Genomic DNA, 576716 nt, shown 5'->3' with positions numbered 1-576716 from the left:
GAGCTAGCGTCATTATTTTGTAAGCTCTGCTGTCTCCTTCAATATATTGCTCACTAACTGTCAATGGTCAGTATTATTGCGTAGTACTCAGTACTGCGAACCATTTACAGATAAGGACTGAAGAACATATGGCCCAAACATGTTAAACAGTCTCCACTTTTGGTGGACAAAACCAGCAACAAGTCAACAATACATCGGCAACTACCTGAAACAACCCGTTCAATCTGCAATATTGCCCAGTCATTACACAATAATGGCGTTTATTGTAGCAACATTGATGGCAGCACTGTTGCGGCTACACATTGCCGTAAAATATGGCCTGTGTTAACGCACCTCGAGGCCTGTTGTGCGATGACTAGTAATGCCAAATGCTCAAAGCGAGTTACGCCACTGTAGATATGCAAAGCAGCAGAGCCATCTGTGCGCGCGTACACAGGAACTGACAGTTAAAAATCGGGAGTGGGCCCTGAAAACCACACTCATGAAGTGTAAGTAAGATGTGAAGGCACCAAGCCTTGCAAAGGCCGAAAAATACTACACCTAAATGGCGGCACTGGGAAAAATCCTGCCGAACTGGGGATTCCAAGTGAAGTAAATGAGACTGTCCCTATCGAAAGCCACACGGGTAATGGGACAACAGATCCTGAGATTCGAGAGTCCAATGGAGCCGACAGGCTACCATCCATTCAAGTAACTTGCAAACAACGTTTCTCAGACTAATTGGCCGATAGCTTTCGACAAACAGGGTGTTCTTACCAGGCTTAAGGACGAGAACCATGATGCTATCCCTCCATTGCGAAGAAAAGTCACCCTGGAGCGAAATACGGTTAAACACCCGGAGAAGAAATTGCCGTCGTGGAGCACAGATGTTGAAGCAGTTGGTTATGAATGAAGTCTGCGCCAGGGGCCATATCTTCACAAGAAGAAAGTGCGGAAATAAGTTCCCATTCAGCATAAGGTTCCTTGTTAGGTTCTGACTGACCAGGGGTAAAACATAAGACGGAAGCTACAGCCTGCTGTTTCTGGTGAAGGAAAGCAATCAGATAGGAGGTTGATGCTGATGCTGATGCTGTTGCAAAGTGGGTCGCAAGATGTTCCGCCAGAATCAACGGGTCCGTGGAAAGGCCATCCGGGAGGGTAAGGCCCGGGAGGGTAGACTGCTGAAGGCAACCTTGGAGACAGTGAAGTGTAGCCCATACCCATGACATAGGGACAGTAGAATGGAGGGAAGAAACAAAGCGTTCCCAACACACCCATTTTCTACGTTTGATTAAGTAATGGGCTTTCGTGCTAAGGTGTTTAAAGGTAATAAGATTGACAGTGGATAGGTGCCTCTTAAAGTGTTGCAAAGCTCGACGGCGATCATGGATGGAAACTGCAACGGCCGGTCTCCACCACGGGACTTGCCGGCGGCGAAATAGTCTGGATGAGCATGGGATAGCAAGGCTAGCGGCGCGAAATATCACATCAGACACGTCACGGAGGACGTCATCAATACAATCTGACAAAGAGGGAGAAAGAACGGCCTGTGCAGTGTATAGAGGACAATCGGCGCATTGGAGAGACCAACAAGGTAACCTGTCCGTCAGGGAGCCAGAAGGGAGCAAGAGAATGAATCGAAAGTGGTTACTATCGCAAAGGTCGTCTTGTGGCGACCAGTAGAATGAAGGGAGGAGGAAGGGAGAAGAAAAATAGAGATGGCAGACAAGGTACCATGACCAGCACTGCAATGAGTAGGTGAGTCATCATTAAGAAGGCACAAGTTGTGGTCTGCAAGAAACTGGTCTATGAGAAGACCTTGAATAGGTGGAAATGCACTGCCACACAAGGGATGGTGGGCATTAAAATCCCCAAGTAGGAGGAAGGAAGGAGGAATTTCCTGAAGAAGGGCAGTTAAGGCAGCAGGTGTAAGAGTCCTGTCAGGAGGGAGATAAAGATTGCAAACTGTGACCTCACAGTCAAGGTGGACCCTAACAGCAACCACTTCAATGTAGTTTGAAGAGGAAGCCACGTTATAGCAATGTCCATACAGGCCAACGTACAAACGCCACCAGAGGCCCGCGGCAGCTGACCCGATTTCGACAGATAGCATGGAACCCACGGAGGGTCAGGGAGTGGTCATCAGTAACATGAGATTCCTGTAGAACCACACAAGTTGCAGAGTAAAAAGAAATAAGGGGTTTCAACTCCGGAAGGTGATGGTAATATCCATTACAATTCCATTGGATAACCTCAGAATGATCATTCAAATGGGGGGCGGGGAGGGATGAACAGTCTAAAGCCAGTCATGCCGCCGGGTCACCACCCGTCACCGACAAGGAGGGGCGACATTCATGAACAGATCAGAGTCAGGTTGCAAAGGTGGGGATGGGACATCTGGCAACGCCATAGACTCCTTATCCTGGGACTTACGTTTCTTCTTCTTTTCTGTTTGAGATCGAGAAGGGCTGTGTGGCAAGAAGGAGCCAGCTGCAGCAAGATCTGGAACAGAAAGAGATCGGGCGACCTGGGGGTCCGTCCACAGACCGTGGTTCTCGTGGTCGTTGTGTGGCAGCAGACCTTTGGCCCAGAAAGTGCCAGGAAGGGTGATCCCGGGAGGGTCGACGTTGACCGGCAGACACCAAAGAAATGGGACACTTCTCTGGCTGGGGAGGGGGAGCGGCACCTAGAGGGGAGGGTGTGTGAGCCTCAGGGAAGAGGGGGAGGGTAGAGGTTTGGGTCTGGAGTAAGGAAAGGGGAGGTAGGGGTAACAATGTAACTAAAGCATAGCTATACATCGTGGACACAGGATGAAGACTAGCTTACTTCTTATGAGCCTCAGCGTAGGTTATACGATCAAGGAACTTATACTCGTGTATCTTCTTTTCCTTCTTATAAACTGAGCAATCTGGCGAATGTGGAGAATGATTGTCATGACAATTAACACACACTGGAGGGGGAACACAGGAACTCCCCTCATGGAGTGGACATCCAGTGACCACAGAGATGGGCCTGGGAACAGTGTGAAGACATGTGGCCAAAACGCAAGCATTTAAAACATCTCATAGGTGGTGGAATGTATGGGTTCATGTCACATCGATAAACCATAATCTTGACCTTCTCAGGGAGAGTGCCCCCTTCAAAGGCCAGGATAATCAATGCAATTGTCCTTCGAGCCCTTCTGAACATGTCGAACAAAGTGAACACCCCACCATCCGAGATTGTCCCTAGGTTCCTCATGAGTTTGAAGGATGAGGTCCCTGTGAAAAATTACACCTTGTATCATATTCAAAGACTGGTGGGGGATAATGGATACAGGAATTGCGTCAAGATGGTTACAGGCATGAAGGGCTGCAGACTGGGCAGCTGAATCAGTTGTGATCAACAACAAACCCAACTGCATCTTGCTCAGAGTCCACTTCACCAAACTTGTCAATGTGTTCCACAAAAAATTAACGTTTGGTATTGGTGAAAGTATCCGCATCAGTCCTGGTGCAAACCAGATAGCGGGACAAAGGTTTCACACCTCGCTGACGAGCCTCACCCTCCTCCCAGGGGGTAGCCATAGAAGGGAAGGCCGAAGGGGCAGAAGAAGCAGCACGAGAATCATTTCCACGCAAAGAAACGGCCGTAGAAGTACGGCCAGAGTTCTGGACCCGTATTCATTTCATTTGCATAGCGTCCACCCTGATACCACCCACTACGATCAGGGGCTCTCCCCACGGGCGCCACCCAGCCACAGCAAGGGCTGTCTGGCATGGCGACGATTGCCTGGAGTTCCGATGCTCTAGGATGACGAGCAACCACTCCTAGGCTTACATGAGGAGGACACAGCTCAGGTATTAGAAGTGTGATCCCTGTGGTTTCAAGCGACTTAACCAAAAGGGTACATAGCGTCTGCACCACATGGGCTGGCTACCATGATAGCTATGCACCCTAGCTGGCATCAGACAACGATGTGAAGGAAAAGGTGGAGGAACTAAGAGGGCACACGTCAGAGCCGCTAGGTAAGGTGCTCTTCCCAAATGGCTCGCAATACGTAATAGAAATTTAGTAATGAAAGTCAAACCCCAGAGGGGGACCAGATAATGCCTCAAGGATGATGTAATTATGCAACAAAACGAAATTGCAAAGCCAACATAACCAGGAGGACAGCAGGGCCAACATAAAAAAGGACACCAAGAGATGGAGAGGAGAGGGTGAAGGGGAAGGAGCAAGGACAGGAAAGGAGGGGAAGGGAAAGGAAAAGAAAGGCAGCCCTGAAAAGGAAGGGGGGCTGGAATAGCTCAGGGCCCCATATTCGCCACGCACATACTCACGAAAGGACCATGGGCCCCGGGGCGGGTGGGGGGGGGGAGGGGGGCAATGCTGTGCATGCATTGTGTTGCACAGGTGCCAGATGTTGGTTTGTGGGTGCCTGTTGCACTTGGTCAGTCAATACTGGGACGGTTAATGCTGTTTGAGGATGATACTGCAGTTGTGGTCTGATGATTTCCCACATGTGCTCCACCGAAGACAGATCTGGTGATCGAGTAGGCCTAAGCAACTAGCAGTACTCTGTAAAACATGTTGGGTTGCAAAAGCGGTAAGTGGGCGAGCATTATCCTGTTGGAAAGCACCCCCTTGAATGCTGCTCATGAATTTAAGGGCAACCGGTCGATCACCCGTCCGACGATCATATATGCAGTCAGAGTGCGTGGGATAACCACGAGAGTGCTCTCGCTGTCATACCAAATCGTACCCCCACCGTAACCCTGGGTGTAGGTCCAGTGTGCGTAGCACGCAGGCAGGTTGGCTACAGGCCCTCAAGTGGCCTTCTCGTAACCAACATACGGCCAAACCCAGTTTGCATCAGGAAACACAACAGATCTCCACCATGCCCTCCAATGAGGCTCTTGCTTGAGACCACTGAAATCGCAAATTACATTGGTTTGGGATCAGTGGAATGCATGCTTCAGGACATCTAGCTCGGAGCTGTCCTTTAAGTAACCGATGTGCAGCAGTTCGTTGTGTCACTGTGGGGCCAACTGCTACTCAGATTGCTGCTGCAGACGCAGTTCAATGTGCCAGAGCCATAAGCCGAACACGATGGTCTGTCCCACTGGTAGCGACAAGTGGGCATCCGGAGACGGGTCGTCTTACGATCGTACATTCCCGTGACCACCGCTGCCAGCAATCATGTACAGTTGCTATGTTCCTGCCAAGTATTTCCGCAGTATTGCAATAACATCCACCTTCTCGTAACCCTATTACATGACCTTGCTCAAACTCACTAAGGTGCTGATAATGTCGTCGTCACCTTTTGGCCATTCCCGAATAACATAAACTCACCACGATCAATCTCAAACGTCAGCTACAAGGTGTATTAAAGGAAACCTGATTCGCAGCATCATAGTGGCACTACCAGCGCCAATCTTACGCATCGGCGCGACAATTTAGCAGTCTTCATCTTTCAATTGCAGAAACACGTCTGTCAACTTTCGTTTATGTAGCACAACTCCTTGGTGCTGCGATCATTTTTTTCCGTCTGTATAGTTTCGTATAAAACATGAGAAGGGAAGATAAAGGAAAATGTGAGATTACAGATAAATTTCCTGGGAGGGATTACACAAGAACTTCGTATACAAATGAGATACTTTTTTTTTTAATTTACAGTTGACGGTTTGCATGCGCTGGGCTCATATTTATCGTAAAAGCAAGTGAAGCAGTGATTTTATCGGCATCTTGCACTCGTTATAAATCACCCATTTTTACAAAGCAGCAGAGAAAAAGCTTTCGTCGGAATACGAAAAAGGCGAGTATGTTCCTTTATAAAAGGCTGACAGAAAAGTGGGGAACTAGCTCTCTCAGTCCTTATTCCGCCTATCCCCCCCCCCCAACCCCCCCCCCCCCCCCCCACACACACACACACCAAAAATTTTGGTATGCGAGTTAATTCGCGCTCTTTTAACACAGGATATTCTAAATCCTTTTATCCAGTCTCTCTATGTAGTTAAGTGTTCATACTATCTCTCTCTCTCTCTCTCTCTCTCTCTCTCTCTCTCTCTCTCTCTCTCTCCCCCCCCCCCCCCCCTATTGATTTACAGTATATTCCACTGCCACAGTCTCCCCTCGCACTTACACTGACTCCTTTTGTCTTTCTTTCCCATTTCAACTGTGTCTACCACGCTTCACTAACTAAAAAATTACGCAAGTGTTTATAATGTCCGTCCAACGCGCCCTTTTCCTAATACCTGCGAATTAAAGTTTGCCGGTCTGGGATGGTCCAGATCCTCTAAGCAAATGTATGGTCTCCACTCATCTGTATTTTTTATTTTCACTGTCTCGTATCTCCTTTGCACCTACTGCTATCTCCATCCATCTCTCTTCCTCTTTTACTGCGACTGTCTCCTCTCTCTTTGGCCACACTGCTATATCTTCATCCACCTCTCTTTCTCTTTAACTACCACTTTCTTTCTCCCACAATCATTGTGTCCTCTCTCTCCACGTCACTAACTGTCTGCTGCTTTCTTTCAGCACGAAAAAGCGCGAATATGTTCGCATGCCAAAAGTTTTGGAGAGGAAGGCAGAATGAAGATTGAGGTAACTGGTTCCTTACTTTTCTCTCAGAAAATTTAAAGAGGAATTTATTCGCTTTCTTTGTGCCTATTTTCGCCATTCCTTGTCGTGAGGATTATTGCATCGCATCTTATCTCACTTACTGTTTGGCGCGTTCTGTAAACAGTTGAGACAGACGAAATTTCCTTAGTCTCGTGTTCGTAGTTAATGTTGTGTGTTGTTATTTGCGTGAACCAAGCTGTTATGCCTAAACACAAATGCACCATTCATACCGATTTAAAAGAATAATATGCTTTTCTCGAAGAGAGAAAGCTTAGTTACGAATTTCACAGAAGAATCTGCAATGCCACGATTTCCATTCACGCGGTGGAAATTCAGATACTGTTGTTCAGCACGATAAATGAAACAAACATTACCCGACTTATTCTGCTACTGTTACAACAAGTTCTGAAATCAATCACTTTCGAAAAAGGGGGTAATTTTCCTTCACACATCCTCAGGAATTCTGCCGTTTCTTAAAAAGAGTAAAACACTGTTAGCATACATATGCTTTATTGGTTTTCAGTATCAGAGTTTTTACATTAATTATACAAAAGAAAACATAATATTATCGGTGAGGACTGATCTGGTACTTCACAATAATTACTATACACAATGTCGGCTCTACACTGAGGCGACGGAAGTCATGGAATGCCTCCTAACATTGTGTTGGGCCCTTTTGCCTGGCGCAGTCCAGCAACTCGACATGGCATCAACAAGTCGTTGGAAGTCGCCTGCAGATATGTTGAGCCATGCTGCCTCTGCAATCTTCCATAACTGCGAAAGTGTTGCCGATGCAAGATTTTGTACACAAACTGACGTCTCGATTATATCTCACAAATGTCCGATGGGTGGCCAGATCATTGGCTCGAAATGTCGAGAATGTTCTTAAAAAAACAAACTACGATCAATTCTGGCGCAGTGACACGGCGCATTGTCATCCATAAAAATGGCGTGGTTCAAATGGCTCTGAGCACTATGGGACTAAACTTCTGAGGTCATCAGTCCACTAGAACTTAGAACTACTTAAACCTAACCAACCTAAGGACATCACACACATCCGTGCCCGAGGCTGGATGCGAACCTGCGACCGTAGCGGTCGCGCGGTTCCAGACTGTAGCGCCTATAACCGCTCAGTCACTCCGGCCGGCCATCCATAAAAATGCCATCATTGTCTGGAAACAGTGTTGATGCCCATGAATCGCTGGAAATGGTCTGAAGGTAGCTGAGCATAACGATTTCCAGTCAATGGTCGGTTCACTGGACCAGAGGACCAACTCTGTTTCATGTAAAAACAGCTCATACCATTACGGAGCTACCACCAGCTTGCACAGTGCCTTGTTGAAAACATGGGTCCATGGCTTCGTGGCGTCTGCACCACACTGACCCTACCATCAGCTGTTAACAATCTGAATGGAAACTCATCCGACGAGACTATGGTTTTCCAGTCGTCTGGGATCTAAAGTCTAAACATACGATCAAAAGCTCAGGAAAGGTGCTCCAGGAGATAACTTGCTGTTAGCAAAGGCACTCGCTCCGGTTGTCTGGTGCCATACCCCATAAACGCCTAATTTCGTCACACTGCACTAATTGATACGTTCGTCGTAACATTGATTTCTGGGCTTATTTCACACAGCGTTGTTTCTCTGTTAGCACTGACAGTTCTACGCAAATACTGCGGCTCTCACTAGTTAAGTGAATGCCGTCGGCTGCTGTGTTGTCCGTGGTGAGAGGTAATGCCCGAAATTTGTTGTTCTCGGCAGACTCTTGACACTGTCGATCTCGGATTATCGAATTCCGTAACGATTTACGAAATAGAATGTCCAATGCATGTAGCTCCAACAACCATTTCATGTTCAAAGCCTGTGGCCATAATAACGTTGGAGAGCTTTTCACATGAACCACCTGACAAACGACAGCTTGGCTTTTTTTTTTCGTTTCCCATACCCTTAGGGGGCAGGGGAAAGCTGGGAGTAGCACAATCCGCTGCTCTTCAGCCAAGTAATACATTTAATAAAAAGATGAGAATGAGACATATAAAAGGCGATAAGGGGAGACATAAGAACATAATGTGGGGAGACAGTGGGGGTTAAAATATACATGTACATGGAGACGTTCATTGTATAACACTTAAAAAGGTCCACATAAAGTTAAAAAAACTTAGTTGGTGATTTGTAGCATGTAAAAAACACTGAAGTCACACGCATGAGTTAAAAGTTGGCCACACCATTAAAACACACCAGAACAACGACACTTTAAAACCACTGTACGTGACAGAGTACACATGACGAAGGGCAAAAACTGCCAGGAAGGACCTGTCAAGGAGGAAGGGGGGAGGGGGGGACAGGAGGCGGAGATGTACTGGAGATGGTGGTAGGAAAAGCAATGTGGGCGCACCAAGGGGCAAGTGACGGCATACGGAGAGGGAAGGCAAGTCCAAAGGGAGTGCAGAGATGCAGAAGGGGTGCACTGGAAAGGGAGCGGGTGGTGAGGGAGGAAAAAACCGGTCAGGGGAAGGGAAGAGGAGGGGAGAGGGTGCCCTGAGAAGGGGTATGGGGGAGGTTGGGTTAGAGTTGGTAGGAGGAGTAGGTATCAGAGCGAAGCTCATCATCCCGGAGGCGGATGGCGTGGAGATGGTGAGATGAAGGTGTGATGATGAAGTTGTGGTTACACACTGGTGATGGAGAGGATAGAAGATACAAAGGGGTGAGGGACATCGAATCTGCAGATGATGTACAAGGTGTGAATGTTGTATAGGTGCCAGGTGAGATAGACTTCCATGCTTGTTGCACTTGGTATGTCAATACAGATATGGTTAATGCTGTTTGTGGATGACACTGGTGTTGTCATCTGTTGATGTCCCATAGGCCCATATATGCTCCATTGAAGACACATTTAATGATTGAGGAGGCCCTGGCAACATGTCCGCACTCCATAGAGAATATTGGGTTACAAACGCAGTATGTGAGTGGGCGTTATACTGTTGGGAAACATCCCCTGAAATACTGTTCATGAAAGGCAGCAAAATGTGTCAAATCACCAGATTGACATAGGAATTTGCAGTCACAGTGTGTGGGATAGCCACAATATTGGTCCTTCTGTCGTATGACATTGCACTCCAAACCACAACTCCAGGTGTACATCCGGTGAGTGTAGCACGCAGACAGGTCTGTTGCAGACCTTCAGCTGGCCGCCTCCTAACTAACACATGGCCATCACTTGCACGGAGGCAGAAACAGTTTTCATCAGGAAACACAACAGACCTCCACTCTGCGCTCCAGTGAGGCTCTCCCTTGCACCATTGAAGTCACAAATGGCGATGGTTTGGGGTTAGTGAAACACACACTACGTGGCTTCCGGCAGTGAGTTGTCCTTGAAGTAATCTGCCAAATTGCTGCTGCAACTGCAGTACAATGTGCCAGAGTCACATGCTGAACATGTCTGTCTTCCCTCTCATAGTGTGCCGGCCGCGGTGGTCTAGCGGTTCTGGCGCTGCTGTCCGGAACCGCGGGACTGCTACGGTCGCAGGTTCGAATCCTGCCTCGGGCATGGGTGTGTGTGATGTCCTTAGGGTAGTTAGGTTTAAGTAGTTCTAAGTTCTAGGGGACTTATGACCTAAGATGTTGAGTCCCATAGTGCTCAGAGCCATTTGAACCATTTGAACCCTCTCATAGTGTCATGTGGGCATCAGGAGCTCGATATTGTTGCAACCACACCCTCTCGTGACTACCAGTGCCAGCAATCATGTACAGTAGCTACATTCCTGCCTTAAGTCTTTGTGCAGTATTGCATAAGGATCATCCAGTTTCTTGTAGCCCTATTAGATGACCTTCTTCAAAATAAATGATTGCCGATAATGGCATCTTGGTCACTTAAAGCCATTCTTTAATTACAATAACACTGTTATTTAATTTCTGTTTATAGGGTTTTGTTGGCCTCTGTAGCTGAGTGGTTCTTGTGGAAGACTGCCATGTGGGGAGCGGGGATACAGGTTTGATTCCTGGTACTGTCAAAGATTTTTCCTTGGTGACATAATTACCAAATCTATCAGGCACTGTAGGTTCTCTAGCTGACCTTCTGAACTCGCATTTTTGTTCTTGTTTATGACTCCTTGAACCTCCTTTGATACCCTTGTCTTCTATTACATTTCCATCACTACTCTAATTCACACATAAGTCACAAACTATTTTGTATTCCAGGCAATCAACGCTGTTGAAAGGCATGATGTTACGAAGAACTCTGCTAACAGCTAGTAAAATTGTTGTTTATTAAACCATAATCAGTTTCGTGGACTAAAGCCAGATCATCAGGTGCAACCTACATGGTACAAAGCAAAGTAGGGACACCACATTTAGGGGATATTAGAATTAATAAAGCAATGTCTAAAATGTATTCAACATTAAAAGACCATACAAATACCCTTCGCTCCTATTAATAAAATTCTCAATTATTCTCACTTGTAAAGGTAGCAACGACTCAGCACTCCTAGTAACGAGTATATTGTATCATAGTGTCCACATGGATAGCTGCCATTGCACCAGCCAGCTAGTCTCTCTTCGTCGTTCATACAGGCCACTTTCACTTTGGCCTGCACCGAGCAGTGCTGCGGTCACACCAGTAAGACGCTATCACCTGATACTTTCCTGAGGGCTTTGACTATTCGCAATAGCAGTGGCAATTTTTTATCCCCAATCTGGCCCCTTTTTAAAAACTTTTAGTGCTCGCTCAGTTATAATATTTTTCTATTTTTCTTTTTAGATGCAGGCATATTTTAAACACTGGAGCACATCTTCATTACACTTGCTTGCCATAGTACTGACAATATTCACTGAATACTAAATTTTGACTATGAACAAAGGGTGTTGTAATACCACAACCCCTTGGGACCTTATATCCAATTCCAGTTTCATCTCTGCTCTCCTGAAAAGGGCATATATATAATAGCAGTATGTTGCACTCGTTTAAACTTGTTTTGATATTTTTTACATTGGATCTCGCCAGTAAATGAAATGAAGGAAACATGTCTGATTACAAATTAATGCAACATCATAATTTACAAACAATAAAACCTACAGGCACATGGTAGGAATGATTTTGCTATTGTGATTATGGATTTCCAATCTACCCAAGTCATAGAGAGACAGCTATTTTTATGTTTTGAAGCCAGAAATAGTTTGAATCCTTAACAAAAATATGATACAATGATGTTTCAGTCAAAATCAATCACACATGTTTTAATTGGAACTGGTAATTACAACCATATAGAAGCCTTTCATTCGATTGAACTAATCACTCTGTACACCTGAAAATGCTAGCATGATTTTTATTTCACTCAATTAATTACTATATGCAAATTAATGCAATATATTGCTGCAGTGTTAAAATGTAATTTATAGTCTTAAGAAAAACAGATTCTTTCCTGTATTTATATGGAATTAATAACTTTCAATTATGTAAATTTCTACGTAATTTGGGAAGATGTATGTAAAAACTTTCATTGTTTCTATGCAAAATTCAATAAGTAACAATGACAGTAATTGTTTAAAACTATATAAATAGAGGCAATTTGTACAAGGCCATACTTTAGTTTTAGGCCGAATTTTGCATCAACAGCATGTAGTCTGACTTTGTTTTTATTTATAACTGGAAGATGTAAGTTCTATGATGAACATTCGCTGCCAAACATCTTGCTAACAATATAAAGAAGCCTTTGTAAACGAGAACTACTAAAACTTATTTTGACCATTACATGATATCCATGTGATGATGCAGTAACATCAAAATAAATCTACGGCAGTCCATATAAAACTGGTGGAGTATTAGTTAAATGTTGGTAATGTGTTGTTGAATATGGTGTGAAATAATTGGATAGTAACTGAACTTTTTTCCCCTTGTGTTAAACTATGATACTCACCCCAGACTTCAACATAAACATTTCACACCACGTTATATTACAGTATGCCTATGATCTTTCAACACTGTATGTATATTTTAAACATTCCTGTATTAATTTTAACGTCCATAAAATGTCGTGACACTGTACTTTGCTCCTTATCATGTAGGTTGCATCTACTAATGTGCCTTTAGGCTGCAAAACCGGCTGTGTTTTAATAAACAATTTGAACAGCTATTAGCGGAGTTCTTCCTAACATCACACGTAAGTGTCCAGCAAAGGTTTCATCAGATCACTTTCATACTGTTTCTCTTCCATTCCAATTTCGAACACCATGCAAAAAATCCACACACAAACCATTCCATACAAGCTTTCCATGTGGTGGGTCCCAACAAAATACTTTTGCATTCAGGGTAGAAAGTTGGAGATTTAAATTTCATGAAAAGATATCACCACACTGCAACAAAGAATGCTTTTGTTTTAATTATTGCCATCTATAATCACATATCATACCCATGACATGCTGTCCTCCATATTATGATAACACAAAACCAGCTCTCCTTCACTGAACTTTTCTGATGTCCTCCATCTGTCTTATCTGGTAAGGATCATTTGCTCATTTATGCCCATTCTCTATGCATTTTCACTCATAATCACTAAAATGTTTGCCTCCTGTATAACAGTCCTCTAGAATCAATACACCTGACCACTTCTTCCACAATATCGATGTGTAAGGCAACAATAAGTTTATAATTAATCAATTTTCAGTGAAAAACTTCGGTGTAGCTTATTAAAATTCCCAACAATACTTTATGATCAACTATGAATTTTTCAACTGTTCTGGTAGATGTAAAAAAACAAAAATCTACTTCCACAGTGTCTGCAATTTTAACATTAGGTTTCTTCCCAAACACTATCTCTCAAGTTTTCCTTTTAATAGTTCAGCTAAAGATCTGTTCTGAGAGAGTGCAGGTGCAGAAACGACTCCAGGCGAGGCCTTTGCTTCAAGCCATGATCTCTTACCTGCTCTTGCTTCAACCAACAGGCATCACAACACATTGTACCATTAATTTTTAATCATAACCAAATGTGTGAGAAACAATGATTCACTAAATTATTTTGTTTGTCAAGATTATGTTTTAGCTCCACATGTCATTTATGCCCTCACTTATCTTTCTAAGTCTGATCGTGGTAGAGGACATGTAAGTCTTGTGTATTGCCTGCTTACAGAATAATAAATTGTGTGCTTAGGACCTACACACTGAGCGTTCCTTACAAACTTAATTATGTATACAGACAGTCGATCAATTCTCGGGATAGAAGATCTCAACGATTTCTGCTTGTTTTCAACAATGATACTGGCAAGATATTACTTCCATGGATTCCAAGACTTTCATGCATGTTTTAATTTCAAGTTTGAAATCAAACAACTAAAAGCAAAAGAATATTTTTTCGTATGATATAATTACAAATTAACAAATTTCTAATTTCTTTCCTTTACTTGTATTGTGAAACCTTTCTTCTCGCCAAATTTATTGGTTCTACATCAAGAGAAAGTACCCTGTAAGTTCTCATGAGCGAGTTTTTTTCACAGTATCATAATGTTAATACGTGCACACAGGAACTGAAGTATTAATTTTTAATATTAATTATACAAGGTGGTCAATGAATCCTAAATAACTCGAATGGTACTTTTCCATAAATATGCACAAAAAACAACAACAAAAAACCATATGTGAAGTACCCTATGAGAAATAGATGCTTTCATATTAATAACTCTGATGACTGCCTCTCTATCACACATTAAATGCTCCAATATGTGAACAGCAATAGTTGAAGTGCTGCCCCCTGTGTACCAATCAGGTACTATAGTAAAAATGACACACAAAAGTAACAACGTCTTGTGAAATTGCATTCTAGGCACCATCATGTTCGTGTGGTTCATTTATAGTAACACAGGCGTACCAGGCAGCTACAATGCGACCACTGCTAGGTTAATGACGCTAGCAGTGGAAATCAAAATATCACAGTAATGAAGGCTAAATAACATTGTATATAGGCATTATCGTTTCACTTACTTTTCTGTAAGAGTGGAATGGAATTGAAGTCCCATGCTTCTTTACAGAGTGTAGGGGAACGATGAGGGAGCCCCGAACCGCCTTACTAGGTAAGGTCCTAATGGAGGTGGTTTGCTGTTGCCTTCCTCCGACCGTAATGGGGATGAATGATGATGATGAAGAAGACACAACAAAACCCAGTCATCTCGAGGCACGAAAAATCCCTGACCCTGCCGGTAATCGAAACCGGGACCCCGTGCTCGGGAAGCGAGAACGCTACTGCGAGACCACGAGGGGCGGGGTCTGTAAGAGTAACAAATTTTCATTATTTAAGTTTAAATAACGATGACTTCTGACTTCACTGCTATGCAGAAACTATATTTGTTTTAGGCTATCCTAGAAGCCATTTTTCTATGCACTTTATCGACAATGCATGTCAAACGATCCAAGAATTCAAGAGATATCAAAGAATTATTTCCATAATTCAGCATTTGCAGCATAATGCAGCATTTGTTATGGTCATCTCTGAAGACACAGAGCTTTATAGGGATTATTTTATTTTAATACTCATTTTTTATCATAGGTCAGTTCCAACGACTTCTATGAATGGTCATTCACCATCTTATACACAATTATATTTTTATGACATCGATGCTGCTCTTTGCTATAGACTGAATGAAAAATCATCAGTCATGCTATACTGATAACAATGTTATACTAAAATTCCTGTTGAATTATAACACACCAATCCTGTTGTCCATTCTTTCACTGTGATAAAAGATTTTTGTGCAAGAGTGCAGAATGAAATTTTTTTGATAGAGCTTAGGCAATCATTTACACTACTTAATTTAAAAGAGGGTTGCTTCTTGCCCATATTTTAATCATTTTAAGTGAAATCTATAAAATAGTAAACGTTTGTGATATTAATGAAGTCTTATGTGCAGAAACTCCTAACATTCAAACACACTGTAAACTATGTGTGTATGTTGCAAAAGATTTGCTGCATCAACCATATGGTGCACTTAAGCAAAATCCTGTGTGTATGAGAGATGACAAATACACAAAAAATTTCCTAATTATTTTTATCACATACATGACAAATTATTGTGCAAGTATTCAAGGCTAAAATAATTGAATTGAGACACTGATGACAAAATATATCCAATATCCATTGTACAGAGGGTGTCTTAGTGGTATTAGCATTAATGTTTGAGGACAATCACTTGACAGTAGTTATTTTGTACCATAGAATCCATACTTCCTAAATTTGATTACCATTTGAATGTTGAAGTTTACATGCCAGTTTAAAGGGTTAAATACATTTATAAATACATATATAAAGGATATGGTAGTACAGCTATAGAAGTAGGGGATGAAAGTACACATTGTAATAAAGGAGTTCAGATTGGTTAAGTACCCAAATTGGAGAAAGGCCATTAAGTTGAATCAACGTAAGCAACAGTTTTTTTAAGTATCTTCATATTTGCATTAAATGAAACTGATTTTTTGTCACATGTTTAACAATATACTGACATGTCTTTGCACTATGTTTGGGTAAATGCTGAAGAAAAAATGGAAGTGGAGGTTATGCAGTGGTGATAAAATGATTACATGCATGTATGTTATTTATCCAAAGGATGTTTATTTCTCAGTTATACTGAAATTATTCACTTTTGTGCTCCTAAATCATTTGAAGATGTTAGAACTTTCAATGGAATTTTTACAGTACAGTTGTGACGTCACACACGTCAGATGTAGTTTGTAGTTATGAAGTATTACATGGTCTTCGTCATAAAATCTTTGACACATTTTGCTATTGGCTGGCGCTTTTATGTGCAGTATATTTTGTTGTTGTAAATGGCGCGTTTCCATTGCAACGTAAGTTTTATTTATTTACGTTTTTCCTCTTGTTTCTGTTTCATTGCTGCAGTATTATTCTCCAGTAGCTGAAAACAGTAACATTCTTTTAAAGAGTATCAGTTGTTACCAGTCAAAGCTATACATATTCCATTGTTTTCCCGGTTTTCTCCTGGATGAAAAAATTCCTGGGTTTTTGCCTGGTGTCCCAGGGCGTATACACCATAAACAAAAGATTATATATTTAAAAAAATGCGTTTCTGAATGTAGGAAGCAGCAGTAGCTGGAACAGAGACATTAAAAAAATGTCTATTGTATGGCAGAGTGTGTAGCGAGCTAGATTCTGAAAAAAGATATCAGTTAGTAATAATGCGTTCACACGTACTGTGTGAACAAGACAGCCTAATGTATGTTCATGCAAACATGTAAATTTTTCCTGTATTATTCCTGCTTACGACTTAACAGGGATTCCTGAATACCTCTGTTCCTTCACGCTCCTCTTCCCACTCAATAAATAATTTCAAAGAATAGAAATTGCGTCAACTCGTTCAGTGTATTGAGATATTGCAACGAGTGTAGCCTCTGCCCCAAGTAGCGATTACTCTGACCTGAGCGCAATTTTGTGAATGAAATTACGGTGTGTTGGCACCATTGGGTATGCTGTAATGTTGCAATGACTGTTGCCTGGCACAACTCTCTAGGAGTCCTCATATTGACCAGGTCAACATTTAGTGACCGAAATTATGCTCTCTTGGCACATTGTAAGCTGTGTATGTGGGTAGCGTATCTTGGTGCCGATATAGTGCTTGCTGGAGGCATACGGCGAAAGCTTACATTCGTCTTGTTGGGCAAAATACTGTTTAATTCATTCCACACATAATTGAAAATTGTAAATTAATTAAGTTTTTAATCTTGTGAAAGTAAACACAATATTCAGAATGTGCCCAAGTACCGAAGCAGCTTATGCAGTTGTTTGGACCTACAGCTTACTTTACAATAAAGTCCTAGAAAATATACCCTATAGCTAAAAACGTAGTTAATTTTATATTCTTCCCGAACTGCAAGTAATTTTTTATGACGAGAATGTTCTAGTTCTTATTACCTAATTCTGTTAGTTTCTGTGTGTAGAGGGCTATGCAGATAGATTGGTGTAAATCTCATGTTTATTACTGTTGTTCACACCAACATCATGGACGCTGGTGTTCCTTCATTAATGTGGAACTGAATTTTGTCCTTAGGTAGCGGAGATCTATATACTTCTCTCGAGAAGTTCATATCCAACTGCAGCAGTTTACAAAAAGCTATATAATTTTATATCCATTCTTTTCAGCAGACTGAATTTACCAATAGCACAAAGACTATCGTATATCACATTTCCGGTGGAGGGGAATATTTACTAATGTTCTGGACTGGAATGGATAATCAGAAACAGCTGACAGGTATTATGATATAAGGTACTCCGCTTAAAAAGTCTATCATTAGAGTAAGATCTACAGAATACCACGTATTTCTTGACGTGTTTGGTATGTTTCGAAAATTGGACGAAGTATTTATACAATCCACTGTCTCAGTAGTAGTAGTGACGTAGAAACTTTTGTTAAAGACGTTTCGCATGATGGAAATGCCTATAAGAATCACTGTGTTGCAGGAATTCTGTATTACTGATATTCAGACCACTTTAGTACAACGGTGCATGTTTGGAATAAAAACTGCCTGATTACCATTAGTGATTTGCTTTTAAAGGAAAGGCAAATGTAAATGTAAATTGTTACTGCTAATGACAGTGAGTTAAAAAAGTAAAGCAAATTGTCAAAATATATTTGTATGGGGATAATTATGATAACATATGTCGGACTACTGGCAACAACTTGTTCAATTAGCGATATTGCCAGTCATCCCGAAATATTGCCGTTTATTGCAGCAAAACTTATGAAATATCATTGCGGCTATACGTTGCTGTAAAATTTCGCCCGTGTAAATACACCTCGAGACGGGGTGGGCGTTGGCTAGCAACGCAGAAAGCACAGAGCGAGCTACGGCACTGCAGATACGCGAAAGCAGCAGAGCCATCTGTGTGTGCCAAGACGTATTACATTGCAGATATGGGCGTGGAGTGCACGAGTGTCACTCAGAGACCTGAGGAAAGCTTTTAGATAAGAAAAATAACTGCCTTTGTGAAAGTACTAGTAGTTGGAATAGAAAAAGAGACAAACCTGTCTATAGTATGGCATCAAGTGTAGCGAGCTGGAGTCTGATAAAGGTACTAGCCAGTAAGACTGCGCTCACATATTGTATGAAGAAGCTTGTTAGATAAAGCAGACAAGAACAACTAACAGGTATGCAAAATGTACGTGATTTTCCTCTTCCCTGCCTGCAAGTAGTTGCGGGTAATCCTATATAACCCTTTTTCCTTCCCCTTCCCTATCACACCCCCCCACTATATGTAACTAAAGCAGAGTAACTACAAGGGCCACGGAGTGGTCTTACTTTACGCTATGGATGCTCTGATGTTTAAAGAACCGTTTACAGATAAGGGTTGAGGAAGATATGGCGTGAACATGTTAAACAGTCTCCATCTTTGGTGGACAAAACCAGCAACAACTCAACAATACGTCAGCTACTACCTGCAAGAACCTGTTCAATCTGCAATATTGCGCAGCCATTCCGCAATATGGCATTTATTATAGCAACATTGATGGCAGCACTGTTGCGGCTACACATTGCCGTAAAATATGGCCTGTGAAAACACACCTGGAGGCCTGTTGTGCGATGACTAGTAACGCCAAATGGTCAGAGCGAGTTACGACACTGCAGATGTGCGAAGCAGCAGAGCCATCTGTGCGCACGTTAACGGATTACGTTCAGACTGTGAGCGAGGGCATCAAAAGCTGAAACATTAAAAAAAAAAAAAAAAGATGGCTTCCTGAAAGTGGTAATAGCTGGAACAGAGAGAGAAACAAAATGTCTATGGTATGGCAAAACGTATAGCGAGTTGAAGTCTGACAAATGCATCAATTGGTAACAATACGCTCACACGTACTGTGTGAACAAGATTGGGATATAGAATGGGACGACTTAACGTAGTTTCACAGCCCTGTGGTCACTGAGGCTGAGGTGTTGGCGGAACTGAATGCCCACCCCGCCCTGGAAGTCCGCTCCGCCCGCCGTATTTACAACTCCTCTGGCCCTACTTTCCTCATGCGTATATTTACTGTCTGCCTCCTCCATCGACCACCACCTCACGCAGGGAGCCCTGATTTTCAACCGCCGCCAACCTGTTGACCCGTCCCGTTCTCCTCCTCAATCCTACCACTGCCAGCGCTGCCTTCTGTACGACGACCACCTCACCCAAAACTGCAAGAACCAACCCACCTGCCCCCATTGTAAAGCCTCTCACTTCCTTAAACAGTGTCCCAACCTCACCTCCCCCCATTCTGCAACACCTGGAATGAACCACACCCCATCTATTCCTCCAAATGCAAAGCCAAGCCCCCCCCCCCCCCCCCAAATACCTCTTCATGCATACCCTCTCCCAGCACCAGGTTGACTCCTTCATCCTTAATGAAACCTTCCTCCAACCCCACCATTTTGTCCGCACCTCCCTCTATCTCCTTCACTGCACTGACATTCCCCTTCCCCTAGCCCGAGGCGGGGTCGCTATAGGCCACCTCAGGCATCTCCCTGTCCAGCCATAACCCCTCCTCAATGACCCAACCAAACACCTTCTCCTCAGCCTATTTTTCCCTCCCTCACCGTCACCTGTGCCACTATCTATATCCGCCCCACAGCTCCTCTCCCCTTTGACTTCACTTCCCATGTTGACCATACCTTCTCCGCCTATGTGATTGCTGCTGACCTCAACATCCACAGCCGAGACCCTGCCACCTGTGATAAACCTTTTGCATTTCCTATATGTTTTCGTCTTCTTTAAAGACAAGATGAAGCGGTAGCCCATCATAGAGCCTATGCCTACCGTCATGTATTTTTTGACTTTCAGTTGTTAAAAACGGAGGATATTTTTTCTGGTACCAGTAGGAGGAAGGAAGGATTCGTGCTCAGCTAGTGAACGAGTGAGAAGCACGCCATTTTTAGCGAGTAATTGTAGACCGCCATTTTGGGGTCGCTATAAGTGAGGAGTATGTATTTCATATGTGCACCGTTTAGAAAAATACAGTATTGTTTTATTAACAGAAAGTTCGTGTGAGTTGTTATTTCAAATAGTGCAATAATTACAAGAACTGAAGCCCACCTGTGTACTTTGGAAAATTACGAAGATCCGATAAGCTTAATGGGAACACGGTCAAGACTTCAAAGGTGAACACGGCGACCAAACGTAGCATTATAAAGAATGGTAAGCACAAATCTACAGCGGAGAGAGAAACTACTTCGCCCTGCAAAATAATATGAACTAATACGAACTTATTTCCAGGCATAGCTCAGCTTATTGTGCTTGTCATTCATGCCGAAAAATTAATCTCATTAATTCAATACATGTTAAAAAGCCACGCATTTTATTATCATCTGTTCCATTATTTTATTATATTATAAAGTGGTGACAGGTGACAGGCACGATACGCAGTGGGCAAAACTGTGAGTACTAGTATTGTTAGGAAAATGAATATACATGTATGTTAACAATTTCTTTATGTTCCATGTACGCTGATGATGTGACGGAGACGGTGATGTGATACTGAAGAAATATTATCAAAAGGAAATAATAAATAAATTAGGCGACAATACCAAGAGCACACAACAAAGCACAATAGAGGAAGTACCATTTACAAGACAACAATCAGGTAGGACCGCGCAATGCATATAGAGAATGCGTTCCCAGTAGACCTATTAGAAAATCCATCCACCTATTTCCTAAATTCCAGAACCTAAAGCTTCAGATATTAACGCTATTGTAGTCAAGTGGAGATAATGACATTTCTTTATTAGTACGGAAAATATATTGACTGAAGAACAGTTGAGACTACAATTACATACTACTGTATATGCATTTTTTCGCGTGAGAAGTAGCGCGGAAGTAAAATCTCAAAAAAGAAAATTTTTATTTTGATAACTGCAGTGGTATAAGGATTTCTATAATGGAGGGTCAAAACAATAAGGAAATGTCATTCGAAAATCATAATGCCAATGTAGTGGATGTTCATTTGCAAAATGCAACAATGAGTTGTTTGGAACCGTTTAGCGGTGATTATTTGGATGCTGGGCGCGACATGCCATTGTTGCATTCGACGCCCGTGAATACAGAACATTTAATTACAAGCAATACGTTAATTACAGTAGACGTAACTAATGGCATCTCGAGGCAAGAGACTATTTTAAATCAGAGCAGTACGCGTAGTATGGACACAGATACTGACAGGCGTAGGCCGGAAGTGAATACGGAAGATATGCAAGCCTTATTTCGAGCCTTAACAGAAACCATACAAACAAGCATGAATGCAATGAAAGCAGACATAAATACAAAAATGTCGGGCTTAGAGACTAAAATGTCAAGTTTACAAACGATACAAGCAGACATGACCACAGTAAAGTCCGAGATCGAGAAGGTTAATACAAACATGACACACATTTCAGACGACGTAAAAAATTTGCGCACAGAACTCAATAGTCTGGACACGAAGTTCACACAGCAGATTTCACAAATCTCCACGGAGGTGGATAGTAAAATTAATGAACAAGTACAAATTTCGGTTCACGATATGGGTGAGAAATTAAAAGGCATAATGGGCGAAAAATTTGAAACACTAACACACACGTATCGACAGGAGCTATCCGGAATTAGAGAAACCCAAGAGAATTTACAGGCAATGCAAAAGAATACGCAGGTCAACTTAGACAATGCACAATCAGAAGTAGCGAAACTACATTCTTTCTGTAACGATTTGCCAGAAAATGTAGAAAAAATCACATTGGAGGTAGGATTACTCAAGTTAGAACACAAGAGGATCAACTCAGACATTGTGCACCTTTATGAATCGGTAAAGAGCAATGCAAAGGACGACAATACAACGTTCGCAGAAAAATGCGTACGTGAACAGCGTACCTATGTGGAAGCGGTAAAGGAAGTAATGGGGGACAAGGAAGAAGAAATCTTAAAACGCGTAGAACATGATATCAGGCAGTTAGAACAACGGTTAAGAGACGAAATAGTTAACAAACAAAGTACGGTAATATCATCGCCTGGGGGCGGTAAGCGGAGCGATAAACAGCCATCCGCCAGTGGGAGAAATCAGTGGCGCGGACAACAATGCCCAACCCACGCCGCGCGACCGCATGTCGACGCGCGACGCGAGCAGCGGGCAAAACTTTGCTGAAACAAATATACCATCACCGCAGGGAAATGCTGTTCCGTCGTGCTGGACAGCGTTGTTAATGGATGAGAGCTTAATAAACCATCGACAGTTTCCCGTATTCTCAAATGAGGAAAAGCGAACGCACCCAGTAGTGTTTGTGCGAGCCTTTAGAAATGTACTGCCCAGGACTTGGACAGAAGCTCAAAAGATTAAATACGTAGTAGGACACACCGAGGGTGATGCCCTTTTGTGGGCTACGGAGATGTCAGAACTTTGCGAGACATATGAGCAGTTTGAGAATGCATTTTTAGATAAATACTGGTCAACAACTATCCAGGAGAGGTTAAGACGAGAGGTATTTAACCCAGTACCATATCATTCAAAATTCGGGGGGCTAAGAAGCTATTTTGAAAAATACCTCAACAAGACCTGTTACTGGAATAATCCGATATCTCATGTCGATGTACTGAAAATCTTAAAGAACAAGTTACCTGCAAATGTTAGGGAAAAATTAATAACTGTTCCCGAATATGATCTCGAGTATTTTCTTTCAGTGCTCGACTCAATAGATCTGATTCATGAGGATGGGCAAGCCACGCCTAGTTATCGTAACGGTAATGGGCACAACCCAAACGGGAAGAACTACGGTAACGGCAACGGCTTTGGAAATTATAACGGTCGTGTGCGTATGAATGAATGGCATCCGTATGGACCGCCGCGCCACAACGGAAATCCGTACAATCGGTCTACCCATCAGCCACAGAGTGACCGAGGGTCGTACGAAACTAAATATCAGCCCCATAGGTACGGTAATGGCAGAGACAATAGAAATTCGAGGGAAAACTTCGACAATAGGCGACAAGGAAATGCAAATTACCAGGAACGGAATATGCAACACAGGGATCCGAGAGATAACAGGCAGCCAGTACAGTCAAATCGAAACAACCGGGATACGAACTGGCAAGCACGCGAACATACGGTAAACATAGTAGAAGTGACGGCAGAAAATGAAATAATACCTTTACCGGCCCCATAAAATAATAATCGAGCGTGACTAGAGGAAGAAGGTAATGAACTGTCAGGGTGCCACAGCACTAATATGAGCGACTTAAACACTAAAGCGAACAGGAACGAAAAGGAGGAAGCAGACACTGAAACAAACCTACACATACAGCATATCCGGAATCTGTTTTTAAGGTATGATAAGGACGCAGAAATGAAAGAAGACTTGTTTATCGAAGAGAAAGAAACAACACGCAAGGTAAGTGAAATTATTCAAGCAACAATAAAGGTAAAGGTGGGAAACATAGATGTAATGGTTGTTTTGGATACTGGCGCGTCGACAAGCCTAATGTCTACTAGCTTGTTCAAAGAGATAGCGAGGGAAGTAAATGTTCCCACACTACCTGTAGAGAACTGTAAGATCGTAACGGCGATGGGAAGTAAATCTAAAGTTATAAAATTACAGGCCAGCATACCCATTAGCATATGTGGTGTAATTTTGCAGTGTACTTTCTTGTTGGTAGACAAACTTATAGTGAACTGTATACTTGGTATGGAGGCGTTCAGAAGATATGGGATAAAAATAGATATCGGCAGCGGGGAATGCCAATTTCATGTAGGGGAGCGCACGCTGACTATGGACTTAATAAGAACTACAATGACAAATCAGGTTAGGCCGATACCAGACAATGTTAAACTTGTCTACCCTCAATCCTTAATGGCAAAGGACATGGAACTTGATGACTCTGGTAGGGAAGATCCTCGATGAGCAAATAGTGGACATTAAAATAAGTAAATCCACTTGTCTTAACAATGAACAGCGAAGTGAACTGACAAAATTACTCTTCAAATATCATAACATTTTTCGTAAACAACCTAGTGTTATTAAGGGATATGAGTATATAATGGAAGTATACCCGCATGAAACATATTGTAGAACGTCATATGGCACCCCTTGGGCAAAGAAAGAGGCAGTAAGAAAAGAAATAGAGCGTATGATTTGGTGGAGGGTTATTGAAACATCGCACTCACCTTACTGCAGTCCGATTCTCGCAGTTGGTAAAACTGACGGAACGGTGCGGTTGGTGTTAGACGCGAGGGAAATAAACAAAATCATCGTTCCTATAAGAACAAGGCCAGAGAATCTAGAAGAGCAGCTATTAAAGTTTCACGGCGTTAAGTATTTAACATCCCTTGATTTGAAAGCTTCGTACTGGCAAATTTTATTACACGAAGAGAGTAGAAAGTATACAGCTTTCAAAAATGCCGGGAGGAGCTACCAATTTAGGGTGCTACCTTTCGCAAATCTTTAACATATTGCAGCGTGTCAGCAACTGTGAAATGTTACTTAATGATCAGCTGCAATTAAAGAATAGAAGTTATTTCGAAGGATTTCAACCTTTACTTCAGTGAAGTTGACCCACAGTCTGCCTCGAATGGCCGATGCTGTTTCCCTATCTGCTTTGTCCCTTTATTATAATGTGATTGTACATGTGTGTCTTTGTATTTCCTTATATGCTTGGTAATGACACATAGTTGCTAAGGCCTTTTTATGTTAAAGACATTTTATGCTCAGCACGCATGGTTTTGACACTAATTGTTAGTTACTGTAGCGGGACTACCCCCTCTTACTATAATATTAAAAAAAAAAAAAATTATACCTTGGCTTTGTAGTTTGTTCTCAGGTAAATTGTTTAATGTTGCTATACCAATAGATAGGTATGTCCAATTGTAAGACAGCTTTCAGTTACATTTTGTTTATATGTATATTTGCTCTAAGTAATTTTGAGACAGTTTGTCTCTCGCGCTTGCGCTTGCGCATGCGCTTGGCCGCGGCCGAGCCTCGCCGCGTAACGGCTCACGACGCCTAGTTTTCGAGCCGCTTACGTGTGGTCCTGATTTATGGCCGGCGCAGCTCCGTCTACGTTCGCCCTAATGGTTTTAATTTTGACTGACATAATCTTATGATTATGGGTCTTTAATGTTTTAATTTTTAATCTGTGACATGGCCAGTGTTTGGCTCACAAAATAATTTCATTGTTGTAAGTATCACAATTTCTTCATTATTCAATCATTAGACTGATAATGCATTTTAGTGAGTAATATATGTCCATATGTGGTTTAATTTATAGGTTCTGAAGAAGATTCCATTACTGGAATCGAAACCTAGGTAAACGAATAAAATTACCTTGCAACTGAAGGCTGAAAACATTGTTTATTTGCTGCTACCTTTCGGATTAAATGTGAGCGCTGGTGTATTTATTGAAGCATTTGACAGGGTACTTGGACCGGAACTGCTTAGCCAGGTTACACTCTACGTTGATGATCTATTAATTGCAACTCAAACATGGGATGAACATGTAAGTATTTTGAAAAGGATTTTTCAAAAATTTGATGAATACAATGTCACAGTTAACTTTAAAAAGTCTGAATTCGGAAAGGAAAAAATAAAATTCTTAGGGCATATTATTTCACCAGTAGGAATTCTACCTGACCCCAGTAAACTAGATGCGATACGGAATTTCCCAACACCCTATACTAAGAAACAATTAAAAGGTTTTCTAGGAATGGCCTCGTTTTTCAGGAAGTTCCTGCCACAACAATTGTTGAACAGTAGTTCACTATTAAACTTACTGCGTAAAAACCACAGTTGGTTGTGGACTAAAGAATGTGAAAATGATTTTCAGCAGATTAAGCAGGCGCTGATTAACGCGCCTATCCTGAAACACCCATATATGGAATTGGATTTTTGTTTAAGCACCGATGCTAGTTATCAGGGGCTCGGTGCGTGCCTGTTTCAAATAATAACAAAGGATGGTAAGGAAGAAGTCAATGTAATCAGTTTTGCCAGTAGAACCCTCACAGAATGTGAAAGATCTTATTCCGTAACTGAGCTAGAAGCGTTAGCAGTAGTTTGGGCGTTTCGTAAATTTCAATATTACCTTTGGGGAAAACATACCAAAGTTTACTGTGATCATCAAGCCTTGTCCTTTCTTCTGACGTGCAAGTTGTTACATAAGAGAATAGCGAGGTGGTGCATGTATGTCCAAGAGTTTGATTTTGAGATAGTGTACATAAAAGGGGAACAGAATGTTTTGGCAGATGCACTATCACGGTTACCTCAAGGTCTTACAGATTTCCACGAGTTAGAGGGACAAACATCAGACTTCAAGGTCCTTTTAATAAATGATGGAACATTTAAACCATATTATATTAAAATGTGCAAAAACATGCAACGTTTACAGGAAGAAGACCCGAGATGGAGCAAGGTAAGGAAAAAACTGCAGGCTAGAACACACGAACGTTTAGAGCAGTATTACATTATACATAATGGCGTCCTCTTTCACAGAAGAGATCGACGAATGGATAAGTGGTGTGTGTGCATACCTCAGGAATACGTGGAAAACTTAATTCAGCATACGCACCGCACATGGGGGCACTATGGAGTGCTAAGGTGTGCCGCCAAAATTTCTACGTATTGTTATTTCCCTAATATGGGGCGACGTATAGAGCAAGTAATCAGACGCTGTGCGGTGTGTCAAAAGGTCAAACATCAGAATAGGACATGTCTTAACGCACTAAACCCAATAATACCAAAGCAACCAAGAGATCCTGTATCTATTGACGCCGCAGGACCTTATCCCCAAGCCCGCGGCGGAGTTAAATACATCGTAGCCCTGTATGAAGTTTTTAGTAAGTATCACCAGCTGTACGCAGTGAAAACAGTTAGGTCAGGGCCAATTATAAGGCGAATTCTGGAAGACTACATACCACGCATCGGAAAACCACAAGCAGTCGTAACTGATAACGCCTTAAATTTTACATGTGACCAATGGAAATCATTTTTAAAATCACAAAACATACGTCATATTTTAGTATCCAAGTTCCACCCGGAAGCAAGTCCCGTCGGGACTTAATAGGTTTATCCGCACATATATACCACAGAACCAAAGGAAATGGATAGAATACCTGGGTCCGTTTCAGCACATAGTAAATCACCTACCACACACATCCACAGGGCACACACCGGCCGAACTAATGTTTGAAAAGGTGGAGCTAGATGAATGGGCAAAACCGATACCTAAATTACGGCACAAAGACGTAGTCTTAGATGAGAAAGTACAGCGAGCGCTAATAACATTGGAAGAGCAAGCTCAAGTAAGGAAAGGAATTTACGACAGGAAATTGAAAAACGTAACAGAATTCCAGATTGGACAGGAGGTACTACTAAGAACGCATCCGAAATCATCGAAATTAAAGGCATTGAATAGAAAATGGCAATTGTTATATGTTGGTCCGTATATCATTGTTGACTGCCACATCCGGGGTGCTACTTGATAGGAAATATAAAAAATGGTAAAATAAAAGGCATGTATCCACATAAAGATTTGCGGAAATTTATTAAATGAAAATTCAAATCTCATTCTGTCCTTACCTGTTGCATCAGTAAAACGCAAGAAGGTAGGAGGTTTGTCGCTCTTTGACGAATAAACCGACTGGCTCTCGGTTCCTCTCCAGCTAGGGGGTACAATATTTATATTTCCAGTGCCCTCTCCCTCTTCTACTATCCTGCTTAATCAATAAGGAATGTTCAATTTTCTTTTACTATCTAACATGCAGAGAGTGAGATGCAGTCTAGTGAAAATAAACTTTCCTTGTATTTTGATATTGTACTTTCTTAAGACTTAATTCACAGCGCGCGAGCTTTAAGCGAGAGGCATGAGCGATGAGGTATACTGGGCCGTGCTGCCGCGCTTAAAGCAGAGCGTACTTCAACAATTAGATACGAAGCGGCTTAACAGCTGATCGTAGGGGCCAAGTAGGCAAAAAGCAAGGTTGAGTTCAGTGTCCCCTGTACGATGCGCAAAGACACACTGCGCACCGCGACGGAAACCATTCTAGAATTTAAGCGAATCGGCACCCACACCGGCCAACCAGCTGGACAAAATAGGAGCAATAGGAAATAGAGTACCTATCAGCTAGTTACTCTGACGTAGATGAGCAACACAAACTAAACGAACAGAGACATTTATTCCTAAGTCGGTGACTATACTGTAAAGAGCATTAATGTTAAGAGTAAATCATTAGTTTAAGCATATGCAGCTTTAAGAAAATGAGCGCATTGACGCAAGTAAGCTATAAGGGGAGTAGAATACGCTAAATTTGTGAACTCAACATATTCTATTGAATGTACATAGCTAGAAATAAGTATAAGTATTCGAAGTAGAAGAGAGTATATACAGGAAATGACCTATCCGACTATATACAACAGGACTAAGACAAGTTGAATAGGGAAGTAACAACATGTACACATGAAAGAACGCGATTAGCACATAACTTAAGAACTAAGCGACTTACATACAACACATAAGTGAGCGACGATGTGAAAGGTAGAATGAGATATAAACATAGAAAAATGCGTGTGACTGAGACGTAAACTATAAAATTATACATCATACAAGATTTAGCGAGAGGAGCAGTTGTGCACTTATAGAACCACACTTCTCTACAGACAACATTATAAGTAATACATATCCACAAATTTGTTATTACAGAACTCACCTATGTTAGTTGCTATTAATTACAGGATACCTTATAGTATAAGCAGCAAAATAAAGCTGTAAACATGAATTGAACAACACACGGGAGATAAGCTAAGTAAATACAAAAACCAACCAATACGCACACAACATAATTACATGAACTTAAAAGAACTGAGGTAAATACTGTATGTTTACAAAAGCGATATGGAGAAATAAATGAAATTTCACTGCTGGATAATATTTTGAAGTAGAGAGAGTGAAAGGTTTTATTAGATTCGATTGAATGTATTAATTAGTTAATCTACGTTTGTGGTGACGTACCGTGCATGGAGTGAATCTAGGAAGAGAATGAAAGTGTATTAGAGTAATACGAGTTTATTTATATTTGTGGGAAGAAATAAATAGGGCGGTGGTTCTAGTGTGAGAGCCCTGTAGGTAGTACACGAGTATAAATGGCGATTTATGTGGAACATTTTAATGAATAATAATATGGGTATACGGCGATGAATATGAAGATTAATATTACAGGGGTACCTAGGAAAGGGCCACGAAGCTGACGTAAGAAAGAATACACTATATAGTTTTAAGTCTTAGAATGAATGGTTGTATGAGTGTGGAAAGCAAAGTATGATGATGCATGTACGGTAAGTAATTATGAAAACGAACATCACGAAGAAGCAGTGAGGAGTATAGAAGAAACAGTGAAGTCGATAGTAGCAATGGTAAATGATAACATTTAAAACACACCACAGCACAGTGATTGCTACACAGACATCAGAATGTAAAACAACCTAGTATGAAAAATATTTCCTTAGCGACTAACTGTTACAGCTCGAGAAACTATAAGGTTACTATAAATGAAAATATGATACACCATTCGTATGAGGAATGAACACAAAATGCAGTGAAACAATATTTTCTACACCGAGTTCTTGACGCACGCAGGAGCGAAAGCATTATTTTAGCACATGCGCGTTCTTATTTAGCGATAATGAATTATGAGTGAAGCTACACATGACAAAAATACGGTAAAATTATCGGTCACACGTCACAGAGGTAAACATGTACATGTCGTCGAATCAATAAGGCAGAAATATGGCTTGAAATATGTGTTCACGAATGTGGAATATTACGACGATTAACAAGCAGTGATGAAGTCAGGGTTGTCAAGGGATAAAACATCCCCCACACTCGCTCACAAACGAGCACTTGTAAATATTATACATACTATGAAGATTTATCAAATGCCAAGGATACAATGAGTACACTAACGACGCACTACAAATAGCAATCCTAGAAGTAGCTTGATCTCTGAAGCTTTTTTTTTGTGGTTTTAGGGCGCACAACTTCAATGGTCATTAGCGCCCTGACTACTCTAAGAATGCACCGCGAGGCACAAGTTGACAACAACAACTAAAAGGGAAAACACGATAAAAGACAGACTGACAGGCATAGGATTAAAAAACAGCATCATCAAATGTCCTTAGAGAGGTTTGTCAAATTGATAAAACGAAGAACACGAGCAGCTGCTCGTGGGTCATCCGCTACAATGGCATCGAAAGTACTTGGCAAGTTAAGATCTAGACGCAGTGTGTTAAAATCGGGACAGGACATTAAAATGTGTCGAACCGTCAGCAAGTGCCCACATGGGCAGAACGGCGCCGGCGCAGCCGTCAGCAGATGGCAGTGGCTGAACCGGCAGTGCCCAATTCTTAACCGGGCCAAAACTACCTCCTCCCGCCGAGAAGGGCGTGAGGAGCACGTCCAAGCCACGGGAAGAGGTTTTAAGGCCCGAAGCTTGTTGTCTGTAAGTGCAGCCCAATCGGCATGCCACAGCGATAAAATGCGCCGACAAATGACCCTGCTAAAATCGGACGAAGGGACACAACAAGAAGCTGTCCGAGGCTGGAGGACCGCAGCCTTGGCCGCGGCATCTGCAGCTTCGTTCCCAGGGATACCGACATGGCCAGGAACCCACATAAAGCTAACCGGAGAACCGACGTCCACCAGCTGCTGAAGAGAGCGTTGGATCCGGTGTACGAAAGGGTGAACTGGGTACGGATCACTGAGACTCTGGATGGCGCTCAGGGAGTCGGAGCAGATGACATAAGCAGAATGTCGGTGGCGGCAGATGTAAAGAACAGCCTGGTAGAGGGCAAAGAGCTCAGCTGTGAAGACCGAACAATGGCCATGGAGCCGGTATTTGAAACTTTGTGCCCCGACAATAAAGGAACACCCGACCCCGTCATTGGTCTTAGAGCCATCTGTATAAATGAAAGTCATGTTGATGAACTTCGAACGAAGTTCCAAAAAACGGGAGTGGTAGACCGAGCTGGGGGTAACCTCTTGTGGGAGCGAGCTGAGGTCAAGGTGAACGCGGACCTGAGCCTGGAGCCAAGGTGGCGTGTGGCTCTCGCCCACTCGAAAGGTTGCAGGGAGAGAAAAATTAAGGTGTTGAAGGAGGCGACGAAAGCGAACTCCAGGGGGCAGCAGGGCAGAGACATACAACCCGTATTGACGGTCGAGAGAGTCGTCAAAAAAGGAACGATAAGACGGATGGTCAGGCATTGACAGTAGCCGACAGGCATACCGACAAAGCAGTATATCGCGCCGGTAGGTGAGTGGCAATTCGCCAGCGTCAGCATGAAGACTCTCTACGGGACTAGTATAAAATGCTCCGATCCCAAGTCGTAAACCCCGATGTTGTATGGAGTTGAGGCGGCGTAAGATGGATGGCCGTGCAGAGGAGTATACGAAGCTCCCATAATCCAGCTTGGAGCGGACGATCGACCGATATAGACGAAGTAGGACGGTTCGATCCGCTCCCCACGACATACCACTGAGAACACGGAGGACATTTAAAGAACGGGTACAACGGGCGGCCAAATATGACACATGTGGAGACCAGCTAAGTTTCCTGTCAAATGTAAGGCCTAAAAATTTGGTTGTCTCCACGATTGGGAGAGCAACGGGACCGAGTCGTAAGGACGGTGGGAGAAACTCTTTGTAGCGCCAGAAGTTAATACAGACCGTCTTCTCGGCAGAAAAACGGAAGCCATTGGCGACACTCCAGGAGTAAAGACGGTCAAGAGAACGCTGAAGACAGCGCTCCAGGACACGTGTACACTGCGCGCTGCAATAGATGGTAAAATCGTCCACGAAAAGGGAGCCTGATACATCAGCTGGGAGGCAATCCATTATTGGATTGATCGCGATGGCGAAGAGAGCGACGCTCAAAACTGGGCCCTGTGGCACCCCATTCTCCTGGCGAAAGGTGTCGGACAGGACAGAACCCACACGTACCCTGAACTGTCGATCCATTAAAAAGGAACGAATAAAAAGAGGGAGGCGACCGCGAAGGCCCCATGTATGCATGGTGCGGAGAATGCCCGCCCTCCAACAGGTGTCGTAAGCCTTCTCCAAATCAAAGAACACAGCCGCGGTCGGGCGCTTCCGCAAGAAGTTATTCATAATGAAGGTCGACAAGGTAACCAGATGGTCAACAGCAGAGCGGCGCCTACGAAATCCACATTGTACATTGGTAAGTAGGCGTCGAGACTCGAGCAGCCAAACCAATCGAGAGTTAACCATTCTCTCCATCACTTTACAGACACAGCTGGTAAGCGAGATAGGTCGATAACTGGAAGGCAAGTGCTTGTCCTTCCCCAGCTTAGGAATCGGGACAACAATAGACTCGCGCCAGCATGCGGGAACATGTCCCTCAATCCAGATGCGATTGTATGTACGAAGAAGAAAACCTTTACCCGCAGGAGAAAGGTTCTTCAGCATCTGAATATGAATAGAATCAGGCCCTGGAGCGGAGGACCGTGATCGGCCAAGTGCGTTTTCGAGTTCCCGCATGGTGAATGGGGCATTATAACTTTCACGATTCGAGGAGCGGAAGTTAGGTGGCCTAGCCTCCTCTGCCTGTTTGCGGGGGAGGAAGGCAGGGTGGTAATGAGCGGACCTCGAAACCTCTGCGAAAAAGCGGCCGAAGGCATTGGAGACAGCCTCAGGGGCCACAAGGACGTCATTCGCGACCTTCAAGCCAGAAACTGGTGAGTGGGCCTTAGTGCCAGATAGCCGGCGCAGGCTACCCCAGACAACGGAAGGAGTAAAACTGTTGAAGGTGCTTGTGAAAGCAGCCCAGCTGGCTTTCTTGCTTTCTTTGATAATACGACGACACTGAGCACGTAATCGTTTATAATTGATACAATTCGCCACTGTAGGGTGGCGTTTAAATGTGCGTAAAGCACGTCGACGAGCACGTAAAGCGTCTCTACATGCTGCGGTCCACCAGGGGACCGGTACGCGACGTGGAGAAGAAGTAGGGTGAGGGATGGAATATTCAGCAGCAGCGAGAATGACTTCCGTGAGGTGTGCGACCTGACGATCGCAGCTTGTGAAGGTTTGATCCTGAAAGGTCGCCCTGGAAGAGAAGAGCCCCCAGTCTGCCTTGGAGATGGTCCAACTAGAGGAGCACGGAGAGGGAGTATGCTGCAGGAGATGGATAACACACGGGAAGTGGTCGCTCAAATATGTATCAGCAAGTGCATACCACTCAAACCGGCGTGCAAGTTGGGGAGTACATATAGAGAGGTCTAAATGGGAATAGGTGTGAGATGTGTCCGAAAGAAAAGTAGGGGCGCCAGTATTGAGGCAGACAAGATTGAGCTGGTTGAAAAGGTCTGCTAACAGGGAGGCCCTCGGGCAGGATGCTGGAGAGCCCCAAAGGGGATGGTGGGCATTGAAGTCTCCAGTTAACAAAAATGGTGCAGGTAGCTGAGCAATAAGTTGCATCACGTCTGCCCTGGTAACAGCAGTTGACGATGGAGTGTAAACGGTACAAATGGAAAACGTAAAAGTGGGGAGAGTAATGCGGATGGCAACTGCCTGCAGGCCGGTGTGCAACGTGATGGGATCGTAGTAAATATCATCCCGGACCAGCAACATAACCCCTCCATGAGCTGGGATACCTACCATAGGGGGTAGGTCAAAACGCACAGAGGTGTAGTGTGCCAAGGCAATTTGATCGCATGGGCGTAGCTTCGTTTCCTGGAGGGCTACGACGAGCGGACGGTGCAAGCGGAGCAGCAACTTCAAGTCCTCTCGGTTGGAGTGAATGCTGCGAATATTCCAGTGAATAAGTGCCATCGTAAGAAAAGGAAGATGAAAGAAGGGGTCACCTCGAAGGCCGCTGAGGGCCTGGCTTCGAGCGAGCACTGCCGCCGCTATCAGTAGGCGGACAGTCATCGTCCATTGGGTCTATAGGTTCATCGGCCATCTCGGGAGGATGGCCGGGAGGGGGAGCTTCCTCCGCCGGTGAACAGCCAGATGTACGGCTACCAGCGGTGCGGCCAGGCGAAACGGATGACGGCCTGGGGCGGCAACCGCTGGGTGGCGCAGGATAAGAAATGCGCCGTGGCGGAGAAGGAGAACTGTGCTTCCTATGAGCCTTTTTGGAAGGACGTTTGGTGGAAGTACCGGTCGAAGGCTGGGAGGTCGAGGTACGTAGGAAGTCTGCACGGGATGGTTCCTTCTTGAAGGCCCGTGCATCTGACTTTGGAGTCTTCGTCTTAGCAGAAGCTGATGAAGGGGCTGGTGTCTGTGGGGTGATGGGAGGAAGAGGAGACGTCGACTGCGCGATCTTAGCACTGGCCGAACGGACGACCGTGGTGCTGAAGGTCAGATCGCATGTCTGGGTTGCTACCTCCCTGGTAGTCCGAGGAGAGGCGAGGACAGTACTGTATTTCCCCGCTGGGAGCAGCGCGGGCTTCCTACTAGCCAATAGCTTGCGAGCAGCCGAAGTGGACACTTTCTCTTTGACCCGAATTTCTTGGATACAGCGTTCTTCCTTATAGACAGGACAGTCGCGGGAGGATGCGGCATGGTCACCCTGACAGTTCACACAACGAGGAGACGGAGGTGGACAGTCACCCTCATGGGCATCCCTGCCACAAGTGACACATTTAGCCGCATTGGAACAAGACTGTCGAGTGTGATTGAAACGCTGACACTGGTAGCAGCGCGTAGGTGTCGGGACATAGGGGCGAACAGAAATAACCTCGTAGCCCGCCTTGATGCGCGATGGCAGCTTAACACTATCGAAGGTCAAGAAAAGTGTCCGGTTCGGTACAAGGTCATTGTTGACCTTTTTCATGACCCTATGGACAGCCGTCACGCCCTGCTCAGCGAGGAAAGATTGAATCTCCTCGTCAGTCAATCCGTCGAGGGAGCTAGTATAGACTACACCACGAGACGAATTCAAAGTTCGGTGGGCCTCCACCCGGACAGGGAACGTGTACAGGAGGGTGGCCCGAAGCAGTTTTTGTGCCTGAAAGGCACTCTCAGTTTCTAGTAATAAGGTACCGTTACGCAACCTGGTACAAGATTTGACAGATCCGGCTATGGCATCTACGCCCTTCTGGATAACGAAAGGGTTGACAGAGGAAAAATCCTTTCCGTCCTCAGATCGAGAAACGACGAGGAACTGTGGGGCAGGCGGTAGTACTTTTGTCACTGGTGGCTGGTCACGTTTCCGTTTTTGGGCAGAAGTCGAGAGAGATGGAGTAGAATCCATTGCGGAGGAATCCCCCATGATTGCCAGCGTCTCCGATGGCGCGCTCCTTCCTTGTGGGGACCCTCTCAGAGGGCACTCCCGCCTTAGGTGAATGTTTACACCTCAGGTCACACCTCCCGAGAAACAGACGGAGGGACCAATCGGCATGGTCAGAAGGTATCAGCTCAGGCAATCACCCCTCCCCGGGCCTGGCCTTTACCAGGGGGTACGCGCGTGCCTTACATGTCTACCCAGGGCGGGGAATTACGCGTTACCCCGTCACCGGCTACGCGTACGAACGCGTGGGTCGGCCTTCAGGCACGCACAGGGAGGAAGGAAGAAGAGGAAAAAGAAGAGAGAGAGGGAGAAAGAGGACAGACTGTCTCAAACGCCGAGGCGGAGACCAGAGAAGGCAAGGAGAAGAAGGCAATGAGAAGGCAAGGAGAAGAAGGCAAGGAGAAGAAGGCAATGAGAAGAAGGCAATGAGAAGAAGGCAATGAGAAGAAGGCAATGAGAAGAAGGCAATGAGAAGGCAAGGAGAAGAAGGCAATGAGAAAGCAAGGAGAAGAAGGCAAGGAGAAGGCAAGGAGAAGAAGGCAATGAGAAGGCAAGGAGAAGTCAAGGGAAAGAGTAAGGAAGACAGTGAGGTGGAGAAGAGCAAAGAAAGGAACCAACAAAAGGAAGGAAGAAACGAGAAGTGAAAAACCAAAAAGACCACAATTATATGTCGTGGAACCGTCCGTCTCCGGACGCAGGCGCTAACTACCCCCGTGAGGGGGATGGACTCCTTTTAGTCGCCTCTTACGACAGGCAAGAATACCTCGGGCCTATTCTAATCCCTGGACCCGCAGGGGGTGATCTCTGAAGCAGACCTTAGCGATCCTGTTTTCCATGTAGTGAGTAGTGCTGGAACGTATTTTCTGTGTGTATTTGTGATGGTAAAAACGCGCAGGAGGTTAGGCCTGCAAGTCAAGAGAAAAGCAAAAATTCAGAACAAATGAGAGATTCCTTCTAATTTACTTATTAGTGTGTAAGATGGATGATGCCTAACATAGAACCCATATAGGAAATGTGAATGTGACTTTTACATTTATGTGTCAACTTTACTATTGTCAATGTCGATGTCTATGAAAATATGTTTGTAGTATTTTGTATTGTAGTTGTGGTTGTAAAAACGCGCAGGTGATCGGTCCTGCTAGACAATATCAAGAAAGAGCAAACATTCAGAACAATTGCAAGATTCCTTCTGATTTACTTATTGCTGTGTCAGATGCTGCTTAACATAGAGTCCATGTACGAAATGTGAATGTGAATTGGACATTTATTTGCCAACTATATTATTGTTAATGTCGATGTCTATGTAAAATGTATGTATGTACTCTTTTCTTCTTTTCTATGTGCAGTTGTGGACGTAAAAAGGCGCAGGAGGTCGGTCCTGCAAGACAAGAATAGAAAATGCCAATATTCAGAATAAATGAAAGATACCTCCTGATTTACATATTAGTGTGTAAGAGGGTGCATGTCATGGAGTCCGTATATGAAATGTGAATGTGAATTGTAAATTTATGTGTCAACTCTATTATTGTCAATGTTTGTGTCTATGTATGCACTATTATCAATATTATGTGAGATTTTATACTTGAAGAAGAACAACTGACGTATGTATGTGAAGTGCAACGCGACGATCGAGTAGAATACTCGCACGTGTGAAGAGATACAAAAAAATTAAGGCCTAATAATATTTAAAATAACGGCTCAGCCGTAATATGAGTAAACGCTACAGTCTAGCAAAGTGAATACAGAGAGTGTGATGCGTGTGCGACGGAGATATCAGAGGAAATCCGCATAACCACGAGTTGAGGTGTGAGAACCGCTGAACTATAATGCACGACGGAAGATAATGCCATATCCTGCAGTGCAGCTCTTACCTTCAGTGTCACTGGCCAAAAACCTCGCCCAGGCGCGAGATGAGGTATTGGTGTTCTTCGGGTTGAGCGTTGGAGCTGAATCCGTCGTATCCAGTCTCCGGACTGGAGGGCAAATACAACACCGACTTCACGAGCCTGGAGCGACATTACAGTGTGGGCGCGGGCAGTGCTGCTGCTCACGTGGCGCTTGCGTCACTGAGTCGGGCGCGTTAAACAATGAGCTGCTGCTGGCCGTAAGTGCAGCGAACAATGAGATAACGTGCGCCGAAAGGACAGCTTCTCAGAATGGCTAATGAACCAAACACCAAGGAGAAAAACAATTATTAAAATATAGTGAAAGGACAATTTAAGAAATGTAACATTTTCCTCCTGATAATACTGCTTAACAAATGTAAGGAGAAATAAGAGACTACGACGTTAGCACGCCACGGACGTGCGATATGTAATATGAATATATGTGAATGTAATTACGTGATATAAGTATATGTGGATGTATTTATATGTATGAATTTGTAATGGCCGAGAAAATGAGTTTTGTAGATATACTTATAGTAGCATAAGGGTATTAAAACTCCATTGACATGCACCATGTGACTGAACTATGAGCCCCAAGGTTAATAAGGCTACTGTATACTGTCTCCCTAAATAAAGAGACATATTTCCGACAGTATACAGTAGGGGGGCATTTGTGATAAACCTTTTGCATTTCCTATATGTTTTCGTCTTCTTTAAAGGCAAAGAGACAAGATGAAGCGGTAGCCCATCATAGAGCCTATGCCTACCGTCATGTATTTTTTGACTTTCAGTTGTTAAAAACAGAGGAGTTTTTCTGGTACCAGTAGGAGGAAGGAAGGATTCGCGCTCAGCTGGTGAACGAGTGAGAAGCACGCCATTTTTAGCGAGTAATTGTGGACCGCCATTTTGGGGTCGCTATAAATAAGTGAGGAGTATGTATTTCATATGTGCACCGTTTAGAAAAATACAGTATTGTTTTATTAACAGAGAGGTCGTGTGAGTTGTTATTTCAAATAGTACAATAATTACAAGAACTGAAGCCCACCTGTGTACTTTGGAAAATTACGAAGATCCGATACGCTTAATGGGAACACGGTCAAGACTTCAAAGGTGAACACGGCGACCAAACGTAGCATTGTAAAGAATGGTAAGCACAAATCTACAGCGGAGAGAGAAACTACTTCGCCCTGCAAAATAATATGAACTAATACGAACTTATTTCCAGGCATAGCTCAGCTTATTGTGCTTGTAATTCATGCCGAAAAATTAATCTCATTAATTCAATACATGTTAAAAAGCCACGCATTTTATTATCATCTATTCCATTATTTTATTATATTATACACCCTTCAGTGGTGGCATCGGTTCCTTGCCACCTTCCATGGTGACCTTGTTCCTCTCCCACAGCACACCCATCCTGAAAGTAACTCCACCCCCGATATTATCCTCGCTTCCCCCAATCTAATTGGTCGCATCGCCGTTGATGTCCTCGATCCCATCGGTAGTGACCAGCTCCCTGTCCTTCTCACCATCTCCTCTACCCATCCCGCCACTGCAGCCACCCGCCCAGCTGCCCCTCCATAGTCTGTCGACGATTACTACCATGCCAATTGGGATGCCTACCGGGAATCCATTGCCTTACAGGTCGAAAGCTACCCCGTCTCCTTTCACCACCCTGATGACATCACCCATGCCTCTTCCTTCCTTCGAAAGACCATCACTGACGCTGTGGAGGCTCATGTCCCTACCAAACTGATCCACCCTCACCGCCCTACACTTCCTCCACAGGCCGTCCTCCTCCTGTGTGAATCCTGCAGGCTCTACCGCTCCTTCCTTCGCACTCGTGACTGGGATACTCTCACCTGCCACCAGCAATTACAGCGACATATCCGGAACCTCCTTACAGCAAAGATATGCCGGGACTGGCGCCAGAGATGCAAACACCTCAACTCCACCCTCCCTGTCAACTCCTCCAAGTACTGGTCAGCCTTCCACTACCTTAATGGTAGCCATCCCACCCCGCATTACCCCATCCTCCATGACGATCGACCCTTTCCTGACAACCTCAATAAGGCTAACCATTTTGCTTCCCACCTATCCAAGGTCTTCTCCATTCCTGACGATCCCCATTTTGATTACTCCCTCTTCCCCACCATCCTCGACCGCACTGACACCTCTGTCCCCCCCTCGCCCCTAGCTTCCAGTACTTCGATCGGTCACCCCACTCAGGCGTCAACACTCCCATCACCACACAAGACATCACACTCGTCCTCCGCTCCAAACGCAACACTGCCCCTGATCATGATGGCGTCACCTACCGTCACCTCAAGGAATCCCGTCCATCCTTCCTGTCTGTCCTTGCTACCCTGTACAATGTCCTCCTCTCCACTGGATTTTACCCTGACCTGTGGAAGACTTCCCATGTCCTGCTGTTCCCTAAACCTAACAAACCCCCCTCTGATACCACTTCCTATCGTCCAATCTGCCTCACCTCCATGTTCAGTAAGGTATTAGAGGCCATCCTCTCTCGCCGTATTCACCGCCACCTTAACCAGCACTGCCCTCTTCCTCTTACACAATGTGGCTTCCAGCCTTCCTTCTCCACTGACGACCAGCTCCTTAACCTTACCAATCTTCTTTCCCTCCAACTTAACTCCCATCGCTGCACTATCTTTGTTTCCCTTGATCTCCAGAATGCCTATGACCGTGTCTGGCATCCCGGGCTCCTCTTCAAACTCCAGACCTATGCTCTCACCATCAACTTCGTCCATCTCGTTGCTTCCTTCCTCTCCCATCGTCGCTCCTATGTGACTATCTACAATTCCAACTCCCATACTTTCTACCCCTCTGCCGGCGTGCCCCAAGGTTCTGTCCTTTCCCCTCTCCTCTATCTCCAGTACACTGTTGATATGCTCAAACCTCCCCCTCCTGTTCATCTTTGCCAGTTCGCTGATGACACCGCCTTCCTAAAAAAATGGTTCAAATGGCTCTGAGCACTATGGGACTTAACTGCTATGGTCATCAGTCCCCTAGCACTTAGAACTACTTAAACCCAGCTAACCTAAGGACATCCATGCCTGAGGCAGGATTCGAACCTGCAACCATAGCAGTCGCGCGGTTCCGGACTGAGCGCCTAGAACCGCTAGACCGACACGGCCGGCACTGCCTTACTAGCTCTTTATCCTACCCTTCAATGGTCCCAACATACCCTCCAAACCCACCTTCACCAATTCACCGCTGGGTGCAACCAGTGGTTTCTCTGTGTTAATCCCTTCAAGAACCTGGCGGTCATTGTAGGCCGCACCACCCACTCCTTCAGCCTCCATGATTTCTACCTCACCATTTATGGCCGTCCTATCCACCTCACTCCTATCCTCAAATGCCTTGGCCTCACACTCGACTGCCATCTCACCTGAACTCCCCATCTCCTTACCATCCAAAACAAAGCTCATAACCGCCTCCACCTCCTGAAACTCCTGTCTAGCTGGACGTGGTGTCTGCATCCTTCCACCATCCTTCACACCTACAAATCCTTGATCTGCCCCATCCTCTGTTATTCCAGCATCGCTTGGATTTCCACCCCTCCACAGTTCTATAAAGCCCTCCGAATCCTCGAAAGCCATGCACTCCGCCTCGCCTTCCGCATCCGCCTCCCGCCCCCCACGCACATCCTCTATGACCTCATCCCCTTCCCCCACATTTTCCTTTTCCTTGAACACATCCGCACACTATATATTGTCCACCGCCTTGATCCCCCTCACCCCCTGGTGTCTCCCTTCCTCACCACCCCCAACCAGTTGCCGTGCCTTTACCGTTGTGTCCCACCCTCTCTCCATCTTCAAGCCCTCCATCTCCTTTCCCAACACAACTTCCACCATCTACCCCTCCCGGATGATGAGCTTCGCCCTGACATCTACCCTTCCTACCAACTCTAACACCCTCTTCCTGCCTCCTCCTCAGCGCTCCCTCTCCTCCCTCCTCCTGAGCGGCTTTTCTCTCCTACTCCCCTTCCATCTCTTGTGCCTCCTTTCAGTGTGTCTGCGCTCCCTTCTGCCCTGTCTTCCCTCTTCCTCTCCCGCCCCACGTGTCTCCTGCCTCCTTGTGAACCCACTGATGCCCCTCCTCTCTTCATCCCGCCGCTTCCCCTGCTCCCCCATGCTCTCCCCTCCTTTTCCATCCTCTCTGAACTTTCCCTTGGCAGGTCCCGCCTGGCAGTTTTATTCTTCGTCGTGTGTGCTCCAAGTGGGTTTTAAGTGTGTTGTTCTGAAGTGTTTTTAATACTGTGGCGAACCTTTAACCTGTGTATGCGTATTCAGTGTCTTCTCTGTGTTTTAAGAATCACCAACTGTGTTTTTTAATTTTCTGGTGACTTTTTTAACTGTCCCACATGAACGTCTCCATGTCAGTGTAATTTTACCTCAATTTTCTCCCCTTACTTTGTTTTATGTTCCCCTTTTTTATCTTCTTATGTATGCATAATTTTATTCTTGTTTTAGTTGTTGTGTCACTCAGCTGAAGAGCGGCGGATTGTGCCGCTGACAGCCCTCCCCTGCCCATTTGGGGTAGGGGAATGAAATCACAATAAAGAAAAAAAAAGTAGTTTCATGCAAACATGTACTATTTTCCTCATTAATCCCTGCCTGCCACTTGCTGCGGGTAATCCTAAACACCTGTTTCCTTCCCACTCCTTTTCCCCTGCCCTCTTGTTAAAAGCTAAACATGGATACAGATCAAATCGTTGGGTGTTCAAAAGTGGCAGTGGCTTCACATATTGTATGTGGGGAGAAGAGCGTTGTGGCATCATTATGTCCAACATTTTCTCGGATTGCAAGGTTTGAGACATTCAATATTACAAGTCAGAGAGAATGACCTTGAAATGTTATCTTCAGCAAGGCCTTGATGGTTAAAGAGAAACCCGTACTTACAAGCTTCTTTAATGATGTTCTCTCCTGTAAAACAGAAATAATTTTGAAAGAACTGTTAATTTTTACGAAAACTTTGATTATCGTGCCGTTATCTTGGACAGTTTGGCGGCATATGCTTTCATTACTGTGCTGTGTTCCAGTGCTCCAACTGTAACAATTTTTTCCGTTTTCCAAATGACCATTGTATTAACATAAACACACACACAACAACCAAAATACATTATCTGTAAACTGGGACACTAACGCAAGCTGCCACCAGAATGTGCTACGACCTCACAATTTATAATTACGAGCATTATGTAATTGTGAGTTTTAAAAATGCAGAACGCATCGAATTAACAAATCCTATCATTTCATGTTTCCTAATTTGTAGAAATTTACGGTAAAAATGCAACAAAACGTGACAGTTTATTGTTTTGTGATTACGTAGCAGAGAAATGAGCTATCGTGTAGATTTTACTCCGTGTGCTACTGAAGTTAAATGTTATAATTTGCGAATTGCTAGGGCTGTGTTCAGGCTCATACATTCAGATATTTTTTTGTAAATATTTGATCTCGCTGGATTCTTTTCACGCTTAGCAGGAAATAGAACTGCCACCATTTACTATGCACAATTGTATTTGAAGCAACGAGTTTAAATTTTCCTTCATTGTCAGGCTTCTTTACAGTCAGTACATTTGTTGTTTGCGCCTTGGCATTTTGCCAAAGTCCTCTTGTTGGCAAATAGTACACTGACTCCAGTTTGGCGTTTCCATCAGGAACCAGCATATTTCGATCATGATATAGCACTGCACTACTTCTGGAAAAGCACAGTGAATAACCCATAAGGTACCAGATTTATAAATGTGACAGTAACTCTGTCCATCACCGTTTCACGATTAACATACTGAATCAAATGTGATGGAATTTGGTGTGTTGAAAGCTTAAACCACGAGGAAGACCATAGGCCACTTAAAAAATTAAATGAGGAGGTAGAGGTGATAACACTCGATAGCAGTGAATCAAGGCAGCAATAAGTTTGTTCGCAATCTATTCTTTTACGTGGGCTGTTCAAAAAGTAAGGTGACTTTTCAAATTGCGCGGGCAGGTTACATTCGATTACCAATCTTTTTTGTTATGTCCCGAACATATGTTCACAGTTTCAAGGACTAACATATCAGTCGGGACACTCACTGCTGCAAAAGTTGTTACCGTTTAACAGCTCGAACGACACTAGCGCTCCAAGCGGCCAAAAAGGAGAACTTCAGATGTGTCGGAAGCATAGTGTAAGTGTTTTGCATTCCTTTCCTACGTAATTTACAAAACATTTGAATTACTTTTTTGCCTTTAAGAGTTTGTGTACTATTAGAAGGCATAGATGTTTCTAAAAATGGTTCTAAAGTAAGCGCAAGTAGGGATAAAACTAATGAATCCAGTGGCGAGTTACAACACATTCTATAATAAATACTTGTGTCGTTGGATATAACTGTGTAAGACTGTGGTTTTAAGTATACGGCACAGTTCTTGATTTTGACAGATAGAAAGGTTATACGTGTTTCAGTGTGCTTGGGCGATTTTAGATTATTATAAAAAATGGAGCACAGAATTTGCAACATATTTTGTGTGAAAAATGGAATGAATTGCTCTAAAACACTTGAAAAAAAATGTTTCTAAGTGGTACAAGCTCTTCCAAAATGGCCAAGAAGATGCCAATGACGAACCTCGTTCTGGACGTCTCAGCACATCAACAACAGGTGATAATGTCGAAGTTGTGAAGATAATTGTTTTGGAAAATCGTCCAATTACCTTAAGAGAAGAAGTTGCTAAGGATATTGGCATATCGGTCAGATTGTGCCATGCAATTTTTTCGGATTTTATGGGCGTGAGACGTGTCAGTGAAGTGTGTTCCAAAACTTCTCTATTTTGATCAGAAGAACCGTCGCATGAGCATCGCTCAGGATCTTTTGAATGACGTCAATGATTATCCTGAATTGCTCAAATGGGACATATCTGGTGACGAAATGTGGGTTTACGGTTATGACGTCGAAATCAATGCCCAATAATCCCAATGGAAGCATCCCATAGACCCAAGACCGATAAAGCACACCAAATTCCATCAAATGTGAAAGTTTGGATCACTTTTTGTTTTTTCAAGTAACGTTGTGCAGTAAATCAAGAATATTTGTCTCAAGGTCATACGGTCAATAAGGAGTATCACCTTCAAATTCTGCGCCGTTTGCGATAAGGAATATGTTAAAAACGTCCGGGATGGTGGGAAAACAATTCATGGCTTTTGCATCACGACAAATGCAGCTGCTCATTAATCGTTGCTTCTGAGAGAGTTTTTGACCAAGAACAGCACGACAATCACCCCTCAGCCATCATATTCACCGGATTTGGCCTCCTGGACTTTTTTCTGTTCCCAAAGCTAAAGATTCCTATGAAAGGACGAAGATTTTCAACGATCCAGGAAATAAAAACTGCATTGCTGGAAGTATTGAAGGCTGTACCAAAAAGTGCTTATGAGGACTGCTTCGATGATTGGAAGAAGTGTTGGCGGAATTGTATCTGAGGGGGATTACTTTGAAGGGGAACACATGAATAGTGATGAATTAATAAATATTTTTTCATAAAAATATAAAGTCACCTTACTCTTTGAACACACATTTTACAATTCGTTGCACAGGCGGTCAGAGCTACTACAAATTGTAAAGCAGCAAACTGCAGCTCTCAGAAAGATCTACACAGAAGTCCTCGACAGCATATGCTTATCTTCTACGGTTCACATACAATCACTTTTTTTTTGTCTTTTAATTGCACCTTGTGTAGCAAGTCCGAAAAACATTACAAAAATTGTAATTGTTTGTGAACCGTGAAACTTATGTTCTAGAAGAGTGTTTTATATAAATTGCTATATCTACATTTTAGAATGATATCTAAATATGTACTACATATTGATTAGGCAGCGGATTCTCTTCTTTATATAGCAGTTTAAAGGTAAACAGGTGAAGAAACTTCCACCAAATTTATGTCACGACAATTCTGATTGAATTAACCTTCAAACAAATATTTAAATCGATGCATTCATGGTCGAAGTTGTGATGACACAGACATACAAAGACGTTGTTAAACTTTTTAACACCTGACTTCGTACGACGGGGCAGCAGAGGGGACGGCGCTAATCGCAACCTGTGCTTCTCCGATACTCACTCGAAACAAAATCACGCATAAAAAAAGACAGTACTACTAATCGATGAAGAGCTTTCGGAAATGAACACAGTTTGCTCTCTGTTTATGTAGTAACATACAGCTATGCTCTGAACAGACTAACGGACCGGATTTTCAGGCTCAGTCAGTAGTGGAGTAGAAGAGTGTTCATTCATTTCCTCTATCATTCGTTAAAAAAAACGCTATTAAGAGTTCCTACAACTCAGCTACAAAGTATCAGGCATTACAAACACTGCTGTCGCAAAGCTTCAATGATTAAGATATTGAGCATATTTTGTAAAGTGCTGACCCATACAAAAATCATCACACTTGTTTTATAGCTCTGATCAAAGAGCTACAAATTACAATGTGACAAATTTCCAGTCAACTGGTTGCAAACAGAATTTAAAATTGCTTAACTAGTTTTCAACGCCAACTAGGGGCGCCTTCTTCAGAAGATACTGTACCTAACAATATCACAGGACAGTACACTAAGCAGGTAGGCATTACAACAAACAATTTTTACACATTAAATTGCATAAAAACACTCACATATGTTTAAAAGCAAATTTGAGCCGTATTGCTCTGGCCAAAACATTAAAACCACGATTAAAATATTTTCCAGCCGTAAATCTGCCGCAGGAGGGGTAACAAAGAAATGGGGGGGGGGGTAAGTGACTGCTCCTCCAGCTGAACGATCAGCAAGCTTATTACCTGGGATACCCACATGGCCAGGGACCCAAAGGAAGTCAATGGAACAAGCAGCTTGGTGAAGATCAGCGTGACGGTCATGGATGGCGGAGCCAAAGGGATGGCAAGAAAAACACCGCCCAATAGCCTGAAGGCCACTCATTGAGTCCATACATAAAAAACATGGTTGAGTTGGGACCATGTAATAAAGGTAAGGGACTGGGAAATTGTCATCAATTCCACAGTAAACACCCCACATGTAGTTTTCAGGAGATGATTCTCCGTGGCAACAGAGAATGTGAAGGCATATCGCACACTATCAGCAGATTTAGAGCCATCGGTGTAAAAAACAACAGCATCCCCAAACTACCATAAAATTCGGCAGAACAAACAACGGAACACCATCAGCGGGTCAGAATCTTTCCGACCTCAGCAGAGATACATCCAAATCCAGGGCCAAGGAACTAACCAAAAGGGGGTGTTGGGGAGGGAACGTGGAAGACAGGACAAAGAAGGAAGCTGAAAATCACAGCAAAGAGATGCAAGCCAGAGCCCAACCAGTAAACCCGCCCAAAGGCGGGAATCAGGTGGGCAACATCCTTGGTCTGGGAACAGGAGAGAATAGGAAGGATAAGTGGGAGAGGAATGGACAGCAATTGCATAAGAAACCAGAAGCTGGGACTGCTGAACAGAAAGGGGGGGGGGGAATCCCAGCTTCAACCAGGAGACTATCAACAGGGCTAGTAGGGAAGGCACCAGTGGGCAAACGGATACCACGATGGTGGACTGCATCTAGCACGTGCAGTGTGGAAGGAGCAGCCAAACCATAAACTTGACAACCATAGTCCAAGTGAGACAGAACTAGAGCATGATAAAGATGGAGAAGGAGGGAGCGGTCCGCACCCCAAGAGGAGTGGGCAAGGATGTGAAGGGCATTAAGTTTACGAAACATCCTACCTTCAGAAGTCTGATACGGGGCAGCTAAGTGAGCTTGTTGTCGAAAAGGAGACCTAGGAAACAAAACTGTGGGACCACAGGCAATCGTTATGCATCAAGATAGAGCTCTGGATCAGGGTGGATCATAGTACGGTGACAGAAGTGGAACATCCGCAGTTTTAAAGAAGAGAGTTGAAACCCGTGTGAGAGGGTCCATGCAGAGGCAAGCCGTATAGCTCCCTGGAGCTGTCGTTCTGTAGAGGCCATCGAAGAGGAACTAACCCAAATGCAGAATCGTCCACATACAGGGCAGGAGCAACCAAAGGACCGACAGAGGCTACAAGTCCATCCATAGCAATGAGGAAAAGAAGTACACTCAATATGGAACCATGTGGGATGCCATTCTTCTGAGTCTGTCTAGAACTGAAAGAATACCAACCCGAACCCTGAGCGACCAATGGAACAGGACTGGCAGATAAAAATCGGGAGTGGGTCCTGAAGACCACACTCACGAAGTGTAAGTAAGATGTGAAGGCACCAAGCCTTAAAATACTGCACCTAAATGGTGGCGCTGGGAAAAAGCCTGCCGAACTGTGGATTCCAAGTGAAGCTAATGATCGATCAGAGACCGCCCCTCTCGAAAGCCACACTGGTAAGGGGACATTAGATCCTGAGATTCGAGGACCCAATTGAGCCGATGGGCTACCATCCATTCAAGTAATTTGCAAAACCCGTTTGTCAGACTAATTGGCCGATAGCTTTCGACAAACAGGGGGTTCTTACCAGGCTTAAGGACAGGAACCATGATGCTGTCCCTCCATTGAGAAGGAAGGTCCCCCTGGAGCCAAATACAGTTTAACATCCCCACGAAGATGTCGTTGTGGAGCACAGATGTTGAAGCAATTGGTTATGAATGGAGTCTGGGCCAGGAGCTGTATAATCAGAAGAAGAAAGTGCGGAAAGAAGTTCACATTCAGTAAACGTTTCGTTGTAAGATTCTGACTGACAAGGGGTAAAACATAAGGCAGAAGCTTTGGCCTGCTGTTTCTGATGAAGCAAAGCAATCAGATTGGAGGTTGATGCTGATGCTGTTGCAAAGTGGGTCGTAAGATGTTCCGCGAGAATCAATGGGTGTATGCAAAAGCCATCCAGGAGGGTAAGGTCTAAGAGGCTAGACTGCTGAAGGCAACCTTGGAGACAGCAAAGTGTACACCATACCTGTGACATAGGGACAGTAGAACGGAGGGAAGAAACAAAGCGTTCCCAACACACCCATTTGCTCCATTTGATTAAGTAATGGGCTTTTATGCAAAGGCATTTAAAGGTAGTAAGATTGACAGCGGATGGGTGCCTCATAAGGTGTTGCAAAGCCTGACGGCGACCATGGATGGCAACAGCAATGGCCAGACTCCACCACAGGACTTGCTGACGGCGAAATGGTCTGGATGAGCATGGGATAGCAAGGCTAGCGGCGCGAACAATCGCATCAGACACATCTCAGAGGACGTCATGAATACAACCTGACAAAGAGGGTGAAAGAACGACCCATTCAGTGTATAGAGGCCAATCGGCGCATTGGAGAGACCAACGAGGTAACCTGTCCATCGGGGAACCTGAAGGAAGAAAGAGAATAAACGGGAACTGGTCACTATCACAAAGGTCGTCGTGTGGTGAGCAGTGGAATGAAGGGAGGAGGGAGGGAGAAGAAAGAGAAAGATCAGTGGTAGAGAAGGTACTATGACCTGACATCAGTGAGTAGGGGAGCCATCGTTAAGAAGGCGTGGTCTATGAGAAGACCTTGACTAGGGGGAAATTCACTGCCGTAAGTGAGCATTAAAATCCCCAAGGAGGAGGAAGTTGCCGAAGAAGGGCAGTTAAGGTAGCAGGTGTAAGAGTCCTGTCAGGAGGGAGATAAAGATTGCAAACCGTGACCTCACAGTCCAGGTGGACCCAAACAGCAACCGCTTCCAATGTAGTTTGAAGAGGAATCCACATGCTAGCAATGTCCATACAGAACAACGTACAAACGCCTCCAGAAGCCCGCAGGAGGTCGACCCGATTTCGACAGATACCATGGAACCCACGGAGGGTCAATGAGTGGTCATCAGTAACATGAGATTCCTGTAGAATCACACAAGTTGCAGAGTGAAACGAAATAAGGGATTTCAACTCCGGAAGGCGACAGTAATATCCATTACAATTCAATATCCATAGAATGATGATTCAAATGGGGGTGGGGGCTAACAGACTAAAGCCAGTCATGCCACCAGTTCACCACCCATCAACCGACAAGGAGGGGGGGACATCCATGAACAACAGCTCAGAGTCAAGTTGCAAAGGTGGGGATGGAACCTCTGGCGACGCCAGAGGCTCCTTGTCCTGGGACTTATTTTCTTCTTCTTTTCTGTTTGAGATTGAGGATGGTTGTGCAGCATAAAGGAGCCAGTTGCAGCAAGATTTGGAACAGAAAGAGATTGGGCGACCTGGGGACCCACAGACCTTGGTTCTCATGTTGGTCGTGTGGCAGCCTTTGGGCTGGAAGGTGCCAGGAAGGGGGATCCCGGGAGGGGCGCCCTAGACCGGCAGACACCAAAGTAGTGGGACACTTCTCTGGCTGGGGAGGGGGAGTGGCACCTGGAGGGGTGGGTGTGGGAGCCTCAGGGAAGGGGAAGAGAGGGGAGGGGAGGAGGAGGGGGGTTTGGGAGTGGGGTAAGGAAGGAGGAGGAAGGGGTGACAATATAATTAAAGCATAGCTATATGTCATGGACACAGGATGAAGACTTGCATACTTCTTATGAGCCTCAGTGTGGGTTAGACGATCAAGGGACTTTAAACCATGTATCTTCTTTTCCTTCTTCTAAACTGGGCAATCTGGTGAACATGGAGAATGAGTGCCATGACAATTAACACACACGAGGGGGGATACAGGAACGCCCTCATTGAGTGGACGTCCAGTAACCACAGAGAGGAGCCTGGGAAGAGTGTGAAGACATATGGCCAAAAACAAGCACTTAAATCTCTTAGGTGGTGGGGTGTACAGCTTCATGTCACATCAATAAACCGTAATATTTACCTTCTCAGGGAGGGTATCCCCTTCAAAGGACAGGATAAAGGCTTCAGTACAAATAAAATTGTCCTTCAGACCCTTCTGAACATGCCGAACGAAGTGAACACCCAGCCATCCGAGATTGTCCCCAAGTTCCTCATCAGTTTGAAGGATGAGGTCCCTGTGAAAAATTACACCTTGAACCATATTCAGAGACTGGTGGGGTTGTAATGGACACAGGAATTGTGTCAAAATGGTTACAGGCACGAAGGGCTGCAGACTGGGCAGCTGAAGCAGTTTTGATCAGCATCAAACCCAACTGTATCTTGCTCAGAGTCCACTTCACCAAACTTGTCGTCAATGTGTTCCACAAAAAATAAAGGTTTGGTTTTGGTGAAAGTATCCCCATCAGTCGTGGTGCATACCAGATAGTGGGGCAAAAGTTTCACCCCTCACCAACGAGCCTGACTCGCCTTCCAGGGGGCAGCCATGGAAGGGAAGGGCAAAGGGGCAGAAGAAGCAGCACTAGAAGAATCATTTCCATTCAAAGAGACAGCCGTAGAAGAACGGCCAGAGTTCTGGACCTGTATGCATTTCATTTGTACAGCGTCCACCCTGATACCACCCACTACAATCAGGGGCTCTCCCTACGGGCGCCACCCAGCCACAGCAAGGGCCATCTGGTATGGCGACCATTACTGGGAGTTCCGATGCTCCAAGATGACAAGTAACCACTCCTAGGCTTACATGTGGAGGGCACAGCTCAGGTGTCAGAAGTGTGATCCCTGTATTTTCAAGGGGCTCAACCAAAAGGGTACATAGCGACCCCACCACATGGGCTGGCTACCATGATGGTTATGCACCCTAGCTAGCATCAGACAACGACATGAAGGAAAAGGTGGGGGAACTAGGAGGGCACACGTCAGAGCTACTAGGTAAGGTGGTCTTCCCCAAGTGGCTCACACTACGGAATAGAAATTTAGTAATGGAGGTCAAACCCCAGAGGGGTACCAGAGAATGCCAAAAGGATGGGATAATTATGCAACTAAACTAAATTGCAAAGCCAACATAACCAGGAGGATAGTGGGGCCAACATAAAAAAGGACACCAAGAGAGTGAGTGGAGAGGGTGAAGGGGAAGGAGCAAGGATAGGAAAGGAGGGGAAGGGAAGGGAAAGGAAATGAAACGAAATGTAGCCTAGGAAAGGAAGGAAATCTGGAATAGTTCAGGGCCCCATGCTCACCGCCTGCAATTCCAATGGAGGATGACGTCATCATGAGACTGGGAAGGCATAGAACACTCAATGAGACAGTTTACGCCTCAGGTTCACTTGCTGCCACCAACTTATTTCCTGAGCAGTCTATATCCATTGTGTCCGAGAGATCTAGGTCCTCAGCGAACGTCAGAATCCCCACCCCATCGTCAGACGCAGAGCTTGTAGGTACTGGTGGTGTGGGTGCCACTGCAATTTCCTTGGCCTTAGGGGTCTTCTTTTTGGACTTTTCTCGCTTCTCCTTGAGTTTCTCACGCTGGGAGGGCTTCACTGATTCGGTGTCCGGGACTGAGGATGATCATGAGGCTCCACAACGAGCTGCTTCTGGGCACTACAGCCACTGGCGGGCGTCGTATTTCCAATTAGCAGAAACCTGGGAAAGGAGTGACCCAAGGGACCCCTTCCTAGCAAGGAGCTGAAGAAGACTTACACTTCTGCAGCTGAAAAGTGGGGACTGGTGTCCCCAATGGTTCAGGGAAGTGCTCCCAGGTAGGTGGTGCGAGAGCAACAAGGGGGGAAGCACAACCCACCATCAAGGGGGCAGGTGTAGCCTTCTGGCTCTGAGAGCCAACTGCAGTTTGCAGAACTGATGGCGCTACAACTGTTCTCGTAGCAGTGGTGTATGAGCAGGTCCTAGCCACAGAATGTAGGTGCTCGTATTTCCTCTTAGCCTCAGTGTAGGTCAGTCGGTCCAGGGTCTTGTATTCCATGATTTTCCTCTCTTTCTGTAAATTCCTGCAGTCTGGCAAGCAAGCTGAATGATGCTCTCCACAATTTACACAGATGGGAGGAGGGCACATTGATTATTGGGATGTGATGGACAATCACAATCTCGACATGTGATGCTGGAAGTACAGCGGGAAGAGATGTAGCTGAACTTCCAGCACCTGAAGCACCGCATCGGGGGAAGGATATATGGGTTGACATCTCAGCGGTAGACCATCACCTTGACCTTTTCGGGTAAGGTGTCATTCTCGAAGGCCAAGATGAAGGCACCGGTGGCAACCTCATTATCCCTCGGACCCCTATGGATGCGCCGCATGAAATGAACACTTCGCCGCTCTAAATTGATGTGCAGCTCGTCGTCAGACTGCAAAAGAAGGTCCCTGTGGAAGATAATACCTTGAACCATATTTAAGCTCTTATGTGGCAGGATGGTAACAGAAACATCCTCCAACTTGTTACAAGTGAGTAATACCTGTGACTGGGCAGAGGATGTTGGTTTTATCAAGACTGACCCAGATCACATGTTAGACAAGGCCTTTGCCTCCCAAAACTTGTCCTCTAAACGCTTTACAAAAAACTGTGGCTTCATCGAAACAAAGGAGTCCCCATCAGTTCACCGGGGTGAATAAGGTTTGCTGCCATCCTTAGCCTGGCATTCCTCCTATGGTGTGGCCAGGGAGGGGAATGATTTAGGGTCGTACTCTCTTGCATTGTACTGGGACTTGGAGGGCTTAGAGATTGCTGGTGTTTGATTACCAGCAAATGATGACGTGGTACGCTTCATCGCTCGTCATCCGCCCTGATGCCACCCACTCCAACCAGGGGCCCTCTCTACAGGCACCACCCAGTCACAGCAAAGGCCACCTGGCAAGATGGCCATTGCTGGGAGTCCCGATGCCCCAGGATGACTGACATCTACTCCTTGGCATACATCGGGAGTTAACAGCACAGGCATCAGCAGAGCAATCACTATGTTGTCAGGGGCCTACAACCAAAAGGATACATCACAGCCCCACCACAATGGTCTGGCTACTGTGCTGGATATGAGGTGCAAAGAAGTCCACGGTCATTGTCGGCGCAAAAAGCAACACTGCACAGTGCATGGTGGAAAACGCACCCAGGAAGGCATCCTCGCCCAAGAGATGGAGAATGAGCTGGACTGCAGTGGGACGACTAGAAAGTGGGCTAAGGATATCAAGGCACAATAGACATGATGCACCATGTAAGGCACCCTTCCCCAATTGGCTCGCTATTCAGGAAAATTTTGAAAAATGGAGTTAAGTCCCTACAGGGGACCATCACATATAGGCTGAAACGTGAGAGACTCCTCTTAGTTGCCTCGTACAACAGGCAGGAATACCTCAGGCCTATTCTAATCCCCAGACCCGCAGACGGGGATACACATTGGCACAAGTCGGTAGTCTTAATAACTATGACAGCATGTTTCCAACTGCGGCAAGCCACAACTTTCAAGCAGTTGCTATGTATACACTCAGTGAACATGTGTCTGGTACTAATTAATAGAGGATTTAGCATTAGCAATGAATGATGAACACATTACTGGCCCATTGTGGTTATGTACAATTCCAACTGCCCAAATCGTTAGGAGAAACAAAAGATAATGTGACACTGACAAACCCAACGAGACATCTTCATGCTACTAGATTGCTGAAGCTGCTGGCGGGTGTAAACAGAAGAATATATACACTCATAACTTTGAGAACTCAGTTTATCTTTATTATACTGTAGGTCTCTGATGTTGCTGACAGTCATCCTACAGGAAATGGCATCTACCTGAATTTATTACATTTTTCATTACAACGAAATTTCTTGATAACTTAGAGGGTCTCTGGTGTGGCGAATACTACATCAAAAATCTTGAAACTTGCATACCTCTTATTGTTCAGTTTGCTGAACAAGTGTGCCTGGAATGCAGCATAACTAAAAACAAACACTAACACACGCACAAACGCACCTACACACACCTCAAAACCGATGAAAACTTTTGCATCTTTGTCACAAAATATAGACTTATCATGGCTTTTGGTGACCATGTGGAAAAGTGTATTGCATATCAGTAGCTAAGAAATTGTGGAATTACTTATAACAGGAGAGTGCATCTCAAAACGAAATATGAACAGAATCTGAGGAGGCAAGGTTGGGACAATATCTACAATTACACCCAAAATGACCCATGCATGTTTTCAGTTTCTCCTCAACTGAACAGCAATTACTATTGTGGTAAATGTTTTTTACTTTGGCTGTCTATTTTATGTTGTGAGGATAAAGTTCCCATCACATAACTTTAAAGTTTTCTGGTGTGAATTTTCGTTTTGAGATACTGAAATATATATATATATAATTTTCAGGGCGCAAAACTGCTATGGTCATTAGCGCCCAGTCCATGACTTAAGAAACAGTAAAAAACCCAAATAGGAAACCAGCATCAATGGGAACGAAACTCATAAAATTGGAGAAAGTAAAATCAGAAGGAAGGCTTAAAAATCCACTACAGAAAGGGGGTGGTTGTCCCTAAAAAAAGCTTCAAATGACTGACGTCATTTCACTGGCACTAATAAACTCGAGAACGCGATCGGCCGAGCGCGTGTCATCTGCTAAAATGGTCGATATGTCAGGCGACAGCTGTAGACGGGCGCGTAACGGAGTAAAATAGGGGCACTCAATTAAAAGGTGTCTTACCGTCCACAGCTGAGATCAGTGGGGACAGAGTGGGAGAGGATCGCTGCTTAAAAGATGTCGATGGCTAAAAAGACAGTGCCCTATCCGGAGTCTAGTTAAAATTACCTCCTCCCGACGACGCATTCGGGAGGGTCAAAGCACAAGGAAGAGCTTTCACGTCCCGCAATTTATTATGGGGAAGTGTCGACCAATGTGCGTGCCATAAAAGAACAACACGACGACATAAAACGCTCCGTAGATCGGCAAAGGGAATCGATTGAATAGCTGGCCGAAGAAGAGAGACTGCAGCCTTGGCTGCTATATCGCCCGCCTCATTTCCACCGATACCAGCAAGTCCTGGGATCCAGAGGAAAGTCATCGAGACACCCCCAAGTGGAGCAAGTGGAGGCAGTCCTGAATCCGGTGGACCAGAGGGTGGACAGGGTAGAGAGCTTGGAGACTGAGGAGAGAGCTGAGAGAATCTGAGCAGGTAACATACTGTATTCGCTGATGGCGGCGGATGTAGTGGACAGCCTGGAGAACAGTGTAAAGCTCCGCAGTATAAACCAAACACTGGTCGGGAAGCCGAAATCGATTTGGGGTGTCGCCAACAATATAGGTACTCCCAACACCAAACGATGTTTTTGAGCCATCAGTGTAAATAAATGTGGCATCTTTCATTTGTGCGCACAGAGCAGCAAAATGCCCGACGATAAACAAGGGAAGGGGTACCAACCTTGGGAAACTGACAAAGGTCACGGAGCAGGCAGATTCGGGGATGGAGCCAAGGTGGTGCTGTACCCCAAGTTGTCAAGAAGGTTTTAGGAAAGCGGAAGGAAAGAGAATGGAGCAGTTGACGGAAGCGGACTCCTGGTGGTAGTAGGGAGGAGGGGCAGCCTGCATACCCTACATCAAAGGAGGCGTCGAAAAAAATGTCATGGGCTGGATTAGCAGGCATGGAACACAGATGGCTGGCATAACGGCTCAGAAGGACTACTCGCCGATTGGACAGCGGAGGTTCAGCAGTCTCAGCACAAAGGCTTTCCACAGGGCTGGTGTAAAAAGCTGCAGACACTAAACGTAATCCACGGTGGTGGATAGAGTCGAGACGCTGAAGAATAGACGGCCGAGCAGAGGAGTAAACTATGCTTCCATAGTCCAATTTCGAGCGCACTAAGGCACGATAGAGGTGGAGGAGGACACGGAGGGTATTGAGGGATCGCAGACAGCGAGCCGAAAGATAGGAAACGTGGGAGGACCAGCACAGTTTTCTGTCAAACATAAGACCCAAGAATTTAGCGACGTCTGAAAACGGAAGGTTGACAGGTCCTAGATGTAAGGAGGGTGGAAGAAACTCCTTACGTCGCCAAAAATTAACACAAACGGTCTTACTGGGAGAGAAACGGAAGCCGGTTTCGATGCTCCAAGAATGGAGGCGATCAAGACATCCTTGAAGACGTCGTTCAAGAAGGCTGGTCCGTTGACAGCTGTAGTAGATCGCAAAATCGTCCACAAAGAGGGAGCCCGAGACATCAGGAAGGAGACAATCCATAATTGGATTTATGGCAATGGCAAACAGTACAACACTCACCACGGAGCCCTGGGGTACCCCGTTTTCTTGGGAGAAAGTATGGGAGAGAGTAGTGTTCACCCGCACCCTAAATGTGCGCTCTGCCATAAATTCGCGGAGAAAAAGGGCAGCCGGCCTCGAAAACCCCAAGAGAACAGTGTGCGGAGGATGCCTGTCCTGCAACAGGTATCATATGCTCTCTCCAGATCAAAAAATATTGCTACTGTTTGGCGTTTCCGAAGAAAATTGTTCACGATATAAGTGGAGAGAGCTACAAGACGGTCACCTGCAGAACGATGTTTTCGGAATCCGCATTGGGCAGGTGCGGGATTCCAGCCACCAAGCTAAACAGCAATTCACCATACGCGCCAAAACCTTACAGACACTACTCGTGAGAGAAATGGGGCGATAGGTAGAGGGGAGATGTTTGTCCTTTTCAGGTTTCGGAACAGGAACGACGATAGCTTCCAGCCATCGTGTGGGGAAAGTACTGTCGGTCCAAATTCGATCATAAAGGCGAAGGAGGTAATGCAGACTATTTGTTGATAAATGCAGCAACATTTGGACGTGGATACCATCCTGTCCTGGGGCGGAGGAGCGAGAAGAAGAGAGTGCATGTTGGAGTTCGCGCATGGAGAAAACAGTATTGTAGCTTTCGCGATTTTGAGAGGAGAAAGCAAGAGGTCGCACTTCCGCTGCATGTTTCTTCGGGAGAAAAGCTGGCAGGTAATTTGAAGAGCTCGAAATCTCAGCAAAGTGCTGACCCAATGAGTTAGAAATTGCGACGGGGTCCACTAATGTATCATGCGCGACAGTGAGCTCAGAGACCGGGGAGAAACTAGGCGCGCCTGAGAACCGTCGAAGCCGACTCCAAACTTCCGAGGAGGGAGTGAAGGTGTTAAATGAGCTAATAAAGAATTTCCAGCTTGCCTTCTTGCTATCGCGGATGACACGACGGCATCGCGCACGGAACTGCTTATAGTGGATACAGTTGGCCGAAGTAGGATGGTGGCGGAAAACGCGAAGAGCCCGTCGCCGCTCACGTATTGCGTCATGGCATGCCTCGTTCCACCAACGAACTGGGGGGCGCCGGGGCAATTCGGAGGTGCGTGGTACTGAACGTTCCGCTGCTGTAAGAATAACGTCGGTAATATGTGTGATCTCATCGTCGACGCTGGGAAAGCGACGGTCATCGAATGTCGCTAGAGACGAAAAAAGTGTCCAATCGGCTTGGGCAAACTTCCAGCGTCGCGGGTGCTTATATGGCAGTTGAGGCTGCAGTCTAAGGACACATGGAAAGTGGTCACTCGAGTGTGTATCATCAAGGGCGAACCATTCAAAGCGCCGAGCTAGCAGAACTGTACCAACCGCAAGGTCCAAATGAGATAAATTTGTCGTGGAGGCAGACAAAAATGTAGGGACCCCAGTGTTGAGGTAAACTAGATCTGCTTGGTGGAAGACGTGTACCAACCAGCAAATAGGGGGGTGGAAGCTGACCAAGAAGATGAAGGAGATCAGCTCGTGCCATTGGTGTGGACGATGGAATGTATACGGTACAAAGAGAAAAGGTATATCCAGAAAGGGAAAGATGGACGGCGACAGCTTGGAAGGAAGTGTTTAAGCGGATGGGGTGATAATGGAGAGTATCATGGAGAAGAATCATGAGTTCTCCATGGGCTGGAGTGCCTTCAACACAGGGGAGATCAAATTGGACTCACTGAAAATGGGGGAGAACAAAGCGGTCATGGGGACGCAGCTTTGTTTCCTGAAGACAGAAGATGACCGGCGAGTAGGATCGTAAGAGGATCGGCCATTCATCCCGATTGACTCGAATGCTGCGGCTATTCCAGTGGATAATGGACATAGGGTGAACAGAAAATGGAGGAATGTGACCAAGGGTGCCGTCAACTGAACGACTGCTCAGAGCTTGCGACCGACAGCTTGGAATGGCATTCAGCCGAAGGCAGAAGATCCTGATCCATAGGTTGATCAGGAGCAGCTCCTGCCACCAGCGAGCGGCCGGTTGATCGGCCGCCAGCAGTGTGCCTCGGCGACACAGAAGACGGCCGAGGGCGATTTCCGCCAGGTGGTGTTGTAGATGGGACACGCCTTGGTGGAGAAGGAGATGAACTGGGTTTCTTTGTAGCCTTCTTGGAAATATGATGTTTAGATGAAGGAGGAACCGATGGTTGTGAAGTTGGGGTACGTACAAAATCTTCACGAGTATGCTCTTATTTGGAAGTCTTGGTGTCTGACTTTTGGGCTCGAGATTTAGAAGAACCCGATGAAAGGTGAGCCCTAGAGTGGGCAGGCGAAAGTGGTGAGTATGAACGGGCGATCTTTGCGCTGGCCGATCTGACGACCGTGGCACTAAAGGTGAGGTCGCAAGTCTGCGTGGCCGCCTCCTTTGTTGGCCGAGGAGAAGCAATGACAGTGCTGTATTTTCCTGTCTGAGGCACGGTGGGCTGTCGACTGGCGAATAATTTTTTCCTTCACACTGATTTCCTGGATGAGCTTTTCGTCTTTAAAAACGGGGCAATCTGGAGAGGAAGCAGCGTGGTCACCCATACAGTTGATGAAGCGAGGGGATGGAAGTGGACAAGCACCCTCATGGGCATCCTTGCCACACGTAACACATTTGGCCAGATTGGAACAGGACTGGCTGGTGTGATTGAACCGCTGACACCGATAGCAACGCGTAGGGTTTGGGACGTAAGGGCGAACGGAAATTATCTCATAGCCTGCTTTGATTTTCGATGGGAGTTGAACTTTGTCAAATGTCAAGAAGACAGTGCGGGCTGGAATGATGTTCGTGTCAACCCTTTTCATAACTCTATGAACAGCCGTTACGCCCTAGTCAGACAAGTAGTGCAGAATTTCTTCGTCAGACAACCCATCGAGGGAGCGTGTATAAACGACTCCACGCGACGAATTGAAAGTGCGGTGCACTTCAACCCGGACAGGGAAGGTGTGGAGCAGTGAAGTACACAGCAATTTTTGTGCCTGGAGGGCACTGACTGTTTCTAACAACAAGGTGCCATTCCGTAATCTGGAAAAAGACTTTACAGGACCTGCAATTGCGTCGACACCTTTCTGAATAATGAAAGGGTTGACCGTGGAGAAGTCGTGACCTTCGTCAGACCGAGAAACAACAAGGAAATGTGGCAACGATGGAAGAACTGTCAGTGGGTGAGACTCAGTGAACTTACGCTTGTGAGCAGACATAGTGGAAGGTGAGGAAACCATTATGGAAGAATCCCCCATGATTACTGGCGTCTCCGATGGCGCGCTCCTCCCTTGTGGGGGCCCTCTCTGAGGGCACTCCCGCATTAGGTGATTGTTCACACCTCAGGTCACACCTCCCGACAAACGGACGGAGGGACCAATCGGCACTTTCGGAAGGTATCAGCTCGGGTAATCACACCTCCCAGGGCCTGGCCGTTACCAGGGGGTACGTACGTGTCCCACCTGTCTACCCGCTGCGGAGAATTACGCGTTACCCCATCACCGGCTACGCACAAAAATGCGTGGTTCGGCCATCAGACACGCACAGGGAGGAAGAAAGAGAAAGGGAAAAACAAAGAAAGGGAAAGGAAAGAGGAGAGGAGAGGTTTCAAACGCCGCAGCAGAGAAAAGGGTAAAGAGAAGAGGTAAGGAAAAGAGAAGGACAAAAGAAGGATGAAGACATATAAGCAGAGAGGGCGAAGAATGCGTTACATTTACGAGCGTCCGCCTCTGGACATAGGGACAAACCATACTCCCAGAGGGGGAGAAAGGGAAGGAAAGAGCCAGTGGTGAGGGGAGGGGGGGGGGGGGGGGAGAAGATGGCAGAGGGAGAAGGATGCGGAAAAGGAAGGTATGCAGCCTGGAAAGGAAGGAGGGCCACATTAGCTCGGGGTCCCGTGCTCGCTACGCACGTATCCACAAAAGAGTTGTGGACCCCCCTGTGGGGAAATTCATACATGAAGAACAAAATACAAATGCAGGAAATCAAGAAGGCAAAAGGGAATACAGATATCTGAAATATGGGAATGTCAGCAACTGCAGTATGGTGAGTAGGAATGACCAGAGCAAAAATCCAAACAGAAGAAGACCATTTGTCTAAGGGAAATATAAATGCTGTTATTAAGAAAATTTAACAGACCTTTGAAGAAAATAGAAGCTCCTGTATGAATATTAAGAAAACTATCAGAAGCAAGCAAACAGGGCAAGAGTAATAGTTGTAAGGAGCATACAAAAAGGCTGTACAAAGGAAGGAAACAACAAAACATTGTCAAGGACAGGGAATATGAGGTGACAAGTCCTGCTATACTGTGAGAATAATGGGATTGAGGATTGAAAGGCCTAAGGTGAAACAGGGCACATGGAGTAGGTGACATCCCGGAGAAGTACTGAAATGCTTGGGGAACAGGCCATAACCAAATGAGTACACTTGGCATCCAAGATACATGACACATGCATAGTATTGGGTTCAAAAACATAACAAAATCATTCAGCTGATATGCAAGATTGAGATACCCAGAATAGATTTTGACTTCAAGAAGATGATAAGTTGTTCAAATAATTTACAGGGCTGCAGAAAGGTGATCTCAATAGCCACCAATATTTCAACAGGAGCACACACTACCATTCACCAGGCACAACTGCAGCAAGTAAACACTGTGTAAGAGAATTTAGAACCTCTATTTGTGGACAAATTCTGGAAAGATAGCAAAGGCAACACATTATACACACCAGTGCATCACACAATCAAATATAACAACAACAAAATTATCGACAATGTAATGTAAATGGATAGACAAAAAAAAATCCATGTGGTCTTGCAAAGGTTTAACTTTCGTAGCCAGTGGCTCCTCCACCTGGCAGAAGAGTTGAAGAGGGAGGACGAGGGGTGAAGGAAAAAAGACTGGAGAGGTTTAGAAAAAGGGGTATTTGTTCAGGAAAGTCTCCCAGAACCCAGGTCAGGGGAGACTTACAGGATGGGATGTGAAGGGAAGACAGACTGTTGGGAACTGCAGTGGATGAGGTTTGAAAACCTGAGAGCTTAAAGGTAGAAGACAGGGTAATATGCAAGACAGATATTACTACTCAAACATTCTGTATGCGTTAATAAGAGTAAAGCCTGTCATTGTATGTAACAGGGGTAGGACAGGGATGAGAAAAATAGACATGGCAGAAAATGAGAGTTGTACAAAACTAAAATGGAGTGAAGAAAGGTGTAGTTACAGTGCATAAATGCTGATATGGAAGCAATTAACATAAATGAAGACCAGATAGTTGGCGGGAACCAGGTACATGTTGTTGCACCAGTTCTCAACTGTGGAGTTCTGAGGAACTGGAGTCTGGGATATGAATCCAGATGACACCTGTGGTGAAACAGTCACCGAGTTAATGACTGTCTTGTAGAGCATTCTCTGCTACAGGATATTGCATGCTGCTGGTATACACCCTCTACCTATGTCCCTTCACGCTGAGTAACAACTGGACAGTACTTATGCTGATGTAAAAGGCTAAACAGTGTTTACATAACAGCTGGTATATGACACGTGTCATTTCATAGGTGGCTCTCCCTTTGATAGTACATGTTTTGCCAGTTACAGGGCTGGAATAGGTGGTGGTAGGAGGGTGTATAGGGCAAGTCTTGCAGTGGTGACAGTCACATGGATAGGAGTCGTAGGGTAGGTAGAAGGGTGCAGAAGCAGCATAGCGTCTGACAGGAACGTTGCGGAGATTGGGAGGGCAACAAAAAGATATTCTGTGTGTGGTGGGCAAATTCCCAGACTGAATGGATCTCATTTCAGAGTATGATTATGGGAAATCATGGCTTCCTGGAAGGGAGGGGGGATTTCCTGGGATCCATAAGCCTTCAGCCCCTGGTTTGCTTTTGATACATTGATGACGTCATTGGTGTATGGACTCATGGTTTTTTTTGTGTGGTTTTAGGGCTCAAAACTGCTATGGTCATTAGCGCCCGGTATGGGACTTAAGAAACAGTAAAACAAATAAAATAGAAACAAGCAGCAGCGGGAGCGAAAGTCATAAAATTGGAGAAACTAAAAGCAGAAGGAAGGCTTAAAAATCCACTACAGAAAGGGGTTGGGTAACCAAAAAAAAAAAAAAAAAAAAAAAATCAAATGACTGACGTCCTTTCACTGGCACGAATGAACTAGAACGCGATCGGTCGATCGCGTGTCATCTGCTAAAATTGACGATATATCAGGCGACAGCTGTAGACGGGCGCGTAACGGATTAAAATAGGGGCACTCAATTAAAAGGTGTCTTACCGTCCACAACTGAGAGCAGTGGGGACAGAGTGGGGGGGGATCGCCGCTTAAAAGATGTCGATGGCTAAAAAGACCGTGCCCTATCCGGAGTCTAGTTAAAATTACCTCCTCCCGACGACGCGTTCGGGAGGAAGAGGTCCAAGCACAAGGAAGAGTTTTCACGTCCCGCAATTTATTTTGGGGAAGTGTCGACCAGTGTGCGTGCCATAAATGAACAACACGACGACATAATACGCTCCGTAGATCGGCGACGGGAATCGATGGAATAGCTGGCCGAAGAAGAGAGACTGCAGCCTTGGCTGCTATATCGCCCGCCTCATTTCCGCAGATACCAACGTGTCCCGGGAGCCAGAGGAACGCCACCGAGACGCCCCCCAGGTGGAGCAAGCGCAGACAGTCCTGAATCCGGTGGACCAGAGGGTGCACAGGGTAAAGAGCTTGGAGACTCAGGAGAGAGCTGAGAGAATCGGAGCAGATAACGTACTGTATCCGCTGATGGCGGCGGATGTAGTGGACAGCCCGGAGAACAGCGTAAAGCTCCGCAGTATAGACCGAACACTGGTCGGGAAGCCGAAAGTGATTTGGGGTGTCGCCAACAACATAGGCACTCCCTACACCTAACGATGTTTTCGAGCCGTCGGTGTAAATAAATGTGGCTTCCGTCATTTGTGCACATAGATCAGCAAATGCCCGACGATAAACAAGTGAAGGGGTACCATCCTTGGGAAATCGACAAAGGTCACGGAGCAGGCAGATCCGGGGACGGAGCCAAGGCGGTGCTGTACCCCAAGTTGTCAAGAAGGTATTAGGAAAGCGGAAGGAAAGAGAATGGAGCAGTTGACGGAAGCAGACTCCCGGTGGTAGGAGGGAGGAGGGGCGGCCTGCATACCCTCCATCAAAGGAGGCGTCGAAAAATATGTCATGGGCTGGATTAGCAGGCATGGAACACAGATGGCTGGCATAACGGCTCAGAAGGACTGCTCGCCGATTGGACAGCGGAGGTTCAGCAGTCTCAGCATAAAGGCTTTCCACAGGGCTGGTGTAAAAAGCTGCAGACACTAAACGTAATCCACGGTTTTGGATAGAGTCGAGACGCTGAAGAATAGACGGCCGAGCAGAGGAGTAGTCTATACTTCCATAGTCCAATTTCGAGCGCACTAAGGCGCGATAGAGGCAGAGAAGGACCACTCGGTCCGCTCCCCAGGAGGTACCATTCAGGACATGGAGGGTGTTGAGGGATCGCAGACAGCGAGCCGAAAGATACGAAATGTGGGAGGACCAGCATAGTTTTCTGTCAAACATAAGACCCAAGAATTTAGCGACGTCTGAAAACGGAAGGTTGACAGGTCCTAGATGTAAGGAGGGTGGAAGAAACTCCTTACGTCGCCAAAAATTAACACAAACGGTCTTACTGGGAGAAAAACGGAAGCCGGTTTCGATGCTCCAAGAGTGGAGGCGATCGAGACATCCTTGAAGACGTCGTTCAAGAAGGCTGGTCCGTTGAGAGCTGTAGTAGATCGCAAAATCGTCCACAAAGAGGGAGCCCGAGACATCAGGAAGGAGACAATCCATAATTGGATTTATGGCAATGGCAAACAGTACAACACTCAGCACAGAGCCCTGGGGTACCCAGTTTTCTTGGGAGAAAGTACGGGAGAGAGTAGTGTTCACCCGCACCCTAAATGTGCGCTCTGCCATAAATTCGCGAAGAAAAAGGGGCAGCCGACCTCAAAAGCCCCAAGAGAACAGTGTGCGGAGGATACCTGTCCTCCAACAGGTATCGTATGCTCTCTCCAGATCAAAAAATATTGCTACTGTTTGGCGTTTCCGGAGAGAATTATTCATGATATAAGTGGAGAGAGCAACAAGATGGTCAACGGCAGAACGATGCTTTCGGAATCCGCATTGGGCAGGTGTTAAAAGACTGCGGGACTCCAGCCACCACGCTAGACGGTAATTCACCATACGCTCCAAAACCTTACAGACACTACTCGTGAGAGAAATGGGGCGATAGCTAGAGGGGAGTTGTTTGTCCTTTCCAGGTTTCGAAACGGGAATGACGATAGTTTCCCGCCATCGTCTGGGAAAAGTACTGTCGGTCCAAATTCGATTATAAGGGCGAAGGAGGTAATGCAGACTATGGGTTGATAAATGCAGCAACATTTGGACGTGGATACCATCCTGTCCTGAGGCGGAGGAGCGAGAAGAAGAGAGTGCATGTTGGAGTTCGCGCATGGAGAAAACAGTATTATAGCTTTCGCGATTTTGAGAGGAGAAAGCAAGAGGTCGCACTTCCGCTGCACGTTTCTTCGGGAGAAACGCTGGCGGGTAATTGGAAGAGCTCGAAATCTCAGCAAAGTGCTGACCCAATGAGATAGAAATTGCGACGGGGTCCACGAATGTATCATGCGCGACAGTGAGCCCAGAGACCGGGGAGGAACTAGGCGCGCCTGAGAACCGTCGAAGCCGACTCCAAACTTCCGAGGAGGGAGTGAAGGTGTTAAATGAGCTAATAAAGAATTTCCAGCTTGCCTTCTTGCTATCGCGGATGACGCGACGGCATCGCGCACGGAACTGCTTATAGCGGATACAGTTGGCCAAAGTAGGATGGTGGCGGAAAACGCGGAGAGCACGTCGCCGCTCACGTATTGCATCACGGCATGCCTCGTTCCACCAAGGAACTGGGGGGCGCCGGGGCAATTCGGAGGTGCGTGGTATTGAATGTTCCGCAGCCGTAAGAATAACGTCGGTAAAATGTGTGACCTCATCGTCGACGCTGGGAAAGTGACGGTCATCGAATGTCGCTAGAGACGAAAAAAGTGTCCAATCAGCTTGGACAAACTTCCATCGTCGCGGGCGCATGTATGGCAGTTGAGGCTGCAGTCTAAGGACACATGGAAAGTGGTCACTCGAGTGTGTATCATCAAGGGCGAACCATTCATAGCGCCGAGCTAGCGGAACAGTACCGACCGCAAGGTCCAAATGAGATAAATTTGTCGTGGAGGCAGATAAAAATGTAGGGATCCCAGTGTTGTGGCAAACTAGATCCGCTTGGTGGAAGACGTCTAGCAATAGTGAGCCACGTGGACAAGGATGTGGAGATCCCCAAAGCGGGTGGTGGGCATTGAAGTCCCCAAACAGCAAATAGTGGGGTGGAAGCTGACCAAGAAGATGAAGGAGATCAGCTCGTGCCATTGGTGTGGACGATGGAATGTATACAGTACAAAGAGAGAACATGTATCCGGAAAGGGAAAGACGAATGGCGACAGCTTGGAAGGAAGTGTTTAAGGGGATTGGGTGATAATGGAGAGTATCATGGAGAAGAATCATGAGTCCTCCATGGGCTGGAGTACCTTCAACAGAGAGGAGATCATATCAAACGGACTGAAAATAAGGGAGAACAAAGCGGACATGGTGACGCAGCTTTGTTTCCTGAAGACAGAAGATGACCGGCGAGTAGGATCTTAAGAGGATCGACAATTCATCCCTATTGGCTCGAATGCCGCGGATATTCCAGTGGATAATGGACATGGGGTGAACAGAAAATGGAGGAATGTGACCAAAGTTGCTGTCAACTCAAAGACTGCTCGGAGCTAGCGACCGACAGCATGGAATGGCATTCAGCCGAAGGCAGAAGATCCTGATCCATAGGTGGGTCAGGAGCAGCTCCTGCCACCAGCGATTGGCCGGTTGACCGGCCACCAGCAGTGCGCCTCGGCGACACAGAAGACGGCCGAGGGCGATTTCCGCCAGGTGGTGCCGTAGATGGGACACGCCTTGGCGGAGAAGGAGAGGAACTGGGTTTCTTTGTAGCCTTCTTAGAAGTATGATGCTTAGATGAAGGAGGAACCGATGGCTGGGAAGCCGCGGCACGCAAAAACTCTTAACGAGTATGCTCTTTTTTGGAAGGCTTGGTGTCTGACTTTTGGGCGGCACGCAAAAACTCTTAACGAGTATGCTCTTTTTTGGAAGGCTTGGTGTCTGACTTTTGGGCTCGAGATTTAGCAGAACCCGATGAAGGGTGAGCCATAGAGTGGGCAGGCGAAAGTGGTGAGGTTGAACGGGCGATCTTTGTGCTGGCCGATCTGACGACCGTGGCACTAAAGGTGAGGTCGCAAGTCTGCGTGGCCGCCTCCTTTGTTGGCCGAGAAGAAGCAAGGACAGTGCTGTATTTTCCTGTCTGGGGCACGGTGGGCTGGCGACTGGCAAATAATTTTCGAGCAGCAAAGGTCGACACCTTTTCCTTCACTCGGATTTCCTGGATGAGCTTATCGTCCTTAAAAACGGGGCAACCTCGAGAGGAAGCAGCGTGGTCACCCATACAGTTGATGCAGTGAGGGGATGGAGGTGGACAAGCACCCTCATGGGCATCCTTGCCACACGTAACACATTTGGCCGGATTGGAACAGGACTGGCTGGTGTGATTGAACCGCTGACACCGACAGCAATGCGTAGGGTTTGGGACATAAGGGCGAACGGAAATTATCTCATAGCCTGCTTTGATTTTCGATGGGAGTTGAACTTTGTCAAATGTCAAGAAGACAGTGCGGATTGGAATGATGTTCGTGTCAACCCTTTTCATAACTCTATGAACAGCCGTTACGCCCTGGTCAGACAGGTAGTGCTGAATTTCTTCGTCAGACAATCCATTGAGGGAGCGTGTATAAACGACTCCATGCGAGGAATTTAAGGTACGGTGCGGTTCCACCCGGACAGGGAAGGTGTGGAGCAGAGAAGTACGCAGCAATTTTTGTGCCTGGAGGGCACTGACTGTTTCTAACAACAAGGTGCCATTCCGTAATCTGAAACAAGACATTACAGGACCTGCAATTGCGTCGACACCTTTCTGAATAATGAAAGGGTTGACCGTGGAGAAGTCGTGACCTTCGTCAGACCGAGAAACAACAAGGAACTGTGGCAACGATGGAAGAACTGTCAGTGGGTGAGACTCAGTGTACTTACGTTTGTGAGCAGACATAGTGGAAAGTGAGGAAACCATTGCGGAAGAATCCCCCATGATTACCAGCGTCTCCGATGGCGCGCTCCTCCCTTGTGGGGGCCCTCACTGAGGGCACTCCCGCCTTAGGTGATTGTTCACACCTCAGGTCACACCTCCTGACAAACGGACGGAGGGACCAATCGGCACTTTCGGAAGGTATCAGCTCAGGTAATCACCTCTCCCTGGGCCTGGCCGTTACCAGGGCGTACGTACGTGTCCTACCTGTCTACCCGGGGTGGGGAATTACGCGTTACCCTGTCACCGGCTACGCATGGAAGTGCGTGGGTCGGCCTTCAGACACGCACAGGGAGGAAAAAAGAGAAAGGGAAAGGAAAGAAGAGGGGTCTCAAACGCCGCAGCGGAGAAAAGTGCAGAGAGAAGCAGGAAGGAAAAGAGAAGGACAGAGGAAGGACGAAGACTTGCAAGTAGAGAAAGCGAGGAATTTGTAACAGTTTAGAGTGTCCGTCTCCGGACGTAGGCACAAACCATACTCCCAGAGGGGGAGAAAGGGAAGGAAAGAGCCAGAGGTGAGGGGGGGCGAAGATGGGGGAGGGGGAAGGATGAGGAAAGGGAAGGAGGGCCACATTAGCTCGGGGTCCCGTGCTCGCTACGCATGTGTCCACAAAAGAGTTGTGAACCCCCTGGGGGGGGACTCATGGTGAGGCTGACCTGTTAAAATTTCTGGACACTCTAAATATCTTCTCCCAATTAAATTTCACATAGTTCTACCCTGAGTCCCATGTCACTTTTCTTGATGTTGATCGAATCCTCACTGAAGACGAGTTACACACTTCTGTCCACATTAAACCTACTAACAAACTACAGTACTTACATTTTGACGGTTGCCATCCTTTCAGTGTCAAATGTTTGCTCCCATACAGGCTTCGAATACAACATTGTCACATCAGCCTTCACTGAACTTAATTACCCCAACAGCCTATTTCAAAAACAGATTTTCTGGACCATCACATCCAATCCAGGTACTACTGATTCCTCCAAAAATAAACTCTGGAGCACATCACTTGTCACCCAGTATTATCCTGGTCTTGAATATATTATTCAGCTACTTCAAAATTCTTTAAGAGCGTAAAAACCTTTTCTTCTGGCCATTTTTGGATATTATTTTTAAAGGTATTAGGAGATGCAATGTGCCTGTACAGATAAAGTGTTAGAAAGCTTTATTCCCATGTGTTCATACGTGCCAGTCATGTTTTTTTAAGTCAAGTATGAGGCATGTCTATCGTTAATGTTTAATGAGTATTATGATTATGAATGGACTCCTTAAGGCTGCAACTTTTAAAATTTTTCTTTACATAAAAAATGCAGCTGCATGTGATGAGGTGATAAAAGTCATGGGCTGTCTATAAACAAACATACAGATGGTGGTAGTATCATGTACACAAAGTAGTACATTAGCAGAGCCATCATTTGTACTCATTTGAAATGGTTTATAATGTGATTATGGCCACACAATGGGAATTAACAGACTTTGAATGTGGAACAGTAGTTGGAGCTTGATGCATGGACACTATTTCGGAAATAGTATGGGAATTGAATATTCTGAGACCCACAGTGTCAAGAGTTTGCCAACGCTGAGCCAGACGGTTACGTAACCACCGTCTAGACGATAAGCGGGCAGTCTGGCAGCAGGAGGCCCAGTATGAGGAACTATGCTTTATGTATCTTTCCAAACTGTTGCATCTTGAGCCCCCGGTTCGAGATGTACCCTTGTCCGGTTAGTGGCTGATGCTACAGATCACTTTATTTATGAAAATATACAGTACAATAATCAACAAATTTTACATATTCACATACACCTTTACCTTTTATCCAAATAAGTACAGAGTCATTAGGATTAAGTTTGCGTTTGTTACGTGTATACAATCCAAGTGAAGAGGTAGAATCATATGCAGATTTACTAAAGTCTTTATTGGCAAGTTCAAACATATGGTAGGTACGACAGGCAATTACATCTCTATCATTAAAACTTTCAAGTCCAGGTACACTAGAAACTCCACTACCACCTCTAACTATGGCAACAGTAAACCATCCATTTCCATGTGAAAATGTGTCGTTTATATCCAAGCTGAAGTTCAGTGAACATCCAAGAAATACAGCAGGTCCATCGACGAGAACGTGGGCTGCAACACTCTTAAATGGGATGCGATTCTTCTTGTCCCCAGATGTTGTAGTAAGTTCAATGTTTTCTATGTTCTTGTAAACTATTTGGCATTACATCTCACCAAAGAAAATGCAGTGGCTGATGATGGCCTTCACTTAATGACAGACCAGTGGCATTTGTATAGAGTTGTCAGTGCAAACAGACAAGCATTACTGCATGAAATAACCCCAGAACTCAATCTTGGATGTATGATGAACATATCCATTATGATAGTGCAGCAGAATTTGGTATTTATTAGCTATGGTAGCAGACAACTGATGTGAGTGTCTTTGCTAACAGCAACACAGTGCCTGCAAAGTCTCTGCTGGGCTTGTGAGCATATCAGTTAAAACCTAGGCAAGAGGAAAACTGTTGTCTGGTCAGACAAGTCCTGATTTGGGATCTTTGTTTGCCAGCAACAACAGGACAGAAATGAACATCAAGGAAAAATGAACATTGGGAATGTAATGCATATATTCCCTTGCAGAGGCACTCAGCTCAAAATCAGTATCAACACATACTAAGATGAGAATATGTAAAAGTGATATGCCTAGCAGTTGTGTTCCATTCAGAAACGTGGAGCATGACTAAATGGATAAAGGAAAAATTACTAATATTTGAAATTAGAATAATGAGGAAGACATGGAGACTGATGTTAGACAAAGAAGAACGGAGAAGAATGATGAATGACTAATCGTCAAGCAACAACCAACAATCCTACAGAAGGTGAAGAGAAGAAGAATCCAGTGGGCAGGCAATGTAGGGTACTTGAGGGAAACAAACACCAGACACACTGTGAGACAACCGAGGCTGTGCTGGATGGACAACCTGGTGAATAACCTGGCAGTCCTAGGGACTGAAGACATCTGGAGTAACTGAGCACAGAACAAACGAATGGGGGCAGTTTGTGGGAGCAGCGCATGGTCTGCAGGGCCTGTGACCACTGGATATGTATGTATGTATGTATATTAAGAGATATGGGGCTATCAGTGTACATAATTATTTAAAATAAGAGATGCAAGATATTTTAGTTATGGATACTCCAGACATATCCCACCTTGATGACAGTGGGAAAAAAGCGTAACAGGAACTTGGCAGGCTTTTCAAATACATGCGCAGTTTACTCAACAGATAATTAATACATCACAACTTGTCATATGTGTGTTCTGTATGACTGTTCCACATTATTTCTGAATCCAGATATACAACGATGACATTAAGAGATATACACTCATTGTCAACATTCAATATTTGTCTGGAGTATAGCCTCATACAGAAGTGAAACATGAATGACTGGCAGGGCAGACAATAGGAGAATAGGCTTTTTAAATGTGGTTTAGAAAAGAATTATGAAGGCTTCATAAGTAGGCTGAGTAACTAATGAAGAAGTACTGTGTTGAATTGGGGACAAAAGCTTTGTGGCACAACTTGATTAGGAGACATGTCAGATTGCCAAGGGATGCCCTGAGGTGTCAAGGAATATTAAGTTTGGTACTGAAAGCAAAGGTAGAGGTTAAACAGTTGTACAAGGAGACCAATTATTAGCAACACTAAGCAGACTCAAATGTATACAGCAGCAGTAGCAATGCAGACATTAAAACTTGCAAAGGAGAGAGCTGAGTAGTACCAGTCTGGACAACAACCACCACAAACAAACAACATCTTACAGTCTGTTTTTCTGTTTTATGCCGTTACATGACTGGAATGGATGACAATTTCAAGAAACAAATAAATAAATGTAGATGTATGAAAAAGTGTCATATTAGGAACACTAATATCATGTAGAAGAATTTAGGAAGACACAGACAACTGATTTAACATTTTGACGAAGACATTTGGTCAGAGTGTGATACTGGACTGCCCCTGAAATCTTGTTTGGGGTGACAGACTGATACACAATGTAACGCAAGGTCTAGGTTAGGTTGAATGGTGATAATTTTGTTGCTAGTTGATGACGTCAATGAAGATGAATTTCTAAGATTCTGGTAAAAGCCAACCTGTTGTGTAGGCTAATGTTTATGTTCACACCGTATATTAATGTTCTCTGCCATGGCTAACTCGCTTTTCATTATAAAATCCAAAACTGCAAGGTAAATTCAGAAAATTTGTAACAGGTAATGGACCCATCTCTGATGGGTATTTTGACCCTAAAGAGCGTAAAGTCATCAAAAATGCCTCCTCCCAACCACCCATCTGCTTAAGTGGAACCCTTGGTCTCCTAGATATATATTGTCACGCACTCTGCAGGAATCAAGTGTGGATAGTAACTTCTGCTTCTACCACCATTTTTTGGAGTGCACAAGTTGCCCACTTTCACCATTACATGTCTTGGCAACAAAGATTTTGCAGATGTCCAAAAGACATTTTGATCCTGCAGCCACTATGAATCAAGAAACAAAGGATTAAAACATTAGCTGTCAATGGTCATTGATTTATATCAATGGGGCAAGTTGAAAATTTGTGCTAGACTGGTATTTGAACTTGGGTCTCCAGTGTACTAGGCCGATGTGCTGACCACTATGTCACCTGGACACAGTGGCCATCACACCCACATGGACTAATCTAGATCACTTCTTGTTAGGCAGAAATTCTCAACTTATACCGCACACGGATGCAGTGTCCTAGCTCATTAGTTCTTGAGGCAGGCATAGTGGTCAGCGCATCTCCCTAGTACGCTGAATACCCGGAGCTCGAATACCCAGAGCTCGAATACCCAGAGCTCGAATACCCAGAGCTCGAATACCCAGAGCTCGAATACCCAGAGCTCGAATACCCAGAGCTCGAATACCCAGCGCTCGAATACCCAGCGCTCGAATACCCAGCGCTCGAATACCCAGCGCTCGAATACCCAGCGCTCGAATACCCAGCGCTCGAATACCCAGCGCTCGAATACCCAGCGCTCGAATACCCAGCGCTCGAATACCCAGCGCTCGAATACCCAGCGCTCGAATACCCAGCGCTCGAATACCCAGCGCTCGAATACCCAGCGCTCGAATACCCAGCGCTCGAATACCCAGCGCTCGAATACCCAGCGCTCGAATACCCAGCGCTCGAATACCCAGCGCTCGAATACCCAGCGCTCGAATACCCAGCGCTCGAATACCCAGCGCTCGAATACCCAGCGCTCGAATACCCAGCGCTCGAATACCCAGCGCTCGAATACCCAGCGCTCGAATACCCAGCGCTCGAATACCCAGCGCTCGAATACCCAGCGCTCGAATACCCAGCGCTCTAATACCCAGCGCTCTAATACCCAGCGCTCTAATACCCAGCGCTCTAATACCCAGCGCTCTAATACCCAGCGCTCAAATACCCAGCGCTCGAATACCCAGCGCTCTAATACCCAGCGCTCTAATACCCAGCGCTCTAATACCCAGCGCTCTAATACCCAGCGCTCTAATACCCAGCGCTCTAATACCCAGCGCTCTAATACCCAGCGCTCTAATACCCAGCGCTCTAATACCCAGCGCTCTAATACCCAGCGCTCTAATACCCAGCGCTCGAATACCCAGCGCTCGAATACCCAGCGCTCTAATACCCAGCGCTCTAATACCCAGCGCTCTAATACCCAGCGCTCTAATACCCAGCGCTCGAATACCCAGCGCTCGAATACCCAGCGCTCGAATACCCAGCGCTCTAATACCCAGCGCTCGAATACCCAGCGCTCTAATACCCAGCGCTCGAATACCCAGCGCTCTAATACCCAGCGCTCGAATACCCAGCGCTCTAATACCCAGCGCTCTAATACCCAGCGCTCTAATACCCAGCGCTCTAATACCCAGCGCTCTAATACCCAGCGCTCTAATACCCAGCGCTCTAATACCCAGCGCTCTAATACCCAGCGCTCGAATACCCAGCGCTCGAATACCCAGCGCTCGAATACCCAGCGCTCGAATACCCAGCGCTCGAATACCCAGCGCTCTAATACCCAGCGCTCTAATACCCAGCGCTCGAATACCCAGCGCTCTAATACCCAGCGCTCGAATACCCAGCGCTCGAATACCCAGCGCTCGAATACCCAGCGCTCGAATACCCAGCGCTCGAATACCCAGCGCTCGAATACCCAGCGCTCGAATACCCAGCGCTCTAATACCCAGCGCTCTAATACCCAGCGCTCTAATACCCAGCGCTCTAATACCCAGCGCTCTAATACCCAGCGCTCTAATACCCAGCGCTCTAATACCCAGCGCTCTAATACCCAGCGCTCTAATACCCAGCGCTCTAATACCCAGCGCTCTAATACCCAGCGCTCTAATACCCAGCGCTCTAATACCCAGCGCTCTAATACCCAGCGCTCTAATACCCAGCGCTCTAATACCCAGCGCTCTAATACCCAGCGCTCTAATACCCAGCGCTCTAATACCCAGCGCTCTAATACCCAGCGCTCTAATACCCAGCGCTCGAATACCCAGCGCTCTAATACCCAGCGCTCTAATACCCAGCGCTCTAATACCCAGCGCTCGAATACCCAGCGCTCTAATACCCAGCGCTCTAATACCCAGCGCTCGAATACCCAGCGCTCGAATACCCAGCGCTCGAATACCCAGCGCTCGAATACCCAGCGCTCTAATACCCAGCGCTCTAATACCCAGCGCTCGAATACCCAGCGCTCTAATACCCAGCGCTCGAATACCCAGCGCTCGAATACCCAGCGCTCGAATACCCAGCGCTCGAATACCCAGCGCTCGAATACCCAGCGCTCGAATACCCAGCGCTCGAATACCCAGCGCTCTAATACCCAGCGCTCTAATACCCAGCGCTCTAATACCCAGCGCTCTAATACCCAGCGCTCTAATACCCAGCGCTCTAATACCCAGCGCTCTAATACCCAGCGCTCTAATACCCAGCGCTCTAATACCCAGCGCTCTAATACCCAGCGCTCTAATACCCAGCGCTCTAATACCCAGCGCTCTAATACCCAGCGCTCTAATACCCAGCGCTCTAATACCCAGCGCTCTAATACCCAGCGCTCTAATACCCAGCGCTCTAATACCCAGCGCTCTAATACCCAGCGCTCTAATACCCAGCGCTCTAATACCCAGCGCTCTAATACCCAGCGCTCTAATACCCAGCGCTCTAATACCCAGCGCTCTAATACCCAGCGCTCTAATACCCAGCGCTCTAATACCCAGCGCTCTAATACCCAGCGCTCTAATACCCAGCGCTCTAATACCCAGCGCTCTAATACCCAGCGCTCTAATACCCAGCGCTCTAATACCCAGCGCTCTAATACCCAGCGCTCTAATACCCAGCGCTCTAATACCCAGCGCTCTAATACCCAGCGCTCTAATACCCAGCGCTCTAATACCCAGCGCTCTAATACCCAGCGCTCTAATACCCAGCGCTCTAATACCCAGCGCTCTAATACCCAGCGCTCTAATACCCAGCGCTCTAATACCCAGCGCTCTAATACCCAGCGCTCTAATACCCAGCGCTCTAATACCCAGCGCTCTAATACCCAGCGCTCTAATACCCAGCGCTCTAATACCCAGCGCTCTAATACCCAGCGCTCTAATAGCCAGAGCTCTAATAGCCAGAGCTCTAATAGCCAGAGCTCTAATAGCCAGAGCTCTAATAGCCAGAGCTCTAATAGCCAGAGCTCTAATAGCCAGAGCTCTAATAGCCAGAGCTCTAATAGCCAGAGCTCTAATAGCCAGAGCTCTAATAGCCAGAGCTCTAATAGCCAGAGCTCTAATAGCCAGAGCTCTAATAGCCAGAGCTCTAATAGCCAGAGCTCTAATAGCCAGAGCTCTAATAGCCAGAGCTCTAATAGCCAGAGCTCTAATAGCCAGAGCTCTAATAGCCAGAGCTCTAATAGCCAGAGCTCTAATAGCCAGAGCTCTAATAGCCAGAGCTCTAATAGCCAGAGCTCTAATAGCCAGAGCTCTAATACCCAGAGCTCTAATACCAGTCCAGATCAAATTTTCTTCTTGCCTCATTTATATAAATTAATTCCTACTGGCAATTAATGTATGCAATTACTCTGTGAAAATATTTTGCACTGCATTACATTTTTCATTATTTTCCCAAGATATTGGCAGATAAACCCTTTGACTTATTTTTGTGTTCTTACATAGTAAGATTCAAGTTTAATGTTTATGATCAATCCCCTTAGATGTTTGGTTGATTTATTTGGTTAACATAATGTAGGTTGTAGTTGTGTAAACTGGACTCCTTTCAGTACCTGAAGCAGATCCGTTACCTTTTCATGTTTGAAGTTTCCCTATGTTAGTGCACACACGCTTATTCACTCCGAATTCTATTGCAGATTCGAAGATGGTAGTGGAGAAGGAAGATCAAAGAAAGTGGTCCTCCTTAAATGACAAGCTACTGACGCTGTGCACAAAAAGATGCGTTGGTAAACGTTCAGTAAACAGTTTACTGTTCCAAAAATAACACTTATGAAGTTGTCGAGTATGAAAAACGGTACACCTGAGGAAGCAGCAAAAACAGGTAGACTTGCAATTTTGGGTAAATATTTGATGAGCTGATTTAGTATTGCGTTGCTATGGAAGTCTCTTTCATTGGGCAAAGCATTGCTGTATAGTTGCTAGAGAATTAATACTTAACACCCTTTCAGAGATGAAACTGCTGGGAAAAATTGGGTTAGTCTTTGCCTTAAACAGCACAAAAACCAAACATTCAGAAAGAAAGCCTGTAGGAATGACTACTACAGGGCTCTCGTTTTCAGCAAAGGAGACAGAAATTCTATAATCCTCCGATTGGTGCTGTACTACACAATTTGAAACTAGATCATGTTCTCTTATTTGATAGCGATTTCACATTTGGTACTACTATGATTATTTTTTGGAGGCCCCAATTTTGGTAATTATTTTCCAAACTCTCACACATTTCAAAATACTTTTCATAACATTTTAATAATGTTTTGAAGAGTAAAATATAAATGGTGGAATATAGGGCAAATACGGAAGCGTTGATCCCGCCCGTCTGCTTTGACCCATAACGTCACAAATATGGCGGAAACGACCATAAACCACGATTCCATTATGGCGCATATATAGTCGGCATGAACACATTATGAGGACGAAAATACATCGAAAAACAAACACACACACACACTTTCCACAAAAAGCCTGATGACACTAATGTGACAAGCGCGGGAAACGGTGTTTTTGGGTGCGGGGGGGCACACTAAATATAAACAAATTTAGACACCCAGCCCCATACAAAACCACACAAAACGACGAAAAAAACCGACTTCACAAAACTAACCAAATACCACTAAACACAGTATCATCTGGAATCGGACACTTCTCTTGACCTATAGCTCAACAGTAGCTCCCGATCCCATAAATTAGGATCAAACACTTCCCTTGGCCTATATAGCTCAAAAACATCTCTCGATACCAATATCAACACACGAAGCCACACATTGGGATCGAACACTTCCCTTGACCTGCGCACTGTTAATTTTATCCGTCATATCCATTAATGAACACGAACAACAACAGATTAATTTTAGTAAAATTACCACACGATGTACAGCGAACAACACTAAATTAACCTTCACACAAAATCGTTAACTCACCGAAATGAATTCCACTAAAACACTAACAATTCTGGATAATGAGCAAAAGCAAACTGAGCCCATTACACCACACAAACGAAAACCCTGAACATACCACCAGAAATCACAACAAACCACAACACGACGACATCTACAAACACGCCACACTCACAAACCAAACTCCGCGCAGTCATGACGTCACACACAACACCCTTACGTCATGGGTCAAAGCCGACGTGCGGGATCGGACGCTTCTGACGAACCAATCTTCTGATTGGCGCTATACTACACTTAATCTGAAACTAGATTGTGTACACTCTTATTTGATAGAAATTTCACATTTTATTTGGTGCTACTATGATTATTTTTTGGAGGCTCCAATTTGGGCAGTTATTTTCAGAACTCTCACGTTTTTTAAAATAATTTTAATTGTTTTTTTTAAGAGTAAAATATAAATGGTAATATAAAGTAAGTGTCCTGTGCCTTTAAAAGTTGATTTTTACTACTTTATTTTTTAAATAAAAAAATTGCGGGTCTGGTTTTCGGCACTTTCCCCTCTGTACCGTATATATAGCACACCCACAAGAAAGTGACCCAGGTCGAAAAACACCATTTTTTATTTTGTCACTGAAAAATACGTGTGGAGTGCCCAACATACACGAAAAATATAATGGAATTTACAACCAACAAACCTTACTTTAAACTTAAAGAAAGCTTAAGTAATTTCAATATAAGTTTTTTTGTGTAAGTCGACTTTCTCAAATATTGGATTTTCTGAATTGTGTTACTGGACTTGGCGACATGCAATATAATGTAGGTAAACTACGAACCCGGGAAGTAGAATTGAGGGGGGTCCTCCACAACTACTAACTTTGCTGGTCATTCATTCAGTTAAGCATTCACAAATATCTTCTTTCCGTAAATTCCACGTGAAGGAATGTCGAACGCATTAAGTTAACTCTACAAAAGCTGGTAGTAGGAACCACTTAAGGCTGCTTCTACAAAATTTGAACCACAGCCAGAACTAATATCACTTAAAAACTTGGAAGAGGTAACGTACCTAAATGCCCATACACAGTTTTCAACGACAAATGTAGCTCCTAGTGCACTTGGTTTTAAAATTAAATCTTGCAGGACAACGTCACCTAATAAAATATTGTATAACATATGGGGGATTACGACACATAAAAAGAAAATACATACCGTACCTTATGGAAATTGTTTACAATGGCGCTACGCAATAGAACTACAACGCACCCAATATCGCTATTCTCACCTGCAAATATTCCAATTTGCAACTGAGATTGGTCCAAATTTTCGACATAGTCTCCGAGAAAACGAGTCAAAAGATCTGCTACGATGTTTTCTGAAACCATTCTCATATATCAACCACACAGCGCTTCCGAAACTAATTTGCTAAATATGGGTTGGAGCAAGTTTACAGTTCATAACAACGCGCGCACGAATTCCCGGGCCACACTGCCTGCTACAGAACCTGTTATCAGGGCACGTGAACTCGTCAACACAGAACATGCGACAAAGTTTGTGGTTGGTTGGGACTTAGCGAAACTTCGACGTTAGGTTTTGTAAACACCACGATGTCACCCTACCGACCTGCTGTCGTCTGGCGAAACCTACGACAGGTTGCGACGCACACGTCAGAAGGCAAAATGCGGTTCTACATCTGTTAACTCGTAGCTGGGCACTCGCATACTAACGAGAATTGGTAGCCCCTTTTATAGAGTCTTACTGGTTACTTGTACCACAACGAAATACGCAACTTTGCAGTATGCTTAATAGCACAACTTAAAAAAGAAAAAGCAGTCAAATATTTGTGACAACCAAGATTAATAATTTAATTGACGCTCGGTTTATTCTACATCTGCATCTGTACTCTACAATCTACCGTGAGGTGCATGGCAGACGGTACATCACATTGTACGGGTTATTAGACTTTCTTCCTGTTCCATTCACGCATGGAACGCGGGAAGAATTATCTTTGAATGTGTGTGTGTGTGTGTGTGTGTGTGTGTGTGTGTGTGTGTGTGTGAGTGTGCAGTAGTTATTCTAATCTTAACCACATGATCCCTACGTGTGTGGGGTTGTATTATATCCCCAGAGTAATGATTTAAAACTGGTTCTTAAAACTTTCTTGATTGACTTTCTCGGGATAAATGATAATTAATTGAAACCCTCAGCTGCCGAGAGGTGTTGTTGACATACCTCAATGGGAACAGTTGAAAATGTGTGCCCCGACTGGGACTCGAACCCGGGATCTCCTGCTTGCATGGCAGACGCTCTATCCATCTGAGCTACCAAGAACACAGATGAATAGCGCGGCTGCAGGGATTTATCCGTTGCACGCTTCTCGGGATAGTTTACGTCCGTCTACAAGAGTCTGCCAGTTCACTTTCTTCAGTATCTCTGTGACACTTTCCCAAGGATTCAACAAACCTGTGACCATTTCTGCTGCCCTTCTCTGTATACGCCAGTCAGCCGCACGCTATTAGTTCGTTTCTTTCGCCAGTCGTCTCGACTGGAGCGAGTAGTTGTACTTTCCTACGCAGCACGCGCGTTCGCGACAACGTATTTTATACGTTTCAGTGTGGCACATAGACAGCTAACACATATCTACGAGAAAAGTCGCGGCCGTTCTATCGATCTCGATTAGTTATTCTGTCTGGCGATTGTTCGAGAAAAGCCGCGAATATCCTACAGTTTTCTTTTACAGAGAACTTTCGATACGTAGCGTTATAAATACGGACTATTCGCCGAATAGGAAGCCAGTTTACATTCAGAAGCAGAAATGTTAAGGCTGTAGAATGAATAAGTAGAAAGTCCTAGTCGTAGCAAGTGCAAGTCTGAATATTAGTGAAGAGTGAGATTTATCAGTTGATTGTGAAGTATTAATAATAGTTATTCATAGACACTCGTAACAATATTTGAACTAATAGTCTAACAATAGTATTGCGAGTTAGGTATGGGAAATTATTGATGCGAGTATCTCCGGTAACAGTGGCTTTCGAGAAGATTTTCAAAACCGCATTGTTACTGTATAGATCCTCTATCGAATGTACTAGAAAGGAACGGAATCGACAATATGAGTTCCACACACATAGACTGCCGGATGACGTCACCACTGGAAACTCGCCCTTATGTAATGAGCCGTAATGCACAGTCTTGGACAGAAAAACTGACCGCCCGCCGTCCGCCACGCAGACAGCTTCAGCCCAGGTGGTACACAACCCGCCCGTCGATAGGCGGCAGCTGGATTTTCGGATTGTGGGGAGTCCAGGCTAGCACGGCAGAGAATATCGGAGATCTCTGGTAAATTTCCCTACAAGCAGAAAACATGCATTTGTAAACTAAACATGTGTACATTGATCCAAAACACGAAAACTACATAATCTCACATAAGAAATCGACCGACAAAAAATTCTCGTGCTTGCTGTTCCAGAACCACGACTAACTGACAATGAAACATTCCATTACGGGAACCATAGCATCTTCAAGAGCAAACCACAACAACAGGTAGCGAAATGCGCACCAATCTTCGGCATGGCATTTCTCTTACAAAGATCGATTATCAACTCTGTCAAAGAAATCACACATATCAACAATCGACTTATGACTATGCTCATTCAGAGTCCCCCAAAAAATGTACACTCATCAATGCACATGCTCCCACCAACATCAACCGCGCGACCGCTACAGTCGCAGGTTCGAATCCTGCCTCGGGCATGGATGTGTGTGATGTCCTTAGGTTAGTCAGGTTCAAGTAGCTCTAAGTTCTAGGGGACTGATGACCTCGGGAGTTAAGTCCCATAGTGCTATGAGCCATTTGATGCATTTCAACCTCCATCATCGAAAGTAAGAAAAACACCGAAAATGTCGAAAAATTTTGTAACACACTCGAAAAAACTACGGGCAAAATTCACCAAGAGACGTGAAAATACTAATGGGAGAATTTTACTCTCTATTTTGGACAGAAAAAACCTACAGAAAAATAATTGGCATAAATGCAACACACCGAAACACTTACACCAACGGCACAAGTCAGACTGACATTTGCCAGCAATTCAACCTCAAAATTATGTCTACTCACTTTAGGAAAAAACCAGTTCTCCGATAACGTGCTTGGCTACCAGGTGCAAGCTGGTTTCGTTCGCCTTTCGAGACTCGCTGAAAGCCAGATTTTTAATTCTTTTGTAGCAGAGCTTCAAGCTGGCAGATACAAACTCGGTAAGGGAATCCTTAGACAACGCTCGAGCAAAATTCGTCTTGCTACTTTTAGTACTCCTTAGTATCAGAGAGAAAACTTCACGGTGCTGCATAATTCATAATGCCACTTTTGTTTTCAGCAGACATACTTTTTGTTGTGAATACATAATTTTGTCTATGAACTGCCGAATTTTCGTAATACTTGCGAATGGTACAGGAAATGACGTAAATACAGACCTTTTTGAACTCAAAAGTCGGTAATATCCTACTAATTAGTGTTGAAATAGGCGCAATCGTCTTACAGATATTTAATGCTTTATTATGACAGACCACCGTCGTGATGTTTCTGCGGTAGCCTGAATTTAATTTGTGTTAGTACAGTGAATATTTTAATTGCGTTTTCCATTAGTCTAATGAACGCAACAGTAATCATCAAAGAGAAATTAATCAGCAGCAGAAATTTCTTGCGCGATATCTAAAACAATCTGACAATGCTAAAGTAGTTTACAAATTCCACGCCTGTAGAAACCTACTGCTTCTAACGATGTCATTAAACCAGTGTGGTTTGAAGAGTATTTTCGTCTAGAAATGAATTGCCTTGACGGTTGATCGATCAATAGGGGGAAACGTAAAATTCTACGAGTATATGACGAGAGGGACAACTGCTTGAGAGATGACTTCCCTGTCAATACAAGTGCCTGAGAGAGGACTTTCCTGTCAATCTCCTGGATAGTTTTGTTTCTCAAATCAACAGACTGCGTTATCTTGCAGTAGCACAGGTGATGTAGTTTTGTCGGTCGATTTTCTTACACTGCGACCGAAAGGTATCTCAGTTGTTGGCAACAAATTCCTGCTGTGATGCACACACCCCTTGGAGCAGAATTCGTAGCTCAAAACACATTTTTGGTGCCATCAGATGAAAACTATTATGTTCACACTACCCTTTGCTCGAGTTTGTCTTTTGGTGGGGCTCAGCCTTTCATTTCTTTTTAGGAAGTTAACGATAAAGGCATCATAACTCGTTACCAGTAACAGTACTGCATAGGAATGCTCAATGAGCGACCTGATGACGTTCAATAATAGTCACTCCGGCTATTTTTGTTGTTTCGGATTAGAGCAAGCAGTACTCCTACACCAGACTTCTGAACTTTCCATGTTGAATGCAAATGTCGCATGCTGGTTAAGTGTAATGCATCACATATATCAGTAGTCGAGACTTCCTTAATGTGGAAAATCATTGATGCCAGCAGGATCTTTGTTGAAACAAGAATATCTTTTTCTGTCGTATTTTTCCCAAAAGCACTCGCTCCACACACAGTTCAAATCTTTCTAGCTGCCTACTCTGCATTCACCCCTCTGTTATACCAAAAGTATATATTTTGTTGCAGTTGTTACATCTTTTTCCACTTGCGACTCAATTTTACAATGCTTAACCGTAGTTCATGATTTTTCAGGTATGCAAAATCCAATGCTTAACTGTAAGATGATAACTAGAGCTTCAAATTCGAAAATGACAGTTGACACACACACACAGACAGCGTCGCGCCGCGTCCACCTGGGCGGCGCCGGATTTCAGGCGGCGGGTGGCGTCTGGCCGGTGGCCGGTGGCCGCTGCAGCGCGGGGAAACGCCCGAGCGTAAGCTGTTCTGGACTCGTCGCAGCCATGAGCTGTCCTACGGAACTGTTTGTGGAACTTCTTGTTACTGCTAGTGGGTAGAATGTGAAGCGAATTATGTTCTATGTTCAATCAGACTCATAACTTTAGACGAGGACCGAAATGTAAAAAAATACAGTTGGATGCGAACAGGCGACCAGAAGTTTAGAATGCACGACGGTTTCCACTAGACCACGGGCTCACATAAGCTGACAACGTCTGGGAAGTAGACAACACTTCCTCTCGACTGTTCCGCATATTACAGTGTTGCCAGATTGTGCAGCTTGCCGGAATTGTCAGGGGCGGTCAGTTTTATTGGCTGGGACTTAGTCTCTGTGGCGGCCGGCCGGCGGTCAGTTTTTATGTCTAAGACTGTACATAGAGACATTCAGTGTGGAACACTTAAAAGAAGGTCCACATAAAGTAAAAAACACAATTGGCGATTTGTAGCATGTAAGAAACACTGAAGTCACACACATGGGTTAAACTTTGGCCACAACATTAAAACACACCAGAACAACGACACTTTAAAACCACTGTACGTGACAGAGTACACATGACTAAGGGCAAAAACTGCCAAGGAGGAAGGGGGGGGGGAGGCCTGATTGGAGGGAAAAGAAGGGACAGGAGGAGCAGACGTACTGGAGAGGGTGGGAGGAAAAGCAAGTGCAGCTCACCAAGGGGCAAGTGGCGGGGTATGGAGAGGGAAGGCAAGTCCGAAGGGGGCACAAAGACGCTGAAGGCGTGCACTGGAAAAGGAGGGGGCGGTGAGGGAGGAAAAAACCGGTCAGGGGAAGGGAAGAGGAGGGGGAGAGGGAGCCCTGAGAAGGGGTATGGGGGAGGTTGGGTTAGAGTTGGTAGGAGGAGTAGGTATCAGGGCGAAGCTCACTATCCAGGAGGGATAGGCACTGGAAGTTGCATTGGGAAGGGAGGCGGATGGCGTGGAGATGGTGAGGTAAAGGTGTGATGATAAAGCTGTGGTTACACACTGGTGGTGGAGAGGATAGAAGATACCAAGGGGTGGGGGAGATCGAATCTGCAGATGATGTACAAGGTGTGGATGTGTGTGAGGAAAAGGAGAAGATGTGGGAAGGGGATGAGGTCGTGGAGGATCCCCATGGGAAATGGGAGCCAGATAAGGAAGGCTAGGCGGAGTGCATGCTGTTCAAGGATTTGGAGAGCCTTATGGAATCTGGATGGGCCAGAAATCTAGGCGACGCTGGCATAACAAAGGACGGGATGAATCAAGGATTTAGGTGTGAAGGATGCTGGAAGGATGCAGTTCCCATGTCTGACCAGACAAGAGTTTCTGGAAGTGGGGCCTATTGTGTGGTAAAGAGATGGTGAGTCCAGGTGAGGTGATGGTCAATGGTGACGCCAAGGTATTTCAGGATAGGAGTGAGGCTGATATGATGACCATAAATAGTCAGGTAAAAATTGTGGAGCCAGAAGGAGCGAGTGGTACAACCTACGATGATTGCCTATGTCTTGGAAGGGTTGATGCAAAGTAGGACAGCTTCATCAGTGTACTGCAGTTGTATGCCTCATGTAGCCGATACTACTTCCATCTCTATCACTGTGCCATTCCTTTTGTCACGTCAGTGTATACTTTAGCACTTCTTTCCACATATGATCCAGGTTTCATCGAGCTAAGTTGCACATGACACAAAAGTTACTTTCATCCATTAGTTCTGCAAGCCAGCATACATTCTGTCTCCTACATCGCTGTAAGAAATATTATGAAAGCGAAATACGATGAGTGTACAGCAGCCCTTCATGCCGATTTGTTTAATTGTATCATCGATGTCCAGCACTCACAATTCACGCTTTTCCGAGCACACATAAGGTTGTGGGATACTAAGTGATTCTGCTAGTAGGCATGTGAGGCATAATTAATGTTGGTAATCATGAGGTGAGTAGTGACTCGGAGACGGGATGTCATTAACAGTTAGACTGTTAGGTGCATCGACGGGGAAGAGTCAAACAAATCAGTCGCCCCATGTGACAGGAAGTGAAGTAGGCAAGGCTGGAGGCGTGGGCCCTACTATGAACTGCAGATCTGGGTCATTGGACAGTGTGATCTACTTCCGTTGAGGCTTACCTTTGCAAGTAAACCAATGGAGAAGGGGGAAGCAAATTAAGATGAGATGGGAGATAGGTTACTACTAGGAGAATGTGACAGGCAACTGAAGCAAGGACCAGGGAGTAAACGACATTCCCTTAGCACTCTTGTATCTTTAGAGAGCCCGCCATGACAAAACTATTCCACCTGTTGACTAAGATATGCGACAGGCAAAATACCTTCAGGATTCGGAAAAAAAGTAATTCCAGTTCTCTGCATGTCCTGATAAGCGTGAATGCTGTCAAACTGTCAGTTTGATAAGTCGTGGTTGCACAATACTATCATGAATTATTTACAAAAGAATGGAAAATACTAGTAGAACCTGACCTTCACATCTACATGATTACTGTGCGATTCATAATTAATTGCCTGGCAGAGGGTTAATCAAACCATCTTCAAGCGCTTTCTCTATCGTTCAACTCTCTAATGGCACACAGGAAAAATCGATAACTGAACATTTAAACAAACACAAAAAACACACACACGTGTTGCATAGGTGCCAGGTGGGATAGACTTCCATGCTTGTTGCACTGGGTATGTCAATACAAGGATGGTTAATGCTGTTTGTGGATGACACTGGTCAACACCAGTTTCATCTGTTGATGTCCCATATATGCTCCATTGAAGACACATGTAATGACTGAGGAGGCCCTGGCAACATGTCCACACTCCATAGAACATGTTGGGTTACAAAAGCAGTATGTGAGTGAGCTCTGTGCTGTTGCAAAACATCCCATGAAATACTGTTCATGAATGGCAGCACTATGTGTCAAATCACGAGATTGACATAGGAATTTGCAGTCACAGTGTGTGGGATAGCCACAAATTGGTCCTGCTGTCGTATGAAATTACACTCCAGACCACAACTCCACGTTTACATCCAGTAAGAGCAGGACGCAGACAGGTCGGTTGCAGACCTTCAGCTGGGCGCCTCCTAACTAACACACGGCCGTCACCGGCACTGAGGCAGAAACAGTTTTCATCAGGAAACACAACAGACCTCCACTCTGCCCTCCAGCGAGGCTCTCCCTTGACACCATTGAAGTCACAAATGGTGATGGTTTGGGGTTAGTGGAACACACACTACACGGCTTCTGGCAGTGAGTTGTCCTTGAAGTAATCTGCCAAATTGCTGCTGCAGCTGCAGTACAATGTGCCAGAGTCACATGCTGAACATGTCTGTCTTCCCTCTCATAGTGCCATGTGGGCATCAGGAGCTCCATCTTGTTGCAACCACACATTCTCGTGACTACCGGCGCCAGCAATCATGTACAGTGGCTACATTCCTGCCCTACGTCTTTGTGCAGTATTGCATAAGCAACATCCAGCTTCTTGTAGCCCTATTAGATGACCTTGTTCAAACTAAATGATTTCCGATAATGGCATCTTGGTCACTTAAAGCCATTCTGTAATTACAACAACACTGATATTTAATTTCTGTTTATAGGGTTTTGTTGGCCTCTGTAGCTGAGTGGTTCTTGTGGAGGACTGCCATGGGGGGAGCGGAGATACAGGTTTGATACCTGGTACTGTCAAGGATTTTTCCTTGGTGATATAATTACGGAATCTATCAGGCACTGTTGGTTCTCTAGCTGACCTTCTGAACTCGCATTTTTGTTCTTGTTTATGACTCCTTGAACCTCCTTTGATACCCTTGTCTTCTATTACATCTCCATGACTACTCTCTTATTCACACATAAGTCACAAACTATTTTACATTCCAGGCAATCAACGCTGTTGAAAGGCATGATGTTACGAAAAACTCTGCTAACAGCTGGTAAAATTGTTGTTTATTAAACCATAATCAGGTTCGTGGACTAACGTTATACTACTGTATATGTAATAAATTTTTTTGTTCTGAATTTCAATAAATTAGTATAATCGATGTTCTGATTTCATTTCTTTTTTGTTTCATGCCATTACGTTGAAGAAGCTATAAACAATTTTCGATGTAAATTTTAATATTTATGTCAAATTTCAAGCAATGTTGTAATCGAAGGGAAGTGTACCTAATGTTGAAACTATTGTAAGATGTGAAAGTTTTATTTGTACGCCTGGTCCATACGTAGGCAATGTATTAGAATATGTGGAATGTAAAACCTTTGGTGAATACCCTGTCTGTAGGGGAGTGGTAAAAGGTGGAGGCAGGCGAGCGCGGGAAAATGCACACGGGCGCTGCACGGCACAACGGGCTCAGCAGTAGTAGTCGGAGTTGGGCATCGATCTGAGAAACACGTGCTGGATCGAGGAGGCTCTCCTGGAAAAAGTGGTTTCGTTGAGCCTCGGATGCGCTGTTTCCGACGTCTATACAGCATGACAATATTCCATAGGCCCTAAATGGAAAAGCATTGCGACGCCATGAAGAAGTAAAGTGCCGATATTTCATGAGCCATTGCTGTAATTGCACGTGTGCTATGTGCCTCGCCATCTCGCCGCTTGCCGACCGCCTCATCGATACGAACAGGTTGAAACTTTCAGTACTGTATTCGTGTGGACCAGTGTCACCTTTGCTACATACTGTTCAATAACAACTTAAATTTTACCAGAACTGTCCTATCAATTAATTATCCTCACAACTAACCTCGACAGGGTCCTTTCCACATGTTGTGCAATCCGAGTATCCTAAGATGAAGATTTAAAGTTTATGTTAATAATAATTACCTGAAGACCTATCAATGTTAAAATGATGTTTAAAGATCTTTGTTATTAATGAATACTGGACGAATAATATAGGTATGACAAAGTTGGAAGATAGTGTTGAAATTGGTTTAGTAATGAAGTTTATTTAAATTGAGACAAAAATAACGGTAGTTAAATGAGCAGGAAATAAGACAAAAAGAGTGGTAAATCATATTTTGGAAATATTGAATGCTTAATTCTCTCAATAATCAAACTTTCACTACAGTGATCATAATAGTTTCAGGGTCCCCCCTTTTTTTTTCTTTTCTATTCATTTGAATTCTGAAGTGTACTGAACTGATTTGACCAGCAAAGTTAAAGTCAATATAAAACCTAAATTTATCACTGTTTTACCCTTCTTAAAATTGACATTGTATGTGTGTTTCAAAAGTGCTATTTCTAGGGTAACCTATGCCCGATTGCAGTCGGATCAATAGACAAAATGCAGTTTGTAGTAATCATTATAGTGTAAGGTTGTGTATTTATAGCTTGTCCAAATTAGTACAGAAAGGGAAAATATTAGTTCAGTAGATTTTTCTGGTTCTAAAATTTACCATATAATGCAGTATTACTACGTGTTGTTATGCTTGTACGTACATCCACTTGTACAAGGAAAAAACTCACTTAATGCTTAATTAGGCTGGCGACCGTATTATTAACAATTGGTAGCATCTGCTGCGTATGTTTCTTGCCCGTCCTAACGTGTATTTGCACTTTATACTTGCTTGACGTATCATTGTTGTTACTGAGTGGGTGTAAGTCTCATTTTGCCTCCATTCAGGTACACGCGGTCAACATATTTACTAAAATCCTTTCTTATAAGGTGAAGCCCATCAACTTACCATAGTACAGGCTTTAAAGAGTTAACATACGCCCGAGCGTTGACGTTACAAGTGGCTTCCCGGTGACAGGACATCTAATTGTTATCGGTCGCAAATTAATGTGAATACCGAGCAGTGGATGTTCAGTGGCACGAATTGCAATATTATTTAGTAAAATAAATAACAGTGAACGTCAAATACGATAGTGTAGTGCAATTTGCATTCAGTATGGACGGGAGAGTAGACAGAGTAGATGTGCCGAGCGTAATGGAAGAGGCGCATGGCAATAGCAGGAGTTTACGCGGCCAGATAACAGATGGCGTTAGCGAAAGGCAATTGGCGTATATACAATATCACGAACATGTTAATGAACAGATTGAAACGTCGAGATTGCCTCGAACACAGCAAGAGATAAAACAAGAAGTAGGGGATGACTTTGTAGACGATAGTGGGTACGTGAACGAATCCACTGACATGTTTGATTCTCCACAGATAAAAAAAGAACCGAAAGAAACTTTTCAGGTAGGATCGGAACACACTGATTCCGTAGAACAAAACAGTATGAAAATTTTAAGCATGAACGATTTATTTGAACAATTAACCAAACAAATTGTAGGACAGAGTGCTAAGCTTCAAAAACAGGTCAGTAATCAGGTTAGTCAGCTCAAAACACAGAATGATCAACTTAAAACATACGTTGCAGAGCAGCTCAAAACACAGAATGATCAGCTTAAAACACAGGTTAGTCAGCTTAAAACACATGTTGACGAGCAGCTTAAAACACAAAGTAATCAGATTAAAGCACAGGTCGAAGAACAAGGAATTAAAATTAGTAAACAAATAGAACAGGTAGAACAAAAAGTGGGTAATTTAAGTTCTGTGGTAAATACTGTGAAATTTGAAATTGACACAATTAACAAAAATATGGATACTATGCAGGGGTAAATTGACAACATTAACAGTAGGTTTGATGTTGAAATTCTCAACATCCAAGAGAAAGTAGAGCCTCTAGTTGAAACGAAAGTAGACGAAAAAGTTTTCGGTCTTAAAACTGAGATCGTAAACGAATGTCAACACGGAATATCACAGTTGAAAAAGGCAGTTTCAGACACTGAAAGAGAGTTAGGCGAAAAGGTGACCGGATGTGTACTAAAGTGTGAACAAAATACATCGAAAATTCAAGGCAAAATTTTCGATCTTGAGGGTAAAATTAAAGATAGGCCTGGTGTTGTCTGTAATGGCACACCACTTACGAAGCTATTGGAAGGTGAGGAACGCTTCGATCCCGCCAAGAAACATAACGGACGGCATCCGTTAGATTTCATCAAAAATTGCGAGAGAATATTTCCTGAACTCTTGTCTGATCAGGAAAAGATAAACGTAGTAATTAGCGCCTTAGCAGGTGACGCTAAGCGCTGGGGAATTAATTTGAATACCGAACGAATGATGTTCGAAGAATTTAAGCAAAAGTTTACGGAAGAATATTGGTCCAAACAAAAACAGGATCATTTGTGGCGCGAGTTTATCATGGCCAAACTTCATGATAACAGGGGCAGGAATTCTTTAAAAGATTTCTGCGAATATTGGTACCGGAAGTTGACGCATTTAAGAGGAAGAAGATTCGATTCTGAAATAATATGGGAGTTATATAAAAAGCTTCCAGAAGTTTTGAAGAGATACGTGGGAAGCAATCATCGTAGCTTCCAAGCGTTTCTCGAAAGGGTCGAAGACGAAGACCACTGGCGCGAAAGTCGTGCAAATTATCAAAATTTTGGTAACAGGAATAATCGTAATAATGACGAGAGAAATGACGGCGAAGGGTTTCGCGTCAACGTGATACAGAGAGGATGAGGCAGAGGAAGAGGAAGGGGAAGTTATCTAGGTCGCGGTAGAGGGTATACCGCGCAAGATAATAATGACGCGGGAAACTGATTTCCGCGAACGTTGCGGGCCAAACGGAAGCGGACAGTACATACCGGCCCCGATTTAAGGAATGTTACTGGACCGACAGTAAAATTATGAGACAGGATAGAGACAAGCGTGGAACGACGCAACGCGTTGTTGCGAAACAAGCGTCAGGTGCGGGCATAAATGAGTCATCGTTGCCGCGCAGAGCGCTACATGTTAACAGGCGAGTGGAGCATCAGAGGGCAACGGCCCAGCCTAGCAGAATAGCTGTTCAGAGAGGAACCGATAGCAATGCAGCAGCATTAGATACGAACACTGCCGTAAGAACTGATGAATACATTACGGGTGGTAATTCCGTGGCGAAGGAAATAGTAGATGAAACGGTGGAGACACAGAGAGGCATGGTTAGCAGTGTTAGCAAAATGTAAATGGCGAGAATGATCTAGCAGAAGTAACTGATTGGTGTGTGCAGATCGACGATCTGTACAAGGGCCTAAAGCAATGTGAGTGGGAGGATTTTAAGAAGGAGTATGAGGCAAGGAAGTTGATTAGTGAAAAAGGAGATAATAGGGACATCGATAAGGTGACGTGGCCCAAAGTTGAAAAGGAGAGAGTAAACAGCGCTGCGCTGAGTACGCGTGCTGCCGATAGGACGATGAATAAAGAAAGGAAGGAATTGGAGGATGAAATACTAAGCATTGACGAGGAAGTAACTTCTGTTAACGATCCGCCAACAGTACGAGCTGCTACCGAAAAGCACCGTGAGGAAGGAGCAGGTAATTACCTGAAAGTAATTGAAGTCCACGAGGATTACACGAAATATGAATTAACAGTAGTTGTGAGTAAAGCTGATAATGAGGACGTTTTGCCGAAAGAGGATACTGAGTTAAAATCTAAACCTGACGAAAACGCAGAGGAAGAACTTAGTGCCTGTCTCAGAAAAGCTTTTATGTTAGAACCTGAAAGCGATCCAGAATGGTCGGATTCGGACGACAGTTCAGAGGACGAGTATTTCGGCACTAGTGGAAACAATGGAAATATAGTTAATTGCGATATTATACCTAATGATGACGAAGTTTCAAAACAAAATCCAGATGTTGAGACCGAACAAAGAAAGAAAGAGCCACCTGACGACTCAGGGTCTATTTTACAAAGAGTTCAAGTAATCAATGACTTTGAACTCCCGGAACCAAAGAAACCGCCAGATATAGGTGGGGTGAATGGTAAAAGCATATCTTGGGACGATGTTATCGTCGACCCGGATTTGCTTAGGGAAGATCACAACAATGAAAAACATTCGACGGTGAAACAAACTGTAAAACCAGTTGAAATTTATAATGTGAAATTGCAGGTACTTCTTGATACGGGATCTCAGATAAGCGCAATCTCCCAGTCGTTTTTCGAACACATTTGTGATGAGCCTGGAATAGTAATTATGTCAGTGATGGGTGTAAAAATTGTTGGTGCTACTGGCAAGACTAGCAAGCCGGTAAAGAACCATATTTTGGTTGCATTTAGTATAAAAGGACAAAACTTTGAACACGATTTTTTGGTTGTGCCAGGCTTGAGTGCTGAAATGATTCTGGGAATAGATTGGTTGGATAAAGAAAAGGTTATTATTGATTGTAGCCAGGAAGTGATCAAAATTGATAGTGCATCTAGGAATTTAGAAGTAAAATTTGAGGAAAATGGGAAGGTGTTCGATTCAGAAATTGATTCTTTATTGTTGGAGATTGACCAAGGGAATGATGGTTTGACAAACAAGTATGAGGTGTACCATGTCCAGAGGTTAATAAATGAGAGTGACAAGCAGGGGCATGATTTTAAAGAAATGGTGGAAAATTTGAAGGGAATATCTCCCGAACAGAAAACAGAATTGCTTGATATTTTAGAAAGTAACAGCACCGTATTTTCGGACAAACCTGGCCTAGTTAAGAACTTTGAATACCAGATTGAGACAATAGAGCATAAACCTTTCTTTGTAAGACCGTTTTCGATACCCATATCAAAGAGGCAGGCTGTGCAAGTGGAAATAGATAAAATGATAGAATGGGGTGTAAGCGAACGGAGTAGCAGCGAATATAATAGTCCCCTTATCATCGTGAACAAAAGGGATGGGGGAGTAAGAGTAGTTATTGACGCCAGGACTTTGAACAAAATTGTAAAAAAGGAAATAGACAGACCTGAAAATCTGGACGAAATGCTTCAAAAATTTTATAATGTGAAGTATTTAACCAGTCTGGACATGACCGCCGGATACTGGCAAATTCCTTTGAGTAAAGAATCCCGTAAATATACCGCTTTTCTATTTGCCGGGAAATGCTATCAGTATAAAGTAGTACCATTTGGGCTTAGCACTTCGGTGGCAGTATTTATTAGGGCACTGGACTTTGTACTAGGGAGAGAATTGAGTTCCCGGCTAACCATTTATGTAGATGATTTACTGATTGCTACAGAAGAATGGCAAGAGCATTGTGAATTATTGCAGAAAGTTTTTGTTGCTCTACAAGCAGGTGGCATGACGCTTAAGTGGAAGAAATGTGAATTTGTAAAGTCGGAAATAAAGTTCCTGGGTCACTTAATTACTACTACCGGTATTGGCAAGGACCCGGAAAAGTTAAGTGCAATAGCAGAGTGTCCAGCTCCTAGAAATAGGAAACAGTTGAAAGCCTTTTTGGGTTTATGTGGGTTCTATAGAAAATTCGTCAAGGGGCAAGTTTTTAATAGTCCTCATTTGAATAATCTACTTAAGAAAAATAGTGCTTTTGTGTGGACCGAAGGGTGCGCGAGAGATTTTGAAAATTTAAAGAGTGAACTTTTGAATGACAAATTTTTGCGTCACCCCATACTGTCAAAACCTTTCCATATGAGTACTGACAGCAGTGCTTATGGAATTGGTATAGAAGTTTTCCAAGAAATCTGTAATGGCAAGGAAATTGAACACAGGATTATCGTATTTGCAAGTAGAACTCTAACAAAATACGAGAGAAACTACACTATATCAGAAAAGGAAGCTTTAGCCATTATATTGGGGTTAAAGAAATTCAGAAATTATCTGTGGGGCCATAAACTCATCATACATACTGATCACAAAGCTTTAACTTTTCTTAAGGATTGTCGTTTACTTAATGGCAGGCTAACTCATTGGGCTTTGTACCTGCAACAATTTGATTACGAGATTTGCTATGTTAAGGGTACTGAGAATTATGTGGCAGATGCGTTATCTCGATTGCCTAATGGTATGAGTGAAGTGCCCAATGAAAATGGTGAAGAGGGTACTTTTCAGATTAGGTATATGAAAGAGGTTTCAGGAAAAAGGAAAATGGAACAAATATGTAAAATATGAGATACCATCAAAATGAGGATCCGACATGGAAATATGTGAAAGTAAATTTTGACAATGTGCAGTATCCTCAAATTAAGAAGTATTACAAAATCTTTAAAGGCATTTTATATAGGAGGAAAGAATTAGCCACTGAGGAATGGAGAGTATGTTGGCCACACCAGTTCGATACCGAGGTCATAGACTATTTTCATTTATCATTGGGGCATAGTGGTCCAAATAAATGTTTGGTTAAATTGAATAATGTAGTAGTGATTACTGGTAGTGTCAGTAAGAGAGTAAAGGAACGAATTAAGTCGTGTGATGTCTGTCAAAGGGCCAAAGTACCGAACAGAACTAATAGAGGTCCAATGCAAAGTACATTACCTGAAGACACCCTAGAATTATTATCGGTAGATTTATATGGTCCCCTCCCAAAGACATCGGGAAATTGTGCATATATTTTAGTAATTTTGGAAGTATTCTCAAAGTTTGTGAAATTATACCCCTTGAAATGAGCAACAGCAAAAGCTGTATTTAGTAGGATGGTCGAATACTTCAGAACCATCGGGAAACCCAAGGCAGTACTGTCTGACAATGGACCCCAGTTCATATCCAAAATTTGGAAAGAAGGAATGGAGCAAAATGGTGTGGAGGTTAAATATATATCAGCTTATCATCCTGCTAGCAACCCGGCTGAAAGGTACATGTGAGAAATTGGAAGATTGTGTAGAACGTACTGCAGTCATAACCATAGGGCCTGGGGCAAGTTTATATCGGACTTTGAGACTGTCATGAACACCTTACATCATGAATCTACTGGGTTCCCACCGGAAGAAATTTTGTTACACAGCAGAAGTAAAAGTTTAATTGAGGAAAAACTAGAGTTTCCGCCTTGTACAAGCTTGGGGTTGAGTCAAAAGAAAGAATTAGTCAGAAATAGGGCAAAGCAAAAAGCTGAATCGAGATCTAAAAGACATGATAAAAATCTGAAAGTTTCAAAATTTAAAATTGGAGATTATGTTCTTTTAAAAACCCACGAAAAATCTAGTGAACTGAACCATGAAATTTCCAAATTTAAATATATTTATAATGGACCGTATATAATACAGAACATTCCACACGATAATGCTTACTACCTGATCTACCCAAAATCCAAAAGACCTTTAGGTGTAAGAAATGTTGTGGACCTGAAACTGTATGTTCCTAGACGTGAGTGAACTAAGTACAATCAGAAAACAATTTACAGTAAATATGCTGTATATTATGCTGAAGCTAATTTATGCCAAATGTAACAAACCTTTGTAACTTAGGTAGACCAATATCAGTGTACTAATGTAATTATGTGAGTTTCAGATTACCAATTGTACTATAAATATAAAAAGGTATGGAGAAAAAGGGCTGAAAAGAAAGGATAAATGCTGTCAGCCAGATAAAAGATGGGACTGTCAAAAATGAAAATGGGCAGTGTATGAGCCATAATATAAAGGACTGCCAAACACCAAAGAGGGCAGATAAATAGTCAAAGGAGAATTGTAAGTGTGATACAGGAGATGTGACAATTTGAGATGAAAAGGACTGCCCAAATCTGAATAATAGGCAGCAAATGTGTGTAGTAATTTTCTAAATATTATTGTGTGTGTTTTTTTAGTAAATAAGGAAATGGACTGCCATTCAATGCAAGCAGCAACAAATTGTTTTATAGTGTATATAGATATTTGTATTTGCTTTTGTAAATAAGTGTTTGTGTTCCAAATTTGGTTTTTATCTGTCTGAGAAATTGAACAATGATAAGTAGTTTGCTACTTAAATAATGTTGTGATAGGAGGTTGGACTGTGCCAAAGGCACTTAAGCAAACGATAGGTAAATGTTCTTGATATGTAAAAAAAATTATAGTCTTATGTAAAGTGAGTGAAAGGAAGTTTGTGGTATAAAAAATTTTTTTTGATGAGACAATCACACAAAGATTCAGAACCACTGTATAAATATAAAGTTCAGTGTTCCCATCAAATTTGCACTTAGTGAAATTTAATGGAAACAGGGGCATGTGTAACAACACTAACGTTATCCTACTGTATATGTAATAAATTTTTTTCTTCTGAATTACAATAAATTTGTATAATCGATGTTCTGATTTCATTTCTTTTTTGTTTCATGCCATTATGTTGAAGAAGCTATAAACAATTTTCGATGTGCCTTTAGGCTGCAAAACCGGCTGTGTTTTAATAAATAATTTGAACAGCTGTTAGCGGAGTTCTTCCTAACATCACACGTAAGTGTCCAGCAAAGGTTTCATCAGATCACTTTCATACTGTTTCTCTACCATTCCAACTTCGAACACCATGCAAAAAATCCACACACAACCCATTCCATACAAGCTTTCCATGTGGTGGGTCCCAACAAAATGCTTTTGCGTTCAGGGTAGAAGGTTGGAGATTTAAATTTCATGAAAAGATATCATCACACTGCAACAAATAATGCCTTTGTTTTAATTATTGCCATCTATAATCACATATCATACCCATGACATGCTGTCCTCCATATTATGACAACACAAAAACAGCTCTCCTTCACTGAACTTTTCTGGTGTCCTCCATCTGTCTTATCTGGTAAGGATCATTTGCTCATTTATGCCCATTCTCTATGCATTTTCACTCAGAATCACTAAAATGTTTGCCTCCTGTATAACAGTCCTCTAGAATCAATACACGTGACCACTTCTTCCAGAATATCAATGTGTCAGGCAACAACAAGTTTAAAATTAATCAATTCTCAGTAAAAAACTTCGGTGTAGCTTATTAATATTCCCAACAATACTTTATGATCCACTATGAATTTTTCAACTGTTCTGGTAGATGAAAAAAAAATCTACTTCCACAGTGACTGCAATTTTAACATTAGGTTTTTTTCCCAAACACTATCTCTCAAGTTTTCCTTTTAATAGTTCAGCTAAAGATCTGTTCTGAGAGAGTGCAGGTGCAGAAACGACACCAGGTGAGGCCTTCGCTTCAAGCCATGATCTCTTATCTGCTCTTGCTTCAACCAACAGGCATCACAACACATTGCACCATTATTTTTTAATCATAACCAAATGTGTGAGAAATAATGATTCACTAAATTATTTTGTTTGTCAAGATTATGTTTTAGCTCCACTTGTCATTTATGCTCTCACTAATCTTTCTATGTCTGATCGTGGTAGAGGACATATAAGTCTTGTGTATTGCCTGCTTACAGAATAATAAATTGTGTGCTTAGGACCTACACACTGAGCGTTCCGTACAAACTTAATTATGTATACAGACAGTCGATCAATTCTCGGAATAGAAGATCTCAACGATTTTTGCTAGTTTTCAACATTGACTTTCATGCATGTTTTAATTTCGAAGTTTGAAATCAAACAACCAAAAGCAAAAGAACATTTTTTCGTATGATATAAAAATTTTCTAATTGTTTTTCCTTTACTTGAATTGTGAAATCTTTCTTCTCGCCAAATTTATTGGTTCTACATCAAGAGAAAGTACCCTGTAAGTTCTCATGAGCGAATTTGTATCACAGTATCATAATGTTAATACGTGCACACAGGAACTGAAGTATCAATTTTTAATATTAATTATACAAGGTGGTCAATGAATCCTAAATAAGTCGAAAGGTACTTTTCCATAAATATGCACAAAAAACAACAAAAAAAAGCCATATGTGAAGTAGCCTTTGGGAAATAGATGCTTTCATATTAAGAACTCTGATGACAGCCTCTCTATCACACATTAAAAGCTCCAATGTGTGAAGAGCAATAGTTGAAGTGCTGCCCTCTGTGTACCAATCAGGTACTATAGTAAAAATGACACACAAAAGTAACAACGTCTTGTGAAATTGCATTCTAGGCACCATCATGTTCGTGTTGTTCATTTATAGTAACACAGGCATACCAGGCAGCTACAATGCTATCACTGCTAGGTTAATGACGCTAGCAGTGGAAATCAAAATATCACAGTAATGAAGGCTAAATAACATTGTATATTGGCATTATCGTTTCACTTACTTTTCTGTAAGAGTGGAATGGAATTGAAGTCCCATGCTTCTTTACAGAGTGTAGGGGAACAATGAGGGAGACCCGCACCGCCTTACTAGGCAAGGTCCTAATGGAGGTGGTTTGCTGTTGGATTCCTCCGACCGTAATGGGGATGAATGATGATGATGAAGACGACACAACAAAAGCCAGTCATCTCGAGGCAGGAAAAATCCCTGACCCCGCCGGTAATCGAAACCGGGACCCCGTGCTCGGGAAGCGAGAACGCTACTGCGAGACCACGAGGGGCGGGGTCTGTAAGAGTAACAATTTTTAATTATTTAAGTTTAAAGAACTATGACTTCTGACTTCACTGCTATACAGAAACTATATGTGTTTTAGGCTATGCCTAGAAGGCATTTTTCTATTCACTTTATCGACGATGCATGTCAAATGATCCAAGAATTCAAGAGAAATCAAAGAATTATTTCCATAATTCAGCATTTGCAGCATTATGCAGCATTTGCTATGGTCATCTCTGAAGACACAGAGCTTTATAGGGATTATTTTATTTTAATACTCATTTTTTATCATAGGTCAGTTCCAATGACTTCTATGAATGATCATTCACCATCTTATACACAATTATATTTTTATGACATCGATGCTGCTCTTTGCTATAGACTGAATGAAAAATCATCAGTCATGCTATACTGATAACAATGTTATACTAAAATTCCTGTTGAATTATAACACACCAATCCTGTTGTCCATTCTTTCACTGTGATAAAAGATATTTGTGCAAGAGTGCAGAATGAAAATTTTTTGATAAAGTTTAGGCAATCATTTACACTACTTAATTTAAAAGTGGGTTGCTTCTTGCCAATATTTTAATCATTTTAAGTGAAATCTATAAAATAGTAAACATTTGTGATATTAATGAAGTCCTATGTGCAGAAACTCCTAATATTCAAACACACTGTAAACTATGTGTGTATGTTGCAAAAGATTTGCTGCATCAACCATATGGTGCACTTAAGCAAAATCCTGTGTGTATTAGAGATGACCAAAACACAAAAAATTTCCTAATTATTTTTATCAAATCACATGACAAATTATTGTGCAAGTATTCAAGGCTAAAATAATTGAATTAATTGAGACATTGGTGACAAAATATATCCAATATCCATTGTACAGTGGGTGTCTTAGTGGTATTAGCATTAATGCTTGAGGACAATCACTTGACAGTCGTTATTTCATACCACGTAATCCATACTTCCTAAATTTGATTACCATTTGAATGTTGAAGTTTACATGCCAGTTAAAGGGTTAAATACATTTATAAATACATACATAAAGGATATGGTAGTACAGCTATAGAAGTAGGGGATGAAAGAACACATTGTAATAAAGAAGTTCAGATTGGTTAAGTACCCAAATTGGAGAAAGGCCATTAAGTTGGATCAACGTAAGCAACATTTTTCTTTAAGTATCTTCATATTTGCATTAAATGAAAATGATTTTTTGTCACATGTTTAACAATATACTGACGTCTTTGCACTATGTTTGGATAAATGCAGAAGAAAACATGTAAGAGGAGGGTATGCAGTGGTGATAAAATGATTACATGCATGTATGTTATTTATCAAAAGGATGTTGATTTCTCAGTTATACTGAAATTATTCACATTTGTGCTCCTAAATCATTTGAAGATGTTAGAACTTTCAATGGAATTTTTACAGTACAGTTGTTACGTCACGCACGTCAGATGTAGTTTTTTGTTATTAAGTATTACATGGTCTTCGTCAAAGAGCCTTTGACACATTTTGCTATTGGCTGGCGCTTTTATGTGCAGTATACTTTGTTGTTGTAAATGGCGCGTTTCCTTTGCAACGTAAGTTTTATTTATTTGCGTTTTTCCTCTTGTTTCTGTTTCATTGCTGCAGTATTATTCTCCAGTAGCTGAAGAGTATCAGTTGTTACCAGTCAAAGCTATAAATATTCCATTTGTTTTCCCGGTTTTCTCCTGGATGAAAAAATTCCCGGGTTTTTGCCTGGTGTCCCAGGGCGTATACACCATAAACAAAAGATAATTTTTTTTTTTAAAAAAAAGATGCTTTCCTGAAAGTAGGAAGCAGCAGTAGCTGGAACAGAGACATTAACAAAATGTCTATTGTATGGCAGAGCGTGTAGCGAGCTAGATTCTGAAAAAAGATATCAGTTACTAATAATGTGTTCATACGTACTGTGTGAACAACACTGCCTAATGTATGTTCATGCAAACATGTAAATTTTCCCTGTATTATTCCTGCTTACGACTTAACAGGGATTCCTGAATACCTCTGTTCCGTCACGCTCTTCTTCCCACTATATAAATAATTTCAAAGAATAGAAATTGCGTCAACTCGGTCAGTGTATTGAGATATTGCGAAGAAAGTAGCCTCTGCACTAGGCGTTATTACAATGATCAAAGCGCAATTTCGTGAATGAAATTACGATGTGTTCGCACCATTGTTGGGATGCTGTATGTTGCAATGACTGTTGCCTGGCACGACTCTCTAGCAGTCCTCAAATTGACCAGGTCAACATTTAGTGAACGAAATTATGCTCTCTTGGCACATTGTAAGTTGAGTATGTGGGCAGCGTATCTTGGTGCCGATATAGCGCTTCCTGGAGGCATACGGCGAAAGCTTACATTCGTCTTGTTGGGCAAAATACTGTTTAATTCATTCCACGCATAATTGAAAATTGTAAATTAATTTTTTAATCTTGTGAAAGTAAACACAATATTCAGGATGTGCCCAAGTACCGAAGCTGCTTATGCAGTTGTTTGGACCTACAGCTTACTTTACAATAAAGTCATCGAAAATATACCCTATAGCTAAAAACGTAGTTAATTTTATATTCTTCTCGAACTGCAAGTAATTTTTTATGACGAGAATGTTCTAGTTCTTATTACCTTCACTGACTAATTCTGTTAGTTTCTGGGTGTAGAGGGCTATGCAGACAGATTGGTATGAATCTCATGTTTATCACTGTTGTTCACACCAACATCATGGACGCTGGTGTTCCTTCATTAATGTGGAACTGAATTTTATCTTTAGGTAGCGGAGATTTATATACTTCTCTCGAGAAGTTCATATCCAACTGCAGCAGTTTACAGACAGCTACATAATTTTATATCCATTCTTTTCAGCAGACTGAATTTACCAATAGCACAAAGACTATCGTATATCACATTTCCGGTGGAGGGGAATATTTACTAATGTTCTGGACTGGAATGGATAATCAAAAACAGCTGACAGGTATTATGATATAAGGTACTCCGCTTAATAAGTCTATCATTAGAGTAAGATCTACAGAATACCACGTATTTCTTGACGTGATTGGTATGTTTCGAAAATTGGACGAAGTATTTATACAATTCACTGTATCAGTAGTAGTAGTAGTAGTAGTAGTGACGTAGAAACTTTTGTTAAAGATGTTTCGCATGACGGAAATGCCTATAAGAATCACTGTGTTGCAGGAATTCCGGATTACTGATATTCAGAACACTTTAGTACAACGGTGCGTGTTTGGAATAAAAACTGCCTGATTACCATTACTGATTTGCTTTTAAAGGAAAGGCAAATGAAAATTGTTACTGCCAATGACTGAGTTAAAAAAGTAAAGCAAACTGTCAAAATATACTTTTATGGGGATAATCCTGATAACATACGTCGGACTGCTTGCAACAACTTGTTCAATTAGCGATATTGCCAGTCATCCCGAAATATTGCCGTTTATTGCAGCAAAACTTACGAAACATCATTGCGGCCATACGTTGCTGTAAAATTTCGGCCGTGTAAACACACCTCGAGACAGGGTGGGCTTTGGCTAGCAACGCAGGAAGCACAGAGCGAGCTACGCCACTGCAGATATGCGAAAGCAGCAGAGCCATCTGTGTGTGCCAAGACGTATTACATTGCGGACATGGGCGTGGATTGCACGAATGTCACTCAGAGACCTGAGGAAAGCTTTTTGATAAGAAAAATAACTGCCTTTGTGAAAGTACTAGTAGTTGAAGTAGAAAAAGAGACAAACCTGTCTATCGTATGGCATCAAGTGTAGCGAGCTAGAGTCTAATCAAGGTTCTAGCAAGGAAGACTGTGCTCACATGTTGTATGGAAAAGCTTGTTAGATAAATGAGACAAGAACAGCGTGCTTGATTTTTCTTTTCCCTGCCTGCAAGTAATTGTGGGTGATCCTGTATAACCCTTTTTCCTTCCCCTTCCCTGTCCCACCTCCACTATAAATAACTAAAGCAGAGTAAATACAAAGACCACTGTCTTATTTAATGATATGGATGCTCTGATGTTTAAAGCTTTTCCTGGCGTACTGCTTGTTCCATAAATATACAGGATAACTGCTGCATATCAGTAACGTCCTGCCACGATATTTCGGCGCATTAGTTGGGCAAGACATCACAGTAGCAAATTCTTAAGATCGCTGAATGAATAAAGATGTACTAATCGGCGAAGAACTTACAAAATCGTACTTCAACCAATTTAGTTAATCAAAGAGCGTATTTTCTTCATTATTTGGGTATGACCATATTTCTTCTACATTTGCTTATGTTACACATTACTTAGAAACACATCAGTTCAATATAAACGGTGGTTACTGAAAGACGGGACATAGTATGTCACATATATTTTGGCGGGACAAAAAGTGACTCGTTATAAATATACGGGACGATCCCCTAAAATATTGGACGTCTGATCACCCTACAGTACGTCATCCCACTACAGTCCAGATTTGGCATCCTCGGATTTTCATTTATTTGGTCCCCTCGAGGAGGGGCCTAGCATCAGATACTTCTTTTAAGAGAGGAAAAAAACAAAAACAAAAAAACTAACTCAATCATTGGGACAAATATATTTGCGGGGATACGTTTTCTTAAACAGTTTGGAATTTGATTTTTTTAAGTACCGCTTGGTGCTTTAATACACGTCCTCCAGCACATTTTTTTTTTCTCTCTCGTGATTTTACTATTTTCAGTTCTTTGTGGAAAGTCGTTCGGAGCGAATAAACTATACTCAGTCTCGGCAGAAACTGCCTTTTATTGCGCAAATATTACCCGTGCATGGTACGATGTGCTGAGCTACCGTCATTATTTTGAAAGCTCTGCTGTCTCCTTCAATATATCGCACACTAACTGTCAATGGTCTGTATTATTGCACAGTACTCAGTACTGCGAACCATTTACAGATAATGACTGAAGAACATATGGCCCAAACATGTTAAACAGTCTCCACTTTTGGTGGACAAATCCAGCAACAAGTCAACAATATATCGGCAACTACCTGAAACAACCCGTTCAATCTGCAATATTGCCCAGTCATCACGCAATAATTGCGTTTATTGTAGCAACATTGATGGCAGCACTGTTGCGGCTACACATTGCCGTAAAATATGGCCTGTGTTAACGCACCTCGAGGCTTGTTGTGCGATGACTAGTAATGCAAAATGCTCAAAGCGAGTTATGCCACTGTAGATATGCAAAGCAGCAGAGCCATCTGTGCACGCATACACAGGAACTGACAGTTAAAAATCGGGAGTGGGCCCTGAAAACCACACTCATGAAGTGTAAGTAATATGTGAAGGCACCAAGCCTTGCAAACGCCGAAAAATACTGCACCTAAATGGCGGCACTGGGAAAAAGCCTGCCGAACTGCGGATTCCAAGTGAAATAAATGAGACTGTCCCTATCGAAAGCCACACGGGTAATGGGACAACAGATCCTGAGATTCGAGGGTCCAATAGAGCCGACAGGCTACCATCCATTCAAGTAACTTGCAAACAACGTTTCTCAGACTAATTGGACGATAGCTTTCGACAAACAGGGTGTTCTTATCAGGCTTAAGGACGGGAACCATGATGCTATCCCTCCATTGCGAAGAAAAGTCACCCTGGAGCGAAATACGGTTAAACACCCGGAGAAGAAATTGCCGTCGTGGAGCGCAGATGTTGAAGCAGTTGGTTATGAATGAAGTCTGCGACAGGGGCCGTATCTTCAGAAGAAGAAAGTGCGGAAATAAGTTCCCATTCAGCATAAGGTTCCTTGTTAGGTTCTGACTGACCAGGGGTAAAACATAAGACGGAAGCTTCAGCCTGCTGTTTCTGGTGAAGGAAAGCAATCAGATAGGAGGTTGATGCTGATGCTGTTGCAAAGTGGGTCGCAAGATGTTCCGCCAGAATCAACGGGTCCGTGCAAAGGCCATCCGGGAGGGTAATGCCTGGGAAGGTAGACTGCCGAAGGCAACCTTGGAGACAGCGAAGTGTAGCCCATACCCATGACATAGGGACTGTAGAATGGAGGGAAGAAACCCATTTTCTCCGTTTGATTAAGTAATGGGCTTTCGTGCTATGGCGTTTAAAGGTAATAAGATTGACAGTGGATAGGTGCCTCTTAAAGTGTTGCAAAGCTCGACGGCGATCATGGATGGAAACTGCAACGGCCGGTCTCCACCACGGGACTTGCCGGCGACGAAATAGTATGGATGAGCATGGGATATCAAGGCTAGTGGCGCGAAATATCACATCAGACACGCCACGGAGGACGTCATCAATACAATCTGACAAAGAGGGAGGAAGAACGGCCTGTGCAGTGTATAGAGGCCAATCGGCGCATTGGAGAGACCAACGAGGTAACCTGTCCATCAGGGAGCCAGAAGGGAGCAAGAGAATGAATGGAAAGTGGTCAGTATCGCAAAGGTCGTCTTGTGGCGACCAGTGGAATGAAGGGAGGAGGAAGGGAGAAGAAAAATAAAGATGGCAGACAAGGTACCATGACCAGCACTGCAATGAGTAGGGGAGTCATCATTAACAAGGCACAAGTTGTGGTCTGCAAGAAACTGGTCTATGAGAAGACCTTGACTAGATGGAAATGGACTGCCACACAAGGGATGGTGGGCATTAAAATCCCCAAGTAGGAGGAAGGAAGGAGGAAGTTCCTGAAGAAGGGCAGTTAAGGCAGCAGGTGTAAGAGTCCTGTCAGGAGGGAGATAAAGATTGCAAACTGTGACCTCATAGTCAAGGTGGACCCTAACAGCAACCACTTCAATGTAGTTTGAAGAGGAAGCCACGTTATAGCAATGTCCATACAGACCAACGTACTAACGCCACCAGAGGCCCGCGGCAGCTTACCCGATTTCGACAGATAGCATGGAACCCACGGAGGGTCAGTGAGTGGTCATCAGTAACATGAGATTCCTGTAGAACCACACAAGTTGCAGAGTAAAACGAAATATGGGATTTCAACTCCGGAAGGTGATGGTAATAAGCATTATAATTCCATTGGATAACCACAGAATGATCATTCAAATGGGGGGGGGGAGGGATGAACAGTCTAAAGCCAGTCATGAAGCCGGGTCACCACCCATCACCGACAAGGAGGGGCGACATTCATGAACAGATCAGAGTCAGGTTGCAAAGGTGGGGATGGGACCTCTGGCGACACCATAGACTCCTTATCCTGGGACTTACGTTTCTTCTTCTTTTCTGTTTGAGATCGAGAAGGGCTGTGTGGCAAGAAGGAGCCAGCTGCAGCAAGATCTGGAACAGAAAGATATCAGGCGACCTGGGGGTCTGTCCACAGACCGTGGTTCTCGTGGTCGTTGTGTGGCAGCAGACCTTTGGCCCAGAAGGTGCCAGGAAGGGGGATCCCGGGAGGGTCGACGTTGACTGGCAGACACCAAAGAAAAGGACACTTCTCTGGCTGGGGAGGGGGAGCGGCACCTAGAGTGGTGGGTGTGTGAGCCTCAGGGTAGGGGGGGAGGGGAGAGGTGTGGGTCTGGTGTAAGGAAGGGGGAGGTAGGGGTAACAATGTAACTAAAGCATAGCTATACATCGTGGACACAGGATGAAGACTAGCTTACTTCTTACGAGCCTCAGTGTAGGTTATACGATCAAGGAACTTATACTCGTGTATCTTCTTTTCCTTCTTATAAACTGAGCAATCTGGCGAATGTGGAGAATGATTGTCATGACAATTAACACACACAGGAGGGGGAACACAGGAACTCCCCTCAAGGAGTGGACATCCAGTGACCACAGAGATGGGCCTGGGAACAGTGGGAAGAAATGTGGCCAAAACGCAAGCATTTAGAACATCTCATAGGTGGTGGAATGTATGGGTTCATGTCACATCGATAAACCATAATCTTGACCTTCTCAGGCCAGGATAAAGGCTTCAGTATCAATGCAATTGTCCTTCGAACCCTTCTGAACATGTCGAACAAAGTGAACACCCCACCATCCGAGATTGTCCCTAGGTTCCTCATGAGTTTGAAGAATGAGGTCCCTGTGAAAAATTACACCTTGTATCATATTCAAAGACTGGTGGGGGATAATGGATACAGGAATTGCGTCAAGATGGTTACAGGCATGAAGGGCTGCAGACTGGGCAGCTGAATCAGTTTTGATCAACAACAAACCCAACTGCATCTTGCTCAGAGTCCACTTCACCGAACTTGTCAATGTGTTCCACAAAAAATAAGGGTTTGGTATTGGTGAAAGTATCCGCATCAGTCCTGGTGCAAACCAGATGGCGGGACAAAGGTTTCACACCTCGCTGACGAGCCTCACCCTCCTCCCAGGGGGTAGCCATAGAAGGGAAGGCCGAAGGGGCAGAAGAAGTAGCACGAGAATCATTTCCACGCAAGGAAACGGCCGTAGAAGTACGGCCAGAGTTCTGGACCCGTATGCATTTCATTTGCATAGCGTCCACCCTGATACCACCCACTACGATCAGGGGCTCTCCCCAAGGGCGCCACCCAGCCACAGCAAGGGCTGTCTGGCACGGCGACCATTGCCTGGAGTTCCGATGCTCCAAGATGACAAGCAACCACTCCTAGGCTTACATGAGGAGGGCACAGCTCAGGTATCAGAAGTGTGATTGCTGTGGTTTCAAGGGACTCAACCAAAAGGGTACACAGCGACCCCACCACATGGGCTGGCTACCGTGCTGGCTATGCAACCTAGCTAGACAATGACATGAAGGAAAAGGTGGAGGAACTAAGAGGGCACACGTCAGAGCCGCTAGGTAAGGTGCTCTTCCCCAAATGGCTCGCAATACGTAATAGAAATTTAGTAATGAAAGTCAAACCCCAGAGGGGGACCAGATAATGCCTCAAGGATGAGGCAATTATGCAACAAAACGAAATTACAAAGCCAACATAACCAGGACGATAGCAGGGCCAACATAAAAAAGGACACCAAGAGATGGAGAGGAGAGGGTGAAGGGGAAGGAGCAAGTACAGGAAAGGAGGGGAAGGGAAAGGAAAAGAAATGCAGCCCTGAAAAGGAAGGAGGGCTGGAATAGCTCAGGGCCCTATATTCGCCAAGCACGTACTCACGAAAGGACCATGGGCCCCGGGGCGGGTGGGGGGGGGGAGGGGGGCAATGCTGTGCATGCATTGTGTTGCACAGGTGCCGGATGTTAGTTTGTGGGTGCCTGTTGCACTCGGTCAGTCAATACTGGGACGGTTAATGCTGTTTGTGGATGATGCTGCAGTTGTGGTCTGATGACGTCCCATATGTGCTCCACCGAAGACAGATCTGGTGATCGAGTAGGCCTAAGCAACTAGCAGTACTCTTTAAAACATGTTGGGTTACAAAATCGGTAAGTGGGCGAGCATTATCATGTTGGAAAGCACCCCCCTGAATGCTGCTCATGAATTTAAGGGCAACCGGTCGATCACCAGTCCGACGATCATATTTGCAGTCAGAGTGCGTGGGATAACCACGAGAGTGCTCTCGCTGTCATACCAAATCGTACCCCCGCCGTAACCCTGGGTGTAGGTCCAGTGTGCGTAGCACGCAGGCAGGTTGGCTACAGGCCCTCAAGCAGCCTTCTTGTAACCAGCATACGGCCAAACCCAGTTTGCATCAGGAAACACAACAGATCTCCACCATGCCCTCCAATGAGGTTCTTGTTTGAGACCACTGAAGTCGGACATTACATTGGTTTGGGATCAGTGGAATACATGCTTCTGGACATCTAGTTCGGAGCTGTCCTTTAAGTAGCCGATGTGCAGCAGTTCGTTGTGTCACTGTGGGGCCAACTGCTACTCAAATTGCTGCTGCAGACGCAGTTCAATGTGCCAGAGCCATAAGCCGAACACGATGGTCTGTCCTACTGGTAGTGACAAGTGGGCACCCGGAGACAGGTCGTCGTACATTCCCGTGACCACCGCTGCCAGCAATCATGTACAGTTGCTATGTTCCTGCCAAGTATTTCCGCAGTATTGCAATAACATCCACCTTCTCGTAACCCTATTACATGGCCTTGTTCAAACTCACTAACGTGCTGATAATGTCGTCTTAACCTTTTGGCCATTCCTGAATAACATAAACTCACCACGTCCAATCTCAAACGTCAGCTACAAGGTGTATTAAAGGAAACCCGATTCGCAGCATCATAGTGGCACTACCAGCGCCAATCTTACGCATCGGCGCGACAATTTAGCAGTCTTCATCTTTCAATTGCAGAAACACGCCTGTCAACTTTCGTTTATGTAGCACAACTCCTTGGTGCTGCTATCATTTTTTCCGTCTGTATAGTTTCGTAACACGAGAAGGGAAGATAATGGAAAATTTGAGATTACAGATAAATTTCCTGGGAGGGATTACACAAGAACTTTGTATACAAATGAGATACCTTTTTTTTTATTTTACAGTTGACGGTTTGCATGCGCTGGGCTCATATTTATCGTAAAAGCAAGTGAAGCAGTGATTTTATCAGCATCTTACACTCGTTATAAATCACCCATTTTTAGAAAGCAGCAGAGAAAAAGCTTTCGTCGGAATACGAAAAAGGCGAGTATGTTCCTTTATAAAAGGCTGACAGAAAAGTGGGGAACTAGCTCTCTCAGTCCTTATTCCGCCTATCCCCCGCCCCAAAAAACACCCTCCCTCCCCCCCCCCCCCCCACACACACACACACACAAACACCAAAAATTTTGGTATGCGAGCTAATTCGCGCTCTTTTAACACAGAATAATCTAAATCCTTTTATCCAGTCTCTCTATGTAGTTAAGCGTTCATACTATCTCTCTCTCTCTCTCTCTCTCTCTCTCTCTCTCTCTCTCTCTCTCTCTCTCTCTCTCCCCCCCCCCCTATTGATTTACAGTATATCCCACTGCCACAGTCTCCCCTCGCACTTACACTGACTCCTTTTGTCTTTTCTTTCCCACTTCAACTGTCCCTACCACGCTTCACTACCTAAAAAATTACGCAAGTGTTTATAATGTCCGTCCAACGCGCCCTTTTCCTAATACCTGCGAATTAAAGTTTGCCGGTCTGGGATGGTCCAGATCCTCTAAGCAAATGCATGGTCTCCACTCATCTGTATTTTTTATTTTCACTGTCTCCTATCTCCTTTGCACCTGCTGCTATCTCCATCCATCTCTCTTCCTCTTTTACTGCGACTGTCTCCTCTCTCTTTGGCCACACTGCTATATCTTCATCCACCTCTCTTTCTCTTTAACTACCACTTTCTTTCTCCCACAATCATTGTGTCGTCTCTCTCGACGTCACTGCTGCTTTCTTTCAGCACGAAAAAGCGCGAATATGTTCGCATGCCAAAAGTTTTGGAGAGGAAGGCAGAATGAAGATTGAGGTAACTGGTTCCCCACTTTTCTCTCAGAGAATTTAAAGAGGAATTTATTCGCTTTCTTTGTGCCTATTTTCGCCATTCCTTGTCGTGAGGAATATTGCATCGCATCTTATCTCACTTACTGTTTGGCGCGTTCTGTAAACAGTTGAGACAGACGAAATTTCCTTAGTCTCGTATTCGTAGTTAATGTTGTGTGTTGTTATTTGCGTGAACCAAGCTGTTATGCCTAAACACAAATGCACCATTCATACCGATTTAAGAGAATAATATGCTTTTCTCGGAGAGAGAAAGCTTGTTACGAAGTTCACAGAAGAATCTGCAATGCCACGATTTCCATTGCACGTGGTGGAAATTCGGATGTTATTGTTCAGCACGATAAATGAAACAAACATAATCCGACTTATTCTGCTACTGTTACAACAACTTCTGAAATCAATCACTTTCGAAAAAGGGGGTAATTTTCCTTCACACATCCTCAGGAATTCTGCTGTTTCTTAAAAAAAGTAAAACACTGCTGGCATACATATGCTTTATTGGTTTTCAGTATCAGAGTTTTTACATTAATTATAAAAAACTAAACATAATATTATCGGGGAGGGCTGATCTGGTACTTCACAATAATTACTATACACAATGTCGGCTCTACACTGAGGCGACGAAAGTCATGGAGTGCCTCCTAACATTGTGTTGGGCCCTTTTGCCTGGCGCAGTCCAGCAACTCGACATGGCGTCAACAAGTCGTTGGAAGTCGCCTGCAGATATGTTGAGCCATGCTGCCTCTGCAATCTCCCGTAATTGCGAAAGTGTTGCCGATGCAGGATTTTGTACACAAACTGACGTCTCGATTATATCCCACTAATGTCCGATGGGTGGCCAGATCATTGGCTCGAAATGTCGAGAATGTTCTTAAAAAACAAACTACGAACAATTCTGGCCCGGTGACACGGCGCATTGTCATCCATAAAAATGGCGTGGTTCAAATGGCTCTGAGCACTATGGGACTAAACTTCTGAGGTCGTCAGTCCCCTAGAACTTAGAACTACTTAAACCTAACTAACCAAAGGACATCACACACATCCATCCCAAGGCAGGATTCGAACCTGCGACCGCAGCAGTTACGCGGTTCCAGACTGAAGCGCCTAGAACAGCATGGCCACACCGGCCGACCGCACTTCTAAAACGCAGTGGCATTAATACTGGGATCTGAATTACCACACGTATAGGCAATGGATTTCATTTGCATTCCTGTAAATGTGATTTGGATCGAAAGCATAGCTACGAGTAATATACTGATGTATTGACTGCAACTAGAACATTCCAATAAAAAGTAGAGGGGGGGGGGGGGGAGTATTTATGCGGACCTCATCTTCAGTAACAGTCGTAGCTATTTTCGTTGTTAGGATTTCATCACCTAAATCGGTAAAAATGGAACCCTACTAGTCTCACTTTCTTGACCGTCTGTCTGTCTGTCTGTCTACCCAGCCCTTAAAACCTGTTTTGCTAATTCATAACGATCTGGGGTACTTTGTCTTACTAAAACAGTTGTTATCTCGATAAGCTGAAATTTATTTTTATTAGTACAGTTCATACTAATTAGCGTTTCTTCTTTGATTTATATCTTTTATTTACGTGTTGTGTTTAACACACAAATCACCATTAATGCAGTCATACACATGATTGTAAACAGTCTGAGAAAATTCGGATAGTTTGTCAATTTCACGCCTGTGCATAATATGTTCGTAGCACTTCGTCGCCTTGCCTGTTATGCTGTGTAGCAGATTTTAAAGCTGTGCGGATCAGCATAACGAAAAGGCGAGGGGTGTCGCTCGTTTTGTCCACGACTGTGCATGGAGACGTTCATTGTGGAACACTTAAAAAAAGGTACACATAAAGTTAAAACACACAGTTGGCGATTTGTAGCATGTAAAAAACACTGAAGTCACACGCATGAGTTAAAAGTTGGCCACACCATTAAAACACATCAGAACAACGACACTTTAAAACCACTGTACGTGACCCACATACCGAAAGGCAAAAACTGCCAGGAGGGACCCGTCAAGGAGGGAGGGGTGGGGGGAGGCCTGAGAGGAGGGAAAAGAAGGGATAGGAGGGGCAGATGTGCTGGAGAGGGTGGGAGGAAAAGCAAGGGGGCGCACCAAGGGGCAAGTGACGGGATATGGAGAGGGAAAGCAAGTCCGAAGGGAGTGCAGAGACGCAGAAGGGGTGCACTGGAAAGGGAGGGACAGGGAGGGAGGAAAAAACCGGTCAGGGGAAGGGAAGAGGAGGGGGAGAGGGAGCCCTGAGAAAGGGTATGGGGGAGGTGGGGTTAGAGTTGGTAGGAGGAGTAGGTATCAGGGCGAAGCTCATCATCCAGGAGGGACAGGCACTGGAAGCTGCATTGGGAAGGGAGGCGAATGGCGTGGAGATGGTGAGATAAAGGTGTGATGATAAAGTTGTGGTTCCACACTGGTGGTGGAGAGGATAGAAGACACCAAGGGGGTGGGGGAGATCGAATCTACAGATGATGTACAAGGTGTGGATGTATGTGAGGAAAAGGAAAAAATGTGGGAAAGGGATGAGGTCATGGAGGATCCGCATGGGAGATGGGAGGCAGATAAGGAAGGCAAGGCGGAGTGCATGCTGTTCAAGGATTTGGAAAGCCTTAGAGAATCTGGATGGGGCAGAATCTAGGCGACGCTGGCATAACAAAGGATGGGATGAATCATGGATTTAGGTGTGAAGTATGCTGGAAGGATGCAGTCCCCATGGCTCGCTGGACAGGAGTTCCAGGAAATTGAGTCTATTGTGGGCTTTGTGTTGGGTTGTAAGGAGATAGGGAGTCCAGGTGAGGTGACAGTTGATGGTGAAGCCAAGGTATTTCAGGATAGGAGTGAGGTGGATGTGATGACCATAAATGGTGAGGTAAAAAACTGTGGAGCCAGAAGGAGTAGGTGGTACAACCTACGATGATTGCCTGGTCCTTGGAAGGGTTGATGCAAAGTAGGACAGCTTCATCAGTGCACTGCAGTTGTATGCCTCTTGTACCCGATATTACTGCCATCTGTATCACTATGCCATTCCTTTTGTCACCTCAGTGTATACTGTAGCTCTTCTTTCCATACATGGTCCAGGTTGCATAGAGCTGAATTACACATGACACAAAAGTTACTTTCATCCATTAGTTCTGCAAGCCAGCATACATTCTGTCACCTACATCGCTGTAAGAAATATTATGAAAGCGAAATACGATGAGTGTACAGCAGCCCTTCATCCGGATTTGTTTAATTGTATCATGGATGTCGAGCACTCACAATTCACGCTTTTCCGAGCACTTAAGGTTGTGGGATACGAAGTGATTCTGCTAGTAGGCATCTGAGGCTGAATTAATGTTGGTAATCATGAGATGAGTAGTGGCTTGGAGACGGGATGCCATTAACAGTCAGACTGTGAGGTGCATCGCAAAACTATTCCACCTTTTGAGTAAGATATGCGACAGGCAAAATACCTTCAGAATTCGGAAAAAAAGTAATTCCAGTTCTCTGCATGTGCTGGTAAGTGTGAATGCTATCAAACTGTCAGTTTGATAAGTCATGGTTGCACAATACTAGCATGAATTATTTACAAAAGAATGGAAAAACTCGTAGAAACTGACCTTCACATCTACATGATTACTGTGCGATTCACAATTAAGTGCCTGGCAGAGGGTTAATCAAACCATCTTCAAGCGCTTGCTCTATCGTTCAACTCTCTAATGGCACACAGGAAAAATGGAAAACTGAACATTTAAACAAACAAAACACACACACACACACACACACACACACACACACACACACACACACACACACACGCGCGCCATTGAAGACACATTTAATGATTGAGGAGGTCCTGGCAACATGTCCACGCTCCATAGAGCATGTTGGGTTACAAAAGCAGTATGTGAGTGGGCGTTATACTGTTGGGAAACATCCCCTTAAATACTGTTCATGAATGGCAGCACAATGTGTCAAATCACCAGATTGACATAGGAATTTGCAGTCACAGTGTGTGAGATAGCCACAGTAGTGGTCCTGCTGTCGTATGAAATTGCACTCCAGACCATAACTCCAGGTGTACATTGTAACGGAACATATTAAAGGCTTTACTGTACCGAAGTATGCGATACCCTCCAAATTCAACCAGTTTAACGAGTATTTATGATTATAGAAAATTCTTTGACAATGCTATAAATACGAGCAGCAAGAAGGGTCGAGAGGCAGTCGGAATGTCACTTTGGTACAGTGCGTTTGTGTGTTATTGTTTGAGGTGGATAAACAATGCAAAGAACATGTAAAGGAAGTAGTGTTGTGTCATAGTCTTTGGTGGACAGTGGAATTAAGATGGCCACCAGAGTAATAAATATTTGAAGTTTACATATTTGTTGGTTTCGTTCATTCTTTATCATCAAAAGCACATAAAAAACACGCGACCTCATGTTTTTAACCCTAGACAACCAGATTTAGAGCCAACATCAACATCGAGACACAGCAGCGATCCAGCAGGCAGCAGTGATTACTACAATGCATTTTAATGGCGCCAACCCAACATCAAGTGCTAACAAGCTCCGTAAATGGGAGTGGAATAGTGCGATTATAGCAATTAGCAATATCTACGACCAGGCGACCATTACAAAAGTGGGGGCTCGTCCGGGATCTTTAGGTGCATCGATGATAATAGTGCAGCGATAAATTTCGTAAGTGCTTAGCATTCCAAAGAAAAAAAAAAGTTTATTTGTGCAGTGTGGCAACAGTGAAAATATGTCAAAAATAAATAAATAAATAAAGTGTGTTTGTGCGACTACCAAAAACCATCATCACACCGCTCGGAAGATTAACGTCTGGATAATGTCAACAGAAGTCATCAATCAAGACCTCAGCTTCAATAAACCCGAATAGAAGTGAAGAATCCAACAGGAACACCGATCACGACATCATAGCATAAAGCCAGGTATTTTGTTGTTGTTGTCATTTAAAATAATTAATAGTTAACATGTCTCTACCTGAGAGTGATGAGATCGTAGGAAATGTAAAAATTGAACCAGGGGATGGTGAACAATTAAACTTAACAGAGTGGTTAGCAGGGTTTGCAACTCAAATTAGCTCGCAACTTAAACAATCCAGTGAAGAAATAAGTGTGAAACTGAAAGAAAACACAGATAGACTGGATAAGTTAAGTTTCAATTTTGATGTATTAAGTACTCATCTCAATGAGAAGTGTGAGGAAATTAAAACTACCCTCAGTAAGGACACTAGAGAACAGTTGATACACTTCAGAAAAGAATTTCAAGTTAAAGTTGAAAGTTTAAATGGAAACATACAAGCTAACACAGACAGCATTGCTGTCATCTACAACAGAGTAGATACTGAAGTTGAAAGATTAGATCAGAGAATAGACAAAACTTCAGAAAACCTTAAACAAGAATACAACCTGTATACCACTAATGTCGATACAAAAGTAGAAAATATACACACTAAATGTACACAATTGGAGGACGCATTGATGTCCAAACAAACGATTTACAATCAAAATACAATGTATGGGCACGTCCAAGTGAAATGCTTTCCTGGTGAAAATCTGCACCCTATTGACTTTATTCACCAATGTAAGGATATGTTTGTGGTAGGAATGTCAGTTAACATAAAAATTAAGTTAGTAGAACGGTTTCTAGAAGGGGAGGCCCTATCCTGGGCAAATGAGAATAATGATTCTTGGAATACTTTTGAAGAGTTTGAAGCTAAATTTATTTGCAAATTTTGGTCACAATCCATACAAGCCAGATTAAAGTCAGAATTTCTAAATGGACCAGTGTATAGAGGGAAAGTAGGGGGAATGCAAAATTTTTGCAGAGATCAATTGAAAAAGCTTGCTCACTTGAATAACTCTTTTGATATTATGACACAAATTGATGTTTTAAAAAGAAGGTTACCAGAGAGACTGCAGTGGGAATTGGTCCATGGACCAGACGATTCAATGGAAGAGTTCCTGAAATTTGTAGATAGATTAGATAGGGCCTTGGAAAGAGAAAATAACCAAAGTTTTGGCTCTCGCAACAACCAGTATGGGGGTGGAACAGGAATGGAAATAGAGATTCTTATGGGAGCAGAGACTTTGAAAATTCTGGAAATAATGCTCCAAATAGGGGAGATAGGAGATATGAAAATGATTTCAGAAACAATACACAGGAGGGAGGATGGAGGAGAGATAACAGGAATGACAGAAGTAGGTATTGGGGAAGAGAACAAGATAGAAGGGGGTTTGCTGAAACTAGTGAACAAAACGACAACTACAAACGGACAGACTGAGGGAACCAGCCGGGAAACGGTGGACAGTCCCACTAGATGTCCATAGTTTTGGGGCTAGACAATATTATGATAGGACAACACATAACCGAAACTGGAAAAGGAGAGGATACAATGTAAAGAGTAAGTACCATGAAAACACTGATGTTGTTAGAATGAATAAATTAGAATTTAATAAAAGGTTTTGGGATACTGTGAGTAAAAGTGATACAGTTAATAAAAACAGTGTTCAAGTACAGGTAGTTAGTGAAAGTGCAGAAGTTGAAGGTATTGCAGAGTTCCATAGTTGGGCTGAAAAAGATACTGGTGTTAATATCAAGTCAGACACACCACAAATAGAATCTATTTTGGGGGGTTTATTTGATAAGAAGGGGGATGACGAAGTGTTTAATGGAGCCAAAGACTCAATTGCTGAGATTCAGATACATAGGGGGGAAACTGAAGATGGGGTTGTTGCGGAGGAGGAGGAAGAAGTAATAGAGGGACATTTAAATAATGATCCTAAATCAAGTGATGTTATTGATGAGAGTGTGGAGGAAGAAATAAAAGTATTTGTAGAATTGAAAAGTGATGATGAGGTAAAGGTAAGTGGTGTGACAAACATGGGTAATAATGAGGTTAATGTAAGTGAAATGCAGACTAGGGAATGTGTATCTGAGGACAAGCTATTGCCTATTGGGATCTATGAAACACTAATCTATGAAAATGGTAATAATAATAATATTAAAGAAAATATAAAGGGATGGAATGTAAATGTGTGTTTTCAAGAGAAAGGGGAAAAGTTTTTAGAAGTTTTGTGGAACAACTATGGAAACTGTATAAACAAAGATGCCTTTTGGAAAGAATTAGCAAAGGTAAGTGCAACCTTGTATCCTACATGGTGGACAAGAATCCGTAGTGGACTTTATAAAAAAGGGGGTGAAAACAGTAGTTTAAGTGACAACACAGTGTTAAAAGGAACAGATGAAAATAAAGGTTTATGTTTAAATGTCAATGCTTTGCAAACAGAGAGGGATGTGTCTAAGTGTAGGAAAGAGACATTAGACTTAGGAACTAAAGAAATTGAAAATGATCTATTGTTTGAAAATACAGAAATAGACAAAGATGTTGAGTTAGGTTGTCCATATGTTAAAGTAAACATTGACAAGTGGGAAGGAAGAGTGTTAGTAGACACAGGAAGTCCTGTTTCTGCCATCACTTCTAGACGTAGAGATAAGCTCAGAAATTCTCAACATTTTCCTGAGATGCCAGTTGTTGGATTAAAAGTGAAAGGAGCTACAGGCAGAGCCAGCAAGGTAGTTAAGAAACATGTGTTACTTACTTTTAAAATTGATAACCTAAATTTTGAACATGGATGCTTAGTAGTAGATGACCTGAATGAAAATTTCATTTTAGGTATGGATTGGATATTAAAAGTGAATGCTGGGTTTAATTTTACAGCAAAACAAATGTGTATTATAGAACCTGTTACGCTACAAAGCTATGTAGTGAATTTGTTAATTTTAAACTGTGGTGACAGCTGTAACCACATTCAATCAGTGTATCATGAAAATGAGGATGTTTATTACCTGGATGAGAACTTAGAGGAAGATTTAGAGGGTCACGAGTTTGAGAAGTTAGTAGAGAAAAAACTGGGGGAAGCTGAAAGCCTAAATAGTACACAGAAGGAAAAATTAAAAGAGTTATTATGGGAATTCCAGGATGTGTTTGATGATAGACCTGGTAGAGTGAAATATTATCAATGTAAATTACAGTTAAAACCTCATGAGCCTTTCTTTACAAAACCATATGGAGTACCATTTGCAAAAAGAGACGCTGTGGAAAAAGAAATACAAAAAATGGAAAATTGGGAAGTTATAGAAAGAAGTCGCAGTGCCTACAACAATCCGTTGGTCATTGTAAAAAAGGGAGACAATAGCGTTAGGATTGTATTAGACTCCAGACATCTGAACAAGTATCTCATCAGAGAAAACGACCACCCAGAAAGTATAGATGAGCTGTTAGGTAAATTTGAGTGTGTCAAACATATGACAAGCCTAGATCTCACCGCTGGTTTTCATCAAGTTGAACTTAGTCCTGATTCGAGAAAATATACAGCCTTTTTATATAAGGGTAAATGTTATCAGTATACAGTAGTACCATTTGGTCTCAATGTATCAGTTGCGGAATTCATCAGAGCATTAGATTTTGTACTTGGTCATGAAACTAGTTCAAAATTAACCATTTATGTAGATGACATTTTAATCACTGGGAAAACTTGGGAAGAACACCTCGAACTATTAAGGGAGGTATTTATGAAACTCAGAAAGGGAGGAATGACATTAAAATTAGAAAAATGTAAATTTGGGCTAGAGGAGTTAAAATTTTTGGGACACATCATCACAGAACAAGGGATTTTGCCAGACAAAGACAAAATAAAAGCCATAGAAAATTTTCCAACACCTAGAAACAAGAAACAACTCAAATCATTTTTCGGCTTCACAGGATTTTACAGAAAATTCATCAGTAATCAAGCATTAAATGCAGTTTGTTTGTACAACTTACTTAAGAAAAATGTAGTGTGGGATTGGACACCAGAATGTGAAGATGCTTTTAACAAAATCAAATCGCAACTATGTAACAGCCAACTTCTACATAGACCAGACATGTCAAGTCCTTTCTGGCTAGCTACTGACAGCAGCGATGCAGGGTTAGGAGTACATTTATTTCAAGAAAAGGAAGTAAATGGAAAAATGGAACACCGAACAATCGCATTTGCCAGCAGAATTCTTCAAAAACATGAAAAACACTACACAGTGACAGAAAAGGAATTACTAGCTAGACTTTGGGGTTTTACAAAATTTAGAAATTACCTCTTGGGACATAAAGTAATAGTACAGACAGACCACAAAGCATTAAGCTATCTCTAAGAGTGCAGGTTATACCATAACAGACTCACCAGATGGGCCATGTTTCTCCAGCAGTTTGATTACGAAGTGAGGTACATTCAGGGAAAACAAAATGTGGTAGCAGACGCTTTATCAAGACTACCTTTGGGAAGTGATTTGGAGGGAAGTAGTGGGGAGGATGAGAGAATTTTCAAAATTATGTATCTAAAGGGCATTAAAGAGGAAAAGGAAATACAAAAAGTCTGTAACGACATTAGGAGGTTTCAGAACCACGATGACAACTGGAAACTAGTCAAAAGTTACATAGGAAAAACTGGGGGAGAAAAGGTAGAAGCATATTATAAAGTACACAAGGGGATACTATTCAGAAGACCTAAACCGGATTTAGACTATTGGAAACTGTGTTGGCCTGAGCAACAAACAGATACGCTCATTACTTATGTACATGAAAGCTTTGGCCACTGTGGCACCACTAAGTGTATTCAGAAAATACAGGAGAACATTTATTTTTACAACATTAGCAGAAGAGTAAAGAAAAAGTTAGCAACATGTGACAGATGTCAGAGGGTAAAAGTGACTAACCAAACAACCAGGGGAATAATGCAGAACATATTACCCACAAATAAACTCGATCTCGTTGCAACTGACATCTATGGACCATTACCCAAGACAAGGGGGGGGTTACAGTTATATTTATGTCATGGTAGACGTCTTCTCCAAATTTATAAAGCTTTATCCCTTAAGGAAAGCTACCAGCAAACAGATAGTTTCAAAAATTACAAGTAATTATTTCAACACTGTGGGAAAACCTAAGGCAATACTTTCAGACAATGGGTCTCAGTTCACCTCTAAATACTGGAAAACTTTTATTGAAGACACGGGAATTAAACACATTTTAATATCTTCTTACCACCCGTCAAGCAACCCGGCTGAGAGATACATGAGAGAGATTGGAAGACTGTGCAGAACCTACTGTAGCCAGAACCACACTAATTGGTTAGAGTACATAAATAGTTTTGAAGAAATAATGAACAGCTTACAGCACTCTTCCACTGGATTTTCCCCACACGAAATAATGTACAACCAATACCCCGCTAGTTTCTTCACTGAAAACAGAGTATCCACCTTGCAAAATTATGTCACCCCAAGAAAGAGAAGACTGTGTACGGGAAACCATGAAAAAACAAGGGGAATTGAGAAAAAGGCGACATGCAGCCAAAGGAAAAGCTACACAGTTCAAACCAGGGGACCTTGTACTCGTCAAGACACAAGAGAAATCAAAATTATTGTCAGCCGAACTTAAAAAGTTTTTTGATATTTACATTGGTCCATTTGAAATAAAAGAAAGCCCACATCCTAATGCGTATAGACTTATCTTTCCCAGATCAAGAAGGTTATTTGGATTAAGAAACATCACTGAATTGAAACCATATAAACATGGTTAAGCACATTTCCCTGTTTGAATACAGTTACTTACCCATTTTCCATAAAGCATGTTATCAGCAAAGTTTTTTACTGGGTGTGTCTAATAGCAACTACCACTCATCCTACGGACCCTGGAGAAGTTCCAGATCTCTGAGAGAATGTTTTTATATTTGTATTGTCACTATTGAATATTAAATTTTGAGACATCTTCTTTACTTGCAACAGGCAAGAAGGTGGCAAACATTTATTACTTTCCTTTTGTATTGTTGAATATGGGACATACTTGCACCAAATAAAAGACAATGAAAAAATTGTTGTGCAAGACCCATCATTTTGTGACTATTGTGTTCTTAGGCATAAGATTTGTGTACAATTTTCTACAGTTAATCAGATGTTCACCAAGTTTGATGTTTGTGTTATGTTGTGACCAATTTAAGTGTCCAATTTTAGTATTAATATGTTCTTGTACTGTCTTGACTATGCGTCTCAATGGGAGACAAGTTTTTTAAATATTTCCTTTTTTTGCAAGTGCATATTATATTCATACATGTGACTTCTCTAGTGTTTGTGTTTATATATCATGTCCATACTTATATTTATGTTCTTTGTTTGCATTTCTTTTATGTGGCTCAAAAAGAGCAGACAGTTGCAATATTTTCCTATGGACATATGACCTGTCCATCTATGTAATATATTCATGTTCCTTCTATTATCTTGATTAATCTGTGACTCAATGAGAACTGACTTTGAAATAATTTACATATATTTTTGATATATCTTAAAATCGCATGTGATATATTTGTGTCTGTTTTTAATCATTTTCCATGTGGCTCACTGGGAGCAAAGATTAACATTTTTTTTACTTTCATATATTACTAATTATTTTTATTATGCTGTCATACTGAATGACATAACACAAAGTGCATTTGAAACAACACAACTAAAATATTTGCAGGAAAAAGTCATGTTGAAACGGTGTAACGGTCATTGCATACATACACATTATGCATAGTAAAACAAAAAAAATTATTAAAGTAGTACTTTTCCAAATTTTAACAATTTGATACATTTGTCCTAATCGGCTAATATCATTAACATTCTGTAAATGATATTACCCGAGGGGGGTGTTGTAACGGAACATATTAAAGGCTTTACTGTACCGAAGTATGCGATACCCTCCAAATTCAACCAGTGTAACGAGTATTTATGATTATAGACAATTCTTTGACAATGCTATAAATACGAGCAGCAAGATGAGTCGAGAGGCAGTCGGAATGTCACTTTGGTACAGTGCGTTTGTGTGTTATTGTTTGAGGTGGATAAACAATGCAAAGAACATGTAAAGGAAGTTGTGTTGTGTCATAGTCTTTGGTGGACAGTGGAATTAAGATGGCCACCAGAGTAATAAATATTTGAAGTTTACATATTTGTTGGTTTCGTTCATTCTTTATCATCAAAAGCACATAAAAAACACGGGACCTCATGTTTTTAACCCTAGACAACCAGATTTAGAGCCAGCATCAACATCGAGACACAGCAGCGATCCAGCAGGTAGCAGTGATTACTACAATGCATTTTAATGGCGCCAACCCAACATCAAGTGCTAACAAGCTCCGTAAATGGGAGTGAAATAGTGCGATTATAGCAATTAGCAATATCTACGACCAGGCGACCATTACAACATCCAGTGAGTGTAGCACGCAGTCAGGTTGGTTGCAGACCTTCAGCTGGCCGCCTTCTAACTAACACACGACCATCACCGGCACTGAGGCAGAAACAGTTGTCATCAGGAAACACAACAGACCTCCACTCTGCCCTCCAGCGAGGCTCTCCCTTGACACCATTGAAGTCACAAATGGCGATGGTTTGGGGTTAGTGGAACACACACTACACAGCTTCTGGCAGTGAGCTGTCCTCGAAATAATCTTACAAATTGTTGCTGCAGATGCAGTACAATGTGCCAGAGTCACATGCTGAACATGTCTGTCTTCCCTCTCATAGTGCCATGTGGGCATCAGGAGCTCCATCTTGTTGCAACCACACCCTCTCGTGACTACCGGTGCCAGCAATCATGTACAGTGGCTACATTCCTGCCCTACGTCTTTGTGCAGTATTGCATAAGGAACATCCAGCTTCTTGTAGCCTTATTACATGACCTCGTTCAAACTAAATGATTTCCGATAATGGCATCTTGGTCACTTAAAGCCATTCTGTAATTACAACAACACTGATATTTAATTTCTGTTTATAGGGTTTTGTCGGCCTCTGTAGCTGACTGGTTCTTGTGGAAGACTGCCGTGGGGGGAGTGGGGATACAGGTTTGATTCCTGGTATTGTCAAGCATTTTTTCTTGGTGACATAATTACGAAATCTATCAGGCACTGTAATTCTCTAGCTGACCTTCTGAACTCGCATTTTTGTTCTTGTTTATGACTCCTTGAACCTCCTTTGATACCCTTGTCTTCTATTACATCTCCATGACTACTCTGTTATTCACACATAAGTCACAAACTATTTTATATTCCAGGCAATCAACGCTGTTGAAAGGCATGATGTTACGAAGAACTCTGCTAACAGCTGGTAAAATTGTTGTTTATTAAACCATAATCAGTTTCGTGGACTAAAGCCAGATGATCAGGTGCAACCTACATGGTACAAAGCAAAGCAGGGTCACCACATTTTGGGGATATTAGAATTAATAAAGCAATGTCTAAAATGTATTCAACATTAAAAGACCACACAAATACCCTTCGCTCCTATTAATAAAATTCTCAATTATTCTCACTTGTAAAGGTAGCAGCGTCCCAGCACTCCTAGTAACGAGTATAAAGGGCTCTGAGCACTATGGGACTCAATATCTTAGGTCATAAGTCCCCTAGAACTTAGAACTACTTAAACCTAACTAACCTAAGGACATCTCACACACACCCATGCCCGAGGCAGGATTCGAACCTGCGACCGTAGCAGTCCCGCGGTTCCGGACCGCAGCGCCAGAACCGCTAGACCACCGCGGCCGGCTAGTAACGAGTATATGATATCATAGTGTCCACATGGATAGCTGCCATTGCACCAGCCAGCTAGTCTCTCTTCGTCGTTCATACAGGCCACTTTCACTTTGGCCTGCGCCGAGCAGTGCTGCGGTCACACCAGTAAGACGCTATCACCTGATGCTTCCCTGAGGGCTGTGACTATTCGCAATAGCAGTGACAATTTTTTATCCCCAACCTGGCCCCTTTTTAAAAACTTTTAGTGCTCGCTCAGTTAAAATACTTTTCTAATTTTCTTTTTAGGTGCAGGCATATTTTAAAGAATGGGGCACATCTTCATTACACTTGCTTGCCATAGTACTGACAATATTCACTGAATACTAAATTTTGACTATGAACAAAGGGTATTGTAATACCACTACACCTTAGGACCTTATATCCAATTCCAGTTTCATCTCTGATCTCCTGAAGAGGGCATATATATATAATAGTAGTATGTTGCACTCGTTTAAACTTGTTTTGATATTTTTTACATTGGATCTCGCCAGTAAATGAAATGAAGGAAACATGTTTGATTAAAAATTAATGCAAGATCATAATTTGCAAACAATAAAACCTACAGGCACATGGTAGGAATGATTTTGCTGTTGTGATTATGGATTTCCAATCTACCCAAGTCATAGAGAGACAACTATTTTTATGTTTTGAAGCCAGAAATTGTTTGAATTCTTAACAAAAATATGATACAATGATTTTTCAGTCAAAATCAATCACACTCAGGTTTTAATTGGAACTGGTAATTACAACCATATAGGAACATTTCATTCGATTGAACTAATCACTCTGTACACCTGAAAATGCTAGCATGATTTTTCTTTCAGTCAATTAATTACTATATGCAAATTAATGAAATATATTGCTGTAGTGTTAAAATGTAATTTATAGTCTTAAGAAAAACAGATTCTTTCCTGTATTTACATGGAATTAATAACTTTCAATTACGTAAATTTCTACGTAATTTGGGAAGATGTATGTAAAAACTTTCATTGTTTCTATGCAAAATTCAATAAGTAACAATGACAGTAATTGTTTAAAAGCATATAAATAGAGGCAATTTGTACCTGGCCATACTTCAGTCTTAGGCCGAATTGTGCATCAGCAGCATGTAGTCTGACTTTGTTTTTATTTATAACTGGAAGATGTACGATCTATGATGAACATTCGCTGCCAAACATCTTGCTGACAATATAAAGAAGCCTTTGTAAACAAGAACTACTAAGGCTTATTTTGACCATTAGATGATATCCATGTGATGATGCAGTAGCATCAAAATAAACCTACGGCAGTATCAAGAAGCAGCACCCTGGTTTACACAAGATACATATAAAACTGGTGGAGGATTAGTTAAATGTTGGTAATGTGTTGTTGAACATGGTATGAAATAATTAGATAGTGACTGAACTTCTTTCCCTTGTGTTAAACTATGATACTCACCCCAGACTTCACCATAAACATTTCACACCACGTTATATTACAGTATGCCTTTGATCTTTCAACACGGTATGTATATTTTAGACATTTCTGTATTAATTTTAACGTCCATAAAATGTCGTGACACTGTACTTTCCTCCTTATCATGTAGGTTGCATCTACTAATGTGCCTTTAGGCGGCAAAACCGGCTATGTTTTAATAAACAATTTGAACAGCTATTAGCGGAGTTCTTCCTAACATCACATTTAAATGTCCAGCAAAGGTTTCATCAGATCACTTTCATACTGTTTCTCTACCATTCCAATTTCGAACACCATGCAAAAAATGCACACACTAACCATTCCATACAAGATTTGCATGTGGTGGGACCCAACAAAATACTTTTGCATTCAGGGTAGAAAGTTGGAGATTTAAATTTCATGAAAAGGTATCACCACACTGCAGCAAAGAATGCCTTTGTTTTAATCATTGCCATCTATAATCACATATCATACCCATGACATGCTGTCCTCCATATTATGATAACACAGAACCAGCTCTCCTTCACTGAACTTTCCTGATGTCCTCCATCTGTCTTATCTGGTAAGGATCATTTGCTCATTTATGCTCATTCTCTATGCATTTTCACTCAGAATCACTAAAATGTTCGTCTCCTGTATAACAGTCCTCTAGAATCAATGCACCTGACCACTTCTTCCACAACATCAATGTGTCAGGCAACAATAAGATTATACTTACTCAATTCTCAGTGACAAACTTTGGTGATGATGATGTTTGGTTTGGTTTGTGGGGCGCTCAACAGCGCGGTTATCAGCGCCCGTACAATTTCCCAACCTTTGCGCAGTCCAATTTCGCCACTTTCCTGGATGATGGTGAAATGATGAGGACAACACAAACGCCCGGTCATCTCGAGGCAGGTGAAAATCCCTGACCCCGCCGGGAATCGAACCCGGGACCCCGTGCTCGGGAAGCGAGAACGCTACCGCGAGACCACAAGCGGCGGACGAGAAACTTTGGTGTAGCCTATTACAAATCCCAACAATACTTTATGATCCACTATGAATTTTTCAACTGTTCTGGTAGATGTAAAAAAAAAATCTACTTCCACAGTGTCTGCAATTTTAACATTAGGTTTTTTCCCAAACACTATCACTCAAGTTTTCCTTTTAATAGTTCAGCTAAAGATCTGTTCTGAGAGAGTGCAGCTGCAGAAACGACTCCAGGTGAGGCCTTTGCTTCAAGCCATGATCTCTTACCTGCTCTTGCTTCAACCAAAAGGCATCACAACACATTGTACCATTATTTTTTAATCATAACCAAATGTGTGAGAAATAATGATTCACTAAATTATTTTGTTTGTCAAGATTATGTTTTAGCTCCACTTGTCATTTATGCTCTCACTTATCTTTCTATGTCTGATCGTGGTAGACGACATGTAAGTCTTGTGTATTGTCTGCTTACGGAATAATAAATTGTGTGCTTAGGACCTACACACTGAGGGTTCCGTACAAACTTAATTATGTATACAGACAGCCAATCCATTCTCGGAATAGAGGATCTCAACTATTTTTGCTTGTTTTCAATATTGATACTGGCAAGATATTACTTCGATGGATTCCAAGACTTTCATGCATGTTTTAATTTCAAGTTTGAAATCAAACAACCAAAATTGAAAAGAATATTTTTTCGTATGATATAACTAGAAATTAACAATTTTCTAATTTTTTTTCCTTTACTTGTATTGTAAAACCTTTCTTCTCGCCAAATTTATTGGTTCTACATCAAGAGAAAGTACCCTGTAAGTTCTAATGACCGACTTTGTATCACAGTATCATAATGTTAATACGTGCACACAGGAACTGAAGTTTCAATTTTTAATATTAATTATACAAGGTGGTCAATGAATCCTAAATAAGTCGAAAGGTACTTTTCCATAAATATGCACAAAAAACAACAAAAAAAATCCATATGTGAAGTAGCCTTTGGGAAATAGATGCTTTCATATTAAGAACTCTGATGACAGCCTCTCTATCACACATTAAAAGCTCCAATGTGTGAAGAGCAATAGTTGAAGTGCTGCCCTCTGTGTACCAATCGGGTACTATAGTAAAAATGACACACAAAAGTAACAACGTCTTGTGAAATTGCATTCTAGGGACCATCATGTTCGTGTTGTTCATTTATAGTAACACAGGCATACCAGGCAGCTACAATGTGACCACTGCTAGGTTAATGACGCTAGCAGTGGAAATCAAAATATCACAGTAATGAAGGCTAAATAACATTGTATATTGGCATTATCGTTTCACTTACTTTTCTGTAAGAGTGGAATGGAATTGAAGTCCCATGCTTCTTTACAGAGTGTAGGGGAACGATGAGGGAGACCCGCACCGCCTTACTAGGCAAGGTCCTAATGGAGATGGTTTGCTGTTGGATTCCTCCGACCGTAATGGGGATGAATGATGATGATGAAGACGACACAACAAAAGCCAGTCATCTCGAGGCAGGAAAAATCCCTGACCCCGCCGGTAATCGAAACCGGGACCCCGTGCTCGGGAAGCGAGTACGCTACTGCGAGACCACGAGGGGCGGGGTCTGTAAGAGTAACAATTTTTAATTATTTAAGTTTAAAGAACTATGACTTCTGACTTCACTGCTATACAGAAACTATATTTGTTTTAGGCAATGCCTAGAAGGCATTATTCTATGCACTTTATCGACGATGCATGTCAAATGATCCAAGAATTCAAGAGAAATCAAAGAATTATTTCCATAATTCAGCATTTGCAGCATAGTGCAGCATTTGCTATGGTCATCTCTGAAGACACAGAGCTTTATAGGGATAATTTTATTTTAATACTCATTTTTTATCATAGGTCAGTTCCAATGACTTCTATGAATGATCATTCACCATCTTATACACAATTATATTTTTATGACATCGATGCTGCTCTTTGCTATAGACTGAATGAAAAATCATCAGTCATGCTATACTGATAACAATGTTATACTAAAATTCCTGTTGAATTATAACACACCAATCCTGTTGTCCATTCTTTCACTGTGATAAAAGATATTTGTGCAAGAGTGCAGAATGAAAATTTTTTGATAAAGTTTAGGCAATCATTTACACTACTTAATTTAAAAGTGGGTTGCTTCTTGCCAATATTTTAATCATTTTAAGTGAAATCTATAAAATAGTAAACATTTGTGATATTAATGAAGTCCTATGTGCAGAAACTCCTAATATTCAAACACACTGTAAACTATGTGTGTATGTTGCAAAAGATTTGCTGCATCAACCATATGGTGCACTTAAGCAAAATCCTGTGTGTATGAGAGATGACAAATACACAAAAAATTTCCTAATTATTTTTATCACATCACATGACAAATTATTGTGCAAGTATTCAAGGCTAAAATAATTGAATTGAGACACTGATGACAAAATATATCCAATATCCATTGTACAGTGGGTTTCTTAGTGGTATTAGCATTAATGTTTGAGGACAATCACTTGACAGTAGTTCTTTTGTACCATAGAATCCATACTTCCTAAATTTGATTACCATTTGAATGTTGAAGTTTGCATGCCAGTTTAAAGTGTTAAATGCATTTATAACTACTTATCTAAAGGATATGGTAGTACAGCTATAGAAGTAGGGGATGAAAGAACACATTGTAATAAAGAAGTTCAGATTGATTAAGTACCCAAATTGGAGTAAGGCCATTAAGTTGGATCAACGTAAGCAACATTTTTTTTAAGTATCTGCATATTTGCATTAAATGAAACTGATTTTTGTCACATGTTCAACAATATACTGACATGTCTTTGCACTATGTTTGGGTAAATGCTGAAGAAAAAATATAAGTGAGGGTATGCAGTGGTGATAAAATGATTACATGCATGTATGTTATTTATCAAAAGGATGTTGATTTCTCAGTTATACTGAAATTATTCACATTTGTGCTCCTAAATCATTTGAAGATGTTACAACTGTCAATGGAATTTTTACAGTACAGATGTGACGTCACGCACGTCAGATGTAGTTTGTTGTTATGAAGTATTACATGGTCTTCGTCATAAAGCCTTTGACACATTTTGCTATTGGCTGGCGCTTTTATGTGCAGTATATTTTGTTGTAGTAAATGGCGCGTTTCCTTTGCAATGTAAGTTTTATTTATTTACGTTTTTCCTCTTGTTTCTGTTTCATTGCTGCAGTATTACTCTCCAGTAGCTGAAATCAGTAATATTCTTTTAAAGAGTATCAGTTGTTACCAGTCAAAGCTATACATATTCCATTGTTTTCCCGGTTTTCTCCTGGATGAAAAAATTCTCGGGATTTTGCCAGGTGTCCCAGGGCGTATACACCATAAACAAAAGATAATTTTTTTTTTTTAAAAAAAGATGCTTTCCTGAAAGTAGGAAGCAGCAGTAGCTGGAACAGAGACATTAACAAAATGTCTATTGTATGGCAGAGCGTGTAGCGAGCTAGATTCTGAAAAAAGATATCAGTTACTAATAATGTGTTCATACGTACTGTGTGAACAACACTGCCTAATGTATGTTCATGCAAACATGTAAATTTTCCCTGTATTATTCCTGCTTACGACTTAACAGGGATTCCTGAATACCTCTGTTCCGTCACGCTCTTCTTCCCACTATATAAATAATTTCAAAGAATAGAAATTGCGACAATTCGTTCAGTGTATTGAGATATTGCAACGAAAGTAGCCTCTACCCTAGGAGCGATTACACTGACCACAGCGCAATTTTGTGAATGAAATTACGGTATGTTGGCACCATTGGGTATGCTGTAATGTTGCAATGACTGTTGCCTGGCACGACTCTCTAGCAGTCCTCAAATTGACCAGGTCAACATTTAGTGAACGAAATTATGCTCTCTTGGCACATTGTAAGTTGAGTATGTGGGCAGCGTATCTTGGTGCCGATATAGTGCTTCCTGGAGGCATACGGCGAAAGCTTACATTCGTCTTGTTGGGCAAAAAACTGTTTAATTCATTCCACGCATAATTGAAAATTGTAAATTAATTTTTTAATCTTGTGAAAGTAAACACAATATTCAGGATGTGCCCAAGTACCGAAGCTGCTTATGCAGTTGTTTGGACCTACAGCTTACTTTACAATAAAGTCATCGAAAATATACCCTATAGCTAAAAACGTAGTTAATTTTATATTCTTCTCGAACTGCAAGTAATTTTTTATGACGAGAATGTTCTAGTTCTTATTACCTTCACTGACTAATTCTGTTAGTTTCTGGTGTAGAGGGCTATGCAGACAGATTGGTATGAATCTCATGTTTATCACTGTTGTTCACACCAACATCATGGACGCTGGTGTTCCTTCAGTAATGTGGAACTGAATTTTATCCTTACGTAGCGGAGATTTATATACTTCTCTCGAGAAGTTCATATCCAACTGCAGCAGTTTACAAACATCTATATAATTTTATATCCATTATTTTCAGCAGACTGAATTTACCAATAGCACAAAGACTATCGTATATCACATTTCCGGAGGAGGGGAATATTTACTAATGTTCTGGATTGGAATGTATAATCAGAAACAGCTGACAGGTATTATGATATAAGCTACTCCGCTTAATAAGTCTATCATTGGAGTAAGATCTACAGAATATCACGTATTTCTTGATGTGATTGGTATGTTTTGAAAATTGGACGAAGTATTTATACAATCCACTGTATCAGTAGTAGTAGTAGTGACGTAGAAACTTTTGTTAAAGATGTTTCGCATAACGGAAATGCCTATAAGAATCACTGTGTTGCAGGAATTCCGTATTACTGATATTCAGACCACTTTAGTACAACGGTGCGTGTTTGGAATAAAAACTGCCTGGTTACCATTACTGATTTGCTTTTTAAAGGAAAGTCAAATGTAAATGTAAATTGTTACTGCTAATGACAGTGAGTTAAAATAGTAAAGCAAACTGTCAAAATATATTTTTATGGGGATAATCATGATAACATACGTCGGACTACTTGCAACAACTTGTTCAATTAGCGATATTGCCAGTCATCCCGAAATATTGCCGTTTATTGCAGCAAAACTTATGAAACATCATTGGGGCTACACGTTGCTGTAAAATTTCGCCCGTGTAAACACACCTCGAGACGGGGTGGGCGTTGGCTAGCAACGCAGAAAGCACAGAGCGAGCTACGCCACTGCAGATATGCGAAAGCAGCAGAGCCATCTGTGTGTGCCAAGACGTATTACATTGCGGACATGGGCGTGGATTGCACGAATGTCACTCAGAGACCTGAGGAAAGCTTTTAGAGAAGAAAAATAACTGCCTTTGTGAAAGTACTAGTAGTTGGAACGGAAAATGAGACAAACCTGTCTATCGTATGGCATCAAGTGTAGCGAGCTAGAGTCTGTTCAAGGTTCTAGCTAGTAAGACTGTGCTCACATTTTATATGGAAAAGCTTGTTAGATAAATCAGACAAGAACAACATACTAGGTATGTACGTGATTACCTTCTCCCTGCCTGCAAGTAATTGCGGGTAATCCTATATAACCTGTTTTCCTTCCCCTCCCTTATTCCACCCCCTCTATAAATAACTAAAGCAGAGTAATGGCAAGGGCCACAGAGGAGTGGTCTTATTTAATGATATGGATGCTGTGATGTTTAAAGCTTTTCCTGGCGTACTGCTTGTTCCATAAATATACAGGATAACTGCTGCATATCAGTAACGTCCTGCCACGATATTTCGGCGCATTAGTGGGGCAAGACATCACAGTAGCAAATTCTTAAGATCGCTGATTGAATAAAGATGTACTAATCGGCAAAGATCTTACAAAATCATACTTCAACCAATTTAGTTAATCAAAGAGCGTATTTTCTTCATTCTTTGGGTATGACCCTATTTCTTCTACATTTGCTTATGTTACACGCTACTTAGAAACACACCAGTTCAATATATACGGTGGTTATTGAAAGACAGGACATAATATGTCACATATATTTTGGCGGGACAAAAAGTGACTCACTATAAATATACGGGACGATCCCCTAAAATATGGGACGTCTGATCACTCCACAGTACGTCATCCCACTACAGTCCAGATTTGGCATCCTCAGATTTTCATTTATTTGGTCCCCTCGAGGAGGGGCCTAACATCAGATACTTCTTTTAAGAGAAAAGAAAACAACTAATTCATCATTGGTACAAATATATTTGCGGGGATTACGTTTTCATAAACAGTCTGGAATTTGATTTTTTAAAGTACCGCTTGGTGCTTTAATACACGTCCTCCAGCACACTTTTTTTTCTCTCGTGATTTTACTATTTTCAGTTATTTGTGGAAAGTCGTTCGGAGCGAATGAACTATTCTCGGTCTCGGCAGAAACTGCCTTTTATTGCGCAAATATTACCTGTACACGGTACGAGGTGCTGAGCTAGCGTCATTATTTTGAAAGCTCTGCTGTCTCCTTCAAGATATTGCGCACTAACTGTCAATACCACCCTCAGATGGTCTATATTATTGCACAGTACTCGGTACTGAGAACCGTTTACAGATAAGGGCTGAGGAAGATATGGCCCAAACATGTTAAACAGTCTCCATCTTTGGTGGACAAAACCAGCAACAACTCAACAATACGTCAGCTACTCCCTGCAAGAACCTGTTCAATCTGCAATATTGCGCTGCAATATTGCGCAGCCATTCCGCAATATGGCATTTATTACAGCAACATTGATGGCAGCACTGTTGCGGCTACACATTGCCATAAAATATGGCCTGTGAAAACGCACCTCGAGGCCTGTTGTGCGATGACTAGTAACGCCAAATGGTCAGAGCGAGTTATGACACTGCAGATGTGCGAAGCAGCAGAGCCATCTGTGCGCACGTTAACGGATTACGTTCAGACTGTGAGCGAGGGCATCAAAAGCTGAAACATTATAAAAATAAGATGGCTTCCTGAAAGTAGTAGTAGCTGCAACAGAGAGAGAAACAAAATGTCTATGGTATGGCAAAAGGTATAGCGAGTTGAAGTCTGACAAATGCATCAATGGGTAACAATATGCTCACACGTACTGTGTGAACAAGATTGGGATATAGAATGGGACGACTTAACGTAGTTTCACAGCCTGTGGTCACGGAGGCTGAGGTGTTGGCGGAACTGAATGCCCACCCAACCCTGGAAGTCCGCTCCGTCCGCCATATTTACAACTCCTCGGGCCATACTTTCCCCATGCGTATATTTACAGTCTGCCTCCTCCATCGACCACCTCCTCACGCAGGGAGCCCTGATTTTCAACCGCCGCCACCCTGTTGACCCGTCCCGTTCCCCTCCTCAATCCTACCACTACCAGTGTTGTCTTCTGTACAATGACCATCTCACCCAAAACTGCAAGAATCCACCTACCTGCCCCCATTGTAAAGCCTCTCACTTCCTTAAACAGTGTCCCAACCTCACCTCCCCCCGTCCTGCAACACCTGGAATGAACCACACCCCATCTATTCCTCCAAACGCAAAGCCAAGACCCTCCCCCCCACAAATACCTCTTCATGCATACCCTCTCCCAGCACCAGGTTGACTCCTTCATCCTTAATGTAACCTCCCTCCAACCCCACCATTTTGTCCGCACCTCCCTCTATCTCCTTCACCGCACTGACAATTCCCTTCCCCTAGCCGGAGGTGGGGTCGCTATAGGCCACCTCAGGCATCTCCCTGTCCAGCCATAACCCCTGCTCAATGACCCAACCAAACACCTTCTCCTCAGCCTATTTTTCCCTCCCTCACCGTCACCTGTGCCACTATATATATCCGCCCCACAGCTCCTCTCCCCTTTGACTTCACTTCCCATGTTGACCATACCTTCTCCACCTATGTGATTGCATCTGACCTCAACATCCACAGCCGAGACCCTGCCACCTTTCAGTGGTGGCATCAGTTCCTTGCCACCTTCCATGGTGACTTTGTTCCTCTCCCACAGCACACCCGTCCTGAAAGTAACTCCACCCCCGATATTATCCTAGCTTCCCCCAATCTAATTGGTCGCATCGCCATTGATGTCCTCGATCCCGTCAGTAGTGACCAGCTCCCTGTCCTTCTCACCATCTCCTCTACCCGTCCCACCAATGCAGCCACCTGCCCAGCTGCCCCTCCATAGTCTGTCGACGACTACCACCGTGCCAATTGGGATGCCTACAGGGATTCCATTGCCTTATAGGTCGAAAGCCATACCCTCACTTTTCACCACCCTGATGACATCACCCATGTCTCTTCCTTCCTTCGAAAGACCATCACTGACGCTGTGGAGGCTCATGTCCCTACCAAACTGATCCACCCTCACTGCCCTACGCTTCCTCCACAGGCCGTCGTCCTCCTGCGTGAATCCTGCAGGCTCTACCACTCCTTCCTCCGCACTCGTGACCGGGATACTCTCACCTGCCACCAGCAATTACAGTGACATATCCGGAACCTCCTTACAGGAAAGATACGCCGGGACTGGCGCCAGACATGCAAACACCTCAACTCCACACTCCCTGTCAACTCCTCCAAGTACTGGTCAGCCTTCCACTGCCTTAATGGTAGCCTTCCCACCCCGCATTACCCCATCCTCAATGACGATGGACCCTTTCCTGACAACCTCAATAAGGCTAACCATTTTGCTTCCCACCTATCCAAGGTCTTCTCCATTCCTGACGATCCCCATTTTGATTACTCCCTCTTCCCCACCATCCTCGACCGCACTGACACCTCTGTCCCCCCCTCGCCCCTAGCTTCCAGTACTTTGATCGGTTACCCCACTCAGGCATCAACACTCCCATCACCACACAAGACATCACACTCGTCCTCCGCTCCAAACACAACACTGCCCCTGATCATGATGGCGTCACCTACCGTCACCTCAAGGAATCCCCTCCATCCTTCCCGTCTGTCCTTGTTACCCTGTACAATGTCCTCCTCTCCACTGGATTTTACCCCGACCTGTGGAAGACTTCCCATGTCCTGCTGTTCCGTAAACCTAACAAACCCCCCTCTGATACCTCTTCCTATCGTCTAATCTGCCTCACTTCCATGTCCAGTAAGTTATTAGAGGCCATCCTCTCTCGCCGTATTCACCGCCACCTTAACCAGCACCGCCCCCTTCCTCTTACACAATGTGGCTTCCAGCCTTCCTTCTCCGCTGACGACCAGCTCTGTAACATTACCAATCTTCTTTCCCTCCAACTTAACTCCCATCGCTGCGCTATCTTTGTTTCCCTTGATCTCCAGAACGCCTATGACCGTGTCTGGCATCCTGGGTTCCTCTTCAAACTCCAGACCTATGCTCTCACCATCAACTTCGTCCATCTCGTTGCTTCCTTCCTCTCCCATCGTCCCTCCTATGTGACTATCTACAATTCCAACTCCCATACTTTCTACCCCTCTGCCGGCGTGCCCCAAGGTTCTGTCCTTTCCCCTCTCCTCTATCTCCTGTACACTGCTGATATGCCCAAACCTCCCCCTCCTGTTCATCTTTGCCAGTTCGCTGATGACACCGCCTTCCTAAAAAAATGGTTAAAATGGCTCTGAGCACTATGGGACTTAACTGCTATGGTCATCAGTCCCCTAGCACTTAGAACTACTTAAACCTAGCTAACCTAAGGACATCACACACATCCATGCCCGAGGCAGGATTCGAACCTGCAACCAAGCAGTCGCGCGGTTCCGGACTGAGCGCCTAGAACCGCTAGACCACCGCAGCCAGCACCGCCTTCCTAGCCCTTTATCCTACCCTTCAACGGTCCCAACATACCCTGCAAACCCACCTTGACCAATTCACCGCTTGGTGCAACCAGTGGTTCCTCTGTGTTAATCTCTTCAAGACCCTGGCGGTCATTGTATGCGGCACCACCCACTCCTTCAGCCCCCATTATTTCTACCTCACCATTTATGGCCGTCCCATCCACCTCACTCCTACCCTCGAATACCTTGGCCTCACACTCGACTGCCATCTCACCTGGACTCCCCCATCTCCTTACCATCCAAAACAAAGCTCATAACCGCCTCCACCTCCTGAAACTCCTGTCTGGATGGACGTGGTGTCTGCATCCTTCCACCTTCCTTCACACCTACAAATCCTTGATCTGCCCCATCCTCTGTTATTCCAGCATCGCTTGGATTTCCGCCCCTCCACAGTTCTAAAAAGCCCTCCGAATCCTCGAACGCCATGTGCTCCGCCTCGCCTTCCGTATCCGCCACCTGTCCCCCACGCGAATCCTCTATGACCTCATCCCCTTCCCCCACATTCTCCTTTTCCTTGAACACATCCGCACACTATATATTGTCCGCCGACTTGATCCCCCTCACCCCCTGGTGTGTTCCTTTCCTCACCACCCCCAACCAGTTGACGTGCCTTTACCGTTGTGTCCCACCCTCTCTCCATCTTCACACCCTCCATCTCCTTTCCCCAACACAACTTCCACCGTCTACTCCTCCCGGATGATGAACTTCGCCCTGACATCTACCCTTCCTACCAACTCTAACCCCGTCTTCCTGCCTCCTCCACAGGGCTCCCTCTCCTCCCTCCTCCTGAGCGGCTTTCTCCTCCTACTCCCCTTCCATCTCTTGTGCCTCCTTTCAGTGCGTCTGCACTCACTTCTGCCCTGTCTTCCCTCTTCCTCTCCCACCCCACGTGTCTCCTGCCTCTACGTGAACCCACTGATGCCTCTCCTCTCTTCATCCCGCCGCTTCCCCTGCTCCCCCATGCTCTCCCCTCCTTTTCCATCCTCTCTGACCTTTCCCTTGGCAGGTCCCGCCTGGCAGTTTTATTCTTCATCGTGTGTGCTCCAAGTGGGTTTTAAGTGTGTTGTTCCAGAGTGTGTTTACTACTGTGGCGGACTTTTAACCTGTGCCTGCGCATTCAGTGTCTTCTCTGTGTTTTAAGAATCGCCAACTGTGTTTTTTAATTTTCTGGTGACTTTTTTAACTGTCCCCCATGAACGTCTCCATGTCAGTGTAATTTTACCTCAATTTTCTCCCCTTACTTTGTTTTATGTTCCCCTTTTTTATCTCCTTATGTATGCATAATTTTATTCTTGTTTTAGTTGTTGTGTCACTCAGCTGAAGAGCGGCGGATTGTGCCACTGACAGCCCTCCCCTGCCCATTTGGGGCAGGGGAATGAAATCACAATAAAGAAAAAAAAGTAGTTTCATGCAAACATGTACTATTTTCCTCATTAATCCCTGCCTGAAACTGGCTGCGGGTAATCCTAAACACCTGTTTCCTTCCCACTCCTTTTCCCCTGCCCTCTTGTTAAAAGCTAAACATGGATACAGATCAAATCGTTGGGTGTTCAAAAGTGGCAGTGGCTTGACGTATGTGGGGAGAAGAGCGTTGTGGCATCATTATGTCCAACATTTTCTGGGATTACGAGGTTTGAGACATTCAATATTACAAGTCAGGGAGAATGACCTTGAAATGTTATCTTCAGCAAGGCCTTGATGGTTAAAGAGAAACCCGTACTTACAAGCTTCTTTAATGATGTTCTCTCCTGTAAAACAGAAATAATTTTGAAAGAACTGTTAATTTTTACGAAAACTTTGATTATCGTGCCGTTATCTTGGACAGTTTGGCGGCATATGCTTTCATTACTGTGCTGTGTTCTAGTGCTCCAACTGTAACAATTTTTTCCGTTTTCCAAATGAACGTTGTATTAACGTAAACATACACACAACAACCAAAACACGTGATCTGTAGACTGGGGCACTAACGCAAGCTGCCAGCAGAATGCGCTACAACCTCACAACTTATAATTACGAGCATTATGTAATTGTCAGTTTTAAAAATGCAGAACGAATCGAATTAACAAATCCTATCATTTCATTATTCTTAATTTGTCGGAATTTACGGTAAAAATGCAACAAAACGTGACAGTTTATTGTTTTGTGATTACATAGCAGAGAAATGAGCTATCGTGTAGATTTTACTCCGTGTGCTACTGAAGTTAAATGTTATAATTTGCGAATTGCTAGGGCTGCGTTCAGGTTCATACATTCAGATATTTTTTTTTGTAAATATTTGATCTCGCTGGATTCTTTTCACGCTTAGCAAGAAATAGAACTGCCACCATTTACTACGCACAATTGTATTTGAAGCAACGAGTTTAAATTTTCCTTCATTGTCAGGCTTCTTACAGTCAGTACATTTGTTGTATGCACCTTGGCATTTTGCCAAAGTCCTCTTGTTGGCAAATAGTACACTGACTCCTGTTTGGCGTTTCCATCAGGAACCAGCATATTTCGATCATGATATAGCACTGCACTACTTCTGGAAAAGCACAGTGAATAACCCATAAGGTACCAGATTTATAAATGTGACAGTAACTCTGTCCATCACCATTTCACGATTAACATACTGAATCAAATGTGATGGAGTTTGGTGTGTTGAAAGCTTAAACCACGAGGAAGACCATAGGCCACTTAAAAAATTAAATGAGGAGGTAGAGGTGATAACACTCTATAGCAGTGAATCAAGGCAGCAATAAGTTTGTTCGCAATCTATTCTTTTACGTGGGCTGTTCAAAAAGTAAGGTGACTTTTCAAATTGCGCGGGCAGGTTACATTCGATTATCGATCCTTTTCGTTATGTCCCGAACATATGTTAACAGTTTCAAGCACTAACATATCAGTCGGGACACTCACTGCTGCAAAAGTTGTTACCGTTTAACAGCTCGAACGACACTAGCGCTCCAAGCGGCCAAAAAGGAGAACTTCAGATGTGTCGGAAGCATAGTGTAAGTGTTTTGCATTCCTTTCCTACGTAATTTACAAAACATTTGAATTACTTTTTTCCCTCCAAGAGTTTGTGTAATATTAGAAAACATAGCTGTTTCTAAAAATGGTTCTAAAATAAGCGCAAGTAGGGATAAAACTAATGAATCCAGTGGCGAGTTACAACACATTCTTTAATAAATATTTGTGTCGCTGGATATAACTGTGTAAGACTGGTTTTAAGTATACAGCACAGTTCTTGTTTTTGACAGGTAGAAAGATTATACGTGCTTCAGTGTGCTCGGCGATTTTAGATTATTATAAGAAATGGTGCACAGAATTTGCAACATATTTTGTGTGAAAAATGGAATGAATTGCTCTAAAACACTTGAAAAAAAATGTTTCTAAGTGTTACAAGCTCTTCCAAAATGGACAAGAAGATACCAATGACGAACCTCGCTCTGGACGTCTCAGCACATCAACAACAGGTGATAATGTCGAAGTTGTGAAGATAATTGTTTTGGAAAATCGTCCAATTACCTTAAGAGAAGAAGTTGCTAAGGATATTGGCATATCGGTCAGATCGTGCCATGCAATTTTTTTTCGGATTTTATGGGCGTGAGACGTGTCAGTGAAGTGTCTTCCAAAACTTCTCTATTTTGATCAGAAGAACCGTCGCATGAGCATCGCTCAGGATCTTTTGAATGACGTCAATGATTATCCTGATTTGCTCAAATGGGACATAACTGGTGACGGAATGTGGGTTTACGGTTATGACGTCGAAATCAATGCCCAGTAATCCCAATGGAAGCATCCCAGAGACCCAAGACCGATAAAGCACACCAAGTTCCATCAAATGTCAAAGTTTGGCTCACTTTTTTTTTTCAAGTAACGTTGTGCAGTAAATCAAGAATATTTGTCTCAAGGTCATACGATCAATAAGGAGTATCACCTTCACATTCTGCGCCGTTTGCGATAAGGAATATGTTAAAAACGTCCGGGATTGTGGAAAAACAATTCATGGCTTTTGCATCACGACAATGCACCTGCCCATTCATCGTTGCTTCTGAGAGAGTTTTTGACCAAGAACAGCACGATAATCACCCCTCAGCCATCATATTCACCGGATTTGGCCTCCTGGACTTTTTCCTGTTCCCAAAGCTAAAGATTCCTATGGAAGGACGAAGATTTTCAACGATCCAGGAAATAAAAACTGCATTGCTGGAAGTACTCAACGCTGTACCAAAAAGTGCTTATGAGGACTGCTTCGATGATTGGAAGAAGTGTTGGCGGAATTGTATTATATCTGAGGAGAATTACTTTGAAGGGGAACACATGAATATTGATGAATTAATAAATATTTTTTCATAAAAATACAAAGTCACCTTACTCTTTGAACACACACTGTACAATTCGTTGCAAATGCCGTCAGAGCTACTACAAATTGTAAAGCAGCAAACTGCAGCTCTCAGAAAGATCTACACAGAAGCCCTCAACAGCATATGCTTATCTTCTACGGTTCACATACAATCACTTTTTTTGTCTTTTAATTGCACCTGGTGTAGCAAGTCCGAAAAACATTACAAAAATTGTAATTGTTTGTGAACCGTGAAACTTATGTTCTAGAAGAGTGTTTTATATAAATTGCTATATCTATATTTTAGAATGATATCTAAATATGTACTACATATTGATTAGGCAGCGGATTCTCTTCTTTATATAGCAGTTTAAAGGTAAACAGGTGAAGAAACTTCCACCAAATTTATGTCACGACAATTCTGATTGAATTAACCTTCAAATAAATATTTAAATCGATGCATTCATGGTCGAAGTTGTGATGACACAGACATACAAAGACGTTGTTAAACTTTTTAACGCCTGACTTCGTACGACGGGGCAGCAAGAGGGGACGGCGCTAATCGCAACCTGTGCTTCTCCGATACTCACTCGAAACGAAATCACACATAAAAAAAAGACAGTACTACTAATCGATGAAGAGCTTTCGGAAATGAATACAGTTTGCTCTCTGTTTATGTAGTAACATACAGCTATGCTCTGAACAGACTAACGGACCGGATTTTCAGGCTCAGTCAGTAGTGGAGTAGAAGAGTGTTCATTCATTTCCTCTATCATTCGTTAAAAAAAACGCTATTAAGAGTTCCTACAACTCAGCTACAAAGTATCAGGCATTACAAACACTGCTGTCGCAAAGCTTCAATGATTAAGATATTGAGCATATTTTGTAAAGTGCTGACCCATACAAAAATCATCACACTTGTTTTATAGCTCTGATCAAAGTGCTACAAATTACAATGTCACAAATTTCCAGTCAACTGGTTGCGAATAGAATTTAAAATTGCTTAACTAGTTTTCAACGCCAACTAGGGGCGCCTTCTTCAGAAGATACTGTACCTAACAATATCACAGGACAGTACACTAAGCAGGTAGGCATTACAACAAACAATTTTTACACATTAAATTGCATAAAAACACTCACATATGTTTAAAAGCAAATTTGAGCCATATCGCTCTGGCCAAAACATTAAAACCACGATTAAAATATTTTCCAGCTGTAAATCTGCCGCAGGAGGGGTAACAAAGAAATGGGTGGGGGTGGGGGGTGACTGCTCCTCCAGCCAAACGATCAGCAAGCTTATTACCTGGGATACCCACATGGCCAGGGACCCAAAGGAAGTCAATGGAACAAGCAGCTTGGTGAAGATCAGCGTGACGGTCATGGATGGCGGAGCCTAAGGGATGGCAAGAAAAACACCAGCCAATAGCCTGAAGGCCACTCATTGAGTCCATACATAAAAAAACGTGGTTGAGTTGGGACCATGTAATAAAGGTAAGGGCCTGGGAAACTGTCATCAATTCCTCAGTAAACACCCCACATGTAGTTTGCAGGAGACGATTCTCCGTGGCAACAGAGAATGTGAAGGCATATCGCACACTATCAGCAGATTTAGAGCCATCGGTGTAAAAAACAACAGCATCCCCAAACTACCATAAAATTCGGCAGAAAAAACAACGGAACACAATCAGCGGGACAGAATCTTTACGACCTCAGCAGAGATACATCCAAATCCGGGGCCAAGGAACTAACCAAAAGGGGTTGTTGGGGAGGGAACGTGGGAGACAGGACAAAGAAGGGAGCTGAAAATCACAGCAAAGAGATGCAAGGCAGAGCCCAACCAGTAAACCCGCCCGAAGGTGGGAATCAAAAGGGCAACATCCTTGGTCTGGGAACAGGAGAGAATAGGAAGGATAAGTGGGAGAGGAATGGACAGCAGTTGCATAAGAAACCAGAAGCTGGGACTGCTGAACAGAAAAGGGGGGGGGGGAGGAAACCCAGCTTCAACCAGGAGACTATCAACAGGGCTAGTATGGAAAGCACCAATGGGCAAACGGATACCACGATGGTGGACTGGATCTAGCACGTGCAGTGTGGAAGGAGCAGCCGAACCATAAACTTGACAACCATACTCCAAGTGAGACAGAACTAGAGCATGATAAAGATGGAGAAGGAGGGAGCAGTCCGCACCCCAAGATGAGTGGGCAAGGATGTGAAGGGCATTGAGTTTACGAATCATCCTACCTTCACAAGTCTGATATGGGGCAGCCAAGTGAGCTTGTTGTCGAAAAGAAGACCTAGGAAACAAAACTGTGGGACCTCAGGCAATCGTTATGCATCGAGATAGAGCTCTGGATCAGGGTGGATCATAGTACGGTGACAGAAGTGGAACATCTGCGGTTTTAAAGGAGAAAATTGAAACCCGTGTGAGAGGGTCCATGCAGAGGCACGCCGTATAGCTCCCTGGAGCTGTCGTTCTGTAGAGGCCATCGAAGAGGAACTAACACAAATGCAGAAATCATCCACATACAGGGCAGGAGCGACCAAAGGACCGACAGAGGCTACAAGTCCATCCATCCATAGCAATGAGGAAAAGAAGTACACTCAATACGGAACCCTGTGGGATGCCATTCTCCTGAGTCTGTGGAGAACTAAGAACAATACCAACCCAAACCCTGAACGACCAATGGCAGATAAAAATCGGGAGTGGGTCCTGAAGACCACACTCACGAAGTGTAAGTAAGATGTGAAGGCACCAAGCCTTGCGAAGGCCCTTAAAATACTGCACCTAAATGGTGGCACTGGGAAAAAGCCTGCCGAACTGTGTATTCCAAGTGAAGCAAATGATCGATCAGAGCCGATAGCTTTCGACAAAAAGGGGGTTCTTTCCAGGCTTAAGGACAGGAACCATGATGCTGTCCCTCCATTGAGAAGGAAGGTCACCCTGGAGCCAAATACAGTTAAACATCCCCACGAAGATGTCGTCGTGGAGCACAGATGTTGAAGCAAATGGTTATGAATGGAATCTGGGCCAGGAGCTGTATAATCAGAAGAAGAAAGTGCGGAAAGAAGTTCACATTCAGTAAACGTTTCGTTGTAAGATTCTGACTGACATGTGGTAAAACGTAAGGCAGAAGCTTTGGCCTGCTGTCTCTGATGAACCAATCAGATTGGAGGTTGATGCTGATGCTGTTGTAAAGTGGGTCGCAAGATGTTCCGTGAGAATCAACGGGTGTATGCAAAAGCCATCCAGGAGGGTAAGGTCTAGGAGGGTAGACTGCTGAAGGCAACCTTGGAGACAGCAAAGTGTACCCCATACCTGTGACATAGGGACAGTAGAACAGAGGGAAGAAACAAAGCGTTCCCAACACACCCATTTGCTCTATTTGATTAAGTAATGGGCTTTTATGCAAAGGCATTTAAAGGTAGTAAGATTGACAGCGGATGGGTGCCTCATAAGGTGTTGCAAAGCCTGATGGCTACCATGGATGGCAACAGCAATGGCCAGACCCCACCACAGGACTTGCTGACGGCGAAATGGTCTGGATGAGCATGGGATAGCAAGGCTAGCGGCGCGAACAATCGCATCAGACACATCTCAGAGGACGTCATGAATACAACCTGACAAAGAGGGTGAAAGAACGACCCATTCAGTGTATAGAGGTCAATCGGCGCATTGGAGAGACCAGCGAGGTAACCTGTCCATCGGGGAACCTGAAGGGAGAAAGAGAATGAACGGGAACTGGTCACTATCACAAAGGTCGTCGTGTGGTGAGCAGTGGAATGAAGGGAGGAGGGAGGGAGAAGAAAGAGAAAGATCAGTGGTAGAGAAGGTACTATGACCTGATCTCAGTGAGTAGGGGAGCCATAATTAAGAAGGCGTGGTCTATGAGAAGACCTCGGCTAGGGGGAAATTCACTGCCATAAGTGAGAATTAAAATCCCCAAGGAGGAGGAAGTTGCTGAAGAAGGGCAGTTAAAGTAGCAGGTGTAAGAGTCCTGTCAGGAGGGAGATAAAGATTGCAAACCGTGACCTCAGAGTCCAGGTGGACCCAAACAGCAACCGCTTCCAATGTAGTTTGAAGAGGAATCCATACAGAACAATGTCCATACAGAACAACGTACAAACGCCTCCAGAAGCCCGCAGGAGGCCGACCCGATTTCGACAGATACCATGGAACCCACGGAGGGTCAGTGAGTGGTCCTCAGTAAAATGAGATTCCTGTAGAACCACACAAGTTGCAGAGTGGAACGAAATAAGGGATTTCAACTCTGGAAGGTGACGGTAATATCCATTACAAATCAATTGGATATCCACAGAATGATGATTCAAATGGGGGTGGGGGCTAACAGACTGAAGCCAGTCATACCACCAGTTCACCACGCGTCAACCGATAAGGAGGGGGGGGGGGACATCCATGAACAACAGCTCAGAGTCGAGTTGCAAAGGTGGGGATGGAACCTCTGGCGACGCCAGAGGCTCCTTGTCCTGGGACTTATATTTCTTCTTCTTTTCTGTTTGAGATTGAGGATGGTTGTGCGGCATAAAGGAGCCAGTTGCAGCAAGATTTGGAACAGAAAGAGATTGGGCGACCTGGGGATCCACAGACCTTGGTTCTCATGTTGGTCGTGTGGCAGTCTTTGGGCTGGAAGGTGCCAGGAAGGGGGATCCCGGGAGGGGCGCCCTAGACCGGCAGACACCAAAGTAATGGGACACTTCTCTGGCTGGGGAGGGGGAGTGGCACCTGGAGGGGTGGGTGTGGGAGCCTCAGGGAAGGGGAAGAGAGGGGAGGGGAGGGGTGGAGGAGGGGGGTTTGGGAGTGGGGTAAGGAAGGAGGAGAAAGGGGTGACAATATAATTGAAGCATAGCTATATGTCATGGACACAGGATGAAGACTTGCATACTTCTTATGAGCCTCAGTGTGGGTTAGACGATCAAGGGACTTTAAGCCATGTATCTTCTTTTCCTTCTTCTAAACTGGGCAATCTGGTGAACATGGAGAATGAGTGCCATGACAATTAACACACACGAGGGGGGATACAGGAACGCCCTCATTGAGTGGACGTCCAGTAACCACAGAGAGGAGCCTGGGAAGAGTGTGAAGACATATGGCCAAAAACAAGCACTTAAATCTCTTAGGTGGTGGGATGTACGGCTTCATGTCACATCAACAAACCGTAATATTTACCTTCTCAGGGAGGTTATCCCCTTCAAAGGACAGGATAAAGGCTTCAGTACAAATAGAATTGTCCTTCAGACCCTTCTGAACATGCCGAACAAAGTGAACACCCAGCCATCCCAGATTGTCCCCAAGTTCCTCATCAGTTTGAAGGATGAGGTCCCTGTGAAAAATTACACCTTGAACCATATTCAGAGCTGGTGGGGTTGTAATGGACACAGGAATTCTGTCAAAATGGTTACATGCACGAAGGGCTGCAGACTGGGCAGCTGAAGCAGTTTTGATCAGCATCAAACCCAACTGTATCTTGCTCAGAGTCCACTTCACCAAACTTGTCGTCAATGTGTTACACAAAAAATAAAGGTTTGGTTTTGGTGAAAGTATCGCCATCAGTCCTGGTGCATACCAGATAGTGGGGCAAAAGTTTCACCCCTCACCGACGAGCCTGACTCGCCTTCCAGGGGGTAGCCATGGAAGGGAAGGCCAAAGGGGCAGAAGAAGCAGCACTAGAAGAATCATTTCCATGCAAAGAGACAGCCGTAGAAGAACGGCCAGAGTTCTCGACCTGTGTGCATTTCATTTGTATAGCGTCCACCCTGATACCACCCACTACACGCCACCCACGGGCGCCACCCAGCCACAGCAAGGGCCATCTGGTATGGCGACCATTACTGGGAGTTCCGATGCTCCAAGATGACAAGCAACCACTCCTAGGCTTACATGTGGAGGGCACAGCTCAGGTATCAGAAGTGTGATCCCTGTATTTTCAAGGGGCACAACCAAAAGGGTACGTAGCGACCCCACCACATGGGCTGGCTACCATGATGGCTATGCACCCTAGCTAGCATCAGACAACGACGTGAAGGAAAAGGTGGGAGAACTAGGAGGGCACACGTCAGAGCCACTAGGTAAGGTGCTCTTCCCCAAATGGCTCACACTACGGAATACAAATTTAGTAATGGAAGTCAAACCCCAGAGGGGTACCAGAGAATGCCAAAAAGATGAGATAATTATGCAACTAAACTAAATTACAAAGCCAACATAACCAGGAGGATAGTGGGGCCAACATAAAAAAGGACACCAAGAGAGTGAGAGGAGAGGGCAAAGGGGAAGGAGCAAGGACAGGAAAGGAGGGCAAGGGAAAGGAAATGAAATGAAATGCAGCCTAGGAAAGGAAGGAAATCTGGAATAATTCAGGGCCCCGTGCTCACTGCCTGCAATTCCAATGGAGGATGACGTCATCGTGAGACTGGGAAGGCATAGAACATTCAATGAGGCAGTTTACGCCTCAGGTTCACTTGCTGCCACCAACTTATTCCCTGAGCAGTCTATATCCATTGTGTCCGAGAGATCTAGGTCCTCAGCGAACGTCAGAATCCCCACCCCATCCTCAGACGCAGAGCTTGTAGGTACTGGTGGTGTGGGTGCTACTGCAATTTCCTTGGCCTTAGGGGTCTTCTTTTTGGACTTTTCTCGCTTCTCCTTGGGTTTCTCAGGCTAGGAGGGCTTCACTGATTCGGTGTCTGGGACTGAGGATGATCATGAGGCTCTACAATGAGCTGCTTCTGGGCACTACAGCCACTGGCGGGCGTCGTATTTCCAATTAGCAGAAACCTGGGAAAGGAGTGACCCAAGGGACCCCTTCCTAGCGAGGAGCTGAAGACGACTTACACTTCTGCAGCTGAAAAGTGGGGACTGGTGTCCCCAAAGGTTCAGGGAAGTGCTCCCAGGTTGGTGGTGCGAGAGCAACAAGGGGGGGAAGTACACCCCACCATCAAGGGGGCAGGTGTAGCCTTCTGGCTCTGAGAGCCAACTGCAGTTTGCGGAACTGATGGCGCTACAACTGTTCTTGTAGCAGTGGTGTATGAGGAGGTCCTAGCCACAGAATATAGGTGCTCGTATTTCCTCTTAGCCTCAGTGTAGGTCAGTCGGTCCAGGGTCTTGTATCCCATGATTTTCCTCTCTTTCTGTAAATTACTGCAGTCTGGCAAGCAAGCAAATGATGCTCTCTGCAATTTACACAGATGGGTGCTGGGGCACATTGATTATTGGGATGTGATGGACATCCACAATCTCGACATGTGATGCTGGAAGTACAGCGGGAAGACATATAGCTGAACTTCCAGCACCTGAAGCACCGCATCGGGGGAAGGATATATGGGTTGACATCACAGCGGTAGACCATCACCTTGATCTTTTCGGGTAAGGTGTCATCCTCGAAGGCCAAGATGAGGGCACCGGTGGCAACCTCCTTATCCCTCGGACCCCGATGGATGCGCCGCATGAAATGAACACTTCGCCGCTCTAAATTGATGTGCAGCTCGTCGTCAGACTGCAAAAGAAGGTCCCTGTGGAAGATAATACCTTGAACCATATTTAAGGTCTTATGTGGCAGGATGGTAACAGAAACATCCACCAACTTGTTACAAGTGAGTAATACCTGTGACTGGGCAGAGGATGTTGGTTTTATCAAGACTGACCCAGATCACATGTTAGACAAGCCCTTTGCCTCCCAAAACTTGTCCTCTAAAGGCTTTACAAAAAACTGTGGCTTCATCGAAACAAAGGAGTCCCCATCAGTTCACCGGGGTGAATAAGGTTTGCTGCCATCCTTAGCCTAGCAATCCTCCCATGGTGTGGCCAGGGAGGGGAATGATTTAGGGTCGTACTCTCTTGCATTGTACTGGGACTTGGAGGGCTTAGAGATTGCTGGTGTTTGATTACGAGCAAATGATGACGTGGTACGCTTCATCACTCGTCATCCACCCTGATGCCACCCACTCCGACCAGGGGCCCTCTCTACAGGCACCACCCAGTCACAGCAAAGGCCACCTGGCAGGATGGCCATTGCCGGGAGTCCCGATGCCCCAGGATGACTGACATCTACTCCTTGGCATACATCGGGAGTTAACAGCACAGGCATCATCAGCAGAGCGATCACTATGTTGTCAGGGGGTTATAACCAAAAGGGTACATGGCAGCCCCACCACAATGGTCTGGCTACTGTGCAGGATATGAGGTGCAAAGAAGTCCATGGTCATCGTTGGTGCAGAAAGCAACACTGCACAGTGCATGGTGGAAAACGCACCCAGGAAGGCATCCTAGCCCAAGAGATGAAGAATGAGCTGGACTGCAGTGGGACAACGAGAAAGTGGGCTAAGGATATCAAGGCACAATAGACACGATGCACCATGTAAGGCACCCTTCCCCAATTGGCTCGCTATTCACGAAAATTTTGAAAAACGGAGTTAAGTCCCTACAGGGGAGCATCACATATAGGCTGAAACGTGAGAGACTCCTCTTAGTTGCCTCATACAACAGGCAGGAATACCTCAGGCCTATTCTGATCCCCAGACCCGCAGACGGGGATACATATTGGCACAAGTCGGTAGTCTTAATAACTATGACAGCATGTTTCCAACTGCTGCAAGCCACAATTTTCAAGCAGTTGCTATGTATACACTCAGTGAACATGTGTCTGGTACTAATTAATAGAGGATTTAACATTAGCAATGAATGATGAACACATTACTGGCCCATTGTGGTTATGTACAATTCCAACTGCCCAAATCGTTAGGAAAAACAAAAGATAATGTGACACTGACAAACCCAATGAGACATCTTCATGCTACTAGATTGCTGAAGCTGCTGGCGGGTGTAAACAGAAGAATACATACACTCATAACTTTGAGAACTCAGTTTATCTTTATTATACTGTAGGTCTCTGATGTTGCTGACAGTCATCCTACAGGAAATGTCATCTAGCTGAATTTATTACATTTTTCATTAGAATGAAATTTCTTGATAACTTAGAGGGTCTCTGGCGTGGCGAATACTACATCAAAAACCTTGAAACTTGTATACTTCTTATTGTTCAGTTTGCTGAACAAGTGTGCCTGGAATACAGCATAACTAAAAACAAACACTAACACACGCACAAACGCACCTGCACACACCTCAAAACTGATGAAAACTTTTCATCTTAGTCACAAAATATAGACTTATCATGGCTTTTGGTGACCATGTGGAAAAGTATATTGCATATCAGTAGCTAAGAAATTGTGGAATTACTTATAACAGGAGTGTGCATCTCAAAACCAAATATGAACAGAATCTGAGGAGGCAAGGTTGGGACAATATCTACAATTACACCCAAAATGACCCATGCATGTTTTCAGTTTCTCCTCAACTGCACAGCAATTACTATTGTGGTAAATGATTTTTACTTTGGCTGTCTATTTTATGTTGTGAGGATAACGTTCCCATCACATAACTTTAAAGTTTTCTGGTGTGAATTTTCGTTTTGAGATATTGAAATTCATATATATTTGGTTCTTAGGGCGCAAAACTGCTATGGTCATTAGCGCCCGGTCGGTGACTTAAGAAACAGTAAAAAACCCAAATAGGAAACCAGCAGCAATGGGAACGAAACTCATAAAATTGGAGAAACTAAAAGCAGAAGGAAGGCTTAAAAATCCACTACAGAAAGGGGGTGGTTGTCCCTAAAAAAAGCTTCAAATGACTGACGTCATTTCACTGGCACTAATAAACTCGAGAACGCGATCGGCAGAGCGCGTGTCATCTGCTAAAATTGACGATATATCAGGCGACAGCTGTAGACGGGCGCGTAACGGAGTAAAATAGGGGCACTCAATTAAAAGGTATCTTACCGTCCACAGCTGTGATCAGTGGGGACAGGGTGGGGGAGGATCGCTGCTTAAAAGATGTCGATGGCTAAAAAGACAGTGCCCTATCCGGAGTCTAGTTAAAATTACCTCCTCCCGACGACGCGTTCGGGAGGAAGAGGTCCAAGCACAAGGAAGAGCTTTCACGTCCCGCAATTTATTATGGGGAAGTGTCGACCAATGTGCGTGCCATAAAAGAACAACACGACGACATAAAACGCTCCGTAGATCGGCAAAGGGAATCGATTGAATAGCTGGCCGAAGAAGAGAGACTGCAGCCTTGGCTGCAATATCGGCCGCCTCATTTCCGCAGATACCAACGTGTCCCGGGAGCCAGAGGAACGCCACCGAGACACCCCCCAAGTGGAGCAAGCGCAGACAGTCCTGAATCCGGTGGACCAGAGGGTGCACAGGGTAAAGAGCTTGGAGACTGAGGAGAGAGCTGAGAGAATCGGAGCAGATAACGCACTGTATCCGCTGATGGCGGCGGATGTAGTGGACAGCCTGGAGAACAGCGTAAAGCTCCGCAGTATAGACCGAACACTGGTCGGGAAGCCGAAAGTGATTTGGGGTGTCGCCAACAACATAGGCACTCCCTACACCTAACGATGTTTTCGAGCCATCGGTGTAAATAAATGTGGCTTCCGTCATTTGTGCACATAGAGCAGCAAATGCCCGACGATAAACAAGTGAAGGGGTACCATCCTTGGGAAATCGACAAAGGTCACGGAGCAGGCAGATCCGGGGACGGAGCCAAGGCGGTGCTGTACCCCAAGTTGTCAAGAAGGTTTTTGGTAAGCGGAAGGATAGAGAATGGAGCAGTTGACGGAAGCGGACTCCCGGTGGTAGTAGGGAGGAGGGGCGGCCTGCATACCCTACATCAAAGGAGGCGTCGAAAAATATGTCATGGGCTGGATTAGCATTCATGGAAGACAGATGGCTGGCATAAAGGCTCAGAAGGACTGCTCGCCGATTGGACAGCGGAGGTTCAGCAGTCTCAGCACAAAGGCTTTCCACTGGGCTGGTGTAAAAAGCTCCAGACACTAAACGTAATCCACGGTGGTGGATAGAGTCGAGACGCCGAAGAATAGACGGCCGAGCAGAGGAGTAGACTATGCTTCCATAGTCCAATTTCGAGCGCACTAAGGCGCGATAGAGGCGGAGAAGGACCACTCGGTCCGCTCCCCAGGAGGTACCATTCAGGACACGGAGGGTGTTGAGGGATCGCAGACAGCGAGCCGAAAGATAGGAAACGTGGGAGGACCAGCACAGTTTTCTGTCAAACATAAGACCCAAGAATTTAGCGACGTCTGAAAACGGAAGGTTGACAGGTCCTAGATGTAAGGAGGGTGGAAGAAACTCCTTACGTCGCCAAAAATTAACACAAACGGTCTTACTGGGAGAAAAACGGAAGCCGGTTTCGATGCTCCAAGAGTGGAGGCGATCGAGACACCCTTGAAGACGTCGTTCAAGAAGGCTGGTCCGTTGAGAGCTGTAGTAGATCGCAAAATCGTCCACAAAGAGGGAGCCCGAGACATCAGGAAGGAGACAATCCATAATTGGATTTATGGGAATGGCAAACAGTACAACACTCAGCACGGAGCCCTGGGGTACCCCGTTTTCTTGGGAGAAAGTACGGGAGAGAGTAGTGTTCACCCGCACCCTAAATGTGCGCTCTGCCATAAATTCGCGAAGAAAAAGGGCAGCCGACCTCGAAAGCCCCAAGAGAACAGTGTGCGGAGGATGCCTGTCCTCCAACAGGTATCGTATGCTCTCTCGAGATCAAAAAATATTGCTACTGTTTGGCGTTTCCGGAGAAAATTGTTCATGATGTAAGTGGAGAGAGCTACAAGACGGTCAACTGCAGAATGATGTTTTCGGAATCCGCATTGGGCAGGTGCGGGATTCCAGCCACCAAGCTAAACAGCAATTCACCATACGCTCCAAAACCTTACAGACACTACTCGTGAGAGAAATGAGGCGATAGCTAGAGGGGAGATGTTTGTCCTTTCCGGGTTTCGGAACAGGAACGACGATAGCTTCCCGCCATCGTGTGGGGAAAGTGCTGTCGGTCCAAATTCGATTATAAAGGCGAAGGAGGTAACGCAGACTATTGGTTGATAAATGCAGCCACATTTGGACGTGGATACCATCCGGTCCTGAGGCGGAGGAGCGAGAAGAAGGGAGTGCATGTTGGAGTTCCCGCATGGAGAAAACAGTATTGTAGCTTTCGCGATTTTGAGAGGAGAAAGCAAGAGGTCGCACTTCCGCTGCATGTTTCTTCGGGAGAAAAGCTGGCAGGTAATTTGAAGAGCTCGAAATCTCAGCAAAGTGCTGACCCAATGAGTTAGAAATTGCGACGGGGTCCACTAATGTATCAGGCGCGACAGTGAGCCCAGAGACCGGGGAGAAACTAGGCGCGCCTGATAACCGTCGAAGCCGACTCCAAACTTCCGAAGAGGGAGTTAAGGTGTTAAATGAGCTAATAAAAATTTTCTAGCTTGCCTTCTTGCTACCGCGGATGACACGACGGCATCGCGCACGGAACTGCTTATAGTGGATACAGTTGGCCAAAGTAGGATGGTGGCGGAAAACGCGAAGAGCACGTCGCAGCTCACGTATTGCGTCACGGCATGCCTCGTTCCACCAAGGAACTAGGGGGCGCCGGGGCAATTCGGAGGTGCGTGGTATTGAACGTTCCGCAGATGTAAGAATAACGTCGGTAATGTGCGTGACCTCATCCTCGACGCTGGGAAAGTGACGGTCATCAAATGTCGCTAGAGACGAAAAAAGTGTCCAATCGGCTTGGGCAAACTTCCAGCGTCGCGGGTGCATATATGGCAGTTGAGGCTGCAGTCTAAGGACACATGGAAAGTGCTCACTCGAGTGTGTATCATCAAGGGCGAACCATTCGAAGCGCCGAACTAGCAGAACAGTACCAACCGCAAGGTCCAAATGAGATAAATTTGTCGTGGAGGCAGACAAAACTGTAAGGACCCCAGTGTTGAGGTAAACTAGATCTGCTTGGTGGAAGACGTGTAGCAATAGTGAGCCACATGGACAAGAATGTGGAGATCCCCAAAGCGGGTGGTGGGCATTGAAGTCCCCAACCAGCAAATAGGGGGTGGAAGCTGACCAAGAAGATGAAGGAGATCAGCTCGTGCCATTGGCGTGGACGATGGAATGTATACAGTACAAAGAGAAAAGGTATATCCAGAAAGGGTAAGACGGACAGCAACAGCTTGGAAGGAAGTGTTCAAGTGGATTGGGTGATAATGGTGAGGTTCATGGAGAAAAATCGTGAGTCCTCCATGGGCTGGAGTGCCTTCAACAGAGGGGAGATCAAATTGGACTGATTGAAAATGAGGGAGAACAATGCGGTCATGGGGACTCAGCTTTGTTTCCTGAAGACAGAAGATGACCGGCGAGTAGGATCGTAAGAGGATAGACAATTCATCCCGATTGACTCGAATGCCGCGGATATTCCAGTGGATAATGGACGTAGGGTGAACAGAAAATGGAGGAATGTGACCAAGGGTGCCGTCAACTCAACGACTGCTCAGAGCTGGCGACGGACAGCATGGAATGGCATTCAGTCGAAGGCAGAAGATCCTGATCCATAGGTTGTTCAGGTGCAGCTCCTGCCACCAGCAAGCGGCCGGTTGATCGGCCGCCAGCAGTGCGCCTCGGCGACACAGAAGACGGCCGAGGGCGATTTCCGCCAGGTGGTGCTGTAGATGGGACACGCCTTTGTGGAGAAGGAGATGAACTGGGTTTCTTTGTAGCCTTCATGGAAATATGATGTTTAGATGAAGGAAGAACCTATGGTTGTGAAGTTGGGGTACGTAAAAAATCTTCACGAGTATCCTCTTTTTTCGAAGTCTTGGTGTCTGACTTTTGGGCTCGAGATTTAGCAGAACCCGATGAAGGGTGAGCCATAGAGTGGGCAGGCGAAAGTGGTGAGGTTGAACGGGCGATCTTTGCGTTGGCCGATCTGACGACCGTGGCACTAAAGGTGAGGTCGCAAGTCTGCATGGCCGCCTCCTTTGTTGGCTGAGGAGAAGCAAGGACAGTGCTGTATTTTCCTGTCTGAGGCACGGTGGGCTGTCGACTGGCGAATAATTTTTTCCTTCACACTGATTTCCTGGATGAGCTTTTCGTCTTTAAAAACGGGGCAATCTCGAGAGGAAGCAGCGTGGTCACCCATACAGTTGATGCAGCGAGGGGATGTAAGTGGACAAGCACCCTCATGGGCATCCTTGCCACACGTAACACATTTGGCTGGATTGGAACAGGACTGGCTGGTGTGATTGAACCGCTGACACCGATAGCAACGCGTAGGGTTTGGGACGTAAGGGCGAACGGAAATTATATCATAGCATGCCTTGATTTTCGATGGGAGTTGAACTTTGTCAAATGTCAAGAAGACAGTGCGGGTTGGAATGAGGTTCATGTCAACCCTTTTCATAACTCTATGAACAGCCGTTACGCCCTGGTCAGACAGGTAGTGCTGAATTTCTTGATCAGACAATCCATCGAGGGAGCTTGTATAAACGACTCCACGTGAGGAATTTAAAGTGCGGTGCACTTCAACCCAGACAGGGAAGGTGTGGAGCAGTGAAGTACGCAACAATTTTTGTGCCTGGAGGGCACTGTGTGTTTCTAACAACAAGGTGCCATTCCGTAAAATGGAACAATACTTTACAGGACCTGCAATTGCGTCGACACCTTTCTGAATAATGAAAGGGTTGACCGTGGAGAAGTCGTGACCGTCAGACCGAGAAACAACAAAGAACTGTGGCAACGATGGAAGAACTGTCAGTGGCTGAGACTCAGTGAACTTACGCTTGTGAGCAGACATAGTGGAAGGTGAGGAAACCATTGTGGAAGAATCCCCCATGATTACCGACGTCTCCGATGGCGCGCTCCTCTCTTGTGGAGTCCCTCTCTGAGGGCACTCCCGCCTTAGGTGATTGTTCACACCTCAGGTCACACCTCCCGACAAACGGACGGAGGGACCAATCGGCACTTTCGGAAGGTATCAGCTCGGGTAATCACCCTTCCCAGGGCCTAGCCGTTACCAGGGGGTACGTACGTGTCCTACCTGTCTACCCGGGGCGGAGAATTACGCGTTACCCCGTCGCCGGCTAAGCACAAAAATGCATGGTTCGGCCATCAGACACGCACAGGGAGGAAGAAAGAGAAAGGGAAAAACAAAGAAAGGGAAAGGAAAGAGGAGAGGAGATGTCTCAAACGCCGCAGCAGAGAAAAGGGTAAAGAGAAGAGGTAAGGAAAAGAGAAGGACAAAGGAAGGATGAAGACATACAAGCAGAGAGGGCGAAGAATGTGTTACATTGACGAGCGTCCGCCTCTGGACATAGGCACAAACCATACTCCCAGAGGGGGAGAAAGGGAAGGAAAGAGCCAGAGGTGAGGGGAGGGGGGGGGGGCGAAGATGGCAGAGGGGGAAGGATGCGGAAAAGGAAGGTATGCAGCCCAGAAAGGATGGAGGGCCACATTAGCTCGGGGTCCCGTGCTCGCTACGCACGTATCCACAAAAGAGTTGTGGACGCTCCTGGGGGGAAATTCATACATGAAGAACAAAATACAAATGCAGGAAATCAAGAAGGCAAAAGGGAATACAGATATCTGAAATATGGGAATGTCAGCAACTGCAGTATGGTGAGTAGGAATGACCAGAGCAAAAATCCAAACAGAAGAAGACCATTTGTCTAATGGAAATATAAATGCTGTTATTAAGAAAATTTAACAGACCTTTGAAGAAAATAGAAGCTCCTGTATGAATATTCAGAACACTATAAGAAGCCAGCAAACAGGGCAAGAATAATAGTTGTAAGGAACATACAAAAAGGGCTGTAGAAAGGAAGGAAACAACAAAACAATGACAAGGACAGGGAATATGAGGTGCCAAGACCTGGTATACTGTGAGAATAATGGGATTGAGGATTGAAAGGCCTAAGCTGAAACAAGGCACATGGAGTAGGTGACATCCCGGAGAAATACTGAAATGCTTGGGGAACAGGCCATAACAAAATGAGTACACCTGGCATCCAAGATACATGAGACATGCATAGTATTGGGTTCAAAAACATAACAAAATCATTCACCTGATATGCAAGATTGAGATACCCAGAATAACCTCTTACTTCAAGAAGAAGATGATAAGTTGTTCAAATAATTTACAGGACTGCAGAAGGGTGATCTCAATAGCCACCAATATTTCAACAGGAGCACACACTACCATTCACCAGGCACAACTGCAGGAAGTAAACACTGTGTAAGAGAATTTAAAACCTCTATTTGTGGACAAATTCTGGAAAGATAGCAAAGGCAACACATTATACACACCAGTGCATCACACAATCAAATATAACAAAAAAAAAAATTATCGACAATGTAATGTAAATGGATAGACAAAAAAAAATCCATGTGGTCTTGCAAAGGTTTAACTTTCGTAGCCAGTGGCTCCTCCACCTGGCAGAAGAGTTGAAGGGGGAGGACGAGGGGTGAAGGAAAAAAAGACTGGAGAGGTTTAGAAAAAGGGGTATTTGTTCAGGAAAGTCTCCCAGAACCCAGGTCAGGGGAGACTTACAGGATGGGATGTGAAGGGAAGGCAGACTGTTTGGAATTGCAGTGGATGAGGTATGAAAACCTGAGAACTTATAGGTAGAAGACAGGGTAATATGCAAGACAGAGATTACTACTGAAACACTGTGTATGAGTTAATAAGGGTAAAAACAGTCATTGTATGTGACAGGGGTAGGACGGGGATGGGAAAAATAGAAATGGCAGAAAATGAGAGTTGTACAAAACTAAAATGGAGTGAAGAAAGATGTAGTTACAGCGCATAAATGCTGATATGGAAGCAATTAACATAAATTAAGATTAGGTAGTTGGCGAGACCAGGGACATGTTGCATCAGTTCTCACCTGTGAAGTTCTGAGAAAGCAGAGTCTGGGATATGAATCCCGATGACACCTGTGGTGAAACAGTCATCGAGTTAATGACTGTCTTCTAGAGCATTCTCTGCTGCAGAATATTGCATGTTGCTGGTATACACCCTCTACCTATGTCCCTTCATGCTGATTAACAATTGGGTGGTACTTAAGCTGACGTAAAAGGCAAAACAGTGTTTACATAGCAGCTGGTATATGACATGTTTCATTACGTAGGTGGCTCTCCCTTTGATGGTACATGTTTTGCCAGTTACAGGGCTGGAATAGGTGGTGGTAGGAGGGTGTATAGAGCAAGTCTTGCAGTGGTGACAGTCACATGGATAAGAGCCATAGGGTAGGTAGAAGGGTGCAGGAGCAGCATAGCGTCTGACAGGAATGTTGCAGAGATTGGAAGGGTAACAAAAAGGTATTCTATGTGTGGTGGGCAAATTCCCAGACAGAATGGATCTCATTTCAGGATATGATTATGGGAAATCATTGGTTCTTGGGGGGAGGGGGGGGCTTTCCAGGGATCCATAAGCCTTCAGCCCCTGGTTTGCTTTTGATGCATTGATGACGTCATTGGTGTATGGACTCATGGTGAGGCTGACCTGTTAAAATTTCTGGACCCTCTAAATACCTTCTCCCAATTAAATTTCACATAGTCCTAACCTGAGTCCCATGTCACTGAAGACGAGTTACACACTTCTGTCCACATTAAACCTACTAACAAACTACAGTACCTAAATTTTGACGGTTGCCATCCTTTCAGTGTCAAATGTTTGCTCCCATACAGGCTTGGAATTTGAGGCAAATGTATTTGTTTGGATGCAGACTCTTTACAGCAATACAACATTGTCATATCAGCCTTCACTGAACTTAATTTACCCCAACACCCTAGTTCAAAAACAGATTTTCTGGACCATCACATCCAATCCAGGTACTACTGATTCCTCCAAAAATAAACTTTGGAGCACACCACTTGTCACCGAGTATTATCCTGGTCTTGAATTTATTATTCAGATACTTCAAAATTCTTTAAGAGCGTAAAAACCTGTTCTTCTGGCCTTTTTTGGATATTATTTTTAAAGGTATTGGGAGATGCAGTGTGCCTGTACAGATAAAGTGTTAGAAAGCATTATTCCCATGTGTTCATGCCTGCCAGTCGTGTTTTTTTAAGTCAAGTATGAGGCATGTCTATCGTTAATCTTTAATGAGTATTATGATTATGAATGGACACCTTAAGGCTGTAACTGTTAAAATTTTTCTTTACATAAAGATGCAGCTGTATATACTGAGGTGATAAAAGTCATGAGGTAGCTGTACACAAATATACAGAGGGTGGTAGTATCATGTACACAAGGTAGTACATTAGCAGAGCCATCATTTGTATTCATTTTAAATGATTTATAATGTAATTATGGCCACACAATGGGAATTAACAGACTTTGAATGTGGAACAGTAGTTGGAGCTTGATGCATGGACACTATTTCGGAAATAGTATGGAAATTGAATATTCTGAGACCCACAGTGTCAAGAGTTTGCCAACGCTGAGCCAGACGGTTACGTAACCACCGTCTAGACGATAAGTGGGCAGTCTGGCAGCAGGAGGCCCAGTATGAGGAACTATGCTTTATGTATCTTTTCAAACTGTTGCATCCTTGAGCCCCCGGTTCGAGATATACCCTTGTCCGGTTAGTGGCTGACGCTACAGATCACTTTATTTATGAAAATATACAGTACAATCATCAACAAATTTTACATATTCGCATACACCTTTACCTTTTATCCAAATAAGTACAGATTCATTAGGATTAAGTTTGTGTTTGTTACGTGTATACAATCCAAGTGAAGAGGTAGAATCATATGCAGATTTACCAAAGTCTTTATTAGCAAGTTCAAACATATGGTAGGTACGATAGGCAATTACATCTCTATCATTAAAACTTTCAAGTCCAGGTACACTAGCAACTCCACTACTACCTCTAACTATGGCAACAGTAAACCATCCATTTCCATGTGAAAATGTGTCGTTTATATCCAAGCTGAAGTTCAGTGAACATCCAAGAAATACAGTAGGTCCATCGACGAGAACGTGGGCTGCAACACTCTTAACTGGGATGCGATTCTTCTTGTCCCCAGATGTTTTAGTAAGTTCAATGTTTTCTATTTGGCATTACATCTCACCAAAGAAAATGCAGTGGCTGATGATGGCCTTCACTTAATGACAGACCAGTGGCATTTGTATAGAGTTGTCAGAGCTAACAGACAAGCATTACTGCATGAAATAACCCCAGAACTCAATCTTGGATGTATGATGAACATATACATTATGATAGTGCAGCGGAATTTGGTATTTATTAGCTATGGTAGCAGACAACTGATGTGAGTGTCTTTGCTAACAGCAACACAGTGCCTGCAAAGTCTCTGCTGGGCTTCTGAGCCTATCAGTTAAAACCTAGGCAAGAGGAAAATTGTAGTCTGGTCAGACAAGTCCTGATTTGGGATCTTTGTTTGCCAGCAACAACAGGACAGAAATGAACATCAAGGAAAAATGAACAGTGGGAATGTAATGCATATATTACCTTGCAGAGGCACTCAGCTCAAAATCAGTATCAACACATACTAAGATGAGAATATGTAAAAGTGATATGCCCAGCAGTTGTGTTCCATTCAGAAACGTGGAGCATGACTAAATGGATAAAGGAAAAATTACTAATATTTGAAATTAGAGTAATGAGGGAGACATGGAGACTGATGTTAGACAAAGAAGAACGGAGAAGAATGATGAATGACTAATCGTCAAGCAACAACCAACAATCCTACAGAAGGTGAAGAGTAGAAGAATCCAGTGGGTAGGCAATGTAGGGTACTTGAGGGAAACAAACACCAGACACACTGTGAGACAACCAAGGCTGTGCTGGATGGACAACCTGTTGAATAACCTGGCAGTCCTAGGGACTGAAGACACCTGGAGTAACTGAGCACAGATAAATGAATGGGGGCAGTTTGTGGGAGCAGCACATGGTCTGCAGGGCCTGTGACCACTGGATATTTATGTATGTATGTATGTATGTATGTATGTATGTATGTATGTATGTATGTATGTATATTAAGAGATATGGAGCTATCAGTGTACATAATTATTTAAAATAAGAATGCAAGATATTTTAGTTATGGATACTCCAGACATATCCCACTCTGATGACAGTGGGAAAAAAGCATAACAGGAACTTGGCAGGCTTTTCAAAAAGATGCGCAGTGTACTCAACAGATAATTAATACATCACAACTTGTCATATGTGTGTTCTGTATGACTGTTCCACATTATTTCTGAATCCAGATGACATTAAGAGATATACACTCATTGTCAATGTTCTATATTTGTCTGGAGTATAGCCTCATACGGAAGTGAAACATGAATGACTGTCAGGGCAGACAATAGGAGAATAGGCTTTTTAAATGTGGTTTACAAAAGAATTATAAAGGCTTCATAAGTAGGCTGAGTAACTAATGAAGAAGTACTGTGTTGAAGCTTTGTGGCACAACTTGATTAGGAGACATGTCAGATTGCCAAGGGATGCCCTGAGGTGTCAAGGAATATTAAGTTTGGTACTGAAAGCAAGGGTAGAGGTTAAACAGTTGTACAAGGAGACCAATTCTTAGCAACACTAAGTAGACTCAAATGTATACAGCAGCAGTATCAATGCAGACATTAAAACTTGCAAAGGAGAGAGCTGAATAGTATCAGTTGGGGCAACAACCACCACAAACAAACAACATCTTACAGTCTGTTTTTCTGTTTTATGACATTACATGACTGGAATGGATGACAATTCCAATAAACAAATAAATAAATGTAGATGTATGAAAAAGTGTCATATTAGGAACACTAATATCATGTAGAAGAATTTAGGAAGACACAGACAACTGATTTAACATTTTGACGAAGACATTTGGTCAGAGTGTGATACTGGACTGCCCCTGAAATCTTGTTTGGGGTGACAGACTGATACACAATGTAACGCAAGGTCTAGGTTAGGTTGAATGGTGATAATTTTGTTGCTAGTTGATGAGGTCAATGAACATGAATTTCTAAGATTCTGGTAAAAGCCAACCTGTCGTGTAGGCTAATGTTTATGTTCACACCGTATATTAATGCTCTCTGCCATGGCTAACTCACTTTTCATTATAAAATCCAAAACTGCAAGGTAAATTCAGAAAATTTGTAACAGGTAATGGACCCATCTCTGATGGGTATTTTGACCCTAAAGAGTGTAAAGTCATCAAAAATGTCTCCTCCCAACCACCCAACTGCTTAAGTCTTGGTCTCCTAGATATGTATTCTCACGCACTCTGCAGGAATCAAGTGTGGATAGTAACTTCTGCTTCTACCACCATTTAATGGAGTGCACAAGTTGCCCACTTTCACCATTACATGTCTTGGCAACAAAGATTTTGGAGATGTCCAAAAGACATTTTGATCTTGCAGCCACTATGAATCAAGAGACAAAGGATTAACGACATTAGCTGTCAATGGGCATTGATTTATATCAATGGGGCAAGTTGAAAACTTGTGCTAGACTGGTATTTGAACTTGGGTCTCCAGTGTACTAGGCCGATGTGCTGAGCACTATGTCACCTGGACACAGTGGCCATCACACCCACATGGACTAACCTAGATCACTTCTTGTTAGGCACAAATTCTCAACTTATACCGCACACTGATGCAGTGTCCTAGCTCATTAGTTGTTGAGGCCGGCATAGTGGTCAGCGCATCTCCCTAGTACACTGAATACCCGGAGCTCAAATACCCGGAGCTCGAATACCTGGAGCTCGAATACCCGGAGCTCGAATACCCGGAGCTCGAATACCCGGAGCTCGAATACCCGGAGCTCGAATACCCGGAGCTCGAATACCCGGAGCTCGAATACCCGGAGCTCGAATACCCGGAGCTCGAATACCCGGAGCTCGAATACCCGGAGCTCGAATACCCGGAGCTCGAATTCCAGTCCAGATCAAATTTTCTTCTTGCCTCATTTATATAAATGAATTCCTACTGGCAATTAATGTATGCAATTACTCTGTGAAAATATTTTGCACTGCATTACATTTTTCATTATTTTCCCAAGATATTGGCAGATAAACCCTTAGACTTATTTTTGTGTTCTTACATAGTAAGATTCAAGTTTAATGTTTATGATCAATCCCTTTAGATGTCTGGTTAATTCATTTGGTTAACATGATGTAGGTTGTAGTTGTGTAAACTGGACTCCTTTCAGTACCTGAAGCAGATCCGTTAACTTTTCATGTTTGAAGTTTCCCTATATTAGTGCACACACATTTATTCACTCAGAATTCTATTGCAGATTCGAAGTGGGGAAGGAAGATCAAAGAAAGTTGTCCTCCTTAAATGACAAGCTACTGACGCAGTGCACAAAAAGATGAGTTGGAAAATGTTCAGTAAACAGTTTACTGTTCCAAAAATAACACTTTTGAAGTTGTCGAATATGAAAAACAGTACACCTGAGGAAGCAGCAAAAACAGGTAGACTTACAATTTTGGGTAAAGATTTGATGAGCTGATTTAGTATTGCCTTGCTATGGAAGTTTCTTTCATTGGGCAAAGCATTGCTGTATAGTTGCTAGAGAATTAATACTTAACACCCTTTTAGAGATGAAACTGCTGGGAAAAATTGGGTTAGTCTTTGCCTTAAACAGCACAAAAAACAAACATTCAGAAAGAAAGCCTGTAGAAATGTCTACTACGGGGCTCTCGTTTTCAGCAAAGGAGACAAATTCTATAATCCTCTGATTGGTGCTATACTACACAATCTGAAACTAGATCATGTTCTCTTATTTGATAGCAATTTCACATTTGGTACTACTATGATTATTTTTTGGAGGCTCCAATTTTGGTAATTATTTTCCAAACTCTCACACATATTTCAAAATATCTTTTTCATAACATTTTAATAATTTTTTTAAGAGTAAAATATAAATGGTGGAATTTAGGGAAATACGGAAGCGTCCGATCCCACCCATCTGCTTTCACCCATGACGTCACAAATATGGCGGAAACGACCATAAACCACGATTCCAGTATGGCGCATATAAAGTCGGTACGAACACATTATGAGGACGAAAATACATCGAAAACATACACACACACTTTCCACAAAAAGCCTAATGACACTAATGGGGCAAGCGCGGGAAACGGGGTGTTTTTGGGTGGGTGGGGGGACACACTAAATATAAACAAATTTAGACACCCATCCCCATACAAAAACACACAAAACGACGAAAAAAACCGACTTCACAAAACTAACCAAATACCACTAAACACAGTACGATCTGGAATCGGACACTTCCCTGGACCTATAGCTCAACAGCAGCTCCCGATCCCATAAATTAGGATCAAACACTTCCCTTGGCCTATATAGCTCAAAAACATATCTCGATACCAATATCAACACACACAGCCACACATTGGGATCGAACACTTCCCTTGACCTGCGCACTGTTACTTTTATCCGTCATATCCATTAATGAACATAAACAATAACAGATTTATTTTAGTAAAATTACCACACGATGTACAGCGAACAACACTAAATTAACCTTCACACAAAATCGTTAACTCACTGAAATTAATTCCACTAAAACACTAACAATTCTGGAGAATGAGCAAAAGCAAACTGAGCCCATTACACCACACAAACGAAAACCCTGAACATAACACCAGAGAGCACAACAAACCACAACACGACGACATCTACAAACACGCCACACTCACAAACCAAACTCCGCGCCGTCATGACGTCACACACGACACCCTTACGTCATGGGCAAAGCCGACGTGCGGGATCGGACGCTTCTGACGAACCAATCTTCTGTTTGGCGCTATACTACACTTAATCTGAAACTAGATTGTGTACATTCTTATTTGATAGAAATTTCACATTTTATTTGGTACTACTATGGTTATTTTTTGGAGGCTCCAATTTGGGCAGTTATTTTCAGAACTGTCACGTTTTTTAAAATAATTTTAATTATTTTTTTAAAGAGTAAAATATAAATGGTAATATAAAGTAAGTATCCTGTGCCTTTAAAATTTGATTTTTACTACTTTATTTTTTAAACAAAGAAATTGCGGGTCTGGTTTTCGGCACTTTCCCCTCTGTACCGTATATATAGCACACCCACAAGAAAGTGACCCAGGTCGAAAAACGCCATTTTTCAGTTTGTCACAGAAAATTACGTGTGGAGTGCCGAACATACACGAAAAAATAATGGAATTTACTGCCAACAAACCTTACTTTAAACTTAAATAAAGCTTAAATAATTTCAATATAAGTTTTATATTTTGTAAGCCGACTTTCTCAAATATTGGATTTTTTGAGTTGTGTTACTGGACTTGGCGGCATGCAATATATAGTAGGTAAACTACGAAACCGCGAAGTAGAGTTGAAGGGTTTCTCCATAACTACTAACTTTATTGGTCACTCATTCAGTTAAACATTAACAAATATCTTGTTTCCACAAATTCCACCTGAAGGAATGTGGAAAAACTGAAGTTAACTTTACAAAAGCTGGTAGTACGAACCACTTAAGGCTGCTTCTATAAAATTTGAACCACAGCCAGAACTAATATCACTTAAAAGCTTGGAAGAGGTAACGTACCTAAATGCCCATACACAGTTTTCACCGACAAATTTAACTCGTAGTGCACTTGGTTTTAAAATTAAATCTTGCAGGACAACGTCACCTAATAAAATATTGTGTAACATATTGTTTACAATAGCGCTACGCAATAGAACTACAACGCACCCGATATCGCTATTCTCACCTCCAAATATTCCTATTTGCAACTGAGACTGGTCCAAATTTTCGACATAGTCTCCGAGAAAACGATTCAAAAGATCTGCTACGATGTTTTCTAAAACCATTCTCACATATAAACCACATAGCACTTCCAAAACTGACTTGCTAAATATGGGTTGGAGCAAGTTTACAGTTCATAACAACGCGCGCACGAATCCCCCAGCGGCACTGCCTGCTACAGAACCTGTTATCAGGGCACGTGAACTCGTCAACACAGAACATGCGACAAAGTTTGTGGTTAGCGAAACTTCGACGTTAGGTTTTGTAAACACCACGATGCCACCCAACCGACCTGCTGTCCTCTGCCGAAACCTACGACAGGTCGCGACGCACACGTCAGCAGGCAAAGTGCGGTTCTACACCTGTTAACTCGTAGCTGGGCTCTTGCGTACTAACGAGAACTGGGAGCCGCTTTTATGGAGTCTTACTGGTTACTTGTACCACAACGAAATACGCAACTTTGCAGTATGCGTAATAGCACAACTTAAATTGCTCCGAGAGGAGAGAAAAAGCAGTCAAATATTTGTGACAACCAAAATTAATAATTTAATTGATGCTCGGTTTATTCTACATCTACATCTGTACTCTACAATCTACCGTGAGGTGCCTGGCAGACGGTACTTCCCATTGTACGAGCTATTAGAGTTTCTTCCTGTTCCATTCACGTATGGAACGCGGGAAGAATGATCTTTGAATGCCTGTGTGTGTGTGTGTGCAGTAGTTATTCTAATCTTATCCACATGATCCCTATGTGTGTGGGGTTGTATTATATCCCCAGAGTAATGAATTAAAACTGGTTCTTGAAACTCTCTTGATTGACTTTCTCGGGATAAATGATAATTAATTGAAATCCTCAGCTGCCGGCAGGTGTTGTTGCCATACATCGATGGGAACAGTTGAAAATGTGTGTCCCGACTGGGACTCGAACCCGGGATCTCCTGCTTGCATGGCAGACGCTCTACCCATCTGAGCCACCAAGAACACAGATGAATAGCGCGGCTGCAGGGACTTATCCCTTGCACTCTTCTCGGGATAGTTTACGTCTGTCTACGAGAGTCTGCCAGTTCAGTTCCTTCAGTGTCTGTGTGACACTCTCCCAAGGATTAAACAAACTGTGACCATTCGCGCTGCCCTTCTCTGTATACGCCAGTCACCAGCACGCCATTAGTTCAGTTCGTTTCTTTCGCCAGTCGTCTCGACTGGAGCGAGTAGTTGTACTTTCCTACGTAGCACGCGCGTTCACGACAACGTATTTTATACGTTTCAGTCTGGCACATAAACAGCTAACACATATCTACGAGAAAAGTCGCGGCCGTTCTATTGATCTCGAATAGTTATTATGTCTGGCGTTTTTTCGAGAAAAGTCGCGAATATTATACAGTTTTCTTTTACAGAGAACTTTCGATACGTAGCGTTATAAATACGGACTATTCGCCGAATAGAAAGCCAGTTCACATTCAGAAGCAGAAATGTTAAGACTGAAGAATGAATAAGTAGAAAGTCCTAGTCGTAGCAAGTGCAAGTGTGAATATTAGTGAAGAGTGAGAGTTATCAGTTGATAGTGAAGTATTAATAATACACTCCTGGAAATGGAAAAAAGAACACATTGACACCGGTGTGTCAGACCCACCATACTTGCTCCGGACATTGCGAGAGGGCTGTACAAGCAATGATCACACGCACGGCACAGCGGACACACCAGGAACCGCGGTGTTGGCCGTCGAATGGCGCTAGCTGCGCAGCATTTGTGCACCGCCGCCGTCAGTGTCAGCCAGTTTGCCGTGGCATACGGAGCTCCATCGCAGTCTTTAACACTGGTAGCATGCCGCGACAGCGTGGACGTGAACCGTATGTGCAGTTGACGGACTTTGAGCGAGGGCGTATAGTGGGCATGCGGGAGGCCGGGTGGACGTACCGCCGAATTGCTCAACACGTGGGGCGTGAGGTCTCCACAGTACATCGATGTTGTCGCCAGTGGTCGGCGGAAGGTGCACGTGCCCGTCGACCTGGGACCGGACCGCAGCGACGCACGGATGCACGCCAAGACCGTAGGATCCTACGCAGTGCCGTAGGGGACCGCACCGCCACTTCCCAGCAAATTAGGGACACTGTTGCTCCTGGGGTATCGGCGAGGACCATTCGCAACCGTCTCCATGAAGCTGGGCTACGGTCCCGCACACCGTTAGGCCGTCTTCCGCTCACGCCCCAACATCGTGCAGCCCGCCTCCAGTGGTGTCGCGACAGGCGTGAATGGAGGGACGAATGGAGACGTGTCGTCTACAGCGATGAGAGTGGCTTCTGCCTTGGTGCCAATGATGGTCGTATGCGTGTTTGGCGCCGTGCAGGTGAGCGCCACAATCAGGACTGCATACGACTGAGGCACACAGGGCCAACACCCGGCATCATGGTGTGGGGAGCGATCTCCTACACTGGCCGTACACCACTGGTGATCGTCGAGGGGACACTGAATAGTGCACGGTACATCCCAACCGTCATCGAACCCATCGTTCTACCATTCCTAGACCGGCAAGGGAACTTGCTGTTCCAACAGGACAATGCACGTCCGCATGTATCCCGTGCCACCCAAAGTGCTCTAGAAGGTGTAAGTCAACTACCCTGGCCAGCAAGATCTCCGGATCTGTCCCCCATTGAGCATGTTTGGGACTGGATGAAGCGTCGTCTCACGCGGTCTGCACGTCCAGCACGAACGCTGGTCCAACTGAGGCGCCAGGTGGAAATGGCATGGCAAGCCGTTCCACAGGACTACATCCAGCATCTCTACGGTCGTCTCCATGGGAGAATAGCAGCCTGCATTGCTGCGAAAGGTGGATATACACTGTACTAGTGCCGACATTGTGCATGCTCTGTTGCCTGTGTCTATGTGCCTGTGGTTCTGTCAGTGTGATCATGTGATGTATCTGACCCCAGGAATGTGTCAATAAAGTTTCCCCTTCCTGGGACAATGAATTCACGGTGTTCTTATTTCAATTTCCAGGAGTGTAGTAATTCATAGAGACTCGTAACAATATTTGAACTAATACTCTACCAATAGTATTGTGAGTTAGGTATGGGAAATTATTGATGCGTGTATCTCCGGTAACACTGGCTTTCGAGAAGATTCTCAAAAACGCATTGTTACTATATAGATCCTCTATCGAATGTACTAGAAAGGAACGGAATCAACAATATGAGTTCCACACACATAAACTGCCGGATGACGTCACCATTGGAAACTCGCCCTTATATAATGAGTCGTAATGCACAGTCTTGGACACAAAAACTGACCGCTGGCCGGCCGCCACAGAGACTAAGTCCGAGCCAATAAAACTGACCGCCCCTGACAATTCTAAGTCCGGCCATCTGCACAATCTGGCAACACTGTAATATGCGGAAGTGTCAAGAGGAAGTATTGTCCTCTTCCGAGACGTTGTCAGATTGTGTGAGCCCGTGGTCTAGCGGAAACCGTCGTGCATTCTAAACTTATGGTCGCCTGTTCGCATCCAATGTATTTTTTTACATTTCGGGCCTCGTCTAAAGTAATCAGTCTGATTGAACATCGAACATAATTCGCTTCACATTCTACCCACCAGCAGTAACAAGAGCTTCCACAAGCAGTTCCGCAGGACAACTCATGGCTGCGACGTGATCAGAACAGCTTACGCTCGGACGTTTCCTCGCGCTGCAGCGGCCACCGGCCAGACGCCACCCGTCGCCTGAAATCCGGCGCCGCCCAGGTGGACGCGGCGCGACGCTGTCAGTGTGTGTGTCAACTGTCATTTTCGAATTTGAAGCTCTAGTTATCATCTTACAGCTAAGCATTGGATTTTGCATATCTGAAAAATCATGAACTACGGTTAAGCATTGTAAAATTGAGTCGCAAGTGGAAAAAGATGTAACAACTGCAACAAAATATATACTTTCGGTATAACAGAGGGGTGAATGCAGAGGAGGCAGCTAGAAAGATTTGAACTGTGTGTGGAGCGAGTGCTTTTGGGAAAAATACGACAGAAAAAGATATTCTTGTTTCAACAAAGATCGTTCTGGCATAAATGATTTTCCACATTAAGGAAGTCTCGACTACAGATATATGTGGCAGATTACCATTTTTCTATCACGCGACATTTGCATTCAACAGGCAAAGTTCAGAAGTCTGGTGTAGGAGTACTGCTTGCTCTAATTCGAAACAACAAAAATAGCCGGAGTGACTATTATTGAACGTCATCAGGTCGCTCATTGAGCATTCCTATGCAGTACTGTTACTGGTAACGAGTTATGATGCCTTTATCGTTAACTTCCTAAAAATAAATGAAAGGCTGAGCCCCACCAACACACAAACTCGAACAAAGGGTAGTGTGAACATAATAGTTTTCATCTGATGGCACCAAAAATGTGTTCTGAGCTACGAATTCTGCTCCAAGGGGTCTGTGCATCACAGCAGGAATTTGTTGCCAACAACTGAGACACCTTTCGGTCGCAGTGTAAGAAAATCGACCGAAAAAACTACATCACCTGTGCTACTGCATGATAACGCAGTCTGTTGATTTGAAAAACAAAACTATCCAGGAGATTGACAGGAAAGTCACTACTCAGGCACTTGTATTGATACGGAAGTCATCTCTCAAGCAGTTGTCCCTCTCGTCATATACTCGTAGAATTTTACGTTTCCCCCTCTTGAACGATCAACCGTCAAGGCAATTCATTTCTAGACGAAAATACTCTTCAAACCACACTGGTTTAATGACATCGTTAGAAGCAGTAGGTTTCTACAGGCGTGGAATTTGTAAACTACTTTAGTATTGTCAGATTGTTTTAGATATCTCGCAAGAAAATTCTGCTGCTGATTAATTTCTCTTTGATGATTACTGCTGCGTTCAGTAAACTAATGGAAAACGCAATTAAAATATTCACTGTACTAACACAAATTAAATTCAGGTTACTGCAGGAACATCACGACGGTAGTCTTTCATAATAAAGCATTAAATATCTGTAAGACGATTGCGCCTATTTCAACACTAATTAGTAGGATATTACCGACTTTTGACTTCAAAAAGGTCTGTATTTACTTCATTTCCTGTACCATTCGCAAGTATTATGAAAATGTGGCAGTTCATAGACGAAATTATGTATTCACAACAAAAAATATGTCGGCTGAAAACAAAAGTGGCATTATGAATTATGCAGCACCGTAATGTTTTCTCTCTGACACTAAGGAGTACTAAAAGTAGCAAGACGAATTTTGCTGGAGCGTTGTCTTACGATTCCCTTATTGAGTTTGTATCTGCCAGTTTGTAGCTCTGCAACTAAAGAATTAAAAATCTGGCTTTCAGCGAGTCTCGAAAGGCGAACGAAACCAGCTTGCACCTGGTAGCCAAGCACGTTACCTGAGAACTGTTTTTTTCTTAAAGTGGGTAGACATCATTTTGAGGTTGCATTGCTGGCAAATGTTAGTCAGACGTGTGCCGTTGGTGTAAGTGTTTCGGTGTGTTGCATTTGTGCCAATTATTTTTCTATAGGTTTTTTCTGTCCCAAATAGAGAGTAAAATTCTCCCATTAGTATTTTCACGTCTCTTGGTGAATTTTGCTCGTAGTTTTTTCGAGTGTGTTACAAAATTTTTCGACATTTTCGGTGTTTTTCTTATTTTCGAAGTTGGTTGGGGCATGTGCATTGATGAGGGTATATTTTTTTGGGGGCTCTGAATGAGCATAGTCATAAGTCGATTGTTGATATGTGTGATTTCTCTAACAGAGTTGATAATCGACCTTTGGAAGAGAAATGCCATGCCGAAGATTGGTGAGCATTTCGCTAGCTTTTGTTGTGGTTTGCTCTTGAAGATGCGATGGTTCCCGTAATGCAATGCGTCATTGTCAGTTAGTCGTGGTTCTGGAACAGCAAGCACGAGAATTTTTTGTCGGTCGATTTCTTATATGAGATTATGTAGTTTTCGTGTTTGGATGAATGTATCGATATTTAGTTTGCAAATGCATGTTTTCTGCTTGTAGGGAAATTTACCAGAGATCTCCGATATTCGCTGCCGTGCTAGCCTGGACTCCCCACAATCGGAAACTCCAGCTGCCGCCTATCGACGGGCGGGTTGTGTACCACCTGGGCTGAAGTTGACTTTGCTTGCACTATTCATGTTTGTTTGTGTTTCATTAGTATGGCCTGGGTGATTCCAGGACCAGACAGGACCAGAGGGTGCTGAAGCCTTCGGAAGAAAATATTTTCAGCCGAGCTCTTTGAGCAACAGACGGTGACCAGAGTACCGATGATTTTCACTCAGACGTGTCTGGATTTCGTGTTCAATGGATCGAGTAGCCGTTCAGAATTGTGTTAGTACATTCCTGGAAATTGAAATAAGAACACCGTGAATTCATTGTCCCAGGAAGGGGAAACTTTATTGACACATTCCTGGGGTCAGGTACATCACATGATCACACTACAGAACCACAGGCACATAGACACAGGCAACAGAGCATGCACAATGTCGGCACTAGTACAGTGTATATCCACCTTTCGCAGCAATGCAGGCTGCTATTCTCTCATGGAGACGATCGTAGAGATGCTGGATGTAGTCCTGTGGAACGGCTTGCCATGCCATTTCCACCTGGCGCCTCAGTTGGACCAGCGTTCGTGCTGGACGTGCAGACCGCGTGAGACGAAGCTTCATCCAGTCCCAAACATGCTCAATGGGGGACAGATCCGGAGATCTTGCTGGCCAGGGTAGTTGACTTACACCTTCTAGAGCACGTTGGGTGGCACGGGATACATGCGGACGTGCATTGTCCTGTTGGAACAGCAAGTTCCCTTGCCGGTCTAGGAATGGTAGAACGATGGGTTCGATGACGGTTGGGATGTACCGTGCACTATTCAGTGTCCCCTCGACGATCACCAGTGGTGTACGGCCAGTGTAGGAGATCGCTCCCCACACCATGATGCCGGGTGTTGGCCCTGTGTGCCTCAGTCGTATGCAGTCCTGATTGTGGCGCTCACCTGCACGGCGCCAAACACGCATACGACCATCATTGGCACCAAGGCAGAAGCGACTCTCATCGCTGAAGACGACACGTCTCCATTCGTCCCTCCATTCACGCCTGTCGCGACACCACTGGAGGCGGGCTGCACGATGTTGGGAAGTGAGCGGAAGACGGCCTAACGGTGTGCGGGACCGTAGCCCAGCTTCATGGAGACGGTTGCGAATGGTCCTCGCCGATACCCCAGCAGCAACAGTGTCCCTAATTTGCTGGGAAGTGGCGGTGCGGTCCCCTACGGCACTGCGTAGGATCCTACGGTCTTGGCGTGCATCCGTGCGTCGCTGCGGTCCGGTCCCAGGTCGACGGGCACGTGCACCTTCCGCCGACCACTGGCGACAACATCGATTTACTGTGGAGACCTCACGCCCCACGTGTTGAGCAATTCGGCGGTACGTCCACCCGGCCTCCCGCATGCCCACTATACGCCCTCGCTCAAAGTCCGTCAACTGCACATACGGTTCACGTCCACGCTGTCGCGGCATGCTACCAGTGTTAAAGACTGCGATGGAGCTCCGTATGCCACGGCAAACTGGCTGACACTGACGGCGGCGGTGCACAAATGCTGCGCAGCTAGCGCCATTCGACGGCCAACACCGCGGTTCCTGGTGTGTCCGCTGTGCCGTGCGTGTGATCATTGCTTGTACAGCCCTCTCGCAGTGTCCGGAGCAAGTATGGTGGGTCTGACACACCGGTGTCAATGTGTTCTTTTTTCCATTTCCAGGAGTGTATTTTGTTCACCCCATGTATTTGGTTTCCTCGCTACCACCCATATGTGGGAGGCTTTCCCCTATCCGCCACACTGGATTATTATTATTATTATTATTATTATTATTATTGTTATTATTATTATCATCATCAGCAGCAGCAAGTCCTATATGGTGTATCTTCCCACCACTGAAGTAGATGTGTATTGTTCGATTCAGTATTTCCGTCACATAAATGTGGGTTATAAATACGTTACATTGCTGCTAGTAGGCATATTTCTCACTTTTTCTTAGACAGTTGCTAAATGTTACTCCATCAAAGGAATTACGTGCCCAGCATTGTTGCAATACAGACGTTCAAACTATCCGATTTCTGTAATTTCATTTCGATACCAGATCGTTCTAATCGGATTCAGCCAGTCAGTCTTAATGTGGATATCCAACTACGGCTCTCATCACACGATAAACTGGGTAAACCACATTCGTAATCGTGCTGTTGAATCTGGATCACTTATCTATGACAGGGCCTTAATTCTTAAACACTATGGAAAATACTAATACAATGTGCTTATTAGACATACGTTATTTGAATATAAATATATGAAGTAACGAGATAACTATTTACTTACAGGAGCAGAGCTCCATCGATCATAGCAGAGCAGTGCAAGATTGGTTTCAGGGCCATGAGAGGATAAATCTGTTGCCGTTTGTACCACAATCACTGAACATCAACCAGATAGAAAATATGTGGGCAGAGGTAACAAGGGCATTGCCATGTGGACCTACAAATGTAAGCGACCTTTGGACGAACATAGAAAACGTATGGTGGGAAGTAAACCATGAAGCTACACTATAGATGACTTAATGAAGTCAGTGCCCCTACGCCTTCGAGAAATCTTATGTAATGACGGTGGGTGGGTTGGTTACTAAAAGTATACTCGTCTACAAAACCCATGTGGGCAATTATCTGATAATCGGTCAAGCTTTGCCCCCTCTTCACGGCTGCTGCCACCCTGGCCTAAGACCTGGCGATACAAGCTAAAATCGGCCACCTTGCAACCTTCTCGCACCTGCTGCCACCCTGGCCCAGGCTCTGACAATAAACGTTTCCCTCCGCCACCGCGCCACCTCTTGACGCCTGCTGCCACCCTGGCCTACGACCTGGTGATAGACGCTAACATCGGCCATCACACAACCTCTTCTCCCATGCTGCAACCCTGGCCCACGACCTGCCAATAAATGTTCTCATCCACTACTGCGCCACCTCTTCCCGCCTGCTGCCACAATATTCTAAGACCTGGAGATAGACGGTCTCATTAGCCACCACGCAACCTCCTCGCACCTATTGCCACCCTCGTCCAGGTCCTGCCAACAAATGTTCTCATCCGCCACCATGCCACATCCTCACTCTTTTTGCCACCCTGGCCTAACACCTGGCTACAAACGTTATCATTGGCCACCATACAACCTCCTCGTGCCTGCTGTCATCCTGGCCCTGGTGATGCCAATAAATGTTTTCATCCGCCACCACACCACCTCTACATGCCTGCACCACCCTGGCCTAAGACATGGAGATACACGGTAATATCGGCCACCTTGCAACATTTTTGCGCCTGCTCCCACCCTGGCCCAGGCCCTGCCAATAAATGTTTCCATCCGCCACCACGCCATCTCTTCACGCCTGCTGATAATCTGGCCTAAGACCTGGTGTTACACATTACCATCAGCCACCACGAAACCTCTTCACGCCTGCTTCCACCCTGGCCACCGACCTGCAAATAAATGTTCTCATCCGACACACCGCGCCCCCTCTGCACACCTGCTTTCACCGTGGCATAAAACCTGGCGATAGACGCAAACATCAGGCATCATGCAACCTCCTCGCACCTGCTGTGTCCCAGGCCCAGGCCCTACCAATAAATTTTCTCATCTGCAACCGCAACACCTCTTCACACCTGCTGCTACCCTGGTCTATGTCCTGGCTATAAACGCTAACAATGGCCACAATGCAACCTCCTCACGCCTGCTGCAACCGTGGCCCAGGCCCTGGCAATAAATTTTCTCATTCACCACCACGCCACTCCTTGACACCTGCTGCCACCCTGGCCTAAGACCTCGCAATAGACGCTAACATCGGCCACCATGCAACCTCTTCGCACCTGCTGCCATCCTGGCCCAGGCACTCCCAATAAATGTGTTCATCTGCTACCGCACCACCTCTTCACTCCTGCTGCCAACCTGGACTAAGACGTGGCGATAGATGCAAACATTCGCCACCATGCTACCCCCTTGTGCGTGCTGCCACCCTGGCCCAGTCCCTGCCAATGAATCTTTTCATCCGCCACTGCGCCACCTCTTCATGCCTGCTGCCACCCTGGCCTAAGGCACGACGATAGACGCTAAATTGGGCACCTCGCAAACTCCATGCACTGCTGCCACCTGTGTCCAGGCCCTGTTGATAAGTGTTCTCATCCGCCACTGCACCACCTCTTCGTGCCTGCTGCCACACTGGCCTAAATCCTGGCGATAGCAGCTAACATTTTCTACCACGCAGACACCTCGTGCCTGCTGCTAACCTCGCCCAGGCCTTGCCATCTATGTTCTCATCCACCACCGCGTTACCTCTTCAAACCTGCTGCCATCCTGGCCAAAGACTTGGCGATAGATGCTCACATTGGCCACTATGCAACCTCCACGTGCCTGTTGCCACCCAGGCCCAGGCCCTGCCAATAAATGTTCTCATCCACTACCGCGCCACTTCTTCGCATCTGTTGATACCCTGGACTGAAACCTGGTGATAGACTCTAACATCGGGCACCACAAACTCTCCTTGCACTTGCTGCCACCCATGTCCAAGCTCTGTCACTAAATGTTCTCACCCGTCACCACACCTCCTCTTCATGCTTGCTGCCACCCAGGCCTAAGTCCTGGTGATATATGCTAACATCGGCTACCATGCAACCTCCATCCACCCCTCGCCACCCGTGTCCAGGCCTTGCCAATAAATTTTCTCTTCTGCCGCCGCACCACCGCTCCACAGCTACTGCCACCCCGGACTAAATCCTAGTGATAGACGCTAGCATCGGCCAACACGCAACCTTTTCGCGCCTGCTGCAACCCTGGCCCAGGACCTGCCAATAAATGTTTCCATCAGCCACCGCGACAAGTCTTCACGCCGGCTGCCACACTATTCTAAGACCTGGAGGTAGACGGTCTCATTAGCCACCACGCAACCTCCTTGCGCCCGCTGCTACCCTCGCCCAGGTCCTCCCAACAAATGTTCTCATTCGCCACCGCGCCACCTCTTCACTCCTTTTGCCTTTTGCAACCCTGGCCTAACACTTGGCGATAAACGCTATCATCGGCCACCATACAACCTCCTCACGCCTGTTGTCATCCTTGCCCTGGTGATGCCAATATATGTTCTCATCCGCCTCTGGGCCACCTCATCACACCTCCTGCCACCATTGCCTAAACCTGGCGATAGACACTAACATCAGCCACCACACAACTTCGTTTCACCTGCTGCTACTCAGGTCTAGGCCCTGCCAGTAAATGTTCTCATCCACCACCGCAGCACATCTTCACGCCTACTGATACACTGGGCTAAGTCCTGGTGTTATATGCTAACATCGGCCACCACGCAACCCCTTCACGCCTGGTTCCACCCTGGCCCATGTTGTGCCAATAAATGTTCTCATCCGCCACCGCAACACCTCTTCACGCCAGCCCACACCCTGGCCTAGGACCTGGCGATAAACGCTAACAATGGCCACCACGTAAACTCCTTGCGCCTGCTGCCCCCCTGGCCCAGGCCCTGCCAATAAATTTTCTAATTCACCACCATCCACCTCTTCATGCCAGCCCACATCCTTGCCTAGGACCTGGCGATAAATGCTAACAATGGCCACCACATAAACTCCTTGCGCCTGCTGCCCCCCTGGCCCAGGCCCTGCCAATAAATGTTCTCAACTGCCACCGCACCACCTCTTCACACCTGCTGCCACCCTGGCATAAGACTTGGCGATAGTCACTAACATCGGCAAGCATGCAACCTCCTCGCGCTTCCTCCAACCCTGTCCTAAGACTTGGCAAAAGACACTAACATTGGTCACCATGCAACCTCCTCTCACGTGCTGCCAGCCTGGCTCAGGCCCTGCCAAAATTGCCCTCAACTGGCACAGCGCCACCTCTTCAACCCTGCTGAAACCCTGGCCTAATACCTGGCAATAGACGCTGACATTGGCCACCATGCAACCTCCTTCTGCCTGCTGCCACCCTGGCCCAGGTATTACCAATAATTGTCTCATCCACCACATCACCAGCTCTTCAGGCCACCTGACACCTTTTCCTAGGACCTGGCGAAAGATGCTGACATCGGCCACCACGCAACCTCCTTGCGCTTGCTGCCACCCTGGCCCAGACCCTGCCAATAACAGTTCTCAACCACCACCGCACCATCTCTCCACGGCTGCTGCGACCCTGTTCTAACACCTGACGATAGACTCTAACATTGGCCACCATGCCACCTCCTCTGGTCTGCTGCCACCCTCGCCCAGGTATTACCAATAAATGTTCTCATCTGCCACAGCGGCACTTCTTCACACCTGTTGCCTCCCTGGCATAAGACTTGGCGATAGTCACTAACATCGGCAATCATGCAACCTCCTCAAGCCTGCTGCCACCCTGGCCCACACCCTACCAATAAAAGTTCTCAACCACCACCATGCCACCTATTCACAACTGTTGCCTCTCTGCCCTAAGACCTGGCGATACACGCTAAAATCGGCCACCATGCAACCCTCTCGCGCCTGCTACCACCCTGGCCCAGGTCCTGCCAATAAATATTTCAATCAGCCACCGCGCCACCTCTTCACGCCTGCTGCCACCCTTGCCTAACCTGGCGACAGATGCTAACATCGTCCACCACGCTACCTCCTTGCACCTGCTGCCAATAAATGTTCTCATCCACCACCATGGCATATATTCACGCCTCCTGATACGTTGGCATAATACCTGGTGCTACACGCTAACATCAGCCACCACGCAACCTCTTCACGCCTGCTTCCACCCTGGCCAACGTCCTGCCAATAAATGTTGTCATTCAACACTGTGGCACTTCTTCACAACTGCTTTCACCCTGGAATAAAACCTGGTGATAGACGCTAACATTGGCCATCGTGCAGCCTCCTCACACCTGCTGCCTCACAGGCCCAGGACCTGCCAATAAATGTTCTCATTCACCACCGTGCACCTCTACAGACCTATTGCCACCCTGGCCTAAGACCTGGTGATAGACGCTAACATCGGCCTTCATGCAACCTCCTCGAGCCTGCTGCCACCTTGGTTCAGGCCCTGCGAACAAATGTTCTCACCCACCACCGCGCCACCTATTCACACCTGCTGCCACCCTGTGCTAGACTCCAATATTGGCCACCATGCAACCTACTCGCGCCTGCTGCCACTCTGGCCCAGGTCCTGCCAATAAAAGTTCGCATCCACCACAGCGCCACCTCTTCACACCTGCTTCCACCCTGGCATAATACTTGGCGATAGTCGTTAACATCGGCAACCATACAACCTCCTCGCCAATGCTGATACCCTGGCCTATGACCTGGCGGAAGATGCTAACATCAGCCACCATGCAACCTCCTCATGCCCGCTGCCACCCTGGCCCGGGCCCTACCAATAAATGTTGTCATCCACCACCGCTCCTACTCTTCACTCCTGCTGCCACCCTGGTCTAAGATATGGCGATAGACACTAACATCGACCAACATGCAACCTCCTCGTGTCTGCTGAAACCCTGGCCCAGGCCCCGCCAATAAATGTCCTCATCTGTCACCGCACCCGCTCTTCACACCTGCTGCCACCAAGGGATAAGACATGGCGATAGACGGTAACATCGTGCACCATGCAACCTCCTCGCGCCTGCTGCCACCTTGGTTCAGGCCCTGTCAATAAATGTTCTCACCCACCACCGCAACACCTCTTCACACCTACTGCCACCCTGTCCTAAGACCTGGCGATAGACGCTATCATCGGCCACCACGCAACCACCTAGTACCTGCTGCCCGCCTGGCCCAGACCCTTCCAATAAATGTTCTTATCAGCCACCGCGCCACCTTCTCCGGCTGCTGTTACCCTGGAGAAAGTCCTGGCGATAGACGCTAACATCGTCTAACACGCAACCTCCTCATGCCTGCATACACCCAGGACCACTCCGTGATAATAAATGTTCTCATCTGCCAACATGCTATCTCCCCACACCTGCTGCCACCCTGTCCTAAGACCTGGTGATATACACTATCATCGGCCACCACGCAACCTCCTCATGATTGCTGCCGTCCTGGCCCAGCTCATGCCAATAACTGTTCTCATCCGCCACCGCGCCACATCTTCCCACCTGCTGCTATCCTGGCCTAAGACCTGGCGACAGACATTGGTCACCATGCAACCTTCTCGTGCTTGCTGCTATCCTGGCCCAGGTCCTGCCAATAAATGTTCTCATCCACCGCCACACCACCTCTACACGCCTGATACTACCCTGGCCTAGACCTGGCGATGGATGCTAACATTGGCCACCACTCCACCTCCCTGCACCTGCTGCACCCTGGCCCAGGACCTGACAATAAATGCTCTCATCTGCCACCGTGCCACCTATTCACCCCCGCTGCAACCCTGGCCAAACACCTAGCGATAGACGCTATCATCGGCCACCACACAACCTTCTCGTGCCTGTTGCCATCCTGGCACTGGTCATGAAAATAAATGATCTCATCTGCCACCACGCCACCTCTTCACACCTGCAGCCACACTGCCCTAAGCCCTGGCGACAACAGCTAAAATCGTTCCCCACACAACCTCCTTGCGCCTGCTGCCACCCTGGCCCAGGCCCTGCAATAAATGTTCTCTTGTGTCACCGCACCACCTCTACATGCCTGCTTCCACCCTAGCCTAAGACCTTGCAATAGACGCTATCATCGGGCACCACGCAACCTCCTTGCATCTGCTGCCACCCTGGCCCAGGCCCAGGCCCTGCCAATAAATGTACTCATCCGCCACCTCTTCACACCTGCTACCACCCTGTCCTAAGACCTGGTGATATACACTATCATCGGCCACCACGCAACCTCCTCATGATTGCTGCCATCCTGGCCCAGCTCATGCCAATAAATGTTCTCATCCGCCACCGCGCCACATCTTCCCACCTGCTGCCATCCTGGCCTAAGACCTGGCAACAGACCCTAACATCGGGCACCACGCAACCTCCTCGTGGTTGCAGCTATCCTGGCCCAGGTCATGCCAATAAATGTTCTCATCCGCCGCCACACCACCTCTACTTGCCTGATACCGCCCTGACCCAAGACCTGGCGATAGATGCTAACATCGGCCACCATGCAACCTCCTCTCGACTGCTGCTACCCTGGCTCAGGTCCTGCCAATAAATGTCCACATCCGCCACTGCACCACTTCACACCAGCTGCAACCCTGTTCTAGGACCTAGCAATAGAAGTTAACGTCGGCTACCACACAACCTCCTTGTGTGTGCTGGCATCCTGGCCCAGGCTTTGTCAATAAATGCTGTCTTCCACCACCGCACCACCTCTTTACGACTGCTGGCATCCTGGTCTCAGACCTGATGAAAGACACTAACATCGGGCACCACGCAACCTCCTTGTGCTAGCTGCCTTCCTGGCCCAGGTACTGCCAATAAATGTTCTCATCCACCACCACACCACCTCCTCAAGCCCGCTGCCTTCCCTGGCCTAAGACCTGGCGATAGATACCAACATCGGGCACCACGCAACGTCCTTGCGCCTGCTGACATCCTGGCCCAGGTCCTGCCAGTAAATGTTCTCATTCCCCACAGCACCACCTGTTCGGACCTGCTGCCACCCTGGTATAAGACTTGGTAATAGACACTAGCATTGCCCACCATGCAACCTCCTCGCCCATGCTGCCACCCTGGCCTAAGACCTGGCGATAGATGCTAACATTGGCCACCACGCAACTTCCTTGCGCCTGCCGCCCCCCATGTCCAGGCTCTGCCAATAAATGTTCTTATCCGCCACCGCGCCACCTCTTCACACCTGCTGCCACCCTGGCCTAAGACCTGGCAATAGGTGCTATCATCGGCCACCATGCAACCACCTCATGTCTTCTGCCACCTGGTCTAGGCCCTGCCAATAAATTTTCTTATCCGCCACCGTGTCACCTCTACACTTCTGCTGCCACCCTGGCCTAAGACCTGGCGACAGACACTAATATCAGGCACCACGCAACCACTTTGTGCCTGCTGCCCCCATGGCCCAGCCCCTGCCAATAAATGTTCTCATCCGCTACCGCACACCTCTACAGGCCTGCTACCACCCTGACCAAAGACTTGGCGATAGACTCTAACATCGGCCACCATGCTACTTCCTCGCACCTGCTGCCAGCCTGGCCCGGGTCCTGCCAATAAATCTTCTCATACACCACCGCGCCACCTCTTCACACCTGCTTCCACCCTGGCCTGTGACCTGGCGATAGACGCTATCATCGGCCACCACGCAACCTCCTTGTGCCTGCTGCCATCCTGGCCCAGGTCCTGCCAATAAATGTTCTCATCCACCAAAACGCCACCTATTCCCACCTGCTGCCACCTTGGCCTAAGATCTGTAGATGGAAACTAGCTATTGCCAGTATGCAACCTCCCTGCACCTGCTGCCACCCTGGCCCAGGCCCTGCCATTAAATGTGCTCATCTGCCACCGCACCACCTCTTCACGCCTGCTGCCAACCTGGCCTAAGACCTGGCGATAGACGGTATCATCGGGCACCACGCATCCTCCTCGCCCCTGCTGCCACCCTGTCCCAGGTACTGCCAATAAATGTTCTCATCCACCACAGCGCCACCTCTTCTCACCTGCTGCCCCCCTGGCCTAAGATCTAGCGATAGATGCTAACATCGGCCACCATGCAACCTCCTCTCAACTGCTGCCACCCTGGCTCAGGTCCTGCCAATAAATGTTCTCATCCACCACCGCGCCACCTCTTCACACCTGCTGCCACCTTGGCCTAAGATCTGTAGATGGATGCTAACATCTGCCAGTATGCAACCTCCCTGCACCTGCTGCCACCCTGGCCCAGGCCCTGCCATTAAATGTGCTCATCTGCCACCGCACCACCTCTTCACGCCTGCTGCCAACCTGGCCTAAGACCTGGCGATAGATGGTATCATCGGGCACCACGCATCCTCCTCGCCCCTGCTGCCACCCTGTCCCAGGTCCTGCCAATAAATGTTCTCATCCGCCACAGCGCCACCTCTTCTCACCTGCTGCCCCCCTGGCCTAAGATCTAGCGATAGATGCTAACATCGGCCACCATGCAACCTCCTCTCAACTACTGCCACCCTGGCTCAGGTCCTGCCAATAAACGTTCTCATCCACCACCGCGCCACCTCTTCACACCTGCTGCCACCCTGGCCTAAGACCTTGCAATAGACGCTATCATCGACAACCACGAACCTCCTCATGCTTGCTACCATCCTGGCCGAGGTCCTGCCAATAAATGTTCTTATCCGCCACCGAGCCACCTCTTCACTCCTTCTGCCACCCTGGTCTAAGACCTGGCGACAGACACTAATATCAGGCATTACGCGACCACTTTGCGCCTGCTGCCCCCCTGGCCTAGCCCCTGCCAATAAATGTTCTCATCCGCCACCGCACCACCTCTACATGCCTGCTACCACCCTGGCTTAAGAACTTGCGATAGACGCTACCATCGACCACCATGCAACCTCCCTGCGCCTGCTGCCACCCTGGCTGAGGCCCTGCCAATAATAAATGTGCTTGTAACTCTTCAGGCTTTCCCTGCGATCTAATGACATCTTGGGTTGTCGGGTGCTCTGCCGGATATCAGCATCGTACTTGCACGATATTTTGCTCACGTAGCTCGTGACCTTCATCAGGTGCGACCTGATGAAGGTCACGAGCTACGTGACCGAAATATCGTGCAAGTACGATGCTGATACACGGCAGAACACCCGACAACCCAAGAAGTCAATAAATGTGCTTATCTGCCATCGCACTACCTCTTCACGCCTGCTGCCAACCTGGCCTAAGACCTGGCGATAGACGGTATCATCGGGCACCACGCATCCTCCTTGCGCCTGCTGCACCCTGGTCCAGCTCCTGCCAATAAATGTTCTCATCCACCAACACGCCACCTATTCCCACCTGGTGCCACCTTGGCCTAAGATCTGGCGATGGATGCTAACATCTGCCAGCATGCAACCTCCCTGCACCTGCTGCCACCCTGGCCCAGGCTGCGCCTGCGAGAAGTAGTGGATTCAACATCCAGAAAGCTGACAACAGCTGAGAAGGTAATGTGCTTACCCCATGTCACTACATACCAAAGCCATGTGGATTAGTTTATTATTGCTTGATTTTGTACATTGCTGTCAGAGTTTTTTCTGTGTCTACATTACTTTAGAACATAAAAAACAACTGCCTTCAGTCACAAATGAGATTTTATTTCAATTCAGAACGCATTTTGAGTCCTGGGGCATCACCTTCAAGTGCTTTGACAGTCTGCATAAGTTTTTTTTCCAAATTTAGGTTAATTCTGGTCCTTGCAAGATTACACTGATATATCATAAAGCATACTTTGTGAACATAAGTTTGTAAAACTGAAACAAATCAACATATAACTTACTGTTTCCAGTAGTGGATACATTATTTCAAAGTACAGTATGAATAGTGATGTTCATGTATGAGGGTCATTCAATAAGTCATGGCCCACATTTTTTTCAGAATGTATTTGTTTTTAAGAGTCAGAATTTGGTGACAATATACATGAACATGTCTTGTTCATGACCTAATTTTCTACGTAGTCTCCATCACGTTCTATGACCATATGCCAACATTGTAGAAGCACACGTATACCCTGCTGGTGTAAGATCCTATCCTGTAATCGTAGCCATGTTTTCGCAGAACGACTGACACTCTCGTCATCTTTAATGTGTGTTCCCCATAGAGAATCTGTAAGCGGCTCAAAGAGATGGAAGTGTGAGGGTCCCAGGTCTGGACTGTAGGGTTGAGTAGGTAATGATGTCCAACCCAATTTGGTGATGTCTTCCCGGGTTCTCAGACTTGTGTGTGGTCATGCATTATCGTGTTGGATCAAAATTTCTACTGGGTTCTTGTCCGATTGAACACGTCAGAAGCAGTTCTTGAGTTGATTCAGATATTCATGTATGCCTCTGAATCGTATGCTTGTTCTTGGCATCACGATCAGGAGAATGATGCAATCACAATCCCAGAAAACTGTCACCATGACTTGCAGCAGAGGGGGTTGTCTTGCATTTCTTCTTTAGTGGTGAATGAGGATGATACCACACCATGGACTGCCATTTTGTTTCCGGCACAAAGTGGTGCACCCAGCTTTCGTCCCCCGTAACGATCCGTGACAGAAAGGCCTCTCCGTCGGTCTCAAAATGCTCCAAGAATTCAGATTCAATGGCCTTTCTTTGAATCTTGTGGTCCACTGTGAGCATTTGCAGAAACCATTCAGAGCATCTCTTTGAATACTTGGGAGTCTTGATCATTGCAGATGCACTTCCAATGCTGAGCGACAATTGTAGAGCTAATTGTCGAGTTGTGATGTGCCGGTTGGCATGAACAATAGTCTGGTACCACACACCGCAGAATTTGAATCCCCGCCAGACGTCATGGACGTCGAAGACCCCTAGAGGTCTCTGCACCATTGCGCTGTAAGCTGTGGCCCGCATTTAGCGTGAGGGCGCCACAGTGGAATATGTGGTTCCAGCGGCCAATAGCGGCGTCCCTGATAGAGTGCTTAAGCGCCTGCCTCTCGCTCAGCCAGACAGTCTAATCTTGCATACATCTCTGGACACATCACCTCACGTTATACAGCTTACTTACTCCTTCCTGTTCTGTGTACGAGTGGATGTGGTTGTTAGGTTTCCTTGCGACTCCGTTGTTTCTATCTTGTTGTTGTTCGTTCTGTCGTTCGTAGGTCGTGTCCATCCTCTCCCGTTGTGTTGTTGTTCGCAGGTCCCGCTGCGCTTTCTGTCACTTCAGCCTTACGACCGTTCCGGTTGCAGTTACGACAAATAGCATATGCACTATTCAGCATGTCTGGAGCAGTGGCTGTGACAGGAAATCCCAAGCATGGCTGATCATGGAGCTCTGTTTCTACGTTTCCTGAGGCTGTAACTTTCTTTACCCATGGCCCAACCATACTCCTATCAACTGCAGCATCGCCATACACTGCACACAAATGCTGTTGTTGTCCGCCATAGTTTCTTTTTCTGCACACAAGAATTCAATAACAGCACATTGCTTCTAATGTGAATAGCATGAAGATGCCATTTTGATGCTGTACTGCAGCCCTGCCATCTCCCAGAACAGTTCAAAATTTCACCGGCACACAGAACAAAAATAAAATGTGAAGCAACAAGGATGTTTGTCTATGTATATTAACAGGTTTTTTTAAAAAAAAATCCATTATTACATCATGGCAGTTGTAGGTGGGGAATTTTTTGAACTGTTCAACTACCACTGCCAACCGCAGCAAACAACTGCGCTGTGACCATTAACAAATGCTTTGTGTACTCCAATTTGCTTTGTGTTGTGGATTGCTTGTTCTTTTTTTTATTATTTTGAAATGAGTGAAGACAATAATCCTGGTGCATTTGAATGCAACTGTCGCCACAACTAAAGGAATTCCATGAACTCTGTGACCGTAATGTCGTCTCTCCTTTTCATGGAAGCACAGAATGTAGACAGGGGGTGGCAGCCCTGCGAGAGAGGGGAGGTGCTTATTCCCCCAACAGCACTCCTCTGCCCTCAGGCAGTCTAAGTTCTCATTTGTTTATGGACGCGCCCAGCAGTCATGATATACTGTCCGCATAACATACGGCACATTTGTAAACACAAGTCAAAGAATTACAAATGTAAAGTTACCGCATGTCTACAAATACACAAGTACAGACGTATATGTAGATGGATTATCATTTCAAAGAAGATAAAAATTGTTACATTAATAATTATACATAGACACGTTCTGTAAAACAAATATTTGTGAATATGTCAAATATGCCTGTATGTTGTCAAATGCTTCTGCTATTAGATATTTCTTTACTTAGAAAAAAATAAACTTTTAAAATTAGTGAAAAAAAACTGTGGTTGCTGAACTACATTCATTCATTCAACATGTTGTTGGAAGATTTTTCTTTGTGCAACAGTATTTCTAATTGTTCTAGCAGATTAAGTTTTTACCATGGTTTTCCATGTGGAGTACAGTTAGGCCATTGTGGATGTCACTTGGTCTGTGTCCATTAAAGTACATTGGTTGAGAATCATGTAAAAAAGTTTTCAAGGAATTGCAAATCATGACTCTACCATGTCTCTATTTTTATGAAAATATATGTTTTATGAAGGCACACCAGGAACATTCATTGTTTAACAGTCAAGTTCATAACCACAAAATGAGAAATAGAAAAGTCTTTCATAGAGAAAGTCACACAAAAGCTTTGTATCAAAGAAGTGTTCTTTATCAGCCAAAAATCTTATTTAGTGCACAACCAAAGGAAATTAAAAGTATACCAAAATTCCACATATTCAAAAAAGAACCTAAAAAAAGTTAAGTTTTTATAGTGTCAAGGCATACTTAAATCACCAGCATTCAATATACAGTAGATTATTTCCTTCATCATAATGACCCAAATGCTCATTGAAAACTAAATTGTATTCAAAGGATTCCTTTTGATTTAACATATATGGTTGTTGTGCACACAGCACTCCATGGAGTCGCCAATCAATAAATTGTATTCATCTATTATTCTAATTTAGCATATTACGAATGTTGTTATGCATATTGCTTCATGTTATATGTAATAAAATTTTATTTATGGACATATAATTGTAAATCTTTTCATGTCCTATTTTCTATGTAAGGCAATGTATGACAAATCCTATATCATTTTTATAATGATGAGACACAAGGATGCTAAGTAAATAAATAAATAAAAGCAAGTATGTTCTTTCTAATGTGCATGGGAATCCTACCTGTTCTGGCTATGTAGAACGCAGGGGAACTGTTACCGTATTTACTCGAATCTAAGCCGCACTCGAATCTAAGCCGCACCTGAAAAATGAGACTCGAAATCAAGGAAAAAAAATTTTCCCGAATCTAAGCCGCACCTGAAATATGAGACTCGAAATTCAAGGGGAGAGTAAAGTTTTAGGCCGCACCTCCAAATCGAAACAAAGTTGGTCCATTGTAATATGAGACACAATTTAGGTCGAATGAATGACGATACAGCTACAGTAGTTTGGTTCGCGTAGTAAGCTAAGCAGTTAGGCTTTACCAGGTAGCCATAGCTATGCGTCAGGCGCTCCATCCATAATTATACGGGTACCCTTCCTTTTTCACGTGCTTCGTCTGGTTTGGATCGATTGCTTATTTTTCTTTGATCTTATAAGTGCCGTTCTCTTTGTTATACGTGTTTACGCCACTCTAAGCTGAAAATGCATTACTGTACTGTGTCATGCACTGTTTGTCGCATTCTGATAATCAGTGTGTACGGCCTGTCGCCGCTCGCGGCGTGGCTTGCTTTTGTGCGCACTACCGCCGCTTACAATTAAAAAAAGAAAAAGAGAGAAATCGTCTCATTAGCGAAACAATGGCAAGAGACTGCTATTTGTTGTTACTAACACTGCTGCTTTCTTTGACGATCAACAAGAACCAAATAATAGACTGCGTATGATAGAAAATGTTCTGAACGAGAGTTTAGCGAAAATTTTTCTGTTTGAAAATCTTTGCAGACGTCTCTTTAGTACATAACATTGTGCACAGAAATTAGTCATCTTAGATTTAAAAATCTAGTCAATTGACGTGCTTCATTTCTGACTATCACTATTAGGCATAAGAATAATACGAATATAAACATGAAATGATATGTATATTCTTCGGCGTTTGCTGTTGTCTCCACTCTAGTTTCGTAGTTTATTAAGCGGACAGGATTTAAACGAGATAGCAGCAAACACGAAAGAATACATGGCAAAATGTTTATATACGTATTATTCTTATGGTGAAGAGAATACTGCATGTGATTCACAATTGATAAAAGTTCCTATTAGTAACCATCTATTCTCATAGGTAGAAAAAATTCAGAACGTAGAGTTGGCCATATTGACAAACATCCCAAACAGTCTTGCCAGTCGGATTTTCGTAGTACAGTACATTGAAATGTTGCTACATTCGAAGACTAACAATACGGAATTTGTATTTACTTCGTTGGATAATGTATGAAAATGCAGTGGTCGAAACTCGGGGCGGAGAAAAAATTTCGTCTTCCATCGTTTTTTTTTATTTATTTACTGACGCAGAGGTTTTGGCGCCAGTATTTATCTTTGTGCCTGAAAAGCATGCATGTGAATCGCTAGATATATTCGACGGCAGAAGTTAGTTGTGGCGGCACCTACCAACATTTTTCAGAACTTCCGCTTACTTTGCACTCGATTCTAAGCCGCAGGCGGTTTTTTGGATTACAAAAACCGGAAAAAAAGTGCGGCTTAGATTCGAGTAAATACGGTACATTGTTATTTATATATTCCACTGTATTCTGTTATTAGGATGTTCATGTTCACTCTGTGAAGGATGTGATATCAAAGTTTGTTCTTTGTGGAAAAAGATATTTTAATATTGCCGTTTCTAAATGAGTCAGCAATTTTTTTGTGATGCAGGGCTCAAATAGGGAAGGCTTGAGAAGATATGTGTTGTGACAGCAGTTCTTTCTCTACTGCTTCTATTACAGATGTTGGCCTGTATTTTGTTGGATAGTTTGTCAATGGATTTTTCAGAGTACCCATTACTTATTGCAGTTGCATTGATTATATCAATTTCCTGTGTTAATGCTTTGGATTTTAAGCATAATGTGTGTGCCCTCTTTAGCACAGATCTAAATGTAGCATACTCGTGCCTAGTTGGATGGTGCAATGACATGTATTGCTGTATCAGTGCACATTGGCTTCCTGTAAATGTAAAACTTCTGTTCTTGCTGTTCATTGACAGTTAGGTCTAAGTCTTTTATGAATTTTGATTTGTTTCATGTTCAGTCGTTCAATAAAATCACAATGGTGACTTAACGCAGCTGTTCTTTATTTTAGGAAAGTTCATTATCGATTCTTGTCAGTTGAGAACATATTGTCTCGAGTTCGTAGGGATGAGTAGATGAAATTTAAGTTGTCTCAAGTACAACATGCCACTGGGCCCCAGCTTAAGTGCAAGCATGTAACAAAAATAAAATATGTGTGTTCTGGCTTTTGGTGAAATTTGTGTATCTGACAATTAGAAAATAACAGCAACCTTGCAAACTGTATCATTAATGTGTTAAGGTAAGCATATAAACTTAACCTCAGCGCTGTGTGGTCTGGGGAGCCCGGTCACAGTCTGTGCAGCTCCCCCCGTCGGAGGTCTGTGTCCTCCCTCGGGCGTGGGTGTGTGTGTGTTGTCCATAGCATAAGTTAGTTTAAGTAGTGTGCAGGCTTACGGCCCGATGACCTCAGCAGTTTGGTCCCATAAGATCTTACCACAAATTTCCTTAATCTCAGCAATGTTTGGTTCATTTCACGCTTTACAGAAATCTGAACAAACAGTCCTACCAGCAAAGCACCTCATTTCAGGATTGTTTGGAGAAAGCAGAGTAGTATGGAGTCCAGTTATGAGAAATGGTCAGACAGCCTGGCAGTCAGTGGAAATTATCCTCACAGCTGGGTCCTGTATAGAGTTTTAATCTGGTGTAGGAAACTCAGATCTCTACTGCTCATTTCTTAAGAGCTTTACAGTTCTGGCATTGTCTTCACTGAGGTGTAGCACACTGGTGCAGTTTCATAAAAGGAACGGGATGAGGATTCAACATAATGTTTGTTTTAATGTTTCAGGAAGGATCAGATTTAAATAATAAAACTTCACTTTTATATAACATGAATACTTTAATATCAGTGTTTTTTAATTATTTTATAATAAAAAACTATAAAAATTTACATATAAATACAACACTAACATGTATAGCAGAGATACATGACATGAAGTTTATTTTCTTTGGATACAAAAGACACTGTGATGGAATGTAGCTGGCTCATGATTATATGAGATATGAGACTGCTAAAAATGGTGGAAAACTTTTTATTTCTAAAATGAAATTTTATTGTTGTGCAAGGAAAACAATGAGTTTGTTTTGACTTTTAAAAAATTAAAAATAATTTTTAAATTTTCCTTTTAAAATCAAACAGTATGTAAAAAACAACTTTTCCTGTTACAATGACTAGTCGTGAAACATGAACATATTCCAAAAAACAGACAACATACTAAGTGTTCATTACAAAACAGTTTTAGAAATTTACTCTTGTGCCAAAACAAGCCCAATGTTTAAGAGTAATCTGCACCACCAATATAAAATTCTAGTTTAGGAGTATTTTTAAGCACCAAATGACAGCGGTCCAAATGGACATAAATTTGTTGTAAGAGACCTCTTGTCTCTTACATTTTACTTGAAGATCAAAATGGTCCACACTTTTCAAACTGTTATGATAAGTGATGGTTGCAAGTAAATGTAATTAACAGCTAATATATATTATTGCACTGAGATCAATATTGCTATTCTCCTCAGGTCTCCACTCAAAAACACAATTTTCTTGGAATCAATGAGCCATCCTATACACACATAGTCCTCACACAAACAAAATTAAATATGCAAAGAAAATGTGCAACACACGCAATGTCCTTGCGCACTATTTTGACACACTGTGCCACTCTACGAGTAACACACATTCAAAATCTACTTTTCTTCGCCTGTCTGGCTCAGAAAACGAATACAGCTATGGTAATGGCACAAATTAATCAGTGTACAAAAATATTTTTCATCAGATGAGTTTCTTGATGCAGTCTTTTACGTCATTAAGAGTCTTTTTTAAAGGAGCTGCACAATAAATAAATGTCTTTGTGTGCATTGTCAAAATTCAGTCATTTTGCGAACATGTCGCAGTTCACACGGTATTCTCACCTTCTTTCCATGCGGACAGATCCAGTTGTGGGATTGCCTCTGTATCAGTGCACTGCTTCAGTGGATTACTGTTTAAAGAAATAAAAACAAAAATTAGATATTATTAAGGGCCAAATGGCAGCAAGTATAATAAGTTTCAAATTCACCAAGCAAAACACTAGTCACATGGTGAATTAAAGCTAATAATTACGTCATTTGTCCATACATGGCATAGACTGAGGTGATACTGTTACATAGAAACGGAGACATAATGTTCACATCTTTGAATATATTCACTGTTTTGTTTGCTGTCTAACAAAGGACAATAATGCTGATGAGAAATGTTGGCAGCATGGCACAAAATTGTCTCTGGGTGTTCTGGTAAGGAATGTAGCAATGTGCACTATCCCAAAGATTTAATTAATAATGATAGGCAGGAAATCGTGTCAAAAGATGATCCAGAGGACTCATTCAAAAGGACCTACAGCATTCACTCAGTGAACATAAGACAGAAAAATGATTTTCACTTGGGTAACATAGGTTTGACCATTGTATAGAGAGGTATTCACTATTCTACAGATTTCATTTTTAGTAGGCTTCCAGGAGAACTGAAAAATTTGAGTGACAAACTTTGAACCTAATCTGAAAGTCTTCCTTATAATACTCTCCTTTTATTGTATGCAGTTACCTGTATATAGTATTATAAATTGTTTTGGTTTTTGTAACATTTTCTTTTTTAGTTTCTAAATTTTGTTATTGGCTTTCTGCAAATTATGCAGTGACTCACACTACAATCAACTACCTTTTGCAAACAGAACCTGACAAAAGAAAATTTCAGAAGAAAGCAGATTTATGATTGACAATGTGGTTAAAAATTGCTTTTCTACAAGGCATTGTTTCAAGATGTATGGATCAGTCCTCCTCAAGCTATTTCCAAATTAACTCTGTAGAGGAACCTGTGTTGCATGAATATTTGATACATAGCTTCACATAAGAGCACCACATTGACTTCTGTACACAAAGATTCCGATTCACTGCAAAGGAGATGCAAAAAATGGAATGTGGATCACAGACAGTAGATTGTATTGACCAAAAAAAGCACATTTTTTTGTACATACATGACTGTTGTGTGTTGTATGGATCTCATGATGCCTTCCAGAATCAATACATCCAAAAGCTGGTAGGTAGTTTGTTGGCCTAATAAGGAAGACAGGATATCAAAGAAACAATGGCTGGGGCACATATTGTGAGATCAAGTCATTGCTGAAAACTGAACCTGAAGGGATGAAGGAAGGAAACAACTGTATGATAAATATGAGTATACAAGACAGACTGTTGAAGTGGAAAGAATAGCTGGCAAGTGACTTGCATGGAAAACTGCATCACACCTGGGTTGATGACCAAAACCAATAATTTTTGATGGTCTGATGATGTTTTAATCATGCAAAAATAAGTTCTTTGGGTGAAGTTTCAAGTGACTCAAAGAGAAGCAGTCACCCTGATCTGTTAGGCAACTGCTTTTCTGTGTTTGACTATCATGTAAAAATCATTATCTGTCTTCCAACACGATGATTCTCATGTCCACCTGGCAAAAATTGGGACTGCAGCACATGAAGAACAACTGTGCATTTCGTGTGTCCCAGATATGAACTTACTGGAAATCTATAGGGCTGTGTGAGAAACTGGCAAACATCATCGATGGTATGTGCACATTCTGTCTAATCTGTACTGAGTGGCTGTAGTAGAAATGATAGTATATTGATGCCTCTCACATCTATACCCTTTTTTATTGTGCTGCAATGAGTTACAGCTGCTAATTTGGCTGTGTGGCCCGATACACACTATTCACGTGAAGGTGACTAACTCATTATGCAGTGAGCTTCTATTTCCAAATTTTTGTGAGATAGTAACTTACCTTTCTGATGGCTTGTGGAAGACATCAGCCTGTATCTGCTGCACTCCGTCACTGTTATCACAGAGGATTCTGGCAAGCGAGGTTTTGCGGATCTCACACAGCTGGTCTGTAATTGAAACAAATACAACCAATCAAAAGAGTGATTCAGTGGGCTTTGTTTTTCTCAAGGAAACTTAAAATTTGGTAGTTATGGTGTAATAGCTTTTCTCAAACTATAATCAAATTATTCTCTTACGTACAGTACAACTGCAAAGATACACATAAATAACAGCTTTTAGAAACACTATGAGTTAGGACCCAGTTGATGTTTACTTAAATACTCACACTGAATGTGGAGATCAAATAACCATCCTATTATACTGATATTGTTTTCTTTTGCGATTTCATCAAATCTTTGCAACAAAATGGCGAATGTTTAACTAAACAGCCCTAACCACCTTTCTTCACATCATATTCATCGAACACAAACTAATGTTCCATCTCCAACAATGATGAGACATCAAGTTATAGTCTTCCTTCCCTTACTGTTTAATCCCAAATCTATCTCATCTTCTTAAATTCTTTCCTATTTTTTACAGCATAGCAGATTCCAGAAAATATTTTTTTTATATCAACTTTTGTTTGTATCCAAACCTTCTGCTAAATAGTATGTAGAAACTTCTTTTATCTTTACCAACTGGTAATTTATATTAAATTTCTTGATTTTAAAGAAACACATTTTCTGTACTACTGCATACACATATTGAGACAGATACGAACAGCAAGACAGTATCCCAATGTTAAAATGTATGCAACAGAGTAAAGATTGTTTTTGTGACTTTTGTATTGCCTTATTCCAGACCTCTAGTTTATTAGTAGTCGCTAACTAGCAATTTCCAACATTAATTCAGCAAACACAAGATGCGTAACAGCAACTGAGAGTGATGCTATAATACTGCCACATCTCAAATATTTCAAAACTTGTTTGCTGTTTACGGAATACTTAATATACATTCCCTATGTTGGGTCTGATACGTTTCTTATTACCACTTGTAGGAAAATAAAACAATAAATAAAGAAAATAAACAGATTGACTGCGAGTGAATAAATCCAAACACTTTTGGATGAGGAGCCTATTCAAGCCCAAATAAGTGAAATGTAATTGTACATCATTATGTTTACAAAATACAAACATGAATGTTCATGCCAGCAATTAGAACAAAAGAGACATCAGAACTGTAAGATATTTACCGGCAGTGAATGATGACTGCCTTCCTGAGAGATCGTAGAAAAAGGCGTCTCCCCTCCTGGTACGCCCCATCTGCTCAGCGACAATGCAGCGGAATGTGGGGCCCAGCAGAGCGTCGTCTGACGCCGGGTGCTCGGCCAAGCCTCCGACTACCAAATCCACTTCGTCCGGAGAGCTGTAGAGCTCCCTCAGCTTTGACACGACCTGCACAGCACAAACCACAGTGGTATCAATCACCACCCTCTTGGAAGTCAGCCAGGGCTTGCAATGTATTTCCAAAATATGACAGTTCGAAAGCATCAGATAATCTGTTATCAACACATGATCCCCATCTGTCTACCTGTACCACTATGTTCTATTTACTTTAAACTTCAAGCCTGTAGCACTTTCTATCATTTTATTACTTGACTATTAATGCAATCAGTGTCTAGTGTTAACACATGTAGCACACTTATTGAATACCACCATCCTTGCCTCTCTACTACAATTTATTTCTTTTATTTCAAAGTAAACAACACATTTCAGTCTTTGCATCCACTTTCAACTGTCTCTTACATAAAAGTATGAAACACATGATGTAAAAGATCAGAGTATGTTCAGACTAAATAAGACAGCTGAAAGTCTACACAAATCTGAAACATGTCCTGTTGTTTGAGGTAAAATAAATAAGTTGATAAATAAGTTGCAGTGGAAGCACAACGATGGAACCTAGAAGCCACACAGACATGCAGTTTCATAACTTTTATCTATCTGTAAATTCACTTTATCAAAGGCCTACTAATTATTTCCTATTATGTTTGTGTTTTACAAAATTACGTGTACTTTTCACTGTACCTCAAACAAAAATTTCAACAGAGCAAAACCACATTTGATGTTGCTGGGTGGATGGAAGGCTCACCTCTTGTGGCATGTAGTCAGCAAATCCAGAGAAGTCTGTGACTTTTGGGAGACCACACCGCTCTCTGAATGCGTTGTAACCGGGAAGCCCGTGGTCACGTCCACGCTGGATATCCAGACTCAGGACGTCCAAACCGTAGCTGCCGTCGTTGCGGAAGAGGTTTTTCAAAACCTGGAACAGAAAGAACGAAATCAGTTGTATAATGACCTCTCACACTGGATAAAATTTTTGTTTAGTCACATCACATTTGCAGGATAAAGTAAAGTAGTTTCATTGAGTTCCTGTGTACGACCTGCAGGGTTGTTATTATTAGTTTGGTATTACAGTGTGCCTGACATAGCTTTACCAGTGTAAGTGATAGAAGCTAACCATATGAACTCTGAGGGAAAGAAAAAAAATTCTTTTTTGGGGGCGAAAGGGAGAAACTGTCTGAATGTACGGCAGGGACAGTCCCTTTCCCTTCTCCTTCAGCAATGACCAAAATGGGACAGTTTATGCTGGAGGGGTCCACGGTCTTCATAAAATTGTGAAACATTGTAATCTCCACTTATGACAGTCAAATATGTTATTTATTGCAAATTCAATTCTGAGTGTTACTTATCTTCCGGCAGAGATCTCAAATGCAAATGTGCGCACAGGCATAAACATAGCCATTAGTCTAAACATACAGTAAATACAAGAGATGTCCAAGTGATAAGGTGAAAATAAAACTAAAGATGATGTCTTGTGCAAGGAAGAGTTCTCTTCCATTTTTTGGTAAGGTTGGCAAATAATTACAAAATCAGGTAAAAGTCACTACAGTATCATGTTTCTCATTGTCAAGTGGTACCAAACAAATAAATATATAGTACTGTCTTGTTTTTGTCTGATTTTGTGATTAGCAAAATAACTAATGACTTGGACACTGTTCGTACTTTCTTGTTGTTTGGACTGGCGGCTACATTTGTAGCTGTAAGCATAGTTGTCTCTGTGGGAGGAAATGAGTAATACTCGAAATTGCAATTACACTAAATAAAATTATATCTGACAGCCATAAGCAAAATGGAGATGCTAGATTTGTGGGGTCACAACAATCAGCAATGAGTAATATGACATGTGACGAAGTGGAAATAATCAGGATCAGTCAATTTCATTATCTTAACATTTCATATCTGCTTATGGTGAACTATAATTTACTATATGCTACTGAAGTTTCACCATAATGCAAATTTCAAGCACAATGAACTGCAACAGGGCATAATAACAAAGGCACCGTAGGTGGACTTGACCTCATTCAAACAATTTTTACAGGCTCAATACATTCGCCATAAAATTCGAAATCAGTCTGATAACTGCTGTGCAGTATAGACTTGTCTAGTGAGTAACACTGACCTGCTTGAACTATATCCAGTTATTGTGAGAACCAACACGTCAGGAGAAAGTGGAAAAAATTACGCTTGCTGTTGTGATAGTGGTACAGGAGGGAACCCACACTCACCGAGTGAGAGAAGTGCAGATCCCTGCGGTGGGCCTCCTGTGTAGCCATCCCCCTCAGCAGGTTGTCGAGGCCGTCCTCCGACTCGACCAGCTGCGGCCGGTTGAAGTGCTTGTGCAGCTCGTGGCGTGCGGCGACCGAACGGTTCTCAGCTATCAGTCTGTGTAACAGAAACACTGGCCTTACACTCCAGACAAAACCTAAAGACATTTACATGTCAATATGAGTGTCAACTATTGTACTGGAAAGGGAAACTTTTACACTACTGGCCATTAAAATTTCTATGCAACTCACAATTCCGACTTTGATAAAGGTCAGATTGTAGCCTATCGCGATTGCGGTTTATCGTATCATGACATTGCTGCTCGAGTTGGTCGAGATCCAATGACTGTTAGCAGAATTTGGAATCGGTGGGTTCAGGAAGGTAATACCGAACGCGAGATCCCAGCGTCGTCGTATCTCTAGCAGTCGAAATGGCAGGCATCTTACCTGCACGGCTGTAACGGATCGTGCAGCCACGTCTCGATCCCTGAGTCAACAGATCGGGACGTTTGCAAGACAACAACCATCTGCATCAACAGTTCAACATTTGCAGCAGCACGGACTATCAGCTCGGAGAGCGTGGATCCGGTTACCCTTGACGCTGCATCACAGACAGGAGCGCCTGCGATGGTGTACTCGAAGACGAACCTGGGTGCACGAATGGCAAAACGTCGTTTTTTCGGATGACTCCAGGTTCTGTTTAAAGCATCGTGATCGTCACATCCGTGTTTGGCGACATCGCAGCGAACGCACATTGGAAGCAGGTATTCGTCATCGCCATACTGGCGAGTCACCCAGCATGATGGTATGGGGTGCCATCGGTTACACCCCTGGGTCACCTCTCGTTCGCATTGATGGCACTTTGAACAGTGGACGTTACATTTCAGATGTGTTACGACCCGTTGCTCTACCCTTCATTCGATCCCTGCGAAACCCTATATTTCAGCAGGATAATGCATGACCACACGTTGCAGGTCCTGTACGGACCTTTCTGGATACAGAAAATGTTCGATTGCTGCCCTGTCCAGCACATTCTCCAGATCTCTCACCAATTGAAAACGTCTGGTCAATGGTGGCCGAGCAACTGGCTCGTCACAATACGCCAGTCACTACTCTTGATGAACTGTGGTATCGTGTTGAAGCTGCATGGGCAGCTGTACCTGTTCACGCCATCCGAGCTCTGTTTGACTCAATGCCCAGGCGTATCAAGTCCGTTATTAGAGCCAGAGGTGGTTGTTCTGAGTACTGATTTCTCAGGATTTATTCAACCAAATTGCGTAAAAAGGTAATCACATGTCAGTTCTAGTATAATATATTTGTCCAATGAATACTTGTTTACCATCTGCATTACTTCTTGGTGTAGCAATTTTAATGGCCAGTGGTGTATGTACTGCACAGTCTTAAATTAATGTTGTGAACAATAAAGCTTCAAAATTCCATCATGCAGGAACTAACATATCTGAGTCCAGTTCATTTTATTTTAGAACTTTTTCCAATTCATGACGGGATGATATGGCAATCAGTGATAAGTGTTTCGAAGAGATAAAGAGTCTCGGCTGCAAAACAGGCTTCATTACTTTATATTTTGTCAATAGCACATTTCGCTTTGTTTGCTTGGCTCAAACAGGTGTTAAACATACTAAGCTGCCATCTGTGCAAATTTCTTAGCAGGCAAACACCATTGTCAGTAAGTTAACCCTGTGGTGCATAGCGTCCACTACAGCTTCTTTGGCATCTACAATCAGTCCTGAGGCTGCAAATGTACTGCAATGGGCACTCCCTACTAGTGTTGTGTCCTGCACGCATTTGCGGCCTCGTGACTGATTGAAACCACCAGAGAATTGACCGTTAAAAGTTGTCCACTGCAGTGAAATTGATGGACCACAAGGTTAAGAGCACTGCGTAGTGCCCCGATATAAAAAGTGTCGAGTACACAGGAGGTAACACTTAAAATAGATAAGAGACCTCAAAGAACAGGAACTGGGAAGCTCACCTCAGTTCCCCGTCCACGAGCGAGTGCACGAACCGCATGGCTGCCGTCGCAAAGCTGTTGGTGACGGAGGGGTCCACGTTCGTGTCGAACTGCTTGCTGAACCCGCTGTTCCTCACTTCGAGGTTCATCTTCTTGATGTAGGTCTTGCCTGAATTTACAGAAGAAAACCACAGTTAGGACTCGCGCTTACCGACGTATCTAGACTGAAACGTAAGGACGCCTGTCGAGACAGAACGCCGCGGTGCCAGACGTACCTAGCAGCAGCGGCAGCCACTCCTTGTAGGTGACGTGCTGGATCTGCGCGACGACGACGCGGCGCGCCTCCTGGAAGAGGCGCTCGTCGTCCCACTGCGGGTGGAGCGCAGCGAGCTGGGCGGCCAGGCGGTTGTGCTGGCGCACCCACACCGTGTGCAGCGCCGCCAAGTGCGGGTGCTGGTTGACGCGCGAGTCTCCTGCGGGGCACGGGAAGGGTGGAAAAGTGCATTAGACGCATCGCTGAGTACACAGGTCTATTACTATCTCCCTGTCACACGATATGACAGTTTTCAAGAAATATTGCAGCTCCTCTGTACTGTAGCTGTGGATACCGTATTTACTCGAATCTAAGCCACACTTTTTTTCCGGTTTTTGTAATCCAAAAAACCGCCTGCGGCTTAGAATCGAGTGCAAAGCAAGCGGAAGTTCTGAAAAATGTTGATAGGTGCCGCCACAACTAACTTCTGCCGTCAAATGTATGTAGCGCTACACAGGCATCCTTTGTAGGCACAAAGATAAATACTGGCGCCAAAACCTCTGCGTCAGTAAATAAAATTTAAAAAAAAATTGGAAGACGAGCATTTTTCTCCGCCCGAGTTTCGACCACTGCATTTTCATACATTATCCAACGAAGTAAATACAAATTCCGTATTGTTCATCTTCGAATTTCAATGTACTACGAAAATCCGACTGGTAATACTGGGATTTTTGTCAATATGGCCAACTCTACGTTCTGAATTTTTTCCTACCTGTGAGAAGAGATGGTTGCTAATAGGAACCTGATGAAATTTGAATCACATGCAGTATTCTCTTCACCACAAGAATAATACGAATATAAACATTTTGCCATGTTTTCTTTCGTGTTTGCTTCTATCTCATTTAAATCCTGTCTGCCAAATAAACTACGAAACTAGAGTGAGACAACAGCAAACGCGGAAGAATATACGTATCGTGTCATGTTTATATTCGTATTACTCTTATGCCTAATAGTGATACAGTCAGAAATGAAGCACGGCAATTGACTAGATTTTTAAATCTAAGATGACTAATTTTTGTGCAGAATTTGATGTACTAAAGAAGCGGCCGCAAAGATTTTCAAACGGAGAAAAATTTTCGCCAAACTCTCGTTCAGAACACGTTATATAGTACGCAGTCTATTATTTGGTTCTTGTTGATCATTATCAAAGAAAGCAGCAGTGTAAGTAACAACAAATAGCAATCTCTTGCCATTTTTTCGCTAATGTGACGATTCCTATCTTTTTTTTAATTGTAGGCAGCGGTAGCGCGCACAAAAGCAAGCCATGCCGCGAGCAGCGACAGGCCGTAAACACGCACTATCAGAATGCGACAAACAATGCATGACACAGTATAGTAATGTATTTTCAGCTTAGAGTGACTGACGTAAACACCTATAACATTGAAAGCGGCAATTATCAGATCAAAGCAAAATAAGCAATCGATTCAAACCAGACGAAGCAAGTGAAAAAGGAAGGGTATCCGTATAAATACGGACGGAGCGCCTGACGCATAGCAATGGCTACCTGGTAAAGCTTAACTGCTAAGCTTTCGACTCGAACCAAACTACTGTAGCTGTATCACAGTCTAACATTATGTTGGACTGTGGCTGTATCATCATTCATTCGACCTACATTGTGTCTCATATTACAATGGACCAACTTTGTTTCGATTTGGAGGTGCGGCCTAAAACTTTTATCTCCCCTTGAATTTCGAGTCTCAAATTTCAGGTGCGGCTTAGATTTGGGAATTTTTTTTCCCCTTATTTCGAGTCTCATATTTCAGGTGCGGCTTAGATTCGAGTGTGGCTTAGATTTGAGTAAATACGGTAACCTAATACACGCGTGTAAAAACTTAAAACTCTAACAAAAAGGTGATGAAGCCTTTGAGATATTCGAGAGGAAAATACTGCACAGATTTTGCTACCATTGAACGATCCTGGCACTGGAGAATGACAAATGCAATAAAACGTACCACTATTCGACCCATAAAGAACCTAACACTGTAGCAAAAATAACAGCTGAAAACATTACGGTTAGGGGAAGTCCTGGTGGAATGTAAATAATTTAAGGAGTGGAGTTGCAGAGTTGTCAGAAGGCACGGGATGAGAACTTTGCCAGCTGCCTGACAAATCCTTTTCAGAAAGCTAGCAAAGTTCTCATCCTCGTTTACGTGCCCTTCGAGGTTTGAGCAGCTCTAGTAGCCGGCGAGTCGTTACCTTAACTCCTTAAATTTTTTAGCAAAAATCGTGAAGTGTAATGGTCATCTTGATGAGTTCACAAGAAGACAAAGTGACACAGAGTGTGGTAGAAAATACCCAGATGGAAGAAGCACAGCAGGATTCCTACGGATACAATTTTCTGACGATGAGGAAAATTACTTGTATTTTTTGGAGATTACTAGCAAGTGAGAACATTGTCAAAACAGAAAAGTTTGGCAAAATATTAATAAACCAGCAGTAAAGAGCTTACAACAGCTTATAACAGCTTTGTAATCGTAACGATAGTTATGACAATAATGGACAGAGCAATTCAGTGTGTGACAGGGAAGTCGGAAGAAAATAAAATGAAGACAGAGCTGTTTGGAAATGACCTCATGATATGGGAAGCTACTCGAATGTGGTCAGAGACGAGCTAGGTCCACGTCGAGGAAAAGTTCTGCGTTACGAAATGAGATTCTCAGCATACGAGACCACAGTAGTAATAACAAGAACAGACTCGATAGTCGAGTTCTGTTAAGAGGAGAGATGCTGTAAGAAGCTGAGAGCTTCAAGTACCTAGGTAATGTGATTGAAGAAGGTGAGAAAACATAATGTACTGAACCAAAAGGTAGAATAGTGTGAGAATTTTTCAGAATGCACGGAAGTCTAGTTTGTAATACGTAAGTGCCACAAAAGCTCAAAAATACAGTAAATCAAGGCGGACAATGTAGCCATTTAAGTTATACTGCAGAGAACTGGACTATAAAGGGAAAGGATATAAGCAGAATGCAGGTTAGTGCAATGAAGTTTACGAGAAGATTTGGAGTGATACAAGCTGACTGGTCGAGAAATGGAAGAGTGAGAAATGTACGAGGGAAGACAAAACACGAGGATTGACATTGCAGTGATTCCACACGAGAGGAATTAAGTGAGAGGCAATGCCGAAGGAGCTTTCCGAAATGAGGTTTCAAGGAGGGAGACTGAGGGAGAAATGGCTGAAAGAAGTGCAGGAAAGTGTACAGGAGAAAGGAAAGACCTAAAATGTGGAGGAAGATGAAGGGAAAAAAAAGAAGAAATAGAGGACATTGGAGAGGATTGCGTTTGCAGCAGACCAAACCCAAGACTGGAAACTGTTAAGAATGAAGACTATGACACGGTTACAGCAAAGTCGAGGACAGTGCGTTGTAAGATACGAACCTGCATGGTAGCAGACTTCACTGTCGGAGTCCACTTGGCAGGCCTCGGTGGGAGAGCTGGAAGCTGGTAGGAAACCCTTCTCGTTGCCCCCCTTAACCTGGACCTTCAGGCGACCTCCGTTGCCCTCACGGAGCGCTCTGGTACGGGCCGCTGTAGAACCGTACACTGCCGATCCGTCGAGGTAATGTGTGGCCGCATTCATCTGTAAAAGAAGACGCAGGATAGAGTGTTGAGCTACTGTGAAAGCAGTTAGTTAGAGACATTCCCCACACTGTTCTGAGCCTGCCTCAACTGTGGCAGAAACAAATGAGTTTTTAAATTTTTACACTCACTCTCAATGGGGTGAGAACATTGAGTCACTAAAAGCATGTCAGAGACAACACAGGTTGTTTTTAAGTGCGCAAGTTAAAATGAGAGGGGTTGAAGTCACTCAGTTGCAGTGATTTCTATGTAGCTTATAATGAAACTTGTCTGCACAATTTTTGATTGAGAAATTAATGGTCACAAATTGCAACAATTTCAATGGCTCTTACAGTGGCCACACAATTTATTTATTGGTTCATCCTAAAATGTGTTGCAAAACGATATGATACAATATGAGTGCTTCATAATATGAATGAAGTTTTTCTTTACTGTTTTCCGAAGAGATGCAAATAGTGGAGAGGGAACTCTATCCACTGGTGTTGTTCGAACTGACGTAGTGCCAGAAAGGGGATAAGTTTTGGTCTTGCATATCGCGGACGAAGGAAGTAGTAACTGACTTCTTTGCAGCACTGGTGTGAAGTTCCGAAAGATGGAAACGAGCTGCCCAACTGAAATACTATTTACTTTCCTTTATTCACAAAATTTATTTCCCATTAACAGCTGTGTTCTTGACGATCAAATATTCAAATGTAGTCGGTTTCAAAGTCATTAAATTCAGCTATCAGACCGCTTAAGAAATGTCGCAAAATTGTCAATGCACCTCTGTAGCAAAAAATGCTTGTGCCTCAACGTGTTAGGAATTCATCCCTTGAGAAGGGAAAAATTCCTGTTTGGCTTTAGTGGCCTTCAGACAAGTTGAACCATCTTTGACAGAGTTTGTTCTTGAATCTAGAATTCAGCAGTATTGTTAACCTTTTCAGTTGGTAGCAGGCACTTCTCAACATCTGCTATGATATTTAAGGTTTCCTTCAGTCATTAGTTATGACTGCATACCAGATATTTTTGTATTTGGAATCTGAATTAGTGTGATTACTGGCATTATTTTGAGACTTGTTCAGAAATATATTTACCTAAAATAAACTGATCTACATAAAAGTGACTGACTTTCCTTTGTCCTCCAAACATCGATATTTAATCGATGTTGCCACGTTTTCAAGACAACAGTAATAGTACTAGAACATCAGTGCTAAAACCCCAAAGGCACTGTTTTGTAAGTCGATATTTAGTTTCTAATGTCACTGTTGCCACGGTTCAAAGACTACAATAACAATAATGCAATACTGTTGTTTAAACTTCCAGCCTCAACATCCTACAAATTTTGTTTCTAATAGTCACACTGTCACATTTCAAATGCTGCAGTAAACATACAGACACGTGTAGAGTTTATTGCTCACCTGTTCGAGGGGGCCGAGCCGGCAGTCGGGACGCATGGCGGGTGCAGAGCGTGCATAGTGGATGCAACGCACTTCTCCTTTCCAGTACTGCTGGTTGCGTTCACCGTTGGGCAGGTGGTCGGTGAGGTCCATGGCCATGCAGGACGGGTGGTGGTGTCGTGGGCTGAGGGAACCTCCATCAGAACGGCAACACGCCACATTGTTGCCGTAGTTAACTGTAATCGTCGAATAGGCACTGATTCAGTACGAGTAATAAACAAATAAATAGAAAGCAGTAATGACTGACCGAGTTTGAGGATAACAAGAAGAATAAAGCAAAACTATAGTAAATGAGACACTGATTGGAGAGGAGCTGAAAATAGAGGAAAATTTCAAGTTCCTGTAGGGTATAACACAGGAAAATGCAAGGAATGATGAAAAGAAACAGATGTGCGAGTCAAGAAATGAATCTACGCTCTTTGCCTTCCGTGGGTAAATGCTCTAACAATGATGCTATCTGAGTGCAACTCGAGGACAAAAAGCAAAGATCTAGGGTTTGAGTATTGTTGGCACACAGTTTTGATCTGCCAAGCAGTTTCAAATCAGAGTACATTTGGCTGCCGAGTGAAAATGCATTCTGAAAGTGAAATTAAATTTTGTAACAGAAATGGAAAATTAGGGAATGGAAGGCAACTTCTACAAGGGAAGATTGGAAAAAAAGGGAGAGAGAGAGAGAGAGAGAGAGAGAGAGAGAGAGAGAGAGAGAGAGAGAGAGATTAAAATGGTATGGGCATATGAAGGGAACCAGATGAGGATGTGTAGAAAGATGCACGAGACCGAGAGGAAGGCTACGGGACAATTTATTAAAAGCAGAGGAAGAAAGCACCAAGAAGGAAGGAGAAGTGTGGGTCAGAAGAGTGACAGAGAGATGAGGGTACGGCAGGAGAAAATAGAGAGACTGGTGTTCGAAGCATACACTGCCAGTGATGGAAAACTGTACTAGATGATGATGATGATGATAATAAAAGCCCAATTATTGCACAAATGAAATCACATGTGATCAGTAGCCCTACAAAGTCTATTTTACTGGTTCCTACTGTATTTGAAACTTAATGATTTTTACTTAGTGGGTAATATTACTTACACATCCGGCTAAAAGGTGTCTGGGTCATATCGTGGGCCACAAACTGGGACCAGAAGGCCAGAGAGAGCGTGCGTGCAGGTTCTGGGAGGGTGGCATTTCCTGCGAGGTTGTAGCTGATGTATCGAGGGTGCGGCAGGATGCTGCTCACAGTTGCAATACCTACAGAACATTATCAAATGCATTCATATTACCAATACAATATTTCAAATAAAGTTTTAACTACAGACAGATGCATTGAAGCTAAACATCACAGTATGTGAGGGAAAGTGTCAGGCCGGCTCACCGTCTAGATAATCGGCAGGCAGGAGTCGGCGGTAGGCTGTGTGCACGCGCCCCCACGTACGCTGCAGAGCATCCGCGCTGGCGGCGTGGTTGCAGGATCCGTCGGCCGAGCGGTATTTTGCATCTGGCGGACAGATGAGGGTCGTCTCGCCCCTGCGCTCCTGACAGCGCTTACCCAGATCTGTCGACGGCAGTGCGGCTGACGCGATGAAACGCAGGCAAGCGTCGCGCTTGGGGTTTGCTCTGAAAGCAGATTCAGGGCCATTTAGATAAGCAGGTCGATTCATTTTTCAGTGGAAAATACTCTCACTTTAACGTGTGTGGCTTCTGCTCTGTCACAGAACCAGTTGGCTCACATTTACAGCCCAAATAATTTACCTTTGGTTAGGGTGACCAGATGTCCGGATTAATCCGGATATGTCCTCCTTTTTAGCTCATTGTCGGAGTCCGGGCGGATTTTTACAGTGTCCGGCTTTTTCGCAAAGTTGAGCGTAATACAGTTAAATTTACAATTTGTCCCATTCTACTGCTCATTTCTTAAATACTTTAACTATTGGCACAGCCTTCGTGATAAACACGCACGAAGGCGGTGTTAGTAGGTGGCACCAGGATTGTCGATGTTATAGTTGATCTACTTATAAGCGAAAGCAAATATCGATTATTTAAAATTTTCATTTCGTATCTTCACTTTGTATTGGCTTGGCTTCCTGTAGTGTACGTGTGATTTGTGAGTGTAATTTTTAACTGAGTTAGTTATGTAAAATATTTGGCTATGCCTAAACGAAAGTGTACATTTTCAGATGTCCTTTCCTGCAAATATCCGGCTTTAAGAAAGGGAGAAATGAATTTGAAGCGGAATGTAAGATATGTGGAGCTGGAACGTACCTCTCAGTAACCATAGAAGTAAGAAATAACTCGACAGATTAACTGTCGTGGTTTTATTTCATTGTTCCATAGTCATTCAATTTATTTGTATTCGGAAGGTTAAAGTGCAGTTTACTGCTGCTCGAATTGTAGATGTTGGTAGCGGTGCGTCGAATGAAGGGAGGTGAATGGTCTCACGTTTTTCGCTTCGTAATCAATTTAGTGTTGTTGACGTAACAAAACAATTGACGCCACACTGTCACCACAATCAATGTTTTTAATTTTTTTATATTGCTCAGTTAACCACCACCTGACCATCAGTAACAATTAACTACTAGTTTTACCGGTAATTCCTGGCAGTCACAGGACTTGTCCAAAACTGACGGGTGGTATCCACATCTGCACTTGACCCATTTGATGTGTCCTCTTTTTTTCTTATTTTGTCCTCCTTTTTGAAGCTGTTTGTCCCCCTTTCTAAACAATTGCATCTGGGCACCCTACCTTTGGTACACAGTACTCCAGTCTGTTTGACAGACTGGACTAGAGTATCCTACTGAACACATGAAGGTTCCATAAAAATGTCATTGGAAAAAAAACCTTTGCGAAAAGTTTGCTGCTACCAAGTTTCGTGACATAAAATGGGAGCTGTGAGGAGGGAACAAGAACCAGAATACATTTGTGTGAAAAAGATAATGAAAAGGCGAATTGCTGACAGCTCAGTACCTGCTGCAGGTTCCGCGTGCAAGGTACTGGGCTGCAGTGTTGGCAAGTGCAGCATCCTTGGACCTCTCCCAGACGTCGAGCCAGTCTTCGCTGGGACCAGCCTGTCCGGATTCGATCAGCTGCCCCTGCAGTGGGGTGTTGGGTTTGATCAGGACGTCAGAGGCTATGATGTTGTGTTCCAGGCGGCCAAGTCTTCGGGTGTGGTCAGTAGCGAAGTCGATGGCATCGGTCGGATCCGGTCCGGGCTGTGACGACTCGGGCCAACCTGCAAGAGATTATTTGTTAGTGTGCAAAACACTGGCAGATCGAGGGCAAAAAGTTGTAGCAACGTAAGACAGAAGTATGTTGTTTATTTTATGTTATTTATTTCTTGTTTATTTCATTCTTTTACTTTGTCCTTGCAACTCCTGAGGAAAATTTACGTTCTACTGATTTCATAACCAAGTTTCTTCTTCATTACCTTACAAGGATGCAAGTATGTACTTAAATTTTTCATTTGTGTCACTTGCTGATAGAAAGCAAGACAAAACTATTTCCCATGTACCAACTTGTTGGGGCACATTCTGTCTTACTGACACATGGAAAACAGTCATCCCTACATCATAGGCCATATTTACAGATTATATTGATTCCTGCAACCTTGTAAGGCGCCAGAAGAAGTAAACATTTTGCTATGAAATCGGCGGAATTTAAAGTTACCCATATGCAGCAGAGAGGACCAAGAAAAAATAGGGGAAAGAAGTTAGTTTTCCAGCATGGAGCCTCGATCAGCTTCATATCGATTATCGACAATTTAGACTATGGCTGTATATTGATCTCGTGTAACTTCAATGTCGACTCCTCTTGACAATGATAGCGTCGTGGAAAATGAAAGTGGCGCTGTATATCTTCATCAATATCGCTACCATCTTATATGATATCGTTCTAGAAATCAATTTTGGCGAGCGTTTAAATACGTCATTGTTATGACCGGTGAAAAAGATGTGCGATAAGTCAAATACTCGGCTCAGGTATTTCAGCAGTACGCCGTTGATGCTTGGGAGAGAAAAGTGGTGTGTCTCGATTTGTTAGGTGTTCCTAGGTATCCTTGACAATTCACAAGTCGTATTAAGGAACAGGCAATAACACCTCACGCTTTAATGCGGGAAATCCCATTATAGGCGATCTCACAGCAAAAGGAAAATGTGACGTGATTTACTTTGCAATCGTTACACAATTAGCCAAATCAACAGGCACTGTTTCGCAACAATTGGGAAAGGTTAGGTGTAATTGTTACGCAGAAGTGTCAATCAGACTGAACAACTTACCGGCAATGGAGCCCAGGTATGCTTGCAGCGACACTGGGATCTTGATGGCAGCGGCTGTATTCAGCTGCGAACCGAACTGTATGCTCATCCACACGCCGAGGCATAAAACCATCATTGAGCACGTCATCTTGACGCTTCCTGCAACAAAAGGAAACATAATTCATCATTTAGCCCATACATCAGTATCAGCTACAAATTTTATTGTCGAATACGATATATTATTCATTACTGGTTTAATTATAACTTGTACCACAAATTCTTGAGCAGCTGCGAGTAGGTGCCAAGTGAGGCCGATAATATTCTACTTGAACGTGGGGTCTGTTATTATCGCAGTAACGTTTTCCTATCCGTAGTTATTTCACGTTGATGACCATCAGAACCATTATTATTATTGTTGTTATTTTGGAGAACAGTGCGCTAATAAACTGAAGACAAGATGCGGCAGTAATGAGGGACAAATGGGCACCGATGGCAATAACAATAGGGATGTCTACAACGGGAGCCGTTGCTTATCACGGATAACAATGCACCACTGGAATATCTAGTGCGTGGTGAACTGCGGTTCCAAATACTAGAGCTTTATTGATCGATTTATATAACAGCGCTGTAGTTAAAGGGGAAAGACCACAGAGTCGCAGCTTCGTTGCGAGGCATATGTTTGCATTAATACACAAAAATATCCTCGCTTTAATTCTTACTCTTTATTCAGGGGTCCTTAATGACTAAGGGACCGCTAAACGGGCAGGCGATGTTGTCTAGTCGTCTTTTCCAGCATATCTGATAAGATGGCATCTTCTCTTAATTTATGTAGGTATCAGAACCCTGTGGGTAAATATATGACGGCAAGTTTCGTAATCTCGTAAACTGCATTACCACGTCAAAGCCCCTTTAAAGGCACTGGCATTGTATCCATTATTCATGCACTAAACTCCGGTATTATGGCGTGTTTACAACGTCACAATAACTTTTGGTATTGTACAAACAAATGTCCGCAACAGTAAATTATACTGCTTTCAGCTTCTAGTGACACAATTCGTAAACATAGGTAAATGTCATTTTAAAAATCACATATGCTGCGCGCTTTCACATGGCACAATCCGTCTCACCCCACCAACCAACAACTGACAAGTGTTATAAGTAAGAATTAAATACGTATTATGCTTATAAGTGATATACGGTTGAAAATAGTGATATTTCAGAACGGCTACGAGCTTCTGATAAAATAAATTCCTATATGCTACCTTGATTATTATTGGTTACATATTTGAACGAAATCTATCGTATCATAAATACTGGAAAACTGCTTTCACTCAGTTTCACAGTACGTCATGCATGAAAATGCGTCATTCATCCACTTAATTGTTCAAGTAAGTTGTAAATGAATGTAATATGCAAACCAATTATTACTTAAATTTGCAACTATTCTTTACATGGTATCAAACTCCATAAAAATTTAAATTGCATACACTTACAAAACAACAATGAAAAAACATTTTCTGTCAAACACCTTGCGCACGATGCACGTACCGAAATAAAATTATTTACATGGCATGATTATGACTGTGGAGTAAAAAACAACCCTTACGTCACAGCAAGAACATTGCCATACGATAAATGAATTTATGATGGCCAAATGATTGAAAGTGGTAGTAGATGATGATCCATTTCATCAGCAGCTCTTGGCAGTTCTTAAATGTTATATTCTTTTTCAAATATCTACGAGCTATCGGTCACCACATAAAGAAAATAATCTGAAATATTGACTATTTCTACGATATATGCAACTAATTGATCCACTGAAGAGGTGGAAAAACGCATAAAGCAGGTAAAGCAGCAAAGAGAAAAAAAAAAGGCTGACGCGGAAGTTGAGGTTACCTGGCACAAAATCCAGCGGCTTGTGCAGCTCCTTGCAGGTCAACAGTACTTTCTTCGCCGCAACTTGGTGGTTAGCCATCTCTGTTGATTGTAGCTGACTAGTTTCAGAATCTGTAGGAGTACTACGAAATACTGTTCACGAAAGACGAAGCGGATCGTAAAAGAATCCTTACAAAATTAAGGACTCCTTTCAGTCTTTTTCACGACAGGAACACTCGTTTCCTGATGTGCGTTTTTTTTTCTAAAGCTAACTAGAAAACTAATGTTGTTTCAGGTACTGGTATTTGTAAACAGACTTGTGAGAAAAACAAGAGAGGTGAATGACTTCTTGATACAAGATAACGAGGGCAACTTTCTCTCGGCGAGAAACTGAGGAATACTGATAGTTGAGAGAGGGTGTAGAGAAGGGAGATTGGGGCTTAGTGTCAAAGCCTGTGTATGGGGTAGGCGACCCTAGACGGCGAGAACCTTCTGACGATGATGACGAAGTCGTCGCTCCCGGCTCGAGGCATGGGCGCTGGCAGCGTGCCGTTCGTCTGTTCGGCCCGTTGCAGACTGGCGCGCCCAGCAGAGCGGCCGCGGAGTTAACCGGGTCTGCACGCGGCGAGCACGCCGGAACCATGCGTCCTGCGCGTGATCACCCCTCCCTGCCCCTTCGTGTGTCCCCTCCACGCCGCCACGAAAAAACGACTTCTTGCCCGCCCCCGCCTTTGCCCGCTGCTGCCTTAGTCACCTCCGCCCGCCTCACTACAACACGCTCTAACCCTCCCTTCCCCCCCCCCCCACCCTCTCTCTCACTCTCTCTCTCTCTCTCTCTCTCTCTCTCTGTGTGTGTGTGTGTGTGTGTGTGTCACGCAGCTGGCCGAGTCGGTCTGCGCTGTCATAATATTACCCCAACGGCCTTCGCGCGTGCTTTAGCGTCACACAGCTAACTCACACTGTAGCTACCTCCACCGAACCCCTTGAGCGACCTTTTGCAACCGCGCAGTTTGTGCCACCTTTCGGTCAACGACACTCCCTTGTTTCTCACCCGACCAAAACATCAATGCAGATGTAACGCCAACACGCCTTCTCTAGAGAGATGTCGTTTTGAACACTAAATTCTGAGATTACCTCCTGTCAGTGAAATTCTCGTGGTTCCCAGCTGACTGAGAGTACACTGAAGCCTTATTCATCGATATTTTTTCATTAGAAAGACGGAAACCTTTCAGCATCTTTTTCTAGCCATAAACTTTGGGGCTACCATTCGGTCGGCGACATTTTCTTGGTTCTCAGCTGCCAAAACATCACTAGAGCTGTATACACCAACACACCTTCACTAGACCTGAATTTTGAGATTGCCATTGGTCAGTGGAATTCTCTTGGTTCTCAGCTGATCAAAACAATACTGAAGACATATTTTCAACATATCTCCATTAGAAAGACAGATTCTCTTCAATATCTTCTTGCAGCTGTGCTTCCGTCAGTGACATTCTCTTGGCTCTCACCTAACCAGAACATCATTGGAGACATACACGCCGAAACATCTTCATTAGAAAGGTGTCGTTTTCAATACTGGATTTTGGGACTACCTCTGGTCAGTGAAATTCTCGTGTTTCTCAGCTGACGAAAACTACAATGAAGCCATATTCATCAACATGGGTCCATTAGAAAGACAGAATCCTGTCAGCATCTTCCTACAACCCTACCATTCGATCAGTGACATTGTCTTGCTTCTCACTTGACCTAAACAACACTGGAGGCCACACGGAGTGCCCGCGTAGTTTGAGGCACCATGTCACGGATTGCGCAGGCCCTCCCACAGGAGGTATGAGTCCTCCCTTGGGCAAGAGTGTGTGTGTTGTTCTTGGCATAAGTTACTTTTTTAAGTTAGTTTAAGTAGTGTGTAAGTCTACGAACTGATGACTTCAGCAGTTTGGTCCCTCAGGAATTCACATACACATACACACACACACACACACACACAACACTGCAGCTATATACATCAATACACCTTCACTAGAAATGCGTAGTTTTGAACCCAGCATTTTGAGACTAACAATGGTCAGTGAAATTCTCTTGATTCTCAACTCATCCAAACAACACTGAAGCCATATTCACCAATGTGTCTCCATCAAAAAGACAGAATGCCTTCAGCTTCTTTTTGGAACTCTACATTTTTGGGCTGCAATTCAGTCAGGGACATTCTCTTGGCTCTCACTTGAGCAAAACAACACTGGAGATATATATGTCAACACGTCACCACTAGTACTGTGTCGTTTTGAACACTGATGTTAGGGACTACCTCTGGGCAGACAAATTCTCTTGGTTCTCAGCTAACCAAAACAACACAGGAGCTATTTTTCACCAATTTCCCTCCATTTTGCAACCTTTCACAACCTAGCATTTTGAACCCACCCTTTTGGTCAATGACTTTCTCTGGGTGTGCACCTGATAAAAACATACTGGAGCTATGTAAATGAACCCTCTTCACTACAAAGGTGTCTCTTAGCTGACCAAAAGTATACTGAAGTCGTATTCATCAACATATCTCCATTAGAAAGGCAGATCCACTTTTGTGTAACTTTGCAATCCTACATTTCAGAGCTGCCTTTCGATTAGTGACATTCTCTTGGTTCTGACCTGCCCAAAACAACACTAGAGTATATGTGTCAACATGCCACTACCAGAAAGATGTCGATTTGATCACTGATGTTTGAGACTACCTCTGATCAGTGAAACTCTATTGGGTCTTAGCTGAACATTGGTGATCAGAACAAAAAACTTCAAATGAACTTATGCCCTTTTCTTAACAATATGCCCCTACAGCTGTTTGAAAATCACGAGCATCATTTTATGTGCTTCTTAACCATTACATGCTTACATAGCGCTGTCTTTACTGAAAATTTCAATGTGCACATACCATACAGCCGGTGACACAGTATCTCATTGAAAAATATACCAGATGTTGGGTTGGTCGCCAGGGAGTCATTTCTTGGCCACTGAGGTCACACAACTTCTGTTTATGGAGGAACTTCTCTCTTGTATTTTATATGTGAGTGCTCAAGTAAAGGACCGTGCGAATGTGCTCCAATCAGCAACACAGTGGCTGTCTACAAAGAGTTTCAAAATGCACTGCAGATGACGGTGTCTCTTTTGAACATCTTTCGTGAGGAAATGTACACAATTAAACAAAACATCAGATCACAATGTCGCATTTACTCTCACCTGCAATTGTCCTGTTTCGCATTATTTTCGTTAAATTCCTCTGAAACTATTCAGAACAGAACATATGTTCATAGGACGTTTTTTTGTCGAGTATCACTAACACTACCACCCATTAAAACTTGTATCTTTCCTCCTGATTCAATTCACCCTATATGTCAACACGCCATGATTAGAAGAGTGTCACACCGATGTTTCAGACTACTCCGGTCAAAGAAATTTTCATTGTTTTCAGCCGACCGAAACAAAACTGAGACCAATTTCATCAACGTGTCTCCATTGCAAAGACAGAGTCCATTCAGCGTCTCACTTTGGGGCTACTTGGTCAGTGACGTTATTCATAGTACCAAGTTGACAAAAACAACTTTGGGGGTGTATGCATCAACACATCTCAACCACAAAGGCAAGACACTGTCAACATCCTTCTGGTACCCCAAATTTTGGGACTATTTTTCAGTCAGTGACATTTTTTCGGTTGTCATCTGACCAAAACACTACAGGAGGCACATACATGACCACACAACCACTAAAAAGGCGCAACCACCTCCACTTAACCCTGTCAGCTTCTGTGACATGCTCAGTCTTCGGACGATGTTTTCTTTCATTTTCTGCATTCATTCTACCTGTGGAATATATAATGCAAATCTCTGAAGAAGTCTTACAATTTCTTAGTGTATGCTCGATGTCTACGTTTATTACTGGACATAACAGCAATAAAAAAATCGTAAATCGATTATTTCAGAAACCGATTATTTTGAGCTGTTGTAACAGCCAGGCTAAACTGGACATGAAAGCAAAAACGGCACAACAGAAAATACGTTTTGTCAGCGATAAGCGCCATCCCAGGAAGAGAAACTACCTTCGCGCGCAGAATCTGCGGTTGAAACAGGAAGGAGAGGAAATAATTCTGGTTCACAATGTAAGCTCTACACACACCGAACGGCGTCTTGCCAAGTGCAGCAGACGGCAATCATACGTCGCTACATGTGCTTTCGTAGCCTGTGCACAGAAATTGTTTATCGGCAGTTACAAATTGGTATACGTTAGTTAGAACGGTTCGGCTTGTTATTAACGTGTCGTTCGCCACATATAACCTCAATTTCTTGGATAAATAATTGCGGGCTGCATCCTTTGGGTGTGCGTTGCCATTCTCCCAAGTTGTTTTTTCCCTGACGAGAATCTTTCCATCTTGCTACCCCCCTTCCCTCACAGACCTAATTTCACAGCCATCTGTCTTCCGCTGGATTCATTTCGTGACAACTTCTGTTTTGGTGTTGATGAATGCGCTGTACCACACGCGATGTTGCCTGCACTGAAACTTGCCAAAAAGTTTTTGATCATCTCACAACGCAACATCTGTGGAGCTTCCTGTGTGTGTGTGTGTGTGTGTGTGTGTGTGTGTGTGTGTGTGTAGCAAGCAGCTGGTCGCTCAAAGTTTGTTTTCATTCACTCAAGAATGGGGCAGCCAACCTTAGATGCTCAAACCGAAGAAGCGTACACTATGTACGCAGATGACCTACACGAAGAAAAAATTACAGGGAAGTGGCACGTACAGATGATACAGTTTTTTTAAGTGTGACGGTTCGTGTTTGCAGCAAAAACTGTAACGTTTACTCAAAACGTGCGCAATAATCAGTATCATTCCATATCACGGTCTTACGCCGATATTTTTTCCGCGGAGGGGGTTGAGGCTCTGAAATTATTGTTTTCTGTATAGAAGAGTTGGTCAGTTTCGAGACGTCTCACGCCACAAAAACTTAATTTTTTAGCAGCACAAAAAACTTATTAGATCACAGAGAATTGATGGTTATCGATTCATTTCTAAAACTGTGTGAGAATTCTATAATGAATGAAAACTTAACTCTGTACTTCAGATCCAAGACAAACGACTGCCCCCTCTTCCCCTACACCACAACACAGCGACGAAATTTTGTTATCCGTTGCGACAACAGTGCATCAGGCGTTCTGTTGGATACGGTATCTGGTGAACAGTAACGATTATCTAGATTTGTAACACAATTTTTACACAAGCGAGCGTGTGTGGGCGAGTTCATTTCACAATGGAGAATTAGCGTCACTCAGCTCTAATCCTGGTCCGGTCGCAGTATGCTACGGACGCGACAAGGTGACTCAGCTTGACTAACTTCCATCACCCTTATTCTACATTTATTGCAGCTCATGATATAGTTCTTTTTTTTTTTTCGAGGCATTTGCAACTGTTATGATCTATTAACAGAGGCAAGCAATATTCACGGTCCAGTGGTATTGATGTGATCACCGGCAATGTTCGACATCGATGTGAAACAACCACTCACAGACGACATGTGGCAGCACTAAGAGTGGAACTTACACTGAACAGCCAAAGAATCTGGTACACCTGCCTAATATCGTGTAAGGCCCCCACGATCACGCAGAAGTGCCGCAACACGACGTGGCATGGACTCGACTAATGTCTGAAGTAGTGCTGGAGGGAATCGACACCATGAATCCTGCAGGGCTGTCCATAAATCCGTAAGAGTACGAAGGGGTGGAGATCTCTTCTGAACGGCACGTCGCAAGGCATCCCAGATATGCTAATAATGTTCACGTGTGGGGAGTTTGGTGGCCAGCGGAAGTGTTTAAACTCAGAAGAGTGTTCCTTGTACTACTCTGTAGCAATTCTAGACGAGTGGGGTGTCGCATTGTCCTGCTGGAATTGCCCAAGCACATCGGAATCCACAATGATCATGTATGTATGCAGGAGATCAGACAGGATTTTTACGTACGTGTCGCCTGTCAGAGTCGTGTCCAGAAGTATCAGGGGTCCCATATCACTCCAACTGCACACGCCCCAAACCATTACAGAGCCTCCACCAGCTTGAACAGTCCCCTGCTGACATACAGCGTCCATGCATTCGGGAGGTTGTGTCCATACCCGTACAAGTCCGTCTGCTCGATACAATTTGAAACGAGACTCGTGCGACCTGGCAACATGTTTCCAGTCATCAACAGTCCAGTGTCGTTGTTGACGGGTCCAGGCGAGGCGTAAAGCTTTGTGTCGTGCAGTCATCAAGGGTACATGAGCGGTCCTCTTGCTCTGAAATCCCATATCGATGATGTTTCGTTGAATGATTCGCAAGCTGACATCTGATCATGGTCCAGCGTTGAAATGTGCAGCAGTTTGCGAAAGGGTTGCACTTCTGTCAATTTGAACGATTTTTAGTCGTCGTTGGTTGCGTTCTTGCAGGATCCTTTTCCGGCCGCAGCGATGTCGGAGATTTGATGTTTTACCGGATTGGCTCTGAGCACTATGGGACTTAACGTATGAGGTCATCAGTCCCCTAGAACTTAGAACTACTTAAACTTAACTAAGGACATCACACTCATCCATGCCCGAGGCGGGATTCGAACCTGCGACCGTAGCGGTCGCGCGGTTCCAGACTGTAGCGCCTAGAACCGCCGGGCCAGCCCGGCCGGCTATACCGGATTCTTGATATTCACGGTACACTCGTGAAATGGTCGTACGGAAAAATCCCCACTTCATCGCTACCTCGGAGATGCTGTGTCCCATCGCTCGTGCGTCGACTGTAACACCACGTTCAAACTCACTTAAATCTTGATAACCTGCCATTGTAGCAGCAGTAACCGATGTAACAACTGCGCCAGACACTAGCGTTATATAGGCGTTGCCGACCGCAGCGCCGTATTCTGCCTGTTTACATATCTCTGTGTTTCAATACGCATGCCTTTACGAGTTTCTTTGGCGCTTCAGTGTATAATGTTCTTAACTTTTGGCGAATGTTCTCAATGTTACCCAATGTTTTCGAATGTTCTAGAATAGTCCCGAATGTTTTAGAATGAAAGTTGGAAACGACGCATAAAGACATAGGAATAACTCATGGATGACGTGTACCCACCTGTAGAGGGAAACGATGTAAACAAATAATGATGTAATTCTACAAACAAATCAGGGCGTTCGGACTGAGATGAGAGCAAGGAAAAATACTTATATCTATTGATGCAATGATGAACCAAGACGAAAACGTAAACTTTCGAATATAATTCCTAAATTCGCAAAGGGTTTCCGGTATGCCCTCTCAAAAAATTGAAAATAAATAAATAACAATGAAGAAAAATGCCAGATTTATTGAAAAAATTCTAAATAACATCACAAGAAAAATATTAACTAAAAACCACAAAGTCAGTATCCATATCACGAACTCCACTCATCTCATTCCAACTGACTTATAATAATTCCAGAGTTGCGGAGTGAATTTAAAAGAATCATGTTGCTCGCGCGTACAACTACACGTAGCATGTCAGTGTGTCAGACAACCACAAAAATTATTCGTCTACGCACGCAAAGGCAAAATACCAAACGTAATTTATTACTATATGCTTTGAAAAAGTTAGATGCTATACAAAAGAAATGATTAACTGCACTTTTTTCCTACTCAGGAAACAAACAATAAAAAAGACCAAGACAAGTGGATCCTCTTACAGGTAGTAAGTGAATAACACTTTAACCAAAGTCCGAAAGTGTGCTTTTCTTCGCTTTTTCTTGTTTACTTCGGTCGTTGCCATCGCTGAGTGTCAGCGAATACATGTTTCCGCATTAACGATACGTGTGAGGCGAGCGCTCTCGGCCTTACCCGTGAATCGCGCGTCTCAAAGTTACACAATAATCTCTGACGCGCCGCTCTTGCGAAAAAGACGACTCACGTTGGCAGAACAAGGCACGAAATAATATCGGTCCTAGCAACAGTGCTCTGAAGGAGATGGGTGACACACTGCCTCTTTCCAGAATCCTAAAAATGAATCGAAGTCCACCATCTGCTTTACCTACGACTGAGCTTATGTGATAGTACAATTTCGTCTCGCCACAAATTGCTATACCCAGGTATTTGTATGACTAGGCTGATTCCAACTGTGACTCACTAATATTGTAGTCACAGTGCAGTGCCGATGGTACTGTTACCGACGACTGTGCCGCTAAAGCGGAGTTATTGAACGCAGTTTTCCGAAATTCCTTCACCTGGGAAGACGAATGGAATATTCCAGAATTTGAAATACGAACAGCTGCTAGCATGAGTTTCTTAGAAGGAGATACCTTAGGGGTTGCGAATCAACTCAAATCGCTTGATACGGGCAAGTCTTCAGGTCCAGATTGTATACCTATTAGGTTCCTTTCAGATTACGCTGATACAATAGCTCCCTACTTAGCAATCATATACAACCTCTCGCTCACCGACAGATCTGTACCTACAGATTGGAAAATTCCGCAGGTCGCACCAGTGTTTAAGAAGGGTAGTCGGAGTAATCCATGGAACTACAGACCTATGTCATTGACGTCGGTTTGCGGTAGGGTTTTGGAGCATATACTGTATTCAAACATTATGAATCACCTCGAAGGGAACGATCTATTGATACGTAATCAGCATGGTTTCAGAAAACATAGTTTTTTTGCAACGCAGCTACCTCTTTATTCCCACGAAGTAACGGCCGCTGTCGACAGGGGATATCAAGTTGATTCCGTATTTCTAGATTTCCGGAAAGCTTTTGACACCGTTCCTCACAAGCGACTTCTAATCAAGTTGCGGGCCTATGGGGTATCGTCTCAGTTGTGCGACTGGATTCGTGATTTCCTGTCAGGAAGGTCGCAGTTCGTAGTAATAGACGGCAAATCATCGAGTAAAACTGAAGTGATATCAGGTGTTCCCCAGGGAAGCGTCCTGGGACCTCTGCTGTTCCTGATCTATATAAATGACCTGGGTGACAATCTGAGCAGTTCTCTTAGGTTGTTCGCAGATGATGCTGTAATTTACCGTCTAGTAAGGTCATCCGAAGACCAGTATCAGTTGCAAAGCGATTTAGAAAAGATTCCGTATGGTGTGGCACGTGGCAGTTGATGCTAAATAACGAAAAGTGTGAGGTGATCCACACGAGTTCCAAAAGAAATCCGTTGGAATTCGATTACTCGATAAATAGTACAATTCTCGAGGCTGTCAATTCAACTAAGTACCTGGGTGTTAAAATTACGAACAACTTCAGTTGGAAAGGCCACACAGATAATATTGTGGGGAAGGCGAGCCAAAGGTTACGTTTCATTGGCAGGACACTTAGAAGATGCAACAAGTCCACTACAGACACAGCTTACACTACACTCGTTCGTCCTCTGTTAGAATATTGCTGTGCAGTGTGGGATCCTTACCGGGTGGGATTGACGGAGGACATCGAAAGGGTGCAAAAAAGGGCAGCTCGTTTTGTATTATCACGTAATAGGGGAGAGAGTGTTGCAGATATGATACGTGAGTTGGGATGGAAGCCATTAAAGCAAAGACGTTTTTCGTCGCGGCGAGATCTATTTACGAAATTTCAGTCACCAACTTTCTCTTCCGAATGCGAAAATATTTTGTTGAGCCCAACCTACATAGGTAGGAATGACCATCAAAATAAAATAAGAGAAATCAGAGATCGAACAGAAAGGTTTAGGTGTACGTTTTTCCCGCGCGCTGTACGGGAGTGGAATGGCAGAGAGATGGTATGATTGTGGTTTGATGAACCATCTGCCAAGCACTTAAATGTGAACTGCAGAGTAATGATGTAGATGGTTTTGTGAAGGTCAGTATTTTACATTTCTTAACATTAAAAGCAAGTTGCCAATTTTTACACCGCTTTGACATCTTATGAACAATATTTGTACTGATCTGTTGGGGTTTCGTCATACAGGGTATCACAGAAAAAAGGTCAATATTCAGGGATATGAGGGGAAGGACCATTCGAAGCAGAAAACTTCATATGGACACATGTCCTGTTCAGACAGAACACATTTAATGTCGCTTTTATACACTTTTCTTGAATAACTCTAAGATCGCGGCCTATTGCGAAAAGGTGTCGCAGTACAAAATTAAACTACATTAAATTTCCTTGAAAAAGGTCCTTTTCATGTCTCCCTCTGGGACTAACCGTTAGAAAAATGGTTCAAATGGCTCTGAGCACTATGGGACTTAACATCTGAGGTCATCAGTCCCCTAGAACTTAGAACTACTTAAACCTAACTAACCTAAGGACAACACACACATCCATGCCCGAGGCAGGATTCGAACCTGCGACCGTAGCGGTCGCGCGGTTCCAGACTGAAGCACCTAGAACCGCTCGGCCACACCGGCCGGCCTAACAGTTAGATATCCACATGAAGTTCATTGCTTCAAATGATCGTTTCTGTTTTATCCTTGAATATTGACCACTATTCCTGGGACACCCTGTAGATAACTGCATAACGGCGAAAAAATTTAGGTTAGTATTAGCATTTCTGCCAGGCCACTAATATACAACATGAACGGCAATGGACCCAGCGCACTTTTCCTGATGCACGCCTGAAGCTTCCTCTACATTTGTAGATTACTCTCCATCCCTATTTTTGATTGTTTGAAATGCTTGCTTTGCCTTTCATCATTTGTTTTATCACCGAAGTAACGAAATAGTTCAGTCCCCAATGAAAATACGTCTACATTACACAAAATAGATCGAATTTATTTTACCTCCAGTATTTGTATAAGCTACCAAATTCTGAGTGTACAGATAAAACCGACATAGGTTCAGTCGTGCGTAGAGCAGGTGGTAGACTTCGACTTATTGGTAGAATACCAGGGAAGTGCAATCAGTCTACAAAGGAAATTGCTTAAAAGTCACTCGTGCGACCAGTTCTAGAATACTGATCAAGTTTCTGGAACCCATACCAAGTAGGACTAACATGGGGCATATATAGAGAAGAGTAGCACGAATGATCACAGGTTTATTTGATCCGTGGGAGACTGTCACAGAGATACCGATGAAAATGAGCTGCCCAACTCTCCTGAGAAAGCCTACTTACAAAGTTCCAACAACCAGCTTTGAATTGTGACCCCTTTCTGCCGTAGGTTCGTGAGGACTTGATTAGATTAATTACAGCACGCACGGATGCATTTAATCATTCTTCCCGCGCTCCATGCATGAGTGGAACATGAAAAACTCCTAATTACTGGTGCCATGCGACGTACCCTCTTCCATGCACTTCACAGTGCAAAGTATAGGTGTAAATATAGTGTTCCCGTGGCGAATCTTCCTCGGAAATTAACGACTACTCTGTGAAGAGAATTTCGTGCGCGCAAGCTGCGATTTGCTTCGGTCTCGAACATCGATCCCCGCCCCTTCAGGACATCGTCAACAATGCCAGCAAACTGCAACATGAAAGTTTTCGCTTCTGGCGTGTGCAAGGAATACAGCGAAGGGAAGTTTCGAGACCTCATACTCTTTCCGGAGCGAGAGATAAGGAATGAAACAGGAAACGACACAGCGGATAGGAAACCAACTGTTTTATCTCGTATTAACTCTTCACGACTGTTTTGTTTCCAAACCAGAGCTATCACAACATAAGACGTATTTATGTCTCCCTCGAACTTAACGACGTACGACAAAGACGGAAAGACTTCAGTATCTTGCTGTTTTCTGCCGTGACGAGTACATTATGAAAAAAGAATGTGTAGACTGAACTACGAGTTACTTGCAAGAAGAATACTAAATGAGAAAGCAGCCCATCTTTATTAAGTTTATTTGCCCGGGCTCTTTGCTTTTCCACAGCGGAAAATGCATGCCCCGTATGGTCCAGATCCGCACACGCCAAAAAAGTCTGTACAAGCTTGAACGACACATGAGGCTAACAACAGGATGCATGAAACCGACACCACTTGGGAAGCTGTATAAAGCGGCCGGTTTCTCACATCCTGAATCCCGAAGAACTGCACGAGAACATACAGAAAACTTTAAACACATTTTCGATGAGATTGACGCCCACTCTGTCCGCCAGACCAGTTATGTATATAGAAAAAAATAGTGGCCCTATTACACTTTCCTGGAGCACTCCTGATGCAGTTGTCTCTCAAGAATATTCGCCGTCGACGGCAATATACTGGGTCCTATCACTTACGAAGGCTTCGAACCACTAAATCTAATTAAATGGAGCTTCAAAGACGATTCAGATAAGAAATGCAAATGTCGTGAAGTCCAGAAATGGAACATTTCCTGCAATGTTCCAACTGCCCCATGAGATGCACCATTGAGCGCCTATTGTCCCCATATTGTGCTGAAAAACTTCAAAAGAAAGTTTCTGGACACAAAAAAGTAAGCAAGTGTAAGATTTCAAATAACTTCCGGGAATTCAGCCAGGTTACACTTTCAGCGACCGCCGATATTTCGGCGGGAGAACACCCCACCATTTTCAAGGCAAACTGCAACGGACAGGCGGCGTACATGCAAATTTAATACCTCGGTTCTCGGACCGAAGCAGGAAAGATAACACACACACACACACTGAACACTAGTGCCACCAAAGATGACCAAAGTCAGAGCTATCGATAGTGAGACTATGAACTCGCAGGTGAGGCAGCATTGACTCTGTTCCTCTGTTTTTTGACAAGGGAGAGAGCCGGATTCCAAACAGAGTTTAAACAGAAACCTCCGTCCCTGTTAACGAGGTTGCTCGCTAATTTAATCTCAACAACAGTGTGATTAGGGAGGCAGTTGAGATTAAATTAGCGAGCAACCTCGTTAACAGGGACGGAGGTTTCTGTTTAAACTCTGTTTGGAATCCGGCTCTCTCCCTTGTCAAAAAACAGAGGAACAGAGTCAATGCTGCCTCACCTGCGAGTTCATAGTCTCACTATCGATAGCTCTGACTTTGGTCATCTTTGGTGGCACTAGTGTTGAGTGTGTGTGTGTGTTATCTTTCCTGCTTCGGTCCGAGAACCGAGGTATTAAATTTGCATGTACGCCGGTTGTCCGTTGCAGTTTGCTTTGAAAATGGCGGGGTGTTCTCCCGCCGAAAATCGGCGGTCGCTGAAAGTGTTACCTGGCTGAATTCCCGGAAGTTATTTGAAAGTTGTATACGCCAGGAGAAACTCAGGTCTCACAAGTGTAAGATGGTAGCTGAGAGCTCAGTGGGCCTGGCACATGGGTTCAAATGGCTCTGAGCACTATGGGACTTAACTTCTGAGGTCATCAGTCCCCTAGAACTTAGAACTAGTTAAACCTAACTAACCTAAGGACATCATACAAATCCATGCTCGAGGCAGGATTCGAAACTGCTACGTAGCGGTCGCGCGGTTCCAGACTGTAGCGCCTACAACCGCTCGGTCACTCCGGCCGGCAGGCGTTAGGGAATTGCCAGTGTGGTGTAATGAAGTTTTGGGATTAGCAGCAGCGTTGGTTGACGAATGGATGAGTATAGTACGTAGGTTGCGGTATTTATGCGGAGCTGAAGACGTCTGCTCAAGATAGACTGGCTTCAACAAACCAGACTTCGGAGTGAAGGCAACAACATTATCATCATCAACAACAGCAACATGACACTGGGTTGACATGTATCACCAGTCTCGGTAATTTTTGGGAATTATTGTCTTTCGAAACCCCAGGCCCCTAACGATATATATCGAACTTAAACTCAATTTCGACCACACGACTGCAGCAGCGCGAGTTATGGTATACGTCTAGTGCCTTGCCAGGGGAACACAATTTGTCGTTTTCCGTTGTGAACAGCAACGAGTGAAAGTGTTGCAGTTTCGACTACCGATATTCTCACATGACAAAATCTAATTTATTGGTTATGTAGTCTGGAAAGTTGTCCGAAATTTTGTACGGACTTTGCATTGCTTCCAAATGAGGATAGCAGAAATTGTGTAGAATTTCATGGACTCAGCACCCTCGAACTTCGGAAGAAAGATGCGGATGCTGATTTTCCTTTGTAGTTGTACAGCGTCATTTGGGAACATCTGTATGAAAGAACACATGGTTGGAGAGTTCCAAGTTATCCATCGAGGAGAGTGTCATTTTAGTTTCTTGTTGGATGAGAGACTATACGCTACGAGCAAGAGCTTCTGAAACACAATTGACCACAAAGACTATGAGCGACTGCTACGGTTTCTGGCGAGAAATCTGTTAGGTAATAGTTACGGACGTAGTGTTCTGACAGGTGGACAAAACAAGGTTTTGCCGACCGGAGTGGCCGAGCGGTTATAGGTGCTACAGTCTGAAACCGCGCGACCGCTACGGTCGCAGGTTCGAATCCTGCCTCGGGCATGGATGTGTGTGATGTCCTTAGGTTAGTTAGGTTTAAGTAGTTCTAAGTTCTAGGGGAGTGATGACCTCAGCAGTTAAGTCCCATAGTGCTCAGAGCCATTTGAACCATTTTTGAAAACAAGGTTTTCTAAATAGACGAATAGCTACTAGGAAATACCAGAGAGAAAGAAAAAAAAAGCACTCCTTCAGGCTACGAGTGGCCTACCGGAACCATCCGACCGCCGTGTCATCCTCAGTGCAGGATGTGGACAGGAGGGGCGTGGGGTCAGCACACCGCTCTCCCGGTCGTTATGATGGTTTCCTTTGACGGAGCCGCTACTATTCGGTCGAGTAGTTCCTTAGTTGGCCTCACGAGGCTGAGTGCTCCCCGAAAAATGGCAACAGCGCATGGCCGCCTGGATGGTCACCCATCCAAGTGCCGACCACGCCCGACAGCGGTTAACTTCGGTGATCTCAAGGGAACAGTGTACCCACTGCGGCAAGGCCGCTGCCCACCAGAGAGAAAATGAAGTTGAACATATCTGGGTATTTGGCAGCATTGAAAGTGCTTTATAGTTCGAGTTCATTCAAGGGGGAAGTAAAATTCCGGACTTTCTGATAAAGGACTTTATATTGGCAGTCACGAAGGGGATAACACGTGTAATTAAGACACACAAGACCTTACCAAAAGAAAGACTTCAACATGAATTTGTGAATCATTCTGTTGAATTTGTGTAATCGCACAATCCATTTGTCCATACACAGAACATCGAACGCTTGTGGAAATCTGTGAAATCGCTGATAAAAAGAGAGAGCCGTCCGTGAGAAAGGAACGAACCCTGTATCTTCCGATTCCGATATGTCCACAACTTGAGGTTGCGTGGAAAACTTGACACTCCTGATACTCTTCCGATATTTCTAACATAGCGAGAGAGTACCCAGTTTAGGGCAAAACAGGATTGCTGCCAGCACGAGGAATAGCGGATGAAGAAGGAGTGGCTGACGAGCAAAGTAAGTCAAGTTACTACTTTCATTTGTAATTAACTGCAACTTAGTAAACGTTCGTCTTCTGTCGTTGCTCTAGTGAATGCTGTATACAGTATCCATAACTGGCGCCATCAGTTGTATGGTCGACATTACGTCGCAAGATCGATATATAGGGTAAACGCTAATAAAATTGAAAAACTGAAGGGACGGATTCCTGAATGGAAATGGAGGGAAAAAAGGTCCTATGAATATGTGTCTGGAAATAGACGCTGCGTGTACAGTGACAACAAATCGTCCCAAAACACAGTACAGAGCTGCATTGCATCAATGTTATTCAAGTGGGATTGATACACATAATCATACTTTGGCTTACACCATGCTGGCGGGCCACTTGTGTGAAGCTGGTACTTGGGTTCGTCTCAGTATCCTGTAGAAACTGGTCCTACAAATCTGGTGTAGGCGCATTCTGCAGATGCATTTTCGGGAACACGTTCACAGGACTTCTTTTTCTCCATTTCGAGTCAGGAATCCGTTCTTGCAGAGTATCGGTTTTATTAATATTCACTGCCGGCCGCGGTGGTCTAGCGGTTCTAGGCGCTCAGTCCGGAACCGCGCGACTGCTACGGTCGCAGGTTCGAATCCTGCCTCGGGCATGGACGTGTGTGATGTCCTTAGGTTAGTTAGGTTTAAGTAGTTCTAACTTCTCGGGGACTGATGACCACAGATGTTGAGTCCCATAGTGCTCAGAGCCATTAATATTCACTGTGTGTATCTTTAGGGGTCCACGAGTTCGATAGGCAATCATTCTTCGGACTAACAACAACAACAGCAACAACAACATGATACCGTGTTGGTAAGTATCACTGGTTTCTCTTAAACAGTTTCACGGGCGAGAAAGGAAGTCTCGAGGGGCAGGCTGTCTTAGCACACTGTTGGGTAGCTGATGGACAGGTCGGCAGCGGCCTTGGCGTGTCCGGTACGCGTCGTGAGTCATTTGGGCACAAGGAAACCTGCTGCAGACCCGGCCGCTCGCCGCTTATGCAGCAACAGCCGCGAGCCTTTGCAGCGCCCCTCGGCTCTGCCCCAGTGCGCAGTTTCCCCCACTCACATCTAAGAGCACTCCAGCCCAGCAGCGCCGGTGTAGCGCCCGGACAGGCCGGCGTGTCCTCTGGAACTTTCCGAGCGGCCCCATTCTGCACGCGCCGCCGCAGCCCAAAATAAGCGGACCGCCGCTCGCCGTCTGCGCCGCTACGAATCGCGGGCTGCGACTGTGCGTAAGGCCGGTATTACACTATCAAATTTCTTTGTCCAATATCTTTGTCCAACATCTTTGTCAAAGATATTTGATAGTGTAATAGGGACTTTGTCAAATGTCGTCTTCGACCATAGATACTAGTAGACTGGCCTTGCTGTGCAGAAGCTATGGGGCTAAACCACGTGACTGTTGGCAAAATATGCGGGATTTCAAATCAGCGGTCTGCCATCCTATGTTTGTATCGGATTTTCCCCACATTTCTCAATTGACTGCCAAACGCTTCCAACAAAAACTACTTTTTTATTTGCGAAAAATTATGCCAGAACTACATTTGACCTGGATTTGTTCAAAGTACCATTTATAAAATCTAACAAATACATCGAACGCCACTCTGGTGGGCAGCGGGACGAAATTACTATAAACTATCAATTATAGTAAAAAGTCGTTAAAATTCTTTTAAACAGTAAGAGTGGGCTCGTGTCAAAACTTTAAACATTGTATTCGCCACGTTTCGAGCTTTAGTCACTTATAAAAGAAAATGGGCTATGGGAATTATGTCAACTATAGGTGTCAAAATTGTTTACTTTAGGAGCAGGTCCATTTTATAGTATCAATTTTAGGTGCACTTCAAAGGTTCAGTTCCCACTATTTTTACAAAAGTTTAAACTATCAGTTTTAAAAAAAGTGATATTTTAGATGAAAGGTGAGACTTTGCAGTTTCAGAAAATAATTTTGGAGCCTAGGTTTAAAAATGACAGACACTGTAAATACAAATTATAGATATACATTGTAAATAATAACTAACCTATCAAAACACTTCTCCGCGAAGTGCTTCGAGCAAAGGCGCGTATGTGCAAACGGCTTAAAGTTTTTCCGTTTCAGGGCCTGTATCCAAAGCTGCCTTCGGTTTTCATCCTTACGGAACCTATGAGTAGCAACGAGAAACGATTATACTTACTTCTGTAACCGAATTATCACAGATACTTTCCAAAATGTAATATCAGTCTGACTTTACAGGCATCACTTTCAACACTTTAATTTACGTGATACTCTATTTCAAGTGTAAAAAACATATAAAAGTCACTTCAGCAGATTTCAATAAACGCATCTGCACCATCTTAGACACACTTACACGTGAAATGTAATGCCATTTCCCCGACAAAACGCTGAGTACAGCCATAAGCGAAACACGAAACAACCATGTTTTGCCAACATTCACGTGACTTCAGCCCAGAGATGTTGGAGCCACGAAAATGACGTCAGGGCCAGTCCATTATATTTATGGTCGAAGAATGTCGTCCAATATTTGATCAAATCTAGGGCCTCGCTGTATATTTGATCAAAGAAACCGCTTGTCTTCTGTTCACTGCAATGTGACATGTTACCACATGGAGCGCTAGCATCGCTGCAGCGTTCTGTCGTCTGTAGTGTTTTTATAACCACTGCCGGTAAATACAATTGGTGTGTGCCGACAACTACAAAATTAAGCTGATGAGGCGCTTTACAACGTGAAGCACCCTGAATACAAAAATAGATTAAGAAGATTGGAGACCTAACCTGATCTAACCTAACCTAACCTAACCTAACATAACCCTCTCCTGTAGCAAGGAATGGGAGTGTTACAGTGAGCCTGTCTTCTGAAGATGTAGCAGTTCTTAAGTGAATATTGTGCTTTGTGATATGAGGATACACTTCATTGAGCACATACAGAAATGTATGCTCATCCATTCTTAAGTAATTGATGTACGACTTGACGTCTTCCACTGTAAGCTCACGTAACAAGTTTTGTTGAATGCTTTTCTCGTGTCGTCGTAAAACCCACGGCTTCACCCAGATTAGATTAGTTTTTCGTTCCGTAGATCCGTGCTTAGGAGAGCCTCGTGGATGTGGAACATGTCGATTTTTTTAAGCTGAAATAACAATACTAATAGTATGAATAAATACAATACATCATTTGTTTCTATTAAAAATTTCGCCAATGGAGTAGAAGGAGTTGGCCAGTAGTAAGTCTTTCAGGCTCCTTTTAAACTGATCTTTATTTCTAACTAAATTTTTTTATGTTTCCTGGCAAATGATTGAAGATGAGTGTTCCTGAGTAGTGGACCCCTTTTTGAACTAAAGTAAGTTGGTTGGTTTGTGGGATTAAAGGGACCAGACTGCGATGGTCATAGGTCTCTTTTTCCAAATACTAAAAACACCCACAGAGAATAAAAACGAGTAACAGAATAGATAGCAGACGCTTTCAAGTCCTTGTGCAGATCATTCTTGTTCCTGGTATTGTATGTATGAACTGAGTTGTTTGTTGGAAAAAGAGATATATTATTTACGACAAATTTCATTAAGAAGTAAGCAGTAAGCAGTAGTTAGTATACCCAGTTCTCTGAAGAGGTTTCTGCCGGAGGTCCGTGAATTTACTCCACAAATAATACGTATTACACGCTTTTGGACCTTGAAAACTTGTTTGACTTAAAAGATTTACCCCAAAATATTATCCCATATGACATAATGGAATGAAAGTACGCAAGCTTTTTCATTTTTATGTTTCCTATGTCTGCTAACATTCGAATTGCAAATACAGATTTGTTAAGGCCTTTCTGCAGTTCTGTCGTGTGCTCCTCCCAACTGAATTTATTATCAAGTTGTAATCCCAGGACTTTTAAGACTGTCAACCTCGTATGTATGGTTCCATTTTTCCCCCCACTTCTTTTCCGCATGTGCACACAATGCAATTGGAGTACGTAGAACTGCTGCGGTTAGTAACAAGTTGTTGTCAGCCATCTTCATCTTTGACGAAAAACTTGATGACAGGGTAATACCCACTCTAGCGCTACGTCAAAGATCTTTGTCAAATATATTGGACGGAATATTGCATCACATCTTTGATCAAATCTTTGACAAAGAAATTTGATAGTGTAATACCGGCCTTATCAATGGAGAGACATCTACAGACGTTAAAGTAACCTCCGGCGTGCCACAGGGGAGTGTTATGGGACCATTGCTTTTCACAATATATATAAATGACCTAGTAGATACTGTCGGAAGTTCCATGCGGCTTTTCACGGATGATGCTGTAGTATACAGAGAAGTTGCAGCATTAGAAAATTGTAGCGAAATGCAGGAAGATCTGCAGCGGATAGGCACTTGGTGCAGGGAGTGGCAACTGACCGTTAACATCGCCAAATGTAATGTATTGCGAATACATAGAAAGAAGGACCCTTTATTGTATGATTATATGATAGCGGAACAAACACTGGTAGCACTTACTTCTGTAAAATATCTGGGACTATGCGTGCGGAACGATTAGAAGTGGAATGATCATATAAAATTAATTGTTGGTAAGGCGGGTACCAGGTTGAGATTCATTGGGAGAGTCCTTAGAAAATGTAGTCCATCAACAAACGAGGTGGCTTACAAAACACTCGTTCGACCTATACTTGAGTATTGCTCATCAGTGTGGGATCCGTACCAGATCGGGTTGACGGAGGAGATAGAAAAGATCCAAAGAAGAGCGGTGCGTTGCGTCACAGGGTTATTTGGTAAGCGTGATAGCGTTACGGAGATGTTTAACAAACTCGAGTGGCAGACTCTGCAAGAGAGGCGCTCTGCATCGCGGTGTAGCTTGCTGTCCAGGTTTCGAGAGGGTGCGTTTCTGCATGAGGTATCGAATATATTGCTTCCCCCTACTTGTACCTCCCGAGGAGATCACGAATGTGAAATCAGTGAGATTCGAGCGCGCACGGAGGCTTTCAGACAGTCGTTCTTCCCGCGAACCATACGCGACTGGAACAGAAAAGGGAGGTAATGACAGTGGCACGTAAAGTGCCCTCCGCCACACACCGTTGGGTGGCTTGCGGAGTATAAATGTAGATGTAGATATACCAGGTGATCAAAAAGTCAGTATAAATTTGAAAACTGAATAAATCACGGAATAATGTAGATAGAGAGGTACCAATTGACACACATGCTTGGAATGATATGGGGCTTTATTAGAACCAAAAAAAAAAAAAATACAAAAGTTCAAAAAATGTCTGACAGATGGCGCTTAATCTGATCAGAATAGCAATAATTAGTATAACAAAGTAAGACAAAGCAAAGATGATATTCTTTACAGGAAATGATCAATATGTCCACCACCATTCCTCAACCATAGCTGTAGTCGAGGAATAATGTTGTGAGCAGCACTGTGAAGCATGTGCGGAGTTATGGTGAGGCATTGGCGTCGGATGTTGTCTTTCTGCATCCCTAGAGACGTCGGTCGATCACGATACACTTGCGACTTCACGTAACCCCAAAGCCAATGATCGCACGGACTGAGGTCTGGGGACCTGGGAGGCCAAGCGCGACGAAAGTGGCGGCTGAGCAGACGATCTTCACCAAACGACGCGTGCAAGAGATCTTTCACGCGTCTAACAATATGGGGTGGTTCTAATAAGCATGTGTGTCAATTTTTACCTCTCTATCTACATTATCCCTTGGTTTATTAAGTTTTCAAATTTATACTGACTTTTTGATCACCCGATAGAACAGCAGACGGCTACTGTCGTTACTGTACAGACATAGGGGCAATTTTGCTAAGAGGGGACAAACTGCAGGGAACGAGGATAAGGAGCAAAGATGGTCATACAGACATACGGCTGGAAATGCGTTCGAAGGGAGGTACACCCAATTCAAGGTCAAGATTAAAAACTATAATGGTTTAAATGACGGAAAGCACACATGACAACACACACAAGGCAAGAGGAAATGTTGTGGCTGTAGTAGCGTTTTAGCTACACACTTCTGAGCCATGGTAAAAATCGGTTTTGAAGAGCGCGCCGCAGCGCGTAGTGTGAAGCAGTGGCCCTCCGTTTCTGGCGGTGGCGCCGCTGTGGCAATCGCAGCTTTGGTGTCTCCCTCTGGTGGGAAAGGGGAAAGGCTGCCTGTTCACGTGCATTTAAGGAGCGCTATGAGCTCGCCGGGGGGTCAGCCTGGGTCAGTCTCTCGTCCCCAGGTTGCTCGTCTGTCTCTTGCCCACATTTGTTAGACAGTTAGTGTCTGTCTGTCGTTCAGAGCTGCCCCTGTCATCTCTGTCGGATTTTGTGTGTTAACGAATTTATTTCTTGGAGTGTAACGGCCTAATTCCTGAAATATGTTTTGATCTTGCCTATCACCCTGATAGGCGGTATCTGTGTACTGTAGAGCATCTTAACTTGTTTGGCCAGCCTTGTAGAATTTTATATAAGATTGCATTTCATGGGCTTTTATTTAAATGGTCATTTTAGTATATAAAGTTGCCACCCTTCCACCGTAAGACTTTTCTTAGAAGTTAAAATCAAGTTTCACCTTCGGTGGCAAAGATAATATTTTAATTATTAGTGTTTTGTACCATTTCCAGCCCTCTTACCGGGGTGCATAGTTTGTGTGCTTGTGTAAATTGTTAAAACCTTTAGTTTAAAGTAATCTGGTGTGTAGCAGATTTGCACCAGTGTAGTCTTTCAGAGGCTGTTGTGAGCGGTCGTAACTACGGCCGTGTCAAAAGGGAGCGGCAAGGTTCTCTGCCCGAAAGCTCATACAGTGAAAACTTGTTTCTTTCTGTCTCTGAATAAATTGTAACTTGATATTTAGAGGGTGCTTTGTGATTACAATTTTAAATCTGTTCTTTTTTTAAAAAAAATGCTTTTAGGCATTATTCAAGTGATTAAAATTACCAGTTGTTAAAAAGGAATTTGCTTATGATTTCATCAGTTACTCCCTGGCAACTACTTCCATTCTTATATAATGTGATTAAATGTGTTAATGTTCTTGATGAATCCCTATTAAATAAAATAAATTCTTAAGAATATTCTTTGAAAAGCTAGAGAACTTTTCGAGTATAATGACTTTTCTGGAGACTAGAAATCTACTCTGTAGGAATCAGCATGGGTTTCGAAAAAGACGGTCATGTGAAACCCAGCTCGCGCTATTCGTCCACGAGACTCAGAGGGCCATAGACACGGGTTCACAGGTAGATGCCGTGTTTCTTGACTTCCGCAAGGCGTTCGATACAGTTCCCCACAGTCGTTTAATGAACAAAGTAAGAGCATATGGACTATCAGACCAATTGTGTGATTGGATTGAGGAGTTCCTAGATAACAGGACGCAGCATGTCATTCTCAATGGAGAGAAGTCCTCCGAAGTGAGAGTAATTTCAGGTGTGCCGCAGGGGAGTGTCGTAGGACCGTTGCTATTCACAATATACATAAATGACCTGGTGGATGACATCTGAAGTTCACTGAGGCTTTTTGCAGATGATGCTTTGGTGTATCGAGAGGTTGTAACAATGAAAAATTGTACTGAAATGCGGGAGGATCTCCAACGAATTGACGCATGGTGCAGGGAATGGCAATTGAATCTCAATGTAGACAAGTGTAATGTGCTGCGAATACGCAGAAAGATAGATCCTTTATCATTTAGCTACAAAATAGCAGGTCAGCAACTGGAAGCAGTTAATACCATAAATTATCTGGGAGTACTCATTAGGAGTGATTTAAAATGGAATGATCATATAATGTTGATCGTCGGTAAAGCAGATGCCAGACTGAGATTCATTGGAAGAATCCTAAGGAAATGCAATCCGAAAACAAAGGAAGTAGGTTACAGTACGCTTGTTCGCCCACTGCTTGAATACTGCTCAGCAGTGTGGGATCCGTACCAGATAGGGTTGATAGAAGATATAGAGAAGATCCAACGGAGAGCAGCGCGCTTCGTTACAGGATCATTTAGTAATCGCGAAAGCGTTACGGAGATGATAGATAAACTCCAGTGGAAGACTCTGCAGGAGAGACGCTCAGTAGCTCGGTACGGGCTTTTGTCAAAGTTTCGAGAACATACCTTCACCGAAGAGTCAAGCAGTATATTGCTCCGTCCTACGTATATCTCGCGAAGAGACCATGAGGATAAAATCAGAGAGCCCACACAGAGGCATACCGACAATCCTTCTTTCCACGAACAATACGAGACTGGAATAGAAGGGAGAACTGATAGAGGTACTCAAGGTACCCTCCGCCACACACTGTCAGGTGGCTTGCGGAGTATGGATGTAGATGTAGATGTAGATGAACCACCATGTAGTAACCACACTACCCCTTGTACCACCAGAGACAGGTCTTCCAGCAGAAGAGGCAGTGTGACCCACAGGTGCAGACATCCCTCACTTCTGAGGCATGGTGGTAGGTTGGCTGTCCCACGAGGCGGTCGCCAATAATCCCCGCTCAGACACTGAGGCTGAAGGTTCGCTGCCACAACACTGTACGGATTGTCCGCAGCCGACAGGTGGGTGTCGTTACGGTTGACTATACCACCCTTCGTAAGGGCTGCCTCTTCTGTGGCTGGGATGGATGGCGGGAATGCCAGCACGGTTGTGGCCTGTGCCACGAACCACCGACAAATCCGTCGCCACAGAGGCAGGTCCGTAGGTAAGAACACCTGCACGCTTTGAGACAACCGGTAGCAGCGGTTAATGGGGAGAATGTTCGATACGGTCGTCTAGCTTACGCCATGATGGTAGGGCACCTGGCCGGTGATGATACTTCACAGATCTTTCATCTCCACCCCCAAGCGGGTGAACGTCTCTTGGAAATATCCCTGGTCGTCATATGCCCACATGACCTGCTTCGTTCCTTATCCATTCAGGGATCGTTTCCTGTAGTTTATTCCCAATTAGCAAAATCTGTAGACTGGCAATGGCAAGGAAAGCGTTTCTGAAGAAGAATAATTTGTTAACATCGAGTATAGATTTAAATGTCAGGAAGTCGTTTCTGAAAGTATTTCTATGGAGTGTAGCCATATATGGAAGTGAAACGTGGACGATAAATAGTTTAGACAAGAAGAGAATAGAAGCTTTCGAACTGTGGCGCTACAGAAGAATGCTGAAGATTAGATGGATAGATCACATAACTAATGAGGACGTATTGAATGGAATTGGCGAGAAGAGGAGCTTGTGGCACAACTTGACTAGAAGAAGGGATCGGTTGGTAGGGCATATTCTGAGACATCGAGGGATGACCAATTTAGTATTGGGGGGCAGCGTGGAGGGTAAAAGTCGTAGAGGGAGACCGAGACAGGAATGCACTAAGCAGATTCAGAAGGATAGAGGGTGCAGTAGGTACTGGGAGATGAAGAAGCTTGCACAGGATAGGGTAGCATGGAGAGCTGCATCAAACCAGTCTCGGGACTGAAGACGACAACAACAACAACAAAATCTGCCAGGGTGACTCAGAACGTTCAGGAAAATCTGAAGGAGCTGATACAGGAATCCAAATACGAGAGGGTTTAATATGTAATGCAACACATTTTTTTTTTCTCGGCCAACTTCGTTTGAAAGAGTGCGAAATTGTTTGTGGCTCATCGTGGAATATTCCTGCTTCAGCCCCTTTAGTTTCATGAAGCTCCAATAGGCGGCAGTGTTACACGTAGAGTTCAAAACAACGTCTTCAAAATGGCGTCTACAACTGAGGTGTGTTCCAAGCAGTGATCTGGCATTGGGTTTCATTTGGGGGGAAATCAGAGCTTCGCAAATATTCATAGGGGCTTGATTAATGTTTGTAGAGACCTGGCAGTCGGTGGTCGGGCGAGGCGCCTGTCACCACCACACGTTCGTCCAAACTTGTTCGATCTCCCGCGTGACGACCGACTGCACTCAGCTGTGACTCCTACAATGTTGGAACGTGCGTATTCTCCATTGGAGGTGAGCGGCGGATCACAATCAAACACCTCGCTCTTCAACTGGACATCTCTTTTGGTAGTTCGGGTACTCAGAAGTGTATTCCCACTGGGTTCCTCACCGGCAAACAGACGACAAGAACAACAGAGGACTTTCTGTGCGGAATTGCTTGTGTGTTGCTAAAATGTAGACTTTCACGGCCGGAAATATCATGTCCATTATAATTATCCGGGCTGTTATGCCGTGGTCGGTTGATGAATTCTGTGTCAATTCCCAACGTTTCGTCTCTGACTGCGGGAGACATCTTCAAGGGGGTCCGTAGCTCGATGGAAGGTCCAACACGCCCACTGGCTCGCTACTGACTGCCGCTAAATTCCGTGTCCGCGCGCCCCCGCGCCGTGGTGTGACGTCACGTGTTTTGAAAACGTCAGTGCAATTGGCCGCTGTCCGTCGCCGTCGATCGCCGTTGCCATCACCCGGTAGTGGACGGGTGGTACACATCTTCTTTAACACCGGTTCTATATACCGTTTAATTTCACGCCCTCCTCCTTTAGATTGAAATTATTAGGATGTTTAGCGATTTCGATTGCCTCCCTGTAGAGCCTTTCGTAGTATCCGCTTGTGGCCGCTAGTACTTGCGTCTCCTCGAAACCAATATTGTGGTTCCCTGGCTGGAAAGCATGCTCCGCAACAGCTGATCGTTCCGTTTCTCCTCTTCTACAGTCGCCCTTGTGCTCTTCCAAACGTTTAGAAACAGTTCTTTTAGTGATTATCAGACAGAGCGTGACAATTTTTTGCCGAACATTGCCACAGGCGCGCTGAATTGTGTGCTACGAAAGACTCGTGCTGGCACCAAAATTGCACTCTATCACTGGATCCGCCACAATCGCCGCCTCTCCCGTTTTGTAGCGCGCAGAAGCGTCCCACTTCCACGACCAGTGATGAGGCGTGGATGTCCGACACTTAAACCTCCTGCACAAGGTTCACAGTCCTTCGACGACTCTGCGTAGATGCTCACGACAGCACCGCTTGAACGTCTGACCATCTCCGCTGTTTCCTAGACGTCGCACCATAACAGTCTGCCCTTTGTCGAGACGCTTATGTCAGTGGATTTCCCCACTTGTTGCTGGTATCGCTGCTAGAATTATTCTCCACGTGTCTCTGCTACGCTTGTATGCTTTCCTCGTCATGTCATGTGCTTACAACGCCATCAGGCGGTGTGGAATCCCGCGCTGGGCAGCGGTCATAGTGTTTTGGATCATCAATGTTCAAATGTGTGTGAAATCTAATGGGACTTAACTGCTATGGTCATCAGTCCCTAAGCTTACGCAGTACTTAACCTAAATTGCCCTAAGGACAAACACCCATGCCCAAGGGAGGACTCGAACCTCCGCCGGGACCTGCCGCACAGTCCATGACTACGGCGCCTTAGACAGCACGGCTGATCTCGCGCGGCAATCATCAATGTATATCTTTCCTTGTATAGAATTAAGTGTGCTGTGTTTTTTCGTTCTTTCTTCTGTAAGCGATACACCGTTTACCGGGAGAACTAGTGTTACACCATCACCCTTGCTGTCTAGTCGGAAGAGTAGCACTTGCGGAAAAAACTCGGTAAGCTGTTCTCTCTCAGCTGAAAGGCGAGACCTATTCGCGCTAAACTTTTGGCAGCTCGCCACACTGCACGGTGTGCACCCTACCCCGACGCCTGCGTTGGGTCGCGAGCCGTAAAATTAGTTTACGACGCGGTGACGGCTGGGCACCTCTCCAGCTGACTACACACTGCATCCGGAAGTTTCCACGGTGCCCACTCATTCAGTGCAACCACCAAATGCGTCACAGCTTATCTGGTTCCAAACTACAGCCATCTTTCCAACGATTTCACACACTATATGCGTTCTCAAAGCTCAGGGAGGATCAGTTTGGATTCCGTAGAAATGTTGGAACACGTGAGGCGATACTGAGCCTACGACTTGTCTCAGAAAATAGATTAAGGAAAGGCAAACCTACGTTTCTAGCATTTGTAGACTTAGTGAAGGCTCTTGACAATGTTGACTGGAATACTCTCTTTCAAATTCTGAAGGTGGCAGGCGTCAAATACAGAAATCAGATGGCAGTTATAAGAGTCGACGGGCACGAACGGGGAGCTGTGGTTGAGAAGGGAGTGAGACAGGTTTGCAGCCTATCCCCGGTGTTGTTCAAATGGTTCAAATGGCTCTGAGCACTATGGGACTTAAGTTCTGAGGTCATCAGTCCCCTAGAACTTAGAACTACTTAAACATAACTAACCTAAAGACATCACACACATCCATGCCTGAGGCAGGATTCGAACCTGCGACCGTAGCGGTCGCGCGGTTCCAGACTGTAGCGCCTAGAACCGCTCGGCCACACCGGCCGGCCGGTGTTATTCAATCTGTATGTTGAGCAAGCAGTAAAGTAGACAAAGGAAAAATTTGGAGTAGGAACTAAAATTCATCGAGAGGAAATGAAAACTTTGCGGTTTGCTGATGATGTTCTAATTCCGTAGCCGGCCGCTGTGACCGAGCGGCTCTAGGCGCTTCAGTTCGGAACCGCGCTGCTGCTACGGTCGCAGGTTCGAGTCCTGCCTCGGGCATGTATGTGTGTGATGTCCTTACGCTAGTTAGGTTTAAGTAGTTCTAAGTTCTAGGGGACTGATGCCCTCAGATGTTCCATAGTGCTAAGAGCCATTTGTAATTCCGTCAGAGACAGCAAAGGACCTGGAAGAGCAGTTGAACGGAATGGGCAGTGTCTTGAAAGGAGTATATGAGATGAGCATCAACAAAAGCAAAACGAGGATAATGGAATGTAGTCGAATTAAGTCGGGTGATGCTGAGAGAATCAGATTAGGAAATGAGACACTTAAAGTAGTAGATGAGTTTTGCTATTTGGGGAGCAAAATAACTGACGGTGGTCGAAGTAGAGAGGATATAAAATATAGACTGGCAATGGCAAGGAAACTGTTTCTGAAGAAGAGAAATTTGTAAACATCAGGTAGACATTTAAGTGTCAGGAAGTCTGTTGGGAATGTATTTGTACGGAGTGTACCCATGTAAGGAAGTGAAACATGGACGATAACTAGTTTAGACGAGAAGACAAGCTTTCTAAATGTGATGTTACAGAAGAACGCTAAAAATTAGATGGGTAGATCACGTAACTAACGACGAGGTACTGAACAGAATGGGGGAGAAGAAGAATTTGTGGCACAACTTGACTAGAAGAACGGATCGGTTGGTAGGACATGTTATGAGGCATCAAGGGATCACCAATTTAGTATTGGAGAGCAGCGTGCAGGGTAAAAGCGATAGAGGGAGACGAAGAGATGAATACACTAAGCAGTTTCAGAAGGATGTAGGTTGCAGTAAGTACTGGGAGATGAAGAAGCTTGCGCAGGATAGAGTAGCATGGAGGGCTGCATGAAACCAGTCTCTGAACTGAAGACCACAACAACAGCAACATGCATTGTGACTTTAATGGGAACATATCAGCCCTTCATTGTGCGATACTGCGAAGTGGCTTTTAAGTGTGAAGTGGTGTAACCGACGATGCAGCACGTGTCCAACTAGCGCTAGCAGTCGTGCAGTGTCATGAGAATTGTCCATCCCATGGTCAACAGTACGGGTAGTTTTGCGGTCTATCTTACACTGCTAACCGTACAAGATCCAGATGGTGCCGCAACTGGAACTTCGTGACCCGCAGCAACGTTCTCAATTTGCTCTTTGGTTTCTGGCTCGGATAGAAGTCGATGACATGTGGTCAGGCAATATTCTATGGAGCGACGAGGCCCATTTTACACTACAGGGTGCACTGAATTAGACAGAACTGCCGAATTTTGGGGTACTGTTAAATAGCGTGTTGTGCATTGCACTCGCTGTATGTGACTCTGTGATGCGGACTATGAAGCACCTTTATTCTCGGCCTGTTCTTCTTTGGAAGCAACACACCCAGAGGGTCTGTTATGTGTACCGTGACGTCGTCTGTTATGTGAACCGTGACGTCAGCGCATTATCGAGACCTCGTTGTACACCATTTGGTTCCTTTTTCGGAAGAACGCAGCAGTGTGAAAACCACTTTTTTCATGCAAAATCCCACATTGCTCGTCCAGTGAAAGATCTAAACGCAACGTTCCACGAACGTGTTATCTGCAGGGGCTTTCCAGACGCACAGCCTGCAACATCACCTGATCTGTATCCATGTGGTTTTTGGCTCTGCGGATATATGAAATAACGCGTTTGCCAGGGGCGCGTTCGGTCTCTACCTGATCTGAAGGCCAGTGCACGGGGGCACGTCGCTCAGGTTCCACCGGAACGGCTGCGAGCAACTGCCGATAGCGTCGTTTTACGGATGAATGCGGTGCTCATATTGAACAAATCGTGTAAGCGGCGGTTAGTAATAAAATCAGCATTATGCCTTTTTCTCTTGTTTGAACTTTTCTTCCCACGTCTCATTTGTAATCCATCTCATAAGAAAACATTTCTATACGTGTTTCTTGTCTCAGCGCCAGATTTGTACCTGGTGGCCAAAATTGGAACTAATTTTTTTTTCGAACACAAATGGGTTTCTCATTAACACATCAGTTTCGCTGACGTACGACAATTACAACCCACACTGGACCCTCGCGAGTAGCTGCATCTTAATTATAATCGCCACATTAATTACAATCACCATAAAAATCGGCAAGAAATAAAAATTTACACCATATTTGACCTTCTATAATTTCCTGGGGACCCTGGACGGTATCAATTGCTACAATACAGGGTTAGTTATTTACAATTTTCTTGTAAGCTGTACAGGGTGTTACAAAAATGTACGGCCAAAATTTCAGGAAACATTCCTCACACACAAAGAAAGAAAAGATTTTATGTGGACATGTGTCCGGAAACGCTTAATTTCCATGTTAGAGCTCATTTTAGTTCTTCCACCTACGTTCAATGGAGCACGTTACCATGATTTCATACGGGATACTCTACCTGTGCTGCTAGAACATGTGCCTTTACAAGTACGACACGACATGTGGTTCATGCACAATGGAGCTCCTGCACATTTCAGTCGAAGTGTTCGCACGCTTCTCAATAACAGATTCGGTGACCGATTGATTGGTAGAGGCGCTCCAATTCCGTGGCCTCCACGCTCTCCTGACCTCAACCCTCTTGACTTTCATTTATGGGGGAATTTGAAAGCTCTTGTGTACGCAACCCCGGTACCAAATGTAGAGACTCTTCGTGCTCGTATTGTGGACGGCTGTGATACAATACGCCATTCTCCAGGGCTGCATCAGCGCATCAGGGATTCCATGCGAGGGTCGATGCACGTATCCTCGCTAACGGAGGACATTTTGAACATTTCCTGTAACAAAGTGTTTGAAGTCACGCTGGTACGTTCTGTTGCCGTGTGTTTCCATTCCATGATTAATGTGGTTTGAAGAGAAGTAATAAAATGAGCTCTAACATGGAATGTAAGCGTTTCCGGACACATGTCCACATAACATATTTTCTTTCTTTGTGTGTGAGGAATGTTTCCTGAAAGTTTAGCCGTACCTTTTTGTAACACCCTGCGTATACATACTGAAGAATGTGTTTCTTTCTTTTAAAAATAAAAAAAACTATGAAAATGACGATGTATTATTCATGACTGACAATGGCAGTTGCGCGGGAGAAACAAGCGCTTGTTGCCGTGAGCCAGCCTTTCCACATTGATTATTCGTAATTCCCGCATAGCAGTCAAAGGAATTCCGCAAAATGTTACCATTACGGCAACTTTTTTCCAAATATCTTCCACTTAGATATTCCGCTAAATTATTATTTTTTTATCAGTGCTGACATGTTGAAGAGGTGGAATTAAGTGCTCAGAGCTGTAAAATAATGGTAAATATCAAAAAATTATAGTAAATAAACTAATTTTTTATTTGTATATAAAACAATGGTCTGAGTAGGAAAAAAATCTTGCTATAGGAGCGCCACATTTGGTTTTTTCACTGTTCTATTGATTTAGCATTAGCGCACCAAATATACTTCGCATCTGGACGCCTCTCTCCATTGTGGTATTGTCAACACAGAAAGCCGGTCGTGGTGGCCGAGTGGTTCTAGGCGCTTCAGTTCAGAACCGCGCGACTGCTACAGTCGAAGGTTCGAATCCTACCTCGGGCATACATGTGTGTGATGTCCTTAAGTTAGTTAGGTTTAAGCAGTGCTAAGTTCTAGGGGACTGATGACCTCAGATGTTGAGTCCCATAGTGCTCAGAGCCATTTGAAGCAATTTGAAGCACTTATCTTAGGAAATAGATTAAGGAAAGGCAAACCGACATTTCTAGCATTTGTAGACTCAGAGAAAGATTTTGACAATGTTGACTGGAATACTCTCTTTCAAATTCTAAAGGTGGCAGGTGTAAAATACAGAGAGCGAAAGTCTATTTACAATTTGTACAGAAACCAGATGGCAGTTATAAGAGTCGAGGGGCATGAAAGGGAAGCAGCGGTTGGGAAGGGAGTGAGACAGGGATGCAGCCTCTCCCCGATGTTATTCTATCTGTATATTGAGCAAGCAATAAAGGAAACAAAATAAAAATTCGGAGTAGGTATTAAAGTCCATGGAGAAGAAATAAAAACTTTGAGGTTCGTCGACGACATTGTAATTCTGTCAGAGACAGCAAAGGACTTGGAAGAGCAGTTGAACGGAATGGACAGTGTCTTGAAAGGAGGATATAAGATGAACATCAACAAAAGCAAAACGAAGATAATGGAATGTAGTCGAATTAAGTGGAGTAATGCTGAGCGAATTAGATTAGGAAATGAGACAGTTAAAGTAGTAAAGGAGTTTTGCCATTTGGGGAGCAAAATAACTGATGATTGTCGAAGTAGGGAGGATATAAAATGTAGATTGGCAATGGTTAGGAAAGCGTTTCTGAAGAAGAGAAATTTGTTAACATCGACTATAGATTTAAGTGACAGGAAGTCGTTTGTGAAAGTATTTGTATGGAGTGTAGCCATGTATGGAAGTTAAACATGGACGATAAATAGCTTAGACAAGAAGAGAATAGAAGGTTTCGAAATGTGGTGCTACAGAAGAATGCTGAAGATTAGATGGGTAGATCACACTAATGAGGAGGCATTGAATAGAATTGGGGAGAAGTGGAGTTTGTGGCACAACTTGACCAGAAGAAGGGATCGGTTGGTAGGACATGTTCTGAGGCATCAAGGGATCGCAAATTTAGCATTGGAGGGTTGAGTGGAGGCTAAAAATCGTAGACCAAGAGATGAATACACTAAGCAGATTCAGAAGGATGTAGGTTGCAGTAGGTACTGGGAGATGAAGAAGCTTGCACAGGATAGAGCAGCATGGAGAGCTGCATCAAACCAGCCTCAGGACTGAAGACCACAACAACAACAGCAGCAGCAGTGTTTCTTCCGAAGATGGCGGATAGGCGGGTCTCCGCAATATCGAGTCATGTTTGTTCCACGTTCGGGCAGTAAGCCGGGAGGGACTAGCAAGAGCCACAGCGTCAGAAAAGGCTACGCGGTCGCATTTTACCTTACCTAGTCGGCGTGACGGCCGGATACGGCGGTGTGTGCACGGCGGAAGGTCGGCGGTCGCAGCTTCCGGCGCAGCTCCGCCACCGCGTGTGGTCCATCGCGAGCGGCCGCTGCCTTTATACCCTCACATCAGGCAGAACGTTCGCCGGCGCCCGCATACGCCGTACGCAGTAAGTCCAGGAAAACCGTCCTCGTTCCGTGGAAGCGCTATCGTCACCACCTCTGTCTTGCTCAGCCTTCGTCGGTGGCCGATCACGAACGCGCCGCGTGCCTGCGGGATGCGCTGCGTTCGTACGCGGCCGACTATTTCTGGGCTGTGCCGGAATAGCTGGCGACGCGAAAACGAAAGGGACGCCAGGCAGCGCTGACAGGGGACGCGAGTGCATCGGCGGGTAGCACTGCGATTTGGCGGAGATGTGCGCCTCAGCACGGAACACTGTGGCCTAACTCACGTGCGGGTGCTACACTACTGGCCATTAAAATTGCTACACCAACAAGGAATGCAGATGATAAACGGGTATTCATTGGACAAATATATTGTACTAGAACTGACATGTGATTACATTTTCACTCAATTTGGGTGCGTAGATCCTGAGAAATCAGTACCCAGAACAACCACCTCTGGCCGTAATAATAGGCATTGAGTCAAACAGAGCTAGGATGGCGTGTACAGGTACAGCTGACCATGCAGCTTCAACACGATACCACAGTTCAACAAGAGTAGTGACTGGCCTATTGTGACGAGCCAGTTGCTCGGCCACCATTGACCGGACGTTTTCAATTGGTGACAGATCTGGAGAATGTGCTGGCCACGGCAGCAGTTGAACATCTTCTGTATCCAGAAAGGCCCGTACAGGACCTGCAACATGCGGTCGTGCGTTATCCTGCTGAAACGTAGGGTTTCGCAAGGATCGAATGGAGGGTAGAGCCACGGGTCGTAAAACATCTGAAATGTAACGTCCACTGTTCAAAGTGCCGTCAATGCGAACAAGAGGTGACTGAGACGCGTAACCAATGGTACCCCATACCATCATGAAGGGTGATATGCCAGTATGGCGATAACGAATACATGCTTCCAATGTGCGTTCGCTGCGATGTCGCCAAACACGGACGCAACCATCATGATGCTGTAAGCATAACATGGATTCATCCGAAAAAATTACGTTTTGCCATTCGTGCACCCAGCTTCGTCGTCGAGTACACCATCGCAGGTGCTCCTGTCTGTTATGCAGCGTCAAGGGTAACCGCAGCCACGGTCTCCGAACTGATAGTCCATGCTGCTGCAAACGTCGTCGAACTGTTCGTGCCGATGGTTGTTGTCTTGCAAACGTCCCCATCTGTTGACTCAGGGATCGAGACGTGGCTGCACGATCCGTTACAGCCGTGCGGATAAGATGCCTGTCATCTCGACTGCTAGTGATACGAGGTCGTTGGGATCCAGCACGGCGTTCCGTATTACCCTCCTGAACCCACCGATTCCATATTCTGCTAACAGCCATCGGATCTCGACCAACGCGAGCAGCAACGTCGCGATACGATAAACCGCAAGCGATAGGCTACAATCCGACCTTTATCAAAGTCAGAAACGTGATGGTATTGATTTCTCCACCTTACCGAGGCATCACAACAACGTTTCACCCGCCAACGCCGGTCAACTGCTGTTTGTGTATGAGAAATCGGCTGGAAACTTCCCTCGTGTCAGCACGTTGTAGGTGTCGCCACTGGCGCCAACCTTGTGTGAATGCTCTGAAAAGCTAGTCATTTGCGTATCACAGCATCTTCTTCGTGTCGGTTAAATTTCGCGTCTGTAGCACGTCATCTTCGTGGTTAGCAATTTTAAAGGCCCGTAGTGTATAAGAGGCGTTGCTGCAGCGTAGCGCGACTCTGCTGCGGGTATATTGGTACCGACATCTCTTTCCGACGTGCGAGCGGTAAATGCGGAAACCAGAATGTGACGACGTTATTATCTGACGCGTCCAAACAGGGCTAAAGTGCTGTTATTCTTTTCTTCGCTGGCGAAGGGCAAACACTGGTGGGCATTGTAATCTTACCCACCCACACATCATCATTTAATATCTCTTAGTCTCTTCATTAATTTCAAAAGCTTCGAGAGGCGTAAGATATACAAAAGAAAAATTTTTTACTTATCTTCATTTTCTCTTCTTGTTGTTGGCTGCAGTTATTGCGTCTAGGGGTACATTCTTACGGCTGAAATTTTGATTTATTACGTTGTGGGTTCCTGATGACTAAATGGCTGGTTCAAATGGCTCTGAGCACTATGGGACTTAACATCTGTGGTCATCAGTCCCCTAGAACTTAAAATACTTAAACCTAACTAACCTAAAGACATCACACACATCCATGCCCGAGGCAGGATTCGAACCTGTGACCGTAGCGGTCACGCGGTTCCAGACTGAAGCGCCTAGAACCGCACGGCCACACCAGCCGGCCGATGACTAAATAACTAATCAAGAGTTATCTGTATTATTCTTCGTCACATTTTTAAATATAACACCGTCTTTTCAATTTCCACTTTATCGCACCAAAAATGACACTACTGGCCAAAAAAATTGCTGCACCACGAAGATGACGTACTACAGACGTGAAATTTAACCGACAGAAAGAAGATGCTGTAATATGCAAATGATCAGCTTTTCAGAGCATTCACACAAGGTTGGCGCCGGTGGCGACACCTACAACGTGCTTACATGAGGAAAGTTTCCAACCGATTTCTCATACACAAACAGCAGTTGACCGGCGTTGCCTGGTGAAACGTTGTTGTGATGCCTCGTGTAAGGAGGAGAAATGCGTACCATCACGTTTCCGACTTTGATAAAGGTCGGATTGTAGTCTATCGCCATTGCGGTTTATCGTATCGCGACATTGCTGCTCGCGTTGGTCGAGATCCGATGACTGTTAGCAGAATATGGAATCGGTGGGTTCAGGAGGTTAATACGGAACGCCTTGCTGGATCCCAACGGCCTCGTATCACTAGCAGTCGAGATGGCAGGCATCTTATCCGCATGGCTGTAACGGATCGTGCAGCCACGTCTCGATCCCCGAGTCAACAAATACAAAATTACAACAATAATTGTATATATCTTTTATGTTTATGAATGTAAACTGTGTTTGGAACGAAAATAATTGCTTTAGTTGCATAAAAGCGCATAAGTTGCGTGATCAGCTAATTTTTATTCCTTATAAATGAAATTTATATTCTACAAGGATGTAAAATACACTAACTCCGAATAAAGAACGGTTCTAATCTTGTTCAAAATAAATAAATAAATAAAAATAAGAGTGAGAGAGAGAGAGAGGGAGAGGGAAAGAGAGAATTCGTCGAATTCCAGTTCCTCTCACATTCCTTTATGTTTCTTTACCAACGCTACCATTACTACCGGTAATTGTACTATTTACTACGTCACTTATATATTGTACAAAAACTACCGAACCATTGTTTTGGCATGGCGCAACTCAAAATTATCCACGAACAACAAGGACGTCAGGCTGCCTCGCTTTCCTGTCACGAAATGTTGTAGCATTTAAAAATGAAAGGGGGAAACACATTTTAAAGAACGGATGTGTCTGAAATGTCCGAGGTGGAGCGCCGGTGACGCAGCCAGCGACGTAATGACACGTGCGATGTGTAGCAGGGCGACCTCTGACTTGGCCGTCCACGCACTCTCATTCTCCGATGACCTCTGCGGGTAATTTCTGTGACGCGGAGCAGTCGTGGACTTCAGAAATCCCCGCTCTTGTACGGCGTGGCTCGTCAATAAGCGACCCAATTTCTCACAACAGTTGTAGGAAACGCAAAATTGCCGAATAAACCAGAGCGGAAATTTCATCTCATGAGTCGAGAAGAAATCCTAAGTACAGAGGTCTTAGAGGATGAAAAAGAAACGGAAAATGTTTTGTGGACTGATTTGTCTCAAGGTAAAAAAGAATAGAGAAACATTTGGTGAGCCTTTGAATGATGGTCAAAATCATATACAGCAAATCAGAAGTCAACAGACAATGTAAGGTCCAATTCACATTTCTAATCTCATTCCATTTTTAATATTCACTTTTTTTTGTCAAGAAAGTACGCAACAACAATGATATCGACAGCAATTGTAAGGCAGACATTATGTATTGCGCCACACACGTTCTCTTTCCTGAAATTTTAAGGATCCTCTATCGAAAAATTTATGGGATTCAAAAAATGTTGGAACTTTTTTTACACCGTCGAGCGAAGATGACAGAAAATATGTCAAGGCCACATTACAGCAGACTGCAGGGTCAATACAACCCACCAGACAAATATCCTCTTTAAAATTCTATGATTCTGTGTTAAGCAATGAAATTTAAATTTTCTACGTCACTTTATTTGTTGTACTTGACTTCTAGTAAATTTAGAGGCTTGTCTAATGTTCCTCTAACCTACGTTATTTCTTACCTTAGGGCAAATCATTTCACAAGACTCGAGATAAATTTTTTTCTAATTCTTTGTTATTTTTAAAATTTTTGACAGTTAAATGTCACACCAATGTAACTTTTTCTGCGCGAAACGCACGAACTTTTTGACACGTCATTTGCCTTTCTAGCGTAGCTGATTCAAAGAAAGTATTTTTGACAGTTAAACACCCCACTCATATAAGTTTTTATGTGTAAAATAGTTAGGCCTTGAAGAGATGAAATTTTTTTGACGCTTCATTTATATAGGCAGCAGCAGCTACTCGTGAAATATTTTGATTTTTCCATCAAATCACTAATTAAGCTTCTCGTAATCACCATGATCACTTTCACGCATGTGTTCTTTTTTTAGAACTAGACATCATTTCCCACTCTTCGTTTGATTATGAAAATTTGGACAAAGATTTTTCCCTCCTATCTCTAATTAAACTTTTCTGAATCACCCTAAGTACTTTTAAGCAATTAAAACCTTTTTAGCCTTCTGTAGCTCAATCGGTAATAACTTCTCCCTCCGCCGTTTAAGACCCCTTTTCTTAGCACCTGGTAGAGATATCAAGTTGAAATTTATGTAAAATATCATGGTCTACGGTGCCTTGGATGTGTAAAACGTCGAAGCTACTAAGTCAACGCAGTCAAAAGATACGGCCATTTATATCATATGTTTTGATACGCGTAAATTCACTCATCAAAACCTATAGGATACCTAGAATCATGTAATTTGGCAAGAAACAAGGTTTTAAAGTACAAGTAAAGGAAATAAATCGGAAATGGTTACTTTGTAATCATATCACACCAAAACAATGTTTTTTATCAGTTGTCATCCGACTGTGTCTGTCTTGCCGTTAAGAATCCTTTTTCTCAGGAATTCGTAGATTTACGATATCTTGGCAATAGCGATATCGATAACAAGCAATAATTGTCGAGATTCTTGATTTCCGGGATGGATGAACTATCTGTGTACCGGTACCTAATTAAGTTTTTTACGGATACCCTTGATGCGGAAGTCCTATTCGTATTCATCCGAACTTTTTTTACGCTGGTCAATTTGAAACCCTGCTTCTCTCTCTTCCCGGTAGCTGAGTGGCCAGCGTGACAGAATGTCAATCCTAAGGGCACGGGTTCGATTGCCGGCTGGGTCGGAGATTTTCTCCGCTCAGGGACTGGGTGTTGAGTTGTCCTGATCATCATCATTTCATCCCCATCGACGCGCAAGTCGCCGAAGTGGCGTCAAATCGAAAGACTTGCACCAGGCGAACGGTCTAACCGACGGGACGCCCTAGCCGCACGACATTTCATTTCATTTTACTAAGAAAATTCGGACAATAGTCCATTGGGTAATTTCTACTGTTTTCTCTCCACTCAAACAACAGACCACAAAGAAATTGCAGTTTTGCGCAAAACTTCGCAGCTTTTCTTGAAGAGAACTGGATGTCAAATATATAAAGAAAATTCTTTTACAAAAATTTGTCCCTATAAGATTGGCTCCTAAAAAGTACCAGCAAAATGAAGTCATCGCGCACGAACGAGATGACCTAGTTTCCAAAAATGTATACAGCTTTAGATTTTTACGAAAATATGGTGGGAATTAAAGCGACCAGTTATTTATCCAGACACATTATAATGTGCGCTGGACCCCCTTTCTGTTCGTCCTGTATGTTAATGAATTGGCAAATAATACTAATGGAAACCTCAGGCTTTCTGCAGATGATGTGGTTATATCTAATGAAGCAATGTCTGGAAAAAAATCTGCATAAATACTGTGAGATCTTGATAAGATTTAAAAGTGATGCAAAGACTGGCAACTTGATCGGAATGTTCAGAAGTGTAAAGCTGTGCCCTTCACAAAACGAGAAGAAAGTTGTATATTATAAATACTATATCAGTCTCTATATGTAAAAGGAAATATCCTGACTGATTGACTCATTGTCGCCCAAACCAGAGCCATACAACAGAAACATGATATTTGGAGAGGGTGTTGATTTTACACTGTAGGCATCTTTTGTATGGTATTGCCCGAAATTCCATCCCTAAGGTGGAGCAGTAGGGAATGAAAGGTTTGCTGAAAATCGTCGCTATTACGGCAATACTGGAGCTAGAACTACGAAAATTCGTAATTGGTATCTTGGCCAGAAATAGGAAAACACGTGTTTCAGTGTTTTTGGAAATTCAGCCCAATAAGGGGGTGAAATAAAGAATGAAAAATTTTATGAAAGCATTTTAAAATTAATGTAAAAGAAATTTTATATGGCTTGTCGGTTATAAATAAAAGGTTTTAATGTTTTTTGGAAAATGGGACCCCTATCGAACGACCACATAGGCGCCGTCGTAGGCTCGGCAGGAGGCAGACTTCGTTTCATTGGTAGAACAGATTCTGAAAGGAGATTGCTTATAAATGTCTCGTAGCCATCCCAGAATTTGTTTATGTTTGTGGGGCGCGCAGCAAATAATACTGACAGAGGAAATTGAACGCGTACAAAGAAGCGCTGCACGAATAGTCACAGGTTAGTACGACTCATGGCACAGTACCAAAAACGTGCTGAAAAAATGAAGTGGAAAACACCTGAAGACTGAAACTATCCAGTGTTAAAGTAGCTACAAAGTTTCGACACTGCCCAGCTCAGTAGTTGCGCGGTCAGCGTGGCGCATTTCAAACCGAAAGGTCCCGGGTTCCATTCCCGGCCGGGTCGGATATTTTCTCAGCTCGGGGAATGAGTGTTGTGCTGCCCTTACGTTTGGCAGTGTGCCATTTGTTGTTGCTGCGGTCTTCAGTCCTGAGACTCGTTTGATGCAGCTCTCCATGCTACTCTATCCTGTGCAAGCTTCTTCATCTCCCAGTACTTACTGCAGCCTACGGCCTTCTGAATCTGCTTAGTGTATTCATCTCTTGGTCTCCCGCTACGATTTTTACCCTCCACGCTGCCCTCCAATGCTAAACTGGTGATCCCTTGATGCCTCAGACCATGTCCTACCAACCGATCACTTCTTCTAGTCAAGTTGTGCCGCAAACTCATCTTCTCCCCAATTCTATTCAATACCTCCTCATTAGTTATGTGATCTACCCATCTAATCTTCAGCATTCTTCTGTAGCACCACATTTCCAAAGCTTCTATTCTCTTCTTGTCCAAACTATTTATCGTCCATGTTTCAATTCCATACTTGGCTACACTCCATACAAATACTTTCAGAAACGACTTCCTGACACATAAATCTATACTCGATGTTCACAAATTTCTCTTCTTCAGAAACGCTTTCCTTGCCATTGCCAGTCTACATTTTATATCCTCTCTACTTCGACCATCATCAGTTATTTTGCTCCCCAAATAGCAAAACTCCTTTACTACTTTAAGTGCCTCATTTCCTACTCTAATTCCCTCAACATCACCCGCGTTAACTCGGCTACATTCCATTATCCTCGTTTTGCTTCTGTTGATGTTCATCTTATATCCTGCTTTCAAGACACTGTCCATCCGTTCAACTGCTCTTCCAAGCCCTTTGCTGTCTCTGACAGAATGACAATGTCATCGGCGAACCTCAAAGTTTTTATTTCTTCTCCATGGATTTTAATACCTACTCCGAATTTTTCTTTTGTTTCCTTTACTGCTTGCTCAATATACAGATTGAATAGCATCGGGGAGACACTACAACCCTGTCTTACTCCCTTCCCAACCACTGCTTCTCTTTCATGCCCCTCGACTCTTATAACTGCCATCTGGTTTCTATACAAATTGTAAATAGCCTTTCGCTCCCTGTATTTTACCCCTGCCACCTTTAGAATTTGAAAGAGAGTATTCCAGTCAACATTGTCAAAAGCTTTCTCTAAGTCTACAAATGCTAGGAACGTAGGTTTGCCTTTCCTTAATCTTTCTTCTAAGATAAATCGTAAGGTCAGTATTGCCTCACGTCTTCCAGTATTTCTACGGAATCCAAACTGATCGTCCCCGAGGTCGGCTTCTACTAGTTTTTCCATTCGTCTGTAAAGAATTCGTGTTAGTATTCTGCAGCTGTGGCTTATTAAACTGATTGTTCGGTAATTTTCACATCTGTCCACACCTGCTTTCTTTGGGATTGGAATTATTATATTGTTCTTGAAGTCTGAGGGTATTTCGCCTGTTTCATACATCTTGCTCACCAGCTGGTAGAGTTTTGTCAGGACTGGCTCTCCCAAGGCCGTCAGTAGTTCCAATGGAATGTTGTCTACTCCGGAGGCCTTGTTTCGACTCAGGGCTTTCAGTGCTCTGTCAAACTCTTCACGCAGTATCGTATCTCACATTTCATCTTCATCTACATCCTCTTCCATTTCCATAATATTGTCCTCAAGTGCATCGCCCTTGTATAGACCCTCTATATACTCCTTCCACCTTTCTGCTTTCCCTTCTTTGCTTAGAACTGGGTTTCCATCTGAGCTCTTGATGTTCATACAAGTGGTTCTCTTATCTCCAAAGGTCTCTTTAATTTTCCTGTAGGCAGTATCTATCTTAACCCTAGTGAGATAAGCCTCCACATCCTTACATTTGTCCTCTAGCCATGCCTGCTTAGCCATTTTGCACTTCTTGTCGATCTCATTTTTGAGACGTTTGTATTCCTTTTTGCCTGCTTCACTTACTGCATTTTTATATTTTCTCCTTTCATCAATTAAATTCAATATTTCTTCTGTTACCCAAGGATTTCTACTAGCCCTCTTCTTTTTACCTACTTGATCCTCTGCTGCCTTCACTACTTCATCCCTCAAAGCTACCCATTCTTCTTCTACTGTATTTCTTTCCCCCATTCCTGTCAATTGTTCCCTTATGCTCTCCCTGAAACACTCTACAACCTCTGGTTCTTTCAGTTTATCCAGGTCCCATCTCCTTAAATTCCCGCCTTTTTGCAGTTTCTTCAGTTTTAATCTACAGTTCATAACCAATAGATTGTGGTCAGAGTCCACATCTGCCCCTGGAAGTGTCTTACAATTTAAAACCTGGTTCCTAAATCTCTGTCTTACCATTATATAATCTATCTGATACCTTTTAGTATCTCCAGGGTTCTTCCATGTATACAACCTTCTATCATGATTCTTAAACCAAGTGTTAGCTATGATTAAGTTGTGCTCTGTGCAAAATTCTACCAGGCGGCTTCCTCTTTCATTTCTTAGCCCCAATCCATATTCACCTACTACGTTTCCTTCTCTCCCTTTTCCTACACTCGAATTCCAGTCACCCATGACTATTAAATTTTCGTCTCCCTTCACTGTCTGAATAATTTCTTTTATTTCATCATACATTTCTTCAATTTCTTCGTCATCTGGAGAGCTAGTTGGCATATAAACTTGTACTACTGTAGTAGGTGTGGGCTTCGTATCTATCTTGGCCACAATAATGCGTTCACTATGCTGTTTGTAGTAGCTCACCCGCATTCCTATTTTCCTATTCATTATTAAACCTACTCCTGCATTACCCCTATTTGACTTTGTGTTTATAACCCTGTAGTCACCTGACCAGAAGTCTTGTTCCTCCTGCCACCGAACTTCACTAATTCCCACTATATCTAATTTCAACCTATCCATTTCCCTTTTTAAATTTTCTAACCTACCTGCCCGATTAAGGGATCTGACATTCCACGCTCCGATCCGTAGAACGCCAGTTTTCTTTCTCCTGATAACGACATCCTCTTGAGTAGTCGCCGCCCGGAGATCCGAATGGGGGACTATTTTACCTCCGGAATATTTTACCCAAGAGGACACCATCATCATTTAATCATACAGTAAAGCTGCATGCCCTCGGGAAAAATTACGGCCGTAGTTTCCCCTTGCTTTCAGCCGTTCGCAGTACCAGCACAGCAAGGCCGTTTTGGTTATTGTTACAAGGCCAGATCAGTCAATCATCCAGACTGTTGCCCTTGCAACTACTGAAAAGGCTGCTGCCCCTCTTCAGGAACCACACGTTTGTCTGGCCTCTCAACAGATACCCCTCCGTTGTGGTTGTACCTACGGTACGGCTATCTGTATCGCTGAGGCACACAAGCCTCCCCACCAACGGCAAGGTCCATGGTTCATGGGGGGGGGGGGTCATATTATATTATATTACTATCGAGAAAAACTTAAATTTCTTGTCATAACTGACTCTCATCACAGTGTAACGTGTGTTGCACTGTGACGATAGCAACTTTGATGTACCTTCCAGTTCGTGGAACTGGCGGCTGTTTACGGGAGGGCCTTACACTATTATGGATAGGTGTGGAGCTGGGGGGTGAATAGGCGGGACTTGTATCGGGTGAAATCCTGGCGCTAAGGGCACGTCTGGTTTGTGGCCAGCCTCCGCCCTTTGCGCAACGCTCCCCCAAGTGAGCTGACGCAAAGCGACGCGGAAGTTTCCCCCGGTCGATACCCCCGCCGCTGCAGCGGAGCTCTGCATGGAAGGTCCCCCGGGTCGATAGCGCATCCTGCATCCCTTGCCCACTACCCGCATAACTCGCCTGCATCTGGCTGCACTGCCGTGACCTTGACCTCGTGTGTACCCGCACGCTAGGATAGCGCGTCACCTGCCCGCATACGTTCCATACCGAGAGGTTGTAACAATGGAAAATTGTACTGAAATCCAGGAAGATCTGCAGCAAATTGCCGCATGGTGCAGGGAATGGCAATTGAATCTCAATGTAGACAAGTGTAATCTGCTGCGAATACATAGAAAGAAAGATCCCTTATCATTTAGCTACAATATAGCAGGTATGTAGACTGGCAATGGGAAGGAAAGCGTTTCTGAAGAAGAGAAATTTGCTAACATCGAGTATAGATTTAAGTGTCAGGAAGTCGTTTCTGAAAGTATTTGTATGGAGTGTAGCCATGTATGGAAGTGAAACGTGGACGATAAATAGTTTAGACAAGAAGAGAATAGAAGCTTTCGAAATGTGGTGCTACAGAAGAATGCTGAAGATTAGATGGGTAGATCACATAACTAATGAGCAGGTGTTTAATAGGATCGGGGAGAAGAGAAGTTTGTGGCACAACCTGATTAGAAGAAGGGATCGGTTGGTAGGGCATGTTCTGAGGCATCAAGGGATCACCAATTTAGTATTGGAGGGCAGCGTGGAGGGTAAAAATCGTAGAGGGAGACCAAGAGATGAGTACACCAAGCAGATTCAGAAGGATGTAGGTTGCAGTAGGTACTGGGAGATGAAGAAGCTTGCGCAGGATAGAGTAGCATGGAGAGCAGCATGAAACCAGTCTCAGGACTGAAGACCGCAACAACAACAACAACATAGCACGTCAGCAACTGGAAGCAGTTAATGCCATAAATTATCTTGGAGTACGCATTCGGAGTGATTTAAAATGGAATGATCATATAAAGTTGATCGTCGGTAAAGCAGATGCCAGACTGAGATTCATTGGAAAAATCCTAAGGAAATGCAATCCGAAAACAAAGGAAGTAGGTTACAGTACGCTTGTTCGCCCGCTGCTTGAATACTGCTCAGCAGTGTGGGATCCGTACCAGATAGGGTTGATAGAAGAGATAGAGAAGATCCAACGGAGAGCGGCTCGCTTCGTTACAGGATCATTTAGTAATCGCGAAAGCGTTACGGAGATGATAGATAAACTCCAGTGGAAGACTCTGCAGGAGAGACGCTCAGTAGCTCGGTACGGGCTTTTGTCAAAGTTTCGAGAACATACCTTCACCGAAGAGTCAAGCAGTATATTGCTCCCTCCTACGTATATCTCGCGAAGAGAACATGAGGATAAAATCAGAGAGATCAGAGCCCACACAGAGGCATACCGACAATCCTTCTTTCCACGAACAATACGAGACTGGAATAGAAGGGATAACCGATAGAGGTACTCAAGGTACCCTCCGCCACACACCGTCAGGTGGCTTGCGGAGTATGGATGTAGATGTAGATGTAGATGTAGATACCTCTCCACTGGTTTGATGCAGCTCTCCAGACTAGTCTATCATGTGCAAGTGTCTTCGACTAACTACTGCAGCATACATCCTTCTGATTAATGTAGTAAAACTTTGGTCTGCCTCTAGAATCCGCACTTTTCCGTCCTCATACACGCACACACACGCACACACACACACACACACACACACACACACACACTCACTCTTCATTCCCTCACCAATGATTCCCTGATGCCTCACGACGTGTCAGCCGATCCCTTTACTGACGTCGTTCATAAATTTCTGTTCAGCCCCGTTCGGTATAGACCGTCCTCGTTGGTTATTTGATCTTTAAGAGCAGCCGTGTACTGGACTGAAGAGCTTCTAGGAAACAGGGCATAGTATGGCATTATCAACGGAGGGATATCTTCCAGCACGTAAAACTACACTCCTGGAAATTGAAATAAGAACACAGTGAATTCATTGTCCCAGGAAGGGGAAACTTTATTGACACATTCCTGGGGTCAGATACATCACATGATCACACTGACAGAACCACAGGCACATAGACACAGGCAACAGAGCATGCACAATGTCGGCACTAGTACAGTGTATATCCACCTTTCGCAGCAATGCAGGCTGCTATTCTCCCATGGAGACGATCGTAGAGATGCTGGATGTAGTCCTGTGGAACGGCTTGCCATGCCATTTCCACCTGGCGCCTCAGTTGGACCAGCGTTCGTGCTGGACGTGCAGACCGCGTGAGACGACGCTTCATCCAGTCCCAAACATGCTCAATGGGGGACAGATCCGGAGATCTTGCTGGCCAGGGTAGTTGACTTACACCTTCTAGAGCACGTTGGGTGGCACGGGATACATGCGGACGTGCATTGTCCTGTTGGAACAGCAAGTTCCCTTGCCGGTCTAGGAATGGTAGAACGATGGGTTCGATGACGGTTTGGATGTACCGTGCACTATTCAGTGTCCCCTCGACGATCACCAGTGGTGTACGGCCAGTGTAGGAGATCGCTCCCCACACCATGATGCCGAGTGTTGGCCCTGTGTGCCTCGGTCGTATGCAGTCCTGATTGTGGCGCTCACCTGCACGGCGCCAAACACGCATACGACCATCATTGGCACCAAGGCAGAAGCGACTCTCATCGCTGAAGACGACACGTCTCCATTCGTCCCTCCATTCACGCCTGTCGCGACACCACTGGAGGCGGGCTGCACGATGTTGGGGCGTGAGCGGATGACGGCCTAACGGTGTGCGGGACCGTAGCCCAGCTTCATGGAGACGGTTGCGAATGGTCCTCGCCGATACTCCAGGAGCAACAGTGTCCCTAATTTGCTGGGAAGTGGCGGTGCGGTCCCCTACGGCACTGCGTAGGATCCTACGGTCTTGGCGTGCATCCGTGCGTCGCTGCGGTCCGGTCCCAGGTCGACGGGCACGTGCACCTTCCGCCGACCACTGGCGACAACATCGATGTACTGTGGAGACCTCACGCCCCACGTGTTGAGCAATTCGGCGGTACGTCCACCCGGCCTCCCGCATGCCCACTATACGCCCTCGCTCAAAGTCCGTCAACTGCACATACGGTTCACGTCCACGCTGTCGCGGCATGCTACCAGTGTTAAAGACTGCGATGGAGCTCCGTATGCCACCGGAAACTGGCTGACACTGACGGCGGCGGTGCACAAATGCTGCGCAGCTAGCGCCATTCGACGGCCAACACCGCGGTTCCTGGTGTGTCCGCTGTGCCGTGCGTGTGATCATTGCTTGTACAGCCCTCTCGCAGTGTCCGGAGCAAGTATGGTGGGTCTGACACACCGGTGTCAATGTGTTCTTTTTTCCATTTCCAGGAGTGTATCTTCGGGTGTACCCCAACACTGTGTCGTAAGACCATCACTTTTCACAATGTTCAGGGTGATTATCACTGACGTTTAAAATCCTCCGAAGCGACATAGATGTCACGGAGACAGGTAATTTAATATAAGCCATTGGGGTCACATAAGGCGGGAGAAATGTTGAACGTGTGTCGAACCTGCAGCAGTTGGGAACGAAGGGGTGACTGAGCGGTGCTTTGCAGCAAACGGTACAAATTTTGATGGCCGAACGGTTCTAGGCGCTTCAGTCCGGAACCGCGCGACTGCTACGGTCGCAGGTTCGAATCTTACCTCGGGTATGGATGTGTGTGATGTCCTTAGGTCAGTTAGCTTTAAGTAGTTCAAAGTTCTAGGGGACTGATGACCTCAGCTGTTAAGTCCCATAGTGCTCAGAGCCATTTGAACCATTCTTTGGATAAATCGAAGAACGGACAAAGACGTACTGAATTGGGGAGAAAAGAAATTTACGACACAACTTGACTAGAAACACTAAAACGGACTTGTTGACACCACACGTCCTGAGGCATCAAGTAATCGTGAATTAGGTGACGTGAAGTGACGCGGTTAAAAATTGCAGAAAGTGATAAAACTTTACTAAAGGAAACAGGAGCAAGTGAATGTAGGTTACAGGAGTTATTCAGAGACGCAGAGGCTTACACAGGACAGACTAGGGTGGGGAGCTTTATCAAACCAGTCTTCAGGCTGAAGGCCACAACAATTACAAACGTCGTAACAATGGAAGTCAGACACTGTTGGAATCGAGTGAAAAAGCTTCTTCACAACAGAGATGGGCAAACTGAAACACGTAATTGTTTCGAAACAAATGAAACAGTGCAATGTAATGTTTCGATACGCTGTTTCGAAACAGTGAAACAGTTTGTGTTTAGTAATCTAATAAACCTACACATTTTATCATCTTGAATGTCTGCTGTATAAGTATGTCCATATAAACACAAATGAGGAGCGAGAGCGCTTATCATATTGCAGAAAGTATGAAACTATCACTTAGGCGTATAGGCAGTTTCGTATTTCCTGCAGCAAATGCACTGCTTTCGTGTCGTGTGACTTTCATACTTTTCAATTGGCTGAGGACAGCCATAGCTGAAGACAGAAGAACCACTACGAACGGAACTGGAGGTGGGAGCAAACTGCAGAAACTACGGACGTGGTACTGGGATTCCCACATTCCGTTAGTACGGGTAATATACCCATCCTGCTAATTTCCATGCACACAAAGGGAATCATTGTGGATAATAGGCACATTGACTACAGACTCACAGATAATTCGAATAAATAACAAAACATAAAAAGTTTTGTCTTTCAAGTTGTTTCGAACCGTTACTATAAATTCACCATGCTCCCCAGCCCTTCCCGTTCACCATTACACTATAAGTGATATGTCAAACAGATTGCTTGCAATTATAGTCACATTTATGTATGTGTCTAATAACTGTCACTCTACGCCTTCTTTATTCAAAATGTTGTAGGTTTACTTGTGTTTCTTAATATGATTACTGTACATGAACAGAGAAGCGTATGTTATAAAAAAAGTGGAATTTAACTGAATGATTTTCACATATTTATTATTTTGAATGCGAATAGTATGCGTTGTTTTATTGTTCGGTTAAATATAAAGCAGATGTTACACCATTTCGGAATAGGACAGTCAGCTAGAAACGTAGCTTTATTTTCGGATATCTTAAGATTCATGCTATTGCCTGTCAAAAAGATTTCGACACTCTTGAAAGTGTTTAATGAAGTGGTATGTTGTGTTTCAGTACCTGTGCCGAGCCCGAATCTCGTCCGACACAGAGCGGAATGAAACATCACTGTTTCGATACAATTAGTCCGTTCCAAGCACAGGTGGACTGAAACAGCCTTATTCTGAAACAACGATACAGTTTCTGTGTCTGGCTCGAGATCGAATCTGGTCCGGTTATCCGAGACAGGGGCGGAATGAAACATCACTGTTTCGAAACAGTGATCCACAGCCGTTCCGAAACACTGAAACAGTTCCACGTATCGATACACTGTATCGAAACATAGAAACAGTGGCCAAGTCTAGTTCACAATCTTTGAATCGATAGCACAGAGGTAAGGCGTACTCAGTTATTAGCGTAGGTTTTCGACAGCTCTATCTTACGTACTGCCAAATACGCACGGTGTGTACAATAACGTTTTGTTTACCACTCCCTGAACGTCAGCGAACACCTGTCCCTACGACAGACATGTTTGTGCTACTCTTTCTCTGACTCCTTTGTTTATCTGTAAGAATAATGTTGTAGCACCCTATACATTAGCTTTTCAGAGCGCTACTCCACGTCACATTACGTTTCATAGTTGATAAACAAACCACACATAACGAAATCCTTCCTTTAACGTCCGGATTAATGATGCAAATGGAACCTGAGGTGCAGAAATGTGTTTCTGGCCGTTTTCAAGTTTCAGTTAATAGTGGTTAACTGGCTGAAAGAGGTATTTCTAAATACGGGTGAAATTAGTGACGTTATTTGTTTATTCGACGCCTTATACAAACCCGCAAAGAGAAAAAAATACCTCAGAAAATGTACATAAAAAACTGCAAAAGGCAGAAATAATTACGAGAACGGTTTGTAATGTTAATTTATCAGCTTATGTTAATTTTATTCATTGCAAGTAAAATTATTAGAAGTACCCAAAAATACAAGCATAGGCTCAAAAGGAGGCATCTTTTGTCTGCGACCCGACTCGCTTCAAAGATTTCTTCCCATTCTCAAGAGAGCTGAGGTCTACAGTACATATGTGCGTACAGTGTGTCTCCAAGAGTGTTGTTGTGCATTTTTGTGGAGTTGTCCTTCGTATTGACGTTACTTTTTGCTCTCAAAGAAAACACGCCTACTTCGTGTAGCCTTGGTACATTTCACTCAAACCAGCAATGCTTTCAAGTGGCCTCGTATTTTCCTTTTGTTTCCATTGCACTGCATTGAATTTAGCGTACTTTCTAAGCCAACCGCTGACAACTCTTTTTTAGTCGAAACTGTGTAGGTGAATTACATTTTTTAAATCCCGTCGTGTTTTACGGGCAGGAGGCGATTTGTCGGTGGTACACCCCGCAGTTCTGCTAAATGGCTTCAAAATACTTACACATGTATAGAATAATGAAAAAGTATGCTTTTACGTGTGTTTTAACAAACTGAAAGCTTTTGTTGGTAGTATTCAAGATGTCAGTGTTTATTTTTACTCCTCGTTTTTAAAGGAAAGGATGTCACGGAAAAGGAGGAAGCATAACGCGCTGCCTGAAATTGTAAAGGCATAGCCCCGCGGTGAGCGTGTCGGGCAGCTGTGTAAAGGGACCTGGGTTCGATTCACGGTACCGCCGATGCTTTGTGAGTGGGTGAGTGCAAATAGCGAAGGTCATCAGTTTCCTATTCACCTCTAAAGACAGCAGCAGTGTGCCCGTCTGTCTCTTTGTACAAGTGTGAGACGGTGTTCTAAATGCTTGCATAGCGTGGCTCAAAAATGTTCAAATGTGTATGAAATCTTATGGTACTTAACTGCTAAGGTCATCAGTCCCTAAGCTTAGACACTACTTAACCTAAATTATCCTAAGGACAAACACACACACACACACACACACACACACACACACACACACACACACACACCCATGCCCGACGGAGGACTCGAACCTCCGCCGGGAGCGTGGCTCTGAGACCGAACGTGGGAACCAGACCAGTACTCATCAAGTGGTTGTACAAGTGTGAGAAGGTGTTCTAAATGGTTGCGTAGCGAGTATCTGAGGCCGAACATGGGAACCAGACCGGTGTTCTTCAAGTGGGATGTGGGAAACCGCCTAAAGACCACATCCAGGCTGGCCAGCTCACGGACCCCTCGTGGTTAATCCGCCGAGCGGCTTCGATTCACACAGCCTGCATACCTGCTCGTCCCGGAAGCGGTCGTGTTAATACGCGCGGTTCTGATGGGAGGACTAGAACGAGGTGTAATCAAGCTTGTGATGCCTTCTGAGGAGCTACTTCAGTGACAAGTAGCGGCTCCAAAGTTTGCAAAGCCGACAACGGCCGGGAGAGCCATTGGCGGAGGATGACACGGCGGTCGGTCGGTACCGACCAGCCCGTCATGGCCAGAGCTTGACTTGCCTTGTACTGGGAAAGGCTGGAATTAGGAGAGAAAAGGTTTGAGGGTGTGTAGGGTGGTAAGGGCGTGGTATAAGCAAATGAGGCATGAGGGTTTTAATGTGGAATTACAAGTTGTTGTGAAGTGTGAGGGGTTGGGACTGGATGGAACGAGATTGAGGTTTGGGCAGGTATGAATAACAGGAAAGAACTGAGGAAAGATAGAGGAGAAAGGGGACTCCTGATGTTGGCCCAAATAGGAAGTGAAGAGTCAAGAGCTGATTAAGACTAAACCGAACTCCGCCTGAACAATCCCCGGAAGATCCAAAGTACCGACCGACTGCCGTGTCATCCACAGCCGATAGCTGTCACTGGACGCGGACATGGAAGGGCATATTGTCAACACTTTGCTCTCCAGGCCCTTGTCAGTCTTTGTAGCTGGACCCGTTACTTATCAGTCAAGTAGGTCCTCAAGGGCTGCATGCTCCCCACTTCTCAACAGCAACTGGCACACCTGGATGGTCACCCATACAAGTACAAGCCTAGCCCGATAGTGCTTATCTTCACTGATCCGACGGAAACCGGTATTACCACTGCAGCAAGACTATTGGCGATTAAGAGCTGATAGTAGTTGGAAGTACTGCTTGAAGAGATTGACAGAGCACTGAAAGACCTAAGTTGAAACAAGGCCCCGGGAGTAGACAACATTCCATTAGCACTACTGACAGCCTTGGTAGGGCCAGTCCTGACAAAACTCTACTATCTGCTGAGCAAGATGTACGAGACAGGTGAAATTCCCTCTGACTTCAAGAAGAATATAATAATTCCAATGCCAAAGAAAGCAGGTGTTGACAGATGTGAAAATTATCGAACTATCAGTTTAATAAGTCACGGCTGCAAAATACTAACACGAATTCGTTACAGACGAATGGAAAAACTGGTAGAAGCCGGCCTCGGGGAAGATCTGTTTGGATTCCGTAGAAATATGGCAACACGTGAGGCAATACTGACCCTACGACTTATCTTAGAAGCTAGATTAAGGAAAGGCAAACCTACGTTTCTAGCATTTGTAGACTTAGAGAAAGCTTTTGACAATGTTGACTGGAATACTCTCTTTTAAATTCTGAAGGTGGCAGGGGTAAAATACAGGGAGCGAAGGCTATTTACAATTTGTACAGAAACCAGATGGCAGTTATAAGAGTCGAGGGACATGAAAGGGAAGCAGTGGTTGGGAAGGGAGTGAGACAAGGTTGTAGCCTATCCCCGACGTTATTCAATCTGTATATTGTGCGAGCAGTAAAGGAAACAAAGGAAAAATTCCGAGTAGGTGTTAAAATCCATGGAGAAGAAATAAGAAAGAAGAATGTTCGCCGATGACATTGTAATTCTGTCAAAGACAGCAAAGGACTTGCAAGAGCAGTTGAACGGAATGGACAGTGTCTTGAAAGGAGGATATAAGATGAACATCAACAAAAGCAAAACGAGGATAATGGAATGTAGCGTGTTAACTTGGGTGATGCTGAGGGAATTAGATTAGGAAATGAGACACTTAAAGTAGTAAAGGAGTTTTGCTATTTGGGGAGTAAAATAACTGATGATGGTCGAAGTAGAGAGGATATAAAATGTAGACTGGCAATGGCAAGGAAAGCGTTTCTGAAGAAGAGAAATTTGTTAACATCGAGTATAGATTTAAGTGTCAGGAAGTAATTTCTGAAAGTATTTGTATGGAGTGTAGCCATGTATGGAAGTGAAACATGGACGGTAAATAGTTTGGACAAGAAGAGAATAGAAGCTTTCGAAATATGGTGCTACAGAAGAATGCTGAAGATTAGATGGGTAGATCACATAACTAATGAGGAGGTATTGAATAGGATTGGGGAGAAGAGGAGTTTGTGGCACAACTTGACTAGAAGAAGGGATCGGTTGGTCGGACATGTTCTGAGGCATCAAGAGATCACCAATTTAGTATTGGAGGCAACGTGGAGGGTAAAAATCGTAGAGGGAGACCAAGAGATGAATACACTAAGCAGATTCAGAAGGATGTAGGCTGCAGTAGGTACTGGGAGATGATGAAGCTTGCACAGGATAGAGTAGCATGGAGAGGCGCATCAAACCAGTCTCAGGACTGAAGACCACAACAACAACAGTATTTGGATGGATTTGATTAGGCAAACAGTCGAGCTGTTGAGTCACTTTTGAGGATATATGAAGGTGTTCAGTGTCGGCGAGGCGGAGTGGCAATTTGACTAGGTGGTAAAGGATCCCTGTAAGGAAGGTAAACGAGTGCGAATGGCAAGGTAGAGAGCAAGGTCTTCTAAGATTTGCATGCAGAAAAACACATTTGAGACGCTTTTTGATGCATGTATAAAATTTCTCCACTCTTGTGTACTATACCCAAATTTACCCCTGACCTGTTTCGAAATTTAAATACCTCAAACTACGCGGAGGAGCCAAAATGGTAAGGAAAGATTATAAGTAGGGCAGAGACAAATGGGGAAATCCACTGACATATGTGGCTTTGGCAAAGGGCAGATTGTTACGCCTTGAGTCTGAGTACGAGAAACTCGGAAACGGTGAAGTTGTCGGCTGTACGCGTGTTGCTGTCAACGGGAAATGGTTGGAGGATGATGAAACCACAGGCGACAAGTTGTTGGATGTCGACGCCTCATCACTGAACGCAGAGATCGGATGCTTCTCAGTTGTGTAAAAACCAGGATCGTTAGCGATCTGTGAAGGAACTGACGACAGAATACAGTACTCGTGCAGACACAAATGTTTCGGAGCACGCTGTTCTGTGAATACTGTTGGACACGAAAGTCCGCAGCACAGGCGACCCGTCCATGTTGCCATATTGACCCAAGGACATCGTCAGTTACGATTGCAGTGGGCAGAGTATCATCGAGACTGGGTCGTGGACAACTGAAACGTGTCGCTTGGTCAGATAAATCACGTTTCTTGGTACTCCAGGTCGATGGTCCACTCTGTATAGACTGTCATCCAGGCGAATGGCTGTTGAAAACAAGCACCTTGCACAGACCTGGTGCAACGGACAGTCGCCTGGGCTTCCAAGGAACCTATGGTAATAACCGAAGGCGCGATGATAACTCTGGACTGGGAGAACATGATTGCAAACCAGCCACATGTCGTCATGCTTGACATTTATATCTACATCCACATTTATACTCCGTAAGCCATCCAACGGTGTGTGGCAGAGGGCACTTTACGTGCCACTGTCATTACCTCCCTTTCCTCTTCCAGTCGCGTATGGTTTGTGGGAAGAACGACTGCCGGAAAGCCGCCGTGCGCGCTCGAATCTCTCTAATTTTACATTCGTCATCTCCTCGAGAGGTATAAGTAGGCGGAAGCAATATATTCGATACCTCATCCAGAAACGCACCCTCTCGAAACCTGGACAGCAAGCTACACCGCGATGCAGAGCGCCTCTCTTGCAGAGTCTGCCACTTGAGTTTGCGAAACATCACCGTAACGCTATCACGCTTACCAAATAACCCTGTGACGAAAAGCGACACTCTTCTTTGGATCTTCTCTATCTCCTCTGTCAACCCGACCTGGTACGGATACCACACTGATGAGCAATACTCAAGTATAGGTCGAACGAGTGTTCTGTAGGACACCTCTTTTGTTGATAGGCTACATTTTCTAAGCACTCTCCCAATGAATCTCAACCTGGCACCCGCCTTACCAACAATTAATTTTATGTGGTCATTCCACTTCAAATCATTCCGTACGCATACTCCCAGATATTTTACAGATGTAACTGCTACCAGTGTTTGTTCTGCTATCATATAATCATACAGTAAATGATCCTTGTTTCTATGTATTCGCAATACATTACATTTGTCTATGTTAATGGTCAGTTGCCACTTCCTGCACCAAGTGCCTATCTGCTGCAGATCTTCCTGCATTTCGCTGCAATTTTCTAACGCCGCAACTTCTCTGTATACTACAGCATCATCCGCGAAAAGCTGCATGGAACTTCCGACATATTGTGAAAAGCAATGGTCCCATAACACTCCGCTGTGGCGCGCCAGAGGTTACTTTAACGTCTGTAGACGGCTATCCATTGAGAACAATGTTGTGTCTAGACAAGACAGCCTAGACACAATGAGTGGAAGCCGAAACTCACGCAGGCTGGCGTGAGGTCTGAAACAGGATAAGTAATGAATGCTATAAAGAAAAGTACGTAGCTTCTGGAATACTTAACTTTAATCCACATTTGTAGAAGATCGCTCTTGATGATACATTAATAGAATCTCAATATCACTTGAATACGGCGCCTTGCTAGGTTGTAGCAAATGTAGCTGAAGGCTATGCTAACTATCGTCTCGGCAAATAAGAGCGTAATTCTCAGTGAACCATGGCTAGCAACGTCGGCTGTACAACTGGGGCGAGTGCTTGTACGTCTCACTAGACCTGCCGTGTGGCGGCGCTCGGTCTGCCATCACTGACAGTGGCGACACGCGGGTCCGTCGTATACTAGCAGACCGCGGCCGATTTAAAAGCTACCACCTAGCAAGTGTGGTGTCTGGCGGTGACACCACAAACAACATGCTGTGTTCTGTTTGCTAAAAACTCTTCAATCCGGCCACACAGCTGGTCTGATATTCCGTAGGCTCTTACTTTGTTTATCAGGCGACAGTGCGGAACTGTGTCGAACGCCTTCCGGAAGTCATGGAAAATGGCATCTACCTGGGAGTCTGTATCTCATATTTTCTAGGTGTCATTGACAAATAAAGCGAGATGGGTCTGACACGATCGCTGTTTCCGGAATCCATGTTGATTCCTACAGAGTAGATTGTGGGTTTCCAGAAATGACATGATACGCGAGCAAAAAACGTGTTCTAAAATTCTACAACAGATCGATGTCAGAGATATAGGCCTATAGTTTTGCGCATCTGCTCGACGACCCTTCTTGAAAACTGGAACTACCTGTGCTCTTTTACAGTCATTTGGAACCTTCCGTTCCTCTAGAGGCATGCGGTACACGGCTGTTAGAAGAGGGGCAAGTTCTTTCGCGTACTCTGTGTAGAATCTTCCTCAACGGCGCTGGACTCTTCCAGCAGGAAAACTGTAAGAGGGCCAGAATTTTGCTACAATGGTTTGAGCATCGTTGAAGTGAGCACACGTTGATGTCTTGGCCACCCGCACGGCCATCTTTTGCGTCAGGAGGATCCCCCCCTGTGTCGGTGTGGGTCCCGGCTGACGGTCGCCCACATTTTATTGGAGTGTCCCCGACTGCGCACCCTCCGGCAGTCTTTTAATCTCCCGGACACTTTGCCTTTGGTTTTAAGCGACAATGCCTCCGTGGCTGATGACGTTTTACATTTTATCCGTGGTAGTCCTTTTTATGGTTCCATTTAGGGAGGTCCTGCTCCTTTCCCTTTGTGTGTCTCTTGTCCCCGAGTCTCTCGTATTTGGTTGCAGATTTTAGTGTGTCGTCGGTTGGTTGACTCTTTCCCTTTTTTGTAGTCGTGGTCAGTCAACCAGTCTCCGGCCGTCTTCTTTTCTTCTGTTTCTCTTTGTCTGGTGTTCATCTGTACTCTTCGTGTCTGTAGTGTTCGTTACCGCATTTGTGTTCTTTTAGGGCCTGGGGGGAGTCTCCTTCCCCTTGGGGTTTTACCTGCTTCGTGCATTTATGTCTCGCCTGTTTTTGGAATGGGGGACTCATGACCTTAGCTGTTTAGTCCCCCTTAAACATCCCAACAACCACCACCACCAAATTCGCGTGATCTGAACACGATGGAGTTCATCTGGGGTGCTACGACGCGCCACCAGTATTACTGATGTGTAGCAGGTGCGCAATGGTCAACGGAAATAGTGCTGCGTATGAAAGTAACTGGGAGGGTCGGATCTTTATTGGGTTGGGTCCGATATGAAGGGATAACTCGAGATCCGCGGCAATCGTTGAGACCACTCCCAGCGTGAGCTGTCGAGGTGTCTGGTGACCGCTGCCTCACCGAGGAATTAGCCGTAATCCTGATCACGCAGGAGACACGCTACAGCCACGTGCTGCTGTCACCCACTGGCGTCTCCCTGCCGCGGTGCACGGCATCGCCGGCGTCGTTTGTTTCCTTGTTGTCTGCGTCACGACAAACGAGCCGCGAGCGGTGAAGCTTTGCCTCGGCAGCCGACGTCAAGGCTGGCGCAGAAGCTGCGCAACAGTCCACACCTGCAGGTGGTCCCTTCTGCGACTGTGTGCTCACACCCTCACGATTTTCAGAATCTACATATACATTTACATCCAGACTCCGCAAGCCACCCGACGGTGTGGGGCGGAGGGTACCTTGAGTACCTCTATCGTTTCTTCTATTCCAGTCTCGTATTGTTCGTGGAAAGGATTGTCGGTGTGCCTCTGTGTGGGCTCTAATGTCTCTGATTTTATCCTCACGGTCTCTTCGCGAGATATATGTAGGAGGGACCAATATACTGCTTGACTCCTCGGTGAAGGTATGTTCTCGAAACTTCGACAAAAGCCCGTACCGAGCTACTGAGCGTCTCTCCTGCAGAGTCTTCCACTGGAGTTTATCTATCATCTCCGTAACGCTTTCGCGATTACTAAATTATCCTGTAACGAAGCGAGCTGCTCTCCGTTGGATCTTCTCTATCTCTTCTATCAACCCTATCTGGTACGGATCCCACACTGCTGAGCAGTATTCAAGCAGTGGGCGAACAAGCGTACTGTAACCTACTTCCTTTGTTTTCGGATTGCATTTCCTTAGGATTCTTCCAATGAATCTCAGTCTGGCATCTGCTTTACCGACAATCAAATTCATATGATCATTCCATTTTAAATCACTCCTAATACGTACTCCCAGATAATTTATGGAATTAACTGCTTCCAGTTGCTGAACTGCTATATTGTAGCCAAATGATATGGGATCTTTCTTTCTATGTATTCGCAGCACATTACACTTGTCTACATTGAGATTCAATTGCCATTCCCTGCACCATGCGTCAATTCGCTGCAGATCCTCATGCATTTCAGTACAATTTTCCATTGTTACAACCTCTCGATACACCACAGCATCATCTGCAAAAAGCCTCAGTGAACTTCCGTCGTCATCCACAAGCTCATTTATGTATATTGTGAATAGCAACGGTCCTACGACACTCCCCTGCGGCACACCTGAAATCACTCTTACTTCGGAAGACTTCTCTCCATTGACAATGACATGCTGCGTTCTGTTATCTAGGAACTCTTCAATCCAATCACACAATTGGTCTGATAGTCCATATGCTCTTACTTTGTTCATTAAACGACTGTGGGGAACTGTATCGAACGCTTTGCGGAAGTCAACAAACACGGCATCTACCTGGGAACCCGTGTCTATGGCTGTCTGAGTCTCGTGGACGAATAGCGCGAGCTGGGTTTCACACGATCGTCTTTTTCGTAACCCATCCTGATTCCTACAGAGTACATTTCTAGTTTCCAGGAAAGTCATTCCACTCGAACATAATACCCGTTCCAAAATTCAACAAGTGATCGACGTTAGAGATATAGGTCTATAGTTCTGCACATCTGTTCGATGTCCCTTCTTGAAAACGTGGATGACCTGTGCCCTTTTCCAATCCTTTGGAATGCTACGGTCTTCTAGAGACCTACGGTACACCGCTGCAAGAAGGGTGGCAAATTCCTTCAGGTACTCTGTGTAAAATCGAACTGGTATCCCATCAGGTCCAGCGACCTTTCCTCTTTTGAGCGATTTTAATTGTTTCTCTATCCCTCTATCGTCTATTTCGATATATACCATTTTGTCATCTGTGCGACAATCTAGAGAAGGAACTACAGTGCAGTCTTCCTCTGTGAAACAGCTTTGTAATGTATGAATGGATGTACATCGGGAAGTTCGCCTCCGTAGCTAACCAGTCAGCATGGCTGACTGCCCTGCGAAGGACCTGCGTTCGATTCCCAGCACTGTACTGCCAGGGACTTTCTTTGGTGGGAAAACTGGAACGAGGTCCACATAGCGTCGTGATGTCATTTGCTGAGCTACTTTAGTTTTATTTATTTGTTGCAAAATTAAAGACCTGTTACCTGATGTTTAAAACCACATAGTACATTTTACAGTTTTCGTTTGCGAAATGTGGTGCTACAGAAGAATGCTGGAGATTAGGTGACTAGATCACATCACTAATGAGGAGATATTGAATAGAAATGGAGAGAAGAGAAATTTGTGGCACAACTTGACTAGAAGAAGGGATTGGTTGGTAGGGCATTTTCTGAGGCATCAAGGGATCACCAATTTAGTAGTGGAGGACAGCGTGGAGGGTAAAAATCGTAGAGGGAGACCAAGAGATGAATACACTAAACAGATTCAGAAGGATGTAGGCTGCAGTACGTACTGGGAGATGAAGAAGCTTGCACAGGATAGAGTAGCATGGAGAGTTGCATCAAACCAGCCTCAGGACTGAAGACCACCACAACACCCACAATCATTTTTTTAGCTTTTTTTATCTACAACATTTTTTTTAAAAAAATAACAATACTTTAGGCTGAAGTACAAGTAAAATTTTGTTGCTTTAAGAAGAATGTAAGAAGATGATGGAATAGAGGAGAGATTTGTTTGTGGCATCACCGATTGTGACGGGCGGTGAATGCCTCGGAATGGTTTCTTCGAGCTGACCGTCAGTCGCAACAAAAAAGTTTAGCCAGTAGTACAGAAAAACACTGAAAATCCAAAGAAACTGGTACACCTGCCTACGAGAGCACACAGAAGTGCCGCAACACGGCGTGGCATGGACTCTACTGATGTCTGAAGTAGTGCTGGAGGGAAATGACGTCATCAATTTTGCAGGGCTGTCCATGAATCCGTAAGACCAGAGGGGTTGGAGATTTCTGAACAGCACATTGCGAGGCATCCCATATATGCTCAATAATGTTCATGTACAGGGAGTTTGGTGGCCAGCGGAAGTGTTTAAACTCAGAAGAATGTTCCTGGAGCCACTCAGTAGCGATTCTGGAAATGTGGGGTGTGGCATTGTCCTGCTGGAATGGCCCACGTCCGTCGGAATACATAATGGACGTGGAAGGATGCAGGTGATCAGACGGGATGCTTACATACGTGTCACCTGCCAGAGTCGTATCTAGACGTATCAGGGGCCCCATCTCACTCCAACTGTACACGCCCCACACCATTACAGAGCCTCCATCAGCTTGAACAGGTCCCTGCTGACATGCAGGGTTCATGGATTCATGAGGTTGTTTCCATACCCTTGCACGTCCATCCGCTCGAGGCATTTTCAAATCAGACTCGTCTGACCAGGCAACATGTTAATATAATCATGGACAGAATTTAAAAAAGTTAAAATGCTGTCACAACCAACTCATTAATAGGTGTAATCTTATGTTAAAAGTTAAGCACAAGAATCCAAGTTTTAAAGTTAGTGAATATGTCTTCAGGTAGGATAAATCACGACGCGCAAATTATCCACGCTGCATTCCTCCACTTTTTGAGAATGACCGCACTTAGCAAACTTTACATATAATTTCAAACCTCAACGAAACACTTTGTCTCGCGCCACACCACACAAATTGATCAAAGGGGAAACTTTATCGCTAAGTACATTTTCGCTCTTCGTGGAGTATTTACGTATAGCGTTGAATGTACCTGGAAAATTATCCCACTGTACGGGGTTTACGAGAAGTGATGTTTTATACATTCGATTTCAGTTGGAGGGTTACTGGTGAATTAGAAGCTGACAAGAGACGCCGTATATCACCTTGTGGCGAGAGCTGAGGCTTTCTCTCCTTATCTCGGCAGGAATATTGGCAATAAATCTTACAGGCAGGTTGTTGCTCACTGCCAAGGCAATGCTGAAGCCCCAGTGCTGTTACACACGTGCTCTGCCGTTCCTAGTATTGTTCCCGCAGATCTTTCCAGATTACCACGCTATTGTCCGTACGAAGAACAGGAAACAACGTAATTTTATTTTCGGCACAATAGCAACGACTTTTATAGCGCTTAACGGTTTCGACGTTAATACCATCTTCTGGTAGTCTTTCATCTGTCAGGGGATGTCGTTTTTATTACTGTAAATTTCCATTGACAGTGCAATAATACACTAAAACGCCAACGAAACTGGTGTGCTGGCTGTTCTGGCCGAGCGGTTCTAGGCGCTTCAGTCTGGAACCGCGCGACCGCTACGGTCGCCTTTTGAACCATTTTTTTGACATATGGACAGCCCTGCAGGATTCATGGTGTCAGTTCCCTCCAGCACTACTTCAGACAGTAGTCGAGTCCTTGCTGCCGTGTTGCGACACTTCTGTGGCAGTTTTTTTTCTCTTTCAGTGTAAAACAGGTACCATGACAGACGTTATATGCAGGGTGAATCACCTAAAACTTGCACCCCATATATTGTGGAAATGGGAAATGCTATTGATGTGCGGTCTTCACAGAATGGATTGTTAGCCAGGGGCTAGTATTGTTAGCCAATACAGAGATTGTAACAATACTTAGACAGTGTATTTTTTGTGCAAACATACACTTTTTTAATAGAACCATGCCTATTAACATTAAAGTACAAGTAGGATAAATTAGAATGTTAGCATTCTAGTGCGAGTCGTTTACAAAATATTACATTTGGGTAATCTGCGCTCTCTTTCAAGCAAAATATCATTTTTCACGCTTCTAAATGTTTATGACGTCATACCTCCTGGACTATGTGTCGTACAATGACATAATTTTTAAGGTACATTCAGAGTTAAATGTGGATACCTTCTGCAAACCGTGTTACCATAGAAGTCGGTAATAACGAAGTAATAAATTAAAACGTCATGTCTAAAGCTGAAGTTTTAATGCATGAACAACGGAAACGTGCAAAGCGATAAACTTGTTTCCTTTCATCATTTTGTGAGGAGTGTCAGCGAGAAAAAGTTTGGTAAGGATTTGAAATTACCTGTAGCGTTTGTTGGAACTGTGCTCTTTTTCTCAAATACTGGATGACTAAAGCCATTGTGTTTGTACGCCATCACTTACGCTGCATCCAGGCGAAACACGCATTTGCTAACTGAAGTATTTGTCTCACTGCGTTAAACTTTTAACATTAACACTATGCCTCTTAATGAGTACATTATGAAAGCGATTTAAGCTATTATATTCGCTCAGCAATTATGCGAAATATAGAAAATAAATTTTTCTTGGTCGTGGGAGGCGTTAGATAGGCAACCCGCAACCAGTAAACGGGCATTGCAGCCGTAAAGGGGTCATCCATACGTCACACGAATTTCGTGATTTTTGAAGCCCCCCTCCCCTCCCCCCCCCCCCTCCTTGTCATAGGTGGTCACATTTGAGTGACCCTCACCCTTCCCCATACAACATATTTCGCCGTTTTAAATTTAGAAATTATTAAATTAAAACAGCACTTCCAAAATTAATTATACATTTCTATATTAAAAGTTTTTTTGAAAAAATCAAGACTAAATCAAACGTTTTGGAAAATTTACGAAACATATCGAATGAACATTACAAAATTCAATCATCTAATGTCCAAGGACGTCGAATCCATTCCTTTATATTGCTAGGGTGCTTTGAAAAGTTTTTGAAATCACCATGAGAGGTCAGCGCTAGCGCAACGAGTTGTTGACGTGATATTCATTGGACTGTTCCCATAAACACTTACTACGTCAGTGCTCTTGGAAGAGAGCTGTGGCGGTCACGTGGCTCTGTTGTTGTCCCCGTGTAGTGATTTGTGAAGATGGAAAAGATCAAGAATCGAGCAGTTATTAAGTACTTCGTAAAGACAGGTATGAAAGCAAAGGACATTCAGTCGCCGATTTGCAGAATACACTGGGGTCTCTGCTCCTTCAAATTCAAAGTGTTGCTAGCCGCTGTGGCCGAGCGGTTCTAGGCGCTTCAGTCTGGAACCGCGCGACCGCTACGGTCGCAGGTTTGAATCCTGCCCCAGGCATGGATGTGTGTGATGTCCTTAGGTTAGTTAGGTTTAAGTAGTCCTAAGGTCTAGGGGACTGATGACCTCAGCTCTTAAGCCCCATAGTGCTCAGAGCCATCTGAACCAATATTCAACTGTAGTCAAGTGGACAAATGAATTTCAATTTGGTCGGGAGAGCTTAGATGAGGATCCGCGCAGTGGTCGGCCAAGTTGAGTCACTACTCCAGAGATCATTGCAGAAGTGCACAAAATGGTCGTGGAGGATCGCCGATTGAAAGTGAGTGAAATTTCTCACGCTTGCCAGATGTCATCTGAAAGGGTGAAGAATTTTAAGTGAAGAATTAGAAATGAAAAAATTATCTGCAAGATGGGTGCCACGACTCTTGACTCACGCCCGCACACATGTGCCGTCGCCATGGCAAAATTACACGAACTAAGATATGAATTGTTGCCACACCTGCCTTATTCACCTGATATGGCTCCGTCAGGCTTCCATTTCTTCCCGAAACTGAATTTATTTCTTTGTGGACGAAGATTCACTTCGCACGAAGAATTGATAGCCGGAGTTGACAACTGTTTTGCAGACCTGGAGGAAACTATTTTTAGAGAGATGGGATCAAGGCACTGGAACATCGTTGGACCAAGTGCATTATTCTACAAGGAGACTACATTGAAAAATAAAAAAGTTTTTTTTTCCGTAAACTTTTCAAACCACCCTCGTGTTTATGATTGGTTTAGCACTCGCTTCGTTATTAATGTTAGGAACATTCGATGTGGCCACACCATCTTCATCCAACAATACAGCGTCATCTTTTATCGAAAAAAGAACTTCCCTGGCATGTCCAGCTGCAATTCTCTGGGGGTGAATCTTCCTGATGGGCGAAATCTCTTGTTGGCTCTTCCGTAATTGCATGTGCTAGTTACTGGCTTTGTATGATGATAAATATAGGCCAATCTCAAAGTAATAGTACCAAGAAAGACACATCCGCCACTCAGGAAAGTCAAGTTCCGACTGAATGATGTAAACAATGCAACACAGACGAAGTCAGACGGTGGTGGTTTCTGTCAAAGCCTCAAACGCTTAATCGGCCTTTAGGCATATGTCAAAGGTGGTGCCGAATTTTAACGATCAACATTTTGGGCCGGCGGCCAAGTTATAGCTCCCTAAGTACGGCTAATTTACGTATAGTACATTCAACTTGTAATGGATAATGGGGCAGCAGTTGTTTTATTCATGTGTAGCAACAATAACAGCACCAGCCGAGTGTGTTGGTTTTACTTAATAGTAACCAGTTTCGGTGCTACAATCCACAACCTTCAGGCCCTTCGCGACATAGTGTGATCACGCTTTCAACGGGCGTCGTCACCATATCCCTAATAAACGGAACAAAAACCAGTGGCGTCCGCGGAACTTGCTGTTTATACTGCAGCCAACATGCATCAGAAACATCATGTACGGTACCTTCTGTGGACGCGACTGGTTTTCGCTTATTATACGAGGGCAGTTCAATAAGTAATGCAACACATTTTTTTTCTCGGCCAATTTTGGTTGAAAAAACCGGAAATTTCTTGTGGAATATTTTCAAACATACCCGCTTCGTCTCGTATAGTTTCATTGACTTCCGACAGGTGGCAGCGCTGTACGGAGCTGTTAAAATGGCGTCTGTAACGGATGTGCGTTGCAAACAACGGGCAGTGATCGAGTTTCTTTTGGCGGAAAACCAGGGCATCTCAGATATTCATAGGCGCTTGCAGAATGTCTACGGTGATCTGGCAGTGGACAGAAGCACGGTGAGTCGTTGGGCAAAGCGTTTGTCATCATCGCCGCAAGGTCAAGCAAGACTGTCTGATCCGCGTGTGGGCCGACCGTGCACAGCTGTGACTCCTGCAATGGCGGAGCGTGCGAACACACTCGTTCGAGATGATTGACGGATCACCATCAAACAACTCAGTGCACAACTTGACATCTCTGTTGGTAGTGCTGTCACAATTGCTCACCAGTTGGGATATTCAAAGGTTTGTTCCCGCTGGGTCCCTCGTTGTCTAACCGAACACCATAAAGAACAAAGGAGAACCATCTGTGCGGAATTGCTTGCTCGTCATGTGGCTGAGGGTGACAATTTCTTGTCAAAGATTGTTACACGCGATGAAACATGGGTTCATCACTTCGAACCTGAAACAAAACGGCAATCAATGGAGTGGCGCCACACTCACTCCCCTACCAAGAAAAAGTTTAAAGCCATACCCTCAGCCGGTAAAGTCATGGTTACAATCTTCTGGGACGCTGAAGGGGTTATTCTGTTCGATGTCCTTCCCCACGGTCAAACGATCAACTCTGAAGTGTATTGTGCTGCTCTTCAGAAATTGAAGAAACGACTTCAGCGTGTTCGTAGGCACAAAAATCTGAACGAACTTCTCCTTCTTCATGACAACGCAAGCCCTCACACAAGTCTTCGCACCCGAGAGGAGCTCACAAAACTTCAGTGGACTGTTCTTCCTCATGCACCCTACAGCCCCGATCTCGCACCGTCGGATTTCCATATGTTTGGCCCAATGAAGGACGCAATCCGTGGGAGGCACTACGCGGATGATGAAGAAGTTATTGATGCAGTACGACGTTGGCTCCGGCATCGACCAGTGGAATGGTACCGTGCAGGTATACAGGCCCTCATTTCAAGGTGGCGTAAGGCCGTAGCATTGAATGGAGATTACGTTGAAAAATAGTGTTGTGTAGCTAAAAGATTGGGGAATAACCTGGTGTATTTCAATGCTGAATAAAACAACCCCTGTTTCAGAAAAAAAATGTGTTACATTACGTATTGAACTGCCCTCGTATTATAGACTAGCTCAGTGCCCGCTGTCTCACCCGCGTAGACAATATGGCCTACAAAGATATTTTTGTTTTTATTTAATCGAATTTTCATGTTGTTCACAAATTGTAACACCTTCTAAGATTTACACGCTAATTAGGGCCATATAATCATGATCTTTTCCGAATATATTTCTGCCCAAAAAGTTATTTTGATGGCTGGAGTCCGAAGTTTTTGTTAATCACACCTTTTGCGTTCTTGTGGAGATGTTTCCACAGCAAATAACATCCACTAACAAATATTTATTTTTATATAACCGAGAAGTGAAATACCAATTTTCATATATTTAGCTTTAAAATTATTTTAATGTAACGAAATATTTTCATAAAAACTTTCATCCCCTACTGCACTCCTTCAGTGTTGAATTTCCAGCAACACTGAAACATGTATTTTTTTTTAAATTTCTAACCGCAAAGTCAAATACCAATTATCGTAGATGTAACTTTAGAAATATTTAGTAATTATTTATTTTCAAACAGTTTTCAACAAACTATTTTACCCCTTTAGTGGGTGATCTAAAAAAAATGCTGAAACACGATTTTTTTTTAATTTTCTGACTGAGAAAGCAAATACCAGACTTCGTAGTTCTGGTTTCAAAATTGTCTTAATATGGACATACTTTCAAAAAGCCTTTAATTCCCTGTTTCACCCTCTTAGGAGTGGAATTGCGGACAATTTTTTCTTAAGTGTCTACACTAACAAGATCCACACCCTCTCCAAACTTCAAGCTTCCATCTTAAAGCGCTGGGTGATGTTGAGTCAGTAATCAGCCTGACCCTATTTCACCCCTTTAGGGGTTGAATTTCCAAAAACTTTGAAACGTGTATTTTTTCATCTGTAACCGAGAAGCCAAACACCAATTTTCAAAGATTTAGCTTTAAAAATGCTTTCGCAATGCAATATTTTCATAAAACGTTTCACCCCCTATTTCACCCTCTTAGGAGTAAAATTTCCAAAAACACTGAAACGCGTATTTCTTTTATTTGCGACCGAGAAGTCAAATGTCAGTGTTCACAGATGTTCCTTAAAAATACTTTAGTTGTTCTTTAATAACGATGTATTAAATAAAGCTTTCACCCACTATTTCATCCCTATAGGGCAAAATTTCTGAAAATGCTGAAACACGTGTTTCCTTATTTCTGGGAGAGAAACAAAATACCAATTTTCGTAGGTCTAGCTTAAAAATTGCCTTCAGAGCGATATTTTTCAAAAAACCTTTCATGTCCTATTTCACCCCCCTAGCGTTGGGATTTCGAAAAATCCCATCTTAAACGACGCCCACATTATAAACCCACACCTTCTCCAAATTTCAAGTTTTTGCCCTTAACTGTTTGGGCTGGACGATGATGACTCAGTAAGTAAGGCAGGCAGGGCATTACCTTCTGTATACAGGCGGTTTCCGTAAGAGCGTGCAAAAATTTAACACGATGCAGAGGATGCTCCACTGAACAATTTGAGATAGGGAAAGTGGGGTCGGAGATGCCAACTTAAGGAGATAATAGGAATAAAATCACACTACTCTGTTCAAATGGCTCTGAGCACTATGGGACTCAACTTCTGAGGTCATTACTCCCCTAGAACTTAGAACTAGTTAAACCTAACTAACCTAATGACATCACACACATCCATGCCCGAGGCAGGATTCGAACCTGCGACCGTAGCGGTCTCGCGGTTCCAGACTGCAGCGCCTAGAACCGCACGGCCAATTCGGCCGGCCATTACTCTGTACTTTTTCATTTACATCAGTTATAGTTAACTGCAAATACCATCATCGACACAATGAACGTACAATTTGTACAGCATCTTACAAAATGTGCTGAAACTGAAGGCCATCAAACTCAATGCAAACATGATTCTGACGCACCCTGACAAATAGCCCTGATGTATTTGGCAACACATCAGAGGCAGCTACAATTCAGGCAACTAATTCAATCTCTGCATCCACTGGGGTCTCAATAAGTGACTTTAGATGTCCCCATAGCAAATAATCAAGGGCATTCAGGTCAGCTGAACCCTCAGGCCAGATTAGATTAGATTAGTACTTGTTCCATAGATCATGAATACGACACTTTGAAATGATGTGGAACGTGTTAGGTTAATAAATTTAATTTTTTTGTTGGGGTTGGGGAAATTATCCACTTACTATATCCAAAAATTCATCTAATGAGTAGAAGGAGTTGCCATTAAGAAATTGTTTTAATTTCCTTTTAAATGCTATATGGCTATCTGTCAGACTTTTGATGCTATAGGTAAGTGACCAAAGACTTTTGTGGCAGCATAATTTACCACCTTCTGAGCCAAAGTTAGATTTAACCTTGAGTAGTGAAGATCATCCTTTCTCCTAGTGTTGTAGCCATGTACATTGTTATTACTTTTGAATTCGTTCGGATTGTTAATAACAAATTTCATAAGTGAATATATGTATTGTGAGGCTACAGTGAAGATTCCTAGCTCTTTAAGTAAGTGTCTGCAGGCTGATCTTGGATGAGCTCCAGCAATTATTCTGATTACACGCTTTTCTGCAATGAACACTCTTTTACTCAATGATGAGTTACCCCAGAATATGATGATGCCATACGAAAGCAGCGAATGAAAATAGGCGTGGTAAGCTAATTTACTTAGATGTATATCGCCAAAATTTGCAATGACCCTAATAGCATAAGTAGCTGAACTCAAACGTTTCAGCAGATACTCTCAGTGTGTTTTTTTCCAGTTCAACCCCTCATCAATGTATACACCTAGAAATTTTGAATATTCTACCTTAGCTACCGATTTCTGATAGAAGTCTATATTTATTAATGGTGTCATTCCATTTACTGTGTGGAACTGTAGATACTGTGTTTTGTCAAAGTTTAATTAGAGCCCATTTGCAGAGAACCACTTAATGATTTTCTGAAAAACATCGTTTACAATTTCACCAGTTAATTCTTGTCTGTTGGGTGTGATAGCTATACTTGTATCATCGGCAAAAAGTACCAGCTTTGCATCTTCGTGAATATAGAATGGCAAGTCATTAACATAATATATTAAGACCAGCAGAGGACCGCCATGGAATAGGACCTGCCCTTCCAATCCAGCGACCAGGAAAGTGGCTCTGAGCACTACGGGACTTAACATCTGAGGTCATCAGTCCCATAGAACTTAGAACTACTTAAACCTAACTAACGTAAGGACATCACACACATCCATGCCCGAGACAGGATTCGAACCTGCGACCGTAGCGGTCGCTCGGTTCCAGACTGAAGGGCGTAGAACCGCTCGGCCATACCGGCCGAGCGGCCAGGAAACACAGCATTTGGGTAGTTGCGGACATTCACTCTTGAGGCGGTGATCCCTCATGTTGAATGGGTTTCTTGTTGATTCATAGCACGTTCTGCCATGGGACAATCAAAATACGACACAACAGAGCGACCTTATGGACACGAAAAGTAAACAAAACCTGAAACATGACTTCCTACTAATCAGACTCGTCTTCCTTGTTTCCTTGCTGGAAATAAAGAATGTACATGTAAATAAACAGCACAATGCGTGTAAACTTGTACCGAAGTATGTTGTAGGTTGGTTGGTTGGTTGTTTTGGGGAAGGAGACCAGACAGCGAGGTCATCGGTCTCATCGGATTAGGGAAGGACGGGGAAGGAAGCCGGCCGTGCCCTTTGAAAGGAACCATCCCGGCATTTGCTGGAGCGATGTAGGGAAATCACGGAAAACCCAAATCAGGATGGCCGGACGCGGGATTGAACCGTCGTCCTCCCGAATGCGAGTCCAGTGTCTAACCACTGCGCCTCCTCGCTCGGTGTTAGTTGTAAATAAGCTGGAAAACAATAATGCTAGACAAAGCGGTACACAAGTTTACTTCCATATTTCCTTAATCTGGCCTTCTCCAACCCCAGGTTCCCCACTTCAAATTGTTCAGTGGAGCGTTCTCTATGTCCTGTTAATTTTTGTACGATCATACGGAAGCACCCTATAAGAGATATGGTGATGATGGCCGTTGAAAAAAGTGAGTAACCCGAGAGGCCTGAAGGTTGTGGATTATATGAACGAAACAGTTGCAATTAAATAAAACTGATACATATGGCTACTGTAGTTATTGTTGCTACACACTTAATACAGCTAGTCTATTCGGGGCTCATTACACACTAATTTATATAACTTACCAATTAATAATGTGATCTGTACACACGCGACTCGAGATACCTCCACACAATGTCGTTGACGACCACTGTTGTACACAGTCATATAAACCTCTGCAATGCATGTTTGTATTTCGTATGCATTTTGGTGGCAGGATACGATGTTGGGAATCTTTATAGCGACCATTCTGGGTCGTTCGTGTATTAAAAGCTACAACTATTGCGCAGTACAAAATACGGCGATGTCAGTGCGAGGCAGTAGCACCTCGGTAGCTTTTCGCCACGCGGCGTTCGCTGTTTACCGAAGCTGTCCTTCAAGACTCTACCGGCAGCAGACTTTTTGTTTGCGCTGCCGCTCGCTGTAGCCGCTGCTTATGGAGCCGGCAAAACAGTCAACAGCGGCTGCTCTGTTTCCCCACCTGCTGCCGAGAAAAATAAGGCTCAGCGCGCTATTCATTTCACAAATCCTTTTACAGCCCACGAAGCGGAAATCTTGTTTTCAACTGCGCTTTCCATTGTACTTACTATCCCAGCTTGACATACCTTTCGAAACGGAACCAAACTAACCCTTAAGGGGCTCCGGAAAGGCTCAAAATCATTAAAAGTTCAATTTTTACTTTTTTGCGTTTTCTTAATCTGCAGACTATTACCTTTTAATAGATATATAATTTATTCAATTCCGAAGACTACAACTATTTTTAAATTTTTTTTGAAATGTGTTCTACATGGACGTGACCCACTGTGGCGCTGTGCGATATGTTAATTACCTTGGTGACGGTGATTCTAAAAGTTTCAAACATGTTCAAGGACTGAAGCCCTATGGTGATGATGTTGTAGTGCAGAAATTTGACTGTATTGGACACGTACAGAAGCGAATGGAAACAAGACTTCGGCGACTGAAAGCTTCGTACAAAAAAGAAAATCTCAGTGATGGTAAAGGGTTGGATGGGAAGGGAAGGTTAACTGACAGTGTAATTGACAAAATACAGAACTATTATGGAATGGCTATTAGGTAAAATACACAAAGTGTCGACGAAATGAAGAAGGCTGTTTGGGCTCTTTTTTTCATACTTCTTCAAGCGATGAAAATCCCCAACATAGCTTGTGTCCCAAAGAAGAAGACAGTTGGTGTAAATATAACAAGGGATTGCTAACTGGTGAAGTGTACACTCATAAGCATAGTCTGCCTCATGCAATAATGGAGGTGATAAGACCTATTTTCAGAGACTTAGCAGCACCTGAACTGTTGAAAAAGTGTATTCACGGAAAAACTCAAAACCCCAATGAAAGTGTAAATAGTGTTATATGGTCGAGAATCCCCAAGACTGTATTTGTTGGAATAGAAACACTTCACTTTGGTGTGTATGATGCTGTTGCGACTTTCAATGATGGCAACATTGTAAGGTGCAAGGTATTTAGAAATATGGGAATGAAGATAGGTTCTAACATGGTACGAGCGATGCTTGCTTTAGACAAGGAACGCCTTCGGGCTGCAGACAGGGCTGTAAAGAGTCTAGAAATACAAGCAAGAGTAAACAGGAGGAGGAACAAGAGGAAGCTGGAGGAGGAGTTTGCAGAGGATGAAGATAATCCATCCTATGGACCTGGAATGCACTAAAAAGTTAATCCAATCTTTGTCGCTCGATTCCCAAAACTTTTATTTTCTCATACTAATTACATGTTTTCTAAGGATCTTCCAAACATATTTGTTTCAAACTTTCAGTAAATGTTACACAGTACCTTCTGCATAATTTAACACAGCCTTTTTCCAAAAAACTGTATATTTTTTAATATATAAATGAAAAATTGCAAAAAAATGTTGTGAATTTTCATTACAATTGAAAAAAATCACCTTTAATAACTGAACTAAAATTTTGTAAAATCCCTGTGTTAAGTTGTAGCCCATCTTCCAATAAATAATCTGTAAAAAGTTCAACATCCTATCTCAAATACTTTGTGAGGAAAGATGTAATTTATAAGCGTTATTTTAACATTGCAAGTATAGGGCGTTCCGGAGCCCCTTAAAGTTACCTCCGCAAATCCTAAGCCTACACTCAGTCGCAAAAGTATTCGGACAGCACGTAACGGCGCATAATTTTGCAGCTTGCCGCATGAACAAATACAGAAATTGCACTTTGTAATGTATTTGGGACTCTGGGTGCGATGTCGCAACGTGAAACACGCGTCAAATACGAAGAGTTGTTGTCGGGCATGTGTCTGTTACGTAACATTTCCTGAAAGCGGCATGGGAAGGTGCAACAAAAGTATTCGGACAAAGGCGGACAACGCGAGAGAATAGTTCACTCCGAGACGCACAGAGGGTGAAGCGAGACGATAGCGATGATTAGTAAACACGTATCACGAACCTGTGCAGGTCGACGATGGGACGCAGAGGGAGGTGTTCTACGTTCGAGCAAAGGGGAAAACGTGCAGGGAAATTGCCGCAATAGTGAACATGAAGAAAAGTACAGTTCACGACATTATTAAACGGTTCGAGAAGGAAGACCAATTGGAATTCCGTTGCAGTACAGGACGACCACGGACATTTTCACAGAGAGATGAACGTGTGAAAGGTACAACAGAATCCGAAAATATCTGCCGCACGAATTGCAAGTGAGGTGGAGGGGTACCTTGGTATAAAAGTTCATCCAGAAACCGTGCGGAGACTACTACGACAATCGCAGTACCGTGGTCGAGTGGCACGGCGAAAGCCATTCATAAATGCAGTGAACCACAAGAAACGTATGCAGTTCGCGAGGGAATACGCCGAATACGATCAGGCTTGGTGGAATCGGGAGATATTTTGAGACGAATGTAAATTTACATTATGGCAAAGCGACGGAAAGGCTAACGTGTGGCGAAAGACCGATGAAGAGCTGAATCCCAGGAACGTCAAACCGACAGTAAAGTTTGGAGGTGGGAGCATCATCGTGTTGGGATGCATGTCCGGCAATGGCGTGGGTGATTTAGTGTTCATTGATGATATGATGAACGAGAAAGCGTATTTGAATATACTGCGAGGACATTTGAAACAGAGTGCACGGCATCTAGGTATAGCGAACAACGTTCATTTTTATCAGGATAATGATCCCAAGCATACCGCGCATATTGTACAAATGTGGTTGCTCTTCAATTGCCCGAAAGTACTGCAGCTCCCTCCCCAATCACCAGACCTTAACCCAATCGAACATTTTTGGGATAAATTGAAACGGACCCTCCGCGCGGACAACATCTATACGAAGGTGACCTTGAAAGAGAAACTGAGCCAAGAATGAGCAAATATACACCCAGATTTCACGAAAAAACGTGGAAAGTATGCCTAGTAGATTGGAGGAAGTATTGAAAATGAAAGGTGGATCCACAAGGTATTGACATTTTCGTCGTACAACTTATGCACATTTATTGGACACTGTCCGAATACTTTCGTAGCAGCAGGGTGTGCAGGATGTTTCAAAATGGTTCAAATGGCTCTGAGCACTATGGGACTCAACATCTTAGGTCATAAGTCCCCTAGGACTTAGAACTACTTAAACGTAACTAACCTAAGAACATCACACCCATACCCGAGGCAGGATTCGAACCTGCGACCGTAGGAGTCCCGCGGTTCCGGACTGCAGCGCCACAACCGCTAGACCACCGCGGTCGGCGCAGGATGTTTCATTTTTGTTGTTAATTTTTCTGTTTTGGAAACGAAATAATACAATAATTCTTTCGTAATTAATGTTGTTACGCATATATATTGCTAATAAATATATTTGGGTTTCATAGTTGGTGTTTCTCCAGTACTCATTGTGAAACTTCCCACTGTCCGAATACTTTTGCGACTGAGTGTATACAGAGTACCCCAAACCTTTTGGACCAAAATTATATGGATCGTAATGGATCCTAAACTGTATGTAATTTGAAACTTCGTGGTAGACTAAAACTGCACATCAGAGTGGGAATGGAACCTGGGACTGAGCAATGCTTTACCTCGATGCATTTTTTATTTATTTTATTTTTTTCTCCGAGATTTATTTCGGCGAACGTTTGCCATACTCATTAGGTAACTTTTCACTGTGTAACATACAGGGTATTTCACGAAGATACGCAAATATTTTAATATGTTATTCTACAAGTAAAACTAAAGAAAAACGTTCATATAAACATAGGTCCGCAAACATTTAGTTACGGAGTTAGGTTAATAAAAGATTTTGCCTGAAATTTAGAAACTTCGCTAATATGAAGCCATCGCAAAACTGTACGAGGTTAAAGTAAACTATGATTTCCATTTATTTTCTTTTTATTGGTCTATTGAATCTAATAAAACATGACCCAGACAGGTATCTGCAGTAGTTTTGCAGAACATCCAGAGAAGCAAAGATTATTATTATAGAAGTAAATTTGTTTACTTTCTATTAACAATGTAGAAAAGTTTATGTCATTGTTGGCAACCGTTGGTGAGTTGTTTCAGTCGTTTCCTAACCTTGAAACGAATTACTTTCCTGTATTGTTCAGTGAAAGAACATAATAACAACGGTTTGACATGAATTCACGTGTGCTTTGGTATTGATAAAAGCAGATTACCTGACACATTCCTACAGTTTCGGTTAATGTTATTACCATCAATTTTCCAAAATTAAATTCTCTACAACTTAAGTTAAAAACTTTGTGCGTTTATTAGGATTTAAAAAACAAATTGCGCCGAGTAGTTAAATTAAAAATTTTACGAAATTACCTCTTTGCTTCTCTGGATGTTCTGGAAAATTACTGCAGGTACGCGACTGGGACATGTTTTATTAGATTCACCAGACCAATAACAACAAAATAAATTGAAATCGTGCTTTACTTTAACCTTTTACAGTTTTGCGATTTCTTCATATTAGCGAAATAGCTAAATTCAGGCAAAATCTTTTATTAGCCGTAACTCCGTAACTAAAGATTTGCAGACCTATGTTTATATGAACTTTTCCCTTTAGTTTTACTTATACAATAACATATTCAAATGTTTGCATACCTTCGTCAATCGCCCTGTATATAAAATGTTACATATTTATTTTTAAATATTGTTTCGAATTAGTTAAATATACGAGGGGCTTTCAAAAAGGAATGCAACACATATTTTTTTCGGGCACTTTCGGCTGAAAAAATGCGAAATTGGTTTTGGACATCGTGGAACATTCCCTTTTCAGCCCCTATAGTTTTATGAAGTTCAGACAGGTGACCGAACTATAATATGCAGCTTTCAAAATGGCGTCTGCAAAGGAGGTGTGTTTCAAGCGAAGAACTGTCGTTGAGTTTCTTTTGACGGAAAATCAGAGCAAGATTCTCATAGGCGCTTGCAGAATGTGTACTGAGCCTGGCAGTGAACAAAAGCACGGTGGGTCGTTGGACGAGATGTGTATCTTAATCGAAGCAATCTCGCGCAAATGTGATCGATCTTTCGACTGCCGGTTGGCCGCACACAGCTCTGTCTTGCAATGTTGGGACGTGCGGACAGTCTCATTCGAGGTGGATCAGACACCTCGCTGCTCAGCTGGACGTCTCTGTTGGTAGTACTGACACACTCCTGCACCAGTTACGGTCTCAAAGCAGTGAGCCCGCTGGGTTTATCGCCGCCTAGCAGAAGACCATAATGAGCAACAAAGGACCGTCCGTGCGGAGTTCCTTACGCGTTACGTTGACTGATCGTTGACAACTTTTTGTCGAACATCGTCACAGGCGATGAAACGTGGCGTTCATCACTTCGAACCGGAAACAAAACAGCAATCCATGGAGTGGTGAAACACCGCCTCACCTCCGAATAAAGCTCAAAGCCGCTCCCTCAGCTGGCGGAGTCATGGCGACGATCTTCTGGGACTCTGAAGGGATTATTCTGTTTGATGGTGCAATGGTGAACTCGGAAGTTTATTGGCGACCCTCAGGAAACTGAAGAAACGTCGGCACAAAATCGCAGACGAGCTTCTCCAAGTCTGCGTACCCGAGAGCAGTTCACAGAACTTCATTGGAATGGTCCTCGTGCACCCTACAGCAGATCTTGCAGCTTCCGACTTCCACCTGTCTGGCCCAATGAAGTGTGCACTCCGCGGGAAGTAATGATGGGGAACTGTTGAAGCGTTTATCGACTAATGAAGTCATCAGAAGATCAAAACAAATTGCAAAACGATTTAGAAGAAATATCGAAATGGTGCGAAAAGTGTGTTGATCTTAAATAACGAAAAGTGTGATGTCACGCACATGAGTGCTAAAAAAACGCGTTAAACTTCGGTTACACGATAAATTAGTCTACTCTAAAAGCCATAAATTAACTAAATACCTAGGAATTACAATTACGAACAATTTAAATTGGAAGTAACACACAGAAAATGTTGTGGGGAAGGCTAACCAAAGCCTGCGTTTCATTGGCAGGACACTTAGAAAATGTAACAGACTGTCTACACTACGCTTGTCTGTCCTCTTTTGAATACTGTTGCGCGGTGTGGGATCCTTACCAGATAGGACTAGCGGAGTACATCGAAAAAGTTGAAAGAAGGGCAGCACGCCTTGTATAATCGCGAAATATGGGAAAGAGTGTCACAGAAATGATACAGGATTTGGGCTGGACATCATTAAAAGAAAGGCGTTTTTCGTTGCGACGGAATCTTCTCATGAAATTCCAATCATCAACTTTCTCCTCCGAATGCGAAAATATTTTGTTGGCACCGACTTACATAGGGAGGAACAATCACAAAGATAAAATAAGGGAAATCAGTGCTCGTACGGAAAGATATAGGTGTTCATACTTCCCGCGCTATACGAAATTGGAACAATAGAGAATTGTGAAGGTGGTTTGATGAACCCTCTGCCAGGCACTTAAATGTGATTTGCAGATGTAGATGTAGATGTAGACGTTGGCTTCGACTTGGAGTGGTACCATGCAGGCATACAGGCCCTCAGTAGAGTGGAGAATAATACAGTGTATAGGGATCCTGAACAGAAGCAACTTTCTTTTAGAGAAAATATTTGTTGCACTACTTATTGAACGGTCCTCGCACTATGAGGTGTTAACTTGTATATCTCAATAAAAAAATCTGTGTTCATTCCCGACCATCAATTATGTATCTCACAGCAGTGAGTTTCGTATCTTCTGCAGTTTGGGTAATTCTGACCGCAAAGTTTTGTGGATATCGTGCAGTTGTCTGTAATAGTAAACTTCTTTGTTTATTTCTAATTTCTTCGACTAGTGTAAAATAATCACTTGATAGTAAGCTACGTCAGTTCTTCAAAAATGTTTTCGTCCTATTGCTAACTGACTTCCCCGTTTTCAAGAAGGGACGTCGAACAGATGTGCAGAACTATAGACCTATATCTCTAACGTCTATCAGTTGTAGAATTTTGGAATACGTATTATGTATTTCTGGAGACTAGAAATCTACTCTGTAGGAATCAGCATGTGTTTCCAAAAAGACGATCGTGTGAAACCCAGCCCGCGCTATTCGTCCACGAGACTCAGAGGGCCATAGACACGGGTTCACAGGTAGATGCCGTGTTTGTTGACTTCCGCAAGGCGTTCGATACAGTTCCCCGCAGTCGTTTAATGAACAAAGTAAGAGCATATAAACTATCAGACCAATTGTGTGATTGGATTGAAGAGTTCCTAGATAACAGAACGCAGCATGTCATTCTCAATGGAGAGAAGTCTTCCGAAGTAAGAAAGTGATTTCAAGTGTGCCGCAGGGGAGTGTCGTAGGGCCGTTGCTATTCGCAATGTACATAAATGACCTTGTGGATGACATCGGAAGTTCACAGAGGCTTTTTGCGGGTGATGCTGTGGTATATCGAGAGGTTGTAACAATGGAAAATTGTACTGAAATGCAGGAGGATCTGCAGCGAATTGACGTATGGTGCAGGGAATGGCAATTGAATCTCAATGTAGACAAGTGTAATGTGCTGCGAATACGTAGAAAGAACGCTCCCATATCATTTAGCTACAACATAGCAGGTGAGCAACAGGAAGCAGTTAATTCCATAAATTATCTGGGAGTAGGAGTGATTTAAAATGGAATGATCATATAAAGTTGATCGTCGGTAAAGCAGATGCCAGACTGAGATTCTTTGGAAGAATCCTAAGGAAATGCAATCCGAAAACAAAGGAAGTAGGTTACAGTACGCTTGTTCGCCCATTGCTTGAATACTGCTCAGCAGTGTGGGATCCGTACCAGATAGGGTTGACAGAAGAGAGAGAGAAGATTCAACGGAGAGCAGCGCGCTTCGTTACAGGATCATTTAGTAATCGCGAAAGCGTTACGGAGATGATAGATAAACTCCAGTGGAAGACTCTGCAGGAGAGACGCTCAGTAGCTCGGTACGGCCTTTTGTTGAAGTTTCGAGAAAATACTTTCACCGAGGAGTCAAGCAGTATATGGCTCCCTCCTACGTATATCTCGCGAAGAGACCATGAGGATAAAACCAGAGAGATTAGAGCCCACACGGAGTCATACCGACAATCCTTCTTTCCACGAACAATACGAGACTGGAATAGAAGGGAGAACCGATAGAGGTACTCAAGGTACCCTCCGCCACACACCGTCAGGTTGCTTGCGGAGTATGGATGTAGATGTAGATGTAGAAGGTAGCCTTCCTCGTCTGAATACATGGTTTTCATGTATAGACACGAGTGAGAAATGATATTACCTGATACGCGAAGCAGCTCGGGAACCGGCGACTTGATGCGGAATGTGATACACACGTGTTTACCACTCCTTTTAACTATTCGTTTCTCTTCAAAACATTCTTTTAATTCCTAATGCTGTAACCGCAAGTTGCTCATATTCTGCTGTTGGAAAATATTATTCACCTGCAGCTTGCGGTCAAAATGTTAATTTCTGTTGGCTTCTGCAAGTATACAGTTTACTTTTTGCCACACTGGACATGCACGTTACCAAGCTTTTCTAGACGTCAAGGTCGCAACCGTCGCGTCAGAAACTAGCTCCGAGCAAAATGCATATTAATAGCCGACACGTCTGCGGCACGTTGCAGTAGCCTAGGAAGAATTGTGTTGCGTAACACAATAATTTGTGCTTTTGTTTTTCTGCGACAAAGCTGTCTTTATTGCGTCATTCGCACTGAGTTCGCTTCATTATAGTAATTTGATTCTGTCACAGTACAACATAACAGTCGCAAAATTTCGACATTTTTTGTTACACACAGCAATATTAGCGCTCGAAGCGACCAGCACGTAACACTTCTGAATATGATATAGGATGAGCGCAAATACCAACGCTATATTGATTTGTAGCATAGGTTTTTCAATAGGTTGTGTATGTATTGCCTTAAAAGTAGACAATAACCAAAAATTACACCACATTTCTCATTCTATGGCTTCCTAAGGATGCTGGGAGGCACAAAATGGTATCTTCCAATACAGTTTATTTATGATTCTGTTCAGAGGTTTACTAAATAATGTCATTTTTCCTTTAGTAACAAAAAATTGCTAGTATACATCAGAAGACATGACCTTTTACAGAAAGACGTCGCATATCTATCCAACAAAGCGGAGTTTTGTTCGCTGCACTTTGGCCCAATCGGAACGCAGGAAACCTATATGGAATGTAATATTACATTACTCAACGTTTCAAAGGAGCTACGATATCTACAGCTTAAGAAAAAGCCACACAAGTGTGGTAATAAATAGTTAAAAGCAAAGAAACTGTTTTCCAACACAGTAGAAACCAATTCCAGAATTGTTGCTAAATGTGACCCTCAAACGGCAAGAATCTTCAACACATTTGCTTTTGAAGTAAAAGTAATTACATCTACAAAAATGTTCGTATGTTAGAAAGTCGAGTGAAGTGCAAGAATAGATGAATCATTAGACTCCATAAAAAATTCTAAGTGTCAAGAAAAATGCCAATCATAATTACAACAGACAACTATAGAAATATATTGTTCTCATACAGCCGGCCTATGTGGCCGTGCGGTTCTAGGCGCTTCAGTCTGGAACCGCTTGACCGCTACGGTCGCAGGTTCGAATCCTGCCTCGGGTATGGATGTGTGTGATGTCCTTAGGTTAGTTAGGTTTAAGTTGTTCTAAGTTCTAGGGGACTGATGACCATAGATGTTAAGTCCCATAGTGCTCAGAGCCATTTGAACCATTCTCATACATTAGATACGTGTTCATATTCTCTTGTTCTCAGTGGAATAAGCTGCAAATACACATATATTTGAAAGTATTTCTTCTTGAATAAGTTGTGGCTTATCAGTGTAATTCGGCTGTTTCTAAATATATTTCACGATAATTCATGACTCTTGTTTACTAAGGATGGGAACGCAAAAGTATAAAAACTATTTCGTTAATTAAGTAGAAAATAATAAAAAACAAATACTATCCTTACGACGCATGTGACGGCTTTCTAACGGCTTAGAGAGCTAGTGTTGGTTGGGTTGTTTTAGGGAAGGAGACCAGACAGCGAGGTCATCGGATTAGGGAAGGAAGTCTGCCGTGCCCTTTGAAAGGAACCATCCCGGCATTTGCCTGGAGGCAGTGTCACTGAGTGTAGAGTTACTTACTCCTGGAAAATGATAAAAGGCATGGAAAGTTAGTCACTGGAGTTTTCTCTATTATTGTCACGGGAAACCTAAATCACGATGGCCGGACGCGGGATTGAACCGTCGTCCTCCCGAATGCGAGTCCAGTGTCTAACCAGTGCGCCACCTCGCTCGGTAGCACGTTTTGTTCCGCCTGTCGAACGGTAACCCGCCAGAGAGTGCTACACTGTATATTATACTACTCTGTGGTTCTGTTTGATTATACAAAGAAATAATATTATAATTGCCTGATAATGTTTCAACAGGTTTGTGACATTATTAGTCAGCCATATTTTATTCGGATGTAGAATGTACATGTTTTACGCAACAATTACTGCAATGACAGAGTCGTATAAATGTTTTTATTTGTACTGTGAGCATTATTTTACTCTCCAGAAGGTTAGCTTTCGTCTTTCCTTATTTACATGCCATTTTCAATTGCACGATGTTTTTATGAAGTTAGTGTACGAGTTTCGTACAACAGGTACTAAAGAACCTAATCTTCCAGACTAGAGAATAAGGTAATGATCATAGCAGATATAATGTGGTCTTATGCGTAATAGTAGTTTCAATATAATGTTACGAAAAACACGTGTTTTCAAGACATGAATAAAATATGACCCGTTGATGATTGCTCCGTCTCATAGTGCACCAAGAGACGAAATGATTACGTGCGTATTTTGTTCAATGATCTTTTACTGAGAACTGAGCCAGTATGTGTGTCTGCGCAGAGATTAACTGACATCACATTGTGTTGCAGGTAGTGGGGAGCGGGTGTGGTAATTACGACAATAAATAATCACTCGCAGCCTCGTCACTTACTATGAATACTTTTATTCTTGCAGCGTATACGCAATGCGTGTAGCATAGAGCTTATACTCCAGAGAACTGATCTGGCAAAGATACAGTTGTTCTTCCTGCGCTAGGGCAGCGATATTATTGGAGAGGGGGAGGGGTAGAACCAGTGGTTCTAAGTTAACACAGTGTCACTGAGTGTAGAGTTAGGTGGCTCTTACTCCTGGAAAATGATAAAAGGCATGGAAAGTTAGTCATTGGAGTTTTCTCTATTATTGTCCCTCATATATAGAAGCTTTCCATAGTTTCCTAATTTCCTTTAGCCCTCTATTTTATTTGACACCTTTTACAGTACTTCTTGTTTGTTGAGGTGTGTGTTGCCTTATGACACGTAACTGAAAACGTTATATCTTTCACAAATGTGCCAACGAAATGAGCGTAACTAACAGTCAAATAAATTTGTACAGCCTGAGGTCGTAACGTGCACAGCAATCTGTATCCGCTTCGTCGACTTGCGCATCGATAATTAAGGATTACGACGGCACAAACACCCGATCTATCTGACACTGTTCAACATCATGACAGCAGACATCACGTAGATCATTATGAACAGCTCAGCATATCTAGCTGGGATCTGGTCGGGACACTCTGAGATGGGGAGTCGAAATTAAGTAAAAGATTTATTTATTGTAATTACTTTTTATTTAGAACACAATTACATGGAGCTTATTGCGGCAGATGATGTTGATGTACGATATTTTTCGGAAGCTTACACTCTTTTCAGCAAGTTCTTTTTCCCTTTTACCTACTTATAAAACTGCGTGCAAGTCAGCTCGTAGTTAAACTGGTACTATAAGATATATTCCACTTTTTCTAGGCGCTTCAGTCTGGAACCGCGCGACCGCTACGGTCACAGGTTCGAATCCTGCCTCGGGCATGGATGTGTGTGATGTCCTTAGGTTCGTTACGTTTAAGTAGTTCTAAGTTCTAGGGGACTGATGACCTGAGATGTTAAGTCCCATAGTGCTCAGAGCCATTTGAACCACTTTTTCTGGCAACAGTCGATTTCTTTCATCAGTCCACTGGGCCGACATCAGCGAAAATACTCTTTCCACCGGGGCGTCGTGTGCGGGAATAGAAAACAAATGGTCGCATAATTTTAACAGTTGGCGTTTGAATTCAGGATTTTCGGTTTCCTTAAGAAAATAAATCTACCTTTCTTGCACGAAGTATTTAGATTTCCATGCTTCCGAGTCACGCTTAGTTTTCAAAAAGCTCTTCCTACAAATAATTGTCGCCGGAAATCTTCACATTATTTTTAGTGAGGTACATAATAGTATTTTCAATCGTCACCCAATCTGGGGTTTCGTAGAGCGTCATCCACTCAAATGCTTGATATCTGTTAGAAGAAACAGCTAATTCCTCTAACTAATCGAACGCTATGGTGTAGAAAGCCATTGTCTTCCTGAAATTTCGAAATCAAATTAATTATTTCTTAGTTAGGATTCTCATTCTTTAATTTGTTCAAATTCATCTTGGTTTGCACGCCAGTAACTTTCATTCAGACATTTTTGAATGTTGATTAATATGTTTCTTATTTGAATTACCGCGACTTTATTCTTCTCCATGCTTTTTATGTGTTTTATTCAACAGAGCCAAGTTTGACTGCATGAACGTGAAGTAAATTTCACTGGTCGGACTACAGAAAAAATCTGTAATTATTTTAGATGGCCTGTCGTCGGCGTCAAAAAATTGTGAGGCGACCTATCAACATAAACTTGTTGATACAAATAAAGGTAGCTGAGGCTACATTTACATCTTGCGGTAACAGATGGCGTCAGTTCAGTACTTGAGCCAAGCTTGTAACAGTATTTCGCAAAGTCGGGACAAAATTATGTCTGGTCGGGACAAGGAAGTCCATAACGGTGACGGTCCCGATATATTGGGACGGATGGCAACCCTGTTTTATGTGAATGACATGGTAACCGGTTCAGAAGTCAAAGAAGAGCTAAAAAAGGTGCTAAACTGACAAACCACTAGAAGTAGTATAAAAGTACAAACAGTCACTCTGCAAACAGCACCGATGTTATTCAACACGTATGTGAAAGAAAGAGCAACAGCAGCAATGAAAGTAATTTATAACATCCAACGGCCTCAAAAACTCTCAATAGAAACGACGAAAGCAGTACTTAAAACGGCCATAGCACCAGCAGCAACTTACAGGATCCTCATACTCTGGACAGACTGAAAGTCAATGACTTATTAACTAGAGAAAATCAAATCGCGCCAAATGAAACGGATCTTGGGCGTTGAGAGCACAGTGTCTTCTGGACTGGCGTACGTCTAAGACAGAAAGCCTCTTTGTAGAAAACATCAGAATGCAAATACTCCTGGCCTACACCACGGCCTACGAAAGCAAACGCCAAATGCTCGTAGAAATACGCAACTCTATCTGGAACGACTTCTGCCCAACCGATGCCGTAAAGACAGAAGTGCGAAAAATTACGAACTGCGACACGCGGTAACACGATACGCAACACATGGATTGCGCCACAAGTTCTGCCAAAACAAGAGCAATGAACATTGTGGAAGACATCATGCAAAAAAACTGCAGAAAAAGAAGTGTCGATAATAAGATTAGGACTAGAGTAAAGTAACTCAGCTTTGCGCTTGTATTTTTATTTGCACATTGTGTGCATTTTCATTAATAAACAATAAAAAAACACCCAATCGTTGAGAGAAGAAAACACCAGACCGAGGGAGGAATAGGACCCAGCACCTCTCGATCTGGTCTAATCACTAGACCACGAGCTGCAACAATGCTTTATAGTTTTTAATAGTGCTGGTAGCAATAAAATGTAATTACAACTAGATGATAATCAGTTTTGGTTCACTAGCAACCATTCTTAGTTATATGGAAACAAAAAGGAAAATTACCTTTCAGTTAACATCGAAACCCTCCTAACAGTGTTTTAAAAAATACAGTTTTCATGAAAGTGTTAAAACGTTAAAAATGGTGAATAAAAACCTAGAGGTATGGTGTGTTTTTAATATTTTTTAAGACGAATGGCGACTTGCAAGTAGCCATATAAAAGTTCCGGTTGCGACAGTGTTAAAAACATACGTAATAACGACTTTTAAATCATTTTCTTGAAAGGAAAACATCTTCCTACTCCGTAGTTTTTCCTTTCCTGAAGAGAGTGGAGGGGACGCGGGGGGGGGGGGGGGCGACACCCTTGCCGCCGTGTATGAGCGCTTTTGTACGCAAGTACAGTGTAAATCACAACATTGTTACCAAGCGTGACTTTCCAATATTAACACCTCACTGCGCTTCTTTGTAGATGTGAAACGCCTTGACGTTTAGCCGAGCGGTTCTAGGCGCTTCAGTCTGGAACCGCGCGACCGCTATGGTCGCAGGTTCGAATCCTGCCTCGGGCATGGATGTGTGTGATGTCCTTGGGTTAGTTAGGTTTAAGTAGTTCTAAGTTCTACGGGACTGATGACCTCAGCAGTTAAGTCCCATAATGCTCAGAGGCATTTGAACCTTGACGTTTAACACTAAAAACTGAATTTTACAGATGAAGATGATTGAAAAGGTTCTAAAGCTAGAACGAGTTCCTGAGCTCATGGAGTGACAATGTGTGCTGAAGCGTGTCTGGCACTTTCTGCCCTCTTTTGATGGAGATTGTTGGTACTCGCGAGCAAGAATTGAACGCAAAAGATGTATAATGCTTCTATAGCCTTCCCACAGTATACTGTTCAGTTCAGCTTTTATTTCTGCTAATAAATACGGAAGTACTACATGAATCAATTTTGTTTGCACATGTGCAGTAGCGCGTAGTAATGTTTCTACCCATACTCAAAAAATAACAAATTAGAGTTTCCTTTATTATGCCTCATTCTAGTTTCTCATGCTGGTTCGAGTGCCATCATTGTCGTTTTTTGAAAACAGACGACGTAAAGTGATGACTCAAGTAGAATTATTCATGGCCCTAGATTGTCTGTCTGACGGTGAAAATGGCTTTGATTTGACGATTCGGATGAAGATACTGCTATAACTGTGAATGTTCTGAAATCTGCAGATAGTGACAGCGAGCCTGATGTTACTAGAGGGGCTACATATAATTCAAATAATTTTTCGGGCCATGATGATTATGGACTTGTGAAATCGCATATTACTAGGAAATAACTATCATGTACTGTACTGTGTGTAGAAACCAAAGACGTTTCTCCTTCCACAAGAAAAGTAAATGTTATCATTCCATTATCTCTGATTTTTATCGTCTCTGTTGTTGAGTGTAAAGTAAATAATTCTGATTTTGTTCTTCCTCTATTACAGACGAAGGGAATTTGTGAATATTACGTGTTACAACTCGATAGTAAGAGCAGAAGTTGTGTTTCGCGAACAGATAAACGAGTGATCATCACTGATAAATAATTAGGTGAGACTCGAACGTAAATATTACTCTTTCTAGTCATTCAGTTTCAGATACACTACGTCGACGTGGAGTTAGAAGGACGCTGGGGAGATTGGGAAACGAACCTGCAAATAAATAAACACGGCGACTTTCAACTGACTCAAGAGCACACTACGAAAAATCTGCCACAGCTCTTTACTAACATACTACCACTCGACAAAACACACACAAGGTGTGTTTATTGCAATTTCAATGGATATTTCAATAGACCATTTGAAAAACAAGAATACATGCTAATCTTGTCTATAAAACAATACAAAACAATAACAGTCAGAATATAACGCGTTGCTGATATACTACAAGTTGTAAAATCATTCAAAGCTACATAAAAATCGAATCATTCGAAAAAAAGGAAATCTCACAGTGCTTCATTTCGTAATGAACCAGACATGGGAGCATTTGGAAACGTTGTGATTCACTTCGTAACGGAAATTTCATAGGACCAGAAATCCAGGATCTATTTTGACAGATATCATACCTCTCTAGATCTGGTTGTATACCTATTCAAGCTAGCTATTCATTTTGTGGGAACGATCCAAAGGAACAGAATACGAAAGTGCTTGTATTCTGAGGAACACATTAATACCGTTGGCAAAGCGGATGGACAATATATCGTCTGTTTCCTGTCTACTTTTGTCGGCGAGCTGCCAAAATCTGCAATGAAATTGTTTGACAGGAAGAAGAGAAAATGCAGAATGGCAGAATATACTGCTGCAGTTTCTATTTACAACTCAGATATGGGAAATGTAGATTTATTATGTAGCAACCTTGCCAGATGTCATATAAAGATTAAGTACAAGTGATGTTATTTATGTTTGATTGTCCATGTGATTTATATGATTGTAATAAACTCATAGATTCTCTACAGAAGACTACTCACTGAAAGAAGAACAGCAGACATGCCAATGAAGAAGAAGTTCAGAACTGAATTGGCTCAAGCTCTTTACCAGATTGGTTCTGGAGCAAAATAGCGCGGTAGACCACCTAGCACAGACCAAATAGAGATCAACGGGCTTCAACATCGGGGATCATCGTTACTCCCAAAGAATATAAGATTAGATTCCTTTATTCACTAGTCAATGTAGAGTGAGGAGTGAATAATGTGCACACGCCCCAACTGCAACGGCCATAACTTATGTTTGAATAAAGTATCTAGTAATAAATATGCTACCAGTCGCTTTTTTAACTCTTTATTCAACCATGAACATGTTTTCGAGCCACTGGATATGATGGATATCTATCGTGTCCATATTCCTTGTAAAAACATTCAGTGTTTACTTTCTGTGAGTCAGTGTAAAACCAAGTGCTGCTAAATATTGTGTGTATTTGTGTACATAGCTTAATAATGTGCGCTATAAGAAGATACCTGATATGGATACCAGAAGGCAGTGCACTGTAAGTACCTAAAACATAAAATACTTTCGTGTTCGTAAAGTTTCGTCACTGACTGCTAAATTTCCCTCATTTCCGCCAGCAGCATCAGCACTGCATATGACTACACTCGGTCCACAACATTATGTTCTTGTAACACCTTCATCTACATCTACATTTATACTCCGCAAGCCACCCAACGGTGTGTGGCGGAGGGCACTTTACGTGCGACTGTCATTACCTCCCTTTCCTGTTCCAGTCGCGTATGGTTCGCGGGAAGAACGACTGCCGGAAAGCCTCCGTGCGCGCTCGAATCTCTCTAATTTTACATTCGTGATCTCCTCGGGAGGTATAAGTAGGCGGAAGCAATACATTCGATACCTCATCCAGAAACGCACCCTCTCGAAACCTGGCGAGCAAGCTACACCGCGATGCAGAGCGCCTCTCTTGCAGAGTCTGCCACTCGAGTTTGCTAAACATCTCCGTAATGCTATCACGCTTACCAAATAACACTGTGACGAAACGCGCCGCTCTTCTTTGGATCTTCTCTATCTCCTCTGTCAGCCTGACCTGGTACGGATCCCATACTGATGAGCAATACTCAAGTATAGGTCGAACGAGTGTTTTGTAAGCCACCTCGTTTGTTGATGGACTACATTTTCTAAGGACTCTCCCAATGAATCTCAACCTGGCACCCGCCTTACCAACAATTAATTTTATATGATCATTCCACTTCAAACCGTTCTGTACGCATACTCCCAGATATTTTACAGAAGTAACTGTTACCAGTGTTTGTTCCGCTATCATATAATCATACAATAAAGGACCCTTATTTCTATGTATTCGCAATACATTACATTTGTCTATGTTAAGGGTCAGTTGCCACTCCCTGCACCAAGTGCCTATCCGCTGCAGATCTTCCTGCATTTCGCTGCAATTTTCTAATGCTGCAACTTCTGTGTATACTACAGCATCATCCGCGAAAAGCCGCATGGAACTTCGGATACTATCTACTTCAACTGATGGTGAGCCTTCATTGGCTGGAAAACATGTTCATGGTTGAAAAAATGTTTAAAAAAAGCGACTGGTTGTATATTTACTGCCAGATAAATCGCCAATTTAAATTACAGCTGCAGTTCGTCACCCACAACGAAAAAAAAGACAAAAACTGCATTTTTGCATTCTATAGTATCTAAAGACGCGTGCCATCCGTCCATTTTCGACAGTACCATTAATTCTGTCATACATACTGTTCATCTGGTATTTAAAATAATGTTTTTATACTTAATAAACGTTTATTAATGGTACGATTTTCACGCGGTTCTGCGTAAGTGCGAAGTGTCAGGTAACAGTGAATATGATACGTTTCACACAATTTACTACTAACGCAAAAAAGATTTTTTTCAATATTAAGAATGTATTATTTTTTTCAACATTGTTTCTGGCAGCCTTGAACAATTTAAAAAAAAACAGTGTTTTAAAGTAGGTGCAGAATGACGGATTAAAACGCTGGTTAAAGCATAGTTAGCCGTTGTTACAAGCGTTTCGCATTAACTGAAAGGCAATTTTTCTTTTTGTTTTAATATATACGAGGATGGTTGCTAATGAACTGAAATCGGTTATCATCTAGTTGTAACCACATTGTGTTACGACAAGACCAGTATAATACCTAACAGCCAGATAGGTGCAGCTATACGCACTTACCCACTGAGTACGGCGCACAGTCCAACTCTTGTACCTCTGGTGCAATCTGGAATAAAAGAAGAGATACGTCTTTTAATGCTATACAACAGAGAATTCTTTCTGAGAAATTACAGGGGCCCGCATCTCGTGGTCATGCGGTAGCGTTCTCGCTTCCCACACCCGGGTTCCCGGGTTCGATTCCCGGCGGGGTCAGGGATTTTCTCTGCCTCGTGATGGCTGGGTGTTGTGTGATGTCCTTAGGTTAGTTGGGTTTAAGTAGTTCTAAGTTCTAGGGGACTGATGACCATAGATGTTAAGTCCCATAGTGCTCAGAGCCATTTTTTTTTTGAAATTACAGGGAAACTGAGAATATGAAAACACGTCCAGTGGAAAACAGGACTACCCGGTAGAATGGAAACATACTAGACCACATGTGATCTTTTCCCGTATAGTATGAACACATGGCCCTACAAGGTTGTTGACTGATGATACACATGGATTTTCAGCTATACATGAGTAAACTGCCTATAAAATTACAGTCAGCAAACTAAGTTTATACTCTCTACTCACGCATGACCAAAAAATATCTAGACGAGTTCTTTGGCAGAAACTGTATGCATTGCATTTTGTGTCAATTACGCGATTACACTGTTTGCTAAGTCGTTTAGAATAGTACGTACCGTGTCTTCGACAACGACACTTCTGTCATTTTCGAACCGAATTTTTTAAATTTTCTGCAATGTTTTGTGTCAGATCACTCTCATATTTAGCTCTTGGATGCTTAACGGGGGTCTTCCAGAACCGGCTATATTTCATTTCCACGAGAAATTCTCTTAAAATTTGTTTATTTTAGTTGCTGTCCTGTATACTCCTAGGAAATACAATTGATTTTCTTCGGAAGGAACATTGTTTGTTTCAAGGCAAATTAATCACTTTATTTTATGAATCTTGTAATCCTTGCATGACAGGAGACTTTAAGACGCCTTGGCTAACCAGGCGTCTTTCCGATACTTGATTTATCTTTTACCTGAAAGAAGTGTTCAAGTAGCTCGAGTATTGATACCGTAAAGCGGGGTGACTTTGAACATTTTAAATTCATTTTTGTAAATTAAACAGAAACTACTGAAAATATTGACATGAAACGTTTTGAGATGTTGCAAGAGGTGTTAATGAATACTATAAAGCAGATTGTACATTTTTATCCCCTATGTCTAGTTTCTTTTTTTTTTAATTTTTCGGTGTTCAATTTCAGCCCATGGATCCGGGTCACTTTGAACATGGAAACATTTGCCTGTTCTGTGGGAGTCATGTCAATTACTGTTAAATGACACCCCTATCATATGAAACAGCATGATATTTTGTATGTAAATATAGTTTTCAAAGTAACTTATTTAGAAAAATTTGAGTATTTTTTATGAATTTTCTTTAATCACTTGAAACTGTTCTTATGATTACAGCTTCACTTTGCTAATAATGGAAATGGGTGCTGAGCTAGTTATGAAATAAGAAAATTATTTAAAAACAGAGCTTTCCAAAACAGTCTGTATGACTTTAATAAAAGAAATGACAGAAAAGTTATCACATTTCAAAGAAATACATCTGTAAACACTCTACAGGAAAGGAAATTGCCACGAAAGAGTTTACGCTCTAGCAGATGCCATAGACATCAAATTTAAACTCAAAATGGAGCCTTCTCCTTCTATTTACCTTAGAATAAGGTAGTATCCTACAAATGTCATCTTTCTCAAAATCTGACACATTGGGAACATTAGATCACACAAAAAAACTTCATCTAAATTCCACCTTGGAATGCCATTTCCTCAGAAGTGTTACTCCATCATCAGTAATAACATGTCCAACACTATTTTACACATTTCTTTGAAGGAAACTTCACTAAAACATGTTTTCTATGGAGTTGATGTGTCAAAGAATAGGGAAAGCTCTCTTCAAATCACCGCTTGAAAGACAAGCCTTCATATTATATTTTTTTACGTCACCAAAGAATAAATCTAACATTTTATGCATTCTGTAAACGTTCACTCAAGTGTTAAACTTGCCTAAAAAAACTCATTTCAAAATCTAAACTCAAAAATGCTTCTAATAATAGGCAAATATTTTTGCAGTTGTGAAGGAACTTACATGTCCAGAAAATTATTTTATTTCCTGGCTTCGGTATACAATGTTATTTCATATCGACTGTCATGTCATCGGAAAGTCTTGATTGTTGATAATATTTAACGCTCTGGCCTTAGTTCCATATTTACACACTAAAGAGCAGCATTTTTTTTAAAAGACGCTAAATTGCTGTTCAAAGTCACCTCGCCGTTCAAAGTCACCCCGCTTTAGGGTAACAATTATTAGTTTCGCTCAGTTACACTCTTTGTTCAGAGGTCAGAAATACTGTAGAAGATACGTATAAGTACTGAACTGAAGGTAAGTCTGCTTTTCCCATTCAGATGAACATAAGTTTCGTATCATAAACAGAATTGATATGTACGACACTTTTAATCGTTACTTAGGACATAGATACTATACTACCTATAAGAGACAGAAGAACATCAAAAATCAGCTGAAGTAACCAAAACTTTCAATCAACTGTTAATGAAGATTTTTTTGATCAAGGAAAGATTCAGTGCTGATGGTTGTCAGCATTATTAACCCACTCCTTCTAGCACCCAAGTTGTGAAGAATCAGACGACACAGAGTACAGAATTGCTGGTTTCCTTAGCGATCATTATGGAACCCAATACAGTGTATGCCAACAGTGAGCAGAATACAGGTGTATAATGTCATGAAAATTCCACCTGGCCCAGTAAAAGATACTGTAACCAAACGAAAAGAAAAATCCACTCGAAATGAAGAGTTCCACATCCAGGGAACTTTTATAATCATCATTTTCGTCCGAAAGACAATTTTATGGTTGTGTGTTGTGTGGCCAAAAAGAACAAATGCGTTACAATGCTAAGTCTCTGTAACAAAGCACCACTGTAGATTAGGGACGTAACAAGTGAGAGAAAGTTTGGCTACAAGATACTATATACACTTGAAAGGGACAGTCAAGAGGATCGTATTTCATCTTACGGACAAACTATTGGACGTATTGGCAATAAATAATTTGTGGTTATCTCTGCAGTAACATCTGAACTACACTGAAGGCAGATATGATAAAAGCAGAACTTTTCTCATATGGAGAACGTTGCGAAATTACTCGGCAACAGACGAAAATGGAGGAAACTGAAAGATCACCAAAACGCAGATGCTCCATATGCCCAAATCTAGTAGACAGGAAGGTGGTCAAACATTCTGCAAATGCACAAATGATATATGCCATGAACGTAGTGAAACTATTTCTGCAGAGTGTTATTTTTAATGAGCAAATATTCTGGCATGAATCAGTAAAACTGACAGTTATTCGACTGTGGAAAGTTATATTGTAATATATAATATTGTATTTCATATCATAATAAAACAAATTTCACACTATCATATTTAATACCTTCTTTTTCATTCTGTGTCCCCAACCAGTTCAAAATTTGATAATATTTCTTTCAATGCCAATATTTAGTATTTGTTTTAAGCTAATGGTCTCACAGACCCCTCTCGTGGATTTTTGTCAGTCCAGCCACTCTTGCATCAAAGGGTTAAAAAAGCAGTGGACTCAGAACAGAGCCTTATTGAACCGCCCCTCCACCCCCCACCCTCCCCCACCCCTGCCTTCACCACTTTACAGTCTACCTGTCAGAAAACAATCTGTTTCCGTTTATAGCCAGATAAGCTCCTGCTTCCTATTTTCTAGATATGAATAAATGAACATCGACCTTTTATCCCATCCCAAAGAAAGCAGGTGTTGACAGATGTGAAAATTACCGAACTATCAATTTAATAAGTCACAACTCAATAATACTAACGCGAATTATTTACAGACGAATGGAAAAACTGGTAGAAGCCAACCTCGGGGAAGATCAGTTTGGATTCCGTAGAAATGTTGGAACACGTGAGGCAATACTGACCCTACGACTTATCTTAGAAGAAAGATCAAGGAAAGGCAAACTTACGTTTGTAGCATTTGTAGACTCAGAGAAAGCTTTTCACAATGTTGACTGGAATACTCTCTTTCAAATTCTAAAGGTGGCGGGGGTAAAATACAGGGAGCGATTGGCTATTTACAATTTGCACAGAAACCAGATGGCAGTTATAAGAGTCGAGGGGCATGAAAAAGGAAGCAGTGGTTGGGAAGAGAGTGAGACAGGGTTGTAGCCTCTCCCCGTTGCTATTCAATCTGTATATTGAGCAAGCAGTAAAGGAAACGAAAGAAAATTTCGGAGTAGGTATTGAAATCCATGGAGAAGAAATAAAAATTTTCAGGTTCGCCGATGACATTGTAATTCTGTCAGAGACAGCAAAGGACTTGGAAGAGCAGTTGAACGGAATGGATAGTGTCTTGAAGGGATGATATAAGATGAATATCAACAAAAGCAAAATGAGGATAATAGAATGTAGTCGAATTAAGTCGGGTGATGCTGCGGGAATTAGATTAGGAAATGAGAGGTTAAAGTAGTAAAGGAGTTTTGCTATTTGGGAAGGAAAATAACTGATGATGGTCGAAGTAGAGAGGATATAAAATGTAGACTGGCAATGGCAAGGAAAGCGTTTCTGAAGAAGAGAAATTTGTTAACATCGAGTATTGATTTAAGTGTCAGGAAGTCATTTCTGAAAGTATTTGTATGGAGTGTAGCCATGTATGGAAGTGAAACATGGACGATAAGTAGTTTGGACAAGAAGAGAATAGAAGCTTTCGAAATGTGGTGCTACAGAAGAAAGCTGAAGATTATATGGGTAGATCACATAACTAATGAGGAGGTATTGCATAGAATTGGGGAGGAGTTAGTGGCACAACTTGAGTAGAAGAAGGGATCGGTTGGTAGGACATGTTCTGAGGCATAAAGGAATCACCATTTTAGTACTTGAGGGCAGCATGGAGGTTAAAAATTGTAGAGGGAGACCAAGAGATGAATACACTACGCAGATTCAGAAGGATGTAGGCTGCAGTAGGTACTGGGAAATGAAGCTTCCACAGGATAGAGTAGCATGGAGAGCTGCATCAAACCAGTCTCAGGACTGAAGACCACAACAACAACAACATGTTTCAGTAGTTACCTTTAGTGGACGGTGCGAGAGGAAACAGGCTGTGATCTCAATCGCAACAGTCACGACACCCACTGGCTCAGTTCCCTGGCCACCTCTATCCATACGGTCGCAACAGCTACTTCGTGATCCGAAGCGCGAACTGCGGATGCTGTCCGTTTGCGTGGCTGTTGGAGGACGCATAAAAGGAATCTGCGCGCAGCCTTTATTTAAAACCGTGCCGGAAGCTTCCAGAGACGGTTCCGAGAAAAGAGCTGGAGCGACGCCGCCGTCAGAGGACCCCTAGTGCCGCTCTGGAGTCCCTCCGCTTCCGCCGATCTGTGTCGAGTCGTTATCGCCACACACGTGGCTCCACTGTTTCCCTGGAAAGCGGGGGTGGTCGGAAGCAGAGGGCGTGCCCAAAATTCACTCACGTCAGATATTCTGCCACTTTGCCCAATGCCGCCCCCTGCGACATTCTTTTTACGGTTCTCTACCTCGGTCGGTAAAAATACACTGAAGCGCCAAAGAAACTGGTATAGGCATGCGTATCCAAATACAGAGGTATGTAAACAGGCAGAATACCCCGCTGTGGTCGGCAATGCATATACAGTGGATTACAAAAAGGTACGGCCAAACTTTCAGTAAACATTCCTCACAGACAAATGAAGAAAAGATGTTATGTGGACATGTGTGCCGGCCGCGGTGGCCGTGCGGTTCTAGGCGCTCCAGTCCGGAGCCGCGCTGCTGCTACGGTCGCAGGTTCGAATCCTGCCTCGGGCATGGATGTGTGTGATGTCCTTAGGTTAGGTAGGTTTAAGTAGTTCTAAGTTCTAGGGGACTGATGACCAAAGCAGTTGAGTCCCATAGTGCTCAGAGCCATTTGAACCATTTTGGACATGTGTCCGGAAACGCTTAATTTCCACGTTAGAGCTCATTTTAGTTTCGTCAGTACGTACTGTACTTCCTCGATTCACCGCCAGTTGGCCAAATTGAAGGAAGGTAATGTTGACTTTTTGGTGCTTTGTTGACATGCGACTCATTTCTCTACAGTACTAGCATCAAGCACATCAGTACGTACCATCAACAGGTTAGTGTTCATCACGAACGTGGTTTTGCAGTCAGTGCAATGTTTACAAATGCGGAGTTGGCAGATGCCCATTTGATGTACGGATTAACACGGGGCAATAGCCGTGGCGCTGTACGTTTTTATCGAGACACATTTCCAGAACGAAGGTGTCCCGACAGGAAGACGTTCGAAGCAATTGATTGGCGTCTAAGGGAGCACGGAACATTCCAGACTATGACTCGCGACTGGGGAAGACCTAGAACGAAGAGGACACCTGCAATGGACGAGGCAATTCTTCGTGCAGTTGACGATAACCCTAATGTCAGCGTCAGAGAAGTTGCTGCTGTACAAGGTAACGTTGACCACATCACTGTATGGAGAGTGCTACGGGAGAACCAGTTGTTTCCGTACCGTGTACAGCGTGTGCAGGCACTATCAATAGCTGATTGGCTCCACGGGTACACTTCTGCGAATGGTTCATCCGACAATGTGTCAATCCTCATTTCAGTGCAAATGTTCTCTTTACGGGTGAGGCTTCATTCCAACGTGATCAAATTGTAAATTTTCACAATCAACATGTGTGGGCTGACGAGAATCCGCACGCAATTGTGCAATCACGTCATCAACACAGATTTTCTGTGAACGTTTGGGCAGGCGTTGTTGGCGATGTCTCGATTGGACCCCATGTTCTTCCACCTACGCTCAATGGAGCACGTTATTATGATTTCATACGGGATACTCTACCTGTGCTGCTACAACGTGTGCCTTTACAAGTACGACACAACATGTGGTTCACGCACGATGGAGCTCCTGCACATTTCAGTCGAAGTGTTCGTACGCTTCTCAACAACAGATTCGGTGACCGATGGATTGGTAGAGGCGGACCAATTCCATGGCATCCACGCTCTCCTGACGTCAACCCTCTCGACTTTCATTTATGGGGACATTTGAAAGCTCTTGTGTACGCAACCCCGGTACCAAATGTAGAGACTCTTCGTGCTCGTATTGTGGACCGGCTGTGATACAATACGCCATTCTCCAGGGCTGCATCAGCGCATCAGGGATTCCATGCGACGGAGGGTGGATGCATGTATCCTCGCTAACGGAGGACATTTTAAACATTTCCTGTAACAAAGTGTTTGAAGACACGCTGGTACGTTCCGTTGCTGTGTGTTTCCATTCCACGATTAATGTGATTTGAAGAGAAGTAATAAAATGAGCTCTAACATGGAAAGTAAGCGTTTCCGGACACGTGTTCAAATAACATATTTTCTTTCTTTATATGTGATGAATATTTCCTGAATTTTTGGCCGTACCTTTTTGTAACACCCTGTATAAGACAACAAGTGTGTGGCGCAGTTATTAGATAGGTTACTGCTAATACAGAGGCAGGTGATCAAGACTTAAGTGAGTTCGAACGTGGTGTTGTAGTCGGCGTCCGAGCTATGGGACACGGCATCTCCGAGATAGCGATGAAGACAGGATTTTCCCGTACGACCACTTCACGACTGTACCGTGAGTATCAGGAATCCGGTAAAACATCAAATCTCCAATATCGCTGCGGCCGGAAACAGATCCTGCAAGAATGGGACCAACGACCACTGAAGAGAATCGTTCAGCGTGACAGAAGTGCAACCCTTCCGCAAATTGCTGCAGATTTCAATGTTTGACCGTCAACAAGTGTCAGCGTTGCGAACCATTCAACGAAACATCACCGATATGGGCTTTCGGAGCCGAGGGCCCACTCTTGTATCATTGGTGACTGCAAGGCACAAACCTCTATGCCTCGCCTGCTCCCGTCAACACCGACATTGGACTGATGATCACTGGAAACATGTTGCTTGGGCGGACGAGCAGCGTCCATCTTATTTTTAGACGTTTGTAATCTCTCTTTCATCTTGTGATAGCACACAACCACCACCCAACAAACATTGAAACTGACCTTCACATCCTAAGAACCAGCAGCAGCCTATACCAAAAATTAACTATAGAAGAAAACTACCACATCCAAAAATCAATAGCCCAAGGAAAGAAAGTACTCAATGAATACACATCACTGTGCAACAAAACTCTCTTCACCACAATAGAAGAACTGTACAAGTAAAACACACACACACACACACACACACACACACACACACACACACACACAGACATAAATCCTCTCTCTTTTCTTTCTTTCTTTCTCTCTCCTCCTCCCTCCCTCTCTCTCTCTCTCTCTCTCTCTCTCTCACACACACACACACACACACACACACACACACACACACACACACACTCCCTCTCTGCCCCAGTACTCATCACACACAGACAAACCCACATAAACCACACACAACTGACACCAAATAAAACTCAAACTCGCGCGCCTCAGCCAACAGAACACGCTACGAAACAAATGAACGCCACACAACCACAACAACACGTAATGGCAGCGAAAACTCCGCCTATGTTTTGAATAATCGATAAACTGCATTGCCACACGAACACAGGCTAAGAAGTAAGCCCATTTACTTCGCCAACAAAACAGGAAAACCTACCACAACTTCAAAACTGTAAGTTACAGAAAGAAAACGTGATACAGTCTTATTTCCGTTCGTAAATACATAACAAATAGAAAATAAATTACGTTTTGCTGTTTGCAGATGACATGTTGTATATTGTGTAGCATAACAGCTACCAAAACAAGAGGACAATAATATAATGCAAGGTATGTTACTTTTCGCCAATTAAGTTATAAATGCAACTTTTACATAATGTTGTAAACGACGAAAATATTAATATGTTAACAACAAATTTACAGTTAAAAATAAATAGAACCCACTGATGATAGCACAAAAGTTCTGAAACATGTATGGGTGAAACAAAAGAAATAAGGTGTATTGCATAAGGCGGAACTTCTCATCCCATAATCTCTCTTTCATTTGACAAACTGCCTATTGGCTTCTGTCTCGGGTTCTTCGGCCGATGTTCATCTAATGCACGAGTGGCTGGCATGTCAAAGCTTCACCCTCCATTGCCGGTGGTGAACTGGAGGCGAGCTCGCGGCCGCAGACTGTATGTACCTGGCGCGCCAACGTCCGAGGGCTTCTCTGCGGTCATTTCCGGTGCGGTTCTCCTCTTGCTACCTGCGACGGTCGTTCGCTGCAGTACGGGAAGCCAGGATCCGTTTACCTTAAGGCTTTCCTCTTTCTTGTTCAAACTGTTCACGTGTTTTTGTATTTCTACAGCTTCTCTGAACAAGCGCGTGTGATAGTGCTTCTCTACAGCCAGAACTTCCGTGTCGACGAATTTTACTACGTGGTCGGTTTCATTCAGTGCGTGCTCTGCCACGGCCGATTTCTCCACCTGCCCCAACCTGCAATGTCGCTTATGCTCTTTGATCCTGGTGTTAGTGGATCGTCCAGTCATTCCGACATAAGCTTTTCCGCATGTGCAAGGTATACGGTATATTCCGTAAAGACGGAGCTGTTGCATAAAGACGATTTTCAAACCGATAAGAAAGATCAAAGAGTGTCTTAGATCGGCAAAGAAGAAAAGAGACCCACTTGCAATGTCGGGAATATACCGTATACCTTGCACATGCGGAAAAGTTTATGTCGGAATGACTGGACGATCCATTAACACCAGGATCAAAGAGCATAAGCACCATTGCAGGTTGGGGCAGGTGGAGAAATCGGCCGTGGCAGAGCACGCACTGAATGAGACCGACCACGTAATAAAATTCGCCGACAAGGAAATTCTGGCTGTAGAGAAGCACTATACACGCGCTTGTTCAGAAAAGCTGTAGGAATCCAAAAACACGCGAACAGTTTGAACAAGAAAGAGGAAAGCGTTAAGGTAAACGCATCCTGGCTTCCCGTACTGCAGCGAACGACCGTCGCAGGTAGCAAGAGGAGAACCGCACCGGAAATGACCGCGGAGAAGCCCTCGGACGTTGGCGCGCCAGGTACATATAGTCTGCGGCCGCGAGCTCGCCTCCAGCAATGGAGGGTGAAGCTTTGACAATGCCAGCCACTCGTGCTGGCGAAACGTCAGAAAAATTATTAGATGAACGTCGGCCGAAGAACCCGAGACAGAAGCCAATAGGCAGTTTGTCAACAAGTGGCCACGAAAGCCTTAACAATTTTGTCTCTTTCATTTGTTACATTTTAATATTTTCTGCTTTCATCAATTAAATTCAGTACCTCCTGTGATATCTAAGGATTCTACTAGGCTTCGTCTCTTTACCTGTTTTATCCTCTGCTCCCTTCACTATATCACCTCTTAAATTTGTCCATTTGTCTTCTCCTGAATTCCTTCCCCCAGTTCTAGTGAATCGCTGCCTAATGCTCCCTCTGAAATCTCAACAATATCTCGTTCTTTCAAGCTATCCAGGCTCCATCTTCTTAATTTGACGATTACTTCCATTTTCGTCTATATAACCAAAAAATTGTGGTCAGAGTCCGCACCTGCCCCTGGAAATGTCTTACCATTTAATATCTGGTTCACAAATGTCTTATCTTTACATAAACGGCCTGCAACTTTCCAGTGTCTCCACGTCTCTTTCACATGTACAACCTTCTTTTATGTCTCAAACTAGGTGCTGGCGACCATTAAATTATGCTCTGTGCAAAATTCCACCAGGCGGCTTGCTCTTTTATTTCTTTCCCCTCAGTCCAATCGCCTACTATTTTTCCTTGTCTTGCTTTGCCTACTATCGAATTCCAGTCGCCCATCACACTTAAATCTTCGTTTCCCTTAACTATCTGAATAATTTCTTTTATCTCATTATGCATTTCTTCCCTTGCTTCCCTTTCATGCCCGTCGACTCTTATAACTGCCATCTTGTTTCTGCATAAATTGTAAACAGCCTTTCGCTCCCTTCATTTTAGCCCTGCTACGTTCAGGATTTCAGTGACAGTATTCCAGTCAAAGCTTTCTCGTAAGTCTACAAATCTAAGATAAGTCGTAGAGTCAGTATTCCCTCGAATGTCCCTATGTTTATCCGGAATCAGCTGCGGAGCTATTTGGAATGTAGAGTTGTACTACTGTGGTCACCTGTATGCGGAAGTGTTCTGCAGTTCTGTCCAGCTGTAGCCACACATGTCTGCAGAGACGGCAATACTGTTATTGTGCCATGTGTACAGTTACGTGGCTTCTTAAGTTAGAGCCATCTGTTACACATATTGCTCTAACTTCTATGACTTGAAAGACTTGCGGTGAAACTGATCAAATGAGAGAGCCCGGCGAGAGAACTGCAATACTTATTTACTTATACTGGTAAGGTCAGCAGGTGGCGTTGGTCAGCAGATTTTAGTGTTTAGTAATTAACCCTTCAGTCTTTTTTTTTTTTGTCGCACTGTCCCAGGTGCAGTCTGGCAGACCGCAATATTTAAATAGCCATAAAAATTACATTAAGCAGTTTCAGTGAAACAGTTCCCTTTAATATGAAATGTTGCATTAATATCACAAAAGAAGGCGAAGTAAATATTCCAGAATTCGAATCAAGAACAGCTGCCAACATGAGTAACGTAGAAGTTAATATCCTCGGAGTTGTGAAGCAACTTAAATCACTTAATAAAAGCAAGTCTTCTGGACCAGACTGTAAACCAATTAGGTTCATTTCAGAGTATGCTGATATATTAACTCCATACTTGACAATCATATACAACAGTTCGCTAGACGAAAGATCTGTACCCAAAGACTGGAAAGTTGCACAGGTTACACCAATATTTAAGAAAGGTAGTAGGATTAATCCACTTAATTACAGGCTCATATCATTAACATCGATATGCAGCAGGATTCTGGAAAATATATTGTGTTCTTCACACACAGTCAACATGGGCTTAGAAAACATCGTTCTTGTGAAACACAACTTGGTCTTTATTCACAGGAAGTGTTGAGTTCTATTGACAAGGAATTTCAGATAGATTCCATATTTCTAGGTTTCCCGAAGGCTTTTGACACTGTATCACTCAACCGGCTTATAGTGAAATTGCGTGCTTATGGAATATCGTCTCAGTTATGTGACAGGTTTGTTATATCCTGTCAAAGAGGTCACAGTTCGTAGTAACTGAGCCGGCCGGTGTGGCCGTGTGGTTCTAGGCGCTTCAGTCTGGAACCGCGTGACCGCTACGGTCGCAGGTTCGAATCCTGCCTCGGGCATGGATGTGTGTGATGTTAGGTTAGTTATGTTTAAGTAGTTCTAAGTTCTAGGGGACTGATAACCACAGATGTTAAGTCCCATAGTGCTCAGAGCCATTTGAACCATTTGAACCGTAGTAACTGACGGAAAGTCATCGAGTAAAACAGCAGTGATTTCTGGCGTTCCCCACGATTTTAGAGACAATCTGAGCAGTCGTCTTAGGTTGTTTGCAGATGACCCTTTCGTTTATTGACTAATAAAATCATCAGAAGATCAAAACAAATTGCAAAACGATTTAGAAAAGATATCTGAATAGTGCGAAAATTGGCAGTTGAACCTAAATAACGAAAAGTGTGAGGTCATCCACATAAGTGCAACAGGAATCCTTTAAACTTCGGTTACACGATAAATCAGTCAAATATAAAGGCCATAAATTCAACTAAACAGCTAGGAATTACAATTACGAACAACTTAAATTGGAAGGATCACATAGAAAATGTTGTGGGGAAGGTTAACCAAAGGCTGCGTTTTATTGGCAGGACACTTAAAAAATGTAACAGACCTACTAAGGAGACTGCCTACACTACGCTTGTCCGTCCTCTTTTAGAATACTGCTGCGCGGTGTGGGATCCTTACCAGATAGGACTGACGGAGTACATCGAAAAAGTTCAAAGAAGGGCAGCACGTTTTGTATTATCGCGAAATATGGGAGAGAGAGTCACTGAAATGATGCACGATTTGGGCTGGACATCATTAAAGGAAATGCGTTTTTCGTTACGACGCAATCCCAATCACCAATTTTCTCCTCCAAATGCGAAAATATTTTTTTGATACTGACCTACATAGGGAGAAACGATCACCACGATAAAATAAGGGAAATCAGAGCTCGTACGGAAGGATATAGGTGTTCTTTATTTCCGCGCGCTATACGAGATTGGAATAATAGAGAATTGTGAAGGTGGTTCAATGAACCCTCTGCCAGGCACTTACATGTGATTTGCAGAGTATCCATGTAGATGAAGACACAAAAACATTTTTACGAAAAAACGCATTTAAACAAATAACTGCACAAAATGAACGTAACGTTACATGATAATGTTAATGCTATGACTACTCAAACACCCTGCAATCTAAATTTTACTTTTCGCTATATTTTTATTGTTTATCATACATGTAATAATAAAAACATAAAATATTCAAAAAATGAAAATTACACTAGCAATTTTCAGGTTTTTAGTTTTCTTCTCAGAGGTTTTCTTTGCACTGGTTGGAAATTTTTTGTAGAGAAATCAAGCTAGATTGGCTTCCTGCAATAATGATAAATATAATACGTATCTCTTGGACCGCAGGTAGAGCAGTTTTTGAGTTTTTCCAATCGTTCTACAATGACCTCTACTCTTGGTTGTGCTACACCCAAAACACAGTGAATGGATACACGAAGTTCACGGGCTATTTGACAGCCGTGGACTCGCTTTTTATCTGTGGTGTCACCCACGAGTTTACAAACTTCTTTAAAAAATTGAAGCTGATCACCTGAGTATCGTTTTTGTAGAAATTGTGAAGGACAAACGCATTCACCACACTTATGTGCAACATGCCTCAAAACATGCCATTGGCCATTGCTGGAAGAGGCTGCGACGACCAGGTACCTTTGTTTCAACTAAATATATTTTTTCAGAACCTTTAGCTAAAGATTGAGCCTCTTCAATTCTGTCTTCATCACGTTGATCACTCGTTTCATTCAAACATTTCATAACAAATTCGTCTTCATTTCTGCACTGCTCCTGTTCTGAACTACGTCCACTTTTTGTTTCGTTGTCACTATCTAATGCGACATCACTTCCTAAACTGTCCTCAAACCATTTTAAAACAGTATCCTCAAAGTGTGGCTCCGTAACATGAAAAGCAGATGAAGACTTGGCCACTGACTCCGTAACGCAAAGTCCCAGTTGCGGTCTCATAGACTGCTAGCAGGAAAGAAACAGTAATAGTATAGGTTCAGGTCACATTAAAGTGGCTACTGACAAAGTAAATTACTCCATCTTCTGTAAAGAACACCTAAATAACGCTGTAATCTCCTCTCCCACCTCTACGCATTAGCAACAGAGTAACAATAAACGCCGGCCACGGTGGTCGAGCGGTTCTAGGCGCTTCAGTCAGGAACCGCGTGACTGCTATGGGCGCAGGTTCGAATCCTGCCTCGGGCATGGATGTGTGTCATGTCCTTAGGTTAAGTAGTTTTAAGTAGTTCTAAGTTCTAGGGGACTGATGACCTCAGATGTTAAGTCCCATAGTGCTCAGAGCCATTTTTGAGCAATAAACCCTAGCGGTCTGTGAGACCGCACCTGGGTTAACAACTTACATGCCAAACGGAATAGAACACTTCAAGTTAATCAAGTTTCTTTGAATTTTGGCCATGGAATAGCTCTAACATCTTCACTCAGTTGAGTATGACACTATACTGGCTGGCGGACGTCATTTTTTTATGCTTTACGTACGTTACGATGATTCAGGGAACAGTTGCAGAAAATGTCGCTGTTGGTAGATGTTTCCGGCGCAATTTGTGAGAACAATTTTGCAGCTAGGAATGAAACCATAAAGCTGCGACAAAGCTTCATCTCAGCTCTTTATGTGCAGCGTGCCGGCGTTTGTTATTGCATCGCTACCATAGGACGACAAATGACTCACGCCGTCAAAGACAGTATAGTACCTAGGATGGCGTTAAGGTAGACGTTACAACTGAAGAGATGGTGGTGACGATACTACTGTCCCCTGTGGAACAAAAGTAATGCTCGTCAGTAAAAGAAAATGATGCAGAGGACAATAGCACAGCATGTCTGACATCACTGCTGTTCTGTGGAATTCTGCTTCTGTCGTACCAGGCGCAGTAAAGCCACACGTATCGCTGTCTGTTGTGCTGTCTCCTTGCTTTTGACTGCGGCAGTTACGTGACGATAGTCTCGCAAGCTGGCGAAGTCTCGCAACCGACGTAAACTGCGGCCGTTTCACCGTCTTCACTCTTAAAGGTGCAATTTAGCACGACTCCTAAACGGATTTCAGCACCTTGTTAAACCCCTGTAACCGACGTCTTCGGGATAAATGTGCGGCTTCACGTAATACAGAAATGGCTGGAACGTAGGAGGGATAATGACGCTGAATAAAGTATGTGACGTTCTTCTTAACTTAGTTTACCGCATTTTGAACCGGAATACCATCGACAAAATTTAGGAGTTTTTCAGCTTCATTTTCTGAGTATTTTGGTATAAGGAACCAACGATCTTCGATGGCTCTTGGTTGAGTAATTTCATCTCGTTTCATTTCCCGCCCGGATTAACCGTAGTTTCTGTGTTTCAATGAAAATATCTTAAAATATCTTATTAACAGTGCAGATGGCGACGTATTGGACAGGTGCCTTGTTTTCGAAACAAATTTGTTCCACTCACTCACGGTACTTTGTGTTGATGGTAGTAATGCACAGTTTACTCTTCGGCCAGAATCTGTATTCAGTATTGTTCCGTTCTGTTTAGGGTTTGTTTTTCCGGCAAGGTAGCTGTACGCTAACAGTCACACGCAGCGGTATGGATAGGTTTACTGATGAATAGTTGACGGATATGCGCATCGTGATTCACTGAATTAGGGATAGAAAAAACGGTCCCGTTGAAACCGAAACCGGTATTTTAGTTTCTGAATAACTGGTATTTTTCGGTATCTTTTTGGTCTCGGTTATAACAGGTGACTTATTTTTTACTAATAACCAAGTAACATAAAAAGTCGAAACATCAATTATCCGTAGCAGTACTGCTGATTTTTTTTTTTTCGTTTTCAAATAAACCTCTGTTAAAAGACGATTAAGTTTCATTCGTAAAATTTGCATTGGTCTGAAATATTGCGTTATTACAGAGAATAGGAAAAGTAATCAGTGCTATTTAAATGACAATTTCGACAGAAACGAGCGACGCAGTTGCTGGGTTGAAACGTTAATGCGAGGGTGCAATGGATACAGCGAACTGGCTGTGGTGCAACATACCCAGAGCATAAAATTGGTACAGCATTGCTGGGACAGTAATCTTGTTGTTGTTGTTGTTATTGTTGTGGTCTTCAGTCCTGAGACTGGTTTGATGCAGCTATCCATGCTACTCTATCCTGTGCAAGCTTCTTCATCTCCCAGTACCTACTGCAACCTACATCCTTCTGAATCTGTTTAGTGTATTCATCTCTTGGTCTCCCTCTACGATTTTCACCCTCCACGCTGCCCTCCAATGCTAAACTGGTGATCCCTTGATGCCTCAGACCATGTCCTACCAAACGATCACTTCTTCTAGTCAAGTTGTGCCACAAACTCCTCTTCTCCCCAATTCTATTCAATACCTCCTTATTAGTTACGTGATCTACCCATCTAATCTTCAGCATTCCTCTGTAGCACCACATTTCGAAAGCTTCTATTCTCCTCCTCTCCAAACTATTTATCGTCCATGTTTCACTTCCATACATGGCTACACTCCATACAAACACTTTCAGAAACGACTTCCTGACACTTAAATCTATGTTAACAAATTGCTCTTCTTCGGAAACGCTTTCCTTGCCATCGCCAGTCTACATTTTATATCCTCGCTACTTCGACCACCATCAGTCATTTTGCTCCCCAAATAGCAAAACTCCTTTACTACTTTAAGAGTCTCATTTCCTAATCTAATTCCCTCAGCATCACCCGACTTAATTCGACTACATTCCATGATCCTCGTTTTGCTTTTGTTGATGTTCGTCTTATATCCTCCTCCACTGTCCATTCCGTTCAACTGCTCTTCCAAGTCCTTTGCTGTCTCTGACACAATTACAATGTCATCGGCGAACCTCAAAGTTTTTATTTCTTCTCCATGGATTTTAATACCTACCCCGAATTTTTCTTTTGTTTCCTTTACTGCTTGCTCAATATACAGATTGAATAGCAACGGGGAGAGGCGACAACCCTGTCTCACTCCCTTCCCAACCACTGCTTCCCTTTCATGTCCCTCAACTCTTATAACTGCCATCTGCTTTCTGTACAAATTGTAAATAGCCTTTCGCTCCCTGTATTTTACCCCTGCCACCTTTAGAATTTGACAGAGAGTGTTCCAGTCAATATTGTCAAAAGCTTTATCTAAGTCTACAAATGCTAGAAACGTAGGTTTGCCTTTACTTAATCTTTCTTCTAAGATAACTCGTAGGATCAGCATTGCCTCACATGTTCCAGCATTTCTACGGAATCCAAACTGATGTTCGCAGAGGTCGGCTTCTACCAGTTTTTCCATTCGTCTGTAAACGATTCGTGTTAGTATTTTGCAGCTGTGACTTATTAAACTGATAGTTCAGTAATTTTGATATCTGTCAACACCTGCTTTCTTTGGGGTTGGAATTATTATATTGTTCTTGAAGTCTGAGGGTATTTCGCCTGTCTCATACATTTTACTCACCAGATGGTAGAGTTTTGTCAGGACTGGCTCTCCCAAGGCTGTCAGTAGTTCTAATGGTATGTTGTCTACTCCCAGGGCCTTGTTTCGACTTAGGTCTTTTAGTGCTCTGTCTAACTCTTCTCGCAGTATCATATCTCCCATTTCATCTTCATCTACATCCTCTTCCATTTCGATAATATTGCCCTCAAACACCTCGCCCTTGTATAGACCCTCTATATACCCCTTCCACCTTTCTGCTTTCCCTTCTTTGCTTAGAACTGGGTTTCCATCTGAGCTCTTGATATTCATACAAGTGGTTCTCTTTTCTCCAAAGGTCTCATTAATTTTCCTGTAGGCAGTATCTACCTTACCTCTAGTGAGATAAGTCTCTACATCCTTACATTTGTCCTCTAGGCATGCCTGCTTAGCCGTTTTGCACTTCCTGTCAATCTCATTTTTGAGACGTTTGTATTCCTTTTTGCCTGCTTCATTTACTGCATTTTTATATTTTCTCCTTGCATCAATTAAATTCAATATTTATTCTGTCACCCAAGGATTTCTACTAGCCCTCGTCTTTTTACCTGCTTGATCCTCTGCTGCCTTCACTACAAGACACGAGAAACTAGGGCTCATACGGAGGCGTATAGACAGTCGTTTTTTCCTCGCTCTGGTTGTGGAACAGGAAAGGAAATGACCAGCAGTGGTATATAGTACCCTCAGCCACACACCGTACGGTGGCTTGCGGAGTATCTATGTAGATGTAGATGTAGAACTGGGGTACCCACACAAACCACTGAATGTAGCTGCAAAGCGGCACCATTGTACGACACACAGTTCAGGAGATATGGCGCCATAAACATTTGACTGCGTGGAAAAGTAGCTCTTCTTAAAGTGGAGCGCAAATTACCAAGGCAGTGCTAATCCAGTGCTTGATAATGTGAGCACGGCTTCCAGCAGACTTTAAACGTAATGGCAAACCTTTACTAACCTTGTCGTTAGTCTGTGACTGAGTAATCCGAAAGCAGTAAAACCATCTTAATTAGGTTTTAGCGCCTTCAGTCATAAAAGCTTTACACGTTGAACGTCAAATATGTAACACAGTAACTCATCTGTAAAGTGATCAGACGTTTCAAGCTCGGAATTGGATTCTTTAAAGAACCGAGACGGAGAGTTACTGTTGTTTAGCTGCTGTTTGAGTAATACGTCTTTCAGCTCCTAGCACCTCTGGTACTGGGATATTACAGCCTTGTTGAACTCTTTCTCATACAACCTGGATACTATGTGAGGCACGACCGTCGTGTTTGTACGCCCCCACAGCTGAGTCGTTAGCGTGGCTGATAGACATCCGGGGGACCCGGATTCGATTCCTGGTACTGCCAGTGGTTTTTCCTCTGTGGGAGGACTGGAGCGAAGTACACTGTCTCGTGAGACCTACTGAGGACTGTGCCATCCCAGTTTAATTCTTGTATGAGCCGCTGCGATAAAATAGAAAACGATGTCGTGCTGTGAAAAAATACTACTGGCCATTAAAATTGCTACAACACGAAGATGACATGCGACAGACGCAAAATTTAACCGACAGGAACAAGATGCTGTGATATGCAAATGATTAGCTTTTCAGAGCATTCACACAAGGTTGGCGCCAGTGGCGACACCTACAACGTGCTGACATGAGGAAAGTTTCCAACCGATTTCTCATACACTAACAGCAGCTGCCCGGCGTTGCCTGGTGAAACGTTGTTGTGATGCCTCATGCAAGGAGGAGAAATGCGTACCACCACGTTTCCGACTTTGATAAAGATCGGATTGTAGCCTATAGCGATTGCGGTTTATCGCATCGCGACATTGCTGCTCGCGTTGGTCGACATCCAATGACTGTTAGCAGAATATGGAATCGGTGGGTTCAAGAGGGTAATACGGAACGCCGTGCTGGATCCCAATGGCCTCGTATCACTAGCAGTCGAGATGACAGGCATCTTATCCGCACAGCTGTAACGAATCGTGCAGCCACGTCTCGATCCCTGAGTCAACAGATGGGGACGTTTGCAAGACAACAACCATCTGCACGAACATTTCGACGACGTTTGCAGCAGCACGGACTATCAGCTCGGAGACCATGGCTGCGGGTACCCTTGACGCTGCATCACAGCCAGGAGCGCCTGCGATGGTGTACTCAACGGCGAACCTGGGTGCACGAATGGCAAAACGTCATTTTTTCGGATGAATCCAAGTTATGTTTACAGTATCACGATGGTCGCATCCGTGTTGGGCGACATCGCGGTGAAAGCGTGTATTCGTCATCGCCATACTGGCGTATCATCTGGCGTGATGGTACGGGATGCCATTACCTACACGTGTCGGTCACCTCTTGTTCGCATTGACGGCACTTTGAACAGTGGACGTTACATCTCAGATGTGTTACGTCCCGTGGCTCTGCCCTTCATTCCATCCCTGCCAAAACCCTACATTTCAGCAGGATAATGGACGACCGCATGTTGCAGGTCCTCTACGGGCCTTTGTGGATACAGAAAATGTTCGACTGCTGCCCTGGCCAGCACATTCTCCAGATGTCTCACCAATTGAAAACGTGTGGTCAATGGTGGCCGAGAAACTGGCTCGTCACAATACGTCAGTCACTACTCTTGATGAACTGTGGTATCGTGTTGAAGCTGCATGGGCAGCTGTACCTGTACACGCCATCCAAGCTCTGTTTGACTAAATGCCCACGCGTATCAAGGTCGTTATTACGGGCAGAGGTGGTTGTTCTAGGTACTGACTTCTCTGGATCTATGCACCCAAATTGCGTGAAAATGTCACACATGTCAGTTCTAGTATAATATATTTGTCCAACGAATACCCGTTTATCATCTGCATTTCTTCTTGGTGTAGCAATTTTAATGGCCAGAAGTGTATGATGAAGTGTGTAATGAACGCCAGTACAGCGCGTGCACAATATATAAAGAATATCAGACGACACTGTTTGGTTTGAATAAACTCATCAACCTCTCTGGCGCAAAAAAAACAAATTAAGCGCCGCCAGAGAGAACATTGACTCACTCTTTTTTTGCCTCGCTATGCAGGACGGAAGTTGTCCAATAGCACCTTTGACGCCCTCTGCTCGTAAATCGAAAACGTATGCATTGTAAATGTATTACGTCGCGCTTAATTTCAGAATATAATTCAATAGTTAAAATATTAGCCTCCTCTCCGAGTTTTAAGTAAATACGCAAGAGTTTTCTAACGGCAATAAGCCGTTGCAGATCATTCCTGGATCGCGATCACAAACCGCTAATAGCTTTATGTTATGATTTGCGGGCTTCCCCTATCTTCTTGAATAATATTACAGGAATAAAAATCAGTAGACTATTTAGTCTTTTAATGATGCCGTAAAACAAGAACGCTCAGGAATAATTTTTTTTGCTTACGTAATAAAATTCTCAGACGCGATTGATTTCGCTTCACGAAATGTGATAACAGTGAATGTTTTATTAAAGAATTAACTTGAAGACATATATTAAATAGATAACCAAAGCCAATTTTTTTTTCATTCTGGATGCTCAGACAGTAAGAATTACCCCATTACAATAATTTTTTCTTTACGCGAGTGTTTGTATTGGCAGTCCTTCTCGACAGTGTATGTTGTACGTCGGGCAATCCTAAATAATTTCATTCTGTTGACGTCGTATACCCGAAGCTTTATCAGACGTATTGGTTCGCAAGATTTTAAGAACATTTCAAAACCTCTTGCTCACGTAATGACAAATTATTAACAGTGCTTGGTTGAATATAACGTCCACAAATGACAACTGCCATCACAGTACCGGTATTCATTCCCTTCAGAGGGGTCATCTGACACTGTAATGCATGACACAGCCAATAGATGGTGAATGATTTTAATTGTTACCTACTGTACACTGAAGGCCGAGTACTCAAGCACCGGCCGCAGTGACCGAGCGGTTCTAGGCGCTGCAGTCTGGAACCGCGCGACCGCTACGATCGCAGGTTCGAATCCTGCCTCGGGCATGGCTGTGTGTGAGGTCCTTAGGTTAGTTAGGTTTAAGTAGTTCTAAGTTGTAGGGGACTGATGACCTTAGACGTTATGTCCCATAGTGCTCAGAGCCGTTTGAATCATTTGAAGGACTCAATCCATACAATAACACCACAGGTACAAACTATATAAAAACATGTTTAACATACCAGACGTTGATACACATCGTCCCTTAATTCTTTTGAACAGCGTACACGGTGTGAAAAAAATATCATATTATGATATGCCCAGAAACCCATACCTATAGAGATACGGCCGATCTCTCATCCCATTCCCATTTGTCTGGTACATAAGCACAGACACTACAGACAGTGACACATCCTTCAGCCCTTCTCTGCAGTGGGTTACACACTCTTTCAAACACATATGGAGCCACTCAGACTGCTTCACTTGCATTGGTCACTTGTTCGTGTAATGTGTAGACATTGTCGATTCATTGGGCTTACTCCAATGCTTATAAACATTCAAACTGTCAGAAATGCAACGTATTCGCGTCAGGCCAACCAAGGGTCCCCCAAGAGAGGCTGACAGGAAATAATTCCGAGGTGGGAGGCCACTAGAGGGAACTATGCTTTGTCTGGTCTCTCACCTACGGACCAGTCTGGCGTTAGAGACGATACCGGGAACTTAGCTGCTGTCGGCATAGCTCAGTGGGTCACAGACACAAACCTCTTCACTACCTTAACATGGTACTTCATGAGGCGAAATGAAATGTCCTGTGGCGAGGGTATCCCCCTGGGTAGACCAGTCGCTTCGTGCAAGTCTTTTTAGTTGACGCCGCTATGGCAACTTGCGTATCGATGAGGATGATATGATGATGAGGACAACACTCAGTCTCCGACAGGAAAAATTTTTCGACCCAGCGGGGAATCGAATCCGGACCCCTCACATAGCATTCTGCCTCACTGAGCACTTGGTTATGTGGTGGACACTTCATGATGTACAGTGAGATGAGAGAAGAGCTGCATGTTCTAAGGCTATGGAAAGGAAAGGAATGAGCATCCGCTATGTATGGACCAAAGCCAGGTACCAGGGGAAATCTATTACTAAAGAACCAAGGGTAGAAGAAGGATACGTCAACCACGAAGACGGTGGTGCGATTAGCTTTAAATCGCTTGGTTTCGATTTAAGAAAAGATCTCTCACCCGAAAATGTACATGTTGATAACGACAATGTTCTGATCCAAATGTACATTCTCAGAAACTTTTTGCCCGAATTAAGGCCGATGTTTGACAGGAGTTGACTAGTCTGGTCAGCAATGCGCTCTTTAGAATGAGATTTTCACTCTGCAGTGGAGTGTGCGCTGATATGAAACTTCCTGGCAGATTAAAACTGTGTGCCGGACCGAGACTCGAACTCGCGACCTTTGCCTTTCGCGGGCAAGTGCTCTACCAGCTGAGCTACCCAAGCACGACTCACGCCCCGTCCTCTCAGCTTCACTTCTGCCAGGTTCGCAGGAGAGCTTCTGTAAAGTTTGGAAGGTAGGAGACGAGGTACTGGCAGAAGTAAAGCTGTGAGGACGGGGCGTGAGTCGTGCTTGGGTAGATCAGATGGCAGAGCACTTTCCCGCGAAAGGCAAAGGTCCCGAGTTCGGGTCTCGGCCCGGCACACAGTTTTAATCTGCCACGAAGTTTAATGCCTTCTTTGCCTGTGCTGGTCTGTTACGTTTCCCGCTAATCTCATTTCAGCTATTCCTCATAATTTTCGTCTTTCTTCAGTTTGCTGTCAGACTGATCCAGGAGTCTATAGATTCTAAACAGGACCTATCATTTTCATCCGTACTCCGCAGTCCAACTTATGACGTAAGCATGGTGGAATTTAGCTGCTCGTAACATAGCAGCAGCTGGTTTAGTGCAGAACTACCGCCCAATAGCACTCCTGTGCCATCTGTACAAACTGTACGAACGAATAATCCTAAACCGCATAGCAAATATCGCGGAGCAAAAGCTCATTCCCCAACAGGCTGGATTCAGACCCGGGAAATCATGCACCAGTCAAATCCTAGCACTCACAGAACACATATAGGAAGGGTTTGAAAACAAACAAATAACAGGTGTAGCATTGATGGACTTAAATTCTGGATACGACACCGTCAACGACAGAAAGCTCATGGAAAAACTCTACTGTACATTTAAGGATCATCAGTTCACAAAAATCATTGAATCTCTGCTGCAAAACAGACAGTTCTATGTAATGCTGGACGGGAAATAAAGCCGATGGCGTCGACAAAAGAACGGTCTCGCCCAGGGCAGTGTGCTGCCCCCCCCCCCCTACTATTTAACCTATACACCAATGACCAACCAACACCGGAACGTACTACCCATTTCTTGTATGCCGATGATCTGGCCATTACAGCGCAAGGAAACAGCTTCGAGGAAGTAGAAGAGAAATTAGAAAGCTCGCTACACCTAATATCCGAATACTATAAAGAGAACTCCCTCAAACCAAATCCATCTAAGACACAGGTTAGCGCTTTTCATCTCCGCATACAACAGGCAAACAGGAAGCTGAACGTCACCTGGAATGGCAACAAACTGGACCATACGGACAAACCAACATACCTCGGTGTCGTGCTGGATAGATAACTGACGTACAGACATCACTGTGAAAAAACCTGCCAAAAAGTTGCTGCCAGGAACAATATTTTAAGAAAACTGACCAATAGTAAATGGGGAGCTAGTCCGACTGTATTACGAACAACTGCTCAAGCACTTTGCTTCTCCACGGCAGAATATGCATGCCCTGTATGGTCCCGATCCAGACATGCCAAAAAAGTCACTACAGTCCTTAATGAAACATGCAGGCTAACAATAGGATGCATGAAACCCACTCCACTTGGGAAAATATACAAAGCAGCTGGATCCTCATCTCCTGAATCCCGAAGAATTGCACACGAACATACAGAAAAATTTAAACAGATTTTCGACGAGCGCCACCCGCTGCATGGCTCTTCATGTGGACGTAGCGGGCTTAAATCCCGCAAGAGATTTCTTACTAACGTATATTCACAGAGAGCTGGGATGAAACATTAATAGTCTCACGTGAGTGACTACGCTCGTTTCCAGAGAAAGCATTCGGTGTTCACGTGATACGTAGGGGCGTGGAAAATCCTTGGCGCTCGCTTTGCAGCCGGCGGCGTTCGGCTGGCTGCCGAACTGTCACAGCGGACCGTGAGAAACCTGGGCAACAATGTACGAAATAAATTTAACAATAATGTTAAAATGAGTTCATTCTGTCGAAGCAGATTGATTTTCATTCAGGTTGCTAACAAAACGCTCCATTCAAACACAATAATTGTTAATTTTAATAACAATACCAGTAATAATAATGGTAAAGGACGAAACAAGGTTCACTCTGTCGAACTTGAACTGTTTTCATTGAGGTTTATAACAAACCACTCCTCTCTCTCTCTCTCTCTATATATATATATAAAACAGTCTAATTTCTACATTTGAGTTTCCACTTTTTCTACGGCATGGAGGACGCACTTGTTCCAATCCTCTGCAGTCAATGTTCCTACTGCTTCTTCTAGCAGTTCTTTAAACTTCCGGCATTTTGTATGTTTTGTTTTTCGCTTCAACATTGCCTTTGATTCTGGCCCACACTAACTCGATGGCGTTTAATTCACAGTGGTACGGAGGAATTCTGAGAACAGTTTTCCCTGCATTCTTCGCCACTTCATCTATTGCGTATTCGTTGTCGCTGTTCTGTGGTTTTTAACTATATCTAACAGTTCTTTCTTCAACATACCGTCTTCGAAATCGATGTTTTTAGATTTTAGCCACTCTGATATTTTGTGCTTATTGGAATTCGCATTGGGAACTTTTTCTTTTCTCCGAGAATGGTACGGCACGTTATCAAGAACAATAACTGCATTTTCCTGAAGCCGAGGAAGAACATCTTGAAACCACTTCTCGAAGGTTTCGGCGCACATCTCCCCATGATAATCTCCACTTTTCTTGGATTCGAAAGTCCACAAGCATCCTTCAACGAACCCTGCTTTGCTGCCAATGTGTGCGATAATCAGACGTTTGCCTTTACCTGATGGGCCCTTGCTTCCGGTTGATAATACGGACAGAAACGCTTGGGTATGTCCTGCGTTCACCCACTCTCGTCCAAATAGTAAGTGGGTCTGCCTTCATCTTTCAACCGTTTAATGGTTCGAAGATAACGCCGCCTCCATAAAATGATGTCTTCCCTGTCTATTAGCATGATATCGCGCCCACGCCGGACATGTTTGAAATTCATTTCTCTCAATAACTCATAAAATGTAGTTCGAAAATTGCCCAGATCTCCATCTTCGTTCACGACTGTAAGCACTTTGTCAATTATTGGGAATTCTTTACGAAAAAAAATTCGTGTACTTTCCTTCGTATCGCATTTCTATCGTATCGCAAGTCATCAACACTTGCAGAGAGTTTCTGTCGTAATTTTCCTTTCTTGGGAGACTTGAAAGAGTCACGATACACTGAAGAACGTCCAACATCTGTAGTTGCAGCTGTTTTCGGAACAATGTCACTCATCGACTGCTCCGGATGTAACAGTTCCGTTTTATACACCATGTGCTTCTCGGAAGAACTTAATGACTTCTTCTTTGCTCGCTTCTTTGGTGGACTCAGAACTGACACGTCGACCTCGCTCGCTGAATCCGTGGATGACATAATGAGGACAGTTGTATGTGATGCTAATGAAGTAAGTTAATATATAAAATGAGAAACCATGCTATTGGATGCGCACATAAACAGTGAATGCTCAGCGTGACTACAAACACATATACTTACTCTAATAATCAACAACTAGTCTTTCAAGCGCCTTTCCAGATGAACTTAACCCACTAACGAGCTCACACCTGCAACTGAGACGACCACACTGACTGAGCGCCGCGCCTGCGAACCCCACCATGCATCGCTCACAAAGGACAAACGGTTGCACCCATCGCATTCGAACAAACTACAAAATTAAATTCAAATCTTTCTGAAACTTTTCTCGCTTACACTCTCACAAAAATATTTAAAGGGAAAAAAGTCCCTTACTATATTTCGGATGATGATTTGGTAAAAGTTCTGCATCAGACGTGAGATTTTAATTTATTACTTCACTATTACTGACTCTATTGGGCAGAAAATTTGCAGACGTCATCAACATATAGTACTGAAGGCAATTATAAAATTATTTTGCTGTGCGACGCACAGTTTAGGAGATATGGGATGATAAATATAGAGTAACGCGAAAAAACAACTTTTCTTGAAAGTTTAAATATTTCTCTTTTTCAGTGACAATAAATTTTAATGTAATGTAAAAAAAGGTGTCGGAAAGTAGTCTCGGATCACTTTATCATGTTCAGGTGCCAAATTATAAAAAACACGACTTTCATTTTTTAATTTCAGACACCCCTGCCTTGTACACCCCTCGACGTCAGCGCTGTGGTCACGCGCCTTGCCGTGTTTACAGAACGTCTCTTGTTTCGGTGAATGGAGTATAGTGAATTGAAAGAGCTTCCGAAGGACTACCCTGCCTCACGAGAAATACCCAGCGGCAGTACATCAAGCTGGAAGATTTGGAGAACACTGAACGGCATCAGAACAGGCGTAGCACAAAGCAAACCTAGTCAAATGGGGCTTCAAGGACGAAGGAGACAACAAATATGGAACACCTTCTACAGTGTTCCATCTGCCCCACAAGGTGTACCCTTGACGAACTATGGCTTGAGAAGAGAGAAACGTTGGACTTGGCCCGACATTGGGCTGAAAGGCTTTGAAACAAATCTCCGGACACGAAAAAGTAAAGTAAAGTGGTGCAGTATACAGGCGAGCAGGTGAGGCGAGGTTTGCGCCGCTGGAGACTTCAGGGCCGCGTCAGCAGTGTGAGAAAGGCTCGATCACGTTGCCGGGTCAGTTTGCTTGAGGAAGGGGCGGGGAAGGGGGGAAGGAGAGAAGGGAGGGAGGCAGGAGAGGTGTGTTGTAAACAGCGTACGTAACAGGTTTGGAGGCTCGGCACGTTGCCTCTCTCCACCCGAACAGGGCCTCGTGCGCCGGTCGCAAGGTGGGCGAGGTGCTCGTCGGGTTCGAGACGGGAATAGCTGCGAAAGAGCGAGGCGCGCTGGAGGAGGTGGAGGAACAACACGTGCGCTGCGAAGCGGCGGAGAAGGCCAGCCTTGTTGACTCTGATAGGACGGCCGGTCACGGGCGAAGCAAATCGCTCGTGTTCCACAGGGGTCTATTCTGGGACCTGCTTTATTTGGGTCGATAAGTGTTTACCGGAGTTCTGATCTGACAAACAATGAAGGGGCCAGTACAGGTGACCTCTATGATGCTTTTCGAGGACGATGCTGTTCACTGCGTTGTGGTCCAAACACTGGAGATTTGTTGCGACACACAGAAACAACATTTGAAATGGATGGTGCTAACAGGGGAACCTCCCCATCGCAACCCCCTCAGATTTAGTTATAAGTTGGCACAATGGATAGGCCTTGAAAAACTGAACACAGATCAATCGAGAAAACAGGAAGAAGTTGTGTGGAACTATGAAAAAAATAAGCAAAATATACAAACTGAGTAGTCCATGTGCAGATAGGCAACGTCAAGGATAGTGTGAGATCAGGAGCGCCGTGGTCCCGTCGTTAGTGTGAGCAGCTGCGGAACGAGAGGTCCTTGGTTCAAGTCTACCCTCGAGTGAAAAGTTTAGTTTTTTATTTTCGCAAAGTTATGATCTGTCCGTTCGTTCATTGACGTCTCTGTTCACTGTAATCAGTTTAGTGTCTCTGTTTTACGACCGCACCGCAAAACCGTGCGATTAGTAGACGAAAGGACGTGCCTCTCCAATGGGAACCGAAAACATTTGATCGCAAGGTCATAGCTCACAACATATATAAATGACCTAGTACATAGTGTCGGAAGTTCCTTGCGGCTTTTCGCGGATGATGCTATAGTATACAGAGAAGTTGCAGCATTAGAAAATTGCAGCGAAATGCATGAAGATCTGCAGCGAATAGGCACTTGTTGCAGGGAGTGGCAACTGACCCTTAACATAGACAAATGTAATGTATTGGGAGTACAAAGAAAGAAGGATTCTTTATTGTATGATTATATGATAGCGGAACAAACACTGGTAGCAGTTACTTCTGTAAAATATCTGGGAGTAAGCGTACGGAACGATTTGAAGTGGAATGATCATATAAAATTAATTGTTGGTAATGCGGGTACCAGGTTGAGATTCATTGGGAGAGTCCTTAGAAAATGTAGTCCATCAACAAAGGAGGTGGCTTACAAAACACTCGTTCGGCATATACTTGAGTATTGCTCATCAGTGTGGGGTCCGTACCAGATCGGGTTGATGGAGGAGACAGAAAAGATCCAAAGAAGAGTGGCGCGTTTCGTCACAGGGTTATTTGGTAAGCGTGATAGCGTTACAGAGATGTTTAGCAAACTCAAGTGGCAGACTCTGCAAGAGAGGCGCTCTGCATCGCGGTGTAGCTTGCTCGCCAGGTTTCGAGAGGGTTCGTTTCTGGATAAGGTACTGAATATATTGCTTGCCGCTACTTATACCTCCCGAGGAGATCACTAATGTAAAATTAGAGAGATTGGAGCGCGCACGGAGGCTTTCCGGCAGTCGTTCTTCCCGCGAACCATACGCGCCTGGAACAGAAATGGGAGGTAATGACAGTGGCACGTAAAGTGCCCTCCGCCACACACCGTTGGGTAGCTTGCGGAGTATGAATGTAGATGTAGATGTAGATTCCTCCACAGGAAAACATATCTGATATATTCTGTACGACACTGGTGACGGCATGTGATCGTGTGTCAATTACCGAAGTTCAGGTACTCACACATAATTAACTTCGCTCTGCAAAATTCCAGGACATCTTCAGATTTGCTTGGACATATGCAGGATTTGACGGTCTACACACGGAAAAAATTGAAAACGTTAAAAATATATGTTTTGGCAGAGCACCGGGAAAACTGTGCGACTGGGAAACTGTTGCATTCATTTGTTGCAGTTTATGTGACAAACTCTCATATTTTCATCACTTTTTTGGGAGTGATTATTACATCCACAAGAAATCCTAAATCGGGCAAGGTAGAAGAATCTTTTTACCCATTCGCCAAGTGTACAATTTAGGTGGGTCGACAACATATTCCTGTCATGTGACGCACATGCCGTCATCAGTGTCGTATAGAATATATCAGACGTGTTTTCCTGTGGAGGAATCGGTTGACCTATGACCTTGCGATCAAATGTTTTCGGTTGCCATTGGAGAGGCACGTCCTTTCGTCTACTAATCGCACGGTTTTGCGGTGCGGTCGCAAAACACGGACACTAAACTTATTACAATGAACAGAGACGTCAATGAACGAAGGGAGAGATCATACTTTGCGAAAATAAAGATCGTAAATTTTTCACTCGAGCGAAGACTTTTTTTTAATTTAAGAAAAATCTCATTTTGTTCGCTTTTTGTTCGTTGCCTCTGCTCGGTGCGGACGTCGTAAGACATCCGTTTAAGTTCGTTGTTGATCGATTAACTCAGTTTTTTATATGGCAAGACTTGATCCAAGGACCTCTCGATCCGCAGCTGCTCACGCTAACCACGGGACCACGGCGCTCCTGAGCTGACACTCTCCTTGATGTTGCCTATCTTGTGCGTGGACTACTCAGTTTGTATGTTTTGCTTATTTTTTTCATAGTTCCACACAACGTCTTTCTGTTTTCTCGATTGATCTGTGTTCAGTTTTTCAAGGCCTATCCAATGTGCCAACTTACAACTAAATCTGAGGGGGGTGCGATGGGGTGGTTCCCTTGTAAGTTACTTTTTCTTTGTACGATATTGTAGAGCCTGTGTTGTTCTGAATTACGATGCAAAGTTCCTTTGGACATGCATTATGTGCAAATGAGCTTTGCATCGTAATTCGGAATAACACAGGCACTGAAATATCGTATTTATCCGCTGACTCCGGACAAGCAACTTTCAAGTACAATGTCTACCCTGCACGTGAATATACATAACGCATGAACGAGTACAGATGTAGACGCCTGGTTGACGACATATAGGTGTCTAGGTCTGGCCGTCAGATGTGCAGTGATAGGCGAATGCTAATGCGAGCGCTCGTGATAAGCGAGAAACCCGTGTTCGAGTCCGGGTCCGGCACAAATTTTCACTGTGGTCATTCCATTTTACAGGTGAGGGTGGTCCATTTTCGCAACTGCGAATACATTTATGGTTTTCTCTGTAGACAAGTGCAGAGTCGTTGTTGGGAGGAGAATAGATTGGTGACGGCAGACCGTGATAAAATGACGTATAAGGCAAGGGAATAATGTGCACCACACAAAGAAAAACAGTAATCGGGATTCGTGACAAAAAGCTTAGTCTGCAAGATTCGGCTTCTAAAGAAAACACACCGAGCGAGGTGGCGCAGTGGTTAGCACACTGGACTCGCATTCGGGAGGACGACGGTTCAATCCCGTCTCCGGCCATCCTGATTTAGGTTTTCCGTGATTTCCCTAAATCGCTTCAGGCAAATGCCGGGATGGCTCCTTTGAAAGGGCACGGCCGATTTCCTTCCCCATCCTTCCCTCACCCGAGCTTGCGCTCCGTCTCTAATGACCTCGTTGTCGACGGGACGTTAAACACTAATCTCCTCCTCCTAAAGAAAACAAATGCGCATGCAGCGGCGCGCGGATGGCGCGAAATGGACACGTCACCAAACCAATCGCTTCCCAACATTATTAAAATGCCGAATCACATATAAATACTTTACATATTGTTAGTAACCGACAGTGGTACTTCTTCCAATAAATAAAACATAGATCAAAGTCAATTATTTCTATTATTAATGATAAGCTCACAAAGAGAAAGAAATTGGCGTGCTAACATGGTGCAAGACAGGAGAGAGAGAGCGCCTCAACAAGGAGCATGATAAGCTCCGTATTTTGTTTTAAAACATCAGATAAACGAAATTCAGTCACAGATAGATTCGGTACAACGATATGAGTTAGGCAGAAGCTCAAAAAAGGTCAGATCGCTGATCTTACTGTGGACATTAATTTCATTGATCGGCGACTTCATAGAGTGCTGTGTGCACAACGACCATATACGTGAAATTAGAAGGAAGGTCAGCGATGGCCGTAATTTTGATGGTTCATTGACAGCAAAATCGATTTTCAATCACATAATGATGATCTTCAGTGCTGTACAAATTAAAACTCATAGGCACTGGTGTCAAGTTATTATCAGTAACCAAAGCTATGAAACGATCACAATAACATTAATTTCTTACACAACCAATAGCAGATAAAGGCCAGTTATTTAGTATAGCTGCGGAGCCAGCATGTTTCTTCAAAACAGCAGCTTTCTTGCCAGTTTAATCGATTAAACTGAGATGACATAAGCGCGGACATCACTCCACCTAGAGTAAGTGCGACAGGAACAGAAGGAGATAAATGAATCTGTGGTGGCAACAGTCAGCTACTGATAGAGAAGACGATGGATATCTTGAAGTCTCTACTTTGAACGAAACCTGCTACGACTTGTAAACCTAGAACATTTTACACTAATTGAGTAAAGGAGAAGATATAAAAAGAAGAAAATATAAAAATGCGGCAAATGAAGCTGGCAAAATGGAATAAAGGCATCTAAAAATATTGACAGAAAGTGAAAAATGGCTAAGCATGGATGACTAGAGGACAAATGCAAATCTATAGAAGCATGTACAACTAAGCGAAAAGTAGATACGTTTGGAGAAAAAAATAAGCAATTGATATGCAGACGCTTGCTTATTTTTTTCTCCAAACGTATCTATTTTTCGCTTAGTTGTACATGCTTCTATAGATTTGCATTTGTCCTCTAGCTCAGACGGAAACCCAGTTCTTATGGAAAGCTGGAAGGTGGAAGGAGTGTACAGAGCGTCTATGCAAGGGAGATGAACTTGAAGGCGACATTATAGAAAGAAAACTGGATGTAGGTGAAGATGATATGATACAGCGAGAAGAATTCGACAGAGCCCTGACAGCCTTGGGAGAGCCACCCATGACAAGATGTATGACACAAGCGAAATGCCCTCAGACTTAAAGAGGAATGTAATAATTCCAATTTCAAAGAAAGCAGTTGCTGATAGGTGTGTAAATTACTGTCAGTTTGATAATTGATGTATACTTACAAAATACTAGCACGAATTCTTTACAGAAGATTGGAAAAACTGGCAGAAGTCGACCGCGGAGATCAGTTTGGATTTCGTAGGAATGTAGCAAAACGTGAAGCAGTATTAACCTTACGGCTTATCTTAGAAGATAGGTTAAGAAGAGGTAAACATACACGTTTGCCATTTGTAGACTTGCAGAAAGCTTTTGATAAAGTTGACTAGAATAGTCTCTTTGAAATTCTAAAGGTAGCAGGGATAAAATACAGGGACTGACGGCTGTTTGTAACTCGCACAGAAACCAGACGGATTTTATAAGAGTCGCGGCGTATGAAAGGGAGTTGTTGAGAAGGGAGTGAGACATAGTCGCAGCCTGTCACGGGTGTTATTTATACTATAGTAAAGAAAACCAGAGACAAAATCGGAAAGGGAAATAAAGTCGAGGGAGAAGAAATAACAACTGTAAGGTTTGCTGACGACATTGTAATTCTGTCTGAGACAGCAAAGGACTTGAACGAGCAGTTGAATGGAATCGGCAGTGCATTGAAAGGAGGATGTTACCTGAACATCAACAAAAGCAAAACAAGGACAATGGAAACTAGGGAATCAAATGAGGCGATGATGAGGGAGTTGGATTTTTAGACGAGTTAGAAGAAGTAGCAGCAAAATAACTGATGATGACCGAAGTAGAGATGATATAAAATGTAGAGTGACACTAACAGGAAAAGCGATTGTGATGAAGAGAAATTTGTTAACATCGAATACAGGTTTAAGTGCTAGAAAGTCTTTTTCTGAGGGTATTTGTCTGGAATGTAGCCATGTCTGGAACTGAAACATGGGCGATAAAGAGTTTAGGCAAGAAGAGAAAAGAAGCTTTTGAAATGCGGTGCTACAGAAGAATGCTGAAGATTAGTTGGGTAGATGCGTAGCCAAGGAAAAGGACTGCACTGAATTGAGAGAAAAGAAATTTCTGTCATCACTTAACTAAAAGAAGAGATCGGTTGATAGGACACATTCTGAGACATCAAGTAATCGTCAGTTCGTCTTTAGAGCGAATGACTTCTGCCATTTCCCGATGACAACAATAAACAGTAAATAGCAACATTTGAAGCTCGTGTCCGCTGCCGCGGAGTTAACCTGCGCGCTATCTTATCTGCCCGTTGTGCAACGCTATCTGCTGGCTTTTTCCACTGCAGCCTCATTTCTAGCCCCTGATATCACCGTGTCATCCACGAGTTGCGTTTCGCTGCTATAAATCTCGCATTCTCTGCCTGCTATCGTTCTGGATTATCAGCATATCCTAATCAGTTAAGTAGGCGAGGCTTTACTTAATGCGCTGCGGCAGTCTTATCTCTTCCGTTACACAACTGCGAGGATTAACCTTGTCCCGCTATTGGTCGACAGTGGAAATGCAGGAAGATTTGTGTTTAACGTCCCGTCGATGACTCGAACATTGGAGCCAAATCTCAGGTCGGGTAAGAGTGAGGAAGGGTATCCTTGAGGTGTCCTTTTTAGAGAACCATCCAAAAAAAAAATGGTTCAAATGGCTCTGAGCACTATGGCACTTAACACCTGAGGTCATAAGTCCCCTAGAACTTATAACTACTTAAACCTAACTAACCTAAGGACAGCGCACACACCCATGCCTGAGGCAGGATTCGAACCTGCTACAGCAGACATTGAGTTCTAGGGTTATTTCACGCAGTGTTGCTTGTCTGTCAGCACTGACAACTCTTCCAAAACGCCGCTGCTCTCGGTCGTTAAGTGAAGGCCGTCGGCCACTGCGTTGTTCGCAGTGGGAGGTAACGCCTAAAATGTTTCCTCTGCGCACTCTTGAAACTGTGGATCTCTGGATATTGAATTCCCTAACCATTTCCTAGCAATGGAAAGGAAAGCATTTCTGAAGAATAGAAATTTGTTAACACTGAGTATTGATTTAAGTGTCAGGAAGTCTTTTTCTGAGGGTATTTGTCTGGAATGTAGCCATGTCTGGAACTGAAACATTTGCGATAAAGAGTTTAGGCAAGAAGAGAATAGAAGCTTACGAAATGTGGTGCTACAGAAGAATGCTGAAGGTTAGATGGGTAGAGGAGGTATTGAATAGAATTGGGGAGAAGAGGAGTTTGTGGTACAACTTGACTAGACGAAGGGATCGGTTGGTAGGACATGTTCTGAGGCATCAAGGGATCACCAATTTAGTGTTGTAGGGCAGCGTGGAGGGTAAAAATAGTAGAGGGAAACCAAGAGATGAATACACTAAGCAGATTCAGAAGGATGTAGGCTACAGTAGGTACTGGGAGATAAAGAAGCTTGGACAGGATAGAGTAGCATGGAGAGCTGCATCAAACCAGTTTCAGGACTGAAGACCACAACAAAAACAACAACAACCATTTCCTAAATGGAATGTCTCATACGCCTACCTCCAACTACGAGGGTAACCCCAAAAGTAAGGTCTCCTATTTTTTTCTAAGTACACACACCTGTTTATTTCTACAATGGTTTACCTCAGTTTACAGCTGGAACATTTAGCTATTTTTCGACGTAATCAGCATTTCTAGCATTTCTATCGATGCGTTTTTGTAGACGCTGTGGCAGTTTTTGAATGTCCATGTCATACCAGCTCGCCGCCATGCTGTTCAGAATGTTATGAACTTTTTCTTTCACCTCGTTGTCGGAGCTGAATCTCTGGGACCACAATTAACGCTGAATGGTACTGTGAGACTCTGAAAAAACTTAAACGGGCAATTCAGAACTGGAGAAGAGGAATGTTGAGTAACGGCGTACACATTCTCCATGACAACGCTCGCCCACACATCGCTCGGCAAACCGTTGCTCTCCTGCAACAGTTTCAGTGGAACATAATGACTTACCCACCCATCCTGCAGTCCTGACTTGGCGCCCACTAACTATCACCTGTTCTCTAGGTTAAAAGAACATTTGGCCGGAAAGCGATTCAGCTCCGACGACAAGACTCAGAGGGCCATAGACACGGGTTCCCAGGTAGACGCCGTGTTTGTTGACTTGTGCAAGGCGTTCTATACAGTTTCCCACAGTCGTTTAATGAACAAAGTAAGAGCATATGGACTATCAGACCAATTGTGTGATTGGATTGAAGAGTTCCTAGATAACAGAACGCAGCATGTCATTCTCAATGGAGAGAAGTCTTCAGAAGTAAGAGTGATTTCAGGTGTGCCGCAGGGGAGTCTCGTAGGACCGTTGCTATTCACAATATACATAAATGACCTTGTGGATGAGATCAGAAGTTCACTGAGGCTTTTTGCGGATGATGCTGTGGTATATCGAGAGGTTGTAACAATGGAAAAATGTACTGAAATGCAGGAGGATCTGCAGCGAATTGACGCATGGTGCGGGAAATGGCAATTGAAGCTCAATGTAGAAAAGTGTAATGTGCTGCGAATACACAGAAAGAAAGATCCCTTATCATTTAGCTACAATATAGGTCAGCAACTGGAAGCAGTTAATTCCATAAACTATCTGGGAGTAGGCATTAGGAGTGATTTAAAATGGAATGATCATATAAAGTTTTCGTCGGTAAAGCAGATGCGAGACTGAGATTCATTGGAAGAATCCTAAGGAAATGCAGTCCCAAAACAAAGGAAGTAGGTTACAGTACGCTTGTTCGCCCACTGTTTGAATACTGCTCAGCAGTGTGGGATCCGTACCAGATTGGGTTGATAGAAGAGATAGAGAAGATCCAACGGGGAGCAGCGCGCTTCGTTACAGGATCAGTTAGTAATCGCGAAAGCGTTACGGAGATGATAGATAAATTCCAGTGGAAGACTCTGCAGGAGAGACGCTCAGTAGCTCGGTACGGGCTTTTGTTAAGGTTTCGAGAACATACCTTCACCGAGGCGTCAAGCAGTATATTGCTCCCTCCTACGTATATCTCGCGAAGAGATCATGAGGATAAAATCAGAGAGATTAGAGCCCACACAGAGTCATACCGACAATCCTTCTTTCCACGAACAATACGAGACTGGAATAGAAGGGAGAACCGATAGAGGTACTCAAGGTACCCTCCGCCAGTCACCGTCAGGTGGCTTGCAGAATATGGGTGTAGATGTAGACGTAGATGTAGAAGAGGTTCATAACTTTCTGAACAGAATGGCGGCGAGCTGGTATGAAATGAGTATACGAAAACTGCCACAGCGTCTACAAAAACGTATCGAGAGAAATGTTGATTGCGTCGAAAAATAGCTAAATGTTCCAGCTGTAAACTGATGTAAACCACTGCAGAAACCCACAGGTCTATGTAGGGGAAGGCGGGGGAAGACGGGGAACGGCTAAAAGCTACAGTTAGAATACTGCCATCTGTGGATACCTACGTCAACATCATCAATACACGGGTCCCAGTGTGTTGACATTGCTGAACCTTAGTTTCGCGGCGGTTTCTGTGAGCTTTGCAAGGTACGTACAATTGTTATACTGATTTGGAATGTTTTACACCTTTCGAGGTCGTAAAACGTGTGTTTCGTGAACGTTTGTCCAGACTATATATATGGCACTGAATAGTAAGTCTTATTAACAGTAAACTGCTGTGTCAGTAGTCAATGTTCACTAAATAGTGTTCATATAGGCGTAACATAATCTGGCAGCTTCCCCGTCTTGCCCCTACTATTTGTCCAACCATTACGTTCTTATCGTCTCATGTGTTTACCTCGCTGCGGGTTTTGAATACGTACATTATACACTGAATACAATTGTAAACAGAATGCTATTCGTTATTCCAACGCTTCCTAATTAATTACAAAGTATGCCTTAGGCTATATGGTGAATAAAAATACACAAAACGTGCAAAGTCAGTATTCTTGCTATGCTTTGACGACGGACTATTGGAAATACGGTATTTACTATATAATACAGATTACCAGGAACGATCTGACGCAATAGTACGTTCCACGTGTTATTTCAGACGGTTCGCAAGTATCGGCGACAAACATCTAGGCAAGATTGGTCATTGGAGTCAATGGAAGGCGCTGTAAATGCTGTTATAGAAGGTCATATGGGTTCTTTCAGGGCTGCTCGACAGTTCAGCGTGCCACAGACAACGATTGAACGACATGTGGCACAGAAAAGTGCTAATCCTGGCTATACAGTTGGGAAAAGGTTAGGACCAATCACTAGTGTGTTTACCATCTAACAGGCGTGGAAAACCCGTTGTTTTAACCGAATCTCGTTATAGGAGTGAACTATCTGAAGAAATTAAACGAAAAGGAGTCCCCAAACGTACTGCAGGTAAACGAAAACTCTTCTCGAAGACGTTTAATAAACCTGGGATACCACCAAAAGGACGTAATGACAACGAAAGAGTGACGAACGTTACTGACGTCTTAACCAGCCCTTCATGCTCCAGGGATAATAAACTTAGGTCGAATGACAACGAGGAAGAGAGCGAAGAATGTTTATACTGCTACGACTTCTCTGAAGCAGGCTGGATACGGTGTATTAGCTGCGGACGCTGGGCCCACGACACTTGTGCAGGAACAGAAAGTGATGATGACGAAGCTGTCCACACTTGTGAAAGTAAGAGGCCTAAATAAAACGTAATACCTGATTCTACAATTAGCAGAACCGTCTTTCGAAACCTTATCGTCACATGATTTCGTTATTCCAGTCCTTATTTAAGCTTTAGAGATGAATTCATGCTAGTTCCCCATCTTACCCCGCATATGGGGCAAGACGGGGAATTGGTAGTTTATCTTTCAAATCTAGATATTTCTAACTAAATGTAACAAGTTTGCAGGTTTCTTTGCACGCTACTGTAATTCAATGGTTAAGTAAACAAATGATAATCAAACCTACTTGATTTTTTTTTTATTTTTTCCCTTTTCTAAGGGTTCAAACTTAGCTTCCACATCTCGCCCCGCCTTCCCCTACTTATAAAATAATAGGAGACCTTACTTTTGGGATTACCCCCGTACCAATCCATGTTCAGAGCTGTTAATTCCCATCGTGCTGGCGTTATCACGTTGGAAATATTTTCACATGACTCGCCTGTGTACAATGTCAGCTCCACCGACGCACTGCCCTTTTATATAGATACAATCGCCATCCGTATATGAGATTATCGTTATCCCGTGACTTCTGTCACTTCATTGCGTATCGCTACCGATGGCACACTATGAGATGGACGGCGACTGCTCTTCCGCCGGTTTGGTTTGCCAGCCAGGCTTTCTGTAGGCGGAGCTCGATGCGGGGCGGATGGAAGTTGGACTTCCTGTCTTCGCCGACTCGCCCTGATTACGGCCGTAGCGGTCTGCAGCTGACGCGTGGGAGACGGATAGTGACCAACAAGCCAAACATTAGCAGCGGCACAAACCACAGTCAGCCACGTAACGAGTTGGACGACAATATTTTTCGGCAAGCCAGATGGTTCAAATGGCTCACAGCACTATGGGACTTAACAGCTGAGGTCATCAGTCGCCTATAACGTAGAACCACTCAATTCTTACTAACCTAATTGTCCGAGGCAGGATTCGAACCTGCGACCGTAGAGGTCGCTCGGTTCCAGACTGAAGCGCCTAGAACCGCTCGGTCACAGCGGCTGGCTCGGCAAGCCAGTTAAGCGTCTACAATTCGCAGTGTTTTAACCGCTCGAATGGAATAAACTTACAGATAATTTTAAAAAAGAAACCTGAATGCCTTGAAAGGAGTGGACTGCTGGTTTCCAGAAAAGATTTCCAAGCGCCCAAAATATGCAGTGTGGGTCCACAAACAGTGCGCCGTTATTCGTGGCGCAAGAAAACGACTATTTCTTCGAAAACTGAGTCTAAATTTTTTGAATCACTTTGCCTCCTATTTTTCTTCAAAAAATAAATAGTAATTGTATAATGCGATGAATTTTTTACTCTCTATATACTCTCTTTCAAATTCTAAAGGTGTCAGGGGTAAAAAACAGGGAGCGAAAGGCTATTTACAATTTGTACAGAAACCAGACGGCAGTTATAAGAGTAGAGGGGCACGGAAGGGAAGCAGTGGTTGGGAAGGGAGTGAGACAGGGTTGTAGCCTCTCCCCGATGCTATCCAATCTGTATATTGACTCAGCCGTAAAGGAAACAAAAGAAAAATTCGGAGTAGGTATTAAAATCCATGGAGAAGAAATAAAAACGTTGAGGTTCGTCGATGACATTGTAATTCTGTCAGAGACAGCAAAGGACTTGGAAGAGCAGTTGAACAGAATGGACAGTGTCTTGAAAGGAGGATATAAGATGAATATCAACAAAAACAAAACGACGATAGTGGAATGTAGTCGAATTAAGTCGGGTGATGCTGAGGGTATTAGATTGGGAAATGAGCCATTTAAAGTAGTAAAGGAGTTTTGCTATTTGGGGAACAAAATACCTGATGATGGTCGAAGTAGAGAGGATATAAAATGTAGACTGGCAATGGCAAGGAAAGCGTTTCTGAAAAAGAGGAATTTGTTAACATCGAGTATAGATTTAAGTGTCAGGAAGTCGTTTCTCAAAACTAATTGTATGCGGTGTAGTCATGAATGGAAGTGAAACATGGACGATAAATAGTTTGGACAAGAAGAGCTTTCGAAATGTGGTGCCACAGAAAAATGCTGAAGATTAGATGGGTAGATCACATAACTAATGAGGAGGTATTGAATAGAATTGGGGAGAAGAGAAGTTTGTGGCACAACTTGACAAGAAGAAGGGACCGGTTGGTAGGACATGTTCTGAGGCATCGAGGGATCACCAATTTAGTATTGGAGGGCAGCGTGGAGGGTAAAAATCGTAGAGGGAGACCAAGAGATGAATACACTAAGCAGATTCAGTAGGTATTGGAAGATGAAGGAGCTTGCACAGGATAGAGTAGCATGGAGAGCTGCATCAAACCAGTCTCAGGACTGAAGACCACAACAACAACAACAACAACAACAACATGTAATTTGTACTGTAAATAAACTCCTTTTTTTCTCTCAGTGCAAATTTTCAAAGTGAAGACTGGTTTTCTCAATTTATTTCGCTCTTTTTAACTATGTGGGCATTTTTCAGATTATTGATTACTAGCTTATCGCTCGCTGCTTCGCTCGAGTACTATATGGTGTGCAGAGAATTTTGTTGTTTTTCTGTAACCGAATTTTTATGTTTTTCTCAAATTGCAAAGCCTTCTAAACCTTACGTGCTAATTAAATCCATACTTGCACGGTGTTTTCCGAATGTACTGCTGACCAGTATCCGGTTCTGGTAGCTGGAGTCGTGCGTTTTTGTTCATCGCAGCTTTAGCGTTGTTGTGTGATACTTTCATATAGCCGACCGATATGACCGAACGCTTCTAGGCGCTTCAGTCCTGAACCGCGCGACTGCTACGGTCATAGGTTGGAATCCTGCCTCGGGCATGGATATGTGTGATATCCTTAGGTTAGTTAGGTTTAAGTATTTGTAAGTCTAGGGAACTGATGGCCTCAGATGTTAAGTCGCATGGTGCTTTGAGCCATATGAACCATTTTCATGTAAAGCTTCATCGCTCAACACCTATTTCATTTTATCTAACCGAGAAGTGAAACATCAATTTTCATGCATTTAGATTGAAACATTTTTAATACAGCGAAATATTTGCTTAAAAACTTTCATCTCCCATTTGAGCCACTGAGTGGTTCAATTTGCAAAAACAGTGGAAAGACGTATTCTTTTATTTTTGCCTGAGAAACCAAATGCCATTTTGGTAGTTCTAGTTTCGAGATTGCCTTAATAGCGACATATTTTCAAAAAGCTTTTTATTGCCTGTATCACTCCGTCAGGGGTGTAACTTCGAAATATCGCTTATTACACGACGCCTACACTAGAAGATCAACACAACTAATTTCAAGTATGTATAGTTGAGTGAGTCAATGTCTGGCCATTTCACTCACTTAGGGGCTGAATTTCCGAAAACAGTGAAACATGAATTTTTTTTTTCATTTCTATCCGAGAAAAATGCTTCAAATGGCTCTGAGCACTATGGGACTTAACATCTGAGGTCATCAGTCCCCTAAACCTAACTAACCTAAGGACATCGCACACATCTACGCCCGAGGCAGGATTCGAACCTGCGACCGTAGTAGTAGCGCGGTTCCGGACTGAAGCGCCTACAACCGTTCGGCCACAGCAGCCGTCTCTATCCGAGAAGCTAATACCAATTTTCAAAGTGAAATATTTTCATAAAACATTTCATCCTCTACTTTACACACAGAGATTGAATTTACAAAAATTCTGAAGCACATATTTCTTTTTTTCATGTCTGAGAAAGCCGGCCGCAGTGGCCGAGAGGTTCTAGGCGCTTCAGTCTGGGACCGTGCGACCGCTACGGTCGCAGGTTCGAATTCTGCCTCGGTCATGGATGTGTGTGATGTCCTTAGGATAGTTAGGTTTAAGTAGTTCTAAGTTCTAGGGGACTGATGACCTCAGATGTTAAGTCCCATAGTGCTCAGAGCCATTTGAACCATTTTTTGTCTGAGAAACCGGATACCAATATTCGTAGGTCTAGCTTCTAAACTGCCTTAATAGCGACACATTCTTTTTAACAAGCCTTTCATCCCCTATTTCACCCCGTTGGGAGTACAGTTTCGAAAAATCGCCTCTTAAGCAACGCCTGCACTAAAGGATCAACATCCTCTGCGAATTTCGTGTTTCTGTCCTTAATGGTTTGGGCTGGGCGATGCTGAGTCAGTGAGCCAGCCGGTCGGGGCATTGGCATTTATGTGTGGAGATTTACGTGCTGTCTTTTGTCCAACGAGGATGGAAAAAGGTAATAGGATAGGCTGACATTGCGCTCTGCGATTCTGGAGTTGCTAGATCGACACTTTTCTAACAATGCTTGAGGATATTCCACAACGCCTTGGCGTCAGCGATGTAGGCCTGTAATCAAGTCCTGCGCAGACAACCGTAAACTCCGTGGCCACCGCCGCGGCTGGTGTGAATGGTCGCGGGAGGCGTGCTGGTATGATGAGTAGCGGAGGGGAAAGCAGACCGGCTGCCAACGCAGCGCTTTCCCCGTCCTCGCAAGCAGACGGACGGCTGAACGATAAACAGCGCGAGACATTGCGAAGGAGGGAGTCGCTGACCACAGCCTTCTCCAAACACCTCCTCAGTCGCTTGCTGGCGTCTCCATATCGAGACCTGGGCCAACTAGATACACGGCCCTATGGCGTACGTTACAGTACGTGACGCTACACTGAGGCAGCAAAAGTAGTGGGATAGCGATATGCACATACACAGATGGCTGTAGTATCGCGTACGCAAGGTATAAAAAAATGGCTCTGAGCACTATGGGACTTAACATCTGAGGTCATCAGTCCCCTAGAACTTAGAACTACTTAAACCTAACTAACCTAAGGACATCACACACATCAATGCCCGAGGCAGGATTCGAACCTGCGACCGTAGCAGTCGCGCGGTTCCGGACTGAGCGCCTAGAACCGCATGGCCACCGCGGCCGGGAAGGTATAAAAGGATGGTGCAATGGCGAAGCTGTCATTAGGACTCTTGTGAAAAGGTTTCTCATATTATGCCCGTATGACAGTAATTAACAGATTTTGAATGCGGGGTGGTAGGTGGAGATAGACGCATGGGACATTTCATTTCGGAAATCGTTAGGGAATTGAATATTCACAGGTCCACAGTGTCGAGAATGCGCCGAGGATACCAAATTTCAGGCATTACCTCTCAGCACGAACAACGCATTGCCGACGGAATTAAATTAACGACCGAGAGCAGCCGCGATTGTGTACTGTTGTCGGTACTAATAGACAAGGAATACTGCCTGAAATAACCGGTGAAACAATGTGGCATGTATGATTTACGTATACGTATAATATTATGACTCAAAAGCAGAAATTAATGTCTCTAAACTGGTAATATTAAACTCGATTGAACTAGTGTGTGTAATGTCTCTGTATGTCTGTGAAGGATAATATCAATTTGCAGAGCGACGTCGACTACTCTCACATCGTACGTAATTTCGTACACGTAGGCAAGTTAATCTTGTGGCGTAGAAACAGCTGCTTACTCCGACGGTCGCCTGTAAAGTTCTTGAAATGTAAGGGAAGGAAAACTTGTATAGGATCTTCTCGAGCCGGCCGCTGTGGCCGAGCGGTTCTAGGCGCTTCAGTCCGGAACCGCACTACTGCTACGGTAGCAGGTTCGAATCCTACCTCGGGCGTGGCTGTGTGTGATGTCCTAAGGTTAGTTATGTCTAAGTAGTTCTAAGTCCAGAGAACTGATGACCTCAGATGTTAAGTCGCATAGTGCTTAGAGCCATTTGAACCATTTCATCTTCTCGAACTGGGATACTGCCATTCGCATTTGGTCATTCGATGCGAGTGAAATGAGTTCGTTTTAACAGAGAAAACTTTCTCTATGCTTTTGACCGTGTTACTGAAGCAGGTCCTACAGCAAACATCGACCACCAAATGTTCCAAGTCCTACACAAGCTTGTCGTACATTACAGTTCATCACACAATCTTTTGATCAAAAACAAGTACGCGAAATCACCTTTGAAATACACCAGACTGTATTATCGTTGTTACTAAACTCCACATTAATGTTACATATGGCTTGCGAATCTCAAAACACACGAATAATACAATATGGCGGCTAACAATGAATGTTTTATTGCGCACACTTCATGCAGGCCCTCTCGTTATCCCGTCTCGCAATAAAGTCAGGCCACACACCGATTTTCTTCGCGCGCGCCAAGGAGCAACTCTCTCTGCAGTGGAGTGTGCGCTGGCCTTTGAAACCTCCTGGCAGATTGAAACTGTGTGCCGGTCCGAGACTCGAACTCGGCACCTTTGCCTTTCCGCGGGCAAGTGCTCTACCATCTGAGCTGCTCCGCTGCAGAGTGAAGATTTCATTCTGGAAACGTCCCCAAGGCTGTGGCTAAGCCATGCCTCCGTAATATCCTTTCTTCCAGTAGTGCTAGTCCTGTAAGTTTCGCTGGAGAGCTTCTGTAAAGTTTGGAAGGTAGGAGACGAGGTACTGGCGGAAATAAAGCTGTGAGGACGGGGCGTGAGTCGTGCTCGGGTAGCTCAGTCGGTAGAGCACTTGCACGCGAAAGGCAAAGGTCCCGAGTTCGAGTCTCGGTTCGGCGCACAGTTTTAATCTGCCAGGAAGTTTCTAGTATACAGTTGCTGAGTAATAGCCATGTTTAAAACTGCACATAAATTTAGGTCCGTCATAAGCCACAAATAACTTTTTATTTGTTCTTTTTTTCACAATTTTCCTCCATTTATGAAAACCAACGTACAATCGACGTTGTCAGACGTTTCTGTCACCTGCTGTCCATTCAATGTAGAGTAACCTCTCTCCCGCCAAAATTCCCGAAATGTAATTGTTGTAACGCGTCTTTATACGAATCCTACTACAGGAACACGGCGAGCTGCGGGTTCTGTGTTTTGTTCTGCTACGCCCTTCGCTTTCTTACGTCAGAGAGCCTCGACCGAAGCGCACACGAGACCCGCCCACATGTCTGACACTCTGCAAAGCGTCAGCTTGGAGCGAGGTCGTCTTACTGAGTACAACTCCTCAGCATTCCACTGACTCCAGCACATCTTATTAGTCCTTTCAATGGGAGTTGGTAAGAAAAATGCTAACACACATATTTTGCAATTTCGCTTATTGTTAGCCTGATTTACGCTATTTCTTTTATTAATCCAGCTAAACATGTCAATGAAGTCAAAATTGCAAGATAGGGAAGTTATCTTACACAGTTTAACAGCAACCTGCCGTATTGCCTGCATCTTGCCAGATTATGGTATGTTGTTCATATTTTGTTCAGATTTTTGCACTGTTTATAACCTTCTTTATTGTACAAAATTTTGTTGGGCTACTTTTCCTCTACTTGTCCGGAGCGTCTCCAAACATATGTTCGCTTTTGATCGAAGCTCAGTTCGAAGTGGGACTCATCACTAAGGACAGTTTTACTCCGGGCAGTGAGATTCCAGACTGAAGAAGAGTCTGGAGACGCCCACGATACCGGTGGGATACGAACCTGTCTGGATTTTGACGATCTAACGCGCCAATTGGACAAAATTTGACACGATATTTCTCAAGAGGACATCCAACAACTCTATGAATTAATGCCAACCCGAATAAGTGCTTACGAAAGTGCCAGACGCCAAGGGGACAAAATTTGACACAATATCTCTCAGGAGGACATTCACCAACTTTATCAATCAATGCCAATCCGAATAAGTGCCAGACTGGACAAAATTTGACACGATATTTCTGAGGACATTCAGCAACTCCATCAATCAATGCCAACCCGAATAAGTGCTTACCTAAGTGCCAGAAGTGGTACAATGCGTTATTGACTTCATCAGTTTTTATGTAGCTCATTTTCTTGAATAAAGCAACCCATTTTTCTGAAAGTGTAATCGTTTGTCTGTACATGTGCACAAAATCTACTGATTTCCCTCCCATTCAGACAATTCCTTCGTGGAGCGTACTATTTTTTGTATCAGAGTCTCTGACAAAGAAATTGCGGTCTGGGATTAAAAGTGTTTTTATGAACTTTTATTTATAAAAAAAAATTACATTAAGGCTGCTGTGTCCTTCCTGACAATCTCAGGCTTCGTAACTAGAATTCTTTCCAAAAAACCAGTATTCCCGTTATTTTTTGAACACGTCACGTATTTCGAACGGAATCACATCTGAAAAGAAAAGGACACACGTTTAATGAAGATATGATTGCACATTCTGGCTCAGTTAGTTGTGCTAATCTCTTGGTCACAAGATTAAGACAAGGAGCTAGTGGGCTGAATAAGGAAGGAAAGAGCGACAGTGCTAGGATGGGGTGGGGGGAGGGGGTGGGGGGGAGTGGTGGGGTGGAGAGGAAGAGGATGGAGAGGGATGGAGAGGGAAGAGAGAGAGAGAGAGAGAGAGAGAGAGAGAGAGAGACGCACAGCCGGTACTTTTCCACTCGCCCTTATCAGTCGGTGGCGCGATTTGCAACCGTTATCTGGAGCAGCTCTCGAGATAAAAGTTTGGACAGGTCTGGAGCGGGAGGAGGGGGGGGGGGGGGAAAAGGTGACAGGTGCGAGAGGCAGAATTATCTGGAACGTGGATAACGAGCAGGGCCTTTTGCGAGACTCTGACTGGTTTGCAGAATCCGGTTACCGCCTGTTGTCGATGTACTCTCCACTTGCTTACAACTCTGTTGACAGTATTTGTCAATAACCTCTGCAGACATACAGAGATAAGTGGTTCGTCACATTTCATTTGGGAGCTGTATGGTGATTGGGAAACGATTGCCGGCTGTTGCTTTGATACAGATGCCAGCTTGAAAGTCGTTAGGAGGTTTTCCGCGGTCTTTTAGCAAATGACCGGCTGGTCAATAACCTTCGCCTCGGGAAGTACATCACACGAGCAGCTAAAATACGATAACGCACTGGATAAAGCTTACTCGATTCACATACACGTGCCGTATACGAGATCCCTCCCCCCCCCCCCCCCCAAGTTTAAATAAAATAAATTTGCTAAATCATGAACACAGTGACTCTGTACGACGTAATAAACGCTAGGACAGAGAGCTGCGTAGAGCCGGCCGCTGTGGCCGAGCGATTCTAGGCGCTTCAGTCTGGAATCCTGCCTCGGGTTCGAAACCTGCCTCGGGAATGGATATGTGTGATGTCCTCAGTTTAGTTAGGTTCAAGTAGTTCTAAGTCTAGGATACTGATGAACTCAGAGAGAGAGAGAGAGAGAGAGAGAGAGAGAGAGAGAGAACGCTGTGTAGTGATTGGTTCGAATCAGCCGAGCAACAGCGTCATCTGATCGTGCCTCTACAAGGTCTAAATTTTACGGCAATATTTGACCGCAATGATGTTGCCGTCAACATTGTTGCAATGTGGCCGCAATACATGGCAATTTCACGGTAAGGTCGAGCACTGCTGCTGATGCTGCTGGCAGTTGCCCAGGTATTGCCGAATGGTTGCTGATGTTGTCCACCGAGGATGGAGACTGTTTCCTATTTCAGGGCAGTATCTTCCTCTGTCCTTGTCTGTAGTCCGCAGCTCGTGGCCGTGCGGTAGCGTTCTCGCTTCCCACGCCCGGGTTCCCGGGTTCGATTTCCGGCAGGGTCAGGGATTTTTTCTGCCTGGTGATGACTGGGTGTTGTGTGATGTCCTTAGGTTAGTTAGGTTTCAGTAGTTCTAAGTTCTAGGGGACAGATGACCATAGATGTTAAGTCCCATAGTGCTGAGAGCCATTTGAACCATTTCAACCTCACTGAATCGTCAGTTTGATAACAGAGGTAGGTGTGAGGGAACAAAATTGTAGAGGGGTACCAAGATTTGACAACAGTGAGTAGTTTCAAATCGATGTACTTTGCAGTAATCATTCAGAGATGAAGAGAATTGCACAGAAGCTGCATCAAACCAGTCTTAGAACTGAAGACAACTGCAGAACTAACCTTTCATTTCTTCTGTTATGCGTTCCACAATTTGTTTACAGATTCGCTGTCCGCCATCTATTTACTCAGCATCACCTTAATTTATGCTTCATCTTTACAGTATATTCTGTACACTTCTAGACCAACTTTTCTTAAATTTCATTCCTGTTAACCAGAAGGGCAATAATGCTAGTGAAACAGCACGAACCACTGGCATGTATATCTATACACATACTCCAAAAGCTGCCATATGGAACATGGCGGTGGCTACTCTGTACTAGTCATTTCCTTTCCCGTTCCACTAGTAAATGGAGCTAGGGAAAAACGACTATGTGTCGCCGTAAGAGTCCTACATTGTCTTATCTGTGTGGTTCCTACGCGTAATGTACGATGGCAGTGCTATCATTTTCATTGCATCGCACGATGTGGGACCAGCTTCTTTTTTCAATACATTTCCCAGGGTTTTGTGAGGGTTTTGTGATAATCTCCTAGCAGCTTCCCTATTCTAGTGTCCTTCAGCCTTGAATCCGAAAACCATCCCTTGCTTTCTTCGAAAAATGGCTTTTCTCTTTCCAATAAATTGCAAAACCAAATATACGTATAACTAACTATGGGAGCGAAACGCTATTGTTATTTATGCTGTTGTAGCACAATAGTTAAATATAAAAACTGTCTGGATAATTACTAAATTATTTTTCCACACAATTTTTCACAAAATGCACCAATTCTCCGAAGTAAACAACAGCTGAAACAAAAGTGGAGGGAAGATAAACTAGAGACATCTGGAAGGGTGTAATGAAACTTCCAGGTTTAAGTAGTTCCAAGTTCTAGGGGACTGATGACCATAGATGTTAAGCCCCATAGTGCTCAGAGCCATTTGAACCATTTTTTGAACCTTGTCTGTAAACACTTCCCTCTCGCTCGCACCTTGGTTTCCTACTCTTCTCACATGTAACCAGCTGTTTTGTTAGTGGTTTGTTCTCTTTAGTTTGTTGTTTACAGCAGCTGAGAAGTAGAAGAGAGAACTGAATGAATTTCATAAATGCGATTCAACTATGACGAAAGATACGGGACGGCGAAATTCCGACCATAATGGAGTAAGTCAGGGAATGGAATTTTTTTGGAAGAATGTTGCTATTAAAGCAATTTTGAAACTAGACACACGAAAATGGGTATTTCTCGGTCAGAAATAAAGAAATACGTGTTTCAGCATTTTCGGAAACGTAGGTCTATGGGGGTGATGTAGTGGGTGAAAGCGTGAAAGCTATTTTTAAATATATATCATTATTAAAAAACTGCTAAAGTATTTTTAAAGCTATGTCTATGAATATTGGTACGTGACTTCCCAGTTACAAAAAAAAAGTGTTTTATTGTTATTGGAAACCGAACCCATAAGGGGGTGAAATAGGAAGTGAAATGTTTTATGAAAATATTTCATTGTGAAAGCATTTTTAAACCTGAATCTATGAAAATTTTAATAATTACGTGTTTCACTGTTTTGGGAAATTCAAGCCCAATGGGCATGAAACGGGGATGAAAGTTTCCGTGGAAATATTTTAGGTGCAAGCATTTTTGAAGCTAAATCTATGAAAATTGGTGTTTGGCTTCTCGGTTAGTGATTAAAAAAGAAAAGTGTTTCAGAGTTTTTAGAAATTCAGTCCCTAAGGGAGAGAAATAGGGTCGCTCTTAAATAAATAAATAAATAAAGTCATTCGCTAAATGGTTTTCCGTCTAAGCTTGCTCTAATACTGCAAGTTTAATTACAACCACCCTGTACATCGTAGCAGTTAGCAAGAGCACATCTTTTGCATGATGCTGCAGACGAATCTTTATTTGTGCAGCCAGACGCGTTTCGCCTTTTTAACAATCTGTCCTCAGTGAGTGTCCTGGAATATTACATCGCTTTTCGTTTTCAGATATTCCTTTACTTTCGAATGATCGTGTAAAGAAGGAGCAGGGTCAAGAAGTGCAGGTCAGTGAAAGTTTTCATACTGTGGGACTTTGTGCCCACAACTGATTACAAAGGAACCGGTGCACGCATAGAAAATAAGAATTAAGAAACCTTGAAGATCCCTAAAACAGGTTTGATTAAATAAACTTCTGTTACAAAACACAAGTCATAATTTCTCTTCTACGATACAAATATTAAGAAATTTACCACAACGGCAGAATTAATCGTCGAATCGCCTTATGAATTAATAAGTAAACATTGCGATTACGCGTGTAAAAATTACGATTACGCGCATATTAATTCTCCTTTTAAATTGTGTAGTAAGTTACTTTGTTTGGAAGATTTGTGGTAACCAAAATATTTGAATGAGAACAGACATTTGCAAATTCCCGTCGGTATGTTTACTAACCGAGGTAGGACGTGATTAATGCACAGAATGTGAACTGAAGGAGGCTTCAAACATACGATCTCCTACCCAGATTTAGGTTCTCCGAACACTTCACACGAGCAAAATCACTTGGCGAAGTGGTTCTTCAATAAAGCTTTCAAAATGTCTGTTCAACTGGGCGAATACTGCGTCCCTAACAACCATTTCGTGGACGGGTCCTAAACTACATCATTCTTTCTTTCTTCCCTTCCTTTCCGAAACAATGAAAAAGGATGTCGCAAGAATTCTGTATCAAGGCATTTTTTGAATGCCGAAATCAGCTGCTAAGTTGCGATGTTCGGCTATCTGTTGTTTGCAGACACAAAGTAGAGCGGACGTGACTGCCAGAGATAACAGAGAAAGTGGAATGTCTGAATTGCGTTTTCAGTTTGAACTTAGCCGCGAAGGCAAGCGTCAGTTAAACAGATATTCCATGAAGGATTATACAGTAATGAGAATTGACGTCTATAAACTTCCCACTGAATTGTTTTCTATTCTATAACCGCAACTTCGTGACGGCAGTTAATATCCTCGTAGAGGTGTTTATGCGATCCTGAAGTTCTGACCAGTCGCTTCACGTTAGGCTTTACACGTACTTTACTAATAGCGCATGTTATCTCGTGAGTTACGTTACATGCTAGTGAGATAGACGTCCTGGGTTCGATAACCGCTAAAAAAAACTCAGATATTTTTGCATCTTGAAAATATCTTTGACTTAATCTCAGATTTCTGGAAACCCAGAATCTACTCTGTAGGAATCAACATGGATTCCGGAAACAGCGATCGTGTGAGACCCAACTCGCTTTATTAGTTCATGAGACCCAGAAAATATTAGATACAGGCTCCCAGGTAGATGCCATTTTCCTTGAGTTCCGGAAGGGTTCGATACAGTTCCGCAGTGTCGCCTGATAAACAATGAAAGAGCCTACGGAATATCAGACTGGCTGTGTGGCTGGATTGAAGAGTTTTTAGCAAACAGAACACAGCATGTTGTTCTCAATGGGAAGACGTCTACAGACGTTAAAGTAACCTCTGGCGTGCCACAGGGGAGTGTTATGGGACCATTGCTTTTCACAATATATATAAATGACCTAGTAGATAGTGTCGGAAGTTCCATGCGGCTTTTCGCGGATGATGCTGTAGTATACAGAGAAGTTGCAGCATTAGAAAATTGTAGCGAAATGCAGGAAGATCTGCAGCGGATAGGCACTTGGTGCAGGGAGTGGCAACTGACCCTTAACATAGACAAATTTAATGTATTGCGAATACATAGAAAGAAGGATCCTTTATTGTATGATTATATGACAGTGGAATATCTGTAAAATATCTGGGAGTATGCGTACGGAACGATTTGAAGTGGAATGATCATATAAAATTAATTGTTGGTAAGGCGGGTGCCAGGTTAAGATTCTTTGGGAGAGTCCTTAGAAAATGTAGTCCACCAACAAAGGAGAACTCTTTCTACCTATACTTGAGCATTGCTCATCAGTGTGGGATCCGTACCAGGTCGGGTTGACAGAGGAGATAGAGAAGATCCAAAGAAGAGCGGCGCGTTTCGTCACAGGGTTATTTGGTAACCGTGATAGCGTTACCGAGATGTTTAGCAAACTCGAGTGGCAGACTCTGCAAGAGAGGCGCTCTGCATCGCGGTGTAGCTTGCTGCCCAGGTTTCGAGAGGGTGCGTTTCTGGACGAGGTATCGAATATATTGCTTCCCCCTACTTATACCTCCCGAGGAGATCACGAATGTAAAATTAGAGAGATTCGAGCGCGCACGGAGGCTTTCCGGCAGTCGCTCTTCCCGCGAACCATACGCGACTGGAACAGGAAAGGGAGGTAATGACAGTGCCACGTTAAGTGCCCTTCGCCACACACCGTTGGGTGGCTTGCGGAGTATAAATGTACATGAGATTATTGATGTACATGAGAGTAGCTGCTTCATAAAAAATTTGAAAATAAAAAGATAAAGAAAGTGAAAGCGAATAGAGAGAAGGACACTGTAGAAAATACTTGTACGAGCTGCGATCATTTTGCAGTTGTTATAACAGTAAACATACCAAATGAGTTGACTTTGCGGGTTTTCGTATTTAATATATAGTGGGACACCTCCCAAGCGTCTAGGGCTGTGTGATGTATCGGCGGATAAATCGGGCGGATCCCAAGTAAATTGGCCTTTAAAGTTGAAAGATGTATATTTTATTCATGCCAATGGCTTTGAACTGCCTACTAACAATAAGATCTGCTGGCGCCATTTCCATTGTTGCTGAACTACTAAGGCCACTTTCTCTGTTTTAGGCCACAGTCAATAGAATTAGATTTTCTAGTCATCGTGGCGAGTTCTACTACCAACACCAGCGAGGGCTGTGTGAATGATTCACAGTTTCTTCTTCTCCAGAACTGAGATGTCTGGTGTATTGGGTTGGAGCAGCTGATATGTCTGAAGTCGGGAGTCCGCCAGTAATTTGGATATAACGGCCTGGTGTTATGCAACACACTTCAGTTTTCGTATAAACCCAAACAAACATGTTTCAGCGCTTATACGCCGTCGTAGGTGGGTGCTTTTTATTCGGTTCTGAAAAATTTAAACAAGCTTTAAGTTATAATTACTGTAACGATAGGTAGCCCTATTAGCGGTTTTTGTGTTCGCATCATCTCAATTTTTCTGCATTATTGAGTTACGTAGGACCTACTGTATACTACTGCATATTGATAGCTCGTCATCTGCAATTAAATGATGTTCCTGCGAGCTTGGTGAGTTTACATATCAGTTTAGCCATAAAAGTAATTTTGTTATGCGAAAATATTCCGTGGCTGTATTTTACGACTTCTTACAGTTAGGTATCGAAGATCTTTTTTCATCTGCATTCTCGTCAGTTTTTCAGGTGCACCCACAAACATTAGTTATTTCACTCGAAAATAACAATTTTTCACTGTACAAAACACACTGTTAATTTCGTTGCTGTGTCTGCAGACTCTGTTGTTCTCTTGTTATCATATCGCCGGCGTGGCGCCGAATTTGAACTGAGTTTACTTTCTCCGCCGCTGTGTGTGTGTGTGTGTGTGTGTGTGTGTGTGTGTGTGTGTGTGTGGTATTCCTGTACAGTTTCTTTAATGTATGAAATAGTGTGCCCTTGCATAGTGTATTCCAGTCGTTTATCATTTGTTTTCGTTCTACTAATTGTATGAAATAGTGTGCCCTTGCATAGTGTATTGCAGTCGTTTATCATTTGTTTTCGTTCTACTAATACATTCTGCGCGTAGAAGTTTTCTTCTGTTGTAAGTGCATAGTGTAGGCTGCATTTGGATTCTATTATTTTTAAATCTATCCCTATTTTAGTTGGGTCATAACTGTGCGCTACTGAGGCCGTGTTCTCATTCAAAACGGGCGAAAATTCGATTTTTTATTGCATTTTATGAACGTATATGTGTCTAGAATGTTGGGACGAAAAGGTTTATTTAATCCTGCGTTACAAAATGACACGGCCGCCGTGGGATGCTCTCATCGGGAGAGGCCCGGCTCAGGGGCAAAACTTGTGCCGTGACGCGCAGTTCACCCAAGATGATTTATACTGCAGTACGCGTGCAAACAAACATATTCGTCGAAGAAGCTGACGGACAACGTGTGCAGGCTGCCAAACACAGCAAGTCCGGCTCAAACAGATCCGCTGTTCTCGCCAAGAAGAGCGAGGGAATCGCTCTCTATGAACAATTCGAGTTAAAGGAAGGGTTGATACTCGTATAAGTCGTGGGATTGCAGACAAGCGTAAGTAACAAAAACACTTTTTTTGGTAACATTTTGATCAAAACCGGCCAAAACTTGATTTTTGATCCGCACAGTTGGATTAGCCACTAAGAATTTCGAAAATCTAACGACAGATTCGTGTTCAACGATATCAAAAACATATAATAACATCTAGTTTTGATGCAAATAGAACTAATAGTACAGATAAAAGTTTTCCATAAACTTTAAATACGTTTTTCTTGACAAACAATTTTTCAAAGCTGCTTGCAGCATAAAATAAAAACCAGTTAACTTCTGCCTTTGACCCCCGAAAAGAAAATACTTTTCTCCACAGCTTGTACCTATAATATATTAAGTAGTTAATACTAACGATTTTTTGTAAAGTCACAAAAAGTGAAACAAACCCGCAAAAATCGAACTCACAGCTCCGAGTTAGCACCGTATCGTTAAATTTAAGCTTATGTCACTGTGGTTACATATTTCATGTAGTATCGACTGGTGTCATCCATTTTTGATTTCAGACAACTTCTGAAAGGTTACAATACACGCAGTTTGCGTACTTCAAACTCGCAGGCCCTTGATGAAACTATAATTACGAGCGCCATATTGTTTTGTTTTTTGTATTGATAATCTAAAATAAAGTTCTAAGTCGATGAATCACAACATGTCGTTTCTCATTTGAATGAGAACCTGGCCATAACTGATATGTGCTATGGGAGCTACAAAAAGTAACGCTTTCTCTATTTTTTACACGCCAGATCAGACTAACAATTATTGGAAGAAAGGAATGGACGTTGTTGAGAGAGACTTACTATTCTTTGTAGGGGGACTGCTTCATCAAACTGATCCGTCACATCTGTTTGTGATGGTTGGCACTAGCCGAATAGCACAATACTGATTATGTGAGGAGAATTGTCCTGTTCCAGACGCAGGGTGTCAATTTAGTTCAATACATGTATCTCAATGAGGTGAAATATACATATTGAGAAATATTGAATTAATTAATGCTGCCACTTTAAAATATTAATTGCCCAATGAAGATTCACCAAAGGATAATATCAGTGCCGCAACACACAAGTGAATGACATGCTTCAGTAAATTATGTCGATAATATTAAAAGGTTATACGAAAAAGAAGATGTTGAATATTTTTGGTAAGTAGTGCCTCACAACTGTCATATACACTGACGAAAAAAGATCGTAAAAACCAAAAAGTAATTGATATACAGTACTGAAATTACAGGAATAGATTAGCTAGGTAACATATTTCATTAACATTGCAAGATAACACATTAATGTAAGTGTGGGATAAGCCATTACAAATGTGAAATGCTGGTACATTACCACCAGGTGTAACCTGTATTGAAGCGATGTTTGATATGATTTTTTTTTGCGTGTTTCAATTTTACCTATTTTTTGAAGGAATTGCATTTTTTAGTGCTATATGACGTTTTTGTATTTTTTAAATTTTTACAACAACATCCGTCTGTTTCATGTAACATATCAACAAATTTCGAATAAAAGCTGAATTTATCAATGACAATTTGAATTTTGGTATAAATACTATTTATTTTTAAGTATCAAGGAAGAGGATAACAACATGGAATGAAAATATTCCTCAGGTTACGTGGCCCTTTTCATATCCACATTGTTTCTAGATGGTTCGCCACTTCTGGTTTATAGGGGAATGTAGTACGACACTGATTTTTCTCTCTTTCTTTGTGCCTTATCCCGCACCAAAACGGGGTCGTCCTTGTTATTACGTATTTGGCAGAGTTAGTTGCAGAGGGAGGCCAGATGCCCTTCCTGCTGCCACCCCCCCCCCCCCCCCCCGGGACATAAGTAGTGTACCCGCACTGTCTGCACCTAGTGTAAGCCATGAAACAGTGTGAACGTGTTCAAATGTCCGTGAGTCGCGTAACTGAGGTGGAACGTAGGGACCAGCCCAGTATTTACCTAGCGGCATGTGGAAAAACGCCTAAAAACCACATCCAGGATGGCTGGCTCACTGGCCTTCGTCGTTAGTTCGCCAGGCGAATTCGATTTGGGGCAGTCGCGCCTACCCGATTCCAGGAAGCAGCACGGCTACCCTGCCGGGTTAGTAAGACACTGCTCATACACGCAAACAAAGTGATCGAAATGAGGTAACGCCTGACAGTTATGCAGCACACCTCACATACAAGTAATGGGGTTACGAACTGATCAAAGCTTACTGAAGACAGTCTACGACAGCCTACGGTCTACAACTCTAGTGAAAATATCTGTATCTCTTAAGAGTGCGATGTCAGAAAACAAAGTGCCAGACGGAGAGAATGGCGGAGAGAACACCAGAACTGTAGGACTACGCGTGTGCCTCCGTCTATGGCGAGACTCCTGCGGCTGCAAACAAATCAGAGGCAGGTGGGACTTTGGATCGGTGCACCTGCCACCTCGCCTCGTGACGTAGCGCGTGTAGAAAAGTGAACAGGCGCGGACGTATGTTAGACTAACTGACAACTGTGGCACCCTACCACAAAGTTAAAATAACAATAAACTTGCCGGAGAGTGACAGATGGCGGAGCGCTACTATAGAATTAACGTTAGGAAAGAGAGCGAGAACAGTCACGCAGTGGACTCGCAATCGAGTGTGAGTACGGTATGTCAGGCGACTGTGCCCAGGCACATTCCTGCGCTTGAGGCGTTTGCCAGACTCACCCCACAAGAGGCTTCTAATCAGTATGCTCGCCTGTGGACCATTGTCGCAGTTGTGTGACTGGATTCTTTATTTCCTGCCAGAGAGGTCGTAGATCGTAGTAAATGACAGAAAGTTGTCGAGTAAAACAGACACGATATCTGGCGTTCCCCAAGGAAGTGTTTCAGGCCCTCTATTGTTTTCACATCTATATAAACGATTTAGGAAACAATCTGAGCAGCTGTGTTAGACTGATTGCAGATGATACTGTCATGTACCATCTTGTGCAGTCATCAAAAAATCAAAATGATTCAAACAAGATATCTGCATACTGTTCTTTCTTTCTTTCCTTCGCTACTGCCTTTGTAAGTAGGCTGTTTATGTTTTCTTTATGTAAGTAGGCTGTTTATGTTTTCTTATTGGCAACGTTACGTAGCGCTCTATATGAAAATCACTGGCTGTGCTGTGTGCAGTCTGTGGCTAGTTTCCATTGTTGTCTGCCATTGTAGTGTTGGGCAGCGGCAGCTGGATGTGAACAGCGCGTAGCGTTGCGCAGTTGGAGGTGCGCCGCCAGCAGTGGTGGATGTGGGGAGAGAGATGGCGGAGTTTTGAAATTTGTAAAAATGGATGTCATGAACATGTATATTATGGTTTTTCAACACTATTAAGGTAAATACATTGTTTGTTCTCTATTAAAATCTTTCATTTGCTAACTATGCCTATCAGTAGTTAGTGCCTTCAGTAGTTTGAATCTTTTATTTAGCTGGCAGTAGTGGCGCTCGCTGTATTGCAGTAGTTCGAGTAACGAAGATTTTTGTGAGGTAAGTGATTTGTGAAAGGTACAGGTTAATGTTAGTCACGGCCGTTCATTTGTAGGGATATCTGAAAGTCAGACTGCGTTGCGCTAAAAAAATATTGTGTGTCAGTTCAAGCACAGTCTTGTATAAATGTTGAAAGGGGAAGTTTCACCTTTATCCCGCATTGTGCGCAGGGTCGGCAGGCTTAAGTACGGCTGCGAGTCGTGTAACTGAGGCGGGACGTGGGGACCAGCCCGCTATTCACCTAGTAGGATGTGGCAAACCGCCTAAAAGCCACATCGAGGCTGGCCGGCACACCGGGCGTCGTCGTTAATCCACCCGGCGGATTCGATCCTGGGCCAGCGCGCCTACCCGAGTCAAGATATCTGCATAGTGTGAGAGGTGGCAATTGACTTTAACAATGATACGAGTGAAGTCATCCGTACGGCCACTAAAAGATACCCGTTAAATTTCGGCTACATGATCGATCATACGACTCTAAAGGCTGTCAATCCAAATCCAGCGAGGCGGCGCAATGGTTAGCACACTGGAGTCGGGTTCGGGAGGACAAGGGTTCAGATCCGCTGTCCACATTTAGGTTTACCGCGATTTCCCTAAATCGTTCCAGGCAAATGCCGGGTTGGTTCCTTTGAAAGGGCACGGCCGATTTCCTACCCTATCCTTGACATAAACCTGTCCTTCGCCTCTAATGACCTAGTTGCCGACGAGACGTTAAACACAATCTTCCTTCTGTGCTTCTGTCAATTCAACTAAATACCTCGGAATTACAATAATGAAAGAGATAAAGTTGCAGGGAACGCGAAGCAAAGTCTGCGTTTTATTGACACAACAGTTAGAAGAAGCAACGCTTCTTCTAGAGTGCCTACGCTACGCTTGTCCGTTCTCTTCTGAAGTATTGCTGCGTGGTATTGGATCCTTAGCTGATAGAATTGACGGAGAGCATCAAAAAAGTTCAAGGAAGCGGCGAAATAGAGGTGAGATTGTCAAGGGTATGATACGCGAGGTGGGGCAGAAATCATCAAAACAAGTCCCTTTTTAGCTGCTTTCAGGAAATTTTAATCGCCAGCTATCTCCTTCGAATGCGTAAATATCGTATTGACTCCCACCTACATAGTGACAAATGATAGTCCTAACAAAATAAGAGAAATCGGAGCGCGCTCGGAAAGATTTAACTGTTCGTTTTCCGGCGAGCTATTCTGGAGTAGAGAAGTCGAGAAATAGTCTTGAAGTGGCTCTATGAAGTCTCTGGCAAGTATTAGGTGTGAATTTCAGAGTAGTCCTGTAGATGTACGTGTTTCGATGTGTGCCTAAAAACCTGAGGAGATTGCGGTAAGGGGAAGACAAGGTGAAGTACAGAATGTGCGAGCGGTTGTTTCGAAACGGCTTTAGCGCTGGGGGGTCTATCGCTTTTGCGTCGGAGCGGAGCGACGTGGGCTTATCGCAGATAGAGAGAGGCAGATACGCGTAGATAAACATCGCAGTGACCTCGGGGACTGGAATCTCCGCCCCCGCATTATCTGCGAACACATCAGGGTAGGCGGGGCAGCGAATGAGATAAGCCGGCGCGTGGGTTGTGTGCGGGCGGAATCTCTGACAGCTGCCTTTCAAGTCGAGAGCCCTGTTTACCAGCCGCCGCCGTAAACAAACACGCCCCCCAGCGGCCGCCAGTTGTGTTTTGTTTACTTCCCACCTGACACACCCCCGCCGACGTGCAGCTGATCTTGTGGCGAAAGCGAAGCATATCAGAGGTTGACTGAGTCATTGCTCCCCAGCTATGTTTTTTTTCAGGAGCGCTAATCCTATAACACTTTGGTGACATTTGAATAGTACGACAGAGGTGCTGGCAAAAGTAATGCTCTCAGGTCGGGTGCCTGTATACTTCACAAGGAAACCACATGGAAATCGAATTTTTGTAATTTTTTTAATTCATCGGTAAAAACGAAACCTTCACAGAATCCAGGCTGTCTGTTCAACTGTTGTTGTTGTTGTTGTGAGCCGCCCAGAGAGGCCGTGCGGTTCTAGGCCCTACAGTTTGGAACCAACCGTCCGCTACGGTCGCAGGTTCGAATCCTGCCTCAGGCATGGATGTGTGTGATGTCCTTAGGTTAGTTACGTTTAATTAGTTCTACGTTCTAGGCGACTGATGACCTCAGAAGCTAACTCGCATAGTGCTCAGAGCCATTTGAACCATTTTTTGTTGTTGTGGTGTTCAAAAAAATGGCTCTGAGCACTATGGGACTTAACTTCTCAGGTCAGCAGTCCCCTAGAACTTAGAACTACTTAAACCTAACTAACCTAAGGACATCACACACATCCATGCCCGAGGCAGGATTCGAACCTGCGACCGTAGCGGTCTTGCGGTTCCAGACTGTAGCGCCTAGAACCGCTCGGCCACAACAGACGGCTTGTGGTCTTCAGCCGAGAGACTGATTTGATGCAGCTCTCCATGCTACTTTATCCTGTGCAAGCTTCTTCATCTCCCAGTACCTGCTGCAACCTAGATCCTTCTGAATCTGTTTAGTGTATTCATCTCTTGGTCTCCGATATTTACCCTCCACGCTGCGCTCCAATACTAAATTGGGTTGACTGGGTTATTTGGGGGAAGAGACCAAACTGCGAGGTCATCGGTCTCATCGGATTAGGGAAGGACGGGGAAGGAAGTCGGCCGTGCCCTTTCAAAGGAACCATCCCGGCATTTCCCTGGAGCGGTTTAGGGAAATCACAGAAAACCTAAATCAGGATGGCCGGACGCGGGATTGAACCGTCGTCCTTCCGAATGCGAGTCCAGTGTGGTAACCACTGCGCCACCTCGCTCGGTAATACCAAATTGGTGATCCCTTGCTGCCTCAGAATATGCCCTACCAACCGATCCCTTCTTCTAGTCAAGTTGTACCACAAATTTCTCTTCTCTCCAATTCTATTTAATACCTCCTCATTAGTTATGTGATCTACCCATCTCAACTGTTAAGACCCCTTATTCACAGCAATGGGTAGAAGGACCAAGCTGAAATTTGTCACATACTAAGATCTATGGTCGCTTGATAGTGTGATAAATTTAAGATCTTAAGTGAATGCAATAAAAAAATACGACCATTTGTATAAGATATTTTGATACTCAAAAACTCACACATAAAATCCTATGGGTTACTTCCCGTTGACCTACAATCACGAAATTTGGCAGTAAACAATATCTCACAGTACAACTAAAGGAAAAAAAATCTACAACTTGTTATTAGATAACACTAAAAAATATTGTTTTGTCATTTTTAATCTGTCCGTTTGTTAAGACCTGTTCTCTCTGGAACAGGTTGGGGTATCAAATTCAAATTTATATCACATAGTATGGTCTGTGGTTTCTGCGCAGTCTGAGAATTTTAAGCTTGTAACGCATTGCAGTCAAAACGGAGAGCCATTTATGTCACATATTTTGCTACTCGAAAACTGTCCTCAAAACCTATAAGGTGCATCCCGTTGACCTAGAACCAAGAAGCAATGTTTCCCAGTACAAGTAAAAAATCTGAAAATTGTTAAATTGCGATTGTATCACATACAAAATACCTTCTTGCCATTAGCACAAACATTGCATGCATCTTCCGTCAAAGGCATAATAGAGGAACATTAGTCTATGTTCTAGTTAACCAAATAATAATAGTTTATGAAACATTCTATATGTAAATATATAAAGTGAAGTTCCTTTCTGGATTCTTTTTGTATGTCCAGGGTAGTGTGAGAGACTACTTTATATATACAGGGTGTTACAAAAAGGTACGGCCAAACTTTCAGGAAACATTCCTCACACAGAAATAAAGAAAAAGGTGTTATGTGGACATGTGTCCGGAAATGCTTAATTTCCATGTTAGAGCTCATTTTAGTTCTTCCACCTACGCTCAATGGAGCACGTTAACATGATTGCATACGGAATACTCTACATGTGCTGCTAGAACATGTGCCTTTACAAGTACGACACAACATGTGGTTCATGCACGATGAAGCTCCCGTACATTTCAGTCTAAGTGTTCGTACGCTTCTCAACAACAGATTCGGTGACCGATGGATTGGTCTGGCGGACCAATTCCGTGGCCTCCACGCTCTCCTGACCCCAACCCTCTCGACTTTCATTTATGGGGGCATTTGAAAGCTCTTGTCTACGCAACCCCGGTACCAAATGTAGAGACTCTTCGTGCTCGTATTGTGGACGGCTGTGATACAATACGCCATTCTCCAGGGCTGCATCAGCGCATCAGGGATTCCATGCGACGGAGGGTGGATGCATGTATCCTCGCTAACGGAGGACATTTTGAACATTTCCTGTAACAAAGTGTTTGAAGTTACGCTGGTACGTTCTGTTGCTGTGTGTTTCCATTCCATGATTAATGTGATTTGAAGAGAAGTAATAAAATGAGCTCTAATATGGAAAGTAAGCGTTTCCGGACACATGTCCACATAACATATTTTCTTTCTTTGTGTGTGAGGAATGTTTCCTGAAAGTTTGGCCGTACCTTTTTGTAACACCCTGTATTGACACGGTGTTGGAATTCTCGGGACCGATATCTTCTCAGTAATGATATCGAAAACAGTCAATAATCGTTGAGATTCTCGATTCTCAGGATGGATGAACTAATTCACACACACAAAATTAAGTTCGCACGGAACCCTCAGTACACAAGTCCTTTTCGCATTTGTCCAATTTTATGAGCACCATGTCTCAGTCGGTACAAACGGAATCGTTATACGTAGGATCGCTTTCTTTTCCGTCTGTCTGTCCGCCTGTTAAGACTCCTCATTCGCGGAAGCTCCACTGAAGAATTTGAGGTAGGGAACCTGGGGCCGGCTGCTGTGGCCGAGCCGTTCATGGCGCTTCAGTCCGGACCGCGCTGCTGCTACGGTCGAAGGTTCGAATCCTGCCTCGGGCATGCATGTATGTGTGATGTCCTTAGGTTGGTTAGGTTTAAGTAGTTCTAAGTTCTAGGGGACTGATGACCTCAGCTGTTAAGTCCCATTGTGCTCAGAGCCATTTGAACCATTTTTTGAAGAATATGGCGCGCAGATTTGTTGGTTGGTTTGAAGGTCAGTTGCCCCGTCGGATTAGGGAAGAATGGGGAAGGATGTCGGCTGTGCCTGAACTGGTTTACGGAAATCACGGCAAACGTAAATCAAGGTGGCCGGACGCAGGTTTGAACCGTCATCCTCCCGAATGCGAGTCCACTGTGCTAACCATTGCGCCAACTCCCCTGGTATGGCGCGCAGGGCGAAAGAGTGATGGAGGCGGGGGGGGGGGGGGGGGGAGCCCAGCATTTCGCCAGACCGCCGGCCGCGGTGGCCATGCGGTTCTGCGCGCTCAGTCCGGAACCGCGCGACTGCTACGGTCGCAGGTTCGAATCCTGCCTCTGGCATGGATTAGAGTCCTGCATGACCGAGTAAGCGAGCACAAAATACGAGATGGGGCGAGCACACCCTAACTGGATAGGCTGCCCGCACTAGTTCTAGTGACCGAGCATAGAAGCCGTGACCGAATACGTAGCACACAACTTCAAACACATTACACGTGTCATTATCCGTGTGAGACTGCAGCCAGTACGGGCTTCTCATTTGTGGTCTCTCTCTCTCTCTCTCTCTCTCTCTCTCTCTCTCTCTGCAATCACGCAGTGCGAGGAAACCAGTGCAGTAAGACGTAAGATTGAAATCAATGTTTACACATTGAAGAGACGGGAAGGTCTAAAAAGCCAAGTACGGAGCATATTTTTCGTAGTTGTAGACGAAAACAGTGCGTCTACTGGATACGTATCGTGCATAAACTGCTCCACATTATTGTGTTTCCAATCGGGAACCACTCTTTTAAAGAAACACAGTTGCAAGAAACCTCACAAAGATACAGCTCCTTCAGGAATACCGGCAGTAATAGAAAATAGCATTACAGCAAAGTGTGTTGAAATGTGTGCTAAAGATATGAGACCTTTTAATGCTGTTTGCGGTGAACGTTTCAGAGAACTAGACCAAGAATTAATACATCTAGATGCGCATTATGGAAAAGTTAACGTGGCAGATGTCATGCCACATCCCTCTACTATAAGCAGACATGTCAAAGAACAAGCTGATGCAATACGAAGCAGCATACTGCGTTCTGTTATTGCGGAAGTTATTAATAAAATATGTGCTGCGATAGTTGATATGTGCACTATTTGATGCTTACATCTCCTTACATTAACACAGATTGGCCTCTTCTGATGAATGTTTTATTTACAACAAAATTCCCGGACGTTAGGAAGACGGGAGTAAATATTATAAAAGAAAGTGCTCTATGAATTTAGCTGCGTAACGTACCCGTTCTTGGAAACGTCACTTTTGTATTAAAAGAAAGAGAGAGGGAGAGAGAGACAGAGAGAGAGAGAGAGAGAGAGAGAGAGAGAGAGAGAGAGAGACTAAGAGGCGTTGCATTTGTACAGTACAGAGCAGCGAGCCGTGGCGAGGCGAGGTGAGCCGTCAGCGGTGACCGGTCATGCTCGGTTATCCGCGTGTCCGGAATCCGGACATCAGACATGGGGCGAGTACGTGACCGAGCCGAGTCGTGTGGGGCCGGACACGAGCGGCTCGGTCCCCCCGTCAACAGGCGAGCCGTGACCGGTCAAACATGGAGCGTTGCAGCACTCTAGCATGGATGTGTGTGTTGTCCTTAGGTTGGTTAGGTTTAAGTAGTTCTAAGTTCTAGGGGACTGATGACCACAGATGTTAAGTCCCATAGTGCTCAGACCCATTTGAACCATTTTTTTTCGCCAGACCCTTGCGGAAGGCGCCAGCCCCCAGCCGCTGATATATGGCCTCCAGATGTGCGCAGCTTTCTCCAGCCGTGCCCCTTGTCTGGCTGCTCACATTAGCAGCCAGGCGCCAGTATAGTCCCTACGCGGTAAACTCGCGGCTCTGCTGGCTGCGAACGAACCAGTCCTGGCCATATCAGGCATATAGTAGGCCAGACACCTGGTCTGTGTGCTTGGACAGGGGACTCACTAGTATGAAACTTCCTGACAGATTAAAACTGTGTGCCGGACCGAGACTCGAACTCGGGACCTTTGGCTTTCGCGGGCAAGTGCTCTACCAGCTGAGCTACCCAGGCACGACTCACGCCCCATGCTCACAGCTTTACTTCTGCCCGCGAAAGGCGAAGGTTCCGAGTTCGAGTCTCGGTGTGGCACACAGTTTTAATCTGCCAGGAAGTTTCATATCAGCGCACACTCCGCTGCACAGTGAAAATCTCATTCTGGAAACATCCCCCTGACTGTGGCTAAACCATGTCTCCGCAACATCCTTTCTTTCAGGAGTGCTGCATGGTTCGCAGGAGAGCTTCTGTAAAGTTTGGAAGGTAGGAGACGAGGTACTGGCAGAAGTGAAGCTGTGAGGACGGGGCTTCAGTCGTGCTTGGGTAGCTCAGTTGGTAGAGCACTTGCCCGCGAAGGGCAAAGGTCCCGAGTTCTTGTCTCGGTCCGGCACACAGTTTTAATCTGCCAGGAAGTTTCATATCAGCGCACACTCCGCTGCAGAGTGAAAATCCCATTCTGGACTCACTAGTACACTACAATATTTGTACACTTTGCTGTGTGGGCGCTTCAGTCGGATTATCGCGAGTTTTTACAATGATATATCCCGAGGACACTCTTAACCACTCGGTTGACATTTATTTTAAGGCTTTTAAAATAAAAACATCTTACTGGCGATCTACATCTTTATGCTTCATGTTTTAGAATTTAATTCTCACCATAGTCACGCCCGGTCACGAACACACTTTTCGCAACGAGAGACCAGTTTTTTTTATACCGTCACTGTACAATGTCTGACTTTGTTAGTGGTATGGCATTGTCGTGCCGCAGGAGGGGCTGTCCGTGTGTGGAGCAACTCTTCGAATTCGTGCGTTCAGTTTTCTGAGGGTTTCTCACGCACAAACATAGTTACGTTAAACGCCACCATGTTACACGCTACAACTCTTGAGCTCTCTAGCGGCAGAGAATTGCAGCTTGGGTCAGCGAAGTAAGGAAGACCGAGTAATATACGCGGGAGTCAACGCCTCAGCCGATATTGAGAACAGAATAACAAATTCGGAGACATTACTTTTCAGCACAGTCCGACACTTTAAGGGCGTGGGTCAAGCCTAGCAATACCAACGTATTTTCTATGACATGTATTTACCAGGGAGGGAGGGAACGTAATTTATTCCCACTGCAAAAAATTAAAAAAAAGATCGTTAATTATTGGAACACTCGACCAGATACCGATGTATAAGTAAGTTGCAGAAGCTGAAAATATCTTTCAGCACAATCTTGGCGGTACGAACGTCATTTTCAGTGATGTGTACACAGAGAGGAGGGGTAACGTATCTACATCTACAGCTAAGTCTACATACATACTCCGCAATCCACCATACAGTGCGTGGCGGAGGGTACCTCGTACCACAACTAGCATCTTCTCTCCCTGTTCCACTGCACAACAGAACGAGGAAAAAATGACTGCCTATATGCCGCTGTACGAGCCCTAATCTTATCTTATATAGACTTTCCGCGAAATATAAGTTGCCGGCAGTAAAAGTGTACTGCAGTCAGCCTCAAATGCTGGTTCTCTAAATTTCCTCAGTAGCGATTCACGAAAAGAACGGCTCCTTTCCTCTAGAGACTCCCACCCAAGTTCCTGAAGCATTTCCGTAACACTCGCGTGATGATCAAACCTACCAGTAACAAATCTAGCAGCCCGCCTCTGAATTGCTTCTATGTCGTCCCTCAGTCCGACCTGATAGGGATCCCAAACGCTCGAACAGTACTCAAGAATAGGTCGCATTAGTGTTTTATAAGCGGTCTCCTTTACTTATAAGACCACTAAAAAAAGAAGTTTGAACGTATAGATTTCGTTAACTGTCGTTAACTTTCATTCGTAACATACTGCTTAAAGATAGAGAGATGTATAATTACTGTCCAGAACTTGAAAATATGAATATGACATTCGTTGCGAAAGGTCACATTCGGTACTAAGACTTAAATTTTTGGTTTATGAAAAATTCGAAACAAATCCAGAATATTCTATAAGAAATCATTAACAACAATAAATATTTATAAATTGTAAATTACATGACTAGACTACAATATTTTTAAATAGTGGGCATAAGGTACCTCCTCCCTCCCTCCCTCGCTATTGCAACGATTAAATGATGCATCGGTTGTTACGGAATGTGCTCAAGGAAAAAAAAAAATGGTGCAAATGCCTCTGAGCACTACGGGACTTAACATCTGAGGTCATCAATCCCCTAGAACTTAGAACTACTTAAACTAACCTAAGGACATCACACACATGCATGCCCGAAGCAGGATTCGAACCTGCGACCGTAGCAGCAGCGCGGTTCCAGACTGAAGCGCCTAGAACCACTCGGCCACATCGCCCGGCTGTGCTAAAGAATTTTCTTTCTCGTTTTTGTTGTTGTTGTGAAGTGCCTGCATTACTCGGTGTGCCTTGCGTATTCCTTGTGGATGCGTTTTTAGTCACGAACGTGTGAAGCGGGACCACAGGGAAACGTTTCTGATATGGGACAGTGTTGGCCGTTTCGTCAGCCGCGCCGTCTGAGAATCGCTTTCGCGGACGTGCATCATGCAGCTATCTATCCGCCCGCCGCTTCTGGGTGGGAGTTTCGAGAAGCGCAGTTTCCGCCAGGCGGTTGCGGAGGCAGCAGCAACAGGTGGGTGTGCGGGGTCGGGGGAAGCACGATCAGCCGCTGTCCACGTGATCGCCGAGCGCGCGGGGGCGTGGTGGTGGGGGCGGAGCTCCGGTGGTGGGGGGGTCCTCTCTGCCTGCTGTTAATACCAGGAAAGGCCGCAGCGGCGGCCAGCGCGGGTGACCCGCTGGGAAACGCGGCGTAATAACCCCTCACCTGTACGTACTCAAAGGCGGCGAGGGCATGGCGCTCTCACATTGACACAGAAAACTATGTTGATGATCCAGAATGAGATTTTCACTCTGCAGCGGAGTGTGCGCTGATATGAAACTTCCTGGCAGATTAAAACTGTGTGCCCGACCGAGACTCGAACTCGGGACCTTTGCCTTTCGCGGGCAAGTGCTCTACCATCTGAGCTACCGAAGCACGACTCACGCCCGGTACTCACAGCTTTACTTCTGCCAGTATCTCGTCTCCTACCTTCCAAACTTTACAGAAGCTCTCCTGCGAACCTTGCAGAACTAGCACTCCTGAAAGAAAGGATATAGCGGAGACATGGCTTAGCCACAGCCTGAGGGATGTTTCCAGAACGAGATTTTCACTGTGCAGCGGAGTGTGCGCTGATATGAAACTTCCTGGCAGATTAAAACTGTGTGCCCGACCGAGACTCGAACTCGGGACCTTTGCCTTTCGTGGGCAAGTGGTCTACCATCTGAGCTACCGAAGCCCGAGATACTGGCAGAAGTAAAGCTGTGAGTACCGGGCGTGAGTTGTGCTTCGGTAGCTCAGATGGTAGAGCACTTGCCCGCGAAAGCAAAGGTCCCGACTTCGAGTCTCGGTCGGGCACACAGTTTTAATCTGCCAGGAAGTTTCATATGTTGATGATGTTAGGACACCAACCAGCCACAAATTTACTTTGAGTTTCTTTATTCAAAGGAAACCGTTACCGGTTTCGAATCGTTGTGATTCATCATCAGACGGTTTACACGCTTTCTTTCCGACATTTGGTGTGTCTTTATAGATTAATTGCCCTAAAATATAAATAAAACATAATTATAAACACGCCACACACAGATGGTTGCGTTACAGATTTTCGTTGCATGTGACTTACGTGAAACGTCGGTTTCGAGTGTTTGTTTTCGTAACGTTCGTCCAATCGATGTAAATGCATTCCCACTGCATCCTCGTTGTTGCACAGGTAATAGTTCTCACTGTACACTTTAGATTTGTCGCTGGGATCATTTCAACCACGCACCACATGTTTTGATACATACAAAGAGCTTACAAACATATGAGTATCACAGATGCTATGATATATCGTAACATTTGACGATGATGTCCTATGTTTGGAAAGGATCATATATTCATTTACAAAACTGTAATGCCTTTTACATTAGTACAGAGACATTTTTTTTAGCTGATATTGCTAAATTACCTATACAGTTCTAAATATATATAAAAACTTTATAATTAATTTAGCAATATCAGCTAAAAAAAATCAATGTCTCTGTACTAATGTAAAAGGCATTACAGTTTTGTAAATGAACATATGATCCTTTCCAAACATAGGACATCATCGTCAAATGTTACGATGTATCATAGCATCTGTGATACTCATATGTTTGTAAGCTCTTTGTATGTATCAAAACATGTGGTGCGTGGTTGAAATGATCTCAGCGACAAATCTAAAGTGTACATTGAGAACTATTACGTGTGCAACAACGAGGATGCAGTGGGAATGCATTTACATCGGTTGGACGAACGTTATGAAAACAAACACTCGAAATCGACGTTTCACGTAAGTCACATGCAACGAAAATCTGTAACGCAACCATCTGTGTGTGGCGTGTTTATAATTATGTTTTATTTATATTTTAGAACAATTAGTCTATAAAAACACAAAAAAAGTCAGAAAGAAAGCGTGTAAACCGTCTGATGTTGAATCACAACGATTCGAAACCGGTAACGGTTTCCTTTGAATAAAGGAACTCAAAGTAAATTTGTGGCTGGTTGCTGTCCTAACACCATCAACATTTGTCTTCAAGCAACAGCCACGGTCTCCAACATGTCGTCATATGACAAAACTGAAAACTATGTTTATCATTATACTCTGCTCTTAACAGCTGAGGGACGTGCTAGATACAGTAACGTAACACATTAACTGCTCTGTAGAAATGAATAAAATTGCAGCAGCAGATTGGCAGAGATCTCCCAGCTGTGCACAGAAAGTTGCACGTCATGTGGCGTAATCTCTGTTGATACACGGGACAGCGCCCACTCAAATATTTACGAAGGAAAATTGCCAAATAGCTGTATGTTTTGAGAACTTACTTTATTTAGACGACCAGTTTCGGCATCTCAAGAATCCCATCTTCACGTCCCTGCGCACTCCGTGTGTAGACAACCAGATATATCGATTCTTTCTTACTGGAACCTTCTATCAATACCACCACTTGCAAAGTAGATTAGAAATCAGATTAATAATGTTGTTCGTGCAGCATATGTTTGCTTTATAGGGCAACAACAAAGTTATTGACTGTGCATGGTACCGTCAGAATGGAAATAATGAAGTCACTGTAAAAATGTCATTAATTTTGGCACTTATCTCGAGTGGATTCCCACGTAGATTTCATCGAAGTTGTTATGGTTCATCTTTCTGATTCTAGAGAGATTCCACTTTGACTGCTAGACGGTCCAGATCTGTATTTTAGCAATATTTGAAGACCTAACAAATGCGTTTTTCGGGAAATCCTTAATGATCAAACAATCCCAGAGCAGAACAATGGTATGGTAGAAATAATCTTTGACTTGGTGTCCACTATCCACATTTTTATTAAACTTCTTGTAAAATCACATATACTTCTTATTTGTTACATCATCAAGAAAACTGTTTTGTATCAATCTTCATATATTTAATTTCCACTTTAACCAAACACAAGACTTGACTTCTTTTACAAAGCGAAATAACAACTTAATTTCTGCAAAGTGAAACAAAGACTGCTCTGTGCGCATTCGCCCCAAAACGGTTACAAGTAAGTCAAAGATTGTGACAATCTCACAGAAATGAATACACACCAGAACCATATCACCGTAATATATCGATACATCGGAGTACCTATACATTAATAAAACCAAATGTGAATATTGTCACAGAAATATGTCTGTTACTTCGCAGAAAAGTAGTACGATATTACTGGTATCGAGAACTGGGGTTGGAGTGCCGTAATGGTCAGGTAGATAAACAACCATTACAACCTCCAGTATCTGTATTCTGTAAATTCGTTTTTGGAGTGTTTACGTCGAAGACTTGACACCATCTCAAATCATATCGAATACAATTTTCAGCGTTATAATGTGTTTTCAGAAGCAATTCATATGAACTGTAACTTTGTACGGAACTGAAAGGTATAAAATAATCAAAGTACCCTAATGAAAAGAGCACAAGCTTTTCATGGTTTGAATAATGAAAAACTGCACCAATTACTTAATGTTTCATGCTCTGCATAACGTATTGCGAGAATTTATTCTGATTTTCAAATGCATTTGTTTATATGAATATTTTTTATGTTTACATGTACCAATTTCTGTTTACATGTATCAACTTCTGCCTCTCTCGCATTGTACACGTCTTTTTGAGGCTGTAAGTGTGCCTCCCCCCTTACACAAAATCACACACACACACACACACACACACACACACACACACACACACACACATAAACTTCATGGTTACAATGTTTGTTTTTGTAATCAAAAGGAGCGGCCGAGCGGTTCTAGGCGCTACAGTCTGGAGCCGAGCGACCGCTCTGGTCGCAGGTTCGAATCCTGCCTCGGGCATGAACGTGTGTGATGTCCTTAGGTTAGTTAGGTTTAACTAGTTGTAAGTTCTAGGCGACTGATGACCTCAGAAGTTAAGTCGCATAGTGCTCAGAGCCATTTGAACAATTTTTGTAATCAAAACATTTTGCGCACGAAAAAATAACTAACTGGTGCAGTTTGTCATTATTTAAATCTTAAATGAGGCAGGCCTTACTGAAACATCGATTATGATGGACGGAATTAAGATGATTTTCAAATGTGAAAATTAGGTGGATAGGCAGAAAAATTAATGTTAAGGTACAGAAACGAATTGGGGAACGTAGAAATATGGCATAACCTAAGTAGAAGAAAAGATGTGTTTCCTCGAAGACTTTCGTGATAGCATGCATGGTGCAGCTGAAGTAGTCCATGTTTCAGAAACAAACTGCTTTCGGCTGTATATGAAGAGCACTACCAGTTTCGTGATATCGTATCACATCGTCAGGTGTACATCTACGAGATAGGAAACATACAATCGTCATTATCATATAAAAAAATGGTATACCTATGCCAACAATCTATGCTCTATGACAACTAATATGAGATATTCATTCGTCAGTAGAACATCAAGCCCAAGATACGAGCAGGGGGGCGGCTCCACCGTCTGAAAACAATAAGCAGGCCATCACAGATCAAGCTGATTGCTCTCCGCCGCTTCCTGGTATGAAGCTTTCAACCGTACTAGCTGGGGCTTTATACCCTCTTTTGTTTTCATATTTTGCTCTTTTCATTGTAGGTTAACGTGTTTCAATACTGCAGTTTCTCAACTGGTCAATTTAATTTATGACGCCCTGCTTTTCATTTTGAGACGGTGTAACGTTGTTGCTTTAATTTGCTATGAAAGCGGAGCTGATAGACAATAAAAGCGGGTTAAAAGCTGTGAGCTATGTGGGGAAGTTAACCTTGCATTACTGCGCAACTGTTTCACCAGGTATCCAGTCTAGCTTACCAAATTCCCAACCAGACTAACATTAATTATAATCTTTTAATAGTCATACGACAACAAGAGAATTTAAATAAAAAGAAATAAATCAGTTTATATTTGGAAATTTATTTCAACATTGATCATTGAAATTTTAGCATATTAAACTTGAGTCGTAACTAAGCTGGTGCCTTATTTAGGATTGTGAAAATGTGAGACTGTAATCTTACGGAACACATCAAATATGGAGCCAAGATTGGGAGACTGCATTCATAAAATAACACATGAAGAACGTTGTAACATATGCAAGAGGATATTAACCACAACCAACCGATTCAATTTTCACCCAAAGAAGTTACGTTCCGTCATGAAACTACCACACACTGGTATACTAAATTCATACTAACTCTCTGTGTCTTCCCGAAAAGAATAGCTGAGGGCTACTTTGATGATTACACCACATGCTTCACGTGGTCAACTTGGTTTACACAAAGAGTGTAACTCCACAATAATTTTGATAATTAAAATAAATTAGATCGAAAAGCAATTTACAAACGAAAAACCTCGAACTGGATACTATCGTCTTACGATTAACCTGATGGGTCAAACAATTGTATAAGCACGTGGTACTGGTCTCACAAAGTACACCCCACGTGGGTTGAACGTAAAGAAAAGTTGCTATATTGAAAAATATTGTCAAGACGAGACGTTATAATCTCACGCACATTTGCATTAAAGATTGATGATCTTAGTTAGAGTTACTGATCAACACGTGGTTCCACTTTACTCACGAAGTAGTGACAAAGCAACTACCGGAATATATTCTGAACTGTACACTCGAATCACACTGCGTTGCAATTTAAGATAACATTAGATATTTTAGAGCTAAACCTGAAATAAAGGTGATTAAATTTTCAGTTAGGCTCAACTTAAGAAATCCATTGTCCTACGGACTTAGCAGACATGCACTTAGCCGGAGATCTTACCACTTCAGACGCTCGCCGCGGACAGACTGACCTGGTCCCTTCCTGAGGGTGGCTCACAAATACAAACGGAAGTGGCCAGAGGGGCAGCTTCCTATACCAACATGACAAGGGACGGAGAGGACCATACTAAGGATAGAAACCTCTCTGCTTTTAGAAAGCGTAGCTACCTGTTCCGACGTTGGTCCTACTGTTCTCTAGCAGACAGGCTTGTCTGCTACCCTCAAGCATGCAACTAGAAATACATTTGCTCATTCATCCTCTCACACAGAAGGGAAGGGGGATGACAGTGTCTTACCATATACAGTATATGAAAGAAAGCGGATGTAGGTTCCGTATGAGACTGGGTGACATGAATTACATATAAACTGTGTTTTAAAGTGTAGTAGTGTGACAGATCGTTCTTGTTTATGCGTAAAAATAACACGTTCCACTACTCGGTCTCCTCCCAGATAGTCAGAAACGCCACAGTAAATTTAGAAGAGGAATTTATGCCGTAAATGACAACAGATTTAAGAAATTAACATGAAAGGAATCCAACAGAGACCTTTCAACGGTTGTCCTCCATGCTTCCTGTGTCATGGACTGAATGTTGTAGTAATCTGTTAGTATTTCTGGGTGTCACAGAGCGTAGATTAATAGGGATAGGTATCCGATTTTTTTATCGTGGTGTCCATTGTACACTGACCTGATAAAAATGTCATGGGATAGAGATATTCACATACACGAGTGGCAGTAGTATCGTGTATACAAGATATAGAAGGGCAGTGTGTTGTTTCCGACGTGGTTATGACCGCACGACGGGAATTAACAGACGGTGAACGCGGAATAGTAGTTGGAGTTAGATGCACGGGAGATTCCATTTTGGAAGTCGTATCGAAATTCAATACTCCGCGATGCAAGGTGTCAAAGAGTGTACCAAGAATACACTCCTGGAAATTGAAATAAGAACACCGTGAATTCATTGTCCCAGGAAGGGGAAACTTTATTGACACATTCCTGGGGTCAGATACATCACACGATCACACTGACAGAACCACAGGCACATAGACACAGGCAACAGAGCATGCACAATGTCGGCACTAGTACAGTGTATATCCACCTTTCGCAGAAATGAAGGCTGCTATTCTCCCATGGAGACGATCGTAGAGATGCTGGATGTAGTCCTGTGGAACGGCTTGCCATGCCATTTCCACCTGGCGCCTCAGTTGGACCAGCGTTCGTGCTGGACGTGCAGACCGCGTGAGACGACGCTTCATCCAGTCCCAAACATGCTCAATAGGGGACAGATCCGGAGATCTTGCTGGCCAGGGTAGTTGACTTACACCTTCTAGAGCACGTTGGGTGGCACGGGATACATGCGGACGTGCATTGTCCTGTTGGAACAGCAAGTTCCCTTGCCGGTCTAGGAATGGTAGAACGATGGGTTCGATGACGGTTTGGATGTACCGTGCACTATTCAGTGTCCCCTCGACGATCACCAGTGGTGTACGGCCAGTGTATGAGATCGCTCCCCACACCATGATGCCAGGTGTTGGCCCTGTGTGCCTCGGTCGTATGCAGTCCTGATTGTGGCGCTCACCTGCACGGCGCCAAACACGCATACGACCATCATTGGCACCAAGGCAGAAGCGACTCTCATCGCTGAAGACGACACGTCTCCATTCGTCCCTCCATTCACGCCTGTCGCGACACCACTGGAGGCGGGCTGCACGATGTTGGGGCGTGAGCGGAAGACGGCCTAACGGTGTGCGGGACCGTAGCCCAGCTTCATGGAGACGGTTGCGAATGGTCCTCGCCGATACCCCAGGAGCAACAGTGTCCCTAATTTGCTGGGAAGTGGCGGTGCGGTCCCCTACGGCACTGCGTAGGATCCTACGGTCTTGGCGTGCATCCGTGCGTCGCTGCGGTCCGGTCCCAGGTCGACGGGCACGTGCACCTTCCGCCGACCACTGGCGACAACATCGATGTACTGTGGAGACCTCACGCCCCACGTGTTGAGCAATTCGGCGGTACGTCCACCCGGCCTCCCGCATGCCCACTATACGCCCTCGCTCAAAGTCCGTCAACTGCATATACGGTTCACGTCCACGCTGTCGCGGCATGCTACCAGTGTTAAAGACTGCGATGGAGCTCCGTATGCCACGGCAAACTGGCTGACACTGACGGCGGCGGTGCACAAATGCTGCGCAGCTAGCGCCATTCGACGGCCAACACCGCGGTTCCTGGTGTGTCCGCTGTGCCGTGCGTGTGATCATTGCTTGTACAGCCCTCTCGCAGTGTCCGGAGCAAGTATGGTGGGTCTGACACACCGGTGTCAATGTGCTCTTTTTTCCATTTCCAGGAGTGTAGAAGATTTCAGGCGCCGTTCGGAGTGGCCGAGCGGTTAAAGGCGCTACAGTCTGGAACCGCACGACCGCTACGGTCGCAGGTTCGAATCCTGGCTCGGCCATGGATGTGTGTGATGTCCTTAGGTTAGTTAGGTTTAAGTAGTTCTACGTTCTAGGGGACTTATGACCACAGCAATTGAGTCCCATAGTGCTCAGATCCAAGATTTCAGGCATTACCTCGCACCACAGGCAACGCAATGGCCGACGGTCTTCATTTGACGTTTGCGTAGAGACAGACAAGCAACAGTGCGTGAAGTAACGGCAGAAATCGACGTGGGACGTACGACGATCATATCTGTTAGCACAGTGCGGCGAAATCTGGCGTCAATGTGCTGTGGCAGCAGACGGCCGCTTCAAGTATCTTTGATAACATCACGAAGTCGCCGGCAGAGGCTGCCCTGGGCTCGTGACCGTATCCGTTGGAACCTGGAAGACTGTAGCCTGGTCACATGTGTTGTTCAAATCTGTGTGAAATATTACGGGACTTAACGGGCTCCGGAACGCCCTATACTTGCAATGTTAAAATAACGCTCATAAATTACATCTTTCCTCACAAAGTATTTGAGGTAGGAAGTTGAACTTTTTACAGATTATTTATTGGAATATGGGCTACAACTTAACACAGGGATTTTACAAAATTTTAGTTCAGTTATTAAAGATGATTTTTTTTCAATTGTAATGAAAATTCACAACATTTTTTTGCAATTTTTTATTTATATATTCAAAAATATGCAGTTTTTTGGAAAAAGGCTGTGTTAAATTATGCAGTAGGTACTGCGTAACATTTACTGAAAGTTTGAAACAAATATGTTTGGAAGATCCTTAGAAAACATGTAATTAGTATGAGAAAATAAAAGTTTTGGGAATCGAGCGACAAAGATTGGATTAACTTTTTAGTGCATTCCAGGTCCATAGGATGGATTATCTTCATCCTCTGCAAACTCCTCCTCCAGCTTCCTCTTGTTCCTCCTCCTGTTTACTCTTGCTTGTATTTCTAGACTCTTTACAGCCCTGTCTGCAGCCCGAAGGCGTCCCTTGTCTAAAGCAAGCATCGCTCGTACCATGTTAGAACCTATCTTCATTCCCATATTTCTAAATACCTTGCACCTTACAATGTTGCCATCATTGAAAGTCGCAACAGCATCATACACACCAAAGTGAAGTGTTTCTATTCCAACAAATACAGTCTTGGGGATTCTCGACCATATAACACTATTTACACTTTCATTGGGGTTTTGAGTTTTTCCGTGAATACACTTTTTCAACAGTTCAGGTGCTGCTAAGTCTCTGAAAATATGTTAGCCACAACACATACTTTACCTCACATCACTAAAATGTACCTGATGAACACGGACGTTAATAATAACACCATTTGACAGCAGTTTAACAGCGCCACAGTGGGTCACGCCCATGTAGATCACATTTCAAAAAAAATTTAAAAATAGTTGTAGTCTTCGGAATTGAATAAATTATATATCTATTAAAAGGTCTGCAGATTCAGAAAACGCAAAAAAGTAAAAATTGAACTTTTCATGATTTTGAGCCTTTCCGGAGCCCCTTAACTGCTAAGGTCATCAGTCCCTAAGCTTTTTTTTTTTTTTGGTCATCAGTCTACTGACTGGTTTGATGCGGCCCGCCACGAATTCCTTTCCTGTGCTAACCTCTTCATCTCAGAGTAGCACTTGCAACCTACGTCCTCAATTATTTGCTTGACGTATTCCAATCTCTACAGTTTTTGCCCTCTACAGCTCCCTCTAGTACCGTGGAAGTCATTCCCTCATGTCTCAGCAGATGTCCTATCATCCTGTCCCTTCTCCTTATCAGTGTTTTCCACATATTCCTTTCCTCTCCGATTCTGCGTACAACCTCCTCATTCCTTACCTTATCAGTCCACCTAATTTTCAACATTCGTCTATAGCACCACATCTCAAATGCTTCGATTCTCTTCTGTTCCGATTTTCCCACAGTCCATGTTTCAGTACCATACAATGCTGTACTCCAGACGTACATCCTCAGACATTTCTTCCTCAAATTAAGGCCGGTATTTGGTATTAGTAGACTTCTCTTGGCCAGAAATGCCTTTTTTGCCATAGCGAGTCTGCTTTTGGTGTCCTCCTTGCTCCGTCCGTCATTGGTTATTTTACTGCCTAGGTAGCAGAATTCCTTAACTTCATTGACTTCGTGACCATCAATCCTGATGTTAAGTTTCTCGCTGTTCTCATTTCTACTACTTCTCATTACCTTCGTCTTTCTCCGATTTACTCTCAAACCATACTGTGTACTCATTAGACTGTTCATTCTACACACTACTTAACCTAACTATCCTAAGGACAAACACACACACCCATGCCCGAGGGAGGACTCGAACCTACGCCGGGACCAGCCGCACAGTCCAGGACTGCAGCGCCTTAGACCGCTCGGCTAATCCCGCGCGGCTCACATGAGCTCCGATTTAAGTTGGTAAGAGCGGACGGTACGGTTTGAGTGTGGTGCCATAGTCCGAATTTGTCAACAAAAGGCACTGTGCAAGCTAGTGGCGGCTGCAAATTGGTGTGGGCTGTGTTTTAACGTGTAGGGCTGGGTGCTCTGGTCGAACTGAACCGATTATTGGACTGGAAATGTTTATGTTCTGCTACTTTGAGACCATTTGCAAACATTCGTGAACTTCATGTTCCCATGAAGATGAAATGGGAGATAAGATACTGCGTGAAGAGTTTCACAGAGCACTGAAAGACCTGAGTCGAAACAAGGCCCCCGGAGTAGACAACATTCCATTGGAACTACTGACGCCCTTGGGAGAGCCAGTCCTGACAAAACTCTACCATCTGCTGAGCAAGATGTATGAAACAGGCGAAATACCCTCAGACTTCAAGAAGAATATAATAATTCCAATCCCAAAGAAAGCAGGTGTTGATAGATGTAAAAATTACCGAACTATCAGTTTAATAAGCCACAGCTGCAAAGTACTAACAGGAATTCTTTACAGACGAATGGAAAAACTAGTAGAAGCCGACCTCGGGGATGATCAGTTTGGATTCCGTAGAAATACTGGAACACGTGAGGCAATACTGACCTTACGACTTACCTTAGAAGAAAGATTAAGGAAAGGCAAACCTACGTTTCTAGCATTTGTAGACTTAGAGAAAGCTTTTGACAATGTTGACTGGAACACTGTCTTTCAAATTCTAAAGGTGGCAGGGGTAAAATATAGGGAGCGAAAGGCTATTTACAACCTGTACAGAAACCAGATGGCAGTTATAAGAGTTGAGGGACATGAAAGGGAAGCAGTGGTTGGGAAGGGAGTAAGACAGGGTTGTAGCCTCTCCCCGATGTTATTCAATCTCTATATTGAGTAAGCAGTAAAGGAAACAAAAGAAAAATTTGGAGTAGGTATTAAAATCCACGGAGAAGAAATAAAAACTTTGAGGTTCGCCGATGACATTGTAATTCTGTCAGAGACAGCAAAGGACTTGGAAGAGCAGTTGAACGGAATGGACAGTGTCTTGAAAGAAGGATATAAGATGAACATGAAGAAAAGCAAAACGATGATAATGGAATGTAGTCGAATTAAGTTCGGGTGATGCAGAGGGCATTAGATTAGGAAATGAGACACTTAAAGTAGTAAATGAATTTTGCTATTTGGGGAGCAAAATAACTGATGATGGACGAAGTAGAGAGGTTATAAAGTGTAGACTGGCAATGGCAAGGAAAGCGTTTCTGAAGAAGAGAAATTTGTTAACATCGAGTATAGATTTAAGTGTCAGGAAGTTATTTCTGAAAGTATTTGTATGGAGTGTAGCCATGTATGGAAGTGAAACAGGACGGTAAATAGTTTGGACAAGAAGAGAATAGAAGCTTTTGAAATGTGGTGCTACAGAAGAATGCTTAAGATTAGATGGGTAGATCACATAACTAATGAGGAAGTATTGAATAGGATTGGGGAGAAGAGAAGTTTGTGGCACAACTTGACCAGAAGAAGGGATCGGTTGGTGGGACATGATCTGGGGCATCAAGGAATCACCAATTTAGTATTGGAGGGCAGCGTGGAGGGTAGGAATGATAGGGGGAGACCAAGAGATTAATACACTAAGCAGATTCAGAAGGATGTAGGTTGCAGTAGGTACTGGGAGATGAAGAAGCTTGCACAGGATAGAGTAGCATGGAGAGCTGCATCAAACCAGTCTCAGGACTGAAGACCACAACATCAACAACATGTTCCCAAAGGATGAAGAAATTCTCGTGGATGACCCTACGCCACGGCACTGGGACACAACCATTCGCGATTGGTTTGAAGAACATTCTGGTCAATTCGACCGAATGATTGTCCAACATGAACCCCATCGAATATTTTACGGGATATAACCTAAAGGTGAGTCTGTGCACAAAATCCTGCACCAGCAACACTTTTGCAGTTACGGGCGGCTGTAGAGGCAGCCTGGCTCAGTGACTTCCAGCGACTTGTTGAATCCATGGCACGTGGAGCTGCTGCACGACCCTGTGCAGCAGCAGGTCCGGCGCTGTATTAAAAGGTACGCCATGACTGTCTTACAGACGTACACCTGAAGATGTGGTCTGATATCACGAAACCGGTCGTGTTCCTGTAAGTTCAAGTTCATACGCAACTGAAAGCGGTTTATTCCTGGACTGCAGATAGTGACGGTGGATTGAAGTTGGAATCTTTCTCGTGATTAATGTACGTCAGAGGCGATTTGGCTAGTAAAGTGCGCGTCATTTATGACGGCGGCCGAGTTTAGGTTCGTTCTGCGCATCTGACGTCACAAAACACAGTCAGCCAATGAGCAGAGAACGACGTTGCCAGAGCTCGACTGCAGTGCAGAGCACGGACGAGAGTCTTCAGTTTTAGAAACGTTCAGTCATAAATAAAGTAATAGAACAAAAGCAAAGTCTTGATAGCAGACTTTATTTTATAGAAAGTTTGGAAAAAGCATTCTTTATACCAATTGCTTCATATTCTGTTAATTAATTATACCGAATAAGCAATAAGCCTCCTAATTCAGGTGATAGCAAGGAAAGGTGTTTGTATCATTCCACTAACCGCTTTTTCGCAATAAAGAACAGCGGTAATTGTGTATTTCCTATTGTACTTCGACGAAACGTGAGTAATTCATAGTCATACCAACAGTATTTGTCGGTATTTTGCGTGATATTTTAAACTCCTCCGGGAGATACATTGAATAACGACCTGCGTTAGCGTAATGGTTAAAGTGTATAGGTGCTAAGCGAAAGGTTCAGAGTTCAAACCTTGTTTGGTACTAAAGATTTTCTTTATTTAAAAACAATATCGAAGTGTCTCACTTCATGAATTTTATTCGTTTGAATGTAATTTTTTGAAATTTCTAGTGGCAACTAAAACCGACCATACGGAAAGTATACGCTATGGACTTTTACCTCTGCAAACTCTTCAAAATTTCGTGCAATGGTTTACTACATCTAATACTGCACAATAACTGCGTTGAACATCGAAACAAAATTAAGTCATTTATGGAGGGGGGGAAGGTATCAGTCAAGAAGATGTGTAAAAATTAAGTTTTTTCGGCTAAATAGTTTTTGTGAAATCGAATGATAAAGTGTGTCAAAGCAGTCGGAACACCGTGTGTCTGCACAGCCGAGCAGTGCAGTGATGACAAAATCGCGCACAGCGCGGAATGCGGGGAGCACGTCTCTGTAGCAGCGAAAGGGTTAATGCCGCCGTGGTGGCTTTACTTCCTAAACTGCGCGCTCCGCCCTAAACGTAAGTTCGCGAACTATACTATGTCGCCGCTTCTCTAGGCGCGTACAACTGGCAACGCAGCAATCTCCCGCGTGTGGGCGGGCATGCGCGAACCGCCAAGATAAAAGAATTGAACTACAGTGGAACATCGTTTGGGGGAGGGGAAGATGGGGAGGAGGATACAGGCAGCAGAAGGTGACGAGCTGGCATCGAGCAGTAGCAGCCTCACTGACCCGACCTTGTGGCAAGGTCTCCTGCCGGAGGGCCGCCGCGCCACAGAAGGAAGGAAGGAAGGAAGGAAGGAAGGATAGGAAGCCCTTGCCTGAGGTCTAGCGCACCGCCCGTGTCCGATCAGAGCCAAACTGGGTCACTGCCGCGTCGGGGACGGACCTTGGCAGGAAGTGGTGGGGCTGATACCCTTCAGACTGCACAGCGGTTACGGAGCGGCAGTAATCGGTAGCTAAAACACTGCCGGGCCATTAAACCTGCAGACCCGTGAGGAATAACGACTAACGAAATTTTACTGAATGTGCGTGTAGGGGAGAGTGGGGCACATTGAACCATAAAAAACATTTCCCCGTGTTAATCATCCAATAATTTTATTACAGAGTAGTTATTTACAGATGTTCCAGTTTAATCCTTCAAGTATCAAATGGCCTTATATGATTGTATTGTCATTAATTGCTCTTTAGCTGCACGCCTTTGAAGAAAATTTGGTAAATGGTCCATTGTGCCCCACATGCGGGGTAAAATGAACCACTTTAAACAGGTTCATTGAAAGAACCTATTTAGCATACACAGTAAGTGTAAATGTACTTTAAACATAATGTTCACATATATTCCAAGTGTGAATCATATAATTAAATCTGTAGGCATACAATATAAGAGTCGAGGGACATGAAAGGGAAGCAGTGGTTGGGAAGGGCGTAAGGCAGGGTTGTAGCCTCTCCCTGATGTTATTCAATCTGTATATTGAGCAAGCGGTAAAGGAAACAAAAGAAAAATTCGGAGTAGGTATTAAAATCCATGGAGAAGAAATAAAAACTTTGAGGTTCGCCGATGACATTGTAATTCTGTCAGAGACAGCAAAGGACTTGGAAGAGCAGTTGAACGGAATGGATGGTGTCTTGAAGGGAGGATATAAGATGAACATCAACAAAAGCAAAACGAGGATAATGAAATGTAGTCGAATTAAGTCGGGTGATGTTGAGGGTATTAGATTAGGAAATGAGACACTTAAATTAGTAAAGGAGTTTTCCTATTTGGGGAGCAAAATAACTGATGATGGTCGAAGTAGAGAGGATATAAAATGTAGACTGGCAATGACAAGGAAAGCGTTTCTGAAGAAGAGAAATTTGTTAACATCGAGTATTGATTTAAGTGTCAGGAAGTCATTTCTGAAAGTATTTGTATGGAGTGTAGCCATGTATGGAAGTGAAACATGGACGGTAAATAGTTTGGACAAGAAGAGAATAGAAGCTTTCGAAATGTGGTGCTACAGAAGAATGCTGAAGATTAGATGGGTAGATCACATAACTAATAAGGAAGTATTGAATAGGATTGGGGAGAAGAGGAGTTTGTGCCACAACTTGACCAGAAGAAGGGATCGGTTGGTAGGACATGTTCTGAGGCAACAAGGGATCACCAATTTAGTATTGGAGGGCAGCGTGGAGGGTAAAAATCGTAGGGGGAGACCAAGAGATGAATACACTAAGCAGATTCAGAAGGATGTATGTTGCAGTAGGAGATGAAGAAGCTTGCACAGGATAGAGTAGCATGGAGAGCTGCATCAAACCAGTCTCAGGACTGAAGATCACAACAACAACAACAACAACAATCATGTAAATTAATTTGGAATTACCGAACATCAATGGACTCGAAGCTGATTCCAGATTTTAAATATGATTTTTGTCTCTTTCTCACACTATCAGTAGCAGGTCATAGGAGCATGTGAAGTATGTTGCTAGCTGGAACAAAAGCTTCATCCTTTACGTGAGGAAAATAATACTTCCCTCCCATTTTTTCACTTTTTCTCAAAAATGATACCTGATATTCTCCTGCGTCATCCTTCGGTTTCAAAATCTTCCCCACATAGTAAACTGGTGTTTTGTTTCCTAGTTCAAATTTGTTCAAAACAAAATCATCTGTTTCTGGTAATTTGTCCAAGTCTTCAAAGTTGTCCTCAAATTCACCAGACACACCCACAAGCCTTAAATACCTACACAGATATTTTTACCCTTGCTAGGGAAATAAAGTACAGAGTGCTTGTATTGGACAATTAAGAGTCCTGGGGCACAATGGACCACCCTGGGGCACAATGGACCATGGCTCATTGTGCCCCGGGAGAGCTTGGTTCAATGTGCCCCAACAGTACATATTTCAAACAAAGCTCATGTGAGGTCATGTATGAACATTGCTAATATTTGAAAATCTATGTAATTAAAATAGAGTATTGGTACTGTGTAAGTAGGCTGTTTAGGTTTTCTTATTGGTAACGCCACGTAGCGCTCTGTATGAAAATCACTGGCTGTGCTGTGTGCAGTCTGTGGCTAGTTTGCATTGTTGTCTGCCATTGTAGTGTTGGGCAGCGGCAGCTGGATGTGAACAGCGCGTAGCGTTGCGCAGTTGGAGGTGAGCCGCCAGCATTGGTGGATGTGGGAAATGAGATGGCTGATTTTTGAGTACAGAATGGATGTCATGAACTGCTATATATATTATGACTATTAAGGTAAATACATTGTTTGTTCTCTATTAAAATCTTCCATTTGCTAACTATTCCTACTAGTAGTTAGTGCCTTCCGTAGTTTGAATCTTTTAGTTAACTGGCAGTAGTGGCGCTCGCTGCATTGCAATAGTTCGAGTAACGGAGATTTTTGGTGAGGTAAGTGATTTGTGAAAGGTATAGGTTATTGTTAGTCAGGGCCACTCTTTTGTAGGGATTTTTGAAAGTGAGATTGCGTTGCGCTAAAAAATATTGTGTGTCAGTTTAAGCACAGTCATGTATAATTGTTCTAAGGGGACGTTTCATTACTGTTACAATGACTTACTTTCTCTAAAATTTGGTGACAAAGGATTGAACAAAATTCAGTCTATCTATGTCTCCAAAAATTACTTCACTGTCGCAAAACTAACATATCACCAGTACAACACTAACGGCGGGAACTGGATCCTGCAGAAAACAAATGGCAGTCGGTAGAGCAGTACTGACAACATATGTCCAGAGGAAAAAATAATTTACCACGTTATACTGAACTTATGCTACCAGATTCATTGTGCCCCGTGGTTCAGAGTGCCCCACTCTCCCCTACAGTACGTCCGCTCCTGTAGGTGGGTTGTTGGAGGACCTGTGTTCAGTTCCCGGTACTGCCAAGGATTCTGCGTTGGTGGGAGGACTGCATAAGACACATGGTGCAAGTTGAAGAGCTACTTGAATGAGAAATAGCGGCTCCAAGAACCGGAAAGCCGGCGACGATGAGGAGAGCAGTGCGCTGACCACACCCTCGTCCCCCTCCACACCGCGCCCACCTGACACCTTTGGCTAGGGTGACACGGTGGTCGGTCGGTACCGCCTAGCCCGGCTGTGGCCAGAACGGCGGGACGTATATTGTACAGTAGGAAGAATGCATGATTAAATATCTAGACGATTTACAGGGTGACAGTTATTAAACTATATGAAATACAAGGTTTGTCCGGAAAATACGTATAAAAGTAGAATAATGTCTTTATGTTACAAGTTGCAGTCACCGCCAGGTGGGACTACTGATGTAATCAATCGCATCAACGCTCAGTTCGAGTCAGAGCACTCTGTGTCAAGGTGGGAGTGTGCGGCGGCTTGTTGACAGTTACCTTATTTCACCTGCCGTCGGCATCGAGCTCTGTCTGATTGAGGAACAGCGCGTTAACATCAAGTTTCTTGCGAAACTAGGCAAGAATGGCCGTGAGATTTTTGAGTGTTTGAAACAGGTTTACGGAAACAATGCTATGAAGGAACCAACCGCGAACAAGTGGTTTAAAAGGTTCCGGGATGGCCGAGAAGAAGTGAACGATGACCCTCGCCCAGGACGCCCGTCGACATCGAGTTCCGATGCAAATGTTGAACGAATTCGGGCTCGTGTTGTTAAAGACCGTAGATTGATAGTCAGAATGATTGCTGACGAGCTGTCAATCCCCAAAACAATCGTTCACGAAATGCTGACACAAAAACTTGAAATGAAGAAATTGTGTGCGAAAATCGTACCGAAGTTCTTGACGCCAGAACAGAAAGCAAAGAGGGTCGAGTGCTGTGAGGATTGGTTGGGAGCAGAGGAACGAGGGGACTTTCGCAACCGAGTCATCACTGGAGACGAGTCCTGGTTTTACGAATTCGATGTGGAGCTCAAATCTCAAACAAAGGAATGGAAACTAGCAGGAGAACCGAGAAGAAAAAAGTCGAGAAAATCAAGGTCCAATGTGAAGACAATGTTGATTGTTTTCTTTGATTCTAGGGGCGTTGTTCACAAGGAATTTGTCCCTCCCGGCCAGAGAGTCAACGGAAATTTTTACGTTGAAGTTCTGACACGTCTCAGAGCTCGTGTGGCCCGAGTTCGACCGGTGTTGGCGAAAGGGGGCAGGTGGATCCTTCAGCACGACAATGCGCCCGCTCACACGTCGCTCGTTGTGCGCGAGTTTTTGGCCCGAAGCTCAATCACCGTGACAGACCACCCGCCTTATCCACCCGATTTAGCCCCGTGTGACTTCTTCATGTTCCCGAAATGCAAAATGGTGCTTCGGGGGCGGCACTTGGGAGATGTGGAAGCCATCGAGGCGGAAACGACACGGCAACTGAACAACATCGCAACTGGAGACTTTCAGCAATGTTATCAACAGTGGAAACGGCTTTGGCAGAAGTGTATCGCGTATCAGGGCGAAGGAGACCATATTGTAATACCTGAATAATTGTAAAATAAAGTTCTTATTCAACTTTTATATGTACTTTCCGGACAAACCTCGTATAGTAGGAAGAATGGATGGTTGAATATGTATAGATGATTTACGTTATACAGGTTACGAAATTCAGTAACCACAAGAATGGTTCAAATGGCTCTGAGCACTTTGCGCCTTAACATCTGAGGTCATCAGTCCCCTGGAACTTAGAACTACTTAAACCTAACTAACCTAAGGACATCACACACATCCATGCCCGAGGCAGGATTCGAACCTGCGACCGTAGCGGTCGCGCGGTTCCAGACTGAAGCGCCTAGAACCGCTCGGCCACAGCGGCCGTCTCAGTAACCACACCTGCCACTTCTGAAAACAATATTTCATTTATTTGCTGCTACCAGTTGCAAATTGAGGTCATTGCAAACTTTTGGAATCCTTAAGACAATAATTGCTCTTGTGAAGTGCATGTATGAAAACTACATGTGCCTAGTTCAACATCAAGGTCTACTTTCAGTTGTAATAGCAAGACCCCAGATATTTGACGTCAAGGCAGGATTCAACATCTTCAGCATTCTTCTGCAGCACCACATTTCAAAAGGTTCTATCGTCTTCTTGGTTAAACTGTTTATCGTCCAAGTTTCACTTCCATACATGGCTACACTCCGTTCAAATACTTTTTTTTTTAAAAAAAAGAGTTGCTCACACTTGAATCTATACTCGATATTAACAAATTTCTCTTCTTCAGAAACGCTTTTCTTGCCGTTGCCAGTCTACGTTTTATATCCTCTATACTTCGACATGATCAGTTATTTTTGTGTCCAAACAGAAAACTCACCTACTACTTTAGGTGACTCATTTCCTACTCTAATTCCCTGAGCATCACCCGATTTAATTCGACTACGTTCCATTACCCTCGTTTCGCTTTTATTGATGTTCATCTTGTATCCTCCTTTCAAGACACTGTTCATTCCGTTCCACTGCTCTTCCAAGTGCTGCCTCTGAAAGAACTACAATGTCATCGGCAAACCTCAAGGCCTATATTTCTTGGATTTTAATTCCTAATCCAAATTTGTATTTTCTTTCTCATGATTTATAGGAAGACACACCTATTGTGTTATATTGTATGTTAACTGGGGACCCAGAAACGACGGCCGGCCGGAGTGGCCGAGTGGTTCTAGGCGCTACAGTTTGGAACCGCGAGACCGCTACAGTCGCAGGTTCGAATCCTGCTTCGGGGATGGATGTGTGTGATGTCCTTAGGTTAGTTAGGTTTAAGTAGATCTAGGGGACTGATGACCACAGCAGTTAAGTCCCATAGTGCTCAGTGCCATTTGAAGCATTTTTGAACCAGAAACGACGGAGAGGCTCCGCCCCCGCCGCAGCCGCAGTGGTCCACAACCCCACGACGACTACCGCAGTCCACTTCACCCCTCCGCCGCCCCACACCAAACCCGGGGTTATTGTGCGGTTCGGCCCCCGGTGGACCCCCCAGGGAACGTCTCACCCCAGACGAGTGTAACCCCTATGTTTGCGTGGTAGAGTAACGGTGGTGTAGGCGTACGTGGAGAACTTGTTTGTGCAGCAATCGCCGACATAGTGTAGCTGAGGCGGAATAAGGGGAACCAGCCCGCATTCGCCGAGGCAGATGGAAAACCGCCTAAAAACCATCCACAGGCTGGCCGGTTCACCGGACCTCGACACAAATCAGCCGGGCGGATTCGTGCCGGGGACCAGGCGCTCCTCCCCGCCCGGAAAAGACAAACATAACTGGATTATATTACATGTGGTATAGAATCAATGTTATCTCAGAAATTTCAAATTTTGCAATGTTCTTTTGTTAACAGACGCCTCCAGGGTGGGATGTTTTATGGAGGCGTTCCGCCTTTTGTGTGAAGCAAGAAAGTATAAACTTGTAACTCAATACAGTGTTCATTACAAGTTTGGAGTGGCGTTTTATTTAGTAGGTGGAAAAACCCACGTCAATTAAGGTTGGTTCTACAAAAGTTTTGTATCACAAAGACGTTGCCTTATGAAGGCGGCACGGCCCGAAGAGATTTATTTATCTAGTAAGAGGAAGGCCGCAGAAGAAGTTTCCGGAGCTACTGTTATCAAGGAGAAACGAGGTAAAGTGATAACTTCCGTGAACACTACTTTGTAAGACATTAATGAGAATTGGTAGCGTTTCAGGTATACTTAACATCAGCATTTGTTCGGTATGCCACCCTCGACACATGTCGTTAAAGACTTATCATTGTTTATATAAATTGTAAAAATAAGTAAATCACGTCGCCCCCATTCCAAACTGGAATCTGTTTTGAAAGTGAACTGTTATTCTTACACCGCCTTAGGCACGGTAATGTATTGGGTTTTGGGTCTTCCCCGTGTAGAAGGCGAACAACTGAATCCTAAATACTGGATAACCTTTCACTAATTATCTAATATTTAAGTTAAATACACAAGTCCGAAGTTACGGAACATAAAGCCTACAACAAAAAGAAATTTCGACGGCGTCCGATTACAAGATTAGTCATGAACATTCCAAGCACATCACATTTAAGAGGTATGAAATATATCGATCACGCGAATTAATATTAGGGCAGGCGAATGGAAGGATAAGGTCTGTTGCAAGGGTTCTGGGGAATTGTAGCGCTAGTCCGACAAACATACTAGAGTATTATTCCAGTTTTTTGTATTTCGATGTAGCTGTCATCAAGGGTGTGACACCACAAACAGTCGTCAAGCCACAGTCACTGAAACAACGAAATTTTCAAATGTAATGCCGCGCGGGATCAGCCGAGAGGTCTGGGGCGCTGCAGTCATGGACTGTGCGGCTGATCCCGGTGGAGGTTCGAGTCCTCCCTCGGGCATGGGTGTGCGTGTGTGTGTCCTTAGGATGATTTAGGTTATGTATAAGCTTAGGGACTGATGACAGCAGTTAAGTCCCATAAGATTTCACACACATTCGAACTTTTTTTCAAATGTAATCAGAAACCTGGAAAACTGCATTAATAATTGCAACCACATTTCTTTCAAATACTGCGAAAAATACGCTAAAACCAGTAAACTGAAGCAAAGGCAGCAGGAACGACCGTTTGTGATGTCAAATAAACATTTTATATGTTTGGAATATACAGGGTGATTCAAAAAGAATACCACAACTTTAAAAATGTGTATTTAATGAAAGAAACATAATATAACCTTCTGTTATACATCATTACAAAGAGTATTTAAAAAGGTTTTTTTTCACTCAAAAACAAGTTCAGAGATGTTCAATATGGCCCCCTCCAGACACTCGAGCAATATCAACCCGATACTCCAACTCGTTCCACACTCTCTGTAGCATATCAGGCGTAACAGTTTGGATAGCTGCTGTTATTTCTCGTTTCAAATCATCACTGGTGGCTGGGAGAGGTGGCCGAGACACCATATCCTTCACATACCCCCATAAGAAAAAATCGCAGGGGGTAAGATCAGGGCTTCTTGGAGGCCAATGATGAAGTGCTCTGTCACGGGCTGCCTGGCGGCCGATCCATCGCCTCGGGTAGTTGACGTTCAGGTAGTTACGGACAGATAAGTGCCAATGTGGTGGCGCTCCATCCTGCTGAAATATGAATTGTTGTGCTTCTTGTTGGAGCTGAGAGAACAGCCAATTCTCTAACATCTCCAGATACTGTAGTCCAGTTACAGTAGCACCTTCGAAGAAAAAGGGACGAAAAACTTTATTGGCTGAAATGGCACAGAAAACGTTCACCTTAGGCGAGTCACGTTCATACTGAGTTGTTTCCCGCGGATGCACGCTGAACAACTGTCGTCGATTCACTTCTGCCGTACTCAATAACACAAAAAGCTTTCTGTTGAGCGGTCGCCATCTTAGCATCAACTGACGCTGACGCCTAGTCAATAGCGCCTCAAGCGAACAAATGTACAACTAAATGAAACTTTATAGCTCCCTTAATTCGCCGACAGATAGTGCTTAGCTCTGCCTCTTGTCGTTGCAGAGTTTTAAATTCCTAAAGTTGTGGTATTCTTTTTGAATCACCCTGTATATCAAGTAAGCGTGACAGCAGACGTGAACGAGTTAGAGACACGCTGCGAAGGTTCTAGCAAGTGGGTGTGGCCAATACTAAATTGTAACAGGAATGTTCGAGGAACATAAATGTGATTTCTTGAAAGAAAGACAACTCAGTTCTCCCGAAATCCTATTGTGTAAATTTATAGAAGCTGTGTTAGAAGAAGACAGTGCGAAGATCGTACACCTTGCCTAGTTATGATGAGTAATCGTGATTAATGCGCTTATAGGTACAAGAAGACAGTCAGAGAAAAAAATCAATGTATTGGTATGAGGTACTCTCAGCCGGCATGTATGTTGTAGATGTACAGTCGTGGACAAAACGAGCGAGACCCCTCCCCTTTTAGTTATGCTGATCCGCACAGCTTTAAAGTCTGCTACACAGCATAACAGGCAAGGTGACGAAGTGCTACCAACATACTATGTACAGGCGTGAAATTGAAAAACTATCCGAAATTTGTCAGACTGTTTTCAATCGTGTGTAAGACTATATCAATGCTGATTAGCGTCTTAACCACAACACCTAAATATAAGATATAAATGAAAGAAGAAACGTTAATTAGTATGAACTGTACTAATGAAAATGAATTTCAGCTTATCGAGATAACATAACTGTTTTAGTTAGACAAAGTTCCCACATCGTTACGAATTAGCAAAATATTATGCGCATTCGGCCGCGAAATGGTCTGTGTCAATGTTCAGACCAGTCATACTGGATTACCTTTGCTGACCTACGATGAAAGTGTGCAAATTTAGCAATGCGTGAAGATTCATAACGAAATTCAGTTAAAAATCATTCAGTGCCACACTTAAGTCAATTCAGTTGTTGACATAAGCGGAAAAAGTAGGCAGTAACAAGTATGAAATTCTACAAGAGTTCCATATCGACATCCACAAGGCGCCGGTACAGAATAAAGGTAGAAATAAAATGTATTGGGGGTGCGAGAATTTGTTAAAATTGTTTTACTGATAGTCTATCTGCCTCCATCGAGATAGAATAGAAAACAAATCAGACCTCCCTTGCAGTAGCAAACACCTTCCACTACACTAGCAGACAACCCAGGCAAACAGCCCTCTATTATTGCCCCAGACACGAATGAGCCAGCAATTTCGCAACGAAAATGGCAAAATGATTTGCTGTTTCTGTTGCATACAGCTTTCTGGACTCAAAAACATGAATTTTCTACCTTTATGTCACCGTCCATGTGGCAATCATTCGGCATGTTTATAACAAAATACTGTTACTAGCGAGTAAATTTAGTAGGATAATTCTGCACCACCCCAGGAAATAGACGGCGACATAACTGCCAAACGTATTCTAGAATGTTTCGAATTCTCCATTAGACTCGCCTCAGCGAGAAAACGTTCATTAGCCGAAGTGTTTCTTAAGCTAGCTAGCAATGGGAATGCTCGCACTTCTAAGACGCATTGGCATTAATACTGGGATCTGAATTACCACGTGTATAGGCAAATGGACTTTATTTGCATTCCTGTAAACGGGTTTTGGTTCGAAAGCGTAGCTGCGATTAATATGCTGCTGTATCGACTGCAACTAGAACGTTTCGAATAAAGAGTAGGGGGAATTATTTATACGGCCCTCATCTTCAGTAACTGTCGTAGCTATTTCGTTCTTAGGATTTCGTCACCTAAATCGGTAAAAATGGAATCCTACTAATCTCTTTCTTGACCGTCTATCTGTCTACCCAACTCTTAAAACCCGTTTACCTCGAGTAGACATAGTAAGCGGAAATGTATCGCACTTCCTGAGGTATACGGTCCCTTGCTGGAGTAAAAAAAGTGAGGTTCTATGTTAGGATCCAGTATGACTGGTCTGAACGTTGATACAGACCGTTTCGCGGCCGAATGGGCATAATATTTTGCTAATTCGTAACGATCTGGGGTACTTTGTCTTATTAAAACATTTATGTTATCACGATAAGCTAACATTCATTTTTATTAATACAGTTCATACTAATTAACGTTTCTTCTTTCATTTATATCTTATATTTACGTGTTGTTCAAAATTGGTTCAAATGGCTCTGAGCACTATGGGACTTAACATCTGAGGTCATCAGTCCCCTAGAACATAGAACTACTTAAACCTAACTACCCTAAGGACATCACACACATCCATACCCGAGGCAGGATTCGAACCTGCGACCGTAGCAGACGCGCGGTTCCGGACTGAAGCGCCTAGAACCGCTCGGCCACCACGGCCGGCCTTACGTGTTGTGTTTAACACACTAATCAGCGTTAGTATAGTCTTAGAGATGATTGAAAACAGTCTGACAAAGTTCGGATAGTTTTTCAATTTCACGCCTGTGCATAGTATGTTGGTAGCTCTTCCTCGCCTTGCCTGTTATGCTGTGTAGCAGACTTTAATGCTGTGAGGATCAGCATAACGAAAAGGCGAGGGGTCTCGCTCGTTTTGTCCACGACTGTACAGTACAACGTCAGTTGTCACCTTCGCGCCTCACAGGGACATTACAATCTTAATGAGCCATTGTCATCGAATATGTATGATTTCTACTGAACCAGGCCCGTAGTTGACCATTCGGAAGTGCGATAACATGTTGGTGTTTACCGTACGACACTCGCTCATTCACAAAAGCCACACCCTCTTCGTTAAACCAACGAAAAACATCGCAGATAAGGTTGAAATGCAGTACACAAATTTAGCACTGCCGTAGAGAGGGACGATAATTTTGTAACAACGATTCGGCCTTCTGCGCGTGAGAAGTAAACAGCCACACCTCCACGGGAAAATGGTAAACATGTCGATATGAGCAACGGCAGGTTCAATGCGAGACGGCCGGCACGTATCTCCGTGGTTTATTTCTGGCCGCGGCAGATAAACCAGCATGCGATAACAGACAGCTGCACACAACTGCTTCCTGATGCATCACGCCCCTCCCAACATACACGAGCTGGACATCATCATGTAAACACCCGACGCTGAAATATTCTTTCCGCAGCATGTTTTCCGGCTCGTCTCAAAGGCAGTGGTATCTTTTATTTCCGGCTGTACTACTTCTAAAAAGGCCTGGCCACCAGTAAGTCTGTGATGTTAATGATGCAGACATTCCGTGTGGTAAAATCGTTCTCGCTTAATGTTTATAGAATTAATCATCCAAGTACACAAGATATTCTGCAAGCCACCTACAGTTATGTGTACTTCTGGTAGCACTAAGTAATCTCTTATTCCCTGTTCCACTCGAGAATGGCGCTTGGGAAGAATGATTGTCGGAAAGCATCTGTATTAGAACATCTCGAATTTTCTCGTTATCTCCATTATGCGATGTGTATGCGGGAGGAACTAATACACTACTGGCCATTAAAATTGCTACACCACGAAGACGACGTGCTACAGGCGAGAAATTTAACCGACAGGAAGAAGATGCCGTGATATGCAAATGATTAGCTTTTCAGAGCATTCACACAAGGTTGGCGGCGGTAGCGGCACCTACAGCGTGCTGACATACACACAATACACATGTCTGTGCGTAGACATCGTTTCAAAGAGGGACAAGCAAGCTACACTACTGGCCATTAAAATTGATACACCAAGAAGAAATGCGGATGATAAACGGGTATTCATTGGACAAATATATTATACTAGAACTGACATGTGATTACATTTTAACGAAATTTAGGTGCATAGATCCTGAGAAATCAGTACCCAGAACAACCACCTCTGGCCGTAATAACGGCCATGATACACCTTAGCAATGAGTCAAACAGAGCTTGGATAGCGTGTACAGGTACAGCTGCCCATGCAGCTTCAACACGATACCACAGTTCATTAAGAGTAGTGACTGGCGTATTGTGACGAGCCAGTTGCTCGGCCACCATTGACCAGACGTTTTCAGTTCGTGAGAGATCTGGAGAATGTACTGGCCAGGGCAGCAGTCGAACATTTTCTGTATCCAGAAATGCCCGTACAGGACCTGCAACATGCGGTCGCGCATTATCCTGCTGAAATGTAGGGTTTCGCATGGATCGAATGAAGGGGAGAGCCACGGGTCGTAACACATCTGAAATGTAACGTCCACTGTTCAAAGTACCGTCAACGCGAACAAGAGGTGACCGAGACGTGTAACCAATGGCACCCCATACCGTCACGCCGGGTGATACGCCAGTATGGCGATGACGAATACACGCTTCCAATGTGCGTTCACCGCGATACCGCCAAACACGGATGCGACCGTCATGATGCTGTAAACACAACCTGGATTGATCCGAAAAAAATGACGTATTGCCATTTGTGCACTCAGGTTCGTCGTTGAGTGCAGCATCGCAGGCGCTCCTGTCTGTGATGCAGCGTCAAGGGTAACCGCAGCCACGGTCTCCGAGCTTATAGTCCATGCTTCTGCAAATCGAGACGTGAGTCGAGAATCGAGACGTGGCTGCACGATCCGTTACAGCTATGCGGATAAGATGCCTGTCATCTCGACTGCTAGTGATACGAGGCCGTTGGGATCTAGCACGGCGTTCCGTATTACCCTCCTGAACCCACCGATTCCATATTCTGCTAACAGTCATTGGATCTCGACCAACGCGATCTGCAATGTCGCGATACGATAAAACGCAATCGCGACAGGCTGCAATCCGACCTTTATCAAGGTCGGATACGTGATGGTACGCATTTCTCCTCCTTACACGAGGCATCACAACAACGTTTCACCATGCAACGCTGGTCACCTACTGTTTATGTATGTGAAGTCGGTTGGAAACTTTCCCCATGTGAGCACGTTGTAGGTGTCGCCACCAGCTCCAACCTTGTGTGAATGCTCTGAAAAGCTAATCATTTTCATATCACAGCATCTTCTTCGTGTCGGTTAAATTTCGCGTCTGTAGCACGACATCTTCGTGGTGTAGCAATTTTAATGACGAGTAGTGTATTAAGCAGGTACGTAGCGCTATGTCTAGAGTTGAGCAGTCATTGTTTCGTCACTCCATATGTGGATGGAACGAGAAGAAGCCGTCATAGCTCGTACTATTGGAAGCTCCTGCTAATTAAATAGTTAACTAGCTGCAGACAGTAGGAAATTCCGATATGGCTCACGTCCAAGAAACTATTAGCGGCAGATTTATCGTTGCAATCGTATCCTACCGCACGTCAACACGACGTAAGGAAGTGAGTAGCGGAAGAGATGACACTCACTTCTTCGCGGAAATCACTCTCGTGCCACGAGCAGACCGCGTGGAGAGCTGCAACATGAATTTCCTTGTGACTAGCGAGGCGGTGACTGTGGGCAAACGCGTAGCTCATCTTTTCCACAGACTTGTCACACAAACAGCAGACTCAGATTTAGCTCGAGAAAACAAAAATGTTTCACTAGAGTCACTACAGGACGGAAGCGTCCAGACAAGCTTCATCGGCAGCCCAGTTGGTAAACAGCCCAGTACCTCGCATCAGACAGATTAACCACCTACCATCTCACTATTGCAATACGTCATCTCATCCATCTCATACCCCAGCCAAAGGAAAACATTAGCAGGCTACTTCCCTGTTGCCGCCGTACGCCCCTACTCTCTGCTCACACTTCAGTGTCCCGTAGCATTCAAGAAGCAGCTGACCATTTCTCTAAGACATTAACGTATCTCGCCAGTTTTTGCCTGGCAAACAGCACACCAAACCTATCCACACTCTCCAATCTGCGCTTCTTTCTGTTTTCGTTTCTAAACATTTCCCCCTCACTCACCACTTGTTTTCAGTCACGTTCCTGATTCTCTCAATCTACCACCCTCTCTCTCACGTTTACTGCTGCCAGTGCGTCTCAGTTTACATGAAGCTGCCTACGACTGAACTTTCTTCTTCTGCTTTAAATCATCCATTCTTTTCTCTGCTATAACTGCTACTATTTACGCTGTTTACGTTTTTGTTGTGGTCTTCAGTTTACAGACTGGTTTGATGCAACTCTCCATGCTACTCTGTGTGCTCCCTGCCGCCGTTGGATAAGCAGCTGCAGCAGCAAGTCGTATACTCCTAGCTCACTCATTTGTTACATAGTTTAATTCTTAATTTATTTGCGTGTTTTTGGTACTTGCATTGTTAAATTCATAAATTTCGGGCGTATTATAGTATTTGAGAGTTGTAGCATCGCGTTTTAGTACCTGAATAGTGTAAATTCGCGTAGTCTCCTTCCGCCGCCGAGCAGTGTGTCAGCAGTGCACAAGTTACTGCATTTACTAGGCAATCTCGTATTTTAATAACCGCTTAAATTTTGTGTCGATTTGTTTGCGCTCTGTGTAGATTAGTTCAGACGTTCTTTGCACAAGTTTTTAGCATGGATAGGGACTGCAACTGCTGTGTTCGGATGCAGGCTGAGTTGGCATCCCTTCGCTCCCAGCTTCAGGCAGTGTTGGCTTCGGTCACACAGCTTGAGGCTGTTGCCAATGGGCATCACTGTGGGGGTCCGGATGGGAGTTTGTCGGGGACGGCCAGCTCGTCCCTCGCATCCCCCGATCGGGCTACGACTGTGGTTGCCCGGGATACTGCCCGCATTGAGGCTGATCCCTCACCTGTGGTAGAGTGGGAGGTCGTCTCAAGGTGTGGCAGGGGGCGAAAGACATTCCGGAGGGCTGAACGGAAGGCCTCTCCAGTTTGTCTGACGAACCGGTTTCAGGCTCTGTCTCTGGCTGATACTCAGGCTGATACTGATCTTCGGCCTGACATGGCTGCCTGTCCTGTTCCAGAGGTTGCCCCTCAGTCTGCAAGATCCGGGCGGTCGCAGAGGGTGGGCTTACTGGTAGTTGGGAGCTCCAACGTCAGGCGCGTAATGGGGCCCCTTAGGGATATGGCAGCAAGGGAGGGGAAGAAGACCAAAGTGCACTCCGTGTGCATACCGGGGGGAGTCATTCCAGATGTGGAAAGGGTCCTTCCGGATGCCATGAAGGGTACAGGGTGCACCCATCTGCAGGTGGTCGCTCATGTCGGCACCAATGATGTGTGTCGCTATGGATCGGAGGAAATCCTCTCTGGCTTCCGGCGGCTATCTGATTTGGTGAAGACTGCCAGTCTCGCTAACGGGATGAAAGCAGAGCTCACCATCTGCAGCATCGTCGACAGGACTGACTGCGGACCTTTGGTACAGAGCCGAGTGGAGGGTCTGAATCAGAGGCTGAGACGGTTCTGCGACCTTGTGGGCTGCAGATTCCTCGACTTGCGCCATAGGGTGGTGGGGTTTCGGGTTCCGCTGGATAGGTCAGGAGTCCACTACACGCAACAAGCGGCTACACGGGTAGCAGGGGTTGTGTGGCGTGGGCTGGGCGGTTTTTTAGGTTAGATGGCCTCGGGCAAGTACAGAAAGGGCAACAGCCTCAACGGGTGCGGGGCAAAGTCAGAACATGCGGGGACCAAGAAGCAATCGGTATTGTAGTTGTAAACTGTCGAAGCTGCGTTGGTAAAGTACCGGAACTTCAAGCGCTGATAGAAAGCACTGAAGCTGAAATCGTTATAGGTACAGAAAGCTGGCTGAAGCCAGAGATAAATTCTGCCGAAATTTTTACAAAGGTACAGACGGTGTTTAGAAAGGATAGATTGAATGCAACCGGTGGTGGAGTGTTCGTCGCTGTTAGTAGTAGTTTATCCTGTAGTGAAGTAGAAGTGGATAGTTCCTGTGAATTATTATGGGTGGAGGTTACACTCAACAACCGAGCTAGGTTAATAATTGGCTCCTTTTACCGACCCCCCGACTCAGCAGCATTAGTGGCAGAACAACTGAGAGAAAATTTGGAATACATTTCACATAAATTTTCTCAGCATGTTATAGTCTTAGGTGGAGATTTCAATTTACCAGATATAGACTGGGACACTCAAATGTTTAGGACGGGTGGTAGGGACAGAGCATCGAGTGACATTATACTGAGTGCACTATCCGAAAATTACCTCGAGCAATTAAACAGAGAACCGACTCGTGGAGATAACATCTTGGACCTACTGGTAACAAACAGACCCGAACTTTTCGACTCTGTAAGTGCAGAACAGGGAATCAGTGATCATAAGGCCGTTGCAGCATCCCTGAATTTGGAAGTTAATAGGAATATAAAAAAAGGGCGGAAGGTTTATCTGTTTAGCAAGAGTAATAGAAGGCAGATTTCAGACTACCTAACAGATCAAAACGAAAATTTCTGTTCCGACACTGACAATGTTGAGTGTTTATGGAAAAAGTTCAAGGCAATCGTAAAATGCGTTTTAGACAGGTACGTGCCGAGTAAAACTGTGAGGGACGGGAAAAACCCACCGTGGTACAACAACAAAGTTAGGAAACTACTGCGAAAGCAAAGAGAGCTTCACTGCAAGTTTAAACGCAGCCAAAACCTCTCAGACAAACAGAAGCTAAACGATGTCAAAGTTAGCGTAAGGAGGGCTATGCGTGAAGCGTTCGGTGAATTCGAAAGTAAAATTCTATGTACCGACTTGACAGAAAATCCTAGGAAGTTCTGGTCTTACGTTAAATCAGTAAGTGGCTCGAAACAGCATATCCAGACACTCCGGGATGATGATGGCATTGAAACAGAGGATGACAAGCGTAAAGCTGAAATACTAAACACCTTTTTCCAAAGCTGTTTCACAGAGGAAGACCGCACTGCAGTTCCTTCTCTAAATCCTCGCACAAACGAAAAAATGGCTGACATCGAAATAAATGTCCAAGGAATAGAAAAGCAACTGGAATCACTCAACAGAGGAAAGTCCACTGGACCTGACGGGATACCAATTCGATTCTACACAGAGTACGCGAAAGAACTTGCCCCCCTTCTAACAGCCGTGTACCGCAAGTCTCTAGAGGAACGGAAGGTTCCAAATGATTGGAAAAGAGCACAGGTAGTCCCAGTCTTCAAGAAGGGTCGTCGAGCAGATGCGCAAAACTATAGACCTATATCTCTGACATCGATCTGTTGTAGAATTTTAGAACATGTTTTTTGCTCGAATATCATGTCGTTTTTGGAAACTCAGAATCTACTATGTAGGAATCAACATGGATTCCGGAAACAGCGATCGTGTGAGACCCAACTCGCTTTATTTGTTCATGAGACCCAGAAAATATTAGATACAGGCTCCCAGGTAGATGCTATTTTTCTTGACTTCCGGAAGGCGTTCGATACAGTTCCGCACTGTCGCCTGATAAACAAAGTAAGAGCCTACGGAATATCAGACCAGCTGTGTGGCTGGATTGAAGAGTTTTTGGCAAACAGAACGCAGCATGTTGTTATCAATGGAGAGACGTCTACAGACGTTAAAGTAACCTCTGGTGTGCCACAGGGGAGTGTTATGGGACCATTGCTTTTCACAATATATATAAATGACCTAGTAGATAGTGTCGGAAGTTCCATGCGGCTTTTCGCGGATGATGCTGTAGTATACAGAGAAGTTGCAGCATTAGAAAATTGTAGCGAAATGCAGGAAGATCTGCAGCGGATAGGCACTTGGTGCAGGGAGTGGCAACTGACCCTTAACATAGACAAATGTAATGTATTGCGAATACATAGAAAGAAGGATCCTTTATTGTATGATTATATGATAGCGGAACAAACACTGGTAGCAGTTACTTCTGTAAAATATCTGGGAGTATGCGTGCGGAACGATTTGAAGTGGAATGATCATATAAAATTAATTGTTGGTAAGGCGGGTACCAGGTTGAGATTCATTGGGAGAGTCCTTAGAAAATGTAGTCCATCAACAAAGGAGGTGGCTTACAAAACACTCGTTCGACCTATACTTGAGTATTGCTCATCAGTGTGGGATCCGTACCAGATCGGGTTGACGGAGGAGATAGAGAAGATTCAAAGAAGAGCGGCGCGTTTCGTCACAGGGTTATTTGGTAACCGTGATAGCGTTACGCAGATGTTTAACAAACTCAAGTGGCGGACTCTGCAAGAGAGGCGCTCTGCTTCGCGGTGTAGCTTGCTCGCCAGGTTTCGAGAGGGTGCGTTTCTGGATGAGGTATCGAATATATTGCTTCCCCCTACTTATACCTCCCGAGGAGATCACGAATGTAAAATTAGAGAGATTAGAGCGCGCACAGAGGCTTTCAGACAGTCGTTCTTCCCGCGAACCATACGCGACTGGAACAGGAAAGGGAGGTAATGACAGTGGCACGTAAAGTGCCCTCCGCCACACACCGTTGGGTGGCTTGCGGAGTATAAATGTAGATGTAGATGTAGATGTCCTGTGCAAGCCTCTTCATCTCCATCTGAATCTGCTTAGTGTATTCACCTCTTGGTCTCCCCCACCCCCTTCCCCCCATGATTCCCTCCACTACTAAATTGGCGATCCCGTCATGCCTCAGAATGTGTCCTATCAATCGATCCCTTCTTCTAGCCAGGTTCTACCACAAATTTCTCTCCTCAATTCTGTTCAATAGCCCCTCATTAGTTATATTATCAACCCATCTAACCTTCAGCATACTTCTGGAGAATCACATTTCAAATGCTTCTATTCTCTTCATGTCTAAACTATTTATCGTCCATGTCTCACTTCCATAAATAGCTAAATTTCCTACAAATATTTCAGAAAGGACCTCCTGACACTTAAATCTAGCCGGCCGTTGTGGCCGAGCGGTTCTAGGCGCTTCAGTTCGGAGCCGCGCTGCTGCTACAGTCGCAGTTTCGAATCCTGCCTCGGGCATGGATGTATGTGATGTCCTTAGGTTAGTTAGGTTTAAGTAGTTCTAAGTCTTGCGGTTCCAGACTGCAGCGCCTAGAGCCGCACGGCCACTTCGGCCGGCAGTAAAGTTTTTTTTTTTTTTTGGTCATCAGTCTACTGAATGGTTTGATGCGGCCCGCCACGAATTCCTTTCCTGTGCTAACCTCTTCATCTCAGAGTAGCACTTGCAACCTACGTCCTCAATTATTAGCTTGACGTATTCCAATCTCTGTCTTCCTCTAAAGTTTTTGCCCTCTACAGCTCCCTCTAGTACCATAGAAGTCATTCCCTCATGTCTTAGCAAATGTCCTATCATCCTGTCCCTTCTCCTTATCACTGTTTTCCACATATTCCTTTCCTCTCCGATTCTGCGTAGAACCTCCTCATTCCTTACCTTATCAGTCCACCTAATTTTCAACATTCGTCTATAGCACCACATCTCAAATTCTTCGATTCTCTTCTGTTCCGGTTTTCCCACAGTCCATGTTTCACTACCATACAATGCTGTACTCCAGACGTACATCCTCAGAAATTTATTCCTCAAATTAAGGCCGGTATTTGATATTAGTAGACTTCTCTTGGCCAGAAATGCCTTTTTTGCCATAGCTCCGTCCGTCATTGGTTATTTTACTGCCTAGGTAGCAGAATTCCTTAACTTCACTGACTTCGTGACCATCAATCCTGATGTTAAGTTTCTCGCTGTTCTCATTTCTACTACTTCTCATTACCTTCGTCTTTCTCCGATTTACTCTGAAACCATACTGTGTACTCATTAGACTTCATTCCGTTCAGCAGATCATTTAATTCTTCTTCACTTTCACTCAGGATAGCAATGTCACCAGCGAATCGTATCATTGATATCCTTTCACCTTGTATTTTAATTCCACTCCTGAACCTTTCTTTTATTTCCATAATTGCTTCCTCGATGTACAGATTGAAGAGTAGGGGCGAAAGGCTACAGCCTTGTCTTACACCCTTCTTAATACGAGCACTTCGTTCTTGATCGTCCACTCTTATTATTCCCTCTTGGTTGTTGTACATATTGTATATGACCCGTCTCTCCCTATAGCTTACCCCTACTTTTTTCAGAATCTCGAACAGCTTGCACCATTTTATATTGTCGAACGCTTTTTCCAGGTCGACAAATCCTATGAAAGTGTCTAAATTTTTCTTTAGCCTTGCTTCCATTATTAGCCGTAAGGTCAGAATTGCCTCTCTCGTCCCTTTACTTTTCCTAAAGCCAAACTGATCGTCACCTAGCGCATTCTCAATTTTCTTTTCCATTCTTCTGTATATTATTCTTGTAAGCAGCTTCGATGCATGAGCTGTTAAGCTGATTGTGCGATAATTCTCGCACTTGTCAGCTCTTGCCGTCTTCGGAATTGTATGGATGATGCTTTTCCGAAAGTCAGATGGTATATCGCCACACTCATATATTCTACACACCAACGTGAATAGTCGTTTTGTTGCCACTTCCCCCAATGATTTTAGAAATTCTGATGGAATGTTTTCTATCCCTTCTGCCTTATTTGACCGTAAGTCCTCCAAAGCTCTTTTAAATTCCGATTCTAATACTGGATCCCCTATCTCTTCTAAATCGACTCCTGTTTCTTCTTCTATCACCTCAGACAAATGTTCACCCTCATAGAGGCTTTCAATGTATTCTTTCCATCTATCTGCTCTCTCCTCTGCATTTAACAGTGGAATTCCCGTTGCACTCTTAATGTTACCACCGTTGCTTTTAATGTCACCACAGGTTGTTTTGACCTTCCTGTATGCTGAGTCTGTCCTTCCGACAATCATATCTTTTTCGATGTCTTCACATTTTTCCTGCAGCCATTTCGTCTTAGCTTCCCTGCACTTCCTATTTATTTCATTCCTCAGCGACTTGTATTTCTGTATTCCTGATTTTCCCGGAACATGTTTGTACTTCCTCCTTTCATCAATCAACTGAAGTATTTCTTTTTTACCCATGGTTTCTTCGCAGCTACCTTCTTTGTACCTATGTTTTCCTTCCCAACTTCTGTGATGGCCCTTTTTAGAGATGTCCATTCCTCTTCAACTGTACTGCCTACTGCGCTATTCCTTATTGCTGTATCTATAGCGTTAGAGAACTTCAAACGTATCTCGTCATTCCTTAGTACTTCCGTATCCCAGTTCTTTGCGTGTTGATTCTTCCTGACTTCAGCCTACTCTTCATCACTACTATATTGTGATCTGAGTCTATATCTGCTCCTGGGTACGCCTTACAATCCAGTATCTGATTTCGGAATCTCTGTCTGACCATGATGTAATCTAATTGAAATCTTCCCGTATCTCCCGGTCTTTTCCAAGTATACCTCCTCCTCTTGTAATTCTTGAACAGAGTATTCGCTATTACTAGCTGAAACTTGTTACAGAACTCAATTAGTCTTTCTCCTCTTTCATTCCTTGTCCCAAGCCCATATTCTCCTGTAACCTTTTCTTCTACTCCTTCCCCTACAACTGCATTCCAGTCGCCCATGACTATTAGATTTTCGTCCCTCTTTACATACTGCATTACTCTTTCAATATCCTCATACACTTTCTCTATCTGTTCATCTTCAGCTTGCGACGTCGGCATGTATACCTGATAGAAACTTGAATTTTGGATAGGGTGTGGATCTTATACTGCAGGCAACGTTTAAGAAAGGTCCGAAATTCCATTCCTAAGGATATGGAATAGGGGATGAAAGGCTTTTTGAAAGTATGTCGCTATTAAAGGAATTTTGAAACTAGAAGTACGAAAACAGGTATCTGGTTTCTCAGTCAGAAAGTAAAAAATACGTTTCAGCATTTTTTGAATTTCAATTACTGTGGGGGTAAAATAGTGGGTGAGATTACTCGTATGTGGGAAATTAAATAATTACTGAAGAAATAACGGGGTGCAATAAGGATGAAAATTTTTTTGAAAATACTTCTGTACGTTAAAAAATTTTAAAGTTAAATTTACGAAAACTGGTATTTCACTTTTCGGTTAGATATAAAGAAATATTTGCTACGGGATGCAAGTTGCTATGGAAATATGTCCACTCCAAAGGGCTGATTGACAAAAACTTTGACTCTAGATACGAGAATCGCTTTTTGGGTATAAGTACATTCGGCGAAGACCATGATTATACGGCCTTAATTAGCGTGAAAAGCTTAGAAGGTGTTGCAGTTTGTGAACAACATCAAAATTCGATTAAACAAAAACGAAAAAATCTCTGAAGGCCATACAGTCTACGCGAGCGAAGCAGCGGACACTGAGCATGTGTGAGATATGAAGAATGCCTGGTTACGTGTATGACAAGGGTTTTTGACACTGTTCTATCCAGAATAAATAAAATAAACAGTACGTATTTTTAATGTTCTATGTACGTGTTTACGGTTTCTGACTTACCCAATAGGTCTGTACGATGTCCTCGGTGTTGACGTAGAGTGAAGTAGCAGCGATCTGAAATACAAGAAATAACGTTAAGTTGAAAAATAGGCACTGCAGTTGGGTTCGTGTCTACATACAAAGAAGGTTCGCTGTGTGTTAACATTAATGCAGTCCGCTGTCAACACACACATCATTGCAACTTAAGTGTTGTCTTTCTGCTATCTTCGTGTAACAGGTTAATCTTTGATCAAAACACCGTATATGAACCCTAGAGAAAGAGGTAATGAGACTAATTTTTCCGTTCCTTACGAAAAGGATGAATCACGTGAGACATAGACACCCCCTTTAATTCCTGAACTGTTACACATTTGAAAACGCAGTTTTCGGCAAATGTTAAAGGTTCGAGGGGAACTGTATTTTTGTTTGGTTAATGTTCTTAGCGCTGGTATAAACGGGTATATTGAAGCAAATACGTTTTCCAAAATGGAACGGCATTAAACAGTAAAAGACCTTGGAATAATCTTGGATGAAGACCTAAACTGGGAAGAACAAACAGTCACAGCTTGCCGGAAATCGCTCTCCTCTCTACATGCAATTCAAAAATTTAGAAAAATATTTCCAACCCGTGTTAAACAAAAATTAGTCCAAACACTAGTCTTGCCTAATCTTTACTACTGTGAGGTAGTTCAACACGGCACAAACAGTGAAAATTCGAGATGCCTCGAGCTAGTGATGAATGCTTGCGTTAGATACGTATGCAATATACGGTTGAATGATCATATCAGTCCTTCATACTCCCAGCTAGGTTGGATACGCCCACATAAGGCACCCGATCTCCACACGATGTGCTTACTTCATCGATTTCATAGCCACTGGTGTCCCCAATACTTATCTTCTCACATTAAACACCTATCATCATTCCACAACCGCAATACCAGATCGGATACGTCTAGCATCTTGGCTGTACCTTTACATAACACAAAATCTTTCTCCGTGTCAGTCTCCATCTCAGCCACACGACTATGGAACGCGCTCCCCTGTGATCTGCGTCTTATCCAGAACCACTCAACATTCAAGAGGGAACTCCTCAAAACTTACATATTAGGGACGGTATAGCCACCATTGTTGTGCCCCTCTCATCTCTTTTCTTCTCCTCTCCATCATAGCTTCGAATTTTACCATTCTATTTCTCTTCCTCTAACCTAGCTACCTCTTCTATATCTCTTTCACCCCATTCTATCGTCTTATGTCTCTGCTTGATGAGAATAAATCACAAGCTGCAAGAATATAACGAGAAAATTCCCAACTAGCAATAGGACTGACATTCGTAAAAGAAAAATATGTTTACTTTCATATACATAGTCATTACTATTATTATTATTATTCTTGATTGTTATAATTATTTTTTGATTGTTATAATTATCATTGTACTAGTTTTATAATCTCTATTTTTTCTTTAACATTAATACTGTATAACATGTTATATGTGGTGTCACCGCCAGACACCACACTTGCTAGGTGGTAGCTTTAAATCGGCCGCGGTCCATTAGTACATGTCGGACCCGCGTGTCGCCACTGTCAATAATTGCAGACCGAGCGCCACCACACGGCAGGTCTAGAGAGACGGACTAGCACTCGTCCCAGTTGTACGACGACTTCGCTAGCGACTACACTGACGAAGCCTTTCTCTCATTTGCCGAGAGACAGTTAGAATAGCCTTCAGCTAAGTCCATGGTTACGACCTAGCAAGGCGCCATTAGCCTTACAGTGCTTGTATTTAAAGACTCTCAATTGTATCGTCAGGAGCGATGTACCACAATGATGGAATAAAGTTAAGTATTCGAGGAGCTACGTACTTTTCTTTATAGCATTCATTAAGTATCCTGTTTCAGACCTCACGCCAGCCGGCGTGTGTGTACGCGTGCCTTTCGGTTACCCGTCACTGTGGTCTGGCTGTCTTGTGAGTCCACAACATTATATGTCCTTAATGTTCTGTAGAAACTGAAATTTGTTGAATCTGAGTATACCTGGTTAGGTGTAAGAGAGGGCCTGAAGGCCCTAATCTTGCCAGCTAAAATAAATGCATAAATAAATAAATAAACAGGTGTTGAGGAGACAGTTAGTGATAAAGGGTTTATTAATGTTGACTTCGAAAGCTGTTGTAAAAAAAAATCGAGAAATGTTCTAGAACTTGAGAGCACGGTGGCTGGGATCGGCGTTTGGGGTGCAAACACTGCGAAGCAGAGCTCTCTTGCTACGCCGTGTCAGAATGTCAACACACTCGCCTGTCTACGTGTCTGCACTGCGTGCCACTCGTTTCAACATTCGCTGCGTGCGGACGTGTACACCAATGAGGAGAAATGGATACGCAACTATTATACGGTGAATGTAAAAGAAATGCCGTAAAAACAGTACAGCAGTTTAGGGCTATCTATCCGGATCGGCACTGTCCGACGAGCCAGGCAATTGCACGAATTATTAAGACGCCAGTGCGGACAGGCTGTTCGAACGTCAAAAAGAGGATGAATCACTGCAACTGAGAGAGAAGACGAAGAAGCCGTTCTGGCTACGACGCTAATGAATCCGCACAGTAGTGCAAGACACATTGGCAAGGAACGTGGAATCAGCAAGACGAGTGTCATCCGCATCCTAGATTGACAGATATCCCATCCCTGTCTTCTGTCACTACGTCAGACACTCGGCGACCGTGATTTCGAACGTCGTACCTACGTTTCTAGCATTTGTAGACTTAGAGAAAGCTTTTGACAATGTTGACTGGAATACTCTCTTTCAAATTCTAAAGGTGGCAGGGGTAAAATACAGGGAGCGAAAGGCTATTTACAAATTGTACAGAAACCAGATGGCAGTTATAAGAGTCGAGGGACATGAAAGGGAAGCAGTGGTTGGGAAGGGAGTGAGACAGGGTTGTAGCCTCTCCCCGATGTTATTCAATCTGTATATTGAGCAAGCAGTGAAGGAAACAAAAGAAAAATTTGGAGTAGGTATTAAAATCCATGGAGAAGAAATAAAAACTTTGAGGTTTGCCGATGACATTGTAATTCTGTCAGAGACAGCAAAGGACTTGGAAGAGCAGTTGAACGGAATGGACAGTGTCTCGAAAGGAGGATATAAGATGAACATCAACAAAAGCAAAACGCGGATAATGGAATGTAGTCGAATTAAGTCGGGTGATGCTGAGGGTATTAGATTAGGAAATGAGACACTTAAAGTGGTAAAGGAGTTTTCCTATTTGGGGAGCAAAGTAACTGATGATGGTCGAAGTAGAGAGGATATAAAATGTAGACTGGCAATGGCAAGGAAAGCGTTTCTGAAGAAGAGAAATTTGTTAACATCGAGTATAGATTTAAGTGTCAGGAAGTCATTTGTGAAAGTATTTGTATGGAGTGTAGCCATGTATGGAAGTGAAACATGGACGGTAAATAGTTTGGACAAGAAGAGAATAGAAGCTTTTGAAAAGTGGTGCTACAGAAGAATGCTGAAGATTAGATGGGTAGATCACATAACTAATGAGGAAGTATTGAATAGGATTGGGGAGAAGAGAAGTTTGTGACACAACTTGACCAGAAGAAGGGATCGGTTGGTAGGACATGTTCTGAGGCATCAAGGGATCACCAATTTAGTATTGGAGGGCAGCGTGGAGGGTAAAAATCGTAGGGGGAGACCAAGAGATGAATACACTAAGCAGATTCAGAAGGATGTAGGTTGCAGTAGGTACTGGGAGACGAAGAAGCTGGCACAGGATAGAGTAGCATGGAGAGCTGCATCAAACCAGTCTCAGGACTGAAGACTACAACAACAACACACAGTTTTATCGGTTTGCCCTTAAGCAACTGAGAGAGAACACCCTACGTTCTTCGAACGTGTGCTCTTTACCGATGAGGCGACGTTTGCTAACAACGCTAATGGAAATTTCCGTAACGTGCACCACTGGGCAGCCGAAAATCCACACTGGCTTCTTCAGGTGCGACATCAAAGGCCGTGGAGTGTGAACACATGGTGCGGTATCATAGGAAATTGCATTGTGGTACTTTACTTCATCTCAGGCATTTGCACGCACACTTTCCGACGAAAATTCTGCCGGTTCTTCTAGAAGAGTTAAACTTGGATGTTTGACAGGGTATGTGGCTGCAACGCGACAATGGCCAGCTCACACGTCCCGTGTTGCTATGCAAATACTGAATCAGAACATTCCTGGACGTTGGATGGGACGGAGTTCTGTTGTCAAATAGCCTGCGAGGTCCCCCTGTTCGGCTCACCTTGATTTCTTTCTTTGGGGAGCAATCAAAGATGCAGACTATGGTGGAGCTCCGACTACGCCAGATGACGTGTGTCGTCGAATCGTCAGTGCATCTTCTACCATACCATCCACTGTAATTCACTGTTCTCTCGAACGGCGGTTGCAAATGTGCCTATCTTTCTATGGTCAACAGTTTGAACACATGCTTAAATAAAGAATATTTTTTTTTTTTTTGAAGACAAAGTTTATGTTATGTGATTTGTGTGCTTACCAAACCACTATTAGAAAATTGTTTATTTGATTTACGTGTGTACGAAATTGCTCTGCACTGTCAAATAAGTCGACATCGAGTATTGCACGTAGCTGATAATACTGTCATTACGCGCTTGCGTTTCGTTAAGAAGAATATTTGTTTTGCGGTGTACAGGTGGTAACCAAAGTAATTTTAATAAAATGTTTAGTTCGACGAATGTATCCCTAGCGATATAATTTAGAGCAGTGTAGGAGGACACAGTTGTCAGACAACATGTACTTTACCTCTAAGAAGCACGCAGCCACGTACAGGAAAAGATATGTCAGATCTTTCTTCTAACATTTAGATATTTAATACAATAGTTGCTTTTTGCAACGTATCAGCTGATTTCATTGTTTCATCTCACGTAAATCTGGGAAGATACACAAATGTGAAATAGTTTTCCTAAGCCATTTGTGATACGCTAGATCCGAGCCTATGTCATATTTCCGTACACAACAGTCGTAGGCAAAGCTGCACCTAGGTCGTAAGTTGGTTCAAGGGGAAATAAAACCTTTATTCTCGTAGCGCAGGCCTACTTTACAGTATAGAACTACGCAGCCTGGTCCGAAACGCCAGCTTGGCAGTTTCACGAAATAAAAGGGGTGTTACGTCCTAAGTGATTCACGCTGTTTATACGATGGTAATACAAAAGTAAGGTCTCCTATTTTTTTATAAGTACATAGACCTGTTTATTTCTACAATGGTTTACATCTGTTTACAGCTGGAACATTTAGCTATTTTTCCACATAATCACCATTTCTGTCGATGCATTTTTGTAGACGCTGTGGCAGTTTTTGTATGCCCATGTCTTACCAGCTCGCCGCCAAGCTGTTCAGAAAGTTATGAACCTCTTCTTTCACCTCGTCGTGGAGCTGAATCGCTTTCCAGCCAAATGTTCTTTTAACCTAGGGAACAGGTGATAGTCACTGGTCGCCAAGTCAGGACTATAGGGTGGGTGGGTAAGTCATTATGTTCCACTGAAACTGTGGCAGGAGAGCAACGGTTTGCCGAGCGATGTGTGGGCGAGCGTTGTCATGGAGAATGTGCACGCCCTTGCTCAACATTCCTCTTCTCCGGTTCTGAATTGCCCGTCTGAGTTTTTCAGACTCTCACAATACCTGTCAGCGACAATTGTGGTCCCAGCGATACAGCTTCGACGACGAGGTGAATGAAGAGGTTCATAACTTTCTAAACAGCTTGGCGGCGAGCTGGTACGACATGGGCGTACAAAAACTGCCACAGCGTCTACAAAAATGCATCGACAGAAATGGTGATCATCTACATCTACATCTACATGACTACTCTGCAATTCACATTTAAGTGCTTGGCAAAGGGTTCATCGAACCACAATCATACTATCTCTCTACCATTCCACTCCCGAACAGCGTGCGGGAAAAACGAACACCTAAACCTTTCTGTTCGAGCTCTGATTTCTCTTATTTTATTTTGATGATCATTTCTACCTATGTAGGTTGGGCTCAACAAAATATTTTCGCATTCGGAAGAGAAAGTTGGTGACTGAAATTTCGTAAATAGATCGCGCCGCGACGAAAAACGTCTTTGCTTTAATGACTTCCATCCCAACTCGCGTATCATATCTGCCACACTCTCTCCCCTATTACGCGATAATACAAAACGAGCTGCCCTTTTTTTGCACCCTTTCGATGTCCTCCGTCAATCCCACCTGGTAAGGATCCCACACCGCGCAGCAATATTCTAACAGAGGACGAACGAGTGTAGTGAAAGCTGTCTCTTTAATGGACTTGTTGCATCTTCTAAGTGTCCTGCCAATGAAACGCAACCTTTGGCTCGCCTTCCCCACAATATTATCTATGTGATCTTTCCAACTGAAGTTGTTCGTAATTTTAACACCCAGTTGAATTTACAGCCTCGAGAATTGTACTATTTATCGAGTAATCGAATTCCAACGGATTTCTTTTGGAACTCGTGTGGATCACCTCACACTTTTCGTTATTTAGCGTCAACTGCCACCTGCCACACCATACAGCAATTTTTTTCTAAATCGCTTTGCAACTGATACTGGTCTGGCTCAAATGGTTCAAATGGCTCTGAGCACTATGCGACTTAACTTCTGAGGTCATCAGTCGCCTAGAACTTAGAACTAATTAAACCTAACAAACCTAAGGACATCACACACATCCATGCCCGAAGCAGGATTCGAACCTGCGACCGTAGCAGTCCCGCGGTTCCGGACTGCGCGCCTAGAACCACTAGACCACCGCGGCCGGCGATACTGGTCTTCGGATGACCTTACTATACGGTAAATTACAGCATCATCTGCGAACAACCTAAGAGAACTGCTCGAAAAATAACTAAATGTTCAAGCTGTAAGCCGCCCTTTGTGGCCGAGCGGTTCTAGGCGCTACAGTCTGGAACCGCGCGACCGCTACGGTCGCAGGTTCGAATCCTGCCTCGGGCATGGATGTGTTTGATGTCCTTAGGTTAGTTAGGTTTAAGTAGTTCTAAGTTCTAGGGGACTGATGACCTCAGTAGTTAAGTCCCATAGTGCTCAGAGCCATTTTTCAAGCTGTAAACTGACGTAAACCATTGTACAAATAAACAGGTCTATGTAGTTATAAAAAAATAGGAGACCTTACTTTTGGGATTACCCACGTATTTCCATGCTGCTATTAACTGTGACGATCTTCGGGTTTTTGTATCTATCGTGCAGAGAGAACAATGAAGGATAAATTGCAGTAGTTTTTGAGCAGGCTGCTGTGTCTCAGTTAGTGACAGAAGCAACAAGACAGCCGCAGAACAAGGTAACAAGCAACAGGGTGGCACGAGCGTCTCCAAGATGGCGCCCAGTTAGCGACGCAGTGTTACGACAACAGCGTCCCTACCCAGCGTGTGCTAAGCGTCTATTTACGGCCCCACTAACAGCCATTAATCGTCTTCCCTGTATAATATATTAATGTAAGAAGAATAGATGCCGAATGATGAATGCATGCAGCTTGCCGCAAACTTTGTGTAATGTCTTGTCTGTATAGACGTGTATCTGTTGCCTTTAAGATCCCTTCACTTTCACACATCAATCTATACAGTAAAGTAAGGGCCTCCCGTTTTGTCTTTAGGCTGATCCGTGATAAGACAGGCGAAAAATTAGACTAATGGAGGATTATTAGTATTTTCTCTAATTTTTATTCGCTCTCTCTCTCTCTCTCTCTCCTTTATCTATGTACAGTTTTTGATGTAATATTTCATTACGTGAAATCAGCCAAATAGAATCTCTGGTGGAGCCCTTCGTCTTAGTATTCAGCGGCTGGCTTGCTGTAAGAGATCTTTACATTTATTATTATTGTTAAGCGCTGCATTCAGTTGGGAAAATCAATCGTTTGAACAATTCGTTCCTTTTACGAAAGATTTCGAATTCCAGATGTGTACGAAGCCTTTTTGGACGATTTACCAAAGACTCGGTGATTGCAGGCTCTCTTCGACACAGCTGAAACTTCCCCACTAATTACAGGGCCAACGCGATCATCAATGATTCAGACAAAGAACTCATTCGTTCATTGACTCCAGAATAAAAGGGGTCACAAACCTTATTTAGGAAGGAAATTCTATATTCAATCCATCTCCATTACATGTCCAGATCTCTGTTGGTTCCAAGTCTTAATTATTTTCCGTTACAATTTCTTTCTCTTCAAACAACCCGCTAGTGGCACAAATGTTAATAGCTCGCTTTAGCGAGAAGAAAAGCAAATATGTCTCTTTTAGAAACCCGTCAATCTTTCAACAGATACTTCCGAAGCTGTCCTAGTTACCAGTGTAACAACCATGGAGAATACATACATGTATCTCTGTTATTCCAAAGAATAAACGCACTAGAAAATACTTTGGCGTCGACGAGCTGTCGCCGCATATGTTACTAGAAAATCAGATCAGATACTCTTCCAAAGTAAATAAATGTGGATGGTTTTGATTGACACCGATTAATTGTTGCGTGGTAGAGGGTAATTTTCCGTGGGGAGATTACACCTGGCCTGCGAGCACTGCTGTTACCGGGTGATACCCGCTCCTAATCACTACTAATAAAGTTACATCAGCGGCATAATAAAGTATGTCTCGCTCCAAAAGGGATAGCGTTGCCACCTGCGCTACAATGATACTCAAGGACGTTTTACTAAACTAGGGGCTTAAATAGTGAGGAATATAAGACGATGTAAAGGGAAGCGTACAGCTGAAGATCGCAGTACATTAACGATACTCGTCCGACCAGCCTACATGTTTCCAGTCACCAGCAGTCCAATGTCGTTGTTGACGGCCCCAAGCTAGGCGTAAAGGTTTCTGTTGTGCAGCCATAAAGGGTACACGAGTGGGCCTTCGGCCCCGAAAGCCCATATCAATGTTTCGTTGAATGGTTCGCACACTGATACTTGTTGATGGCTCAGCATTGAAATCTGTAACAATTTGCGGAAGGTTTGCACGTCTATCACCTTGAACGATTCTCTTCAGTCGTCGTTGGTCCGTGCTTGCAGGATCTCTCTGAGCCGGCAGCATGCGCTGTTGTACTTCCGCTGCATATAAAGGTGCAGTCATTTGCGGGTGGAATCAGTTACCGGCGAGAGCAACGTAGCTTTCCTCACCTGATGATGGCGGCCAGGTGGAATGCTGTAATACAGGGCGTCAATAGTCCTTGGACACCTTCATCAGTTCGAAGATTAAAGGTAAAATTGAAATGTGATGATGGGAATATAGGTTTGATGTGGAGCCGCAACTTTTGGAGTGAATGTCATGCATGGCCATCATCTTGAAATCCGCCACTTTGGATTCAAGTCAATTTTTTTAAATGGGAAGGGGGATGTATGACGCATCAAATAACACTCGCTTGAGCTCTGGAATTTAGTGGTGTAATTTGTTTTTGTCTATCTTGTACAGTTTAGAAGTTATTAATGTTCAAAGTTACCTTGATACCGACTCATGTCTCTCTTTGTTCCAGAAGATCGAAATCATCGTTATGTCAGGGGAACGCAGCTACCGAACAATAGCAGCTGACTACAAGAGACGGCACCCAGACAGTGAACCGGTATCGCACAGAAAGGTGGCTCGCGTGATCAGCAAATTCCGGGAGACGGGCTCTGTTCACGATAGGCCACGTAGAGGGCGACCAAGGACTGCCACCAATGAGGAAAATGCGGCGCGTCATTTGTGACGAAGTACCCGTCGTGTGGCCCTAGCAAGTGGAATAACCAAACCTCCGTTGTCCGATAAGTGGCCTGCTTAAAAGCTGCAGATGCAACATCGACTTAATGAGGATGACCCTGATCGCCGGTTGGAGTTCTGCCTGTGGGCTACTGAACAACACGAACTGGGCCCTTCGTTTGCCAAGGGCACACTGTTCAGCGACGAGGCGTATTTCACGTTGAACGGGGAGGTTAATCGCCATAATTATCGATACTGGAGTGATGCAAATCCGAACTGGGTTGCCCCAATTCGAGAACAGAGTCCAGCGAAGGTGATGGTGTGGTGTGGCATATGGGACACCCGCATCATTGGGCTATTTTTCATTCACATCTTAACTGCACCACATATCTGATGCTGCTGCAGGACCTTGTGTTCCCTTCCACACTGAACGTTGACGGCATTTTCCAATCTTATTTTCAGCACGATGGAGCCCCTCCACAGTATGGCATTGGTGTCCGTGAATGGTTGGAGGAACCACTGCCAGGGCATTGGTCGGTGTCGTTCCGTAGAGTGGCCGCCTAGATCCCCTGACTTAACGACCTTTGATTTTTATCTATGAGGACATCTTAAGCAGATAGTGTATGCTGAGAGCACCTGGAGGAACGCATACAACGCGCCTGTTACCAAATTGCAGGAGACACACTCCTCCGTGTGCAGTCACAGTGGTTGCGGCGACTACAGTTGTGCATTGCACGGGATGGACAACACGTAGGACATTTGTTGTAGCAGTCGGTATGAAGGTAACTTCCCAACTTTGAACATTAATAACCTCTAACCTGTACAAGATAGACAAAGACAAATTATACCACTAAATTCCAGAGCTCAAGTTAGTGTTATTTGATGTGTCATACACCCCCCCTTCCCATTAAAAAAAAAATGACTTGAATCCAAAATGGCGGATTTCAAGATGGCGGCCATGAATAACATTCGCTCCAAAAGTTGCGGCCCCACATCAAACCTATCTTCCCATCATCACATTTCAATTTTCCCTTTAATCTTCCAGCTTATGAAGGTGTCCAACGACTTTTGACTCGACCTGTATCATGCTTGGTTCAAATGGCTCTGAGCACTATGGGACTTAACTTCTGAGGTCATCAGTCCCCTAAAACTTAGAACTACTTAAACCTAAGTAACCTAAGGACCTCACACACATCCATGCCCGAGGCAGGATTCGAACCTGCGACCGTAGCGGTCGCTTGGCTCCAGACTGTGGCGCCTAGAACCGCATGGCCACTCCGGCCGGCTGTATTGTGCTCAGATGACAGTCTGATCCGGCTCGAAAGCCGACAAGAATTAAAATACTAATACGGTGGGAAAGTGTACATAGTCACATGATGTTTTACTGGTTTGCTAATATTCACGGTACACTCGTGTAATGGTCGTATGTGAAAATCCTCCCTTCATCGCTACCTCGGAGATGCTGTGTCCCATCGCTCGGGCGGCGACTATAACACCACGTTCAAACTCACTAAAATCTGGTAACCAGCCACTGTAGCAGCAGTACCGATCGAAGAACTGCGTCACACACTTGTCGTCTTGTATAGGGGTTGCTGACCGCAGCGCCGTATTCTACCTGTTTACATTTCTCTGTATTTGAATACGCCTGCCTATACAAGTTGTTTTGGCGCTTCAGTGTAAATGCCTTAACGGGGGTAGGGCGTCAAACGGGCCGACTTGGAGCAGGAGAGGCATCACAGGACATTTTAATTTCCACTATCTATACTTCCACAAGTAAATTTATAAAACTTTGTCAGCATGACCAGGAAGGGTTCAGGATTCACACTCGTAGCGGCGAAAGTTCAAAAACATAACAAAATAATTGTTTTTACGTGTGAAATTTCATCAATTTTTCACTTACTATTGGCTGCATTTGTTGCTATAGGTACACTTTTCTTCATAAGTTAGAGAGACTGGCTAAATATGGCTCTGAGCACTATGGGACTTAACTTCTGAGGTCATCAGTCCCATAGAACTTAGAACTACTTAAACCTAGCTAACCTAAGGACAGCACACAACACACAGTCATCACGAGGCAGAGAAAATCCCTGACCCCGCTTGGAATCGAACCCTGGAACCCGGGCGCGGGAAGCGAGAACGCTGCCGCACGGCCACGAGCTGCGGACGTTAGAGAGACTGTTCGACGAACTTTGCACAGCATACAAACCATACTTACAGGTGTCTGAAACTCCAGAATCTATTTAATTTATGAAAAAATGAAAGAGCTGTTACGTTTTAAACTTTATGTTTGGAAAAAAAAATCAAATTTTGTAGTTAATTATCTCATTTTTTTGCCACAGTTTTTAATAGATTTGGAAAATTCTAGAGTTTCATACACCTGTAAGTATGGTTTGTATGCTGTGCAAAATTCATCGAAGAATCTCTCTTACTTGTGAAGAAAAATGTGCCTATAGCAACAAATGCAGCCAACAGTAAATGAAAAGAAGATGAAATTTCATATCTAAAAAAAATTTATTTTGTTATGTTTTTGCACTTCCACTGCTATGAGTGTGAATCCTGAATCCTTCCTGGTGATGCTGACAAAGTTTTATGAATTTATTTGTAAAAGTATAGACAGTAAAAAATAAGATGTCCTGTGGTGCCTCTCCTGCAACAAGTCAGCCCGTTTGTCGTCCTACCCCCGTTAAATGAATCTGTGATCACTCTTAATCTTTGGTAGTAAATTTGTCTGTATCGCTTAATACATTTTTATTTAGGGTGACGTTTCAGCTACCGTCACTATCAGATGAAAGTTTAGAGCTAGTAAAACGGCGTTCAGTGACTGTCTCCGATAACACCGATCTGTGGCTTCGCGAAAGTGTGAAGCGTCGGCCACTTCCCCTCTCTACGTTACCACAACTGAAATTCATGAAGGCCGTCTGGAATAGCAGCGCCGCTTATTCGAAAGCAACAAGGCGAGTGGGTGTGAGTAGTGGGTGACGCAACTCGGCGGGTACAGGCGGTGTTGCTGCGTCCCGTACCGCGACTCAGTGCGCTGTGTGTGGGAAAAAAAGACCGTGCTTATGCAAGCCGCCGCCTGACCGCAGAGGCGGAAGAACTGCGAGGAAACAGCCCAGCATTTGCGGGAACCACTGGCTGTCCACGCCGTCTGCTCGTGGCACTAACCACGACACAGCCGTCTCCACAGAGGCGGCGCCTTATTCCTACCTACACTCACCGCTTACCGCCTCTTAGACTTGCAGTAGAAATATTCGCTTCTAAAAAATTTCTGATGTGAGTACCTGAAAGACAGAATAAGGCTTTCTTCAAATTACTGCAGCCAGTCGCCTTTTCTTTTGTTCTTCAATTTTAACTCTCTCATTACTGGTTTCGAACCTCCTAGCGAATGGTCAACAGATGGTACTTACACTACTGGCCATTAAAATTGCTACACCACGAAGATGTGCCACAGACGCGAAATTTAACCGACAGGAAGAAGATGCTGTGATATGCAAATGATTAGCTTTTCAGGGCATTCACACAAGGTTGGCGCCGGTGGCGACACCTACAACGTGCTGACATGAGAAAAGTTTCCAACCGATTTCTCATACACAAACAGCAGTTGACCGGCGTTGCCTGGTGAAACGTTGTTGTGGTGCCTCGTGTAAGGAGGAGAAATGGGTACCATCACGTTTCCGACTTTCATAAAGGTAGGATTGTAGCCTATCGCGATTGCAGTTTATCGTATCGCGACACTGCTGCTCGCGTTCGTCGAGATCCAATGACTGTTAGCAGAATATGGAATCGATGGGTTCAGAACGCCGTGCTGGATCCAAACGGCCCCGTATCACTAGCAGTCGAGATGACAGGCATCTTATCCGCATGGCTGTAACGCATCGTGTAACCACGTCTCGATCCCTAAGTCAACAGATGGGGACGATTGCAAGACAACATCCATCTGCACGAACAGTTGGACGACGTTTGCAGCAGCACGGACTATCACCTCGGAGACCATGGCTGCGGTTACCCTTGACGCTGCATCACAGACAGGAGCGCCTGCGATGGTGTACTCGACGACGAACGTGGGTGCACGAATGGCAAAACGTAATTTTTTCAGGTGAATCCAGGTTCTGTTTACAGCATCGTGATGGTCGCATCCGTGTTTGGCGACAACGCGGTGAACGCACATTGGAAGCATGTATTCGTCCTCGCCATACTGGCGTATGACCCGACATGATGGTATGGGGTGCCATTGGTTACACGTCTCGGTCACCTCTTGTTCGCATTGATTTCTCAACTATTTTTGTGCACCGGGTAATCTGGTTGTCAGAGTGAATCGGCGACTGTATTTTAGTATATCGAGTTCTCCGATTGTTCGCGTGCATCGCTTGTCGCAGTTCGTGGCGAAAATAGTGTCACTCACCAGTCCCATTACGAATCGAATGGCGCCAAGAGCGACGGCACAGTGATGATGATGATGATGATGATGTTGATGATGATGATGATGATGATATTCCAGAGCTGCAGTCATGGTTTTATAGTCGTAAATTGATATTTCCGGGGAGACTTTTTTTTCGGCTCCTAGAAGCGGTGGCTCACCTGAGTCAAACTATAAAAAAAAAGCCCTTGAACTTTGACCTCTCCCTTTCCAATCCTTATTCAAACTATCAAGGAAGGGAGCCGAAACAAGGTGAAGGTATCTAACAAGGGGAGGCCACGACGTTTGGAACGCGGATTTACTGCGAAGTTCGTACACTCCTAGTACTCCACGAGGACAACAAAATGTGTAAGCAGTAGCGCGTACTTCTCAAGCGTTACTGAGAAAATCGTAAGATAATTTCGGTCGTCAAATATGTAACCTGTGCGTGGTCGTTATTATTACAAAGCGGCGGTTGTTATTAACACGAAGCGGCGGCAGCTAAGTGGTTGGCGTCCAAGCCCCGTAATCGTAGGTAGTTGGTCCGTGGATCGAGTCCCATTCGTTACCCTTTTTTTTTTACAACACAGTCATATTGTTTATATATATATATATATATATATATATATATATATATATATATATATATATATATGCAGGGTGATTCAAAAAGAATACCACAACTTTAAAAATGTGTATTTAATGAAAGAAACATAATATAACCTTCTGTTATACATCATTACAAAGAGTATTTAAAAAGGTTTTTTTTCACTCAAAAACAAGTTCAGAGATGTTCAATATGGCCCCCTCCAGACACTCGAGCAATATCAACCCGATACTCCAACTCGTTCCACACTCTCTGTAGCATATCAGGCGTAACAGTTTGGATAGCTGCTGTTATTTCTCGTTTCAAATCATCAATGGTGGCTGGGAGAGGTGGCCGAAACACCATATCCTTAACATACCCCCACAAGAAAAAATCGCAGGGGGTAAGATCAGGGCTTCTTGGAGGCCAGTGATGAAGTGCTCTGTCACGGGCTGCCTGGCGGCCGATCCATCGCCTCGGGTAGTTGACGTTCAGGTAGTTACGGACAGATAAGTGCCAATGTGGTGGCGCTCCATCCTGCTGAAATATGAATTGTTGTGCTTCTTGTTCGAGCTGAGGGAACAGCCAATTCTGTAACATCTCCAGATACTGTAGTCCAGTTACAGTAGCCGTCCAGAACTTTTCCCTTTGCACAAACACCCATTCTCCGTAAACTGTTTATACCAACGTTTAATACACCACCTATCAGGAGGTTTAACACCATACTTCGTTCGAAATGCACGCTGAACAACTGTCGTCGATTCACTTCTGCCGTACTCAATAACACAAAAAGCTTTCTGTTGAGCGGTCGCCATCTTAGCATCAACTGACGTTGACGCCTAGTCAACAGCGCCTCAAGCGAACAAATGTACAACTAAATGAAACTTTATAGCTCCCTTAATTCGCCGACAGATAGTGCTTAGCTCTGCCTTTTGTCGTTGCAGAGTTTTAAATTCCTAAAGTTGTGGTATTCTTTTTGAATCACCCTGTATATTAGTGTTTTTGTATATTAGTGTTTTATACTTTAAAAAAAAATCTCACGAGATAGATAAGGATGGTTCTCGGGTAGCACAACTTTATTGTCTGTAATACAACATACAGTCACCATTGATCTTTATTTTACAATTTCCATTCCCAATTTTGGCCCATATAAACAGGTACTCATCGGCATTTAATTTCTTCTTCTTTCTAGTACTCAACACAAATGGCATGCTTGGAAAAATGGTTCAAATGGTTCTGAGCACTATGGGACTCAACATCTTAGGTCATAAGTCCCCTAGAACTTAGAACTACTTAAACCTAACTAACCTAAGGACACCACACACACCCATGCCCGAGGCAGGATTCGAACCTGCGACCGCAGCAGTCCCGCGGTTCCGGACTGCAGCGCCAGAACCGCTAGACCACCGCGGCCGGCGGCATGCTTGGAACTAGTGTACCATAAGGCTGTTTAGCCAAGAGTCCTGTTGTCTCTGCTATACTTCATGTCTTCCAAGTCAAAATGTTAGCATCTGGAAATGCTTCAAAGCAACCATAATCTGCATGACTGCCCCATACAACAGCAAGTATCAGCCATGTACTACCTCCAAAAACTGCTTGTACATCACATGTAAAGTTCAAATGGAGTCCACGAAAATATATATATATATAAGCAAACATTTTCAGTATCACTTTATGCGTTTATATGGTGGGGAGACCTGGACATTGAGGAGGGAAGATGAAAGAAGATTGGAGGTACTAGAGATGTAGATATGGAGAAGAATGGAAAAAGTGAAATGAGAAACCGAGTAACGAATGAAGAAGTAATAAGAAGGCTTGGAGAAGAAAGAAACATGCTGAAAGTTATCAGAAAGAGAAAACAGAACTGGATTGGACATTCTTTGAGGAGGGACTGTTTATTGAAGGAAGGAATAGAAGGAATAGTGGAGGGAAAAAGAGGAAGGGGAAGAAGAATATATCAAATGCTGGACAATATCAAAGGAGACAAATATTCAGAAATGAGAAGACTGGCTATGAACAGACAAAAGTGGAAGAGGCTTAACCCATGACAAGACCTGCCGTAAGGCAGAGTACCATACTACTACTTAGATATCCGTTTGGTCGTTTACAAGTCGGTAGTTATGAATATTATATTATCTGTGGTAATAAAACTTTGTAGACTGCCAAATAACATTGTAAATGTAATAAAAGTTCTTCTGATTACACGTATTTTTCCCGTTATATCAACTGTAATATAAACAGTAAAGAATATGAGTGTGTTGGAAAAAAAACAGAAAAAGTCACGAACAGGACACGACCTAGCGACCAACTACCTAAGATTACGGGGCTTGGACGCTAACCACTTTTTTAGTTATTTTTTTCCACCTTTTTTATAAACTTTAGACCGAAATGTCGTAAAACAAACCAGTTGGACGCTAACAGGCGACCATAAGTCCAGAATGCACGAAGATTACCACTTTTTTTTAAACACAAATGGGCATTTTTTTAATAGCCAGCTACCTTAGCCACTTTTTTTTAACAAAAATGAAAAAAAAGGAAAAAGGATTTTGGAAAGTTGACACTTAGCTGCCGCCGCTTCGTGTTAATAACGATCGCCGCTTTGTGAAAGTAAGTGCCACGCACAGGTTACATACTTGACTACCGAAATTATCTTGCGATTTTCTCAGTAACGCTTGAGAAGTACCCTCTACTGCTTACGGATTTTGTCGTCCTCGTGGAGTACTACGAGTGTGTACGAACTTCGCAGTAAACCTGCGTTCCAAACGTCGCGGCCTCCCCTTGTAAGTATGCAGCTGCGCACGCGCGCTGGAGACCAGCGAGGTCGGGCGTTGCTGCACGAGCTGAGCTGAGCTGACGCAGAGAACGTCCTTTGCCTTCCAGGAACTGACGGGTTTCGCACCTAGGCGGCCCTGCCTGCTGGCTGTCACACGCGGAAAGATCGTACCCAGCATACTCCACCAGCAGAAATACAGGACAATGCAAGATGAATATCTCTGATAGTGACTAAAGCAGAAGAAATGGGTTAAAATTTGTGGTGCGGCCGGGACTCGAACCCGGGTCTTCAGCTTACTTCTTTTTTTATGGCAAGTTTTTTCTTTTTCTTCAATTTTTCTATTTTTTTTTGCTACCCCTACACCTCTTTTTTAAATTTTTTCCTAACAAAATAAATAAAACAAAATCATAGCCATCCCTACGGGGCACCGCCAATCGTGTCCCTGCCAAACAAAAATGAACTCTTACCTCTTCACATCTCCCCTTATATTGTCCGCTTCCAACGTTGTTGTTGTTGTGGCCTTCAGTCCTGAGACTGGTTTGCTGCAGCCTTCCTAACGTAACCACCCCCCCCCCCCCCCCATCGAGAATGTGAAGAAACTACACTATACTGGACTAACGTGTGTGCATCAACCCACAAAAACACGATGAAAGGAAGGGGGGAAGGCTTTTCGCGGATGATGCTGTAGTATACAGAGAAGTTGCAACTTTAGAAAATTGCAGCGAAATGCAGGAAGATCTACAGCGGATAGGCACTTGGTGCAGGGAGTGGCAACAGACCCTTAATATAGGCAAATGTAATGTATTGCGAATACATAGAAAGAAGGATCCTTTATTGTATGATTATATGATAGCGGAACAAACACTGGTAGCAGTTACTTCTGTAAAATATCTGGGAGTATGCGTACGGAACGATTTGAAGTGGAATGATCATATAAAATTAATTGTTGGTAAGGCGGGTACCACGTTTAGATTCATTGGGAGACTCCTTAGAAAATGCAGTCCATCAGCAAAGGAGGTCGCTTACAAATGGTTCAAATGGCTCTGAGCACTATAGGACTCAAGTGCTGAGGTCATCAGTCGCCTAGAACTTAGAACTACTTAAACCTAACTAACCTAAGGACATCACACATATCCATGCCCGAGGCAGGATTCGAACCTGCGACGTAGCGGTCGTGCGGTTCCAGACTGCAGCGCCTAGAACCGCTCGGTCACTTCGGCCGGCGAGGTGGCTTACAAAACACTCGTTCGACCTATACTTGAGTATTGCTCATCAGTGTGGGATCCGTACCAGGTCGGGTTGACAGAGGAGATAGAGAAGATCCAAAGAAGAGCGGCGCGTTACGTCACAGGGTTATTTGGCAACCGTGATAGCGTTACGGAGATGTTTAGCAAACTCGAGTGGCAGACTCTGCAAGAGAGGCGCTCTGCATCGCGGTGTAGCTTGCTGTCCGGGTTTCGAGAGGATGCGTTTCTGGACGAGGTATCGAATATATTGCTTCCCCGTACTTATACCTCCCGAGGAGATCACGAATGTAAAATTAGAGAGATTAGAGCGCGCACAGAGGCTTTCAGACAGTCGTTCTTCCCGCGAACCATACGCAACTGGAACAGGAAAGGGAGGTAGTGACAGTGGCACGTAAAGTGCCCTCCGCCACACACCATTGGGTGGCTTGCGGAGTATAAATGTAGATGTAGATGTATTTCTAGTAGGGTGCGGAAGCTATTTTTTTATTGTTTTTTTATTTTTATTGTTTTTTCATTTTTTTTTTATTTATATAGATATCAATGTGCGAACAGTCATAGTTAATCAAGGCTGGAAAACTAAAACAGAATGAAGACACCATCGAACATAGTAAACATAAATAACATGAAAATATAGCCACCACTTGGTAGTTAGGCTTCCCAGCGACTGCGCCCAATGATAAACATTGTTCAATATATGCTCTTTTGCAGTTCGTTCTGACCTCGTCTACCATTGCCAGGAACATTCCAGCTACACGGCGGGCTGTGAAAGGCACTCCAGTGGTCGTTTGCGAAGCATTGTCGATATCTGGTATGCCCGGGAACAGCATGATGTCTTTCTTGCAAATAGAGCCAGAAGTCAAGTAAATTCTTGTGTCCGTCACGACAGAGGTAATGGACCGCATGTCCACGTATCCAGGTGACAGAGTTGGCTCGAGTCTTGGGGTAAAATGTCTCATCCGGAAACAATAACGTGCGTGCAGATACATGCTCCGGCCTAACTCGCCAGCATCTGCCTCTCCACAGCTGAGGTGGTGCTCGTCAGAATCTACTGTATTACAACCCACACAATTGGGAGATTCTGCCATGTGGGTATTGTAGAGACGTTCTTGCGTCACCAGCTTCCCATTAACAGCTACGTACCATTGGGAAACAACATCGGAATCAAGCATGGTGTCGTGTACAGTCTTCCGCACCAGGCGCCACCGTGCGTCAGGATATTTTAGTTCGACCACATTTAGGGGGCGCTGTTGCAGCATGTCGTGATATAGGCGTCGAGTTGTGGCCATTCGCGGTGTCGTGAGCGCTACACTGCAATAACTTTGTTCTAAATAGAAACGTCCTGTATAAAAGAGGGGCGCTGGGATGTCCTGTAGCGGCAGCGGCGCTCTTAGTCAAGCAGGTCAGGTCGCAGCGCCGTCAGAAGCAGACTCGTGAGGCTCATAGGACAACGGCGCAGCAGACATAAATGTGAGCTAACATAGAGGGCAATGGCCCTATCATGGATGTTAACTAGGCCGAGACAAAAATAGTTTGGAAGTGGTGAGACGCGAACCACCGCTCTAATATGATATTATAATAGTATAGGATCAGTGACGCTACTCACTACGCTAAACCAACAGCGCTTACTAGGCAGATACGCTGACCATTACACCATCGCACCATTATGGTCAACATAGCTGCACGAACTACCCAAGTAAACCTCCCCAACACAAACTCCAATTCACATCTCCTCTTATATTGCCACTATTACCAGGGCTCTCTGACATTGGAATAGCATTGGACGTTATGGGGAAGTGCTGTATTACATGTGATCGTATAGATCTTGCACTAAATTTTCCCTGAGACATTTAAGTCTCTCATTTATCTACGATAACGTTGCACGGATGCAAAATACTAACGCGTATTCTCTACAGACTAATGGAAAAACTGGTAGAAGCTGATCACGGGGAAGATCAGTTTGGATTCCATAGAAATGTTGGAACACATGAGGCAATACTGACCCTACGACTTATCTTAGAAGCTAAATAGGAAAGGCAAACTTACGTTTCTAGCATTTGTAGACTTAGAGAAAGCTTTTGACAATGTTGACTGCAATACTCTCTTTCAAATTCTGAAGGTGGCAGGGGTAAAATACAGGGAGCGAAAGGCTATTTACAATTTGTACAGAAACCAGATGCCAGTTATAAGAGTTGAGGGGCATGAAAGGGAAGCAGTGGTTGGGAAGGGAGTGAGACAGGGTTGTAGCCTATCCCCGATGCTATTCAATCTGTATATTGAGCAAGCAGCGAAGGAAACAAAAGAAAAATTCGTAGTAGGTATTAAAATCCATGGAGAAGAAATAAAAACTTTGAGTTCGCCGATGACATTGTAATTCTGTCAGAGACAGCAAAGGACTTGGAAGAGCAGTTGAACGGAATGGACAGTGTCATGAAAGGAGGGTATAAGATGGACATCAACAAAAGCAAAACGAGGATAATGGAATATAGTCAAATTAAATCGGGTGATGCTGAGGGAATTAGATTAGGAAATGAGAAAGCAGTAAAGGAGTTTTGCTATTTGGGGAGCAAAATAACTGATGATGGTCGAAGTAGAGTGGATATAAAATGTAGACTGGCAATGGCAAGGAAAGCGTTTCTGAAGAAGAGAAATTTGTTAACATCGAGTATTGATTTAGGTGTCAGGAAGGCGTTGTGAAAGTATTTGTATGGAGTGTAGCCAAGTATGGAAGTGAAACATGGACGATAAATAGTTTGGACAAGAAGAGAATAGAAGCTTTCGAAATATGGTGCTACAGAACAATGCTGAAGATTAGATGGGTAGATGATATAACTAATGAGGAGGTATTGAATAGAATTGGGGAGAAGAGAACTTTGTGGCACAACTTGACTAACAGAAGGGATCGGTTGGTAGGACATGTTCTGGGGCATCAAGGGATAACCAATTTAGTATTGTAGGGCAGCGTGGAGGGTAAAAATCGTAGAAGTAGACGAATACACTAAACAGATTCAGAAGGATGTAGGTTGCAGTAGGTACTGGGAGATGAAGAAGCTTGCACAGGATAGAGTAGCATGGAGAGCTGCAGCAAACCAGTCTCAGGACTGAAGGCCACAACAACAACAACGTTGGAAGCGGACAATGTAAGGGGACATGTAAACTGGAGTTTGTGTTGGGGAGGGTACTTGACTGCGGTAGTTCGTGCAGTAGTAAGCAAGAAGACCTGTGTTCGAGTCCCGGCCGCAGCACTTCACTTCTTCAGTTTCCAACGTTATCGTAGATAGATTAGAGACTTAAATGTCTCCGGGAAATATTAATTTAAGATTTTTTTTAAAAAAAAAAAGAAAGAGTTTGAGGTAAGACTGAGGCACTGCGCAGCTAGTTTGTCGAAACGATTATTGTCAGACGGTTAACTTCTCTCAGAGCTGAGAGAAAGATCACCCCGCTTCCCTGAGTCGTGCATAACATATTAACCGATTATGCTGTTTGGTTTTTATAGAAATTCTCTGTTAACATTGTGCCATTTTTAAATCATTTTTCACTTTGTTAAGCATAGTATTGTACGGACCAATGTTATGTGTGAAGATCACGCAAAGATTTACTCTGTCTTTTTTAATACATACTTCATTATAAAATCGTTGTCTTGGAATATCCTTTCATTGGAATAGTTACTCTCCCTGTCTCACTGTTTGAAGAATGTTTATGATTGCGCGTTGCCACATTGCACCATGTGGTATGCAACAGTTTGAATATTGTTTGGAAATTTTATGTAATACTAGAAATCTAGGTTAGCAGTTGCCTGCTTGCCGTTTGCCGTTGTGCTTTCGAGAAATCAATAACAACGCTGTCAACATGCGAGGTAAGTGAAACATTATGATCAGGGCCAGATAACTGTTTAATTCAGTTGCACATTTAATATAAAGACAAGATGTGTTCAGACCAGTTACAGTTCAATTCAAATTAGGTTCTGTTTAGTCGAAGGTTAGCATACAAGTATAAATTGGGTAACAGTTTGTGGGTACATAGGTTTGGTAATACGTAGACTTTTTTGAGAGTGGGAGATAAATTTGGGCTAAATTTCATACAGGAACACATAGTGGGGAACTTACAATATATAAATCATGGATGTTTGAGATTTGAGACTTTTCCCCTAGTACATGCGTCGTTTTCGAGGAAACTGCACAGACCACATGTTATGTTCTCTTCAGGAATGTATTATGGATCCTTGACTGGCCTGCCCTGATTAGTCAACCTTAGAGCATATCTGGGAAGTGATGGGAAGAAGCGGTGGGAAGAAGTTTTCTTTCATACCCGCCTTCGGTCAGCAATCTTCATGAAATGACACATTGCGTGTTTCAGGCAGGGGAAGTCGACGCCACCAACGCAGGGGGAGTGGTTAGAAGTTGGTCAGTTGTAGCACGGACGTATGTTCGCTTTACCAATATTAACTTTGCAAATAGAATATTTTTTTCGTAAGGTGAGTCGTTTTCGAGGTATTTAGTTGTCTCTCGTTAACACAAACACCCTGTACACGGATGTATCATCGAGCCAGTATTAATAGCACGAATACTGGTTGCACGTTGGATGCAGTGCTATCCTGCGTTACAGAGCCAGTAAACATTCGAGGAAGCTGTATAGACTGTGACATTTTATTGCATTACGTGTAGGAAGCAGATGCCCCGAAAAAAACTAGCTACGTATTTCCACACAGAGCACAAAGTTTTGATGATTATGATGATAATGTGTGGTTTATGGGGTACTCAATGACGCGGTTATCAGCGCCCGCGCAAATTCCCAAACTTCGCTCTGTCCAATCGCGTCTTTTTGCCGAATGATGACAACACAGACACCCCAGTCCCCGGGCGGAGAAAATCCCCGACCCGGTCGAAATCGAATCCGGAACCCTGTGATCCACAAGCAGCAGCGCTAACCACTTTCTTTTAATATTTTTCTTTTTTTTTATTTTGCCACTAGACCACTAGCTGCGGACCAGAAAGTTTTTTATTAACCTGTATCAAAGTAACTGTCCCTAATTTTCTAGCATCATATAGGACATGAAGATAAACGTCAGTTATTACAGTATCTGCAGATGCTTTGTTTTCTATGCAAGAACCAGTGCTCGTCATTCAGATTTTAGATGGTTTTGTTTCAGCTATTCTTCTAACCATCGAAAGAAAGAACTACCAAAGCTGCTTTATTATACGTCACAGAATATCTTCAGTTATATGTGTTCTCTTGTTTCACTGTTTGAACAGCCTATAGTTATAGCTTCTGGTACCGTTACAGCTGCGTGTTCTTCGTACTGCCAGAACGTAAAATTCAGCCGCGACTGGATTCGCCTGGATTGCAGGCTACCCGCCAAGCCGTTTCAGCGGCGCGCCATGTTGACTTTGGTGCACATCGTGAAAGTCAACAATGTCACAATCTGTTCAGACAGCAGAGCACAGATTGACGAGCTTCCAGCGTATTGTTTAACAAGCGAAGCATACCTGAGGTGCTTCTGGGTACACACTGTACTCTACCTTCTGTGTTTTTCAAACTCACTTCTGTAAGTCTCCCCCCCAGGGGCTCAGCATTCATTTGCTGAGTACGGGCAGGTGGAACAGACTAGTAGTAATTAATGTACACGCACCAACTGGGGACACTGAAGAAGTTGTTAAAGATGCAGAACTAAATCAACTGTGCGATGAGTTCTCCTCGTACGATACAAAATTAATCATAGATGATTTTAATGCGAAGAGAGGGAAGGAGGAACCATTCCGGCCTACAATTGGGAAAGAAAGTTTGCATAACATTTCGAATGATAGTGGCACAAGGGTGTTTAATTTTGCTGTGTTACCTCCCTTTTGCGTTTTCGTGTTATACGTCAGTGGGAAGAGGAGTGGCTGGCATTCGGTGACAATAAGCTGCGTCTGGTCAAGGCCACCACGCGGCCATGGCGCACGTCATACCAGGCGTGCAGGCGGGATAAGGTTCTCCTCACTCGCCTCCGCATCGGGCACAGTCCCTTAACGCACGGTTTTTTACTCCGGCCGGAGGACCCCCCAATCTGCAGTGCTTGTGGCGTCCAGATTACTGTCCGCCACATTTTACTTGATGTCTTTTATTCTCTGACCAGAGGGCGGTGGTTTCCTTGCCACCGGATTTGCCCTCTATTTTGCAAGACGACGCAACGACTGTGGTTAAGGTCTTACTGTTTTGTGTCCTGTCCAATTTGTTGCCTCGGATTTTAGGGAGAGTATTTTAATGTGCTGCTGGGTGACTGGCTCACCCAGGCTTTAGGTAAGAGGTCCGCCAGTCACGATTACCTACTTGTTTCACTTCGATTTCTGTTCTCCTTTCCTTGTGTTTCCTTTCCTCTTTTAGTGCGTTTCTTCTCCTCTTGTTTTGCCTCTGTATGTGAGGATTTGGAACTGCGTCAGGTCTGTGTCTTTTAGCCGTTCTCCTTGTTCGGTGTCCGTCTTCGTCCCTTCACTGCATGTGTTCCTGTTTCTATGCGTTTGGGCGCTGATGACCACGCTGTTTAGCGCCCGAAAACCTCAAACCACACACACTCTATAAGTCTAACATACTTCTTTGGTATTCCAAGTTCCAAAAGAATTCTGTACAATTCTGATTCCAATACTGAATCATATGCTTTTGTAAAATCTATGAAAAGATTATGGACCGGTTTATTGTATTCCCATTTCTTTTCCAAAATTTGACGCAGGGTGAATATTTGGTCTCTAGTTGATCTGTTCCTCCGAAAACCAGCTTGGTAATCCCCTACAACTTCATCTGCATATGGCGTTAGCCTGCTTAGCAGAATATTCGAGAAAATTTTGGAACCTACTGGTGATAGCGATATCCCTGCATAATTACTACAATCCATTTTGTCGCCCTTCTTAAAAATTAGGATCAGAATCGACTCCTGCCACTCATCTCTGAGTTCCATACTTAAGTTATCACTTTGTCAACTACTTCCACCAATTTCTGTCCCCCATTTTTAACTAATTCTGCAGTTATGGAATCTGATCCTGGTACTTTATGGTTTTTCAATTTGTTGATTGCATCTCTTACTTCCTTTAACGTTGGCTCAGGTATCTGGGGTTCTGCTGTATTTCGTACGCCTGCTCATTTCCTCCTTCCTGGTGTACATTTAATAGATGCTCAAAATACGCCCTCCATTTACTTAATATAGCACTGGGGTCTGTCAGTATTACCCCGGCATCCCCTCGAAGTGCATTTGTCCTAGCCTTGAACCCCTTCCTATACCCATTTATGTCTAGGTAAATTTCCCTAATGTTTGTTGTTTTACTGTTTGTTTCCATTTTTTTAATTTGTTTGTTCAAATAATCCCTCTTCTTTGCCCGTAGCCTGCGACCAACTTCCCTTCCCATGTTCAAGAACTTCTCTCGTTTTCTATCTCCCATTCTAACCCAATCTAACGGCCCTTTTCTCCTTTCCTCTACCAACTTTCTTTCATTCCTCATCAAGCCACGGTTTCCTCCCGTTCTTCGTAATTGTACCTATTGTGCCCTTAGGTGCCTCACAACGATCCACTGTTTATTTACATCCTCGTCTGTGTCCTGAGAGCATGAAACCTATTTGATATTTCTATCATGTACCTTTTTGTAAAGTTTTCATCATTTAGCTTGTCAGTGTCGAACCTAACAAGTTCTGCATCGTGACACCTTGATGTTGCTGTAGATAGCCGTTGGTGAACTTTGGCGACTACAAGAAAATGATCAGAATCGCAGTCTGCTCCCCTGAAATTCCTAACATTTTCTATACTAGTGTGCCATCTCCGATCTACAAGACCATGCCATGATCATTCTGGTTTGGAGTGTGTCCGTCCGGAGGGACCCAAGTTGCTTTATGAATGTCCGTCCTTTTGAAATATGTGCTCTCAACAATCATGCCTTTTGAAACAGCAAAATTAAACACCCTTGTGCCACTATCATTCGAAATGTTATGCAAACTTTCTTTCCCAATTGTAGGCCGGAATGGTTCCTCCTTCCCTCTCTTCGCATTAAAATCACCTATGATTAATTTTAGGTGATTTTAATGCGAACCATGGACCATGGACCTTGCCGTTGGTGGGGAGGCTTGCGTGCCTCAGCGATACAGATGGCCGTACCGTAGGTGCAACCACAACGGAGGGGTATCTGTTGAGAGGCCAGACAAACATGTGGTTCCTGAAGAGGGGCAGCAGCCTTTTCAGTAGTTGCAGGGGCAACAGTCTGGATGATTGACTGATCTGGCCTTGTAACATTAACCAAAACGGCCTTGCTGTGCTGGTACTGCGAACGGCTGAAAGCAAGGGGAAACTACGGCCGTAATTTTTCCCGAGGACATGCAGCTCTACTGTATGATTAAATGATGATGGCGTCCTCTTGGGTAAAATATTCCGGAGGTAAAATAGTCCCCCATTCGGATCTCCGGGCGGGGACTACTCAGGAGGACGTCGTTATCAGGAGAAAGAAAACTGACGTTCTACGGATCGGAGCGTGGAATGTCAGATCCCTTAATCGGGCAGGTAGGTTAGAAAATTTAAAAAGGGAAATGGATAGGTTAAAGTTAGATATAGTGGGAATTAGTGAAGTTCGGTGGCAGGAGGAACAAGACTTCTGGTCAGGTGATTACAGGGTTATGAACACAAAGTCAAATAGGGGTAATGCAGGAGTAGGTTTAATAATGAATAGGAAAATAGGAATGCGGGTAAGCTACTACAAACAGCATAGTGAACGCATTATTGTGGCCAAGATAGACACAAAGCCCATGCCTACTACAGTAGTACAAGTTTATATGCCAACTACCTCTGCAGATGATGAAGAAATAGATGAAATGTATGACGAGATAAAAGAAATTATTCAGGTAGTGAAGGGAGACGAAAATTTAATAGTCATGGGTGACTGGAATTCTTCAGTAGGAAAAGGGAGAGAAGGAAACATAGTAGGTGAATATGGATTGGGGGGAAGGAATGAAAGAGGAAGCCGCCTTGTAGATTTTTGCACAGAGCATAACTTAATCATAGCCAACACTTGGTTCAAGAATCATAAAAGAAGGTTGTATACCTGGAAGAATCCTGGAGATACTAAAAGGTATCAGATAGATTATATAATGGTAAGACAGAGATTTAGGAACCAGGTTTTAAATTGTAAGACATTTCCTGGGGCAGATGTGGATTCTGACCACAATCTATTGGTTATGAAATGCAGATTGAAACTGAAGAAACTGCAAAAAGGTGGGAATTTAAGGAGATGGGACCTGGATAAACTGAAAGAACCAGAGGTTGTACAGAGTTTCAGGGAGAGCATAAGGGAACAATTGACAGGAATGGGGGAAAGAAATACAGTAGAAGAAGAATGGGTAGCTCTGAGGGATGAAGTAGTGAAGGCAGCAGAGAATCAAGTAGGTAAAAAGACGAGGGCTAATAGAAATCCTTGGGTAACAGAAGAAATATTGAATTTAATAGATGAAAGGAGAAAATATAAAAATGCAGTAAATGAAGCAGGCAAAAAAGAATACAAACGTCTCAAAAATGATATCGACAGGAAGTGCAAAATGGCTAAGCAGGGATGGCTAGAGGACAAATGTAAGGATGTAGAGGCTTGTCTCACTAGGGGTAAGATAGATACTGCCTACAGGAAAATTAAAGAGACGTTTGGAGAGAAGAGAACCACTTGTATGAATATTAAGAGCTCAGATGGCAACCCAGTTCTAAGCAAAGAAGGGAAGGCAGAAAGGTGGAAGGAGTATATAGAGGGTTTATACAAGGGCGATGTACTTGAGGACAGTATTATGGAAATGGAAGAGGATGTAGATGAAGACGAAATGGGAGATAAGATACTGCGTGAAGAGTTTGACAGAGCACTGAAAGACCTAAGTCGAAACAAGGCCCCGGGAGTAGACAACATTCCATTTGAACTACTGATGGCCTCGGGAGAGCCAGTCATGAAAAAACTCTACCATCTGGTGAGCACGATGTATGAGACAGGCGAAATACCCTCAGACTTCAAGAAGAATATAGTAATTCCAATCCCAAAGAAAGCAGGTGTTGACAGATGTGAAAATTACCGAACAATCAGTTTAATAAGTCACAGCTGCAAAATACTAACGCGAATTCTTTACAGACGAATGGAAAAACTGGTAGAAGCCGACCTCGGGGAAGATCAGTTTGGATTCCGTAGAAATGTTGGAACACGTGAGGCAATACTGACCTTACGACTTATCTTAGAAGAAAGATTAAGAAAAGGCAAACCTACATTTCTAGCATTTGTAGACTTAGAGAAAGCTTTTGACAATGTTAACTGGAATACTCTCTTTCAAATTCTGAAGGTGGCAGGGGTAAAATACAGGGAGCGAAAGGCTATTTACAGTTTGTACAGAAACCAAATGGCAGTTATAAGAGTCGAGGGACATGAAAGGGAAGCAGTGGTTGGGAAAGGAGTAAGACAGGGTTGTAGCCTCTCCCCGATGTTATTCAATCTGTATATTGAACAAGCAGTAAAGGAAACAAAAGAAAAATTCGGAGTAGGTATTAAAATCCATGGAGAAGAAATAAAAACTTTGAGGTTTGCCGATGACATTGTAATTCTGTCAGAGACAGCAAAGGACTTGGAAGAGCAGTTGAATGGAATGGACAGTGTCTTGAAAGAAGGATATAAGATGAACATCAACAAAAGCAAAACGAGGATAATGGAATGTAGTCAAATTAAGTCGGGTGATGCTGAGGGAATTAGATTAGGAAATGAGACACTTAAAGTAGTAAAGGAGTTTTGCTATTTAGGGAGTAAAATAACCGATGATGGTCGAAGTAGAGAGGATATAAAATGTAGACTGGCAATGGCAAGGAAAGCGTTTCTCACGAAGAGGAATTTGTTAACATCGAGTATAGATTTAAGTGTCAGGAAGTCGTTTCTGAAAGTATTTGTATGGAGTGTAGCCATGTATGGAAGTGAAACATGGACGATAACTAGTTTGGACAAGAAGAGAATAGAAGCTTTCGAAATGTGGTGCTACAGAAGAATGCTGAAGATAAGGTGGGTAGATCACATAACTAATGAGGAGGTATTGAATAGGATTGGGGAGAAGAGAAGTTTGTGGCACAACTTGACTAGAAGAAGGGATCGGTTGGTAGGACATGTTTTGAGGCATCAAGGGATCACAAATTTAGCATTGGAGGGCAGTGTGGAGGGTAAAAATCGTAGAGGGAGACCAAGAGATGAATACACTAAGCAGATTCAGAAGGATGTAGGTTGCAGTAGATACTGGGAGATGAAGAAGCTTGCACAGGATAGAATAGCATGGAGAGCTGCATCAAACCAGTCTCAGGACTGAAGACCACAACAACAACATGATTAATTTTGTATCGTACGAGGAGAACTCATCCCACAGTTGGTCTAGTTCGTCATAAAAGCCATCTTTAACAACCTCTTCAGTGTCCTCAGTTGGTGCGTGTACATTAATTACTACTAGTCTGTTCCACCTGCCGGACAACACTATAACTGATAGTCTGTCACTAATGAACCTTATATCTCTGATTGGGTGAAGCACTTTTCTCTGTACTGCGAAACCTGTTCCGAAACTGTGAGCTTCCGCACCTCCATAGAAAAATGTATAGTTACCCCTCTTTATGCTACCCTCCCCCTGCCACCGAGTTTCTTGAATAGCTGTAATGTCTACATCGTATATATCTAATTCGTCTAATAATGTCTCGAACGTTCCCGGCCTGTTCAAACTTTTAACGTTCCGTGTTCCCAGCCTGAAAGTTCCTTTCGGCCTGAATCTCTTCGAAGTAGGTTCCGCCCGGACATCCGAATGGGAACCTAGTTTACCTCCGGATTATTTTACTTCAAAGGGACCCATGCCCACTAATTCGCAACTGCGAATTCATGTCACGTGTTTAGTAACGGCTGTGGTCGCCGCATAATAAAACCCTCACTGCAATATTGTATTCTTTCATTTAGTTTTTTATCTTCTATCTTACACAAGTATTGTAATGTGGTATTGAGTTACGGGGCTGTTCTAACTACTTATAAAAGAAGAAACCAATGTTATTAATAAACTGTGGATTATATTAATAGTGATTAAATGTGAAACACACCCTGTAGTTGCTGCTAAGGTGTCGTATGGTTAACCAGCAACAAACACGCTTAAACGAAATGCGCGACAGTATTACGGATATGTTCAACACACTGCACTGGCAGCCACTACAGGAAAAGCGTTGTATATGTCGAAGACGCGTACTTCCGAAACTGCGAGAGCGCACATTCCCAGAAGACACATGATACATCCTCTTACACACATTTCTCGAAACGGCCACAGCTGGAAAAAATAGGGAAATACGAGGTGCATTCAAGTTCTAAGGCATCCGATTTTTTTTCTCCGGACTGGAAAGAGATAGAAACATGCGCATTATTTTAAAATGAGGTCGCGTTCATTGTCAATACGTCCCAGAGATGGCAGCACCGTACGGCAGATTGAATTTTACCGCCAGCGGCGAGAATGAGAACTGTTTTAAATACTTAAAATGGCTACGTTTTCCTTACTTGAACAGCGTGCAATCATTCGTTTTCTGAATTTGCGTGGTGTGAAACCAATTGAAATTCATCGACAGTTGAAGGAGACATGTGGTGATGGAGTTATGGATGTGTCGAAAGTGCGTTCGTGGGTGCGACAGTTAAATGAAGGCAGAACATCGTGTGACAACAAACCGAAACAACCTCGGGCTCGCACAAGCCGGTCTGACGACACGATCGAGAAAGTGGAGAGAATTGTTTTGGGGGATCGCCGAATGACTGTTGAATAGATCGCCTCCAGAGTTGGCATTTCTGTGGGTTCTGTGCACACAATCCTGCATGACGACCTGAAAATGCGAAAAGTGTCATCCAGGTGGGTGCCACAAATGCTGACGGACGACCACACGGCTGCCCGTGTGGCACGTTGCCCAGCAATGTTGACGCGCAACGACAGCATGAATGGGACTTCCTTTTCGTCGGTTGTGACAATGGATGAGACGTGGATGCCATTTTTTAATCCAGAAACAAAGCGCCAGTCAGCTCAATGGAAGCACACAGATTCACCGCCACCAAAAAAATTTCGGGTAACCGCCAGTGCTGAAAAAATGATGATGTCCATGTTCTGGCACAGCGAGGGCGTAATCCTTACCCATTGCGTTCCAAAGGGCACTACGGTAACAGGTGCATCCTACGAAATTGTTTTGAAGAACAAATTCCTTCCTGCACTGCAACAAAAACTTCCAGGAAGGGCTGCGCGTGTGCTGTTTCACAGAGACAACGCACCCGCACATCGAGCTAACGTTACGCAACAGTTTCTTCGTGATAACAACTTTGAAGTGATTCCTCATGCTCCCTACTCACCTGACCTGGCTCCTAGTGACTTTTGGCTTTTTCCAACAATGAAAGACACTCTCCGTGGCCGCTCATTCACCAGCCGTGCTGCTATTGCCTCAGCGTTTTTCCAGTGGTCAAAACAGACTCCTAAAGAAGCCTTCGCCGCTGCCATGGAATCATGGCGTCAGCGTTGTGAAAAATGTGTACGTCTGCAGGGCGATTACGTTGGGAAGTAACGCCAGTTTCATCGATTTCGGGTGAGTAGTTAATTAGAAAAAAAATCGGAGGCCTTAGAACTTGAATGCACCTCGTAGAGCTCATACGGATCGTTAACGACTGTCATTCTTCCAGCTCACCATTCGCGAATGTAACAGGAAAGGCGGATTTAAGTGTGGTGTCGGGAGTATCCCCCGCCATACACCATGGTGCAATTCGCCTCGTAGCTCGTCATTTCCACTGTTCGCCCGACATACTGCGATCGGCGTGCAGCGGGACTTTGAATTTCGCCGCTCTACACTCGTTCGCTCAGATATAAATTATACCGGCGCAGCTGTATGAGCGCTTGACGGCAGAGAAAATATATAAGAAAATGAAGGTACAAAAGTTGTAACTCTTTTGTTTTCTACCCGCTCTTGTCTCTTGAGAGCGGAAGCTTAACTTACTTATTAGCGAGTCTACGTAGGATTAAGACGAAAAAAACTTACTGATGTGCAGACGTATTGTGGAAGTTTGTATGAAATTTTGAGGATGGAAGCAGCAACGTAACATACATTGCATTCAGTATCAAGATGGTTTTAATTTGTATACATTAGTAATTCCTGGACAATGTAATTTGTTGCAAGAGTTCGGAGCAGCTACGATTTTTCACGCAGAATTGAAGCAGGAGATTTTTGAAGACCTGGACGCCGCACGAAAGAAGACATGTTAACGTGGTAAAGAATGAACTCTTATCTACGCCATTCCGCCTGTTAATCACATTTTGTTAGTCTCTGTTCTGTTTCAAATAATTTTTGTAGCGAAAATTGGTTTGACTTTTGCTAACAAGGGAACCTCCCCATCGCACCCCCCTCAGATTTAGTTATAAGTTGGCGCAATGGCTAGGCCTTGAAAAACTGAACACAGATCAATCGAGAAAACAGGAAGAAGTTGTGTGGAACTCTGAAAAAAATAAGCAAAATATACAAACTGAGTAGTCCATGTGCAAGATATACAACGTCAAAGACAATGTAAGCTTAGAAACTCCGTGGTCCCGTGGTTAGTGTGAGCAGCTGCGTAACAAGAGGTCCTTGGTTCAAGTCTTCCCTCGAGTGAAAAGTTTACTTTTGTATTTTCGCAAAGTTATGATTTCTTTTTTCGTTCTTTGACGTCTCTGTAAACTGTAATAAGTTTAATGTCTGTGTTTTGCGACCGCACCGCAAAACCGTGTGATTAGTAGACGAAAGGACATGCCTCTCCAATGGGAACCGAAAACATTTGATCGCAAGGTCATAGGTCAACCGATTCCTCCACAGGTAAACACGTCTGATATATTCTATACGACACTGGTGACGGCATGTGCGTAACATGGCAGGAGTATGTTGTCGACACACCGAACTTGTACACTTGGCGAATGGGTAAAATGATTCTTCTAGCTTGCCCGATTTAGGTTTTCTTGTGGATGTGATAATCACTCCTAAAAAAGTAATGAAAACATAAGAGTTTGTCACATAAACTGCAATAAATGACTGCAACAGTTTCACAGTCGCACCGTTTTCCCTGTGCTCTGCCAAAACATGTGTTTTTCACGTTTTAAATTTTTTTCCGTGTATAGACCGTCGAATCCTGAATATGTCCAAGCAAATCTGAACATGTCCTGGAATTTGGAGAGCGAAATTATTTATATAAAAAATTAAAATGTTCACTTAAGGGAAGACTTGAACCAAAGACTTCTCGGTCCGCAGTTGTTCACGCTAACCACGAGACCACGGCGTTCCTGTGCTCAGACTTTCATTGATGTTACATATGTTCTGCATGGACTACTCAGTTTGTATATTTTGCTTATTTTTCTCATAGTTCCACACAACTTCTTCGTGTTTTCTAGATTGATCTGTGTTCAGTTTTGCAAGGCCTATCCACTGTGCCAACTTATAGCTAAATCTGAGGGGGGTGCGATGGGGAGGTTCCCTTGTCAGAAACGCCACAAGGACCACCCCAACAATAGCTTTTCCGAATCACGAAGTCCGATAGCTTTTCTGTAATCCGAAGTCCGATTTGCATTTCATTCTTTCCCAATTCCACGGTCATTAACGATGTTAAAACCCCCTTTTTATTCGCCATTTCTTCCCACATTTTAACCTTTTCTTTTCTTTTCTTTTTCTTTTTTATTAACCACTACAGGCGCTGCTTGTTTCCGGCCAGAAGACGTGACGTAAGGCTTCTGCGACGCGTATTTGACACAATAAGGGCATAATTGCCGGTCGCGGTGCGAGAAGGTACAGCCTGCGAGGTCAGGGTCACTCCGCTTGGAAGTACAGTAAGGCGCTGCGTTCGTCCTAGAGCGCTATCTGTCCCGATTCGCTGAGCCCGTCTAGAGGCCCTGACACCAAAGCGCTTCGCGGCCCAGCCACTGTGGGCGTGTCTAAACACACACGCACGTGTATGTGCAAGCCAGGTTACTGATCTCATTAAGCACTGCTAACAAGAGGCACGTCTCAACTTAACCGTGACCCGCTGATAAATTCGGCCTGTACGCACTCTACGTGCGATGCTCCGTCTCTGGCCCATTTTAGACGATGCATATCACTCGTATCACAGCCATCATTCATATCATCATCTGTCTTCGAACAAGCCTAGAGGTGGCATGCATACAGGAGTAGATCTGAAATCAATGAAGATAATGACGAATGCTTGAAAGGAGGATATAAGGTGAACATCAACAAAAGCAAAACGAGGATAATGGAATGTAGTCGAATCAAGTCGGGTGATGCTGAGGGAATTAGATTAGGAAATGAGACACTTAGTAAAGGAGTTTTGCTATTTGGGGAGCAAAATAACTGATGATGGTCGAAGTAGAGATGATATAAAATGTAGACTGGCAATGGCAAGGAAAGCGTTTCTGAAGAAGAGAAATTTGTTAACATCGAGTATAGATTTGTCAGGAAGTCGTTTCTCAAAGCATTTGTATGGAGTGTAGCCATGTATGGAAGTGAAACATGGATGATAAATAGTTTGGACAAGAAGAGGATAGAAGCTTTCGAAATGTGGTGCTACAGAAGAATGCTGAAGATTAGATGGGTAGATTACATAACTAATGAGGAGGTATTGAATAGAATTGGGGAGGAGTTTGCGGCACAACTTGACAAGAAGAAGGGACCGGTTGATAGGACATGTTCTGAGGCATCAAGAAATCACAAATGTAGCATTGGAGGGCAGCGTGGAGGGTAAAAATCGTAGAGGGAGACCAAGAGATGAATACACTAAGAAGATTCAGAAGGATGTAGGTTGCAGTAGGTACTGGGAGATGAAGCAGCTTGCACAGGATAGAGTAGCATGGAGAGCTGCATCAAACCAGTCTCAGGACTGAAGACAACAGCGACAACAACAATGACGAATATGTTCGTGAATGCGAAACTATAACTAAAATTAAGAGTTGTTCTACTGCGGCGGACACGTACTCTGAGGGTTCCGTACAAACATAATTGAGTACTATATGTACGATGGTGAGAATTACTGAACTACATGAAGTACACTACTGGCCATTAAAACTACTACACCACGAAGAAATGCAGATGATAAACGGGTATTCATTGGACAAATATATTATTCTATAACTGACATGTGATTACATTTTCACGCAGTTTGGGTGCATAGATCCTGAGTAATCAGTACCCAGAACAACTACCTCTGGCCGTAATAACGGCCTTGATACGCCTGGGCATTGAGTCAAACAGAGCTTCATAAATTTACGTTTAAATTTTTTTTAATGTAACGAAATATTTTCTTAAAAAATTTCATCCCCTATTGCACTCCCTTAGTAGCCCTAAAAAAACTCTTAGTAGTTGTTCAAGTGTGTATTTCCAAAAAAAGGTTAAATTTCTAAAGATAGTGAAACGTGTATTTCTTTATTTATGACCGAGAAACCAAATACCAATTCTCGTAGGTCCAGCTTCAAAATTCCCTTAATAGCGACATTCTTAAAAACAAAAAGCTTCATCCCCTATTTGACCTCCTTAGGGTTGGAATTTCGAAAAATCCCTTCTTAAATGACGTCTCCAGTATAAGATCCACACCATCTCGAAATTTCAAGTTTTGTCCTTAGCGGCTTCGGCTGGGCGATGATGATTCAGTTAGACATTGCCTTTTATATATTGAGATTACAGCCCTTGACAACTAAGTAGCAACCTTTATGGTGCTTCAGAAGAATGCTGAATATAGGGTGGGTAGATAGTGTAACTGATGAGGAAATAATGAATCGAATCGGGGAAAGAAGAATTTCATGGTACAACTGAACAAAAGAAGAGATTTGCTTGATTAGACGGTTTCTGAGGCACCAAAGAATAATTAATTTTGTTGATGGAGGGACACCAAGGGATGAATGCAGTAAGCAAGTCCAGATGGATGTAGATTGTTGTGCCTATGCAGAGAAGAAGATTCTTGCACAGGATCGATAGACAAGAAACAACTACCGAAAGATGAAGCACGAGACATTTAAACTACGCGCAGTCCGAATCTTTATAATGGAGAACCATTCAAAACGTCGTATGTAACTGTTATAGTGCGCTTGCCGAAATAGCCTGGAAGAAGCATTCAAATGATGTTGAAATTGCGCTGTTTCGTCACGCCAAATGTCACATCGTCGCAATTAGTAAACAACTAAGTATAGTACCGCTGTTGTGCAAAAGCTGCAGACTGCAGAAGGGACAATGATCTCCTATCCATCCCAGCGCAGTGCGCGCTATTTTGTTAGTTAGTGGTAGGTTCAAACTGTGCACCAGCGCGGGATGTGAACCCAGACCCTCGCCTGTAGAGGGTTACGACCTCAGTCAAGAGAGGGTACGCGGGACGAAGTCACGGCTTCAAATCCGCCAGTACTTCGCAAATTTTTTGCCGTTTCATCTTTGGCAAAGAATTAAGCAACTCAATAAAGATAACCACAGAACACAACTGTGTACAGTACGGTGCAAAATAATATTCCCATTAACCTTTTCTCGTTTCGTTTTAGCTGACGCTAAACTCAGTAATTCATTATTGACGTTTCTTCTCCAGCACTTCAACTTTGATTCCAACTGCATTAGGGGATTAGCATATTTATGAACTTTTGAAGTAGTCTCTATTCATGCCAGCCAATGATTCAGTAATTACTGAACAAAAGCTGTACTCTACAAATCTGTAAAAAAAAAAAATTTTTTTTATTTACGAGGACTGAAATGCAATACACTTCAGTTAGTTACAATGACTGCTATCAGATGAGACTTACATACTTGGAAGTTTCGTTACATCCGTCCAGATGTCTCTAGTTTATCTTCCCTCAACTTTTGTTTCAGCTGTTGTTTGCTTCGGAGAATTGGTGCATTTTGTGAAAAATTGTGTGGAAAAATAATTTAGTAATTATCCAGATAGTTATTTATTTAACTATTGTGCTACAACAGCGTAAATAACAATTGAAAGAAATCAGCCCTCGGTCTCTATTTATAACAAATTAACCTGGTTTCCACACTGCTAGGAGTGTCTTCCTCAGAATTTAAAACAAAGAATGATCTATAACATGCTCACAGAATTATGACTAAAAATATAGAACATTCTTTGTTTTAAATTCTGAGGAAGACACTCCTAGCAGTGTCGAAACCAGGTTAATTTGTTAAAAATAGTGACCGAGGGCTGATTTTCTTTCAATTGTTAACTATTCACGGTCTCTGAACGTGCAGCCATGTACAAGATTAAGCATAAATAACAATAACTTTTCGCTCCCATAGTTATAGGTATATTTGGTTTTGCACGTTATTGGAAAAAGCAAGGGATGGTTTTCGGATTCAAGGCTGAAGGACACTAGAATAGGGAAGCTGCTAGAAAACTATCAACTGACCACAAAACCCTGGGAAATGTATTGAAGAAAGAAGCTGAAACTTGAAAGTGAAATTTGAGGTAACAAATGTGGTCGGATGAAAATCTACAGTCCCACATCGTGCAATGCAATGAAAATGATAGCACTGCCATCGTACATTACGCGTAAGGACCACACAGATAAGACAATGTAGGACTCTTACGGCGACACATAGTCGTTTTTCCCTCGCTCCATTTACTAGTGGAACGGGAAAGGAAATGACTAGTACAGAGTAGCCACCGCCATGTTCCGTAAGATAGCTTGCGGAGTATGTGTGTAGATATACAGGGTGTTTCAAAAATGACCGGTATATTTGAAACGGCAATAAAAACTAAACGAGCAGCGATACAAATACACCGTTTGTTGCAATATGCTTGGGACAACAGTACATTTTCAGGCAGACAAACTTTCGAAATTACAGTAGTTACAATTTTCAACAACAGATGGCGCTGCGGTCTGGAAAACTCTATAGTACGATATTTTCCACATATCCACCATGCGTAGCAATAATATGGCGTAGTCTCTGAATGAAATTACCCGAAACCTTTGACAACGTGTCCGGCGGAATGGCTTCACATGCAGATGAGATGTACTGCTTCAGCTGTTCAATTGTTTCTGGATTCTGGCGGTACACCTGGTCTTTCAAGTGTCCCCACAGAAAGAAGTCACAGGGGTTCATGTCTGGCGAATATGGAGGCCAATCCACGCCGCCTCCTGTATGTTTCGGATAGCCCAAAGCAATCACACGATCATCGAAATATTCATTCAGGAAATTAAAGACGTCGGCCGTGCGATGTGGACGGGCACCATCTTGCATAAACCACGAGGTGTTCGCAGTGTCGTCTAAGGCAGTTTGTACCGCCACAAATTCACGAAGAATGTCCAGATAGCGTGATGCAGTAATCGTTTCGGATCTGAAAAATGGGCCAATGATTCCTTTGGAAGAAATGGCGGCCCAGACCAGTACTTTTTGAGGATGCAGGGACGATGAGACTGCAACATGGGGCTTTTCGGTTCCCCATATGCGCCAGTTCTGTTTTTTGACGAAGCCGTCCAGGTAAAAATAAGCTTCGTCAGTAAACCAAATGCTGCCCACATGCATATCGCCGTCATCAATCCTGTGCACTATATCGTTAGCGATATAGCAATGGTAGCGGCGCTGAGGGGTTGCCGCGTTTGAATTTTGTATGGATAGAGGTGTAAACTCTGGCGCATGAGACGATACGTGGACGTTGGCGTCATTTGGACCGCAGCTGCAACACGGCGAACGGAAACCCGAGGCCGCTGTTGGATCACCTGCTGCACTAGCTGGGCGTTGCCCTCTGTGGTTGCCGTACGCGGTCGCCCTACCTTTCCGGCACGTTCGTCCATCACGTTCCCAGTCCGTTGAAATTTTTCAAACAGATCCTTTATTGTATCGCTTTTCGGTCCTTTGGTTACATTAAACCTCCGTTGAAAACTTCGTCTTGTTGCAACAACACTGTGTTCTAGGTGGTGGAATTCCAACACCAGAAAAATCCTCTGTTCTAAGGAATAAACCATGTTGTCTACAGCACACTTGCACGTTGTGAACAGCACACGCTTACAGCAGAAAGACGACGTACAGAATGGCGCACCCACAGACTGCGTTGTCTTCTATATCTTTCACATCACTTGCAGCGCCATCTGTTGTTGAAAATTGTAACTACTGTCACTTCGAAAGTTTGTCCGCCTGAAAATGTACTGTTGTCCCAAGCATATTGCAACAAACGGTGTATTTCTATCGCTGCTCGTTTAGTTTTTATTGCCGTTTCAAATATACCGGTCATTTTTGAAACACCCTGTATATGCCAGTGGTTCGTGCTGTTTCGCTAGTATTATTGCCCTTCTGGTTAACAGGAACGAAAGTTTAGAAAACTTGGTCTAGAAGTGTACAGGATATACTGTAAAGATGAAGAAAAAATGAAGGTGATGCTGAGTAAATAAATGGTCGAACAGAGAATCTGTAAACAAACTGTGGAACGTACAACAGAAGAAAAGAAAGGATAGTTCTGTAGTTGTCTTCAGTCTGAAGACTGGTTTGATGCAGCTTTGCGCGGCAGTGTGTTCCGTGCAATTCTCTTCATCTCTGAATGACTACTGAAACTTACATCGATTTGAAACTGCTCACACTTGTCGAATCTTGGTACCCCTCTACAATTTTGTTCCCTCACACCTACCTCTGTTATCAAACTGCCGATTCAGTGAGGCCTCAGGATGTGTCCTATTGATCGAATCATTCTTTTAATCAATTCGTTGCCACATCTTTCTTGTCTACCCAATTAGAATCAGTACCTCTTCATTACTTGTTCGATTTAACGCTCTGATCTTCAACATTCTTCAGTAGCACCACATCTCAAAAGCTTCTATTCTTTTCCTGTCTGAACACCTTATCATCCATGTTATTTCCATGCATGGCTACACTCCATACAAATACCTTCAGAGAAGACTTTCTGGCAGTTAAACTTTTATTCGATGTTAACAAATTTCTCTGCTTCGCAAACTTTTTACTTGCTAGTAGTTTGTATTTTGTATATCCTTCACTTTAGCCACAGTCAGTTATTTTGGTGCCAAAATAGCGATACTCTTCTACTACTCTGAACGTGTAATCTGCTGATCTAATTCCTTCAGCATGTCATGATTTGAATCGCATGTACCAAGTAAGATTACGCAGAGTGACGGAGGGATAAAAAGTGTTTATTATTGTGGTGGTCTGTCCTTTTATGTCAGAAGCCAGAAAAACGCTTGATATCATTATATGGTTAACTCTGGGAAGGAATGGAATTCATGTAATGCTTTGTTGGAGCCAGTATTCCAACCAAACGACGACGTTAAACCTCCCAGCCTTGTTCATTAAGTTTGCGCTACATTAATTAGCCAATGCCAGTTTTAATCTGCCAGGAAGTTTCAATGCTACAAAGGCAAAATGCAAGAAATACGAAGGTTAGTCAGCTATCCTCCGTGATTTCTTGATGACTGTGCCTGCAGTGAAATATATGTCTTGAAAGGACATTGTAAGCCAGGTTCTAGTATTACTGCTTAAAACACTTATTGATTATTACGACAGCTCTTTCGGGAGATTTACATTTTCAAGTCCGTCTGCGTTGTCCTGAGGTATATATGAAGGGCTTATTTCAATAGTGGTACAAGTCCATTACCTCCACTTTTCTGCCTATAATGCTTCTGGAATTAATGATCCATACAAACAGAAAGAAAGGTTCATCTCTACCAAGAAGCCATATACTTGAATATTTCTGGTATCTCAACTGCAGATTTTTCAGCGCTCCTTTAATTTTAGGGCCGGCTAAAGTGGCCGAGCGGTTCTAGGCGCTACAGTCTGGAATCGCGCGACCGCTACGGTCGCAGGTTCGAATCCTGCCTCGGGCATGGATAGTGTGATGTCCTTACGTTAGTTAGGTTTAAGTAGTTCTAGGGGACTGATGACCTCAGAAGTTAAGTCCCATAGTGTTCAGAGCCATTTGAACAATTTTTTTTTAACTTTAGAACTCTGTATCTCAAAGTGAACAAAAATGGACTTCTACCACTATTGAAATAAGCCCTTCATATAACATCTGGTGTGACTGTACGGGGTCACTGTTCTAGTTATGCTTAACATGAAATTCTAAAATATGGATTTCACGTCGATTTTGCACGGTTTTATACAGTGTGGCGTAATATTTTGACGTAATATCGTAGACCATAGTCTCTAACTATGTAAGTATAAAACATCTGTGGTGTGAACTGTCAAAAATGACAGTAAATATCTACAATGTTAGAGCAATATTGCCGGCCGAAGTGGTCGTGCGGTTCTAGGCGCTGCAGTCAGGAACCGCGAGACCGCTACGGTCGCAGGCTCGAATCCTGCCTTGGGCATGGGTGTGTGTGATGTCCTTAGGTTAGTTAGGTTTTGATGTGTTGGCAAATGTGCCAACACCTTGTAGATAGAGGAGGCCGAAATGCACGCTATAATCTAACGCAGACGGGCATGAGGTCTGAAACAGGATACGTTATGAATGCTATAAAGAAAAGTACGTAGCTGCGGTTATACTTAACTTTAATCCATCATTTGTATACAGCATTCTTGATGATACAAGTGAGACTCTCTCCAGATATGGTTAATGGCGCCTTGCTAGGTCGTAGCCATGGACTTAGCTGAAGGCTATTCTGTCTCTCGGCAAATGAGAGAAAGGCTTCGTCAGTGTAGTCGCTAGCAAAGTCGTCGTACAACTGGGGCGAGTCCTAGTACGTCTCTCTAGACCTCCCGTGTGGTGGCGCTCGGTCTGCAATTACTGACAGTGGCGACACGCGGGTCCGACATGTACTAATGGACCGCGGCCGATTTAAAGCTACCACCTAGCAAGTGTGGTGTCTGGCGGTGACACCACAGGTTTAACTAGTTCTAGGGGACTAACGACCTCAGAAGTTGAGTCCCATAGTGCTCAGAACCATTTAAACCATTTTTAGAGCAATATTATATCAAAATATTTAGCCACGATGTTTAAAACAATACAAATTCAACGTGAAATCGATATTTTAGAATTTGGCGTGAAACGTAACTGGAACAGACAACAGATACAGTCACACCAGATGTTATTTATACGTCAGGACAACGTAGGTGTATTTGAAAATGGAAATCTTCCGAAACACCTGTCGTAATAATCAAGAAATGTTTTAAGTTGTGATATTGGAACCTTACGTACAATGGAAATGGAAATGATCGTATGGCATTGTTGGCCGGGAGGCCCCATGCAGGGATGTTCGGCCGCCATATTGCAAGTCCTATGTAGTAGACGCCACTTCGGCGACTTGCGAGTCAATGATGATGAAAGATACACAACACCCAGTCCCCTGTCCGGAATCGAACCCGGGTCCCCTGCGTGGTAGGCGGTAACGATTCCGCTACGCGAAGGAGGCGGACCTTACAATATTCTCCGTGGGCTTGCCGGTGCTCGATACTGCGAGAATGTACGCCTGAGTCAGCGCAAACACAACTCAGCCCCGTCAGAGTCGAAGGCCTACCGCAGTAACGCGGTGACGTAAGCCCCCAGCGTCCTTTATTGTTCCGTCAATGGCGAACAAAACACGAACTGGTCGTGGACGGAGCGGGAAGATTCTATTTATAGCTATCCAGGGTAGCGGAGCGAATTTATTTCGCTGATTCTCCTTGTACCTCGTATTTAACACAATGGACAAATGGATCTCTGACATTTCCTTAAGCCTCGGGACACGGACCGTCCTTTCGAACGTCAACGCTGAGTTTTCAGTGTGCCGCCTGTAACGGGACACCCTCCTCTAGCATTACTTTTCCTCAACAGTAGTTGTCGATACCAGTATTATTTTTCGAATTTTGGACAGGTCAATATTATCGCAGGTGTTTTTCTGAAAGCTGTCGTATAATTTTCTACGCAGTATTTTATATTTGGGAGTGAGACACGGGTGTAGCCACTCCCCGATGTTATTCAATCTGTATATTGAGCAAGCAGTAAAGGAAACAAAAGAAAAATTCGTAGTAGGTATTAAAATTCATGGAGAAGAAATAAAAACTTTGAGTTCGCCGATGGCATTGTAATTCTGTCAGAGACAGCAAAGGACTTGGAAGAACAGCTGAATGGAATGGATAGCGTCTTGAAAGGAGGATATAAGATGAACATCAACAAAAGCAAAACGAGGATAATGGAATGTGGTCGAATTAAGTCGGGTGATGCTGAGGGAATTAGATTAGGAAATTAGACACTTAAAGTAGTAAAGGAGTTTTGCTATTTGGGGAGCAAATTAACTGATGATGGTCGAAGTAGAGAGGATATAAAATGTAGACTGGCAATGGCAAGGAAAGCGTTTCTGAAGAAGAGAAATTTGTTAACATCGAGTATTGATTTAATTGTCAAGAGGTCGTTTAGTATAGATTTAATTGTCAGGAAGTCATTTCTGAAAGTATTTGTATGGTGTGTAGCCATGTATCGAAGTTAAACGTGGAAGATAAATAGTTTGGACAAGAAGAGAATATAAGCTTTTGAAATGTGGTGCTACAGAAGAATTCTGAAGATTAGGTGGGTAGATCACATAACTAATGAGGAAGTATTGAATAGGATTGGGGAGAAGAGAAGTTTGTGGCACAACTTGACCAGAAGAAGGGATCGGTTGCTAGGACATGTTCTGAGGCATCAAGGGATCACCAATTTAGTATTGGAGGGCAGCGTGGAGGGTAAAAATCGTAGAGGGAGGCCAAGAAATGAATACACTAAGCAGGTTCAGAAGGATGTAGGTTGCAGTAGATACTGGGAGATGAAGAAGCTTGCACAGGATAGAGTAGCATGGGGAGCTGCATCAAACCAGTCTCAGGAGTGAAGACCACAACACCAACATGTTATATTTCAAGCTAAGAATTATGAAAATGAATTACTTTATAAAAAATTTTAATCTCGTTGTTATAATCGATAAGTCAGTTCTGAATGTACAGTTAAAATTATTTTTTTATAAAAATTTAAAATTACGAAATATTTGTACACTTAAAATTTCTATTACTAATTACGCAATTCTGTACTGTTTATTATTTTTATTTCTGGATTCATTTGTGAGATAATAATCGAAATTAATATTGTAACAGAAAACAGTAGAAAGTCATTTCTTAAGAATAATTGCAAACCCTTTGGAATATTTTTATTTCCGCAGAGTGTGAGAGTCGTAAGCATGCCTGTGATGTGATCGGACGTATTTTTGTATTTTATGAGAACAACGTAATTGCGGATGAAATTACAATGAAATCACTACGCTTCGCTGCATACAGGCTTTCATATACGTCAACGGGGACAGTCGAAAATGCGTGCCCCGACCGGGACACGAACCCAGGATCTCTTGCTTACATGGCAGACGCTCTATCCATCTGAGCCAGTTTTTTTTCTTTTTTTCTTTTTCTTTGGATTTTACTCGTTATTGTTCGTTGTATTTCGTCGTAGCGGTCGTCACATGACATCCGTTGAAGTTCGTTGTTGCTCTTTTCACTCAGTTTTCTTTTCTTTTTTTTTTTTCGGAGGAAACCGTGCCGACTAGTCATCGAGTACACAGAGGATAGTGTGACTTCACGGACTTATTTCAAAAAAATGGTTGAAATGGCTCTGAGCACTATGGGACTTAACATCTGTGGTCATCAGACCCCTAGAACTTAGAACTACTTAAACCTAACTAACCTAAGGACATCACACACATCCATGCCCGAGGCAGGATTCGAACCTGCGACCGTAGCAGCCGCGCGGTTCCGGACTGCGCGCCTAGAACCGCGAGACCACCGCGGCCGGCTGGGACTTATTTCTGGCACGCCTCCCGTGAGACCTACATTCCCAACATACTGTCCTGCACTACTGGGTGCGTCAAAAAAATGTATACACACTTTGAGCTGTCACAGGCAATTTATTTTCCGTTCTACAAGGTTAAATATCTGTGAGAAAGTAATGTTATGTTTCATCAACAGGTGGCAGCAGTGGCAAAGAAGTAACTGCAACAGCTGAGTGACGATCCAGATCTAAGGTTAGAATTTTGTGAATTGGTTCGGGAGATGGTGAGACGTGAACCGGGATTTATGGGTAGCATAATTTGGTCGGATGAAGCCCAATTCAAACTTAATGGAACTGTCAATAGGCACAATTGTGTGTATTGGGCTGAAGATGATCCTCGCATTACAGTTGAAAAGGCTGTGAATTTGCCAGGTGTAAATGTGTGGTGTGGTTTGTCTGCAAGGGGACTCATTGGTCCTTTCCGCTTTGAAGGTGCTGTTACTGGAGAAACGTGCCTAACAATGCTTGCTGACTCCATATACCCTGCCATTCGTGCATTATACGGGAATAATGAGTTTTATTTCCAACTAGATGGCACCCCGCCGCACTATCATAGAGACGTACGAGCGTACCTGGGTCACAATGCGCCAGGCCAGTGGATAGGACGCAGGGCACCAATCGAGTTTCCTGCACGCTCTCCAGACCTCTCGCCGCTGGATTTCTTCTTACGGGGCACAGTAAAAGATGAGGTGTACAAACGTAAACCACGTAACCTGGACACACTTTGGAATGAGATCCAGGCGGTGTGCGCAGAAATCTCATTGGACACTTTGGTGCGATGTACGGAATCAGTGGTGACTCGTACTCAGAAATGTATTGATGCTGAAGGCCACAAGTTTGAACATTAATCACATTTGCAAAGTACATTTATTTTTTCCAATTGGACTTTAAGCTCTCCATTTCCAGAAATTTAACATTGTAGAACTGGAAATAAATTTTCTATGACGCTTCAAAGTGTGTATACATGTTTTTGACGCACCCTGTATATTCATTGTGCCCCTGCTCATTATACTCATTACTCTCGACTTTTTGCCGACTCTCGTAAGAGTTCGGGCACTGTTTGTGCATCCGCGCAGAAGAAGATGGTCAAATGGCCGGTGAGCCATCCGAAAGAAGAGATACCATCTTCATGTATAAATGTCATTTCGGCTTTGTTAATGTAAAAAATGAAAAGACTCTATGATACACTAAAATGTGTGAAGCTTTATTAACGTAAAAACAAGAATTCTGCAACAACAATATTCAAATTTATTTTGATCAATCCCAGCCGTGAGAATCTAAAATGTGACATTTTCAGCTTCAAGAATCAGACACCTAGACAAGAAGAATTGGAGCCAACTCTACATGAAAAGCTGTAAGTAAACTATAAAGTTCATTGTAATCTTCGCTCCTCTCCAATCATCATAAAAGACTAATGTGGACAATAGATAATTAGGAAGGAAGTCTTGCTTGTATTGTCAGTCACAATGTCAGAACTTCCTTTTTGGAGCCTTCAACTTTCCCAAAGCCAAACTCATATCACGTAACAGATCCTCAGTTTTATTTCCCATTCGTCCATACGCAAGCTAAAAGTTATATATGATTATAATGTGAAACATATGGATAGGTTCGATCAACGTGGCAGAGGCGTATGTTGTCGGAACGTATTAGAACTGCTGGTAACTGTTGAGTGACCAGTGTCATTCACGCGAACCAATGGAGAATGATATTCTGTGCGATATACCATCAGGTGTTATGTTTCCTGACATGTGGCACCATGCCAGCAGTGTTCTTTAAGTCGTTGAGTTTGGAACGCTGTTCTCGTTCGAGTCTGCTACGACAGCAGTTTACAAGGGAGTCCGTAACTACCTTAACAGTTAAATAACCTTAAAACTACGCTAGATATTAACGATATTAACAAACGGTTTACAACTAAGCTATTTTTGCCTCCTAAGCGACGCAATTTTGATGGAAAATTGAACTTGGAAACGTCATAAAATGCGGCTGTCACAGGAAAAAATCTGCGTGTGGTCTAGTGCATACAGACGGCGTCCGATTCCCAACTGTAGCGAAATTTTCGAACACGGTATGGAAGGCAGCTATCGTTCCGACCAACTATTCGGGCTTGGCATACGTCATTTATGGAAACAGGTAGTGTTTTCCATAAAAAGGGGGCGTGCCATCTGTTTCAGACGCCGATGTGAACAACGTACGGAAGGCTTTTGACACTGTACCACACAAGCGGCTCGTAGTGAAATTGCGTGCTTATGGAATGTCGTCTCAGTTATGTGACTGGATTTGCGATTTCCTGTCAGAGAGGTCACAGTTCGTAGTAATTGACGGAAAGTAAAACAGAAGTGATTTCAGGCGTTCCCCAAGGTAGTGTTATAGGCTCTCTGCTGTTCCTTACCTATACAAACGATTTGGGAAACAATCTGAGCAGCCGTCTTCGGTTGTTTGCAGATGACGCTGTCGTTTATCGACTAATGAAGTCATTAGAAGATCAAAACAAACTGCAAAACGATTTAGAAAAAAATATCTGAATGGTGCGAAAAGTGGCAGTTGACCCTAAATAACGAAAAGTGTGAGGTCATCCACATGAGTGTCTAAAAGGAACTCGTTAAACTTCGGTTACACGGTAAATCAGTCTAATCTAAAAGCCGTAAATTCAACTAAATACCTAGGAATTACAATTAGGAACAACTTAAATTGGAAAGAGCACATAGAAAATGTTGTGGGGAAGGTTAACCAAAGGCTGCGTTTTATTGGCAGGACACTTAGAAAATGTAACACATCTACTAAGGAGACTGCATACACTACGCTTGTCCGTCCTCTTTTAGAATACTGCTGCGCGGTGTGGGATCCTCACCAGATAGGACTGACGGAGTACATCGAAAAAGTTCAAAGAAGGGCAGCACGTTTTGTATTATCGCGAAATATGGGAGAGAGTGTCACAGAAATGATGGAGGATTTGGGCTGGAAATCATTAAAAGAAAGGCGCTTTTCTTGGCGAAGGAATCTTCTCACGAAATTCCAATCACCAACTTTCTCTTCCGAATGCGAAAATATTTTGTTGACACCGACCTACATAGGGAGGAACGATCACCACGATAAAATAAGGGAAATCAGAGCTCGTCCGTGCGCTACACGAGATTGGAATAATAGAGGATTGTGAAGTTGGTGCGATGAACCCTCTGCCAGGCACTTAAATGTGATTTGCAAAGTATCTATGTAGATGTAGATGTAGATATTTGCAAGGATTCCGACAAAATCGGTGCGTGCAGTGGCCATAAACTTGGAAACGAGACAATCAACAACGCACGAAGTCTTGCATAAAGGTTGCGGCTACATCCCTGCGAGGTGCAGCTGCTACAGGCATGGAGACCTACAGACAAACGACTATGCGAACAGTTTGCAGTGGATATGCTAGACGAGACTGAGGTAAACAATGACTTTTGGAAAAGATTTCTCCGACGTGGCAACGTTTCACGTATCCGGCAAACTGAATCGTTATAACGGTCGCATATGAGGTTCACATCATCCTGACGTTACACTTAAACTGGAAAGGGCCAGTCTCGAGGTCAATGTTTTGCGTCAACTGATGCACAGTTGGATCATTGATCCATTCTTTTTTATAGTCTGCCGTCAACGGTAGTGTTTGCGTAGACATTTACTGTACAAGAATATGCTGTGCTACAATTCGAACACCTGCAAACCTGTCTAGATGAAAAGTTGAACGGGAAGCCGGATCCGACGAGATAGTCCAATTTGACTGCAAACCACGATCCTCTGACCTCATACCACTAGATTTCTTCCTGTGTTCTTTTGTAAAGGAGTTGGTGTACGGAATGAAGGTTAGAGACCCAAAGGAATTGAAGGCACGCATTTGCAACATAGCTGAACATGCCACCGTGGAGGTCCTGAATCGTACGTGGAGAGAAACGCAATTCCGACTAGACATTATTCGTGTCACTAACGGTGCACACACTGATTTGTGTGAATGAGGAAACAAAACTTTGAGTTATCACACGTTGGAATCCATTTGTTAATATCTGGGATAGATTTAAAGGATTAAAGTCTTGAGATGTAAAGATGATTCACGGACACCCTGTATATTTAAATGACAGACGTATCCGTTGTGAGCAAGCGCTTCAAAATGGCACATTCCGGAATCAGCTGATCGTGTGAAGCTGAGTATGATCATAATACAACCAAGATGGAAAATGGAAATGTCTTTTGATAAATTTGTGGCTGCGACAGCCAATATGAAAAACCGTTTCTCCAAAGAAAACCTGTTCGGTGTTCCCTTATCAATGTCCGGAAATGTACGGTGAATTTTCAATAAAGCTGTTAGCACCCGATCATTCGAAAGAGTGAGGCAGTCCACGATGTTTAACTTGGAAGCTCTTGCATTGCGCGTACTGTGATCATCTTCAGTAACACAGGCCAAATTAATACTATGTGACGTGTAATTCAATGTACCACTACCGGTTACTTTATTGCAAACATCATCCAGCCGGCCGGTGTGGCCGTGCGGTTCTACGCGCTTCAGTCTGGAACCGCGTGGCCGCTACAGTCGCAAATTCGAATCCTGCCTCGGGCATGGATGTGTGTGATGTCCTTAGGTTAGTTAGGTTTAAGTAGTTCTAAGTTCTAGGGGACTGATGACCTCAGTAGTTAAGTCCCATTGTGCTCAGAGCCATTTTTGATACTCCCGAAATTTATTTTGCATTTCACGGTTTTGCCCCGTTAAGAAGGACGTGCTGAGTTTATATGCTGGTATGTTTTGTATCTATATACAGAGCTGGTAGAAGTTCCCGTAAGCTCGTATTTTCTTCACACGAACCACAGTTTTAGCTTATTAATCGTGTATTCATTTCCATCCATTTAAAATGAAAATGAAAACTACAGTGTGAATCGCATTATTCCTGTTATTAGCATGGAAATTCAGCAATATAATCTGAAATAAATAAAACTGAACTGCACTTAACTGCAAACGGACATTGACCAATCAAGTTTTTGCATGTCAATCCTTGTAGCAATAGCTCTCTGGGACGACGGCCGTCAGACTGAAGATGATGCAATGAAGCGTTGAAACTAGTAGCGACAAAATAAACGAAAGTCATAAGGACGGCTGTAGGTGTTTATTTTTTATCACGATTGACAAATCAATTCTGTCTTTCAAGAGGACGAACTAAATATCGTAAAATAAACATAAAAAAGTTAGCTCATCATGATCGCCTTGTCGGAAGTACACTATGTGATCAAAAGTATCCGGACACCTGGCTGAAAATGACTTACAAGTGCGTTGCGTCCCCCATCGGTAATGCCGGAATTCAATATGGTGTTGGCCCACCCTTAGCCTTGATGACAGCTTCCAGTCTCGCAGGCATACGTTCAATCTGGAGCTGGAAGGTTTCTTGGGGAATGGCAGTCGATTCTTCACGGAGTGCTGCACTGAGGAGAGGTATCGATGTCGGTCGGTGAGGCCTGGCACGAAGTCGGCGTTCCAAAACATCCCAAAGGTGTTCTATAGGATTCAGGTCAGGGCTCTGTGCAGGCCAGTTCATTACAATCCGCCACAGGCCGTGCTTTGTGAATAGGTGCTCGATCGTGTTCAATTGTCGGCGGTCTCTGTCAGTCGACAGACGAGATCGGCCTGTACGCTTTGTGCTGTACGTGTCCCTTCACTTTTCCACTTCACTATGACATCGGAAATTGTGGACCTAGGGGTGTTTAGGAGGTGGAAATCTCGCGTACAGACGTATGACACAAGTGACACCCAATCATCTGACCACGTTCGAAGTTCGTGAGTTCCGCGGAGCGCCCCATTCTGCTCTCTCACGATGTCTAATGACTACTGCCATCACTGATACGGAGTACCTGGTAGTTGGGCGGCATCTCAATGCACCTACTATGAAAAACGGATGTTTTTGGGAGTGTCCGGATACTTTGGTCATCATCATCATCATCATCATCATTTAAGACTGATTATGCCTTTCAGCGTTCAGTCTGGAGCATAGCCCCCCTTATACAGTTCCTCCATGATCCCCTATTCAGTGCTAACATTGGTGCCTCTTCTGATGTTAAACCTATTACTTCAAAATCATTCTTAACCGAATCCAGGTACCTTCTCCTCGGTCTGCCCCGACTCCTCCTACCCTCTACTGCTGAACCCATGAGTCTCTTGGGTAACCTTGCTTCTCCCATGCGTGTAACATGACCCCACCATCTAAGCCTGTTCGCCCTGACTGCTACATCTATAGAGTTAATTCCCAGTCTTTCTTTGATTTCCTCATTGTGGACACCCTCCTGCCATTGTTCCCATCTACTAGTACCTGCAATCATCCTAGCTACTTTCATATCCGTAACCTCAACCTTGTTGATAAGGTAACCTGAATCCACCCAGCTTTCGCTCCCATACAACAAAGTTGGTCGAAAGATTGAACGGTGCACAGATAACTTAGTCTCGGTACTGACTTCCTTCTTGCAGAAGAGAGTAGATCGTAGCTGAGCGCTCACTGCATTAGCTTTGCTACACCTCGCTTCCTGTTCTTTCACTATGTTGCCATCCTGTGAGAATATGCATCCTAAGTACTTGAAACCGTCCACCTGTTCTAACTTTGTTCCTCCTATTTGGCAATCAATCCGTTTATATTTCTTTCCCCCTGACATTACTTTCGTTTTGGAGATGATAATCTTCATACCATACTCCTTACATTTCTGATCTAGCTCTGAAATATTACTTTGCAAACTTTCAATCGAATCTGCCATCACAACTAAGTCATCCGCATATGCAAGACTGCTTATTTTGTGTTCACATATCTTAATCTCACCCAGCCAGTCTATTGTTTTCAACATATGATCCATAAATAATATGAACAACAGTGGAGACAGGTTGCAGCCTTGTCTTACCCCTGAAACTACTCTGAACCATGAATTCAGCTTACCGTCAACTCTAACTACTGCCTGACTATCCATGTAAAGAACTTTAATTGCTTGCAAAAGTTTGCCTCCTATTCCATAATCTTGTAGAACAGACAATAACTTCCTCCTAGGAACTCGGCCATATGCCTTTTCTAGATCTATAAAGCATAGATACAATTCCCTGTTCCACTCATAACACTTCTCCATTATTTGCCGTAAGCTAAAGATCTGGTCCTGACAACCTCTAAGAGGCCTAAACCCACACTGATTTTCATCCAATTGGTCCTCAACTAATACTCGCACTTTCCTTTCAACAATACCTGCGAAGATTTTACACACAACGCTGATTAAAGAGATACCTCTGTAGTTGTTACAATCTTTTCTGTTTCTATGTTTAAAGATTGGTGTGATTACTGCTTTTGTCCAGTCTGATGGAGCCTGTCCCGACTCCCAGGCCATTTCAATTATCCTGTGTAGCCATTTAAGACCTGACATTCCACTGTATTTGATGAGTTCCGACTTAATTTCTTCCACCCCAGCCGCTTTATTGCACTGCAATCTACTGACCATTTTTTCCACTTCCTCAAATGTGATCCTATTTCCATCATCATTCCTATCCCATTCTACCTCGAAATCTGAAACATTACTGGTCGCATTTTCACCTACATTGAGCAACTCTTCAAAATATTCCCTCCATCTTTTCACACGCCTCCATCTTTTGATCACATTGTGTAAATACGCACTACACGTAAAACAGTGCACCAGATGTCCACCATTCAGCGTGATATGTATGACAAACACGCAGTCATCGAGTTCACCTAACAGCTACTGAAACGAAATAAAATCAGAAAACATCAGAAAATGGAAAGTATCTCAGGAAACATCAATAATGAAAGCTACCCATTTTTCTGGTGCCTATAGGAAGAAATTATTAGTGAGCGAAAAACATTTGGGAAACATGTTATGCCGGTTCGGTGGTTGCATCTGTTAAACAGTCCATGTCTCCGATTCCCAGGAGTTGCCTACATTCGAAACGTCATTCACCGGAGCTACAAATCCAACATTTCCAATTACTCATTACAATTTCTGTAGCCTTTCGCATTAAGTGTATTACTGTACGTCAAAGACATTTTTTTTCATTCATCACCGTAACTGTTGCTCACAATTTCAACATAGAATTTACCTGCTATCTGAAATAAGATTCGTATCAATTTTACTTAGTTGATAGATCACCCATTTGTATTATATTTGCCGTGCGTGTTTTTGGTTAATGTTTCATCGTGTATTAATGCGATGTCATTAATCTAAAAGAAGCAGACTAGAAGTACCGAAGCGTGTCGAATCAACCAGCAAACAGTGACAACGCTAACGCAGTACTGCGCACTGCTGTACTCACCGCACTGCACGCCAACGCCATCTGTTAGTCAGCGAAGCAGTTGTCTATCAGAACTGCCGCCAGATGGCAGCAGTTAACAGGCTCACTGTGTCGACAGCTGACAAGCTAACACCGATTTCGTTACCAACGTTGTGAACTTCTGACACGAATGTCTGACGTGCACACAAGAAAGAAAATGTTGCTAACATCATCCCTTAAACTGTTCACTATTATGGTTTCAAAATACGCACCACAAAAGAATGTGCGTTTGAATTGAAACAACGGTAATTAAAGAAGTGAATCAAGTAATATTTATCTACGTCTAGAGCCATAATCTGCACTGTAAAGTGGCTGGCAAAGGGTACTTTCCATTGTAGCAGTTATTATTGCTTCATCCCGTTCCATACGCGTACGGAGCGCGGGAAGAATCTGTGTAATTATTTGTGGTACATTTCTAGAGTCATCAATTAAAGTCTGTTCTTGTAACTTTGTAAGCTGGCTAGTTTGCGTCTCATGTCTATTCGTACAATCAAATACTGTAGTGTCTGGACAGATTTAAGAAGTGCGTGACATATTGTCTCACTACACATGGAGATAAACATTATGGTGAAGCAATTTGAACGTCTTCAGTAAGTTTGTTTACATGGCAGTCTTCCGCAATAGCTGTTACAATAAATCATTATTGGTTTCTCCGTCTTTAACTGAATAAGTGAGTATTTCTTACTAGAGGCGTGGACATCCTGGAAATATGGATGCATAACGTGTTTTTCAATTTTCATATTTAGATATTAAAACCATTTCCTTACAGAAGTGCCCTACAATTTACAATACTGAAGTCTTTTTTGCCTCTTGTTTACATAGTCTGCAAACCAATAGATTTTCCTTTGTTGTTAGCGAAAGTTGAGATGCACAGAAACTATGTTGCATATCAACAATTGGCAATTTTTTTCGTTTTGGACCTCACTTCTTCTTATGCTGCGTTTGTGTTATTTCCACTTCACGTCACTTTCGTAAAACTTCACAGGAGAAACAGTACCGCCAATTTCACGAGTTCCGCGCTCACCACAGTCTCCATGTTCTCTCATTTGTTTTCTGTGCAGGTTGTGAATGTTGCCAACCTGTGAATGCATTTCTCTCCGTAGTAGGCCCCCCCCCCCCCCCTCTCTCTCTCTCTCTCTCTCTCTCTCTCTCTCTCTCTCTCTCTCCCCCTCTCTCTCTCTCTCTCTCTCTCTCTCTCTCTCTGAGTGTGTGTGTGTGTGTGTGTGTGTGTGTAGCTGACGTGAGATGTGTGTGGAGGGAAAGTAATTGGAAGATGTGCTAGTGGATGTAGTAGTGGTAAATGAAAACTGATTGTGTGTGGGGTGGGAGAGTGGTGAGTGGTAATGAGCAGGTGACATTTATAGGCGTGTGATCGAACGTCTATGTTTGTTATACTAATGGTCTATTCATTAAAAAAAAAAACCGTGTGGTTTGCCAGGCTGGTCTAATCATTTATGAGTTGTTTCTTTCCTGTTATGGTTTTCTGAATGCTGCAGTTTTCTTATAGAGATAACACTAAATGTAGACAGTTTTTGCATCTGTACATGTAAAAGGCAGTGTCCTGACTGACTGACGCATCACTGCCCAGCCTGAACAGCGAAGGACAGAAACCTGAAATTTGCAGGTCTGTATCTTATGCTGTATGCGTCGTTTAAGAAGGGATTTATCGAAATGCCAATGTAAGGGAATGGAGTTTTTTTTTTAAATGTCGCTATTAAGGCAATTTTCAAGCTACACCTACGAAATTTGGTATTTAGTTTCTTGGTCAGAAATAAAGAAACATGTGTTTCAGCATCTTTGGAAATATAACCGTATGCAAGTGAAATAGTCAGTGAAAGTTCCTTTTTTTTTTAAATTATTCATTGTGAAAGTATTTCTAAAGCTAAATCTTTGAAAACTGATGTTTGGCTTCTCAGTTATAGGGCTAGATTAAAAAAATGTTTTTGAGAATGCAACCTCATTGGGGGTGAAATAGGGTCAGAGTGGTCCACTGACTCATCACTGCACTGACTCATCCTACACTGTAGGCATCGTTTAAGAACCGATTTTCCGAAATTGCTCACCTAAGCCGTTGAAAGAGGGGACGAAAGGCTTTTTGAAAGTCTGTTGTTATCATGGGAAGTTTGTAGCTAGAACTGCAAAAACTGGTATTTAGTCTCTCAGAAAAAAAAGAGTTTGTGCATTTTGGAAATTGAATCACGAGGGGGTTAAAATAGCGAGTGACAGTTTTTCAAAATAAAAAATAAATAAAGAATTACTAAGGATTTTTAAGGCTACACATACGTTAGTTTGATTCTCAGTCAGAAATAAAGAAAATACGTGTTTCAGTTTTTCTGGAAACGCAGCCCATAAATGAGTGCAATTTTGAAGAAAGTATTTCGTTGCATTAAACAAAAATTTAAAGCCAAATTTATGAAAATTAGTATTTGAGTTCTCGGTTAGATATAAAGAAACATTTGTGAGGGGATGAAAGTTGCTATGGAAATATCTCCGGAAGAATGCAAAAGGCATGCTAACAAAAATTTTGGACATAAGCTGCCAGAATCGCTTAGAGAGAAGTACATTCGGAAAAGACCATGGTTATATGGCACTAATTAGCGCGAAAAGTTTAGAAGGCGTTGCGATTAAATCAAAACAAACAAAGAAAAAAATCGTCTACAAATCGTCTCATGGCCACACTACCTATGCGAGAGAAGCAGCGGGCGGCAAGATAGTTTATTTATAGAATAAATAGCCTGTTTCCTTATAAGATTAACGGGCCCTACAATACATACAATTGCTGCTATATGCACCTGTTACAGTGTTCAAATCTACTGCTTAGAGCTGATCGTTTTAGTTGCTACAATGTGTCGTAGCGTACCGTAAATGGAGACAGATGGGAAATATGGTTTCTGTCGCACTCGAGCGAGAGGAGGGTTGGGGAAAGGGTGGGGGTTGGAATCTCATTGACTGGAGCAGAATTGTCTTCAGTGGTGAGTCCCGCTTCGAACTGTGGAGACGCCCCGGACAGCGCAGGGGTACCAACCTGAATGTCCCCCGCCATACTGCCCGGTAACCAGGACTGATGGTGTGGACTGCCATTCTGTTTCATAGCAGGTCACCTCTGATTGTCATACGCGGTACCCTAACGGCACAGCTGTACGTCGGCGATATTCTACGTTCCGCTTTGTTGTCCTTCATGGCAAAGAATCGTGGATTTACATTTCAGCACGACAATGCCCGGCCTCAGACGGTGAGAGTTTCTGTTGTTCGTCTTCGTGTTTGCCAAACCCTGCTTTGGTCTGTTAGGTCGCCGGACCTCTCTCCAGTAGAGAATATTTGGAGCATTATGGGCAGGGTCTACATCTACATCTACATCCATACTCCGCAAGCCACCTGACGGTGCGTGGCGAAGGGTACTTTGAGTACCTCTATCGGTTCTCCCTTCTATTCCAGTCTCGTATTGTTCGTGGTAAGAAAGATTGTCGGTATGCCTCTGTGTGGGTTCTAATCTCTCTCATTTTATCCTCATGATCTCTTCGCGAGATATACGTATGATGGAGGAATATGCTGCTTGACTCCTCGGTGAAGGTATGTTCGCGAAACTTCAACAAAAGCCCGTACCGAGCTACTGGGCGTCTCTCCTGCAGTCTTCCACTGGAGTTTATCTATCATCTCCGTAACGCTTTCGCGATTACTAAATGATCCTGTAACGAAGCGCGCTGCTCTCCGTTGGATCTTCTCTATCTTTTCTATCAATCCTATCTAATTCGGATCCCACACTGGTGAGCAATATTCAAGTAGTGAGCGAACAATTGTATTGTAACCTACTTCCTTTGTTTTCGGATTGCATTTCCTTAGGATTCTTCCAATGAATCTCAGTCTGGCATCTGCTTTACCGACGATCAACTTCATATGATCATTCCATTTTAAATCACTCCTAATGCCTACTCGCAGATAATTTATGGAATTAACTGCTTCCTGTTGCTGACCTGCTATATTGTAGCAACAAGCTCTTGACTTTGACGATCTAAGGCTGCAAACGGATAGAATTTGCCACGATATCTCTGAAGACGACTTCCAACAACTCTGCCAATCAACGCCTACTGCTTGCATAAGGGCCAGAGGTGGACCAACGCATTACTGACATACTCAATTTGTGAATCCCTTTGTCTTGAATAAATCATCCAATTTTTCTGAAATTGTAATCTTTTTTTTTCCATGTACATGTACATTGCAAATAGGGCGAGGCAAGAGCGACTGTGTGTACACCTTCGTGTGAGCCCTAATTTCTTGTATCTTATCTTCCTGGACCTTATGAGCAATATATCTTGGCAGTAGTAGAATGGTTCAGCAGTCATTTTCAAATGCCGGTTCTCAAAATTTTCTCATCAGTGTTTTTCGAAAAGAACTTCCCGTTCCCTCCAGGGATTCTCATTTAAGTTCCCGAAGCATCTCCCTACTAATACTTGCGTGTTGTAACCTTTCTTTCTTTCTTTTCTTTTCTTTCGCTACTGCCTTTATCCCGCATTGTGAAGAGGGTCGGCAGGGTTAAGTACGGATTTGGCATGGGTAATTTGGAGGGGTGGCCACCCCATACACCCCCGGGACGGAATCAGTGTACCCCAGCTGTCTGCGTCTAGTGTAAATCGTGAAATAATGTGAATGTGTTTCAAATGTCTGCGAGTCGCGTAACTGAGACGGGACGTGGGGACCTGCCCGGTATTTACCTAGTAGGATGTGGAAAACCGCCTAAAAGCCACATCCAGGCTGGCCGGCACACCGGCCGTCGTCGTTAATCCGCCGGGCGGATTCGATCCGGGGCCGGCGCGCCTACCCGAGTCCAGGAAGCAGCGCGTTAGCGCTCTCGGCTACCCTGCCGGGTCACCTGCGTGTTCTAACCTACCGGTAACAAATCTAGCAGCCCGCCTCTGAACTGCTTCAGTCCGACCTGGTACGGATGCCAAACATTCGAGCAGAACAGGACGCACCAGCGACCTATATGCGGTCTCCTTTACACCTGAACCACTCTTTCCTCAAATACACTCCTGGAAATTGAAATAAGAACACCGTGAATTCATTGTCCCAGGAAGGGGAAACTTTATTGACACATTCCTGGGGTCAGATACATCACATGATCACACTGACAGAACCACAGGCACATAGACACAGGCAACAGAGCATGCACAATGTCGGCACTAGTACAGTGTATATCCACCTTTCGCAGCAATGCAGGCTGCTATTCTCCCATGGAGACGATCGTAGAGATGCTGGATGTAGTCCTGTGGAACGGCTTGCCATGCCATTTCCACCTGGCGCCTCAGTTGGACCAGCGTTCGTGCTGGACGTGCAGACCGCGTGAGACGACGCTTCATCCAGTCCCAAACATGCTCAATGGGGGACAGATCCGGAGATCTTGCTGGCCAGGGTAGTTGACTTACACCTTCTAGAGCACGTTGGGTGGCACGGGATACATGCGGACGTGCATTGTCCTGTTGGAACAGCAAGTTCCCTTGCCGGTCTAGGAATGGTAGAACGATGGGTTCGATGACGGTTTGGATGTACCGTGCACTATTCAGTGTCCCCTCGACGGTCACCAGTGGTGTACGGCCAGTGTAGTAGATCCCTCCCCACACCATGATGCTGGGTGTTGGCCCTGTGTGCCTCGGTCGTATGCAGTCCTGATTGTGGCGCTCACTTGTACGGCGCCAAACACGCATACGACCATCACTGGCACCAAGGCAGAAGCGACTCTCATCGCTGAAGACGACACGTCTCCATTCGTCCCTCCATTCACGCCTGTCGCGACACCACTGGAGGCGGGCTGCACGATGTTGGGGCGTGAGCGGAAGACGGCCTAACGGTGTGCGGGACCGTAGCCCAGCTTCATGGAGACGGTTGCGAATGGTCCTCGCCGATACCCCAGGAGCAACAGTGTCCCTAATTTGCTGGGAAGTGGCGGTGCGGTCCCCTACGGCACTGCGTAGGATCCTACGGTCTTGGCGTACATCCGTGCGTCGCTGCGGTCCGGTCCCAGGTCGACGGGCACGTGCACCTTCCGCCGACCACTGGCGACAACATCGATGTACTGTGGAGACCTCACGCCCCACGTGTTGAGCAATTCGGCGGTACGTCCACCCGGCCTCCCGCATGCCCACTATACGCCCTCGCTCAAAGTCCGTCAACTGCACATACGGTTCACGTCCACGCTGTCGCGGCATGCTACCAGTGTTAAAGACTGCGATGGAGCTCCGTATGCCACGGCAAACTGGCTGACACTGACGGCGGCGGTGCACAAATGCTGCGCAGCTAGCGCCATTCGACGGCCAACACCGCGGTTCCTGGTGTGTCCGCTGTGCCGTGCCTGTGATCATTGCTTGTACAGCCCTCTCGCAGTGTCCGGAGCAAGTATGGTGGGTCTGACACACCGGTGTCAATGTGTTCTTTTTTCCATTTATAGGAGTGTATTTCCAATAGACCAAAGTCGACCATTTGCCTTCCCTGCTGCACTTTTCACATACTCGTTCCATTTCATATCACTTTCCAACGTTACGCCCAGATATTTAGACGACTTGACTGTTTCACTCAGGACAGCAGTAACACTATCTGAACATTGCAGGTTTGTTCTTCCTACTTATCTGCATTAACTTTAATTTTTATACATTTTGACCTAGCTGTCATACACCACAGCAACTGGAAATTTCGTCTAAGTTGTCTCTACCTAAGGTCAGTCAACTTCGACACCTTACTGTACACCATAGCATCATCAACAAACAACCGCAGATTGCTGCTCAGTCTGTCCGCCAAATCATTTACGAGGGGCGTTTGAAAAGTCTGTGCAAAAATGAAAGCTACTTACGTGTTTGGGGTAAACCTTTTTTATTTTTCGACATAGTCTTCTTTTAGATTTATACACTTCGTCCAACGCTCTTCTAATTTGTTGATCCGAATAATAGGCATTGACCAAGTCTACAAAATAGCAATTAGTTGCTGCAATCAACTCCTCATTTGAATAAAATCTTTGTCCCACCAGCCATTTCTTCAAATTGGGGAACAAATAGTAGTCCCTGGGAACCAAGTCTGAATAATAGGAGCGATGTAAAACGAGTCGGAATCCTATTTCCATTAATTTTGCAACGACAACTGCTGAGGTGTGTGCTGGTGCATTGTTGTGATGGAAAAGGACTTTTTTGCGACCCAATCGCCGGCGTTTTTCTTGCACCTCGGTTTTCAAACGGTTCAATAACGATGACTAATATGCATCTGTAATAGTTTTGCCCTTTTCCAGATAGTCGATGAGGATTATCCCTTGCGAATCCCAAAATACAGTTGCCGTAACCTTTCTGGCCGAAGGACTGGTCTTCGCCTTTTTTGGTGCAGATTCTCCCTTGGTAACCCATCGTTTAGATTGTTGTTTGGTCTCAGGAGTATAGTAATGTATCCGTGTTTCATCCACAGTGACGAAACGACGCTTGAAGTCCTGCGGATTCTTCCTGAATAGCTGCAAACCATCTTTGCAACACTTCACCCGATTCCGTTCTTGGTCAAGTGTGAGGAATCGTGGAACCCATCTTGTGGATAGCTTTCACATGTCCAAATGTTTATGCAAAATATTATGTGCCTATTCATTCGAGATGCCCACAGCAGTAGCAACCTCACGTATTTTAACTATTCTGTCATCCATCACCATGTCACGGATTTTATCAATGATTTCTGGAGCCGTAACCTCCACAGGGCGTCCAGAACTTTCAGCATCACTTGTGCCCATATGACCACTTGGAATATTTCGAAACCAATTATAAACTGTTCTAATCGAAGGCACAGAGTCACCGTAATGTTTATCAAGCTTCTCTTTAGTCTCCTGAGGCCTTTAGCCTTTCATAAAGTAATGTTTAATCACCACAAGAAATTTCTTTTTCGTCCATTTTTCTGACAATCACTCGACTTTCTTGATTCACACGAATGCCAAACACAGAGAAATAGACCAATATGTCTGAAACTTGGTGTGCATTCTTTCCAAAGATGCTACTAACTAAACATGACCTCGATACGCTCCGGTGGTGCCATTTCTCGGAATTTGCATGGACTTTTCAAACGCCCCTCGTATGTATAGCCGCGCGGTCTAGAGCGCCTTGCCGCGGTTCGCGCAGCTCCTCCGGTCGGAGGTTCGTCTCGTCCCTCGGGCGTGGGTGTGTGTGTTGTCCTTAGCGGAAGTTATCTTAAATTAGGTTATGTAGTGTGTAAGCCTAGGGAGCGATGACCTCAGCCGTTTGGTCCCATAGGAACTTACCACAGATTTACAAATTTCCATTTATGTATACAGAGAACAACAGTGGTCCGATTACATTTTCTTGGGGCACTCCTGATGATACATTTGTCTCTGATGGACTTTTGCCGTCTAGGACAACATACTGGATTCTACTACTTAAGAAGTCTTCAAGCCACTCACGTATCTGTGAACTTATTCCATCTGCCTGCAGTGGGGACCGTGTAAAATGCTTTCCGAAAATCTAGAAATATGTAATCTGCCTGTTGCCCTTTGCTGTGGCCTTCTCCACCAGACATCACAGCCCCTAGAGTATCAGCAACCAAACTGTCAGCCTGCAGCCGCGGGTTGCCCGCCTCGCAGGCACACCGAAGCACTACACAACCGACAGGCAATATTGATGAACAGCCACAACAACAACAACAACAACAACAACACAGCAAAGACATCTGCGGCCACCAGGGGCCACTACCGGCCCACATAAACATAAGGAAGAGGTCGCTGCAGATCCCGGAACTATTTTCACACGTCAAACCACGTGATGGAAAATAGTTCCGAGGTACTCATCCGCCAAAGCGCTATAAAGGCCGGCGCTCGGCCACACATCGGCAGTTCAGCTTGGTATATCGGAGGTCTCTGGCAGAGAGTAATAGGAAATTATTTCAGTTGTTTTCTATCTTATTCTTGTATGTAGTTCTGATTCGAAGACGGATCACTGTTTTGTGTTGGTGTTATACTTGGAGAATGCATGTCATTCACAATGGAGAGAAGTCTTCTGAAGTAAGAGTGATTTCAGGTGTGCCACAGGGGACTGTCGTAGGACCGTTGCTATTCACAATATACATAAATGACCTTGTGGATGACATCGGAAGTTCACTGAGGCTTTTTGCGGATGATGCTGTGGTATATCGAGAGGTTTCAACGATGCAAAATTGTACTGAAATGCAGGAGGATCTGCAACGAATTGACGCATGGCGCAGGGAATGGCAATTGAAAATGTAGAGAAGTGTGATGTGCTGCGAATATATAGAAAGAAAGATCCTACATCATTTAGTTACAATATAGCAGGTCAGCAACTGGAAGCAGTTAATTCCATAAATTATCTGGGAATACGCATTAGGAGTGATTTAAAATGGAATGATCATATAAAGATGACCGTCGGTAAAGCAGATGCCAGACTGAGATTCATTGGAAGAATCCTAAGGGAATGCAATCCGAAAACAAAGAAGTAGGTTACAGTACGCTTGTTCGCCCAATGCTTGAATACTGCTCAGCTGTGTGGGATCCGTACCAGATAGGGTTGATATAAGAGATAGAGAAGATCCAACGGAGAGCAGCGCGCTTCGTTACAGGATCGTTTAGTAATCGCGAAAGCGTTACGGAGATGAGAAACTCCAGTGGAAGACTCTGCAGGAGAGACGCCAAGTAGCTCGGTACGGGCTTTTGTTGAAGTTTCGAGGACATACCTTCACCGAAGAGTCAAGCAGTATATTGCTCCCTCCTACGTATATCTCGCGAAGAGACTGCGAGGATAAAATCAGAGAGATTAGAGCCCACACAGAGGCATACCGACTATCCTTCTTTCCACGAACAATACGAGACTGGAATAGAAGGGAGAACCGATAGAGGTACTCAGGGTACCCTCCGCCACACACCGTCAGGTGGCTTGCGGAGTATGGATGTAGATGTAGATACATTTTCGGTATCATTTTATGCGTTTGGTCGTTTACTAGTCGATAGCTACGCATATTATATTATCTGTGATAGTAAAGATTTGTAGACTGCCAAGTAACATTGTAAATTTAATAAAAGTCCATCCGAATACACGGATTTTTCCCACTATATCGATTGTAATATAAATAATAATACAAATGAAAAAAACTGACGAACGGGACTCGATCCAGCGATTACGGAGCTTGAAAGCTAACCACTCGTCTGCTCCAAATGGCTCTGAGCACTATGGGACTTAACATCTGAGGTCATCAGTCCCCTATAACTTAGAACTACTTAAACGGAACCAACCTAAGGACATCACACACATCCATGCCCGGGGCAGGATTCGACCTGCGACCGTACCAGTCGCGCGGTTCGAGACTGTAGCGCCTAGAACCGCTCGGCCACTCCGGCCGGCTTCGTCTGCTCCGCTTCATGGTAAAAATGGCCACGCATAGGTATACATTTGACGACCGAAATTTTCTTGCGATTTTCTCAGTAGCGCTTGAGAAGTACGCGCTACTGCTTACACATGTTGTTGTCCTCATGGAGTACTACGAGTGTACGAAGTCTGCAGTAAATCCGCGTTCCAAACGTCGTGGCCGCCCCTTGCGAATCACGCGGTGGGTATCTTCTGGCTGTGCTGTGTGTGTTACGAAGTGTGACGGCCCTCGCAGTACCTCGGCGTCCCGCTGAGGTTATTTTTACATTTGACGATTTTGCCCTGTGTAAAACAGACGTATCGAGTTCCACCTACGAAGAAGTCCTCAGTCCAGTCGAGAAGCTGGTCGGACGAAAGCGTGTGGCAACTGCACTGAAGAGTGAAAGAAACTGGTACAGGCGTGCGTGTTCAAATACAGAGACACGTAAACAGGTAGAATACGGCGCTGCGGTCGGCAACGCCTATACAGGGTGTTACGAAAAAGGTAGGGCCAAACTTTCAGGAAACTTTCCTCACACACAAAGAAAGAAAATATGTTATGTGGACATGTGTCGGGAAACGCTTACTTTCCATGTTTGAGCTCATTTTATTACTTCTCTTCAAATCACATTAATCGTGGAATGGAAACACACAGCAACAGAACGTACCAGCGTGACTTCAAACACTTTGTTACAGGAAATCTTCAAAATGTCCTTGCGTTAGCGAGAATACATGCATCCACCCTCCGTCGCATTGAATCCCTAACGCGCTGATGCAGCCCTGGAGAATGGCGTATTGTATCACAGCCGTCCACAATACGAGCACGAAGAGTCTCTACATTTGGTACTGGGGTTGCGTAGACAAGAGCTTTCAAATGCTCCCATAAATGAAAGTCGAGAGGGTTGAGGTCAGGAGAGCGTGGAGGCCATAGAATTGGTCCGCCTCTACCAATCCATCGGTCACCGAATCTGTTGTTGAGAAGCGTACGAACACTTGGACTGAAATGTGCAGGAGCTCCATCGTGCATGAACCACATGTTGTGTCGTACTTGTAAAGGCACATCTTCTAGCAGCACAGGTAAGAGTATCCCATATGAAATCGTGATAACGTGCTCCATTGACCGTAGGTGGAAGAACATGGGGCCCAATCAAGACATCACCAACAATGCCTGCCCAAACGTTCACAGAAAATCTGTGTTGATGACGTGATTGCACAACTGCGTGCGGATTCCCGTCAGCCCACACATGTTGATTGTGAAAATTTACAATTTGATCACGCTGGAATGAAGCCTCATCCGTAAAGAGAACATTTGCACTGAAATGAGGATGCTAGTACTGTAGAGCAATGAGTCGCATGTCAACACAAGCACCGAAGTCAACATTACCTTCCTTCAATTGCGCCAACTGGCGGTGAATCGAGGAAGTACAGTACATACTGACGAAACTAAAATGAGCTCTAACATGGAAATTAAGCGTTTCCGGACACATGTCCACATAACATCTTTTCTTTATTTGTGTGTGAGGAATGTTTCCTGAAAGTTTGGCCGTACCTTTTTGTAACACCCTGTATAAGACAACAAGCCACGGAACTCCACAGAGACAAAGATTATTGAGCATATCTGGGATGCCTTGCACCGTGCTGCTCAGAAGAGATCTCCACCCCCTCGTACTCTTACGGATTTGCAGACAGTCCTGCAGGATCCATGGAGTCAGTTCCGTCCAACACTACTTCAGACGTTGTTAGATCGCTTACTGCTGCTGCAAGGGCCGGTTATCAAGATTTCCGTGAGTTTGAACGTGCTGTTATAGCCGCCACCCGAGAGATAAGACACACCATCTCCGGCATAGCAATGAAGTGGGGATTTTGCCGTACTACCATTTCCCGACTGTACCGTGAATATCACGAATCCGATAAAACATCAAATCTGCGATCGGAGAAACATCCTGCAAGAACGGAGCCAATGACGACTGAAGAGAATCGCTCAACGTGACAGAACTGCAGCCCTTCCGTAAATTGATCCAGATTTCAATGCTACGCCATCAACAACCATTCAACAAAAAATCATCGATTCGGCTTTCGAAGGCCCACTCGTGTACCCTTGATGACTGCACGACACAAAGCTTTACGCCTCGACTGGGTCCCTCAACACCGACATCGGACTGTAGAAGACTGGAAACATTACCTGGTGTTTCAAATTGTACCGAGCGGATGGACGTGTACGGATGTGGACACAACCTCATCAATCCATGGACCCTGCGTGTCAGCAGGACACGGTTCAAGTTGCTGGAGGCTTTGTAATGGTGTGCGGCGTGTGCAGTTGGAGTGATAAGGGAGCTCTGATCCGTCTAGATACGACTCTGACAGGTGACACGTACTTAAGCATTTTGTCTGGTCACCCGCATCCGTTGATGCCCATTGTGCATTCCGAGGAACTTGGCCAATTCCAGCAGGACAATGCGACACCCCACACGTCGAAAACTGCTTCAGACTAGCTCCAGGAACACTCTTCTCAGTTTAAACACTTCTACTGGCTACCAAACTCCCCAGACATGAACATTGTTGAGCATATCTGGGATGCCTTGCACCGTGCTGTTCAGAAGAGATCTCCACCCCCTCGTACTCTTACGGATTTATGGACAGCCCTGCAGGATTCCTGGTGTCAAGTTCCCTCCAGCACTACTTCAGGCGTAAGTAGAGTCCAAGACACGTCTTGTCGCGGCACTTCTGCGTGCTCGCGGGGGCCTTACACGATATCAGGCAGGTGTACCAGTTTCTTTAGCTCTTCAATGTAAATCCCCTCTTCGGTTAACCTTCTGTGAATGGGGGTCCAGTGAGGTGGACTTTGCGACGTGGGAGGCGGAACACTAATAGTTTTTGTTGTTGTTTCTGTTTCTGTTGGGCTGTAGCCATTCAGAGAGTGCGGCAGAGATACTGGGCGGTTCGCGACCTCTGCAGATACGCCCTGACGTCAGACGCCGCATATCTGCCGTTGCGTAAGGAAACGCCCCACCGGTTTTTGCAATACGTTCAGGGCGCTACACTGACGCTGCCAGGGATATATATATATGTCCGTGAGTCTTCGTAATCCACTCCATCTGCAGTTGCACGAATTTCTTTCTCCGCATTGCTAGGGAGTTTCATCTGGAAACAGTCCGCAAAACTATAGACCTATATCTCTGACATCGATCTGTTGTAGAATTTTAGAACATGTTTTCTGCTCGCGTATCATGTCATTTCTGGAAACCCAGAATCTACTCTGTAGGACTCAACATGGATTCCGGAAACAGCGATCGTGTGAGACCCAACTCGCTTTATTAGTTCATGAGACCCAGAAAATATTAGATACAGGTTCTCAGGTAGATGCTATTTTTCTTGACTTCCGGAAGGCGTTCGATACAGTTCCGCACTGTCGCCTGATAAACAAAGTAAGAGCCTACGGAATATCAGACCAGCTGTGTGGCTGGATTGAAGAGTTTTTAGCAAACAGAACACAGCATGCTGTTCTCAATGGAGAGACGTCTACAGACATTAAAGTAACCTCTGGCGTGCCACAGGGGAGTCTTATGGGACCACTGCTTTTCACAATATATATATAAATGACCTAGTAGATAGTGTCGGAAGTTCCATGCGGCTTTTCGCGGATGATGCTGTAGTATACAGAGAAGTTGCAGCATTAGAAAATTGCAGCGAAATGCAGGAAGATCTGCAGCGGATAGGCACTTGGTGCAGGGAGTGGCAACTGACCCTTAACATAGACAAATGTAAAGTATTCCGAATACATAGAAAGAAGGATCCTTTATTGTACGATTGTATGATAGCGGAAAAAACACTGGTAGCAGTTACTTCTGTAAAATATCTGGGAGTATGCGTGCGGAACGATCTGAAGTGGGATGATCATATAAAATTAATTGTTGGTAAGGCGGGTGCCAGGTTGTGATTCATTGGGAGAGTCCTTAGAAAATGTAGTCCAACAACAAAGGATGTGGCTTACAAAACGCTCGTTCGACCTATACTTGAATATTCCTCATCAGTGTGGGATCCGTACCAGCTCAGGCTGACAGAGGAGATAGAGAAGATCCAAAGAAGAGCGGCGCGTTTTGTCGCAGGGTTATTTGGTAAGCGTGATAGCGTTACGGAGATGTTTAGCAAACTCGAGTGGCAGAGTCTGCAAGAGAGGCGCTCTGCATCGCGGTGTAGCTTGGTGTCCAGGTTTCGAGAGGGTGCGTTCCTGGATGAGGTATCGAATATATTGTTTCCCCCTACTTATACCTCCCGAGGAGATCACGAATGTAAAATTAGATAGATTCGAGCGCGCACGGCGGATTTCCGGCAGTCGTTCTTCCCGCGAACCATACGCGACTGGAACAGGAAAGGGAGGTAATGACAGTGGCACGTAAAGTGCCCTCCGCCACACACCATTGGATGGCTTGCGGAGTATAAATGTAGATGTAGATATGTCCGTGAGTCTTCGTAATCCACTCTAACTGCAGTTGCAGGTATTTCTTTCTCTGCATTGCTGGGCAGTTTCATCTGGAAACGCTCCGGCCCCGGTAGCTGAGAGGTCAGCGCTACAGTATGTCAGTCCTAAGGGCCCGGGTTCGATTCCCGGCTGGGTCGGAGATTTTCTCCGCTGAGGGACTGGGTGTTGTGCTGTCCTAATCATCATCATTTCATCCTCATCGACGCGCAAGTCGCCGAAGTGGCGTCACATGGAAAGAGTTGCACCCGGCGAACGGTCTACCCGACTGGAGGCCCTAGTCACACGGCATTTAGATGTGGAGACAAATGTGTGTCCAGTTCTGATTTTGATTCATCACCAGGAAACATTTTAAGCATTCTTCTTGAGATCTAAAGCCTTTTCACTGAGTGAAAAGGGTGTTGGTGTCTCTGAACTTTGACTGATAATACGCGAGATATAATAATAATAATAATAATAATAATAATAATAATAGAAAACAATAAAAAGAAAACACTACATGGCAAGCACCCGTATCATCTAACAAAGCCACACATCGATAAAGACGCATCCAACAAATGGCTAAGAAAAGGCAATACATACAGTGGGACGGAAGGATTCATGATTGCAATACAGGATCAAACAATAAACACCAGATATTACAGCAAGCATATTATTAAAGATCCCAATACCACAACAGATAAATGCAGACTTTGGAAACAACAAATAGAAACAGTAGATCACATCACAAGCGGATGTACAATACTAGCAAATACAGAATACCCCAGAAGACATGACAATGTAGCAAAAATAATACATCAACAACTTGTCATAAAACATAAACTAATAAAACAACACGTTCCCACATACAAGTATGCACCACAAAATGTACTGGAGAATGATGAATACAAATTATACTGGAACAGATCCATTATAACAGATAAAACAACACCACATAATAAACCTGACATCATACTCACCAATAAGAAGAAGAAATTAACACAACTAATCGAAATATCCATACTGAATACAACAAATATACAGAAGAAAACAGGAGAAAAAATTGAAAAATACATCCAACTGGCTGAGGAAGTCAAGGACATGTGGCATCAGGCTAAAGTTGACATTATACCGATTATACTATCAACTACAGGAGTCATACCACACAATATCCACCAGTACATCAATGCAATGCAGCTACATCCAAACGTATATATACAACTACAGAAATCCGTAATTATTGATACGTGTTCAATAACCTGAAAGTTCCTAAATGCAATGTAACATATACCGTACAGTTAAAAGGAAGTCACGCTTGATCAAGGTCCGCGTCACTTTTATTTTTGACCAGACATAACGTCTGAGAAAAGAAAGAATAATAATAATAATGGACGCCACTGCTTCTGCCCCAGTAAACTTTGCTGTCTCATTTGTCTATGGGTGAACAATGCCAAACAAATAAAATTAGTCTTTTGCCTCTTCAACCACAAAGGTATTACATGCTTAACATCAAATCAAATATTTAACATATTAACTCATGTGCAAAGTAGTCTGACGTTTGAAGCTGTTATATACACGGGAATTCGATGCTTTAAAGACGTGGGGCTTTGGGTGGAGTGTCAGTCCACTTGTTGTTTTATAACAGGAAGCGATCTACAACCCAAAAAATGTTGAGGGAAACTAACCGTGGCCGCAAAATCCCGCGAAAGTATATGGAAACCAGAGGACCCGAGCGAAACTTTCCCACTTTTCTAGTTATAAATAATGACGGTGTCTGGAATAAGTGTAGACGTTGGAAATGACGAGAAAACAAAGTTAAAAATGAACCGAGCGACGTGAAATAATAATCATGAATTTATTATACCTCCTAGTAAATACACTGATGCGGCAAAGAAACTGGTATATGCATGTGTATTCAAACCGTGGTCTAGGGTTTTCGCCGGCACGGTAGCTCAGCGTGTTCGGTCAGAGAGCCGGTTGGCCTCTGTAATAAAAAACTGAGTGAAAGGATCAACAAAACGAACTTGACTGGATGTCATGTGACGTCCGCAACGACCAAACACAACAAAAAAAAATGGGCTAGCGTCTTTGATTCATAATCAAAACATCTTCGGTTCCGGGTTCGATCCCCGCCACTGCCTAAATTTTGATAAATAATCAGCGTTGGCGGCCGAAGACTTCCGGCATAAGAAGTCAGCCTCATTCTGCCATCGGCCTTGTCAAAGGAGCGGATAGAGGTTCAGGGCACTCTCTTGTCGTCGGGGTGGGAAACTGCCCCTAAAGGCGGAATCATCAGCAATGATCAACGACATGAGGATGCAGAAGGCAATGGAAACCACTGCATTAAAGACACGTAACGTGTATCCACAGGACATGTGGCCTGTAATTGAAGAAGTGTCATGATGATCTCTCCATTGGCAAAAGATTCCGGAATAGTCCCCCATTCGGATCTCCGGGAGGGGACTGCCAAGGGGGAGGTTACCAAGAGAAAAAGATTGAATAATCAACGAAAGGATAACGTTCAACGAGTCGGGGCGTGGAATGTCAGAAGCTTGAACGTGGTAGGGAAACTAGAAAATCTGAAAAGGGAAATGCAAAGGCTCAATCTAGATATAGTAGGGGTCAGTGAAGTGAAGTGGAAGGAAGACAAGGATTTCTGGTCAGATGAGTATCGGGTAATATCAACAGCAGCAGAAAATGGTATAACAGGTGTAGGATTCGTTATGAATAGGAAGGTAGGGCAGAGGGTGTGTTACTGTGAACAGTTCAGTGACTGGGTTGTTCTATTCAGAATCGACAGCAGATCAACACCAACAACGATAGTTCAGGTATACATGCCGACGTCGCAAGCTGAAGATGAACAGATAGACAGTGTATGAGGATATTGAAAGGATAATGCAGTATGTAAAGGGGGACGAAAAACTGATAGTCATGGGTGACTGGAATGCAGTTGTAGGGGAAGGAGTAGAAGAAAAGGTTACAGGAGAATATGGGCTTGGGACAAGGAATGAAAGAGGAGAAAGACTAATTGAGTTCTGTAGCAAGTTTCAGCTAGTAATAGCGAATACCCTGTTCAAGAATCACAAGAGGAGGAGGTATACTTGGAAGAGGCCGGGAGATACGGGAAGATTTCAATTAGATTACATCATGGTCAGACAGAGATTCCGAAATCAGATACTGGATTGTAAGGCGTACCCAGGAGCAGATATAGACTCAGATCACAATATAGTAGTGATGAAGAATAGGCTGAAGTTCAAGACATTAGTCAGGAAGAATCAATACACAAAGAAATGGGATACGGAAGTACTAAGGAATGACGAGATACGTTTGAAGTTCTGTAACACTATAGATACAGCAATAAGGAATAGCGCAGTAGGCAGTGCAGTTGAAGAGGAATGGACATCTCTAAAAAGGGCCATCACAGAAGTTGGGAAGGAAAACATAGGTACAAAGAAGGTAGCTGCGAAGAAACCATGGGTAACAGAAGAAATACTTCAGTTGATGGATGAAAGGAGGAAGTACAAACATGTTCCGGGAAAATCAGGAATACAGAAATACAAGTCGCTGAGGAATGAAATAAATAGGAAGTGCAGGGAAGCTAAGACGAAATGGGTGCAGGAAAAATGTGAAGACATCGAAAAAGATATGATTGTCGGAAGGACAGACTCAGCTTACAGGAAAGTCAAAACAATCTTTGGTGACATTAAAAGCAACGGCGGTAACATTAAGAGTGCAACGGGAATTACACTGTTAAATGCAGAGGAGAGAGCAGATAGGTGGAAAGAATACATTGAAAACCTCTATGAGGGTGAAGATTTGTCTGATGTGATAGAAGAAGAAACAGGAGTCGATTTAGAAGAGATAGGGGATCCAGTATTAGAATCGGAATTTAAAAGAGCTTTGGAGGACTTACGGTCAAATAAGGCAGAAGGGATGGATAACATTCCATCAGAATTTCTAAAATCATTGGGGGAAGTGGCAACAAAACGACTATTCACGTTGGTGTGTAGAATATATGAGTATGGCGATATACCATCTGACTTTCGGAAAAGCATCATCCACACAATTCCGAAGACGGCAAGAGCTGACAAGTGCGAGAATTATCGCACAATCAGCTTAACAGCTCATGCATCGAAGCTGCTTACAAGAATAATATACAGAAGAATGTAAAAGAAAATTGAGAATGCGCTAGGTGCCGATCAGCTTGGCTTTAGGAAAAGTAAAGGGACGAGAGAGGCAATTCTGACGTTACGGCTAATAATGGAAGCAATGCTAAAGAAAAATCAAGACACTTTCATAGGATTTGTCGACCAGGAAAAAGCGTTCGACAATATAATAAGGTGCAAGCTGTTCGAGATTCTGAAAAAAGTAGGAGTAAGCTATAGGGAGAGACGGGTCATATACAATATGTGCAACAACCAAGAGGGAATAATAAGAGTGGACGATCAAGAACGAAGTGCTCGTATTAAGAAGGGTGTAAGACAAGACTGTAGCCTTTCGCCCCTACTCTTCAATCTGTACATTGAGAAAGCAATGATGGAAATAAAAGAAAGGTTCAGGAGTGGAATTAAAATACAAGGTGAAAGGATATCAATGATACGATTCGCTGATGATATTGCTATTCTGAGTGAAAGTGAAGAAGAGTTAAATGATCTGCTGAACGGAATGAACAGTATAATGAGTACACAGTATGGTCTGAGAGTAAATCAGAGAAAGACGAAGGTAATGAGAAGTAGTAGAAATGAGAACAGCGAGAAACTTAACATCAGGATTGATGCTCACGAAATCAATGAAGTTAAGGAATTCTGCTACCTAGGCAGTAAAATAACCAATGACGGACGGAGCAAGGAGGACATCAAAAGCAGACTCGCTATGGCAAAAAAGGCATTTCTGGCCAAGAGAAGTCTACTAATATCAAATACCGGCCTTAATTTGAGGAAGAAATTTCTGAGGATGTACGTCTGGAGTACAACTACGTCTGTTAGTGAAACATGGACTGTGGGAAAACCGGAACAGAAGAGAATCGAAGCATTTGAGATGTGGTGCTATAGATGAATGTTGAAAATTAGGTGGACTGATAAGATAAGGAATGAGGAGGTTCTACGCAGAATCGGAGGGGAAAGGAATACGTGGAAAACACTGGTATGGAGAAGGGACAGGATGATAGGACATCTGCTAAGACATGAGGGAATGACTTCCATGGTACAAGAGGGAGCTGTAGAGGGCAAAAACTGTAGAGGAAGACAGAGATTGGAATACGTCAAGCAAATAATTGAGGACGTAGGTTGCAAGTGCTACTCTGAGATGAAGAGGTTAGCACAGGAAAGGAATTCGTGGCGTGCCGCATCAAACCAGTCAGTAGACTGATGACAAAAAAAAAAATAGTCAAATACAGAGATATGTAAAAAGGCATAATTCGGCACAGTATTCGGCACTGCGGTCGGCAACGCCTATATAAGACAACAAGTGCCTGGCGCAGTTGTTAGATCTGTTATTGCTGCTAAAATGGCAGGTTATCAAGATTTAAGTGAGACTGAACGTAGAGTCGCCGCACGATCGATAGAATACACCATCTCTGACATAGTGATGAAGTGGGGATTTCCCTGTACTACCATTTTCCGACTGTACCGTGAACATCAGGAATCCGGTAAAATCTGCGGTCGGAAAAAAACATCCTGCAAGAACGGGGCCAACGGCGACTGAAGGGAATCATTGAACGTGACAGAACTGCATCCCTTCCGCAAATTGCTCCAGATTTCAATGCTGTCCCATCAACAAGTGTCAGCGTGCGAACCATTCAACAAAACATCATCACCGACATTAGCTTTCGGAGCGTAAGGCCCACTCGTGTTCCCTTGATGACTGCACGACACAAAGCTTTACGCCTCGCCTGGCTCCGTCAAACCCAACATTGGACTGTTGATGACTGGAAACATGTTGTCTGGTCGGACGAGTCTCGTTTCATATTGTACCGAGCGGATGGACAGGAATCCATGGACCCTGCATGTCGGCAGAGAACTGTTCAAGCTGGTGGAGGCTCTGTAATGGTGTGAGGTGTGTGCAGCTGGAGTGATACAGGACCCCCGAAACGTCTAGATACGACTCTGACAGGCGACACAGAGTACGCGAAAGAACTTGCCCCCCTTCTAACAGCCGTGTACCGCAAGTCTCTAGAGGAACAGAAGGTTCCAAATGATTGGAAAAGAGCACAGGTAGTCCCAGCCTTCAAGAAGGGTCGTCGAGCAGATGCGCAAAACTATAGACCTATCTCTCTGACGTCGATCTGTTGTAGAATTTTAGAACATGTCTTTTGCTCGAGTATCATGTTTTTGGAAACTCAGAATCTACTATGTAGGAATCAACATGGATTCCGGAAACAGCGATCGTGTGAAACCCAACTCGCTTTATTTGTTCATGAGACCCAGAAAATATTAGATACAGGCTCCCAGGTAGATGCCATTTTCCTTGACTTCCGGAAGGCGTTCGATACAGTTCCGCATTGTCGCCTGATAAACAAAGTAAGAGCCTACGGAATATCAGACCAGCTGTGTGGCTGGATTGAAGAGTTTTTAGCAAACAGAACACAGCATGTTGTTCTCAATGGAGAGACATCTACAGGCGTTAAAGTAACCTCTGGCGTGCCACAGGGGAGTGTTATGGGACCATTGCTTTTCACAATATATATAAATGACCTAGTAGATAGTGTCGGAAGTTCCATGCGGCTTTTCGCGGATGATGCTGTAGTATACAGAGAAGTTGCAGCATTAGAAAATTGTAGCGAAATGCAGGAAGATCTGCAGCGGATAGGCACTTGGTGCAGGGAGTGGCAACTGACCCTTAACATAGACAAATGTAATGTATTGCGAATACATAGAAAGAAGGATCCTTTATTGTATGATTATATGATAGCGGAACAAACACTGGTAGCAGTTACTTCTGTAAAATATCTGGGAGTATGCGTGCGGAACGATTTGAAGTGGAATGATCATATAAAATTAATTGTTGGTAAGGCGGGTACCAGGTTGAGATTCATTGGGAGAGTCCTTAGAAAATGTAGTCCATCAACAAAGGAGGTGGCTTACAAAACACTCGTTTGACCTATACTTGAGTATTGCTCATCAGTGTGGGATCCGTACCAGATCGGGTTGACGGAGGAGATAGAGAAGATCCAAAGAAGAGCGGCGCGTTTCGTCACAGGGTTATTTGGTAACCGTGATAGCGTTACGGAGATGTTTAACAAACTCAAGTGGCAGACCCTGCAAGAGAGGCGCTCTGCATCGCGGTGTAGCTTGCTGTCCAGTTTTCGAGAGGGTGCGTTTCTGGATGAGGTATCGAATATATTGCTTCCCCCTACTTATACCCACCGAGGAGATCACGAATGTAAAATTAGAGAGATTAGAGCGCGCACAGAGGCTTTCAGAGAGTCGTTCTTCCCGCGAACCATACGCGACTGGAACAGGAAAGGGAGATAATGACAGTGGCACGTAAAGTGCCCTCCGCCACACACCGTTGGGTGGCTTGCGGAGTATAAATGTAGATGTAGATGTAGATGTAGACACGTACGTAACATCCTGTCTCACAACCTGTACCCGTTCATGTCCATTGGGCTATTCCAGCAGGACAATGCGACACACCACACGTCGAGAATTGCTACAGAATGGCTCCAGGAACACTCTTCTGAGTTTAAACACTTCCGCAGGCCACTAAACTCACCAGACATGAACATTATTGAGCGTAACCGGGGTGCCTTGCAACGTGCTGTTCAGAAGAGATCAGCACGCCCACGTACTCTTACGGGTTTATGGACAGCCCTGCAGGATTCCTGGTGTCAGTTCCCTCGAGCACTGCTTCAGACGTTAGTCGAGTCCATGCCACGTCGTGTCGCGGCACTTCTGTGTGGTCGCGGGAGCCCTACACGATATTAGGCGTGTGTATGAGTTTCTTTAGCTCTTCAGTGTATCTTCCCATGTGTTTCTCATTCGGAATGTTTGTCGCAGCAGAGATCGGGGGTTGTCAGTAGCGTCACGTAAGCTATAACTCCAACTCAGCCAGCATTCTCTATCACAGTAAGCATGTTAGGCCGTAGTAACAATACGCGAATCGCAATTAAACAGGATATTGACAAACATGTTTGTCGTCTCGGGAAGTATATTCGTTTAGAGAAGTCTAGGATGGGCAGAGATAATGGACTACTGCAGTGGTAACGGTTGTTATCTCTGACAATACTGTATACTAATTACGCAGTTAATAAGTACTATAAAACAAATAAAGTGGTGTTCGTAATAATATAATATGAAAACAGAATCTCTTACTCGTGATAAATACGCTAGCTTCGTAAAACATAGGTATGAAGCTGGTCATCCGTGATGCCCTTGTAAAATTTTTCACAAGTAATAAGTTTTAGCGCGAAATCGGTATGCAATGTGAGAAGCCGATTAAAAAACCTTTCTAACGATATATCGTTGATCGCTGTACGTTTACTACATGTTGCAAAAAGAGGATGTTGACTGGGGAAATAATATACACAATGATATTTTCCAAAATGGTTCAAATGGCTCTGAGCACTATGGGACTTAACGTCTGTGGTCATCAGTCCCCTAGAACTTAGAACTACTTAATCCTAACTAACCTAAGGACATCACACACATCCATGCCCGAGGTAGGATTCGAACCTGCGACCGTAGCGGTCACGCGGTTCCAGACTGAAGCGCCTATAACCGCACGGCCACACCGGCCGGCGATATTTTCCACCGTGTACAAACTCTAGGGACTGATTTGTGAGAGGATATGACATAAAGAAATGCATGGTTTCCCTGCTAGAGACTATTTATTCAATCGTACTTTGTACCATGCAACCGCAGTGAGAGTATATATGGTTCCATCCGAGAGTGTGGTACTGTTCCTCATACTTCATGCCGTAGCCCCCTCTCCTGCCACAGTAATTGGTAATGCTGTGTCCGATACACTTCACTTGCTGGTTCACCATGTAGTGGACGGGATACAGCGTTGTACACAATGGTTCTTATTCGAATCGAGAGCTTCTCGACATGGTGTTTACTTGTTGTTTGTTGTTGGTGTTTTGGTCTTCAGTCCCGAGACTGATTTGATGCAGCTCTCCATGCTACTCTATCCTGTGCAAGCTTCTTCGTCTCCCAGTACTTACTGGAACCTACATCCGTCTGAATCTGCTTAGTGTATTCATCTGTAGGTCGCCCTCTACGATTTCTACCCTCCACGCTGCCTTCCAATACTAAATTGGTGATCCCTTGATGCCTCAGAACATGTCCCACCAACCGACCCCTTCTTCTAGTCAAGTTGTGCCACAAACTTCTCTTCTCCCCAATTCTATTCAATACCTCCTCATTAGTTATGTGATATACCCATCTAATCTTCAGCATTCTTCTGTAGCACCACATTTCGAAAGCTTCTATTTCTTCTTGTCCAAATTATTTATCGTCCATACATGGCTACACTCCATACAAATACTTTCACAAACGACTTCCTGACACTTAAATCTATACTCGATGTCAACAAATTTCTCTTCTTCATAAACGCTTTCCTTGCCACTGCCAGTCTACATTTTATATCCTCTCTACTTCGACCATCATCAGTTATTTTGCTCCCCAAATAGAAAAACCCCTTTACTGCTTTTCCTAATCTAATTTCCGCTGCATCACCCGACTTCAGGCGACTACATTCTTACTACTTAATTGGTTTATCGTAATAAAAGCGCCGCTGAATTTTTATTACTCACCCAACGCAGTAGACTCTCTGCAGCTCTCGCAACAGACTCGATCTGAAACAAGAAGGAATAAGAATAATTTTCATTGTTTTAGCTTATATATGTGCATTTCTGCACCATGTAGAAATATATTGTTGTAAAAAAATTGCTTATACACACACACACACACACACACACACACACACACACACACACACGCACACACACACATCCTGTCGAATGTAGAATTTATTTAACAGCAAATAATTTAAATTTAACGAAACTCTGTTTGCCATGATAAATGAGCATATTTCTGCTTATGAACATGAACTACAGGCCCTGAAGTATGCATATCTCACTTCGAGGATAAGAAGGCAGTCAAACAGGTGCGAAAATTGTGTAGATGTATGTCAGTGAAGTTGAATGAGATACGAGCAGAGAGAGAGAGAGAGAGAGAGAGAGAGAGAGAGAGGAGGGGGGAGGAACAGAGGGGAGGATGAGAGAGGATAGTGGGGAGGCGAGAGGAGGGGGAGGGGGAGAGAAGCAGAGGGGTGAGCATGCAGGTTTGTCTCGTCGTCCACTACATCATTTGGAGCAGAGGACGAGCTCGAATTGTGGAACACCGGGGAAGGATATTAACTGTATCATTTTCGAAGATACTATCCCAACGTTAACCTTAACAGATTTAGGGAAATCGCTGAAACCGTAAATCTTGACTGCCAGTGGGGGATTGAAACCTTTGTCCTCACGAATAGCAGTCCAGTGCCTCGGATACGGAAGAGAACGTACCTTGTGGAACCGGAAGTTTAACTTGTCAACTATTTGTGGTTAGCGCCGTCTTTCGTCCCTATCTCCAAGTAGATCTGTCACGTACGAGGAGAACGTGCGTGGAGTTTAGTAGGGTAGAGGCATAAACTGTGAAGGTGTGTCGTGAGTTGTGTCTGGATAGCTCAGGCGGTACAACACTGCCCGCAAAACGCGAGGGTTCCGGGTTCGAGTCCCGGCCTGACATACAATTTCAAATTCTCAGGAAGTTTCACAACAGCCGAAACTCTGTTGCTGTGTGGAATATTCAAATAAGGTTCTTGATTTGTACATTTGTTTGATGACTAAAATGGTTCAAATGGCTCTGAGCACTATGGGACTTAACTGCTGAGGTCATCAGTCCCCTAGAACTTGTTGTTGTTGTTGTTGTTGTTGTCTTTAGTCCTGAGACTGGTTTGATGCAGCTCTCTAAAGCTGCATGCCCTCGGGAAAAATTACGGCTGTAGTTTCCCCTTGCTTTCAGCCGTTCGCAGTACCAGCACAGCAAGGCCGTTTTGGTTATTGTTACAAGGCCAGATCAGTCAATCATCCAGACTGTTGCCCCTGCAACTACTGAAAAGGCTGCTGCCCCTCTTCAGGAGGTACGGCTATCTGTATCGCTGAGGCACGCAAGCCTCCCCACCAACGGCAAGGTCCATGGTTCATGGGGGGGGGCCCAGAACTTAGAACTACTTAAACCTAACCAATCAAAAGACATAACACACATTCATGCCCGAGGCAGGATTTGAACCTGCGACCGTAGCGGCCGCGCGGTTCCAGACTGTAGCGCCTAGAACCGCTCGGCCACCCCGGCAGGCTATGACTAATGATTTGTAGTTATCGACATGCCAAGTTGCTGAAAATCATCACATCGCCTGTTGAGAATTACACTGCGCAACAAAATTAAAGGATCACTTTTTAGAAACTCTGTAACTGTCACCGAGTGCGATGTATAAGTTTGAAATTTGGCTCAAAGGTGCCTGCAGCCATCTTCCGCAATGGTGCAAAACCGTGGCGTCCTGTGACGTCACCGTAGGTCTCTGCGATGCTTTGAACAGCAAGGTGTTGGCGCTTGCGGAAAAAAAAGACCACTGCTCAGAAACTCATGTGAGCTGTCAGGTGAGTTAGTGATGTCACATTAGCACCAAATGTCAAGACAATTCTGCCCAACGCCACCGTGTACTTGTTATACAATGAGAAGGTCGTCACGTCTCCACTTACCCAACATTCCATCTCTTCTTTTGACACGTCTGTGAAGGAATTCATAACCGGGACACCCAGCGTTGAAATCAGGCGGGTTTCTTACGGGTGCGCGAGGAGAACATTTGAAACAGGCCGCTGCTCAGAATCGACATCAGGGGGTGGCTTACAGGATCTCGGTGAAACCTCCGTTTCGGGCGTTGATTCCGGCGCATTTAGCGGTCTAAAACAACAGTTCGGAGTGCGATGGCCAACACGAAGATGTTCTTGATGATCTTGCGACATTTAGTGTTCGAAAACGACAGATCATGGGTGATGAGCAAAAGCAAGTTTTTGACAACTTTAGACACTGCTGCCAGTCTCTGGGCATTTCAGTCCTACCTTAAGGACATCGTGGGGCTGTCACCCTATTGAACGTGATTTAATACCTACTGAGTGTAATGCGACCACAATTTTTGCTCCGCTATGCAGAGTAGAACCTCTAGAGACCGTTCAAAACCATTTGATGAAATCTGAACGCGATCCAAAGCAGCGGAACGGTGTTTCTGCTTTTCCAAACCCCCCCCCCCCCAACCCTTTTGTCGGCCTCCTGTGGCGTGATTATGGAGGGTGCAACATTAAGGTATGCGTGGATACAACAGCAAAGAGTCCCTCTTCAGTTCTGCCAACATCCTCGGTGCTACCGAAATACCTTTGTTGACAAAGGTAAATAATGTTCCTGTCAGGAGCTTCGGCAGTAGTTCAACCTCGCGGCTGCTCTTGCGCCTGGGGGTTAGGCAGCTCCTTAGACATCTCTTAGCTGCGGTTTGCATACATTCAGGCGGTAGAGCAGCCGCGAGGTTGAATTTGTGTCGATGTTTCTGACAGGTACATTTGTTGTGTGCACAACAAAAGTGTGTTGGCGGCACTGAGGATGTTGCCGAAGTGGTGGTCTTACTAATAGACGGATATTCGAAGAAGTGTTTCTTTAACACTGTGTGCAGTATAGTTTTTATCGCCGAAAATAATTTGAAATTCAATGCTTGGAAGGATCCCACAACGAACTGCTGAATGCCACCAATCGTCTGATAAAACAGTCTTCCATTCCTACAGAAGTTAAAAAGTATCTTTGTAAAACGGAGGCTTATCCTCCGAGGTTATATGGATTACCAAAGATACATAAGCCTGATGTTCCTTTGAGACCAATAGTCAGCGCAATTCGAGCTCCTACCCAACAACCAGCCAGACACCTTGCCTCTTTGTTACAACCTTACATAGGCAAAACTGAGAGTCATATTAAAAACTCTCTACACTTCATTGAGAAATTGAGGGAAATTACTGTCGGTCCTAATGACATCCTTGTCAGTTTTGATATAGTGTCTTTGTTCACTATGGTTCATATAGCCGATATGTTCCCTACGGATATAGTGGCCTTGTTCCAACACTGTCTATCTTCGACCTATTTTCAGTACAATGGTGAATTTTATGAACAGATTGATGGGGTAGCCATGGGAAGTCCCCTAAGCCCCGCAATTGCGAATTTATTCGTGGAATATTTTGAACATCAAGCACTGCAGTCGGCCAAAAAAAGCCCCTCGAAGTGGTACCGGTATGTGGATGATACCTTTGTAATATGGAATCATGAGGAAGAAGACTTGAATGATTTCTTGGTACACTTAAATAGCATCGACCCAAAAATCAAATTTACTGTGGAGAAAGAAAAGAATGGACAACTTAACTTTTACGGATGTATCAGTTATCAAACGGGCGGATGGGACCTGAGGCCATAAGGTGTACAGGAAAGGTACACATACTGATCGCTACCTCCATAAGAACTCAAACCACCACCCTAGGCAAAAGAGGGGGGTCATAAAAACACTAGTGGATAGGGCCAATAATATTTACCAGAAGAACTAAATCATTTACGAATGGCCTTTGAGAAAAATGGTTATACGGAAAACGAGATTAACCGAGCACTTCACCCAAGTAGAAAAATGCCTAAAAATAGGAGAGAGCAACATTCATCAGCTGGAAAAGTATTTCTTCCGTTCATCCATAACATCAGGGATCGCATTGGGAAAGTACTAGCCAAGTTTCAGGTGGCGACCATTTTTAGACCCACTAGGAAAATTAGTGAATGCCTAAGATCAACAAAAGATGCTCGACACCCCCTAGCCACCCCAGGGGTATATAAAATTCCGTGTAGTTGTGGCAGGGTTTACATAGGAACTACAAAAAGAAGCGTCAACACACGGTTGACGGAGCACAAAAGAAACTGTCGCTTGGGACATATCGACAAATCGGCAGTAGCGGAACATGTTTTTAAGGATGGAGATCACGAAATAAAATTTGGTGAGACAAGCGTGCTAGCGAGGACGTCGCATTATTATACACGTATTTATAGAGGGGCAATTGAAATCCACAAACATCAATACGATTTTAATCGTAAAGAAGAAGGATTAAAATTGGACAAGATATGGCGGTCGACGTTGCATCAATCACGTGACAATCGATTGCCTGCAATCGCGAGAGCAGACGATAGCCAGAGATAGCCACGTGACGTGCGGTGGCGCCCCCTACGATCTCCATATAAGCGGCGGCCCCAGCTCCTAGCAGCCAGTCGTCGACTCACCTCGGAAGATGTTCTCCGTAGTTGAGAACGAAACGTCAGGGAGAAGAAGTTCTACAGATCGACCACGGCAACTTAGCCCGGAAGTGTTTACTGACGAAGAGGAGGAGATTAGTGTTTAACGTCCTGTCGACAAGAGAGTCATTAGACACGGAGCAGAACCTCGGCTTAGGGAAGAATGGGGACGAAAGTCGGCCCTGGTCTTCCGAAGGGTGCATTCCGGCATTTGCCTGAAGCGATTTAGGGAAGTCACGGAAAACTTAAATCAGGCCGACTGAACGCGGGCTTGTACCGTCGTCCTCCCGAATGCGAATGAAGTGTGCTAAGCACTACGTCACTTGGCTCAGTACTTGGAAGACCTTTCTATGAACCGTTTACATCGATGAATGGAAATACAGTGTCCATCTGGTAGTTAGTGTGTCGGTCGACCTCTGGAAAGCAATACATCAGCGATTCTGTGTAACATAGATTCGACAGGTTCTTGGTATGAATCTTCCTGGCAGATTAAAATTGTGTGCCGGACCGAGACTCGAACTCGGGACTTTTGCCTTTCGCGGGCAAGTGCTCTACCATCTCAGCTACCCAAGCACGACTCACGCCCCCTCCTCACGGCTTCACTTCCGCCAGTACCTCGTCTCCTACCTTCCAAAATTCACAGAAGCTCTCCTGCGAACCTTGCAGAACTAGCACTCCTGGAAGAAAGTTTCATATCAGCGCACACTCCGCTGTAGAGTGAAAATTTCATGTCCGCAGCTCGTGGTCGTGCGGTAGCGTTCTCGCTTCCCACGCCCGGGTTCCCGGGTTTGATTCCCGGCGGGGTCAGGGATTTTCTCTGCCTCGTGATGACTGGGTGTTGTGTGATGTCCTTATGTTAGTTAGGTTTAAGTAGTTCTAAGTTCTAGGGGACTGATGACCATAGATGTTAAGTCCCATAGTGCTGAGAGCCATTTTTGAAAATTTCATTCTAGAAACATCCCCGAGGCTGTGGCTAAGCCATGTCTCCGCAATATCCTTTCTTTCAGGAGTGCTAGTTCTGCAAGGTTCGCAGGAGAGCTTCTGTTAAGTTTGGAAGGTAGGAGACGAGATACTGGCAGAAGTAAAGCTGTGAGGACGGGGCGTGAGTCGTGCTTGGATATCTCACAAGGGAACCTCCCCATCGCACCCCCCTCGGATTCAGTTATAAGTTGGCACAGTGGATAGGCCTTGAAAAACTGAACACAGATCAGTCGAGAAAACAGGAAGAAGTTGTGTGGAACTATGAAAAAAATAAGCAAAATATACAAAATGAGTAGTCCATGCGCAAGATATGCAACATCAAGGAGAATGTAGGCCCACGAGCGCTGTGGTCCCGTGGTTAGCGTGAGCAGCTGCGGATTGAGAGGTCCTCGGTTCAAGTCTTCCCTGGAGTGAAAAATTTACTTTCTTTATTTTCACAAAGTTATGATGTGTCCGTTCGTTCATTCGCGTCTCTGTTCACTGTAATAAGTTTAGTGTCTGTGTTTTTGCGACCGCACCGCAAAACCGTGCGATTAGTAGACGAAAGGACGTGCCTCTCCAATGGGAACCGAAAACATTTGATGGCAAGGTCATAGGTCAACCGATTCCTCCACAGGAAAACACGTCTGATATATTCTGTACGACACTGGTGACGGCATGTGCGTCACATGACAGATATAATCGTCTGATAATTAAAAAAAATAATTTTTTCACTCCAGGGAATACTTGAACCAAGGACCTCTCGTTGCACAGCTGCTCACGCTAACCACGGGACCACGGCGCTCGTGAGCCTACATTATCGTTGATGTTGCATATCTTGCGCATGGACTACTCAGTTTGTATACTTTGCTTATTTTTTGTCACAGTTCCACACAACTTCTTCCTGTTGTCTCGATTGATCTGTGTTAAGTTTTTCAAGGCCTATCCACTGTGCCAACTTATAACTAAATCTGAGGGGGGTGCGATGGGGAGGTTCCCTTGTCAGTGGTAGAGCATTTGCCCGCGAAAGGCAAAGGTCCCGAGTTCGAGTCTCGGTCCGGCACACGGTTTTAATCTGCCAGGAAGTTTCATTTTTAACTTTTGTTGCGTGTCATGTCTCGGCGGCTGCCTGCGCGGATTATGTTCGAGTGTCACAAATGAAATTAGTGCAGTGTAGTGCATCGCGGAGGGTACTTCAAACAGATTTTCGCCGTTAGTGCCCCGAGGAACGTCATTGGACCGGGTCGCTCCGGCCGCGGCGGCAGCGTCCTTTGCGCCGTGCCTCTGTGTTGTGCTCCGGTGTTGTGCGGCGGGTGGTGGCGGGGGGGGGGGGGGGGCGTGACCCCGCACCGGTCGTCCTTGGGAGGCTCGCGTGGGCGTGTTTGTGCCGCGCCGGAGTTGGCGGCGCTCCACAGGTCGTGGGCCGACGACCCCGGCGGGCCGCGTTTGTCTCCACCACCACTGTGGCGGCTCAGACAGCCGCCGTGTAGACGCGCGCGTTAACCACCTTCTCCCCGGGACGGGGAGGTGCGCCGTTCTTGGGGAAATCTGCAGCTACACCAATACTCCGCAATCCGCCTCATGGGCGTGGCTCAGAGCATCCCGTAGCACTATTAGTAATTTACTTCCCTGTTCCACTTGCAAACAGAACGACGGAAAACCGACTATCTATACGCCTCCGTGTGGGAACCTACTTTCCCGTATCTTACCTTGCTGGTCCTTACGCGTAATGTATGTTGCAGGCAACAGAATCGTTCTGCGGTCAGCTTCAAATGGCGGTTCTCTAAATTTTGAAATGACAGTTAAATGGTCACCCTAGCTGCAAACAGGCGTTGATGTACTTCATTGGGGACATGTTGAAAATGTGTGCCCCGACCGCGACTCGAACCCGGGATCTCCTGCTTACATGGCAGACGCTCTATCCATCTGAGCCACCGTGGGCACAGAGCATAGTGCGTCTGCAGGGACTCATCCCTTAGCAGGAGATCCCGGGTTCGAGTCCCGGTCGGGGCACACATTTTCAACATGTCCCCAATGAAGTACATCAAGGCCTGTTTGCAGCTAGGGTGTCCATTTAATTATCATTTCATTTCTAGCAAAGCTGCATGGTCATCCACGGTAACTGTTCTTTCGGGAACAGATACTACCATCATATATAGTTAAAATATGGCTTCCCGGCCATTGACCTTCTTGTGCGAACGGACACGCTATGCCCGAACTCGTACGGGACTTGGTAGGTTAATCTGCCACGAGTAATGAGTATGATGGGCAAACATCTATTAGGCGCACTACGAATGTAGTGGTGTGGACATGTTGGGAATGTGGGTCTCACGGGGAGCGTGCAAGGGATAAGTCCCCGCAGGCGCACTATCCTCTGTGCCCGCGGTGGCTCAGATGGATAGAGCGTCTGCCAGGTAAGCAGGAGATCCCGGGTTCGAGTCCCGGTCGGAGCACACATTTTCAACATGTCCCCAATGAAGTACATCAACGCCAGTTTGCAGCTAGGATGTCCATTTAATTATCATTTCATTTCTAGCAAAGCTGCATGGTCATGCACGGTAACTGTTCTTTCGGGAACAGATACTACCGTCATATAAGGTCTCTAAATTTTCACAATACTATTCTTCCAAAAGAACGTCACCTTCCTTCCAGGAATTCCCAAACGGCTCAAATGGCTCTAAGCACTATGGGATTTAACATCTGATATTATCAGTCTCCTAGAACTTACAACTACTTAAGCCTAACTAACCTAAGGACATCACACACATCCATGCCCGAGGCAGAATTCGAACCTGAATCGCTAGGCTCCAGACTGAAGCACCTTGTACCGCTCGGCCACAGCGGCCGCCTAGTAATGCTGTATCCGAACATTACAGGTTTGGTCTTCCTACATTCTTGCACATTTCGAGCTAGCTGCCATTCATCACGCCAACTACAAGTTTTGTCTAATTCATCTTGTACCCTCCCACACTCAGACACCTTCCCGTAAAATACACCATAATCAGCAAACAACCGCAGATTGCTGCCCAGTCTGTCCGCCAGAATATTTATGTATAAAGCAAACAACAGCGCTCCTATCAGACTTCCCTGCGGCACTCTCGACAACAGTCACATCTCTGAAGAACATCCGTCGAGGACAACATCTGCCGGCCAGTCTGGGTGTTATTTTTCAGGTGGGTTCCCCACATCCGACTAGGTGACTGCCGAGCTGCTACTCGCGTCCCGTCTCAGTTACACGATACTCAAACGCTTAAGAAACGTACGGACGCTTTCACACAGGATAACTCTACACGATCATAGTAGATGTGCACAAACTGCGTCCCAGCTTAAGGGGGGAGGTGTTGTGTTTGAAGTGTATCCGGTCACCCTGCTACCACTTGTTGTTGTGGTCTTCAGTCCTGAGACTGGTTTGGTGCAGCTCTCCATGCTACTCCATCCTCCACAAAGGGCGCTGATAGCCACGCAGCTGAGCGCCCCACAAACCAAACATCATCATCATCATCCATCCTCCACAAGCTCCTTTAACTTCCATTACTTACTGAACCTACATCCTTCTGAATCTGTTTAGTGTATTCATCTCTGGGTCTTCCTCTACGATTTTTACCCTCCACGCTGCCATACAATACTAAATTGGTGAGCCCTTGATGCCTCAGAACATGTCCTACCAACCGATCCCTTCATCTAGTCAAGGTGCCACAAATTTCTCTTCTTCCCAATTCTATTCAATACCTCCTCATTAGTTATGTGATCTACGCAACTAATCTTCAGCATTCTTCTGTAGCAGCACATTTCGAAAGCTTCTATTCTCTTCTTGTCCAAACTATTTATCGTCCATGTTTCACTTCCATACATGGCTACACTCCATACAAATACTTTCAGAAACGACTTCCTGACACTTAAATCAATACTCGATGTTAACAAATTTCTCTTCTTCAGAAACGCTTTCCTTGCCATTGCCAGTCTACATTTTATATCCTCTCTACTTCGACCATCATCAGTTATTTTGCTCCCCAAATAGCAAACCTCCTTTACTACTTTAAGTGTCTCATTTCCTAATCTAATTCCCTCATCATCACCCGACATAATTCGACTACATTCCATTATCCTCGTTTTGCTTTTGTTGATGTTCATCTTATATCCTCCTTTCAAGACACTGTCCATTCCGTTCAACTGCTCTTCCAGGTCCTTTGCTGTCTCTGACAGAATTACAATGTCATCGGCGAACCTTCAAAGTTTTTATTTCATCTCCATGGATTTTAATACCTACTCCGAATTTTTCTTTTGTTTCCTTCACTGCTTGCTCAATATACAGATTGAATAACATCGGGGAGAGGCTACAACCCCGTCTCACTCCCTTCGCAACCACTGCTTCCCTTTCATGCCCCTCGACTCTTACAACCGCATCTGGTTTCTGTACAAATTGTAAATAGCCCTTCGCTCCCTGTATTTTACCCGTGCCACTTTCAGAATTTGAAAGAGAGTATTCCAGTCAACGTTGTCAAAAGCTTTCTCTTAGTCTACAAATGCTAGAAACGTAGGTTTGCCTTTCCTTAATCTAGCTTCTGAGATAAGTCGTAGGGTCAGTATTGCCTCACGTGTTCCAGTATTTCTACGGAATCAAAACTGATCTTCCCCGAGGTCAGCTACTACTAGTTTTTTCCTGCTACCACTAATATTGCCAAAATCGAAACATATGCCGACCTCGTCAAGATACGGGATAAGGCCAAGACGAAGACGATTCGACCCAAACTCTGCTGCGACACAATAAAGTCTGCTCTCCTGTGATTGTACAGCGCTACGAAATCGAAGAGCGATCGCTACACGTGGCTATTCCTGGAGGAACACCTCACATGTCGTGCGGGCACGCTAAGGTTCTATTTCCAGTCTAGCAGTGCACTGCAGCTGGAGTGATTTGCGTAGGTTCTATTGATGCACATTTTTTGCATTAGTTACATTAGTTACTGCCAACGGCCTTGCCGCAGTTGTAACATAGATTCCAGTCAAAAAAATGGTTCAAATGGCTCTGAGCACTATGGGACTCAACATCTTAGGTCATAAGTCCCCTAGAACTTAGAACTACTTAAACCTAACTAACCTAAGGACATCACACGCACCCATGCCCGAGGCAGGATTCGAACCTGCGACCGTAGCATATTCCAGTCATATCACCGAAATTGAGAGGACGTAAGCGAAAGCGACCAAAAATTTGAAAAATAATTTTTTTGGATCTGTATTTATTACGTGGACTGAACTTTTAATTCCCGAATACGACGTTCCAATTCCACTCCTAAGCTTGATAAAAATAATAACTAACAAAGGCTTGCACAGGGCCACGCCCCTTTGTTGTTCCGTATTTCCTCACATTATTTATTCCGGCGGCGTTTCCTTCCAGCCTTATGCACTCACAATGTGGGGAATATTTCGGTGTTTAGCAGACCCAGAACTTCTACAAAAGTGTATGCACGGAAAAACTCCTAATGAGAGTTACAAATCTGATAGGAAAACCAAGCCCTACAACAACATTTTTTTTCCACAGCTGATGAAGTTGCAGCGTACGATGTTTGTTTAGTTTGTAACTGTGCTAATCTTGGAAGACTACGGACTGCTACTCTCAGGAAGCTAGGCTTTGATCCAGGAGCTTTCACACAGTCGATATTGAAGGGAATCGATAACGGTAGAATTGAAGAGCTGACTTATTGTTACTCAATTTGAAAATCAGGCTAACTAAAAGGACAAGCAAAGAAAAGACTTCTTGAGGATGAAGAGGAGAATGCGTAGGGTTTGCATTAGTTCACCCAGCTAAGGTAAGGCCTAATACAAACACTGTCAAATCTTTGATTCAGCTTTCCCGTGACTCACATTTTGGAAATTTTTTGTACCTTTCCCTCAGAAGCCACTATCATTACCGCACTTAAATTCGGCATGCTATTAGTCAGTACTAAAGTGAAACGTTTTATGGAAGGAATTTCCATTTACTACAGTAATAAGGCATTCATGTAAGAGAAAAGCCCTGAGGGTATTTTCGATCTGTTGTTGCAACTACAAGAAAATGCGAGTTTTTTTGCACCAGACGCGTTTCGGTTTATTGAGATAAAGCATCTTACGCGGTCTGTAATTGAAACGAAAGAAAGAAAAACACGCATTTTCTTGTAGTTTTAACGACGGAACGAACATAGCCTCAGTAATTGTAAAGCAGCTACGAACAATACGGCTGTACAAATGAAGAAAAGCCCTAAGATCTGGTATACTTTTTCACAGAAATTTGGAGAGCTGTGAAAAATCTAGCAAGAGAACATATCGATATTCTGTTCCACAGGTGTTTGAAATAACGGGGTATCAAACTTCGTATAGAAATACATTTAATTCGTTCAGACAGATTATTCAGAAAAGGAAGATTTGTACTCACTTTGTGGAAAAAATTTAAACTGTTTGTAATTAAAAACTTCAATAACCATTGAAACACGTATGTATGCAGGGTATTCATTACCAGCGATGGCGAGCCATGAGAGAATCTCTGACCAGAGAGTTATTTATCGTTGCTAGTCTGCGCTTGACCGCGCGAGAGTTCAGTTGCATGTAGGGAGTCGGTAGTTGCAGTTGCGAGGCAGTGGTTGGACGTAGCGAGTCGCGAGCAGCATGTTTTTCAGTCAGTGCTGGTAGCGCGCGAGAGACAGTCGGAGTTGTGTGTGAGGAGTCGGCGGGCGTCGACATGGGCCTCTGGTCAAGATTCAGAACGAGGTATATTGTTAAATAAGGTAATGAAGCAGCATTGCGCTCAGCTAATAATGTAATGTAATTGTAATTAATTTGTTCAAGAAATGCCCCAATAATAATTCTGTTCTCAAACCAAGCATTTTAACAAAACAAACATTTTATCGAAAGAAAATTTCCCATGCATTTCCTTAAAGAAAAAATTTACTTAAGTTCAAAGAATTTTTGCGATGCATTTCCTGCAAGCTATGGCGAAAAAAGAAGAGCAGATGCAATTTTACTGAGGTAAGAACAGGGCCTAAGATCGACATTTCGGTCTATTTGCGTTTTCATTGTCACTGAGATTTCATTTTTTTTTTTTTATTGAATTGACTTACATTTTTGTGGTGAGCTTACACATGGCTCAGATTGCTAGTTCTAACATTTAAATATTGTCTTTCAAAATTCTCTGGGGAGGTTAGACCATGGAAAGGTATGTTTGTATGCATGTAACATTCCTTAACAACTGTGCCAAATTTCTTTACACTGTCTTGAAAGCTTTGAACTTTATAACGTTTTTTCAAAGTATTGCAACTTCACATACGTCCCCCTTAAGAGGTGTCGGGCTTGGCTAGCACCGAGATGGGTGCAGTCCGGGCCTACCGAGTGCTGTCGACAGTGGGGTGCAGTCAGACCTTGTCACACAAACTGAGGAGCTGCTTGACCGAGAAGTAGCGGCTCCAGTCACGAAAACTGACTAAATCGGGGAGAACGGTGTGCTGGCCACATCCCACTCTGCATCTGCATCCAGTGTCGCTTATCGGCTGAGGACGATACGGCGGCCGGTCGGTACCCTTGAACATTCCGAGATCTGCTCGGACGGAGTTTAGAGATCATATTAGTTACCAACCAGTACCGTCCGGTTCTTTAAAAAATCGAACTCCCATGCAGAAGACAGATTTGAAACTTCTGATTACTTTACAAATTACACTACTGGCCATTAAAATTGCTACACCACGAAGATGACATGCTACAGACGCGAAATTTAACCAACATGAACAAGTTGCTGTGATATGCAAATGATTAGCTTTTCAGACCATTGACATATGGTTGGCGCCGGTGGCAACACCTACAACGTGCTGACATGAGGAAAGTTTCGAACCGATTTCTCATACACAAACAGCAGTTGAGCGGCGTTGCCTGGTGAAACGTTGTTGTGATGCATCGTGTAAGGAGGAGAAATGCGTACCATCACGTCTCCGACTTTGATAAATGTCGGCGGATTGTAGCATATCGAGATTGCGGTTTATCGTATCGCGACATTGCTGCTCGCGTTGGTCGAGATCCAATGACTGTTAGCAGAATGTGGAATCGGTGGGTTCAGGACGGTAATACGGAACGCCGTGCTGGATCTCAACGACCTCGGATCACTAGCAGTCGAGATGACAGGCATCTTATCCGTATGGCCGTAACGGATCGTGCAGCCACGTCTCGATCCCTGAGTCAACAGATGGGGACGTTTGCAAGACAACAACCATCTGCACGAACAGTTCGACGACGTTTGCAGCAGCACGGACTATCAGCTCGGAGAGCATGGCTGCGGTTACCCTTGACGCTCCATCACAGACAGGAGCGCCTGCGATGCTGTACTCAACGACGGACCTGGGCGCACGAAAGGCAAAACGTAATTTTTTTTCGGATGAATCCAGGTTCTGTTTACAGCATCATGATGGTCGCATCCGTGTTTGGCGACATCGCACATTGGAAGCGTGTATTCGTCATCGCCATACTGGCGTATCACCCGGCGTGATGGTATGGGGTGCCGTTGGTTATACGTCTCGGTCACCTCTTGTTCGCATTGACGGGACTTTGAACAGTGGACGTTACATTTCAGATGTGTTACGACCCGTGGCTCTACCCTTCATTCGATCCCTGCGAAACCCTACATTTCAACAGGAAAATACACGACCGCATGTTGCAGGTACTGTACGGGCCTTTCTGGATACAGGAAATGTTCGACTGCTGCCCTGGCCAGCACATTGTGCAGATCTCTTACCAACTGAAAACGTCTGGTCAATGGTGGCTGGTTACAATGCGCCAGTCACTACTCTTGATGAACTGTGGTATCGTGTTGAAGCTGCATGGGCAGATGTACCTGTACACGCCATCCAAGCTCTGTTTGACTCAATGCCCAGGCGTATCAACGCCGTTATTACGGCCAGAGGTGGTTGTTCTGAGTACTGATCTCTCAGGATCTATGCACCCAAATTGCGTAAAAATGTAATATCATGTCAGTGTAATATGTTTGTCCAATGAATACCTGTTTATCATCTGCATTTGTTCTTGGTGTAGCAATTTTAATGGGCAGTAGTGTATTTTCACAGCACAATGACTGTTTCATAAAGTTTCGGGCGCGGAGCCGCTTAAGTTTCACTTCTTCTTCTAATATATCGGCTGTGCATCGTCAGCCATTTTAAAAGTGAACCGAGGTGTTACTCTGTCGCTGCGGTAGGAAGTACAGGTGGGCGGTTATTGAAGGTTCCTGCCTACAGGGACTGATTTTATGGCGAGCAGCATGACTCACCCAGCGGAATACGTGGCGTGAAGACGGATCGAATACTTGTGACAGTAAAAAAAGTGTATGTTGTAAAGATGTCGTAAATCCAAGGGCTCGTTTAAATACTGCTCTGCTCTGCTCGGAAAGGTTCTATCTGAGCTGGTATGCCTTACTGCAACTCTTACTTGACTTACCCAGTTGTTGGGGGACCTACACGTTCTCCGAACGACGGTACAACTTCGTATTTTTCACATACACATACGATGGCCAGTGAAAGGAAAAATAACGACTAAACACAATCGTAGAACAGACTGGCAACTGAAACAAGGCTGTTACAGTTTGTAGTCTGGCACCTACCCAATTTTTCCCTTCTTTATACGCGGTCTGCAGTTAGCACTTAAAAAAAAAAAAGAAAAGACACCTAGAGTCAGAAACTAATATCGTAATGTAACAATCTACACTTCATATTGACTTTTTCTTGATTTATTAACGTTTTAGTTTCAATTGATGCGCTTTTCTGTTTATCTATTCTGTTTTTTCATTTATTAATTTTTACTATTTTGTGCCACTTTCTTTTCATTTCTTTTTTTTTTCTTTTTTTTTTTGGGGGGGGGGGGGCTTCCATCCTCCTCTTACAGGCCGTCCATAGCTCACTTTAATCGAATTCATCGGCGTCAGTTTCTTCTCGCTTGCAAACAATTTCAAGCAGAGTATTTGCCTATTCTGTTTAAGAGTACGTATTGTTAATTCATACAATTTGTTGAAAATCAAAAGTAGTTAAAATAACTTAGCATATAGTTCTCTACTCCAAAAAGCTGAATTCCTTGTTAAATGAAGCTAGTTCCATACTCTCCAATATCTATAATTCACTGAAAGTTACTCTCAAAAAACTAGTCGGCCGCTTTGGCCGAGCGGTTCTAGGCGCTTCAGTCCGGAGCCGCGCGACTGCTACGGTCTTAGGTTCGAATCCTGCCTCGGGCACGGATGTGTGTGACGTCCTTAGGTTAGTTACGTTTAAGTAGTTCTAAGTTCTGGGGACTGATGAGCTCAGATGTTAAGTCCCGTAGTGCTCAGAGCCATTTTTGAACTCTCAAAAACGAAGTCCTGGAAATGACTATGGACTGAACTCAAGAATTTATGCACGTTTCTTTTCTCCACCAACGAGAGAGGCGGTCTCATCCTTCTAGCTCATTTTTTAAAAATAATGTAACTCCTGTCTTCATCTTAAACAAAAATAATAATTCTTGCCCAGAAGCGCAGTTGTTGTATAATCTCCGTAAAATAATTGCCAGAGCGAAGTTGGAGTGATAAAGGACGCCTGATATGTCTCACAGGTTAAAAGCGAATACAACGATGAAACCTCGCCTTTCGCAAGGCAGTCGAGGCCTGCATGCATTTGGTAAAAGCACTGACGGTGAGAAGCAAGCCTTCTACACTCCTGGAAATGGAAAAAAGAACACATTGACACCGGTGTGTCAGACCCACCATACTTGCTCCGGACACTGCGAGAGGGCTGTACAAGCAATGATCACACGCACGGCACAGTGGACACACCAGGAACCGCGGTGTTGGCCGTCGAATGGCGCTAGCTGCGCAGCATTTGTGCACCGCCGCCGTCAGTGTCAGCCAGTTTGCCGTGGCATACGGAGCTCCATCGCAGTCTTTAACACTGGTAGCATGCCGCGACAGCGTGGACGTGAACCGTATGTGCAGTTGACGGACTTTGAGCGAGGGCGTATAGTGGGCATGCGGGAGGCCGGGTGGACGTACCGCCGAATTGCTCAACACGTGGGGCGTGAGGTCTCCACAGTACATCGATGTTGTCGCCAGTGGTCGGCGGAAGGTGCACGTGCCCGTCGACCTGGGACCGGACCGCAGCGACGCACGGATGCACGCCAAGACCGTAGGATCCTACGCAGTGCCGTAGGGGTCCGCACCGCCACTTCCCAGCAAATTAGGGACACTGTTGCTCCTGGGGTATCGGCGAGGACCATTCGCAACCGTCTCCATGAAGCTGGGCTACGGTCCCACACACCGTTAGGCCGTCTTCCGCTCACGCCCCAACATCGTGCAGCCCGCCTCCAGTGGTGTCGCGACAGGCGTGAATGGAGGGACGAATGGAGACGTGTCGTCTTCAGCGATGAGAGTCGCTTCTGCCTTGGTGCCAATGATGGTCGTATGCGTGTTTGGCGCCGTGCAGGTGAGCGCCACAATCAGGACTGCATACGACCGAGGCACACAGGGCCAACACCCGGCATCATGGTGTGGGGAGCGATCTCCTACACTGGCCGTACACCACTGGTGATCGTCGAGGGGACACTGAATAGTGCACGGTACATCCAAACCGTCATCGAACCCATCGTTCTACCATTCCTAGACCGGCAAGGGAACTTGCTGTTCCAACAGGACAATGCACGTCCGCATGTATCCCGTGCCACCCAACGTGCTCTAGAAGGTGTAAGTCAACTACCCTGGCCAGCAACATCTCCGGATCTGTCCCCCATTGAGCATGTTTGGGACTGGATGAAGCGTCGTCTCACGCGGTCTGCACGTCCAGCACGAACGCTGGTCCAACTGAGGCGCCAGGTGGAAATGGCATGGCAAGCCGTTCCACAGGACTACATCCAGCATCTCTACGATCGTCTCCATGGGAGAATAGCAGCCTGCATTGCTGCGAAAGGTGGATATACACTGTACTAGTGCCGACATTGTGCATGCTCTGTTGCCTGTGTCTATGTGCCTGTGGTTCTGTCAGTGTGATCATGTGATGTATCTGACCCCAGGAATGTGTCAATAAAGTTTCCCCTTCCTGGGACAATGAATTCACGGTGTTCTTATTTCAATTTCCAGGAGTGTATTTACCTGCACCGAGTTGTTGAAATGTTTCATGGCTACACACTGAAGCGCCAAAGAAACTGTTAGATTACGTTATGGTTAGCTATTTACCGGCACCGAGTTTTTGAAATGTTTCATGGCTACACACTGAAGCGCCAAAGAAACTGGTGTATGCATGCGTATTCAAATACAGAAATGTGTAAACAGGCAGAATACGGAACTGCGTTTGGCAACGCCTGTATAAAAATGTCTGGCGCAGTTGTTAGATCGGTTACTGCTGCTACAATGGCAGGTTATTACGATTTAGGTGACTCTGAACGTGGTGTTATAGTCGGCGCACAAGCGATGGGACACAGCATCTCCGAGGCAGCGATGAAGTGGGGACTTTCCCGTACGACCATTTCACGAGTGTACCGTAAATATCAGGAATCAGGTAAAACATCAAATCTCCGACATCGCTGTGGCCGGAAAGACATCTTGCAAGAACGGTACCACGACGAGTGAAGAGAATCGTTCAAACGTGATAGGCGTCCAACCCTTCCGCAAATTGCTGCACATTTCAGTGCTGGGCCATCACCAAGTCTCAGCGTGCGAACAATTCAACGAAACATCATCGATACCGGCTTTCTTACCCGAAAGCCAACACGTGTAGCCTTGATGACAGCACAACACAAAGCCTTATGCCTCGCCTGGGTCCATCAACACCGACATTGGACTGTTGATGACTGGAAACATGTTGCCTGGTCGGATGAGTCACGCTTCGAATTGTATCGAGCGGATGGACGTCTACGGGTATTCAGACAACCTCATGAATCCATGGACCGTGCATGTCAGCAGGGAACTGTACAGGCTAGTGGAGGCTCTGTAATGGTGTGAGGCGTGTGCAGTTGGAGTGATAAGGGACCCCTGATACATCTAGATACGACTCTGACAGGTGACACGAACGTAAGCATTCCTGTCCGATCACTTGCATCCATTCATATCCATTGTGCATTGCGAAGGAGTTGGGTAATTCCAGCAGAACAATGCGACACCCCACACGTCTAGAATTGCTACAGAGTGGCTCGAGGAATGCTCTTGCGAGTTTAAACACCTCCAATGGCCACCAAAGTCCCGAGGCACGAACATCTGTGATGCCTAGCAACGCGCTGTTCAGAAGAGATCACCACCCCCTCTTACTCTTAAGGATTTACGGACAGCCCTGCAGGATTCATGGAGTCAGTTCCCACCAGCACTACTTCAGACATTAGTCGAGTCCATGACACGTCGTGTTGCGGCACTTCTGCGTGATCGCCGCAGCCCTACACGATATTAGAGAGATGTACCAGTTTCTTTGACTCTTCAGTGTATTACCTTCGTTTTGTCCAGTTTTTTGCTTAAATGCGTTTTTTTCGTGAAAATGAACTTCAAAATTTATTTGAATATATTTTGTGTGTGGTATTAGTGTAACCTTTTACATAAGAAAAGGAACTTAATAATTTTTTTCATAATGTGGGGCCACAGTCGTAATATATTTCTTTAAAGTCAGTGCCGCCATTAGACTTTTTTATTTGCAGTGTTACATTTATACGATCATTATTTCGGCTTTACAGTGCCATTATCGAGTGTTTTAATGTTATACAGTGGTTAAGATGGCATACTGTCGTATTTGAAATACGCTATTAGACACATTGTCTATTCTGGTAAAAAAAATGGTTCAAATGGGTCTGAGCACTATGGGACTTAACTTCTGAGGTCATCAGTCACCTAGAACTTAGAACTACTTAAACCTAACTAACCTAAGGACATCACACACATCCATGCCCGAGACAGGATTCGAACCTGCGACCGTAGTGGTCGCGCGGTTCCAGACTGTAGCGCCTAGAACCGTTCGGCCACTTATGGTAAAACCCTGCTGCTTTGTTTTGGTATAGTCAGTGATGAAACAAAGCCGTAGGCTTTTACCAGAAATACCAGACTAGACAATATGTCTAATAGTGTATTCCAAATAGGACAGCATGCCATCATAGGCACTGTATAACATTAAAACACTTGATAATGGCACTTTTTTAGCCGAAATGGTGATCGTGTAAATATAACACTGCAAATACAAAACAGCCTAATGGCGGTACTGACTTCAAAGAAAAAAGAAAAGGGATCTGTTTCACTGAAGCTGCGGAATGACAATTTTTATGACTATTTAAACATACTGGTCTGTCAGTCCGCATCCGGGACAGAGTGTGACAAGAAAATGACCTCGGAAGCTCGGAGTTAAATAGTTTCCCAGTGAATGACGACTTCCCTCTGTAACGCTGCAGCGCGTTGCAAGCTAGAGGGCCGGCCGTTAGCCATTTTATCATCTCCGGTCACGTGGGCAGCGGCGGTAAACAGAAGAGGCGCGAGGCCAAACAAACAGCGGACGATCGCTAAGCAGCGGCCACTGGGTCAGTCCGCTCCATTCTGGCGCGGGGTCAAGTTAGCGCTAGAACGCGCTCTCTCTGTTTACAGCCCTGCCCCGGCGTCTTAACATCTCGGCTGGTACTGCAAGCTCAATGGTTAGGATGGAACTTTTGTCACGATCGCGTATTGGACGGAGGAAATTATCTTGTACCTCTGGGTACCGCAAATAGAAATCTTTCTTCAGAAAGGCTACTCGCTTCTTATTTTCTACCAAGCGAGGTGGCGCAGTGGTTAGCACGATGGACTCGCATTCGGTAGGACGACGGTTCAGACCCACGACCGGCTTTACAAGAAATTTTTACATGTTGCAGCCCTGTCAGAAACTGTGATAAATTAAAACGTTAAAGATCCGCATCAGTTGGGAAAAGTTACTGGTCTTCACCCAGGTTTCAGCAAGAGTAATCTAGCATTCTACAGAAGCATAAAATAAACTAATACATGCCAGAATAAGGCACGGTCAAACATAAAAAGCTAAAGGAGCGTGGTACCATGAACGAATCGCACAACTAACAACGGGTTTTCCAGTGATTCTCAATTTGCTGGTCCTCAGAAACGGTATATATACATATAGCCTTGAAATGAACGCCAATATGGAGCCTCACAACTCCGTACTGAAGGGAGACGGCGTGCGTGTGACGTAGGTGGCGTTGTGCCATCTCATTGGTCAACGCTCAGACGCACGCTCGGAATATCTGACATGCCAGATACTGCTCTGCACGTTCGGAAAGACTCCCCAGCGTGCTGTCCCATGCTATGACGTCAGAAACTCGGCACGCTCAACGCTCAACGTTCGGATGCACGGTCCGTGTGCCGATGCCGGTAACGGCGAGTCGTGTCACTACTAACAACGCAAATCCTGCAGCGCACAGTCTGAACATCGTTAAAATAAAGTTGGGCACCCACACGCTAAATAGTTTTCCATCTACACCGGCGGCTCAAATAGCGACAGTTTAAGGGGCTCCGGAAAGGCTCAAAATCATGAAAAGTTCAATTTTTACTTTTTTGCGTTTTCTGAATCTGCAGACTATTACCTTTTAATAGATATATAATTTATTCAATTCCGAAGACTACAACTATTTTTAATTTTTTTTTTTTTGAAATGTGTTCTACATGGGCGTGACCCACTGTGGCGCTGTTAAACTGCTGTCAAATGGTGTTATTATTAACGTCCGTGTTCATCAGGTACATTTTAGTGATGTGAGATAAAGTATGTGTTGTGGCTAACCTGTGATGGTGCGATATATATCGCTGGTGTGATTGTCGATTGTTTCATGTTTATTTACTCTGTCGTTATCTCGAAAATATTCGTAATTAATTCTCTTTCTTGAGTCTCTGTTTTGTTGAAGTATAATCATGAGTAAAAGTAAAGTTATTAGAAATCCTCTGAAGGCTTTTAAGAAAAGGAGAAATGTTGGAAAGCCAAAGATATGTGTTATTACTGTAAACAATAAAGACGATAGGTTCTAACATGGTACGAGCGATGCTTGCTTTAGACAAGGAACGCCTTCGGGCTGCAGACAGGGCTGTAAAGAGTCTAGAAATACAAGCAAGAGTAAACAGGAGCAGGAACAAGAGTAAGCTGGAGGAGGAGTTTGCAGAGGATGAAGATAATCCATCCTATGGACCTGGAATGCACTAAAAAGTTAATCCAATCTTTGTCGCTCGATTCCCAAAACTTTTATTTTCTCATACTAATTACATGTTTTCTATGGATCTTCCAAACATATTTGTTTCAAACTTTCAGTAAATGTTACACAGTACCTTCTGCATAATTTAACACAGCCTTTTTCCAAAAAAAACTGTATATTTTTGAATATATAAATAAAAAATTGCAAAAAAATGTTGTGAATTTTCATTACAATTGAAAAAAAATCATCTTTAATAACTGAACTAAAATTTTGTAAAAGCCCTGTGTTAAGTTGTAGCCCATATTCCAATAAATAATCTGTAAAAAGTTCAACTTCAAACCTCAAATACTTTGTAAGGAAAGATGTAATTTATAAGCGTTATTTTAACATTGCAAGTATAGGGCGTTCCGGAGCCCCTTAATTACAACCACCCTGTACATTGGTCGGCTGCAGCGTGCGCCCTACAAGGCGAATTGCCCGGAAACAGAACCCCGCGCTTTCGGACACGCGAATGGCTCCCTGTTTACACGGCCATAGCAAGGCCTTCCTTCCTCGTCCGCGCATATCCGATTGCGAGTCAACAGCCAACAGCTTCGGTCTCTGTAAACGCAAGGCGTCCGTGTGTGCAGACCGCGCTTATTACAACTCGTTGCGTAGCTATTGACGGAGAAGCCGACGCGGCTGTCTTTGAAATACGAGTCTCTTCCTGATTCACGATGATGAGATCCTGTTTACTGCTGCAGGCCCGACGAAAATACGATTCATCATAAGCGCCAAGTTTACGACCTCCACGATGCTGTGAAGGCTTTCTTCCCCCCCTCCCCCCTTCCCCTCCTACCACTTCTTCAGTCTTCCCCAGTAAACGCCAACGGCAAATAGTTTTTCCCATCGGCCGACATGCGCATAGAAAAAAAAAATGCCGTTTATGGATTAGAGGACTGGAGCCTTCCTTATAGTACAATGTTGCAACTACTGTTGTTACCGAAGAGGAAAGAGAGGTAGAGTGACATGTAAGCATACGTCTGGAACACTTGGAGAAAGTAATGCATTGCTATCGAAGGAATATATTCATTTTTAATCTTTCGCTGTCTAATTTTAATCATTATACTATTTTATTTGTTTTGAGGGTTGTCTTCCTTTTGTTCCTTGTTCATTTGGTATCTTTGTTCACGTCATCTGAATTATTTTTATTTGTCTACCGTAATATTAAAATTCCCGATCTACCGGTTAAAAATAGACGAACTAATCTATTTATATTGGCTGTGCTGTGGTGTCAAAAGTTTTACTTTTTCTTGCAAAATACACGTCTGTGGGCTGTAATCGTCACACAAATATTTGAAAGGTGTGTTCTTTTCGCATCTTGGACAGACGAGGTTTTAAACGGAGGAAGGTAATACAAATAAAACAATATTCAAGCTAGATGAGTGACAGAGGGCCGGCCGGTGTGGCCGAGCGGTTCTAGGCGCTTCAGGAATAAAAGGAATACAAAATGAGAGAAAATAAAAAAAGTTAATACAATGATTAACGTTATGAGCCAAAGGATTACGAATGAAAAAAATTATATTTAAATCTGTTATTAAACTAAAAATAATGACCACACTCATTTCGACAGAGATGTAAACAAAAAACAGATAACATCTGACAGGATTCTAACCCCTAACCATCAGCGTACCAAGCAAAAACCTAACTGCTAGGCTAGGGCAACAATTGGAAATAATGCTGTTTATTTGAAGCAATTCAGAGGCGGGCTGCTAGATTTGTTACCGGTACGTTCGAACAGTGTTACTGAGATACTTCGGGAACTGAAATGGGAATCCCTGGAGGGGAGAGACGTTCTTTCCGAAAACTCTATTGAGAAAATTTTTAGCTGACTGCCGAGAGATTGTACTGCCGCCAACACAGCGCGTAACGACCACGAAGATAAAATTCGAGAAATTACGGTTAATACGGGGCCATGTAGACAGTCGTTTTTCCCTCGCTCTATTTACGAGTGGAACAGGAAAGGAAATCAGAATGAGATTTTCACTCTGCAGCGGAGTGTGCGCTCATATTAAACTTCCTGGCAGATTAAAACTGTGTGCCGGACCGAGACTCGAACTCGGGACCTTTGCCTTTCGCGGGCACGTGCTCTACCAACTGAGCTACCCAAGCACGACTCACGCCTCGTCCTCACAGCTACACTTCTGCCAGTACCTCGTCTCCTACCTTCCAAACTTCACAGAAGCTCTCCTGCGAACCTTTCCTTTCTTTCAGGAGTTCTAGTTCTGCAAGGTTCGCAGGAGAGCTTCTGTGAAGTTTGGAAGGTAGGAGACGAGATACTGGCAAAAATAAAGCTGTGAGGACGAGGCGTGAGTCGTGCTTGGGTAGCTCAGTTGGTAGAGCACTTGTCTGCGAAAGGCAAAGGTCCCGAGTTCGAGTCTCGGTCCGGCACACAGTTTCAATCTGTCAGGAAGTTTCAGGAAAGGAAATGATAAGTAGTTGTACAGGGTACCCTCCACCACGCACCGTACGGTGGCTTGCGGAATATCTATGTAGACGTAGATTTTGTTAAGGCTCCACCGGAATATAACAAAATTTTGAAATTACTTTTTTGTCGATTACTCGTAAACGAGGGCTCATCAAGGAGAATGGTTGCGGATTGTGATACCTCGGACCCTGACCTACAGCAGATTATGTTGTTGTTGTGCTCTTCAGTCCGAAGACTGATTTGATACAGCTCTCCATGCTACTCTATCCTTTGCAAGCCTCTTCATCTCCGAATAACTACTGCAACTTTCTGAATCTGCTTACTGTATTCCGCCACATTTATCTTACGGAAAGGATATTTAATGAAAATTATTTAGCATGTTTCCAGCTGCTGCGGAGCGAGTAACAGTAATCTCTGACTGTTAACAATTAGCCGCCATTACGCGGTACATTTAAAAATATTTTTTCACAGCACAATATCTAATAGCCGGAGCGGAAGAAATTATGTAAAAATATTCTGTGAGATTAATTGAAGTAATCCTGTGAAATAATTTTATTAAAACTTGTCTATTTTCTGTGATAGTAATAATTTCAGAGCTGAGTACTACTACGCTATTGCATTTACAGTAATTTGTAGGGAGCCTGGCGCTCGGTAAAACCAGATATAATACGTAATTGTCAACCTACGAAATTCATTATTTTGCTTGTTAGATCTCTTTTGTATTTTCAAACAAATTTACTAGGAGAGTGTTTCCGCTAAATAAATAAATAGTTACATTACTTTCTTTTAAGAGATATAATAGATGCCTGGTTACGAGCTGCTGTGTATCCTACCCGGTTCTGCTGTGGGCCTATGCAGGCCGCGAAAGTCACTGAGGAAGGAGCGATAGTGCTAACTAAGCGAGCGGGCTGGACTCTCTCTCGTCTAAGTGTATGCCGGTTCGCGCTCTCCACTGACGCTCTGGAACCTTGCCCGCTGGACTCTCGAGCGCTTGGGTCCCGTTGTGGCCTGGAGTTCTCTGAACTTTCCAATGACTGTACGCAGGAAACAAACACCTAACCAGCTGATACAAGTCTTCGACAAACACGCGTCAACGCCCACAGAGCAACATTCACTTGTAACGCGTGTCCATTGGGACGACACTCTCTGTATGTTCCTTTTTTCCGGGACAACTTGGCATAATTATCGAATTTATTGTGTACAGGTCGCTCCGACAGCTCCTAAATACTTGAAGAAGAAGAAGAAGGAGAAGGAGAAGGAAAGGTGATGTTTCAGAACCACCAAGAGCCGACGATGAAATAAAACTTTACGGACTACCACTAAATCTTCATCTGTACTCTGTAAGCCAAGTTACGGTGTGTGGTGGAGGGTACTTTGTACACCCCTCTATGTTCTCTGCCGCGCGGGATTAGCCGAGCGGTCTTAGGCGCTGCAGTCATGGACTGTGCGGCTGGTCCCGGCGGAGGTTCGAGTCCTCCCTCGGGCATGGGTGTGTGTTTTTGTCCTTATGATAATTTAGGTTAAGTAGTGTGTAAGCTTAGGGACTGATGACCTTAGCAGTTAAGTTCCATAAGATTTCACACACATTTGAATATTTTCTATATTCTCTGCCAGGTACTGGATAGATTAAACAAAAGGTTTCGAACGCTAGGCATATTTTTTTGATTTAACTCAGGCGTTTCATTCTATTGATCACAAAATACTGCTCCAGGAGTTGGGCCATTATGGAATATGGTGAGTAGCTCACAACTGCTTCACCTCTTACTTTAACAACAGACGAAAAAGGTCATTATTCACAGTATTGAGAATGACAGTGATGTAGGGCCTGAGTGGGATACGGTCAAATAGGGGTTGCCCCAGGGATCAGTGTTGGGGCCACTCCTGCTCGTTATTTATATTAATGATATGCCCTCTAGTGTTACAGGTAGCTCTAAAATATTTCTACATCTACATCTACATACATACTCCGCAATCCACCATACGCTGCGTGGCGGAGGGTACCTCGTACCACAACTAGCATCTTCTCTCCCTGTTCCACTCCCAAACAGAACTAGGGAAAAATGACTGCCTATATGCCTCTGTACGAGCCCTAATCTCTCGTATCTTATCTTTGTGGTCTTTCCGCGAAATATAAGTTGGCGGCAGTAAAACTGTACTGCAGTCAGCCTCAAATGCTGGTTCTCTATATTTCCTCAGTAGCGATTCACGAAAAGAACGCCTCCATTCCTCTAGAGACCCCCACCCGAGTTCCTGAAGCATTTCCGTAACACTCGCGTGTGATCAAACCTACCAGTAACAAATCTAGCAGCCCGCCTCTGAATTGCTTCTATGTCCTCCCTCAATCCGACCTGATAGGGATCCCAAGCGCTCGAGCATTACTCAAGAATAGGTCGTATTAGTGTTTTATAAGCGGTCTCCTTTACAGATGAATCACATCTTCCCAAAATTCTACCAATGAGCCGAAGACGACTATCCGCCTTCCCCACAATTTCTGTTTGCTGATGACACTAGCTTGGTAGTAAAGGATGTTGTGTGCAACATTGGCTTGGTTTCAAATAGTGCACTTCATGACGTAAGTTCCTGGCATGTAGAAAATAAACTAACTCTAAATCACAGTAAGACTCAGATTTTACAGTTTCTAACACACAATTGAACAAAACTCGACGTTTTAATTTGACTGAATGGGCATATGATTAGTGAAACTGAACAATTCAAATTTCTCTGTGTTTAGATAAACAGTAAACTGTTGTGGAAAGCCCATGTTCAGGATCTTGTTCAAAGACTTCACGCTGCCATTTTTACTATTCCAACGGTATCTGAACTAAGTGATCGTTCTACACGAAAATTAGTCTACGTTGTTTATTTTCATTCGATTATGTCGTGCGGTATTATATTTTGGGCTAACGCTTCGCATTCTAAACTGATGTTTTTGGCTCAGCGACGGGTAGTTCATACAGTAAGTTAAGTTCATGAACCTCTTGCCGACCCCCTGTTGACGAGTCTGGGTATTTTGATATTGCCGTCTCAATACACAGGGTGTTACAAAAAGGTACGGCCAAACTTTTAGGAAACATTCCTCACACACAAAGAAAGAAAAGATGTTATGTGGACATGTGTCCGGAAACGGTTAATTTCTATGTTAGAGCTCATTTTAGTTTCGTCAGTATGTACTGTACTTCCTCGATTCACCGCCAGTTGGCCCAATTGAAGGAAGGTAACGTTGACCTCGGTGCTTGTGTTGACATGCGACTCATTTCTCTACAGTACTAGCATCAAGCACATCAGTACGTAGCATGAACAGGTTAGTGTTCATCACGAACGTGGTTTTGCAGTCAGTGCAATGTTTACAAATGCGAAGTTGGCAGATGCCCATTTGATGTACGGATTAGCACGGGGCAATAGCCGTTGCGCGGTACGTTTGTATCGAGACAGATTTCCAGAACGAAGGTGTCCCGACAGGAAGACGTTCGAAGCAATTGATCAGCGTCTTAGAGAGCACGGAACATTCCAGCCTATGACTCGCGACTGGGGAAGACCTAGAACGACGAGGACACCTGCAATGGACGAGGCAATTCTTCGTGCAGTTGACGATAACCCTAATGTCAGCGTCAGAGAAGTTGCTGCTGTACAAGGTAACGTTGATCACGTCACTGTATGGAGAGTGCTACGGGAGAACCAGTTGTTTCCGTACCGTGTACAGCGTGTGCAGGCACTATCAGCAGCTGATTGCCCTCCACGGGTACACTTCTGCGAATGGTTCATCCGACAATGTGTCAATCCTCATTTCAGTGAAAATGTTCTCTTTACGGATGAGGCTTCATTCCAACGTGATACAACATACTGACGAAACTAAAATAAGCTCTAACATGGAAATTATATCCACATAACATCTTTTCTTTATGTGTGTGAGGAGTGTTTCCTGAAAAAGTTTGGCCGTACCTTTTTGAAACACCCTGTATATATATTCTTTACTGTCGTTTCTTGTTAAAAATGTCAGCTTATTCTCAAGATTTAGCAGCTTTCACTCAGTTAATACTCGGCATAAATCCGGTCTGCATTTGGATCGCACTTTCTTAACACTTGTGCAGTAGAGGTGTGCAGTTTACTGCTGCATCCATTTTCAATACAGTACCACAAGAATTAAAAAATCTTAGCAGTTAACTACTCGGTTTGAAAGCGAAAATGAAGAGCCCTCTCACAGGTCATTCCTATTCTGCTGAAAATTAAGCTGTTTCTTATGTTATACTGTTGATTGTGTTTACTTAAACTTATGACTTGACTTTTTTGGGTTCGTAAACGATTTATTGTTTCTGTTATTACCTTTTTGTTGTAATTTCATGTACTGACATGTTCCATGAGCATGGAGATTCGCTCCCCGATTTCGCCGTACGGAAATAGATGTGTAAATAAAGTAAATAAAACCTCTGATTATAAGTACTGAATACTGCTAGCGAAGAAAGTGGACGATGATGGAAGGAAACAAGTCTGATCAGGTTTTATCTGCATATGAGCGGTTTACTGAGATAACTGGCAACGCGCGGTTACGAGCACGTGTCTACACGTCCATGTATGCTTCTCGGTTCAGCTGTGGGACTATGGCGGCCGCGAAAGTCACTGTTCCAGTAGCGCAAGGTTCGCGGAAAGAACGTAGCTGAACATACTGGAAGCTTTGGATCAAAGGAGTCAGGTAGATGCAGTGTTTCTTGATTTCCGAAAAGCAGTTGACTCAGTGCCACATCCGCTCTTACTGTCGAAAGCTCGATCATAGGGGGGCATCAAGTGAATTTTGTGACTGGATTGAGGACTTTCGGTGGGGAGGACACAGTGTGTTGTCTGGGATGGACAGTTATCGCGAGATGTAGAAGTAATTTCGGATGTACGTTCGGAAAGTGTGTTCGGACCCTTGCTGTTCATTTTGTATCTTAATGACGTTGCATATAATACAGGGTGATTCAAAAAGAATACCACAACTTTAAAAATGTGTATTTAATGAAAGAAACATAATATAACCATCTGTTATACATCATTACAAAGAGTATTTAAAAAGTTTTTTTTTCACTCAAAAACAAGTTCAGAGATGTTCAATATGGCCCCCTCCAGACACTCGAGCAATATCAACCCGATACTCCAACTCGTTCCACACTCTCTGTAGCATATCAGGCGTAACAGTTTGGATAGCTGCTGTTATTTCTCGTTTCAAATCATCAATGGTGGCTGGGAGAGGTGGCCGAAACACCATATCCTTAACATACCCCCATAAGAAAAAATCTCAGGGGGTAAGATCAGGGCTTCTTGGAGGCCAGTGATGAAGTGCTCTGTCACGGGCTGCCTGGCGGCCGATCCATCGCCTCGGGTAGTTGACGTTCAGGTTTCGTAACTAACCTTTTCGTAGGACTCTCCATACAGTTGATTGTGGAATTTGCAGCTCTCTGCTAGCTCTGCGAGTCGATTTTCCTGGGCTGCGAACAAATGCTTGCTGGATGCGTGCTACATTTTCATCACTCGTTCTCGGCCGTCCAGAACTTTTCCCTTTGCACAAACACCCATTCTCTGTAAACTGTTTATACCAACGTTTAATACACCACCTATCAGGAGGTTTAACACCATACTTCGTTCGAAATGCACGCTGAAGAACTGTCGTCGATTCACTTCTGCTGTACTCAATAACACATAAAGCTTTCTGTTGAGCGGTCGCCATCTTAGCATCAACTGACGCTGACGCCTAGTCAACAGCGCCTCAAGCGAACAAATGTACAACTAAATGAAACTTTATAGCTCTCTTAATTCGCCGACAGATAGTGCTTAGCTCTGCCTTTTGTCGTTGCAGAGTTTTAAATTCCTAAAGTTGTGGTATTCTTTTTGAATCACCCTGTATTAATAGTAATCTCATAATTTCTGCAGATGACGCAATTATCTATAATGAAGTACTGTCTGAAAGAAGCTGCCTAAATATTCAGTCAAATATTCATACTATTCCAATGTGGTGCAAAGATTGGCAACTTGCTTTAAATGTTCAAAAATGTAAAATTGTGCACTTCGCAAAACTAAAGAAACCAAAAATTGGTATCTTGTGACGATAATTTCAATGAGTCACCGTTGGAATCGACCAACTTGTTCGAATACCTGGGTGTAACACTTTGCAGGGAAATGAAATGCAATGAGCACACAGGTTCAGTCGTGGGTAAAGCAGGCGGCAGAGTTCTATTTATTGGTAGAATACTGGGGAAGTGCAGTCAGTCTAAAAACGAGACTGCTTACAAATCTCCCGTACGACCCATTCCGTGTGTGAGACACGTACGAGATACGACTACGAGGAGATATTGAACGTGTACAGAGAAGGGCAGCGCGAATGGTCACAGCTTTATTTGTTACGTGGGAGAGTGTCACAGAGATACTAAAGGAACTGAACTGGATGACTCTTGAAGATAGTCGTAATCTATCCCGAGAAAATGTGTTAACAAAGTTTCAAGAACCGGCTTTAAATGATGACTCTAGGAATATACTATAGTCCCCCCTACGTATCGCTCACGTAAGGCTCGTGAGAATAAGATTGGAATAATTTCTCATTCACAGAGGCATTCAAACGACCATTCTTCTTGCGCTTCGTACGTGAATGGAACAGGAAGAAATCCTAATAACTTGTACAATGCAACGTATTCTCTGCCATGCACCTGACGGTGGTTTACACAGTATAGATGTAGATTGTTAAAATTCATGGTGGAACCTTCCTCTGCCCTTTATTTCGCACAATTCGCTGCTAGTTTCGGTCAAACGACCATTATGAAGCTAAGCTGGCATAAGCGGCAGGAAAGTCATACCGTAATTTGAACAAAAGTAATTTGCTCTGTTCAAATTTGATTTGCTCAAATTACAGTATAACTTTCCTTCCGTTTATGGCAGCTTAACTTCATAATGGTCGTTTGACCGAAACTAGTAGCGAATTGTGCGAAATAAAGGCCAGAGGAAGGTTCGACCATTATTTGGCTGCTGAATATCCCCACCTGCAAACATACATCGATCTAGATTGCTGATAAGTTTGCGTGTGGGCTCGTATCTCTCTAATTTTATCTTCGTCGTCTTCTCGGAAGATAAACGTATGAGGAACCAATATATTACTTTTCACAGTTGGTCATACTGTGATGCAGAACGCCTCTTTTGCAACGTCTGCCACTCGACTTGGCTGAGCATTTCCATGACGCTTTCGCGGTCACTAAATGAACCTGTGACGAAACGTGTTGCCCTACTTTGGATCTTCTCCGTTTGTTCTATCAGTCCTCTCTGGAACAGATCCCAGACTGACAAGCAATATTCAAGCATTGGTTGCAGTAGTGTTTTGTAAGCTACTTCTACATCTACATCTACATCCATAATCCGCAAGCCACCTGACGGTGTGTGACGGAGGGTACCCTGAGTACCTCTATCGGTTCTCCCTTCTATTTCAGTCTCGTATTGTTCGTGGAAAGAAGGATTATCTGTATGCTTCTGTGTGGGCTCTAATCTCTCCGATTTTATCCTCATGGTCTCTTCGCGAGATATACGTAGGAGGGAGAAATATACTGCTAGACTCTTCGGTGAAGGTATGTTTTCGAAACTTCAACAAAAGCCCGTACCGAGCTACCGAGCGTCTCTCCTGCAGAGTCTTCCACTGGAGTTTATCTATCATCTCCGCAACGCTTTCGCGCTTACTGAATGATCCTGTAACGAAGCGCGCTGCTCTCCGTTGGATATTCTCTATCTCTTCTATCAACCCTATCTGGTACGGATCCCACACTGCTGAGCAGTATTCAAGCTGTGGGCGAACAAGCGTACTGTAACCTACTTCCTTTGTTTTCGGATTGCATTTCTTTAGGATTCTTCCAATGAATCTCAGTCTGGCATCTGCTTTACCGACGATCAACTTCCCTTCTTCTGGTCAAGTTGTGCCGCAAACTTCTCTTCTCCCCAATCCTATTCAATATTTCCTCATTTGTTACGTCATCTACCCATCTAATCTTCAGCATTCTTCTGTATCACCACATTTCAGAGGCTTCTATTCTCTTCTTGTCCAAACTATTTATCGTCCATGTTTCACTGCCATACATGGCTACACTCCATACAAATACTTTCAGAAACGACTTCCTGACATTTAAATCTATACTCGATGTTAACAAAGTTCTCTTCTTCAGAAACGCTTTCCTTGCCAATGCCAGTCTACATTTTATATCATCTCTACTTCGACCATCATCAGTTCCTTTCCTAGTGCGTACTCCCAGATAATTTATGGAATTAACTGCTTCCAGTTGCTGACCTGCTATTTTGTAGCTAAATGATATGGGAACTATCTTTCTATGTATTCGCAGCACAGTACACTTGTCTACATTGAGATTCAATTGCCATTCCGTGCACCATGCGTCAATTCACTGCAGATCCTCCTGCATTTCAGTACAATTTTCCATTGTTACAGCCTCTCGATACACCACAGAATCATCTGCAAAAAGCCTCAGTGAACTTCCGATGTCATGTTTCTTTGATGATGGGCTACGTTTCTTGACGGTCCTTCACATGGCCTGTACCTTACTCGCGTTTAATGTTATATCGTCCTTCCATTTCACACCGCTCTCTACGCGAACTTCTAGGTATTTTATTCCAGTCACTGCTTCCAGTGAGTGCTGTGCAGTCGTGTAATCATACAACAAAGCGTTTTTCCGTCTATGTCTTCACGATGCGCTACATTTGTTTATGTTGAGGGTCAATTGGCGCGCCCTGCACCAAGCGCCGACCCTCAGCAGGTCTTCCCGCATTTCGCTGCAACGTCACTGCTTGTCTGCAGCGAAAAGCCTCATGGAACTTTCGCCGTTAAAGACTAGCTGATGTACATACACAGGGTGTTACAAAAAGGTACGGCCAAACTTTCAGGAAACATTCCTCACACACAAAGAAAGAAAATGTGTTATGTGGACATGTGTCCGGAAACGCATAATTTCCATGTTAGAGCTCATTTTATTACTTCTCTTCAAATCACATTAATCATGGAATGGAAACACACAGCAACAGAACGTACCAGCGTGACTTCAAACACTTTGGTACAGGAAATGTTCAAAATGTCCTCCGTTAGCGAGGACACATGCATCCACCCTCCGTCGCATGGAATCCCTGATGCGCTGATGCAGCCCTGGAGAATGGCGTATTGTATCACAGGCGTCCAAAATACGAGCGCGAAGAGTCTCTACATTTGGTACCGCGCTTGCGTAGACAAGAAATTTCGAATGCCCCCATAAATGGAAGTCAAGAGGGTTGAGGTCAGGAGAGCGTGGAGGCCACGGAATTGGTCCGCCTCTACCAATCCATCGGTCACCGAATCTGTTGTTGAGAAGCGTACGAACACTTCGACTGAAATGTGCAGGAGCTCCATCGTGCACGAACCACATGTTGTGTCGTACTTGTAAAGGCACATGTTCTAGCAGCACGGGTAGAGTATCACGTATGAAATCATGATAACGTGCTCCATTGAGCGTAGGTGGAACAAACTAAAATGAGCTCTAACATGGAAATTAAGCGTTTCCGGACACATGTCCACATAACATCTTTTCCTTATTTGTGTGTGAGGAATGTTTCCTGAAAGTTTGGCCGTACCTTTTTATTTAACACCCTGTATATTGTAAAAAATAGTTGTCCTGTAACACTGACTTGGGCTACAGCCGAAGTTATTTTACATTTGAAGACTTCATAGCATTAAGAATGGCGTGCTGTTTGCTACAGACTCGTAAATTCAGTCATACTGTTTGTTCATTACGCGGCCGTGCGGAACTATATCAAGCGATCATCATCATCATCATCATCAGGTAGAGCTACCATAAAACTACACTGCCTGGCAGAATAACTGAAGTACCGAGGACAGGAGAAGAGAGCTAAATGAAACGATGCTTTGCGATATTATTTCAGTGATTACAAAATCAGATCAAATTTATAAAGAACTTGGTAGTATGACTCTATGTGGCCATCTTTTCAGAGATGGTCGCGGGACTCGGGTGCTCAGTACAGAATGCCAAATCAAACACCTTACTCTATACAGTAACGAACCTGTAGTCACTTCTTTCAGGGACAGTAGAAGCTAATATCGCATTTGTTTCTCCCCGACGAGAACGACATCCGAGGAAACGGATGAAATATCGTGTCAAATAAGAAAACATCGATTTTATTGCAATTTATAAAAAGTAGTTTATCTGTCTCGTCGAAAAAGCTTCTCAATATCTGTCTCTACATTATAGGATGGGAAACGTCCCTTTCGGCACAAGACCGGCCGCAAGAATCCTTATTAGGTTATGGCAAAAATCAAACGAAACTTTCCTTGTCTGCAGATTCCAGTACTTCCATGGTGTGGAAAGAAGATCTGGCAGTCAGCTGATTGAGAATTGGTCGGAGAAAAATAAATATATCTTGTTGAATTTATTGTTTATCAAGTCACTTCCAGAGAGGAATGGGCCGGCCGGAGTGGCCGAGCGGTTCTAGGCGCTTCAGTCTGGAACCGCGCGACCACTACGGTCGCAGGTTCGAATCCTGCCTCGGCCATGGATGTGTGTGATGTCCTTAGGTTAGTTAGGTTTAAATAGTCTAGTGGACTGATGACCTCAGCTGTTAAGTGCCATAGTGTTCAGAGCCATTTGAACCAGAGAGGAGCACTGTTGAAACGAAAAGTTGGCAACACGTTACTTCCTGCCACATACGTCTCGAGAAATTATCACAATGAAAAATCAGCGACATTAGAGCTTATGCAGTCATTTTTTCGTGCACCATCCTCGAATGGAGCAGACAGTGACAGGTGGGGGGGGGGGGGTTGGGGGTGGGGGGGGGGGGGAAGGGACTCACACCACAGCTAGCCTCCGTCTCTCACCGTAAAGTGGCTTGGGGAGCTGGGAGTGATTTGGCCAAAACTTGCATGGATGACCGTCCGATCTGCCGAGCGCTGTTGGCAAGCGGCGTGCACTCTGCCCTTGTGAGGCAAACTGAGGAGCTACTTGATTGAGAAGTAGCAGCTCCGGTCTCGTCAGCTGACAACGGCTGGCAGAGAGGTGTGCTCACCACGTGACCCTCTATATCCGCATCCAGTGACGCGTGTGCGCTGAGGATGACACGGCGGTCGGTCGGTACCCTAGGGTCTTGAAGGCCTATTTGCACGGAGTGAAAAGATGCCACGTGAAAATAAGAGTTCTGAAAATAAATTTGGACAATTTCGAGTGAGAGTATACGTATTTTTTTCTGTCTTACAGTGGTGGAGTTTTTTAATGGTGCCGCAAATTGCGCACACCGCGGCTGCCTTTTGTAAGCAGGAAGCGCCCGCATGTGTGACGAGCGGAACAGACACACACACACCTGTGATAAGGCCGTACTGGGTTTCAGAGCGCTACGTGACCCGTGCGAGGGCGACGCGTTCCCTAGCAGTGCGTACACGCCTGAGGAGGCGAGGCGATACGCCGCTGCGTACTTTCTGCTTTCTGCGTCCACACTGCCAGCTTTTACAGACGAATGGAAAAACTGGTAGATGCTGACCTCGGGGTAGATCAGTTTGGATTCCGTAGAAATAATGGAACACGTGAGGCAATACTGACCCTACGACTTATCGTAGAAGAAAGATTAAGGAAAGGCAAACCTACGTTTCTACCATCTGCAGACTTAAAAAAAGCTTCTGACAATGTTGACTCGCTTTCAAATTCTGAAGGTGGCAGGGGTAAAATACAGGGAGCGAAAGGCTATTTGCAATTTGTACAGAAACCAGATGGCAGGTATAAGAGTCGAGGGGTATGAAAGGAAAGCAGTGGTTGGGAAGAGAGTGAGACAGGGTTTTAGCCTCTCCCCCATCCTATTAAATCTGTATATTGAGCAACCAGTAAAAGAAACAAAGGAAAAGTTCGGAGTAGGCATTAAAATCCATGGAGAAGAAATAAAAACTTTGAGGTTCGCCGATGACATTGTAATTCTGTCAGAGACAGCAAAGGACTTGGAAGCGCAGTTGAACGGAATGCACAGTGTCTTGAAAGGAGGGTATAAGAGGAACATCAACAAAAGCAAAACGAGAATAATGGAATGTAGTCGAATTAAGTTGGGTGATGCTGAGGGAACTAGATTAGGAATTGAGACACTTAAAGTGGTAAATGAGTTTTGTTATTTGGGGAGTAAGATAACTGATGATGGTCGAAGTAGAGAGTATATAAAATGTAGACTGGCAATGGCAAGGAAAGCGTTTCTGAAGAAGAGAAATTTGTTAACATCGAGTATAGATTTAAGTGTCATGAAGTCGTTTCTGAAAGTATTTGTATGGGGTGTAGCCATGTATGGAAGTGAAACGTGGACGATAAATAGTTTAGACAGAAAGAGAATAGAAGTTTTCGAAATGTGGTACTACAGAAGAATGATGAATATTAGATGGGTAGATCACATAACTAATGAGGAAGTATTGAATAGGATTGGGGAGAAGAGGAGTTTGTGGCACAACTTGACTAGAAGAAGGGATCGGTTGGTAGGGCATATTCTGAGGCATCAAGGGATTACCAATTTGGAATTGGAGGGCAGCGTGGAGGGTAAAAATCGTAGAGGGAGACCAAGAGATGAATACACTAAGCAGATTCAGAAGGATGTAGGCTGCAGTAGGTACTGGGAGATGAAGAAGCTTGCACAGGATAGAGGAGCATGGAGAGCTGCATCAACTGGAATCACTCAACAGAGGAAAGTCCACTGGACCTGACGGGATACCAATTCGATTCTACACAGAGTACGCGAAAGAACTTGCCCCCCTTCTAACAGCCGTGTACCGCAAGTCTCTAGAGGAACGGAAGGTTCCAAATGATTGGAAAAGAGCGCAGGTAGTCCCAGTCTTCAAGAAGGGTCGTCGAGCAGATGCGCAAAACTATAGACCTATATCTCTGACGTCGATCTGTTGTAGAATTTTAGAACATGTTTTTTGCTCGAATATCATGTCGTTTTTGGAAACTCAGAATCTACTATGTAGGAATCAACATGGATTCCGGAAACAGCGATCGTGTGAGACCCAACTCGCTTTATTTGTTCATGAGACCCAGAAAATATTAGATACAGGCTCCCAGGTAGATGCTATTTTTCTTGACTTCCGGAAGGCGTTCGATACAGTTCCGCACTGTCGCCTGATAAAGTAAGAGCCTACGGAATATCAGACCAGCTGTGTGGCTGGATTGAAGAGTTTTTAGCAAACAGAACGCAGCATGTTGTTATCAACGGAGAGACGTCTACAGACGTTAAAGTAACCTCTGGTGTGCCACAGGGGAGTGTTATGGGACCATTGCTTTTCACAATATATATAAATGACCTAGTAGATAGTGTCGGAAGTTCCATGCGGCTTTTCGCGGATGATGCTGTAGTATACAGAGAAGTTGCAGCATTAGAAAATTGTAGCGAAATGCAGGAAGATCTGCAGCGGATAGGCACTTGGTGCAGGGAGTGGCAACTGACCCTTAACATAGACAAATGTAATGTATTGCGAATACATAGAAAGAAGGATCCTTTATTGTATGATTATATGATAGCGGAACAAACACTGGTAGCAGTTACTTCTGTAAAATATCTGGGAGTATGCGTGCGGAACGATTTGAAGTGGAATGATCATATAAAATTAATTGTTGGTAAGGCGGGTACCAGGTTGAGATTCATTGGGAGAGTCCTTAGAAAATGTAGTCCATCAACAAAGGAGGTGGCTTACAAAACACTCGTTCGACCTATACTTGAGTATTGCTCATCAGTGTGGGATCCGTACCAGATCGGGTTGACGGAGGAGATAGAGAAGATTCAAAGAAGAGCGGCGCGTTTCGTCACAGGGTTATTTGGTAACCGTGATAGCGTTACGCAGATGTTTAACAAACTCAAGTGGCGGACTCTGCAAGAGAGGCGCTCTGCTTCGCGGTGTAGCTTGCTCGCCAGGTTTCGAGAGGGTGCGTTTCTGGATGAGGTATCGAATATATTGCTTCCCCCTACTTATACCTCCCGAGGAGATCACGAATGTAAAATTAGAGAGATTAGAGCGCGCACAGAGGCTTTCAGACAGTCGTTCTTCCCGCGAACCATACGCGACTGGAACAGGAAAGTGAGGTAAAGACAGTGGCACGTAGAGTGCCCTCCGCCACACACCGTTGGGTGGCTTGCGGAGTATAAATGTAGATGTAGATGTAGAAACCAATCTCAGGACTGAAGACCACAACAACAAACAGCCAAAAAAACTGGTACACCTGCCTAATATCGTGTAGGGGTCGCCAGCACACGTAAGTGCCGCAACACGGCGTGGCATGGACTCGACTTATCTCTGGAGTAGTGCTGGAGGGAGCTGACAATATGAATCCAGCAATAATCCCTAAGATTACGTGGGGGTGGACATATCTCCACACAGCACATTACAAGGCAGCCCAGATATGCTCAATACTGTTCACGTCTGGGGAGTTAGATGGCCAGCGGAAGTGTTTAAACTCAGAAGAGTCCTCCTCGAGGCACCCTCATGAATGCACGGACCTTGCATGTCAGGAGGGGACTGTTCAAGCTGGTGGAGGCTCTGTAACGGTGTGTGGAGTGTCGCGTTGTTCTGCTGGAATTGTCCAAGTCCGTTGGAATGCACAATGGACATGAATGGATGCAGGTGATCAGATAGGACGCTTACGTATCTGTCACCTGTCAGAGTCGTGTCTAGATGTATCAGGGGTCCCATATCACTACAGCTGCACATGCCCCACACCATTACAGAGCCTCCACCAGCTTGAACAGTCCCCTGCTGACATGCAGGGTCCGTGAATTCATGAGGTTGTCTCCATACCCGTACACGTTCATCCGCTGAATACAGTTTGAAACGAGACTCGTCCATCCAGGCAACATGTTTCCACAGTCCAATGTCGGTGTTCACGAACCCAGGCGAGGCGTAAAGCTATCTGTCGAGCATTCATCAAGGGTACACGAGTGGGCCTTCGGATCCAAAAGCCTATATCGATGATGTTTCGTTGAATGGTTCTGACGCAGACTCTTGTTGATGGCCCAGCACTGAAATATACAGCAATTTGCTGAAGGATTGCACTTCTAGAGCGTTGAACGATTCTCTTTAGTCATCGTTGGCCCCGTTCTTGCAGGATCTTATCCTGCAGCACCGATGTCGAAAATTTGATTTTACCGGAGTCCTGATATTCACGGTACACTCGTACAGTGGTCGTACGGGAAAATCCCCACTTCATCGCTACCTCGGAGATGCTGTGTCTCATCGCTCGTGCGGCGACTACAACGCCACGTTCAAACTCCCTTAAATCGTGATAACCTGCCATTGTAGCTGCAGCAACCAATCTAACAACTGCGCCAGACACTTGTCGTCTTATATCGCCGTATTCTACCTGTTTACGTAGAACTGTATTTGAATACGCATGCCTCTACCAGCACCTTTGCCGCTTCAATGAACTATCCCCCAGGTGACATATGCCGTCATCGGATAAGGATCTACGTTGTCTTTCCAGGTGTACTATTTACTTTTTTTTTCGGCAGTGGAGATTAGGAATAGTACAGGGCCTGTAACCGCTTCCTTGGGGAACACCAGACATCTATATCACTCGATAACTTCTCGTCAATTACTACGAACTGTGACCTTCCCGACAGCAAAGTACTAGTCGCACAACTCCATAGGCACAAATTTTGAAGTCGCTTGTGAGGAACGGAACCAAAACCCTTCTGGAACTCTAAATATGGAATAAATTAGAGATTTTCTCTCGACAGCAATCACTGATTCGTGTTAATAAAGCGCTAGCTGTGATTCACAAGAACGATATTTTCTCAATCCGTTTCAGCTGCTGGATGATAAATCATTTTCTTCGAGGTAATTCATAAAGATCGGACATAGTATTTGTTCAAAACCCCAACTGCAAATCGTCTTTAGTGATGTTGGTGTATAATTCGGCCCATTGCTCCCATTTCCTACCTCGAATATTAGTTTAGCCTGTACAACATGTCTACGTACGGACTTTCATCGCGCGACCAGCTGTACACTGAAGCGCCAAAGAAACTGGTACAGGCATGCGTATTCAGAGGTATGTAAACAGGCACAATATGGCGCTGCGGTCGGCAACGCCTATATAAGACAACAACTGTCTGGCGCAGTTGATAGATCAGTTACCGCTGCTACAATGGCAGGTTATCACGATTTAAGCGAGTTTGAACGTGGTGTTGTAGTCGGGGCCATAGCGATGGGACACAGCAAATCCGGGGTAGCGATGAAGTGGGGATTTTCCGGTACGACTATTTGACGACTAGTAGAAGCCGACCTCGGGGAAGTTCAGTTTGGATTCCGTAGAAATACTGGAACACGTGAGGCAATACTGACCTTACGACTTATCTTAGAAGAAAGATTAAGGAAAGGCAAACCTACGTTTCTAGCATTTGTAGACTTAGAGAAAGCTTTTGACAATGTTGACTGGAATATTCTCTTTCAAATTCTAAAGGTGGCAGGGGTAAAATACAGGGAGCGAAAGGCTATTTACAATTTGTACAGAAACCAGATGGCAGTTATAAGAGTCGAGGGACATGAAAGGGAAGCAGTGGTTGGGAAGGGTGTAAGACAGGGTTGTAGCCTCTCCCCGATGTTATTCAATCTGTATATTGAGCAAGCAGTAAGGGAAACAAAATCTGTCAGAGACAGCAAAGGACTTGGAAGAGCAGTTGAACGGAATGGATGGTGTCTTGAAGGGAGGATATAAGATGAACATCAACAAAAGCAAAACGAGGATAATGGAATGTAGTCGAATTAAGTCGGGTGATGTTGAGAGTATTAGATTAGGAAATGAGACACTTAAAGTAGTAAAGGAGTTTTGCGATTTGGGGAGCAAAATAACTGATGATGGTCGAAGTAGAGAGGATATAAAATGTAGACTAGCAATGGCAAGGAAAGCGTTTCTGAAGAAGAGAAATTTGTTGACATCGAGGATACATTTAAGTGTCAGGAAGTCATTTCTGAAAGTATTTGTATGGAGTGTAGACATGTATGGAAGTGAAAAGTGGACGGTAAATAGTTTGGACAAGAAGAGAATAGAAGCTTTCGAAATGTGGTGCTACAGAAGAATGCTGAAGATTAGATGGGTAGATCACATAACTAATGAGGAAGTATTGAATAGGATTGGGGAGAAGAGAAGTTTGTGGCACAACTTGACCAGAAGAAGGCATCGGTTGGTAGGACATGTTCTGAGGCATCAAGGGATCAGCAATTTAGTATTGGAGGGCAGCGTGGAGGGTAAAAATCGTAGAGGGAGACCAAGAGATGAATACACTAAGCAGATTCAGAAGGATGTAGGCTGCAGTAGGTACTGGGAGATCAAGAAGCTTGCACAGGACAGAGTAGCATGGAGAGCTGCATCAAACCAGTCTCAAGAATGAAGACCACAACAACAACAACATATTTGACGAATGTACCGTGAATATCAGGAATCCGGTAAATCATCAAATCTCCGACGTCGCTGCATCCGGAAAAGGATCCTGCAAGAACGGGACCAACGATGACTGAAGAGAATCGGTCAGCGTGACAGAAGTCCAACCATTCCGGAAAATTGGTGAAGATTTCAATGTTGAGCGTGCGAACTATTCAACGAAACATCGTCGATATGGGCTTTCGGAGCCGAAGGCCCACTCGTGTACCCTTGATGACTGCGCGACGCAAAGCTTTACGCCTCGCCTGGGTCCGTCGACACCGACATTGGACTCTTGATGACTGGAAACATGTAGCCTGGTTGTCTCGTTTCAAATTGTATTGAGCGGATGGACGTGTACGGTTATGGAGAAACCCTCATGAATTCATGGACCCTGCATGTTAGCAGCGGAGCGTTCAAGCTGGTGGAGGCTCTGTAATGGTGTGGGGCGTGTGCAGTTGGAGTGATATGGGACTCCTGATGCGTCTAGATACGACTCTGACAGGTGACGCGTACGTAAGCATCCTGTCAGATCCGCTGCGTCCATTCATGACCGCTGTGCATCCTATTGCGTTGGACAATTCCAGCAGGACAATGCGACACCCCACACGTCCAGAACTGCTCCAGGAACACTCTTCTGAGTTTAAACACTTCCGCTGGCCACCAAACTCCTCAGACATGAACATTATTGAGCATATCTGGGATGCGTTGCAACGTGCTGTTCAGAAGAGATCTCCACCCCCTCGTACTCTTACTGATCTATGGACAGCCCTGCAGGATTCGTGGTGTCCTTTTCCTCCAGCACTACTTCAGACGTCAGTCGAGTCCATGACACCTCGTGTTGGAGGCATTTCTGCAGGTTCACGGATGCCCTACACGATATTAGCCATGTGTACGAGTTTCTTTGGCTCTTCAGTGTATATGGATGCGAAGTAGCGAGGTACTGTGTCAACATACTCTGGACGGAACCTAACTAGTATGCAATCTGTACTGGAGACCTTGCCTTTATGAATTGATTTAAGCTGCTTTGCTACACCGAAGATATCTACTTCTAAGTTATTCATGCCGGCAGCAGTAAGAAGGGAAGGAAAACGGGAAGAAACACTGCAGACCATTCATCTCCATTTACATCCATACTCCGCAAGCCACCTGACGGTGTGTGGAAGAGGGTACTTTGAGTACCTCCATCGGTTGTCCCTTCTATTCCAGTCTCGTATTGTTCGTGGAAAGAAAGATTGTCAGTATCCCTCTGTGTGGGATCTAATCTCTCTGATTTTATCCTCATGGTCTCTTCGCGAGATATACGTAACGAAGCGCGCTGCTCTCCGTTGGATCTTCTCTATCTCTTCTATCAACCCTATATGGTACCGATCCCACACCAGTGAGCAGTATTCAAGCAGTGGGCGAACAAGTGTACTGTGCTTCCTTTGTTTTCGGATTGCATTTCCTTAGGATTCTTCCAATTAATCTCAGTGTGGGATCTGCTTTACCGACGATTAATTTTATATGGTCATTCCATTTTAAATCACTCCTAATGTGTACTCCCACACAATTTATGGAATTAGCTGCTTCCAGTTGCTGACCTGCTATATTGTAGCTAAATGATAAAGGGTGTTTCTTTCTGTGTATTCGCAGCACATTACACTTGTCTACATTGAGATTCAATTGCCATTCCCTGCACCATGCGTCAATTCGCTGAAGATCCTCCTGCATTTCAGTACAATTTTCCATTGTTACAACCTCTCGATATACCATAGCATCATCCGCAAAAAGCCTCAGTGAACTTCCGATATCATCCACAAGGTCATTTATGAATATTGTGAATAGCAACGGTCCTACGACACTCCCCTGCGGCACACCTGAAATCACTCTTACTTCGAAAGACTTCTCTCCATTGAGAATGACATGCTGCGTTCTGATATCTAGGAACTCTTCAATCGAATCACACAATTGGTCTGATAGTCCATATGCTCTTACTTTGTTCATTAAACGACTGTGGGGAACTGTATCGAACGCCTTGCGGAAGTCAAGAAACACGGGATCTACCTGGGAATCCGTGTTTATGGCCCTCTGAGTCTCGTGGACGAATGGCGCGAGCTGGGTTTCACACGATCGTCTTTTTCGGAACCCATGCTGATTCCTACAGAGTAGATTTGTAGTCTCCAGAAAAGTCAATATACTCGAACATAATACCTGTTCCAAAATTATACAACTGATCGACGTTAGAGATATAGGTCTATAGTTATGCATATCTGTTCGACGTCCCTTCTTGAAAACGGGGATGACCTGTGCCCTTTTCCAATCCTTCGGAACGCTACGCTCTTTTAGAGACCGCTGCAAGAAGGGGGGCAAGTTCCTTCGCGTACTCTGTGTGAAATCGAACTGGTATCCCATCAGGTCCAGCGGCCTTTCCTCTTTTGAGCGATTTTGATTGTTTTTCTATCCCTCTGTCATCTATTTCGATATCTACCATTTTGTCATCTGTGCGACAATCTAGAGGAGGAACTACAGCGTGACAATCTAGCTGTAGATGGCATTTTTGGAGAGAGACGGGATAAACTACAAGGAGAAGGAAAAAAAGGGAAAAAAAGAAAAAAATCAGATGAGCAGTACTCCCTAAAGGCGAGGTTATGGGTTCGAATCTCCGTCAGGCACACAGTCTTGATGTGAAGGGGATTCCGCTGTACTGCGTCAGTCAGACGAGAAGAAGTTGTATCGGCAGGTGACGCGTCGTCTGAGTGGAGAGCGCAGGAACTGGAGGCCGTGTAGGAGAAGCGCTATCAGTCGTAGAGCGAGTAATGAGTCAGGGTATGTTAGCAAAGAGGAGGGGCGGACGTGCAGAAACGCTTTCATACTAGGACAATGTCGAGAGGTCGTGCTGACGCACGTAGACGAAGGCGCAGTAACTCGGCGAGAATAACGAGTTTGCAGATGGGCCCTGTAACAACGCGGTCTTTTCTAAAGACCCGCTCTTAAGATTATGGCCTCGGGAACATTAAAGTTCCTTTTAACCGAAGATGTGTCAGCACGAGCGCTTTTAACAGCTTGTGGTACTTTTCTCCTCTACAAACGAGTACGTCCTTCTCGTATCTTGGGTTCGTCACGCAATGCGAAGTGTCTTTACGTGGCCCTCAGTCAAACGACGCGTCTTTGTAAATTAAAAGTGGTTCCTGTCTGCTTGTCACTTCTGCATGTCCCATCTGAAGGTGAACCTAAGAAATGCACAGAAATTAGTTTATTGAAATAATGAAGACGAGTTTGGAAAAGGCTCGAAAGCTAGTTTACTGAAACATTGAAATCAACCTAAGTGAGGTACGAATATTCGTTTACTGAACTACACTCCTGGAAATTGAAATAAGAACACCGTGAATTCATTGTCCCAGGAAGGGGAAACTTTATTGACACACTCCTGGGGTCAGATACATCACATGATCACACTGACAGAACCACAGGCACATAGACACAGGCAACAGAGCATGCACAATGTCGGCACTAGTACAGTGTATATCCACCTTTCGCAGCAATGCAGGCTGCTATTCTCCCATGGAGACGATCGTAGAGATGCTGGATGTAGTCCTGTGGAACGGCTTGCCATGCCATTTCCACCTGGCGCCTCAGTTGGACCAGCGTTCGTGCTGGACGTGCAGACCGCGTGAGACGACGCTTCATCCAGTCCCAAACATGCTCAATGGGGGACTGATCCGGAGATCTGGCTGGCCAGGGTAGTTGGCTTACACCTTCTAGAGCACGTTGGGTGGCACGGGATACATGCGGACGTGCATTGTCCTGTTGGAACAGCAAGTTCCCTTGCCGGTCTAGGAATGGTAGAACGATGGGTTCGATGACGGTTTGGATGTACCGTGCACTATTCAGTGTCCCCTCGACGATCACCAGTGGTGTACGGCCAGTGTAGGAGATCGCTCCCCACACCATGATGCCGGGTGTTGGCCCTGTGTGCCTCGGTCGTATGCAGTCCTGATTGTGGCGCTCACCTGCACGGCGCCAAACACGCATACGACCATCATTGGCACCAAGGCAGAAGCGACTCTCATCGCTGAAGACGACACGTCTCCATTCGTCCCTCCATTCACGCTTGTCGCGACACCACGGTCTGCACGATGTTGGGGCGTGAGCGGAAGACGGCCTAACGGTGTGCGGGACCGTAGCCCAGCTTCATGGAGACGGTTGCGAATGGTCCTCGCCGATACCCCAGGAGCAACAGTGTCCCTAATTTGCTGGGAAGTGGCGGTGCGGTCCCCTACGGCACTGCGTAGGATCCTACGGTCTTGGCGTGCATCCGTGCGTCGCTGCGGTCCGGTCCCAGGTCGACGGGCACGTGCACCTTCCGCCGACCACTGGCGGCAACATCGATGTACTGTGGAGACCTCACGCCCCACGTGTTGAGCAATTCGGCGGTACGTCCACCCGGCCTCCCGCATGCCCACTATACGCCCTCGCTCAAAGTCCGTCAACTGCACATACGGTTAACGTCCACGCTGTCGCGGCATGCTACCAGTGTTAAAGACTGCGATGGAGCTCCGTATGCCACGGCAAACTGGCTGACACTGACGGCGGCGGTGCACAAATGCTGCGCAGCTAGCGCCATTCTACGGCCAACACCGCGGTTCCTGGTGTGTCCGCTGTGCCGTGCGTGTGATCATTGCTTGTACAGCCCTCTCGCCGTGTCCGGAGCAAGTATGGTGGGTCTGACACACCGGTGTCAATGTGTTCTTTTTTCCATTTCCAGGAGTGTATTTAAGATGATCCTGAAAATGTCTCGAAAACTAATTTACTGAAATACTGAAATTTATCTTGAAAATGGCTCGAAAACTAGTTCATTGGAATATTGATCAGCTTGAAAGAGGCTCGAATATTCCTTTACTCAAATGTCTAAGATGAGCCTGAAAACCAAACAACTAATCTATTGAAATACTGAAAGTGAGAGAAGTAATATGTTGTCCGACTCCTCCTGGAAAGTGCTGTCTCGGAATTTTCAACATTCTACAGACTGAATTCGTCAATTTGCCGTTTAGAAGTGCTTACTCATATCCCCGTAATTTTACAAAGTCACCCTGTGTCTGTTGGATGGATCCACACAGGACTACTTCGTAGAATTAGGAGGATAGCACGAAGCACTTGTAAAAGGCACATCGCCGAATTCAGTTGAAAGGTTTTTTTTTTTTCAAGTTCAAAATGGTTCAAATGGCTCTGAGCACAATCGGACTTAACATCTGTGGTCATCAGTCCCCTAGAACCCAGAACTACTTAAACCTAACTAACCTAAGGACATCACACACATCCATGCCCGAGGCAGGATTCGAACCTGCGACCGTAGCGGTCACGCGGTTCCAGACTGAAGCGCCTAGAACCGCACGGCCACACCGGCCGGCTTTTTTCAAGTAATAGTCGGCATGCGGACATAAACTGCCACTTCACTTTGTATAGCAGAACTTTGCAACTCAGTGATGTTCATAAGAGTATCTTAAATTTCTTGCTAAATCGCTGGTGTGTAGCGGGGTTGAAGAGAAGGACCAGCTGCGCTCTGGAAACGAACAGATGACACTGAGGCCTGTGTTTGTTTTTGAGGCACCTGGGAGCCAAAATAGCGGAGACTTCACATGTGTGTATGTTATTCAGTGATGTACTCAAAACCACTGGATATGAAAGATCGATAATTAGCAAACAGGGAGTCGTTTAAGACTCTACCACGCTACACGGCATCGCCGACACTATACACATTCACCCATCAACAGGTGTTCACAGCTCGACATTGCTTAAAACGTTGTAACGGTGCACTTGGAGCAAATATACGTAGCGTGCTGAGAAGCTCTGTGCAAAAGAGCAGTAAAAAGGCCTCATTGATAGTAAGCGTTTGTTCCTGTCATAACTGGAGAAATCACATCAGTGGGATGGAAAGCGAACAGATGTTCCCCTGGCAGCTAGGCAGACCACAATACTGTCGCGCATGAAGTGTCAGCTGATAGTCGGGCTATGTATGTCCCTATTGTTAAGAACTGCCGCCTAATGAACTACATACGTGCGTACGGAATATCAAACACATTAGAGACGTGGAGCACAAATTTAAAATAAAATTTAAGTATTGTTGTTCCGTTTCTGTACTGGGACGTAATGCTGTATTGTGCGCATGATGTAAATGTTGCTCCTGAAATTCTTTTCTCTCCAGATGAAGCGCGGCGCATTTATCGAAGAACCTAGAACAATGGATATTTAATTTCTCAAAACCCTAATCAGCTTCATGAAGAAACTGAGCTCGTCATGGAACCAGCCGTGAGGTCAGAAATTAGTGCAACACAGGTTAGTGGACCGATCTATTTTCCGCCAAACCTCTGACAACTACATGCGTAGAAGACTCAGGCGCCGAAGAAACAGGTACAGGGATGCTTATTCAAATACAGAGATATTTAAACAGACAGAATACGGCGCTGCGGTCGGCAACGTCTACTACATAAGGCAACACGGGTCTGGCGCTGTTGTTAGATCGGTTACTGCTGCTACAAGAGACAGATTATCTAGATTTAAGTGAGTTTGAACGTAGTGTTACAGTCGGCGCACGAGCGATGGGACACAGCATCTCCGAGGTAGCGATGAAGTGGTGGATTTGTCCGTACGACCATTTCACGAGTGTACCATGAATATTAGGAATCCGGTAAAACATCAAATCTCCGACATCGATGCGGCTGGAAGAAGCTCCTGTAAGAATGGGACCAAGATGATCGTTCAACATGACAGAAACGGAACACTTCCGCAAATTGCTGCAGATTTCAATGCTGGGCCACGAAGAAGTGTCAGCGTGCGAACCATTCATTGAAACATCATCGATATAGGCCTTGGGACGAGTCTCGTTTCAAATTTCATCGAGTGGATGGACGTGTCATGAATCCATGGTCCCTGGATGTCAGCAGGGGACTGTTCAGGCTGTTGGAATCTCTGTAGTGGCGTGTGCAGTTGGAGTGATATGGGACCGCTGATACGTCTAGATACGACTCTGACACGTCACACGTACGTAAGCATCCTGTCTGATCACCTGCGTCCATTCATGTCCATTGTGCATTGCGAAGGACTTGGGCAATTCCAGCAGAACAATGCGACACTCCACACTGTCCACAATTGCTACAGAGCGACTCCAGAAGCACTCTTCTGAGTTTAGACAGTTCCGCTGACCACCAAACTCCCCAGACATGAACCTTATTGAGCATATCTGGGATGCCTTGCAACGTACTCTTAAGGATTCATGGACAGTCCTGCAGGATTGTCAGTTCCCTCCAGCCCTACTTCAGACATTAGTTGAGACCATGGCAGGTCGTGCTGCAGCACTTTTGCGTGCTCGCGGGGGCCCTACATGATATCAGACAGGTGTACCAATTCTTTGGCTCTTCAGTATATTAGAGACGTGGAGCACAAATTAAAAAAAAAGTTCAGGTACTGTTGTTCCACTTCAGTACAGGAACTGGCTATCCACCTGCTGTAACGTGCGCATGGTGGAAAAGTTGCTCGTGGTGATGCACGGCTGCATTTGTCGAAAAGTTAACACCTAGAATAATGGATATTCGAGTTCTGAAAATCCTCATCAAGTAAATGAAGATCCACAGCTCGTTATGGAACCAGGCACGAGGCATGAGGTCAGAAATTAGTGCAACAAGTATTTACTGGAGTGGTGTTTTTTCCACCAAATTTCTGACAACTACATGTATAGCCAATTGCAACGTGTGTGTTTTGTTTTCCCCCCAGAGAAGCAACTAATAATGCAAAGGTCGACGGTTATATCATGTTGGACAGTGCAAAACCACACACAGTCCGTCTGAGACAGCAACGACTGTCATCCAGAGGACCCTGGTTCGATTGCTAGTACTGCCTGGGATTTTTCTTATGTGAGAACTGGGTGCATTCAGCGTCATGATGCCAACTGAGGAACTACTTGATCGACAAAGTAGCGGCTTCAGGTCACGAAAACGCCGGGGGAGCGGTGTGCTGGACCCACGCCTCTTCTTACCGCACTTGAATAACGCGGTATAGCGCAGAACGACACGCCAGCCAGTCGGTGGGGAATAGTCCGCCAGCGCGCGTGTGCACAGCTCTTACATAAAATATCCTTGATAGATCTCGGAAGAAGACGTGTAAGTTGTTCACCGTCTTACCATGAGTTATGGTTTGGTAAGAAAGTATCGGTGCAACAAATTTGGAGAGAGTAGAGACCAGTGTTTTCGGTAGTTTGTACTCTCTAAGACAAACCACGAAGGAAGTATCCGTATGGGACCTAAATCGGTAGATGTGATGTACATGTGCAGAAAAACAAATGATTACAATTTCAGAAACATTGGATGGTTTATTCAAGAGGAAGAGCTTCATAAAATAAAGTAAGTCAATAAGCGTTCGTCCACCTACGGTCCTTATTCAAGCACTTACTCTGTTTGGCACTGATTTATACTGTTGTTGGATGTCCTGACGCATATAGTGCCACATTCTGTCCAACCGCTGCGTTATATCGTCGAAATCTACACTACTGACCATTACAATTGCTACACCAATAAGAAATGCCAAGATAAACGGGTATTCATTGGACAAATATATTATACTAGAACTGACATGTGCTTACATTTTCATGCAATTTGGGCGCGTAGATCCTGAGAAATCAGTACCTAGAATAACCACCCCTGGCCGTAATAACGGCCTTGATACGTCTGGGCATTGAGTCAAACAGAGATTGGGTGGCGTGTACAGGTACAGCTGCCCATGCAGCTTCAACACGATACCACAGTTCATCGAGAGTAGTGACTCCCGTTGTAACATTACGAGTCAATGGCTTAAGGTCATCATATCTCATGCTCTAAGATCGACGCGCCTTTCCTCTTGGTATAACGGTGTCTCACGGTAACAACGACAACGCCGACGGCGAATGAAGATACGGTAGACCGTATTGTAACGAGCCGGTTGCTCGGCCACCATTGACCAGACGTTTTCAATTGGTGAGAAGCCTGGAGAATGTGCTGGCCAGGGCAGCGGTAGAACATTTTCTGTATCCAGAAAGGCCCGTACAGGACCTGCAACATGCGGTCGTGCATTATCCTGCTGAAATGTAGGGTTTCGCAGGGATCGAATGAAGGGTAGAGCCGCGGGTCGTAACACGTCTGAAATGTAACGTCCACTGTTCAAAGTGCAGTCAGTGCGAACAAGAGGTGACCGAGACGTGTAACCAATGGCACCCCATACCATCAAGCCGGGTGATACGCCAGTATGGCGATGACGAATACACGCTTCCAATATGCGTTGAGCGTGATGTCGCCAAACACGGATGCGACCATCATGACGCTGTCAACAGAACCTGCATTCATCCGAAAAAATGACGTTTTGCCATTCGTGCACCCAGGTTCGTCGTCGAGTACACCATCGCAGGCGCTGCTCTCTGTGATGCAGCGTCAAGGGTAACCGCAGCCGTGGTCTCCGAGCTGATAGTCCGTCCTGTTGCAAACGTCGTCGAACTGTTCGTGCAGATGGTTGTTATCTTGTAATCGTCCCCATCTGTTGACTCAGGGATCGAGACGTGGCTGCACGATCCGTTACAGCCACGCGGACAAGATGCCTGTCATGTCGACTGCTAGAGATACGAGGCCGCTGGGATCCAGCAGGGCGTTCCGTATTACCCTCCTGAACCCACCGATTCCATATTCTGCTAACAGTCATTGGATCTCGACCAACGCAAGAACCAATGTCGCGATACGACAAACCGCAATCGCGATAAGCTACAATCCGACCTTTATCAAAGTCGGAAACGTGATGGTACGCATTTCTCCTCCTTACACGAGGCATCACAACAACGTTTCACCAGGCAACGTCGGTCAACTGCTGTTTGTGTATGAGAAATCCGTTGGATACTTTCGTCAAGTCAGCACGTTGTAGGTGTCGCCACCGGCGCCAACCTTGTGTGAATGCTATGAAAAGCTAATCATTTGCATATCACAGCATCTTCTTCCTGTCGGTTAAATGTCGCGTCTGTAGCACGTCATCTTCGTGGTGTAGCAATTTTAATGGCCAGTAGTGTAGAACTGGTTGGAGGGTTCTGACTAACGCTCTCAACTGGGGAGGGACCCGGCGTCCTTGATGGCGAAGATGGGGTCTGGCAGGCACGAAGACAAGCAATGGAAAGTCTTCCCATGTGTGTGTGTGTGTGTGTGTGTGTGTGTGTGTGTGTGTGTGTGTGTGGGCGTTATCTTGCTGAAATATAAGACCAGGATCGAGCGCCATGAAGGGCAACAAAACGGATCGGGAAGTACTGTCGACGGACCCCTGTGCTGTAAGGGAGTCGCGGATGACAACCAATGGAGTCCTGCTATGAAAGGAAACGGGGGCCCAGACTATCTTTCCTGATTGTCGGCCTGTGTCGCCGACGACATTAAGTCTGGCATCCCAACGCTGTCCAGCATATTTGCTGATCATTGGGGTTCACTTCGAAGCGGGACTCATCGCTGAAGACAATTCTACAACTACAGGTCGTATACATGGTAGGAGACGCCCTGGACAGTGGTAGGATGATATACAGGACATAAAATCCCGTCTGAGGCCTGCGACTATTTTTATGTTAAGAATTGGCAACCAATGCTGTACAATCGCAATAAAATCATTGTTGTAGTTGTGGTCTTCGGTCCGGAGACTGGTTTGATGCAGCTCTCCATGCTACTCTATCCTGCGCAAGCTTCTTCATCTCCCAGTACCTACTGCAGCCTACATCCTTCTGAATCTGCATAGTGTATTCATCTCTTGGTCTCCCTCTACGGTTTTTACCCTCCACGCTGCCCTCCAATGCTAAATTGGTGATCCCTTGATGCCTCAGAACATGTCCTGCCAACCGATCCCTTCTTCTAGTCAAGTTGTGCCACAAACTCCTCTTCTCCCCAATTCTATTCGATACCTCCTCATTAGTTATGTGATCTACCCATCTGATCTTCAGCATTCTTCTGTAGCACCACATTTCGAAAGCTTCTATTCTCTTCTTGTCTAAACTATTTATTGTTCATGTTTCACTTCCATACAAATACTTTCAGAAACGACTTCCTGACACTTAAATCTATACTCGATGATAACGAATTTCTCTTCTTCAGAAACGCTTTCCCTGCCATTGCCAGTCTACAGTTTATATCCTCTCTACTTCGACCATCATTAGTAATTTTGCTCCCCAAATAGCAAAAGTCCTTTACTACTTTAAGACTGTCATTTCCTAATCTAATTCCCGCAGCATCACCCGACTTAATTCGACTACATTCCATTATCCTCGTTTTGCTTTTGTTGATGTTCATCTTATACCCTCCTTTCAAGACACTGTCGATTCCGTTCAACTGCTCTTACAAGTCCTTTGCTGTCTCTAACAGAATTACAATGACATCGGCGAACCTCAAAGTTTTTATTTCTTCTCCATGGATTTTAATGCCTACTCCAAACTTTTCTTTTGTTTCCTTTACTGCTTGCTCAATGTACAGATTGAATAACATCGGGGAGAGGCTACAACCCTGTCTTACTCCCTTCCCAACCACTGCTTCCCTTTCATGTCCCTCAACTCTTATAACTGCCATCTGGTTTCTGTACAAATTGTAAATAGCCTTTCGCTCCCTGCATTTTACCCTCGCTACCCCCAGAATTTGAAAGAGAGTATTCCATGAGATGTTCAATTGACTTTTTTATTTGAACATGTTACGCGTTTCGGTATTACACCCATCTTCAGACATCACAAACTTCAACTCCTTTCTAACCACTCAGGCGTACAGCCATGACAACTCAAAGATAACATATGTTATTCGATACTTTCTTTGAGTTGTCAATGCTGTACCTCTGAGTGGTTAGGAAAGAGTTGAAGTTTGTGATGTCTGAAGATGGGTGTAATCCCGAAATGCGGAACATGTTGTAATAAGAAAGTCGATTAGACATCTCATGATTTTATTGCGATGGTACAGCATTTGTTGCCAATTATTAACAGTGGTAGAATGCCAGTCAGACTGTAGCCTGCCGCATGAACTGACAAGCAGGAGTCATGTTCCGGGGTGCCACTTATTTTGATAGCAGGACCCCTTTGGTTCTCATCCGCATCACTCTTACAGCACAGCGGTACGTCAACGATATTCTACGCGACCTTTTCCTACCCTTCACGGCTAGCAATCCTGGGCATATTTCAGCAAGATAACGGCCGCCCGCAAACGGTGAGAATTTGTACTGCTTGCCAAACTGTACCTCGGCCAGTAAGGGCGTCCCGTCTCTCGCCAGTTGAGAAATGTCGAGGATTAGGGGGAGCGCCATCCAACTTTCTCGGGATTTCGACGATCTAACGTGCCAACTGGTCAGAAGTTGGAATGATTCCCTCTGGAGGACGTCCTACAATTCTGACAATCAATGCTAGGCCGGGTAACTGCTTGCGTAAGGGCCGGAGGTGGAGCAACGTATTACTGACCCGTTCAAGTTGTCAAGTCCTTTCTCTTGACAAGTTACCCAATATTTCTGAAACTGTGAACGTGTAGTTTTTGGGAACATTTCTCGTGAAGAGCAGTGCTTATCCTTAGTACCTTAAAGTGAACATAACCGCGGTCGAGACTGTTTACGTTTATTTTAAAATTTGTTTGTCTGTACATGTACGTCACATATACCCGTTTCCGAGCCGTTCGGATAATTCCTTCGTGATTCAAAAAAAATGGCTCTGAGCACTATGGGACTTAACATAGGTCATCAGTCTGCTAGAACTTAGAACTACTTAAACCTAACTAACCTAAGGACATCACACACATCCATGCCCGAGGCAGGATTCGAACCTGCGACCGTAGCAGTCGTGCGGTGCCGGACTGAAGGGCCTAGAACCGCTCGGCCACCGCGGCCGACAATTCCTTCGTGGTGTGTCGTTCATATTCCTTTATCTTGTAGTGTATTTAGACAACTGTCTGATAAATAAATAAACAAATGTCGTGTGACTAGGGCCTCCCGTCGGATTGACCGTTCCCAGGGTGCAAGTTCTTCCATTTGACGCCACTTCGGCGACTTGCGTGTCGTTGGTGATGAAATGATGATGATTAGGATGACACAACGGCCAGTCCTTAAGCGGAGAAAATATCCGATCCCGCTGGGAATCGAACCCGGGTCCTTAGGATTGACATTCCTTCGCGCTGACTACTCAGCTACCTGGAGCGGACAACTGTGTGATATCATCCAAGTACAACCAAGTTTAAAGGCGAGAAGCGAGTTTCCGTGTACCGTGGTATCGCTGTGGGACACGTGTGCCCCTTTTGGTCAGACAGTAGACTGGCGCAGTGCCAGCCACAGAGTCGACAACAGCAACAACAACAGCACGGGCCGGCCGGTGGGCTGCTATGCAAATGTGTGCCTCCCGCTCCTCTTGCCTGACGTGGCGAACAAATGTGGACGGCGGATGACCAGATCTGCGGATGAATAATTCATGAGCTGGCCACAGAGCAGCGTTGTACGCGGCGTGCGGCTCTATAAGTCTACAAAATAAATGTCCTTACTTCGCAGCTTCCGCAGTTCAGAGCCCGAAAAGGAGGGAACCTGCTCTGCGGCCGCATCTTCAGCTACGACCAACAGTCCAGGGTTGGCACTCTCCACGATGTAGTGTTTGTACACAAGGCTGAGAAACTAGGTCAAGGGCCACATCCCAGCACTTCCTGCCAACTCCATCCTTACTCGTTCCCAAAGAAACCTCGGACAGCTCGACCCTGACAACCAGTTCCATTTCAATTTGTCCTCCACGTGTAATTACGGGTCTTCAACATTGGTTAAAACGTATCTTGCTGTAAAAATACACTGAAGCGTCAAATAAACTGATATAGGCACGCGTATTCAAATACAGAGATACGTAAATAGGCAGAATACAGCGTTCCGATCGGCAACGCCTATATCAGACAACAAGTGTCTGCCGCAGTTGTTAGATCGGTTCCCGCTGCTAGAAGGGCAGGTTATCAAGATTTAAGTGAGATTGAACGTGGTCTTACAGTCAGCGCACACAGCTACTCCGAGGTAGCGATGAAGCTGGAATTTTCCCTTCCGACTATTTCACGAGTGTACAGTGAATATCAGGAATCTGGTAAGACATTAGATCCCCTACATCACTGCGGCCGAAAAAATATCATGCAAGAACGGGACCAATGACGATTGAAGAGAATCGTTCAACGTGACAGAAGTGCAACCTGTGGTGTCACCGCCAGACACCACACTTGTTAGGTGGTAGCCTTTAAATCGGCCGCGGTCCGCTAGTATACGTCGGACCCGCGTGTCGCCACTGTCAGTGATTGCAGACCTAGCGCCGCCACACGGCAGGTCTAGAGAGACGTCCTAGCACTCGCCCCAGTTGTACAGCCGACTTTGCTAGCGAAGCTACACTGATAATTACGCTCTCATTTGCCGAGACGATAGTTAGCATAGCCTTCAGCTACGTCATTTGCTACGACCTAGCAAGGCGCCATTACCAGTTTATATTGAGAATGTTATTAATGTACAGTCAAGAGAGATGTTCACCAATTGTGGATTAAAGTTAAGTAGTCTACCAGTTATCTCCTGTTTTGCTAGTCTTATTTCTCTCACCTGTTCCAAACCTCACGCCAGCCTGCGTGAGCTTAAACGCGTGCCTTTCGGCTTCCTCCAAACTCCGTGAATTGGCTCCTGCCAATTCACAACACAACCTTTCCGCAAATTGCTGCAGATTTCAGTGCTCGGTCATCAATAAGTGTCAGCGTGCGAACCATTCAACTAAATATGGGCTTTCGAAGTAGAAGGTCCACTCGTGTATCCTTTGACTGCACCATACAAAGCTTTACGCCTCGCCTGGACCCGTCAACACTGTTGACACATTGGACTGTTGATGACTGGAAACGTGTTGCCTCGTCGGACGAGCCTGGTTTCAAATTGTATCGACTGGATGGACGTCTATGGGTATGGAGACAACATCACGAATCCATGGTCCTTGCATGTGAACATGTGACTGTTCAAGCTGATGGAGGCTCTGTGAAGGTGTGGGGCGTTTGCAGTTGGAATGGGTTGGAGTGACATAGGGCTCCTGATACGTCTGGATACGATCCTGACAGGTGACACGTAGGTAAGCATCGTGTCTAATGGCTCAAATGGCTCTGGGAACTATGGGACTTAACATCGAAGTTCATCAGTCCCCTAGAACTTAGAACTGCTTAAACGTAACTAACCTAAGGACATCACACACATACATGCCCGAGGCAGGATTCGAACCTTTCGCGGTCCCAGACTGAAGAACCTAGAACTGCTCGGCCATACCGGACGGCCTTCGTGTCTGATCACCTCCATCCATTGATCTCCATTGTGCATTCCGACGGACTTGGGCAATTACAGAAGGACAATGCGACACCCAACACGTCCAGAATTGCCACAGAGTGGCTCCAGGAACACTCTTCTGAGTTTAAATACTCCCACTGGCCACCAAACTCCTCAGACATGAACATGGTTGAGCATATCCGGGATGCCTTGCAACGCGCTGTTCAGAAGAGATCTCCACCCCCTCGTACTCTTACGGATTTATGGACAGCGCTGCAGGATTCATGGTTTCAGTACCCTCCATCACTACCTGAGCCGTTAGTCGAGTCCATGGGACGTCGTGTTGCGGCACTTCTGCGTGCTCGCAGGGGCCCTACAAGACATTAGGCAGCTGTACCAGTTTCTTTGGATCTTCAGTGTATGAGCGGTAAAGCCTATGCCACGAGTTGTAACTTTTTATACTATATCCTGACTATGTACTACTTGTATTTTTTAACGTTCATAACGGCTAGGCACTAGCGAAAATCTAGATTTGTTTAACAAAACCTAAAAGAAAAGGACGACTAATTGCTATGCTCCATCATTCTGAAAATGCAGTGCAGGATTCATTGAGAGTTACTTGGGCTGCAATGATAATTTACAATTTGTTATAATACGGGACGGTGGGCCCTATTGATGCGAAACACTTATGCTTAATTTATGTTCCAAGCTAGTTGCACAGAAAATTTCGACATCATCAGTGGGTTTGCTTATTCTTTTCACATTTAAGGCACTGCATGGGTTCTATGGGTGTTGCCGTTTCTTCGGCGTATTTTCTGTTTTGTTGCCTCTTTTTCTGCATACAACGTGTCATGTTCGTTGATGGGCTTGAAGTTGCTCTATAATCACAGAGTAGCATAACCTAACATATGGCAGTAATAAAAATATTTTCTACATCTACATCTACATGGATACTCTGCAAATAACATTTAAGTGCCTCGCAGAGGGGTCATCGAACCACCTTCACAATTCTCTATTATTCCAATCTCGTATAGCGCGCGGAAAGAATCTACGCCTATATCTTTCCTCACGAGCTCTGATTGCCCTTATTTTATCGTGGCGATCGTTCCGCCCTATGTAGGTCGGTGTCAACAAAATATTTTCGCATTCGGAAGAGAAAGTTGGTAACAGGAATTTCAAGATTCCGTCGCAACGAAATACGCTTTTCTTTTAATGATTTCCAGCCCAAATCCTCCATCATTTCTGTGACACTCTCTCCCATATTTCGCGATAATACAAAACGTGCTCCCCTTCTTTGAACTTTTTCGATGTACTCCGTCAGTCCTACTTGAAAGGATCCCACACCGCGCAGCAGTATTCTAAAAGAGGACGGACAAGCGTAGTGTAGGCAGTCTCCTTAGTAGGTCTGTTACATTTTCTAAGTGTCTTGCCAGTAAAACGCAGCCTTTGGTTCGCCGTCTTGCTGTTATATGGTAATAATAGTGGCCATCCACTCAAGTGCACAACCAAAGGGTAAGATTCTGTGAAAGAAACTCGGTATGGGTTACGTATCGGTGTTCTGAAAATCGTGCGAGCTTCTTCGTACATTTTCTCATCATCCCTGTGCGGATTCATGGGAGACAAGTAGTCAGCCAGTGTATTCGGTTTTCCTAAACAGTTAAGTTCCAATACCATCAGGCTGGTGTTTATTAAGTCACCATGAACGAGTAAATTACTTTATTAGAAGTTGAAGAGGTTACCAATTAATGCGCTGATGCAACATTTTCAGCCACAATGATGATGATTGTTTGTTTGTGGGGTGCTCGACATCGTGGTCATCAGCGCCTTTAAAAGTTCCCAATTTGTCCTTTTCGAGCTTCGACCCCGCTCGAATTATGATGAGATGGTGAGGACAACACAAACGCATCTGCGATCCGGTCGGGACTCTAAACCGGTACCCTGTGATTCAGAAGCGGCAAGGCTAGCCACTAGACAACGAGCTGCAGACTCGGCCATAGTGAACATATAGGTTTGTATGCGAAATGGGACGAAGTGGATTTCAGTTTCCATAACGCCATGAACTGTTGATTGAAACTGAAGAAACTGCAAACAGGTGGGAATTTAAGGAGATGGGACCTGGATAAACTGACTAAACCAGAGATTGTACAGTGTTTCAGGGAGAGCATAAGGGAACAATTGACAAGAATGGGGGAAAGGAATACAGTAGAAGAAGAATGGGTAGCTTTGAGGTATGAAGTAGTGAAGGCAGCAGAGGATCAAGTAGGTAAAAAGACGAGGGCTAGCAGAAATTCTTGGGTAACAGAAGAAATATTGAATTTAATTGATGAAAGGAGAAAATATAAAATGAAGCAGGCAAAAAGGAATACAAACGTCCAAACGTCTCAAAAATGAGATCGACAGGAAGTGCAAAATGGCTAAGCAGGGATGGCTAGAGGACAAATGTAAGGATGTAGAGGCTTATCTCGCTAGGGGTAAGATAGATACTGCCTACAGGAAAGTTAAAGAGATCTTTGGAGAAAAGAGGACCACTTGTATGAATATCAAGGGCTCAGATGGAAACCCAATTCTAAGCAAAGAAGGGAAAGCAGAAAGGAGGAAGGAGTATATAGAGTGTCTATACAAGGGCGATGTACTTGAGGGCAATATTATGGAAATGGAAGAGGATGTAGATGAAGATGAAATAGAAGATACGATACTGCGTCAAGAGTTTGACAGAGCACTGAAAGACCTAAGTCGAAACAAGGCCCCAGGTGTAGACAACATTCCAATAGAACTACTGACAGCCTTGGGAGAGCCAGTCCTGATAAAACTCTACCATCTGGTGAGCAAGTAGTATGAGACAGGCGAAATACCCTCAGACTTCAAGAAGAATATAATAATTCCAATCCCAAAGAAAGCATGTATTGACAGATGTGAAAATTACCGAACTATCAGTTTAATAAGTCACGGCTGCAAAATACTAACACGAATTCTTTACAGACGAATGCAAAAACTGTTAGAAGTCGACCTTTGGGAAGATAAGTTTGGACTCCGTAGAAATATTGGAACACGTGAGGCAATACTGACCCTACGACTGATCTTAGAAGCTAGATTAAGTAAAGGCAAACCTACGTTTTTAGCATTTGTAGAATTAGAGAAAGCTTTTGACAATGTTGACTGGAATACTCTCTTTCAAATTCTAAAGGTGGCAGGGGTAAAATACAGGGAGCGAAAGGGTATTTACAATTTGTACAGAAACCAGATGACAGTTATAAGAGTCGACGGATATGAAAGGGAAGCAGTGGTTGCGAAGGGAGTGAGACAGGGTTGTAACCTCTCCCCGATGTTATTCAATCTATATATTGAGCAAGCAGTAAAGGAAACAAAAAGTAGGTATTAAAATCCGTGGAGAAGAAATAAAAACTTTGAGGTTCGTCGATGACATTGTAATTCTGTCGGAGACAGCAAAGGACTTGGAAGAGCAGTTGAATGGAATGGATAGTGTATTGAAAGGAGTATATAAGATGGACATCAACAAAAGCAAAACGAGGATAATGGAATGTAGCCGAATTAAGACGGGTGATGCTGAGGGAATCAGATTAGGAAATGAGACACTTTAAGTAGTAAAGGAGTTTTGCTGTTTGGGGAGCAAAATAACTAATGATGGTCGAAGTAGAGAGGATATAAAACGTAGACTGGCAATGGCAAGGAAAGCGTTTCTGAAGAAGAGAAATTTGTTAACATCGAGTATAGATTTAAGTGTGAGGAAGTCGTTTCTGAAAGTATTTGTACGGAGTGTAGCCATGTATGGAAGTGAAACGTGGACGGTAAATAGTTTGGACAAGAAGAGAATAGAAGCTTTCGAAATGTGGTTCTACAGAAGAATGCTGAAGATTAGATGGGCAGATCACATAACTAATGAGGAGGTATTGAATAGAATTGGAGAGAAGAGAAATTTGTGGCACCTTGACTAGATGAAGGGATCGGTTGGTAGGACATATTCTGAGGCATCAAGGGATCACGAATTTAGTATTGTAGGGCCGCGTGGAGGGTAAAAATCGTAGAGGGAGACCAAGAGATGAATACACTAAGCAGATTCAGAAGGATGTAGGCTGCAGTAGGTACTGGGAGATGAAGAAGGTTGCACAGGATAGAGTAGCGTGGAGAGCTGCATCAAACCAGTCTCAGGACTGAAGGCCACAACAACAACAACAACAACAACAATGCCATAAGAATTGAAAATGTATGGCCTGTTGTAGTGTAGACGAGTAAGAGGGCTTATGAGAGGTATCTGAGACTGGCGTCTAAATTACATTCCAGGTCAGTCAACCAGCTCCGACTAGCAGGTCTATGGACGAATGGTGAGACATGACGTTTCTACGCACGGCGACCTTGGAAGGCAGCAGTAAAGTGGGACGAGCAGCCGGTCAGCACATGTGGCGGCCCCCTCCACGCCCTGGTTGGCAGTGTTTTCCTCCGCTCCACTCCCTGCCAGCCACGGTTCAGAGCATCGGCCCGCCGTGACGAATATTGTGTAAGCCGCTATCAGGGCGTCGAGCCGCTAATGACGGCAGCGCCAGACGTTATAGTCCAGCTATCGCCGTTTGTGGCTTCCACTCCCAAGTGCTGACGCAGGCGCTGCCAAAGGAGGGGAGATTGTTCGCTTTCGCACTTTGCGACGAAGATAACAAGAGCTTGCGCCGCAAGTGAAGCTGCGGCAAGTGCCGTAACGACGGAAGACGGGTTGACCGGTGTGTAGACTATGACAATGAGCTATATAATGTCCTGCTGCTGTGCTGTCCCTAGGAAAACGACGAAACATTTTCCGCTATTTGCGTATTACAAGCACTTTCAAGGCGTCAGCAGGCTGAGGTGGAGAGGGGGGGCGGGGCGGGGGCAGGCCTCGTATAACAGAATCTAAAAGCCGAAAGAGCTAAAACTACAATTTTGAACTGCTAAGAACTTGGCCCGAAACTTACACTACTGGCCATTAAAACTGCGACACCAAGAAGAAATGCCGATGATAAACGGGTATTCATTGGAAAAATATATTATACTACAACTAACTTGTGATTACCTTATCACGCAATTTCGGTGCATAGATCCTGAGAAATCAGTAGCGAAAACAACCACCTCTGGCCGTAACAACGGCCTTGATACGCCTGGGCATTCAGTCAAACAGGGCTTGGATGTCGTGTACAGGTACAGCTGCCCATGCAGCTTCAACACGATACCACAGTTCAGCAAGAGTAGTGACTGGCGTATTGTGACCAGCCAGTTGCTCGGCCACCATTGACCAGAGGTTTTCAGTTGGTGAGAGATCTGGAGAATTTGCTGGCCAGGGCAGCAGTCGAACATTTTCTGTATCCAGAAAGGCCCGTACAGGACTTGCAACGTGCGGTCGCGCATTATCCTGCTGAAATGTAGGGTTTCGCAGGGATCGAATGAAAGGGAGAGCCACGTGTCGTAACACATGCGAAATGTAACGTCCATTGTTCAAAGTGAGGTCAATGCGAACAAGAGGTGACCGAAACGTGTAACCAATGGCACCCCATACCGTCACGCCGGGTGATACTCCAGTATGGCGATGACGAATACACGCTTCCGATGTACGTTCACGGTGATGTCGCCAAACACGGATGCGACCATCATGATACTGTAAACAGAACCTGAATTCATCCGAAAAAACTGACGTTTTGCCATTCGTGCACCCAGGTTCGTCGTGGAGTACACCATCGCAGGCGCTCCTTTCTGTGATGCAGCGTCAAGAGTAACCGCAGCCACTGTCTCCGAGGTGATAGTCCATGCTGCTGCAAACGTCGTCGAACTGTTCGTGCCGATGGTTGTTGTCTTGCAAACGTCCCCATCTGTTGACTCAAGGATCGAGACGTGGCTGCACGATCCGTTACAGCCGTGCGGATAAGATGCCTGTCATCTCGACTGCTAGTGATACGAGGCCGTTGGGATCCAGCACGGCGTTCCTTACTACCCTCCTGAACCAACCGATTCCATATCCTGCGAAAAGTCATTGGATCTCGACCAACGCGAGCAGCAATGTCCCGATACGATAAACCGGAATCGCGATAGGCTACAATCCGACCTTTATCAAAGTCGGAAACGTGATGGTACGCATTTCTCCTCCTTACACGAGGCAGCACAACAACGTTTCACCAGGAAACGCCGCTCAACTGCTGTTTGTGTTTAAGAAATCGTTTGGAAACGTTCTTCATGTCAGCACGTTGTAGGTGTCGCCACCGGCGCCAACTTTGTGTGAATGCTCTGAAAAGCTAATCATTTGCGTATCACAGCATCTTCTTCCTGTCGGTTAAATTTCGCGTGTGTAGCACGTCATCTTCGTGGTGTAGCAATTTTAATGGCCGGTAGCGTAGCAGATACTAAAGTTGTTTGAAGAGAAAAACTTGGGTTCCTGTAAGAAGTTATAATATGCCAAACGCCCATTACAAAGGTGTTCCTCCCAGTCGACCCACGACTAAGAATAACAAGACGACCGCGCCTACTCGTCATCAAAGATTTTCTCGAAATTTATGACATACCCAAGGCTTGGCCACAAATGACAGTGACATAAAAGGGATTGCCAAGATTATAGAATAAAATAGTAACTCTGCGACAAAAGATAAAAGCTGTTCACTACAAAGGAATTATGTGAAAGGGGCGCAAATCGGTAGATGTGATGTACATGATGTACATGTGCAGATCAACAAATTAGGAGAACCTTCACAAATTGAGCAAGCCAATAACGCGTTTCTGTGGCTCTGGCCCTTATGCAAGCAGTTATTCGGTTTGGCTATGATCCACAGAGATATTGGATCCCCTCCTGAGTGTTATCGCGCCAAATTCAAATGGTGAGTTAGGTCGTCGAAATCTGGAGCAGGTAGCAGGGCATTATCCATAAGGCTCTAAAGGTTCTCTACTGGGGAGAGATCCGTCGATCTTGTTGGCCAAGGTGGGGTTTCGCAAGCACGGAGACAGGGAGTAGGAACTGTCGCCGTGTCGGGACGGGCATTATCTTGCTGAAGTGTAAGCCCAGGGTACCTTGCCATGAAGGGCAACAAGATGGGGTGAGGAACATCGTCCGCGTGCTTTAGCGGTACCGCAGACGACAGCCAATGGGGTCTCGCTGTTGAGAGGAATGACACTCCAGACATCACTCCCGACAGGCGACCAACCTCTCTGTCGAGTGCCGTACCATCCGACAACCGTTTCGTAGCATCACACCATTGGTTGTGCCCGCACACAAAAGTTTCTACTGCTTGTCTTCGTGATTGCCAAACCCTACGTAATCCAGGAAGGTGGCCGGATCTGTCTAGAGCTGAAAATGTTTCGAGCGTTATGGACAGGATGCATCACCAAGCTCGGGATTTCGACGATACAAACGCACAAGTTGGACTGCGTGTGGCACGATATCCCTCAGGATGACATCGAATGACGCTATGAATCAATGCTCAGGCAAATAACAGCTTGCATAAGAGCCAGAGGTGGACCAACGGTTTATTGACTACCTCAGTTTTTGAAGCTCTCTCTCTCTTGAATAAATCGTGCAATTTTTTTTCTTTATCTGCACATCTACCGATTTACGTCTCATTCGGATAATTCCTTCATGGTTGGTAGTTTTTATTGTTTGTAGGCAGCGTTTGGCGTAGCGGTAAGAGTTCAGAAAGCTAATACGTGGATTGTGGGTTCCAAACTCTCACACTCTTTAAGTTATGAAACTCCCTGGCAGCTTAAACCTGTGTGACGGACCGAGACTCGAACTCGGGACCTTTGCCTTTCACGGGCAATGCTCTACCATCTGAGCTACCCAAACACGACTCACGTCCCCTGCTCACAGCTTTACTTCTGCCAGTACCTCGTCTCCTACCTTCCAAACTTTACAGAAGCTCTCCTGCGAACTTTGCAGAACTAGCACTCCTGAAGGAAAGGATATTGCGGAGACATGGCTTAGCCACAGCCTGGGGGATGTTTCCAGAATGAGATTTTCGCTCCGCAACGTAGTGTGCGCTGATATGAAACTTCCTGGCAGATTAAAACTGTGTGCCGCACCGAGACTCGAACTCGGAACCTTTGCCTTTCTCAATATCTTTTCTTTCAGAAGTGCTGGTTCTGCAAGGTTCGCAGGAGAGCTTCTGTGAATGTAGGAGACGAGGTACTGGCAGAAGTAGGGCTGTGACGACGGGGCGTGAATCGTGCTTGGGTAGCTCAAATGGTAGAGCAATTGCCCGCGAAAGGCAAAGCTCCCGAGTTCGAGTCTCGGTCCGGAACACAGTTTTAATCTGCCAGGAAGTTTCGTATCAGCGCACACTCAGCTGCGGAGCGAAAATCTCATTCTGGAATCTTTAAGTTACTTACACTGCAAATACATCGAAATAAAAGGCAAAGGGAAATTTGGGATTGCAAATAATTTTACAAGGAAGTAGTGCAATTACAGACTCCACAAAACACTGCAAACGACTGTGGACGAAGGCATTGTGATTAATGCGTCCGGCCAGACTGTAAGTCGAGAATTCTGATTCGTCAATATCAGTCGAAATCCTCTTTTTAACGACATGTATAACAAACTATTTTAATTTGAATGTTCTCTTTGCAGGTCGCCCTTACGAACTGACTCACAGTGGGCTCCGGGATGAACTGCCGCATGGCCTCCGCCCACCACAGTTGTCAGGTCTCAACATTACTGAGACCGAGGTCTACTTTCGGCGAAGGCTGTATGATCGCTATCCATCTCCATCAATGTTACCTCAAATTATGACTATTTTGCTGGGAGAATGGTATAAGATTCCCTTGAACACCATACAGGACCCGTATATATCCACTTCCAGACGACTAGAAGTTATTCTGAATGACAATGTCTACCCTACACACAGTTTTAAGTATGGTACTCTGTTGATTTTCTAGTGTTTCCGCATTTTTGACCCCCCTCCCCCCAGTACCTTTGTCTAAAACTTGTTCAGACAGCATTACGATCGAAAGGGAACTGCTAACAAGCGAACATAAACTGATGAGCCAAAACATTATCAAAAATGGTTCAAATGGCTCTGAGCACTATGGGACTTAACTTCTAAGGTCATCAGTCCCCTAGAACTTAGAACTACTTCAACCTAACTAACCTAAGGACATCACACACATCCATGCCCGAGGCAGGTTTCGAACCTGCGACCGTAGCGGCCGCGCGGTTCCAGACTGTAGCGCCTATAACCGCTTGGCCACCAAGGCCGGCAAAACATTATCACCATTTGCTTAATAACTTTTTTGTCCGGATGTGGAACGAAACACTTCACTGATTCTACATCTACGCCTACATTTATACTCCGGAAACCACCCAACGGTTTATGGCGGAGGGCACTTTACGTGCCACTGTCATTACCTCCCTTTCCTGTTCCAGTGGCGTATGGTTCGCGGGAAGAACGACTGCCGGAAAGCCTCCGTGCGCGCTCGAATCTCTCTAATTCTACATTCGTGATTTCCTCGGGAGGTATAAGTAGGGGGAAGCAATATATTCGATACCTCATCCAGAAACGCACCCTCTCGAAACCTGGACAGCAAGCTACACCGCGATGCAGAGCGCCTCTCTTCAAGAGTCTGCCACTCGAGTTTGCTAAACATCTCCGTAACGCTACCAAATAACCCTGTGACGAAAAGCGCCGCTCTTCTTTGGATCTTCTCTATCTCCTCTGTCAACCCGACCTGGTACGGATCCCACACTGATGAGCAATACGCATGTATAGGTCGAACGAGTATTTTGTTAGCCACCTCCTTTGTTGATGGACTACATTTTCTAAGGACTCTCCCAATGAATCTCAACCTGGCACCCGCCTTACCAACAATTAATTTTATATGATCATTCCACTTCAAATCGTTCCGCACGCATACTCCCAGATATTTTACAGAAGTAACTGCTACCAGTGTTTGTTCCGCTATCATATAATCATACAATAAAGGATCCTTCTTTCTATGTATTTGCAATACATTAAATTTGTCTATGTTAAGGGTCAGTTGCCACTCCCTGCACCAAGTGCCTATCCGCTGCAGATCTTCCTGCATTTCGCTGCAATTTTCTAATGCTGCAACTTCTTTGTATACTACAGCACCATCCGCGAAAATCCGCATGGAACTTCCGACACTATCTACTAGGTCATTTATATATATTGTGAAAAGCAATGGTCCCATAACACTCCCCTGTGGCACCCCAGAGGTTACTTTAACGTCCAGCCACAGAGCTCTTACTTTGCTTGTCAGGTGACAGTGCGTATCGAACACCTTCCGGAAGTCAAGAAAAATGGCATCTACCTGGGAGCCAGTATCTAATATTTTCTGGGTGTCGTGAAGAAATAAAGCGAGTTGGGTCTCACACGATCGCTGTTTCCGGAATCCATGTTGAGTCCTACAGAGTAGATTCTGGGTTTCCAGAAATGACATGATACGTGAGCAAAAAACATGTTCTAAGATTCTACAACAGATCGATGTCAGAGATGTAGGCCTACAGTTTTGCGCATTTCCTCGACGACCCTTCTTGAAAACTCCTCATGGTTTCCTCAAAAAGAGAAGTTCCACAACTCAGCTCGCTTTGTTAATCGATGAAACCCAGAGCGTACCAGGCAACGGCGCCCATGTTGATTCAGGATCTGTTTTCAGACAGGACTCAACTCGTTCTTTTTACTGATACGAAATCGACAGCTGTTAAGGTTTCGCCAGTACCCCAAAGGACTGTATACAGTGAAGGAGGGGACTTCGAAAAGTACGAGGAGCATGCAGTAATTAATGTAACACTTTTTGGTTGAAAAAATGAGGAATTTTGTATGGGACATGGTGGCCTATTCCTTCTTCAGCTCCTATAGTTTCATGAACTTCCAATAGTTGGCGGCGCCATACGTAATCGTCAAAATGGCGTCCCAGCTGCCACTGAGTTTCTTTTGTCGGAAAACCAGAGCATCGCAGATATTCATATGCATCTGCAGAAGGTCTGCGAAGAACTGACAGTGAACAAAAGCACGGTGAGTCGTTGGGCGAGGCACGCAGCTGTGACTCCTGCAATGTTGGAATGTGCGGACAGTCTCATTCGAGGTGATCGGCGGATCACAATCGAATACCTCGCTGCTCAACTTCTCTTTCTCCATGGCAATGCAAGGCCTCACGTAAATCGGAGCATCCGAGCAGTTTACAGAACCGTATTGGACTGTTCTTCCTCATCCACCCTACAGCCCGTAACTCGCACTTTTCGGCTTCCATCTGCTTGGACCAATGAAGTATGCACTCAGCTTGAAGTAGCAAGTGGACGATGGGAAGGCGTTGGTTCAGACGTCGACCAGTAGAGTGGTACTATAGGGGCATTGAGGCCCTCCTAGTAAGGTGGCGTAAGGCCATCTGATTGAATGGAGATTATGTTGAAAAATAGTGTCTTGTAGCCAGAAGAGTAGGGAATAAAATAGTATATTGAAATCCTGAATAAAACTAATCTGCTTTCAGAAAAAATGTGTTGTATTACTTAGTGAGCGCCTTCATATATTCTACATCTACATCTATATCTACATCTACATCCATATTCCGCAGGCCACCTGACGGTGTCTGGCGGAGGGTACCTTGAGTACCTCTATCGGTTCTCCTTTCTATTCCAGTCTCGTATTGTTCGTGGAAAGAAGAATTGTCGGTATGCCTCTGTGTGGGCTCTAATCTCTCTGATTTTATCCTCATGGTCTCTTCGCGAGATATACGTAGGAGGGAGCCATATACTGCTTGACTCCTCGGTGAAGGAATGTTCTCGAAATTTCAACAAAAGCCCGTACCGAGCTACTGAGCGTCTCTCCTGCAGTCTTCCACTGGAGTGTATCTATCATCTCCGTAACGCTTTCGCGATTACTAAATGATACTGTAACGAAGCGCGCTGCTCTCCGTTGGATCTTCTCTATCTCTTCTATCAACCCTATCTGGTACGGATCCCACACTGCTGAGCAGTATTCAAGCAGTGGGCGAACAAGCGTACTGCAACCTACTTCATTTGTTTTCGGATTGCATTTCCTTAGGATTCTTCCAGTGAATCTCAGTCTGGCATCTGCTTTACCGACGATCAACTTTATATGATCATTCCATTTTAAATCACTCCTAATGCGTATTCCCAGATAATTTATGGAATTAACTGCTTCCAGTTGCTGACCTGCTATATTGTAGCTAAATGATCTTTCTTTCTTTCTATTTATTCGCAGCACATTACACTTGTCTACATTGAGATTCAACTGCCATTCCCTGCACCATGCGTCAATTCGCTGCAGATCCTCCTGCATTTCAGTACATTTTTCCATTGTTAAAACCTCTCGATATACCACAGCATCATCCGCAAAAAGCCTCAGTGAACTTCCGATGTCATCCACAAGGTCATTTATGTATATTGTGAATAGCAACGGTCCTACGACACTCCCCTGCGGCACACCTGAAATCACTCTTACTTTGGAAGACTTCTCTCCATTGAGAATGACATGCTGCGTTATGTTATCTAGGAATTCTTCAATCCAATCACACAATTGGTCTGATAGTCCACATGCTCTTACTTTGTTCATTAAACGACTGTGGGGAACTGTATCGAACGCCTTGCGGAAGTCAAGAAACACGGCATCTACCTGGGAACCCGTGTCTATGGCCCTCTGAGTCTCGTGGACGAATAGCGCGAGCAGTGTTTCACACGATCGTCTTTTTCGAAACCCATGCTGATTCCTACAGAGTAGATATTAAGGCTGTATCGAAATGCTGGAATACCTGTGGACGATTGATCATACGGGCTCCGGCAGTGGTCCTCGAACGAAAATAAATGTTACCTATTGCGCATGAATAGGTGAAGAGATCCATTAATAATCGATTACTCTGTAGGCGATAAAGCACTGTTAGCAGCAAATACCGTAAGATACCTAGATGTAATAGTCCAAAGCGACCTGAAGTGGAATGACCCCATAAAACTAAATGTAGTAAAGCAGTTGCTATGACGAGATACGTGGCAAGAAACTTAAGGAAATGACGTAGTACCTTACAAACCACTTGTTCGATCGAGTGCGTCTGAAAATCGAAGAACTGTGCGTTAATGTTTCCAGTGGGACTTGCTACAAATGTGGCACGCGGTGTTGCCGAATATAAGGGGTACGGCTCGAGACTGGAGTTCCATCACCTCTGTTGCCATGTAAATATCGGATTCGGGTGAGTGCTTTTTGTTTCATATACCTTCTAATGGTCTCGTAGTCAACATGACGCTAAACCCTTAAACTTCCTTATTTCCTTTTATCCTTAAAAGTTCTTTCTGTGAAAAGTATAGCGTAGACTTTCGTGAAATATTATTGCGATCTCCAAGACGTCTATATGGTCGATAATCGATGAAAAGCGCCAAGAGAAAAATCCTGCACATAAGGACGCAACCGCTTCCACATTTCGATTTCTTAGGAGTTTTCAAAAGTAAATATGCCCTCTGAGTATATTACCATCTGAGAACCTTACTGTATGTTGAACCGATAGTAACTTATTTGAGATATCTACATACGATATGTACAGACAGATTAGTGGCGAATGACGACCGAGGTAACGGGGATGGAGTGATGTTAAAACTGGATAAAATTAAGTATACATCAAACAACTCTAAAAACTGGAGATCAAAAGAAGTTTCACTGAAAATCGTAAACAATTAGAGTGAAGTTCGTTGTGGAAAACCACCACAGTCGTACAAGATATTTAGAGATGAATGAACTGGGGAAAACGGGTTGGAATAAAACCGGAAGATCGTATCAGACCGTCACAAAATCTTTCGATGAAAAGGCATATCAGTGCTTAAAGTGTTCTTCAGGGTGTAAAGTTGTGAGTTTAGAAACGAATAAATTGCCCAAGAATTACTGTCGACGCAATGAAATTAGCGGGTCGAAAATATACCAAAATATTTTGACTGTAGACGTTTTTAGTTGCATACAAACGAAACTGGGCTTTTGATGTCAACTTTATAAGAACGAAGGCAACGGCCTTGCCGCATTGGATACACAGGTTCTCGTGAGATCACCGAAGTTAAGCGCTGTCGGGCGTGGTCGGCACTTGGATGGGTGACCATCCAGGCCGCCATGCGCTGTTGCCATTTTTCGAGGTGCACTCAGCCTCGTGATGCCAATTGAGGAGCTACTGGACCGAGTAGTAGCGGCTCCGGTCAAAGGAAACCATCATAACGACCGGGAGAGCGGTGTGCTGACCCCACGCCCCTCCTACCCACATCCTCCACTGAGGATGACACGGCGGTCGGATGGTCCCGAGGGGGCCACTTGTGGCCTGAAGACGGAGTGCTATTTTTTTTTTTTTTTTACAAGAACGAAGGTCACGCTTGTGGGATTTATAAAAAGGACCCATAAGTTCACGTAATGTGTGGACCTGTGCACACTTCTATGGAGTTTGGAACCAATAGAGCTCAAGAAGTGGGAGATCTAGATCTGCTGCCGACGCTGCTCGTTGCGATTTATACGTGGAGATGTAATAAACTGACTTAAATAGGGTTAAGCGTTTGGCGTGTCAAAGGGCGCAACTGTGATCCTTTAGGATTTAGATAAATTGGGAGAAAAAGCTTGAAAAATCAAAACTCCCGTTAGACAACTCCAAAAAAAAAAAAGTCGCTGTTGATAAGCTGTCGAGGAAAAACGGTGGCTGACCACAGCACTTCTTTGGATCGCAGTTTATGTATTATTACATACATTACTTCATGCATCATATGTTGAAACTGTTGACGTAACTCGTTGTTCAGCCTATCTTCTACGTAGACTGTGCGCAACGTGTTTTTGCACAATATGTGATTTTTAAACTGGTAACGATAGTGGTGTTAGTTGGAATCCAGAATGAAATTTTCACTCTGCAGCGGAGTGCGCGCTGAAATGAAACTTCCTGGAAGATTAAAACTGTGTGCCGGACCGAGACTCGAACGCGGGACCTTTGCCTTTTACGGCAAGTGCTGGCGGAACTGAAGCTGTGAGGGCGGGTCGTGAGTGGTGCTTGGGCAGCTCAGTTGGTAGAGCACTTGCCCGCGAAAGGCAAAGGTTCCGAGTTCGTGTCTCGATCCGGCATACAGTTTTAATCTGCCAGTAAGTTTCGTTATTTGGAATGTTTGAATGGTATACTCAAATGTGCTTCATATAAAACACACACTACATTGAAACAAGTCCATATGTGTCATCACAGAATGGTACTTAAAAACAGTCTAAAGCGTAAATTATGCACTGCCGCAGAAGAAAACTAAAATTAAACAGTTCAGCCGCAATACAGCCAAGTAAGAAATTTATGGCTACTGTGGATCTGGATTTAAAAAATCTGATCAGAATGAAATCAAGATTGGGTACAAGGTCTCTGGTCAACAACAGCACCTTACAGTGACAAGTGTACCACCATCACCACCATCCATTTCTGTAGTTGACGAGACAGCTTGTATCTGCTGACTCTGTTTTCATTTTGATTTCACGATGGCTGTGACCGAAACAGTTCATGAGGAAGGATAAAGACGGTGCGATGCTGACAAATTACGATTGTCAGTTTACGTAATGATCGCCGACCTCTACACGAACTTCGAATCCTATACAGCAGAAAAAAAAAGTTTTTGAAATCCACCGCGGATATTGCAGAACGTCGAGGTTATACAGTAGTTGAAGGTAAATATATTTGCAGGAAAATGGAAAAACTGGTAGGAGGCAACCTCGGGGAATATCATCTACATCTACTACATCTACATACATACTCCGCAATCCACCATACGGTGCGTGGCGGAGGGTACCTCGTACCACAACTAGCATCTTCTCTCCCTGTTCCACTCCCAAACTGAACGAGGGAAAAATTACTGCCTATATGCCTCTGTTAGAGCCCTAATTTCTCTTATCTTTGTGGTCTTTCGGCGGCAGTGAAATTGTACTGCAGTCAGCTTCAAATGCTAGTTCTCTAAATTTCCACAGTAGCGATTCACGAAAAGGACGCCTCCTTTCCTCCAGAGACCCCCACCCGAGTTCCTGAAGCATTTTCGTAACACTCGCGTGATGGCCAAACCTACCAGTAACAAATCTAGCAGCCCGCCTCTGAATTGCTTCTATGCCCTCCCTCAATCCGACCTGATAGGGATCCCAAACGCTCGAGCAGTACTCAAGAATAGGTCGTATTAGTGTTTTATAAGCGGTCTCCTTTACAGATGAACCACAGCTTCCCAAAATTCTACCAATGAACCATAGACGACTGTCCGCCTTCCCCACAACTGCCACTACCTTCTTGTCCCACTTCATATCGCTCTGCAATGTTACGCCCAAATATTTAATCGACGTGACTGTGTGAAGCGCTACACTACTAATAGAGTATTCAAACATTACGGGATTCTTTTTCCTATTCATCTGCATTAATTTACACTTATCTATATTTAGAGTCAGCAGCCATACTTTACACCAGTAACAAATCCTGTCCAAGTTTCGGTTCCAGACACATGCACGAATACTCGAGACTATACTGACCGTATGGCACACCTTAGAAGATAAGTGGAAGAAACGTAAACATACATTTCTAGTATTTGTAGATTTAGAGAAACGTTTTGACAATATTGGCTGGAAGGCCACTGATGTCACACATTTTGATATTGCTAAACTCACTCGTCAATACCTACAGCGTACTTCTCGTTGACCTAGAACCATGAAAGCAAGATTTCTCAGTACAAGTAAAGTAAAAAAAAAAAATTCGAAAATTCTTAATCTGGAATTATATCACGTGAAAAAAATATTTCTTTTACCATTAGTTATTCGACTTCAAATTTGAAATAAAAACATTCCTGAAAGTTTTGGAATCCCTGTGACTGATATCTTGCCAGTATCACCGGCCGGTGTGGCCGAGCGCTTCTAGTCGCTTCAGTCTGGAACCGCGCGACCGCTACGGTCGCAGGTTCGAATCCTGCCTCGGGCATGGACGTGTGTGATGTCCTTAGGTTAGTTAGGTTAAAGTAGTTCTAAGTTCTAGGGGACTGCTGACATCCGACGTTAAGTCCCATAGTGCTCAGAGCCATTAGAACCATTTTCTTACGAGTATCAACGTCGATAACAGCGAAAAAATCCGTCGCGTTTCTCGATTCCTGGAATGGATGAACTGTCTGTAGACAAATAATTATGTTTGTACTGGACTCTCAGTGCGCCAGTCCAACTCACACCAGACCAATTCTTATTAACCAGCAGTGGACGCTTTCGAGGGATATCTTCAAATGGGACAATTTTTGAAAGTAAATTATAGCTCAGTGGCTATTTTCTTGAAACCGTGAAGAGAACAGAAAATTCCACTGATGTGACAGAAGCCACGCACATATACAAATTGCTGTAGCATCCTGTACACAAGGTATGAAATGGCGGTGCATTCACGGAGCTGACATTTGGACTCAGCTGATTCATGCGAAAAGGTTTCCGAACTGATTATGGCAGCACGACGGGAAGTAGCAGACTTTGAACGCGGAATCCTAATTGGGCCTACACGCATGGGATAGGTCACTGCGGAAATCGTTAGGGAATTCAGTATTCCACGATCCATAGTGTCAAGAGCTTGTCGAGAATACGGCACTTGAGGCATTGACTCTCATCGTGAACAACGGCGTTTGTGCAGTGTTGTCAGTGCTAACAGACACGCAACACTGCGTGGAATAAGCGCAGGCATCAAAAAATGGTTCAAATGGCTCTGAGCACGGCCACACCGGCCGGCTAAGCGCAGGGATCAATGTGGAACTTACGACGAACGTATCCGCTAGGGCCGGATGGAGTGGCCGATCGGTTCTAGGCGCTACAGTTTGGAACCGCGCGACCGCTACGGTTGCAGGTTCGAATCCTGCCTCGGGCATGGACGAGTGTGATGTCCTTAGGTTACTTAGGTTTAAGTAGTTCTAAGTTCTAGAGGACTGATGACCTCAGAAGTTAAGTCCCATAGTGCTCAGAGCCATTTGAACCATTTTTTACCCTCTAGGAGAGTGTAGGGAAATTTGGCGTTATTGGGCTACACATCACGACAACACCTGCGGCGACTCACCTGGGCTCGAGACCATATCGGATGGACGCTAGACTGGAAAGCCGTGGTCTGGTACGATGACTCCTGATTTCAGATGGTAAGACCTGACGGTAGGGCTCAAGTGCAGCGCAGACCCAGGTTGTCAACAAGACACTGCCGAAGCAGAAGACGGCTCCGTAATGGTGTGCACTGTGTTTATCTCCAATACACTGGGTGCTGTGGTACAACTGAAGCGATAATTGGCTGGATATGGAGACGTTTGGCTACCATTTGTAGCCATTCATTCCAAACAACGAAACAATTTTTGTGGATCACAATACGCCAAGTCGCGAACGGTTTGAAGAACATTCTGGACAATTCAAGCGAATAATTTTGTAGACCAAGGAAAGGCAAACCTACGTTTCTAGCATTTGTAGACTTACAGAAAGCTCTTGACAATGTTAACTGGAATACTCTAAAATTCTGAAGGTGGCAGGGGTAAAATACAGGGAGCGAAATTCTATTTACAATTTGTAGAGAAACCAGATGGCAGTTATAAGAGCCGAGGGACGTGAAAGGGAAGCAGTGGTTGGGAAGGGAGTGAGACAGGGTTGTAGCCTCTCCCCGATGTTATTCAATCTGTATATTGAGCAAGCAGTGAAGGAAACAAAAGAAAAATTCGGAGTACGCATTGAAATCCACGGAGAAGAAATAAAAACTTTGAGGTTCGCCGATGACATTGTAATTCTGTCAGAGATAGCAAGGGACTTGGAAGAGCAGTTGAACGGAATGGATAGTGTCATGAAAGGAGGGTATAAGATGAACATCAATAAAAGCAAAACGAGGATAATGGAATGTAGTCCAATTAAGTCGGGTGATGCTGAGGGAATTAGATTAGGAAATGAGACACTTAAAGTAGTAAACAGTTTTGCTATGTGGGAAGCAAAATAACTGATGATGGTCGAAGTAGAGAGGATGTAAAATGTAGACTGGCAATGGCTAGGAAAGCGTTTCTGAAGAAGAGAAATTTGTTAACATCGAGTAGAAATTTAAGTGTCAGGAAGTCGTTTCTGAAAGTATTTTTATGGAGTGTAGCCATGTATGGATTTGAAACATGGACGATAAATAGTTTGGACAAGAAGAGAATAGAAGCTTTCGAAATGTGGTGCTACAGAAGAATGCTGAAGATAAGATGGGTAGATCACATAACTAATGAGGACGTATTGAATAGAATTGGGGAGAAGAGAAGTTTGTGGCACAACTTGACAAGAAGAAGGCATCGGTTGGTAGGACATGTTCTGAGGCATCAAGGGATCACCAATTTAGTATTAGAGGGCAGCGTGGAGGGTAAAAATTGTAGAGGGAGACCAAGAGATGAATACACTAAGCAGATTTAGAAGGATGTAGGCTGCAGTAGGTACTGGGAGATGATGAAGCTTGCACAGGATAGAGGAGCATGGAGAGCTGCATCAAACCAGTCTCAGGACTGAAGACCACAACAACAATTTGGTAACCCAGATGGTCCGACATGAATCCTACCGAAGTTACTGTCGAGGGATCAGTTAATGCAGAAAATCCTGCACCGCCAACAATCGTGGAAGGCTGCAGAGGCAGAATGGCTTAATATTTCTGCAGGGGACTTCCGAGTTGAGCCTACGCCGAGTTGCCGCACATATCCTATGACTTTAGCCACCACAGTCCAGAACGCAATTAAAAAAAAAAAAAATTGCCTCGGATTTTTCTCCTCGGCAATACACGCGGAGCTGTGGTAACACTGGACAGGTTAGAGACATGGCTTGGCGCCTGCAGATCTGCGTTAGCCGGCGCGCCTACCTCTGATGACCGCTGGCCGCTCGACCTTGAAGCTGGAGCCTTCCGCGACCTCGACTTGGGCTGTTGGGCGGCGAGCACTGAGCGCGACCGGCGACGCGGCCCTGCTTATAAACGCGCGCGGGTCGCTTCGGCGTGGCCGGGTGGGGGGGACGGCGGAAGGCTCTGGTGGGGGTGGAGCGTGACTCACGGAGCTCGACCGTGTCCGGCGGCCGCCGTGTGGAGCACCCCAGCCGCCCAAGAGCGGCCACCGGAAGCCCCCGGTTTCCTGGAACCGCCCCCGGTATGCTCGCTCGCCCCGCAGAAACAAATCGTCCTTCGCCACCTCGTCGCTCGGAGTTCAGTCGTACCGACATCCGGGGGGGAGCCTGCGTCCGTGAGTCCGCCAGTCCATCACCTCGCCCCACCAACTGCGTAGGGAGCGCGGAACGGCCTCGCCTCAAATACCGTTCTTTATCACAACCACAGGTGGAAACACAAGCGACCAAAGACACTGCTAGCTAGGGCATAACCACCTATGGTAAACTAACATACGCAAACAGCGACAAACGTCGGCAAGCCCCTGGATATCAGCGACACTGACTGGCAACTACCAGCTGCTATTAGAGCCGACCGACAGGCCACAGCAGGGACACCGACGAGCTCGCCCACGGACGCACGAACAATCTGCCAACACTCCCTCACACTGTGCCTCCGGTATATGACCTATCGGACACAAGATCGATAACAAACCTAACTGCTGCAGGTTGCAGGACGCTGAACGAGGACTGTGTACCAGCACCCAGCGCCAGCCGCCAAGCAGCACAAACGCACAACGTCAAGGTATCGACATGCATGATACCCACTACTAACAAAGCCTATCCTTGCACAACCTATCGCAGGCACCAAGACAACCGCTACTGCTCTTGCCGCCCGACCTAACTTTCGCAGAGTTTTTTTTTCCCTTGGCTCTTGCCTTGGCACTTTTTTCCTCTGCCCTTCAAACCGCTACCCTTCGTCAGATTTCGACCAATCTATCTCCAGATGAGCGCGTATTAATGGTTAATCCTAACTAGACGTACGCAAACATCGCAGTACCCACATCCTGCGACACCTCACTTTAGTGAATACTAACCCTTATGCAGAGATGGCAGTAGACCTTTTGTGTTGGCCATCATGCCGGTGTGGGCGTGGAGGGGCTCCACCTCTATTTAAAAAAAAAGACTGCTGATATTTTAAAAAAATACCGAGAATCCGATATATCGATATTTAAAGAAAATATCATCGGCCGTCGATATATCGAAAAAAAACATAGGTAAATACCGGGTGATCAAAAAGTCGGTATAAATTTGAAAACTTAATAAACCACGCAATAATGTAGATAGAGAGGTAAAAATTGACACTTAGGGTTTCATTAGAACAAAAAAAAACATAGTTCACAAAATGTCCGACAGATGGCACTGGACAGCAAAACTGCTACCTTGACGGGTGACAGGTACGCCGATATGTTACAGAGTCGCATCATCCCCAGCCTGGCTGATAAACACCTGCTGGAACGTACGATGTTTACGCAGGACGGCGCTCCACCCCATATTGCTAGACGCGTGAAAGACCTCTTGCGCGCGTCGTTTGGTGATGATCGTGCGCTCAGCCGCCACTTTCGTCACGCTTGGCCTCCCAGGCCCCCAGACTTCAGTCCGTGCGATTATTGGCTTTGGGGTTACCTGAAGGCGCAAGTGTATCGTGATCGACCGACATCTCTAGGGATGCTGAAAGACAACATCCGACGCCAATGCCTCAGCACAACTCCGGACATGCTTTACAGTGCTGTTCACAACATTATTCCTCGACTACAGCTATTGTTGAGCAATGATGGTGGACATATTGAGCATTTCCTGTAGAGAACATCATCTTTGCTTTGTCTTACTTTGTTATGCTAATTATTGCTATTCTGATCAGATGAACCGCTATCTGTCGGACATTTTTTGAACTTTTGTATTTTTTTGGTTCTAATAAAACCCCATGTCATTCCAAGCATGCGTGTCAATTTGTCCCTCTCTACCTACATTATTCTATGATTTATTCAGTTTTCAAATTTATACTGACTTTTTCATCACCCGGTATTTTAATATGTTATTCTACGAGTAAAATTAGAAAAAAATTTCATATAAACATAGGTCCGCAAATGCTTAGTTACCGAGTTCTCGCTAATACAAGACTTTGCCTAAATTTTAGCAACTTCACTAATATGAAGCCATTGAAAAACTGTGAGAGGTTAAAGTAAAGCACGATTTCCATTTATTTTCTTGTTATTCGTCTGGTGGATCTAATAAGCATGTCCCAGACGTGTGTCTGCAGTAGTTTTTCAGAACATCCAGAGAAGCAAGGATTATTATACAAGTAAATTTGTTTCCTTTCTACACTACTGGCCATTAAAATTGCTACACCACGAAGATGACGTGCTCCAGACGCCAGATTTAACCGACAGGAAGAAGATGCTGTGATAGGCAAATGATTAGCTTTCCAGAGCATTCAGACAAGGTTGGCGCCGCTGGCGACACCCACAACTTGCTGACGTGAGGAAAGTTTCCAACCGATTTCTCATACACAAACAGCAGTTGACCGGCGTTGCCTGGTGAAACGTTGTTTTGATGCCTCGTGTAAGGAGGAGATATGCGTACCATCACGTTTCTGACTTTGATAAAGGTCGGATTGTAGCCTATCGCGATTGCGGTTTACCCTATCGCGACATTGCTGCTCGCATTGGTCGAGATTCAATGACTGTTACCAGAATATGGAATCGGTGGGTTCAGGCACTTTTCTTGATAAATAAGAGAGAGTCTTCGATTAATTTTGCACAGCATACAAATCATCCTTACAGGTGTATGAAACTCTAGAATTTATTTAATTTATGAAAAAATAAAAGAGCTGTTACAATTTAAACTTCACGTTTAGAAAAAACTCAAACTTTATAGTTAATAATGTCAGTTCTTACCACAGTTTTTAATAGATTTGGAAAATTCTTGATTTGAACTCGGGTCTTCTTCCTTAGAAGCCAGGAATGTTAGTCATTGCAGCAGCGCAGCACTTCAGCTAAGATTGGTGCACGGACTTTTGAAGCCGTCCTTTTTTCCCCTTGTTAGATCGTATTTAAAAAAATTTAAGTCAGTTCTTCAGCTTCCACCATGGTTGTTGTTGTTGTGGTCTTCAGTCCTGAGACTGGTTTGATGCAGCTCTCCATGCTACTCTATCCTGCGCAAGCTTCTTCATCTCCCAGTACCTACTGCAGGCTACATCCTTCTGAATCTGCTTAGTGTATTCACCTCTTGGTCTCCCTCTACGATTTTTACCCTCCACGCTGCCCTCCAATACCAAATTGGTGATCCCTTGATGCCTCAGAACATGTCCTACCAACCGATCCCTTCTTCTAGTGAAGCTGTGCCACAAACTCCTCTTCTCCCCAATTCTATTCAATACCTCCTCATTAGTTATGTGATCTACCCATCTAATCTTCAGCATTCAAAAATGAGAGTCAAATGTCTCGTGGCGGATTAATTATAAGGTGTTATTTTTCATCGCATTAATATGTTGGCGAAGTTACCACAATGTAGTGGATCACAATGTAATGTTAACACGTTCTAGTTTTGTGTAATATATGTTAGTTGTTTTTGTCTCACGGAATTGGGAAACCGTTCGTGGAATTAGGATGCCACTATCACGGATTTAAGAACCGTGTCAAGCATTTAGGAGAGTTTGTTTGTCTCATAATTTAGGTCTGCACCTTTTCACTACTTTTGTAAAACTTAACAATAGTCAGTGAAATAAAAAAAAAAACCCTATAACGTTCGATCTGTCTGCCTGAGTTGTTAGTTAAATGAGCTTTTTTCATTTATTACATTACGTTGCGCAACACTAGCTGAAAAGTATCGGGGAATTACGCATCCTCTCCCCACTGGCTAGGCCATTCCCACGAGTATGACGAATCTGAGGATGGTGACTGTGCACACGTTCCCCCTACCCCTCGCTAAGGCTGCGCTCACAACGCACCGACGCCGTACGAAGACGGCCGTCCTTTATCAAACCGGTACCCCAGTGCGCCTGTACGTGCGCGCTCTCAGTACAACAGACCTCAACGCCCCAACGTACGGTCTTCGGACGGCATTCGGCGAGACGCATATCATTTTGTTTCGTTCGGTGGTGCTGACCGATATCCCGTTCGCAAAAAAATGGATTGTGACAAATCTTTAAGCTTAGCGCTAGAAAGTAAGTTTCGATTCCGGAGAAATATAGGGACACGCTACCTTTTTTACAGGTGTTATCCAGACTTTCGTAAAAGGATTCAATTTCTTCGTCAGGGTGACTTGAGGTGGGAGCGTACACCTGAACAATCTGTATTTTGTACCTATTCGACACCTTCAGGACCATTCGAGCTGTCCTGCTGGAAGTTCCTTCTAAGACAGATACTCTATCAGCAATATTCTTGTTGATTAAGAACCCAACTCCATTGAGTTTTCCTTCTGGGTCGCCACAAAAGTAAAAAGAAGTTGCCAGAGCGCAAACGGAGACAGTCTTCCCCTTTTCGGCGAACTTCGCTTAAACCAACAATACTCCAGTTGATTTTTGTGAGCTCTTTCTCGATCTCTTTTAGTCTGTCGTTGCCTATTAGAGAGCGACAGTTATATGTGCAGACGTGAAGAGTCTGTATCTTCTTCTTAGCACCACTTGGTCTTTGGGACATCAGAGTTGCTCCCACCGACTGTGGGACTATTACTCCGGAAAATTTAACATAAAAGTCACACAACATGACTGGAAGGTGAGAAGCATAATCGCCACGCTTGCTTCAGAACGGATTGGCGATATAGTTTCCAGGCCGCCCCTGACATGGGGTACAGACACCTTTGGTAGGCCGCTCCACTAGAGTACAGACGCCACCACACTGCTAGTTTTGGTCCACCCCGGGTATTTCATTTCCCCGGTGCCACCCATATCTGGGAGGCTTTCCCCTATCCGCCACCTGGGCAGGCGCCCGATGGGGGACTAGCAACCCCACTTCCAGATGGTCATTGGCGATTTCAGTGCAAAAGTTGGCACCAAGAAACAAGGCGACACAGTGGTGGGCAACTATGGGATTGACGCCGGAAACGATAGGGGTGAGAGATTAGTCCAGTTCGCTGAGTACACCAGTATGTCCATCATGAGTACGTTCTTTAAGAAGCACCCTGACCGAAAATGGACTTGGAGGAGCCCAAATTTCAGTGTCAAAAATGAGATAGACTTTATTCTGTCAAATATTCGGCAGATTGTAAAAGACGTATCAGTGCTAAATCAGTTCAACACTGGCAGTGATCACCGTCTTGTGAGAGCAAGGGTCGAACTCAATGTAAGAAATGAAAGGAGTAAACTTATGAAAGGGAAGAGAAGGGTAATCAACCTCAAAATCCTGGAAGAACATTCCTCGAAATTCCAAGAAGTCCTCCAAAGCAAGTTCCACGTAACTAAAGATTGTGATTTGGCGGAAATGATTGTTTCAAGTGCACAAGAAGTCGGTGGCCTATGCCAAAAAAAATAAACAACCAAAGAAATTCAGTGCCAAAACTGAAACCCTTTTACAACAGAGGAGAGAAATGAAAATCCAAACCGATCGTGACATGGTGGCGTACTCCGAACTATGTAAGGCAGTGCGAAGAGAAATGAAAACTGACATACAGAAATTCACTGAAGACACCTTACGAGCAAGCTTGGAGAACAAGACAAGTTTAAAGTCAGCCAAACGCAGATTATCGCACTCGATGGAAATGACAGTCGAATCACTGAAAAGGAGGCGGTTTTGAAGTTCATCAGATACTTTTATAGCAATTTGTATAGGAATCCAGGGGAAAATTTGAGTGTATCTAATTTAAATGATATACCTAGTGTTCCAGATATACTCCCATCGGAAGTCAAGTGTGCCCTAGATAGCATGAGGAAGGGAACAGTGCCGGATGATGATGAGCTCAGCGTTGACATCCTCAAACTGGCAGGAGAGGTAACAATAAATCACTTGGCAAAAGTATTTACTTCCTGCCTGCGCTGTGCTTCAATCCCACTATCGTGGAACAAGGCTAAGATTATTTTGATACACAAGAAAGGAAGTATTCACAATATTAAAAACTACCGTCCTATCAGCTTGCTCTCAATTTTGTACAAAATTTTTACAAAGATCTTGTTAAACCGAATTAGTTCCACCCTAGACTCAGCCCAACCTATAGAACAAGCTGGATTCCGAAGCAATTTTAGCACTATTGACCACATTCTGACCGTTAGTGAAGTGATAAGCAGAGCGAATGAATACCAACTGCCTCTCTGCATTGCCTTTGTTGACTTTGAAAATGCATTTGACTCCGTTAGCCACGTAGCTGTCCTCCAAGCTTTGAGTGAACAAGGAGTGGGAGCAGCATACATTGAAGTGCTCAGGAAAATCTACGAGAATTCTCCAGCTTATGTTAACATCGGCGAATCGACTCAAGAATTCCGCATCATGAGGGGTGTCAAGCAAGGCGATCCCATCTCCCCAAAACTGTTCTCTGCTGTATTGGAAATGGCTATACCAAAGCTGAGCTGGGAAGGTAAGGGAATTAGAATTAATGGAAGAAGGCTTACCAACTTGAGATTTGCTGATGATATTGCCAAAGACTTCGCAGAGCTCCAAAAACTTAGTTACAGATCTTGCATCGGAATGTCAGCTGGTTGGCTTGAACATGAACCTTTCCAAAACAAAAGTAATATCCAACAAATGGGTCCCAGCTGGAGATGTGAAAGTCAAGGACAGTCTACTAGAAGAGGTCAGTGAATATGTCTACCTTGGCCAGATTACAAATATGAAGGGAGACATAAGACCAGAAATCTATCGACGCATCAAGCTTGGTTGGCAAGCATTTGGGAAGAATTCAAAAGTATTCAGATCAAAAATGCCAGTAAATCTGAAGAAAGCAGTATTTGATCAATGCATTCTTCCTGTGATGACGTACGGATGCGAGACATGGACACTGAACTCATTCACAAAAGGGAAACTTAGGACAGCACAGAGAGCCATGGAGAGATCAATGCTGGGCTGTACGAGAAAGGACAGGAAAAGGGCAGATGACATCCGGTCTGTGACGAAGGTTAATGACATCTTAGAGAGAGTAGGTTCCTTGAAATGGCAGTGGGCTGGCCACGTCGCAAGAAGAAAAGATGACAGATGGACGAAGCTAGTACTGGAGTGGAGACCGAGAGAGCACCGGAGGCCTAGAGGAAGGCCACCAGACAGATGGGACAAAGACATCAAGAAGATCGCTGGTAACACCTGGCAGACAACTGCCCAAGACCGTCCCACTTGGAGAAGACTTCTGAAAGCCTACCTGAATCCAAGACTCGAAGAGGCCACATCATCTAATGATTGAATTGGCTGATGATGATGATGATGATGATGATGATGATAGGGACACGCGAGGCAATACTGGCTCTACGACTTCTCACCTACATCTGTAGCATTTGCAGACTCAGAGAAAGCTTTTGTCAATGTAGACTGGGGTACTGTCTTTCAAATTGTAGTGGTGGCAAGGGGTAAAATACAGGGAGCGAAAGGCAGTAGTTCAGAAGGAAAAGAGACAGGGTTGTGGCGCATCCACGATGTTATTCAATCTGTGTATCGAGCAAGCAGTAAAGGAAACAAAAGAAAAATTTGGTGTAGGAATTAAAGTCCAGGGAGAAGAAATAAAAACTTTCAGGTTTGCCGATGACGTTGTAATTCTGTCAGAGACAGCAAAGGATCTCGAACAACAAAATGGTTCAAATGGCTCTGAGCACTATGGGACTTAACAGCTATGGTCATCAGTCCCCTAGAACTTAGAACTACTTAAACCTAACTAACCTAAGGACATCAAACAACACCCAGTCACCACGAGGCAGATTGGTTGGTTGGTTTGGGGGATGAAAGGGACCAGACTGCTACGGTCATCGGTCCCTTTTTCCAAAGACAAAGAACATCCACAGAGAATAAAAACGAGGAACAGAATAGATCACAGACGATACAGAACAAGAGAAACGGAGACAAGGACAAGACAAAACGAACTAAAACCACACAGAGTGTGACAGTGGTTGGCCGACCATAGAAATAAAAAAGGAAAAGCCAACCACTTAGAAACACATTAAAAGATCAGTTTAAAATCATAGGCCAAAGGCCAGAATCAAAACAAAAAATAAAACAGAAACACTCAGATGAAAGAATAAAAACTCCCTGCCCTAATAAAACGTAAAACTAAGGCAGCCATAACAGGGTCATCGGATAAAACGGCAGGGAGCGTATCAGGCAGCGCAAATGTCTGCCTGACCACAGCTAAAAGGGGGCAGGCCAACAGAATGTGGGCCACCGTCAAAGCCGCCCCGCAGCGACATACAGGAGGGTCCTCCCGGTGCAGTAAATAACTGTGTGTTAGCCGGGAGTGGCCAATACGGAGCCGACAAAGGACGACTGAGTCCCTGCGGTTGGCTCGCATGGAGGACCGCCACACAGTCGTCGTCTCCTTAATGGCACGGAGTTTATTGGGTGTAATCCGATCGCGCCATTCAGCGTCCCAAAGCGCAAAAACTTTTCGGCGGAGGACCGCCCGCAAATCAGCCTCTGGGAGGCCAACATCCAGAGATGGTTTACTCGTGGCCTCTTTCGCCAGGCGGTCAACATGTTCATTGCCCGGGATACCGACATGACCGGGGGTCCACACAAAGACCACAGAGCGGCCGCAACGCGCAAGAGTATGCAGGGACTCATGGATAGCCATCACCAGACGAGAACGAGGAAAACACTGGTCGAGAGCTCGTAAACCGCTCAGGGAATCGCTACAGATAACGAAGGACTCACCTGAGCAGGAGCGGATATACTCTAGGGCTCTAAAGATGGCGACTAGCTCAGCAGTGTAAACGCTGCAGCCAGCCGCCAAGGACCATTGTTCGGAATGGTCCCCTAGAGTTAGCGCATACCCGACACGACCAGCAACCATCGAACCGTCGGTGTAAACAATTCCAGAGCCCTGATACGTGGCCAGGATGGAATAAAAGCGGCAGCGGAAGGCCTCTGGAGGGACCGAGTCCTTCGAGCCCTGTGTCAAGTCGAGCCGAAGGCAAGGGCGAGGAACACACCACGGGGGTGTACGCAGAGGCGCCCGGAAAGGAGGTGGAACTGGGAAAAACCCAAGCCCACAGAGAAGCTCCTTGACGCGTACGGCGATCGGACAACCCGACCGGGGCCGACGGTCTGGCAGATGGACGACTGACTGCGGGAACAGGACACGATAATTTGGATGCCCGGGCAAGCTTAGAACATGGGCCGCATAAGCGGCCAGCAAACGTTGGCGCCGGAACCGCAGTGGAGGTACACCTGCCTCCACTAGTACACTGTCCACAGGGCTGGTGCGGAAAGCACCAGTGGCAAGGCGTATCCCGCTGTGGAGAATTGGGTCCAGCACCCGCAACGCAGATGGGGATGCTGAGCCATAAGCTAGGCACCCATAATCCAGGCGAGACTGGATTAACGCCTGGTAGAGCCGCAACAGGGTAGAGCGGTCGGCGCCCCAGTGGGTGTGGCTCAAGCATCTCAGAGCGTTTAGATGCCGCCAACACGTCTGTTTAAGCTGCCGGATATGAGGCAGCCAAGTCAACCGGGCATCGAAAACCACCCCCAAAAACCTGTGGGTTTCCACCACAGCAAGGAGTTCGTCGCCAAGATAAAGCCGCGGCTCAGGATGGACTGTTCGGCGCCGGCAGAAATGCATAACGCGGGTCTTGGCTGCCGAAAACTGAAACCCATGCTCTACAGCCCAAGACTGCGCCTTACGGATAGCGCCCTGTAGCTGACGTTCAACAGCTGCAATGCCAGTAGAGCTGTAATAAAGGCAGAAGTCGTCAGCATACAGGGAAGCAGAGACAGAATTTCCCACGGCCGCAGCGAGCCCGTTAATGGCTATTAAAAACAGGCAGACACTTAAAACAGAACCCTGTGGCACACCGTTCTCCTGGACGTGGGTGGAACTATAGGAGGCTGCGACTTGCACGCGGAAGGTACGATACGACAGGAAATTGCGGATAAAGATCGGCAGAGGGCCCCGAAGACCCCATCCATGAAGCGTAGAAAGGATGTGATGACGCCATGTCGTATCGTACGCCTTCCGCATGTCGAAAAAGACAGCGACCAGGTGCTGACGGCGGGCAAAGGCAGTACGGATGGCCGACTCCAGGCTCACCAGATTGTCGGCGGCGGAGCGGCCTTTCCGGAACCCACCCTGAGACGGAGCCAGAAGGCCCCGAGACTCCAGTACCCAATTTAAGCGCCGGCTCACCATCCGTTCAAGCAACTTGCAAAGAACGTTGGTGAGACTAATGGGACGGTAGCTGTCCACCTCCAGAGGGTTCTTTCCAGGTTTCAAAATGGGGATGACAATACTTTCCCGCCATTGCGACGGAAACTCGCCCTCGACCCAGAGACGGTTGTAAAGGTCGAGGAGGCGTCGCTTGCAGTCCACTGAAAGGTGTTTCAGCATCTGACAGTGGATGCGATCTGGCCCGGGAGCGGTATCAGGGCAAGCGGCAAGGGCACTCTGAAATTCCCACTCACTGAATGGAGCGTTGTAGGGTTCAGAAGCGTCGGTGTGAAAAGAAAGGCTCCGACGTTCCATCCGCTCTTTAATGGAGCGGAAGGCCTGGGGGTAATTCGCAGAAGCGGAACTCATAGCAAAATGCTCTGCTAAGCGGTTTGCAATGACGTCGGAGTCAGTACAAACTGCTCCATTCAGTGAGAGCGCAGGGACGCTGGCAGGGGTCCGATAGCCGTAGACGCGTCGAATCTTGGCCCAGACCTGCGAAGGAGTGACATGGAGGCCAATGGTGGACACATACCGCTCCCAGCACTCCTTCTTGCCTTGGCGGATAAGGAGGCGGGCCCGCGCACGCAGCCGTTTGAAGGCGATAAGGTGGTCTAAGGAGGGATGTCGCTTGTGACGCTGGAGCGCCCGCCGGCGATCTTTAATCGCTTCAGCGATCTCAGGCGACCACCAAGGCACAGCCTTCCGCCGAGGGGACCCAGAAGAACGGGGAATGGCAGATTCGGCGGCAGTAACGATGCCGGTGGTGACCGATTGAACCACCGCATCAATGTCATCACTAGAGAGAGGCTCAATAGCGGCAGTGGAGGAGAACAAGTCCCAGTCAGCCTTATTCATAGCCCATCTGCTAGGGCGCCCAGAAGAGTGACGCTGTGGTAGTGACAGAAAGATCGGAAAGTGGTCACTACCACACAGGTCGTCATGCACACTCCATTGGAGAGACGGTAAGAGGCTAGGGCTACATATTGAAAGGTCAATGGCGGAGTATGTGCCATGCGCCACACTGAAGTGTGTGAAGGCACCACCATTTAAAATCGAGAGATCGAGCTGCGACAATAAATGTTCAACGATGGCGCCTCGACCTGTTGCCACTGACCCACCCCACAGAGGGTTATGGGCGTTGAAGTCGCCCAATAGCAAGAAAGGTGGCGGCAATTGGGCTATCAGCGCAGCCAGGACATGCTGCGAGACATCACCATCCGGTGGAAGGTAAAGACTGCAGACGGTAACAGCCTGTGGCGTCCACACCCGAACAGCGACAGCCTCTAAAGGTGTGTGGAGAGGGACAGACTCGCTGTGCAGAGTGTGAAGGACATAGAGGCAGACGCCACCCGACACCCTTTCACACGCTGCCCTGTTCTTATAATAACCCCGATAGCCACGGAGGGCGGGGGTTCGCATTGCTGGAAACCAAGTTTCCTGAAGAGCTATGCAGAAGAAAGGGTGACGGCTGATAAGTTGTTGGAGCTCAGCTAGATGGTGGAAAAAACCGCCGCAGTTCCACTGGAGGATGATATTGTCCATGGCTGAGAAAGGCGTGAAAGGACTGGGAAGGCAATTTACGCCGCTTGTTCACTCACTGCCACCGATTCAGTACCCGTACGAGAGGCATCCATGGCGTCTGAGGGACCAGCGAGATCAAGGTCCTCAGCGGACGCTAGAATCTCGACTGCATCCTCAGACGCAGAGTGCGAAAGGTGCGGTGGGGTTGGCGCCACCGCAAGTTCTGTGGCCTTAGAGGTCTTTCTCTTGGACTTCTCTCGCTGAACCTTGGGTTGCACCGGCTGGGAAGGCTTCACCGATTCAGCCTCCGGGACAGAGGAGGATCGTGAAGCCCTACGCCCGGCCGCTGGTGAGGACTTATGCCACTGGCGGCCGTCATCCTTCCCGCTGGTGGAACCCTGGGAAGGGAGGGTCCCAAGGGAACTCTTACGGGCGAGAGTAGCCGAAGAAGTTAGACGCTTCTCCGGCTGAGAAGCGGGGACGGACGTCCCCGACGGGTGGGAGGAGGTTGCTCCTGAGGTAGGTGGTGCAGGAGCAACCGGTTGGGTAGAGCCCCCCACAGGCAAGGGGGCAGGAGGAGTCGTACTGCTTATCGAGCTGGCTGGAAGTCTCGAAACTGATGGGGCTAGCACAGTTGTCGTAGCAGCTGCATAAGAAGATGTCATTCTCACAGGATGGAGTCTGTCATATTTCCTTTTGGCCTCAGTATAGCTCAGCCGGTCCAGGGTCTTATATTCCATAATTTTGCGCTCTTTCTGAAAGACTTTGCAGTCAGGCGAGCAAGGTGAATGGTGCTCCCCGCAGTTGACACAGATGGGAGGCGGGGCACATGGAGTATCGGGATGAGATGGGCGTCCGCAATCTCGACATGTGAGGCTGGAAGTGCAGCGGGAAGACATATGGCCGAACTTCCAGCACTTGAAGCACCGCATCGGGGGAGGAATATAGGGCCTGACGTCACACCGGTAGACCATCACCTTGACCTTTTCCGGTAACGTATCACCCTCGAAGGCCAAGATGAAGGCACCGGTAGCAACCTGATTGTCCCTCGGACCCCGATGAACGCGCCGGACGAAATGAACACCTCTACGTTCTAAGTTGGCGCGCAGCTCGTCATCAGACTGCAAAAGGAGGTCCCTATGGAAAATAACACCCTGGACCATATTTAAGCTCTTATGTGGAGTAATAGTAACGTTAACATCCCCCAACTTGTCACAAGCAAGTAACCTGCGTGACTGGGCGGAGGATGCCGTTTGTATCAGTACTGAGCCAGAGCGCATTTTAGACAAGCCCTCCACCTCCCCAAACTTGTCCTCTAAATGCTCGACGAAGAACTGAGGCTTTGTGGAGAGAAAAGACTCCCCATCAGCTCTCGTACAAACCAAGAATCGGGGCGAATAACTATTACCTCCATCCTGAGACTTACGCTCCTCCCACGGCGTGGCCAGAGAGGGGAACGTTTTCGGATTGTACTTTTCAGCATTAAATTGAGCCCGAGAACGCTTAGAGACTGCTGGCGGCTGGCCGCCAGCGAGAGATGATGTACCACGCTTCATTGCGGGTCATCCGCCCTGATGCCACCTACTCCGACCAAGGGCCCTCCCCACGGGCGCCACCCAGCCGCAGCAATAGCCACCTGGCAGGATGGCCATTGCCGGGAGTCCTGATGCCCCAGGGAGACGGGCATCTACTCCTTGGCATACGTGGGGAGTTAACGGCGCAGGCATCAGTAGAGCGATCCCTGTGTTGTCAGGGGGCTACAACCAAGAGGGTACATGGCGGCCCCACCACAACGGACTGGCTACCGTGCTGGATCTTAGGTGCAAAACTGTCCAAGGTCGTCGTCGCAGTTAAAAGAAACACTGCAGAGTGCAGCGTGGGAATCGCATCCAGGGACGTATCCTCGCCCAAGAGATGGAAAACGAGCGGAACACTATTGCAACGACGAAAAAGCCGGCTAAAGGTCTCAATGCACGACGGATACAGTGCACCACGTAAGGCGCCCTTCCCCAATTGGCTCGCTCTTCGGAATAATTTAGAAAGATGGAGGTCAAACCCGAGAGGGGACCATCACATAAGGCCGAAACATGTGAGACTCCTTTTAGTCGCCTCTTACGACAGGCAGGAAGACCGCGGGCCTATTCTAACCCCCGAACCCGCAGGGGGACCCACGAGGCAGAGAAAAATCCCTGACCCCGCCGGGAATCGAACCCGGGCGCGGGAAGCGAGAACGCTACCGCACGACCACGAGCTGCGGACCCTCTCGAACAGCAGTTGAACGGAATGGACAGTGTCTTGAAAGGAAGATGTAAGATGATCAACAAAAGCAAAACAGGGATAATGGAATTTAGTCCAGTTAAATCAGGTGATGCTCAGGGAATTACATTAGGAAATGAGACACTCAAAGCAGCAGATGAGCTTTGCTATTTGGGAAGCAAAGGAACTGATTACGGTCGACGTAGGGACGATGTAAAATGTAGACTGACAATGGCGAGAGAAGCCTTTCTGAGGATGAAAAAATTTGCTAACATCGAGTATAGATTTAAGTGTCAGGAATTTTCTGAAGTATGGAGTGTAGTCATGTTTGGAAGTGAAATATGGATGATATACAGTTTAGACAAGAAGAGAATTCAGACTTTTGGTGCTAGAGAAGAATGCTATAGATTAGACGCATAGTCACGAAACTAATGAGGAGATACTGAATTGGAGAGAAATTCGTGGTACAACCTGACTAGAAAAAGAGATGGGTTCGTAGGACAATTTCTGAGACATCGCGGAATCACCAATATAGTACGCAAGGAAGAGTCGGAGTGATGAATACAGTAAGCAGATTCGGAAGGATGTATGTTGCAGTAGTTACTCGGAGATAAACAGGTCTGCACAAGACAGAGTAGCATGGAGAGCTGCATCAAACTCATCTTCGGACTGGAGACCACAAAAACAACAACAAAAACTAGAATTCTGTGCCATCATGAGGAAATGTCTTGGAATCTACAGCGTGAAATCGTCACTTTGTTGGAAACCACAAGTTTGCAAGAAGTTAAAAATTTAATTATAATTAATCGAACGTTGCCTCATGCCATGTATGTGTGGCTGTCGAGAAATCTCAGCCTCATGTTCAACATAGGAAGGCATCTGCAACACAGGAAAAATCTGTCCAAATGGTTCAAATGTCTCTGAGCACTATAGGACTTAACTGCTGAGGTCATCAGTCCCTTAGAACTTAGAACTACTTAAACCTAACTAACCTAAGGACATCACACACACCCATGCCCGAGGCAGGATTCGAACCTGCGACGATAGCGGTCTCGTTGTTCTAGACTGTAGCGCCTACAACCGCCCGGCCACACCGGCCGGCGAAAAATCTGTATAGGAAATTTCGAGCCTAGAGTATAACCTCAAAAAATTGTGGGTTCAGCTGACAAAGGTGGCGCGTGTCTATTTTGAAGCTTAAACTTACTGTAATGCATCTTGTGTGTTGTGATAGGTGGACACTTATTATTAAATGCTGACTGGTGTCTTTAAGCTAGTAAGCTGGATGTAGTGTCATGAGGTCGTTTGCAAATGTGGTGTATGTTTTCCCACTTTTCATAGCTTTAGCTGTTCTGAGTCTCCGTTCTAAAATTTTTGTTTCTCTTTTGCGCACAAGCTGCATGACAGTCATTGCTGATTAAATGATGTGTGTCTCTTTTGCCCACATACGCACATGTGACGTATACAGAGGGGTCCAAAAATGTATCCACTGTTTAAAACTCCATAACTTGTCTCATTTTTGGTGAAAGTGTAGCTAAAAGTCCAACTTAAATATATCACTGTAGGTGTTCGAAATTGTCACCATTAACATCCACACAGAAACGATCCCGCCGAACTGCAGCACGAACTACTGACTGCAACGTGTTAAGTTGGATATTTGCACATGAATGTACGATGGATTCTCGAAGTTCATTCAATGTGCGTGTCTTTTATCGATAAACGACGTCCTTTAGTATTCCCCACAGCTAAAAGTCCAGAGGAGTAAGGCCTGGGGAACAGCACCTCTACGGCCTGTCCCTTCCTGGTAGATTGTCGTCTAGATAACACGATTTTGGTAGTAGGCTGGGGCACCATCTTGTTGAAAGTAAACTCTTCCGTCTCCATAAAAGTCTCGCATGGCAACCCACAGCACACATTTACTTCTGGCAAATTCACGCCTTCGTCTACATGGAAGTTCGTATTTTCGGCGGCGCAGTAGATGCAATTGTGGCGATTTACTGTACCATTGAGTTTAAACTGTGCCTCATCAGACCACACAATCATCTCTGCAAACTCTCCATCGTTGCACATATGTTAGTAACCCACTCGCAGTACTCCAGTCTACGATCTGGATCGTCCTCGTTCATTGCGTGTAGCAGTCGTGGGATGTAGCGCTTCCACTTTGCTGTCTTCAAAATTCGCCGAACACTTGAGCGACTCACTCCAGTTTCTCGGGCACACTGTCTCACAGACTTCTGTGGTGAGTGAGTGAATTGTTGTAACACACGACGGGAGTTAGCAGGACTTGTTACTGTTACAGGTGGTCCATATCGTTGGTTGTGTACGTCTTTAACACAGCCTTCAGCTTCAAATTTGTGTCGTATGCGACGAATCGTTAAACGTGTCGGCGGCTCTGTTTGATACTCATTTTGCCATTGCTGTTGAACCTCATTAATGTTTTCGTACTTAAAATACCACTTCAAAACTGACTTCCTTTCATCGAATGTAAGCCTTGCGCCAGCCATGTTTACTCGAGTAACTAGGTGCAACTAAGAACAAAACACTGAGTATCTGGCGACTGTCATCTGACAAAACAAAAAAACGCAATACAACGATTATGTGGCGATTGCCGGAACTGCAAACTATTACATTACCAAAGACGAGACAACTCCGTCAATTAGTTTGCCAGTTATGGTCTTTTAAACAGTGGATACATTTTTTTGACCCCTCTGTATATAAGATACATTTAATGTATTTGACATGTATTCCACGTGTCTCCCTAACGGATTTTACCCTGCAGTTCCGTTTACACGCTGCTCAGTGTGTGCGACACAATATCTCCTGAACTATGTATCGTAGAATGATACAATTTTGCAGGTATATTCACTGATGTATGAGAATACTGTCTGGCGAGTGTTACACGACTGCAATTAGTAGTAAAAAAAATAGTAAATTAAAACGTCGCGTTAGATACAGCAGTTTTACAGCATGAAAAGCGAAAAGTAGTAAGCAATAATTTTTTTTCCCTTTCATCATTTTGTGAAGATTATCATCGAGAAAAAGTTTCATAAAGCAAATTTTTGAAAAACACAACCCTCAGTCGCGAACACAATTAATTTGTGACCTAGGTTTCGGTGTCGCAAGGGACACCTTCTTCGGACAAAATTAAAACTAAATGTTACAGCATAACGTATCAAAAAATACGAAAGCTGCGGTCATACCTGACAGCCTCAGATAGAATTAAAATAAAATGAAACAGAGATGCAAGCCACTAGGGGCTGCCATGTGTATGACCGCAGCTTTCGTATTTTTTGGTACGTTATGGTGTAACATTTAATTTTGTCCGAACAATGTGTCCCTTGTGACCCCGAAACCTAGGTCACAAATTAATTGTGTTCACGACTGAGGGCTGTGTTTTTTTAAAATTTTGTATTATACAACAGTCGCTGATTTACAGCCATGTTAAAAAACCTTTCGTAAAAGTTTGAAATTATATGCAAAGTATTTTCTAAGTGCTCTTATTTTTAAATAGGCGCTGAAAAAAAGCTGGGTATTCCCACGTTGTGGGCTACACTACTTTTTCAACCCCCACCATTTGATAGGTATGGGGTTCATACTTCGTCCGCAGCTCGATGTCGTGCGTCGCTTCCCACTCCAGGGTTCCCGGGTTCGATTCCCGGCGGGGTCAGGGATTTTCTCTGCCTCGTGATGACTGGGTGTTGTGTGATGTCCTTAGGTTAGTTACGTTTAAGTAGTTCTAAGTTCTAGGGGACTGATGACCATAGATGTTAAGTCCCATAGTGGTCAGAGCCATTTGAACCATTTTTGTTCATACTTCCCCAGCGATTCTCTCCAGACAGTAAGTGATATGTCTCCCAAGTATAGTTCAAATCGGTCTAGTGGCTTGGAACGAAATGTTTAGCGTACATACACTGATCGGTCAGAATATTATGACTATCTACATGCATGATAACTGGTATGTTCACCTAGACACGGGCAACAGCAGCGACACATTGTGCCATGGAAGCAATGAGGCCGTGTTAGGTTGCTCGAGGGAGCTGGCACTACATCTGCACACGCAAGGCACCTAATTACCGTAAGGTCCGGAGAGGGCGCCGATGACCTTTGACGCCACGTTCAATCATATCCCAGATGTGAAACTTCCTGGCAGATTAAAACTGTGTGCCCGACCGAGACTCGAACTCGGGACCTTTGCCTTTCGCGGGCAAGTGCTCTACCATCTGAGCTACCGAAGCACGACTCACGCCCGGTACTCACAGCTTTACTTCTGCCAGTACCTCGTCTCCTACCTTCCAAACTTTACAGAAGCTCTCCTGCGAACCTTTCGTTTCTTTCAGGA

General features: G+C 44.1%; 1 protein-coding gene and 2 non-coding genes across 3 annotated transcripts; 1 reads left to right on the top strand and 2 right to left on the bottom strand.

Annotated features, from left to right (window-relative positions):
• Window positions 1-189782: 189782 nt before the first annotated feature.
• Window positions 189783-558316, bottom strand: LOC126109571 (peroxidase-like). Its single transcript, XM_049914593.1, has 17 exons — window positions 558252-558316; window positions 481565-481606; window positions 403200-403253; window positions 298695-298740; window positions 207966-208103; window positions 206659-206923; window positions 205073-205314; window positions 204790-204948; window positions 203667-203881; window positions 202069-202270; window positions 198656-198853; window positions 198402-198549; window positions 196370-196526; window positions 194893-195063; window positions 193997-194198; window positions 192767-192872; window positions 189783-190940 (listed from the first exon to the last, which is right to left on the bottom strand). Exons 5-17 carry the CDS (start codon window positions 208090-208092, stop codon window positions 190856-190858), a joined length of 2277 nt encoding a protein of 758 aa, XP_049770550.1. The 5' UTR covers window positions 208093-208103; window positions 298695-298740; window positions 403200-403253; window positions 481565-481606; window positions 558252-558316; the 3' UTR covers window positions 189783-190855.
• On the top strand, window positions 489497-489571 carry Trnat-ggu (transfer RNA threonine (anticodon GGU)). The gene has a single exon. It is a non-coding gene; the product is annotated as a tRNA-Thr (tRNA).
• Window positions 546170-546243, bottom strand: Trnas-uga (transfer RNA serine (anticodon UGA)). The gene has a single exon. It is a non-coding gene; the product is annotated as a tRNA-Ser (tRNA).
• Window positions 558317-576716: the final 18400 nt, after the last annotated feature.

This window comes from Schistocerca cancellata, chromosome 12, assembly GCF_023864275.1.
Source record: "Schistocerca cancellata isolate TAMUIC-IGC-003103 chromosome 12, iqSchCanc2.1, whole genome shotgun sequence".
Classification (NCBI taxonomy): Eukaryota; Metazoa; Arthropoda; class Insecta; order Orthoptera; family Acrididae; genus Schistocerca; species Schistocerca cancellata.
The sequence above is the reverse complement of the archived record's forward strand: the minus strand, read 5'-3'. Positions and strand labels throughout refer to the sequence as shown.

Bases quoted from the DNA above. Each gene is read 5' to 3' on its own strand.
- LOC126109571 (XM_049914593.1), bottom strand. From the start codon at position 208,092: ATGACGTGCTCAATGATGGTTTTATGCCTCGGCGTGTGGATGAGCATA. The intron at 196,527-198,401 runs GTGAGCTTCCCA...TCTGTTACACAG, and splicing joins CTCGTGGACGGGGAACTGAG to ACTGATAGCTGAGAACCGTT. The intron at 190,941-192,766 runs GTAAGTTACTAT...TTCTTTAAACAG, and splicing joins TTCCACAAGCCATCAGAAAG to TAATCCACTGAAGCAGTGCA.